The 576,716-nt window shown below is 36.9% G+C and overlaps 1 protein-coding gene across 5 annotated transcripts; it reads left to right on the top strand.

Annotated features, from left to right (window-relative positions):
- Positions 1–189,370: 189,370 nt before the first annotated feature.
- LOC131071776 (uncharacterized) lies at positions 189,371–450,177 on the top strand. Of its 5 annotated transcripts, none has more exons than XM_059207272.1 (19): positions 189,373–189,654; positions 189,821–189,995; positions 206,926–207,088; positions 227,707–227,843; positions 278,953–279,056; positions 279,215–279,310; positions 279,798–279,894; positions 303,008–303,125; positions 303,209–303,408; positions 326,587–326,678; positions 326,809–326,864; positions 328,791–328,880; positions 328,974–329,073; positions 350,151–350,249; positions 350,357–350,429; positions 449,083–449,246; positions 449,351–449,408; positions 449,542–449,626; positions 449,709–450,177. In XM_059207272.1, exons 1-19 carry the CDS (start codon positions 189,652–189,654, stop codon positions 449,782–449,784), a joined length of 1,986 nt encoding a protein of 661 aa, XP_059063255.1. In that variant the 5' UTR covers positions 189,373–189,651; the 3' UTR covers positions 449,785–450,177. The 5 variants fall into 5 exon arrangements, with proteins under 5 accessions (XP_059063258.1, XP_059063255.1, XP_059063259.1 ...); XM_059207274.1 differs by having other exon boundaries at positions 189,374–189,658; XM_059207273.1 differs by having other exon boundaries at positions 189,374–189,691.
- The last annotated feature ends 126,539 nt before the right edge of the window (positions 450,178–576,716 follow it).

Raw genomic sequence — 576,716 nt, 5'->3', positions numbered from 1 at the left:
TACCATATATATATATATATATATTCAAATCGGCCACAAAAGATTACATTTACCAATGCAGGAAAATGAAACGTGTAAATAGGTCGGCCTCAAGAATGAAAGAAATTCCTTCGGAAAAGAACAACCGAGAAGTGTGGATCAACAAGAAGGTCGATCAAGGACTTAGGAACATTAAACAAGACCCAAAATAGATCCACAGGCCAAGAAACCACTCTAGAAAAGAAGAAAACCAACTGGTAAGCCCAAACTGCTTCGGAAAAGAAGAAAAACCAACTGGTAAGCCCAAAACTACTCCGAAACCCAGAAACAGTCAAACCGGAAGCAATATCTTGCCAGAAAAGAATCCAAATGGATTGAGAATATGGAATTAAGCACAAGAACTAACCTAGAAACTAAAAATATGATCTGCAACCAAAACATATCGATAGGAACACAGAAACTGCACACAAAACTGAACAAGAACTAAACTGAAAGGAAATATTTTTGGTTGATGCAAGATTGCTCATAGATCGAAGATGCTCCTCCATCAGTTTTGTAAGCTTTGGAAAGCATACATGGGGTCCACATAAGATTAGGGTTTGCCAATAACCCAAAAATAAAATAAAATAAATTAAAATTTAAAAGAAAAACTCTTTTTGGGAGGTAAAAAAATGGGAGATGCCTAGAAGTCTTTGAGATGCTCATGATAAGCCTAGGAATCTTCGAGACTTCCAGACGTCTCGACCATCTCAACGATGGTGGCTGGACGTGATGTCTTTGTCTTGAAGTCTCCGAGACGTCCTGTTCTCCGAAATGGAAGAATTTGGGGGCCGAAACATGTTTCAGTGGTTCATTGCTAATTTGTGAAGGACATAATATAAGTCATAAAATACACAATTATTCCATGATTAACTAATTATATTTACTACTAATAATGTTTAACAAATGATTTTATTTGCAAGTGTTATAAGGCACCATGGTAACCTTCGTGGCATGATGAGAACCACTTCCTACCTTAAGGATTATGGTTCAATCAACATGGACAAAAGATGGTGATTTGATCCTTAGTGGCTAATAATACTTATGTAAAAAAATATAAGCATTTATGGGATAAAGTTGCAACAACATGCAGGCCCTAAAATATCTCAATAGTAAGCACATGTAATGGGAAAGTATGACACTCCTAAGTATAAAGATGTGTATGAAGGAGATATAAGAGGAAGGTGTAATGCCCCTGATGCAATAACATGACTACTTAGGACATGAATACATCATGTGAGAACAATGTAAGAGGTAAGCATGAAAGCTCATATCAAAAAGAAAACCTCTTATTGGAAAGATAATGCAATAAGGCTCAATTATGTATGATGGGGGAAAACATGATGTGCAAGGATATCACAATTGTAGTTCAAATGTAAAGAGAATGCAAGATGACATCCAATGTAACTCGAGATGTATCAATGTAAGCTCATATGCACCAATTTTACATTCTTATATGCCTCCAAAGTTTTACCATAGGCAAATAGATCCATGTATAAGCATGGCACATTATAAGCCCGTAGAGGATGGGATTTGCTACTCTAGAAGTGATGAACTTCAAGGAACAAACCAACCTTCGCTCTACCTCACTTTACTGGTTCTTAGGTGAGCTAGCGGATACAAACAATAAAATGAAGCAAACAAGCCATTGATACCTTTGGACGACCTATGCTAAGTTTATGTTCTCAGGACGAACACACAAAATTGGGACACCAACATGACGCGATAATGCCCTATATGGATAGAGTACTGAAACCATACAATGAATGTGGATACAACAATATTACTAAACTAAAGATGATGTGCTAGATAAAAGGAATAGTATGAAATGCCAACAACTAAAAAGAGACAGGGAGAGATGAAGGAAGCTTACAACTGACCCACGATTGAAGCCTTCAGTAAAGTAATCTCCTTCTCTCAATCACAAACCTGCACACAAACAAGAGGGAAAATTTTGGGGTTGTGGTAAGAGGTCAGCCTCGGTCAGACCCTCGTTTTAGTGTTTCCACCTCTATGAACAACCAAGATAATAGCCACGAATGAAAGGAAAATGATAAAGATAGAAGTAAACAATCAAGATAATGGATATGCTAGATGGAAAATAATAAACATAATATATTGAAATGCGAATGAAAAGAGGGAGAGAACTTTTCTTCAATACCTAATAAGCTATCACTCGAGGGAGTGAAATCGATCACCCAAAAATTCCTGAAGCTGTGATAATGGTGGACATTGGATGTTGGAAAACTTATGCAAGCTGAATAATATCCCAAGATCTCAAGAATTTATCCAAATGATCAAGAAGTCCCAAAAATAATCTCAAATGAGCAAGATATTGAGTCTAAGGAAGAATCCCAACATCAGTGGCCACAAACAGAGGTGTTACGAACTCTTCCAGGCATAGGCATAACGCTCAAACGACCACTTGTACGTTGACATATTCCTGGGATGCTTGTGCAACACACGAATGTCTCTATGTTGTGCTAGTGTCCATAAGTCAAATGGTCAGGAAAAGGCCAGATTCTAAGCTAACAAGGTGATCCATGTGGACAAAAGGACAAGGAGATGAAGAATGATTCCTATCATCTTAAAGTGAAGGTGCTTATATGGCGTGAAATTGCACAGAGTGCAATTTATGATTTTACAAAGCCTTAGAATTTGCATGGTAGTCACAAACACAACAAGACATAAAGTCTCATGAAAACTAATCATGATCGTGTAAAGTGGTAGAGTCATGAGCAAAGGGTTCATTTTATGTAATAAAATTGTTAGGTGTATCAATTGGTAAGAAGATGGGGTGGAAAGAACATCAATAAAGGATTATGATGCAATCAACATGGACAAAACATGGTAATGTGATCCTTAGTGGCCAATAATACTCATGCATAATACATAAGGAATTATGGGATAAAGCCTCAACAATGGGTAGGCCCTAAAATATCTCAATAGTAAGCACACGTAATGGGAAAGCATGACACTTCTAAGTATAAAGATATGTATGAAAGAGATATAAGAGGAAGTTGCAATGCCCCTAATGTGATAACATGACTACTTAGGACATGATTACATAATGTGAGCACAATGTAAGATGTAAGCATGAAAGCTCATATAAAAAAGAATAACTCATATTGGCAAGATAATGCAATAAGGGTCAATCAGTATAATGGGGGAAAACATGATGTGCAAGGTTATTATAATTATGGTTAAAATGTAAGGAGAAGGCATGATGACATCCAGTGTAACTCAATATGTATCAATGTAAGGTCATATGCACCAACTCTACATCCTTATATGCATCCAAAGTTTCACCATAGGCAAATGGGTCCATGTATAAGTATGGGACGTTATAAGCCTTAGAATTTGCATGGTAGTCACCAACACAACAAGGCATAAAGTCTCATGAAACCTATTCATTATTGTGTAAAGCACTATAGTCATGAGGAAAGGGTTCATTTTTTGTAATAGAATTGTTAGGTGTATCTATTGGTAAGCACATGGGGTGGAAACAACATCAATAAAGGATTATGATGCAATCAACATTGAAAAAAGATGGTGATGTGATCCTCAATGGCCAAGAATAATCATGCAAAATACATAAGAAATTATGGGTTGAAGCCTCAACAATGGGTAGTGTTAGACAGATTTGATACCGAGAGTAAACTGACAGGGGGGGGGGGGGGTGAATCAGTTTACCATCAGAAATCAAAACTAATGCATATCAGAACTAATAAACCAGAGCACAAAGAAACCAACACAATGAAGGATAGAACTTGAAAGAACAGTACACACAACACCAATATTTTGACGTGGAAAACCTGGTAAAGCGAAAAAACACGGTGAGAAACCCTACCCACAATCAAATAATAATTTTGTAGCAGTATGTGAAATTACAATGGGGATTGCACTTGCAATCAGGCCAATTGCCTAGAGCTCACTGCTCATCACAAAAAGAAGTCTCATGACTTACAAAACATCGGACTACAATCCAGAAATAATGAACTATAAAAGTAGCATCTCCTAATGCTTGATATAGTTCCAGTTAAGCATAGATGTTTGCCCTACAATACAAAAACCTTCATTGAATGACATATCACTTGTTCATACATAAACCTTCCTCTAATAATGAAGACATAACCATTGATCCCATCGATATATAAATTACATGAATAGGTCACTTATAAATACAAATCATCAACCTTATTGACAAGGTCAGCTAAACCCTTAACCCATAAACCCATAATAACAAAAATTACATTACACGGTATCACTGGACCAATATTATAATTTACATTACATGGCATGGACCTAAATCAAGTAACCAAACAATTACATCTGCCAAAAATTCTGCTAAGACCAAAATCCAACACGCTTCACCAACTAGTAGAAACCCTTAGTGAAGTAACACAGATAGTCTAACCAGATACAAATAGAACCACCATAATAGCATGCTAGCCAATGCAAAGTCACCAAACACTTGGAATATGATCAAGAAGAACCTTCAGCAAGATAGAAACCGATTCCATAAGATGAACCAAAATTGTCTGATCAAAACATCAAATATCACTTACTGGTAAAGCTAACCGGTAAAGCTAACTGGTACCGGGAAATACCTACTGGGAACATAAGTGATAGTTACCAGAGCACCAAAATGTGAACTGATAGAATATGGCAAACAAATAACCATCCAGAGTAAGCATCCAAAACCAATTCCAGAGATTTGATCATACCGGATCAGAATCATAGCCAAAACCAAGATGATCACCAAGACTAACCGGGATAGGTCCAACCAGAATAGCCTCCAATTGGGATGCAATGCTGACATCAATGACAACACTTAACCAAATCCAACATATTGCCAACATGTAGGCCCTAAAATATCTCATAGTAAGCACATGTAATGGGAAAGCATGATACTCCTAAGTATAAAGATATGTATGAAAGAGATAGAAGAGGAAGGTGCAATGCCCCCAATGTGATAACATGACTACTTAGGACATGATTACATCATGTGAAGACAATGCAAAATGTAAGTATGAAATCTCATATCAAAAGGAAAACCTCCTATTGGCAAGATAATGCAATAAGGCTCAATCATGTATAATGGGGGAAAACATGATGTGCAAGGTTATTACAATTGTGGTTAAAATGTAAAGAGAAGGCATGATGACATCCAATGGAACTCAAGATGTATCAATGTAAGGTCATATGCACCAACTCTACATCCTGATATGCTTCCAGAGTCTTATCATAGGCAAATGGATCCATGTATAAGTGTAGGACGTTATAAGCCTTAGAATTTGCATGGTATTCCCCAACACAACAAGGCATAAAGTATCATGAAACCTAATCATTATTGTGTAAAAGTGTTATATTCATGACCTAATGGTTCATTTTCTGTAATAAAATTGTTAGGTGTATGTAATGATTTATATTTGTACAGTCAAGGATCTACAAGTATGTGACAAAGCTTCCCTAAATGAGATGCTTTGTTAATACATTGATGTAGATGAATCTTTCACTAACCATGGATGCTCAATAAGGACACCATAATTCAATTATATTGGTATGACATGGAATATTGTATGCAATTTATGTGTGCCAAGTTGTTATGGAAGAGTAATGTTATCCAAACATGATTTAGGCATATTATCAAATCCTCAAATGGTCATATCTTTGACATATAGAAACAATTTGCAATGCATATATTAAGGCTATATCCATTGTTAATAGAAAATTGTTTAGTGATTTCTTTTTCACATTCCACCATGATATGCAAAGACACTACTCCCTTAAGTATTTTCTCAAGTGGAAAATTTTATTCCTCAAATAATATCATGATTTTTTGTGTGGCCAATAAACTTTGTCAAACATGTTATTAATCGTTGAATAGTATCAAAACCAATTTGGATATTCTCTAAGGACTTTTGGATCATATTTTTAAAATAAGATGATACACACTAAGTTTTCTAGAGAAATTTTAGCTTGAGTACTTGGCCTTAGTTGAATAATGTTAGATTTCTTTTCATTGGATGTGATTTTAGTTGTAGGAGGAATATTAATTGTAATAGATAATATAAGTGTTGGTGGTAAATTAAAATGTTGGTCTCTTCCCAATTTGTGGTGAGTATGCTCCACAAGATTATAATTATGTGAAATAGGGGATGCATTGACCCCATAAGCATTGAGGTCTACATGCTTTAAAAAAATGTTTGGGTTAAAAATTGATCAAGGAGAAATGCTCATTGTTTTGTCATGGACACAACCACTACTTTTATCATAGTCTATTATGTAATTGATAGAGGTTCAAAGTGAAACCACCAACACAATTATATAGATGAGTGGTGATTCAAATCAATCATGGTGATTTTGAGAACATTGCAAAGATTTCATAATCAACAATGATGGATTTGTCATTTGAAGTAGAAAAGATAAAAAGATAGATGGTGATGCAGTCAAGTGAGGGAGATCCAATGAAGGACAACCCAACCTTGCAGCTAAACACATAAATCATGCAACACATACCGGTAACTGGTAGCAAGGTGCCAAAAACAACATAAAGAACAACCGGTAACAACACAGAAGGCATAATCGGTAAACAATGTGAATGAATCTTATTACAAACTGAAGAATTATACATGTCACATGTTGGATCAAATTCCAAGATACAAACAATGCTTAGAATGCAATTACAGGATCCACAGATCATCCTCATACCGAATTGGCTGCCGGTTCAACCCCAATTCGGACCTCGGCCTTCCGGCCTTGGTCCTATCAGATCAGAATCCAGCCAGTTCTACATCTTTGCCCAATATAAATGCTTTGTCTTCAATCTTCTAATTTCACTGAACTGACTTCTATGATGTGTCCTCTATGATCAGAATCCTCTGATATGTCTTTCTTAATTATATCCCCCTCAAATGATTCACAAACCTCCATATATATATATCACCCACAAATAATTACAACTTACTCAAGTCGGCCCAAAGACCAATCGGTTAAGGAAACGTGTAATAGTAACATGTTGGCTTAATCACTCCAAAACATAGAATGATGCACAACCCTCTGGGAGTACCGACCAAGGCCCAAAACAACATCTCTAATGATTTGCAAGTCATGGAGATCATTTGCAACCCGAAATCATCCTCCCTCAACATACAGCCAGGATAACCGGTAATCACATCAATCGGGACAATACCAGGATCCACATCTTACCAGAAACAAAGCCAAAAGATATGAAACTCAAACATGATAATGACCATGAACATAAGGGAATAAACCAAAAACCACAATGCTAAACACTCGAACATGAAGAAATGCCATGCTCTCAAGAAATGCCATTGAAAACTGCTCAACCGGTAAGAACTAGATCGGTGCTCCTGCATCAGATTCTCAGGGTTAATTGAAAAGCAAGTCCCATCACTTGCTCTAGTTCGGCGATCGGTCAGTAGGTATTTGCAACTACCTTAGGGGATTCGACGATCTAACCACAACTTCCAGTTGCCTCTCCATGGCGATCTACCGATACAAACTACAATCTGCCTCAATTGACGGTCTGTTCAAGTCTCTACCCACTAACTGCCCCAAGCTCAAGCTCTAGGATTGGCGGTCTACCTGCAAACCTTTCTCTGCCTCACATTCGGCAATCTGAACAAGTCCACAAGTTTCCTTAGTCTTCTCTCTAGCCAACCGATGCACAAACAACACTCTGTCCAACAATAGGTTCACGAACCAGCTCTAATACCATTTGACGCAGTTAAGGGAGGGAGATCCAATGAAGGATAGCCCAACCTTGCAACTAAATACATAAATCATGCAACGCATACCGGTAACCGGTAACAAGGTGTCAAAAACAACAGAAAGAACAACCGGTAACAATACAAAAGGCATAATTGCTAAACAATGTGAATGAATCTTATTACAAACTGAAGAATTATACATGCCACATGCTGGATCGCAGTCCAGGATACATATAATGCTTAGAATGCAATTACAGGATTCACAGATCATCCTCATACCGAATTGGCTGCCGGTAATCAGTCTGTCGGTTCAACCCCAATCCGAACCTCGACCTTCCAGCCTTGGTCCTACTGGATCAGAATCCAGCCGGTTCTACATCTTCGCCCAATATCAATGCTTTATCTTCAATCTTCTAATTTCGCTGAACTGACTTCTATGATGTGTCCTGTATGATCAAACTCCTCTAATGTGTCTTCCTTAATTATATCCCCCTCAAATGATTCACAAACCTCCATACATATACTGCCCACAAATAATTACAACTTACTCAAGTCGGCCCAAAGACCAACTAGTTCAGGAAACGTGTAACGGTAACATGTCGGCTTAATCACTCCAAAACACAAAATGATGCACAACCCTCTGAGAATACTGGCCAATGCCCAGAACAACATCTCCAATGATCCGCAAGTCACAGAGATCATCTGCAACCTGAAATCATCCTTGCTCAACATACAACCAGGCTAACTGGTAATCACATCAACCAGGACAATACCAGGATCCACATCTTATCGGAAACAAAGCCAAAAGATATGAAACTCAAACATGATAATGACCATGAACACAAGGGAATAAACCCAAAACCATAATGCTAAACACTCGAACATGAAGAAATGCCATGCTCTCAAGCAATGCCATTGAAAAATGCTCAGCCGGTAAGAACTAGACCGGTGCTCCTGCATCAGATGGGGAGGTAGACTCCTTAGGTTCTGGGATGGTTGGGCTATTCTGGTGCATGGGAGTAAAGCTTGACAAGATACAAAAGTGAAGGGGAATACATAGATAAAGTTGTTGGGTGGTGAAACAAGACAAAGCATTTTCACAAGCTAGGAAACGTGTATAGTTCGTTCCATGTGGAGTCATGAATTTAAAAAACAACAAAGATTGTATCCCTATTTCTATACTCAACATCGGTTAATTAATAAAATAAGGGAGGATTTCTATGGGAACTTATCAAGTTGGGTTTTACATTCCAAATTAGGGATTTTATAGGTGAAAAACTATGTAGAGTGTTGAATTTGCTACTTGCATTTATCAACACATTAAGTTTAATTATAATATTAAATTTAATTGAAAATAATCAGATGAATTATAATTTTAGTAACAAAATGTATTTATGGCCTCAATCTCAACTATTTGGAGTGATTAAAAATCATTTTGGATTTCAAGCATATCAAACTCATGAGAAGATAAGGTTAAATGGATTGCATGCCGATGATAAGGTCTTTGGGTGATGCTAATTTGGTTCCAAAGAACCTAGAGATAGCAACTTACTAATAGAATGAATAAATTAAAATGAGACTTAAATACCAGGGTTTTAGTCTTAGAAAGATATGTAAAGTAGGCGATGAAGTGCCAACAATTGATAGCAAATCATTTAGAGAACCTATCTAGACAATAAGCTCAAATGGTACTAGATCGATCATCTGCCAACAACCTTGTTTGACCTTTGGCAAATAAATTTGGTGAACCAAGGGAAAATCCACACAAGGGTAAATGGTTTAGATTCAATCAAAATAAGCATAAAACGCATAATCAACTATACCAAAAATGATTATACCTTCATGAAGATGATCTCTTGCTCCTCGAATTAGACCTTTAGTAAAGTGAAGAATTCACCCCTTCTTGACTTGATTGGATTGGTTCTTAGGTGGATTGTGGATTTCTCTCCATTACACAACAAGGGATTGGATCAAATGATAAGTGAGGATTAGAAGAAGCAATATTTTGACAGTAGGATGGTATGAAAGAGGATTTTTATCCTCAAATGAACAACATAAGAATATGATGGAAGTGGATAATTTGTGAGGAAATGAGACTCCAATTTATAGATGGAGGAGGCCAAAATGGAAGGCCAAGATTGATTTGGAATGGAGGGCTAGAATTGAGAGAAAGAGTGGGAGAGGATTGGGAGGACAAAGTGGGAGAACCAAGAAATTTCTTGTCTCCACACTTCCCAAGATTCATGGGGAAGAGAAAAAGGAATATAAAATTCTTTGTGGGAAGGGAGGAGGAATTTAAAATTCCAAAATAAGAGGATGTGTGAGAAGACTAAATGGATAAAGGAATTAAAAATTCCTTGGGAAGAGGATGCATGGGGAGATTCAAAGAATTTGAATTTCTTTGAAAGGATCAAATTGGGTAGCATTTAAGATTGGAGGATGAGATGAGAAAGCCATTTATGACAAAGAGTTGACTCATTTCTAATCAAGGTGATTAGGAATGTGCATATGATTAAGTGGAGTGATTAGGTGGGTTAGTGAGGATTAGGAGTGCAAGTGGGAAAGTTAGGAGGATGTGACATGAGGAAAGAGAATGAGTGGAGGAATATAAAATTGAGAGATAATGATAAGCATGATTAAGGTGGATTAATTAGGCTAGATGATAGGATTAGAAATGGTGATTTGTAGGAATCACATGATTACCTTAGTTAATTGAAATTAATTAACTAAGAAGGGTTTAGAAGAAATAAATGATATTTGAAATGACTTTAGAAGCATGGGGAATAATTATTTTTTGATAAATTAATTATAATGTTGCAATGATAAAATTAATTAAATAAGTTTTAATTAATTTTAATAGGAATAAAGATCAACACAATTAATTAGATTAATTACGTGGAAAGGCTTAAATTAATTAAATTAATTTTAGGTGTCTACATTTGACATTGGAGATGATGGGGAAAAAGAGAGGGATGTCTAATATTACAATTCAAAAGAAAGAGAAACTGAGGTAAAAATTGGACTTCATTCAAAGTTGAAACTAAGATTGAATTCAAAACTTTTGAGGCCAAATAGATAAGAAAATGTTAGATACTTGTATCAAACACATAGAAGTATATTTTAGTTTTCATACTGTGAGTAAAGCAAACAAATTCTCATTTGCACATTCGAAGATGAGTGTGCATATTCCTGTATGGTGGAAAAGTTATTTATCTTCATGGGAGAGGAAGAAACCAATCGCCTATAATTGGACAAATTTTAAAGATTTTCCACATTATAATTTCCATCCAATTAGGCATGAGAATTATCAAAATTTTAAAGGGCTTTATTTTAGGCAAACAAGCATTCAAAGTGTACAAGATTACACCATCAAAATTTGATTACAAGCGATGATGCCAAGCATTGACTTGGAAGGAGGAGATAACATCAATAATATCTTGGTAGGTTGTATACCAACCTATTAAGGAAGGTCAATACAAACAAAACAGTTATTTTAAATGAGTTTTTCATATTGATACCTTATATTGATGAAAATAATAGAAAATGTGGAGAAAATGTTAGACACAATGCACCACTAAGAGGGGGAGGTGGTGAATTAGTGGTTCTCAAAACTTTCCCTTATAGCCATCCTTTGTGAGCAACATTGGTTTGCGAATCAAGAACAGTGCAGACTTACTGGTTAGTAATGATACTAACTCAAATACACACACACACACACACAAGGAGATATCACATAACACCAGCATATATGAGGAAAACCCAATATGGGAAAAACCTCGGTGAGCAATGTTGCTAGAGTCTGCTACTCCAATCCAACCTCGTAATAAAACACAGTTACAAAGTTTAGGGCACCAACCTAAGGAGAACCAACCCCTACCTGATTTATGGGCTACAACCCAAAGGAGCACCAACCCCTGACTTTAGAGCACCAACCCAAGGAGCTACAACACCTGCACTGAGCTACAACTCAGTATTCACAATATAACCTTCAAATACATAAGTTGTTATCATGTTACAAGTGAATCTTGCAACCTTATCAAATGTCTTACTCTGTCGGTGAAGTACCTTCTCTCCTTTATCGACTCACTCTTCGTCCTTCTCTGCACCTATTGCTTCTCTGTTGGATCTACACCTCACTCTTAGCACATCACCGATATCACACTCTGTCGGTGTAAGAACTACCAGTTCTTCTCTCCAACTGGTTGAAAGCTTCAACCAAGTTCACTCTCCCTCTCTTCTTAGATGCTCATTTAAGGACTTGGCTGATCTTCTTCTAATTTGCTAGTCTTCCACTCCGCAACAACACTATATCCTTCTCTCTTCAACAACCCGCCCCAATCTCTTTTTCCTTTTTACTTATAGCTCATATTTCTCACCAAAAGCCAATTCAAAGTTTAGGCGATTAGGGTTTCTTCACCATCTTCAAAGGAAACCAAATCCAATTAGATCTTGCACAATCTGATATTTCTAACATCTTAATGCCCATCTCCACCATAGTCTCATCTCCTCGATCATGCCTTTCATTCCTTGCGATTTTCTTTTTACCCTCATAGCTAATCCTTCAATCAATCACAAAAGATCTATCAAGCTATTTCCTTGATCGCCTCAATCTTCTCAATTTCTCTTAGCTGGCTTGTAGTTGTCTTCTAGACCTCGAGCCTCAAACCCCTGCAATTGCTCTACAACAAGTCCCGTGATTTGTGTGGTCTTTCATTAAAGCTAACCAACCTTGCAACAACCCTGTCAATGTACATTCTATCTTTATCCAAACTCAGGGTTGCCATGTTGACTCCATGTCGACTATCTGCCAGCTTGGCACTTCAATTCGGTCCAAGTAGGATCGCCGACCAACCACCCTAATGGTTTCTTACTTCTTCCAGTTTGCTAACCCTTCCGATCTCAACCATTCTACTGGTTACCTTCTCATATCTTCTCTCATCTTGAACTGTTGATGGAACTCTCAAACCGGTCTCCAGAATGGTAAGTCCTAAGTATGCTCATTTCCACAATGGGGAGGTCTTCTACAACTGCACCTTGCTTATATAACTAGTAGACTTACATATCGGTTACCACTCTTGATGACACCATGTCATCATTATTTCCAAGGCTCCATCTTATTTCAGTCAGGTCAGATTCCTTTGTTTACATCTACTCAGCCTTGCCTTTTCCCTGATTAGCTTTGACCATATCACAACTGGTTTGTCAAGATGATAAACACTTCATACTTCCTCTATACTGACATAATGCCTTCTCTTCTGGTTTGGTGCATAACCCTAATCTCATGCACTTAGGGCATTCCTTTAATTCATTGGTAGATTCGGTGTAATCCTTCAAGTGTTTGCCTTTACCTCTTCACTCTTATCTCTCCAAACTATGATGCACACAATGCACAATAGGAGATAAGCTCCACTTGCTTGATGAGGTAATCACCTTGTCTTCTGCATCTTGCAAAGCTCTTCATGTGATCTGATGTGAGCACATTTACTGTCAGTCATTGCTTCATATGATGATTGCTTCTTCACCCAGTGGGAGTCCTACTGTTCTCTTTTAGTGTTGAAGGGATTTAGATAACATTCTGCCTCTTCATCACAAGCAACCACTCAAAACACTTCTCCATCTCATCACACAAGCCAGACGCTAACTTGTGTATTGATGACCTCTGTGATCGTCTTCTTTACCTTTATCAATGTTTTGCAACACAAGGTGATATTGAAGCTATCACATATTGTACTCCTTCATATTAGTGTTGCACATACATATCATCTACTGATGATTATCCCATACCGGTTGACATCAATGAGAACACAATGCCAACAACAAAGTCTATTAAAAAAAAGACAACGCGATAAGAAATTCTAGATACCTAAAATCATCCACACTCTAACCACATCCAATTTTATCTCATTTTATCCTTTATAAAGTTAATTATTTAATTAGTCTTCCTAATTAAATTCCTAGCATTAATTAAATAAATTCTAACCATTTATTTAATGAAGTTCATATTTTTGCATCCTCATCTTCTAAAAATTAAATAAATGTAATTGTTTATTTATTTCTCCCAATATCCCCCCTTAAATAATTAATTGACTAATACCAATTAATTAATTAATCCTCTTGAACATTGGCATGCCCAAAAATTAAACAAGAAAACCTAAATATTTTTTTTGATATGTTATTCAAGAACATGTATCCCTTAAATGTGCAACTAGTGAAGTCTTGCATAAGCAACTTGTTATAGGGCGACATATAAACCTACATGGCGCCACTCCTTATGACTTGGTGTGGAAGCAAAGCATGTGGAAGCCACTAAGGAGAAAAGGATTACAAGTAAACACACACACATAATATAAATCAATAAATTGACTAGTGTGATGAAAGGCCACTAACCAAATGAGCTTGGACCCTAGGGAATATGATGTAAATCCTTCGGGTTATCTTAACCCCAATTTGAAATAATAATATTTAATTAAACAACCATATAGAGAAAGGCCTTTGATAGTCCACATTTTTCTAACCTATGACACTCATAAGAATGAAATTGTGACACACCCGCCAACAACCCCAGGGATCTCACACTAACAACCTAGAAATGGAGTAAGATTTTTTTTTGTTTAATTAATAAGTTTCCATCTAACCTTATCTAGGCAGTGAGAGTACAATTAATACACTTAATTCATCTTAGTTGAATCTTACATTAAATGTCTAATATGTTTTGCCACAATCAGAAACATGCTTACAAAGTCTCATATAGTTCCCTAGGGTATATTGACGCCACCACTTACTTATTTACTAACTTAATCCACACATTAGATTCACAATCAACAATTCTACAATCTACATGGTTACATACTGTAGGAAACCTACTCCTTGTATGCTAAGGATGAACTAATACTACCATAAATATAATGTTCCTATTGCTGCCCATACACATAATGCATACTAAATCCACTTATACTCTTTGATGATTATAGTACCAACCATGCATCAATTGTTTGTTACAACCATGATACCAATGAGCTCTTAATCAAGTGTGGTCTATACATTTCATAATTCTACCACTAACTACATTGCATTCACATATACATGAAAGTACACCATTACATCTTTCTATATTACAACATAGATCTAGCTACATATACAAGTGTTATACCACATAAATATTTAACTTGCTGCCCAAATCTATTTCCATAATGAATTCATATATATAACTTGCTGAATACAATACAACATATGACAATTTACAACATAATTGTTGATTCTTTATAGATACATAATATGATGATCTAATAATGAAACATCCAAAATTCTATACTCTTTCACATAGTTACAATGCTGCCCAAAAGATGGCATGATAATTTCCAACTAATGATAAATAAGAACCTACATGCTACAATTACATAATCATATATATATATATATATATATATATATATATATATATATATATATATATATATATATATATATATATATATATATATATATATATATATATACATGAGGGTTACTCAGCATTACAAATTGTTCCTACACTATTACCAATTATTACAACTCATATGACAAAAAAATTAGTATATAAATGCGCTTCGAAGAATCCATAGCCATCGTGAAGAAAATCCAAATCCACGCACAAGAAGAACAACAACAGGAAGGGAAAAAACCCAATGGCAAAAAGCTCCAACCACTCGACCAATGTGGAACCCATAAGGAACCACCCCCCGAGATAGGAGATGTCGCTAGGTCCCAACACACACACTAAGCCTAGGCTGACACTTCTACCAAATGGAATAACACTAAAAAAGACTTTCAAACACAGGAACCAACACTCATGCAATAACAACAAGAAAACTCTTAGAGGCCGACCAAACATCAAGGCACAAGTGCAAATGTAAAAACACAAGGGAACTCATGTACAAGGGAGTGTCATCACATGCCATACCAAAAATAAGGCTCTAGCCTAAGGGCATGCAGAGCCATCTCAACTTATGAGAGACCAAGGGAGATTAGCTTACCATCTCCACGGTCTTCTCATGCTCAACCTAAAACATCCTCCCTAGGATTGAGTCATGAGGCACCATCATTTATTATCTTTTTACTTATCTAACTACCCAAGCCCATTCATTAATTAGTTGCCACTTAATTAGTCAATGTAAACTCCCTTATGCCCAAGAGGTCTTAACTTCATGCATCCTTACAAGGAACCTCATGATAGTCCATCTCTTGTGACCCCAGGTGTCACAAAGGAGCCCACTCCCTTACATGGACCCAACATCAGCATCACAAGAGGCTCTAAGTTACATAGTTAAATCTGAAATGCAATATCATATACGCCAAATCATGTATAAACACTTACTCATGAAAAATGGACATCAATATACCAAAGAGTTGATCCTCTTGACCAAAAGATACATAAACCAAGTCATAAAATTGCTGCAACCAAATCAACAAAAATCCAACAAGGTCTTCACACTTGTTGTCCTTAAAATCAGCAACACAACAAAATAACTCCCATGGCAAAACATCATGAGACGGATTAAAATACTTAATCAAATTGTACATCCAAACAATGACATCAAAATCTGAACATAAAAATTAATTTGAAACACCACATACACAAGACATCCTCTAGTATTTAAAATGCAACATGACACATTACACAATATGACCCTCACAAAGAAAAGAATACATAAAATGGGGTAGCATTTGCAAAATGCTTGGCCCGCGCTATAACTTGCAGGCTTCATTCAAAATCTCAATTAGACTTAACATTGACCATAAAAAACTCATGAACAACAAAATGCGTAACCTCACACAACAAAATAAACCACCAAATCACAACATAACTAAAATCACATCTTCTATTACCCAAGACAAATCTGAAAAATATACAAAACCCATAAAATGCTGAATCGACAACATAAACTAAATGTATAAACTCATTACCAGACCCAACAAATTGATATTTGGGTTCAACAGTTCTAAAATCGAATAAGATAAACAACAGTATAATAACCAGCATATCGAATGACAAACCCATCTGGTAAAATGCAAATAAAAACATAAATAAAATAATGCTCACTATTGTCTGGGCATGTATTTCATCCAGCAACAGGCATTCCATGGCATAACACAACACGTGATGCTTGGTGCATAGCACTCACCACATTGTGGTGGTGGTGTTGCACCCACCACGACATGGTGGACATGGGAGGTGCCGCATCACTCACACTGTCGTGAGTGGTGCTAAGCACCACCATGACATGGTTGGTGTTGTTGCACCTTCCATTTCATGAAGGGGTGCAAAGCACCTACCATGACATGGTGGTGGTGCAACAACACACCACCATGTCATGGGTGGTGCTAAGTACCAAACCCAAGGGTGGGTTTAACCAAAACACAATAGCAACCCAACAAAGAAAAGAAAGGGGGGCCAATAGGGCAAGCGACTGAAGGAAGAACAAATAAAACATGGGGGGTAGCACACAACCAACAACCCATCTAAAAAGGAGTGCTGTAAATAATTTTGCCCCAAAATAAAAGAGAATACTGTGATAACAACAAGCAATACACCCAGTTTGCAAATTTCATAATACATAAAGAGGGTTTTAACAGAGAAAGAATGATAAATAAAACATGGATATTAAACAACAAGCATTCTTTCTAATCATTCAGATTTCACAATAATATTACAAAATCTCAATCACAAGGAAGACACTCAACAACAAATCAGATAACAATACAAAGGAAAGAAGAAGCAACAAGAGGCCAACCTCTCTCATGTGTTATGGAAGAGAGCCTTTAATGAAGAAACTTGACCACTGCTCCCAGCTACAACACAAACCCTTCAATCCACGAATTACAAATCCTCCAAAAATGCTCCCAACAAGAAATTTGTAGAAGGGGAGAAAGAAGAAGAAAAACCAGAAGAACCAGAAGAAGAAGAGGAGAAACCCCCAAAATGAATTTCACGACAACATATAAAAATCTGGAAGAGAAATTGAAAACTCTAGCCTTTTATTCGACCAATAGAAATATTTCATTTTGAAATATTCTTCACTCTTACAACTATATAATATAATAACTATACTTCTCATTTCTTTTTATGGGATTTCAAAAATCCATTTAAATTTAAAAATTAGAAATAGAAACATATTGCTCTCATCTTATTCAAATCAAAATATTATTTAAACATTAAATAATCAACTCATAATAGATAAATCAAAATAAAAAATCAACATTAAATAGATAATATAATTAAAGAGAAATAAATAAATAAATGCAATAATTTAAATCAACTGAAAACATTAAATATTAAATAAGATCTCAATAAAACATTAGTTTAAATTCAATAGCGAAAATAATTAAATAAACAAAAATCGTTAAATTATAATAAATTAAAATAATGCCACTAGTAAAAGTAATAATTTATTATTAAATAATCACTAAATTATGATGAATCATTTATCGTCGATATTTAAATAAATTAAATAATCAATTCATCAAAATGAAAATCGCAATTAAATAGATTAAATAATTAATCTATTACTGCAGTCAATAAATCACAAATTTAAATAAATTAAATAAACTAAACAATCAAACTCACCATGCCACATACTCACAACTTACGACAACCAACTCGACATGGAAAAATTTGCCAAAACTGACGACAAGGACTTACGACAACCTGGACCTAGAGTGTGGGTAGGGAACCAACATCTCCGAACCACATATTTGCCATCGGGAAAGACACGCTCGCACCCGGTTGCTCAGGAGGAATGGATGTCTAGGTACCTGCAATCCTGCAACCACAACGAAGATACATGTGCATATACATATATATAAATACATACAAGACATGCAAGTGGAGGGATATCGCAACGACACATCTCGCTCGCAATGAGTGATGTGGCATTGATCCCCATGGAGACAGTTAAACAATATCCGTACAATGAGCATAGAAGTCATAAAACATCACATCATAAGTAAATCTAAATAGGGTTAGTATATCCATTTCAAAATGAGGCATCATCTATGTTGTCCTCGATTTCAGTGCGACCAAAATCGTGTGGCAACCCTATGAATCTGGTTTGTTTCGTACCTTACGGTCTCCGGGAGAACTTAATCGACTTCATCTGTTAGTTCGTTTAGTCCTTTGCTTTTCATTTTAGTGTTTTGCTTGTTTTTCTTTAGTTTGCAGTTTTACTTGCAGTTCGGACTTTAAAGTCCGAACTGCAAGGTCTTTTCTTTGTTTTGTTGTCTGCACATCGGACTTTAAAGTCCGATGAGTGTTTGCTTGGTCTAAGCTTGCAGTTCGGACTTTAAAGTCCAACTTGCAGGTGGTCTTTACCTGCAGTTCGGACTTTAAAGTCCAAACTGCAAGATGCTTTGTCGAACAATGCATGTTGGACTTTAAAGTCTGACATGCACTGCAAGTTGTAATTAATGCTACATTAATTGTTAAACACGTGGTTTATTTAGTTAATTTTTTGCGTTTTTATTCTTCATTCTGGTTTGTTTTCTTTCCTCTGTGCGTCCTCCTCTGCTTTTGCTCGCCGCGATTCAGATTTTCCTCGCTGTTGCTCGGATCGGGTCACCCCATTATCATATTTTTTGATCAAGTGAAGCAGAAGAGGTAGGGTTTGCATTTTATTTTTCTTTCCAGGTTTTCCTTTTTGTTTCACGTTTTTCTCCTCCTAGTTTTCTTTCGCAGTTTTTGTTCTGTGTTTCGAAGAGCAATCGGATTTTGAAGTCTGATTGTCTCCCTTGTTTCAGAGGACAATCAGACTTCAAAACCCGATTGCCCTTCGAAGTCCCCCTTCTCCAGCCGCACACCAGACTTTAAAGTTCGGTGTGCAGCTGGACGAAAGGATCTCCACATATCTGATTTTAAAGTCCGATATGCGGGATCTTAACCTTCGCATATCGAACTTTAAAATCTGATATGCGGAGAAGAGTAGGCTGACATGTCGGGTTTTAAAACCCGACATGTCAACCAATTATTTTTCCTTTTGAAGGCACTTCAAAATTTAAAGTCCGATGTGCCTTTAATCTATCCTAGATAGCACATCGGACTTTAAAGTCCGATGTGCTTGTTTTGAGTTTTCTCTCTACACATCGGACTTTAAAGTCCGATGTGTTGATGACCCATCTTGGATTTGCACATCAGACTTTAAAGTCCAATGTGCTGATCAAGGTATTTTTAATTGCACTTCAGACTTTAAATTCCGATGTGCAATTTTTGTTTTCAAAAGAGCATGTCAGACTTTTTTCCCCGACCTGCTGTTTTTGGTAGTTTTACTCCCAAGCCTGTTTTGAGTCCCGTTTTTTGATCCGTTTGAGAAAAAATGATTTTGATAATGATGAATAGCTAATCATTAGTGTTGAATGCAGTCATCATGAATGTCAAAGCTCCCTCACAACAAGCTCGAGTCTTCTTCAAGTCAGTTGGAATCTTCTCCAAGTAAAGCATCATCAAGAAAGATGAAGTACAAGTATGACAAGTACTTGAATTTGTACCCAGAGAGTTCGGTAGACTCAAATATCAAGGAAATCAGGGACACTAAAATTGGGCATGTTGATATGCAATAATTTGTTGACTGGGTTCAGAAGGCTCCTGCTTATCTAACCAGTCTGATCAAATTTGAGCTGCATAAGTATGCATCTTTCCTAGTTGCGGCTCATGATCTTGAATTTGTACTGATAATAGCGGATCACTTTGATCCAAATACAAGGCAAGTAAAAGATGCTGATCAAAACGTCATCATGACCCTGGATAGTGTGTTCTTTAACAGTGTTTTCAAAGGTTCACCAATTGAGGAAGTGGCTGATATTTCTCAAGAGAGTGCTCAAGAGTACTACGAGAAACATGAGGATAAATGCAAAAAGGTGATCAATATTATTTATCTCTCTACTGCAAGGAGTTCCCTCACCTCACGATGGCCTAAGTCCTTCCATAGGAGTGATTTTAATGGGGAATATAATGACATGGTCACCATGTTATCTAAAGTGAGGGGGTTAAAAGACTCATTATTTTCAAAACTGGATGTCTTATTGCATAAATATAATCAGAAAGGGGGCCACAAGAATCGATTGGGGAGAGCAAATTAGTGATGCACTCTGTGCTCAATTGAAGGAGGTCAAGGTGACACTAAAGTTTTACCTGACCTTGTACCTGGTTTACGTAGCTGCTTCAATGAGGCAATATCCAAGCTTGTCTGCCAAGGGTGATAGGAGAGTGGTGCCCATCTGGGAGTATTATGATCAACTTACCATCAAGAATCAACATAACCACTATAGAAGAGATAACGATGCTTTCTTTGTTATGTGGAAATGTATGTTTGATAAGGGCCTTCAAAAGAAGAGATTGTCAGAGGCCACCTACAACAGGGTATCTCATTATGGTTGTGTTTTTCTTCAATTTCCTACATTCACCTACATCCGAATCGGATGTTTTTCAGGAGAGCCCTTTATTATACCAAGGTTCCCTTCAGACAAGATCATTCTTATGGAGTTGTACAAGCAACTGATTAGTGTGCATGAGAAACAATCACAAGCACATAAGACTGGGCTAAAATTTCCAGAATCAATCGGTAGGTACTCAGTACTAACCAACCCTAAAGCCAAGAACATGGAAGAAGAAATGCAATAGAATACCATGCGAAGATTCAAGGCACGAAACAATTTTGACTTTTGTGGCATAAAGAGCAAACTCAGGAGGAGTTATACTCATGCCTATAGGTTTGAGGATGTTTGGGCAAATTGTCAGAATGAGGAGGATATAAGAAGGATGGATTTTAGCCGTCTTACTTTGGAACAAATTGAAAATTTGGATTTAGCTAAGATCCCAATGACCATGGAAGACACAGATGGCATAGTGGACCCTATTTATTATGAGAAGAAGATTGCGGACTCCCCACTTCCACTTGTGCAATGGTAAAAGAAAGAAAGCAAATCTATTACTCAGAGGATCTCTCCTATCTTAGCAAACACCAATGCATGGTTGGTAAAGAAAAATCTCAGTATGAAACAACTTCCTGCTAGTTCAGGAGATGATGACAACAGTGATGACCCATTAGGCAAGACAACTACAACTGAAACAAGAACAAAGAGCAAGGCATACCCACAAGCACTATCCTGAGCTCCTGTGGTACAATCAAAAGGTACAGGACCCAAAATCAAATTTACAGTTAAAGGGTCAAAGAAGGGTGAATCATCATCCGCATCATAGGAAGCAGTAGTGAAAGAGCCAGAACAATTGCCTGCTAGTGAAGTTGGAAAAGGAAAAGAGATTGAAGAAGGTGAAATTCCTCAGCAAGAGGAAGTATAGGCAGAAGAAGTATCACACCCAATTGAAGTTGATGCCCCGATTACCTCACAAGTGATCATCCACTCTATTGACTCTGACTCTGACTCTGACCAAGAGGATGAGGATTTTTGAGAAGATGGAGATCTAAGTATGGGCATGATGCAATTAGAGACCATTGGTCAATTTTTCACAATAACCAACTTCTCTAATTTAGATGATATCCCTTCATCTACTTTTGAATCCACAATGATAGATTTTAATGAAACCTTGGAAGATGCACTTGCAGAACATATTTTAGTAGACTTACCCGTTACTACCACCACCACCACAACAATTCCTCCATTGGTAAGTGCTGAAGTTACATTCACAACACCCTCAACTCTCCCATCTGTAAATGAAGAGGTAGCAACAACAAATGCCCCACTAGATACCTCAATATCAGCACCATTAGTAACACTCATAACTCCTCCAAGCTCTAGTCAACCTGCTCCTGAAGCTTCAACTCAAAATCAACAAGGAGCTACTACTCCATCAGCTAATCCAAAACTACCCCCTTGGATGGAAGTAGTGTCCCCTAAAAGGAAAAAACAAGTGAACTCTCCAGATGAGATTGACTTTGAACTTTTGGTTCCTCCAAAGCCTAAGGGAACAAAAAAGCCAAAGACAGTATCTCGGGTGGTAGTAGACCCGACTTCAAAGAGAAAATATGCTAAAGTTATGGTGCCATCGACAGACAAGGATAAAGGAAACATAAGATTTGAAGATTATACCATGCAAGTTGTAGAGCGCGGGGTGGAAACACATGAGAGTGTGAAATTGGATTCACAAACAACCTTTAATTCCTTGTTGAGAAGATTGGATCAGGAGAGGGATGAGAAAAATATCTTGAAGTAGAAGTGTGAACAACTGACCAACGTTCTTCTAAAGGTAACACAATCTTCTCAAGAGGTTGAACCCATAGGATCCTCAATAGATATTGAAGCCCTCAAGAAGATTGAACAGGTGGGAGCTAAAGGCCGAGTGATGGATGAGTGGATCTCACGACTAAGGTCAGAAGGCTCTCATCTTCTGAGCTCAACAGTGGGACTATTGTCAGATTATGAAGTGATCCAGAGTCAGATGCAAGAATTCAAAACCTCTTTATCACAGGAGATTGAGGAAGTTGTGAAAAGTAATACCTTGTGGAGCAAAATGGAGGACTTCAGGATAGATGTCTTGGTTGAGAATAAGGTAATTCCCACAAGGGAGAGGTACATCCAGATCTTGTCTTTATTATCTCATAAGCAAGAGACAATTAAGTTAATGATTGTGGAGCTAGACTGAGAGAAAAAAGAAGGTGATGACGAGGTTGACCTCATTTTTGCCAAAGTTGGTGATCTCCCTTGCTATTTATATGATGACAATCAAAATCTCATCACTGCTGAAGTTGTCACACAGGAATTCCTTTCCTTGATGGATCAATGCACGAGACAAGATTTCTCACTTGATACATTGGACAAACTGTTAGGAATCCAGGTCAGTTTTGAAGTCCTCGCATCCATGCTGAAGGATGTTAAAAAGAAACAGGTGAAGATTCAAGTTCCAATTTCCCGCGTCCAAGTCATCACAAGTTCTACCTCGATGCTGAATGAAGCAAAGATGAAAGCCATCCTTGCTAAATTCAAAAAATTCTAGAAATCCAATGAAGAAGAGAATCAAGAATGAAGTACCCCCTTTTGGCACCTTTTCTTCATGCAGTTGCACCAATAGATGTTGTCAATTTTTCTGCAGCTGCACGTTTTCTTTATGTAGTAGTTGTAGTAAAATGGGACTGTGCAGTTGAATAAGTCAACTGTGCCCACCTTTTTCTCAACTTCTTTTCCTATATAAGGAGGACCTCTTTTGTAAATATTTGATCTTTTTCATGCTTAGCAAAACTCTACAGATTTTTTATCCCAACTAAGACTTTGGGCTTTTTGTGGTGAAAATCCCATCAAACGAATAAAGAAAACAGTTTTGTTGATTACAAACTTTGTGTTGTATCAAGAAAATCATTTATATAATTTAATGTTCCTATGTCCATTGAATATATATTATCTTTACTTCATTGATCTTTAAGATATTGCTATGTGGTTAGAGAGCTCTCAAATCTTGTAAGTAGACTCTGTGCTCTTAGCATACTTGAGAAATCTGCTGATAAATTAAGTAACTTGTGGTAAGCTTTGTATTGCTGCGGTTATTTGTAGTTTAATGGATTAAAAATCTATACTTGAAGACTTTGAGCTGTAAGCTAGGTTTCTAATTGTTTAATTTGTAACGACCAATTTGAATTAGTGCTACCTTAAAGGAGACTTTGTGCTGCTTAATAGTAACTCTTGGTGTAGTTTGTTAGATTAATAGTTCTTTTCTTTAAGTATCTGAAGAGATAGAGAAATTGTAACTAGGTGAAGGGGGAGTACATAAACTCTAAAAAAAAAGAGTTATATGCCCAACACCAACCCACAAATTTAATTTCTTATTAATTAGAGGAGAAATTTCATAAGGAACCTCCCCTTGATGAGAGGAGAGATTAATTTCTCAGCATAGCGTTGTGTGAATTATATATTTCGTCATTGGTACGCTGGTGACAAAATATTCACCCAACAATCTATGAAATATATCAAAGCACATGATAAACAAGATACCATTATCAACCATCTAGAAATCATAATTAGTCATGAGCACAGTCAATAATATCAACAGTATAAGGTCATGTAATATCTTTAATCAAAATCATCAACTGAAAACGTAAGTAATCATAATCAATATCCATGCATCATATAAGTCAAATTGTATCCATCGCACAAAATAAAGGTTCGATCAAGTCAATTCAAAATGAAACAAGAGTCTGATCAAGAGTGGGCATTACATAAATCTTGAAAATCAACTTAATTACTAACCTAGGTTATTAATTTAGTCAACAACATTAAGGTTCCTCATATGAATAACATTATCTAGTAAATTTGTAAGACAAAAAAATTATTTTAATTGTCCTCTTCCTTTAATAAATTAAAAGGGTAAATTTTAAATCATAAATAACCCCCTCCATAAAGTTAAATAAAGGAACATAAGTTACTTTATTATTTTAATTACAAAGAGTTTCAAGCTATGACTTAAATTAAGGGGCACAATTGTTGTGAAATCATCTTTGCATTTTGAGATTGTTCAACATCAATTTTCACATTGTCATGATTATTTGCCTTCTTCTTTAAATGGGCATGTACTTGGTTTGATTGTGGCATCGTCATCTTTCATAGACAAGGTGGCAAATGAGCCATGTTTAGATACATCATCATTCATTTTCATACTTCTTCATATCAATTCCTATATGAAATGGGAAGCATTCCTATATTTACACTTAGTTTTGTTTATTCCAAAAAGAAGACAAGTTTTTTTTAGACATTGGACAATGTTTTCTCTTTAGGTACTTACCATTCTTGTAGAAGATTACTCATTATGGGGGTTTGCATGTCTCTCTTTCCCTCTTATGAGGGAGTTATTGATTGTATCTTTATGATGAATGTAGTTCTCGTGGGGTATTTATGAGTCCTGAATTTATCACTCATTTCATCACTTATACATGATTTTATTTTGCACTCTCTCTTTTGGAGAGGGGGTCTTCCCATGTGTTTTTTCTCATTTACTCCATTTGTGAGATATCTTTTGTACATGGGTACTTAAAATATCCTTATTTACTATCCAAGCAACTAAGAGGGGGGCTGAATCAGTTGACAATAAAATTTTCTTTAAACTTTCATTCACAAATCCAGAACAACTAACATAATTAATCAAAATAGAAAAAGCATGAAAGCATGTGCACATAACAGATCAGACATAGAGAACACCAGAAATTACGTGGAAAACCCAAGAAGGGAAAAACCACAGATAATGCTACCTTGGTTAAGGTGATTTTTATAAATTATGGCTCACTAACAAGATTCTCACTGCAGGTGGGCTCACTACCCAGAAAGGCTCATTACCGAAGAAAAAACTTGATAAAGAGAATCCACCATTGAAACATAGTTTGCACTGTCGGAACTGCGTCCGGTAGAAATCTCCAACATGACTCTCACACATCAACTAGATTCTTTCAATCTCACATATCTTCAATGAAAAAGCCACACTTTTGTCATCCAAATCATACTCCTATATACTATATCCGAAAAAACATAATGCTCAATGTTGGCCATGATAGAGATCTAAAATAGGTCACCACTAAATATTCTGGTGATGGGAGGGAATGACAAGTGGACCAAATCACAACGTTCCTCATTGCACACATCAACACATTACTTACATTTCCAAAGCCGAACCCAAAATATTATCCACATGCTATACAACTGTTGTTACACAACTTCAAATTCCAAACCAAAAACCTCAACTTTCGGACCAATCTGGGCCTAGAAATAACACTAAATAATATTAACAATACATCTTCAAAAATACAAGACATCCGAGATATCCGGGAAACCACCAAATGCCCAACAATAACTCATAGATACACTACTGCTCAATGTAACATATTCGGACCCAATTCGGACCACGAGATTTGACATCAATGACAACATATACCATAATGATAACAATCTCCCCCTTTGTCATTGATGGAAACATCCATCAAGACAATAAGAAAACATTATATTCTCTCCTCGTCCTCCTCCAATCGGGATCAGATCGAGAAAGGGGCCTATCTGAAGTCTCCCCCTTTGACAACAATGAAAAAGGTGGGAAAAAACTTCCCCTATGAAACTCACTCCTGCTCCCCCTAAGAGGAAGCACCCAAGCATTAATCCAGAAAATAATATGCAAGTTTCTCACTGGACCAATGCTCATAAGTTCAAATTGGAAAGGGGTAATACACCTAAATTCTATTGAAGATACTCAAAAACACCCTTGCACAACGCCTTAGTAAAGATATCTCCAATCTGCTCCTTTGTAGGTACATACTCAAGTTTGACTTTATGTCCAACACGTTTTCACTCAAGAAATGGTACCGAATAGATATATGCTATTTTTGGAATACTGTATCTGATTATTTGAAATATTTATTGCATTGGTATTGTCATGCATGATTGAGATAGGGTCGTCGAACTTTACACCAATGTCCTTCAAAGTCTGCTTCATCCATAAGATTTGTGTGCAACATGAAGATGTTACAATATATTCTGCTTCAGCTATAGATATGGACATAGAGTCTTACTTCTTACTTGACCAAGCAACCAACTGAGAGCCAAGAAAGAATGCTCCTCCATTGGTAGTTTTTCTGTCATCAACACTTTCGACGCAATTTGCATGTGTATAAGCTGTTAAGGTAAAATTTGAGCTCTTGGGGTACCACAAACCAAACTCTTATGTGCCTTTTAGATATCTAAAAATCCTTTTTACTGCTACAACATGTGATTCTTTTGGTTCTTACTGAAATCTGGCTTCCAAACATACTTCATACATAATATTTAGTCTGACAACAGTCAAATATAACAGTCCTCCAATCATTGACTTGTACTGACTTGCATCTGCCTTAGGAGATTTATCATCTTTGATTAACATACATCCGATGGTCATAGATGTACACACTGATTTGAAATTCTCCAACCCAAACTTCTTTAACAATTATTTGATGTACTTAGACTGTGAAATGAAAATTCCTTTATCATTCTAATTAACTGGCAAACCGAGGAAGAAATTTAACTCACCAATCATGGACATCTCAAATTCTTTCTGCATCTCATTTGCAAATCTTCTGCACATTCCTTTATTTCCTCTAAAGATTATGTCATCAACATATACTACCACAATTAGGATTTTACCCGAATCAATCTTGAAGTATAGATTTCTATTAGCCGAACCTTTCTGAAATCCTTGATCAGTTAGGCACTTGTCTAGTCTTCCATACCAAGCTCTCGGAGCTTGTTTAAGTACATAAAATGCCTTATTGAATCTGCAAACAATGTTTGGATCATCTTTCAATCTGAAACCTTCTGGTTGTTCATTATAAACCTCTTCTTTCAATTCTCCATTCAAGAATGTTGATTTTACATCCATTTGATAGACCCTGAAGTCCTTGAATGCTAAAAATGCCAAGAACATTTGGATTGCCTCCATCCGATCAATTGGGGCATAAGTTTCATCAAAGTCAATGCCTTCAATCTAAGTATATCCTTTTCAAACCAACCTTGCCTTATTTCTTACAACCTTTCCATCTTCATCTAGTTTGTTCTAGAATACCCATTTTGTTCCAATTACATTTTTATCTGCTGGTCTGTGAACTAATTCTCATGTCTGATGTTTCTCAATCTAATCCAGCTCTTCTTTCATTGCCTTCATCCAATTCTCATCATTACAAGTTTCTTCTACTATTTTTGGCTCAGTTTCAGACAGTAAACACAATAAAACTTGTTCTTGAGCCACTTTGCTTCTTGTGATGACACCTTTGCTTTTATCTCCAATAATCTAGTCTTCTGAATGATTCTTCCAAACATATATTTGAGTCTTGGATGCATATGCTAGAGCATCTTGATCATTCTTTTCTTCTCTTTTGTTTTCTTCTTCTTTTTCTTTTTTGTAGAGTCATCAAATTCATATCCTGCTGCTATTTTTGAATATTTTGAAGTGCCTTCATCAACTCTCACATTTGCACTTTCAACAATCTTATTCAACCTCTTGTTGTAACATCGGTATGACTTGCTCTTTGTTGAATAACCCAAGAATATGCCTTCATCTGCTTTTTCGTCAAATTTTCCAAGATTATCCTCATCTCTCCCGATATAGTACTTGCTTCCAAATACTTTGAAATATTTCACTGTTGGAGTTCTACCATACCAAAGTTCATAAGATGTATTTCCATATTTTTGTCGGTACAAAATTTTGTTAATAGTGTATGTCATTGTATGAACTTCTTCTCTCCAGTAGACTTTCATTAATTTTTCTCCTTTCATCATAGTCCTAGCTGCCTCTTGTATAGTTCAGTTCATCCTTTCCACTACACCATTCTTTTGTGGTGTCTTGGGGGCAGATAATTGTCTTTTATGCCAAGTTTCTCACAAAATTCATTGAACTCATCAAAAATAAATTCTCCACCTCTGTCAGATCTTAAACACTTGATTTTCTTATCAACCTCATTCTCAACTTTTGCATTGAAAATTTTGAACTTCTCTAATGCCTCAAATGTTTCTCTTAAAAATGCAACCCAAGTCATCCTAGAATAATAATCAATAAGTAACATGAAATACCTCTCACCTTGCAAGATCCTTGTTCTAGTCGGACCACATAGATCTGTGTGAACCAAATCCAATAATCCAATGGATGAGTATTATTCTCCTTTGAATGTACTCTTTGTCTATTTTGCCACTTGACATTCCTTGTAGATGTTGTTCTCCACTAAAGCTAATTTTGGTAAGTCTCTCACTACACTCCTTGAACTGATCTGCACCAGGTTGTCAAAGTTGATATGACACATCCTCTAATGTCATAGCCAGCTATCGTCAAGTTGTGATATTAATAAGTGTATTGTAGTTCCTTCCAATTGATACATATTTCCATTTGTCCTTCTTCCAGCTGTAACAACCATTTCAGACTCCTTCTAGATCTCACATCCATTATCTGAAAAAAACAACATTATATCCATTTTCACACATTTGTCCAACACTCAAAAGATTATGATGTAAACCCTTCACCTAGTAAACATTGTCAGTGTTATGTTTTCTATCAAAAGTAATTGAACCAATCCCAACAATTTGTGTTGTTTGATCATCTTTTTACCTAACAAAACCTCCATTATACTTTTCAAGTTCTATCAACTTACTCTTATCACCAATCATATGATTTGAGCATCCACTATCAATGAACCTTTCATTTTTGTCTCTTCTAGTATGAAATGCATTAGCAATAGTCTTAGAAATATCAAACTTACAAACATCCTTTTCTACCAGAAATAAACAATCATCGTTCTCATAGTCTGATTCATCATCTGAAATGATAGCATCATCCTTAACATAATAGGCTTTCTTATTGAACTTTCCCTTGTTTTCCCTAAAATTTTGTCTCGTTCTATTTTTTAGACATCTAGTAGCTATATGACCAATCTTTCCACATTTAAAACATTTAAAGGGTAACATACCTTTGTATTTGTCGATGCCTTTCTTTAGTTTTCTCACAAAGTTGCTTTCATCTCATCCGGGCTCTCATCATCATCCAGACTATCTTCAAATGCTTTCAATGTTGTCTATGATTTGACTTTGTCCTTTCCAAACTTTCTCACTTTAAATACAGTCAGAGTACCAAATAGTTGCTCTCTAGTGAACTTCTTTGGATCATAGGTTTGTTAGGCCCAATATGGAAAGCTAATGTACAGAGAGGGGAGGGGTGAATTAGTACTTCAAAACTTTTTCTTGACAATAACTTTACTGTTATGCATAAATTGAATAGTGCAGTAACATAATATAAAGCTAAAACAAATAGATAACAATCAGACATGATTCACTCCATAACACATATATTTTGGTTATGCAGAAACTCTTGGTTAGAGAGAAAAACTACGGTGGGGATGGCACCCACAACTTCACTACTGCAATAATAAAGGTTGCTCAGTTAGAGCTACATGTTTAGCTATTTTTGATAGCTTACCCTATTAGGAGTATCAAGATCTGTTAGATCTACCTTGCTAAAGGATTTTACAACACTTGATCTAAATGCTGCACCTGGTTAAAGGCTTTACAATTTATAGACTTGATTAGAGTCTTTTACCTTGTTAAAGGTTTCTCTTACAACTTCAAAATATTATAATAAAATCATTACAAATATCTGCAACTTTACATCTGGAATGTTATAGTAGATTCTATGTGCTCAGAATAAGATTACCTTGCTTATAGCATACCTCAGTAACCCATATAGTAACTCGGTAAACCCTTCTGTTTACTCTATTCTTTGACTGTTCTCTAAAATCCTTCTCGATGACCTCTATGTCCCTGTAATAGTCATAACACTTAGTGCTTTCACATGTCTTGCTTCATATATTTCTATATCTTCCTTTCAGTCATGCTACATGTATATATCTGATCTTAATCCATGTTGTATAAATAGATCTGTTATGATGGTGATCCATTCATTGCTTTGATCTTACAAACATGTTTTATCGAATGAATAACCATGCAAAATATTTCATTGGTTAGATGACCTCAAAATCATACACAATCTTTAAGTGCAATTTCCAATGTGATAATGGTTCTATGTTCCTTATCTTGTAACATGTTTCCATATGTATGTCTAGGTTCAATGAATCTAGTAACACGTTTCACTCAGTGTATATCAACTCGGTGTGTCATCTTAGCTACTCGGTAGACATGGAATGATACTCAGTAGACAGCTCGGTGCATACTGGGCTCTTGACTACTTTCTTCTATAACCGACTGGACTGTGCATACCGACTGAATATTTCGGTAGAGATAACTGACTTAGAGTATATGGAATAACTTTGAACATAAAAACTAATGGCAACTTGGTAAGTAGTAACAATCTCCCCTTTTGACATTAGTTGAGATGTTTGACAAAAACTACTTTCAAAGTTATAACTCAATAATCTATATACTTACAAAATCGGACTATACTGACAGTATATACAATAGTCAATAAAATAGTAAATCCAGATAACTCCCCTTATCGATATATTGTACAAAACTCTGATTTTGCATACTCAGTGATCAATGTTCTGTGTGCACTTGTTTTTTGCTTATTGTTCTGTTCACTGCTCTCTCTGCTCGGTATACTCCCCCTGCATACTACACTCCTTTTGTTTGATATTATACTTTGATGCTTTGAATACTATATCACTCCCCCTTTTTGACAAACACCAAAATTTAGTTACCATTTGGTGGAGGCAATTGGTCAAAAATGGATTTATACTTTGTCCTTGCTTCAGTGAGAGCGGCAAAGAGGGCATCCTTTATGCTGTCCATTAAAGAATTCCGTGCTTGAATATTAGCCAATAATGATATTAAGCCATCTAAAGTGCTTCCCTCTTGTGTAGTAGATAGGTATGTGGCTCGGTTGATATGTTCTTGGATGAATGAAAGATGAGGAAGGAATAATGTGTGAAGTGTCATTATGTCCATCTCGATCTTGTGTTCTTCATTTCTTAGGTCCAATTGTTGAGCCATGAGCTGTTGTAACTTTGTATAGAAATTCTGAACAAAATTGGGCTCGGTGGTCAGCTTATTTGAGAGATCGATGATCTCTTTCTCAATTGCTTATGTTTTATTTTTTATGTCTTTAATGAATAAAGAAAATGTACAGAGTTTCTAAAATAAATAAAGAATGTGCTTGAGTTGAGGGGACAACTCAGCAATAAATTTGACAAGTTTAACTTTGCCAATAGCTATAGCTTTTTGTACCTCTTCTATCATTTTTGCACTGAGCTCCTTGTCTTTTAGCTTGCTCAAATATTCGGATGCATCTAATCCAGATGTCTCTATCTTGGTTAGGAGTTCATCCAGTTGAATGTGGATGGCTGCATCTTTGGTTAGTGTAACTTCAGGTAGCATATTTGTTAAGAGTGCTTTCACCTTTTGAAGTACTTTATTTTTCTTTTGAATAGCCATTTGCTTCTCTTGTTTGGCCTTTGCTTTGCATAGTTCACCGAAATCAATGAGTGCTTGCCCCTTTAATTTGGATATATCAACATTGGGCAACACTATTGGTTTTGACAAATCTACTTTGAAATTATGCTTTTTCATCTTTTTTTCTTTACCTTTCACCGATTGAACTATGACAATGGCTTGTGAGGCTTGATGACCCTCGGTAGGTTGCTCGGTAGAGGCAACACTTTGGTCAGTGCTAGAAGGATCCTGAGACATCTGTTCTTGAGTAGTACCTTCTCCTACTGTAGACTTGTGATCTTTGGTGCCTTTATCCGTATCTTGAGGGGTTTCGGTTGAGATAGGTTGATTGACCGGTGGATAAGGCTGAACTTGTTCCAAGACTGATTCACTGGATACAAGTTTTACATATGCATTGCCTTCTATCATTTCCTATTCTGGTGCCTCTGTATCCATGATATCTTCATCTATTTGAATGGTGTCAGTAGGGTCTTGCTCGGTAACATCAGGATCTTACTCGGTGACATCAACTATTTCAACTTCAGCTTGCTCACCGACATCCTTGATTCTAAAGATTTCCTGCCACTTATCTTTTGTCTCATTTTCCACTTCAATATACAGACCATTCATTAGTTTTAAGGCTCTTTGTTTGATGAGAAACTTTGTGTTTTAGGTTGTCAGATGTTCTTTTATTTCAACTACTGACATGTCTGGAAAGAGATGTACTAGACTTCTTTCTCTAATCTGTTTCTTTGAGTCCATTGCATACTTCCACCTATTGTCAATATGTAAATATAATTCATTTGGAAGTGACTTAGATAGTTCCAATGGAGGCAATCAGAATTTTAGAAGTGTGCAGATGACAGCTTCTTCAATTTGCCTCTTTTCATCTTCATTTATTGATTCATACTTAACATATCTGAATCCTCCAAATCCACCATATTCTTTCATATTAGCACAAAAATTTTCAACACTATGTACATTTACCTTATTGCTCTTGACAATCTGAAATTTGCTTGCATCCTCAGATTCTGTGTCACTAGACTCTTTTGCCAAAATGAGTCTCCGAGTAGATTTCTTGTAAGTTTTTGTTACCTTGGGAACAGTAACACTCTTTGTTTTCTTACTCGGTGAAGCTGCAGATGCTCTAGTGTTAGGTCACTTTGCTAGAGGAGTCGGTGAGGCCTTTGATGTGTCCTGTTTCTTTCTTTTCAACACTTTTCCCTTAGGTACTTCGGTGCTCAGTGTTATAGCTACCTCTTGGGCTTTAGATTCTTCTTCGGTAATGGCCATAGTGCCTTTGACATGTGTGGAGGAAGAATCTTCTCCGAATTTCTCTGATAATGCCTTGATCATCTTTGTTGCCTTTCTTTTAGCTTTGGGTACTACAATACTCATCTTTACTTTTTCCTTCACTTCTTCATAGGTTCCATACCTCAGCTCGGTAGCATGTCTTGGCAATGTGAGAAATGCATCAATTTGTTGTTGTGTGATGTCAAAATCAATCTCATAACCCATAGGTGACAAAGATTCAGTTCTCAGTTCCACAACATTCACATAATAGTAATCAGTGTCTACTTCAAAACACATGTCATCTTTGTATTTCTCCACTAGCTTGGGTGGAATCCGATACCTATTATGCATTTTCTCTTGAAACTTACTAAAGTAATCATCCATAATATCATTAAAATTATCTCCTAGCTTCTCAATGAAGTCATTGATCTGATGGGTGATTGGTCGGTGTAGTTCCCAAACAACTTTATCGACTGATGGAAAGAATTTTTCAAAATAGAAAAACATGCATACAAGTAGTGATCCAAACATTAGTGTATTAGTCGAGTTGTTCTTCTTCGGCTTCCTAATGGTGTTCAGATTCTCAAACAGGTTTTTCAGCAACACCTCATATAGATCAATTTTCATGCCCTTTTTCACAATTTTGTATGCTAGGTCTACTGCTGCACAGGGTACATTGTTTTCCCTTGCCGATTGGAAGAAATAGTAACCTATTACTCTAATGGAAAATTCTGCATCAGTGACATTGTTCAATTTGAGTCCTCTGCAATCTGATTCCACTCTGGTTAGACTAATCAATTCCTTCTATGATATCATCTTTTGAGCTCGGGCATGATCATAAATAGGGTAACCAGTAATCAGATGAATGATTTCCTTGGTAATCTTAAACGGTTGCTCCTCTAACCACATGAAATCATCGTGAACTTTTCTTAGAACAAACTTGACCCACTGGGGTTTGAACACATGGGGATAGGTTAGGGCTTCAGTTAATCCCTTGATCTTAATGTGCTCATACTTGCTATCCAATTTACCATCTGTGCACAATTCATCATAGGTGTCTTTGATTTCAACATGACTGAGTTCTTCAACACGACATTTGGTGAAGAATCTCACATCCTCGACTAATAACACTCTATCCGGGATGAGTGAAAATGTAGTTTTGTCATCCGGTTTAGATGCAACTTTGGGAGTTAAAGAGTATTTTAGTGAGGGATTTTCTACATTCTTAACAACAATGGGATCTTGGATCTTAGGTGCCATTTGTAGATTTCAGATAAAAACTAACAAAAGATCCTTAGGGTTTGAGGATTTTCAAACGGCAGACACTTCACACTCAGCAGATAATAATAACTTGATAAGATCGGTAAACCAACTTAACAATGCGTTGAGATTGTGTAAATACCTTGAATTTTGCTTTGTAGGAGGTTTGATCGCCTTAGATTCGCTTTGCTCTGCTCTCTCGAAAACTTGGTAAGTAAAAATGACTGCGTAAATGCTTTAAATACTCGATATACCTTATCAGGCTTCGTGCGAGTTAGGTCAAAACATTAAATGCACTCGATTCCACTAAACCTTCTTTCCTTTTGCGCTTTAACCGAGTAACCAAATTTCCTTCATTTACCGACTTAACAGGTTTCCTATATTCACCGACTTGACAACTTTCCTGTATAGTGCTCCAAAAGGACTTTGATAGAATTTCAAACTTACTAATACATCTTTAACTATGCAGATTTTGAATTAAGTACATAATAAAAGAGGAACTGTTAAGATTTAACCTAGAGAGAATGCGGTCCCTTCATACCTTTACCGATTAATTTGGAATAGGTGCACCTAACTTGGTAGGTAAGGTGCTGTCTTCATTTGACACAATTTCCTTCTTTTTCCAAATCATCTGTAATTTGTCTTTTATTTCTTCAGTGTCTTTTCTAGAGTTGATCTCTACAATCTCCAGCCAAGTGTCCAACTTTGTGACAATGAAAACATGCCATACCAGGATTTCTCCATGATCTTCGGTTGTTCATCCCAAACCTTATAAAATAGTTGGCACTTATATGTCCATATCTTCCACAACATTCACACCATATCCTTGTATTGTAATCCCATGGTACTGTAGAATATTGTCGGTAAGGGTCTATGTGAGCTCGGTAACCTCTAGCATTTGCTCGGTGTGCAGACCACATATAGTTCTTTTGCTTAAGCCAACACTTCTTGGTACTATGTCCATATCTATTGCAATTTTTACAAAACCCTTTGAATTTTACCTTTTGATAATTGTTAACCGACTTTTTCCTACATTGATTAGATGTGTGACCATATTTATTGCAATTGTAACCATAACCATTGGACTTAGTGACATTCAGTTGCTTACCTTTTCTGATTTGGCACATGTTGGCAGTGTGACCTTGATTTCCACAGTAGTTGCAAATAGGCTTCTTTATTTTGATGTTCTTCTTGATTCCAGCTTGCTTTGATGATTCTCCTCTCTCAGTAGTATGGATTCCCTTCTCAGTAGAGTCTTTTCCTTTGTAACCGAGTCCTGTATCTTTGTTGGGTCATCTTGTATTGAGTTGCTCATCCAACATCTTTGATGCTTCATAACTCTTCTTCAGTGTTTCTTTGGATTTCTTCTCTATTTCAAGTTCATTGGTCAACCTTGATACCTCAAGTTTCAATGCTCGATTCTCATCATCTTTCAAATTTGCTTCATGATGTGCATAACCTAGTTGATCTGACAGGTTTTGTTGAATTCCAGTCATCTTTGTGATTTCATCATTCTTATCAGATACTAAGGCTTCAAGTTGTTGTTTCTCTCTTTCTAGATCTCTTACTTTTTCCTCGGCTGTCCTCAATGCATCAATATTTTCAGTCATCTGTGTGTTGAAATGCTCATGTTCTCTTTTCATTACTTTTAATTGATCAGCCAATGCTTTGTTCTTTTCTTTCAATACTCCAATCATTTCTTCAGTCTCTTCAGATATACAGTTCTCAGATGATGTCTCAATTTGTTCCACTAACTCTTGAGAGTCATGCAAATCATCAGATAATCTTCTTCTCACTTTTAGATATTTTTGCATTTGCCTTTGTATGTCTACAATCACTTGATTAGCATGATCCAACTCTTCTTGCAGATACACAATCCTCTGAGATTGTTTATAGACTTCCATTGATAAGATCTTTCTCTTTAGGTAGTTAAAACCTTTTCCAAGATTGAAGCTCTGATACCAATTGTTAGGCCCAATATGGAAAGCTAATGTACTAAGAGGGGAGGGGTGAATCAATACTTCAAAACTTTTTCTTAACAATAACTTTACTGTTATGCATAAACTGAATAGTGTAGTAACATAATATAAGCTAAAACAAATAGATAACAATCATACATAATTCACTCCATAACACAAATATTTTGGTTATGCAGAAACTCTTGGTTAGAGAGAAAAACTGCGGTGGGGATGACACCCGCAACTTCACTACTGCAATAATAAAGGTTGCTCGATTAGAGCTACATGTTTAGCTATTTCTGATAGCTTACCCTATTAGGAGTATCAAGATCTGTTAGATCTACCTTGCTAAAGGATTTTACAACATTTGATCTAAATGCTGCATCTGGTTAAAGGATTTACAATTTATAGACTTGATTAGAGTATTTTACCCTGTTAAAGGTTTCTCTTACAACTTCAAAATATTATAATAAAATCATTACAAATATCTACAACTTTACATCTAGAATGTTATAGCAGATTCTATGTGCTCAGAATAAGATTACCTTGCTTATAGCATACCTCGGTAACCCATATAGTAACTCGGTAAACCCTTCTGTTTACTCTGTTCTTTGACTGTTCTCTGAAATCCTTCTCAATGATCTCCGTGTCTCTATAATAGTCATAACACTTAGTGCTTTCACATATCTTGCTTCATATATTTCTATATCTTCCTTTCTATCATGCTACATGTATATATCTGATCTTAATCCATGTTGTATAAATGGATCTCTAATGATGGTGATCCATTCATTGCTTCGATCTTACAAACATGTTTTATCAAATGAATAACCATGCAAAATATTTCATTGGTTAGATGACCTCAAAATCATACACAATCTTTAAGTGCAATTTCCAATGTGATAACGGTTCTATGTTCCTTGATCTTGTAACATGTTTCCATATGTATGTCCACGTTCAATGAATCTGGTAACACGTTTCACTCAGTGTATATCAACTTGGTGTGTCATCTTAGCTGCTCGGTAGACATGGAATGATACTCGATAGACAGCTCAGTGCATACTGGGCTCTTGACTACTTTCTTCTATAACCGATTGGACTGTGCATACCGACTGAATGTTTCAGTAGAGATAACTGAATTAGAGTAGATGTTTTGATTGGTTGGTTGATTTGATATGTGGTCATCATTTGAGTAGCTCAAAATGTTGGTTTTGTGTCTTTTGCGATGTGTATGTACAAGGAATAATATACTTTGCAATGTTTTTTGATTGATTTTGATGTTTTTGGATTTTTTGAATGTTCTGAATGTTTTTGGTATTATCTTTAGGGCATTTTGCAAGTTTTTGGGATTTTTTGAGTTTTTTATGAATGTTTTTAGTATTATTTCAAGATGTTTTTTGAATGAGCAACTCAATGAATCACAAGCAATGGAGAATCCACTCCCATTAGTAGGTTTAAGAACTTTTCCCCTAGTTAGATGTCAGTATGAAAGCATGATGCAAGACACATGAAGTAATAACCTTTATTGCAGATCAATAACAAGCCATGGTATAAATGATGGATGAATGGATGCAATGGATGTGATCACAACAAGTTTGAAAGACAATGGAGTCACAACCTTTACGAATGGCACCTGATTACCAGGTTCTCCCCATCGTACTTACCCAAGGCACCACCGGAGTGGTTTTCACCGTTTGGATGAATGATTTTTCTTTACTATTTTCTTGATTTTTTGTATTTTTGTATTTTGTTCAGGACTATTTTCTGAATGTTTTTGATATTTTTTTATATTGGATGAGCCTAATGCTCTGCACAACTTATGTATGAAACCTTTTAAGATGCATGCTATTGATCGGATCTGCTAGTGCTTGTCCTTCTAAAGTGGCTAACTGATATGCCCCAGACCCAAAGATGACAATGATGACATATGGACCCAGCCAATTGGATTCAAATTTGCCCCGATGTTCTCTATTCAGTTGATTGTGAAGATTCTCCCTAAGAACAAGTTCTCCTACTTCAAATGTGCAAGTTTTGACCTTATGATTGTAGCTTCTGCTCATGCGCTACTGATAGGATTTTAGGTGGTTGTAGGTAGCTTGTCACTTTTCATCAAGTAGTTCCAAGTCTTGAAGATGTGAGACTCGATATTCTTCATCATTTATTAGATTGTGCAAGGAGACCCTTAGAGATGGTAATCCAACCTCAATAGGCAATATGGCTTCTTCTCCATAAACCAGTGAATATGGGGTTGTGCCTGTAGGAGTTCGAATGTTAGTTCGATATGCCCATAGTGTTGGATTCAAATGAATGTGCCAATCATGGCCAACATCATTGACTATCTTTTTGAGGATCCTCAATATATTCTTATTAGATGCTTCTGCTTGACCATTGCCTTGTGGGTAATATGGGGTGGAAAAATGGTGTTGGACATGAAACTTCTCACAGAGTTCACGGACATCTTGATTTTTGAAAGGGAGCTCATTATCTGTGATGATGGACATGGGTACACCATACTGGTAGATGATATAATTGAGGATGAATGAGGCGATCTGCTCGTCGGTGACTTGGGTGAGTGGAATGGCTTCGATCCACTTAGTGAAGTACTATGTGGCGATAATGATTAATTTATGACCATTGGATGAAGATGGATGGATTTTACCCACAAGGTCAAGTCCCCATTGAAAAAAGGGCCATGGTGTTGTGATAGGTTGTAATTCCTATGCTGGGGCATATATCAGATCTCTGTGAACTTGGCATTTCTTGCACTTTTTGACAAAGTAGTATGAGTCCTTCTCCATGGAGGGCCAATAGTATCCGACTTGCATGATTTTATTTGCTAGTGAAGGACCGCTTGAGTGAACCCCACAAATTCCATCATGTACCTCTTCCAAGGCTTTTTTTATCTCATCTTGTTCCAAACATCAAAGGAGAGTACCATCAAGACTTCCTCTGTATAGGGTTTCGACAATGATGGTGTATCTAGCGGTTTGGAGGATAAAGGTTTTTTGTTGGTTGTTTGATTGGTTAGGGGGAAGTGTATGGTCACGCAAGTAAGTGAAAAACTCACCATACCATGGGGAGTCAAAACCGATAAGGTGACATATCATTTCAGATTCAGGGATATCATAAGCGGGGATCCAAAGTTGTTCTACCAAGAACTCATAGCGTGTCGAATTTTGTGGAAGATCCAAGAGAGATGCAATTGTAGCCATTGCGTCGACAACTCGATTATGATCTCTTGGTACTTTCTCAAATGTGATGGTTGTAAATGATTCTTTGAAACTATCCACCATCCTTTTATATGACACGAGCTTATCATCCTTTGTTTGGTATTCATCAGTGAATTGTCGGATGACTAGTTGCGAATCTCCATATGCTTGTAGCTCTTTTAGATTCCATTGGATGGCTAATTTGAGTCTTGTGATCAAGGCCTCATATTTTGCTATATTATTTGTGCAGAGGAAAGTGAGTCTATAGGACTTCGGTATGCTATCACCTTGAGGTGTGATAAAAAGAATACCTGCCCCTGAACCATGTCTGGTGTATGAGCCATCAAAATATAGCTTCCAAGGTTGTATAGCTATAATCATGAAAATTTCCTCATCTATAAAGTTGGAAATAAAAGGATGGTCACCTTTGAGTGGTGCGTCAACCAACTAATCTGCAATAACTTGTCCCTTGATGGCTTTGTGGTCCACATACTCAATATCAAATTCACCCAGGATCATAACCCATTTGGCCAAGCGGTCTGTCAATGTTGCCTTGCTAAGTAGGTACTTGAGTGGATCTATCTTGGCAATAAGTTGTACTTTGTGCATTAATATGTAGTGCCTTAATTTGGTGGCTAAAGATAACTGCTAGGCAAGCTCACTCAATAGGTGTGTAATTGAGTTCATAGCCTACCAGTGTTCGAGAGATGTAGTAGATAGCACACTCTTTTCCTTCCGCATTATGCTATGCAAGCAATACTCCTAATGTCGTGGTTGTAGCTGAAATGTATAACAATAGAGGTCTACTTGGATCTAGTGGAATCAATAATGGTGTATTCATTAGGTAGTCTTTAAGCATTTGGAATGCTTGCTGGCATTTTGCATCCCATTGAAAGCAGATATTTTTGTGTAAACAGATGGGTGAAGGGATGACATTTATCAGCCAATTGTGCAATGAACCATTGAATGGATTGTAGTTGCCCTTGTAATGTCCTTAACTGACTAATATTATTTGGAGGTGGCATTTATGTGATTGCTTTGACTTTCGCAGGATCTACCTCAATGCCTTTACTTGAGACAATATATCCTAAGAGCTTCCCAGAAGTTACTCCAAAGACACATTTATTTGGATTGAGATGGGCGTGGTATTGTTCTAATCTGTTGAAGATTTTATCCAGTACTGCAAGATGACCCTCTCTTGTTAATGATTTAGCTAGTAAATCATCCACATAATCTTCCATTATTGTGTGTATCATGTCGTGGAAAATGGTAGTCATGGCTCTTTGATATGTTTCCCCTGCATTCTTTAGACCAAATGACATTACATTCCAATAGTATGTTCCCCATGGACATGTGAAAGCAGTTTTGTGTTGATCCTCTAGAGCAATTTTAATTTGGTTGTATCCTGAAAAGCCATCCATAAGAGAAAGCATTGCATGACCTATTGTTAGATCGACAATCATGTTGATGCTTGGTATGGGAAAGTCATCTTTAGGACATGCTTTGTTTAAATATCTGAAATCCATAAAGATATAGATGCCCCCATTAGGTTTACCAACAGGTACAATATTGAAGATCCACTTTGCATAATCAATTGGTCTGATAAAACCAACATCCATGAAGCTTTTTAAGTCCAGCCTTGACAAGAACGACAATTTGTGGGTGTATCTTTCTGAGCTTTTGTTTGATAGGTTTATCTCCTTCTGCTACAATTAGGTGATTCATAACCAAATCCAAATCTAAGTTGGGCATGTTTGCATAAGACCATGCAAAGTTGATTTGGTGCTTGTGGAAGAATTCCACAAATTTTGGCTCCTCTTCAGGAGTTAATAGAGATTCCAAATGTATTTTGTGAGGAGTCTCAGGGGTCCCCACATTGAATTTATTTGTTTCTTCTATTAAAATGGTTGATCTCTCCTGATTCGTACTAAAGGGGAGGATGTCAAACCTTTCACCCTCAGGCCCCTCAGAGAGGTTTTCACCTTTGGATATGCTCTTTGTTTTTACTCTTTTGGGATCAAAAAGTGCCACCATGTGGTTTTCACTAGAAGATCCATGCTTTATTGTAATATTTTTGTAGCTAAAAGGTTTGGCATCTGCCCCAAAGTATGTTGCGTTGTTAAGTTCAATGGAAAATCCAGCTTTATGATCCCCACTTGGTATGTTATCCTCTAATTCTAGAAAGTCTATGAGTACCTCATCATTTTGGAAATGGTCAAGGCAGGGGGAATTTGGCTGGTTTCATTCAATGATTTCAGGATGAATGATAGGAATTACTTCATTGATTAAGTTGAGTTCGTAGGAGGCATCAGTGAGGGTTAATATGGAGGTATGAAGTTCATCGATGGTACTCTCCTTGTCATATTCGGGCGTAGGATTTGACTTAGAGCCTATGGAAGTTTCTTCTAGCTCAAGAACCCAAAAAGTTTTAATCCATGCCTCTCCATAAACTGGTATATCCTTATGAGGTGGTGGAGGTGATGTTTCTTCCTCGTCTGAAGTATTTAAATGCACTGAATCCTATTCCCACTCATGTGAGTTTGTCTCAGAATCACTCTCTAGCATCCGATTACTATACCAAGATGGGATGTCTTTTAAATTGAATAGTGCATTAGTTACTAGCTTATGTACTATTGGAGGTGGGGTTGTTGGTGTTGCTGGTGTTGTAGATATAGTCAATGATTGCATCCTTGGAGTAATTGGTTGATACCCAGATTTGCGGGGTTTTCCTTTGAATCGAAGCTTAGGAACATATTCTCTTTGAAAACCTACTCCAGTTTTATCTCTTGGTTTCAACTCAGGTTGTAAGGGCTCTTGTCATCCTTGCTTGCAAGGTACCACAACACTATGGCCATCATAGCCCATTTTGAATTATAGTGAAGCCTTTGCCATATTTGTTAGTGGGGAGCTTAGCCTTCAAGCTTTCTTTGTTGAGAGGGTTTGTGTAGATCCATTATGTTAGGTCTTCATCCATGGTTTCCTCCTCTTGACTTTTACCAGGGGTGAATTGCACCAAAGTGCAAGTTCTTTTGGCTAGCAGTGATTGAAGTAAACCTTGGGGTTTGCCATGAGTTCTAGGGGATGTGAGTAACTGTCCAACACAAAAGAGTTGGCTAAGATTATATTCACCGGGACCTTCCTTAGCCATTTTCATTTTTAATTTCTCTTGTTTTGGTGTAGGGGTTGTTAAGCTGGAAAGAGAGGCTGGATTAACATATGATGAGGAAGGGATAGCTTCCCCATTGTTAGGTACAGTGATGTCTAGTTGATGGTGAATATTATTACAATATGCAAATGGATTAGCATCACCAAGGATTGTAATTTCTACTCCATTATGTGGAAACTTGATATATTGGTGATAGGTAGATGGGACGACTTGCATGTCATGTATCCAAGGTCTTCCTAACAAGAGATTGTAAAGAAAAGGAAGGTCTAGAACTTGGAAAACTATATGCTTCACCACTGGCCCAACCCTAATGGGTAATATAACGGCTCCTTTGGAAGAACGTTCTGCATCATCATATGCTTTGATGGTTATTTTCTTGCTGACATCCATTGATTCTGCTGCATAACCCAATGTTGTGACTAGTTTCAAGGTACATATATTTAAGCTGGCTCCATTGTCAATCAAGACTCGCTTGATTCTATGTTGGTTTACGAACCCTTCAATATGGAGGGAGGCATTATGGGGTTGTTGGAAGGATGTGTTGTCACTTTCGTTAAAAGTGAGACATGGTGATGACTTTAGATTACCAACCATGGCTTGAAACTGATTTGTGTTTTGGTTGGCAGGGATGGACACTTCTTGGAGAGCTTGGTCCAATATTGTTTTATGTGAGGGGGATAAGCGTAAAAGCTCTAATATGGATATGAGGGCTGGTGTCTTATCCAATTTCTCTACAAGATTATATTGTTTGGGGAGGGGTGTCATTCCTTGTGGTTCTGCTCGAATACTAATCTTTCTATGATGCATAACAATGTTGCATGTAGGATTTTGATCTTTAATGGTAAGAGTTGCAACTTGTTCATCTGCATCATAAAGGTGATTCACAGTATAATTGTATGCGGCTTGTGTGTAATTGGCTGTGGTATCTGTGTTTCTCCCTAAGGTTGAAGGACCCCTTTGATCATGTGATGGAAGTGGATTCTTGAACATTAAGTGATCATCATTGGATGTTTTTGGGTCAAGTCCCTCAATTTTGATTCCTCCTCTATCAATAAGATCCTAAACAAGATCTTTTAGCCAATGGCAATTGCTTATTTTATGCCCTCTTCCTTGGTGAAATTCACAATGTTCGTGATCTCGCCACCATGGAGGCTTGACTTGAGGCTCATAATTGGATGTTTTTGGTAAGGTTACAATATTGGAGGATATTAATCGGCGTAAGATCATTTCAATAGGTTCCCCTATTGGTGTATATGTGCGTTTTGGCTTTTAGTTTTGTTGCTTTTGTTTTGGTTCCTCTTGTTGTGTATTGTGACCTTGATTTTGTGGATTATTGATGGTGTTTTTGTTAGGAGGGGGATTTTGTCCTACAAACCTGACCACATGTTGTGTAATTTTCACTGTTCTTGTGTCCACTATCCCGTCATTGACAATGTTCTTGTTTTTGTTCCAAAATTCTAGTTTGTCGCTATTATAGTGTGGATGAGGACCATCTTTGTGTTCATTATAAATTTTGATATTTGATAAGGGCTCTTTCACATTTGAGCCCTTGAGTTATAATTTCTTCAAAGGATTATGTGCCCTTCATGTCCAAATGAAATTCTATTTCATCATTTAAGTTGGAAATGAAAATTTCCACTAATTCTTGCTCAGGTAGATGAAGAGAGTGTCTGCTAGATAGTTGTCTCCACCGTTGTAGGAAAGTTGAGAACAACTCCCCTGGTTTTTGTTTTGTGTTGCACAAATCTGCCATGGTGACATCATGTTCTATGTTGTGTGCATAATGAGCGATAAATTTTTGGACTAGTTCTTCAAATGTTCTAATACCACCCAACAGTCATGAAAATCATTGTGTGGTTGTGCCTCCCAAACTTTGAGGAAAGAGGCACATCAGATATGTGTCCTCATAGGCCACCTCTAAGCAAGCAGAGTGAAATTATCGCACATGGTCCCTAGGATCTACTTTGCCTCTATATTTTTCAAATCTGGGTGTTTTGAACCCTTGTGGAAAAGTTGGCATAAGCATGTTCCTATAAAACGAATATGGGAAAATATCGTTAAGTGAGAATCGATTGTTCTTCACACCACTATTCAGTTGTTGGGCGAGATTTCTACTTGTTGCCTCAACATGTCTATCTCTGAAGGAGGAGGAGGATTACCTTGATGATTAGGGTCATAGAGGAAGTAGTCTCTACCTCCTCTACCATCTTCATGGCTATGTTGCTCGGATGTTTGTTGTAATTGTGTTGTATCAAAGTTGGAGGGAAGTTTGGCACCCTCTTGAGCGAGTTTTAAGAAATGAGCATTGGCATTATTTCTAAGAATTTCATCAGAGTCTGTTGAATTTTGGATTATGTTGTGCTCTTTCTCTATCTTTTGGAGTTGGAGTGTTGGGTTCTTCATCATTAGTGCCTCCTCCAAAGGCCTCATGAAAATCGTTGATGTTTTCATCCTCCTCTTCAATTTCTAGTTGTTGATTTTTCATTGATCTTATTTGAGCTATGGTTTTTTTTAAATTTGATGTTATGAAAATGACTATGAGGTGGTGATGAAATGGTTGACGGAAGACAAGTTTTTTAAAATATTTGGTGGAAGATAGATCTCTAATATTGAAGGTTGGATGTGTTAGATTCAATGACAACCCCAAAGACACTGGGAGGGAGGGGGGGGGTGAATCAATGTCTTACCAGTTAGCAGAATTTTTTAACTTATTGATAACTTTGCAATGTAAAACAATGTACCAGTAAACTAGAATTAATGCAATAAACAGAAATACCAGAGATAACATAGAAACACACCATAACACAAGATGTTTAATGAGGAAACCCAGTGTGGCAAAAACCTTGGTGGGATTTGTGACCCACAATATTTACTCATTGGCCAATGAACAAATACTACTTACAATAGGGGCCTACACATGCAGAGAGGCCAACTGCCTAGAGCTCACTGTTCAATAAAGAGTCACACTGACTACAAAATGGATTATCAAATCCAATACAATGTACTGCTAAAACAACATCTCCAATGCCAGGTTCAATATCAATTTAAGCTCAGTCAATAACCAAAAACCTTTGTTGTCAACTATATCACCTTATACAAATTTTGCCTTATACATTTGCATACAATATCTTTCCTTTTCTTTACTAATTACATTTTTCACACTCTTACACACAACAAAATGACCTACAAGATCTCATACATATATGAGTCTTTTACAATGTACCATGTTTGCTTTACAAAAGATAATTACATTTCAAAACAATTCATATAAACAAAAGTTTATTCCATGTCAGTTGGAGTGCTGGTATGCATTGTTGCCGATGTCGGTGAAGTGCATGTCAATGTATGTAGAAATCTATGGTCGATGTTGGTATCTATCGGTGTATGCCAGATGGTTTCCAGATGGTTGCCATAAATGACAACATCAACAATTCTCATAAGAGTGTAGAATGCCGACAATCTCCCCAATTGGCATTGATGGCAACACTCATGAGAAAAAACAAAAAACAGTTTCCAAAAACTGAAGTCCAAAAAGATGTGCTCCCCTTGAGCAAGTGATCTCCTCTTTACATGCATTTTCCTCTCCGCTACTCCCCCTTTGACATCAATGACAAAGGATGTCATCAAAAGAGTACACAAATGCTACCTCAAAGTTTGTAACTGGTTGGTTACAATATAAAAGATGTCTGGCAAAACCAAATTTAAACTCTGCATAAAGTTGTTGTTGTTGTTTAGAGTTGCCTCAATTTGTTGGATCATACCAGTGAGATAGTGCATCTTTTGCTCTTGTGGTCGTTCTCCTTTTACTGTTGCCTTAGATAGTTCAGATCTCTGAGTAATCAGATTATCCAACCTTGGACCAAGTTTATCTTTTAGTTCCCAGGAATTAAACCTTATTCTTGCCTTCTCTTTCTCAAGTTTCTCCAATTTCTCCTTAAAAACTGCCATTTCCTACTCAAAAACTGATAAATGTCCAGATGAACCAATTATATTATCTGCTATATCATCAATTTATTCTTGTGTCTTTTTGATCTCCTTATCTATGTCCTTTGTCAAGCAATGTGGCTTACATGCTTCTCTATACAACTCCTTATACACCAAAATTGTAGAATTAAGTACCGATGTCAGAATCTTCCTCAAGTGGTTAGGCTTTTGAAAATAGAGGATCAGGCTCTGATACCAAATGTTGGATTCAATGATAGTCCCAAAGATACTGAGAGGGGGGGGGGGTTGAATCAATGTCTCATTGGTTAGCGGAATTTTTTAACTTATTGATAACTTTGCAATGTAAAACAGGGTACCAGTAACCCAGGATTAATGCAATAAATAGAAATACAAGAGACAACATAGAAACACACCATAACACAAGATGTTTAACGAGGAAACCTTGGTTGGATTTGTGACCCACAATATTTATTCACTGGCGAATGAATAAATACTACTTACAATAGGGGCCTACACATGCAGGGAGACCAACTGCCTAGAGCTTACTGCTCAATAAAGAGTCACACTGACTATAAAATGGATTATCAAATCCAATATAATGTACTACTAAAACAACATCTCTAATGCCAGGTTCAGTACCGGTTTAAGCTCAATCAATAACCAAAAACCTTCGTTGTCAACTATATCACCTTATACAAAATTTGCCTTATACATCCGCATACAATATCCCTCCTTTTCTTTACTACTTACATTTTTCACACTCTTACACACAACAAAATGACCTACAAGATCTCATACATATACGAGTCTTTTACAATGTACCATGTCGGCTTGACAAAATATAATTACATTTCAAAACAATTCATATAAACAAAATTTTATTCCATGTCGGTTGGAGTGTCGGTATGGATTGTTGCCGATGTCAGTGAAGTGCCTGCTGGTGTATGTAGAAATCTATTTCCGGTGCCGATATCTGTTGGTGTATGCTAGATGGTTGCCAAATGGTTGCCATCAATGACAACATCAACAATTCTCATAAGAGTGTAGCATATGATCTTCAATATTCGCACATACCATAACCTTTTCTTCTTTGCTTATACCATTCGCATACCTTCCATGTAATCTCACAAATGAGACCTTACATATATACCAAAACCTAAGACCAAATGTGTAGGTCGGCTCACTAAGAATATTAAAATTAAATCAATTACAAATGAATCAAGGTGTGATGCACCATGTCGGCTCAATACATCTACAATAATAACCAATCAATAAATCATCTCCATAATGTGTCATGCTGATCTGGAATAGATAACACATGTTGGTCCATAACCTAGACCAATTTGTCGGTAACACCAAATATGTCAACTCGATTTGACCAATAACCAAAACACCAAAAGAAAGCATCCAAACCATGTCTTCGACATAACCAAGTAATCTCTAGATGATAACAGATCATCCTAAGTGTTGGTGAACAATATAACCTGTTGGTGAACAGTATACCAGTGACTATGCATAAGTCACTTGAACATGCCGGTGAACACAATGTGTTGGTCCAACATAACCAATGTAACCATAGATCTCCAGAAGGATAAGTGTTGATAATTGTTGACATCAATGACAAAACCAATGCAACACATCCATAATACCAACAGGATGTCAACAGAGTGCTTTGTGAATTGCTTTTGTGTTTTTCAATCAATTTGATGTGATGAGGTATAGCAAGGTTTAAGATGTGTTATAATCCAAGCTACCTAGCAATGAGAGGAGACACTCATAAACTAGTTTTAACCTATCTAGATGTGTAGAAGTGCCTCTTAGGATGATTGATCCTAGATGTAGAGACACCCTAAAAAATGATTTCTTGGTTTCTTTGAGCAATATCTGAAAGGACTAAGGACAAGACCTCTTTGTGTTGAGAGTTGAGTGAATTTGTGATGTTTGGATGTGAAAGTGGATAGAATATGTGTCTTAATAAAATTCTTCCATTATGAAGGGGGTTTCTACTTCTTCCTCTCTTACAGGGGTTGGTGGTTCCTCTCGAGCTTTGTTGTATGTGATATAAATTTTAGGAAAGAAAGAAGGATTGATCTTGCCCCCTTTGTTCTTTTGATAATCAAAAGCTCTATACTAAGTGAAAGCTCTATTGCTCAAAGGATCTTTGTCAAATTTGTTGGATTTACCCAGAAGGTACAAGCGCATATGATGTTGATGGTATGATGATAGAATAAGGATCCGGTCAACTACTGAGAGGGGGGGGTGGGGGGGGTGAATTAGTAGATGGAAAACTGCTATAAACTTTCACCAATCTCAAAATCAACCTCTCAAAGCAAACTCTAAACTGACTGGTTTAAACACTGAACTTCAAATGCAATAAGTAAACCGGTTGATTGTTATAACAAACTAACAATAAAAAAACTCACAAACTATTTAACTAAAGCATTCAAATACTTTATTGACATAAGTAAAACATATTTCAGATTGTTGCCGGTTAACATAACATATCAAAGTGAATTTAGCAGTTAAGCAATTCAACCATAGTATACATAACCACAAAAACATTCACCACTTGACACAATATTTTTGATGTGGAAACCCAATGGGAAAAACCACGGTGAGGATGAATACCCACAATAATTTTGAACTCTTCTGAAGTTTGCCCTGTTAGGAGCCAAGCCTATTAAAGCTTTACAATAAGTCCTGTTAAGAACATATCCTATTAGGGACCACCCGATTAAGGGATTGACTATAATGCCCTATTAGAAGCAATACCCTATAAGGAGTAACCTTAGTAGAGGATTTAAAATCCAAGCTAATGGACCACCTAGTTAGAGGATTTGAATAACACTAAGCTTGTTAAAGCTTACCTAGTTAGGGGATTTGACTCACTTGCTTGTTCAGATTCTTTTCATGCTCATATCTGCCTTTACACATATTGCAGATACATCATCTAGTTCGGCAATGACACTCTCACTCTCAACTACAAATTGCCAACTCTTCAACAAAACAAGTCATCGACCTTATAAACAAAACAATAGGTCGGTAACATATCACAAACCTAATTTTTTCATAGAGATTACAAACAAATCGGTTCAAGTATGACCGTTGGATTACATTACAATCATTCCACATCATTCAAGATATCCTCGACTACTCCTTGATCACCGCTTCATCGAACGTTGTAACTCATCATGTGGTTTACATTACATGTAATGAACTTGCTCATTCCCAAGACATAAACCATTATCTCTACACACCAAAAACCATTTGGAACTCTTCTCATACAACATGCATACGTGTCATAATCATTACCGCTCATTATTAGATCATAAACCAATACAACCAATTCACCAAACTTCATCGGTTAGGGTTTATCATATCAACAGGTAGGGTTTACCGGTTCATCTCTCCATTTTATAGCAATATCGGTTTCCTCCACAACTTCACCTACCAGTTGCAGTTCCCTTCACTAGCTCTTCCTACCGGTTAGAAAACAAAATTATAACATCATTACTGGTTAATTGGCATGAATGAAAACATAACATTTCATTAATGCAATCTTCATGCAAATCACAACAGACACAAGAATACTCTATGTGAGAGAAAGAGTTGTCTATTGATATAGAAAAATTTCCTTTTCTTGATAAGAGCCCTTGAACCAAGTTGTCTCCTTTAACTTGGTCTTTTGATGAAGATTTATTTTTCTCAAGATATGAGTGGTAGTCATATAAAATGATACTTTGTTTCAAGTGTTGATGTAGATTTGTTGGATGGATACTTTGGTTCAATTGTTTTGAATCCTTTGACAAGAAAATACGGCAAACACACAAGCACATAGTCTTGCCCCTTTTCAATAAAGGCACAACAGGTGTGGGTCTAAATCAACCCAATCATGAAATTTTTGACCCTTTATAAATGTATGTATGTTCCCAAGGCCTAAAGTTGGCCCAAAGTTTTACTGGTCTGAAACAAGATGAAGACAACTCAAACACTTTTTATCCCTAAGGTCATGGCGAGTTGCGATATTTTCAGCCCACATCTTAATATTTCTTCAACTTTGGTACTGCATACCTTAGGTATCCCATTGTGGCAAGTAAGGATGTGATATACTAAGTCTTGCACGAGCATAATAGATATATGATCCCTATGATGGGGGAGTCACCACTTTCATCAAGCTACAAGTAGCCTTTCAAAAAGCCCTATTTCTACTCAATGAAATATGTATGGTGAGTATCTTGGGAGCAAAACCATTTATTCTCTTGCACTAAACTTTTCACAAATATCCTCAATCAAATAGAACGGGTGGGCTTCTAAAATAAGAGGTGTCTAGTAATGTTCGATGTCTTTGGACGTAAGTTCATTCTATAGTGACTCACTTAAGAGTATTGTAACTCATGGTGGGGCCCATATGTTCTTTCGGCAAGTTACACTATAGGAATAGCTACACCCAAGGCTACAACTTTAGCTCTCACCTAATTTCTATAGCGGCTCGAAGGATTTACCATGCATGGTTGTCCCAAGAGTGATGTGTCTCTTGGTAGGCCTCTCTTAAAAATAAAAAACTTAGAGTGTTACTAACACCTTTCTCTTTTACCTAGGACCACGAGAGCCAAGGGAGAGGATAGTGTGTGTTAGAACTAAGACCACTCTACAGATTTGCACAAGAGTGCCAAACACAAAAGACACTTGTTCTTTTTAACCTTTTATTGCAATGTGATCTATTTGCTACTTGCAGATGTTGCTCCAACAGACATGGTGTTCTTTTTCTCCCACAAATCAATTTGTTTTCTAACTAGGAAAGTGAAATCCTGGTCAACAAAATGAAAGAACGTTTTGCTTGAAACTAAATCACTTTTGTAAGTAAATGGACAAGTTTATTGTTCTTTTTATAGCCCAAATTTGAAATGTGAATTTGCAAAAAGAAATGTTAAAGTTGTTGTAAATTTTAGCTTTGCAAATGATGTTCTTTTTAAGCCCAAAATACAAGTTTTGATTTGTTTTAAAGCATCAAAAACTAAAATGTGAGGTTCTTTTTACCAAAAAGGAGAAAATATGAATTCATTTTAACCAATTTTTGAAAATAAGCTAAAACGAAATCAAAATCCTAAATTAAACTCCTCCAACCTGCAAGAAATCGTTAAAAACCTACAAATAAAGAAGTTAGTGAAATCCAAAATCTTATGTGGGCTTCCACAAGCCTAAATTATACTTTTCGGTTACAATTTTGAACTCTCTGGAACAAAAGCGCTACTATGTGAGAACACCTAAGTGCTACTTCTGACAACAGCACCAAAGTACTAACAAAAGTGCAACACTATACTATTAACAAAAGCGCTATATTAAAATGTTAGACATAATTAAAACTGAGAGACAGAGAGATCAACAGTGTTATATCATTACAAAAGTGTTGATTAATGTGCAAAAGCGTTAAAACACTAACTAAGTGCTAAAACTCTCTGACAAAGGTGCCAAAACGTGGAACAAAGGTGGTAAAGCACAACCTGTGCGTGAACATTCAAGAAAATCACAAAAAACAAAGTCAGAATCAGAATCAGAAGGTTGCGTGTTCGATTCACATTGGGTTCACCAAATGATGCAAGGCAAAAGGGGCACAAGGCACAAAAACACAAGTTCAAATGTTAGTAGATTAGTTACAACCAAAACAAAATACAAATGAACTTAAAAACCTTAAGATGCATATCAAGAGAGATATAAAGCACACAATAAAGAGCATACATAAACGAAAAAGGGAAAGAAGACCCCCCAAGATGCTCCCCAAAATGCTCATAGATATTCCTCCCTTGTTCCTCTCCTCTCCAAGTCCCACATGAGTGTAGCTCTCAACTTTTATCACTATCCATGGATGCCATATGAAGATTCAAGATGGTTGTAAAAATGAAAACAAATGCTTATGCAAGTGTAAATGATTTACTATGAGAAAGCACCTAAATAGTCTATGTGAATCTTAGTATAATATCAATGCAAATTTTTCTTAATTCTCTCTCTAAAATGACTATAAGTTTGATGAACAAAAGACTTGATCATGAAAATGAAGAATAAGAGCTCTATTTATAGGGGAAATAGGGCAATGGATGGTCAAGATTGAGTGGGCTTGTGAAGGGCTAGGATTGATGGGTTTGTGATCCAGGTGATGGTTTTCAACCCAATCCCATGATGACAAGTGTCAACATGATATGGCTTGAGAGGAGAGGGAAGAAGCATTAAATGCTTAAGATGACATGAAGGTTACCCTAGGAGGGTTTGGTTAGGCTTGAGTTAGTGGATAAATCTTTTATCCAAGGGTAATTGCTCTTATCCAATGGATAAACTCTTGTGCAAGAGTTATGAAGATAACCATGGTCAAAGGAATGAATGCTTGAAGAGACCCATGAGTTAAATGAGGGTTGAGTTAGAGGGAAAGCCTCTAACCATGTGGGTGAGTTGGGTTAACCATTAATGGTTATATAAGAGCCATAAATGGTTATGTAAGAGCCATAAATGGTTTAGAAGACTTTGGGGGTTAACTTGTTGAGGAGTAAAAGCCTTTAATGCATTTCAAAGACTTTGGAGGCTTTGAGAAGTGACTTCTCTTTGCTTAGGAATGTGACAATAATTAGGGAGGGGGATTAGGATAATTTGGAATGGATTAGACGAATCTAGAAGGGGTTTAGGAGGCAAGTGGGTTTGGTGGGTGAGAGAAAATAGGATTTTATTTAGAAATAAAATCTATTTATTGGTGCAATTTGCATTTGTAGGAGAATGCAAGTGGGGTGAGATTTTTTAGAGATTTAAATAAATATTTATTTATTTAAAAGAGGAAAGGGGTTAATTTAAACAAATATGCTTTATTCATTTAATTAATTGCTAGAATATGGTTTAATGAATTAATTTAAATAAATTCAATAATTTATTTAATTAATAGGAGAAGAGGTTCAAGATGAATTAATTAAATATTGATTTAATTAATTGTTGATTGATGGTTTAAATAATCAAATAAATACTAAATATTCATTTAATTAAGTGGACAAATTTATATGTCTACACATGTGTTTTGAAGGTAGAGTTTGTTTACATGGTGTGACCTTTTTGTGATTTTTGACTTCGCAAAAGGTTTTATTCTAAAAACACGTAAAAATGGTTATAAATGAGCCTCCCAATTTTGTTGTGATATTTATTCACTTATTTATCTATAATAAGGGAAATGACTTAGTAGACGAGTTTGATTTAATAGTTATTATGGTATTATATAATATGATATTTTTTAACCTTTACCTATTATTTGTGAAGTTAAGTACTAGTAGTTGTTTTTCTACCTAAAATTGTTGGTATTTTTTATGTTCATGTTGTGATTGTCATTGATGGACACACACTTGCATTAAGATCCTCTTTATATGTATGAGTTAGAACACAACTGGCATTTGTTCCAACCGGTATGTTGTAGGTATGTTGTATTATAGTCTTTAGACTATTGATGTTTTGTAGAATGTGTTTACCGGTCTAAAGCGACATGTTGACCCCAAGCAGTTCGTGGATACCAAGTGGTACAAGGGATTAAAGCAGCATAACACATTTTTACCAGTCTTCATTTTGATAAACCAACAACCGGTATTTTGTATGAACCGGTAATACTTTGTGATAAGTTACCAACCAACATTTTGTGATGAGTTACCATCCACCGATTGTTTGACAGTACCGACACTATAATGGTGCTTTTTGTGTCATGGTACCAAGTATGTCCAGGTTCATTGAACCTAGGAAATTGTAATCTAATCCTATTGGACCGACATGAAATCAGATTCCTTTATAAGGACATCATGTCTAGGGTATTAGGTTGTTGATGAGGCCACAACAAAGAGTTTATGTTGTTGCTAGGGTTTAAGGTGGTTGAGGAGTTGGAAAGAATATGAATGTGTAGAAGACTGAAGTAATGCAGGAGTGCATTAAGAACTAGCTATCAAGGATCTAACCGAGTAGTCTATGCTATTAGATAGATCAAACACTTGTTGATTACTCACATCTTTGACAAGTTTGTAGCCCTTAACCGGGTAGGCCCAAAAGCCTTTTTGTAAATCCTCTAACAAGGTGGTTCACATCTGTGGATCTAAAATCCTCTAGCAAGGTAGTCTTTAATCGAACTTATCTCCTAACAGAGATTGAGATTCCTAACAAGATTTGTTCTGGTAAAGAACATTGTAAGACCTTAACCAGTCTGACCTTAACTGGTCTGGTTCCTATTCTGCAGATAGTGACTTGTGAGTTCCATCTCACCGTGGTTTTTTCCATTTGGGTTTCCACATCAAATATCTTGTGTTATGGTGTTTGTGCTTATGTGGGTAAATGCATTATTAGCTATTTGGTTTGCATGTTTGTTAACTGGTTTGTTTGTTAAACTGTTTTACCAGTTTACTGCTAGTCTTGTAAAGTGTTTTAGTGCGAAGATTTTTTGCATACTAATTCACCCCCCCTTTCAGTATTCATCGATTGGTATCAGAGCCTACCTTTCTATAAGTTTAACCACTTGGAAAGAGATATGGGGGAATACACCTTGAGGGAACTTACTCAACGACTCACTCAGTTTGAGCAAGCCTATGATGATCTTATGGTCAAATACAAGGAATCTCAAGGAAAAAGGAGAGAACATACAGAAAAGTTGATGGAGCTATCTGAAAATAGTTCTGTAGATGAAGCAGATATGGAAGCCCTAATTGCAGAAGTAAATAAGTTGAATGAATCAAACTCCAACTTGATAAAGGAGTTGGAAGGACTGACTATCTGGATGTGTCAAGAGATTGAGAACCAGAGAAAAGCTGAAGACCTAGTGAAAGAAAGAGATTGTGAGATCTCCAAGTTGAAACAAGAGATGAGTGCCCTAAATGCTCAACTCCATGCAAGCAAGGTGGAAAAGGAAGACATGCAAGGAGAACTGAACACTGCCATCTCTGAGAATGAAAACCTGTTGGAAACAAATGCTGCTATTTCTAAAGAACTCTCCGAGTCAAAGGAAATACTTGCTATGTTCAACAAGAGTACTGTCAAGCTAGAGCAAAAGCTTGAATCTACCAAATCGGTCAAGAATACCAATGGACTTGGTTATTCCGGTCATGAGGAAGGAGAGACCTCTAACAAAAATGCTGGAACATCAAAGAAGCAACCGGTATAAAAGATAAAGGTAAGCAAAAGTTTAAACCTGTTTGTTTCAACTGTCTTAAAGAAGGACATACTGCTAATATGGGTAGGAGTAAGGCTTACAACAATTTTCCTTATTTCCTAAATGATAAGCCTAGACCCTATAGATTTGATGGTAACTGTTATGCATGCAACAAGTATGGGCATAGAGCATTTGAGTGCAGGTCTGTTATGAATAACACTGTAAGATATCCTCAAAGGACCCAAAGAGTTGGTCCTGAAGCTTTTGTGAACTGGAATCACAACCGGTTTAATACCTTCAATCATCAACCAAGAAGCGGTGGTTATCAAGCGGTAACCAGATGGAGAGAAAATTGTATGATCTATCATGGTCATGGTCATAATGCTACAACATGTAGAAGGAAGAATGGAAACATGAACAATGGACCTTGGAGAGCACCTAGATTGGTCTGCTATCACTGCAACAAACCAAGTCACATTGCTAGATTCTGCAGATCAAGAAAGAGCATATCTGATGATATACCAGTCACTCCAGAAGGAAACATTGATGTTGACAATGTTCAAGTGGACATGAACAAAATCTGGAAGGAGAAACTAGCAGTGTTACAAGAGGAACCGGTTTCTGCACATAGTGTGGAAATCACGGAACCGACAAACTAAGCTTTAGGAAAGCTTAGGGGGAGCAAACGGCAAAATGTTTCGAACCCCCAGTTTTCACTGGTAAAAGACCTTAACCGGTATGTTATACCAGTCATTTGACAAAAGACCAGAAATGGTAAAAAGGCAAAATTAGGGTTTATGCCCTAATGGAGGAGCATTAATGATGGTAGGTGAGGACTATGTTTAAAAGCATTTTTGAAATCATTTCTCACTATCAGTTTTCGAGCGAAGAAAAGTTTTTCAAAGAGTAGAGTGACGAAAAGGCGATTTGAGTAGAGATTCAGAGAAATTGAGAAACCATGAAGGAGATTCAAATTCAAACTGGAAACGGTCAAGTGGAGAACACAAAGCGGTGATTCAACAACTGACGGAGTGTGAAGTAAAGGAGAATCTGCAAGCCCTAATTTCACATGTTTCAAAAGGTATTTCTCAAGTTCTTAAGGTTTCTATCATGGCTTCCGCATCTCATACCAGTTCTAGTGCATCTGTCAAGTCTGCAAATTTTATTACACGAAAGTCCAAGTATAATGCCCTATCACAAGTTCCATCTAGTGTGATAGTAGAAGAGGGAATCTTTGACTACATAGACTACAAAATAGAAGACCTAGGGTCTCTAGCTATCCACTCCCAGTTAGATTTGTTTTGGGCAAGGATAAGAAAATCAAACCGGAGTATAATATCTTAGAGAAGAAGAAACTCCACAATGTTGTCTACTTCCTAGAAGATTTTAAAGAAGATCACATAAGGATCATTTTGAGCAGAGTCCATGGTGACAAGATGTACCTGGAGAGGATGCATGATATCACACTGCAGGCAATTCATGCAGTCACCGGTTTCTGCAATATAGGGGATGTGCTAGCCCTAAGGACGGTTAGCAAAACTAAAATGTCCAAGCTCACCGATTCAGTGAGTGACTCACGTGGCATGACAGTCAATTCAATCAAGGATGATTTGGTGAAGTATGCATGTATGGTGATTGGTTACCGGACGTTCTCAGCCAGCAGAATTAACTCCATATCTACTGCAATGGTAAATGCCGCTTACCAGATGATAAAGGAGGATGCATCATTTGACCTATGCACCGGTATGCAGAGGCAACTCCTATTGAACCTGAAATCAATGAAACAAGATAATGCATTGAGGTTAAAGTTTGGACAACTATTGGTTGGGTTGTTCTTTTACTTTCAAGGATACTTCCCAGGAGTGGGAGACATTCAGTGGTCTGCGGACCAACCAGTTACCAAACAGATAAAGGAAAGTTTGCAAGCAGTGGGAACAGGTTATCCTGAAGTTCTGAACAAGTATTTTGATGAGTTCAGATGAAAAATGAGCCAAAGGATGAGGATCTCAGGTGATATTATCAAGAAATATGAAGATGACATATATTTCACCATCAAGGTGGATCAATGCATAATGGAGGTTGTTGAGCCCAGATAGGAAGAAGTTGAGCCAATGGGCTATGAGGTGATGTATGACATGCTGGAAGGGTATGCCTCTACCCTTATTGCCTCATCTCTTAATCCTAAGGCAAAGAGGACCGGAACCTATTTGGAAAGGGTTACACTAGTCGAGGAGCCCTCTGCGAAGAAAGGAAAAGAACCTGCAATAAAGAAGGCAAAGGCAGTGCCTGCAGCATCAACATCGGTTACTACTGCAACTCCAAAAGTGACCAAGCGGTCACCAACCAAAAAGAAACTAGAAGCAGCACTAGTGAAAGTATCTGAGAGGAGAAGGAAGACAAAAAGCAACTCTCCAGACTTAGAAGAAACTGTGTCTGAGGAGCAACCCAAGAAGGCGAGACAGACAAGAAAGAAAACAAAGAACGAACTGACATCATCTGCACCCGTAAATATTGATATCTCCTCCTAAAAACCTTTGACACATTGTCAAAGAACTATCAAAAACATTAGGAGAAAAGTATTGAATGATTTAATTGATTATTTTGATGAATTTAATGATGATGAAAAGTAGGTGGTGGAAAAAGAAATAATTCAATATTTATGTGTTAATGACCGGTCCCCTTCAGAAATTAGATCTGAAACACTGGATTCTTTGTATAAGTCCTTAGACAATAAATGGTGCATTGCCATAGAGCAGGAATAGGAAATGAGAGAAAAATTTTTTGCTGAACATTTTCCTGATGTATCAAATTTAGAACTGTTCGATGTAATGAACAAATACAAAGGTCTTTTCTTCATGAGAAGAAGAAGACTCCTGTTACTGGAAGGAAAAAGGTAAGGAAGTGCTCAAGGATACACACACTCATGCTCTAGATGCTCTAAAGATGCATCGAGTGGTTGAAGCCAACCGGCAAGCCAAGAAAGAACCGGTTATATCCAAACTGGGTGAAGTACTTGATGATGAGGGAAATCCGATTGATGAACTGGTCGACACTATTGATGTCGATGCCCTAGATGAAGAAGATGTTACTCAGGAAATACCATCTGAGGCAACAGGACAAGAGCAACAGGCTAAATAGGAGAAGAAAGCCAAGGACAGACATGAACCGGCAAAGGAAGAGGTAGAGCAGAGGAAAAAGGATGAAGAAGAGAAGCAGAAGAAGAAGGAAGAAGAGAAAAAGAAGAAAGATGAAGAGGAAAAGAAGAAGAAAGATGAAGAAGAGAAAAAGAAGAAAGATGAAGAGAAAAAGAAGAAAGATGAAGAGGAAAAGAAGAAAGATGAAGAGGAAAAGAAGAAGAAAGGTGAAGAAGAGAAAAAGAAGAAGATAAAGAGGAAAAGAAGAAGAAAGATGAAGAGGAGAAAAAGAAAAAAGATGAAGAGGAGAAAAAGAAGAAGGAAGAGGAGAAGAAGAAGAAAAATGAAGAGGAGAAGCAGAAGAAGGATGAAGAGGAGAAAAAGAAGCAAGAAGATGAAAAGAAAAAGAAAGAAGAGGAGGATAAGGAACATGAGAAAATGAAGGAAATAGAAAAGAAAAAGGTTGAGGAGGACAAGGGATCAGAGAAGAGGAGAGAAGCAGAGAAGAAGAAAGCAGAAGAGGACAAGGCAGCAGCAAAGAGCACCCAGATGGAGACTCTTAAGGCAATCGGGAGTCAAGCCAAATTGGCTGACCTCTCCAGTCCTATAGATCTCCAATTTGCAAGTGAAACGGAGCTAATGCAGAGTATCAAGGTATCTCAAGGGCGCCTTGAAATCATTCGATGGAAGAAGGAGTAGGATGTAATCCAAGCAGCTGTGGATACGCTTACCAATTTGATACCCGGTACAAATCTTCCAAACACTGATTCATCATTAGCTAGACTAAAGCTCCTATGCATAGTAGTAGATGATCAGGTGCAGAGCCTTGAAGAGGTAGCAGAGGCTAATGTCAAGAAGGAGCATCAAAAGGCTCTTAATATAGCTCTAGTGAAAAAGTTGAATGAGCTTCAGACTGAACTAAAGAAAGAACAAAAGGATATAAGGGATGCTCTAGATGAGGGGAATATGCTACTTAGCAAAATATGTCAACCCCATCTGTTCTATGATGATGTGCTAGCTCAGAAGCAAAAAATTGAATAAGACTTGCAGTCCTACTTGAGCACATTCAAGCTGCCTTATGATTCCTTCACAACTTATGGGCAAACTGTTTACCGGTTTCATATCCAGTCAACCAAAATGGAGCAAGAGATCAGCACACAGTCTAGAGATTTGCAGGAGCTACAACTGGTTCTACTCCCACGTTTGCAAATTCTTTAGAAGTGTTATTTGAACCTGGATGCTTTGACAGTTACACAAGAGATGAGCACAGTTGATGCCATGGAAGAACAGGTCTCCCAGATGCAAACAGAGAAAGAAGTAGCCACCTCCCTACTTGAATCCTGGTCTCTATTGATGAAACAATTCTTGTAGGACTATAAATCTATTTTTGACAAGTATTGTTCCTTGTTGTCATAAACTTTTATTATTTTAATATCAAATGAAAACAGGGTTGTTCAGCAATACTTTGTCATTGTTGGTAAAGGGGGAGAAGTACTCTATCTATTTTGGAGAAGTATCTGGATTTAAAATTTTGCTATATGCTTTGATATATACTCTGATATCTCAATGTTTATGCTCTATATGCAAAAGTGCTATACATTGTATTGTTAAAGGCATAGTGTATATGCTTAGGGGGAGCAATTTTGCTAATGGCATGTTTTTGTTGTAAAACACTTAGATGTTAAAATTTTATTTTCCTAAGTGTTGCCATCAATGCCAAAGGGGGATATTGTTGGCATTTTTGATGTTCATGTTGTGATTGTCATTGATGGACACACACTTGCATTAAGATCCTCTTTATATGTATGGGTTAGAACACAACTGGTATTTGTTCCAACCGGTATGTTGTAGGTATGTTGTATTATAGTCTTTAGACTATTGATGTTTTGTAGAATATGTTTACCGGTCTAAAGCGGTATGTTGACCCCAAGCGGTTCATGGATACTAAGCGGTACGAGGGATTAAAGCAGCATAACACATTTTTACCAGTCTTCATTTTGATAAACTGGCAACCGGTATTTTGTATGAACTGGTAATACTCTGTGATGAGTTACCAACTGACATTTTGTGATGAGTTACCATCCACCAATTGTTTGACGGTGCCGACACTATAACCGTGCTTTTGTGTCATGTTACCAAGTATGTCCAGGTTGATTGAACCTAGGAAATTGTAATGTAATCCTATTGGACTGACATGAAATCGGATTCCTTTATAAGGACATCATGTCTAGGGTCTTAGGTTGTTGATGAGGTCGCAGCAAAGAGTTTGTGTTGTTGCTAGGGTTTAAGGTGGTTGAGGAGTTGGAAGGAATATGAATGTGTAGAAGACTGAAGTAATGTAGGAGTGCATTAAGAACTAGCTATCAAGGATCTAACCGAGCAGTCTATGCTATTAGATAGATCAAACACTTGTTGATTACTCACATCTTTGACAAGTCTGTAGCCCTTAACCGAGTAGGGCCAAAAGCCTTTTTGTAAATCCTCTAACAAGGTGGTTCACATCTGTGGATCTAAAATCCTCTAGCAAGGTAGTCTTTAATCAGACTTATCTCCTAACAGAGATTGAGATTCCTAGCATGATATTTTCTAGTAAAGAACACTGTAAGACCTTAACCGGTCTGGTTCCTATTCTACAGATAGTGACTTGTGAGTTCCATCTTACCGTGGTTTTTCCCATTTGGGTTTCCACGTCAAATATCTTGTGTTATGGTGTTTGTGCTTCTGTGGGTACATGCATTATTAGCTATTTGGTTTGCATGTTTGTTAACTGGTTTGTCTGTTAAATTGTTTTACCGGTTTACTGCTAGTCTTGTAAAGTGTTTTAGTGTGAAGATTTTTTGCATAGTAATTCACCCCCCCCCCCTCTTAGTATTCATCAAAAATTAGACAAAAAGGTAATCATTTTCACAAGTTGTATTAATGATATACCCAATCATATGGTGACACATAAGGTAATTATTAATACATGCATTGATGTACATGTTTCAATCTCTTTTATTTAAGTGGTTTTGGACAACTTAATGAAGATAAAGTTTATGCGATTACATTGTTGATGCCTAGATACATAACAATAGCTTTAAGCTTTTTACTCATCTTATAGACATGGCATTTTTTCATTAAAAAAAATGGCTTACCATTTAAAAACTTGAGAACAATTAAAGTATACAACTACCAAATCCTCTCCCGAATAAACCTTGTCATATTTTTATTCTTTGAAATCAAATAATATTTGTTTATATTTGAGATACATGCAAGGTTTGTGCACATTTAAATTGATCCTTTGGTATTCCCTTCTGCAATTTTTTTCGCTCAATAGACCAATGGAAAGGTTATAAATTAGTTTTAAACTTTATCTAACATCTTTATCCTCAACTTTTCTATTTTAAAGTTTATTTTTGTTGATTATTAGCCCTTGTCTATAGTGGGGCACTTATTTTTTCATGCTATCATCTTGAATATTAGTTTTTATTCATAAAATATGCAAGAGGGAAAAATAATCTTAATTTCTAATGTTTTTTTTTCTTTAGTTATTAAACCAATAATTGATCCATTTTTATTTTTCAATTGGATTGATAGATTTGTTCTAGAAAAACAATTGCAAATTTGGCTAGAAAGGAAAAGTAATACCAACTAAAAATTAGGCTAGGAAAACTTAACATTACTTTTTAATTTGACTTGTGACTTTTGGATTAGATTGTATAAGAAATTTTTTATCATCAATGTTTCTAATCACACTCCATGATTCATCATCGAGATGAAAAGAGTTCAAAGGACCTTTGAACTCTTTTCATCCTGATGATGAATCATGAAGTGTGATTCAAAATCTTGATGATAAAAATTCTTACACAATCTAATCTAGAAGTCACAATTTGAACTCTTTTCATCCCGATGATGAATCACGGAGTGTGATTGGAAACGTTGATGATAAAAAATATTAGACAATCTAATCCAGAAATCACAAGTCAATTTAACATCGATTGTGGAAATTTGATAGTGTTAATTACTTTTTAATGTTTGTGTTCTCCTTAGTAATAACATAGGAAGAAAATGAACCGCTAGTAAAAAAATTGTGTTGACTAAAAAGTGATGCTATTTCTAATGTTTTTCTTATACCTTGTGAAATGTATGGAAAGGAAAGTTTAACCTAGTCTATAATGTTTGGTTTTACATCCTTATTGTAATAAAAAAATGATTTCTTTAAATTTCTAGTTCATTTAATCGAACTCATGTTTTTTTTGTATTATAGATCGTAAACAAAAAGAAAGCACATTTTCATCTGATAAGGTTGTATTGTCTATTTTCAGACCATGTAGGGTCTTGTACAATGATTGTTCTTATAGACCACACAAGGTCTTACAAAAATAATACTCTAAAAGATCATTAATTATGTATTGTTCCACTTTTAGCATACAATAAACAACACAAGATAACACTCTTTTGATAAATGCAAACCTATATAATATGCACTATCTTATGCAATAAATTATGTGCATACAATCATAGAATCTTTATATAAGAAATTTATAAAAAATAACATCCTACCAATAACTAATCAGAAGTTCCTGCTCTCATTGTATGTGTCATTGTCATTCCATGATAGGTTAGCATTTGAAATGTATTCATTGGATCTAACTCGTTCAACTATGAATTCCTCCCTATCATTCACATGAAACCTCTATCCTTTCTAGAAGTTAAGATATTTTTCTAGTGTACCAAGTGGATACGTTTTGTTATACCTCTTTTGAAATTGTTGGTAACTTTTTATGTATGGTATATTATTAGCCTTGTTGAAAAGGCCTATGCCTTCCATATTTTACATCTGCCTTGTTGATATCCATAGTTTCCTTTCTTTAGAAACTTTAGAAATTTGTCTTTTGAAATATCTAGTGTAATTGCTACCTACACAATAATATTGTAAAACATGATTTTCTCTTAGACTCAATACGTACTCTCTTAGGACCTTGAAAAATATCCTTATTTTTATCCTTCCAAATAGCCCATTAAATATTAGAAAAAAAAAAGGCAAAACAAATTATAAGAATGACTTAAACCTTCCATAAAACTAAGGAGAATTTCTTGCCATTTTACCCTTATCTCCCCATCCCACAAGATTAGTAAAAAAACATGTTGCAACATTCAAAGAAAATGTGCCCAAATCTCTTAGCCTACTTACAAATAGTACACAAGTTCAACATGTAATATGAAATAGCATGGGAAGTTTTTGCAGCATAAAAAACCATTTAAAGAAAGGAATTTTTAATTATGGATTATTAGACCAGAAATATTTGAAAATGTTAGATCATTGTTTTCTAGATAGATCAAGATTTCAACATTTGTTTAGATGATGAGAGAGGTCTTATGAGTGAATCAAGGTTTTGTAAATTATTTTAGGTTTTAAATGTGGTATCTTAGAACCAACATTCCATATGAGCTTCACACATTATTGCTTACTCTACACACAAGGAATTTTATGACCTTTCAAGCCTCCCTAAGAACTGAATATGTCCTCCAATGAGATGGAGGGAGCTTAAACTCAACACTCAAATCATTCCAAGTTTTTAGCTAGTTGTTACACAAGATATAATTAAAATGTATGATGCCTTTTAGGTGTCAAGCTTTATCTAATTATCCTTACAACAAAGAAATGGGTTTGTCTTTTTGATAAAGGTTCCACCAGATTGATCTAGCAGACTCAAATTATCCTTATTATTTATTAAAGTAAAAGCAGTTTTTGGAGGGGCCCAAAAACCCTTTACAAAAGGACCTTATAAGATAAAAGCTTTAAGAAACTAGGAGGAACAAACATTAGGAAAACCAACAAAATAACTAGAAAAAACTAGCTAAAAGCCCCAAAAAACCAGCCAGACCCGACAAAAGGAACAAATTTATATTTTTCAGGGCATTAGCCAAGTTACTGCTAATCCCATACAGGTCTTTGATATTATCCCTAAGATTAGGGTTTTCCTTAGCAGAAGTAGCAACAGCTTTCTTAACACTCGCTCTAGTTCTCTTTGCTACTCCACCAGGTGTAGCTTCCCCACTTCTAATCTCGATTGCATCTTCATCCATGTCGAGGTCCACCACCAGTTTGGGAGAGTTGGAGTTATCAAGGACCTTTGAAATATCCTCTAGGTTCTTTCTAACAATAGACAAGATATTCAGGATAATACCCAGCAGGTTTTTCATCACCACTTTCCCTTCTTCTAGATAGTCAATCTGAGCTACCATTTTTTTAACTTTTTCCTCCATTTCCTGCTTCCATTGCTTCTGATTCCTATCATCTTCCTTCCTTTTCTCATCCATCTATTTCCCATTTTTTTCTAGGTTCTTCAATAGTTCATATGTCCATTTGTCATAACCCAATCTAGCCTTAGTGAGTTTTTTAAGGTTATCCAGGAATAACCCTTCTATAGTGCTTTCCTTATCCTCACTCAAACTATCCATAATCGTATCCTTCTCGGGTTCCTTGTTCTTCTCCCTCTCAAAATTCAAATCTTTTTCCTCATTATCCTTATCATCCAAATCCACCATAGGATGGCTGTTGCCATTGCCTAAGCTAGCACTATGAATTGGGCTATCATTATCAGACTCATTCTCACCTTCTTCATCCTCTGCACCCACATCCTCATCTTTCCAACTATCCTCACCCTCTGACTCATCCATTTCCATTTCACTGCCCTCTTTTCTAGTTTCCTCTGTGTCATTCTTTTCATCATGGGCTTTCATCCCAGTGGCACTCTTGCTTTTTTTCTAGAAGTAGCCTCCTTGTTGGGTTCACCTTCCTCCAACTTTCTCTTGCCTTTCCCTAGAGAAGCAGATAACCTCTTATTTTCCTACATGGCAAGGGTTTTACAGTGCTCATAAATGAGCAATAGGAGCCCACAATGGAGCACCGAATTTGAGGGATTCTTGTTGTGTTTATTAGGAGACCTAGAAAGGGACCTGAAGAGATAGTAGGGCAGGGAGACCCTTTTCTCATGCCTAAAGTGGTTTAATAACACAAAGTGATAAGTGTGGGCCTTGGAAAAGTGGCCCTCAATAGTTATGTATTCCATTATGGCATTCAAAACCCAGCCCCAGATTTTCTTGATATTGGAGGCTTCATAATAACCCCCTGTGGCTTTTCCAATTTAGCCCTCTCCTTTTCCTTACGTGGGAAAAGATTTACCGCATTATTGGAAACTTTAAGATCTCTAAAAAAATTGAGCCCTGAGTGGGGCATACCTGTCACAGTCGTGATGAGGCCCGCGTCCAATTTGAACCTCACACCATAGATTTTAAAGGACCCATTACTCCAATTTTTTAGAAATTTTGGAGACTGCGAGATTAACCCTACCTTTGTCGTAATCAACCAGCTTCTCCATGAAACTCGTTAGGGATCCTTTTTCTAGCTTCACCCAAAAATTTGGCATATCCTTCCATCTGGACGTGTTGTCTGGTTCCTCCCTCCTTAAATCACCTCCCATATTCAATTTCAGACTCTCACCTCTGTTCTTCTGCAAACTCAAAACTTTCTTCCTGTTGTCTCTCAAAATTTTGAAAAAGATGACCCACAAAGTGTGCGAAGTGATATTATATTTGATTGGGATTCTGCCACTTTGCCAAGTAATCATTATCATTCTATCAATGCATAAATTACTCATATCAACTATCATGATTATGCGGTCCTTCTTTCCCCGTAAATCTATCCTTTCTATTATTATTACTTTAAAACTAGCAATAATTTCCCTAGCTTTCAAAATAATTTTTTCAATGGACCACGATGGCTTGGTTTCCCCCTTCAAACACTTAATAATATTCAGTGAGTCTCCCTCAAGCAACAATTTATCATGATTTAGGTTCTTAGCAATAATTAGAGTATTTAGCACAACTGAGGCTTCAACAAAATGACTAGTTTGACTCTCCAAAGGACCACCAACCGTCACTAGGCAACTTCCAGCAAAATTCCTGACAATGCCCCCATAACCAGCTTTACCCGGGTTCCCCTTAGAAGCCCCATCAAAGTTGGCCTTTATCCATCCCTGAGGTGGAAAACACTAAGCAAGACCTTCTCTGCCCTTCTCCTTACTAAATTTGGTAGTGGAAAGGTTCCACCTATCATTGAAGTCTCTTTTAGCAACTAGTCCATCATCAATACCATTGATACATTCAAAGATACTCCTGTAAATTTTATCCACCACCACTTCAGGGTTGGCACTTTTATCCCTAAAAATCATGTTGTTTCACTCATTCCAGATATTCCAGATAACATTAGGGAAGGGAAGTTTCCAAAGCTCCACAATCTTTGGGTTGGAATTAGGGCAGTGCCATTGCTGCCAGGATTACCCTAGAGAGTTTAGAAAAACCCAACTCAACTTCCACCTACTTAAAATAATTTTCCAAATTTCCTGGCTAAAAGTACACTGATGGAGAATATGGCAAGCAGACTCTTCTTTCCTGCAACAAAGAGAACACCTATTAGGAAAAACAAATCCTCCCTTTTGAAGGTTGTCAAGAGTTAATACCTTGTTTTGGATAAAGATCAAAATATAGATATTAACTTTAGGAACTAACTTCTTATTCCAAACTTTAGCCCAAAGAGGAATTTCTTCCACAACTTCATTTTGGATAGCCACAGCCAAGGATATAGAATACTTCCCATCCAGGGTTTCCCTCCATATCAAACTATCCTCTTTGTTATCTCTCAGAATTTTAGAAGAAAGCACAATCTCAAGAAACTTTAACCCCGGACACTGCTGGCTAAAATTAATCCATTTCCCATTTCTCCAATAATCTCTGACCAAACCCCCATACCTTCTTTTGAACCAATCTTTCCAATCATAAAGGATTGGAATTTCCTCCAGAGGCTTATCCATAATCCATTTGTCTTCCCAAAATCTTATACTTCTATCATTCCCCAGATTCCACATTCTTCCAGCTGCAGCCCAACTTTTAGTTGATTGAACTGCATTCCATATTGCAAAACCTTCAACAATAAAAGATGTATCTAAAAATTCTTCCTCAGAAGGTTGCATGTGAAGATATTTATTTCTCTAGATCAAATTCCACTCTCTTTCCTCCCCTTTCATTTTCCAAATTTGTTTAGCTAATAAGGCATTATTCATAGAGCTTATATTTCTTAAACCCAACCCCCCAGAGAACTTAGGAGAGTAGATTTTATTCCAAGCAATAAGGAGAATTTTATTCTTGACTTCCACTCCCGACCAAAGAATTTTTTTTTGGATTCTTTCAATGGCTTCCGCAAACTTTCTAGGGATTTTAAACAAACTAAGGGCATAAACAGGCAAGTTTTGGAGAGTGGCTTTGAGTAGCGTAACCTTGCCTGCTTGACTAAGGACTGCCCCTTTCCAACCTACCAATTTGGAGTTGAATCTGTCAACCAACTTAATCCAAAAATTATCCGCAGGCTTAATACAGAGGGGAAGCCCCAAATAAGTAGAGGGAAGCTCAACTATTTTACAACCAAGAATTCTTTCAATTCTTAATTGTCTTTGAACAAGGGTATTGATGAAGAACAAAGAGCTCTTATCCCAATTAATTTTTTGACCAGAAGCAGATTCATAAATATTCATAACATTCTTCATATTTTTAGCTTCCCTAATGGTAGCTTCCCCCATAGTGATTGAGTCATCAACAAACAGTTCATGAGTACAAGTAAAACTGGATGATGAAGGTTTTAGTCCTTTGAGATTGTCTTCTTCCACATTTTTAAATATAAATCTACCCAAACTTTCAGCTAAAATAGTAAACAAGACTGGGGAGATGGGATCCCCTTGTCTAAGACCTCTATTAATTTTGAAGAAACTAGATGGGGATCCATTAACAATAACAGCAGAAGAGGAAGTTTCCATCAATTGAGAGCAAAGCTGAATAACTTTTTCTCCAAATCCAAAGGCTTTCATAATCCTTAAGAGAAACTCCCAATTCATTCTATCATAAGCTTTAGCCATATCTAACTTAAGAAAAAAAACCTAATTATTAGCCGCCATTAGAGAATGAATATTTTCATGAACTGAAATAATGGAATCCAGAATCTATCTACTGGGGACAAAACCATTTTGTTGGGCAGAGATAATTCTAGGAAGAATATCCAATATTCTAGAGGTAAGAACCTTAGACAAAATCTTGTAAACAGAGTTGCAGAGACTAATAGGTCTAAACTTATTAAGAGAATCAGCTTCGGAGATCTTCGAAATTAGGACAATGAAGGTCGCATTTAGTTCTTTTAGAAGCCTTCTAGAACCAAAGAATTCTTTAACTCCTTTACAAATATCAGTCTCCACAATATGTCAAAAAGATTGGAAAAAGAACATAGGAAAACCATCCGGTCCAGGAGACTTATCTCCCTAAAAAGAGAACACTGCCTTTTTGATTTCCTAACTAGAAGGAATTCGGGACAAATGTTTATTGTCTTCCTCAATCAAGGTAGAAGGAATAGCTTGCAATAGGAGGTTTTGGTTACTGGCGTCTAGGTTATCCACTTCTCCCATAAGGGTGCTAAAATAGTCCAGAGCTTCCTTTCTTATATCATTATCCTCCGTTAAAATCCCTCTATTACAGGATAACCTGGATATCCTATTAACAGCCCTGTGCTTAAGAGCAGTTAAGTGAAAAAATTGGGTATTTTTATCACCTTCCTTCAAGTACAAGGCTCTTGATCTTTGTCTCCAGAAAGTCTCTTCATTAGAAATAATGGTGTGGTATTTAGACAACAGACCATTTTCCACAGACCTCAACTCTTCAGAAAGCCCATCCTCTTGGATTTTATCTTGAACTTCTTTTATTTCAGTTTTAATTTGAATTTTACTCTTGAAGATATCCCCAAAAATCTCTTTGTTCCAAATTTTGATTTTAGCCTTTATAATATTGAGCTTTTTAGCTCTTCTAAATAGAGTCGTTCCCTCAACCTCAGAACTCCACCAATCTGCAACACAAGCTTCCAGAGAAGGATGGGATAACCACACTTTTTTAAATCTAAAAGGGAAATTTCTCTTAGCACAAAAAGAATTGGCAATGAAAGAAATAGGATAATGATCAGAACCAATCTTGATAATAGACGCCAAAGAACAACTATACTTTGATAACCACTCAGGAGAAATTAAGGTTTTGTCTAACTTAACTTGAATAAGATCAACTCTAGTTATTATATTAGTCCAGGTATGGTTAATCCCTTGGAGATCCACATCCATAAGAGCTTGATCATTAATGAAATCCATAAGATCTTGTTTATCATCAAGTTGCAAGGGAAGGCCTCCCATCTTCTCTTCCTCTTTTAGCGGAGTATTGAAATCTCCCATTATTATCTAGCTTTTATCAACAAAATTAAGTCTGTCTTCAGCAAGGCTTCTCCAATATTTAGCTCTCCCAGTTTTGGTATAGGCACATAGACATTGGTTAAAACCCAGATAAAGTTATCCTTGATATGCTCAAGTTGCACAGAGTTCCTATTAAATTCAAAAATAATTTCCTTACCTTTAATAGTTTTTTGGTTCCAAAAAATCGTCGTTCCTCCAGAGGATCCCTCTGAACTAGATCCTATAACTCCATTATTTTTAAATATTCTAATCCTTTCCACTTTATCCTTACACATCTTAGTTTCCTAAACAAGGACCACATTCGGTTTATGATCTCTTATAATATTATGTAACACATCCTGCTTATGAGGGGCATTCAACCCTCTTATATTCCAGGAAATTATCTTCATACTTTAACCGGGGATAGCATTGACTCGATGGAACTCTGTGTTCCATCAGCACGGTTCTTCCAACTTTTCTGTTCCCTCTAATGTTTTAGAGAAGGTCTCCCCTGCTTTTTGTTTCAGCTTCCAACATCTGCCTTTTTCTTATTCTTGCTTCTAGTTGCGATACCTCCATTGGGTCCCTCCTTATTCAATTTTTCCTCTTTCGTACCAAGAATCCTAAGATTTCCTTCCAGGACTTCCATTTCCGCACTATGTGATGGGGTTTTGCATTGAAACGGCTTTGGGGTTCCATTGATTAATATCAATAGAGGCTCAAGATCAGAAAGGTTAAAATCATGTGCTTCATTGAAGTCTTCCTCAATTGCTTTTGTATGAGATGTGTAGACACATCGTCATTGGGACTTTCCTCTACTTTCTCCCGACTAACTGGCCCTACCTCCTGGTCCTCTGGATCATTTTTATTATTTACCTCTATCCTTTACTCATCTTCTTTAGTACTTTCTATTTGATAGACACAAGCAAGTTTTTCATTATTACTATTCACATCCTTCTTCACCTCCTTTTCTAGCTCAATCACTTCCTTATCTAGATCACACTCTACTGATGGGTCTCCTTTTTTCTCTTTCATTTGCCATTTCTACTTCACACTACTATCATTCTTGTTGTTCTTACCCTTCTTAAGCAGACAAGATTTTGCCCAATGGCCTGATTTTTTGCAATGAAAGCAAGCAAACGAGAGCGATTCATATTCAATCGCTTGGGTCCATTTCCCTAATTTAGATATAATCTCAACAGATTGGGGCATGTCCATCATTTGATTAACATTTACACAAATGCGAGCAAAAACTAACCTTTATTTAGCTGCAGTCATTGGGTCAATCAAGAGAAGTTCTCCAAAAGAACTCGCTATCCCCTTAAAGAATTCCTCATTCCAGAATTCCAGCAAAAGGCCCAGGAGTTGCATCCACACAAGTGCTGACACAAAAAATGAATCATCGAGAGAAAGGTTTGGAGACCATTTCTGTAGAGCCAAAGTTGACTTACCGAACATCCATGGACCTTCACATAGAGCCTTATTCATATCTTCTTCAAAGTTAAAAGCAAAGGGAAAAAAACCCCTAGGCAATGCCGCCACATCCACTTGACCCTTGAGAACCCCTTTCCTCCTTATAAAATTCCTAACAACATCAATGTTAGGCCTAAAACCAACGAATCGTCTGACTAATGTCATAGCTAAACTAGAGACAATAAGATCTACCAGCTTATCTGAGACAAAAATAGCAACCACCCTTGTAACTGGATCGGAAATATTTTTAACTTCCAGTAGCCCTATTTTTACCAGCGGGTTCACTCCAAAAAGTGAAGACCATTTTTTTTCCTTACCTCTATCGTGTGGGTCCCTGGTTTTGGAATCTTTGTCTTCCATCGATTTGACTGTCTCCTTGTCCTCTTTTGTACCTTGGGACGCTTGGAAGCCTGCCTAATTGCCAGTTCCACGCCCAAAAAGACTGCCTTCCCTAGGGAATCCACCATTCCCAGATTTGAAATTTGGGATTCCCGCTCGTTGCTCTCCTTGCCGCTCCGCACCCATTTAAAAACTTTATTAAAAATGACAAAATCACAATTTATAATCTGAATTCTAATCATCTCTCATGCTTTCCATATACTCTAGAACACATTGGATCCAACAAGCAATACTAAAAGTCTACCAAAAAGAGTGTCATTTATAGAGAATTATTTCCAACTCTTTGCTTGTTTTGGAATAGCTAACTGAATGTTTCTCATTACAAGAACCCTCTAAGATTCATTTCCATTTAAATATTTATATATCCATTTTCCAACTAGAGAGATGCCACTCTTTTTTAAATCTTTCAATCCTAAACCTCCTTCATTCTTCTTTAAGCAACACCAATCCCATTTTACAACATGTTTTTTCTTATAATCTTTCTTTTGTAGAAAGGAAAAGTAGCACCAATTAAAAATTAGGCTAGGATAAATAAACATTACTTTTTAATGTTTATGTTCTCCTTAGTAATCACATAAGTAAAAAAGAATCACTAATTAAAAATTTGGGTTGGCTAAAAAGAGTCTTTTTCTATGTTTTATTTTCTATCTTGTGAAATGTGTGGAAAGGAAAGTAGTTTCTAATGTTTTCTTTTACCTTATTTTTGTAATAAAAAAATGGTTGATTTACATTTCTAATTCATTTCGTCAAACTGATATGTTGCCTTATTTAATATATTTTTAATGTGTTTCTAAAAATGCTATTTGCCCATACATTTTTAAGGAGATTTTAATATTTTTATAAAAATATTGTTGAGTGGTAAATGGGATTCACTAGTCTAATTATGTAAACTAGGAATCAAAAACCATTTACATCAACAATTATTAAGGAATGAACAATCGACCCAACTTTAGACCTATTGCTGAGAGATAGGCGCAATGATTAATTATTATTTTTCTTGAGTGATTTGATTTCATAAGAGAATGTAAGAATTGGGTCTAAAGAGATAATTTTGGCAATAATCAACATAAAAAACAAGTTGCAAAACAAATATGCAGACTCTGAGAATAGATCTAGAAGTAGGAATCATAGAGGAACATGTGTCTACAATTTGAGCCCCAAAAAATCAATCTATGTAAATAGGTGCCATTGACTTGAAGGTCTCAAATGAAAACATCGTGAACAAATTCTCGATCAATATGTCACACAAATCATCTCCCTAAAATTTCGTTGGAAAAGGGTTTGATGCTGACAATGATTGCCATTGATCATGGTTTTCTGCTTCTTTAAAATATGGAACTCTTTGTCCGAGTTTGCACTTTTTGAATCTATAATCCTTCTCTAACAAATTTGAAACTTGCACACATAAGAGAGGAAAATGGTGTTGGTTGTATAGGGGTTTGCCTAGGTCAAACCTTAGGTTAGAATTAACTCTATAATGATGATAGATAGAAAAAGAGAGAATACCTTCACAAGGCAGAGGCTAGATCTAAAATGAAATGCTGAATTGAAATGTTATACCTCTTTCTAATGAATCCCCTTGCCTTGAAGTCTTCATGAAAGATTGATATTGCTAAATGGAAGATCATGCACACCTTCACATAAAGTTGATCATGAATTCCATCTTGAATGCTTGAAAATATGGATACTTGACCTCTCCTTCACCGCCTTGAAGATACTTTATTGCTTACTAAATTGAATTGTTTGATGTGAATTTAATTCCCTAATGAGAAATTATTAAGAGATATTTTAAATGAGGGGATAAGACTTTCTTTTATACTCAACCTCACGAAACGTGTTAAAAATTACAAAGAAGGGTGACATCGAGAGAATTTTGTTGCTCAAATTTTTTTGATCATTAGAGACTTCAATTTTGGGCCCCTATTAGTTGTACTATGGTGATAGGTGTCTTAGACTAGTCCTTTGGAACTTGAACAAGGTCATAGAGAGTAGAATGCTAAGACCTCAAATTTAGGCATTGTTTGAGTAGAATTAGACATAATTAGGGGCAAGGAAGGAGAAACACCAAAGTGAGACTCAAATGAGTTAAATCATATGAGGATAACATTGACGACACTACATTTAGCTCCCACTTTAGAAGGAGTATGACCTTACACTCATACTCTCTGTAAAACTTATAGAATAACATTGAAAAACTTTTACCAAGACATTAAAGAGACAAGAAAAACCAAATTCCCAGGGACTTGGTATCTCATCTATCTAAAACATCAAAATAAAAGGAGTAATATGATCAACACATGGAACATGTAAGAAAGAAGAGATATGACTTATATGTCTAGTAAGGATTTGCTCACTATGAGCCATATGAGAAGAGAGAAAGAGAAGAGACATGACTTCTTGGTCTAGTAAGGAGCTTGTTACTATGAGTCATGCTAGCAAAAACAAAGATTAGAAAGAAAAACCTCAGTTTGCTATATATTTTGGTAAAAGGTGGCTCCAAAATGGGTGTTGCAGCATTCACAATACAAATATTACAAAACCAAGCCTCGATTGCAAAATAATCCAAACAAAAATCAATTGCAAAATGGGTGCTATTTGTCACCAATTTTATCCATTTCAGGTAAAATTGCCTTACCCAAGGTCTTCAGTCTAATATAGAGGGTAGAAAAATGTCACTCCCAAATGTTTTAGTTTATATTGTTAAATAAAAGGGATAAATCATGTATTTTGTCCTTTTTATTAAAGCTCCCAAAGTTTTAAAAGGAAGTAAGTATGTCCTCAAGTTTTCAAGAAGAGACTTCCATGTAGAATAATAAAAGTCAAATCCAATGTAATGTACTGGAGGAAATCATATGTGAGGATTTTTTAACATAACTCTGCACTCACTAAAGCTTGACATGTGGTCAAGGGAAAGATAACTCAGGTTAGAAGGGAGAGAGCTTAATTTTGTTTCAAGAAACCCTAGCTTTCATGAGTGAACTCATGATATGCAGACTTGTTTGTTGTTTGAAGACCTCCAACACTAGTTTGAAGAACAAATCCATGCATATATCAAGCTTACATATTCAGTTGTGAAGAGTATTGAGGGATTCTTCCAAAGCATACAGAAGGCAAGACTTGTAGCCAAGGGTTATGCCCAAAAAGAAGGGATGGACTATGAAGAAACATTTGCTCCCACAACAAAGATAAAAACAACTAGAATGATGTTTACTTTAGCTACACAATTTGGATAGAAATTGTAGACCCCTCAATTTGGCTAATTAATTTAATCAAATTTAAATCCTATTCTTCTAATTAATTAATCTAATTAATCAATTTTATATCCCTTTCTTCCTATTAAATAATTCTTGATTAATTGATCTCCCAAATCCCTTTCTTCCAATTAATTAATTCCTAATTAATTAATTATCCTATCCTCCTAATTAATTAATCTAATTAATTGATTATCTCATCCTCCTAATTAATTAATCTAATTAATTAATTATCCTTGTTCTTCCATCCCATTTGTTTAATTATCTTTAAGTAATTAAATTTCCCTTTTCCCCAAACCCCCATAAATTAATTAATTCAATTAATTAACTATACTCAAATCTTGTTTGAGCACATGGCTCCTAACCTTAACCCTCCCATCTAACCTAACCCTTGTCCTAAACCTAGGGTTCCAACCAACCCTATCCATCCAAACCTCCCCCAACCTAGTCATCCTCCAAACCTCCCAACCAACCCTATCCTATCGCTCCTAACCTCCATATGTGCACATCCTAGCCTCTTTCCCCCCTTTTTGGGGAAAATATCCTATTTTTGGGTGGCTTTGCCCAAAATAGATATGTGCCCTCATAGACACATATCATTCCTCTTCCCTCTTGTTGAGTCACTTGTCCTTTTTTGGAGGACAATTGTCTCCTCTTCACATCCCCTCTCCTTACTCTCATCTTTTATTTAATCTCTCCATTTTTAGACCAAATCCTCTCTAATCCACTATTCATTCAACGCATTGTTACTCTATCAAAACACTACTCACACTCACACGTCCATTTTCATTTGCATTATCATCTTCATCAAATCATGGAGCATAATCGAGCATCTGAATCGATGTCATGAGCACACATCCAATCGCGAAATAATTGAATCAAAAGCAAGGATTTGGGGTTTGCATAACTTTTCTTTGTGTTTTTGCTTTGATTTTACCATTTCGATCTTGAAGTGTTGAGTTTAATGGCTTGTTTTGGTTAATTAGTTTATATTTTACCCCTTTGTATTCGCACATACATTTTCCCTCACACATTTCTGGCACATCAGTGGGACCTGCTTCACGGGTCATTCTAACATTTTTTTTTGTTGTTTGAGTGTGTTTATTGCATATTTCATTTAAAACAACGGGTTTGCGCCACACAGTAGCGAGATCGCTAATTATCATTTATATGATTTTCTCGAATGTTATTTTTGGTACTAATCAACTAACTTGTGTGTTAGCAATTTAGATAGACAACAAGAACATGTTTTAGACAACCAACGGGTTCGCTTAAACCAGCGGGTTTGTGCCCTGAAACAATAGGTTTGCGCCCTGAAACAATGGGTTTGCACCTTGAAACAACAGATTCGCTTAAAATAGCAGGTTTGCGTCACACAATAGCGAGATCACTAATTATCATTTACATAATTTTCCAGAATGCTATTTTAGTACTAATCAGCTAATTTGTGTGTTGTTGGATGGTTTTACTAACATTTGTGCAGTATTTCAAGCTATAAGAAGACCCCTAAGCATTTAAACACTAACATTTTGCATTGTAGGACTACTAAAGAAAGTGAAGTTTCATTGGAACAAAATTTGCTCATTTTATTTGTTTCATTTCCTTCTTTATTTTGTGTCTTATTGCATAATTAGGCACACTTCAATTCAATTAAGGGAATGGACATGTTGTGTCTTTTGAGTAATTAGGCACACTTCAATTCAAGTAAAGAAATGAACACCATGTCTTTGGTGTCTTGCATGCTTGTGCATCTGTAGAGTGGTCCTACTGCTAACACACACTATCCTCTCCCTCTAGATCTCGTGGTCGTAGGTGCAAGAGAAAAGTGTTAGCTACGCTCAATTTTACTTTCTAAGTAGGAGGGTATATCTCCCTGAATAGCCTATAAGGTCAAGTGAGGGGAGAATGAACCAAGTGGTACTTTCTTTCGGTCCGCAATATAAATATTTATGATTTTAGAGAAAGCTATAAATTAATTGGTAATGTTGTGTTATACCCATGGTTTCCCTTAATATCATTATGCAAATACCTTTGTGGTCTTGATAAAAGTCAAAATCTCCTATTGCTTGTGTGGTAGATGCATAAAATCTGTGTCCTATGGGCTGGGATATCTCTTAAATGAGCTAGCCACAACATGTATTACTACCTGATTCACCCCAATAGCTCCCCCACTATGAGATAATTGTTCCTTAGCATCCAAAAATTCTTCTATGTGTTGACTCAAGTGTTGTGATACATGCATACAAAAGAAACTCCTCATATACCCCCCAATTTGAGATAGAAAATTCACTGGGAAGTGATTACCCAAGAATTCGAAGCTTGGCATGCCTGAGAAGTGTGTCGAGGGTGGAGGTAGTGTTGGCAGGCTTCTATCTATCCAGTTGGATGTGGTATTATGGGCAAGGAGATTTAACACACATTGTCATTTGACTATACATAGGGTTGTACTTAACTAGTTTTATCTATTTTATGGTCATCTTCATGCTTGATGTGTTTGGTGTCAAGTCTTTTGTTAAAATATTAGTGTAGCGGGTTTGAAGTCAGCTCTAGCGGGTTTGAAGTCAGCTCTAGCGGGTTTGTGGTCTATTACAGCAGGTTTGAAGTCTTGTATTAGTGGAAATGCTGTCAACTTTGAGTCAGAATTGACATACTTAGCGCAGTCACTGTCATTTTCTCAACTAGCAGGTTCGCATCTCAAACCAGCGGATTTGCTCTTTGTTCTAGCAGGTTTGCTCTGGCTTTTTTTAAGTCTTGTTCTAGCGGGTTCGCTCTTTATACTATCTATTTTGTTGTTCAAGAAAGTTTGCATTCTGAAACAGCAGGTTTGCACCACGAAACAATGGGTTTGCGTTTTTGGTGCCATTATGTTGTCCAACCATTTTTTAGTCTTGGATATGTTATTCTAGTGGGTTTGCATCTTGTTCTAGCAGGTTAGCGTCTTGTTTTGGTAGGTTTGTGGCGTATTATAGTGAGTTGGCTTTTATCTTGTCATGATTTGTCAATTAGTCTCGTTATGTGGTTGGATTTCTGTTTCACTGATTTACAATCTTACACTTCCCCGACAGTTAGGGTCTATCTTTGGTGATCCCAGTCTTAGATGTCATTGCAATGTCGTTATGTTGTCTGCATTACATTATACACTTCTTGATACCTTGGCAATTTGTATCTATCTTATATGGTCTTGGTCTTAGATGTTGTTAGACTGTTGGAGTGTTGTCTGTGTTGTGTCAGATTTTCCTTGAGCTACCAACATTCAGAGTTCACCTTGTTTGACCTTGGTCTTAGATGGTTTTACATTGTCGTTATGATATCCGCATTGTATTAGACATTTCTAGATCTTTCGGCAGTTACGACTTGTCTTTTGTGGTCTTGTCCTTAGAAGTCATAGCGTTGTTGTTATGCTATCCATATTGTCTTATAAACTGCTTGATCTACCAGCTTTCAGGATCTATCTTTTATGATCTTGGTCTTAGACATTGTTACGTTGTCATTATGTTGTTTGCATTGTGGTAAAAGTCTTTGGATTATCAACAATTGATATCTTTATCTCTGTGTTTCTCTGGTCCTAGATGTCCTTGGTCTAGGTGTTATGTTGTCTGTGAGTCTCTATATTTTTGTTCGATTAGTATCCTTTGGTTCTTGGCTTCATGTGGCATTTGGTCATTGTGCCCCTTTTGCGTCTGAATGCTGTTGATTTTTGGTTAGATCACTTTATGTCTCATATCTCCTAGCATCAGGATTATTCTCCATCATCATATGTTGTCTCCCAATTCACATCATCATTTCCTTCTTCCTACGTCAGAGGTTGAACATCAAATATCCAAAATTGAACATCAAATTTCATCCTCTTTCCAACTTCTTCAAAGTCAGTCATCATATCATCTTAGTCTTTGGTCTATCCCCCTTTTTCATCTTTCATCTCTCCAACTCATCAACTAATCGTCATGTCACAATTTTAGTATGATGAGTTTGTTCACCCTTCATTCTCTTCCACTTCACCCTATGTCGATGATGATGAGGGTATGGCTGATCAACCTGATGACATATATATCCAAGTCATCTCTCAATGCTACTATGAGGAGTATGGTCATTCCTCAATTTCATCCACTTCACCCTATGTTGATGATGATGAGGGTATGGTTGATCAACCCGATGAGACCAATCTCTATGTCACGTCGCAATATTATCTCACTGCTCCATCTGGTTCTAATCTTCCATCCTATCTAAATTCTCCATCCAGTTTTAGTCTTCCATCCTATCTCAATTCTCCATCTGGTTCTAATCTTCCATCCTATCTAAATTCTCCTTCTGTTCCATCCTATCTCACTTCTCCATCTAGTTCTAATCTCCCATCTTATCTTACTTCTCCATCTAGTTTTAATCTCCCATCTTATCTCACTTCTCCATCCAGTTCTAATCTTCCATCTTATCAAAATTGTCCATCCAGTTTTAGTCCTCCATCTTATCTAAATTCTCTATCCGATTATAATCTTTCATCCTATCTCAATCCTTCATCGAATCCTAATCTACCATAATTTGTCATACAAGTTGTGACTAAGGGAATGAATTACACAATGCCATTATCATCTAAGGCCCCATCTGTCTAATCAATGCCACAAATGGTCAGTGCTCCACAATATCAATCCCAAGTAACATCATAACCTATTGTTTCAAAACCACGATTCAGTTATCTAAATGCAACACATTCATGCATTATTGTGATGAACATTCATGAACAAGCATGTGGCACTAGTCGCAATCCTTCATCTCACATCAATTCTCCACCATCCACTTCCTCCTATCTCAGTCCACCATCCACTACATGTTATCTCAATCCACCAGCTTCCCTTCCAACTCTTGCACCTATCATTCCTCTCCCACCTCCTAACACCATCAAAAACCTTCCATCCATCAATATTCTTCCGTCGCAATCTCCATAACCTACTCCTACCATTATCCAAACTCAGTCTGATGAATCTCGCATACTTCCATCCATTCCATCTCTCTCAGCTAAAGAATCTCCCCTCCTTCCATCCACTCCATTTCTCATAGATGTAGAACCTCTCATCCTTCCATCTACCCCAGTTGAGGAACTCCCCATTCTTCCATCCACTCCATCTCTCCTAGTTGATGATTATCACATCCTTCCATCCACTCCATCTATCCCATCTGCAAAACCTCTTGTCCTCCCATTTACCCCAGTTGAGGAACTCCCCATTTTTTTTCATCTACTCCATCTATCCCAGTTGAAAAATCTTTCATCCTTCCATCCACTGCATCTACCCAAGTCATTGAATCTTCCATCATTCCATCCATTCCACTTGAAGAGTCTACCCACTTACCTCTCGTCACAACATCCACACCAATCACATCATTCCAAGATCTTGTTACAGATCATGTTCAAATAATTATTGATCCAAGTCAAGATCCTACCATTCCATCTCCTCCATCTCAAGATCCCTTATCATCCCCTCTTCCAAGTCAAGATCTGCCCATCCCATATATTCCACCTCTTGATCCTTCATTTCCTCCTATCCAAACTATCCCACCACCATCACTCTATCCCCTTGTTTCACTTACATTCATCCATGTTCATTCATTCACAACAGAAGAACATCTCATATGCACCACCCATTCTCCTCCATCTAATAATGGACTCGCCTCTTGTTACCCAGAGAACAAGTATCCTACTTTAAATAAAATGCTCAAAAAAATGAACTATCAAGGAAAAGGGTTAGTCCTACATGAGTAATGTACTTTGGAGCCCATCCATATCAAAGCACATCCAGGATCTTATGGTCTCAATTACATACCCCAAGGCATTTCAAATAAAAATGTTGGTACAACTAATGCAAAATCCAAGTATGCTTCCAAACACATCATTGAATCTCACCATCATTCCTCCAAATCATTTATCGCCATCCCTCCTCCTCCATCAAATAAAGCTAAAACAACCATCCATCTTCCTTCATCCTCTAAATCCATTTTGGGTCCCTATATCCCAAAATCTACCCTCATATATCCTCCACATGCTAAATCCATTTTGGGCCCTTATATCCAAAAATCTTATCCTCCATATTTTCCTAATCACCCCTCCATACACAAATCCACTATCTCCATCACCCATCATAAACATCCTATTCCTTTCATTCCTAATTAGGATCAACAAAGGCACATGTCCTCACATTCCATCCCACATCCTACATCCATCACTTTATCCATATTTCCTCCATCTCCTCCACCTTTGCACACTCCTTCCAAGGCTACTAGTAGAAATTTGGATTCCAAATCAAAAATGCATAAAGCTAAACATCCACAACAATATAAAGATGACCATGTACACCCAAAAAGACATGTTCCAATAGTGCAAATGCTAATACAAAAATACAACGAATCCCAAAGGCCGCAAAGGCCCACTAAAGAAAAAGCAAAAACAATGTGGATTCCAAAGCAAAAAGAAGCAATGCATCTAAAGTAAAAACCTCCAATGGCATCCAAAGTTGCTAGTCCACAAGCTAAAAATGCTTCCCCTCCATCTCCTAAATCTATTTTGGGTCCCTATGTCCCAAAGCTACCTATTATTATTCCTCCATCATATCCACATGCTACATCCATCTCCTCTCCACTTATCTCACATCCTCCGCAACATGTGCCAATGTTGGTCTTGACAACATCCCCCATCACACTCACTTTCCCTCTTTCCATCCAAATAGTTACCAATACCATATCCCTTACAATGTGTGCATTCCCCATCATAACCATCTAATCCAAGCCTTTTCATAATCCACTATTTGCTAATAAAGTTGTACGAACATCCAGTGATCACTCCAAATAGGCTCCCATTACCTTGATATGAAACTTTGTGCTTGAGTCCTTCATCCATCTCCCTTATCACCTATCTTCTGAATCCATTTATCCTCCTCCCTCTCCATCCATGAATTTCCTCCCAGAAATTAAAAAAAATCAAAAAAATAAAATAAAATTTGTCCACTGGTGAAAACTTGGCAAACAGGCGCCTTGAATAGGTACCATGATGAGAACCTGGTAAACAAACATCATACGTAATTCCCTTCATCCTTTTTCTCTCCATACTTGGGGGAAAGTTCTGTTGGATATCTAGTCATTTCCTCCTCCATTCCATCTTCCTATCATACCCAACATATCATATCCTATCCAATTCATTTCCTCCATCCTCCTTCAGATCTTGATAAATGAAAAAGAAAAGGCCAATGTATATGCATGCTCTGGACACCTCTTTGCCTCCCTTCCATGTAATCCTTCTACATTCTTTCATATTCCTTATCCACTCATCACCCTATCTTTCATTCGTTTCCCTCAAGATTCCTATCCCCCCGTCAATTATCTTATCATATCCATTTATCCACCTATCCTTATCTTCTGGTTCCTCCAATCCATCCTCCTTTAATTCCATCTCCATCCACTAATCCTTATCTCCTTGCTCCTCCATCCCTTCATCCATGATCATGTTCCTCTACCCTACCCTTATCCTCATATACCTTCATCCATCATCTGTTTCATCCAATCTCCAATCCCTTTTCATCCTATCCATCATCCTTTTCATCCAATCCCTCATCCTTTTATCTTTCAACCGCATCTTCCTCCGTGGAAAAATTTGTTTTCCTTGCTCCCACTCCCTCTTTCTTTTTCTTCTTCTTCTTCTTTTCCCCCTTTTTTCTTTCTTTCTTTCTGCTGCTTCACGGATGGGGCTGTGTCCCCATGCCGATGGGGTTGCTCCCTCATAGGCAAGTTTGCACCCCCATGAGTGGGGTTGCTCCCTCGCAGTTGAGTTTGCACCCCTGCTCCCACGGGGATGCACCCCCGTGAGTGAGGTCGCACCCTCGCGCTTGTGAGGATGCACCCATGTGAGTGGGATCACATCTCATACTCGTGGGGATGCACCCCTGTGAGCGGGGTCGCTCCCTCGCGCCCATGGGGATGCACCTCCGTGTGAGCAAGGTCACTCCCCTGTGCCTACAGGAATGCACACCCATGAGTGGGGTCATGCCTCATGCGCTTGCAAGATGCACCCCCACGTGAGTGGGGTCGCGCCCACAAGGATGAACCCCCACGTGAACGAGGCTGCACCCCCACGTCGCGGGGTGACCCCTGTGATTTTCCCTCCTGTTTCTTTCAGCTCTACCCCCTAGTTCCTTTCAGCTCTCCTCCTGGTTACAACATATCAACCATTAAAAAAATAACACCCTTTTTGTTGCCACTTGACCCCATCTTGGAGGCATTGCCTCGAAAACCCCATCAAAAATTATGGGGAGAAATCGCGCTGATAGAAGTAGGGAAAATTTAACCTCTGAGTTTGATTAGGATTCGCATAAAAACACCTACTTCGCTCATCCTTTGAATCAATTCATCTGCCTCTCAATTCCCCTTTTCATTCCAATCTTATCCATTCTTCTGAATTATACGATCACTGCTATCTAATCGAATCTTCCAATCATCATCATCATCGGGTTTCTTCCAATCACTACTCTCTCTTCAATCAATCTAGTCAATCATCAATCTCTCCTAGGTTTTCATCTTGACTGGGACAACATCATGCATGTCCTTGGGTCTTCTTTCATCATCCATATCTCTTGTACATCTTGTATATAGGTGTCAATGTACATAGGCATTCGTCGGTCCTGTCCTTCGAGATCATATCCTATCAGCTAGTTCTTCAAAAACCATCCTAGAGCATCTTTATCATCATGATCATATCAGATACCGTTTGTCATCCCATCATCAATCTTTTATCCTGGTGTTATTCCGAGATGTATCCTTCTCACCAACATCCATCATCTGTCTGCGCAAGATGTATCCTTCGTCAAGTCAGAAATTATCCAATACTCATCCCATCAGTCATCTTTGTGGAAAAAGACATTTGATACACTCGTGCTGGCTTTGATTCTTTTTTATCTTTATTTATCTTTTTAAGCTCTTGAGGGCTCTGTTTCCTTTGGTCACCACAATCTTTTATATCACGGTGCACTAGGAATAACAAGGTTAAGGATGTGATCTTTTTGCTTTTGGTTTTGTTTGGCATGTTTTTTCGATGTGTCCCTTGTTCTACCCTCGTGAGGTCTTTGTTATCTCATGTTATATTAGGGCACATCTTCTACTTGGGGTTCTTCTAGCACCATTTCCTATAGGGTCTCTATAACTTCTTGTGGTGCTAGATTAGCCTGTGTGTTTGTTTATATCTGTCACTTCATGCATTGGCTGTGAAATTGTTGGCATATGTGCAAGAATATGATGACATAATGATATTATATGTTGTCATTGATGTCAATATGTTGAGAAGTAAACCGGTATATTGAAGTTAAGCAACTGGCAAAGAGAACTGATATGGTGGTGTAAACCGGTATATGTGCCATAAGTGAAGTGGTATGCTTGTCCAAGTTAACCAATATGACGTTGTGAACTAGAACCCATATGTTGGAATGAGAAACGGTACATGGAATGTGGTAGGACTACCGGTTGGTAGTCTTAGCTTCAAGGTTTTCGGTTGAAGTGTTCCAAGCCTGTATGATTCAACCAATGACATTGTGTGATGAGTTAGCATTACAATGGAGATCAGATCATGTTTCCACGTCAGCCTTGTGCACGTGAAGGATCTTGCATGAAGGAGACTGATCCTATCTACCTAAGGAATGTGCGAAGTCTTTGCAAATGGTGGAGAATGCGTGATGGGTTATCGCCTCCATGAATCGGTGAAGAACGAATGATGGAGAATGTCTTGAGATATGTTCAAGACCATTGTATTCAAATGTAAAGTGCCCAATGGTCAGGATTGAACCGATCAATTGCTTAACCTAAGTGTTTAGGGTTTAGGGTTTATGTTGCCGACCTATCTGTGTTCTATAAGGTCGATGTTATGTTTCATGTTGAGGTTGTTGGCAAATGTTGTGTGTGTATCTAAGTACAAAGATACATGATTCTTGCCATACCAGATAAGAGGATTGATACCTACATAGTGTGTGTGCAAAAGGAAGGAACTAAAGCGGATCTGCATTGGCATTGAGTGCTATTACTAGATCATAGTAATACCGGTTGATCTTTAACTATTTCAACAGTTGGAAAATCCCTTAACTGAGCAACTTTAACCAGTTTGTTGTAAATCCTTTAACAAGGTGACTCAAAGCCATTGAGTTCATAAAATCCTCTGACAAGGTAACCTCTAATAGGGTTTAACCCTTAACCGGGTATTCTAGCCATCCCTTAACCGGGTGATCCCTAACAGGATCGGTTCCTAACAGAACCTATTGTAACAGTCTTTAACCGGACTAGGCTCCTAATAGAGCGAACTTTTAAAGAGTTCAAAAATAGCTTGTGGGTATTCATCCCCACCATCATTTTTCCCAGTTGGGTTTCCACATGAAAAATATGTGTGTCATGTGTGATGCCTCTTTCATGTGATGCTTTGTTGTTCTTTGTTAAGCGATGAATCATGTTATACTAGTAAGTCATTACATTTATGATGATAGATTATTTGTTTATGCATAAGGACAAAATGCAAATGAGGAAGTAGGTTATGTGGAAAGCGAAGAAGATTGACCTGTTCATGTCTTTTACGGTCACACTGTGTTTAACCAGTAGTAGTCTGATTTGAACCGATGTTAGAGATTGCCAATAGTTTACAGTCTACAATCAAACCAGTTAGGAAAAAGATTTTTGTGCCTATACTGATTCACCCTCGCCTCTTAGTACTAGTTTGGTACTCACCATTCATCATTGAGTTATCAATTGGTATCAGAGCATCCTCCAGGTCCTTTTTGTTGTAAGCTTAACCGCTTGAGGGAAAGATTCTATTTTAATGATGAAGAGGGAAGGTCCAAAGTTCAACAGAGGTAAATTTAAAATATGGAAGGACAGAATGAAGATATACATCAGAAGCATGGGTGCTCAACATTGGAGCTATGTTGAGAACGTTTATGTTATCCCTACCGGTACTCTCATCGATGACCAAAGAGAGAGATTCAAGAGAATGGGCAAGTCATGGAAGCCCTAATTAGTAGCTTATCTAACATTGAGTTTATTGATGTCCAGGATAAAGACAATCCCATAGAAGTATGGGATACTCTTGAGAATATCTATGGTGGTGATGAGCATGTAAAACAAGTTAAGGAAGAAAGCCTTAGAGGGAAGTTTGAAGACATGTGGATGGTTGAAGGTGAGACCATTCAACAATATGGAATACGAATCAAAACCGTTGTTGGAGATATCAAGAGTGCAGGTGGTAAAATGGAAGATTTCACTGTTGTTAGCAAATTTTTAAGATCCTTATTACTGGTCCATGCAATAAGGGTTGTTGCTATTCACGAGTTGAGATCAATAGACAACACTAAGGTATCCCTAGACTCTATCATTGCAAAGTTGATAGCCTATGAGCTAAATAGTTTTGATGGCAGTGTTCAAAAGACTGAATCAACTTTCAGAGCATCTGCCACACCATCCAAAAAAGGAAAAGAAGCAAGCACCAGCGGTGAACCAAGACAGAGCAGAGAAATGGATGATGAGGAGATTCTGATGGAATTTGAAGCTCTTCTTGCCAAGAGACTTCCTAAGGGAACTAGCAAATACATAGGTAAGCTTCCTTTGAAATGATTTTCTTGTAACCAGATAGGACACATCGCTATAAACTGTCCTAATGGTGATAGCAAGGACAAACCGAAAAGGTTCAAGAAACTCAAAGGAGGAAACTGAAGAAACTGTTTTGTAGCAGTTGATGAAGGTGTCACAGATGAGGAATCAGAAGATGAAGAAAATGAAGATATTGTGTTTGTTTTAGTCAAGGAGGATGTGTTAGACAAGAAGGCTCTTGTCTCCCACTTTGATAATTCCAATGAGTGGATTATTGACAGTGGTTTCTCTCACCATATGACTGGTGACCAGAGCAAATTTATATACCTGGAAGAGTATGATGGTGGTGTGGTTCATTTTGGTAATGATGCACCATGTATGGTCAAAGGCAGAGGGTCCATCTCTCTAAATGGAAGGAGCAGTGCTGACAATGTGCATTGGGTGGAAGGTCTCAGACACAATCTATTAAGTGTTGCCCAACTAAATGACGGTGGACTCACTCTGGAATTCAAAAATGGAGTGTGCAAAATCAAAGGAAAGAATGGTGAATTGATGGCCACTGGTATGCAGACCAAAGGTAACTTATTTCAGCTGAATGCAAATATAAGTACATGTCTTATGGCTAAGTTTGATGATAGCTAGATATGGCATAGGAGACTCTGCCATGTAAACTTTGATAACATAGTAAAGGCCAGTAAGACCAAGGCAGTTAGAGGATTACCTATGCTGAGCAAACCAAAAAATCCTTTATGCAGAGAGTGTCAATTGGGGAAAATGTCTTCCTCAACCTTCAAAGGTAAATCTTTCACTGCTGACAATTTACTTGATCTTGTGCATACTGATTTGTGTGGTCCTATGAAAACTAGGAGTGTGTAGGGAGATAGGTATTTTATGATTCTAACAGATGATTGCTCAAGAATGATGTGGGTCACATTCTTGAAGGATAAATCTAAAGCTTTTGGAAAGTTCAAAGCCTTCAGAGCACTGGTAGAAAAGGAAAGTGGTAGAAGAATCAAATGCCTTAGAACTAATCAAGGAGGGGAATTCACTTCCGGTGAATTCAACAAATATTGTGAAGAGAATGGCATCAAGAGGCAACTGTTTGCCCCCCAGACTCCACAGCGGAATGGCTTGGTAGAGAGGAACAATCGGACTGTGGTTGAAGCGGTTAGAACTATGTTGATCCAAGGAAAAGTTGCTCACACCTTTTAGACAAAAGCAGTGAGCACTTTAGTCTACACGATGAACTGGGTACTCATCAAGAAAGGAAAGGATAAGACTCCTTATGAGTATTGGACCGGTAAGACACTAGTGGTAAGATACTTTAGAGTGTTTGGTAGTAAATATTACATCAAGAGGAGTGAACATCAAAGCAAGTTTGATTACAAAAGTGATGAGGGAATATTCCTAGGGTATTCCACTAAGAGCAAAGCTCTCAAATGTTTCAACAATAGGACTCGGAGAATTGTTGAAAGCATCAATGTTAGGGTTGATGAAAACTCTGGGAAACCTGAGGAAACCGGAAATGAGCAAGTAGGAGATGAACCCGTAGTAACCTTCTGGGAACCGATTGCAAATTTTCCCAGTACCAGCAATTGTGCTCCTACACCGGTACATATTGATGAAGATGAGGATGATGAAGAAAAGAAAGAGGAAGCTGTTAAAAATATACCTAGGTATGTCAAACTCAATCATGATCCAAAGCAAATCATATGAGACAAGGATGCAGGAATCCTTACAAGAATAAAAGTCTGAGAAACCTCATGTATGATCTTTGAATTTGAGCCTAAATCATTCAAAGAGGCACATAAAGATGAAGATTGGATCAAGGCAATGGAAGAGGAACTTGATCAGATAGAAAAGAATGGTACATAGTCCTTGGTACCTAGACCGGAGCATAAAAATGTCATTGGTACCAAATGGGTTTTCAGAAATAAGCTGAATGAAGATGGGATAGTGATAAGAAACAAAGCCAGACTAGTGTGTAAGGGGTATGCTCAAGAAGAAGGAGAAGACTATGGAGAAACCTTTGCTCCAGTAGCTAGATTGGAAGGAGTTCATATGCTTCTTGCATATGCAGCTTTTAAAGGATTCAAGGTATACCAAATGGATGTAAAATTTGCATTCCTAAATGGAATACTTAGAGAGGAGGTGTATATAGAGCAACCAGATGGGTTTTCCCTATCAGAAGAGAGTGACATGGTGTGTAGGCTACATAAAGCCTTGTATGGACTAAAGTAGGCACCAAGAGCATGGTATGAATGCTTGCATTCCCATCTTGTAAAGATTGGATTTGAAAGAACAAGTGAAGATAGAAATATCTACTTGAAATCAAAAGGAGATCATATTTTGATATGTGAAGTATTTCTTGATGACATCATCTTTGGAGGAGATGACAAGATGAGTCATGATTTTACTGATGAGATGAAGAAGGAATTTGAGATGTCACTCATAGGGGAGATTAAGTTCTTCATTGGACTACAGATTCAATAAGTGAAAGATGGAATATTTATTACTCAGTCCAAGTATGTCAAAGAGGTGTTGAAGACCTTTGGCATGGAAGACAGTAAACCGGTTGGTACACCAATGGTGACTGGTTGTAAACTATCAAAAGAAGATGACTCAGCATTGGTAAATGAGAAGGAATACCGATCAATGATTGGTAAGTTGCATTATGTAGTGCATAGCAGAATAGACATTGCACATGCAGTGGGTATTACTGCTTGGTTTCAATAAAGCCCAAGAGAATCCCACTTGGTAGCAGTCAAGCAGATTCTTAGATATTTGAAAGGAACTATTGACTATGGGTTATGGTATCCATCCAATAATGAGTTCAACCTGAAAGTGTTCACAGATGTTGATTGGGCTGGTAATGTAGATGACCAGAAGAGCACAACCGGTGGTGCATTCTTTCTCGATGGTAGACTAGTCTCATGGATGAGTAAAAAGTAGAGTTGTATCTCTCAGGCTATAGCAAAAGCGGAGTATGTTGCAGCTTTTATGAACTGTACCCAAACTATTTGGATGAAGCATGTATTTAATGGCTTCAAAGTTCCTATATCTAAACCGATAAGTATATTCTATGACAATACAAGTGCAATTAACATTTCCAAGAATCCAGTTTTACATGCTAGAACCAAGCACTTTAAACTCAAGTATCATTTCTTAAGGGAAAAGGTTCAAAACAAAGAGGTTGTATTGGAACATGTTTCCAGTAAGGAGCAGTTAGCAGATATATTCACCAAGCCTCTACCAAAGGCTTCATTTACCTATTTGAGAGGTGAATTAGGGGTGTTTCCCCTTCAAGAGGTGAACTAAAAGTATGTGCTCCACATCAGTCGGGTATTGCAGTGTCCAATATTTTTCAGGATTGATGTGTTGAAGGATGCTACTCCTTAGGGGTAGCAACATAGTGGAATAGGGAAGCTTGTGCGTCCACTTTGGCATTGTTGTCAAGGGGGGAGAAGATATGAAGTGCGGAAGATATCTGCAGCAATAGGGAGAAGATGTGATGCTGAGTGATATCTTTGTATATTGCCATCAATGCCAAAGGGGGAGATTGTTGGCATGTGTGCAAGAGTATGATGACATGATGATATTGTATGTTGTCATTGATGTCAATATGCTGAGAAGTAAACCGGTGTGGCAAAGAGAACTGGTATGGTGGTGTAAACCGGTATATGTGCCATAAGTGAAGCGGTATGCTTGTCCAAGTGAACTAGTATGATGTTGTGAACCAGAACCGGTATGTCAGAACAAGAACTGGTACATGGAATGTGGTAGGACTACCAGTTGGTAGTCTTAGCTTCAGGGTTTCCGGTTGAAGTGTTCCAAGCCTGTGTGATTCAATCGATGGCATTGTGTGATGAGTTAGCATTGCAATGGAGATCAGATTGTGTTGCCACATCATCTTTATGCACATGAAGAATCTTGCGTGAAGGAGACTGATCCTATCTACCTCAGGAATATGCGAAGTCTTTGCAAACGGTGGAGAACGCGTGATGGGTTATTGCCTCCATGAAGTGGCGAAGAACAAACGATGGAGAATGTCTTGAGATATGTTCAAGACCATTATATTCAAATGCAAAGTGCTCAATGGTCAGGATTGAACCGATCAATTGCTTAACCTAAGTGTTTAGGGTTTAGGGCTTATGCTTCCGACCTACTTGTGCTCTATAAGGTCGATGTTATGTTTCATGTTGAGGTTGTTGGAAAATGTTGTGTGTGTATCTAAGTGCAGAGATATGTGATTCTTTCCATACTAGATAAGAGGATTGATACCTGCATAGTGTGTGTACAGAAGGAAGGAAGTAAAGCGGATCTGCATTGGCATTGAGTGCTATTACCAAATCATAGTAATACCGGTTGATCTTTAACTACTTCAACAGTTGGAAAATCTCTTAACTGGGTAGCTTTAACCAGCTTGATGTAAATCCTTTAACACAGTGACTCAAAGCCATTGAGTTCATAAAATCCTGTGACAAAGTAACCTCTAACAGGGTTTAACCCTTAACCGGGTATTCTAGCCATCCCTTAACCGAGTGATCCCTAACAGGATCAATTCCTAATAGAACTTGTTGTAACAATCTTTAACTGGACTAGGCTCCTAATAGAGTGGACTTCTAAAGAGTTCAAAAATAGCTTGTGGGTATTCATCCCCACCGTGGTTTTTCCTAGTTGGGTTTCCACGTGAAAAATATGTGTGTCATGTGTGATGCCTCTTTCATGTGATGCTTTGTTGTTCTCTGTTAAGTGGTGAATCATGTTATACTAGTAAGTTATTACATTTCTGATGATAGATTATATGTTTATGCATAAGGACAAAATGGAAATGAGGAAGTAGGTTATGTGGAAAGCTAAGAAGATTGACCGGTTCATGTCTTTCACAATCGCACTGTATTTAACTAGTAGTAGTCTGATTTCAACCGGTGTTAGAGATTGCTAGAATTTTACAGTCTACAATCAAACCGGTTAGAAAAAAGATTTTTGTGCCTATACTAATTCACCCCCCCTCTCAGTACCATTTTGGTACTCACCGTTCATCATTGAGTTATCAGAAATTCCACCCTGATTCTTCATAACTTGGTGACTCACAGACATCACTAAATAAAAATAAGTGCTTTGTATATGGCATCCTATTTTGCGGGTGTTTGAGCTCCATGATCATTTAATCAATATCATCCATTGCATTTTCATTTTTCTCCCCTTCCTGTTCTTTCTTTCCTTCTTTCATGTCTGCTGGGGCAATGTTTCTTTCGAGACGTCACCTAGTTCCTTTTTCCCATGCACCCTCTTGAGGGGGCATCCCTACCCATTCCTTCGTCGGGCTTGGGGCATTTTTCGCTTCCTCGCTCTCAGGTGTTTTATTTTTCTTTGCACCGACGTCATTTAGCACTACCATGAAGAGGGGCAAAATACAGACCCCTAAATTTGGCTAATTAATTTAATCAGATTTAAATTCTATTCTTCCAATTAATTAATTTTCTATCTCTTTCCTCCTATTAATTAATTCTTAATTAATTAATCTCCCAAGTCCCTTTCTTTCAATTAATTAATTCCTAATTAATTAGTTATCCTATCCTCCTAATTAATTAATCTAATTAATTGATTATCCCATCCTCCTAATTAATTAATCTAATTAATTGATTATCCCATACTCCTAATTAATTAATCTAATTAATTAATTATCCTTGTTCTTCCATCCCATTTGATTAATTATCTTTAATTAATTAAATGTCCCTTTTCCCAAAACCCCCATGAATTAATTAATTCAATTAATTAATTAGACTCAAATCCTATTTGACCGCATGGCTCCTAACCTTAACCCCCCCCATCTAACCTAACCCTTGTCCTAAACCTGGGGTTCCAACCAACCATATCCATCCAAACCTCCCCCAACCTAGTCATCCTCCAAACCTCCCAACCAACCCTATCCTATCCCTCGTAACCTCCATATGTGCACATCCTAACCTCTTTTCCCCCTTTTTGGGGAAAATATCCTATTTTTGGGTGGCTTTGCCCAAAATAGATGTGTCCTCATGGACACATGTCATTCTTCTTTTGTCTTGTTGATCCACTTGTCCTTTTTTGGAGGACAAGTGTCTCCTCTTCACATCCCCTCTCCTTCCTCTCATCTTCTATTTAATCCCTCCAATTTCAGACCAAATCCTCTCTAATCCACTACTCATTCAATGCATGATTACTCTGTTGAAATCAATAGTCGCACTCACACATCCATTTTCATTTGCATTGTCATCTTCATAAAATCATGGAGCACAATCGAGCATCTGAATTGACGTCATGAGCACACATCCAATCTCTAAATAATAGAGTCGAAGCAAGGATTTGGGGTTTTCATAGCTTTTCTTTGTGTTTTTGCTTTGATTTTACCATTTCAATCTTGAAGTGTTGAGTTTAATGACCTGTTTTGGTTAATTAGTTTATCTTTTACCCTTTTGTATTCGCACGCACATTTTCCCTCACATAGAAACTATACCAAATGGATGCAAAAAGTGTATTTCTTAATGGAGACATTAAGTAAGAGGTCTATATGACCCAACCAGAGGGATATGTTACACCTGGAAAAGAAGAAAAGGTATGTAAACTTTTTAAATCCCTATATAATCTCAAATAGGCTCCTAGAGCATGGTATATTAAAATTAATGAACAATTGCTAAAACATGGTTTCACTAGGCAACCATATGATCAAAATATCTACCTCAAAGATAAAGAGGGGGATATTGCGATCATTGTATATGTTGATGACTTTTTTATCATGGGTAGCTTAGAAGAAATGGTTGAAACAACCAATAATGATCTCAAGAAAGCATTTGATATAATAGATCTCAGACTACTGCACTATTGTCTAGGCTTAGAGGTATGGCAAACAAATCACCATATCTTTGTGTCACAAAGGAAATATACCTGTGATGTGGGGAAAAATGAATGATGGAGAGATCAAGAGGAAACCTTTTCTTCCCTCCGAGGAGAGATGAAAGTTTCACTATGGATTTCCCTTCAAACACTTTATCCACATTACATTAAAAGAGGGGGGAAATTCACTAGATCCAATCTCTTAGGGAAGAGATTGAAGACTAACTAAATTGATAATGGTGTTAAAATGACAAGGTAACCCCTCTTTTAGAATGGAAAATGGTTGAATTATGTGTTTTGAGACTAAGTGTAAAAGTATCAAAGAACAAATTATTGTGCACTTGGATCTAGCTATGATATGTTGAGATGAAGTTGCCCTGTGAATTTGAGGAAAAGTTGTCGGGACCATGGTGAAAGTGCACACGATCCTCCAAAAAATCCGCGAAACGAAAAAAGGTTTTTTTTGCCTCTAAAAATGGAGTCCAAATCTGCAAACACAACTGCGCACCTGCAACCTACATACAGGATTGGGGTTTGCCTTCAGGTCAAACCCTAGTTTTGAAATTAACCAAATAATGAAAGAAAGTACTTGCAAGTAAATGTAAATGAAAGACTAAAATGTAATTTACCTCAAGAGAGGTTGTAGATAGAACTGTAGGTAGATTCGCTTGTATGAAATTGAATGTTGAAAGGGGTCTCCTCTTAAATTGTTGAATCCTTGACTTGAATGCAACACCTAGCCTTGAAAGGAGACTTGAGAATGCTCAATGTAGGAAAGGAATGCTTGAATATGTGATCTCATGTTTTCCAACTTCTGACTTATGCAAATGGGAAGGTAAATGCAACTTATATATTCATCAATTAGGGTTAATTGACTGATTTTTTGTCATAGGAAGACATGGGGAAAGTTTTCCTTCTTTAAGTGCAAAGACAAATGCAAAGATAGGACAGAGGGGGCCCCAAAATAGGGTAGGGACAGGGGTGCCATGCCCCTATCCTGCCCTTATCTCAGGATAGGAAGCAGGTTCAGGCAGTGCGGAGGGCAAAAAAAGTGCAGTTTTTGGGGATGAGCAAGTCTCGGGTCTCCAATCAGGCTTAGGGATTTAAATCGCCAACGTGAAGAGCCTAATGTGGTCGCAAATCACAAGGGTTGCAATTTTATGACACTACATTTAGCCCCCACTATAGTGGGAGTATAAGTGTACATAAATACTGTTGGTAAAGTACAAGGAAACTAGATTGAAAGACTTCTACCACGTCAAAGAGGCAAGATACACCAAGCCCCCAATGGACTAAGGATCTTACGACTTCGATTGACAAAGTAAAAGGGAAGATCAAGAAGGGAAAACCATGACTGCAAGTAGCATGGCTCCCCTCACTATGAGTCACTAAAAGATACCAAAATTATAAAGCAAAGTTAAGTTCACTAAATAACTCTAAGTATCAACAAGGAAAATATGAGCGAAGTGTATGCCCCCATGTTAAAGCGATCGCACACACCTCATCGAGAGTGATTGCTTTAAGGTAGGTTACACTCAAGAGAGAGAGAGAAGAAAGGGAGAACATTGTTGCAATGATTTAGCCCCTATTCAAGGAATAAATCCAAGGATAATGAATAGAAAGCACGAGGTAGTTTCGCTTTCATTGGGGTCTATATGATGTATGATAACTCATGTATATCCTATATGTATATGTGCATATAATAATTGTTATTCCCCAAAGAAAGGACACTACCTTGGAAGAAAGGGAATAGAGGATGTCTTTTTGAGTCAACATGAAAGAGACCAAAAGAGATCTCAATGCTTTGTATCATCCACAAGTAGACATTAAGGCAAAAATAGAAGAACATGGATACACATAGAAAAATAGTCACAAAAGAGCAAGAGAGGAGAGAAGGAGAAGATCTATAGTACCAATATTGCTAATCTAGCACGACATCTATTTCTTGATCTGGCTAATCACTATTTCGAGAAGGCGACCAACATGCCAGAGGAGTGACACCAAGCATAGTAGATGGAGCTAACACAAGATCCAAACAAGGATTATGCTCATGGGCTAGGTAACTTTGTTCGATTCTAGGAGCTAGGATTAGGGTTTTTGAAAATTTAGTTGATAAATGCTTGTCCACAACAACATATTCATAGTCACTATTAGAAGCATTAGGAGTTGTATTGCCATCATGAATAACATTTTCACTCATTTCTTCATCAAGATTTATAGACAAAGGAGCGCGAACACGAATAGGAGTAAAACCATCACATGTTTTTTTGTAATTTACGATTTGGAGTTGTAGGTTCAACATCTTGCTTAGGAGAAAAGGGAATATTGTCAACTATTGGAGTCTTGGGAGATTGAATAGTTTGAGGAACAACTTCCCGAGCTTGAGCATGACACCTTCGTTGATAGTCTCTCGCACAACGATTTCATCAAGTCTTAGTGGAAGACTGAGAAGAAGGAAGAACATTTGTTCAAGGAGGAATAGTCTCCTCTTTGATAATTGAAGTTTTAGGTTGAGGTCTTTTAGGTTAGACAAGAGGAGACACGGGCCTCTTATCTCTATAAGAGAAAGGAAGTGGAACTGCACCATATAAAGGAGGAATTCTAGGTGTAGGAAGGAGACTGGGTCCATCATGGGGAGGTGGTACAAGTCTAACCTTAGAAGAAATGTTGTTCTTCTTCTTAGGAAAAGGCATAATTGCATCCATAGGAATAGGTTGAGGGTCTTCCTTAGGAGGAAGATTAGTCCTATCCATCAGGGGAAGGATTTCATCTTCAAGAAGGATGGGAATATCAATTATTGGGGATCTAGGTTGACTTAAGGATAAGATCGTATCTTTCATTCATTTTTGATAAGATTGGAAAAGAGCATCGCTCCTTATTGGAAGAGATTGAAATTTATTAGGCCAAAAGAGATCAGTAGGAACACCTAGGATTCTTTCGGATGGTCAAAATAAGTTGTGGTTAACAGTTATGATTTCTATGTTGTGGGGAAATTTAAAACACTTATGAATTGGAGAAGCAATAACCTTCATGGAAGATAGCCAAGGGTAGCCCAACTTCACACGGAATTGCTCGAAAGAAGGAATGTTAACAAAGTTGGCATCCATAGATTTAGTGTGAACTTCAATAGGAAGGGTGATAGAACCAATGGTACGACAAAAGAATCCATCAAATAACTTCACAACCACATTAGTGTCATCATAGATCGATTTATGCAATTGTAAAGTGAAAAGATACTCCTCGGTGATGACATTAACCATGCAAGAGGCATCAACAAGAGCGCCACAACAAGGTATGTCCTTAACCTTCGCAACTATGTATAAAGGGCCATCGGGTGCTTTAATGGTCTCACTAGGGTCAAATGTAATAAAAGGGTCCTTAGGTATCACTTGTTTCTCTACCATATTCACTAAATTCAGAGATGTGGTAGTAAGATCAAAGGGAGAGAAAGAAGTATGTTTAGTCTCAATCACGTTAGAGGTATGAGAAGGCAAAGGATCAGTAAAAATATTAAGATTTTGATTTGGAGGAGCTACTGATTTGTTTCCCTTATCATTCACACCTGCCACAGATATAGTATTATTATCAATCAAATCTTGAATCTTACTTTTCAATGCAAAACATTTCTCAATGTCATGACCTGGTTGACGATGAAATTGACAAAAATAATTATTATCAAAGTAGGGTGAGGTTTCCTTAGAAGGGTCAACTAGTTTTATGGGAGGAAATTTAATAACATTTCTTTGTAACAACTGAGACATAATACTATGTAAAGATTCATTCAGAGTAAATTGTCTCTTTTGAAAAATTTAGAAATAGGAGGCACACCTGTTGTAGCATTCACATTGTTGTTGTTGATTGTATCATTAAACTTGATGAATCTTTTTGTTGGTTTGAACTTTGCAAATGGTTGTTGAACACTCTCCCCCTTATCACTTGGAGCCATAGGAGTAGATTGCTCCATTTGACTCACAGCCAATTGATAATTGTGGAGTTGTGCGCACAACTACGGAAACGAAGTAAACTCAGACAAAAGAAGATTTTCCCTAATATCTTTTTGAAAATTAGAAATAATAATTCTTTGAATATCATTATCAGGTACAGGAAAAGAAATTTGAGCACACAAATGCTTATATACTAGTGAAATCAATCACTTTTTCTTTAACACCTTGTTTACAATGCATTAAATTAGTCAAAGTAATTGTAGGACCAATGTTGTTTTGGAATTGTTGAATGAAATCATTTTCTAATTGTTGAAAAGAAGTGATAGAATAAGAAGGCCAAGAGCACTACTATTGTAAAGCCTTATATCTTAGTGTTCTTGCAAACAGTTTTGTAAGCAATCTTTGATCATAAGAAAAATGAGTACACAAGGTTTGAAATGTTTTAACATACGTTAGAGGATCACCTTTTTCATTATAGAGTTCCAATTGAGGGACCTCAACATGCTTAGGTGGCATGACTTTAACAATATCAAGGGAAAGTGGGCTCACAACATCAAATGTGGGCACATTAAACTTGGACTGACTCATGGAAGCAATTTGTTGTTGTGAGGAAGACACAATTTTAGCAAGATTGTTAATGGTCACTTTGGTAGAAGAATTGATGTTAGATATCGTTGATGGAGAAGGTGGTGTAATATTATTGAAGTAAGGCATTGATTGAGAATACGGTGGTGGGACATTATGATAAGTAGGCATAGGTGATTATTGAGTAGGAAAAGGGACACTTAAAGGAGGAATAAAATTGTTGAAAGAATTGTCCCCTTGTGTCACAGTGATTGGTTGAGGGATAATAGGAATGCTTATTGAAGACATAGGTAAATATGGAGGATTAAATGAAGAAGAGGGATTTCCCCCATGAATAATGGTTGTAGGAATGACATTTTGAGTTGAAGTAGACATGATGTTTGAAGTAAAAGTAGGAACACTAGTCATAAGAGCAGTCAAAGGAATAGAAGGATTGATTTGTGTAGGAGGTTGTGAATAACCTAGGGTTTCAGCACAACTCTTTATAGGAATGACATTGGAATCAACAATACAAGCAATGCCATGCAATATATCAATTTTGTTCTTATCACTTTAAATCATGTGTTTAAGGCCTTCAATTAATGGAAGAGCTTCACTATTAGGGTATTCTTGGGACATCTATTGTTGAAAGTTTTCAAATTGATTGTCCAATTTTGAAAGTTAATATATGGAAACTCTAGTCAAAGCTTCTTCGTGTTCATCATGGGATTCAACAATTGGATAGATAGGGACATGATTAGGATGGGAAGAATTAGCATTATCCTCATTAAAGAAGTCACCCAGATTATGCCCCATCTGCTCAGTAATTAAACCTTGGGAAGCCTTAATTCTAATGCTTCATCTAACGATGATAATGTAGGTAGGACTAATAGTGGTGAAACTCATGCACTAGAGGGAAAATTTGAAAATTTGAATTTGAATTTTGAATTATAGGAACAAAGTGCAAAAAAATTGAATAATGCAAAATTTGGGAAAATAATGATTAAACAATTTGAACTTTGTTGAAATAAGAAAATGACACAATTTCCAAAAATAATTTTGTGATAAATGAAAGAAAATTGGAATTTAAAATTAGGGCCAATCGGATACCACTTAATTTTAAAATTAATGAAATCAGAATTTTTAAAATCGAGGCAAATTATAATTACCACTTAACTTTAAATTTTTTCTTGAAATTTGAAATGTTGAATTTTGAAGGTATTTTTTATTTTAGAGGGATAAAAAATCGACAAAATCAGCCAATTTTCTAGATTTAAGCTATTAAATATGGTCATAACAGTCTCGGGAAAAAAGTCAGGGACCATGTTGAAAGTGCACACGGTCGGACCAATTTTTTTCAAAATTTTCAGGGATGAAAATTAAGATGATTTTAAAGCTAACCGCAAAAAATTGGTGGATTTTATGATCTCCAGATATGCGAAATGAAGGTTTGAATGTGAAAATAGGACCCTATTAGCGTTTTGAGAAAAAAGAGAGGAATTAATTGCAAATTTGAAAAGGGTCAAACCTAATGGATAGGGACACCTTAAAAAATGTTTAGAAAACTGAAATTGATTGAAATTTGTACAAAACCCAATCAAATTTGAAAATTAGAGTTTTAGGACCTAACCACTTAATTTTTGAAATTTTAAATTTTGAAAAAGGAGGGAAATTGAAAATTTGAATTTTAGGAAACAGGATAAGTCTGAAAATAGTCACAAATCTGAAAATGAAATGGAAATTCATTTTTTGCACAATTTCAAGATGATTTTTGAAAATTGGGGTTTTGACAATTAACCTCTTAATTTTGTGAATTTGATTTGCAAATTGATTTGGACAATGAAGAAGTTGAATTTGACGAACAAAGAAATTTTCAGATCTAAGACAATAGCAAGCAATTTTTACAAAACATAAGTTCAAGTTCAATTTTAAAAACTAGGGTTTTGAATGAATTAACCACTAAGTTTGCAGAAATTAAACTTGTAAATGAAAAATATGCAATGATTTTCAAAATAAAGCATGTAAGGCGTCGGGTTCAGCAAAATGTGATGTGGGGAAAAGTGAATGATGGAGAGATCAAGAGGAAAACTTTTCTTCCCTTCAAGGAGAGATGAAAGTTTCACTGTGGATTTCCCTTCAAACACTTTATCCACATTACATTAAAAGAGGGGGGAAATTCACTAGATCCGATCTCTTAGGGAAGAGATTAAATACTAAATAAATTGATAATGGTGTTAAAATCACAAGCTAACCCCTCTTTAAGAATGGAAAATGGTTGAATTATGCATTTTGAGACTAAGTGTAAAAGTAGCAAAGAACCAATTATAACTTGAAATAGAAGCGTGGGATGAAGTTGTGCACCTAGATCTGGCTATGATATGTCAAGATGAAGCCACCTTGCAAATTTGAGGAAAATTTTTTGGGACCGTGTTGAAAGTGCACATGGTTCTCCAAAACATCCACGAAATGAAAAGGGTTTTTCTGCCTTTGCAAATGGAGTCCAAATCTACAAACACAGTTGTACACCTGCAACCTACATACAAAAAAGAGAGGAAAAGGGGTTGGGATTGGGGGTTTGCCTTCAGGTCAAACCCCAGTTTTGGAATTAACCAAATGATGAAAGAAAGTACTTACAAGTAAATGTAAATGAAAGACTGAAATGTAATTCGCCCCAAGAGAGGTTGTATATAGAAATGTAGGTAGATTTGCTTGTATGAAATTGAATGTTGAAAGGGATCTCCTCTTCAATGGTTTAATCCTTGACTTGAATGCAACACGTAGCCTTGAAGGGCGACTTGAGAATGCTCAATGCTTTAAAGGAATGCTTGAATGCTCATGAATGCTTGGATATGTGATCTCATGTATTCCAACTTCTGACTTATGAAAATGGGAAGGTAAATGCAACTTATATATTCGTCAATTAGGGTTAATTGACTGATTTTTCATTGTAGGCCGACATAGGGAAATTTTTCCCGCTTTTAGTGCAAAGACCAATGCAAAGATAGGACAGAGGGGGACCCAACATAGGGCAGGGACAGGGGTGCCACACCCCTGTCCAACCCTTATCTCAGGACAGGAAGCAGGTTCAGGTAGTGCGAAGGGCTGAAAAAGTGCAGTTTCTGGGGATGAGCAAGTCTTGGGTCTCTGATCAGGCTTGGGGATTCAAATCGCCAATGTGAATACCCTAATGTGGTTGCAAATTGTAGGGGTCATAATTTTATGACACTACAATACCAAGACCCTACTTGATAAGTTTATAATGATGGATTCCAAGCCCATGTCTAGACCTATGTAATTAGGATTGAAATTATCTACATCTGATACATCTCCTTTAGTGAATGCAACTTTGTATCATCAAATGATTGGAGGTTTGATTTACTTGACTTACCCCATACCAGATATTAGTTTTCTTGTTAATTATCTGTCAAGATTCATGCAAGAACCAAAAATGTGTTACTGGAAAGAAGAAAAACATGTACTAGTAAGGTACATCCAAGGTACAATGAATCATGATTTGGAATACAAAAGGAATGATCAATTCTTCTTGACAGGGTATACAAATGTTGATTATACAAGTTTAGTTGAGTATAGGAAATCCACATCTAGATTTGTTTTCTACTTGGGTTCTAGTCCTATTTCTTGGGGATGTAATAAGCAAGCCACAATTTCTCATTCTTCAACAAAAGTTGTATATCGTGCAACAATTTGTGAAGCTTTTTTGCTACATCACATATTAAAAGGACGAGGGTACCACAAAACCAACCTACAATGTTCTATTGTGATAATCAGTGTTCTTAAGCTTGTTCATAATCTGGCATTTCATGAATGGACCAAGCATATTGAAGTTTACTGTCACTTCATTCGAGAGCATGTTCAACAAAAAACATTCAACTTCAATTCTTCTCTACATAGGAACAACATGCAAATATCTTTACCAAATCTCTTGCACGTGTAGTTGAAGGAGTAGTTCTAGAAGAATTTTTATGTAAAATATGGATCATGATCATGGGATTTACATGAGAAAGCCTTCATTCAGTCTTGTAACATCATAAATTGCACCTCATACTATTCCCTCTCACATAATCACCTTTTCTTTAGGTTGATAGAAGTCATTTGTCACCTATTTTGACCTTTTGTCCACGTGGATTGCCTTGTCAACTTGGAACTTGGCTTTTATTGAGCATGTTGACCAATTGACCATTGGATTCTAGCGCACTGTGAAGATGTCTGTGCACTGCGCTAGCATCCTATAAATATGCCAGTCTGCAGGTTGTTGTTTGAACATTATGCCTATGCCCAAAATAGTTCATAACACCTCTGTTTGTGGCCACCGATGTTGGGATTCTTCCTAGGGTCTATATCTCATGCATTTTGGGATGTTTTTGGGAATTCTTGATCATTTGGAGACTTCTAGAGCTCTTGACATCCAATTATTGATCTTTCACAGGTTTTTCCAGCATTCAAAGACCACCATTATCATAGCCTCTTAGAGAGTTTGTGGTGTTGTTTTCTTGAGTGTTGGAGGGGAGTTATTTCTCTTTGTTTATTTACATTCCCATCATTTTATATCTAGCTTATTTATTATCTTGATTGTCTACATTTATCTTGATCATTTATTTTTCCAATTGTTTCCATTACCTGGGTTCTCTATGGAGGTGGAAACACCAAAATGGGGGTTTGACTAAGGCAAACCTCTAAACACAACCCCCAACATTTTCCTCTGTTACTTGTAGGAAGGTTCTTGACTGAGGGAAGAAGCTCATTTAGCGAGAGACTTCAATTGTGGACTAGTCATAAGCTTCCTCCGCCTTTTCTCATATTATTTTATCTTTTCGCATTCTGTGTTGTTCATAATATGTGTTAAAAGATCATTCGCTTAGTAGTACGTTGCATTATATACCTTTTGTACGATTTATATATTATATCCATATAGTATGTTATTGTATCACGTTGGTGTCCTCATTCTGCATGCTCATCCCGAGGATAGAAGTTTAACAAAGTCGTTTGGAAGTCTTGTCTATAGCCTGTTAGTCTATTTTCCTACTTTATATCCCTAGGCTCACCCGTAGCACCATTGTAAGTGAGGTAGAGCGAAGGTAGGTTTTTTCCTTTAGGTTCATCACTTCAAGGGTAGAAAATCCCATCCTCTACATTTTGGTGATCCAAACATGAAGCCAGTCACATCATCATTTCTTTTAGTGTTTGTTTTGTAATTGCATTTAACATCTAAAAAAAAAAGAAATAAACATAAACGCATTTTGATTTTGAAAACACCTTGAATCAACTTCCTTCATCACTAAGTATTGTAGACTTGTGACAACCTCATAGTGTGGCCAAAATGTTTTACAACTTTTCCATGAGCTTAACAACCTAGACTGCCACAAGAACCTATTGGCACCCTCAAATTTTGATAAAATTTGAGGTTCCCATGGGAAACTTGAATGAGGCACAAAAATATGCCCCTGCAAAAGTCTTTGCAAAATGCCTTAGGGATTGATCTTTTGAAAATTACCTTGGTTTTAAATGTAAGTGCTTCTTTGGGAGGGTCTTCTTTTTGCTCAGTGACTTCCTTTTCTGGTCATCTTTGGTTTAAGATTATTTTCTTGAGGGTTTCCCATCATTTGCAACCGGCCCCATTCCTTGGCGCTTTCATCTTAGCTGGTATTTTTAACCCACCATAACCTTAAGTTTATAATGCGCCTAATACTCTAATGTCAGTTACCTAGTCCCCTTTCATGATCCTAAACCCTTCAGCTTAATTCATGTGCCCATTTTTATCCTTATGGATGTTGTTCACACCCTGCATTGTTGATAAACACCTTCCATGTTACTATGAGGGTATCTGAGAAGAAAGGGAAAGTATATGGAAAAGGGAACAATGACCTTGCACTCCTATGGTATAATGACTTAATGCCATGAACAGTTTGCAAGTGTGTGGGGGTAACATAAAGAAGATATAGAGGCAAACATTGACCTTGCATTACCGCAAGAGTCAAATAAAAGATATAGAATAATTTGCAAGTATCCCGAGGCAGTTAGGGTTGGCACAAGATGGTTCCCACTAAATGATCTAGCGTGTGTGTGGACTAAGAAAGAGATCCAGTTCGGATTCTACTACAAATTTGAGGGGTTAAATGAGCAGTTTGCTATCATTTGGTGTGATGTTGGATAATGAAATATCAATAAAGACAAGTCAAGATCTCTTGAATCCACCAAATAAAGAGTAAGATAAACAAATGAGAATGAAGAGGGTACCATACAATTGATAATAAATGAGAAGGTATCATTTTGCATAGGGTCTCAATGATTGATGACAAACTAGGATCATTAACCCTGCCGCCAAAAATCCTAGAGTATCCCAATAAATATTCAAAAGGCCCAAGAATGTCAGTGCGAGAGATTTTATAATTGGTGAGTCATGTATAAATGTTAGAATTATGGCTACCATTTGAGAAGGAAAGTGTGTTTTTTGATGTATTCTATATCCAAAAATAGCAGAAGGGTACAATTCACACAAATTGATGTAGTATAGTATGCATACTTGCTATTCAATTGCAGTCACTTCAAAGTTTGGAAAGAAAGGCAATTAAATGAGAGGGCAAATAAATCACTTTTAGTCATTATCCCTCAATAGGGAAGTTATGTTATCCATTATATAAATCATCAAGTCTTGAAAGATGAGTATATCTTTAGAGGCATCATTTCTGCTAAAGGGTGTTCTTGTTTTTGTCTATAGAGGTTGCAAGATCAAGTGGATAAAGAGTGAAGCTGATTTTTGGTCTAAGGACAAATGGTTTGGTGATGTTGGAGGAACCATGTCGCAGAATATTTTAGAAGCCTCAACATGAAGTAGACACACAATTTACCTTGTAGCCAGAGGGATATTAAAAGGCTTGAGTGCAACACAATTGAAAATAATTCCAATCTTTGTGCCAACCATCATCTTCCCCCCATGAATCTTCGACTGTGGAGAGAGTACTCGGTGAGAACACAGAGAATGTGAGTTTTGAGCCAAGCATGCTTGCTCAATCATGACTCTCAAAGTTCTCCCCTACTATAAGATGCAATGTGACTCTTGCATCCTAGCAGCTCTCTGCACTAAATGCCAATGTGTGATAGTGGCATGGCTCAAAAGCTAGTCTGTTTCTTTGGAAGCTTTTGGGTTTCCGCACCAAATCTTTCATGTATCTTTCCATACCGGCCTATCAGTTTTTCTTAAAAACATAATAGGGGTAATGTGTTTTGACTGGGGGAATTTTCTCCTGAGAGTAAATCAATAGAAAATGAGAAATCACATGTAAATGACTGATAGCTTATTGTCCTTGTCTTATAAAAGGAATATCATGGTCGTAGGTTATGGGTTATAGTTTTTGGTGTCAAGAAAGGATAGAAGAGAGTAATGTGAATTTCAAGCCATGGATAATAGCTTTAGAATGTAATGGATTTCCATATAGATGAATGATATCAGTTTGTGTAGTGATTTTAAAAGATTATGAAATTGTCTCCATTATCATGTATTTAGCTTTACATGAACTCAATTTATGTCATCTTGAGTTTTTCATTTCGGCCTTCTTGATCTTGTGTTATATGTTTAGTGCATTCTCTCAAAGAAAGAATTAAAGGGCCTTAAATATATGTTTAGTATTGAATACTTGGTATGGATCTTTAAGTATAGTTTCATGATTATATGCATGGGTTTATTAATAGAAGCTATTAACAGTTATGAAACTTGTTGATATAGATGGGATTGTTTGTAGGAATCTATTGTATATTTGTTCTTGACTCTGTGACTCAGAAATAAGCATTGGGTAATTCTGAGTATTGATGAATCTTTAGAAACAAATTATCAAATTATTAATATCTTTTAATTTCTTATCATTAGGTGTAAAAAGTAAGTTAATCTTGTAGACGTATAAATCTGACCACTTTCTTAAATAAATATTTAATATTTATTTTAATCCTATCCTCCTATTAATTAAATCTTATTTAATTAATTTCTTCATTTTCATCTATTTGATTAAATGAATTACTCAGTTTATTTAATTAAATTCATCTAAACCTTTTCAAGCCTTTAATTAAATAAATCACTTTATTTAATTAATTCCCCTTTCTTCCTTTTAATTCAATTTACATTTAATTAAATCCCCCTGTTATCACTGTTTTAAAAATGGATGTTTTCAGTCCATAAATGGCTAAGTTTTTGAAAAATTTGTGTCTAGTACACCCATGTTCTTTCAAATTGTTTTAAGATCCTAAGGGGTTCAGGGTTTAGGTTTTAAGTCGCTTCAATATTTGAGAAAAACCCTTTTGGTTTCTAATTTGGCATTACTTTATTCACTTAAGTAATGGGTCCCTTTATCATAAAAGTGTTCCCCCCTTGTCATTTACCTAGGTGGTCCCTTTTAAATATTTAATTTTTGTTCGCTTTTAATGTGCCTTTTCTAATGTTCGTCAAGCCTTATAAGCATCATGCAACTTTCTATTGATCTGACGACTCGTGTTGATTCGTGACCAAAAAGTGCTCGAAAGTTAGTTTCTGTGAAGTAGTGAAAGGCGAAAGTGGACCTGGCATATAGGTTTGGATTGAAGCTAAAAACTGATCAAGTTTCATCTGATCGAACGAACGACGTGGTTTCGTGAGATCAAGTTGAATGTGTTTTAACCTTTGTGAAATGGCAAAAGGTTTTGGTGGGTCCTCGAGACAAGTGATCTTCTTTGGTTAAAAAATGATCAATTTGGAAAGAGATCAACAGCTCGCGTTGATTCGCGGCCAGGAGATGCACGAGTTCTACCTTCAATGAAATAGTGAAAAGGTGGCAGTGAATGTGGTAGGTCTAGCTAGCAATGACAGAGCAATGAAGAGGCGCTCAGTTGGCAGTCTGCAGTGGGCCCAAGCAAGGTTGTCATAGAAAGGAGTAAATAACGAGCAAGTTTTTGAGATCTAATGGCTCGCGTGAATTCGCAATGATAAGATGCTAGCAGGTTAACCTTCGCAAAGTGGCAAAAAGGCTGGTGGGCCCAAGGGACAGGCGGGGCATAAGGCTAAAAGCAGATCAGGTTTGTTTTGATCTAATGGTTCTCGTAGTTTCGTGGTTGTAAGCCAAACGAAGAATAATGTTTGCGAAGTCATGAAATACAGGTGGAGATCACACGGAGGCATGACATGGCATAATAGCTGCCACTTTTTGTAGAGCTCGATAGTGATGTGTCGGGTGACACGTGGTTTTAAAAGTGGTTGAGGGCCCACCTAGGTGTAACCGGGGGTTATGTGGGAATAATAAAGATAGCACGTGGCGGATCAAAGGTGGAACCCAAAGTAGTTTCCAGGGCTAATGACCAACTGCCATGTGGCATTTTTCAACCAAAGAACAAGTGGGGTAACTAATTCCTGGGTAAAGGGCCCACTTAAAAGGCATTCATCTCAAGATTGATCCAACGCTTCTCGTTGTTTCGTGGCCCAAAGATGCCCGCAGCTTAACTTCAGTGAAATGGCAAAAACCATTAGTCGTCAAAATGAGGCGCGGTTAGTTAAAATGATTGATGGTCCCGATTGGAGTTAAAGGCCAGGTGATTTGAGTTTGATCTAATGCTTGGCACGGCCTCGTGAAGGAAAAGTGAATGACTTTTAAAGTCCACAAAGTGGCAAAAAGGAGGTAGGGCCCAACACTAAAGCAAAGAGGTCAAACGGAGATAAAGGTGATGTAAGTTCTTGTGATCCAACGGCCAGCATTGTTTTGCAAAAGAAAAGAGCACAGGTTTTATGTTCTACGAAATAGCGAAAGAGTGAAACAGAGGAAAGACTTAGAGGAATTATGACCCGTTGGAGCCAGTTTTGAATTCAATTTGGTGAATTCAATTCTGAAAAGAAAGTCGAAGCATGCGGAGTTAATTTCCAAAAAACATAAATGCCAACTTGTCCTGTTGAGTCTGCATCAACTTGATTGCTAAATATTGTTTCATCGAAGTTTGTTGCAGAGCGAATTGTTGCAGGGCGATTTTCTTCAGGCAATTAATCAGGTTTTTTGTGCTTTTCTTAATAACTCTTGGTTTGTTCTCAAATACTGCTGTGTGAACTACTTCATTGGAGGTCTGTGCTAGCTTCTAGGGATATAATTGTTTGACCAAAATGGCACCTAGAAGAGAATTAACATGGAAGGTGAATTACCAGGACCGAAATATCTATGATGATTTTTTAGAGCAATTAACCATGTCCACCAATGCTAGGGCTAAGGCCAAAGAGCTAGTACCCAAGAACCCTTGTCTAAAAATTGGAGATGGCCTCTATGATAAGGGTAATTGGTTGAGGGACCCTGAAATAGGATTGTCAGGCTTAGGACTATTCAAAGTCAGTTTTGGGCAGAGGAATTCCCTAGCTCCTTTGAATGGCATATGGGAACAAGATGTAGGAAAGCTTGTGGTCCTAGGTCTTTTTATGGATGTAGATCTGTTAGCCCTGATTGCACAGAATTATGACCCAGTGGCAAGATGCATTAGGAACATAAAGGGATCAGTCTTGATTGAGATAAATGAAGATGAATTCAGGAAAGTGTTTAAACACAGTGAGTCCTCCAATTTATTAGAGCCTATTGACTTTGAATCGTTAGCCCAGGTTTACAATGCACAAAAGGATCATCTTAGGAGTGGCCCATTGAAAGAATTCTTTGTAAAGATAGGGGGGTTAATAGTTGTAGGCCCCAGCACAATGGAACCATTCTCTCTCAATTTATTTACTCTGATAGCTAAGGGTATGTATTGGATGTTATGCCAGATCTTTGGAGAGGATGCTGAAAAGAATATGCCAACCCATTATATGTTAATGATTGCACAAACTCTAAACCCCTCCCTAGCAATAACATTTGATTATGCCTCATACCTTGCTTATGCAATGCATAAAGGGCTAGTTGGGATCAAAAATGGTAAGGTGGATAGGCCATTTGGATGGTACTCCATGTTAATGCATATGTTTTTGTTCAAAGGGGATGATTATTTTGGAAAAGAGATGGACTTGGTTAAGGTCAAGGATAAAGAGGAGATGCCAGTGCAATTGTGGAGTACTATTCTATCTTCGGATAGAGAGGATGCAAGTTATCTAAAGTTTGATAGGTGCTTTGCATCTAAAATTAGGATTCTTCTATGCAGAGAAAACCCTAGAATTACTAAGGCTCTTTTGGAGTTTCTCAGACCTAAGGAATTTGCAGAGGATATCAAGATTGTTCACAATTGGGGAGACATATATTTGTACCCTATGTCTACTATTTTTAGAGTGTTTGGATTTAGAGGCACCCTCTATTTACTACCCTATCAGGTCCCATTGAAGATGGGGATTGCAGAAGTCCTAAGACAAATTGGGGGAGTACAAGAAGCAAAGCTAACCAATAGAGGTAAAGGGACTATTTTCCCAACTATTACCATGGCTCACCATTTTGTGATCACTAAGGGTGGATGGAAATTTTTTGAAGAATTATTTAAGCCATATAGGTTGTCTGCTGCAGTGTCAAGATGTGCAAACCCCGAGGTTTTTTTCAATGGCATGTTTAGAAAAAGGGCAGTGTGCAGAGGTAGGCCTCATCAATTCTAGTTCCCAGAAGATTTGATTAGAAATGAATTCAGCTTAGATGAGCAGGAATTGAGGAAGGAGAAGTGGGTTGCATATAAGAAAGCCCTTGATTTTATCCATCAATTTGACAATAGCTATGATCCTCTCTCTAGCTTCAACCCATTTGAGGAGAAAATAAAGTTCCTAATTCTTTATTTTGAAGACCTCATGCAGAATTTAAAAGAAAAGAGGGAGGCCATAATGCAAAATGATCTTGATAAGGCTAAGATGGTATTGGCTAAGCCTGCCTTTGCTAGAGATATCCCACCTGGTGACTATGTAATGCACAAAAGGTCAAAATACACTGTGATGATGCCAGTGACAGGTGAGCCTTCCACCTTAAAAGGGAAGAGGAAAATTGAAGATGTCATTGACATTCAGGATTCCCCTAAGAGGCAAAAAGTGGGAAAGGAAATTGAAACTGATGAGCCTCAATATTCTCCATTTCAGTCTCCTATCCACATTGGAGATGAACAAGTTGTGGCTAAACAATTATTGCAACTAGGGAGTCTCGGTGAGATTGCCTACACCTATGAGGAGACCCAAGAGGGGATGCCCAAAGAGCCACCTATTGCTGAAATGGATTTGACTGATGGTGAGTTAAAGGGCCAAGAATTGGACCCTACTATTAAGCAAGCTAGTGAATAATTCCTAGCTGATATCAATTTTATCACATCAGAAGCTTTTATTCAGTTTGTATGGAAGCAAAACATGGAGCAATTCAGGGTCAGATGTGAACAGAGGAAAAGTGAACAGCCTCTCAAAAATACAACTCGGGTAGAAGAAGAAATAAAGCAAGAAATGATGGAAGAATTCAAGATAATCACCCCTAAGAAAGGAAGAGAGATGGTAACAAAGGCTGGTGTGTTGATTCTCCATGAATGGGATATAGTTGATGCCTTAGTGCTTGATGCAGTGAGGAAAGAAACAAAGCCTATGGAAGGAGTGACATTCAGCAAGGATAATGTTGTTCTTGTCATGTAGTCATTAAAGAACGATGAAAACAAAAGAAGGAAGAATACATCAAATTCTAGCCTCTTAGGAGGCATGATAGTTAAAAGAGTCCAGGACATAAGGGTAGTGGAAGCTGCTAGCACAGTACTAGAGACAGCAAAGTTCAATGTGGTAGTAGTAGAGAAAGAGGCACAAGAAAAGGCTAATCTCCAACTGAAGTTGGAGACTGTTTTAAAAGCTTACAATGATGCTAAAGAAGGAATAGCCAATAGAGATAGCATAATTGCTAGACTCCAGAGTCAATTGGCAGGTCAACATCATCTAGGTGGATCTTCTACACTAATGATAGCCTCCTCTCCAGCAAGGCCCCCTCCTACTAGTCCCATCATTGAATACCCCCCTTCTCCTATGCCTTCCAGTTCCCAATTACTTGAAAATGTCCAACATGAGTTGGAAAAGTTGAGACAAGCTCAGACCTTGTATGCAAACAAATATGAGGAGAAGGTGAATGCCACCATTTTGAAGTTTGCTGAATCGGTCAAAACCTCCAATGTATACATAAATATGAAGAGGATTCTTGAGATTTTGATCAAAGAAGAAGAAGAAGAAGCCACTTTGGAACCAATCCTGAATAAGTGGATGCCTAGAGGTAAGGAGTTAGAGCTCATGTGTTCCTCCCATGCAAATGCAGAAGAGAATGACAATCTTAGGTCCACATGTGAGTTTATAAAAGAGATGAATATTCTTTCAGTGGAAGAAACAGGTATAAAATGAAAAGCCCAACTTTATAGAAAAGAATATTCAGATTCTAAATTTGAAATATTTCTGGGAGGTTTCATTGGTCCCGTTCAGCTAAAGGAAGAGAAGACTTGGTTAAAAGAGGTGGACCACAATTTGTCCTTAAGGATCAATCAAATTATTAGTATTGATGACACATCCTTATTTGTCCAAACAATTGAGGAAATTGAAAAGGTGAAATCTCATTATGGTTTCATAGAAACAGAGATTGGGCATGTACGAGTCACTTGGAAGCGGTTAGAAGATATGAAATAGAAGGTTGCTAGTTTTACTTAGCCTAGTGATAATGTGTATCAGGAGTGGAAAGATAATTATATGGGATAGAAAGAAGATTCTCAGGAGCAGCTACAAGAGGTTGCAACAGAACAACAAGAAGAGGAAGCCATAGATGCTGAAAAGGACTTATAATTGCTTCTTGGAAAAGGTCGTTGTTTGTAACAAACTTTCTTTTGAAAATCCAAAGCTTGTATGCGTCCATGATATTATAAATGGATACGAGGATGTCTAAGTAAGGGATCGCAAGAATTTGTAAGAAAACTCTATAGAAATATATCTGGGATTTTCTAGACTTATGGAGAATACTCTGAGTTTTGTAATATTTTCTCAAAATTAATATCAATATACAAACTATCAACTTTCAAGCCTAAATTTTGTGTTGTCTTCTGGTCTACTTGCAAATATTTACTATTTTCAAATATGAGTAATCTAGGGTTATTCATTTGAGGATTGGATTGTAAGGCAGTCTTAATAGAAGTGTTTCTTAGCTTTTCTCTCCAGGAGGGAAATTAAATATGCGTGAAGCATTTTTATCAGTGAATTCCTTGTGGGAGATTTTGAATTTGATGAATGCGGTCTAGTTTCATAAGGATAAACTCTTATGTATGTCAGGCATACATGCGGTTTTATAGAAGCCGAGGTGATGGGATGTGTGGAGATATTTGATTGTGGGAGTATTGTTTAAACTTTAGATGACTCTGTGGCCTAGATAAGGCACTGATATCAATTGTGGTTATCTTTTACATATCTTGTAGATCAATACTGAACATGATTATAAGCTTTCTTTCCTTGTTTCAATTAGTTTTGAGGCGATAAGATTCATTGGTTTTTGGACTGGTTTACTGTGGATCTGTCTTTTAAAAGAGTGAAGTCAATTCACATAAGGTATACCCGCCTAAACTTTGGATAAGTTCAAAGTGTAGAAGGTTTCAAAACCTTGTCATATGTTGCTCTGAAGTTTCCTTCTCTTTGATCTCTCTTCTGTAGACAGAGTTTATCATTTCATTTTAAGGGTTTTTTAAGGGGAATCTAATTTTGAGAACAACACCCCCCACTTGTATTTATGCAACTTGCATCTATTTTAGTTGAAATAAAACATATTATTTTAATTAAAATTATTTTCCCTCCTCCACTTGCATTTTCCTACATCTTCCACTTGCCTCCTAAACCCCTTCTAAATTTTTCTAATCACTTCCAATTTAGCCTGATCATATCCTAATCATTTGCACATTCCTAATTAAAAGGAAGTCACTTCTCAAAAACCTCCAAAGTCTTCAATAACCATTAAAGGCTTTATGTCTTCAAATGGTTAACCTCTAAAGTCTTCCAAACCATTAAAGACTCTTACATAACCTTTTATGGTTAACTCACCTTTGACCTTTGGTTAGAGACTTTCCTCTAATTTAACCATCATTTTGACTCAAGGGTCTCATCGAGCACTTATGGCTTTGACCATAGTTATCCATTTAACCCTTGCACAAGAGTTTACCCCTTGGGTAAAAGCTTTATCCAATGGATAACCCTAACCTAACCTTAACCCTTACCTCCTAAGGTAACCTTCATGTCTTCTCAAGCATTTAATGCCTCTTGAATCTCATCTCATGCAATCTCTTGTTGGCAATTGTCACCATTTCATTGGTGAAAATTGTAAACATAGATTGAGTAACTTTCAATCCTAACCATTGTTAAGATTATTCAATCTTAACCATCCATTGCCCTATTTTCCCTATAAATAGAGCTCTCATTCTTCATTTTTGATATATCAAAGTTTCATGCATCTACATTACAGTCTAATTTACTAAGCATTTTAGCCTCTCTTTGTTAAAATATCATCATAAACATTTAGAAGCATTTCATTTCATATCATAGAATATTCATGCTAGTATATCATGTTAGGATAATTTGCTAATCTCTTTATCATATCACTATCTTCATACTAGCTTAATCATTGTAGCTTTTAACACATCATAGAGATCTTAGAGTGCATTCATGCATATAGATCACAATATCACTCATTCTTGAAGTTGTCATTCCTAAGTCATTTGCTCAATGGTCTGAGAGCAAAATATTGGCTTTAGGGATCCTGTGAGATAGAGAACAGTGGGAAACCCCTTGGGAAGTTAAACTAGTTCAAATTAGTTTATATACTTACACCAAGAGTCTCATTGGTATGTAGGTTATTTGATCTTGATTTATTTGTTTTGATCACCACCTTTTCCTGCGTACAAATCCTATTCTCAGTGATATTCAAGAAATTTAGGATTAGTACTCGAGAATGGTGAAATATGAATGCCTATTTTTTGTGAACCAGAGAATTATCCACCACTAACAATTTGCAGTTGTTGTTAGAGAAAGTTAATGATATTGTGTAGATCAGTAAATTAGGAATACCCTCTTGAGTTCGGTGGAGCTAGAAGTGAAGAAGGCTTGTTTAAACAGTGTTATATTATGTTTTCTTGTCTTCAATCTGTGGACAAGGTCGAACGTATGAGCTATATTTTCGATCCCATGGTTTAGGTTTTTATAATTTCTCTTAGGATTGAACTTAGCAAGAAAAATCATCAACAAAGTCATTATAAGAAGGACCAGTAGGAAGAGTATTCCTATGAATCGCTATAGTCCTCCTTGCCCAAGTTGAATGTTTAACGATATGCTTCCTGACCCAAATGGCTTCATGGCCTCTCACCCTATTAGAACCATTTCGATAGGAGGTCCTTCTCCACCTGATTCACAATAGAATTCTTGGAATAATACCCCAAGAAATTATCCCTCATCTTCTCCCCCTATTGTTGATCATGATTATGTTGTCACTATCAACTTTGACCAAATTAACATGTTAGAGAAGAACTTGAGAGACTTTGAGGGCTTTCTAAACTAGGATAATGCTCTTCCTTGGGCTAGAAGTATCATGAACACTTTGAGAGACATGTTAATCTTAGACAGAAGAGGCTTGGAAATGTTGAGAGCATTGTCTATGATTCTTAGGAATCATATAACCTTAGTTGGTACTTCTCTTCAGGACAATCAGTCTGACACTTGTGGTTCTCAGCTTGGTGTCGATATACTTGAGATGACAGTGCATATGGTTGACTCGGCCATCCCTAGCATCAATTCTTCTACCTTTTCCCTGGGTTATACTTGCATGGCTAGCAGTTCCACGACCACTTTTGTTGCAGTACATACAACTTTTGTTAGCATCAGGCCAGGTGTTGGTCCTATCCCTAGCATTGGTAGTGGTCCTCATGTTAGTACTGGTAGAGGTGGTGGCACACATGGTGCTTTTCCTCTTTCTCTGCTTACTAATCTTGTCCTAAATACCATATTGTAGAATTTGGGACAATTGTAGTTGCAACTCACAAACCTTGCATATGCCTCAAGCCAATCTTTAATGCTTCCCTATTATCACAAGAGACCGCTTGATATCACTATCCTTAATACCATCCTTTCCTAGGGGGAAGATTCATTGAAGTTCGATCAGTTTAATGGTGATGGAGATCCCAGTATGCACATTGACTCGTTCATGACCATGTGTAGTGATTATCATAACTTGGATTTTGTTTTGCTCAAATTATTCTCATGTTCCCTTAAGGGAATTGCATTACAATGGCATAGTTCATTATTCGATCACTCCATCCAGACATTTGATCAACTTATGGATGTGGTCCTCAAACAGTTTCAAGCTAACATTGGCAGCAGGGTCACCATCATAGACCTTGTTCATTGTAAACAAAATCCGAATGAGAAGGTTACAGATTTCATTTCTCAGTATCAATCTATCTCTACTAGGATTCCCTTTGCCTTGCCAAGTAGTAACTTGCAAAGAATTTTTATCAGAAACTTGCAACCGACATTGAGGGAGAAGTTATCGCTTAATCTCTATTAGAACTTTGCTAATCTATGTTCTGCACTCACTGATTACCAGCATACAATTACTCAGTTCGGAGAATCTAATTTGAACCCTCATACTGGTACTTTCATAGGCATGTCCACATAAGGGTCTAGGAAGTGTCATAGCTACTCCTCTAATAGTTGCCACACAGGAACCACAACTCGCAATAGGGTATTCACCAAGTTGAATGATTCCTATTTGAGCATAATGAAAATATTATTGAAAGATAATCTCATAACCCTTCTGAAGATTAGACCTCTGCCCAACAATAGACCATACCCTCGTTGGTATGATGGCTCTAAATTTTATCACTATCATGGTGTGCCTAGTCATGACACTGAGCATTGTTATCTTCTTAGATATACAGTCCAAGATCACATTGACAATGGAGCTATAAAGATCAGTGATAGAAAACATAAATCTAACAAGTTTATTGACAAGACCAACAATGAGTTGGAAATCTACACAAACCCTTCCCGTCACATTCATCTAATTTTTTCTCTGCATCAGATTCGATGCTGGATAATGGTCCATCCATTAACATGGTTACTATCACTCCAATCTCACCTTCTAGCCAAAAGATGAAAGTATCTAATATATCATTCACCCTTTTGGATGCACCATACTATGGAGAGACTACTCCTCTGTACATCCTTGTGAAGCTTAATGGTCAAACTGTTACGGGTGTGATGGTTGACCCTTCGTACAAAGTCGATGTCATCACAGAGGAGATTTTGTTTGTAAATAAATGGCATAGGCTAAGATATGATGAATGTCATGCTACCTTGACAACATATAGTGGGTTCTCTTTCTCCTTTGGGTAGTATCACCTTGATGGTCCTAGTGGGACTCAAGGATGTTTCATCTTTATTTGTTATCATCCCCAAGTTAGATCTCTTTCGAGTTAAACTAGGTATTCCCTGGTTAATTTTTATGGATGTGGTCCCTTCGATGATCCATAAATGTTTGAATTTTCCTCATGAGGGTTTGGTACATGTCATCCAGGATACCGGATATCAACCCCAGGTAGCCCATGGGGATTTTTCGTTAGATCATTTGGCCTTCTCCAATGGGGCCTATGCCTCCCCATGGTGAATTGATGTATTGGGCATATTATTAGTATAAGGTGTGGGAGTCGATCCCTAAATAGGCCCAGCCTAGCTATTCATTGCCTCTTCTTCCATCAACATCTACTTTGTCAATTATTGCGTTAGAGCGGGTAGTGCCTTATGCCCCTTCATCATCAGGGGCTGAGGTTAAGCACGTTCCTCTAAATAGACCTCCTTGTCCTCCTAGGACTACGCAGCCTTGAGTGGTGTCCTATGTTCCTCTGACTGCACCTAGTGCAGACAATGGAAAGGCACTCGCACGGTCAAAGTCTGCAACCCGCCTTCCCTTTGAGGTCTCGATCTTGGCCAATATCCCTTAGTGTTATCGGTATGAAAAGGGGAAGAATTCTTCTCATGTTCCTTTGTCGCCACTTGCTCCTACTTTATATCATGTGCAGGCACCCTCTATTCCTCCAGCTGCTCCTCAAGCAAAACAAGGTAGGGCACTCGTTGTTGTGAATGTAGTGCCTATCTCAAGTGCACCTCCTATTCCATCGATTGGGCCTTCTCCTATCCTAGATAAGGTTTTCAGAGGCCTCTCCTATGGATCATGATGATCTTGACTCTTCCCGAACTTTGGCTCCTAGTCCTCATCTTTGTCATAATCAACATACATGTGAGTGTAAGTGCTATTAGCGGGCAATGAATCAAGAACGTGATGCTGCTTTGAAGTCTGATGGTGCACGTTTGACACATGTTCCTATTGTATCTATTCTTGTCTCTTTAGATGTTCTGATCTCTACATCATCTTTGGTGTTGTTACCAACTATTTTGGGGCTTATCGATGAACCTTCCCTTAAAAGGGTGTAGATCTTCATTGCTTTTTCCTTGGAGATGCCCCTTATTACCTCACTACCAGATGTACCTTTGTTGTCTCACCCATTAGATATATTGCATACATAAGTTGTGTCTAGTGCCACTTTATCTAAACCTTCTATCTCTTAGCCACTTCTTCATCAGAGTTTTCTTAGGGTCCTCCAACATGTCACTCTTTATCGACGACCTGTGCCACCTATCTAGCCTAAATCCAAGTTTGAGCAGGGCCCTATTTTGAAGTTTCGTCGATGCAAATCGGCTCAGATATGATCCTCACCTCTCTCTTTGTCTACTCCAATGCCTATCTATGTTTATGTTGTTGGGAAGGCCCTACCTTCTCCTGATTTTGTCACACCCCCTCTTGCAAAAGCTGACAGTCCAATTCCTATATCACCTCCTCAGACTGAGTCACCTAATTCTTCTATAGAGGCATGCTTATTCGACTCTAGAGGATATCTTGACACTATCTATGATCTCTACGCCATCATTGACTCTTGCCTCTTTTGAGCTTGTGGACGTATATGTTAACGCTACCTCGTCCCTCGCCCTCATTATTGGTGAGGTGCTCAAGGCTACCCTTTCGATTGTTCCACTTCAGTCTCATCATCCTTCCCCATATGATCAAGATTGGGAGGATGATGACCTAATCATTGAAGGGTTGTAGGATAGTCCCTTCTTTTTGTTGTAGCATAGCGTACGCACATGATTGTGTTCCCTCATGCTTGCTTGACATGTTTGTTCTCTCCTAGAGGACCCAAGCTCTCTCTAGGTACTTGGAAATGGGAGATTAAATGTCTTTATCTATTATGCTCTCCTGAAGGACTCAAGTCACTCTATAGGTGCTCAAATACAAGACATTTTCTATCATAGACCTTCTTCTATCTATTATCTATTTCTTCTATTTGTCATATCTTGCTTTTCAGTATTCAGGGACAAAGCAAAGTGTTGGGGACATTTAGGCCTTCTTTGATGTCGACCCAAATTTTTATTTTATCTTTGTCTTCATGTGCCCTTCTTCAGATCTGAGAACTTTGGGATTATGATGAAACACCCATCTGCAACTATATTACTTATTTGATCTCCCTATCATGGGTTCTAATGCCAAATAATCAAGTCCCCCCATGCTCTTGCATTTTTGTTGATGTTGTGGGTCTTATGTGTCATCCACCGAAGATGCAATTCCACAAAAACATCTTGCTATGTTGACATGCCACAACATTTATTCTCCTTAGAATGACATGTCTTTCGTGCATATCATTCTAAGGGGGGCTATCATATCCGCATAGTTTGTATTTGCCATTTGTATATGTTTATCTTAGCATCTTCTTTGCTTTGGTGGGGGACTGTGGGGGCCAATCCACTACTTATCAAATCGATCTATGATCACCCAATCACATGACTATCTAGCATTTTTCTATCCATGCGGGTGAAATATCGCCCTACCCTATGGCCATCTAGCATAACACAACTTGCTATCCATACCAGCAAAATCTTTCTAATCGTCACCCTATCATATGGATATCTAGCATAACACGCTTTTCTACCCATACCGGTGCCATCCTTTTTATCTCAGCAGTTGTTATATTGTATATTTTGTAATAGGGGTTTTCCTCCATTAAGTGGTGTTTGTTTCTATTATGCTATCTTAACTATTCAATGTTTGATCACTTCTTTTTTTGTCGCATTAGTTTACAACTAATGTGTTTATGATAAAGAAACTTAGAAAAATATAACCCAATCTCAAGTTCATCTCAATGGGGGAAACTTCATTCGATCGACGAATTTTGCTTTGCGAATCTCGATAACATATCTCTACTTTACCTTCACATTTCCATGTCACATAAGTGCCTTCGCTTTAGGCTAATTAAAGTCATTCATCGCCTATTTTGACCTTTTTCCCACATGGATTGCCTTGTTAGCTTAGAACTTGGCTTTTATTGAGCATGTTGAGCAATTGATCGATGGACTCTAGTGCATTGCGAAGACGTTTGTGTGTCATGCTAATCTCACAAATATGTCAATCCACAAGTTGTTGTTTGAGCATTACACTTGTGCCTAGAAGAGTTCATAAAACCTCTATTCATAGCCACCAATGTCAGGATTCTTCCTAGGGTTTGTGTCTCATGTATTTTCGGATGTTTTTGGGACTTCTTGATCATTTTGAGAATTCTGGAGCTTTGCATTATCATAGCCTCTTGGAGAGTTCATGGTGTTGCTTTATTGAGTGTTGGATGGGAGTTCTTTCTCTTTGTTTATTTGCCTATCCATAATTTTCTATCTAGCTTATTTATTATCTTGATTGTCTACATTTATCTTGATCATTTATTTTCTCAATCATTGTCATTACCTGGGTTGTCTGTGGAGGTAAAAACATCGAAATGGGGGTCTGACTAAAGAATACCTCTAAACATAGCCCCCAACATTTTCCTCTATTGCTTGTGTGTAGGTTCTTACCTAAGGGAAGAAGCTCATTTAGAAGGAGGCTTCAATCATGGACTGGTTGTAAGCTTCGTCCACCTTTTCTCATCTCATTTTATTTTTTAACATTGTGTTGTTCATAATACTTGTTATAATATCATTTTCTTAGTAGTATGTTGCATTATGTACCTTTCATACAATTATTGTACTCTATCCATACAAGACGTTAGTGCGTTGTGTTGGTGTCCTAGTTTTGCTAGCTCATCCCGAGGACAAAAGTTTAACAGAGTCATTCAAAAGTCTTGTCTATAACCTGTTAGTCTAGTTTTGTACTGTTGGCTCACCCTTAGCGCCAATTTAAGTGAGGTAGAGTAAAGGTAAGTTTGTTCCTTGAGGTTCATCACTTCAAGGGTAGAAAATCCCATCCTCTACATATCTATAAAAAGTTCATTCAAAGATCATGCAACCTCCATGCACCATTTCATCTCCAAAAAAGGTCTCCCTTATCTCACTGAAACTTTATTTTCCCTAAAACCCTTCTTTTATGAAAATAGTTATTTTTGCATATGGAGGAAGAGTTTGTTTGTCTTCTATTTATGAGACAAGTTGTGGTTTTCGAAAGAAGGTATTTCATAAGTAGATGCATCACCTTTGGTCAAAGTTTTAGTAGCATTCAAAGAAAAAGAAAAGGTGATTAGGGTCTAAAAAAAGTCTTAGAACAACATCTATGAGATAGCCAAGTAGGGGCTTGTTTCAATAGAGAGGGTTTTCAATGAAGGAAGCCTATGATAGAGGTAAAACTTTTCATCAAAGACTGATGAAAGTGACCATGATCAAAGTACAAGGAGCATAGAAGCAGTCTCTTAAAGATGTATGATCACATCAAGGATAGCTCACACAAGCATATGAGTAAGAGATCTTGAAACAAAGACAATCCCATCAAAGGTATTGGAAGATTGTGTTCATGAGAGTCTTGTGTAGTCAAATGACAATCACTTTCAGACAAAGAAAACAGTTAAAGACAATGAACCTTTTCACAAAGATACAATGATTTGATCATGGAGAAGTATATAAGCCTTAAGAATCATTAGTGAGCAGTAAACATGGTGAATGAACGCTCCATGATTAAAGAATGTGGATATGGTCATTGACACAAAAAAGGATCAGACCAAGGCTTAAAGACAATGAGCAACAAATAACAACAGTGTTCTCAATCCTAATTTCATAGGCTCAAGACCTTAAGGGTTTGTAAATACAAAGGGATATGATTTATTTTAGAGCTAAACATGGCTACAATCCAAAAATGACAGTCACTTCACAAGGCAATAGGTATGTTTGGATTCCATTAGCCATGATTATTTTTAAAGATCACAAGACACCATACACCAATATACAGTGAATAAAATAACAGTGATCAAACAATCACGTGGAAGAACAAGAGATCACTATTAAAGTCAAATGCAATCCAAAGAATATAGAGCTATAACCTACTTTATGACAGTTAAATACTATCTCAAAAGCTTCCCTAAGCACAAAAGAGTAGACTTGAGTCAAAAGACACACAAAAAGTGGCCAAAAGGACATACAAAAGCAATTGTACAAACATGGTTTCAATGAAAAGAGCAATTCATTGAATGTCACAAGTAGCACATAGTGCAATTAGCATTCCTAAGAAAGGAGAATGGGTAGGTTTTTGAATGTCTACAACCCATGCATAAAGTCCATTCATCTATTAAATCATGACCATACTGTGATAGAGTAAAGATAGTCATCATAACACCCAAAGATTATCAAATCTAAGAGTCGCGATGAAAGGAAAGAACCATTCAATAGTTGAACATTAAATCAGGACATAGTCCATAAAGAACAATCATTTTCTTTCATGTAAGAATATAATAATAAACAAAGAGTGGCAGTCCAAATATCAAAGAAAAGACTCCATACATCAAATATTTTAGCCAAGGTCCAAGGAAAGTCATTATTTCATCAAAGACAGAGCATGAGCAACAAAATCATAGAATAGTGAAGTAAAAGTGAACTTCAAAATGATAGGTTTAGAGCACAATGAAAATCTAGCAAATCAATTGTTGACCTTTTTCTATAAACCCTTGCCATGGTTATAATAGATCTAAGAAAATATTTTGACTAACCTATGTGTTATGCACACTGGTGATAACCTTTTTGTTATGTGCATCATGTTAGTCACAACAATTTTCTGGTGGGTGGTAGAGCGGGTCTTTTATTCTACCCAAGATCCTTTTTTTCTAATTTTGTGTTGACCTATCCAGTAGGTCAAATTCACTTAAGGGTGACTGGCTGGAGGGTCCCTTCTCATCAGCGAGATAGTTTCTATGTTATTCATACTGGCTGGCAGGTCTGCGTGGTGGTGGTCAACTACTCGGGACTGGGCAGGGTGAGCTTCCCTCTCCCGCCGAGTTCCTTTTTTGCGTGTGCCCCGATGGATGAGTTGAAGTCAAGGTGATTGAGTGCCAAGCTCCTTGATCACTCTGTGTGGTGCTGATGTAGATGTGGTGGGGCCCATGTGATGTGGAGGTCTTCGGCCTTTTACTCGGGCCTTGGTTGAATGAACTTTTTTGATTGGGCAAAGACTGAGCTCTTCCAAGTGGACATGCGGTGGGTCTTCTCAGGGCTCAACCGAGTTTGTTTTTCTATCTTCCTGAGGGTTGAGTGACCATGACTTGGTCAACATGTTGACATCCCTTTCATTGACTTGTGGGTGGTGTGGCCTTTTGGGCCAGTGCTCAGGGCTCAACAAAGTGTGCTTTCTTGTCTAGCTGAGTTCCTTGGCATTTTGGTGGGGCCCATTTTCTCAATCATATTGAGGCTTGCATGGTGGATGGTGGACCTAGTCCGCTACATGGTGTGATCTCGACTACCCATTTTCACTTAAAATTTCGATCGGATGACTGCATTTTAAACTTTTGTTAGGCCTAATGGGGCTATTGTGAAGAGATCTTGCGTGTTCGTCTTTGTACAAATCTCTCAGATCAATGACCAGAATTCAAACCTACAGTGGTCGTTAGCATTTAATTTTCCCTATAGTCATGGTTGTCAACCTTGTGGTCGAGACATTCTTTTTGCTTAGTGTGCCTAATCTTTGATCCCTTTTGCTTTCAAACACTAGGATTTTTTCCATTACTCCAGACGTGACCCCTAGAGGTTGATTTTGATATTGCCCATGCTCATTCAATGCAAAATGAGGGCTTTTGTGCCTACAAATGCCATCTCAAACACATCATTCGTAGAGATTTCCCCTTTTTGCGGGGATATTTTTCTTTTCTCCAAGAGATGGACACTTTCTCAGAATGCTTTCTGCATGCCATCAGATCATTCTCTAATCTGATCTCCCTCTAAGATATTTTTGTAACCTAACCCTAAGAGGGTTAGGGTTTCCAGGTGTAGTTTTCCATTTTGAGTTATGCCTCAACTATAAAGGCAATTTTTGTAAAATTTCCATGGATCTTTCCTTTTTCTACAAAATTCTTATGTCTTTTGAATTTCTAAAAGATTGCCTTGCCTTCACATTAATGAAATTTACTTGTCTTGTCTTATTTCAATTCTTATAATGTGTTTATCTCTCTTACCTCATTGTTGGAATGCATTCTTGCTTGTTTTCTTGGACTATAGGTGATTGTGTTGATCTCTCTTTAGGTGTTATCTATGAACTAGCTTGGTTCCTCTTTTCACCTTGCAAGAATTCTAACCTTCACTTACACTTAGGTGATCAATTAGGATAGAAATATGTGCATATCCTTGTGTAGTTTTATTAATGTTTTGTGCAAACACATGTAGGGAAGATCACCAATTCAGTTTGGGTGCAAACTTTATTTCCCTTCTTTCATGCATTCCCTCTTTCTCCCTTTTCCGTGTTAAGCCAGTAGGATAGATTTATCAGTGTTGGGTTGGTTCAACACTTGCACTGAAGATTGATAGGAAGTCGACCTTCTCTGAAGATTCAACCTCACTTCTGCAAGTCCCACACTTTGGAGGTTGTTTCCATGTTTCATAAGGTTGATCATCATAGGGTGTAACTTTTGTGACAACAACAATCATTTAAAGATTTTCACAGTCATAGCTAAGGATGAGCATGATCCAAAAAAGGTCTTTAGGAAGCATATGCAAACATTCATTAAAAAGGAAGAGTTCAAGTTTGTAGTACTAGGTAATATATGATGGCTAGATTACAGTCCATAATCTAAGACAGTCATGTTTTGCAACTACTTGCAAGGCTTTGATTAATTATATAGTAGGATCCATACTACGAAATGGTGAAAAGATCAAACAATTATATCAACATCAACAACGATGACAACCATCAAAGGTAAGATCAAGGAACAAAAATAAACATTAAGATCGTATCAAAGACCAAATCACAAGCCTTAGGACAGTCATAGTTTAAGAGGACATGGATTTGTCATTTGGTGAGAAAATACCTTATAAATTATTAAGGTAATAAAGGAATGATAGTGTGTTGATAAGTGATGAAGAAGGTAGATGAAGAGAGAGGGATCAAATGATGGCCATATAAGGATCAATAAATAGGTCAAAGATGATATTGGACTGTACTCAAAGAGTAGAAATGAAATACTTTCAAGATACAAATCAATTTATACATCATTGAAGGATTATGACAGTAACACTCCTCTACAATACAAAGACCTTGATACAGTCACCCAATATCGGATAGTGCTAGCAGTCCAAGATAATGAACAAATGAGGGTTTTGATTGAGAACAAGGAGAGAAACATAACATAATATTGTAGAGATACTATGGTAGGCGATGATCAAGAATAAATGAGAGATATACAGAGCACATCCATATAGTGAAGACAAAGTTAAGGACGGTGCCAAACCCCATGAGGTAACTTGTTGCAACAATGAGGAAGAGATTTTTGAAAGTCCAAATGGACATTAATCATAGTGAAAAGAAGAGACAATATTTGATTCCTAAGATCAAGCCCTGACAACTAAAAAGATCAAAATAGGGGGTCATTCATAGACATAAAGTATTGTCAAACAGAATTAGGGATCACTATAGTAATAAGCGGAAGGTTAAGAGAAAGTTGAGATAAAGATAACAAAGTAATGTGGCTTATGATAATTTAAGATCTTTAAGGAAATATTGTATGACTCCAAAGCATAAGTGGACTTTGAGTTCTAATACAAGCCTCTTTCATCATGCGCATAAGAAGATCAACCAATCAATACAAACCATTGTACAAGAAGATCATAATCAAGTTTGAGAGAGAAAGAGGTGAAGTTTTGAGTTCATGGGTAGTTTTAGCCTAGAAAAGAGGAGTGTTTGAGGAATTTGCAATAGTTCATGAACAATTAGAGACTCCACATGGATGAAATGCCACTTAAGACTTCTTTTGCAATAGTTAACCATCAATTTGAGATAGTTCTCCCTCCCTTTTTGCATGCTTTTCAACCAAATTCGACCCAAGGGAATAAAGACATGCAAAGTTGAAGATGAAAACAAGAATGAAGATCATAGTTCAAGCTAAGATCAAGGAGGCACAATCAATTACATCTTTTAGTTCAAAGAAGCTTCCTTTTCTATAAGATCTTCTTTTCTTTTCTCTTTCCAGTTAGTTATTTCTTTTATTCCAGCTTGTATTGCACCTTTTCAAAGCTCTTTCAAGCTCAAGAGCAACATTATAAGTCACATTTTCTAAGTTTTGTGATAGAAAACCAATTTATTTTCAATAAAATAGTATCAATTTCCTTCTTAATACTTATTGCATTATGTCAAGGATGAATGATTTGATGAATTTTGTGTAATGTATGATTGAATTCCTCTGAGTTTGTCTCATTCAATCAAAATTTGGTTTAAGAAGATACATGATAGATGTAGGTCTTATATTTTCTTAACTGGTTTTCATAGCTCGAGGTTGTGAAAACCAGTTGTTTTCCTTCAAGGAAGCATTAGGTTCAACCCTTTTTGAAGAAATACTTATACATCACATGTTTAGTTAAGTTGTCAAATATTCAAGTCTATTTGTTGGAATGTATTGTGAGTTAAGCAGGTTTCAGACCACAATTAGATTTTGGTGGATCACCTCGTCCTTGGATAGGTTTCAATTCAAGAAATCATTCTATCCTTTTCCACATCAAAAGTTAGTTTTTAGGAGGTATCCATCAGAGAACCATCTCAATCTGGAAATTTACCTTCATTACGAGTAACCCATAGGCTCAAAGGTGTTTCCATGTTTCATAGGAATGTTGAGCTCCCAACTTAGCATTCAGGGCACAATCCTTGTGACATCACTACAACATGCACCAAACAATCATGGTGTGTGATACAAGTGTACAAACCAAACCTCATGGTGTTTTCACAAAGTGTAACATACAATGAAGTGTATGTCACCACATTAAAGCGGTCATGTATGCCTTACCAGGAGTAATTTATTTAAGGTGACATACATACATCCAAAAGACTAGCACACCATGACAATGAATTGCCCTTAAACATAGGTAAATCAAAGGCAATGGTTCACAAAACACACACGAGCACATAAGAGAATAACTATCAGGAGTTAGTATAGACATGATATAAATCATGTATATATCAAGTGTGATTGTATTGAATTGACCTTATCCCCCAAAGGTAGTGGAATTACGACCATAGTGGAAGAAGATCACACAAGAAGAATAACACAAGTCTTTTTGGTTCAACATGGAAGAGACCAAAAAGATCTCAATGCTTCACATCATCTCTAAGTAGACAACATAAAAGCATACTTATAGAAAAATCATATTGATGAGATAACATTTATACAACATTAGAAGAAGTGAGATACAAATAGTGGAATGTCACAGCAAGGCCAGTCCCTTAATTGCCTTGCAATAATAGAGTAACAAGGCTCATCCAAAAAGAGCTTAAAAAAACACAAAGACACACCAATGATTATTTTGGTAATCAGAACTAACTCGCCTTCATCAATCAGAGGTAGCTTGTTTGAAGTTACTATATGTTTTCCCAACGCTCCTTTGATACAAGACACATGAAAGACATTATGCAATTTACTTTCCTTTGACAACTCCAATTTGTAGGCCACTTCATCAATCCTTCTTAAAATTTTGTAAGGCCTATAAAAATGTCATTTGAGTTTTTTTCAATAAGTTTTCTTTCAAGGAAGATTGCTTGTATGTCTGCAATCTCGTAAAGACCATGTCTCTAACCTTGAATGTTCTCCCAATCTTGTGGCAGTTTGCATACACCTTTTTTTTATCTTGAGCCTACTAGAGTTTATTTCAAATTGACTTTAGGATGTCTTGGCTTTGCTTGATCAGATCACTCACTCTTAAAACCCTAAAAATCTAATAGGTAAAGGTCAACAATGCTTCAGGCTTCATACTTACAAAAAAGCATGAATGAAAATCATCTCAATAGACATGCGATAAGTGGTGTTATAATAGTGCTCTCCCTGATGGAGCCATTTGATCCATGTCTTCTATTAATTAGAAACATAGTTTCTCAAATAATCTTCCATCCATTATTTCACAATCCAAATTGGTCATCTATTTGCGGGTGGTGGCTATTGTTGGATGTGAGCTTCCCTCTTGCCAAAAGAAAGAGTTCTTGCAAAAACAAACTCATGAAACAATTGTCTTTATCACTCATGATTCTCTTGGGTCGTCCATGGAGTTTTAGCATTTCCTTAAAGAACAGTTTGGCTACTTGAGGTGCCTTAAAGTGTAAAGAAATAGTTAATAAATGTTCATACTTTGTGAGTCTATCTACAACAACATATATGTAGTCATTACCTTGAATTTAGGAAGTTGAATGATCAAATCCATTGGCATTCCCAAGTTTGTTCTAAAATAGGTAAGGGTTGAAAAAGTCCTATTTGGAATGTTTACATTGTTTTATTCTTTTGATAAACAATGTACTCTTTTATTTGATTGAGTATGTCATCTTTAGTTTATTCCATTTGAATCTTTCCCTAATATGCTTTTTGATCTCAAAATACTCAAGGTGGCTTAGCAACAGAGTATCATGAAATGCTCTCAAAATCTTTCCTCCTTGATTCCAACATCAAGTAGATTCTTCCTTTGTAGAGAATGATTTCATTACAAATTGTGTACATGATATTCAATAGCTTCTCTTCCACCACATCAACTGCAATTGCATTCTTAGCATATTTCACTATGATTTAAATATTTCAAACAAGAGATATGAGACATTCAACATATACTTGGCCTTCAAGATAAGGCATTCGTAGAATCATTTTTTTTTCCTTTAACATACTCAAATTTAAATTCATATGCTTGAAATTTGCTATCCCACTTTTGTTACCACTCATTCAGATCTTTTTGATTGAAAAAAGTACCTCAAGCTATTATGATCAGTCTTGATCACAAATTGACTACCCACCAAGTATTGCCTAAATTTTATTAAAGTGGGCATGATAGCTACCATTTCCTTATCATATATAGAGTATTTCCTTTCCACCCCCATGAATTTTGGACTCTCCAATGCATTTGGGTGCTTGTTCTACAAAAGCACTTCTCCTAATGCTTTACATTTGAAAGTGAAAGAAAGGGAGAAAACTGAAATAACTAATATGGAAATGAGATCTTTACCTCTTATAATTTATCAAATGATAATTGTGCAACCTCATTCCACATGAAATCTCCCTTATCAATATTCTATAATAGATACAAGGCTAAATAATCCTCGCACCTATGTCAAATTCTTTGGGGAAGGCTAGTCCCAAATAGATCTGATCTTTTCCAAATTCATTTGCATTGATGATGTGCCTCAAGTATAAGATCTTTGTCATGATGAAATTTCCCTTTTAGTCTTTGCAAATAGAGTTTATTCTCTTAGAACTCCTAACACTTCATCAGTGTGTTGTTAATGCTCCTCTCACATGTCATTGTAGATCAAAATGTTAGCAAAGAAAACAAGGACAAAATTTCTTAGTTGCTTGCAAAAACATCAAGTCATGCATCAATGGAAGGTTGTTGAGGTGTTTGTCAAAGGTTTTTCATAAATTCTCTTTGTGTGCAAATTTTAGAATTTTTCATATTTGTTTACATTTTTAGAAATTTTGAAAAAAAATCTTTAGGGGTCTACTCTTTGAAATTTTAATTTTGTGGTAAAAAATATTGTAAAATCATTTCGTCAATGTTTGGTAAAATAGTAGTGTAGTCACATAAATCTGTCCATTTTAATTAAATGAGTATTTTGTATTTATTTGATTAAAAATCCACTAGCCATCAGTTAATTAAATTAATATTTAATTAATTCATCTTCAAACATTCTCCTATTAATTAAATAAATTATTCAATTTATTTTAAATTAATTCATTCAAACAAATTCACAAATCAATTAAATGAATAAAGCATATTTATTTCATTTAATCCCCTTTTCATCTTTTAAATAAATTAAATAAAACAATTATTTAAATTATTTATCCCCCCACTTGCATTTTCCTACAAATGCAACTTGCACATATTTATTGAAATAAATTAATTTTATTTAATTAAAAATCTTATTTTCCCTCACCCACCAAATCCACTTGCACTCCTAAGCCAACTTCTAGATTCTTCTAAACCCTTCCTAATTAACTTAATCCATTATCTAATTATTGTCACATTCCTAAGCAACTTGGAGTCACTTCTCAAAGACTTCAAAGTCTTTGAAAATCATTTAATGCTTTGTGTGTTCAACAATCTAACCTCTAAAGTCTTCCAAAACCACTAATGGCTCTTACATGACCATTAATGGCTCTTACATAACCATTTATGGTTGATTCAACTTGCACTCATGTGTCTCCTCAAGCATTTATTGCTTTGACCATGGTTATCCCTTTTGCCTTTGCACAAGAGTTTATCCATTGGATAAAAGCTTTATTCTTTGAATAAAGAATTTATTCATTCAACCTAACCTTGACCTTAACTCCCAAGTTAACTCTCGGGTCATGTCAAGCATTTAATGTTTATTCCCTCTCCTCTCAACCTATCTCATATGGACACTTGTCATCCTGAGATTGGGTTGAAAGTCATCACATGGATTGAATATCATTCAATCCTAACCTTTGTTGAGATTAGTCAATCCCAACCATCCATTGCTCCATTTTTCTTATAAATAGAGCCCATTTCTTCATAATCCAAATCTTGAAAACTTGTATGCATCTAAGTTATAGAGAATTTTAGAGAGCATTTAGCATAAATCACTAATATCTTGTTGTTTTGGCTTAAAATAAATCATTTTAGCATCATAGCATATAATTAGCTTTTGTTCACATTTGCATAGCATTTGGAATAAACATTTCAATCTTGAACCTCCATAAGCATCCATAGTGCAAAAAGTTGCTGAGAGCTACACTAATTTGAAACTTGGAGAGGAGAGGAACAAAGGAGAAGGAGCTAAGATCATGTTAGAAGACATTTGGAGATGTCTTGTTATATTTACTTTCATAGTTAAATATTTCTTCATGTTTTTAGTGTCTCTTTTGATATGTCTGCTTCGATTAGTTTTTGGTTGATTAACACTAACAGTTTGTTGTGTTTTTGTGTGTTATTCCACCACAAGTTCTAGTCTAACCTTCCCCCATTTCGCAGAGCATCATTTGGTGAGCCCGACGTGAATCCAAACAGCCAAAAATATATTTATTTATTTTTACAAAAAACTAACTTGTTTGAATATTTAACTTGACACACAAGTCGCGCTCTGGCACTTTTGATCACATTTTAGCGCTATTGCAATTTGATATTCAAGCGCTATTGTATTCACAATAGTGCTATTGTCTCAAATTTAGCGCTATTACCCATATATTAGCGCTTTTGAGGCTTAAGTAGCGCATTTGTAAATGTTTTAGCGCTTTTTTTTTTGTTGTTTAAATTTTGATTTTAGCGCTTTTGTCTTCTTTTTAGCACATTTGTGTTAAGTAGCGCTTTTGTTTGCACACATAGTAGCGCCATTGTAACAAAACATTGTAAAAAAGGCCATGTAACCAAGAAAATAAGTTTTCTTAGGCTTGTAGAAGCCCACCATTGGTTCAAATTTTCCTAACTATTCGTTTCTTGTGTAGGTTTAAACTAACTCCTTTTGTTGTTTAAAAGTTAAAAATTTTCATTAGTGCTCTAAAATTGAACAACACAAATTTCTTTTCTTGCAAGTTAGGATGAATTTTGTTTTGGTGCTCTAAAACTAAACAACACAAATTTCATTTCTTGCAAGTTAGGATACACTCTCTTTTTGGTGCTTAAAATAAGACAAGACAAAATTTTATTTCTTGCATCAAACTAAGAATTCACAATCCACACTTCCACTTTTGGGCAAGTAAAAAGAACAATCAACTTGTCTTATTTTTCCAAATGATTTACTTCATGCATACGTGCTCTTATTTTAGTTGACCAGGATTTCCAATTCTAGTTTACTCAAACACATTGCTTTGGAAGTTAAAAAGAGCATCATAGTTGTTGGAGCAACATCTCCAAATAGATAAAACATCATTGCAATGACAAGTTAAAAAGAACAAGTGTATTTTTTGTTTCGCACACTTGTGCAAAAGAGTTTGTCGAGTGGTCCTACTTCTAACACACACTATCCTCTCCCTTGGCTTTTGTGGTTCTAGGTGCAAGAGAAAAGTGTTAGTAACATTCAAGTTTTATCTTTTTAAGAGAGGCCTGCGAAGAGACACAACACTCTTGGGAACGACCTCGCGCGGTAATCCTTCGAGCCACTATAGAAATCAGGTGAGAGTGAAAGCTGTAGCCTTGGGTATAGTTGTTCCTATAGTGTAACTTGTTGAAAGGACAAATGGGCCCCACCAAAAGTTACAAGGCTCTTAAGTGAGTCACTGCAGAATGAACTTATCTCCAAAAACATCAAAAATTACTAAACACCTTTAAGTAGTAGCCCACCCGTTCTATTGATTGAGGATATTTGTGATACAATTAAGTGCAAGAGCATAGATGGTTTTGCTCCCAAGATACTCACCAAACATATTTCCTTGAGTAGAAACATAGCTTTTTGAAAAGTCACTTATGGCTTGATGAAAGTGATGACTCCCCCATCATAGGGATCATCTATTTGTTATGCTCATGCAAGACTTAGTATATCACATCCTTACCTGCTATGACGGGATTCATAAGGTATGTAATACCAAAGTTGAAGAAATATCAAGATGTGGGCTAAATTTATCACAACTGGCCATTTGACCTTAGGGATAAAGAGTGTTTGAAGTGTTTTCATTTTAGTCAAAGACCAAGTGCAAATTGAGCTAACTTCAGGCTTTGGAAAACACCTAAAATACATTTAAAGAAAAAGGGTCATAAAAAGTCCAAGGATTGGGTTGATCTAGACCCATACTTATTTGTGCCTTTTGAGGCAACATTCTTGTGTTTGTGTGCTTGCTTTGTTTTCTTGTCAAAAAAAAATCAAAAATCAAATTCCAAGAACAAGTATTCATCCAACATAAACATTTCCAAATGCCAACAAAAGATCAAAAACAAAGAGCAAAAGTATCAAAATATATGACCATTCTTCACATCTTGAGAAAGAAGAATCTTCATCAACACATCAACTTGAAGAAAAGACCATTGAGATCAAAGGATCTTATCAAAAGGAGGAAATTCTTCTATCTTAATAGACAAATCTTTGTCTCTCATAGAGCCTTCTTACATCACATGCATCTTTATCTTCAAGAGAAATCAAATGAATTTGATCCAGAGTCATTAAACCTTAGAGCTTTTACACAATATAGAGCTTTAACTTATCACAAAAACAAAGGAGGCAAGATCAATCTTGACTTCTTTCCAGACATTTGCATCAAATATAACGTAGCTCGAGAAGAACCACCAACTCCTGAAAGAGAAGAGGAAGAATTTGTCCCATATGTGACACAAAGATTTTATTGAAGTTAAACATTTCATCCATTATCATATCCATATCTCATCAAATCCATTCCAACTCTCAAAACATCAAAAGGTTTTTGTCCTAAGTTCTATTTCGATATTGCTTGAATCAAACACAATACATCACTTTTTAGAGTGTCTCTACATCTAGGATAAACTCATCCTAAGAGACATTTCTACGCAAGTTAAAACTAATCTATGAGTTAATCCTCTCATTACTAGGTAGTTGAGTCTGTAACACATCTCAGATCTCTCTAAACCTTATCACATCAAGCCTTATCAAAAAAAAAAAAACAAATCAAGAAGAAAACTTTCGTCACATCTACCTTTTAGTGCTAGCGATCCATATGCAACACACCACACCAACCATAAATCTCTCATTTCATCAACAACTCATCATCATTTTCACCCAACTTCAACAAAAAAAACTTATAAACAAAATGGCTCATACCAAATCACGTTCTAGACAACAAGAAATTGAAGAAGAAGAGGAAGAAAATATCAATGAGTTCCAAGAAGCCCTTGGAGGAAATGTAAATGATGAAAATCCAGGCACTCCTACTCCTGCGGCAATAGAAAGGGTGCAACACAACCCTCTCTTCAATAGGCTTTTTGATGACATACTCAAGAGTAATGTTGATGCTCACTTTTTAAAACTTGCTCAAGAAGGAGCCAAACTCCCCTCTGACTTTGATCTTGCACAACTAAGACAAGCATCAGAACTCCAAAGTTGTAATGAGGATGAAAGAGGCCGAGAACACATTAGATACAACTTTCATCAAGGTAATCCCCCTCCTCCTCCTCCTCTAAATGAAATAAACATGTTGTAGAAACAAGTCAAAAATCTTGCCCAACAACGTCACAGTGGTGTAAAAACAAATCAATTTTCATTCAATGACATTTGTCCCTATCCCTTTGATAGGAATCTTCATATGCCACCTTTTTTGCAAGGGTTTGAAACACCCAAGTTCAAAAAGTATAGAGGAAAAGGAGATCCTCGTGATCATGTTAGAGAATTCCATTCAGCTTACCTCGAAGTGGCATATGGGGATACATATCTAATGTGCCTTTTTTCCCAAATCTTGGGAGGAACAACCACATCATGGTTTTCCCAATTACCAAGTGGCATTAGGACATTTGAAGAGTTAGTCTAGAAATTCTTGGCACATTACTCACACAACATTGAACGTGATATCACCATGGCTGATCTATGTAACACTAAACAAAAATCGGGTGAGCTATTTTTAGTCTTTCTGCAACGATGGCATCAAATGTCTAGCAAACGTTCTCTTCAGTTATTTGAACAAGAACTAGTGGAAATATTTATTTCCAACTTAAATGACGAAATGGAATTTCACCTCGACGTAAAAGACACAGACTCTTTCAATGACATGATCACCAAAGACTTAAAATGTCAGTGGTCTCTCATCAAAAAAGGGTGTATCAAGATATATAATGAGCCAAAGGATGGCCCTCACCCATGCTCCAATAGTGACAAGCCTAACTTCAAGAACAAAAACAAAAACATTGTCAACGACGGGGTTGTGGATGCAAGAACTATCAAAAGTGCACAACTTGTAGTTCGATTTGCAGGACAGAATCCCCCACCTAAGACTAACACAGTGGCTCCTTCAAATCAAGGCCGCATCACATCTCAAGATGAACCCAGATAGCATCAACAAAAACCCAAGCGAACATACACTCCCTCAAGGGAACCCATCGAAATAGTATTACGTCAGCTGGTTTCTCAAAATTTGGTAACCTTACCCAAAACATCAAATTATGAACCTCAAGTCACACCTTCATGGTGGAGGGATACCGAACATTATGATTTCCATCAAGGGAAAGGATATAAAACAAGCAATTGTCATAGATTGAAAGATCTTATTCAGGATCTTATTGACTGAGGTGAAATAGAAATTGAAGGACATGACCCAAAAACAACAAACAATGATCATCTCATGTTTAAAAATCCACTTCCATCACAAGATCAAAGGGGTCCTTCCACTTTAGGGCGAAACACAAATACCACCAATTATACACAAGCCGCATATAATTATATTGTGAATCACCTATATGATGCCAGTGAACAAATTGCAACTCTAACCATCAAAAATCCTAGCTCCACTTGCAATGTTGTTACACGTCGTAGCAAGATTACCATAAAAGTAGCTCCACAAGGCACCCCATCTATCTTAAAGCAGTATAACCTTGTGGAACAGTTAGACAAAATGCTCGCACTGATATCTATCTTAGAGCTATTGCGCCTATCTCCATCCCATTAAACAATCTTGGATCAAGCTCTCCAAGAGGCGTCAGTCCCTGCAAACCTAAATACAGATTAGTTCCAAGCCATGGTCGGAAATCTAAGATCATCACCTTGTCTCACTTTCTCAAAAAGTGACAACTCCTCCTTCCAGCAACCTCATAATGCCTCACTCCATATTGAAGGGTTTATCAACCAGCATAAGATCAAGCAAGTACTGATCAACAATGGAATAGGCCTAAATATCTCTACTCTACAATTAGTCATAGCTTTGGGATATGCGATTGAATCAATGGATCCCCGCAAGAAGATCACAATCAAAGCCTATGATGATGTAGGCGTTCATCCAAAGGTGTTGTAGTGCTACCAATCTGAGTGGGCCCTGTGGTGAAACACATCATCTATTAAGTTCTGGACCTTCCTCTGCCATATAATTTATTGTTAGGAAGACCTTGGATACACGCCATGCAAGTCATTCCATCCACCTACCATCAATGTATCAAGTTTCCGCATAATGGTGTAAAGATCACAATCCTAGGAGATGCAAACCCCTTTGCATATTGTCATAATATCAGTCATCAACCAGAGATTACCGTTCCTAACAATAGAGAAGACATCTCCTCCATATCATACGTAAGTCCAGCCTCTCTTTCCAGTTCAAACACCACTATACCCAAGCAAGAGAAGCTCAAAATGAAAATAGCAGAGGAAGGTCTTGGGGAATACAATCTCAGCCAACTCTTTTGTGTGGGACAAATGCCTACTTCTCCTAGAACACATGGTAAACCTCAATGGTTACTTCAACAACCACTAATCAAGCCAACATGTCCTTTGACATCATTCATCCTAGGAAAGAGTCAAGAAGAAGAAATAAGAGATGAGAACTTAGCAGAATGGATCTATAAATATCCCATCACCACCGATATTCTACAAGCTAAGCTTCCCACAGATCAATATGGTAAAGGCCTTCTCATTATGCAAAGAATGGGTTATGATGGTCAGAGTGCTTTGGGACCTTACAAGCAAGGAAGACATGAACCATTGCAGCCAGAATTAAAGCCCAAGGATAATACAGGACCAGGCTTTCAAAAGGAGATCTTTCCTAAGCTTGGATTCAAAGGGAAACCTAGCCAACCTCTATATTAGCCTATTACAAAGAGGTAACCTTTTATTATAAAAGGAGCATCAAATACCATCCCAAAAAAACCATCTATAACACCCTTCATCCCACCAATCAAACCAGCGATCCCATCAGCAATAGCAATAACATCAATAGCACCATTAGCAGTAGCAACCATATCAAAACCCACAGTAGTATCTACGACATCAGCAATTCCAGCAGAAGCAGTAGAGTCAACACTACCAATACTCCCTGTATCAGATTCATTGATCCCCATAATCCTTCCTGCAACACCAATCATTTCATCTACAATGGCACATCAGCCAATCACACCTGCAGTATTTAACTCAAAAGACATCCCAGTATGGTATAGTAATCGGATACTGGAAAGTGACTCAGAGACCGACTCACATGAATGGGAATTTGATTCCATCCAGCTTAATACTTCAGATGAGGAAGACACATCACTACCTCCACCCTACAAAGACATCCCTGTTTACGGAGAAGCACAGATAAAGACCTCTTTGATTCCTGAGCTGGAAACTTCTTCCACAAACCCTACGTCACATCCTACGCCTGATTCTGACAGGGAGAGTACCATCAATGACCTTCACCACAATGTCTTAACCCTCAGTGACACATCTAACTAACTTAACCTAATCGATGAGGTAATGCCCATTATCCATCCTGAACTCATCGAATGGAACCAACCTAATCCCCCATGTCTTGACCTTTTTCCAAAACGATGAGGCGATCATTGACTTTTTGGAACTATGGGATAACATACCAAGCAGGGATCATAAAGCCGGATTCGCCATTGAACTTAATAGCGCAACATACTTTGGGGCAAATGCCAAACCTTTCAGCTGCAAAAATATAATAATAAAACATGGATCTTCCAGTGAAAACCACACTATGGCACTGTTTGATCCAACAAAAGTAAAAAGATAGAGCGTATCCAATGGTGAAAAACTCTCTGAGGTGTCGGAGGATGAAAGGTTTGACATTCTCCCTTCTAGTACACAGCCGAAACGATCAACAATTCTCATTGAGGAAATAAAAGAATACAATGTGGGTACTCCTGAAATGTCTCACCACATAAATCTGGCATCTCTTTTAACTCCAGAGGAACAACCTAAGTTTGTAGAGTTCTTCCAGAAATGTCAAATCAACTTCGCATGGTCATATGCGGGCATGCCTGGGCTTGATCCTGATTTAGTCATGCATCACCTCACCATAGTAGAAGGAGCCAAACCTGTCAAGCAGAAGCTTTGCAAGATGCATCCTCAAATTGCAGTACTAGTCAAAGCAAAACTTAAGAAGCTCCTAGATGTTGGTTTCATTAGACCAATTCATTATGCAGATTGGATATCCAATATTGTGCCTGTCAACAAACCAAATCGGGGCATCTGTATCTGTACTAACTTCAGAGATCTGAACAAAGCATGTCCTAAAGATGACTTCCCCCTACCAAAGTTTGACATCATAGTGGACCTAACAGCAGGACGTGCCATGCTTTCACTCATGGATGGTTTTTCAGGATACAATCAGATAAAGATCACACCAGAGGATTAACATAAGACAACCTTCACATGTCCATGGGGCACATACTGCTGGAATGTAATGCCTTTTGGTCTCAAGAATGCAGGAGCAACCTATCAACGAGCAATGACCACCATCTTCCATGACATGATGCATACCATAATGGAAGATTATGTTGATGACTTATTGGCAAAATCACTCACATGAGAAGGTCATCTAGACATATTGAAAAAAATCTTTGACAGAATGGAACAATATCATGTTCGGCTCAACCCAAAGAAATGTAGCTTTGGAGTAACCTCAAGGAAGCTTCTAGGATACATTATCTCAAGCAAAGGCATTGAAGTCAATCCAGCAAAGGTCAAAGCAATCATGGACATGCCACCTCCAAAGAACATCAGCCAGCTAAGGACACTACAAGGGCAGCTTCAATCTATCCACAGATTCATTGCACAATTGGCATATAAGTGTCACCTGTTTACACACCTGTTACACAAGAACATCTGATTTCAATGGGATACCAGATGCCAGCAAGCATTCCAGATGCTTAAAGATTATCTCATGAACACGCCATTGTTGATCCCACCAGATCCCAGTAGGCCTCTACTACTCTATATATCAGCAACAAATACAACATTAGGTGCAATATTGGCATAGAACAATGCAGAGGGGAAAGAGTGTGTTGTTTACTACATCTCTCGCAAACTGGTTGGCTATGAACTCAATTACACACCTATTGAGCAAGCTTTCCTAGCAGTAATCTTATCAGCCACTAAGCTGAGACACTATCTATTGACACATAAAGTATAGTTAATTACAAAGATTGATCCACTCAAATATTTACTCAGCAAAGCAGAATTGACAGGCCGCTTGGCCAAATGGGTGATGATTCTAAGTGAATTTGACATCGAGTATGTGGACCGTAAGGCTATTAAGGGTCAAGTTATTGCAGATCAGTTGGCCGATGCTCCACTCATCGGTGATCATCCTCTCATTTCCAATTTTTCAGATGAAGAGATATTCCTGATCACGACATCACAACCATGGAAACTGTACTTTGATGGTTCATACACTAGGCATGGCTTGGAGGTAGGCATTCTATTTATTACACCTCAAGGTGACAACATCCCAAAATCTTACAAACTCGCATTTCCATGCACCAACAACATAGTAGAGTATGAGGCCTTGATCACAGGACTCAGGCTAGCCATACAATGGAAATTACAAGAACTACAAGTATATGGCTACTCCCAACTGGTCATTCGACAAGCGACTGATGAAGATCAGACTAAAGATGACAAAATCATGCCATACAAACAAATGGTGGACAAATTAAAGGCATCATTTACTACTATCACCTTTGAGCAAATACCAAGAGATCATAATCGAGTTGCTGATGCTATGGCTACCATTGCATCTCTCCTAGATCTTCCACAAAATTCAACACGCTACGAGTTCTTGGTCTAACAGCTTTGGATCCTCTCTTATGATATCCCTGAATCCAAGATGATATGTCACCTTATCAGTTCTAAATCCCCATGGCATGGTGAGTTATATACCTACCTCCGCGATCACACACTTCCTCCTAACCAATCGAATCCAACGTAAAACCTTCATTCGCCAAACTGCTCGATATACCATTATTGTTGAAACCCTATACCGATGCAGTCTTGATGGTACTCTCATTTGATGTCTGGAACATGATGAGATAATAAAGGCCTTGGAAGAGGTACATGAAGGAATTTGTGGAACTCATGCAAGCGGTCCGTCACTAGCCAAGAAAATCCTGCACACTGGATACTATTGGCCATCTATGGAAAAAGACTCCTACTACTTTGTCAAAAAGTACAAGAAATGTCAAGTTCATGGAGACCTGATACATGCACTGACACAGGAATTGCAACCAATCACAACACCATGGCCTTTTTGTCAATGGGGCCTTGACCTCATGGGTAAAATCCATCCATCTTCATCCAACGGCCACAAATTCATTATTACGGCCACCGAATACTTCACAAAGTGGATCGAAGCTGTTCCACTTACCCAAGTCACTGGCAAGCAGGTCACCTCATTCATCCTCAATTACATCATCTGTCGATATGGTGTACCCATGTCCATCATCACAGATAACGGTCTTCCTTTCGAGAATCAGGATGTTCGTGAGCTCTATGAGAAGTTTCACATCCAACACCGCTTTTCCACGCCCTATTACCCACAAGGCAATGGTCAGGCTGAAGCATCAAATAAAAACATATTAATAATCCTCAAGAAGACAGTCAATGATGTCAGTCGTGATTCGCACGTTCAATTGAATCCAGCACTATGGGCATATTGAACTAGCATTTGAACCCCTACAAGTGCAACTCCTTACTCACTGGTAGGCAATGATCAGGCTGAAGCATCAAATAAAGACATATTAAGAATCCTCAAGAAGATAGTCAATGATGTTGGTCGTGATTGGCACGTTCAATTGAATCCAGCACTATGGGCATACCGAACTAGCATTCGAACCCCTACAAGATGCTTAAAGATTATCTCATGAATACACCATTGTTGATCCCACCAGATCCCAGTAGGCCTCTACTACTCTATATATCAGCAACAAATACAACATTGGGTGTACTATTGGCACAGCACAATGCAGAAGGGAAAGAGTGTGTTGTTTACTACATCTCTCGCACACTGGTTAGCTATGAACTCAATTACACACCTATCGAGCGAGCTTGCCTAGCAGTAATCTTAGCATCCACTAAGCTGAGACACTATCTATTGACACATAAAGTACAGTTGATTGCAAAGATCGATCCACTCAAATATTTACTCAACAAAGCAGCATTGACAGGCCGCTTGGCCAAATGGGTGATGATTCTAAGTGAATTTGACATCGAGTATGTGGACCATAAGGCTATTAAGGGTCAAGTTATTGCATATCAGTTGGTCGATGCTCCACTCATCGGTTATCATCCTCTCATTTCCATTTTTCCAAATGAAGAGATATTCCTGATCACGACATCACAACCATGGAAACTGTACTTTGATGGTTCATACACTAGGCATGGCTTGGGGGTAGGCATTTTGTTTATCACACCTCAAGGTGACAACATCCTAAAATCTTACAAACTCACATTTCCATACACCAACAACATAGTAGAGTATGAGGCCTTGATCACAGGACTCAGGCTAGCCATACAATGGAAATTACAAGAACTACAAGTATATGGTGACTCCCAACTGGTCATTCGACAAGCAACTGATGAATATCAGACTAAAGATGACAAACTCATGCCATACAAACAAATGGTGGACAAATTAAAGGAATCATTTACTACTATCACCTTTGAGCAGATACCAAGAGATCAGAATCAAGTTGTTGATGCTATGGCTACCATTGCATCTCTCCTAGATCTTCCATAGAATTCAACACGCTACGAGTTCTTGGTCGAACAGCTTTGGATCCTTTCTTATGATATCCCTGAATCCAAGATGATATGTCACCTTATCGGTTCTAAATCCCCATGGTATGGTGAGTTCTATACCTACCTCTGCAATCACACACTTCCTCCTAACCAATTGAATAACCAACGTAAAACCTTCATTCGCCAAACCGCTCAATATACCATTATTGCCGAAACCCTATACCGATGCAGTCTTGATGGTACTCTCCTTTGATGTCTAGAACATGATGAGATAACAAAGGCCTTGGAAGAGGTACGTGAAGGAATTTGTGGAACTCATGCAAGCAGTCCATCACTAGCCAAGAAACTCCTACGCACTAGATACTATTGGCTATCTATGGAAAAATACTCCTACTACTTTGTCATAAAGTACAAGAAATGCCAAGTTCATGGAGACCTAATACATGCATTGGCACAAGAATTGCAACCAATCACAACACCATGGCCTTTTTGTCAATGGGGCCTTGACCTTGTGGGTAAAATCCATCCATGTTCATCCAACAGCCACAAATTCATTATTATCGCCACCGAATACTTCACAAAGTGGATTGAAGCTATTCCACTTACCGAAGTCACCAGCAAGCAGGTCGCCTCATTCATCCTCAATTACATCATCTATCGATATGGTGTACCCATGTCCATCATCACAGATAACGGTCTTCCTTTCAAGAATCAGGATGTTCGTGAGCTCTATGAGAAGTTTCACATCCAACACCGCTTTTCCATGCCCTATTACCCACAAGGCAATGGTCAGGCTGAAGCATCAAATAAAAACATATTAAGAATCCTCAAGAAGATAGTCAATGATGTCAGTCATGATTGGCACGTTCAATTGAATCCAGCACTATGGGCATATCGAACTAGCATTCGAACCCCTACAAGCGCAACTCCCTACTCACTAGTCTATGGTGCAGAAGCTATCTTACCTATTGAGGTCGAGATACCATCACTACGGGTTTCCTTGCACAATCTCATTAATGACGAAGCATACAGAGTATCACATCTTCAGGACTTAGAGCTACTTGATGAGAAGTGACAAGCTGCATACAATCACCTCAAGGCCTATCAGCAATGCATGAGCAAAAGCTATAATCATTGGGTTAGACCTTGTACATTCAAGGTAGGTGATCTTGCTCTTCGAGAGAATCCTCATAACCAACCAAACAAAGAACATTAGGGAAAGTTTGAATCAAACTGGTTGGGCCCATATGTTATCACTACTGTATTTGGGTCCAGGGCATATCAGTTGGCTACTTCAGAAGGAGAACTGCTAGCAGATCCGATCAACAACATGCACCTCAAACGGTTTTATACATAAGCTGCATAGAGCATCAGGCTCCCATACATACTGGAAAAAACACCAAAAACATTCAGATAAATGACCTGAAGAAAATACAAAAACATCAAAATAGTAAAGAAAAATCATGCATCCAAATGGTGAACAACCACTCTGGTGGCACCTTGGGTAGGTACAATGGTGAAAACCTGGCAAACAGGTGCCACTCGTAAATGCTATGGCTCCATTGTCTTTTAGGCTTGTTGCGATCACATTCATTTCATACACACATCCATCAGTCCCAAAACCATGACTTCTTATTGATTTGCAATCCAAGATAGTATTTCATGCGTCTTGCATCCCACTTTTTCAAGTCATGCCTCGAAACTAGGGGCAATGCCCTTAACCTATTGATGGAAGTGGATTCTACATTGTTTTTATGATTCACTGAGTTCTACATTCCAAACTGTTTCTCAAAATACCAATAACATTCAAAACAATCTAAAAATACCAAAAACATTGAAAAACAATCATCACAATACCAAAAACATTCAAAACTATCTCACAAAATCCAAAAACATCGGAAAACATCAAAAATCAATAAAAAAACATGACAACACCCTTATACATGTGTTTTTCAAAGAAGATACCAAACAAACACTGTGAAATACTCCAATGATGACCACTTATCACATTTAACCAAACAATCAACATCAACACTCAAACTGTCTTCAACAAGGATGCATCTTTCCTTACCAAAACAAAGACAAAATGATATTTTCTTTGACAAGAAAATTTTGTTTAAGCTATCAAATACTTGGTTGATTTGTGGGTTATTTATTCATATCAGGTTCCTACAACATTGTTTGTGTATCTTCTGTGCAATATTCCGATGAAGTACTAGGGTATGTCCTAATGGTGTCTACGTGGGAAGTTCACTAAGCTACATGATCACACGCAAAATATAGTCATAGATCACTACGGCATGCTAACTACAGCGTATACCTCGACCATATGAGCATGAACCATTACCAAGTATCCATATTCTTTATTCTTTATATATGTTGTTTGCTTATAGGTACAATGCTCTTTCTTTGGTTCTTCCTACCTCATCCAAATTGGATAAAAGTTTTTATCTCTTATTGCGATATGAACTTGTCTCAGGATATGATCAGTCCAAGATCAAGGAGGACGATCCAAGTCATGCATGAAAGAAGATGATCCTTGTCTATTCCGCAAGCAATACTTAGGTCAACTTGACACATTATATCAAGTTGTTTGTATTAACTTGCTATATCAAAATCCATGTAAGGAATACTCGGGTCATCTTGAATCATTATGTCAAGTTGCTTGCATTTTCTTACAACATTTTAAAGCTCGATGATGAAAAATAAAGCACTATGGATCATCCTTTCATCTCATCTATTTATATTGCATTCTGTTGCATACCGTCCATCCATTTACTCATTCATTATTCATATACATGATTTTGCATGCAAATGTGAACAAAGTTAAATGTGAGCGGTTATGCAAAAATTGAGCTGGTTTTGGATACAATCGCGACAGAGTACTCTGATACATCATCAAGTGCATCATGCAAAGTCTAAAACAACCTTGCATTCATCTACCATCATCCCATCATCATTTCATTACACTTTCATCGCATTTGCATTATTCTTTAGCCATTCATTAGCATACATTTAATATCATTTAGTTGCACTTATCCCATATAGTTCATTCTCATTTTTACTTGCATTAGTATCATATATCCTTTCATTATTACCCTCATGACATTTAGATTCACTTACATAAATAATTGTCCTTATTTGCATTTCCTACCATGATTACTCATTACTATACATTCATTCAAAACATCAGTTAGTGATCATCATTTATCATCATTTCCACACTTATTTATCATACATTTGTTTAGGTTTCCATAATTGCATACATTCATTTATCTATCCATTAGTTGAAGTGCATTCATTCATCCATTTTAGTATATTCTTATACTCATTTTGTCTCACTTAGAATTCATTAGATTGCATTTCATTATCCCTCTTAATTGCATTAAGGTGTAGTTATTCATTAAACATAAGTTGCATTATAATCACATTATCATTTTACTTCCTCATATTTTGACATTTAGAAATCATCATTTAAACATTTGTCCATTACATTTTGTTTATCCACATATACATTCATTTTTTTAAACCATCTAGATGCATATTCATAAATAAATCATTCATTCAGCATTGCATTAACATCATTTGCATATCATTATCCCATCATTGTGTTAATATAAAGAACAAACTACTATCTATACCATCACAAATCATCATTTTCTTATGCATACATAAACATCATGGCATTGCATACATCCGACATTCTATCCCAAAACATCAAAAGCACACATGTATCAACCTGCATCCACATGTTAGCATCCAACATCATACAACATGCATATAGACATCATGTAAGAATAAATCATCATAAAACATGCATATTGGAATCATCTCATAAACACATACATATAGCAAAGAACAAGTATCCATCTAAGTATAAATCATGAAATCACCATCAAGCATAAAATCCATACATATCACAATGCATATCATGACAAAAAATATGAGATCTCCTCATATATATCATCTCATGTATCAGAGTACAATGAAGTCTACAAAATCGGCTACCAAGAGCCATCCAAGACATAGTCCAAAATGACAAATATAAATACATGCATGCAAAATGCTCTCTCAGATGCTACTCTGACTAGATGTTGCACCACCATCACCACCTACTCCCCCACTAGTCCCTGTACCATCCAATCTATCTCTCTGTGGAGGCCCTATCAAACCCCCACTAGCTCTTGCACCACCTGACCGATCTCTCTGTAGAGGACCCATCACACCCCCACTGCTCTGCATCCTCTGAGACCGCTCTGATCTGGCCTGTCGCATCTGTGAATAACTTAGTGCCCGTTGACTAGATGGCACCTCCTGCTCATATAGGCCCTACCATTAATCCACCTCTACACCTACTCTCTATATCTTCATCGCCAATGCCTCCACAGATGACCCCTGTCCTGGTACTCCCTCCAAGGCCTGCACTCTCTCCTGCAACTGGATCACCCTGTCCATGGCCTGATCTCTCTCCTACAGCACCACCGTCAGCTCTGACTCTCGTGCAAACAGTTGCACATCTCTAGCTACAACCTCCGCCTCTAGATCCTCCACCTGTGTCTTGGCTATTGTAAGTCGAGTCTGAAAATGTAATATCATATAATCCAGACGATCTCCAGTGGATCCCTCCCTTGTATCCATAGGTGCCTTGCCTGTAGCTCCCTCTCCAGTGGCTCCCTCCCCTCTATCCATAGGTGCCTTGCCTGTAGCTCCCTTCTCTCTATCCATCGTTACCTCCCTCTCCCCCATACCTCTCCCACCTAATCTAACTCCTCCCTGCATCAAAGGTCCCTGTGATATCTGCAATGGAAAACCACCTCTCCCTCTCCACTGAACTCAACCACCACCACCATTGCCACCTCCACCTCCGAATCCACCACCTCCACCATCCCCCCCTCCTCCTCCTCCTCCATCACCACCATCCCCTCTCCCTCATCCATCTACTATAGGTCCTCGACCTCCTCTCCTCCTTAGTCTTCGTCCCCTATCCTCCTCAAAATCTGGAATCGGCTCTGCCGGATCTAATATCCGAGGAATCGGATGAGCCGCCATATACTACGTCTACTCCTCTAACACCCCTGCATCTACCATCCTCGGTCGTATAACCCATGGTCTCACCTATAGCATTTGAAACTCTACTAATGCTTGATCATAAGGTAGTACTGGGCCCCATGCGTACCTCTCTCGGACCACCCTGGCATACTCTCCCGATCCCCTAGATGATCCCTGTCGCCGTCCAAACTATCTCAAAACTCTGCCAGGCAACTGTCTCTCCACATGGTAGGTTGTCCTCCCAATGAGAAATCAGGTCATGAACACATACGACAATGCCTCTACATCATCCTCCCAGGGCTCACACTCAATATATGGTCTCCAAATCACTGCATCCAAATCATCCAGTGCCTACCACCACCACTCTAACTTCCCCAGGTGGGGTTGACTCATCATACCACTATACATATGTACATATGGCTGGTCGACTACCCAAAATCTCAGATTAACTAGTCGGGTAACTGGTAGGTGCTCCCACACCCAAATATGCAGCAACGTGACTCCCACTGCTAAAGAGCCCCTCCCTCAGTATACTACCTCATGAAGCTCCTGATATAAGTGTGCCAGCATGCACGGTCCCCATGCAAACTGAGTCCCTTCTGTCATCATCTTCTTAATCACCTAACCCCAACCAACAACAAGTCCATGTGATCATCGATCTAGGCACAGTAATCCCCCCACAATACCTGATAACACTACTGGAAGTGGCTCATACAACGCGGCTATGTCCTCCCAGGCTATTGATCCATCATCAATAAAGACATCCTCATCAAAAAATCTCTACACTGCTAGGGTCCCCCATGCTCAATCATAGCTCACCAACTCACCTTGAATGGGAATATGTAGGATACGCCATACACCCTCCACTGTAACAGTCATCTCCCCTTGCGCGAAGTGAAACGTGCATGTCTCACTATGCCAGCACTCTGCCAATGCTGTCATCAAACTGTGATTCATCTGAATCATGTGCATATACATCATATCATGCAGGCCAGTCACTGCAATACAATCCACCTCGGCCTCTGTCAACTGATCGTGCAACCCTTGTGTGGCGGGATGCCTCTCGCGCAACTGTAAGACGCAAAGATCCTCCTACACAAGTGCATCAACCATCATCATCAGTTGTTTTGTTTCAAACTTTCTTAAGTTTAAACCTAGACTATCAACAGATACTTTGATCAAGTATCTTCGGGTCTCAACAGGTAGGCAATCATGGCACACCTCGACTTCAACAAGCATTTATCCTAAATGACCTAATTCTCATCAGGGCTGCTATGGTTCACAACAACTTTCACTTCATCTCTCCATCCATACATCATTGGCATCATGAGATTTTTTTGTTCACACAAACTGGGGCATCTATTTTCCTGCCCAAAAGCGCTATCTCTTAACAATAGCGTCACTACCCTAACAAAAGTGCTTAATCAACTATGCAAAAGCGCTACATTAGCTATGCAATAGCACTACTTAACAGCAATAGCGCTCAATCAACTACTCCATCACGCTAAACAAACAATAGCGCTCAAACAAGTATACAATAGAGCTAATTTTCACTGAAGTGTTAAAACAAGTACACAATAGCGCCATTGCGGCACAGTAGCGCTAATTCAATTGACAAAAGCGCCAAAACAAAGTTCTAGCACTATTGTCTCGACTCAACTTGGACCTAGCTAAAAACACATCAAAAATGCATAAAATTCAAAAATTCAAATTCACATACCGCTGGTCTATAGTCATCTGGCTGTTGGAATCGACAGACTCGCTCTAATCAGTGCTCTACTATGGGAACCAGCATCTTGACTGCTCCTTGCTCTTCCAGAAAGTCACTATCAGAGCTAAAATTTTACTATGGTCGTGGATACAAATGAACCTGTTTTTACCCCTTTCTCCCCATATAAACCCTTCATCGTACCCCTAATTTTTTCCCCACTCACCGTCGTGGTCCCCGTAAACTTCCCGAGCCTCCCATTTCTCCATTTTATCTTTGATTTCTTATATTTTTCACCAACATTGCTAAATTCTTCTCTTCTATCACCTTGCCAATTTTCATTCTTTTTCAAGAAATCGCTCGATTTTTTGAAATTTTTCGACCCATCTCTCAAGGGGGCATACCACCCATTAAATTAACATTTTATGCGGCATTTCTTCACACCTATTTTTCTTTCTTTGAAATGACGAGATAAAACTGCACCGTCTCAAAGAGGGGCAAATGTAGTCATATAAATCTATCCATTTTAATTAAATGAATATTTCGTATTTATTTGATTAAAAATCCACTAGCCATTAGTTAATTAAATTAATATTTAATTAATTCGTCTTCAAACATTCTCCTATTAATTAAATAAATTATTCAATTTATTTTAAATTAATTCATTCAAGCAAATTCATAAATCAATTAAATGAATAAAGCATATTTATTTCATTTAATCTCATTTTCCTCTTTTAAATAAATTAAATAAAACATTTATTTAAATCATTTATCCCCCCACTTGCATTTTCCTACAAATGCAACTTGCACACATTTATTGAAATAAATTAATTTTATTTAATTAAAAATCTTATTTTCCCTCACCCACCAAATCCACTTGCACTCATAAGCCCCCTTCTAGATTCTTTTAAACTCTTCCTAATTAACCTAATCCATCACCTAATTATTGTCACATTCCTAAGCAACTTGGAGTCACTTCTCAAAGACTTCAAAGTCTTTGAAAAGCACTTAATGCTTTGTGTGTTCAACAATCTAACCTCTAAAGTCTTCCAAAACAACTAATGGCTCTTACATGACCATTAATGGCTCTTACATAACCATTTATGGTTAATTCAAATTGCACTCATGTGTCTCCTCAAGCATTTATTGCTTTGACCATGGTTATCCATTTTGCCTTTGCACAAGAGTTTATCCATTGGATAAAAGCTTTATTCTTTGAATAAAGAATTTATTCATTCAACCTAACCTTGACCTTAACTCTCAAGTTAACTCTCGGGTCATGACAAGCATTTAATGCTTATGCCCTCTCCTCTCAACTTATCTCATATGGACACTTGTCATCCTGGGATTGGGTTGAAAGTCATCGCATGGATTGAATATCATTCAATCCTGACTCTTGTTGAGATTAGTCAATTTCAACCATCCATTGCTCCATTTTTTCTATAAATAGAGCTCATTTCTTCATAATCCAGATCCTGAAATCTTGTATGCATCTAAGTTATAGAGAATTTTAGAGAGCATTTAGCATAAATCACTAATATCTTGTTATTTTGGCCTAAAATAAATCATTTTAGCATCATAGCATCTAATATTAGCTTTTGTTCACATTTGCATAGTATTTGGAATAAACATTTCAATCTTGAACCTCCATAAGCATCCATAGTGCAAAAAGTTGTTGAGAGCTACACTAATTTGGAAATTGGAGAGGAGAGGAACAAAGGAGAAGGAGCTAAGAGCATGTTAGAAGGCATTTGGAGATGTCTTGTTATATTTACTTTCATAGTTAAATATTTCTTCATGTTTTTAGTGTCTCTTTTGATATGTCTGCTTAGATTAGTTCCACCACAGGTTCTAGTCTAACCTTCCCCAATTTTGCAGAGCATCAAGTAGAATTTGCAATATCAAGCCTTGACATAGTTGGACCACACACTAGAGGTGGAGGCAAGATTTTTTACACACCAAGAAATATTTTTAAGAACGAGTATTTGTAGAATTTGATGACACAATCACAGGAGTCAAGAATCATTTGCAAGAAAAACACCTAGCACCCAAAAGGGATCAAGCAAAGATAATATGCTCCATAAAAACTTCAAAATTTTTTATTATTGCACACAAGAATATTGGAGATACAATATTGTAGGTACAATTACAATGAATGAATGAATCTGTATAAAAGGATGAAAGAAACCCTAGATGAAAAACCCTAATGCTAGATTAAATTATCTAGTGCCAAGTGTTATGATCATAATGAAAGAGACAACTTAAGCTATTATTAACCTAAATTAATTTTTTTAAAAGCACTTAAGTTTAGCTAAGGTAAAAATTTTATTAAAGGACCTAATTAATAAATAATTAGATAAGGTGTCCTAATTACTGCAACACCCCCCCCCCCCCCCCCCCCTTAATATTAGCTTAGGGAGTAGCTAAAGATGAATACATGTATGAATTTGTCTAGACATCAAAGGATTGATTAGGTACTCATGTAAAAATGAATGGAAAGCAATGCAACTCTCACAAATAGAGAATAGGAGAAAAAACCAGTGGGAGAAAAATCCTCTCAAAAAAGAGAGAAAAAGAAATGAAAAGGTACTACATGTGACTAAGATGAAGGAATCCAAATGTTCCCCCAAGTATTGAATTTGTAAAAATAGTACAATAAATGTCTCCCCATAAGAGAGAGAAAATAAGGATAGGAATCCACCCAATGAAGAATTAGCTCATGTGCCAATGATGAACACTTGAAGACAAAACATGATCCACTACCTATAAACAACATTTTTCCCCTTAGGAAGAAGAAAATCCACTAGAGATAAGAGAAGTCACTCCCATAATTTGGAAGATGTAGGAATCCAAATCCTAATTCTGTGTGCCTTTGAAAACTACTAATATGTCGCTATGTCCAATAGATGTCGATGCCATGAACCAATCAGGTACATGACCAATCAATGTAGGAGATGACAAATTCAAACTCTACAAAAATTGATGAAGAACAAGCTCCATGGGCGATGAAGATGGGCTGACAACACAAATGTGGCTATCAATAAAGAGGAGATGAATGTCCTCAAAATAATTCTCGAGATTTACAATATGAGACTCTACAAATAAGGATGATACGTCTGTAAGATACAAATCCCAAGTAGTTGTGTTTGGAAGAACAATGTTTTATTGCATTAAATCAATGGGGGTTATGCATGAGCCAATGCCAAGGTCATCAAGAACAACAAAATATGAAGATAATTGAGATGGGATCTTAATGTGAGGAGTAGGAATATGAGGATAGGCCTTTGATCCATCAAAACATGGAAGACCTATGATATAATCAAGATCCTCTAAAGTATCACCATCAAAGGGTATCAAATATGAATATGTAAGGGGAAGAAGACAATCTACTATATGATCCTCTAGGAATGGAAAGATATGAGTCTCCATGCATCTCCCAAAGTTGAGTCCAAATTGTGTGAGGACACTAAAGGTTCGATATATCACACAGTGTCATAATCAACACTAGAACAAATCATGCCTACAACATGGTCTATAATATTACCCCAAGTTGATTTACCTCCTAAAGTGATTAGTTCAAGTATGTCCATACAAATAAGGTAAAATATCTAGATACCTAAGATGTGTTAGGATGTCATAATGCTAAGACTCATAATTGCCCTTTGTCAGGCTAATAACAAAAGAATGAACATAAAAACCTATGATAACTTTCCAAATGAAATTATCAGACCCAAAAAATATCAGCTTATATAAAGCACATTTAATAAAACCCTTTCCAACAAAAAGATCCATCCCAAGTGCCAAAACATCCAAGTAATTGACCAGATAGTGAAAAAACAAAAATATAAATAAAATTTACGTGAGAAAAAATATGGAAAAATAGACTTGAGATTTGGAAAGAGGACTTTGAAAGCTTTCTGACAATATCTAGATTTTGAAAAATGGAGTCTGGATGTGCAAGATATGGCCCAAGAAGCACAAAATTAAAGGCTAACTTTGGAGGCCTAGTACCAAATTTGAAACATAATCTAACAAACCACCTACATATTTGGATTGGCGCTAGAACCAGCTCTCTGATGATATCTCATTTGTGTAATTTCAAGCTTGTATGACCAAGTTATGGTAAAAAAAACCACACTTGGGTCAACATACAAAATGAAGATCCAAAAATATGCCAAAAAAAGTTTTAGGCAATTTTTTAGTTACAATATTCCAAATTTTAGCCAAATAATCTCCCTGATTCTTTCGCTAAATTTGGTAGTTGGGCGCTACTTTTAGCGAACCACTAAATTTGGTGAGGTTGATCGCTATTTTTAGTGCTCGCTTAAAAAAGATGATCGTTGACTTTGGCACTGATGTCAAGACAATACCCTCTTGTACATGTCAGTACCCTTCTTTGCAGGAATTGTATTATTTGACCAAAAGAGAATTTCCATGTAGATTTTTTTTTTTTAAAAGCAATTTATTTTTTAAGCTTGCAAGATTTTTGATGTTGACTAGTATGATGGTTACATAGGTGGAGGTATGCCAAAGGTACAAATGTATGGATCTGTACAATATTTGACCTTTAACAACACCCAAAAATTTAACCTTGATTTAGTCCAACTCAATTTTTTGATGAATCAACTAGCATTTTTAGGGTTTTTGGGCCTTCTGAGTGCGATGGTGACCTCCAATTCGCTCTAATGTACCCAAATGTTTTAGCTACCCCCGAATTTAGCCTCAATTTTTGTTCCCTTAACCAAATTGACTCAAAACTTTGTCTGCTTGTATTTTGACGAAATGACAATTGATATTAGGGTTTTGGGATGCTATGAATGTCATGGTAACCTCTATTTGAGCCCAATGTGTACAAAAAAATCACCTAAGGTTGGATCCCTCAAGCATGTGGATAGGAACTTAACAAATTTGAAGCTCTAATATCCTGTAGAATTTGATTCAATACAACCACATGAGCCAATAATTATTTGCAAGAAAAACACCTATCACACAAAAGAGATCAAGTAAAGATAATATGCTCCATAACAACCTAATAGTTATGTATTATTTCACACAAGAATATATTATTAGAGGTGCAATTACAATCAATGAATGAATATCTTCAAATTAGCAAGAGTATAATATACTTGTAAAGAAAGTTTGTCACATGAGGATTGACAAGCAAATATTTAGAGACAACTCAACAACTATTATACTCTCACAATACATCACAATACATAGCCGCAATAGAATTCTCTTATAAAATAGTGGTTTCATCTAGGGAAAGTAAAGCCATCATATTCTTTACCATCAAAACTAAGACCTAATTATGAATGGTCTAGATTTACGATAATAAAATATACATAATAAGGATGAATGAAAGCCTAGATACAAAACCCTAATGCTAGATTAAATTAGCTACCACCATGTGTAAAAATCATAATGAATGAGGCAATTTAAGCTATTATTAACCTAATTTAATAAAAGGAAAAAACACCTAAGCTTAGCTTAAGTGAAAAAGTAATTGAAGGACCTAATTAATAAATAGTTAGATAAAGTGTCCTAATTACTCCAACAAAGTACAAACCTAGAGCTTTGATTATGTGGGGCCTCATTGTTACACACACACACTCTCTCTCCATTAGGTGAAAAATGGTAGGCATCAAGTCTACCATGAATGAATAGTGTGAAAGGGAAGTCACATTTATCCAACAATATATCTGGATGATATCTCTCTCATAAAAAAAGGTACAATCTAGCATTTCAAGCAATCAAGATGGATCAAACTAGACCATCCAATTTGAATTCAAATGCTAAGATTTATATGGGATCTCAAAACTTGTTATCAATAATAGACGTGCAAGAAGGAAAAGGAAAAGGAAAAGTAGAAGGGTCAAAGGTTCCTACACTAGTAAATATATAGATAGTTATACATGTGTACTTAGTATTTTTTGGGTTTTTGTCATAATAATTACCTCAGAAGTAGATCATAATCATGTCATTCAAATAGTGATATGGCACTACCTATCATCCATCACCTTGTTAAGACTGAACATTGTTTTGTCAATTTTTGTTGGACACCCAAAACGATTGAGACGAAGGGTGAATCAGTCTGGAACTTCAAAAATAATTATTAATTAGCTTATTTAACATAGGCACTTTAATCATCAACACATCAAACAAAAACACATGAACACCATATTTATGTGGAAAACCCATATAGGGAAAAACCACGATGAGAATCTAACTCACAGTATGAATAACAATGTTTAGAATATGTTAGGCTTGCAGACAATGAGTACCAACACTTGAATGACTTGTAGAACTAAGGCACATTGGTACTATTCTTATCATCAACACTTTCGACCCAATCAACATTTGTATACGCCTTCAAGATGAAATATCCATCTTTCTTGTACCATAAACCAAAATCTTGAGTTCCTTTCAAATATTTGAAGATCCTTTTCAGTACTTGATCATGAGTCTACTTTAGACTAGCTTGAAATATTGTAACCAAACACACATCCTGCATAATATCTAGTGTAGAAGTGACAAGATACAACAATCTCCAATCATAGATTTGTACTTCTTTTGATGAATCTCTGAAGATGCATCATCTTTGCCTAACTTGTATCCAATAGCTAAAGGGATAATAACAGGTTTACAATTCTCCATATCAAACTTCTTCAACATCTCTTAGACATACTTAGCTTGAGAAATAAAAATTCCATCATCTAGCTAAGTAACTCGAAGTCTAAGAAAAAATGACATTTCTCTAAACATAGACATCTCAAATTCTTTTTGCATTTCTTTTACAAATTCGTTACGCAAGCCATCACTTCCTCCAAAGATAATATCATCTACATAAACAATAACAATCAACAACTTAATGCCTTCAACCTTAAAATAAATATTGTTGTCTACAGTACCTTTCTTGAAATTTTGTTGTAACAAATATATGTCCAGTCTTTCATACCACGCTCTAGGTGCTTGTTTAAGTCCATACAATGCCTTCTTTAATCTACAAACCATGGCTAGATCATCTAATAGTCTAAATCTATATGGTTGCTCAATGTATACCTCTTTTTCCAATTCTCCATTCAAAAATGTTGACTTAACATCCATTTGATATACTGTAAAGTTCTTGTAAGCAAAAATGAAAGAAACATTCTAATAGCTTCCATCCTAGCAACAGGGGAATAAGTTTCTTCAAAATCAATACCTTCTACCTAAGAGTAACCTTTACATACCAATATTGCCTTATTCCTTGTGACTTGTCCTTGTTATTTCAGTTTTTTATGGAACACCCACTTTGTTCCTATCGCATTCATATCCATTGATCTAGGCACCAACTCCCAAGTTTGATTCTTCTCTATTTGATTTAGTTCTTCTTGCATGGATTTAACACAACTTTCTTCTTTGTTTGCTTTTGTTATCTCCTAGAAATGCACCCTATGCAAAGTTGGAAACTAAGCTTTCTAGAGAAACATGGGATCAATCCAAGGTTGTGTGTGGGTCACCTATAATTGGATTAAACCTCTAGATAAGGTCGGCTCCTAGCTGGTCCTATTTGGTTATCACCAATACTAATAACTTGCAAAGGTAAAGGGTAAGGAAGAACATGAATTTAAAAGCTTAAAGCTTATGAAATAAAAGGGTGATGCACCTAAATATCAAGCAAAACCTACAGAACAACTTGTAAACACAAGGCAATCAACAAGTCGATATACACAACATAATAAAGATATATATTTGCATCAATATTTTGCAAGAAGGCTACTATGCATATGGATTTTGAAGGAAAGAAACTTTCACAACTCAAAACACCTACAACTTAACTCAACTTACAACCTGCAACTACATATACTTTTTTGTCTAAAGATGTTAAAAAGGAGTCACAATAAATAGGAATGAAGAAATTCACAATTTAAAGGATCAATCACTCAAAAACACATACAATAACATAGAAATTTGAGAATGTAAAATAGCTTATCTTGCTAATTTCCAAGGATCCCACTGTAATATATGACCAAAAGAGTTACATAAAAATGGCAAAATATTGCAGGAGGACTTCAAGAGTCACTAAGCATGAATGGCATAATCAGAACTAACTCCAAAATGAATTACAATCATGAATATATCCTTTCTCACTCCCTCCAAAAATCCATGAGAATAGGGACCTTCAACAAACTAGGGTCGGATGCATTCAAAATGCCTCAAATCTAGGACCTATATTCTCTCTACATGTGCTCCAAATGGGTGAAAAAGTCCAACATGACTTAATCAAACCATAAAATTCTCAAAAATGCAATAATAAGCTCAAACTAATTCATAAAGAGTCCCTAGATACCCTCCACGTGTTCTCAAACAACTTTAACCATCCCTAAATTATTGGCACACATGCCCTATATGCCCTGATCTTCATTAAAGACTAACAAAATGAGTCAAAGGTTTATAATTACACCTACTAACTCATATATTTTACAATGACATTTCATGCAAAATAAAAATCATCTCTCATACTTGAGTGATAATGTAGATAAAACAATGGTCAAAGATGACCATAGGGCATGACATATACACACCCACAAGGTTTGAAGTGGCATATACTTTACAAGGCTTGCAAATAAAACATGAAGAGCTAGAAAAATTTGCGTAAGGCAAATTCTTTTCACTAAATGACCCCACGGGTCAATTAGTTTACAAAGATCATTTAATTTAAACAATGGCAAAAATGCCATTTTTTCACCTATTGGCAAAACTAGGGCTAGATTGTTTATTGAAGCTTATCAAAGAAGCTTGCTCTGCCACATGTCTGAAACCCTAACTCTCCACTTTGTGTATCGTCGCCATGAGAAAATCCTGAAGCTCGAACCTACACCTTGGAGCTCTAAACCTTTATTGTTTTTGAAAATTTGTTTGAAGATTTCTCAGGAAAAGTGAAGGTATGTCATCTCAGATCTAGATCTGCTCTTTCTAACAAAGGAATTTTACGAGTGCTTTTTCTTTAAGGTTTACTATAATATGCAGGTTATTATTACTTCTGTGAGTGTCATCGTAGCTATTTCTTGACAGTGAATGAAAATGCTCTGTTCTTTGGAAATTTCTGAGACAGTTAATAGCAGCTTATTGCCCATTCTGTGAGATGACACAACGTATTCTATCTTTGGAATTTGACACTTGGTTATGGCTATTACTAAAGACTCCATCTTTTCTAAGTGCGGATCTAAAACTCATTTCTAGGTTGAACCCGTAGGCATTTCAAACACAGTTTCCTATCTTGAAACAGGCATCTAGAGCTTCTTTTTTTGTGTGTTTTTTAGAAAATCATACGGGTTTATCCAGAAATAGCTTTTCCTTTTCATTTTATAGATAATGAAACCTATTAGGGTTTCAAGCAGATCCGAAGCAAATATGAACTAATAATTATACGTAGATCTAAATACAAAAGATAAAGGAATAAAATAGGACACAGATAACACAGAGATTTAACGTGGTTCACCCAAAATGGGTTATGTCCACCATATACATTCGTCCAATATTTCTTATTATCCAACAAAAACAATACATAAACCTCTCAATGCCTTAAGCATCCGAGTCGCTTATAACATGTGTTTTTAGGGCAACAAACAAAGTCGGCCTTTTTAAGGTTTTATTACAATGTCGATTTTCATCAACAAAAACATCCAAAAAAATTTGCTGAGTGTACAGTACTTTGTTGATCAGTCGCCACATATCAACAATCTCCCACTTGGAGACTGATCAGGATCCCCACCAAACAATCTCCCACTTGGAGACTGATACTAGATGACACCACTGTACTTGTAGCATTTGTTGGATAAAACACTAGGACTCGACTGGTATAAATTCCATAATTATCAATCAAGAAGACCAACAGAAACTGATGAAGTAAAGCTTCTCCTGTGGAACTGCCTTCGTGAACATATCAGTAGGATTCTCACTTGTGTGAATCTTCTCAAGCCGTAACTGACCCTCCTCCAAAATAGTCTAGATGAAGTGGTACCTAAGCTGAATGTACTTTGTCCTTGAATGAAAAGAAGAGTTCTTCACGAGATGAATAGCACTCTAGCTATTAGTATACAATGGGTGATCCTTCTGTATTTGACCCAATTCCTCCAGAAAACATTGTAACCAAATCATCTCCTTGTTGGCTTCTGTAGCAACGACATACTCAGCTTCATTGGTTGAAAGTGCAACAACCTTTTGCAGCCTAGAAATCCAACTGACTGCAGTTCCCCCTATAGTAAAAACATACCCCGTAGTACTCCTCTGTGAATCAATATCACTTGTCATATTAGAGTCAACAAATCCACTTAGAGCAGCATTGGATCCTTTGAAACATAATGCCTTCATAGTAGTTCCTTTCAAATACCAAAGAATCCATTTCACAGCATTCTAATGTTCCATACCTGGATTACTCATAAACCTACTCACAACTCCCACTGCATGTGTAATATCTTGCCTTGTGCAAACCATTGCATACATCAGATTGCCAACAACTGATGAGTATGGGATGTTAGACATTTTATTTACCTCTTCTTATGCCTTTGGGCACATCTCCTTAGTCAATTTGAAATGACTAGCCAAAGGTGTACTAACTTCTTTTGCATCCTGCATGTTAAATATTTTCAACACCTTCTTTATATACTCACTTTGGGACAAATTCAAGGTTCTATTTTTCCTGTCCCGTGTAATCCTCATACCAAGAATTTGCTTAGCTGCACCCAAATCCTTCATAGAAAATGACCTGGTTAATTTCTATTTAAGATCATTTATATGTTGCATGTTAGCAACAAGCATGTCATCAACATAAAGCAACAAGATAATATAAATGCCATTATCCAATCTCTTAAAATATACACAATGATCATAATGACATCTATGATAACCGTGTTCAGCCATGAAACTATCAAATTTTAAATACCATTGTCAGGGTGCTTGCTTTAGGTCATACAAACTTTTCTTCAACCTGCACACCAAGTTCTCCTTACCTTTGACCTCATATCCCTATGGTTGCAACATGTAAATTTCCTCCTCCAAGTATCCATGGAGAAAAGTTGTTTTGACATCTAATTGTTCAAGATGTAAATCATTTGCAGCCACAAGACTAAGTACAGTTCTAATTGAAGTCATTTTTACAATTGGAGAAAATATTTCATCATAATCTATACCCTTTTTCTGTGCAAAACCTTTTACCACAATTCTGGCCTTATATCTTTTCTGACCTCCTTCTTCCTCCTTCGACCGATAAACCCATTTGTTAGGCAAGGCTCTTTTTTCTGCAGGTAAAGGGACTAAGTCCCAAGTCGTATTTTTCATCAAGGAGTCCATCCCCTCTTTCATGCCTAGCTCCCACTCTTGCTTGGCATCCACCTGCATTGCTTCTTCATATTCTTCTGGTTCACCAGAATCAGTTAATAAAATAGAATACAAAAAAGGAGAAAATCATTCAGGGGGTCTACTTGACCTCGTAGAACGTCTAACACTTGTAGGAGTTTGTGGGAAAATATATTGTTGTTGAGCATCAGGTACCTGTGGCATTTCATTTTCAGGAATCTCATCCAACACCACATATTCTTGTTTGTCATGTTCATGCTTCTGTTCTTTATACATAACCTTCTCATTGAATATAACATCTCTACTTCTAATTATTTTCTTATTTTCAAAATCCCATAACCGATAGCCATATTCATCTATCCCATATCCAATGAAGGTATATTTATGAGATTTAGCATCAAGTTTGGTTATATTTTCTTTATCAACATGGACAAAAGCTTTGCAACAAAAGGTTTTCAGAAAAGAATAATTTACCTTTTTACTAGTCCATGCCTCCTCTAGAATACCACCATCCAAAGGGGTTGAAGGTCCTCTATTTATCAAATAGATAGCAGTATGTACAACATCTCCCCGAAAATGTAAGGGCAATCCAACATGCAATCTCAAGCTCCTCGCACGTTCCATGATAGTCCTATTCATTCTCTCTGAAACACCATTTTCCTGTGGAGTTCCTGGAACTGTCTTCTGCTTTTGAATCCCATTTAAGGAGCAGTAATCTTCAAATTCTTTTTTGCAATACTCACCTACATTATCCGATCTGAGACACTTCAACTTTTTTCCTGTCTCATTCTCAACCAAAGTTTTCCATTTCTTAAAAGTTTCAAAAACATTTGATTTTTTTTTTAGGAAATATACCCATGTTTTTCTGGTTGAGTCATTAATAAAAAGAACATAATAAAAAGAGCCACCAAGAGATGATACCTAAGCCGATCCCCATACATCTAAATGCACAAGCTCTAACTTCTCACTCTTCTTCTCTTTCCCAACCTTGAGAAATCTAACTCTTTTCTATTTACCATAAACATAGTTTTCACATAACTCTAAATCAATTTTCTTTAGTCCTGGCAATAGATTTTTGGAGTGGAGGATTTTCATCCCTTTCTCACTCATGTGCCCAAGCCTATGGTGTCACATTATCGAATATGTTCTTGCAACATTTATTGTTGTTGTCCCTGCAGTAACTTTATCTATAGCAGCTAGGGTAGAGTAAGTGTTACTTGTACATAGATATAATGTGCCTACCTTTGCACCTTTTGCTACTACTAATGATCCTTTAGTGACCTTCCAGATACTGTCTAAGAAGGTAACTATGCAACCTTCACTACCTAGTTGCCCTGCAGAAATTAAATTTCTTCTTAAATTAGGAACATGTCTTACCTCCTACAAAAACCAGTCATTTCCATTCTGCAACTTGATCTTTATCTTTTCTTTTCCAACAATTTGATAGGGCTCATCATCACCCAAATATACTTGTCCAAAATCACCTTGAACATAATCTAGAAAATATTTTCTATGGGGTGTAGCATGAAATGAAGCCCCATAATCTATTACCCAGGAATCATTAACATTATCCAAACATAAGATTAAAGCATCATGTAAAGTATTACTTGCAATATTAACTTCTTTACTGTCATTTTCATTTTTGTCTCCTTCTTTGTTTTTCCGAGACCAATAGCCTTTCTTTAGATGACCAGGCTTTCCGCAGTACCAGCAATCTAGATTGAGAGCGTCCTTTCTTTGACTTCTCTCATGACTTCTCATTCCTAGGGCCTTTTCCTCTTTCCTTTGATATTCCTCTGTTCTCCACATTCAAAACACTACTTGATGATGTTGGATTCTCACCTGTGCTTTTTCTTCGCATTTCCTCGCTTAGAATAACACCAACAATATCATCAAATATCAAGGTATTTTTACCAGAGACAGAGTTACTTACAGCCATAACCAAGCTATTACAACTTTCTAGCAAAGATCATAAAATCAAGAGAGCCCTAACCTCTTCTGCAAAAGTAATTTTTATCGAAGACAATTGACTAGTAATTGTATTAAATTCATTTAAGTGCTCCGCTACAGATCCTCCCTCACTCATTTTCAAATTAAACAAACGCTTCATAAGAAATACCTTATTCGAAGTCGAGGGTTTCTCATACAACTTAGCCAATGTCGCCATCAAATCTACAGTCGTTTTTGCTTCTGTTATATTGAAAGCTATAGACGGTGCAAGGCACAATCAAATGGATCCCAGTGCCTTTCTATCTAAAATGTCTCACTCTTCATCTGACATCATGGTCGCTTTCTTTGTCTTTCCTTCCAATGGCCACCACAAATCCTTTTGATACAAGTAATCCTCTATCTACATTTTCCATAACTGATAATTCTGGTCGTTAAAATTTTCGACCTTGAATTTGGAATCCTCCATTGCTCCCACTCAAATTTGAAAGTGCTGCCAATTTACAAAAAACTTGGCTCTGATACCAATTGTTAGGGTTTCAAGCAGATCCGAAGCAAATATGAACTAACAATTATATGCAGATCTAAAAACAAAAGATAAAGGAATAAAACAGGACACAGATAACGCAAAGATTTAACGTGGTTCGCCCAGAATGGGTTACGTCCACCATACACAGTCATCCAATCTTTCTTATTATCCAGCAAAAATAGTACATAAACTTCTCAATGTCTTAAGCATCCCAACCGCTTATAACATGTGTTTTTAGGGCAACAAACAAAGTCGACCTTTTTAGGGTTTTATTATGCTGGCGAGAATACGTGCTGAGTGTATAGTACTTTGTTGATCGATCGCCACATATCAACAAAACCCTCATACCATATTCACAAGATGAGGTTCAGATAATGAAACCTCTTAGGGTTTCTAGGTACCATATATGTTGAGGATTTAGACAACAACATTGTCTTCATTCTCCAATTTGAGTTATGTCGACCCTTCATGTAGCTTCCTGGGTACCATTATCTGCTGGATATCTGGGTTTGTTATAACTTTTCTTGGTTTCAAAGGTGACCCATGCTTTGGAGTATAATGTTGAAGATGGCTATGTGTGCTCTTTTCTTTCTTTGAAACTCTTATTCTTGCAAAAATATTGAAGTATTTCTTTTGAAAAATGAAAGAAAACCATCTTTCGATGCCTCACTATTTTCTTTTCTGTCAGTTGACCTAGGGATTTTGAAATCCTAGGTCAACAATCTGCAAAATGGCCACCAAGCTTAGCAAAATGCGTGAGAAAATGTGAGGTTTTTCTGTGAAGTTGAGGGTTTCTGAAAAACAAAAACTTCCACAATGCACTCCATTATTGCGTTGCCCAAATGCCCCCACTTGCGGATATAAAATGATGAAAAACCCTTGTTTTGCTCAAAATTATTGTAGCTTCGAGTCCTATGACTTAGCTAGGGCTTTATTAAAATCTACTCATTTGCTTGGAATCCTTGCATTCTTGGTTGACTGTGATATGAATAGATTCTGGAAATTTCTAACTATGTCTTTCACTTTTGAAAACAACAAATGCACACTCTAAAGGCATCTTCTATTCATGACTACATCTGATCTTTCTTGAATGAGCTAATTTCTCTTGATGAAAACTTTACCTCTCATTGCTCTATCTACCATTGTGTAGGTATGAAATCGTACATTCTTATCAATTGTGCTTTTGAAGACATCACTGTGTTTCCATTACTTTGAAGTCTTCCTTGTTTCCTTTTTCACCAAGCAATAGGCTACTGTTATTCTCTTAGCACCCAAGGCATATATAATCATACTTCAATAGTCAAAATGAGTTGTTCATACTGCTTTCTATATTTTCTATAAAAATCATATCACTGTTCTTCTTAATGCTATTTAGACTGTATCTGTTGAAGCTACTGAGAACGTACCCATTGGACTCTATTCTCTTTGATATTTCAACTTCACTGCTTTAAGACAACTAGATGTCCTTGTGTTTATGACTTGTCATTTTTACTGCCATACGACATGAATACAAATATTTCATAAAGACAATAATAAATTATGTTCATTTTGTAAACCATGTGATCAGTGTAGGCTTTGAAAGCAAATGGCCATTCTAAAAGATGGCTTCATGTCTACCTTTATTATGACTACTACCCCTGAACCTGTGACGGTGATCTATCACATTTTTTTTATTCTATCTTTGATAATAAATGAATCAAACATTTGTAACCATCATGACCTTGAAAGGTCTTAATCTTCTTGTACCTTTGCTGCTCCTATCATTGCCATGGGTTTTTCCTTATAATTGCATCATTAACGACTCAAGATAACTCCATGCCTCAACTATTTGTTATCTCCAACTGATCCTTATAACAGTCTTCAATGACTGTTATATGATATTAAAAAGATGCTTTTGATTGAACCATTGAGTTGATAATGTCCTTGATGACAACTACGACTATCTCTTTGTGGTATTACATGTACTTTTGTACCTTCAAGCATTGGTACTTAGATTCTAAAGTGATCTTTGTTGTATGAGCTTCTAAGAGTATCAACTATGATTTTATCAGTTAACCTTGATAATGAATAGGGCTGCTCATATTACTGTGTTTAATACATTCCATTCTCTATCTTGTTTTAGTCATATTTTCTCAATAAGCCAATAGCATACGCATCTTCTATGACTGAGCACAGTCAGTCTTTGTTTTTAAATGCATATCCTGATCACTCTGCTAGAGTTGTAGTTGCATACTTTCTATCATCACAGTCTCTTGTATCAAACCAAAAGATTTCATGACTTATAGCCCTGTCCCTTTAATAGTTTTTCTCTCTGATTAACATGAATATTCTAAGACTATTTAAGTTCAGAGTTTTTGTCAAATGAATCTTTTGATATCAAATAAAATGATCAACACCAATATTTTCTTTTAAACCAGATTATTCCTTTGACAAGACTCTGGACTTAAATACCCTTAGGGGAAGATGCAGTAACTGTATATTTCACTTGCATGTTGGGCTCAACCCTTTTGGGAGCCGCATTTTACCCCACATGCATGATATCATGAAATTACTGTTAGAATAACCGGTGAACAACTGAGAGGGGGGGGGGGGGGGTGAATCAATTGTCAATAGATTATATTAATCAAACCACTTTATAACCTTTAACTGGAGCACATAAACATTGAATATCGGAATAGCAGAAACAGATACCAGTAAGAAATAAAACTTAAGAATGAAACAAAGAATTAACACAATTTAACCATACCACATAACACCATCATTTGTATGTGGAAAAACTGATAAAGGGAAAAACCACGGTGGGAAGCCTACTCACAGACAGATAATACTTCTGCAGAAAGTATGTGATACAATAAGGGGCCTGCACATGCAGGAAGGCACATTGCCTAGAGCGTACTACTCATTACAAAGGAGTCTCGCTGACTATAGAGAGGTTGTAACCACCTCAATATAATTGGACAACAATCTAGAAGAATGAACTGCCAGTGATAGCATCTACCATGTCTGATTATAGTCCAGGTTAAGCTCAATACTAGAGGCCTTTGACCTCTTACATAAACCCAATTCGATCACCTATGATCGACCAAATCTCTTTCACATATGATATTTCATTCCACGACCACGACCATGATCTACAATGAGATCTTACATCAATTTATACAAACCCTAAGGCCTAAACCAATTAGGTTAGTCACTTAAAAGATATTACAATAATATCATTACATACATACATATTACAATGATATGCCATGTCGGCTTTAGACCAAAACAAGATTAACCAATCCATAAATCATCTTGGTAACGTATAGAGAACACGTAACATGATACCAATCCATAACCTAGATAGGTACTGGACCTAATTTGGGTCCACCACACCAAAGCGATGTCTCCAATCAGTCGAGGCATGAACAAAGATCACCTTTTGCATCCTGAATTCCATCTAGAAGCCACACCAACACTACTTATGCATCCTGTCAAAGATTCTCAGTAAAAGCTCTGTCGGTAAAACCTTGAACCCTTATCGGTATAGGCTTACTAGAGTGTATGATAGCATCTGATCATCAAGTCAATACCAACTGACCAAAACATACTCCAGAAACATCAAACCAAACATATTACATTGATCCAAATATCCAACTGATATTCCCTTTTGTCGGTAACACTAGTTCTTCTACCGGTAACCAAAATTTGTCTACCGATAACCAACCATAATAGCTAGTGTTGACATCAATGACAAAACATCAATGCAACACATAATCAATTCCTTCATATTGCCAACAATCTCCCCCTTTGGCATTGATGGCAACACTAGATGTGAAAAAGAAAACATCTAAGTGCTAAGAAATGTTAAACATTTCTCATAGAAGATATAACAATGAAAAACTGAAAAAAATTCCCAGCAACTCCCCTTGAGGAGTGCAATCCAATCTGAAACTGATCTAAACCTCTCTCCCATATGACATATTATGACATTATTTTTCACATATAACTCTCCCCCTTTGACATCAATGTCAAAGATATGACATAGATACCAAAATCATGTGAATCTCAAAGATGACTACTCCCCCTGAGTAGTAGCACCACTACATCAATCCAGAGCAAAGGATAAAGTTGATGATGCATACCGGACTGATGCTCTACTCCATCAGTTAAGTTTTTGTTGATGGGTAGATACCCCAAACCTGTCTCTTAAATATTCAAATGATTCCTTAGACAACGGTTTAGTGAATATATCTGCAATCTTCTCTTTTGTGTTCACATAAACCAATTTGACTTCGTTTTCTTCTACCTTTTCCTTCAAAAAGTTATATTTTATTGAAATGTGCTTAGTCTTAGAGTGAAATACCAGATTCTTAGATATGTCAATAGCTACAGAGTTATCACAATAGATAACTACTGGTTCACTACAATTTACCTTGATAGCCTTCAACATTTGCTTCATCCACAAGACTTGAGTGCAATTGGTTGTTGCTGCAACATATTTAGCTTCTGCAGTAGATAAAGAAATGCATGAATTTGTTTTCTTGATCCATGAAACCAATTTCTTTCCAAGAAAGAAAGCTCCACCAGAAGTGCTCTTCCTGTCATCAGTATCTCTTGCCCAAGCTGAATCTATATATGCACATAAAGTGAAGTTATCATCTCTAGAGTACCATGAGCCATATTCTGTTGTTCCTTGCAAGTATCGGAATATCCTTTTTACTGCACATTCATGATTTTCTTTAGGATTACTTTGATATCTTGAAACAATACTTACTGCATTCATAATACCCGGCCTAGTCTGAGTTAGATATAATAAGCCACCAATCATAGATTTATACCTTGTCAAATTTATCGGTGCAGATGTATCTTTGATAGATAATTTCTCACTTGTCACCATAGGAGTACTTATCAGTTTGGAATTATCCATACCAAACTTCTTCAACAATTCCCTTGGATACTTAGTTTCGCAGATAAAAATACCTTTGTTAGTTTGAGTAATCTGCAAACCTAAGAAAAATCTCATCTCACCAATCATAGACATTTCAAATTCATTCTTCATATTATTAGAGAATTCCATGCACAATTTATCTTCACCTCCAAAAATGATATCATCAACGAATACTTCAATAATCAGAATATCATCATCAGTGATCTTGTAATATAAATTACTGTCAGCACTGCCTTGGTAAAACCAAGCTTCAAAATATATTTATCTAGCCTTGCATACCAAGCTCTAGGAGCTTGTTTCAATCCATATAATGCTTTCCTTAAACCTGCAAACCATATCTTTGTCATTTGTCACTGAAAATCCATCAAGCTACTCAATGTATACTTCTTCCTCAAGTTCACCATTCAAAAATGCACATTCAAAATCCATTTGATAGACCTTATAGTTCTTGTATGTTGCATAGGCAAGAAATAGTCTAACAGCTTCAATTCTAGCTACTGGTGCAAATGTCTCACCATAATCAATTCCTTCCATTTGAGAATATCCTTTACAAACTAGTCTAGCCTTGTTTCTTACAACATGACCATCCTCATTTAGTTTATTTCTAAAAACCCATTTAGTTCCAATAACATTCTTATTTTTAGGTCGGGGAACTAAAGTCCAAGTATCATTCTTCTCTATCTGATCTAATTCATCTTCCATAGCCTTTAACCAATGTTTATCTTTACAAGCTTCAATAATAGATGCCGGTTCAATTTGAAAAATAAGACATACCTCTTCATTTGCCAGTCTTCTTCTTGTCATAACTCCCTTGTTCCTATCTCCAATGATTTAATCTTCAAAATGATTTAACCTTACATACCTTGGTGTCTTCTGAACTTTAGGTTCACTGTTCTGATCATCAGTCACATTTGAATTTTTTGATTATAATGGTGTAACTGTCTTAGTGTCTTGTACTAGTTGAGGCATTGTCGGTTCGGTTATGATCATTTCCACTATGGGTTCTCTGTCATATGATATAGATTGATCTCTGTATTGCTCATCCACTTTCACATTTGCGCTCTCCACAATTTTCTGTAATCTTTTGTTATAACATCTATATGCTTTGCTCTGAATTGAATATCCAAGAAATATCCCTTCATCACATTTAGGATCAAACTTTCCAATTGAATCATCTCTTTTGATATAATATTTACTTCCAAAAATTATGAAATATTTAACAGTAGGTGTATGTCCAAACCATAATTTATAAGGAGTCTTACCAATTTCACCTTTGATATGAACTTTGTTGAATGTGTAAAGTGTTGTACTCATTGCTTCTCTCTAGTAGATGTGAGGCAATTTGGCTTCCATCATCATGGTCCTTGTTGCATCCAAAATGGTTCTATTCTTCCTTTCCACTATTGCATTCCACTGAGGAGTCCGGGGTGCAGATAATTGTCTTCTAATTCCATTTGTCTCACAAAAACTGTTAAATTCATGAGATGTGAACTCACCACCTTGATCTGATCTTAGACGTTTGATTTTTAATCCAGTTTTTATTTCCACCTTTGCTTTGAAGATCTTGAATTTCTCAAAAGCTTCAGACTTCTCCCTTTGAAAAGTCACCCACATCGTTCTAGAATAATCATTAATTATTAGCATGGAGTACCTGTCACCTTGAAAGCTTCTGGTCCTTGCTGGACCACATAAGTCAGTATGAATCAAATCAAGCACATCATTATATTTATCATGTATTATCTTAAAATAAGTTCTAAATTTCTTTCCCAACTTACATTCCTTACATACCAGATTATGAGGCTTTATAATCTTATGTATATCTCTAACTACCTTTGCTGAATTGATCTTAACAATACAATAAAAATTAACATGGCACAACCTCTTATGCCATAATCAATTCTCACCAATATGAGAAATCAAACACATCTTATTACCAATGTTCAAGTGAAAGATATTACATCTAGTCTGAGTACCGGTTGCAATCTCCAAACCAATTTTGTTAATGATTTTGCATTTTCTACCTTTGAACTAAATTTGGAATCCCTTATCCACCAATTGACCAACACTTAAAAGATTATGCTTTAAACCTTCTACATAATACACATTATCGGTATTATGCTTTCCATCCAAAGAAATAATCCCTTTACCTTTGATCATACATGCTTTGTCATCCCCAAATCTGACTTGACCACCATTGTATTCTTACAGGGATAAAAATTTTCTTTTATCTCCAATTATATGATGTGAGCATCCACTATCAATTACCCATTCATCCTTGTCTTTAACTTTTGTTGCCAGGGCCTTTGCATCACTCTTGATAGTCGGTTCTAGTTCATCTTCCTTTAAAGCATAGAACACCCATTCCTTTCCAATGTCGGATCCACTAATAGAGTCTCCTGTTGGTTCATCCTCTGAGTCATCACTTACTCCTTCCTCATCCACTATGTAGCATAGTTTGTTTTTCTTGAATCTTTATTTGTTTTGATTAGGCTTAAAGGAATTATTAACTCTTTCTTCAAATCTTGCATTCCTTTTAGGACATCTAGATGCAAAATGACCAATCTTATTACATGCAAAGCATTTAAAAGGTGTTTTTCCTTCATACTTAATTCATGTCGGTCCTTTAGGTACTCTTCTAGCAAATAAGGCTTCAAGTTGCTCAAATTCTTCATCCTCTTTCCTCATATCTTATAATTCTTTTGCATATAGGGCTTTCCAACCACTTTTGTTAGCAAATGATGATGCATGAAAAGTAGGTTCAAACTTTGCAGCTCCAAAGGGTCCAAATTCTTCAAGCTCAAAAGCAGATAATTTCCCAATCAGAATGTCTCTGTTAACTAAAGTGTTTGCCATTGTTCTCAATTCATTAATTGCAGTAGCCTTCATCTTGTAAGCCGGTGGATTTGAACAATTAGTTGTGTTGGCATTTGCATGAAGATTACATTAATGATATGTTATGTTGTCATTGATGTCAATTAGCCGATGATGATATTGTTGATATTCTTGTAATGATGTTTTGTAACCGGTAGGAAGAGCTAGTGAAGGAAACTGTAACTGGTAGGAAGAATTTGTGGAGTGAACCGGTATTGCTATATATTGGAGAGTTGACTCGGTAAACCCTACCTGTTGATTTGATAAACCCTAACCGATTAAGTTTGGTGAATTGGCTATATTGGTTTATGATCTGATGATGAGTGGTAATGATTATGACATGTATGATTATTGTATGAAGCGACTTTCAAAGTGATTTTAGCATGTTGATGAAATGGTTTTTTGTCTAGGGAATAAGCAAGTATATTCCATGTAATGCAAAGCGCGTGATGAGTTACTGAGTTCAATGAAGTGGTGATCAAGGAGCGGTCGAGGCTTTCTTGATTGATGTGCAGAGATTGCTATGTAATCCAACGGTCATACTTGAACCAACTTGTTTGTAATCTGTATGAGAGAATTAGTTTCTTGTTATGTTACCAACCTAATTGATTTGTTTATAAGGTCGATGAGTTATTTAGTTTCAAAGTTGGAAAAGTTTTAATTGAGTGTGTGGTTGCCAAACCGGATGATGTATCTGCAGTTTGAGTAAAGGTAGACAGGAGCATGAAAAGGATCTGAACAAGCAAGTGTAGTGCTATTCAAACAGATCAGCAAACCCTTTTAGTTTTCTAACAATTACAACAGATTGAAATCCCCTAACAGCTAAGCTCTAACAAGCTTGGTACTATTCAAATCCTCTAACCAGGTGATCCATTAGCTTGGATTTCAAATCCTCTATCAAGGTTACTCCTTACAGTGTATTGCTTCTAACAAAGCATTATAGCCAATCCCTTAACCGGGAGGTCCCTAACATGATCTATTCTTAACAGGACTTTTGTAAAAGCTTTAAAAGGCTTAGCTCCTAACAGGGTGAACTTCAGAAGAGTTCAGATAGTTATCTTGTGAGTCTCATCTCACCATGGTTTTTCCCATTTGGGTTTCCACGTCAAAAAATATTGTGTCAAGTGGTGAATGTTTTTGTAGTTATGTTCTCATGGTTGATTCGCTTAACTACTTAATACACTTTTATAAGTCATGATAATCAGAAGCATTGTGAAATGAAGTTTTACTTATGTCAGTAAAATCATTTGGATGTTTATGAGTTTGAAGTTGTTTATTGTTAGTTTGTTATAACAGTCAATTGGTTTATCTTGAGGGTTTTTTATCGTGACAATGATATTGCATTGATAGTTCTAAGTTTACTTTGAGAGATTCATTTTGAGATTGGTGAAGTTAGTGTCAGTTTTTCTATCTACTGATTCACCCCCCCCTCTCAGTAGTTGATCAGATTCTTATTCTTTCATCATACCATCAATTGGTATCAGAGCTTATCAGGTCCTCTAAGGTCTAAGCCTAATAGCTTGAGGTAAAGATCTTGCACATCATGATGAAGAAGGAAGGTCTGAAGTTTAATAAAGAGAACTATAAGATATGGAGTGATATAATGAAAGTTTATATCAAGAGTCTTGGAAGTCAATTCTAGGAACATGTTGTTGTTCAATATGTTGCACCTAGTGGGACTATGACTGATGATCAGAAGAAAGAGCAACAAGAAAACAATCAAGCATTAGAAGCTATTATCAGTTCTTTGTCTGATGCACAGTATGTAGATGTTCATGGTCTTGAGACTGCATATGATGTATGGAAAAAACTTGAAGAGATTTATAACAGTGATGAATATGTAAAGATTGCTAAAGAAGAGAGTCTAAGAGGAAAGTTTGATGACATGCGGATGATTGAAGGTGAGAATATCTAGTAGTATGGTCAAATGATAAAAGAGATAGTTGGTGAAATTACGAGTGCATGAGGTAAAGTGGAAGATGCCACAGTGATTAGTAAGGTACTGAGAACCTTGCTACCGATCTACGCTATCCGAGTTGCAGCAATTCAGGAGCTAAAGTCTATTGACAAAACTAAGGTAACCCTTGACTCCTTCATTGGCAAGCTTTCTGCTTTTGAATTAAATGGTTATGATGGTACTGTATAGAAATCCGAGTCTTCATTTAGAGCTTCTGTTTCTAACCTATCTATGAGGAAAAGTAGAGACGTCAGTCACAATTATGAATCTAGATCCAACAGAGAAGTTGATGATGAAGACAATTTAGTTGAGCTTGAAGCATTATTGGCCAAACGATTGCCCAAAGGTACTGGTAAATATAGAGGTAAATTACCTTTGAAATGTTTTGCATGCAACAAGATTGGACACATAGCTGCTAACTGTCCTAATGGTGATAATGAGCACAAATGAGAGAAATTCAAGAAGTATAAGGGTAAAGGAAAAATAGATTGTCTTATTGCTATTGATGGTGGTATCACTGATGAGGAATCTGATGGTGATGCTAATGAATATATTATGTTTGTAACCATTAAAGAGGAGATATCTTATCAGAAGGCATTAGTGTCTCAAATGGATAACTCTGATGATTGGATCATTGATAGTGGTTGTTCACATCACATGACCGGTGATCGGAGCAAATTTCTTTCTTTGAAGGAATTTGATGGTGGAGTTGTAAGATTTGGTAATGACTCACCTTGCAAGGTTAAAGGTAAGGGAACTATTTCTCTTAATGGAAAGAGCAGTGCAGATGATGTCTACTGGGTTGAAGGTTTAAAGCACAATCTTTTGAGTGTGGCAGAACTCAATGACAGAGGATACCCATTGGAGTTTAAGAACAGTATGTGCAAAATCTATGGGAACAAAGGTGAAGTGATCGCAATCGAGAAGCAAACTAAAAGTAACCTGTTTCACCTTAATCCTAAAGTCAACAACTGTTTAATTGCAAAGATAGATGATAGTTGGCTTTGGCATAGGAGATTTTGTCATATAAACTTTGATAACATTGTTAAAGTGAGTAAGTCCAAGACAATGAGAGGTTTGCCTTAGTTGGACAAACCAGTTAATGCTCTATGTAAAGAATGTCACTTGGGAAAGATGACATCCTCAACATTCAAGAGCAAATCTTTTTCAGTGGAACATCTGTTAGATTTGGTTCATACAGATCTTTGTGGACCAATAAGGACAAAAAGTATTCAAGATGACAAATATTTTATGATCTTCACTGATGATTGCTCAAGGATGATGTGGGTCACATTCTTGAAGGATAAGATTGAAGCTTTTAGTAAGTTCAAGGCATTCAGGGCCTTAGCTGAGAAGGAGAGCAGTAAGAAGATAAAGTATCTGAGGATTGATCAAGGCGGTGAATTTACTTCTAAGGAATTCACTAGATATTGTGAAGAAAATAGTATCAAACAACAACTTTTTGCACCAGGGACACCACAGCAAAATGGTATCGCAGAGAGAAACAACTGATCATTTGCTGAAGCTGCTAGGACGATGTTGATACAAGGAGGTGTAGCAAAAATTTTTTGGAGAGAAGTTGTTAGGACATCTATCTACACCATGAACCAGATACTGGTAAAGAGAGGTAAGGACAAGACTCCTTATGAATACTGGTATGGTAGATCACCTAATGTTAGTTATTTCAAGATATTTGGAAGCAAATGTTTTATTAAGAGAGGTGACTATGTTAGAAAATTTGAAGATAAAAGTGATGAAGGTATATTTCTTGGTTATTCCACCAATAGTAAGGCCTACAAGTGTTTTAACAACTAGACACAAAGAATTATTGAGAGTGTTGATGTTCAAGTGGATGAATACCTTGAAGTCTCAGAGGAAACCAGTTCGGAGAAAAAGGATGAAGATCCTTGCATTTTGTTGTTGGAACCAGAAACTGTGAAACCCAAAACCGGTAAAGCAAATACTGATGTACCAGTTCAATTGGACCAGATAAATTCAGAAGAAGGTGATGATAATGAAGAAGTTGAATCTGAAGATAATGATCATGTCATTATGAGATATGTGAGACTCAATCATAAACCTGAGTAGATTATTGGAGATAAGGATGCTGGAGTACTTACCAGAAGAAGAATCGGAGAGAATTCTTGCACGATCTCCACTATTGAACCAAGAACTACTAAGGAAGCATTTGGTGATGATCATTGGGTTAAAGCTATGGAGAAGGAACTAGATCAAATTGAGAAAAACAACACTTGGACCCTAGTACCCCGACTGGTAAATAAAAATGTGATAGGTACTAAGTGGGTATTCAAAAACAAGTTAAATGAAGATGGTGTTGTAGTTCACAACAAAGATAGGTTGGTTTGCAAAGGTTATGCACAAGAGGAAGGATAAGATTATGGTGAGACTTTTGGACCAATGGCAAGACTAGAAGGTGTCAAAACTTTACTTGCATTTGTAGCACATAATAAATTCAAGGTATACCATATGGATGTTAAGTCGGCATTTTTGAATGGGATACTGGAAGAGGAAGTATACATTGAGCAACCAGATGGTTATGCTTTGACTGATGAGAAAGACATGGTGTGTAGATTGCATAAGGCTTTGTATGGATTAAAGAAGGCACCGAGAGTATGGTATGAAAGGCTTCATACACATCTTATGAAGATAGGTCTTCTAAGAACCAGTGAAGATAGCAACATATATCTCAAATCTGAAGGAGATAAAATACTAGTCAGCGAAGTATTTGGAGATGATATCATATTTGGATGTAATGATGACATGAGCAATGATTTTGCAGATGAAATGAAAAATGAGTTTGAAATGTCTCTAGTGGGAGAAATAAAAAATTTCATAGGCTTGCAAATTCAACAAATGAAGAATGGTATTTTTATCACACTGTCTAAGTATGTGAAATAGGTTTTGAAGACATTTGGTATGAGTGACTGTAAACCAGTTGGGACACCAATGGTTACGGGTTGTAAGTTGTCTAAGGAAGATGAATCCACATCTATTGATGGGAAGGAATATGGAAAATTGCACTATGTTGTTCACAACATACCAGATATAGCTCATGCAATTGGCCTAGTTTCTAGATTCTAGAAGAATCCTAAGGAAACACATTTGATAGCAACCAAGAGGATTTTTAGGTATTTGAAAGGTACTGTTAACTATGGATTATGGTATCCATATGGAGGGAATTTTGACTTGAAGGTGTACACAGATGCAGATTGGGCAGGAAATGTCGATGACAAGAAAAGCACAGCCGGTGGAGCATTTTTTCTTGGAGGAAGACTTGTTTCATTGAGTAGTAAGAAGCAGAGTTATACATCATAATCTACTGTCGAAGCTAAGTATGTTGCAACTTACATGAACTGTACCTAGGCTATCTGGATGAGGCACATTTTGGAAGGTTTTAAGATGAAGATTTCAGAACCTATAGAGATCTTATGTGATGATACAAGTGCCATAAGTATTTCCAAAAACTCTATTTTGCTCGCACGAACTGAGCATATTGAATTGAAGTATCATTTCTTAAGGGAAAAAGTGCAAAGTAAAGATGTGATCTTGGAGCATGTTTCTACCAAGGAGCAGCTTGCATATATCTTTACTAAACCTCTGCCTAAGACTACTTTTGAGTATCTTAGAAGTCAGCTAGGGGTTGTATCCCTTCATGAGGTCAGTTGAGCATGATGTAGATTACATCAGTCCCGGAGCTACTTGCAGAATTTTTCAGTAGGATTGGTGTAGAAGTGGAGTTATTCCACAAGGGGAGCATCAAGTTGCAGGTTGTTGATGCTGAATAGTGACATTTGACATTGCATGTTTTACTTTCAATTTGGCATTGTTGTCAAAGGGGGAGAAGAACTATGTGATTCATATGGTTGACAAAGAGAATGAAGACAAGCTGAAGATAAGGTGAATACTTGGTAATGTAAACCAGGATTCCTATTCACAATCACAACAATCAATGGTATTGATATTTGTATTACCATCAATGCAAAAGGGGGAGATTGTTGGCATTTGCATGAAGATTGCATTAATGCTATGTTATGTTGTCAATTAACCGGTAATTATATTATTGATATTGTTGTAATGATGTTTTGTAACCGGTAGGAAGAGCTAGTGAAGGAAACTGTAACTGGTAGGAAGAATTTGTGGAGTGAACCGATATTGCTATGTATTGGAGAGTTGAACCGGTAAACCCTACCTGTAGATTTGATAAACCCTAACCGATTAAGTTTGGTGAATTGGTTATATTGGTTTATGATCTAATGATTAGCAGTGATGATTATGACAGATGATTATTGTATGAAGAGAGTTTCAAAGTGATTTTGGCACGTTGATGAAATGGTTTTTTGTCTAGGGAATGAGAAAGTATATTGCATGTAATGCAAAGCACGTGATGAGTTACTGAGTTCGATGAAGTGGTGATCAAGGAGTGGTCGAGGCTTTCTTGATTGATGTGCAGAGATTGCTATGTAATCCAACAATCATACTTGAATTGACTTGTTTGTAATCTCTATGAGAGAATTAGCTTTTTGTAATTGATTTGTTTGTAAGATCGATGAGTTGTTTAGTTTCAGAGTTGGCAAAGTTTTAATTGAGTGTGTGGTTGCCAAACCGCATGATGTATCTGCAGTTTGAGTAAAGGCAGATAGGAGCATGAAAAGGATTTGAACAAGCAAGTGTAGTGTTATTCAAACAAATCAGCAAACTCTGGTTGTTTTCTAACAATTACAGTAGATTGAAATCCCCTAACAGGGTAAGCTCTAACAAGCTTGGTGCTATTCAAATCCTATAACTAGGTGATCCATTAGCTTGGATTTCAAATCCTCTGTCGAGGTTACTCCTTACAAGGTATTGCTTCTAATAAGGCATTATAGTCAATCCCTTAACCAGGTGGTCCCTAACAAGATTTGTTCTTAACAGGACTTTTGTAAAAGCTTTAACAAGCTTGGCTCCTAATAGGGTGAACTTCAGAAGAGTTTAGATAGTTATCTTGAAGTCTCGTCTCACCGTGGTTTTTCCCATTTGGGTTTCCACGTCAAAAAATATTGTGTAAAGTGGTGAATGTTTTTGTGGTTATGTTCTTATGGTTTATTTGCTTAACTACTTAATCCACTTTGATAAGTCATGATAACCAGAAGCACTGTGAAATGAAGTTTTACTTATGTCAGTAAAAGCATTTGGATGTTTATGAGTTTGAAGTTGTTTATTGTTAGTTTGTTGTAACACTCAACTGGTTTATCTTGAGGGTTTTTATCTTGATAATGATATTTCATTGATAGTTTTAAGTTTACTTTGAGAGATTAATTTTGAGATTGGTGAAGTTAGCATTAGTTTTTCTATCTACTGATTCACCCCCCCTCTCAATAGTTGATCGAATTCTTATTCTTTCGTCATACCATCAAGTTGCCATATGATCTACCTCAAGTGGTTAAGATTCTACAAAAGAGGACCAAAGCTCTGATACCAATTGTTAGAATAACCAGTGGATAACTGAGAGGCGGGGGGGTTGAATCGGTTGTCAACAAATTATATTAATCAAACCACTTTATAACCTTTAACTGGAGAACATAAACATTGAATATCGGAATAGCAGAAACAGATACCGATAAGCAATAAAACTTAAGAATGGAACAAAGAATTAACACAATGCAACCATACCACATAACACCGTGATTTGTACGTGGAAAACCCAGCAAAGGGAAAAACCATGGTGGGAAGCCTACCCAAGGTTAGATAATACTTCTGCAGAAAGTATGTGATACAATAAGGGACCTGCACATGCAGGAAGGCACACTGCCTAAAGCGTACTTCTCATTACAAAGGAGTCTCACTGACTATAAAGAGCTTATAACCACCTCAATATAATTGGACAACAATCTAGAAGAATGAACTACCAGTGATAGCATCCACAATGATTGATTACAATCCCGGTTAAGCTCAATATCAAAGGCCTTTGACCTCTTACATAAACCCAATTCGATCACCTATGATCGACCAAATATCCTTCGCATATGATATTTCATTTCATGACCACGACCATGATCTACAATGAGATCTTACATCAATTTACGCAAACCCTAAGGCCTAAACCAATTAGGTTGGCCACCTAAAAGATATTACAATAAGATCATTACATACATCCATATTACAATGATATGCCATGTCGTCTTTAGACCAAAACAAGATTAACCAATCCATAAATCATCTTGGTAACGTGTAGAGAACATGTAACATGATATCGATCCATAACCTAGATAGGTACCATACCTAATTTGGGTCCACCACACCAAAGCGATGTCTCTAATCAGTCGAGGCATGAACAAAGATCACCTTTTGCATCCTAAATTCCATCTAGAAGTCGCACCAACACTACTTATGAATCATGTCAAAGATTCTCAGTAAAAGCTCTGTCGGTAAAACCTTAAACCCTTACTGGTATAGGCTTACTAGAGTGTATCATAACATCCAATCATTAAGTAAATACCAATTGACCAAAACATACTCCAGAAACATCAAACCAAACATATTCCATTGATCCAAATATCCAACTGATAGTCCCTTCTGCCAGTTACACTAGTTCTTCTACCGGTAACCAAAATCTGTCTGTCGGTAACCAACCATAACAGCTAGTGTTGACATTAATGACAAAACATCAATGCAACACATAATCAATTCCTTCGTATTGCCAACAATTACACTTGAAAAGCAAACATGTTAGCAATAAAATGCCCCCTTCTTTAGTTATGATCTTGAGTCTGGTTTTGATAATGATGCACGTAGGAGTTAGCATATGTATGCATGTGCGAATGTACATGTGTAGGGTGTAATCATTAATTACTTAAAACATTTGTTCTAACTTATTGTTCTCACCCATGCAGGAAACTAGAGGACACCTAGAAGCAAGAAGTTGATCAAGAAACAAAACAGAGCAACCAAGAGCAGAAACACACCAACAGTACCTATCATTCAGGCAATGACTGGTTACCTTCTATACATGCTTCATTTCTTTACATTTACTCATTTGTGCATAGTTTAGCTTTTATTTGTATCATATGAGCAAAGTCAGTCTCACGGCTTTTTTGTGTGAGACACATGTATTTATGACATTCAATAAAGATTACATTTTTTCAAAAGATTTGAAAAAATCTTTATGTTTCATTTTCTTGTATGATTGCAATGCTTTCAATACTTTCTGTAATCCGGTAGAATTGTTTCATTTGAATGACCAAAAGCTACCCAAGAATTTGAATTAAATGCACCATTAAAGCTTTGAAACTTAGATGGCTCTATTTGATTGAGCCTGTAGGTGAAAATATGGTAACAACTTCTTCATATGATTTAGGTTCAATGAGTGAAATAAAAAAGTAGTTAGTTTGCTCATTTACCTCTGTAACACTTCTTCTCTGGAATCCTTTGTTCTTGCCTTCGATTATCTGATCTTTTGAATGAATCTTCCAAACATATTTTGGGGTCTTAACTATTTGCTCCACTTCTTTGTCCTCTTCTTCTGCTTCATCTAGTTTCTCTTCATTGCTTCCTTCCGAAGTTGTCTTTTCCTCTACAACAACATTTATGATCTCAAATTAAGCCTCTCGAATAGGTTCAGGGGTAGTCTGATCCCATGCCTTGCATACTTTCACATTTGTAATCTCCACTATCTAGTTCAATCTTTTATTGTAACATTAGTAAGCCTTGTTGTTCGTAGCATATCCCAAGAATATTCCTTCATCAGTTCTAGTATCAAACTTTCTAAGGTCATTCTCATCTCTTCTGATTTAGCACTCACTCCCAAAGATTTTGAAATATTTCACAGTAGGTGGTCTTCCATACCACAACTCATAAGGCGTCTTTGTATTATTTATGCTTATTTAAACCCTATTAAGAATGTAAACAACAATATCCACAACTTATTTCTAATAAAAATTAGCCAAGTTAGCATATTTCATCATAGTTCTAGCCATCTCAATAATAATTATATTCTTCCTTTCTACCACACCATTTTGCTGAGGAGTTCTCATAGCAGAAAGATGTCTGCTAATGTCATATTTCTCACAAAAATTGTCAAATTCATTTGAAGTAAATTCTCCAACTCTATCAGATCTCAAACATTTATTCTAGCATCAACTTGATTCTCTACCATTGACTTGAAAACATTAAATATTTCAAAAACTTCAAACTTTTTCTTAAAAAATGTTACCCAATGTGTCATTCTAGAATAATCATCAAGTAAGATAAAATACATTTCACCATTGAGTCTGCATGTCCTTGTAGGACCACATAAGTCTATATGAATTATCTCCAACGGATGTGACGTAGATTACTCCTTATTCTTTAAACTTCTCCTTGTTTGTTTTCCTAACTGGCATTCCCTACACATAGTGTCAATAGGCTTGATAATCCTTGGTAAATCTCTTATTGCTTTATAGTTATTGATCTTTATCATGTTATCAAAGTTAACATGTCCCATCCTCTTATGCCATAGCCAACATTCATTACTTTGACTTGGATGATATTTGTTTCCACTTCTATCCTTGATGTAATAAACATTTCCACTTGTCCCGATTTCTTCTACTACCAACTTTTTGGTTCTACCTTTTTTAATCATACATCCATTTTTGCAAACACAACATCATAACCTCTATTGCACATCTAACTAACACTCAAAAAACTATGTCTCAATCCTTCTACATAATAAACATCATCATTTTTATGTTTTCCATCAATCAAGATGCTTCCTATTACACATATTGGTGCAACTTCCCCTCTTGCAAAATTTGTAGATCCACCATCATACTTATTTAGAGCGATAGATTTGTCTATCTCTAGTCATGTGATTCAAGCATCTAGAATCAATGATCCATGATATAGGTTCAACTTTAGCATGCAGTGCAGTCTTCTCTTCTGGTCTTCTAATTCTTTCTTGATATTTCTCCTCTATAGCCAAAAATAAGGATTCTTCTTTCGAGTCTTCAACATCTTCTTCAAATGAATGTGTCCCCATAGAACATAAACTCCTTTTCCCTTTATCTATATCATCTTTTCTTCTCTTAAAGTCATTTCTTCTATATTTACTTTTTTTTTCATCATCCTCAGACTTTATGTAATCTTCTTTGTACATACATTTAGAAGCATAACGACCAATTCTTCCACAATTAAAACATTTCAAGGGTAACATGCCTTAATAATTTCCAGTTAATTGCTTCAATATTCTTACAAAGTTCGCTTCAATATCATCCAGGTTCTCACTTGTTTCTGGTTTATCTCTTGATATCTTTAAAACATTGAATGTAGCTTCTCTTCAATAGGACTTTATATCTTCCATCTCTCTGATCTCATAGGCAAATAATGCACCAATAAGCTGATCAATTGTGTAGTTGTTCAAATTATGACATTCTTCAATAACACACTTCTTTGGTTTGTAGGGTTTTGTCAATGTAAACAAGATCTTCCTGATAACATCACTTTCTTCTAGCTTTCCTCCAATAGCTTGGATAGCTTTCACTATATCATTTACTTTGTGTATGTAAATTTCAATGCTTTCATCATCAACCATTTTGAAACCTTCAAATTTCTACTTCAAGTTCAAAAGTCAAGCTTGTTGAGTCTTTGGTTCACCTTCATAAGCATAACACAACTTGTTCCAAATTTCCTTAATTTATTTCATTCCTTTGACCTTGCCAAATACGTCATCACTAAAATAGCTAAGAAGAATTGTTTAAGTCTTTGCATTTGTCTCCTGAGCCTTAATCTCATTTGTAGTTGATGGTCCATCCCAAGGTCATTGATAATGAGTCCGGATAATCTCCCAGATTCCTTTCTACAATTCTTCTAAATAATATTCCATTCTTTCCTTCCAATAATTAAAGTTCGTTCCATCAAACATTAGAGCTATAACATGAAGTTCCTGCACCATTTCTAGATCTACCTCAAGTAGTTAAGCTTTTCAAAGACAAACCGTGCTCTGATACCAATTGTTGGACACCCAACAAGACTAAGATGGGGGGCTGAATTAGTTTAAAACTTAAAAAATAATTATCAATCAACTTATTTAAGATCAACATTGTTAATCATCAACACATCAATCACAAACACATAAACAGATGAACACCAAATTTACATCAAAACCCCAAACGAGGAAAAACCACAATGAGAATCTAACTCACAATATGAACAATGTTTGCAACATATTAGGCTTTCAATCAAGGAGCACCAACACCTGAAGGACTTGTAGAACTAAGACGCACTACCTTAGGCAAGACACAAAAAGGACTCGTACAACTAAATAACACTTCTTTAGGACAAGATATACAGTGTTGTCGAAGGACTCACTACCAATCAACAACGAATGATAAAGCTGAATTGAAATTGAGAAGGATTCTCCTAATCATGAAATTGTTCTTGAACAATAATCAAGTGACCAATAAAATGGTAAACATCTTTGATAATGTCCACCATCACAACACACCGTCTGTTAGAATATATCAACTTCAAAGCTCTTCTCAAATTGACTTTCGTATCACCACAAACTCAAATACATTTGCAAATCATTCGCATACACTTCCCACACAATCCACTTCTCATCCATACTCAATTCATCCATCCACACACCTTATATATGAGATACAACATTGAAATCCTAATTAAGGGTTGACCAAAATAGAATAAGCAATATTACACAAAATAAGCCACCCAGACCTAAAATACTTAGATTGGTCCACTCCAAGAGAAAGAGGGAATCAAAAACATATCATAATACATCATTCCATGAATGAACCGACAATCCACATATGCTAACACATATTCTAAAGGATGTTACGAAGCATAAAGTGTAGATATAATCAACTAGTCGGTCGCATAGCCACTTCCAATGCAAAATATTCCATGCGAATCTCCACATGCCAAAGTGAGACCCAAATAAACATATCAACACATCTTCCAACGCATATCTAGACCAAATAAACATGATCCATTCAACCACAATGCAATTAACAACATATCTAGAGGGCAACAAAAGCATTTCAGACCACCCTGAATACATGATGACACAACCAACACCAAAAGAGTATCTGGACCAACATCCATCCAAGTAACCAAGGTGTGATAAAGCATATCCAGATAACAAGGTTTGACATCAATGACAACCATACAAGCTCATGCTAACAACAATCTCCAACAATTTTTTCTTTAGTCTTATTTCCTCTATGCACTTAGCTTTTTATTTTACCCATTGCTTGTAACCAATGTAAGATATTTTCTACAAGTTTCTATGAGTTTTTTTACCTAAGTGTTTTCTATCATCATTCTTCACATGCTAAATGTTGTCAAGTCCTCAAAAATTATAATTGGTGGGTTTTGGGTTCTTTTCTAATGTTTTCTCCTTTTGCCCGATTTTGTGTTCCATCTACACTTCTTAGGTGCAACTGACCTCCACTTTATAGTAAAGTTCACTACCCTTTCAAATTTTCACATATGTTCACTTCCACATAAAATCATGGATACCCATTTCCCCTCTACAGAAGTTTGCCTTCTAGCCACACTTTAGGTAAAAAAATTGATCTACAAGTGAACTACACTTCACTTCCCTTCTACGGGATTTCAATGTCCATCTAAACTTAATCTCCTTGTGCAATTACCAACTTTAGTTCAGATGAGAATCTTCACATACATGCTTTCCCTTTACGGAACCCTCGACCCAAATTTTTACCTTTTTATTCACTTCAAAATTCACCTTATTTGCATTTGAAAACTTTTTAAGTATGCCTTAGCCATTTTCTCACTCCTTAAAATAGTGTCGCCTTGACATATTCCTAATGTCACAATCCCTTATGTCATGGTTCACCCTTAATTTGAACTATACTTTATAACTCTACTTTGAATGGAATTTCCCATAACCCCTCTTTTTCTAACATCATGTTGACATCACCCCACCTGTTGACATCATCACTTATAAGTTACCCCTATCCTCCACATGAAATCATGTTGACATCATCATCCAATTGCACTGTGAGATTTCTACCTCTAAGTAAACTTCACCTTAATCTCACTTCCAAGTGCACTTCACCATGCTTTTACTACCACCTCCCATTGTAGAATTTTGGCCTCCAACTAAGTTATGTGTGGATTCATTGTCGATCTAAATGGATTCACATCGAGTTAACCTCTCCACTTCCATAGTTATTTTCCACATCCACCAACTACACTAAATGTTTTATGATCCCGACTTAATCAAATTTCCTCCTTCCAAACCTCTAGTTGCAATGTGAATCTTTGTCCCCTTCCACTTGCCTTACATTTAATTCAAACCCATCTTCTTGCTAAAAATGCAAAACACTGTGGTAGCCCAATATAAGCCATTTAGCCTACCCATGACATAAGAGAGACTTTCCACCCACTAGAAAGTAATTAAACCTATTTTAATTACTTCTCTATGCTTTCTTGCATGGTATAATACTCAAGCTTATTGAAATAAAACCCTACCATTATTGTTATGGCTAAAGTTGAAGGCTCAAGGCAATCCCACCCTTCCTTCTAACTGTGTATTTGTAGGTTTTCTAGTGTGATTGAAGAAGAAGAAATATTTGAAGGGTATGGTCATCAACTTGTGTATGTGAGTGATGGATTCATGCCATGAACATGGGTCATTTCTCAATGTTTAATTGTACCCTATCCTATTTAGAGCATCCATTTCAATTGATATTTGGGTTTGATTACCTAGAATTGTAAATTTTGGTGATTATATAGTGCAACACTTAGTGTTACACCCTACTATGCATATATAATAGATTTTGGTTCTCTTTGAAGATAGGTTAGTGGTTGAAGGCTCCAAAATAGGCTGAAACATGCTAGCTTAATGTATGGTATCTAGAAATGACAAATTAGTCCATTTCAAGGATGACAAGGCTGTTAAAATCAAAGAGTATAATCTAATAAGTGATTTGTATGACAAAAAATCTCCATGACAATTTGTATCTCTTTAAAGAGCTAGTTAGTTATAACTAGGGTTTTTCTTTGCCACACTTTCTAGCATGAGTGTAATGTTGGATTTGATGAATATAGTGTTCTATAAAAACATTACAAATTTCTTCTATGATCTCTTTCACATTTTGTATAGATTCATGTAGTTTCCTAATAGATTAATAAAGATGCTATGTTACTCAAAATCATAATCTTTGATTTATGCAAATACTCAACTCATTGTTCTTTGTAATTTTATGTTGTTTTACTTTAATGTGTTGTGACTCTATTGCGCAAATAATAGGCATTGAATTGGGGACCTTCTCGGACAATCTCCTACCTTCAAGAAAAATCAAAGATTCACCCAATATTTGTAGGAGTGGGGTAGTATATGAACATTATTCATGGACCCATCAATATAAACCAAGGAATAGCTTTAAGCAATCTCAAACACATAAACTCTTAGAGGATCATGTTTAGTGCATTTGCACCTTGCCATTGTGTATGTAATGAAAAATGAAAACATCTTAAGGGATTATCATGAAGCTAATATCTAGCAATGAAAGTGCAAGGTGACATTAGCTATAGAGAGGTTATTGCAACTAGTCTTTCTTGAGTTAGTGACCAATTTGGAGCCAACCATGCAATTTGGGTTTAGTTCCTATCACTTTAGTATTTCATTTTGTTTTATTTGAATTTCTATTTAGGTATACCTCTAGAAACACCCTCTTAATTCTAAGCTAAGGTCAAAGTGTGGGAGAGATAACACAATGTTAAATTTTGCATTTAACCATCCTAGGTATATTGATGATCCTATTCTTTGCTTCTTGAAGACAAACCATTGCCCCTGAAGATGGGGAAAAGACATAGGATTTGGGAGAGCTATTTTAGAACCTAAAATTTTGGCACCGTTTTAGTGAAAGTTTTGTTAACATAAGCTTGAGGGGATGCTAACTCATGAAGATTTTGATGGGTCAAAATAGATTTGAAGAGTTTGCTTGTGGAAGGATCCATTGTTCATTTAATTTGAAGATCATATTACTTCAAGGATTTTCTCTTTTATGAGAGGTGGCAACTCTTTTGTAAAAATAATAGTTAATTGTCCTTGTACCTTGCTAGAATTGGTGTCTCAAGGACATATCATACCTACATTGATTAGTTTTGAGGTACATGTTTTTTTCAAAAGCTTTTAAAAATTTGTTTAATACTTCTACTCTCTACCCTATATGGTAGTGCATGATCAACCAAGGCTGAATAAAATGGGTACAAGTTTCCTAGGGGCAATCCTTCAAATGCATAATATGTTTCAAAGCCTAGGAATTACTTATTAGATGCACATACATATTTTAGTGATGCATACTTAGGTTACTCAAGTAGCCTTGCATCTTATGAAAACCCATTACCTATTTTACAAGCAACCATGTATGCAAGAATAAAGAAGATTAATGAGCTTTTGAAACACAAGGAAGAATGTAAAAACATGATCAAGAAATTGCAAGAAAAAGATTACTTCAATACAAAAAATCAAGTTACTCCACCCCTTAAGATTCTCCTAGACCCAATATACAAACAACTAGACCTTTCTTGGGCTAATTATAAAAAGCAGACCATGCATTCCAATATCTAGAACCAAATGCTCAATTTTGTTGGATTTGAGATGCATGTTTCTTAAAGCTTGCATGAATCCATCTTATTGATTATGGTGGGTTAGGGATTGGTCGCAAGTTCAATCTTCAAATTGCTTTAGGAGAAATAAAATTCTTTTGACTTTCATTATAAAGAATGAAATACACTAGTTGCCCACTGATCCACATCTAAGAGTAAACAATATTTCTACTTCCTTAATGTTTATAAATATAGACATTTTTAGTGCCTACCATAGTAGTAGATTTAGGTTTCATGATATTCTTATCTATATCTTGCATTATAATGTTAATAACTATTGATTTAAGCTATAAATAGTATCTTCCAAATAACATACATTACTTTGAAAACCTTCTTAGTCACTCTCACACCTTAAAGACAAATCAAAACATTCACCAATAGTTATAGGAGTAGGGTAGGATATACATACTATTCATGGATCCATTAATATAAACTTGGGAATAGTCTTATGTAATCTCAAATGCATAGATTCTTAGAGAATCACGTTCAATGTGTCTTCACCTTGCTATTGCGTATATAATGAAAAATGAAAACATCTTAAGTGATTATTACAAAGCCAATATTAGTTAGCACACGTGCAAGATGTCATTAACTATAGAGAGGTTATTGCAACTAGTCTTTCTTGAATTAGTGACAAATTTTGGGGCCAATCTTGTAGTTTTGGTTTGGTTGTACATTTTGTTTGATTTGAATATCTATTTAGGCATGCCTTTGGAAACACTCTCATTCTAGGCTAATCTCAAAGCATATGAGAAACAACATTAGCTTAAAGTTAGCCTTCGATTGTCCTAAGTCTATTTATGATCCTCTTCTTCCCTTTTCAAGATAACCCATTGCTCCAAAAGGTGGAAAAAAGATGTAGGATTTGGGTAGAGTTATTATGGGACACATAATTTTGACAGTAATTTTGGGGAAGGTCTCATTGGCATAAGCTTGGGGGGATGCCAACTCATAAAGATTTTGATGGGTCAAAATACATTTGAAGACTTTGCTAGTGGAAGGACCCATCATTCATTTACCTTGAAGATCTTATTACTTTTTCTCTTTTATAAAAGGTGACTACTCTTCTGTTCGAATAATAGTTTGTTATTGTTGTACCTTGCTATTGTTAGTGTCTCAAGAAGCACATCTCACACCTACATTGATTGGTTTTAAGGTACATGCTTTTTTTTAAGTTTTTAAAAATTGGTTTAGTACTTCTATTCTCTACCCTACATGGTGGTACATGATTAGCCATGCTTGAACAATATGGATACAAGTTTCCTAGGGGTGTTCCTTCAAGTGCATAGTATGTTCTAGATCTTAGGAATTACTTATTAGATGTAGGTGAATATTGTAGTTTTACAAATTCAGGCTACTAAAGTAACCCTGCATTGTATGAAAACCCATTGCCTATTTGACAAGCAACCATGTATGCAACTGTAAAGAACATTAATGAGCTTGTGAAACATAAGGAATAATATGAAAATATGATCAAGACAATTGCAAGCAAAAGATTACTCTAATACAAAACATCAAATTACTCCATCCTTTAAGATTCCTCTAAACCCAATATACAAATGACTAGACCTCTCTTGGGTTGATTATAAAAAGGAAACCATGCATTCCAATATTTACAATGAAATGCCAAAATTTGATGGATTTGATATGCATGTTTCTCGAAACGCGTATCAATCCATCCAACTAAGAGTGGTAGGTTAGGAATCAATCATAAATTCAATCTTCAAATTGCATTAAGAGAAATCAAGTTCTTTTGAATTCCATTATCAACAATGATATACATTAGTTGCCCTTTGATCCACATCTAAAAATAAAACAATCTTTTGCTCCCTCGGTATTTTTAATGCCCACCATAACAATAGATTTAGATTCCATAATCTGCTATCTTTATCTTGCATTGCAATGTTAATAACTATTGCTTGCAACTATACAAATAGAAGCTTCAAAAGTGTATCCTTCTTATATATGAATGAATAAAGAATTTTTAATGATGTCCACAAGATCCAACCATCTATAAAATAAATACCTAAAATACCCCTTTTTCAACTTATTGTTGTCCACACTTTAATAGACTATTTAACCTCATGAACATTATTAAGAGCATTAATTAATTCATTCACAACAGTTAATATTGGTAGGGAGCCTATCCGAACCTAGCCCTATACTTTGGGATTCCAAGAGGAGCCTTCATCGATTAAAAATGTTTCTTTTCTGTGAAATAACCTTGTGATTTGTATCTACAAGCTTCAAAAAAGACTGGAGAAGTGCTATCGTACACCGACGTTCGAGAAAAGAAACAGTGTAATTATATATCAAATATGCCCATGTACATGCCGCGCGATTACTAGATTTTGAAGGACTAAACTCCATCAAACGCTACAGAAGATCAAAGGTGGCGTCGAATCTCGTCATCTGGTTTGAAAGCTATGGCAAGTAAATTTTTCTCCGTCTTTTTAAGTTTGTTCGGTAATTACCCTTTCCACTTGTTCTCAAAGGTGATGCCATGACAGTACAGTTCTTTCAATTGCAAAACTTTGAGGGTTTGACAATATAAAACTTTAAAACAAAGTACGGCGTGCTCTGTGAACTTTGCAGGGTTCAGGCAATGCGCTGGAAGAGTGCTTAAAGCTTCTAAGAGGTGAAAGGGATGAACAACGTCTAGCTGGACTACTTCTGGCAACCAAATTCTGTCAGGGAGATGATAAAGGCTCGGTTGTCAAAGTCTTTAATGCAGTGGGAATGCTGTTTTTGGACCGCCTTTTGAAGACAGGTGAGCTCTGCTTTTTCCAGTAACTTGAATTTTAGTCGATTCTTAAATCTTTCTGTTAAACAATCACTTTGTTTTATTGCTGGAAAAATCTGAGTTTGAATTTAGATTTAGTTTACATCTAATACGAAATGTTCCTCAAGCAGACATAAATGTTTGTGGGTATTAATCTTATATTTATCTTCATGTGTAAAAAATGGCTTATTCTAAAATGCTTGTGTATTGCTCTAGCATCTTTTCATGCTGTTAAAATTGGCTTGTTCTAAAATTGTGATGGGTAATACCCTATTCTTTTTTCTATTTCGGTTAATAGACTATAATTAGAGACTTTATTCAGAGACCATACAGTATTGTCATCATGCTTATCTATGAACTAACTGATTAAATATATCATACACCTTGGCCCATGCAAAAATGCCTTTGGGGTGATAACTATCAGAACTAGGAATCCCACAACCTTCCTTGGAATCACACACTAAATCAGATGCTCTGAGATGAGCATTAAAACCATGCATATATTATTAAAATATAACTTTCTATTCTTAAATTTGTAGAATAAAGATATAGGTGCTTCTTGACATCATCAATTAGCAAGCAACTCTACGTGATTTAGCGAACGAGAAATAATAATTGCACTTTGTAAATGCTCCAGTGCGTGCATGTGTGTGTTCATCTGCATTGATTTGTGTCTCTGTGTGTGCTCATGTGCATGTGCACATGCTTGTGCGCTTGTGCATGGTTCTGTTTGTGGATGTATGCACATGAGAGCATGTGTGCTTATGTATAGACACATGCAAGTGTGTGTGAGCATGTGCACATCCACATGTGCATGTGTGCGTGCACAGCCATGGTTGCATTAGCTACATGTGAAAAAAGTAGATAAGTCCTGCTTGTGCCTTAGCATCGAGAAGGCAGCTTCGTTTCCAAACCTGCCATCTGTTCTTTTATAACTGAGATCATGCTAATTGTTAGGTCTCTTGGTTATCTTCACTCTCTTGAAGAGTTTGTACTTTATGATTACTTTCGTGTAATCGTGGCTGTTGGGTTGCAACATGGAGTTCAACATAGCCCTAAATATTCACATCTGACTTTGGATAATAAGAGCTGAGGCACCACTATTCAAATTGTTCAGACCTTGGCAATAGATGTGAAGCTATTAACCACTGATACCCAAAATTATAGACATCTCCATCTAAAATACATTCGAAACTTCCTGCCTTGCTGCTCCATATATGTACCCATTAACCAAGTTCGGACCAAAACCCGGGATTCTTAGGAGGGAGCTGAAATGGGATACCTTCTTCTGGGTTGTTTCCATGTGTAGCTAGTGGTGTAATCTGGGGATGCCTTAGCTTTGCTTCCAAAGATGACTTGTGTTAGCATAGCTTCTAGACTTCTAGTGCACTCACAGTCCTGTGTCAATGTTTCTCCTGGGTTTGAAATCTTTCTTTGCTGTATTCCATGTGTTGACTTGCCAAAACTTCCTTTCTATTCATTATGGAGTCTAGAGGATTTGACATAACTCCATCCTTAGAACTTCTGTTCAAATTATCTCCTTGCTTATCTCAAACTTGTTTGTTCCACTCCAGCTGATCCACTGAGCAGTTTGATGCCCAATGATTTTTTTGTGGCTGTTGTTTGACAAAAGCCTAATATTAGCATCTTCATAACTTTGGGCAGGTTGATTTTGATACATTTGTTATGGGTCCAATGCCAATTTTTTTTATTATATAAATTATACGCTGAGGTAGTTGCCTGGTCTGTTGTAATGTCCCAATCTACATGCTTATGCAATTCCGGCCTTAATCCTTCTACAAATGCTTATTATTTGGATAACAACTATATCGGATTCTAATATTCAAATCAGATCTTAAACAACTCAGATTAATTCACTTTTTACATATTAGAATTAGCATCACATTCTAAATAAAAGTGTCAATCTCCTTATTACAAATAAATAGCGAATAACATATGTGATTCTTGAGCTTCTTATTTCAACAATGATTGTATTACATTCAAATAGTTGTGCAATGCCAGAACTTACAACATCAATAGGCTCTTATATTCATACTGACAACGATAGCAAATCGAACCAACATAGTGTGGCTGGATCCAAAATTCATGAAGCTCAAATTTGACCTCTAAAATGAAACTGCTCTTTGAAATAATAGGGCTTTCATCCTAGATCCCCATGCCCAAACACAAGTGCTCAAAATGGTTTCCAGAAAGGGATTTGTGTAAAGTGTAGATAATAATCCTCGAATGGATGTGTTTGCTCCTTTCTATCCTTCACAAACAATAACAGGTCGGTCATAAAGTAATTCCTCAATTCCAAATTTGAATAATGACAATGGGTGGGAAAGATCCCACTTTTGAAAGATATGGCGCCAAAAACAAACCACTGTTGACATTATTTCATATGTTGGGGAGTTTAAAAGACAATGAAAATAAAGGTGAAAAGATTGAGGAACCGGGGTTGGAAACTTGGAAATACTACAAGACTCATATTGTAGGTTGATGCATCAAGGTTGAGCTACATACATGCTGGTAAAGACAAGTACGAAAGTTTGCCAAATACAAAGGGGAAGTCGGGGAACAATAGAGGGTATGATGGGATGGATAAATTTGAAACTTTGATAGAAAGAGAGGAAAAGCGGAGTTAGAAGGAAAGACATATTTGAAGGGGAAAACACATAGCACATGGAACCATGGGAGATACAAGAACAAACCTAATACGTACATACTTAAAATGATTGGAAATGAGGCATGACAAGACTGCCTTGCTCAAAATTGCTTGCTTCAAGCAATTGCAGGTTTGGATGTTCCAATATCTGAGGGCCTTCTCATATTGCATCTTCCACAGGAAGATATTTCTACTGAATCAAATTCTCCTTGGTGCTTTTATTTCTCAATTTCCTCTCATTCACATCCATGATTATTTTGGGAATCAGAACTAGCTTGCCTTCATCAATCAGAGGTAGCTTGTTTGAAGTTACTATATGTTTGCCCAACACTCCTTTGAGACAAGATGCATGAAAGACATTATGCATCTTACTTTCCTTTGGCAGCTCCAATTCATAGGCCACTTCGTCAATCCTTCCCAAAATTTTGTTGATTTTTTTTCGATAAGTTTACTTTCATGGAAGATTGCTTGTATGTCTGCAATCTCGTAAACACCATGTCTCTAACCTCAAATTTTCTCCCAATCTTGTGGCAGTTTGCATACACCTTTTTTTTGATTTTGAGTCTGCTAGAGATTATTTTAAAGTGACTTCAGGATGTCTTGGCTTTGCTTGATCAGATCACTCACTCTTAGAACCCTACTATCTAATAGGGAAAGGTCAACAAAGCTTCGGGCTTCATACTTACAGAAAAGCGTGAATGAAAATCATCTCAATAGATATGTGATAAGTGGTGTTATAATAGTGCTCTCCCAGATGGAGCCATTTGATCCACATCTTCTATTGATTAGCAACATAATTTCTCAAATAATCTTCCATCCATTTTTTCACAATCCGAATTGGCTATCTGTTTGTGGGTGGTAGCTAGTGTTGGATATGAGCTTGGCTCTTGCCAAAAAAAAGAGCTCTTGCAAAAACAAATTCATGAAACGATTGTCTTTATCACTCATGATGCTCTTGGGTGGTCCATGGAGTTTTAGCATTTCCTTAAAGAACAGATTGGCAAGTTGTGGTGCCTTAAATTGTAAAGAAATAGTAAATAAATGTGCATACTTCGTTAGTCTATATATAGCAACATATATGTAGTGGCTACCTTGATTTTAGGAAGTTGAATGATGAAATCCATTGACACTCCCACTTTTGTTCTGAAATAGGTAAGGGTTGCAAAATTCCTATTGGGAATGTTCACACTGTTTTATTCCTCTGACAAACAATGCACTCTTTGATATGATTGAGTGTGTCATCTTTAGTTTGTTCCATGTGAATCTTTCCCTAATATGCTTGTCGGTCTTAAAATACTCAAGGTGGCTCGCCAATAGAGTATCATGAAATGCTCTCAAAATCTTTCCTCCTTGATTCCAACATCAAGTAGATTCTTTCTTTGTAGATAATGATTTCATTGCAAATTATGTACATGCTATTCAACAGCTTCTCTTCCACCACATCAGCTGGAATGGCATTCTTAGCATATTTTGCTATGATTTCAATCTTCCAAGCAAGAGAGATATGAGACATTCAACATATATTTGGCCTTCAAGATAATGCATTAGCAACAGCATTTTTCTTTCCTTTAACATACTCAGTTTTAAATTCATACGCTTGAAGTTTGCTAACCCACTTTTGTTGCCACTCATTCAGATCCTTTTGATTGAAAAAAGTACCTCAAGCTATTATTATCAGTCTTGATTGCAAATTGGCTACACACCAAGTATTTGCCTAAATTTGATTAATGTGTGCATGATAGCTACCATTTCCTTATCTTATATGGAGGATTGCCTTTCCACCTCCACAGAATTTGGACTCTTCAATGCATTTGGGTGCTTGTTTTGCACAAGCACTTCTCTCAATGCTTTGCATTCCAAAATGAAAGGAAGGGAGAAGATAACTAATATGGACATGAGCTCATTACCACTTATAATTGTCAAATGCTCATTATGCAACCTCATTCCACGTGAAAGCTCCCTTAACAATCTTCTATAGTAGCTGCAAAGGCTAAATAATCCTCGCACCTATGTCAAATTCTTTGGGGAAGGCTAGTCACAAATAGCTCTGATCTTCTCCACGTCCATTTGCACTCCATTTGCATTGATGTGCCTCAAATACAAGATCTTTGTCATGATGAACTTGCACTTTTACTCTTTGCAAATAGAGTCTGCACTTTTGGAACTCCTAACACTTCATTAGTGTGTGGTTAATGCTCCTCTCACATCTTGTTGTAGATCAGAATGTCAGCAAAGAAAACAAGGACAAAATTTCTTAGTTGCTTGCAGAAACATCAATTCATGCATGAATGGAAGGTCGCTGAGGTGTTTGTCAAAACAAACTGCATGACCAAAAACTCATAACTTGTTCTTAGTGACATCAAAAGGCTGTCTTGTGAATATCCTCCTCTTGGACTTGGATATGGTGGTGGCTTGATCCGATCTATTTTTGAAAAATAGATCGCTTCGTGAAGCTCATCTATCTATTCATTGATTTTGGGGATTGGGTATTGGTTTTTGATAGTGTTCTTGTTCAATGCTCTATTGTGATGCCCACATCTTTAAGCTAATAATGATACGTAGTAAAAACACTTTTGTGATCAAGGGTGATAGCCTTGAAACACGTCCAACTAGTTAGTAGTTAGGAAATAATATTTTGTACATAATATTAAAGAAGTTCAAGTAGGTAGCTTTACATATTTTATCAATAAGACTGAAGCATGAAGACCTTATGAAGGAAAATCATCTTATTCAGAAGACTTCACAATTTTCCTCTCAAGCACCCGAGCAGGGCATAAAGGATAAGATGTAGTAGTAAAGACAACAAATTTGATATTCTATCCACTCATTCTTATAATCAAGGAATGAAAAATTTAAGAGCACACGACATACAGAAGCCTTGATCATAATATTGATGTAATGCAAAAACTCGTGGAGATCTCTTATGCATCAATCTATAACATCTGTCATACAGAAGAAAGACAATGGAGATGATGAGTAACATATCCTATCATCATTATCAAGACAACTGGAAGGCAGCAAGATTCCATACCCATGAATCACAACATGGATGCCATACAGAAGTATACTTGTCATTTCAACAATTCTTGTATACATCAAGCATCCATCAATCGAAGAGGAGATAACAGATCAAAGATAGTCAAAGTTTTATTAATAGACTTGATTAAACAAAATAACAGTCTGCAAGATTATCGCCATCAATTGATTTGGATCAAGTGCTCAACACTTAATATTGCTGGATAAGGAGGATTCAATAATCCATGTCAACGGAGGGAGTTCGAGTTTAAGACTGACAAGCCAAACAATATTGATTAAGGCCTTAACAAACCTGATCAGCAACTAACCATTCTATGGGTTAGTTATGCAAAGTACAAACAATAATAAAGCCACTCCAATCAACAATGATTAATTAATCCTTATCAAATGATCATATAAACGTACTATTACAGGATATGTCCATTCCAAGAAGAGATACAACCCATTGATCCCATAAGATATTTAATGAGGACCAAATGTTCATTCCAAACAGCATTGTATTTTGTCTTTATTCTTATTTGTATCCATTATTGGATCTGCTCATTGGAGCAACAGCCCTTCGGCATATTCAAGTTGCATAGTTCGAAGGTAATATTCAGAGACGGCACCAACCATATTGCATATATCCCAAGACCAAATCAGAAACAGCAATCACCCTTTATCGCTATAAGTGGTAGGAGAAAGACTATCAGCATCTTGTTATTGCCATATCAGACACAGCACTATATAGCATTATTGCTATCATCAGAAGGAGGTTCATTGCATAAATCACATCAATACATTAGTAAGAGCAGAGATCTCTACATTTGAAGATTGGAATATCTTACCATTGCATAATTCCTATAGTTATATCTGAGACAGCGGAAATATTTCATCCAATCAATCAAGTTACTATTTGCAAATTATATAATACTTGTATTATCACATATTGATCATATGTTTCAGAATTGATACAGTGGCATCCTATTAAGTATTTATTATCAGCATTCATAAGAATTTTGTGTTTTTGACAAGAAGAAGTCTCTTGCAATTGATTTGAAGTAAATTGTCTCTTTACTCATAAATACACCTAAGGGGACATTACATCTATCGTAGATGCACAACCACATTGTGCCATCTTTCTTCGTCACCAGAACTATAGATGAGGCATAACCACTTGAGCTGGGTTTGATGTGCTTTATGTCTAGCACTTCCTTTATTGCTTGTTTGTTTTCCTCCTTATGTCTCTTGGGGTGGCGGTAGGGAGTACTGATGATGGGCAGTTTCGTCGGAGGAGTGTTGTTGAAGACCTTTCCATGCTTGTCCAAAATATTTTGTGCATCCACATGATATGCTTTCTTACCTTTGGTGGAATTTGTTATAGTCACCAAACACTGAGTTGCCCACATTGATTTCCCATGACAAAAGGTCCTCGTCATTCTCTAAGCAGTTGCAATTCTTAGTTCTTTATTTGTCATTCCTCAAAGTACCACTTCTTTCTCTTTAGACTGGAACTTTAGTTCCATACTTTAGAAGTTCTGCGTGATCTCACTTAATGAGTTCAACCATTGGATACCTAAGAGGCTAAGACCATATCTATCACCTATGTTGACAACATAGAAATCATCCTTCATATTATATCCTCCGAGATTAAGATTTAGTTGAGGGTTTTTTTTAATGCATTGGATGGTGAATCAATCAGCCACCATTATATTGAACCCTTAAAATCTTTTGTATTGAGCCATCACTTTACCACCAGTCTCTCATCTATGAAATTGTGTGCAGCACTAGTGTAAAGAGCACAGTCACCCTTTGACCTCGTAGAACCCCATGGATGCAAAAAGTATTGTACTTTGGAGTACTAGAGAGTTTAGTAAGAGTGCCTCCTACTCTTTTGGTTCGCTTCTTCATCAATGTCTAGTTTAGGTTCTTCTTCACTTTGCGGTTCAGGTTATTTAGATCGTGATTCATCTTCAGACCTTACTTCAATGTAATGCGTCCACCCTTTTCCAAGGCATCTATGTCCAAGTGACTAGGACTCGTTGTAGCTGAAGCATAGCTTTTTCCTTGCCTTAATGTCTGGCCTAAATGGGAAACTCTTGGTTTGCTGTACATTTTATGAAAAGGCTTCTTTGGAATGAAGGTCTTGGTTTGAAACTTATTCTTCGCGTGGAAGTTTCCAGTGCCAAAGCCTGCATGATTGCCTCTTGTAGAGTGGGTGGTTTGAAAGCTTTGACCAGTCCCTTGAGAGATTCAGTTAACCCTTCGATGAAGAGTATAGTAAATCTTCTCTTCATGATGTTTGGCACCATTACAGACAGCTTCTAAAACTTTATTACATAATTCTCCACTGAGCCACACTACTTGAGCTGCTTCAAATCTTTGAAGTAAACTTCAGGACCATTTCAATCAAACCTCTCAATCAATCGGTTGCAAAATTTGTTTCATGAGTTGGTGGATCCATGACCTTAAGTGATTAGTTTGGTGGTAAACTTCTGGACCATTTCAATCAAACCTCTCAATCAATTGGTTGCAAAATTTGTTTCATGAGTTGATGGATCCATGACCTTAAGTGATTAGTTTTTGGTACCACCAATCATGTGCAATACCCTCCAACTTCAAGGTAGCAAACTTGATTGCTTCATCTTTATAGGTTTTAGAGATAGATGTATGTCTAGCATTTGTACCCATGCATGAGTGAGCATCTATTAGATCCATCATGGGGAGAAAGAGTCAACTTCTCCAAAGCTTGCTGCATATTTCTTTGAAAAGCTTGCCATATAAGGCCATTTCAAGCCTTCTTCATGTTCATAAAATTGGTGATTGACATATTACCTCAGATTTTCTCTTGGAGGGCTCCATACTTTGCATGACAACCCCTAATTTCAACATCAGTGAGTTTTGAGCTTCATTTTCTGGAATCTCTACCTGCTTATCAAGAAAGATAGATCACGTGGATCTTGTATTTGAAACAAGGACAATCTTTTGGTTGTTGCTCTGAGTGGCATCAGGATTATTGGCCCCAGAAGTGCTTCCTTCACCAATCTGTTCTCTAGGCCCATTCATATTGTTATCTATCTTGTGGAGCAATTGTGCCATCATGTCCAACATCAAATTAAGCTTCCTTTTGACTTGACCATTAGGGTTATTCAGTTTTGTTCTTTTTTCCCCTTTCTGACATAGTATTATGTTCTGCAATAGTTTCTAAAGGAGGAGAATTTGGCTCTAAATTCTTTGTAGATTGACTTTGTTTTCTGATTTCTCTCAAATGATATCTGGTTGCTTTCTCATTGTATTGCATCAAAAACTTAACATGCAAAGTTCAAATTTGGAAACACGGGATGGCAAGATCACCAACTCTAATACCACTGTGATTTCTTGGTCAAAATACTTACGCAATTCCAGCCTTAATCCTGCCATGAACAATTATTAATTGGATAACAACTATATTGGATTCTAATATTCGAATCAGATTTTAAAACAACTCAGGTTGAATTCACTGCTTACATGTTGGCATTAGCATCACATTCTAAACAACAAAGTACATACAAAAACTGCTGATTTCCTTATTACAAATAAATAGCAAATAATAGATATGATTCTTGAACTATTTCTTATTTCAACAATGTCTTTATTACATTAAAATACTTATGGAACATTGTCAAGTACAACAACAATAAGCTCTTAAATTCATACCAACAACAATAGCAAACTGAACTAGTACAATGTAGATGGAATCACGATCGATGAAGCTCAAATGCAACCTTTGAAATGATACCGCTCTCTGAAATCAATAAGGTTTTTGTCTAGTGATCCCCACAATTGAACACAACTGCTCAAAATGGTTTCTTGAAAGGGATTTCTATAAGTGTAGATGATGATCCTTGAATGGACAGGTTTTCTCTTTTATATCCTTCACAAATAATAATAGGTCGTCCACAAAGTAATTCCGCAATTCCAAATTTGAATGATGGTAATGGGCAGAAAAGATCCTACTTTTGAAAGATATGGTGCCAACCACTATTGACATTTAGGCACAATTTTCACATCATCTAGCACAATTTCCCTTTCATTAGGCACCACTCGTCTAAATTTTATAAATATATTACCAACAGATTTGTATATATAATAACGTATATATGTGGAGGAGTTGTGTCTGCACGATGTGGAAAATTCATTACTTGGACTAGGCAAGACGATTTTTGAATCGGACTTAGACTTGACACTCATACTTGACCAAGAGTTGACAACTTGAATAGACCATGAAATATAAATATCGTTAAGGATTTATTGCTTTTATTTGCATCCTTCAATAAATAAACTTTAAAGACACAATAAACTAATCGAATATAAGTAACTTTGATAACATACACATGTATACATTGATCACATGAATACAAAAGTAGAATTTTGCCTAAGAAAACACCATTTTTAAATATATAAATATTGTTAAGTTTATATGAAATTCATGGATTATGAAATTTGTGGCATCAAAACAAAATATCAAATTAAATGTATAATTAGGGCTTCAAGGAGCTTGCATCACATGCCCTTACATTCATAGTTGGACAGCAAGTCTCGGTCAAGCATTTAAGGTAGGTCTTTGATGATAATACGACCATGATATTTGCTTGTGTATTAGTGAAACCAACATTTGAGGGTTCTACTTATGCTCTATTCTCATCTAGCATGGCTGTAATGTCCCCTACTAGGAGGCTGCCTGTATAATTAACATACATCATTATGCCTTAATTCACAACACTAAACTAGAGAATAATTAGCATTCATAATACAATTGACAGTTACTATACTGAAGCCCCAATCCTTACTTCTATCTTAATCATCAACCTTAACAGAGGATGGGGAATTACTTGTTAGGGTGCTAGGAAAATCATTCTCCACAAATAGGCCCAAGGGTTTCAGGAACACCCATCCATACCACCTCTTGGGGCTTACCTATTTTGGGAGGTATTACAACCGCCTTTCCCTAACAAAACCAACCTATCCTCATGAGGGGCAATAGAGAATGATTAAGGATTAGGGTACGAGTATACTATTCTCTCATGTATTATGAATATATACGTAAACAAATGAAATTAAGCATAATTGTTATATAATTCTGATCAACAAATATAAATCTTATTATTTCTGTTATAAGAATAAATGTAATAGTTTACACTATAGGCCATATATCTGTCCTTTACTCCTAATAGAATTCAGATGTAAAATTACTGTAAATAAACATTCAGTTTATGATATACAACATACCAATCGGCTGGTACATAATAATTGCCAATATAATACGGTTGGCCAATAATTAATATATATTCTCCTTCGATGATTCCCCTTTGATTGCTTGGTCTTATTCTTTTATACTTCTCCATCGGGGTGGAAGGTGATGCCTCTTCTCAAGGATGGTTCCCATTGGAAAGAGAAATGGCCCTTTACCATCGCATGTCCTTTCATAACTAAACCGCCTCTTCAGACTATTATAATTTATGCTAACTAACTCTTAAGCTTGTATTGGAGGAGATCGCACGTCCATAAGGGAAATAGGATCGATTCAAATAGTTACCATTTAATATCAGATCGGGTCTGCAATATTCCTGACCCTGGAGATAGGCGATTGCAATATGTTTAAAGATTAGTGAACTGTGATGTCTTATGGGTGTAAAACAATTATAGAATTTGGTTCTTTTGCTGTTCCTTTGATATCAGGTCAGCTTAGACAAATAGAAAATGGCGAGGTCTTATGTAAGGCCATTTTCTTCCCATTGATGCCTAGCTAGATTTTATTAGGTTAGGACAGAATGATATATTAAGGGGACATGACAATGGCTACTACCATTGCCTTTAGATCTGCTCAATCACCCATGCAAGGTCCTATAGAGTAATGGGAGATAAGTTGGTGCTCAAGATTTTCTTGTGATAGAGGTAAAGGTTGTATTGAACACAAATAAAACCTTTCAACTTTTTCACCTACAACTTGTTGTGCCTTTTGGAGTGTATGTGCTTAAACATAGTCTAATGTGTTGTAGGGTTGACTCAAGACACAAATTGCAATTCTTTGAAGATTTGACACCTTAAAGTGAGTAGCAAACCGCTTCCACCATTCATCTAAGATGAGAAAAATAAAAAGAATTCAATCTCATTGTTCAACTTTAGTTTAAACATTAATGTATTAATGTTCAAAAGGAAAAGTTTTAAACTTAAATTAAGCCCTTAGCAGAATTTTACGTTTTTTGCAACTTTGTTCGAGTTGCCTTGCATGTATCTCACACAAAGAGGTCTCCATGTAGAATTCTATAGATCTCAATCTCAAATATGATCTTTGCCACAAATTGAGGATCAAGTTCCATTTGCTCTATGACTATGAGCCAACTTAGACATTCCTTATCCACTTTGAACTCTAGGTGGAATTGGAATGCTAAATTCAAGAAATAGGTAGTTGCCTGCAAGGGCCTCTAAAATTGGTGGTGCCATCATTGATCGATGATGTTCCATGTCACAGTATTTATCATCAACCCTACCCTAGCTGAATCTAATGGCCTCCTTGGTCCTATCTATGCCCTCACATACATAGCCCATTGTGGGCATCTTCACATCAATGATTCTAAGGATGACAATTGAAGGTTTTTTGAACTGCAATTATGATTAAACATTAATATAAATAAATATGAAAAAAAACAAATAGAATAGAAATATTAACAAAAATGAAAAGAAAATAGATGGAATATGAACTTACATCGACGGTCTCTTTTGTTGAAAGCCAAAAGCTCTGCCCATTGTTAACCCAATGGAGAATACCAATCCCTACATTTGTCTTAGCACATGAAGATGTAGACCATTCCTTGCTAACAAACATGCGTCTCAAAGTGGCTTTTGATTGATGCAAAGATTGCAACATGGAGTTAGTTGCAGAGAGGGGCATTTGAGGATGTGTCAACTCTCCCTTGTCTGCATTTTTTTATAAGTTGATGACTGCACAAGGAGTCTAGAATAAGGATGGGTGCCTATCCTTGAGAATTCTACTTGTAGCAACATGATTTGCTGCATTATCTATAATTATTTACACAATACTCTCCTCATCCACCTTAGCCAAAAGTTTGGCTAACTCACAAAGGAATTCAATATTTTTTTTATCTCGCCTAAAGCATGAATGGACTTAAGGAAATTTGTGCCATTTGAGGGAGAAACAATGAAATTTGAAATGCTAATGCAAATCACCAAAGAAAAAGTTTGAAATTTTACTCACTAAATCAGTGGATTTTAGAAAATCAGTATGCCACGAGGATGTGTACCCCCCCAAAAAACCTGCATCTCCTGTAGGGGGACGTTTCTGAGATTTGGGGACTTGGGGGAAACGTCACCCCACAACATCACCACCTTTGCCACCTCTACCAGGGATGCCATTGGGTCGCTTGCTATAAGGCACATGCGATTACATATTGATTGCAACCTTTAGCTTTGTGAAAACTAGTTGGCCTTTTATGGGGTACTCATAGAGATGTTATATTGCAAATTTTGCATTGAAGATTTCAATTCACCTCTATTTTTATATCAGTGCTGCCAGCCCTCACCACCGCTCTGCTGCCGTCTCCCCGTCGTCCCCTCACCGTCCCCAAATTTAAGCCCTTGGTCCCCGCGTCCCCTTGTTAGGAAACTCCGTGGAACAATGTAGAAAATACAACCACTCGGGGAAGAAATAAGGAAATTTAACAATGTTCTATTCATCTTATCTGTCCATCAATTTGTCATGATTGTGCAACTCTTCCTTCGTATTTTATGTTGCTTCAAAATTTTGGCCTTCACACTTGCTACCTCTTGAATCTCATTAGGGGCTTTGAACCCTTCCCCATGAACAGTAATGACATTTACCATATTTTGCCGACAAGGAGATCTAAAACAAAGTAAGTAAGCATTATAAAATCTTTAAATTTAGAAATTCAAGAGACAAAGAAATCAAACAATATATTTTAAAACAAAAGTGATAATTACTTATCTCACTGCTACATTATGTTTGTCCTTGTTCTAACAAACACTATATTTAGAGTTTAAATTCTAGAAATCTTTAAATTTAAAAATTCAAGAGACAAAAAAATTAAATAATATATTTAAAAACAAAAATTATTATTAATTATCTCGCTTCTGCATCATGCTTGTCCTTGCTCCAACAAACAATATATTTGCCAAAAAGGAGACCTAAAACAAAAAAAAAAAAAGAAACCGAGTATTATAAAATTTAAAGGTTAAAATTCTAGAAACCTTTAAATTTAAAAATTCAAGAGACAAAGAAATCAAACAATATATTTTAAAACAAAAAGCTTATTAATTATGTCACTGCTGCATCATGCTTTTTCTTGTTCCAATAAACACTATATTTTTCAAATAAGGAAACTTAAAACAAAGAAAAGAAGGAAAAAAAGTATTATAGAATTTAGATTTTAAATTGTAGAAATTTTAAAGTCAAAAATTCAAGAAACAAAGAAATCAAACAATATATTTGAAAACAAAAATGATAATCAATTATCTCGCCGCTGCATCATGCTTGTCCTTGTTCCAACTTATGCTTTTAAGTGGTTGTTGGGAATCTGCAGTATTGTGTGATACAATAGATAAATTTAATTGGGATACATAAACTCTAGGTCCAATCCTAGCACTGTCGTTGCCACATGGTTGAAGATGTAGGGAATGGAGGAATCGAAGAAGAGTCTTCATGAGGGGCTGTCACCTTTTCTCTGTGCCTCTTTTATGGTTCCTTTTTTCAGTCAAAGGTCTCTGATTGACTTTGCATCTCATGCACAACATTAAGAGGTGTGTTGGGTACAAAGTAAAACCTTGGCAAATTTGTGCTAGATAATATTTCAATCAATTAATGTCTCCACTAATTTTTGTCTTGCAATGTTTGCAAACCAACTCCCCTTTCTTTGCCCGTGTGATATGCTTCCAACAAGGGCCCTTTCTAATTGGGGCTGCGCATTAGAACATGTTATAAATTTGATGTATGTTGCAATAACAAATAAATAGAAACTAAATTAGCATTTAGGATTTCTAGATAATCTAAGATAAAAAAAGAAGAAAAAAAAACTAGTTATGGTTTGCAGCTTAAAAAAAAAACAGCTAGGGTTTGTTCTATGAATTTAAAATGAAAAAAACTGAACAAATGTAGAAGACAAGTGAAAGAAAAAAAGATGAATTAGTTACTATTTGCAGCCCAAAAATAGAGAAAAAATCAGAAAAACAGCTTGGGTGTGTTCTATGAATCTAAAATAACAAAAATCAAACAAATGTAGAAGACAAGTGAAATAAAATAAAAAAATTTGAAGTAAGAAAATTCTTCTTCAAATTTGCTTCAACTTGACAGTGGGTTGCTTCAAATCAATGGTGGGCTATTCCAAATCCACTGTAGTCTCCTTTAGATGCACCAAGGGCTGCTACTATTCCACCCAAGTTGCATTCAATCAATGCTTGCTGCCCAAGTTGTTTGCCGGATTTTGCTTCAGAGGCATGTGAATTCAGCTCTAATACTTCTATTCTTTCTCTTCTTTGTGCTTCCAAATCCAATGAATATGTTTTTAGAGTCTTAGAGTAACTTTTGTAGCATTAGGCATTACTGGATTTTTTTTGTTTTTTGTTTCTTAATTTCTGTGGATGACTTAACTGGGTGTGTCTTAGGGGTGGGACTGGCTGGGTTTGACAAGTTTGACAGTGTTGGCAGGTTTGAGTAGACTCATTAGGTACCTTGGTCTTGGGTCTTTTGAACTTGTTAGAGAGAGAGAGAGAGAGAGAGAGAATTAAAACAATTTACAATATAGAATACCAAAATGCAATAAAATCTCCCAGGCAAATAAGGATGGCTTGGGAGTCACACACATTTTGATAAAGAGAAAGGACCGACTTATAGACAGCAGTACTACGTAAAATACAATTCACATATATTACTATTAACAACATTTTATATCCTCATTCATGCCAGAGTTACTGAACTGAGTTTTATCATCCTTATTTTCATGCATTTCAGAATAACATCCCATTCAGGATTGTTCTTTTTGAATCTCAGTTCATGTTCTAGTTCCATATCAACGTTCTTCCTCTGATAGATGGTGCCAGAACTGTCTGCATGAAAGTCAAGGGGATAAATACGATGCCTGCTCATATGGTCTGATGTCTCTTATTCATCTTCATTTTATGCAGCTTTGCCACCTTATCTCTTTAGATCTAGCCACCATTTAATCTTTTCATGTTAGATTCATAAATCACTACGGCCCCACTGTCCAGCAGCTTGTAGAATCTTTCTTTTGGAAAGTTCAAGATCATTGTAACCTGCAAAATGATGGAGAGGAGAGTGAAATCACTGGGAGATTCCATAAGGCACTTCCATTTGCCCTGAAATACCTTGTCATTTGTAACTCTTCATATATGCCAGAGGATTGGAGAGGATTAAATATGGCAAAACTTGTTTAGTTCTTTTTCACACTGTCTCACAAATCCAAGCAAGATTTAATGCTGGGTAATAGCAGATTTATTTTCCCAACCCAATATATTACTAAAAAACACGGACCATAATTTTTTGGCATATTGGCAGGCCAAAAACAGATATTTGAAAGACAAAGGTGAAATGTGGATTGATTTAACTCATACACATACATATACAATATTACTCTGATAATCATATATAACACATTTCAATGTTTAACATTATATGCTCAGTGGCTCACATCTCTTGTAAATATATCTCTATTCACTCTTACTTATTAATTTTTGCTCTGTTACATATTATTCATCTACTTTGTAATTATATATTTCTAATAAAATATATATCCTTTATATACTATATTTATTAGCATGCAAATTAAGCAGAAGTTAAATTCTTTTTAATTTATTAATCCAGGCAAGGATAAATTTTAAAATTTGATTAATGTAGGAATGGTTTTAGTGTGGTTTGTGAAGGAATCATAGGGATACCGGATATGTACCCTTGTGGGCCCAAGCCAACTTCATTTAGTGTGTTGACGTCAGAACTTATATTTAGTTTAATCTCTAGTCTGGATGTTGTTGGGTGACACACCGAAAGAAGATGGCTCCACATCTGAAAGACTGTTGGGATTACTTTAGGAACTTGCTAGTTCACATCATAAAAATCAGTAGCAATCTACTTGTGCCCAACTTTTAATGCTATTCCTTAAGCATATTGCCATTTTCTAAGTTACTCATGTTTGCATTTTCAACATGCAGGAATTGGGCAAAGTACTGGAAATATTCCTAATAAAGACCAGCAAGAAGCATATTTACAGCTTGCCCTCACTATTTTAGCAGCTTTTTGTCGTGTTCCTGAGCTTGCTTCTTTAGATGATATTATTTCTAAAGTTCCTGTCATTTTGGGAATTTTGTCAAACAAGTATGTAATATGCTGTCCTCTTGTTTAATTAGTTCTTATCATGCAATAAATACTTTCCAATTGTTTTGTATCTAATGATTATTAACTTATTTACATCAAAATTTTTTATATATTACAATATAGCCTTTAAAATCACCGAGTTTATGTTAGCTGGTTGTTTTGACTAATTTTCTTAATCACGAAATCATTTGACAGGGTTTTTTTTTACAACGAAAACAAAAGAACTTTTTGGATTAGATTATTTGAAACTGAAATATTCTGATGTTTAATAGCTTTGCACCTAGAATTATGAAGGGTTTTACTATTTTTTTAGACTGATGTAGGTTTAAGTTGCATTGCTGTTTTAAGAAAACTAAGACTGATGTCTAAAGATTCCAAAGTGCGTCCGAGTACAAAATTACATCATTTACATATATAAATAAGTATATAGGACTATAAAATATAAAAAAGTATCAAGCAGCCAGTGACTAAGGAGGAGGGGCTGATCCCTAAATGTTACTTCCTTGGGAGGACCTGTGCTCCTTCTCATCCAAGTATTCAATAGTATCTCGAACTAATGGGATTAGATATTTGGCATGTTTCTCAGTAAGATCCTCCAGCCACTCAGCATAATAGCTCCATATCCAAGGTTTGGGAGAAGAACATCAGCCAAAAAAGGAGGAATATAAAATCCGCCATCTTTACCAGCAGCAATCTGGTCAAGATCTTTTTGGATCAAATCCTATCTATTGGCCAGCATATTGGCAAAGCCTTTAAGATCATATATTATCCTTTCAGTAGCAGATTCAGGAATAGGTGCACAACTAGACCATGCATAGCCTCAATAAGCAGCAATGTCTGGTTCTTAACAGTGGGAGTTGTATCGTCACTCCCTGAACCATAATCCCAAACACGATTCTTACCAGACTCAGCTTATTCAAGGAAATGCACTAATCTCACCAGCACTCTTTCTGAACAGTGAGTGTACCTGTCATGCCTCTGAATTGATATCCCCAATTAATGATTTACATTCCTTGATCAGCAGATATAATTGAAGAAATTGTCTTACTGCAGTAAGACTTCACAATTTCTTGTGGGCAGATCGTGGTCATTACCTTATTATGATTTTGGTTTCTTTATTATGATCATGGTTTCTTTATTATGCAGATCGGGGTTTCTTTATGCACTGCCTTCTTCCCTTTTCTTAACAATAATCATTCCCAATCGATTGAGGTTAATTAAACTAAACAAGGAGTGGTGGTTTGTTAGTGAAGGGATGCAATTAGCATCCAAATAGACTCTCCACTATAGGTCACATTCCTGGAGAGAAGTTGCCACCCTACACACCAAATGGAGGGATATAAATGGAACATTTGGGCTTCCAAGAAGGGACATGGAAGGCATCCAAATCTAATATTTCTTAAGACATTAATCCTCAGGCAGTCTGTCTGATTATTACAGTGTGTGAATGGATTTTCTGTGCAAACACATTAAGTGCTGTGACAATGTTTATATATCTATTTCTGCATATCAATATTTATGTATCTATTTGTGCATATTTATGATTAACCATATACTGCTGATATGATTATTCATATATGTCATAGTAAATGTAAATCAGACTAGCGTACTCTGCAGCTACTTTATAAAATGTATATCTTCATATATTCTGAGTGTTTTCTAGCCATGATAGAGGGAGAGAGGATTACAAGTAGGGGAACGGTGTTGGGGTCATCTTCTAGGCATGCCACCTCATGGTATATGACCAGGGAGTCCCATGAGGCCAAAGGGATACAATGGGTACTGCCTTTGGGCTTAGAAAAGATGTACTTCCAGGCACCCTATTGTGAATGCCCCTCATGCTCTCTATCATGGTAAATGAATGCATTAAGAATGCTCAAACATGAGAAGTAGGATAGGGATGACAAGATTGAGGGGAACAGTTATAGGACACCTCATTGGTATTCCACCTGATATGGATGGCACAGGCCACATGAGGCCAAGGGGGATAAGGTCCGCCCTTGGGCCTAGGGTAGAGGATCTCTAGGGCACCCTATTGAGTCACCCTATCTTAGCCCTTCTATAGTTGAGCCTTCTCAAAATTCTTTAAGCAATCTTGTGATTAGATCTATACTTTGATTTATATGCTTGCTGCTTTGTAATTAATAGATCTATTTATGATTATGAGTGATTCCTAACTTGTTTGCAGGATCTCAATCAAAGTGAAAGGTATATCTAACCCTACCTTGTTTCAATTAAGAGTTAGGGAAAAATTTGGGGACATTTCAGTACCTTTCTCCAAAATCTACTTTAATTGAGCCTTGGGAACCTTAAGGAAAATATCAACCTGCAAAGCAAGAAGGAAGAAGGTGTCTTTGCTTTTGAAGTCAATAGACACCCTCTTTTTACCGTGAAATACATCACCATTCCTAGTTTACAGTTTTTCATAAAAAGCCATAGGACATCCATGGAGACAACAACCAAAACATCCTAATGAACTTTGACATGTACTTGTCAGAATAATATAACCAAAAACAAGAAATAGAAATTTTATTTACTAATTTAGCCCAGGCAATGATGAATTTTTTCTAAATGGTTTTAGCAAAAGGACATTAAAAAATTGAATAGTATATGTATTAGACCAATAGGCATAACTACAAGGGCAGCAAGGGGGATTGTAATGGGTGCATAACAAAAAAATATTATAACTTAAATTTGATCATGATTTACATGTCAAAAATTCATTACACACAATTCTATATAAATGTATATAGAAATCTAGTAAACTAAAATATGTGTAACAAATACATCTATCTAAAAGACACCAAGAGATAGCAATATTGACATGCCTGTCTAACCTATGTCACACAGCCAATATAGGTACCTTGATATTGATATCTCTCGTCATCCTTCAGATAGATTTATTAAAGATATCTGCATTTGTCATTATGAGAAATAAGACAGGAAGCAATGCTAATGCCACAATTGTTAAGAGTAGAACCAATCATGGCAGCAAATATCTTTTGGTAAAAATCGGCAACCATAAGTATAAGATTTTTTCAAAATATTGGAAAAATTGGATTATAAAAGAATGTATAAAAAAAGATTAAAAAAATATAAAACTTTTTAATTTATAGGCATTTTAATAGCATAGAGATATAGAGAGAACAAAAACAAGAGTAGGGATCTAGGGTGACAGCACGTAGCATGGTCAAGGGGCAATGCATCTCATAGGATCTAGGGGTAACACCTCTAGTAGGGTTAAGTGGCAGTGTCCCTGCCATCAAACCCAAATTAAAGCCTTTGAAACCACACAAACCTTCATGGGACATGCTATTTTTCATAATTTGACCGCTTTTAACCAAGCTCAAAGACTCTTAAAAACCTTTCAAAAAATGCTTGACTTTCACACTTTTAGATTTGGTTTTTGTTAAATTTTTATTCCTTTTTTAACTAAGTTACCGGTTCGGGTTTGGATTCGGGTTCGGATTCGCGGATTCGGCCAAAAAAAAAAATCTTGGGTACGGGTACAGGTTTGGGTTCGTCCGTACACACACACACACACACACACACACACACACACACACACATATATATATATACCCATATACTATATATATGGTCAATGTATACAATCCATACAAAAATAAAATATACAATGTGACTTTCCATACTTAAATGATAAATCCATAATTACTAATTGCCAATGCCAATAAATATTCATATATCGCAGATGTAATCAGTAAACTAATAACTAAAGTCTAATATCATATTCATAATTTGCAAAAAAGATAATATTCAAGTTTCAAGTCTTTTTTAAAAAGTCATAAAGGGGCGAATTAGAGTTTTATTATAAAAAAACTATTTTAAAAAGTCATTTTTTATTGTTTTTTGGACCCGTGGGCCCTGTTTTCGGGAAACCACGGGCCTGGGTTCACGTGGGTCCTCCTGGGTTCGACCTGGGTTCCACCCGGGTCCTTCCCAGGTTGCCGAGTTCCCTGTGGGTCCTGCGATGCGGCCACCTGGGAAGGACCCGGGAGGAACCCAAGGAGAACTCGGGGAGAACCAGGACCGTGCAAGAACCAGAATCGGAACCCAGGCCAAAAGGGGAAGGACCGGTAACTTAGTTTTTTAATTAATAATTATATAAAATTTATATAATAAAACCATTACGACTTTCAGTTATAATATTAGAAACACATAAGATCCTAATACCCTTACACTTAACCTACAAATGGAACATTTGGTGTTGTTGAAACCATAAATAAATTTAAATCCCATGATTATGCTTCATACTAAATTTCTCAATAAGTATTATTAGCTTTTCAAAGAAAGAAATGATGAACAATTTAGCTATTAAATTTCAATCAATAAAGAGGAAAATATTTAAGGCAATCTTGAAAAGGTTTACATTTGAAGTGTCAAGTTTAACTCACAAGACAAGAACTTTATAAAAGGAAAGCTCAAAAAGCATAATGAGTGAATACAAAACCCAGAATGTAAACCATTGCTGGTCATCCACTATGTAAGTCTATATTAAATTCTCACAGAAGAGATTGAGAAAAGAAGTATTATCTAATTGGTTTTCCATTGTCGAGGGCCTTTGAGAATGACCTCTGCCAAAAATTCCAATAAATATTGCCAAACAGCATGTTAGAGTAATTGTACAAAATACCCAGTCACTACATCCTAGCACAACATCTATTTGTTTTATAATTTGGCAGCTACTGATATTGAGCCATTTTATCAACTGTCTAATTGCTATAATAATTACCAGTTTAAAATTGCATTGCCTCGGGCCCTTGCTTTCATCTAAATCTACTTATTCAAGATAGTCAAATTGTGGGATTTAATTTTATGCTAGAAGCTAGCCATCGTGCCAAGACAGGGTCTTGATAGACCAAAAAAAATCACGAAAATAATATAAAAAATGTTGAAAATCGCTGAAAAATACTCTGTGTGATTTAGGTGTGACTTAAATGTGATTCTAGCATGAATTTAATGCAGGTAGACAAAAATAAATAGGTCAATGAATGTTGACCATGATTTTAAAAATATCCGTGACTTGTCGGGGAAAAAATTGCTACTAGTGGCGTTTCACAATTTTGGTGATTACAAGAAGATTTTTAATGCAGCAACATCCATCCAAAACAAGTCTTTTGGGGTTCAATATAGGAAGACCGAACATTGTTAACCTATCAATCCATCTCCTAATAGAGTTAGCTAATTTTTATTTAGAGTTAAGTTTGTTAAAAATCTCTCGAGAGAAGGATAAGTTATCTCTTATCATATATTTGTTTGAAAGAAATTTCTAATAATGAATGGATGGTTTGCCCACTTCTTTTTATCGGAGACCTTACCTTTCTTTATAGTGAGGAGAAATATTTGAAGAATGACTGGATTGGCCCTGCCCATCCAAACCCCTTTATATGGTAGGTCCCCCATTATAGACAGGGCCTCACCCCCTACTATTCTATAGGGTTTTGCAGTGGGCATTGCTTTATTGAATTATTGATTTGTAGTCCTGCACTCCTTCCCCTCCCAACTATATAGGTAGGGGGCCCCTATCCATAGTTAGGGGAAGGGCTATTCTTGAATTGAGCTGCATGTGCATTGATATCTGGAGTGAGACCTATGTGCTTCTCAACTAGTAATACTCAAGATTTTATCAAACTTAATTTGATAGAAAAAGAAAGGCCCTTTAAAGCTGTTGGAAATATTGTCATTGATGTCAAAGGCATATTAATGAAGATTGCTATCATTAATGTCAAAGAAAGAATGAGGAGATTGTTGGATGTTGTCATTGATGTCAAAGGTGTGAAGACGAAGTTGTCATTGATGTCAAAGTGAATAGTCAAGATTGAGAAGATTGTCATTAATGTCAAAGGTGTATGGAAGATTGAAGAAGGAATGGTACACGGGTATTATATGTAATGTACAATCTTCCACATGATTATACAAGGAAAGTTCCTGGAGTCAGTTTTGCAAAGGAAAAGCAATTGAGAATTAACATGGATATAAAGATAGCGCTAGAAATAGAAAAGACAGAATAGAATAAGACGAGAGAATAAGTCAAAATAGAGTAAGACAAAAAAGGCAGCAATTATATTCAACAAAGGCAACGATTAATTTAAGAAAGGTTATTAACAAAAGGTGATGACTTTCTAAAGAGTCATCTTTTCTAAGAGATGCCTATCTTCATGAAGACACGAGGATATAAAATAAAATAAGAATTGTGTAACAAAGATTAAGAGATAAGAATTGTGCAACTAATCTTCTACTCTTCTAACATTAGCCTTTTCAAATGAGAGCACTAAGCCCTTTATATAGTGATCTCCATTACAATGAATGGCTCAGATTGATTCACAATCAATGGCCAAGATCGAAAGATAGAAACCCTAATTAGGGTTTGTTACAACCACCATTACATTGAACAAAGAGAGATGAGGTTAGGGAAGATAAATAATATTTAATGTAGCGCCACGTGTCACGTATTCCCTCCTTGAATGAATGCTGACTTGAAACCCTTTGATTGGACGAATGGTGATTGGGATGCCACCTCAACTTGCATTGTAGACTAAATCAATTTGCCTTGAACATTCTTCATGATGTTTGGAATTCCTTGTGATATTTTGCATTTTATCCTTATGTTAGGGAATTCCCCTTGAACAATTTCCTCCTTAACATTCTTTGACTATGATATCCTTTGATGTAGTTCCTACTTCATAATGTGGAATCCCCAGTGCTCATGTCTTGAATTTGTCTTTGCCTCACTTGTTCACCATCATGGTGAACCTTTCTTGATGTTTGAGCTAGTCCTCATCTGTGCTTTTTGGAAATCCTTGTCTTGAAATCCTCTCCCAATCCTTGAAATGCCTATCTTCCTCATTCGCATTTGTGATGTTGTCCTTGCAATATGCTTTTAGAGTCCTTTCTCCAAATCATACCTTTATCTTCTTGAATTTGAACATGGCATTGTTTGAGTTTCTTCATTCTTGCATTTCACTTGCTTGCCATCTTGGAGCTGATCTTTCATCATTTTTTGCTTTGAAGTGTTGAGCCCTTGGTATCCCTACAAGCTGCATCTTCTTTCACCTCAAGCCTTGATCATCATGCTTCCCTTGTAGTAGACCTGCAAAACAAACAAATATTGAATCAAACACCTATGGGATAAACTTTGTTTCATCCTTGGTGGGAAATTGATCCTTGTAGGGACTAATTCAGTCCTTGAAATTTATCATTGTCTTCTCATGATGGAAATTCAAAGGTCATAGGGACTTCTTGCTCTTAGCAAACTTCACTTCATTTTGATGCCTTACCCTTGGAGTGGAGATCCAATCTCCATAGGGACTTCTCATTCCTCATGACTTATGCTCTTCCTTTATGATTCATGCCCGTAGACCCCAATAAAGGTGAGAAGAGGCCACAGGGTGGTCAAGACCAAGCGATTAGGTGATTTGTTGACCCTCGGTTGGAGGGAGCATAGGGACAAGTTAGAGCCTGGAAGTACTTGGAGTGTTGGGATGCTGGAGGTGGACGTGTAGTGGACGCGCATGTGGCTAAGAGTGCAAGGAAAACACCATAACATAGCGGTTGGAACAGTCCACCCAGGTCCGACACACCTGGAAGTACCTGAAGTTTGGGGACGCCGGAGGTAGATGTGTAGAGGATGCGCGCGTGGCCGAGAGTGAAAGGAAAGCATCAAAATGTAGCGGCCATAACAGTTCACCTAGGTTTGGCACATAAGGGAGTAAGTAGGCGAGAAACCAATTTGCATGAACTTGCCACTCATCACGGAAGCGATAATAGGGTGGCCTAAGCTGAAGATTGCAGGGAGGAGAGAGAATAGAAATGAAGGTGACCAAGGTGCGGAAGATGCAAAAGGTGGATGTGTAGAGAGCTCGTGCGTGGCTGAGAGTGCAAGAGAGGCACAGGAATGCGAGGAGCAAGACAGGCCAATTTGGTCGAACACACGGTACGTTCCAAGTGAGGACAATGTTGCACAACTAGAATAACCCGGAAAGGAAAAAACTCCCGAAGTTCATAGGATATGGATCAGAGGACCTTGTGCGGCATTGTAAGACATGTATAACGATATGAGAGGCAAGTGTCCAAGATGACCACAATTATTGGCTGAAGGCATTTCCAGCCAACCTTCGGGGAATCGGCATCAATTGGTATACAGACCTTGAGGTTAAGCACAAGACGAGATGGTCTGATTTGAGGAAAGCATTTCAAGACGAATTCGCACTGCTCTGTGATGACAATGAGATTGTTGCAGAGATTTACAACACCTGACAAGGCAAGAACGAGAATGTACAAGCATACAATCATAGGCTCAAGGAACAGGTGAAGAAGATGGAGAACCAACAAACCGACAGGTTGAAGAAGAGGTGGTTCATTGAGGGATTGATCCCCTCAATATGCAAGAAGATGAAAGTAGTGCCTACGTCCTCGTACACCGATGCTTACAATCAGGCGATGGACATCGAGAGTGAAATCAAAACATCCTCCCGAGGGAAGAGGAAGACCGATGATGACAGCACCAAAGGTAGCAATGATGAAGAATCCAAAACCGTACAAGCCCTTTGAAGGGATATGTTGAGAATGATGAAAGAATTGAAGGCCGAGAAAGGAACCAATAAAGAAAGTAATGAACTATGGTGTATTGAGTGCAAAATTGAGGGGCACACATAAGATAATTGTCCTAAAAAGATGTTTTGTGAGATTTTTTAGGTGATGGGTCATTCAATAAAGGAGTGTCCATATAATTTGAAGACTGGAAGTATGTAGGTACTCTTCACACAGGGAGAGTCTAGCCCAATGAAACCACAAAATGTATGGCCAGGTGGTTATGGAAATCAACAAGGGTGAAATCAAATATAGTATGACTCCAGAGGACGTCCTATCATACATTGTTGACAATGTAGTGAATGGGGACACTTTGCAAAAGACTACCAGAATAAGAAAGGTAACATACAACTATTGTGCAAATGGTGCGGACCCAAGAATCTTGAAGACACCGACTGACTAAAGCAAAAGGGTATTAATATGCTAGATGTAGAGGAACAAGACGAGGTAGTTCTGGCAATCACGAGAGCATAGATGAAGAAGACGATGTACCCAAATGCTTGTACGAAGAAGGAATGACTCCGAGAAGCCAGAGACAAAGTAAAACAAGTGCTAGTGAAGGAATGAGTATCCTCCACTGGAACTATAGGTACGTCATTGTGGGAGTCAGAAGAACATAGTTCGGCAGGTGCTACAAACAACCATACCCATCAAGGTGGTAGACCTTCTTCAAACTATGCCGCAATTGAGAATGGCGATTACAAACATAGTCAGTGACGACACAGTCATCCAAAAACAATGCAAGCCACAAGAGGAGGAAATGCCTGGAAAACCATCACCCGAAGGGAATGAGGCTAGTTATCCAATGTTGCTGAAGGTGAGCATCGTGAGGAAGCCGATTGTTGTTGGGATGGAAATAATGGGCCAAAAAATGGCAAACACCATCGTCGATGGGGGCTCGGGAGTTAATCTGCTGTCAGAGGACACTTGGAAATGTCTGGGGAAGTTGACACTCTGGCCGCCGACCTTCCACTTGGTTGGTGCCAACCAACATGACATCGAGCCATTGAGAACATTGATGGCACAAAAAGTAATGATTGGGACACAACAATTTTTGTTGGACTTTGTAGTCATCTCGTTACAGAAGAAGGCATTCGACGCACTCCTTGGGAGGGGATGGTTGATTACTGCCAAGGCAAATCATAATTGGAAGCAGAACACACTCTCAATTGAGAGTGATGGGAGGAAGCACGTTATTGATTTGAGGAACCAGGCGGTGAGTGAAGAATTGGCATCTTCAGACTCAGAGTCCGAAGACAAAGAGTGGAGTACGAAGGAAGGAAGGAAGAGGATGGAATTGAATGACGAAGGGGTACTGGAACTAGAAGATTGCTTGGAGAATGAAACAAGTTCCCTCAATGGATTATTCCATTGGCAAATGGAGGACTCAAATGTCTTTTCGCCAACATGTAATTTTCTTGAAGCTACAACTTTCGATGAAGAGCAACTAATGAAAGCATGTAAAGTTATAAAGGATACATCTGAGAGTACAAAGAGTAGAATATGTAATGTGGAGTGTACAAATAGTTGTCAAGGAAAATGAATGTCACAGGAAATTTACGGGGAAACTTATGAGAATATCAACTATCATACTCCCAACTTCCTCGTACGATAGTTTCATTTTGCACCTATATGGCAATCTCATCTTGCACCCATACGGACTCCCTACTATTCCGTACAATGGCAGTTTGTTTCATTCCACACCGTATGGTGGTGGCATGCAACTGTACAGTCACGTCCATTGAATTCCGTACGGCTTGATTGGTATTGTTTCCACATATGGCAAGGTGGTCATTTTCACATAGAGCAAGTTGTTCCCAAACTTGTACAGTAGTTTGGCATCTGCACGTACAACATCCCCTTGGCATTTGCCTCGTATGACATAACTATCTTGTACACACATAACTATCTCGTACACACATAACTATCTCGTACACACATAACTATTTCGTACGACATTCATCATGTGCGACATTTTTTGTATGGCGACTTGAGCTCACACATCAGTCCGTACTTCCGTCGTACGACTCTCTTCACAATGATCTTTGTCTTCACCGTACGATGTACGAATGGCATGATGAAATTCAATTTTTTTCGTATGGTGTACAAATTCTCCCAACTGGCAGCTGGACCTTGGTAACATCCTTGCTATACAGTGTACGACATAGACCATATGTATGATATTCTTCAACTCTACCGTACGACATCCAGACGCGATGCCTCGTACGATGCTCATTAACTCTACCGTACGGCATACAAAAGAACTCAATGACATGCCCATGGGTTGTGTTGTATGGTGTACGTAGGACAATTTTGGTTTTGCCGTATGGTGTTTGGTAGCCTTGCATCAAGCGGTCTGTACAGGTAAGGGGTTTGGTACATTGTGTGTCACTTGGTAGTAGCACGGTGGCACCTTGGCAGGAGTGTAGTGTGGTCAGGCCATTGGGTGTGGCAGTTACGATATCATAAGTTCAGTCCGCTAGGGCTTTGACAACTTCTACATCATAATATGGATATGCAATCTCTATTTTTTGGCTTCTTCAACATTATTCTTGGCATCTTAAAAAATTAGAAAAATGATGTGTGCCATGGAGTTCCGTGCGATTTTGAAGGTCTTAATTTGGTGTTAGCGGTAGCGGCACTGCCCCTTGACCTTGCAAGGGGCGCCACCCCTTGACTCCGTTGGGGGTGTTGCCCCCAAACCCCCATTTGATTTGGTAGGTGTTGTGACGTTTTCACACATTGCTCCATTGCAAATAGGGACCCCCTACTTTTTAGGTCCTCTCGGTCTTTTGTCTTTTGTTTGTTGGGTTTTTGCGCAACAGTCTTGTCAGTCTCCTCACTTTGCAAATGTTTGGGGGTCAATTTGATCAAGTTTGCAACTCGTTTGAGCAAATTTGGCTAAGTCTGGAGCCTGTTTTGTTCGTTTTAGGGTTTCATCCTTCAGATTTGAGGCCTTTCCTTTAGGGTTTTGGAAAAAACTGAACATTGCATTGGAATTAGGGCCCTTTAAGGAACCTACTCATGAAATTTGAGCGAATTTTGAGCACCTTTCTATTTTTAGAAAGTTCCTATTTTTGAGAAATTTCATTGCCTCTCAAATTGGTCTAATTTTGCCAAAAATCAAACTTACTATTTTTAGTTATTTCTATTTTTAGTAAGTTTCTATTTTTAGTAAGTCTCCTTGCATCCTATTTTGCCCTAACTCTAACATTTTGAAACACTTCCTATTTTTGGAAGGTCTATTTGTGGCAGGTTCTTCGCAGGCAGACACTGAAGATTGAGCATTCCTAAACAATCCTAAATCTGGAAAAGTCAGAAAGAAGGCTAAATGGATCAAAAAATGGCTAAGTATGGACATCCATTCCATAAGTGGAAAGCGGGAAAATCTTCTAAGTCTGGCAAATATCCACTTGAATTCCTCAAAATGGCATTTTAATTTGGAAATGATCAAATTGACTAAGTCCGGAAAGAAGCGAGTTAGATTCCTTCATCGAGGTGAAATGGCATCCTAGTCAGGAGTTTGGCACCGAAATCAAGGCGTCATGGAAAATCCAAAATTTGTAAAATTCCTTGACCAAGTGAAAATAGCGCCCTAGTCAGGAGTCTGGCGCTAACTTGGGTTTGTCATGGAAAATCAAGCAAGTTGCAAATTCCTCCACCAAGGTGATTTGGAGCCCAGGTCAAGGAGAGGGCGCTAAATGAAGGAAGGCAAGGAAAAGTGCTAAAAGTGAAAATTCCTCAGTGCAAAATTAGCGTCCAAGTGTGAACTAGGGCGCTAAATCCAGTGTGCCAGGGAAAAATCAAAAAAGTGGAAATTCCTTGCTTAAGTAGAAATAGCGTCCAAGCACAGAGAAGAGCGCCAAATCCATAGTGCCATGGAAAATGAAAAAAATTAAAATTTCCTCCAAGGCAATTTGGAGCCCAAGTCAAGCAAGGGGCGCCAAAATGAAGTTATCAAGGAAAAATTTGAAAAGTTGAAAATTCCTCCAAGGTATGGATTCCATGCCCAAGTCAAAGATTGAAGAAATTTTCCAAGGCAAGGAAATTGAGGGTCAAGGATGAACTAGAAGGAAAATTCCCCTCGACTCCAAAAGAAGCCCACCATGCAGCTGGAAAACACATTATATGGAGATGATATTGTAAGACTAAGAATATCTTATAATCTTAATGAACTTAATGAGCATGTTGGCAAAATAAAGAGATTGTCAAAAGTTTATAGAGTCTACCTGTTTGAATAGTCTTTCTGCCTTGTATAGTAGCCCTACAAGAGAGAAAACCCTTAGCATGCTTGTACACTTCCAACTCTATTGTAGCCGCATCAAATTTTTCCAAGTCAGGAAACATTTTTTACATGCACTTGAAGAAGCCTTGTTTGATCTCAGCATCAATTTCCAAGAAGTCAGTCTTATAGAATAACAAAGGATTGAGAAAGTATCCTGTAGCATGGAGAGGAGTGTTCATCTGTCCATCCCATCTCCTATCAATTATGTTCCACAATGGCATATACCTATCCCTGTTATTTCCCAGCTTACTCCTTATCACCTCCTTGGCCCTATCCATGGCCTCATACACATATCCCATGGGGGGTTTTTCCCCATCCACTAGTCTCAAGACTTTTACTAAAGGTTCTGAAAATTCTGCAGTCTGCTCAATTGATTCCCAAAAGGTGGTAGAATACATATACTCTGCCACTGCTATGCCATTTGCTTGAGTTGTGAAGCTAGACTCAATCCACTCAGCTGAAACAAACATTCGCCTAAAATTACCTTTCTGTTCACATAATGTTTGTAATGCAAGGAAATATGTTGCAAACCTTGTCACCCCTGGTTGAACTAGCTCCTTGCCTCTTGTGAAAGAGCGCATTATAGCCAAAACCCTCGTGTGATTAACAAATTTGGTAACCTTGTGAGCCTTCTGAAATGCCGCCTTAACCCATTCAATTTTTCCAATGTCCTCTAGGGTTAGATCAAGGCAATGTCCTGCACATGGTGTAAAAAACACGGAAGGGTATTTATCTGTCAGAAGTCTCCCTGCAGCAACACAAGCAACAACATTGTCTGTGATAAATTGAACCACATTTTGTGGCCCTACATCCGTTACTACCACGTCATACATCTCAAACAATGCATTTGTGGATTTCATCATATTAGATGCATCCACAATTTTTTGAAAAACAGTGCCAATCTCACAAGAGACAAGGTAGTTAATGAGAGTTCGGTTCCTTCTATCTGTCCAACCATCTGACATGATACTGCAACCAGTTCTAGCCCACTGTAACCGATGTTGTTTAACAACATCTTGAACATCCTCTACTGCATCTTTCAGCATACCAACCCTCAATGACTCATAAGATGGGGCTTGAAACCCAGGTCCTACAACTGCAATAGCATCTACCATGAGTTGCTAATATGGATTTCCGGAAGCATGGAATGCCATGTGAGAGGAGTACCAAAAATTACCAATTGCCTTCTTTGCTTGTTCAGTGACTGTTTTCCTCCATCCTGTACTCTCCAAAGTGGTTTGTGATCCCGGTGTAGTACGAGGTTGGAAGAAAGTATAAATGTTTCCTCCACCTGTGTTTGGTCTGCGTGCTATAGAATTAGATGGTGACCCACATTCCCTGAAACTCCCATCTTCGCCATCCTCCTCACCCAAATGGTTCGTCCTGGGATCTATAGAACTAGAACCTAGTTCAACCCCAATTCTTGCCTTTTTGGCCTTACTCTCAGCAATCCCGTCAAGAGATTGCTTTGCTTGATATGAGGCATCTGCAGGGCATCCTTTGCATATCACAGTGTTATTTCCTCGTTCTTTGGACAAATGCCATTTGAAACGATAAATTCCACCACTGATCTCTTCTAGACACCAATTGCACTTGACCTTTGTGCTACCAGGAATTGTTGTGCAATGTGTCCACTCAAAGTCTTTTTGATGTGGCATTGTGATCAAGAATTAGTTCTGCAAAAACATTTTAGTTCAGTCTTTAACTTTTGAGGGATCTATGGTTGGGGTTGTGTACAATAATTGCATTTGAAATTCATTGACATGGGAAATTGGAAGTGTTAATGTAATTGATTATCAAGTTTACAATAACAAAAGAGATGGTAGAAAGTAGAAACACAAATCAGAAATTTGAACAATGGAGGGTAATCAAATCCCAAACTGAGTTCAAAGAGATGTACCCATATGAAGGCAAAAAATGTTAACAATATAGCTGTAACTCTTTTCTATCTTGCCGACCTATAAGTATCCATATAAAGTGACAAAACTATCACAGCCAACAATTCATAATCCAAGACCTCCAAAAATCCCTAACTAGCTTCAGAAAACAATACAATTAGCTGTCCAATACAAAGCTAATCCAGTTTCTTATGATGGTTATTTTGCTAAAATGAATTGCATAAGGTAGAAGCCATTGGCTAAAATTAACTCTGCTAATATGATGGTTATTCTACTAAGGTAGAAGCCACTGGCTAAAATTAATTGCATAAGGTAGAAGTCACTGCCTAAAATGAATTGCATAAGGAAGAAGTTTAATTTTAGTCTTTGAATTAGTCACTGTCATTAATGACATAGAAGTCACTGTTCATACTTTCATACAGATAATATTGTTAACATGTTCGTACGGGTAACACATACAGTAATACATTGCAAAACCACTAACCTAAGAAGCGAAAAAAGTGCCCCTGACAACTTAGGGCTTTGGACATGCACAAGTTAGGTTGACAGGTGCCCCAACATAGCAATGAACTGGAGGACTGACTCGACTGTAGCAGTAGAGATGTCAAGTGAACTCACCTTCAAGAGACACCTAAATACTGTTAGTCAAGAAGAGAATGAGGTGGAGGTGACAAAGAATCTTATCAAGCAAGGGAGTTGACATGTGCTCTTATATGACATTTGACATTTGGCATGTGCTCTAAGAAGTTAACAATAGTCTGATACATTTGACATGATTATTATTTTGTCAACACAATTATGTTGTCTTTTTCATCAACAGTGTGGAATTATGTTTTCAATAATTAGCTTTACGTATGTATTACTGTTAACAAACTACCATTAGCATGTGGTCTGTTATTACATACAGTAATACGTATTACTGTATGTAATAACAGACCATATGTATTACTGTTAACAAACTACCATTAGCATGTGGTCTGTTATTACATACACTAATACGTATGTATTATTGTATGTAATAACAGAACAAACCACATGCTAATGGTAGTTTTGTATTAGTGTATGTAATAACAGACCACATGCTAATGGTAGTTTGTTACAAACTACCATTAGCATGTGGTCTGTTATTACATACAGTAATAACATACGTATTACTGTATGTAATAACGTGTGGTCTGTTATTACATACAGTAATACATACGTATTACTGTATGTAATAATAAGCCAAAGACATCGCAAAAAAGTAATAATACTTACGTATTACAGACATCCAATTTTTGAAGCAAAAAAATAATAAGCCAAAGACTTCCAAGGAAATTAAAATTTGATACAAAATAACAGATCACATACAGGTAATGCGTTAGACAAAACATACCCGGTATTCTCAGAGGGTCTTGCCAAATTCTGGAGGTCTGCGACTCTGCCGAACTCGACTTCCTTCACAGGTGAACCACCTCGTGCGCCTTCCTTCGCAGCTTCAAGCGATATTTTTGTTGTTTCCGGAGCAGGTGTTGAATGAATACGTTGCGCGAGCCACTATATAGCCGTTCGCAGGTTTTTTCTTCACAGTTCGCGGGTTTTTTTTTCTCAGTTTGCGGTATTTTTTTGGGTATTTGCGCGATTTTAGGGTTTTTTTTCACAAATTTTAGACAATTAATCACACGAATTAATCGCGGATTAAATCGTTGACAATCGTTGACAGAGAATCAGTGATTTTTTGAAAAAATCGGGCTGAAAACATCGGGGCCATCGGCGATTCCCGATTAATCGGGTATAATCGCACCGTTTGTTGCTTCTATGGTTGGTAGTACTTGGCAGTGTAATTAATTGTTCCCAAAATGTTGTGTTAGTTGCCGACGGTTGGCAATCTTAACCAACTGCTAGGCACTATATATGTTGGCGTATTGTATCGGGAAACAATCTATGAAGAATGTATATACAGTTACACTTGGTAATAAAGGAATATAATTCTGCCATAGGCTGTGTTGAACATTGATTGCTATCATCTCTGCTATGTTTTTGTATTTTGGTTACTCAGTCTAAACTGGAACTATCCAATTTAGAAGTAAACAATCTGTACTCCCTTTCTTATACTTGATCAACAAGTGGTTGTGTAATGTCCCCCTTTTATAACCTTTCCATCATCTTTGGAAGCTCCAACATTTTTGGAGAGTGCCAACCTTTTCGAAATGGAGTTTAGATAGTGGCATTGTGTTTAGGGGATCAAGATGTGTCTGTTGATTCTTTTCGGATACAATTTTGATATTTTGGATGCATCCCAAACATTTTAGAGGAATATTCTTTTTTTGGAATGTATTAATTTTTATTAAGTTTGATCTTCAATAAGCTTCTATGTGTGTTGCCGTATTCAAAACTCACCTTTGAGCTATTTTTGTATTTTCCGCAGCTTTGGTCTGATGTATGGAAGTTAGTTAAAATATTAAATAATTGATATTTAAGTAGTTAAAGGTGAATTAGAAGACAACTTATATTAATTATTTATAAAGGTGAATTTTAAGTGACTAAAGTGCCAAAAAACTAAATAATAAAATAAATTCACTTATTTGTAGCTGAAGGTTTATTATTAAAAAAGTAATTCAAAAATATAATTTCCAGAAAGTTCCAAGAATTCTTACAAAAGGGAAATTGAAGAAGAAGAAATTCATTCTGAATATTTTGTGAAACTCCATTTTCTTCGTTAGGTTGAACGTTTTTCATCTCTTCCACCTTAGATGAAACCTGAAGGTAAGATTGGTTTTGGTGGTGAAAGATTCTTCCCTAGCCAATACTGTGTTATTCATTCGGGTCACAATTTGTGTAGAAAAAATCCAAAGCTGGATCCACCCTAACAGCCTTCAATAGAGAATATAAAGTGTTTTTTTGCTTGTCAACCCAACATGAACTGTTGTGGCTCCATGGAATGTGACAGTTGTGGTTGTCGATGAACAAACAGCTGGCAAGATAATGTTTGCTACCCTAATGCCACTCAATGTTTGTGACAATAAACTCAGGCTTTTTCCAAAGTCATATGGGTGCTAAACAAGGATCAAGATTGTTCCTTTTGCAGCCTTCTGCCCTATAACGGTTCTCATCAATAATAACTACTGAAACTGAAATTGAAACAATTGAAGATATGGATGCATGGCTGTACGAATCCTCCTGATGAGCCCTATAACAGCTCTCATCAATAATAACTACTGAGACTGAAAATGAAACAATTGAAGATATGGATGCATGGCTGTATGAATCTCCCAATGATGTTCTGGACCATTGCCAAGGACCTGTAGATGCATCTGCTCCACTAAAATATTTGCTGCAATTCGTACTAGCATTCCTCACATTGCTGAAAGCAATGGCAATTGTTCAATGACAATTACAACAGAAGATTAATGCCTCTAAAGCAACGCCATGTCTTCTAGGGTGCAGAATAATTAGAAAATTATTTAACCAAAAAAGCAAAAAATTAATTTAGGGGTTTTAGATAAATAGACATAAAAAATCAGAAAAAAATTGGGTTTTGGTGGATTAATTTTTTTTAGGGTTTCTAGATAAAAAGATAAAAAATAGAAAAAATCCATAATGAATCAAGGAAAAATTTCAGTTTTTCCTTCTTGTTTTTCATTTCATGAATCAAAAAGTGGAAAAAAAAATGTATGACATACCAAACCAAAAAAGAAAACAAAAATAAATACCTCTTTAAATTGGCACTAGATTGATAGTGGGCTGCTCCAAATTAACAGAAGGCTCTTCCAAATGCATAGTAGGCTCCTTTAGATGTGTTGAGGGCTCCTACAAATCCGCTCAGTTTCAATTCAATAAACATTCATTGCCAATGTGTTTGCTAGTTTTTGCTAGTTTTTGCTTGAATTCTATGTCTAGCTTCAATACTTTTTATTTCTCCTTGTTTCTACTTGAAAATGAAATAAATAGGTTTTTGAAGTGTTAAAGACCCTTTTCAGTGTTTTAGGTTTGAGCTTTTATTTTATTTTTTTCCTATATTTTCACTGCAAGCAGACAATTGAGTTTTGCTTATGACTTGGTGAGTTTGACCGGACTTGCCTAGGCCTGCTCGCTTCAGGACTTGACAATGTTGGTGAGCCTTATAAGTTTGAATTGTATGTCCTCAAAACAACCATGGGATATTCTTGAAATTTGGGGATGAATAGGATGCCTCTTCTACATCCCTCATGGCTAGAGTGCTGGTAACATAAAAAAAAACATAGGCTACACATTGTCGACCCTCATGGACACATCCATTGTAACATAGGTATTTCCCTCTCTTGACCACTTAGAGTTGTATATAGAGCCCTTACAATTCAGTTTTGATTCCTTGTTGAGGACATTATTTAATCCTAGACTCTTGTTTTGATTATTTCTCGAAGAGCCTGTGGCTTAGGATTTATGGTGTTCTCTTACATCATATGTGATCAAACTTCACTAGGAGCTTTTTTTCCATGGGATCTCCGACGTCTATCAATAGGATGAAATTATCAAACTAAGTCCATCACTATGTGGGAATGCCATTGGCAATATGCACATCTCCCACATAGCTTCTAAAGTAATTATGGCTTGCATGTGTGATATATAATCCTATAATCAATTGTCATCCCAAATTTTTGAAATGGGTTAGTGACTCATTAACAACAAATCTGAAAATCAGTTATTTATGCATAATCATATTGTATTGATTTGCGCTTTTTATGAAATATTTCATCCCCACATCCTGTAGGGTCCAAACGATTATTTGAATGTTCTATATTATATATCATAGTTGAGTATTGATTAATATTTGAAGGAAATAAGTAGCAAGAACTGTAGAAGGATGATTAATAGCTGAACTTTCTGCAAGCAAAACCATCTTAATGTAGGGACTTTCTGGTATGCTTGGACATTTCTGAGTTTAGGATTTGCTGCTGGCAGGTAAAGATGCTACACACTTCTTCATGGCATTGTTGCTGAATCTAGACTGCAATTAATGAAAGGAGATTGATATCTTGAGATCTTCTAGTGATTGTTGAATGCTATAACTCATAAAATTTTGGTCCCTCTCTAGAATTTTGGCTGCACTTTGCAAAAGGACAGTAACATTTTAATTGAAGAGGGAAATGATGGCTGGGGTTTCTTTGGTATATGTGCTTAGATATGAATAGAGCACAAGCCTTTCAAAATAGCCTGGCTTCTGTAGGACCATATTGATCTTTTTGAAAAATATTGGACCCTTGTAATGGCATATTCCCCACAGAGTTCAGGCTTACCTTTGTTGGGTTCTCTTGCTTTATGACCAGCCTCTTGGTTCCTGGTTCTACTGACTAGACTAACTGACATGGGATTTATTGGTATGCCCAATTCTATTTTTTTAATGCTTACTTGTTTCATCAAGTTTTCTTCTTCCAGATTCAGAGAACATTTAATTTACTTGGTTTATAACACTCCACCATCAATTTGCAAGGTAAGAGGAAAACAAAACTCAGTGGTTATGGATGACCTCTGCCTAACACAACTTTTAGCAGCATAGAAAGTATATAAAATGGGCAACTGTATTTTGAAACATCTCTTATGATGCTTCTCTCCTTTGTCTTATTCTTTGTGTTTCCCTTTCTTTTTCAAATGCATTGCACAATTGAATAAAGAAGTGGACAATGTATTGCTTTTAGGCTGTGTTCTCTCTGTCGAGGTCATGGGCCTTTTTTGTAGTTAGTTCTATCATCGTTTATGAAGACTGCAGTGGTTTGCTACGTGGAGTACTTCATAATCTAATTTCTATGATTTGCAAAGTTGAGATGAATTTATCACTAGCTTATTATTCATAGGACATTTATATTCAGGCCAGAACAATCTGTTTCCACGGAATGTTGTGAGTGCTTACTGGAGATTGCAACAGCCTCAGAAAAGGGATTTCTAGCACTATATGAAGCAAGGGCCCTAGCTACACTTGCTAATCATGTTAGCCATTCATCTGCTGGTATTTCAAAACTTACTCATAATATGTTGGTTTACGCAGTAGAGTTCATGAGTGAAATTATGTACTACATGCATTCATAGTACACACTTCGACCGTATTTTGTTTGAACTAAGAAGCAATATTGTTGAATGGGAATTGAAATTTGAAATATATATAATTTATGAGGAGTTGTTTTCTTTTAGTTATCTCTTTCTTTCTGCTGAAATTCAATTATTTTGTCCTATTCTATTCCAGTAATATGTGGAACTCTGTAATGTGAGATATAGTATCTCTATTAAAATTGTTTCTAGAATTGCAATCCAAGCTTACAGCAACCATAAAAGCAGTGGGGTCCAGTTTATACAAGTGCAGATTGGAAAAGTTACAAGGCTGAATGTAATGGATAGGTTTCTGTATTTCATCTCTTTGGTTAGTACCTCTGTTGAGTCGTGTCAGTGTTGGCTAGTATCTGCCTACTGAGTAGCAATGTTGGCATAGAATTATTTGATCCAGTATTGGCATTGCACTATTGCTGGAGTGATCACAAGAGAAAAATATGAGTATCGAGTAATCTTTATGGGAATGCAGGGATTCAATGAGAGAGACATACTGCAAACCTAGAAGGTTACAAGTGAATATTAAAAAAGTGTGATCAGGTTAAGGAGTGTAAAGTAGCACAAGGCTATAAAAGGAGATGACTGCTGGTGCGAGGTGCACAATGAGCTGCAAAAGCATGCTTGAACTGATTTATATTCAAAACTTGCAGCGTCAACACAATGCTGCTTATCCCAATAAATTTAAATATATTCCTTCAATCTTACTCATAGTGGATGGTGTAAAGTCTTCTTGCGTGCAGAATGGATCCTGCTTGCCCCTGGCTGCCTTTGGTTATATGTCTCAGGTAACTAATCTCTTACATGTGTGAGCTTTGTGATTACAAGTATACTACTTTCTGGCATCATGCCTTTGAAAAGCTGTCACAAAATTCTTGAGTGTTTATAGTGAAACATGAAAATATTTTTCTTAGGTCTTACAACGAACCATTTTGTGAATATTAACAATTGTGTTATTCTATGAACCATTATATAAAGGTGGAAAATGGAATATGCTAAGAGAGGAAAATATATGAAAGATAGACTATATCTAGGTAAGAAAAAGTGCTGCACTACTTACTATTGGAAGAGTAATCTTAATAATGGTTATGCGTTATGGGCATCATTGTGATCACATGGTGGATTATCAATTTCTGATTTGGAGATAATCTTTTGGTGTGAGGGAAAGTTGGTAAAATCTGAAAATGCTACAGTTGAAGTGGACTGCAAGATTGACAGAATAGTTTGCCACTTGATTGCTTGTACATGGCACGTATGACAAAGTAAGTGAGTCCCTTGAAAATTTATCTTTTTCACTTTCCGGTGACAATTATGGTAGCATGTTGACATGCTAGAAGTTAAATCAAAGTCTGAGAACCACCTGTTTAGAACCTAGTTTAATTTCTATAATCAAACCATTGATCACATCTTTACACTTTGGGCTATTATTGAGGAGGCTCACCATTGATCTTCCAGTCTTTTGTAGTTTCATAGACTTCAAGAAGGCCATTGACTTCTTTTTGAGACACTTGCTTTTCCAGTGGATGTGTGATGTCAACATTTCCAATTCTCTAATTAGTGTATTACTGCTGCTCGGAGGCTTTATGAGGCTGATATTGAGCAGTTTTGTACCTCTTACAATCTCTTTGACTTTATAAGGAGTACCATTGGGGTCAAACAAGGGCCTTCTCTCTGTTTGACCCTCTTTAGCATCTATATTGATGAGTTGGAGGACATTCTTTGGCAACATACTCATATGGATGATGGTTGCATTTAATATGGGATGGTTATTGCCATTCTACTTTTGTTAATGATGCTGTTCTTCTCCTTCGTTTTGCTGAACAGTTCAAGGGCAACTTGATGCCCTTGCTTGCTTTTGTAAGCTTCACAAGCCTAGCTGTTAGTTCTTTTACAAGAGGACAGCCTTGGAGTTTGCATCTACTTTCACGTACTTAGGGCTCCAATTGTTTGTTTCCTCCTTTAGTGTGAAGCCTGCTTCACATTTTTGTCTTTGCAAGGGATATGCTTCTCTCTCTCTCTCTTGGAACGTTAGTGTTTCTAGATCCGCTTCCAGGACATCTCGTCAAAGATATTTTTTTTTGATACCATCATCAAGCCTATTGATTTGTATAACTCTATGTTATGGGGGAATAGCTTGGGATCTGTTGATTGGGCCAGTATCGAGGGGGTCTAGACTCTCATGCTGCAAAACATTAGTAGGTGCAAGTGAAGTGTTCCTTGGAGCATTGTCTAGGTTGAGTTTGCTGCCTAGCCACTACATCTTGAGACTATCTTTTTGCTTACTTTCTAGATACGTAGAATTAGATCCTTGGGAACTTTTGCTTTTGGTTAAAGATATTTTTACTAAGCTCTTCGATCTTTTGAGAGGATTGCTTCATTGGGCTTAGTTTGCACGATCTTTGTTAGTGCTTTAAGACTAGCTCATAGTTTCATTCTATTGACATTTCTATTGATAAACTACTTCCTTTCATGCAATCCTTGGAACATTTCTTGACTCCTTCCTTTAGAGGAGACCATCATTGGAGCTAATAGTAGGGATATTTGTTGTGCCTTGCACACACTCCCCGTCGCTGACAGGGTCCCACCTTTCTTTTCGTTTTTGTCGCGCTCTCGTTGAGGTCCTGAGTAGGGAAATTTTGGTAGATTCGCAGAGAGAAGATGCAACGTTGAGGACGTTGCAGTGTTAAGAAGGTGATCCTACCCAAGATTGAGCCAGGCTTGAGTCCTAAGTCCTAGAGAATTCACACCTTAAAAGATGACCGCGATTCTGTTCACAAAGGGAAGATGAATAGAGAGCCTTAAAGTAAAAAATCACAAATATTGGCAAGACGTCATGACTTGTGAGCAAGTTATTTAAGACTAATCTCTCAAAATTCGGCCTCTAAAGTTAAATTCGGCCTAAAGGGCCAAAATGAGAGACAAAAGGAAAATTCGGCCTAAAAGGCCAAAATAAGAGACAATAAAGGCAAATCGGCCTCCAAGGTCGAAACTCAAAACAATGAAGGCCCAAATCATGCAAAAAGTGCTCCAAGGCCGAAAAGGAAAAAATGCATGAAGTTCATAAATCGACTTGCAAGGCCGATTTTCAAAGTCATCAATTCGAGTTTGCGAAAAGACCCCATGGGCCAAAAGTGAATGAAACTCCCAAAAGTATCTTTTGAGCCGAAATGAGTAAAAGAAACCCCATTCGCACAAAATCGGCTTAAAAGCCGAAATTTTCTTTAAGTTAAAACTCACGAAATCCCTTTGTAAGTCGAAAAGGTAACAATTTAAAATTACTCAAATCGCGCTATAAAGCGCCTTCACTCAAATCATGCAAGGGTCTCCATTTGCTCGAAAAACTCTTTTAAAGTTCAAAGTCGGCTTAGAAGTCCGAAATGAAAGACAAGTTTAAAAGAAAAATCGGCTTGAGAAGCCGAAATATAAGGTCAAGCTCTCGAAAACGCAAAACCCCCCTGAAATTCGCAGGTCTTCTGAAAGATCCCTGATGGATCCCCTTGCTGATCCGCTGTAATTTTTAAAATAATAAACTATATTTTTCTTGTGATTTTGCTGATGGTCTTACATAATAGAGAGAAGTTGCAGAATGTTTTGGTTTTTGAATATATAAGCAAGTAATGAATAAAGAACAACAAATAAGGAAGGAAGCTGAAACAAGTAAGAACATTCAATTAAATCAGAATTGATACAAATCGTACCAGGCAGATTTCTGATTTATAATATCGAGATTATTCCCTACGCACTGGGGATGTGCTTACATCCAATAATGGCGCCAAGTGAAGGGTAGATGATGAACACAAACCAAGAACACCAGCTATGGCTGAATGAAAGTCTTCACCACTTCCAGCGTAAAGTGTACCTGTTGTAATGGTGGCATCAAGCTGAAACAATCACGCCCCAGCTGGGAAATTCAACCACCCTGCTGAAACCCTCACCAAGCAATCTGAATCTCCACAAGGAATAGTGCATACACTTTGACCAATAATGCCAATGGCAAAAGAATCCACTACCAATCAATAGCTGAGGGCTACGTCCCAGCCAGTACCAATCATGGGGTTTGTGTCCGAGATTGAAGAATTGCTCTACCAGAGCAATATCGCACCAAACAAGTTTTCAATATGTAAAAGATAATGAGAAATTAGGTTTCCTTCTCCTTATATCTCTTTCCTTCCAAATCAAACCCTAAAGATATATGAAAAGTGCGCTTTAATATAAAGTCATATTTCCCAATATTGGGCGCCAAAGTATAGAAAAAAGCCACCACTTTTTCAATATAAAATAACTCCAAGCGCCAAAAGGACCCTAGCAAGTGAAAATCATTTAGAAAAGTTCAAAACCTTTCCAACGAGCTATAACACATGGGCATACGAATCCAGATGAAGCCAAAAACCCCTTATTACTTTGAAATGGCTATAGACATAGCCTTATTTAAAATATTAAAATGCTAACTTAGGAAATATTTAAATATATTAAAAATATAACCCAAATAGCTACAAAAAGCTCGAAACACACCAAAAGCCTGAAACTGAACCTGTCACCTGTCTGTGACTGATGTCGGAAATCATGGATCAACTAGCAGTCTCATCCCTAAAATCTAGGGATGCTCCTAGAATCTAGGAAACACACCCAAATCTCTTGAAACTGAAACCATCTGAAAGGTCATGAATAACCTCACGATTGGCAACTGTCACGACCTCCTAAAATTTAGGGATATCCCCTAAAATCTAGGAACTGCTCCAAACTGGCTCCAAACTGCTTGTAAAGCCAAAATCCAGTCACTATATGCACTGAATGAGTCCCAATCAACCTCTGCTAGCCTATGAGACTCCAATGATAGGCCAACTCCTCCATCTCTGATGTCCACTCTAGAAAGGGGACATGACAATTCTCCTTTCTCGGAGTTGCTTGCGCACAAGCAACTGAAACACCAATCCTCCACCATCCCAAATAAGACGTAAACAAACTATTGCATGTAACTACTTCTCATCTTTGATATAAACAACATGCAATACCCTGGTCTGGAATGGCTCCTCAAAACGCTGAAGCACTTGTGCTGTCAAATCAACACTGCCTGGGTCCTAGAGCGAAGCATAGCTCCCGCTGAATACCTCAAGTGAGCAATGGAAAACTATATCATCTCCATAGATCAAATATCCATAAATGCCAAGATCACTTGTGTGTCTGTGATCACCAACATGCATAACATCTGTCATAATATCCAATGAATGCCAATCCATGGAAGACCCTCTGTGATTTGACCCCATCTAACACAAGTGACACACAACTGCCACACATTGCTGCTGATGTGCCGGAAGATCTAATGCCAACTCACTAGACAATATATAATGCTGACCAAAATCATCACTATCCAGGCTGGCATCTAAAAATATGTAATCACCAACCAGCAATGAAACAATCACCCTGTCTAGAGAATCAGGTGAAACTGCCACATCAACTGGCTCAAAGTACTTACTAGGAGTAACATCACATAACTCATCCACGTCAGCTATCTGATGACAATCAACATGTGGATCAACTGTCGTCCCACTCTGCTCGATAAACGGAGATGGATAGTGGGTAAACTCCAACTTCATCCTCGTGAAATTCCGAACATACCGTCCAAGTGTCAACAACCACTGTACAGCCACGACTACATCTATACATCTGAAGTGAAGCAACCCATGTAGGATCCACGAAAGAAAGGTACTACACATGTCTATACCATGATCCCACACAAACCACCTGTAGGACATAAACTGCTTCTGCTGCTCTCCTCTGATATAAGTGCCATATAATCTTAATATCTGGAGCAACATACTATAATCCCTATAAGATGCTGTATCAAATGAATCAACACCTGGATCCCAAATAAAACTAAATCCACATCCATCTGTCATGAAGAGACAATGATAGTAAGAGGCATCCATAGTAAGAGGCATCCTCGATACCGTGTCTCTCTACAGCCACTGTGAAACTCTCACACCTGTGATAACCATCCACAACAACACACCTGCTAATCCATGCATCATCCTTCCCCCATGATCCTGGATGAAGTCTCTGCGTCAAGGAGATGAAAGACGCTGATGGTCGCTGCTCATCATAATAGTTGATCCATCCCAAACTGCTGGATCAAGTGCCTGCAATCAATAACTCTATCCTCTGAAGATTGGAGAGCACTATCGCAACACGAATAGTATAAGTCTCGAACCAACTCACATCTGCGAGCCATCCAATCATCTACAATCGGACTAAAAGAGAAATGAAGTGCACTCCTCGCGAGGTAATCTAAATGGACTCTCGTAGGCTCACTCAATGGCTATGTGTCATAATCTTGTCCATCAAACTCATCATCACTCCCACTGCTCTCAAACCATGAATCTGAAGACAACTCATATGTCTGAGATCCAAAATCCAAAATACACCTCAATTGAGCACTGTGGCTCTGCGGTGAAACATACTGGTTTCCCTCGTCAGCTGTAAGAGGTGTAAAACAAGATTTGCTTTCCAGAGAAGGAAACAAGTCAACAGGAGTATCATACTCCCAACCAGCTGACAAACTGCTAGTCACCTGTGAAAACAATGATGGAGTAATATTGTGAGTCAAATCACAACTCTCTGGTGAATCTCGTAGTGTCACAGTAGAATACTATACTGTATCTGTTGCTGATGATGTTTGTGCCACCCTCAATCTATCAGAAAGCTCCTCCAATCTGGAGTTCGCTTCCTGAAGGGACAACTGGGTATCCTCCCATGCAACAATAGTCGCCTCAAGCTCCTGAGAGAGGATATCAACTTCGTCCTCTTCCCTCAACAAAGCATCATAACTAATAAAATCCCTCTGAAGTAGATAATCTCGGTCAGCCATTAACTATAAATACTCATGCTTCAGTATCCCAATGGCTCCATAAAGAGCATGAAACTCTGGTAATGAAAAATCACTGCTGCCCTGCTCATCAATCATGAGGGTGCTCCAACTATGTGTGGCCAACAACTGGCGAGCGACATCGGAATGCTCAATAACTGTGTCTATACTCTTGTCATCAACCTTGAGTTGTCCAATCAAGTGATGATGAGTCCAAGAATGTTGGCTCTCCTGTAACTGTACAAACTCAAAATCTACATTGTGGAAAGAAGTTGTATTTGTATCCTGTACCTCTCTGTAGTCAACATCGTGTATGCACTCAACCATGGATACAACCTCATCCAAAGTATTGCTGCTCTGTGCCTCTGAGAACACCACATCCATCAATGATGATACTGCTGAAAATCCACTGTCATCACTCTCTTCTGCATTCCATGTGTCCACACAACCCACTGGATCACGATCCTGGGGTCCAATGCTACTAAGAGAACATACTGGGCTGGATTCTAAGGTCTGATCTATAAAATCAGAATCATCATGATATGAGTTCTCAACATTCAAAGCATCATTGGTACCCGAATTTTGAATACCATCATGTGACAGCCCAGTGGCACCATCTTGTACAAGTGTAGACATTGATACCTCAAGCTGATGCAAAGGTACCTCACTGCTGTCATGAAAATCAGAATTGCTAACCTCTAAATCAGTTGCCTCTTGGGAAATCCCCTGCACGGAAGGTGAGGACAATTCATTATCCAAAGCTGTCCTAATGTCTCCTTGAGTTGAATCCACATGTCTAACAAAACCATCACATAAATTCTTGTCCCACTCATCGGAACTTGAGGGCATCAAAACATTCTTATGTAGAGGTATATTACCCCTAAATGAAAATTCTCTATCCATTCCTGATTCCTGCACCCTTGATTCTTCTTTCCTTCTTTGCCACTGATCTGAACTTGTAGCTACCAAGTTATCTTCGTCTGCTCTGGGTACACCCATAAATTGTGTGAAGGAAAGGAGCTCACGTATCATCTTAGGAAGAGAACAATACTGATGATAGCTGCTCATAATTGTATCATTAAATATCTTGGCAGGAGGCATCCTACTTTTACGTGTTGGAGAAGATGAAACTTTTGAGTGCCCAATTTTAGTTCTAGCCATGGTATTTACCTGTAACTGAACTGATATCCCAACGGATCCCGGAGGTCAAAATAAAATTTGTTCTCAACAATTTTGGGACTTTGGCCAACGTATTGTCTTACCAGCTGTCAACTGTAAGCATAAATGTGTAGGCTGACAACTACACAGTTGCTGATATGAATTATCAAAACCTTTTATCAAATACCCAGATGCTGGAATGAATTATCAAAACTTTTTATCCAATACCCAGATGTGACAATTTCTCATAAACCCTACAGGCTGGCAGGATGTAGGCTCTGATACCACTAAAAGATCCTTGATGGATCCCCTTGCTGATCCGCTGTAATTTTTAAAATAATAAACTATATTTTTTCTGTGATTTTGCTGATGGTCTTACAAAATAGAGAAGTTGCAGAATGTTTGGTTTCTTTTTGTAATTTTTTTTGAATATATAAGCAAGTAATGAATAAAGAACAGCAAATAAGGAAGGAAGCTGAAACAAGTAAGAACATTCAATTAAATCAGAATTGATACAAATCGTACCAGGCAGATTTCTGATTTATAATATCGAGATTATTCCCTACGCATTGGGGATGTGCTTACATCCAATAATGGCGCCAAGTGAAGGGTAGATGATGAACACAAACCAAGAACACCAGCTATGGCTGAATGAAAGTCTTCACCACTTCCAGCGTAAAGTTTACCTGCTGTAATGGTGGCATCAAGCTGAAACAATCACGCCCCAGGTGGGAAATTCAACCACCCTGCTGAAACCCTCACCAAGCAATCTGAATCTCCACAAGGAATAGCGCATACACTTTGACCAATAATGCCAATGCCAAAAGAATCCACTGCCAATCAATAGCTGAGGGCTACGTCCCAGCCAGTACCAATCATGGGGTTTGCGTCCCAGATTGAAGAATTTCTCTACCAGAGCAATATTGCACCAAACAAGTGTTCAATATGTAAAAGATAATGAGAAATTAGGTTTCCTTCTCCTTATATCTCTTTCCTTCCAAATCGAACCCTAAAGATATATGAAAAGTGCGCTTTAATATAAAGTCATATTTCCCAATATTGGGCACCCAAGTATAGAAAAAAAACACCACTTTTTCAATATAAAATAACTCCAAGCGCCAAAAGGACCCTGGCAAGTGAAAATCATTTAGAAAAGTTCAAAACCTTTCCAACGAGCTATAACACATGGGCATACGAATCCAGATGAAGCCAAAAACCCCTTATTACTCCGAAATGGCTATAGACATAGCCTTATTTAAAATATTAAAATGCTAACATAGGAAATATTTAAATATATTAAAAATATAACCTAAATAGCTACAGAAAGCTCGAAACACACCAAAAGCCTGTAACTGAAACTGTCACCTGTTTGTGACTGATGTCGGAAATCATGGATCAATTGGTAGTCTCATCCCTAAAATCTAGGGATGCTCCTAGAAACTAGGAAACACACCCAAATCTCTTGAAATTGAAACCATCTAAAAGGTCATGAATAACCTCACGACTGGCAAATGTCACGACCTCCTAAAATTTAGGGATATCCCCTAAAATCTAGGAACTGCTCCAAACTGGCTCCAAACTGCCTGTAAAGCCAAAATCCAGTCACTATATGCACTGAATGAGTCCCAATTAACCTCTGATAGCCTACGATACTCCAATGATAGGCCAACTCCTCCGTCTCTGATGTCCACTCTAGAAAGGGGACATGACATCCTCTAATATAGCCACACACAAAAAGCCTATAACTGAAACACACCAAAAGCCTGTAACTGAAACTGTCACCTGTCTGTGATTGATGTCGGAAATCATGGATCAACTGGTAGTCTCATCCCTAAAATCTAGGGATGCTCCTAGAAACTAGGAAACACACCCAAATCTCCTGAAACTGAAACCATCTAAAAGGTCATGAATAACCTCATGACTGGGAACTGTCACGACCTCCTAAAATTTAGGGATATCCCCTAAAATCTAGGAATTGCTCCAAATTGGCTCCAAACTGCCTGTAAAGCCAAAATCCAGTCACTATATGCACTGAATGAGTCCCAATTAACCTCTGGTAGCCTACGAGACTCCAATGATAGGCCAACTCCTCCGTCTCTGATGTCCACTCTAGAAAGGGGACATGACATCCTCTAATATAGCCACGTTTGGTTAAGTCGGGCAAATACAAAAGGTCCAAGTCGTGCGAATAGGTCCAAGAAGATGAGAATGAACAAAGACAAAATCTCCCAAGGACCTTCATTCAGCTGAAAGAGCTTTAAGAGGTCATAATCGCGCTTTTTTTTTAGAAGCCCAAAAATGAAAGAGGGCGAAAAGTCAAGGGGCAAAGTCGAGCATTTCTTTCAATGATTCCGAAGTTTAGCTCAGGGCAAGATCACGTAGATAAAGGAGAAGTCACGCGTGTTTTTTCGGCCCACAATCAAACAGGTCAAGAATAGGAGTAAAGCGAATCGCAAAAGGAGAGTTCTCATATTCATGCAAATCCTGGTCTCAGACCAACATTGCCAAAGGATGTTCAAGTCACGCGAGGGGAAAATTTATATCTCTGAGTTCGCACAATCTCCTTGGAAGCAAGAGTGCATGATGGGAAGTTCGACATTTGCCTCAACTGTGCAAGAAATCAAATCGCACATTTCCTAAGAAAGTGCCGAGTTTTGCTAAGTGACTTTGGTGTTTAAAACCCAAGCTCTGATTCTGGAATGAGATAAAATCGCGCAGTTGTGTTGGAAAGCTCGAGTTTCACTGCTAGACGTCATGTTGATTTAGTATTTGCAATCACAACAAACTTCTTCAATTCACTACCAGGTATGTTGTAAGTTCCATCCTTCGAATGGTTAAAATATTGCAAAAAAAGCATCATGCTTGTTAAACTAGGGTTGAAATATAAATATAAATGCGAGAGACTGTGAAGAGTATAATTTGAGAAAACATTATCACAACTCACAACAACATTCAACTACCATTTGTCAAAATCGACTCTTCCATCTGAAAATTCAGGCTTAGGCAAATTTAATAATTCTGGTCCAAAACCGTGAAACACGTAGAATCATCTTCACGATCAGCACAAGCGAAATTGAAAATTTAAAGTACTTATTCACTCTAACCGGTTAACCGTTGCAGCTTTCAACCTTTCAGCAACATAGATACCAACATTTTCAAAATTTGCTCAAACCAACTAACCAAAGAACCGACCAATTTTTAGTGTCCCCATCGTATTTAAAACGCAGAATTAAAGTTGTTTAAAAAGCATGTTTCAAAACGCTTTCAAATTTCAAAATTGTGTCGCTGTTTAAATAATTTCTCATGCTAACGCCGTCTGTGGGCACTACTAACCCATATTTTTACATTAAGGTTTGCCTCGTAATCCATGTCCGGGTGTGCAGGATAAATGCCTAAATCAACAACAAAGTCTTCAAGGGCACCCGACATGCTAGGAGCATCGTAGACCTCTAGAGTTGACATCCCTCGCAAGCTCGAGAAAATGAAATATCAGTATTAGGGGGGAGTAATCAAAGAGTCAAAAGTCCAAAGTATTTGGGACAATATAGGGGATAGAGACCTCAGACATATAGACATTCAGGACTTCAGTAACAGTGTGTACTCTCCCAATGCATATGGCAAACCCAGACGGATGTTGGAGAGGTATTGCTCAGGGTGCTCATTTCCCACCGACCGTGCAAAATTATGAGCTTGTGGTTGAAGCCGCTAAGCATTATCAGCCGGAAACTAGATTAGTGGTGGTAAAAGGAATGGTGATGGCTAACTTCACACCTGAGGCTATTGGAGAAACATTTGATATCTCGCTTCCTGATCGTGCCACTGCAGTAACCATTGATGAAGCCCAAATCGCTTATGACATGAATCCTAGTCAGTGCAAAACACTGATAAATGAAGAATGGTTTAAAGAAAGAAAAGCCTCGATCACTAGGATTGGCAAAAAGACCTGCAGAAGCGAGTTTAACAACGAATATGGGGACATGGTTACCTTGCTTAGCCGGGTCATGGGACTTCCCCACTCCAACCTATTTGAGGAATGGATGTTCTATTTTATCGAGCAAGTCTTTGGTGGGAAGGCCAAGTTTGACTGGGCTCAAATCATCAATGTCAACATTCATACACAACTGGTTGAGCTCGAGGAGAAAAAGTACTTCACCATGACCTCCTACTTAGTCTATATGTTTGCTCGGCACTAGCCGCTACCAGGATTGATCAAAAGGGGTGAGAATGGGAACATGCCAAATCAGGGGAAAGTGTATGACTGCTACCTGTTGTGACCATTTCACACATCGCCCCATTGCAAATGGGGACCCCTGCTTTTTGCTTTCTAGGGTTTGTCTTTTTAGGTCTTTTAGGGTTTTGTCCGTTGGCCTTTGCATTTTGAGCGTCGCCAAGGGGATCACCTGGATAGCAGGTTCTGCTTGAGTTAAGTCAAGTTGGTGAGTGATGAAGTCTGTGATGTCCTAATCCTGAAATTTGTCTAAGTCTAGAATGTCCTAAAATTTGGCTAAGTCTAGAATGTCCTGAAATTTGGCTAAGTCTGAAAGTCCTGATCCTGAAATTTGACTAAGTCTGGAAACTGAAAATCCTCTAAAAACTAGATTTTGCAATATAGCTCCTGGAGGTTTGAAACCACTCTCAAACATCCTGAAAGTATATATGGAATATAACTTAAAGTATAAGAATTCTTATACTTAAATGTTATATTCCATAAAATTACCCTGTTGGAGAGTTCAAAAAGTCAAATTTCGCTCCTGACCCTTCCTGAGGATCCCAAGCGAATTTCGCTCCTGACCCTCTCAGGAGGTCCAAGGTGAATCTTGCTCCTGACCCTTCCTGAGGGTCCAGGGCGAAAATCAATCTAGGACTCATTTCTTGCCTTATTTGACCAAATGTTGACTTGCAAGGCATTTTGAAAGGAAAATTGGAAATATTTGTAAACTTTGAAATGATGAATTTTTTCCAAGATTAGAAATTTCGCTCCTGACCCTTGCTGAGGGTCTAGAGCGAAATTCATTGTAGATTTCGTTTGCCAACTCGCTTGAATTTGAGACCTTGTTCCTAGCCTTGAAAATGATCTTACCTTGCCTTGTGAAGTGGTTTGAAACTAAAGGATTGAGCAATTTAGCCTAGATTGTAAATTTCGCTCCTAACCCTTCCTGAAGGTCCAAGGCGAAAATGTTGTTCAAGTTTATTTCTCGCTAATTTTGGCTAAGTTGTTTTGTGCAGGGTTTCCCGGAGAGAAGATTGGACGTTACTGGATGCATTTGAAAGTTTGAAAGTTTGAAAAATGGTGAATTTTGGGCAACAAAGAGAAAATCGCTCCTGACCCTGTTTGAAGGTCCAGAGTGAAATTCTCAAAAGTACATTTTTCTTGCAAAGTCAAAGCAATTTTTATGGTTGGAATAGATGCGTAGAGGTATGTTTTACCCATTGAAGAAAATTTGGAGGGCCAACAAGAGGTAGATAAGCTTGAAATTGAAAAGGCGCTCCTGACCCTCACTGAAGGTCCAGAGCGATTTTCTTGAAAGACACATTATTCTAGCACTTGTTGGGCTTAAAGATTTATTCATAGCATGAAAAAGGAAAGTTCTTCCTTATCAAGGTGATTTCAAAGGGAAAGGTGAGAGAAAATAGCTTAAATTTGCAAAAGTGCCCCTGACCCTCACTGAAGGCCCAGAGCGATTTTTGCAAAAAACTACAACTTTTCTTCAAAATTGTGCTAAGGCAAGGATGAGATAAGGCAAAAGGACCCCAAGAAACTTGATGAATATTATATTGCCTTTGAAAATTGAGGATTTTAGTCACAAAATAAAAAATCGCTCCTGACCTTTGCTAAGGGTCCAAGGCGAGAAACTTCAAAATCATACTTTTTCCTCAAAATTTGATAAAACCAAGTTTGCGAATCAGTGAGAAGACCTAGTTGGAATGTCTTGGAAGCAATTTGGAATCCAAAGATGAAGGATTAAGAGCAAAATTGAAAAATCGCTCCTGACCCTCTCTGAGGGTCCAGGGCGAAAAAGTCCTAATAGCACTTTCCTCTTAGAGATCAAATGAAATCAAACTCAAAACTCCAGTTAAAAATGCCATTTAAATGCCTAGATGAAGTTTTGGACCGAAAAAAGGAGGTATGCAAGGTCTAGATTGAAAAATCGCTCCTGGCCTTCACCAAGGGTCTAGGGCGAAATTGGTAATATCCTTCATTTTTTGCATTAATTGAACGTTTATATTCCTTGAAATTCACCAAAATTTGCTAACTTTGGGGCATTTGGAAAAATTAAAATTAAATTGGCATTAATAAAGACATTTTGGCATTTAATAAATTGATTTTGGGCCTTTAAAAATCGAACTTTTATTGTGAAGGCATTTAAAATTAATTTTTTGTTAAATTGAAATTAAATGTGGAGCGCACAAGCCCTTATTCTTATTTATTTTGACAAGTCGGCCTTCTTCTTAGTGGGATTTTATTTTATTTTAAAGCTTATTTGCTAGGTTGGCCTCAACAAGAATCAAGGTAAAGCGCTTTATATATTGGAGGTGTTTTTTCACAATTCAAATCATTCAATCATCCTTTCAAGTGCAAATTTGGAGAGCTAATTGAAGGTGCGAAATCTAGCTGGAGTGGAGCAAATTTCTACTAAGTGTGGAGACTAAGGAGGGCGAAATTCACTTTGAAGGCTATTGGAGAGGTGAATTTCTTGCTAGATTGGAAGATAATTTCCAGATTTTTGAAGAGGCTAGTGGAGTTTATTCTTTTCCAAGCTAGAGGAGGCGCAATTTGTTCAAGAGAAGGCTTTGATCTACACTTTGCCTAGCGAAATCTATTTTTTACATCATTTCTTAGAGTTTAAAACTCAAGAGGAGGTATGGCGAAATCATCTTAACACCCTTGTTCAAGGTTTGATTTTTAGACATTTTTTTTTGGAAAAATCTACGTATTACATGGTTAATTAGGAAATGATAACTCAAGATTTATCATGAAGTTTCCTAATTAAAATCTTGAATCTTCCTTTTAAGTTTAATTTCCAGACTTCAAGATATATTACTAATTTTGAAATGTTGTGTAGGTACCAAGATGGCGAGTCCAAAGTCCAGAGGATCTACAAGTCGGCCGGTTCTCATCAAGGACGATCAAGCAAGGATAAGGGCGACCTCCTCCAATCTAGCATTGACAAAGTCGGCCTTCTTTGGACTAACGTCATCAAGGGCGACTTCTCCAATCCAGCATTCCAAGGCGAGGGACATCAATCATCCTGCACATCAAAGACAAAAGGAGTTAGAGCAAGGGTTCGTTGAAGAAGGAGATAGTTCAGAAGAGTTAATTAAAGCTAGCTTCTCAGCAACATCAAATTAGCGTCAACCAAGTGTCAGACGAGTTGGCATCCTAGTCATCACTTCTCCAGTCGGATTGGTCCACCTCAGCATGTCCAGATTCAATATACCTAACTCATGGGAGGTGGCACAAACTTCGATGTACCTACCCTAGCTATCCATTGGTCGAATTTTCCAGAGAAGACATGTGTCTTAAAGATTTAATTTTATCATTGGTCAAGCATTAAATGTTATGTAATGGTTGTAACAAACCCTAATTAGGGTTTTCATTGTTGAATCTTGGCCATTGATCTCGAATTGATCTAAGCCATCGAATTGTATTGAGGGCACTATATAAGCCCTGGCATTTCATTTGTAAAGGCTGAGAGAATAGAGCTAGTGAATAGAGAGTAGTTAGAAGGTGATTAGCAGTTGATAGAATAGCAATTAGAGTAGAGTAGAGAGAGAAGGCAAAGATTGTTGCCAAGGTGTTGTTGTAAAAGACTTGTAAAACTTCATTGAAGAAATGGTGAAATTTATGGGTCGATTCGACAATTTGCATGGTCTCTATACTTCTCATATTTGATTTCATGTTATTAGATGAGTGGAAGAAATGTGCTTGATTGATGGTGAAATTCGTATATCCATACTACTAGCAGTTTGTTGATTGCAAACTTGCCTTGTGTAGTCAACTGGAATCATTCAGCTTAAGCTTTACTTCAATTGTCGCTTCTTCATTGATATGCATCAGCCTGATGGTGTCTATGCCTGTAGTGATGATTTGAACATCATAAAAGCTTTCCTTCGAAGATCGCACTAACCTTGTGGAGATGGTCTTGTGATGTCAAAACAAGACTTAGTTAGAATTTCATCAAAGATCATTCATTGCTCCTACATTCTTAGTATTAGGATTAGATCCTCTCCTCGCCCTAATCTTTTTTCCTTTTTTTTCAAATCAAAGCTAGTAAAATCTTGTGTTCCAACAATATTCAAAGCAAATCAGAAGTTCAGTCATCAAGTGTAAGTCCCCTTGTGATTCCAGCAAATCACATCATACCACAGAGAGCTTATCCACATGTAGAGATCCTATAGCAAAGAACCTTGAAGTCACCCTGATTGATCCTTTTCGCGATATCTTCAGCATTCAGAGACTTTACTCAAGAGAGGATAAGGTACCCTCGGGTATTTTATTCTGTGTTCACATGTGCGTAAAAAACACATCAACACTACCCTCAGCTGCATTACTGTGACATAACTCAAAGAGAGAAGAACAACATTGCATATGCGATTGGCTAGTATGAGCGTGCAAATGACGCTTTTACAATGCGCATGGTCAGGTTAATGCAAGGGGGGTTGCACATAAGACTATCAAAGAAGGCTACCACACTGATTCAGAAGTACGGTGCATGGTTCATTCAGTTCCCTAGATTCTCCTGTATCAGAATATCAGGCTTTGAGGGAACACGGTATCGGCTTCCTCATTACCCATTAGACAGATTGGTCCTCATGGAGGTTGCAAGACAGGCACACCCAGCAGGCAGCATACTCAAGGACAAAAAGCAGTCAGGATTCACATTCCCTATGATCATAGGCAACATTGATGTGCACTTCAAGAATTCTGTGCAAGCTGAGGAATCATTCGACGAGCCAACATCATATTGTTTGCAGGAGCACTTCCCCAAGAAGTACTTTGATCCTGTTGGATTGGGAAAGAAGGCCTATGGCAGGCATTATAGGGCTAAGGCATCCATAGAGGACTACTGGAGAAATTGTTTAGATGACTTTGAGGTCCGTCGACGAGAATACTCAAGGTTGAGTGTTCAACAAATGCGACTTTATGAATACCGCTGGGTCCTAGATCAGGTAACAGACTATGGGAATCGCTTGCAGGTTAAGGAGTATGAGGCAGTCAAAGACCTCCTGCCAACCATTGATTGGGCTCAGGACCCTATCATGGACTTTGAAGCCGTCATGGAGGGTCCAAGAAGATATATAGACAATTGGCTAGCCCAACAAATAGAGAGGCTAACCCATGAGGGAACCCAATTTACATATAATATGATGGGTAGTTTGGATTCCTAGTCTTCAGAAGATGAGGGAACATCAAGCGCACCAAGGGAGGAGGTTGAAAAACCTGAAAAGAAAATAAAGAAGGCAAGGGCCAGTAGGGGAACCCGGACATCAAAGAGGACAAGAGGGAAAAGATACTAATCAGGCGGCCGAAAGTTACTACCTCTTCCAATGACCTGAGTTCGGAGGATGATGTGGTCGAGCTTGATCACCTACCAACTCCACCTTCACAAAATGATCCGATTGCATGAGAGGCAAATGATCCGCAAACACAAAGTGAGCAAGAAATAGAAGCACGGATCATTGGTCTGGAGGGACCTGAAAATCAAGTTGAGGATGGAGAGATTGCACCAGATCAAGGGGCTGACAAACAAGAGCCCACGCAAGGGAGTAGACATGAGTTGCGGTAGGAAGAAGGTGGCAACAAGGATGATACTACAGTTGAGGGAGAAAAGGAAGAAGATAAAACCCAAGAACCCAATAGAACTGAGGAGCAGCCACTACTAGAAGCTACACATCAATTGCTTAGTGAGGTGGGAGAAAACTCAACCGTGAGTAAAGGACCGAATACTGCACCCATTCCTCCTTTTATGTCGGATTAGTTGCAGATAGGCAGTGAATCGGTTGAGGCATCCGAAGAATAGAGTGGGGATTTGGTACTCACGTCTGGATAGACCATCCCTCATGACTGGTTGATAGCTCGGGCACAACGGAAAGTGATTGTCAAGTCACCGATTAACCTGGAGGATATCTTCTCTTGGATAGGAGAAATAAAAGCTAAAGGAAAGAAAAAGCCAAAGACTTACTGCAGGATTACCAAGGATGAGCAAAGGAATCAGACAATTCAGATTGCTGCCCCACCTGCAGATAAACCAGCAAATCAGGTTTCATTAGCCGATTATAGCATCACATCCATCCCGATAGGGAGAGCAACCAAAGAGAAGGAGAGAGAAGAATTCAAGGATTCTGTACAGAATATGCTTAGGCAACTGGATGAAATAACCGCTGAAAGGGATATGTACGAGCTCGTGCTGAGAAAGCCGAAGGGTATATAGACCACCTGTTAAGACTGCTGCAACATACTGCTGAGTCCCACATTCTTCCATTAGCATTGGCACAAAAACCTACAGCTGAATTTGAAGGAGTGCATGACACTGCCAAGGCAGTCAGAGATTGGATCCGGGGCATTAAGGCAAGAGGAAAGAGAATCATCGATGATGTATTTGAAGTAACACTCAAAACACATTTAGCTTGGTTGAAGATGGTGGAGGTAGAAAAGGAGTACGCCAAAATCCAGGAGACAATTGGCATGGCTCAACCACTCATGACGACTCTTTTCTAGACTCACACTCAGATTCCCACACTGCATACTATCCTGGATCCCTATGACATCAATACTTTCAAGGAGTGGTTCTGGATTGTCAGCATGAAGATGGACATGGCGAACATCGTCAGAAAAACTCAGGAGGAATGCGAGGACTTGTTTGGTATTGAGAGCATTGGTGAAGATATCCTTAAGGCATTAGTCATTGGCTGGAAGGATACCATGGCAGATGCTGATGTGGTGTCACGATGGAATGCCAGGTTGAGGGCCAATAAAACTACATACTTTGTGGAAGACATAGAATGCATCAGCAAGCTGCATGCAGACATACTTCGTTTTGGGGATCATCAATCAGACTGATGCGAGTTGTTGAGGATAGTGGACACTCATCTCAAGGGCACACGGTTCAAAATGCGCAATCCTCCTTTTCCCTCTAATAAGGAGTTGTTCCTTGTTTGCATAAGGTTTCAAGAATATGTTCGGGAAGAGCGTGTGGCAAACCGGGACATCTGGAAAGGGTACTTGCGCGAGGAAGTTGAAATTTTGGTGAAAGAATCTGCCTCGGTTAAGGAAAAAGTGCTTTCCTAAAAATATTTGTTTCTTTTAAATTCCAAATGTACTGTTTTAGGATAAAGCTTCTTTCCAACTACCCAAAGTCATTGCAGATTTTGAGCTCCGTGCAGGTGCACTTTTTGGGGAGCAACTTTATGTTGGGTAGTTGGTAGTTATTAGTTAGTTGGTAGTTGGTGGGGGATATTTTGTTCCTCATTAGCAGGTATGGGAAGCCATATTTTGTAGGATTAATCTGGGCCACTTGTAAGAATAGATCTTGGGCATTCATCCATTTTGAAAATCTATATAAGGGATGGTTTCTCCCTCATTTTGTAAGAAGTTTAAGATTGTTGTTGAAACTTTGGAGAAATTTATGCAGAATTAATGGATATTAAAGCTGTCTTGTTTCCTTGTGAGTGCATGGTCTCCTTCTTCACCTTTTAATTTTCCTGTTATGTATTTTGATTTCAGATAATGCTTTTAGGATCATATTTGATAAAAACCTTAGTGTTCATACCATTAAGGATTGGCTGATTGCCATTTCCTCTTGCATGGTTAGTTTGAACCAATTTATATGCTCTTGTTCGGTTGTTAAACATCAAATGAATGGATGTCTGATTTTGCATTTATGTTTAATAACATAAAAATCCAACTCCCTTCGAAGATTGCACTAGATTTTACAGCATTGTGCTTTATTAGCTGATAATGTTAAATCTGTTTTTTTTAAAGGTTTCTGTCAATTTTTCTGAATATGCTATCTTAGGTAGATTAATTAGATATTCTCTCTTTCCCTTTAACTTTTTTCCCTTTTTTATCAAAATTGAAGCCTAAACAACATCACGTTAAAGGTAAAATTTGATGGAATCAAGACCGTAGAGTCTTAGGGAACCCGTACGAACAGAACCGATTCTACCTAACCGTAAGTCCCCTTTGTGTATCTAGCAAAACACATCAGACCGTTGAGTTATCTCGCAGTCATGATGTGACAGTCGAAACATTGAGGTCATCCCCAGCGATCAACCTAAACAACATTATGGATCTCCTTATTTCAAGAGAGGATAGGATACTCAACTAGTAAATTCTATTCTGTGTTGGCCGGATAGAGTTGTAGTGATACGACTTTAGCCACGTCAACAATATCTACAAATAGTAAATCTAGGACACCTAGACCTCCCCTCTTGTACCACCCATCCCAAAGGTTTCTTTCTATGTTGAGCATTTCTTATAGATGGAGATGCTATTCTTTTTATCTCTAATGTTGTTGGTCACATGACTTGAGGTTTCCCATTGGCAAATTGAGGGTGCGCTCCCTCTAGCTATGGATAAAAAATTAATTATATTATTCCTCACCCTAATCAAATATGTCATCTTTGCTCCTTCCAAGATATGGTGTTTTTGGAGCATTTTATTTGTAGATGCTCCATTTACTATTAGATTGAAGGTAGATATTACTACCTTTGTAAGCATTTAGGCACAATTTATTTACTTTAGATGTCTAGACCAATAGTGTTTGTGTTTGACTTATTATCTTTGAAATGTAATCACCCTTAACATATATCCTTACATGAGGATCTTTAAGATTCTAGACTTGCTAGGTTGATCACCTCCTCCTTCTAGCACATTGGGGAGACTGAAAACTCCTAACAATCTTTTACTATTTCTACTCATCTAGACATAGGTGGACCTATGGAACTCTATCACAACTTATAGCTCAACATATTCACTTGAACATCATGCTCTTCTTGCTTCATGACGTTGTGATTTAGCTTCTTCTTGTCAACATAGATTTCTCCTCTCTAGGCACCTCGCAAGCCATAGGGGCAAATGCATATCGCAAGATTTTTCATTCATATAGGATTACTTCGACCATGGATGTTAGATGTGATCCTAGGGGGATGTAGATGTGATCGTGTTAGTCCCTTCTTAGTGATCAATGATGGAACCAATGACATAACTATTTAAAATCCAGACAATGATACTTGATGGTCTCTAGTTTTTCACAATTTTTCTCTTTGGGGATCGATCTTGTTCCCCTTTCTTGGCTATAGTACAAATTGCTTGACCACTTGTGTTGTTGGTCCCTTGCTTTATACTTTGCATTTGCTCTTCCCCTTTGTGGGGCCTTTCTAGTTTTCTCTTCCAAGAGCTTTCTATCGTAAAATGTTATACCCTTGAGTCCAATTGACCTACTTTTGGTCATTTGTGGATATTAATATAATATAATGGTGGCTTTTATTTTTAAAGCTATTGCTAGTGATGAATATAATAATCATATTCTCAAAATTTTGCCTTAAGAGTGCGGCTCTAAAGCTTAGTGAGGAATATGAATGATCATCCTGTTGCAGATTTTGTCATTGATCTCAAGCACGACTGTCATTGTTCTGTAAAAGAGTGTTTTGAATGGAGAATGTTTTGACCTGCTTGAGTTGTCTGAATGTGTGCTTGAGGTGCTTGAGCTGGTTGTGAGCTTACTTGTCTGCTCGTCAGCTGTCTACTTATGCCATGTCAGATTACTTGCCATGTCTTTGTTTGAATGGCCCATGGGATCGATTCTATGAAGTGTTAAATTTGGTGGCTAAACTTATGTTGTATTCTCAAAGCTTTGTTAATATAAGCATGATGTTTTAGTTTAATTATTCTTAAATGACTTCAGGCTTGTTATCTTTGTGGAAGGCTGCGGTTTGAAAAGAGAAGGGACAGCAAAAGTTCATTTGCCTTAAATATGTAGCATGTGGAATTCACCAAATTATAATCGAATTATTTTTTTTTATGAATAGAAGCTGCGTTCATGTTAAGGTTTGGCATTTTATACGACTGGACAGAGATGGAGTGTTTTCAACAGTTGGAAATTTTAGATAGTTGGGTGTTATATAGGTAAGATGGTTGAAGACGTGCTGTAAATTTTGAGTTTGTTGTTTTTGGGCAGTTTGGTTATTGAAACCTATAATATGGAGTGTGCTGTGTGATATCAAGAAAGATGGGTGCCATTTCAAAACGGTGTGAGTTATGCGTATACGAAAGAAAAAAATTGACATGTATTTTATTATCGGCAAGGAGTTGGTGCATGAACTTTTGTGAGGATGAGAAAAGAAAAATAACAGTCGATTTGTTAAAAGGAGATGAACATGTATTTCTGTGCTGCAGGTTGTAAAAAAAGGAAAAATATTGTGCTTTTATTTTTTGAATGGGAAGTCAGGAATATGGTGTGCATCTGTAGAGTTGATGCGTTGCTAACCTTTGCAAAAGTGTTTTGAATAATTCTTTTGTGTAAGGTTTTAGACAGCGAAGTTGTTGAGAATGATTGTTGAGCCTTTCTCTTCCGTTTTTTTTAGATGTGGATATCGTGCTGTTTTTTCTTGAGGTTATTGTTTTTGACACCTGCTGAGAGAGCAGTGTGAAGTGGGTTGAACATTCCTTAAACAATGTTGCTTGTCAAATAGGAGATGCTGCTGCTAGCATGTTGTTTTGCTAAGGATTGTTGCAGTGCCAACTAAGCTTGATGATATGGATAGCTCTCTTTGTTTTATCAGGGATATTTCAGTTCTGAAGGAGGATCTATGAAGAAAGTGTAATTTGCTGAGTGTGAAATCTTTTTGATAAGTGTGTTGTCATGAGAGCATATGTAATAACATATTTTGAATACAGTTTAAAAAAAAAAAACGCGTTCTCTACATTGAGAGCTATGTAATGATTTGATGAAGAGATATAAGATGTGGAGATATTGAATGTTGGCTTTGATTGCATACTGAAGGGTTGGGACTCCTCTTGTGACAAAATGTTTAATATTGTATTTTGGCCTTTCTTAATCAGCCTGCGTACGCTTCTATAATAGATCCCTCCAACGGTATCTACCTCCAACTAGAATGCCAAGGAGGGCCCCCTATCAATTATATGGGGCGTACATTAATTAACAGATAGAATCTCCTCCTGCCTTGGCCCCTACTATTTTAAGGGAGTAGGGCCGTGGTAGAGATCGATCCAAAGCCAAAGCATGTTGCAGATTTCTGAAAATTGAAATTCTTTCCAGCACGATTGTAATTGAGTTGGTGCTCCAGCAGTTTGAAGTTGGTGCTTCATTGGGAGTTGGTGCCCTTAATGGGTTGGTGCCCGCATCTGTATTTTGGGTTGGTGCCCATTTGATTATAAAAAGCATTTTGTGTGCTTGAAAGATGTTGACTAAGGAATGTAGCAAACTGACTTAACTTTTCTGATTTTTGTATTCTTTGACCAACGAGAAGGAAATTGGTTTTATTTGTTTGTTTTGTGGTTTTTCACTTTTTGTTTTTGTTTTTGCAAAGTATGTATGCTTGGGAATTTAAGTAATGCAATTGAAAGACAATAATAAACATAAGCTAATGATTGAAATTAAATTTCAGATTGACTGAATTTGTAACAGCAATTATTAAAAGCCAATAAACAATAGAATTCACCAAAGACAAGCCAAAATTGGTTTACCAGGGGTCCAACGCCTTGCCTACAGGGCTTCTTTATTAGTATAAATGAGTCCAGGTGCTGCTACAGGAGCTATCAATGAGTCCTAACTGCTCCAATGAGTTTATTTCCTCTAGTAAATAATTACCAAAAACAAATCTAACATAAATTGACCAAACTGTTGCTGTTTCCTTCAGACCCCCAGGAGACTTCATTGTAAATGGGCAATTTTCCACATTGATTTGCTCCTATCTCTCTCCAGTGACATCATAAGCTTGAAAGAATGATTCCAATCTTTATTTTTGGATTCCAAGCAAGTAAAACCCTTCAATTTATTTTTTATGGATTCCAAGCAAGTAGGGAAGGTACGGCTGACCCTAGAATGGTACGGCTGGCATTTAGGAGAGGAAAACTTGCTGTAAAACCTTCCAATCTGATCAATACTTTCTGTCCAAACCCTTTCCTTGCTGCCTCAGCTGATAAATCACTCAATTTGGTTCTCCAATGACTTGAATTACTGAAAATAGTGCCAAATCAGGTAGGGGCTACGTCCAACCTGTGAGAATATGGGAGATTTCGTTCCCAAATCCTTACCAAAACCTGCAGATCTGAATTTGCAGAATAGCTCCAGCTATGAAGATGAAGAAAATAAACCAAGAATAGCAAAAATGAGAGCCAAAACAAAAATATAATAGCCTCTAACCCTAATCGAACTCTTCCAAGGCATCTTTTAAGATTCCAAAAGAATCTTCTTTTCTTCCAAAAGCCACGCCCAACCTTGGCTTTGCACTTTATGAAATCTTAAAACATTTTAAAATGTTATATGCCTCTTGGGGGACGTGCAAGGTGGGCCCAAGTGCTCACTTAAGCAAACACTTAATATAAAGTGCTTTTATAAAGTTACTTTATAAGTTTATTTTTCTAATTTAAGAAAAAGTAACTTTATCATTGCTTTATAATAAAATATTATAAAGTACATGTATTTATCCATCCAAGTCAAATAAATGACTAAGTATAATTCCCCAAAGATGGAAAATATCACCTCTTAACCAATTAATCTGCCTGCGGAGGTGGCTAATAGGCAAAACTATGCAACTGAGTGATCAGAGGAAAAATGGGGACATTACAGTGCCGTGGTTTTTTACCCGAAAGGGTTTTCCATGTGAAATCTGGTGTCTATGTTTTATGGGTTGCTTTTATGTTTTTATGTTTCATGTATTCAAAGTTTCAAAAAACTGAAATTCTGATTCACCCCCCCCCTCTCAGCATTTCCTGTGTGCTCTTCACACTCCCCATTGTTGCCTTTAGAGCTGCACTTTGTTCAATGATCCAACTTTGATTAATACTCTTTTCTGCCTTAGTTCTTCATTGTTGTCTATTCTCCTTTGTGTGCCATTAGTCTTGTGGATGATTGCTTTTGTCCAATATTGAGTAAAAGTTTTAAATTTCTTGCTTGCATTTTTCTTGAATTTGTTTTTTCTAGTGTAATTAATTTACATAATCTTGATGCTTTAATGATATAAAGATTAAGAAGGGTTGGCATATGATTGTTGTCGTTAGCTGAGGTGATTTATGGTGAATTAGAAATTTTGTTAAATAGAATATGATTTTCCTACCCCTCTCAAATGTATTGTGATTATTATTTCCTTCTTGGGTATCATGATAAGCTTGATTTGTTTTTGATGATGAATGATGTTTTGGTCAATTTGACTAAAATTGACATTAATGATTGAAATAAATGAAGGCATGATCTTGACAACAAAAATAAGATTGGCAAGAAATCCTACAAGGCATTGCTCAAAGCTGATGAGCTTCTGTTTGTTACTAAAATTTCTAGTTTCACTGCAAGTTATAGTCATAGTGGAAGAGTCAATTGCAATTTCAAAGGTGACAAACATGACAGAAGAAGTGATGAACATGGTAAGGCACTCCCAATCCCTAAAGTATTGTGATTAATCAATTCCATTTCCATCTTGGGTGTCATGATAAGCATGGAGAAAATCTAATGGTTAACGAAGTTCTAGTCAATTTGAGTTGAACTGATACCAATAATAGAAATAAATTAGGACATGGTCTTTATAGTGGAAATAAGATTAGCAAGAAGTTCTATGAGGTAGTGCTTGAAGCTTGTGAGCTTGTGTTCGTTCCTAAAAGTGATAACTTCTTTGCAAGTTATAGTCACAATGGAGTAGTTGATTGCAACGTCAAAAGTAAAAAGCCTGATGGAAAAAGAGATGAACATGGTAAATCACCCTCAAGTCGTAAAATGCACATGGTCAAATCAAATTCAGATATGGATGAGGTAGTGAGTAAAGAGGAAATGATGAATAGCATTTCTATTTGTATTGTGTGCTTAAATAAGGACTTTTTTTTAACCCTTAGGAAGTTTATTTGATGATTGGATAGCTAATGCTTCGGGAAAAAATAGGCATTAATATATCGTTTTGTAGAATGATTCAGTATAATTTATTTATTTTGTTCTTTAATTTTTTAAAAAAAAATCTAACATGCATAAGAGGTTGTTAAATAAAGAATTTTGAACATGGTTAAATTAATGTTCAAAGCTTCTTTGGGAACTTTGAAATAATCCTCTATTATGTCCTTTCTGATTTGGCCCCTAAATGGCATGAAATTGCAAATTTACCCCTTAAAATTTGGTCACTAATTCTCCATGCTCTCAAACCATTGGATAATGGATTGCATGTGGAAGATACAAGATCTAGATTGCTAGGGTGTTCATTTCTGTTAACCTTGATGCAATTATTCCTATTATTTTGTGCTTTCAATTAGATAATGATTGATATTGATCTGCAAATGCTAGAGGGCTTAAATGCCCATTTTTTTTATAAGAGGGATGGATATCAAAGGAAATAGTCTTAAAACCCCCAAGAATACCAATTGACTTATAGCTGGTAAAAACCCTTGTTGAAGAGGAAATTGTTAACTTTGATGAAAGGCAGAACTTGTGATAATAATAACCCTTTCCTAGAGGATTGTGGAATATCTCTTGAGGAAATGAAAGAAGATATTGTAATTTAGGAGCAAATTGTAAATATGGAGAAAAGCTTTAGTGAAAATAAGTGTAACACTACCTTTGAGGAATAAATTGTAATTCTTGAGGAGGCTCCTTTTGTGAATAAATGCAAGACTTGTGAAATTGTGAGTAAAGATGATCCCCCAATGAAGAAAAATGTCTAGGAATTAGTGCTTGAGATGCTTAGAGAGGGAAACAAAGAAACTCATCTGTTTCAAACTACCCAAACCCTCCCTATCATTGAAGACATTGGAACCTTGGTAACTAACAAGCAAATCCACCCACTTTTAATGGGGAAGTCTATGAGACAAAATACCACTCTTGATTGTTCTAACAAAGATAATAAGTACAATCCTCTTGTCTAGGGAGAAGGCTTTGAAATTGGGGAATTTGATTCTAACTTGGCTTTAGTTGGTATTGAAATAAGGAAAATAAAAAAAACAAAGTTGAGTCTAATTCAGCTAAGCCTAAAATTAGGAAAAAATTGAAAGAGGAAAAAATTCTTAGTTGCTTTTGCAAATCATATAAAGCTTTGAATTCTTTTCCCCTTCCCAATTCTAAATGAGGTTGAAATGTGCTAGTTAGAATACGAGGGGTTTGAATACCATTGATAGAAAATATGTTGTGGGAGCATTTTGTAATTCTAGGGATAGTCTTAATTGTTTGTGGCTTTAGAAAGTTAAGGTTGTTGGCTTTTTGTTGGATTGTAACTTGAACTGTGATTGGAGGAACTTTTTTTTTTCTCTACTAATCATGATGAGGAGATGGGGAGCTGCAGTCTTATTGTTGCCTTGCTGATCTACAAATATTAATTTCGGGCTTTCTCTTTGTAATAGAGTGGTTTGGGTTGTTGATGAGAACCTAGATGTTTAGTTTGACATATGTTCCTTATGCGCTTCAAATAACTATAGAGATAGATATGGATTATTGAGTTGGCTATCTTCTAAACTTCCAAATATTCCTTGGATTATGGGGAAGATTTTAATATAATTTAACTTATAGAAGATAAAGAATAGGGTAACCTAAGAGCCTAAAAATGTATTGAGCTATACAATTGGTCCAAAGAAAAAAAATCTCTTAATTTGAATAACCCCCTTAGAAAATAAAAATAAAAACAGATGGTAGAGGCATCTGGTTCACTTGGTGCAGATATCATGGCTGCATCATCATCTCAGATTTATTTGAGACGCCCATGCAGAATGGCCGAGTCATGTAGGCTCCTTTGAGCCATAGACTTATAGTTTTTGTTTTGAAATTTTGATGCCACGGATTTCATATTCCATGAGTTTTGTATACATTTGACAATATTTATATATCTAAATGTGTTGTTTCCTTCAGCTAAAACTTGTGTTTATACTTATGTGATCGATGTATAATCGAGTATGTGATCAAAGTTGTAATGCCTGCCGTGTTTGCATTCTGTCATTGCTTTATTTTGATTTGATATTGACTTTGTATATGATACACTTGGATTGTGAGTATGTTATTCTTTTGTGTTGGCATCCATGTGGTGCACCCTGCTTACTGTTTTTCTCTTGATTGTGTAGATATCACTATTGATGTTGATAGTTGGTTATACATGTAGATTCAATGATCATCATATATGCATGATGATTATATGATGTTATGACATGTGTTATATGATGATGACATTTGGATTATAATTATGATGGTACCTTGATTATACTGATTATAATGTGGTTACATGGTGATGCATTGATTATGTTACATTGATTTGATAAGATATTATGTTATTGACCATGTCATATGTGACCCCGATTGGGGAATGATTATTTATGCATTTCAGTTATATATATATGTTTGCATAGATAATTGTTGTGTTATTGGTTGATGCGAGTATGTATGTATGTATGTATTTTGGGGGTTTATTTGGTATTTAAGTTTTAACTTGATTTTATATAATTTTATTCCCCACTCCAAAGTGAGTTTATATTATGTAATTGAAGTTCATTTTTAGAACACTTAGTTCATTTTCTCATTTGTGCTCTTGAAAATCCTACACTTTGATTTTGGATTGATGATTGTGAGAGATTTTCTTGGAGAAATTTTGTGGGTAGTGGCTCAAAAGATTTGTATTGGTGAATGCTTCTAGCTGTCCAAAAGATTCATTCTCTTCCGGTGTGTGTGCATTGCATTTTCATTTTGAAGATTTGAGCAAGTTTTGAGGTAGGAACTCAATTTCCTCTCTTGTTTCTCAATTAGATTGTTTGCAATTGGTTGCAAATACTTTTCTTGAGTGATTCTAAACATTCTTTCAATTGAAACCTTTTATTTTAATAGTTGTAGAAATTGTTTGATTTAAATCTTGAAAGCATGGTTTTATATGGGGATATGCTGCCCAATTTTGTATAGAAGGGTTGAAATGTCAAATTTAGAGTGTTTTTTGTCTTCTTGGGTTGATAAGAATTAAAAGGGTATTCTTGCATTTTCATTTTATGTATTTTGAAAATTTAAGCTTTTGAGGTCCACCAATGGTGGATGGCCATGGGACTGGTTTCTGGTCCATGATTGAGATTTGTTGCGAAATGGATTTTATTGATTTTGAGATGATATTCCAATGCGGAATGATAGTATTATTATGTAAATTTTGATGTGGGATCAATTTGGATCCAATCCCTTGGTGTATTGGTCAATTGCGATTATTTGAATATGTATGAAATTGGTATTGTGAATTGTGGCAATTTGATTCATTTTGTGATATCTTGCATTGGGATTGGCATGAGCCTATGGTTAGATACTATAGTGGGTCTAGGGAGTGGCTCCCATTGGTGTCGCTGGCGTGTAAGTGGTACACTTGGCAATTGTGATTGAGGAGTTGTGTAATCAAGTGAAAGCATAATAAAATTATACTTCATGGGGACCTGTCACCTGCCTTGGTACCTGTTGTCATTTTATGACATCCTTGGTCCATCAGTGAAAATTGATCAAAGATATGTTCCATGGATCAGTGCTGCCCCAGTTGATCAAGGAAAAAACTAATGGAATCATCAAATGTTAAGTGTTGTCTTGTTCCAAGCCTTTTGCTTCTTGAAACTGGAGTCCTAGAATTCCGGGGTTCCAAGCCTTTTCCATTTTGCACCCGGAATTTCGAGGTTCCAAGCCTTTTCCTTCTTGAATCCGGAATCCCAAAATTCCGGGGTTCCAAGCCTTTTGCTTCTTGAACTCGGAATCTCGGAATTTCGAGATTCCAAGCCTTTTCCTTCTTGAACCCAAAATCTCAAAATTCCAGGGTTCCAAGCCTTTTGCTTCTTGAACCCGAAATCCTAGAATTTTGAGGTTCCAAGCCTTTTGCTTCTTGAATCCGGAATCCCGAAATTTTGGGGTTCCAAGCCTTTTCCTTCTTGAACTCGAAATATTGGAATTCTAGGGTTCCAAGCCTTTTGCTTCTTGAACTTGGAATCTCAAAACTCCGAGGTTCCAAGCCTTTTCCTTCTTGAACCCGAAATCTCAGAACTTTGGGGTTCCAAGTCTTTTCCTTCATGAACCTAAAATCCTAGAATTCCGGGGTTCCAAGTCTTTTCCTCCATGAACCCGAAATCCCGGAATTCCGGGGTTCCAAGCCTTTTCCTTTTTGAACCCAAAATCCTAGAACTCTGGGGGTTCTCGACTCCTCTCCCCTTGTAGCAGGGCTCGACGTCTGACTTCCAATGACTTGTGACACTTCCAGATGACGTGATCAACACTCAAGTCTCTTAATGCTCCACCAACCCCTGTGACTTGTTTACTTTCCTTCATGGAGCTATAGGGGCACATTTAATGCTTTTTGCAGGATTGCCATCAAGTGGAGTCCAGGGCCATGCTTAATTATGGTTACTTGATACGTCAAGTCTGCATGCTTTGACTTTGCAATACCAAGTAGTTCACCTTCTAGAAGTACTTTTCTTCTTGGGATTACTTGCACACCATGTCAGGTCTGTGCACTTCTCAGCCTTGATTGACATTCCTCTACGCATGCTAGGGTCAAGGCTTCCCCTCCTTGACCATTAGTCTCTCCTCTGCGACCAATTTTCTATTATAGGATGTTAAGCCTCATTATAAAGGGTTCTCTCTCCGTTGGCTTGAGCTACTCTTTGCTCTTTCACTTCTCTTGAAGATTTGTATTTTTTCTTGCATTTTTGCAATTGTAAGTTTGGCCATTGACCTTAGAATGAATTGAAATCATCATTCTTGCCTCTCTTCAACTTATGCATGTTGTGTATGTTTTCTTACCTTCATTGTAAGTGTATGTTTTGTGGCTTTCTCTCACGTATATGCTGTGTTAACTTGTTTTTGAGTGTGACTTGTGTCAAAACCTTCTCCCCTTTGACATTCAACAAATTCTAACGTCCATGCATGCGTTTGTGGTTATTCATGCAATTGAAGTTTGTGCATCTCCAGGGTATTTCAATTGATTCTTTGTGTCATTTCTGGGTAGGGAGAGGAACATCTCTCATCTTGGTGCATCATCTCCTTTCATTTTAGCATTTCCTTCTTCTCTTTTCCTTTGCAAGCTGTTAGGATAGGTTTAGAAGTAGAATTTGGAGAAACACTTGCACTTGGATTGAGAAAGAAGCTGACCTTCTCCGGAGATTCAACCCCTTTGCACAACGTCCCGCACTTCGGGGTTGTTTGCATGTTTCACGAGGTTGCTGAGTTGATAGCTCAACAAGGGTGCAAACTTTCGTGACAATAGTACTGTCATCTCCGTCCCTGAAACGTTTCGAGGACTCAGGGACTTGTGGACTTGGGGTTCCATTGTCTTAGACAACCCCTTATACTAGTAGTGACTCAAACGCAAGCTCCGATATAGACCTACCCATTGCATCTGCTGATTAGGGGCTGCCATATATTTTCTATGTTTTCGTCATTTTATAGTTGAAACTTGGAGCATTTGGGCATTTTGTTATAATTCTTGTATAATATGTATGCACATTGACAATGAAAGCATTTGAATTTTGTTAATTTGTTTGTCAATGCTCATGTGAATCTCAATTCATGTGTAATGTTATGTATTAAGCTTCTACAATGTCTATGATGAATGCTTTAACAATGTTATGATATGAATATTTGAAATTTCTTTATAGTTTTAAAATTTTGTCCATTTTTTAGTAGCCATCCCCTACCTTCCCCTAAAAAATGGCTCAAAAGTACCCTTGTACTAGAAACATATCCCGCCGTCCCCATCCCTGAAACTTGGTGGAGCATAGTAATAAAACATTGGGGTAAAACACTTAACAAGATAATTGGTTCCCCAAGCACGCCTAGAGTGTTATCATGAGGCCAAGGGTGTCTTGGAAAGGTATGCCCACTCATGTAGTGTTGGGACTTGCATGATCGTCATTCTCGTCTATATGAGAGAATGCTCGGTTTCGTGTGGTGCATCCTCTTGAGCACACACGATGACAATCCCTCCACTAGCACTCTAGCATCTAATGCCTTGTGTAGTTTTGAGTAGAGTCCCTTGATGGATTCATGGATAGGCATCACTCCTATCATTGATGTTGCATTGCATGCTTGTATGTCATTGACTGCACTATGTATGGCATGTGTTTGTAATGTCCCCTAATCGGATTTGGTCTAATTTAACCATAATCAATCTATTTTCAAAATACTAATGACTTAAACTAACTTGATTAAGAATCAAGTCTATCTTACACGAGTCAAATCTGTGATATTTGATCTTTCTTTAATCTATCAAGTACTTGCTAACTTACCATATTAAATAACCAATCTTATTCTGATTCATATAAATCCTTTACACATTTATTAATTATTATTTGTATAAATTATTGCATGATATTACAAAGTAACTTCTAAAGTATTATGTAACCTTAACTATTTTATTAATATCTATTATTATTAATACCTATATTTACACATCATTATATTACTCTTATTCTGATTTGAGTATATATATATGAACTAAATAGTATTATCAATTATTTATGGATTACTAGTATCCTTTTATATTATTACTATACAACTAAATAGTATTACCAATCATTTATGGATTTACTAGTATCCTTTTATATTTTTACTGTATACTTTTATATTATAGTAATGTGTTTAGGGGCTGATATTGGCAGACAGATCTGACGCATGTCAGATCTGGTCTGCCACTGGCTTGATATCCTTATTAAATATATTGCACTCTATGTTAATATTTTCATTAATATTAACTTCTGCATGGAAACATTATTTCATATGTATATATATTTATAGATTCATATACTTTCATCTATTTTCAGATATTATTAATATTTGTATTATGGCCTGTAACCGCATAGCTTAATATATATATTACTGCTTGTAACTGTATGTATTACCACTAAGGACTAGGATATTACTAGCTGTAACTTAATCATAGTTCAGATCTGATTATCATAGATTTTAGTATGTTTAAATCTCCCTTCCTATTTGATGATGCTCAAACACTTATTTATCTCTTGACTGGCTTACATTAGATAGAATACCTATTTTTTTTTTCTGATAGAGACATTATATATATATATTCTTTCACTTATATTTCGTATATTATTATAAATCTTATTGATATTATCTCAGTCTATATATACAGATATACATCTGTAGAAATAGCTTATTAGTGCATGCCATGTTTTGGTCTATTACTCCTAACAGTATTCATTGTGCAATATCATAAATAAACATTAATTCCAGGGGTAGGATACCGCATATCAATCTGCTGCTACCAATAATGTTGATATAAAGTAAGGACTGCCAATAAATCAATCCAACTGTTCTTATTATGATCGATCTATACTGCAGTTGATATCATTACCAAACCGCTGTCTTCTCCTTGATCGATGCTTTACTTTTCCCGTCCTAACCTATTTTATAGTCTTCAGATTGATAGAAAAGTTGTGTCTCTTCTAACCACACAACCCCCTAAAAGGTGACGTCTCTTGATAATTACAATTTTATTTGTGAATCGCTGCCATAGGGATACCTTTTCATGACTGTTGCTAATTTGTGATTAGTATAACAATCGCTGCCCCTTTATATAATTGTCTTTGTTAAATATAACCATCGTAGCAATTGGTCTTCATTATTAATACTATCTAGATTGCTGCCTTGTAATAAGACCGCTGCTCTCTTTTAATGCATGTATTAATAATTAATGGTTGCAAAGGTAGACAGATCTGACGATCTGACACTAACAATGTGTTTGCTAATGGCTTAATCAATAGGATGTAGCCAATAGGAATTACCTTCAGGTATGATAAGTATTCATTGTTATGCCAATAAGGTTTTGCCTACGAGACCTTCATGAGTACTTGTGTGACATCAGTATTATGGTCACTGATTCAGTATGTTCTCCAGTTTTTATTCCTTGCTCATGGGAATGGGTGGATATCAATTCCTTGTCTTCACCACTTTATCTTAGTCTCTATGTTTCATAGTTATCTTTACTCGTATGCACTCATCGGATATTTATTTTATTATTATTTATTTATATTACTTATATTATTATTATTTGATAAATATGAATTTAATATTAAGCAATATAAAATTTATATTAAATCTTATTTGTTATTAATAAATAATGATCATATATAACATAAATAATAATCATAACAAATAATAATAAACATTAATACTTATATATTAGAGGAAAATCGTGAAGTCTCATAAATGAGATGATTTTCCAATATTATTAAATGTTTTAATTATCGTATTTATTTAATCACAATAATCCAAAAGAGGGGTTATGACAGTGTGTGAGGCTACTATTCCCTTATGTTTGTTTGTACGACTGTATGGGCCATGCGACTATCTCCACAAGCATGGTGGGATTGACCTAAGGGTTCCACATTATCGGGTGGCGTTGCAAACCACTGTTGGAAACCGATGGACTTGATTTGAGATGGGCATTGGAGAGCTTATCCACCTTCCTTGACACTAAATCTTCTTCATTATTTCATCTTTGCAAAGTTGTAATCTATTTTATTCTGAAATAAGCATTGTAAACTTTAATGATATCATTGATATGTATATTGAACACTCCAAGAGGAGAATGATGTAATTGAATTGTAATGATATGCATTAGTAATTTAGTATAGTTTTACGTGCTTTGGTGTTGGGATTAGGCACAAACTATTATGTTGTATGCTCGTCAATTTTAATTGCAATATGGACATGTGGCAGGAACACTTCATGTGGTGCTTAAAATGAACATAGATGTGTCTTGAGTAGACTCAGAGGTTGACATAGTCATTTCCTAACACTATCATGTCTCCTAGTTCGTTTTGGGGTAGTTAGAGTGGATTGGAGTCATTTCAGACTTAGTCAGGATGACTTGAAAGGGGTCTCTGTAATGTCCCCTTTCTAGGCAACAGGAAATTAGCAGAGGTTTGACCTTTCACTCGAGTTTCCGTAGGTCAACCGGATAGTTAGGGGACTCATTTTGAGGAGCATAGAGCTTTGCGGGGGCTCTATGAGCCATTTTGAGCTTTCAGACGACAGTTCCTACTTTTTAGGGAGGTCTCCTATTTTTAGGGAGAACTGGCAGTTAACAGGTTGACCACCCAGGGACCATGGAGTTGAGAAGGAGCCTCTTGGACAGGTTTTGGCACTTTGAGCGAGGTTCCTATTTTTTAGGAGGAACTGCTAGTTAGCCTACAGGGGTTCAGTTGTCAGCAGTGATCATAGCACTTCAGACGAAATTTCAATCTGAGCCCCAAATCTCATTTTATTAATAAATAAGGAAATATTTCCTAAGTTTGGACTTATAAAATATTAATAAAGTGATATTATAATCACTTTATGGGGAAATAAGTTAGAATAATTCATTGGCCTCTTACCTAGGTGTTTTAGCAAATATTACTATAAAAATGAAGGCGCCAAATTAAAATAATGATGGAGGCCCCTTGTTGTTTGATTTTCATAAGGAGGCATAAATAAAATAAAGTTATTTTATTAACAAAAGGGGAAATGAAACCCTAATTCAAAATTAGCTAAGTTACCGGTTCCGGTTTGGATTCAGGTACGGATTCGCGGATTCGGCAAAATTTTTTTTTTTGGGTACGGGTACGGGTTCGTCCGTACACACACACACACACACACACACACAGATATATATATATATATATATATATATATATATATATATATATATATATATATATATATATATATATATATATATATATATATATATATGTTCAAACTTCAAACATCAAAATTATATATGTTCACAGTTCAAACATACAAATATGAAACATACAATGTAACTTTCCCATACAATGATACATAAATGATAACAGACAAATCATAAATCATAAATCCATAATTGCCAATGCCAATAAATATTCTGATATTGATATATCATAAATCATCAAAAATGCAAGTAGAATAGGTTGAATGCATGTTTTGATGCATGAAATGCATCATAGAGGGGCAGATTAGGGTTTAGATGTAAAAAAAAAATTAAAAAATTGTTTTTTAATTGTTTTTAATTGCTTTCTAACCCATGGGCCCCATTTTTGGGAACCCGCAGGCTTGGGTTCACCCGGGTCCTCTTGGGTTCACCCGGGTCCTCCTGGGTTTGCCATGGGTCCCACCCGAGTCCTGCCCAGGCCGCTGGGTTCCCTGTGGGTCCTGCGTGGCAGGACCCACAGGGAACCCAGCGGCCTGGGCAGGACCCGGGTGGGACCCAGGGCGAACCAGGCTGGGACCAGGACCAGGACCCAGCCAGTTTAGGCAAGAACCGGTAACTGAGGAAATTAGGGTTAGGCAGGACCCACAGGGAACCCAGCCGCCTGGGCAGGACCCGGGTGGGACCCAGGGCGAACCAGGCTGGGACCAGGACTAGGACCCAGCCAGTTTAGGCAAGAACCGGTAACTGAGGAAATTAGGGTTAGAGCTGAAATAAAAAGTGAATTCGACAATCATTTTGGCATGGAATTGTTTATTTTTTGAGAGAATATTATCTTCTACAGGTCTGCAATGAGTTTGGTAGAGTTCTGGAGTGGAATTGGTGACAAAAACCTCCATTTCTAGGTGATAGGACGAAATCCCTTGCACCAATCAGCAATTTGTTTAGCAAAGGAAGCTCTTATCAGGTTATTAGAACCAAATTCAAGAGCTAATTGGAGTAATACAACATCATTAGGGTCTGATTTTCAGATCTCAGCAGGAATAAGAGACATTTCATTGAAAATTGTGCCATTTTGGAGCCAACTGTATAGTTCCCAGCTAGCCGTACCATTTCAGCTTGCTCGGGGTTTCCATAAAAATAAATAGAAGGGTTTGCAGCTGGTTTTTTGTTCAAAAATTATTGTTAGCAGTTAATAAGAAGAAGTCGGTAGTTATTTTGGAGGAATTGCATCATTCTGGAGTTGTGTCAGCAAATTAGTGGGGAAAAACTACATTCTTGGAGGGTTTTACCGGGCAAGAAATTAGAATTCCATCTGGGTCTGCTTAGAATTTGTCAAATTCTTTTTGGTAATTATCTACTAGGAGAATAAAATACCTTGGAGCAACTTGCAGCACCTGGAGGCTCCTGTATGGCTTTGTGCACCACCTCCAACATCAAAATAAGCTCATTCAGGCAGGGCATTGGACACCTGGTAGGCCAAATTTGGCTTTAGTTGTCTTAAATAAACATTTTCTTGAATTTTGTAATTTGCTGCAATAAAATCAGAGTTCTGATTTTCTATTTTCAGAATTAGTTTAGTTTCCTATTTGTATTGTCTCTATTGTGGAACTTTCAAAATAGTCAATAACACGCAAGTTATCCTAAAATCTCTTCAAAAACCAAAATAATTATATGGTGGCCAAAGAATTGAATCAAACAAACAAATCAGCTGTCAAAATCAGTGGTTGGCATCTTTCAGTGTCAAGGTGTCCCAATGTAGTTTTCAGATGCTTTGGACATCCCTGAAGTGTTGGTAATGGTTTAGGGATGTTTGGGGTGGGTTGAGTATGTTTAGGGTCCACCCGAATCTGGACTAGTCTTGTAGGTGTCATCTAGTGACCTAGAGACACTTTTCTTGTGTTGTCTTCAGACCTTTTCATTGAATTCTCCCAATTTGAGTGTCATGAGGATATTTTGACTTCAATAAGGGGATTGAGGTGTCTCGGGGTCCAATCTGTCCAACCAAGAAGCTCATTGGTTAGGCCAGAAGCATGTCTTAGAGGATGATAGTGCAAATCTGCCATCTTGGAGGATGCTAGCGGAAAATGAGGACACTAGCGTGGATTGAGGACACTTGCGCTCTGCGCATTAGTCCTTTTTCTGCGCATTAGTCCAAAGTTCCCACCATTGTCCAAAGTTAGCACCATAGTCCTATGTTAGCACCATAGTTCTATGTTGGCACCTAGTCTTGTATTTCTTTTGGCAGGGTTTTCAGGAGCTTGGAGTGTCTGTTTGGCTCTGTTCCAGTTGCATTTCAAAAATAGTGATGTTTGGGAACCCTTAGAGGTGGTTTGAGATGGTTTAGAGTGAGTTTGTATAGTGTTAGGGGCGTTTGTGTGCAATTGGGTATTTGTTGAAGCTCATTGGTGACACCTAGGACCTAGTAGATAGTCCCGTTTTTCAAATCAGGACTTGTAACCCTATTCACTTCTGTAACCTTGTCCTAGGGTTTTGGAGACCTATCCTCATGTCCGGTTGAAGTTTTACGTGTTTAGTCTTCCTCATGTGCATTGTTGGATAACGACAAGCTGACCTAATCTGAGGTTTGAGTGTAGTACTCTCTTATGATATGCATGTTTACACTTAATTACTTCAATTTTTTTTTTCATGTGTTCTATCAGTATTTTGCTCATCCTCTAGAGTTCCTTGGTGGGGCACTACATTTGGTATTAGAGCCCATGTTCATATATTGGGAGCTCTAGTGCATATGTGCTCATTGTGTTTGGCGTGAGTGGCATGTGTTTGTTATATAGTATTCTATGATGCTTATCATTGAATTCTCATTGCCCTAGTATGACTTATAGATGCTTTTATGTTTTGCCTAATTCATGTATTATTGTGTTATGAAGGATGCCTCCTAAGGGCCTTAGCATGACTTATAGATGAGTTTATGTTTTGCCTAATTCATGTATTATTGTGTTATGAAGGATGCCTCCTAAGGGTAGTGGTCGCAGTCGAGCTCGAGGCACTCGCCCAGGTACTTGACTGAATCATCGTCAAAAGGGTCGTTAGGATGATCATTACGACTTAGGAGTAGCACGTATAGGATCAAAGGGCTGGTCAAGATGGTGGACTTGGGTGTTCTAAAGTGCTTAATTTTCTACAAGAGATCATAACATGTTTGGGGCTTTGAGATGAGGTATCTTAGCATGAGGAGTCCCACCCATCCCAACAATGTGAGAGAGGGTTCTCGGATCCCAAGTTATTTTAGAGTTGACCATGGAAGAGATCATGTTTCCCCTTGTAGGAGAGATCGCACCATGGTGGGTGAGATGTCATACTTGCAAGATATAGGGGAGACCTTTTGAGGTCACATCCACCAATATTCGATGGTTCTTGCGGTGGTATCGAGGTGGAGACTTGGCCGATAGATTTAGATTGGTGCTTTGCTATGCACCCTTATGGCAATAATACTAGGTGTAGATGTGCCATCATGCATCTTAGGGGTTTTGCATCTACATGGTGGTGTATGGAGGAGCAATTGCTCCATTTAGACATTGGTTTAGTTTCATGGGAGATCTTCTTAGAGAGATTCCGTGCACATTTCCATTCTAAGCATTATTGTTAGAAGTGTGTTGGTGAGTACCACGAGTTAAGACAAATGGCTATGATTGTAGACCAGTATGAGCATCGCTTCTTTGATCTCAAGTAGTATGCTAGCATTTTTTATGATGAGCCTGTTTTAGTAGAACACTTTGTTCGAGGCCTTAATGCCCATATCAGTGGTGGTCTATGTGTATTTGAGCCCAAGACATTGGAGGTTGCCATAGAGAAGGCAAGATTGATTAAGGAGATCTTGGCTAGGGGGATTAGAGGTCAGACAAGAGTGTAGGTTGGGAGTGCACCTCCATTAGGATTGGATGCTTGAGGCACCCAGGATCTTCTAGGGCACATTCCGCACCTTCTAGGACGGGTTATCAACAACACTAGAGACATAGGTCTTCTCAAGCTCCTCCTAGTGAACAGTGTTATAGAGGACATCGTCCTCCTAATCATCGTAGGAGGGGACAAACTATAGAGCTTCATTGTAGGTAGCCATCCTAGAGTGCATTGCAGAGTTCTAGTAGAGGCAATTTCCATCAGTCTAGTGCGCCTTTTGCAGGCTGTGGCTTTGGTGGTAAAGGATGTTTCACTTGTGGCTAGCATGGTCACACATCAATTCAGTGTCCTCAAAGATAGTTTTAGGACCTAGTTAGAGTTAAGCCACTTTTTAGCCTATAGTTGATGATTTAGGTAGACCTCACAGGGTATTTGCAATGGTTGATAATTGTCAATCTGATTATCAGGATAGAGTGATTGAGACATTAGGTGTGCTATGTGGGATTCCTATCTTTATTTTATTTGATATTGGTGCTTTGGACTCTTTTATATCCCCATTTCTTGTGGAGTGTTGTGGGCTTGTGGTGGCGAGGTAGCAAAATAGTTGGCAGGTTGAATTGGCGACTGGTGCTAAGGTGGCCATCGACTCCCTAGTTCATAGTTGTGTGTTGGATTTGGGCACCTTCACTACCACCATAGACCTTTGTGTTCTTCCTTTGGGGTACTATGGGATCATTTTAGGTATGGATTGGTTGGATGCTCATTAGATTTTCATTGATTGTCGATGCATGTCGATTAAGTGTTTGGATGATTTGGGAGAGAGAATTGAGATTGTAGGGGTTCAAAGACCCATCTCCCTATGCATGATCTCGACTATGTAGCTAAAACAATGTATGCGACAGGGTTGCTAGTTGTTTGTTGTTTTAATGAGTGATCTAGATGAGGGTGAGAGTCGGGAGGTATCCCTTGATGATTACCCTATCCTTCAAGATTTTGCTGATGTGTTCTTGAACTAGATCCCAGGCATGCTGCCTAAGCATGACATAGAATTCTATGATCTTGTTCTTGGAGCAAAGCCCATTTCTACGACACCATATTGTATGACCACTTATGAGTTGAGTGAACTCCATTTATAGTTGGAGGAGTTGTTGGCTAAAGGCCACATTTGTCCTAGTGTTTCCCCATGGGGAGCACCTGTCATCTTCGTTAAGGAGGATAGATCTCTTTGCTTGTGCATAGATTAATGATATTTGAAGAAGGTGATGGTGAAGAACCCATATCCCTTACTAGAGATAGATGATTTGTTTGATCAAATGAAGGGAGCCAGAGTGTTCTCTAAGATTGACATCAAGTTAGGGTATCGTTAGCTTCCCTTTCATGAGGCTGGCATTCATCTGATTGTTTTTTGTATCGTTATGGATACTATGAGTTCATGGTGGTTCCGTTTGTGTTGACTAATGCACCCTTAGTCTTTATGAGTCTGATGAATGGGGTGTTTCGCACCAACCTTGACCGATTTGTCCTCGTGTTTCTTGATGATATTTTGGTATATTCAAGGACAGTGGAGGAACATGAGATTGAAAAAGTGATTGATTGATATCTGAATTGAATACAAAATTGACATAAAATTTGATTGATAACCAATAGGAAAACTTGGTTTTATTGAGGTCCATTTAACTTTAGCAGGCCTGATATGGAAATAAACTAGAATGGAATCTGTGATCAGTTTTGAGGGAGATGCCAAAGGTAAACATGAGATTAGATATCAAAATCAACTCAATGTAGACTCTCAATCTGATCGAACTATTAAACTTTAATAAACATTAGTGACTTCAAAGCTTTCTAAGTTGATTCCTTCAAAATTAGCCATGTCAAGTTGAAACTCGTAATGTCCCATTTTTGGCCTTTCCAGATTCCTAGGGAACTCCAATTTTCTTAGAGAGCAACATCCTTATCGGTTTGGAGTTCAGTTATTGACATTGAGGTATGGGGATCATGCTGAGTCTGTTGATGCTTTTTGATAGTGGTTTTGTCATTTCTGGTGCGCTCCAAACTTTTTGGAGGGAAATTCTATTATCGGAAGGTATCTATTTTTGGTAATATTGATTAAGAGAAAGTTTTCGAGTATGTTTGTGCCTTCTTATTTCACTTCTGAACCTTTTTGTATTAAGAGATAACTCTTTCGAGATTAAATTGTGTTAAAGATTTTTGTATCAACGTTTCAGATCACACTCCATGATCCATCATTAGGATGAAGAGTGCCAAAGGAATTCAAACAGATGTGAAGTTGCAAATGCAGGCTATATAAAAGAGATGGGAGGAGTGAGTGATAGGCAACATGTGGTTTGAGAATCCAGAATGGTCAAAAGTTCAGAAAAAGGCTACAAAAGGAAAAATATAATTGAAAGAAGGAACTATATTTAAAAGAAAAAGAATTGAATAAATATGAATAAGAAATGTGTAGGTAAATAATGAGATTAAAAATTTGAAAGGTTATGAGAATTAGACTAGGAAAATGAAATAATAAGTGGATTTATTAATACAGAAATAAGGAAGTAATTAAGAGAATGTAATGTCCCCCTTTTGGGATCACCTTATACTTTGCCCTAAATTCACAAATTAGAATGAAACAAGGGCAAAAAATAGTTAGAGATATAATCTTCACTCAAGAATAAGATGAGATAAGCCTGTTTTGGAAACCTGCAATCCGATTAGACAACAATGTAGATATTACTCATGAAATACATCCAATTCTAGGGTTAGGAAATATATATTGATCTACACAACAAATCTCAATGATTACATGGAAGTTCAACCATAGTGAGGGTTGTGTTGGGAGACATGATGAGGTGCCCCAAGTATCCTCTACCCTAGGCCCAACAATAGGACCTTATCCTCTGTGGTCTCATGTGGTCCTTAACTGATGGTCCTTAACCATCATCATGAGGTGGTGTACCTAGTGAGGGCTTTACACCGTTCACCTCCATCATGTTAACCTCTCACTACTTATGATTGATTCACTTCAACAATTGATCTATGTGGAGATAGTAGGGGAGCTGCAATAGGGTGCCCTTGACCCTCAACCCTAGGCCCAAGGTCGGGACCTTATCCTCCTTGGCCTCATGTGGTCCTTAACTGATGGTCCTAAACCATCATCATGAGGTGGCCTTGTGATCCTTAGCCATGGTAGAGAAATTGGGGAATTACAAGTAGGGGTACGGTGATGGGGTCATCTTCTAGGTATGCCACCTCATGGTATAAGACAGGGGAACCCATGGGGCCAAAGGGGTGCAAACTACAAAGGGTATTGCCTTTGGGCTTAGAAAGGATGGACTTCCAGGGCACCCTATTGTGAATGTTACTCATGCTCTCTATTCATGGTAAATGAATGCATTAATAATGTTTAATCATGGGAAGTAGGGTAAAATGTGGCAAGATTGAGGGGAAGGGTTATAGGACACTTCACTAGGTACTCCACCTCATATGGATGGCATGGGCAACATGAGGCCAAGGGGGATAGTATTCTGCCCTTGGGCCTAGGGTAGAGGATCTCTAGGACACCCTATCTTAGCTCTTCTATGGTTGAACCTTCTCAAACTGATTAGATCTATAATTCTAATATATGTTTGATGATTTCTAATTAGAAGATCTTTTTATGAATTATGATTGTAAATTACTCCTAACTTGTTTGCGGGATCTCGATCAGAGTGAAAGGTATCTCTAACTCTACTTTGTTTTTAATGATGTAGGGCAAAAATTTGGGTATTTATAATTTGGGGACATTATAGAGAAAGTAAAGAAAGAACCAAAAATCTCAATAGACAATAAAAATGCTTGCTAATAATAAAAATTATTATGAGGGGAAAAAAATAAAGAAAATAGGAACAACAAAAATAATAAAGAATAAAAGGATTAAAAATGAAATCAGGAGAAGAGACAAAAAACATGCATTCATCTAATTAATATGAGGAAATAAATAATGGAAAGCATGAAATTGACAAAAAGAACACGGAATGGTAAAAAAAGACAAAATCACAAAATAGAGTAAAAAAAATGAAGATTAAGAAAAAAATCTGAAAATAAATATGTAAGTACAGATATAAATATAATTATAATAATTATGATGAAAAAATAAAAAATAAAAAAAGGAATTAGGACTAGGAAGAAATTAAATGGGTATGTAGGAAATAATTTAATGATTAAATAATTAATTATTAAGTTGTCAAAAAAACATAAATTTAGGGACAACTTAAAGTAATTATTTATAAAATGAATTTAAAGTGACTTAGTGCCTGAAAAAGCAAATAATGAAATAAAGTCACTTTTACGAAGAAAAAAGGTTTATTTATTTAAAAGTGATTTTAAATCAAATTCCAGAAAGTTCTATACAGAAGTTATAAAAGAGGCTAAAGAGGTTTATTTTCATTCATTTTGGATTATTTATCTTTGGTGAAACCCTTTGTGGGAGTTTGAGTTGTTGTTTAGCTTTTCAGCCTTGGGACGAAAACCCTTATGATGAATATTGGTTTTGGTAGTGAGAGATCTGGCCTAGCCTATTTGCAGGTGGAGTCATTCAGATTTCACACATGTTTTGAAGATTTGGAGATAACGGATTGTGTATTCAGGCAAGATATATTAGTTGATTTGATTTAGTGTGGAAAGGTAAAATTTATTGTGATTGGGTACAAAATAATAAATTTGTTGTGCTCAATGTTCTAAGTCATGGACACTACATTTGGCATGGTTGAATAAACATTACTATTCTAAATTCTAGTTGCCCTACTCTTATTCAAGGATTTAGGAAGGCATGAGACTTATTGAAAGCATAGTTGAAAAATTTGGACTCGGCAATGACTCGGCTGGTCCAAAAATTTAAAAAACTCAGGACTCGCCAAAAAACTGAGGAAAAAATCAGCGATAACTCGGTAAATTTATCAAACATTTTAAAATACATAAATTTTAAAAAATATTCTTTAAAAACACATACTACTAAATTTGTTGAGCATATTACTAATTTCCATCATATGTAAATCAAAATTAGAGTTTAATGCATATCATAGACCAAAAAACAAGTTCAACCCTAACTGAGTTTCAATGCCACTTCCACTAGCCATGTCATACGTAGAAGTTGCCCCATCTAAAGATATTTTTGGCAAGTTGTGTACGAATAAAGTCTGATGGGGGGTTTGGGGGCAACACCAAAACGAGGTTGAGGGTAGCACCTCGTGGGGGTTGGAGGATGAGAGAGAGAGGTAGAGAAATAGGTTTAGATCTTGGGGGAGAGAGGAGAGTGAGATAGAGAGGGCTAGAGTGAGGGGGATAAAGGAAGAGTGATAGGGAGAGAGATAGGTCTAGAGTTTAGGGGAGATAAAGAGGGTGAGATAGAGAGAGTGAGAGAATGTTGATAGGAGCCTGGTCATTACTGAAATTCGAGTGTCTGAAAATTTATAAGATCTTCGAAAACCTAGAATTTGCATTATAACTCCTAGAGATCTAAAATCACTCTCAAACATCTTGCCAATATATATATGAAATATAATGTGACTTTATACTAAAATGTTATATTTCATGTATATATTCTTGATGAGAGATTGAGTTTGACTTGAAGACAAAGATGGGGACTTAGAAACATTTCTACTTCACCACTAATGAAAATTGTGTTTTTTAAACTACAAGCATGAAAAACTAAATTATATCAATTTGGACAAGTTTTTCAAGGAAAAATCACAATTTTTTGCATTTACTTGCGAGTTTTTCAAGCAAAAATCGTTGCAAGTTTACAAAAATTCATCAATGAGTTTTTGGGCGAGTGACTCGCCTGGCAAATTGGCTCGCGAGTACTCATTAGTTTTGTGAGTTTTTGGCGAGTTTTGCAACCTTGATTAAAAGGATTCAAGCAAATTAAGAATGCTATTGCAGCCTTCATAGTGGTTTCGTGGGACCTTCTTAAGGGCGACGTGTTGCTTGCAAGAGTCTTGGGTGATAAAAGGGGTTGCAGTGAGTTTTGGTTATAGTGTATGGATGTGGCATCAATTTTAAAGGTTTCGCCTAGCATATTATGGTGTCACTTCAGAGAGGAAGCAAGTTGGAAGCTTGGAGCTGCTAGTAGAGAAGAGTTGGGTCTTTTTCCTCTAATTGCAGATAGAAAACAAGGTGCATGGGACCCATGCCAGCAGCTGCGTCTCCCAAAAAGGTTGATAGTGATTAAAAGGGAAATTGAGTTTAAGAAGTGACAGAACAACTTCCATAAGGAATTCAAATGTCCTTTGAAGGTGACGTGGAGAATTCTAAGGGCCTTGGAGTCATATCACTTTCCTAGCTTGCATATTGCAAATTTAGTGCTCCTATTGGAAGTATTGAGACAGCTGACCATACTGTTGAAATAGTAGCTAGCTCGGATACCTATCTATTGTATATTAATGTTGTCAATGACAATTAAAATACACATGTATTATCTATTATGTAAATAGAATTTTGGGCTGGGCCCCATCATGTAGCATGGAGAAAATTAATTGTAACTTGTAACGTGGTGACACTAAATTGTTGCTTTGGGCTGGACCCAAACTTGTAACATTAAAGGCAATAAATAAAATAAATCAATGCAAGCCGACTTGAGGGTGCAATAAATCAATGTAAGCCGACTTGAGGGTTGGCGCTAAGATGGATATAAATATAACAGCAAATGAAGCCATTAGTCAATCATCATATCACCAAATGCTATCTGCTCTCCTAGCAGCGATCCTTCCTCATACGAACTTGTATAAAGTGATTGTGCAAACTCTTCAAGGTGGCGAAGTTGTCAAGGATCTTCATGTGAATTCAATAAGGTCTCTTGTGCGAATCTGATCTAGACATCTGCTGCTCCTCTTAACCATCTGCTGTTAATAAAGGGCTGCATTCTTTACTGATATCTTGAACAGCAATCTGAGATAAGTCATTGCCTTGTAAATTGTCTACATTTGAGATAATACATATCATATTTAAGGCTGGTTTTTTCACCTGCAAGAGGGAGGTTTTCCCAGGGTATTGGTGTCTTGTGTTTTGTGTTTTATTGCTGTTACTGTTTGCTCACAGTCTGATTATAATCTAATTGCTTAAATTAACATCTGATTGCTTAAAATTAACACATACCACTATGGACAGAGTTTATTGAACTTCTTACCCCAGGGATAGTACCCAATGGTAAGTTCTGGCATATTTCTTATCAGCGGTTCAATCTATGAAACGTTCACTTTTGGCTGCTCTTTATTGTGCATTAAAATTGAGGTACAAGCAGTTCTCAAATAGTTTATTATCATTTCCAGCAATCTGTCATAACTATGAATACGCTTATGTGAAGAAAGATTGAGACACAACACTTGGTATAGCTTCACTTGTGTGTCCTTTATTTTATATGGAAATATTAACCGTATAATGAGTGATTGTTGATGTACTTTCAGTTGCAATATCTTCGTCAATATTATTTTATGAATAACACTACCCTCTGCAAGCAATCTTGACATCATTATTAGGTTAGATACCAAATCTTTTTATTATCTGTATTCTGATTTCTGTTTCTGCCATATTGGAGACTCATTGTACAGCATTCTTGAAACCAAATAATGTGAGTGTTTTGCCCGTAAGGGGTGTGTGTGCATTCAATGCATAACAGAACATGAAAATAGAAAAGGTAGCAATACATAGGGATGCAAGTGAGAAGAACTCATATGTCTGTATTCATTGATTCCACAATACCAGTACATTCAAAGCATAGTTTCCCTTCCGCCTATCACATATATGGAAATAGAAGCCCAAGTACATATATATAGGTGTTGGTACAGGTTGTCCGATGCCAACAGCCGACAACCGTCACGCAACCACCGACCCTTAACACACGTAACATTCTAATTACAATATGACATAATTACCTGACAACAGTGAGTAACTATTTGACAAAATATCTCTATGCAATCATTTAATGATGTGATATTTGTGTGGTTGATTTTAGCTTGCAAATTGTTTGACAAAATGTCAACTAGTAAAAAACAGAGAATTATTGCAACTTGGAACAAAATTTCTGGGTAGGCTATTACAAAACTCTAGACATGATAAGTAATATAAGCTAAATTAAATAGCCAGGTGAGCTCCAAATAGCATCAATTCTAGATCCTTATTTCGATTGGAAATCTATAAGTGGCATAAGAAGTAAATTCGATTTAACACCTGGCATTTACAAAATTATTTTTAATATTGAATACCTAGTTGTTTTAAGATGGCAACACTAATCAAATTTCACACTACCAAGAAATCATGTGGTGGAATCTTACCCCCTAGATCACTAAGACAAGTTTGGCAATTTCTAATGTGACACCAATAAAATTAGACAAATTACGAAGGCACATAAAGCTTAGGCAAAAGTGGACATTTTAATGTTTAATAATGACAAGCCATCAAGGGCATGTTCACCACATACACAGCTTGGTCCTATGCTTGAGGCTCTTGTTCAGAATACCACATCTTTAACATCCACTTCCACAACAAGCAATAGAGTTTTCTAAGCCTTTGTCATAGAAGAAATATATGATTTTTAATTATTTTTGGTATTGAAACTTTTAGTTAATGTGATGGTGAAAAATGGGATCGGGTAGTTTAGGACCTAACCCCACTTTCCTCCATACATTGGAATACGAAAGATCCTAAGGAAGTAATTCACTTTGACTAACTCTTGTGAAAGAGAGTCAAGGATTACTCTTAGGGTTTCTATTCCTTTGTTACTATGAAAGGGAAGTGAGCTAAATGTACAATGATGACAAACTAAGCTAGAAAGATGAATGAAATGACTAGGTAAACTGCAATAAAAGAAAGATACAAAATTGAAATTGAGATACAAAGTACAGAGCTGAAGGGGAAATTTTGGTGTGCACCTGTCACCAGAAACTGAGCTGGAATGAGCCGGACTAGGGCGGTGGGTGCCTTGGTCCTTGTTGCTGAACTAATTTATGCTTCTGGAAGCTGTTGTCTGAGACTCTTACCTGTCAAACTGCCAAAAGAAGCCAGAAACCTCAGAGGACTCGGGCGCTGGGCGCCATGGTCTTGGATCAGGGCGTTGGGCACCATGGTCCCAACAATTTGAGACCTTCAGGATTTGGATCTGTAGCTACAAATTCCGTCTTTCTGGAAGATTGCAGCTCCGAGAGATTCTTGTACCTGCACCTGCAACTTGGAAAGTGGTGTTTGGGTGGCTATATAGGGTTTTGCTTTAGTCAAACCCCTTGTTTTGGTGATTTCCACCTACACAAATAGCCAATGTAATATTGAAAAGTGTGTGTGCCCTAGAATCTCATGTGTTTGTAAGATCCTAATGAGCTAGAATGCCAAAATTTAGAGTTCTACCCTATGTTGAGTACAAAACCCTAAATGAACATAATGTAAATGAGAATGCTTCAAATCACAAATGTAATAATGGATCTAAAGCAATAATGTAGATCTGAAAACTAGTTTTGTGAAACTCATATAAAGATATGTAAATTACATGAAACCATACCAAACCCTAAGGGAGAGGTACACGCCAATCAACAATTGGTGATCTCCTATTATTCTTCAATATCTTCAAAGCTTCAATTGATGATGAAAATGGTTGATGTAGACTTGATAAATGCTTGATTTGCTGATTGAAGACTTCACATAACTTGTATTTTCACTTCATAAGAGGCTCCTTCAATTGCTAGAGAATGGATCCTTCAAATGAGGAAAGGAAAGGCTATATATATGAAACCTCAACTTTGTTTTTGATCGTAGGCCGACCTAGAATTGATATATTTTCACACAAAGCTGGATCCAAACATTATAATACTGCCAAAACATGATCTCTTTAGATGTGTGGAGTGATAAAAGACCTCTTTAGATTTAATTAAATTAATTAATTAAATGCTTCAAGAGAATTTTAAAATGCAAAATGCAACACACCAAGGTGGGTGCTAACCTAAGCGTGAAATTGTACCACCCATTAAGGATGTACAATTTGCGACGCTAGAATTAATATGTATTGAAACTTTGAACTTATTATTTTATGATGTGTGGAGTGATAAAAGACGTCTTTAGATTTAATTAAATTAATTAATTAAATGCTTAAAGGGAATTTTAAAATGCAAAATGCAACACACCAAGGTGGGTGCTAACCTAAGCGCGAAATTGTACCACCCATTAAGGGTGTACAATTTACGACGCTACAATTAATATGTATTGAAACTTTGAACTTATTATTTGGTCTGTGAAGAGTATTGGACTCTAATTTTAATCTATATATGAAGGAAACCCATAATATGGTCCATAGATTCAGCGAGATGCATGTTTTGAAAGAATATTTTAAAAAATTGATTTATTACTATTTTTAATGTTTGATGATTTTGCTGAATTGTCCTGAGTTTTTTGGTCTCGAGTTTTTAAAAGTTTTGGGTTAGTCAAGCTATTGCTAAGTCTGAGTTTTTAAACATGTTGTTAGCATTGTTTTATGTGTGCGAATGGTACCATGTTCCACTTTTACAAATATTCTGTTGTTTATATGTAACAGCATAGTTATTGTTCTGCTATAGAAAACCAAAGTTCACAATTTCAAGATGCTATCTCCCTGAGTCAGAGACTACTTAAATATAGATCATGTGGTGCTTGAAATGCTGTTCTAGTTGTAGCCTCCTTGAACGTGGAAACCAGTGATCATGCAATGAATCTTTTATGTGGTTTATTGGTGGATGAGCAATTCTATTGATAGACTTAAAGATTCCTTGCTTTCTTTAAGAAGTCAGATTTGAACTTTAATTATAGATGATAAAACACTGTATTTCTAAAGGCTTTACTTGAAATCTAGATGTACTTTGTTTCCTGGTTCCTGTTAGAATTTGAGAATTCTAATCTCAAGGTAGCTTGTTGAATAGGTTCTTGAAGGTCATGATGTGATTTTTACTGCTGCTGTATTTACTATTTTTTGTATTGCTAATCAATAATTAATAACTGTTTTATTCTGTATTCATGCTTGTTTTCATCCATCTTATCCTTATTTTTGCAATGAAGATCCTTGTTTGTGGCCTACTGATCCTTGAAATACCAACTCTTTTTGGTGCAAAATATATTACTAAGAAATAAATATTTATGTAAATTGTTTCTTTGTACTTCTTTTCCTCAAAAATTCATGTTCTTGTAGTTTAAGCCAATTTTTTGATATTTGTTGTGATTGGTGGCATTGGCCTGAAACGATAGACAATTGGTTGTATGGAAGCTGTTGTCCTTTTCTTTGAACATTTGAATGACGGCTGTAGATGAATTGCAGATTCTCCATCACTTCAAATGGCTATGGTATTGATGAAATTTTTGCTGGACAAGATGCCTGTGAAAACAGAGATTTCTGAATATTCAGGTCAACTAGCTACTGTGGTAAGTGATTCAAACCGTCCTGTTGGTGGTATTTCTTTTTTCTTTGGTCATTTCTGTGCTTCATTGGAGTCTGAATTTGCAGGCTAATTTTTATGGCATTATTTGTTTTTCCACAATGAAGCTTGTATCTTAAAAATTGTTATGTGATATTTTTGCAGGCAGTTGCAATAGCCAGACAATTTGCAATCCAGCAAACATTACTCAAGTTTGATGCTCTGCTTTTGATGTTAACTCTTACTACTTCTGAGCATTTGGTAGGTACAGGAATCTCTCGATATTAATTTTTGTAGAGAGCTATAAATTTGAAATATAGAGCACCTATCATTTCCTCTGGGTAATATTGCTAATTATCACTAGCATGTTGGCAATAGGAGCATAGATCTTGAAATGGATGCTGAAATCTCTTTATTAAGAATGGCCTTTATCTCCAATAAGTTTTTTATGGAGAGAACAATATTAGATATCAAAGGAGAATTTTTGCGCAATGGACTTTTATCGTGCTTAATGTTGTATTTGACTTCAACATTTTCTCTCTCTGCTTTTAACTTCTACATCAGAATTAAACTTGCTAGTAAGTTATTGAACACTGTAGTATGTGGATGCCATGATAATTGTAGTTCCATGCAAAGTCAATAGTTGAGTATCCTTTACAGTTTGGTATTTGATGCCTGTAAATATGTAAAATTTCTGTATTACAGTTTTATTATGGTTAGATTTTTTCGTCTTTATGTGGATGCACAGGCCCCCATACGAATGTCTTTGAAATTGGATTCTAGAGATGCAGCTTGGCCAACATATGTTCGTTCTGGAATTGGAACAATTTTGCAGAATCGTGTTGGTGAGTTATTTAACAATGGTTTAATGTACATAAATGATGCATTGTGCTGGAAAAAAATATTAGAAATATGAGATGGTTTATAATATAATAGTTATATCTTTAGTGCATAAGGATTTAATAAATTTAAGTAACCTGGAGTCTTTATTACCATAGTTACCAATGATCCAGAACTTTTAGGTTGATCAAATTGGTTTGATCTGATCCAGACATGTTATTTCTAATTTTAAAATTTAAAAAATCAATTCACCTTGGGTTCCCATGTCATGTCTCAGCTTGCTGAAAATGCAATTTGGTTCTTGTCAAGTTTGTTGATGTTAAGTTTTTTGAAAATTCTGTGCTCACAAAATCCCCTAACTCATTAGAGCTTTTGGACTTCTTCATTTGAACTTTCCACAAGTGTATCTAGGTGCTCACGAAATCCAGTGATGTGTCGAGATTCTCCGATGTCAATCACCCATGTGTTGAAACTGGAGGTGACTTGACTAGAGAGGGCTGAGTAGAAGACTAGCTTCTCGGAATTACTCCCTTTCTTAATTTCTGCCATTGAAGCTTGTTGTTTGATCCTGTCTGGACACTTCATTGCATAGTGCCCATATTGGTCACATCTGAAACATTGTAATTCAGAAATGTCTCTCTTCTTCTTTGAAGACCTCTTCCCATTTGAGCTGTTGTCCCTCTTTCTCTTAAAGTTCTTCTTCTTTCCTTACTTGTGGGAATTAGAGTTTAGAACTTGAATGTCTTCATTACCATTGTTTTGTTTTATTCCTCTTGTGACAAGCCAAGATTCCTCTTGAATGCAATTAGTTTTCAATCTATCAAACTTAGGAAATTTAGAACGAGCACTGATTCCTTGAATGAACGATTCCCATGAGGTAGGAATTTCATTTTAGGGCCATCATAGCAAGTTCTTTGTTGTCTACTAGATGTCCAATAGTGGATAGTTGATCCCTAAGCGCAGTGATCCTCAAGAAATAGGATGTAACTGTTTCTCCTTTATTCATCTTTATATGGTGTAATTGATTCTTTAGGGTGAGAACCCTGCTAGTGTTGTTGATTTCATAAATGTCAGCTAGTGCTTTGAACATCTGAAAGGCCGTCTCATATTTAGAAATGACTGGTACAATGTGGTCTCTTACTGAATCCACAATTATCTTAAGGGCCTTCTCACTGTCCTTGCTCCACTGAATTTTCTCTGTATCATCAGAGGGTTCAGGAATTTCACTTTTGACATGGGAGTCAATTTTATTTTCTTTCAAAACAAGCATGATCCTGAATTTCCAAGATACAAAATTTGATGCTCCATCTAATCTATCTTCAAACCTAACTCCAGTTGCCATTAGGATTATGGGAATGTGATCTTAGCAAGAGCCTGGTGAAAGTTTATGAGATCGTTACAAAATTTTAATATGATCTTCCTTAACTTCGCTTTGATACCATGTTAAGTTCTTTCAAAATTTTGTGATCAAAATAGAAGAGATGGAGATATGATCTGAAAGTTGTATTTTATTTGCTATAGCATGTTTTAAAGATGCACTAGACTTATCAATTTCGGTGTGTGCATCCTCCTCAATGTAAGCATGCTATATAAGTGGATGAGGGGTTACATAGTGAAGAGATATGTCTTCCCACGTGGGAAGACACATCTATTCCCTACGGACCTCTCACCACAGTATATAAACTAGTCACCATTTACTTACCTGATCGGAAGGAGTGTGACTTGTTTGAGAATCACTTTACCACCCGATACCATGAACGGTGTAACCGTTGGTCAAACGCGATAAGTTGACTTTGGTTTTATTTCTCATTAGTTAACGTTAATATATTAGTATATGTAATCAAATTAATATATATATATCGGAAGCATGAAATAGTACGACCGACGTTACAAAATTAATAGTTGACACTTTGAAATCTGCAGCCCTGTTTGCCTTTGTTTTTTCTTTTCTTTTTGAATATGTTTTGAGAATGTTTGATAGAGAAGATAGGAGAATAGAAAGAGCAGAAATATATTGCAATTGATATAATTTGATAACAGCAATATAAATGAAAAATGTTTGCAATTTTCAATGCTTATAATCAGCTATATTCTGAAAGTACATTGCAGAAGCAAAACTGGAGATATCCATATGGGCAAATCCGATTACAAACATAAGTACAACATACCCATTTGCTGGCAATAGAAAATAAGGGTCTGCAGCAATGATATCACCCAGAAACCCTAGGCGACTCTCCAAAAGACCTCCAAATAGTATGGCAAGAAGAAACCAAGTCAACAATGCTAAAAAAATGCCTCCAAACAAAAGATTAATACAGTCAAACCCAAATCGATCAGCTTTTAGAAGTCTCACGCCCAGCCAAGATGAAGTACGGCCAGCTATGGAGGTGGTACAGCCAGCCAATGCCAAGTACAAACAGCAAGAACATCCCTTAACTCTCCTCCAATCTTCAAACTATAAATTAATTCTATAAATCTACAACCTGGACTGAAGAAGATGATTGATCAAACACCATTGAAGCTCAGCTGTGTTTCCTATGTGAAAACACCAAGAAATTCTCCGGATAATGTCTCTCAATAATGTGGAGAATGTTGCCTGCAAGGGGTTTCATCCTCCCAATCCGAGGAAGAGCAATCTCCTCCAAAAGAAAGGCAATATCAAAATATCAAACTCAGCATAAGAAATGAGCTCCACAAAGCTGCTTTTATAGCTCTCCTAGGAAAGTCGACCTTGTTCACTTTTTGCCTAAGTTACCGGTTCGGGTTCGAAGAACCCGGTATGCCGGTACGACAAAATTTTGAAAAGGGGTTGGGTTCGTTTGGGTTCGTTAGTACAAAAACATGCAAGTTTTATATATATATATATATATATTTTGATATTTGTGAAGCCTATAAGCATGAATTAAAATTTGCATGTCACATAGCATCATATAAACAACAAAACAAACATAAACTTGTAATCATAGCATCATGATCATACCATAATAGCATCATATACATCAAGTTTAATATCAAAATGACAAAATATTCAAGTATCATTGCTTCAACTTTCAACAATATAAACTTAAAGTTTAATCATCAAATGGATCATCTAATTCATCCTCCTCCTCCTCCTTCTCCTCCTCCTCATTGACATTGACATTAGATGAGCCAATGCCACTTACACTTGCACTATAAGTTGGCTCAATTTCCGAGTCATCAAGTGTCAATGCAAGAAGCTGAGAAGCAGGAGCATCCAAATCAGTATGCTCTGGCTCTATATCCCACATCTTTGTTTCCCCTTGGGTGTAGTCATGTTGTTTGTGTGAAAGAAGACGTAGGTTGGAATGCACATATACTAAATTCTTCGCTCTTTTTGATGGCATCCTATTGCGCTTTACAGAGTGGATGAAAGAGTATGTGCTCCAATTTCTTTCTGAAGCAGATGAACTAGCAACCTATGAAGACAAAGTAAACAATTAAAGTTATACATTAATAAAAATAAAATTACTAGCAACCTATGAAGACAAAGTAAACTATAGATAAACTAAAACCTGTAAATTTAAAATTTTAATTAATTAAACTTACTTGTGATAAAACTTTTATAGCGAGGGGTTGTAGGTGTTGGAAGCATGTGCCATGGAAGTACCACCAGCTATGAACATCCTTCTTTGATCTATGACGAAGTGCATCAACACTTAGACCATTCCCATTTGCGAATTCTATGAACTCATTTGTAACAACATCTTGCAAATCATCATCGGGATATAGTCTAAGAAATGCTGCCTTGTACCCATCAGATACTTCTAGATCTCTCCATGGTGGAATCCTTCCTGGTTTATCAAGAAATTGATTGCTATAGTACTTAGGTGTCAAGGCATAGACAAGAAGGTGCAAAGGAGTGGTCATCTTATTCCACCTTTCTACAATAATTACTTCCAGTTCTTTGAAGAATTTCTTCTGAGAATCATTCTCTTTTTCATTTATAGTGACCTTTATTTTTTCAAGCATTGAGTCAATGCCATCATAAATCTCACCTATGCAAGGCCTATCCATGTTTGTATAGCGAATCATGCTCATGATGGGCTCAATGATACTTAGGAGATATGTAACAAGATCCCACCATTTCTCACTCAATATTCTATCCCTAATTTTTTCTGCCCTCTCAGTGCTACTTTGCTTCCATACAGTCCAATTGGCGTGATCACCATATTGCATAGTGCCACTCTAACTTTCACAAGTCGTCCTAAGACGATTGTGTTTGATGCAAAACGGGTCTCAGCAACCTATAACACAAATTAATGCCAAATGATTAAAAAATAAAGCCAAACTTTAAAGAAGAATACACAATATAGCTTACACAATAATATTATGAACATTGAAAATTAAAAAAAATCAGAAAATGTAAAGTTAAATTACTATTTCACTTACCTTCAATAGCTCCAAATTCGAATAGGTTCTAAAAATCCCTTGAGACATGTGGTGGTTTGTGATGAACATCTGGATGTCCTCAGCCTCTGCATACACATCTCTGATCCATTTTATTTTTTGCCCAATCCTTTGTAGCATAAGATTGATTGAATGTACCATACAAGGTGTCCAAAAGATGTGATCATAGCGTTGCTCAACCAACAAACCAACAACTCTACAATTTTTTGCATTGTCCGTTATGACTTGGACAACATTGCGGGATCCCACAGACTCAATGGCAAAGATGAGAATTTCTGCAATAAATTGGCCATCTTTTATTTGGTCCTCACAATCCACAGCTCTCGAAAACATTGCCCCTTTAGGGGACACCGCTATGACATTGATCAAGGGACGGTTTTTAGCATCTTTCCACCCATCTGAAACAATTGTTACACCTGTCTCAACCCATGAATGTAATGTCCCCTAGTTAGCTATACCTTTAAAGTTAGCCTCAATTTACCCAAGTCTAATTTAAGTTTAGGGGAGTACCTTTGTTTACTGTTTTCCTGGATAATAACTAGAGAATATATATGTAATGATACTTATAAAACTGAAACACACACTAAAAAGTATGTCGAATGACGTATGTCTTAATGCATTAATTACCATTAGTATGAGATTTATTAAATAAATTCAGATTGTTATATCTGTCAGATACAGTCATATTTGTTAGATAAAATCAGATTTATAGGCTAGGTACTTTTCTTAGCTATCCAATTCCTCATTACACTAGGGTAGGCTAGCTGGATAGGGTGTCCAAGGAATCCTCCCTCCTAGGCCCAAGAGCAGATACCATATCCCCCTTGGCTCCATATGGCAGGTATTAAGCATCCATCATGGAGTGGCATACCCAGCGAGGTATCCTATCGCCGTTCCCCCTCATCACAACCACCCCCTCTCTTAAGCCCAAGAGCAGATGCTTCATCCCTCTTGGCTCCATGTGGCAGGGGTTAGGCATCCACTATGGAGTGGCGTACCTAAGAGAGGGTCCCTCATATGCAATGAACCAATTATGATATTCCCACTGAAATCATATTTGTTATTCAGCTCAACTAATTATGATAATCAATTGTATTTGACATAGTTATTATACTTCCATTATATCATATTGCTTAGTGTCTTATATCAGATTGTTAACAGTTCTTTCTGTTAGTATTACTTTAAATCAGAATTATTCATTAAGTGTCATTGATGCATCTTATATTATTAGCATTTTACAGTATTATAGCAATTTACTACAAACTGCATTTGATTGCCTTATTCCTTCTAGATTCGTTAACAGATGTATATCTATATGTATTATGTTTAACAAACAGTACTGTTATGTATAATCATTTCAATATTGTTTGAATAATTATATATTATTTGCTTCTCAACTTAATATCATATAAATGCCACCCATTTGATTAAGATTACACACAGCAGTTATATATAATTACATACCAATATGATTTTAATATATATAAATTGCTGACTGGTTATATTCTAATATTCAATCAAAAGTTAGGCTTATACGTACTTGTCACTGTTGACTTTCCTTTATCCCTATTGGCAACCCTGGAGATTCCTTTCTTTTATTTCCTTTCCAGCAGACCCCTGATTTTCCCTTCTTCCTCCTTTTCTGATTTGCACAGGGAGGAGGGGTATTTAACCTCTCCAACCATCGTGGTGGAAAGTCACGATACTTCTCTTGGTAGCCAGTATGAAGGGACACCACTTTTACCTAGCGGGGCCCTCCACAATCTGACGTGGGTAATACTTAGTCTTCCCACCGATTCACCAAAGGTTATCGGGTCTTAGGAAATAGAATTAGTAAGTTGCTTTCTATTGCTTATAATGTATTTTTGAACATTGCTAATTAAAATAATCATTAATCGATATAAAGTGTAAATTAATAATATGATATAATAATTTCATTATGATTTTACATATGTTATGGTAAAAATATATCAATCATATTTTCTACAAATGTGGGGACATGACAATGAATCCCTTATGGGTTTCAATGCATCTTCAACCCTCTTCACCTCTTTCTCCAATAATGTTCCACGTACCTTCTCATAACCAGGGCCCTTATACCCTTTTGGAGCCTCATTAACACTTTTTATCATTTGCTTCGAATATGGGGAGCGAACAACATTGAATGACAACCCATTTGCATAAATGCACCTTACTATATCTTCATCAGCATTGTCTCTACTCTCATTTTGGAATGCGGTTTCTAAAGGCCCCTTTGTTCTTTTACGTGTCAAGGGTGGTTCACTTTGAGGTTCATTTGTGGCAAAGAAGGGGTGGTCTTCTACTACAATAGTGGGATTAGAAGGGCCTTGCATTCCCTTTGTTTTCTTTGATGCGGTTTGGTTCAATCTACGGGCTTCTCTCTTCTGCTGCCTCATGCTCCCTAATATATTTCATCATTGTCTCATCTGGTATAGGTTTACCATTTTTTCCAGGGCATTTTTTGATGTCTCTTCCTTTTATTCCACACAAATGGCCTACCACCCGATAATATGAACTATTACGTTCAATATCACATCCATGGCATTTCCAACGAAATCCCCCACCTCCCGAAAGTTGTTTTATAATGTCCACATATTTCCATAAGGGAGAATTTGGACCATTTCTTTGTTTTGCAATTATTTGTTCATTGCCAATGGAGGAAGATGTAGATGCCATTCTAGTTCCTATGGCAAGAAATAATATAAACATATTCAAAAACAAAAACTAAATAATAAAAAAAATTCAAGTTTCATGTTTGACAATTTGTGAAACAAAAATAGTTGGAAAAAAATGTTTAAAAACCTACCTCTTGCAGCCGATGGAAGCTTGAAAATGTATGGAAATGATGCTGCAACACTTGTTGAAGCTTCAAAGATCAGTCTTCAACTCCTCTTTGATCTTTGAAGCCAAATTTTGTTCACCCTTTCTTCAACCTGCTCTCATAAAACTTTTGTATGCAACACAAATGAGGTGAAATGAGTCAATAAATCGTTTTAGAAGTCAATTTTAGGTTATAACTTTCACTTTTTACAAGGCGGAATGGAAAAATAAATTAAATTTGCATTGTTTTTTGACTTTACGGGCCGCCCAGCTGCCTGGGCTTGACTGGGTTCGACTGGTCGAACCCACTCTAGGTTTTTTGAACCCTGGTCGAACCGGACCCGTACCACAGACCCGGTCGAACTTGGACCCGTACCAGGGGGCCCCAGGGGTGAACGTGGTAACCTAGCTTTTTGCTTATAATTTAATAAAAGTCACTTGTGAATCTTCCAATGTAGCGTCCAAATATAAAAAGGCCCCATTCATTTAAAATAAATCATCTTTCACTTTATAATTGGCGGCCCCTATAGTCCATTTATTAAATAAATTAAAATAACGATAAAGTTATCTTTAATTTAACTTTATTAATTAATAACTTACTGTTATTTTATTTAAAACTATTAGACTATATAAATTGCTGAGATAATCATCAGAATTGAATCCACCTACAATACTAAAAATAGTAACCTTGCTGACTGGCTTAGTCGGTGCTCGAAATTGACTTACAAAAAATAGCAAGTATTGGAAGGTTAACCCAAAATCACTCCAGAAAAGGGCATTATGCTCATAATAACAGTGGGAGCTCAACTAAACATTGAACACTACCAAACTGCTGGACAAACTGCCTCCAAAGTTCCCTAACCCTAACTCATTAGCCTACAGGAACCAAACTGAATAGGCTAACGGTCCACCAACTGAATTGGTTAGGGAGGGGACATTACACACTTTTGATTGAAATGGTAGTTATTAGACTTTAATACTTTATATTTCCATGCTTTTAATGAATATATTGGTTTTTTTTAATAATCTTCTTTAAGTTGGCTGGATGTTCTTGAATGGCTGTATCTTGGGTCGAATATAAATTTGTCCGCATAACATGTATTCTGTTGGGACTCAATCTTGCAGTATCAAAAGTTAACTTTGAATCCCTATTTGTTGTTCGGTTAGGTTTCTTTTTACCCTTGTTTATAACCAATCTGAGAAATTTTTGTATTGGCTTTCATTCTTGTGTTTTGCCTAATGTATGTCAAAAATCCGCATAAAGTTTCTAAAATTTCAAGTCTGGGATGTTATTTGGATGTTCTGTGTTAAAAGTTTCTAAGGCTTTTGGTCTGGATGTGAAGATCCAAATGTCCAATAACAGAATTGCTTAGAATTGATTTGAAAGGAAAACTGAACTATCAGTCAAATTGCCTTGCCATTTTACACACTATATTGGTTTAGAGAATTTTTGCTGGATACAATGAGTATTACTGTTTGTAAAGTTATATTTAAGATGTTTTTGGTACCTGGATATGATAATGTAATGTCCCATCTCCACTAGTTGCCACTCAGGAGCATGGATTTGCCTGTTAGCCATCTCCGCAGGCAAATTTACAGGTTAGGATGATTGGCTAACCAAGGGGATTTATACTTAGTCATTTTCTTGACCTTGGTGAGCTTATATTATGCAAACTTTATAATATTTCATTATAAAGTTACTTTTCCTAAAATTAGACATATTTTATAAAGTAACTTTATGTAAGGGGTTAATTAAGTTGTCAATGATAAAATATAAAGTTTACCCCTTATGCACACCTATCTAGGCAAAAAGGTTAATAAAATTTAATTAAAAAGTGGCCCCATCAATGATGAATTATAACCCTCAAGCTGGGTGCCCAAGTTGAGAGAATATGAAATATCCCCTGCAGTGTATTGACTGAAAATGCAAAGGGATATCGTCAAACACTTAGCTGGCAGCCTGCTGTTCCAAGTCTCAGTCTGTATAACCTGTGTGTTATACTGCATCTAAACTGCAGTATAACTTGCGTGTTATGCTGTTTAGACTGTTGCAAGTTTTCAGACTTGTGTTTGGAAGCATAAACCACAAAGAATAATCAAAGGATGACTACCAATCAACACTATAAGCCTCTAGGGTGATGGTGCAAGATATATTTGTGTTTACCCATGCAATAGTATGAATAGATATGCAAGAACATGAAGCTACAGCAGACTGTAATTTTGACAAACAATTGGCATGCAACCCATATAAACATATGTATATGAAATCAATCTGGTCATCCCTTTATTTTAGAAATCCTAGGTTCATTACATTGACCATACTTGCATCAAAACACATTAACTATTAACAGCTAATTTTCAGAACTGTCTGAAGACTTATGACAGTCATAAATTCATGAATACCGACTGAAATACAATGGAGACTAAGTGACAAAGCACCTGGAGAATATCGCCTAGGTTTGATGCCGATGAAGCAACAATTTTGTGCTGATAGGAGCCTCCACTAATGCCCAAACAAATGATCTTCAAAATCGCCCCTGTTCTTGGAGTCCTCAGAAAATGTTTATTAGTTGATAGCTGCTGCAGTTTGTCTTTATGCCAAAACTATCGGACTCTGTAGGAAGAAAGCACTCTGGTCTTGTAGGAAATTTGGTGCATGAACTGTGCTTACTTGATCAAATCGTGGGACTGCTACTGTTTGATTGCTGCAGATGTAAAGTCTGTTAATAAATAATTACCAACTCAAAACCTTCCTCTTAAACCCCAAACATGATCGCTGTCCTTCTCCAAAAGTGGCGCTATCACCAAATAGGAAGTTCAATGCTTAACAAGAGGGCATGCACAAAATAGTGGTGATGGTGGGAATATTTCGATTTGTGTCTCAGATCTGATTTAGCCCCTGCAACCACACTTATTCACCTTCAAATTGCTGCTAGGAAGAATCGCTTTGGTTCCGCAATAACAATCGATGCCAATATGGATTTCTATGACCAAATCATGGCAATGGGGATCTGGTACGATTTGACTTCAGACTGATGTGCTACCTGAATTCACCCCAAAACCCTTCTGAATTAGTCCTAGTGGAATTAGCTCCTTAACAATGAGGTCCTTTGACCTCCCAAGGTCTTCAAAGTCTTCCTCAAGTCCGAACTTGTCAAATTGGCCTTTGGCCACAAATGAAGCACAATTGAGATGACTGAAGTATCACCTCCTTAATGCAACCTCTCGAGAGATCTTTCACTCCCTCAGTTATGCTATCTATGGGAGTTTCAATTCCCAAAGACAATATTCTGCAGAAACCTACTGGCTCTACAAAACCCAATCAATATCAAAATGCAATCCCAAGCTGCCTTGAAGTTCAACTAGATCTCCCTTTTATACTTTTTCCAGCCCATCTCTAGAAGCTTCTAGAAATAATATTAAAATAATATTATTTCACTTAAGTGACTTTATGATATAATATTTAATTAAGTCACTTTGTTAAATTAATTAAATATAAAGTCATTTTTTATTTTTTTAATTTATTTAATAACTTTTTAAATAATTAACTTAATATTATTAATTAAAATAATTAATTAAGCTATCCATAAAAAATAATAATAATTTGGACAACTTAATTAATTAAATTAATTAATTAATTCCTCTCCAAAAATGGGGACATTACAGAATATTCTTTGGCATCTTGGCATATTGGAGCCCTAATTTGGGCATTGAGTTTTGGAGAAGCATAAAGGAATGTGTACGACAATCATTTGGCATTCTATTTGTTCATTTTTTCATTCTCTTCAGGGAAATTGCAACTCTGAGATCAGATCAGCAGCATTCAGGTGTTGGAGAACGAAAACTCTTCAATTCTAGGCAAGCTTTGATGAAACCCTAGGCCTTATTTTAGAGGAATTCACTCAGAATTCCTATTTGGGCTTTAAAATTCAGTCTTTATCAGAATTTACAGACCTGCTACAACAAGGAGATCAGTTATTGGAGGTCATTGAGGGCAGCAAATATCATTTTCATGCCCCACGTGGTCCTATGCTGGCCGTGCCATCGTGATGTCATCAGCAGAGTTGATTAAATAAATTAGCAGCAATAAGGGTTTGAAAAGTGAAGGAAATCCATTGTTAGTGTTAGCAATCAGCAAATAAATTGTTTTATCAGACTTTCTCAGGCGTATATGAGCAGTGTGAGCATTTCTTTGAGGATTACAGGGCAAGTTCAGTGGTTTTGCCTGGGAGCTTGGTCGAACTGGTAGCAGATTTACTTAATTCTTCAATAATTGTTTTTGATAATTCTAGTGGATGCAAATAAACCTCATTGGAGGTATCGTTGAAACCTCGATGTCACCATATTGTCATTTTTGTGAGACCCATCAATAAAAAGTACACTTCTAGGCTAGGCGTTGGACTCTTGGTATGATATTTGTCTCTCTTCCTGGTGAAATAAGCTCTCATTTGAAATTATAGTTTGCTGTTGTAAAATTCAGAATTCTGGAATTATTTTTCAGTCAATTTATTTCCTTGCATTTCTTGCATTCAATATTCATTCAAAGTAAAAAACACAAAAAAAATCAGAAAAATATTAAAAACAAAACAAAAATCAAACAAAACCCCTTCGCTGGCCAAAGACAGAATTGGAAACAAAATCAGTAGATTGAATAAGATTTCAGTTCGGAATCTTACAGATAAATAATCTGAGAAGTACCTGCATCTATGAATTTCTCATATTATTGTGTAACAAACTCATGACTTTTCAAGGTTTCATAAACAAGCTAGTTAAACCATTGAGCAGTAATTTGCGCTTCCACTGTGCTTGAGAACATAGTAGCATAAATCTGCAAAAAATAAAAATGTGATTAGTTGAGATTAATTGCAGCTCACTTATGCCGGCAATCTGGATCAGATCACCATTTTTTAATAGCAGGCATGGTTTATGAGGTGATTAAATTATGAATGAATTGTGATTTTTCTCATGATTGATTCATGATTTAATTGGTGGTCACTTTTCTATAAACACACTTGATTTTCTAATCTAAACCTAATTTGTATAGTGTAGATTTGTTGATGTATGTGTCTATGGGAGTATCCTTGGGCCGATTCCACCAAATGTGCAATTAGCCTTCGGCTTTGCACATCTGAGGGTTTGCCGACTATTGTGGATGTGCAACTTTATTTGTTTGTAAATAAATATAATAATTAAGGGGGGCCGACTTTTGGGAAAGTCCGCCACCCTTATTAAAGGTCACCGTATAGTTTATAAAAGGTGGCATTGGTTTGAAGGGAGCCGACCCTTGGTGAAGAGTCACCTCTGCTAGGATATAAAAGGAGATCAACTCTCCTCACTTTGCAATGACTACACATAGCAGATTGTACTCCTAAGGCAGAACGGATATCTCCATCAGCAGTTCGTAACTTCGTATATCCTCTACAACAGTCCGTGGATCATCTTGAGATTATCAATTCATACACACAGCAGTTTGCACATTCAGATCAGACCATGTATTATCAAGTGTACTTCTCTAGCTTCAAGGAGTGAAGCGATTCGGATTGTAGACACATCTTACTATTTGACATATATAAGATACTTGTTGCTGGGTTTTTCTCCCTCATGTTGGAGGGTTTTCCCAGGATATATGCTGTGCAAATTTGATTGAATTATCTTCTATCTGCTTTCTCCTAATCTGATCTTAAAATTAACAAGATTTGGATTTTTCCATAGCAAATTTGGATTTTGACAAAGTAGCATTGCTCACAACTGGTATTTACTCACATTGGATCCATTAGGTCTCACTCATTCTTTAGCTGTTCAATGAATATCTGTTGATTGATTCATTTTCACTCAGGTTAGGCCCTAAGGACTCTTTTCTCTCTTAGGGGACACTGAAGGGCACTCATTGATCAGTGAATATACATGCCATTCTCATTTAATTAGAGTCTAATATTGCTTTATGGCTCTGATGCCTGTGTTTTTTGAATGGTTTGGAGCTTGAATGAGAGACAAAATTGTGGAAAATGTCATGCACCATGAAGGCTCATGTGGTTTCAAGGGTCTTAATTGCTTCTTGAAATCTCTACTGACTGTTTTCCCTAAATCCCCACCCCAAGTGAAAAGTAAAAGATGTTTTGTGCTATGCCAGATGGAAAAGTAATACTATTTTCCTTTATTTTGCTTTGAAATAAACAAAAACAATTTTTTTGTTCTCCCTACTTTTATGTTTATTCAGCATTTTTTAATTTCGCCATTTTTTCTCAATAAATCTTGTGTGAGAGCTACAATGCTTCAGAGTATTCATTTTAGCTAAGCATATCCTTAAAAGATGATGAGCTAACAATCTCACCATACCATCTTTTGACCAAGGATGAATTGAGAATAGATCCTCAGACATGTTCACCAAGCTGCATTAACATAGAGACCACATAATGTGGGGGCCATGCCTACCACGTTCTAAACCTGGATCATCATTGTGATAAGTTCTTGATCATATGGCTAAAATGAGCCCCATGAACTGCAAATTTGTGTGTAGGGATATGTTGTGCGTTGCACACGCTCCCTGTCACTGACAGGGTCCCCTTTCCCTTTTTGGGCCTTTCTGTCTTCGCCCTGTTGAGTTCTGCACAGAGTGTCTCGTGTCCTTTTGAGCGAGCCTGTAATTAGTCCGCGAGATGGTGGTGTCATGAGCAGGAGCTTGTCAATCCGTCAGATTAGTTGAGCCTTTAGGCATGAGATTCCAAGAGACAGCTAAATTCAAATCGCCTAAATTTTCAAAATGGCTTAAATCGCCTAAGTTTTCAAAGTGGCTCAAAACAAGAAATTCACATTTTGGAGGGCAAATGACTAAAAGTGTGAAATTTTCAAAATCCCATTAAACCCCGAAGCTCGCACTGTTCAGTGAAAACGCAAGAAGTTAAAAGTTTGGGAAATGCCTCCAAACGCCGAAATCACGCAAAGGGGTAAGTGAAGAGCCTTTTTTTTAAAAGGTTTTCAAATGGCCCATAAACCCCGAAAATCGCGATTTGAAGGGTAAGTTTGCAAAGTATTTAAAAAGTCCAAAATTGGCAAAGTACCTAAAAGGTCCGAAGTTTTCAAAATGACTCAAAAGTCCGAAATTGGCAAAGTACCTAAAAGGTCTGAAGTTTTTAAAAGCACTCAAAAGTCCGAAGTTGGCAAACACACCCAAATCGCCAAAGTTCGCACTTTAAGTGAAAGTTTTAAAAGCCTCCATTTCCCTGAAAATCGCGAAGAAAGTAAAGTTTGAAAATTGACAAAAGGCTCAAAAATGCCGAAATTGGCAAAACATTTGAAAAGTCTGAAATTGGCAAAACGTTTGAAAGGTCCGAAGTTGACAATCCACCCCAAAGCACTGAACTTCGCGTGACCAAGGTAAATCGCAAGGATTTAAAAGGTTTTCAAAAACATCAGAAACGTCGAAGTTTTGAAGACCCCACCCAAATGCCAAAATCGCGATTTTCCCAAACTGCCTAAGTCACCAAAATCGCGTGAAAGGGAAATGGCGTAAGGTTTGGAGGGTAAACCCAAAGATCACAGTTTGCATTGTGGTGAAAATCGCAATTTTTACAAACCTTGCAAACTCGGTAAACCTTGTAATGGCTCGCCGTAGGGCAAAAACGTGAAGTTCAAGATTTGAAAACCCTCTCCATTTGCTGAGGATCGCGTAAGGTAAAATCACGAAGTTTTATGAGCCTTATAAGGTAAAATGCCATTAACGCCATTCTCAGCGCCATATAATCACGAAGTTAGAATTAGGAAGGACGCCCAAGGTAAAAATCGCTATGTCCAAATGTTTAAATCTGCATTTTCTTTCCAAACCATAGGCGTAAGAATTTGAATAGGGGGTTAACCATTGAAATTCAAATTGCAGACTCTCCCATCTGAAATTTGGAATTCATTCTTGCATAGCTAGTTGTGTGAATTCACGCCATTCATTTTCGCCAGGTAAGTGTACTTCGCCTCTCTCGAAATCATTCAAATATTTGCAAAATCATATAGATGCGTATGCAAAATAAATTTAAACTGATCAAATCTGAAAACGCCTCTTTTCCCCGTGTATAAGATGTCATTAAAAGCAATTAAATCGGAATTTATTCCTACAAATTAGCCGAAACGCATTTTCAGACTTATGAATATTTCTCAAGTTTTGTCCATTTTGAAATTTGATCCTAAAATGCCTGAGTATAAATCCGCAATTGAAAAGCTTCATAAATATTCATGTTTAAATCAATCAAGCTTTTAGCTAAAGATGTCATGTTGTTCTTTCAATTCAGTTTTTGAATTGATCTTTGTATGCTGGCATATCCTTTATCTAACTCAATTTACTTCCTTTACATCGCCTCGTAATCCGCGTCCGACTGTGTAGGATAAATGCCTAAGTTGGCGATAGAACCATCAAAGACGCCTGCTGCAGTCGAGACATCACGAGTATCCAAGTCAGGTATCCTTCGCAGAGTCGAAAAGATGAAGTATCAGTATCAGAGAGGGGGACTGAGGGAATCAAAAGTTCAGAGTGTTTGGGAGAATGTCGGTGATACTGACCTGGGCCATATTGATATCCAAGATTTTAGGAACCGAGTCTTCTCCCCTAATGCCTATGGAATGCCTAGGCGGATGATGGAAAGTGGCATTGCCCAAGCTGTAGGATTTCCCTCAGCTGTGCAAAACTATGAGCTAGTGGTAGAGGCCACTCGACACTACCAGCCAAGCTCCAGATTGGTGCTCCTCGAGGACATTGTCCTCGCTAACTTCACTCCTGAAGCCATTGGCGACGCATTTGACATTACCTTCCCGAACAACCCCACAGCCACGACTATAGATGAAGCGCAGGGGGCGTATGATATGAATCCCGCCAGATGCAGAACACTGATAAATGAAGAGTGGTACAAGGAGAGAAGACCTCCTAGCGTCAGGATTGGGAAAAAGACCCCTAGAAGCGACTTCCACAACAAGCATGGGGACATGGTCACATTGCTCAGCAGGATTATGGGACTTCCCCAATCCAATTACTTTGAAGAATGGATGTTTTACTTCACAGAATAGGTCTTCGCTGGAAAATCCAAGTTTGACTGGGCCCGGATCATAAGCGACAACATCCACACTTAGCTGATCGAACTTGAGACGAAGAAGTACTTCACTATGACATCCTATTTAGTCTACATGTTCGCCAGAAATCAGCCACTGCCAGGTTTGATCATGAAAGGTGAAATTGGGAATGGACCTGATTAGGTAAAAGTATACGATTGTTATCCACAGCTACACTATCAGGATATAGCTCAAAGAGAAAAGAACAGCCCTGCCTATGCAATTGGTCAGTATGAGCGCGTCAATGATGCCTTCACAATGCGCTTGGTCAGGCTAATGCAGGGAGGATTACATATAAGGATTTAGAGCAAGCTACTATTCTAGTACAGAGGTATGGGGCCTGGTTCATCCAATTCCCAAGGTTCTCCTACATCCGGATGGTTGGCTTTGAGGGTGCACCTTTCCAACTTCTGCGGTACCCAACCGACAAGATAGTTCTCCTGGAGGTCGCAACGTAGTCACGTCCGACGGGCAGCTTGCTTAGGGACAGGAAGCAGTCTGGATTCGCATTCCCTATGATTATAGGCAACCAGGATGTCCTTTTAAAAAACCCATCGCAAGTGGTGGAATCCTTTGCAGAGCTGGCCTCCTACAGCCTACAAGAGCATTTTCCAAGGAAATGCTTTGATCACGACAATCTGGCAAAGAGGGCCTATGGCAGGGGATACAGAGCAAAAGAATCAGTTGAAGATTACTGGAAGAACTGCTCTGATGACTATGAGGTTCAAAGGCGCGAGTATTCGAGGCTGAGTGTGCAGCAAATGCGACTCTACAAATACCGCCAGGTCCCAGATCAACTCACAAATTCAGGAAATTGCCAGTAAGTCCGGGAATTTGAGGCGGTAAGGCATCTTTTGCTAGGCATTGATTGGTCGTAGGACCCGATCATTGATTTTGAGGCGGTTATGGCAGCCCTAGGAAGATATACTGACCAATGGTTGCACCAGCAGATTGAGCGACTGATACATGAGGGAGTCCAGTTCACTTACTACTTGATGGGTAACCTTGATTCTCAATCCTCCGAAGATGAGGGAACTTCCAGTGCACCTAAGGAAGAGGCCGAAAAGCATGAGAAAAGAAAGAAGGCTAAGGCTAGCAGAGGAACTTAGACATCCAAAAGAACAAGAAGGGAAAAGATCCCTATTAGGAGGCCAGAAGTCACTTCATCGTCAAAGGACCCTAGCTCGTCCGATGATGTAGTTGAACTGGATTATATACTTGCTCCGCCTTCCCAGAGTGATGTTGATGCATTTGGGGCTGATGATCCTCCTACACTCGACATGCTGGATGTCGAGCTAAGAGCCATTGAATCAGTTGAACCTAATAACCAAGTTGAGGAATGAGAGATTCCATCCACTCAGGGGATTGAATTGCATGAACCCACCCAACAGAGCCGCCATGAATTGTTGCTCCATAATACTACCAAAGATGACTCCACTATTGAAGGAGAGCAAAGGACAAATGAGACCCGTGAGCTTGAAAAGATTGAAGAACAACCATCACACGAAGGTACTAGGCAATTGTTCAGCGAAGTGGGAGAAAATTCGGCTGCGAGTAAGGAACTTGACACTTCCTCTACTCCTCTTGCAATGGAACAACTGCAAATTTGTGATAAGATGGCTAAAAACATCAAAGAAAAGAGTGCAAATTTAACCATAGCATCAGCCCAGACTGTACCTGAAGAATGGTTAATTGCTCGAGCTCAGCGCAAGGCCGCCACCAAGCCACCCATCGATTTGGAGGACATCTTCTCACACATAGACCAAGTTAAGGCCAAGGGGAAGAAAAAGCCCAGGGCATATTCCAGAATAACCAAAGATGAGCAGAGGAACCGTACTCTTCATATTGCCACCCCGCTTGTGGACAAGCCAGTAGATCAGATTACATTGGCTGATTATAGCATCACGACTGTCCCCATCGGACGAGCCACTAAGGAACAAGAAAAGGAGGAATTCAGGGATTCAGTACAGAACATACTCAGGCAGCTTGAAGAGATAACAACTGAAAAGAACACGTATCAAGCTCGTGCTAAGCAGGTCGAGGGGTACATTGATCAACTCCTGAGACCATTGCACAATGCTTCCGCATCCCACATTCCCCCAACGGCATTGGCACAGAGGACCACGACAGAATTTGAAGGAGTACGGGATAGTGCAAAGGCCGTCAAAGAATGGATGCAAGGCATTCAAGAAAGAGGAGAGCAAATCTTCAAGGATCTGCGCGAAATGGCCCTCCACAGGGAAGCCATTATTATCAAGATGTGTAAGCTGAAGAAGGAATTCTATAACAGTCATGAGGCGATGGCCAAAACTTTGCCCCTCATTAGGGTTCTATCCTGGACCTGCTCTCAAATCCCTACTGCCGATACTATCCTAAGTCCTTATAGTGTCAATACCTTCAAAGACTGGTATTGGACCCTCAACATGAAGGACGACATGAGGGATAATATCAATAAAATGCATGACAAGTGCGATGACACTTTATCAAATGTGAAGGATCTTGGTGAAAGGATCCTCAAATCCATTGTTCCCGGTTGAAAAAACAACATGGAGGATGCTGAGGTGCAACCGCAGTGGGAGGACCGGCTCAATCCCAAGGTCGCATACTCCATAGAGGATCTAGATTTTGCTTTTGGGCTTCAAGCAAACATATCATGTTTTGAAAGTCACAAGTCATACTGGAGAGAGGAGCTGGAGAATTTAGATAGCCTCCTACAAGGTATCGATTACAAAATGTTCAATCCACCTATGTCGCCAATGACCGAATTATTCAAGTTATGCTTGAGATTTCAGGACTACGTTCAGGTAGAGTGTACAGCTGATCGGGATATCTGGGGAGAGTATCTGCACGACGAGGTCGAGTTCATCACCGAGGAATCTAGGGCTGGAAAAGAGAAAGTGCTTTTTTCTTTTAAATTTTCAAAAAGTGCACTTTTTGGCCAAAGGGTCATATTTGACTTCCAAGTCAACTGTAAATGTAAAACTTTGTGTGTGCACTTTTTGAATTATTTTGGATAAGTTTTAATTACCTTTTTGGTAGTTATTGCTCCCTTTGGGGGTAGTTGCTGATATTTACCCTCCATTTATGGGTATGGGTACCCTTTTGTAAGGATGAATCTGGGCCACTTATTTAGATTAGATCTTGGCCATTCATCTATTTTTGGAAGCCTATTTAAAGGGACTAGTTTTCCCTCATTTTGTAAGAAGTTCATGGATTGTTGCTAATGCTTTGGCGAAATTTACAAAATTTAATGCAAAGTTAAGACTGTTTCAAGTTTCCTTGTGAGTGCATGGTCTCCTTCTTCATTAATTTGAAATTTTCAGTTATGTTTCTTTCATTATATAGCATTTTCTAGATAAGCATCTAATAGAATCCTCGCTGTTCATACCATTAAGGAATGACTGATTGTCTTTCCTTCTGCATGGTTAATCTGAACCTTTCATATGCTTAGTTTGGTTATTGAATACTCACTGAATGAATGTTAAAGTTCTGATGTTGTATTTGATAGCATGAAAACTCAATTTTCCCTTGAAGATCTCACTAGATTCGTGCAAGTATTGTGCTTAAATGGCTTGTAATGTTTAATCTAGTTATTGGGAGGTGTTTGTTTGTTTTCTGAATATGCTATCTTAGTTAAATAATTTAGACTTTCTATACCTCTCTTTTCCCATCCCTCCTTTTTTCCCTTTTTTTTACCAAGAAGAATCCACAGTCCTGCTGAAACAGTATCATGCAACTGAAACCAATCGATAACGAGACTGTTAAAGTTTTAGGGAACTCATCCAGCAATTATCCATATCACCATAAGTCCCCTTGTGTTCCCAGCAAATCACATCGACCACTGAGTATTCCCGCAGTGAAGCCCTGACAATCGAAACCTTGAGGTTGTCCCCTTTGATTGAACGAAAAACAGCATTAGGGATTTCCTTATCTCAAGAGATGATAGGATACTCAGCGAGTACATTCTATTCTGCGTTGGCCCGATGAAGTCGTAGGTTCAGCGATTTTAGACACGTCAACAGGATATATATTTCCATGTAGTGGGTGACACATACAGATTTAAGCATCATTAGATTTGAAGTCTTAAATTTAAATCTGAATAGCAACCAAAAAATAATTTTAATGCATATTAATTCAAAATTATTTTATTTTATTTGGAGTAGTTACCTTTATGGTTGGTATGAAATTTGATTTGTCATGCATGCTTTAAACTTTAGTACCAAAAATGCGGGGAAAGAAAAGTATTATTGATATTTAAGAACCTATTGCAGATTCTTTTGTTTGATTCAAGGCATAGATTACAGGCTGTTAGAATAGCAGGGCTGGACTTTGTAGTGATGACTTTGACATCCTATTTTTAGAGAAATGAAGTGTTGATGCTGTGGTTGAAGATGAAATAAACCACCACTTCCTACACAGCCAGGCTATTTGTACAGGTTCAATTTGGAGGCAAAAATTCACGTGCATAGTTTTTTTTTTGTTATCTTTGGAGAATCTTACACTAATAACTATTTGACATGCTTCAAAGTTTGATTACTTCTTGGGATTTCATTTAATTGAAAATTTGGTGTAATACCAACAAACTACACTTAGTACTTTCTACTTTCAAGCTCAAATCGTAAATAGATACTGTAGAGTCTAAACATAGCTTGAATTATGGGCCTTGTGTGCATTTTCTATTGCTTTCTGCACTCACTCACTTTCTTGCAAGCTTCCTCATTTCGGGAGCTTTGCTTTTCTGAATTCCAAAAATTAAGGCATCAAATTCTCTTTTATCTAAATTTCAAAATTCCCAGGGCTGCCAGAAAGGCAATCAATAGGGAAGATGAGCTCTTCTTGTTGAAATGCTCAGTGTAGTATGGATTGTATAATAAGATTCCTATAGGCTTTTCAATGTGATAAACATAGTTTCATGCTTCTCCCTAATTTCAATGAATTGCTTTTTGATCTCTTTGATGTGACATCCTAAAATCCTTTGTAACACGAGCTGTAGGCCTCAACATTAGTGAAATGCCTTACGAAACCACTGAGCCAGCCTCTAGTTTCTAGTTGTAGAATAGATTTGAAGGGTCTTCTAGGAAAGACCTGAGAAAATTTAAAATTTAAAATAGACTGTTGAATCAGATTTGTACCATTCAGGAGCTATTTTCTTGAGATCTTTATGGTGCTGTGTAACATGATCACGTTTGGTTAAGATATGCATGTACTAGTATTAATTACAAGTTGACATTCAATTTTATATTTGTAGATGGCCATTATGAAATTTGACATAATCATTCCATTCATCATAATTTGTGTGCTTTCGGTTTATGAACTTGTGCTTATTTTTAGAGTAAAAAGCAATCAATTCTCTCCTATAAGACTGCTTATTTTGAAAATAACAATACAGTCACTGCCTAGAAAATGACATTTATTGGATGGTGAAATTGTGCAACCAATGTTTCCTTTGCAAATATGTTGATTCGAAGAATTGTTTGACATAGAATAGGATCACAGTTGATGGACACCTAAATATCATTTGCCTGTACTACATAAGAATGAATGTCAACTATTCTAAAATTTTCAATGTCTTTAAATTCAGTCTGAAAAGTCTCAATGATCCATGGTCTGTTGTTTCCTATGATTTAGTTTTATGCATACCTTTTGATAACGAGAGATCTGGTGTGATACGCTATTAGACTGTAATGATTTTCCCATCAAAATATGAGTATAGATCCTGGATGATTCATTGTGTTCCTCTATGTTCTATCCATGATATGGTTATATTTTTTAATTATAGCAGGAGGGTTTTTCCTTTCACTTCATATGCGGTTGTAGGCTCCTGAAATTGAACATATTTGGTCAATATACCCCTAATTTGAGCAATTCCTCATCCTCTATATTAATTAAATAATACTTTATTATTTAATTGATATTCGATTATCTCAATGTCCATGCTAATCTATTTCTTCAATTATCCTTAAGTCCTAGTCGAAAGCAAATATTTACCTTAACTTATTTACCCTTACCCTTAACCACTTCTTCCAAAAATTAAATAAATAATTCTATTTATTTAATTCTCTCTCATATGTCGCATCCTCCAACTTTTCCTATTACCCTCCTAATCTCCACCTAGTCCTCCACTAAGCAAGTGTACACACTTAACCCTTGATTAAGTGAGGTCAAATCCTCCCATCAAATCAAGCACACGGGCCCTTGGCATCTCACCCTCACTCCGTTGAGAGTGTGAGGACAAACTTGCCTTTATGACAAGATCCTCCCCATACCTTAAGGTACCCTCAAGGGTATAATCTCCCTCTCAAGCCCTCTCATGGTGCCACTTGACACCATCTCATGGCTTGAGAGACCAAATCATCGCCCACCCTTGATCTCAATCAAGCAACATTGATCCTTAATCCATTTCCTCCCCCAATCTATATATACCACACTTAAGTCATTATCTCTCTCTCTCTCTCTCTCTCTCTCTCTCTCTCTCCTTTATCATTTGAGTGTTTTTATGCTGCTGAAATTGCAAACGAGCACACATCTAATCAACTATATTGGACAGTCTACTCAACAGGAGGTTTGAGATAGTGTGATTTCATTTGTTTCTATGTTGGTTTGAATCTTCTATGCCTCATCTCAGTCTTTTGCTTTATTATTGTGTTGTTTGATTTTAATGCAATTTCGTTCACTTTAAGGGAAAATATTGTAAGATCTTGTATGATCACTGCCTTTGCCTTCGAAAAAAAAAGTGTTGCTTACCATAATTAAATCTCATAGTTGCTGATCAAAAACATCTGGCCCTCGAACTGGCAATGTCCATGATGGAGATGTATGGAGAGGATTGGTTGATTGGTCCAATGGAATTACCAGAGGAAACAGCAGTTCCATCAGATAGGTAAATAAATGTTGGATTCATTACAATTTGTAGTTGAATCAGGTTAGATGCATTGTATCCAAGTAATGCTTTTGTTTCTGCAGGTGTCTTTTGCTTGTTTTAGAAACAGCAAGGGTTGAAGTTGCTGTATTAATAAATGAGCTTGCTCGTTTGAAGTTTGAATCTAGTAATAGCAGAGATTCAAGCCTAGAAGAAGCCACCATAAGACAACGGCGTCTTGCCAATTGTTATGCATTGGTAGAAAATATAATAAGATTGATCTCTAATGCTTGTGAAAGGCAAGGTAGTTTATTCTCCCTCTCCTAGCTTTCAGGCTATGATTTTACCTTGTTTCTTGGTGCATGTAATATTTTCATCTTTAATGTTCAGTTAACTTTAAAAGCTGTTTTGTTTCTTCTGTCTCTTCTAAATTACTTTTTTAGTATGAAGAAAGCATTTATATTGTAATAGGAGAATGTTTATGCTTAGCTTTTCAAAAAACTGAAAGAACTCTTATGATTATACATAGGTGTCTCATTTATTGCTTGTTAACAGTCAAAGCAACCTCTTGGAAAAAATCCTATTGCTTGTAACACTAGACTTTCTGATGAAATGATATCACATAGCATAAACCATGTAAAATCCAAATCCCTTAGTCAAGAGATCAGTCACAGTTTCTCACAGAGAAGTATGGATGAATGATTAGTCTCTTGATAGCTGTAGGGATTTATTGTGTTTGATTCTTTTGTAATATGCATTTAGTGCAAAATCGTTAGAATCATTTCTTATTCTTTGTTGAGTGTTGTATAAATATCTCTTGGCAGAACAAACAATAGGGTGTACATGGATACATATCCATTTCTCCATATATTTATTAATATTTGTATAAAGTGTTTTGTGCATATGTGCATTCACATCCATAATCTAGATGCATTGATTGTTTTAATTCCCTGATAAACAGCTATTCAAGTGATCATGAAATTTTAAATACTGTTTGTAGAAAGGGTGATAAATGTTATGAATGAAACACATATATGCATATGCATATTGGAAACATGTGTTGTCTATAGATAAATCTGTGTAAATTGCAAAGCACATGGGTCAGGAAAATACAATCTCCTGTTTAGCAGCAAGGCTTTTATCAGGTTATGCAGACCCACAACCTAATATTATTCTGCTATACTTTTGCAGGTTAGACATGTAAACTCTGTTTTCCATTACATTTCCAAATAGAAACCCAGAATTGTAAATTATACCTAGTTAGCAAAAGTTCCCAGATTATCAAGTCTACACAAAGTTAGAGGAATGAAATCAAAATTAGGCTGATCTCTTTTCTGTTGCTAAAGATAACTAGGATAGTGACCCTTGACATGCAAAAAGTAGAATGATGATATCAGTTGCCAATAGAAAATATCTCACAAGGTTCTCAAAAAATTATTTAATGAACCAATTATCTTTTTCTAGATCCAAAACCCTCCCAGTCTGTTTTAGAAAGTTTCTTCTTTTGTTGGCAGAGGATCATCTTGAAAGGATCCATAAGATAAATGACGATCTTCCTTACTTAGACTTGAAACACTTCACCATTCTTCTTTGGAATGTTGCATAATGCGAACAACATTTCATTATAGTCATATACACCGTATTCTACGATGAATCTAGTCTTCAATTTATATTTTTCGGATGCTTATTTGGTTGTAACCAAAGAATTTGTCCATGAAGGAGTAGATCTTGTGTTTTGTTACTTATTTGAGAATAGAATCTGGAAATGGGACTGGAAAAGGGTTTTTAATAGACATTGAGTTAAGGTTTTGGAAATCCTCACATTTTGATTTTCTTGGATTCCTTTTTCAATGAGTTGATTATGGGCGATACCTAGTCACTAGTTTCCACTTTGAATATAATTCCTACATCTAACATTTTCTTTATTTCTTCGTAAACTTTTTCTGAATAGTTTCAATTTATCCTATAAGATCTTTTTCTTACTAGTTGTGCTCCAGATATTAAGGGATTACAATGGACACACAATTCTGGCTAAGGTCCTTGTAACTCCATTCAAAGACACCCATATTTTCCAGGAAAATCTTGAATACTGCAGCCTTTACAACTAGATTTTAATTGTCATCAACCATTATGATATCCAAACCACCTTCTTCTCCCATGTTTACTTTCTTGGTTGTAGGGTCTGCATATTTTATATCCTCATTTCATTCAAATTTATTTGCAGGTGTGTCATCTAGCCTTGTATTCCCCATATTATGGTGGAAATGTATGACTTGTTGGTGTCGAATCGTCCTCTTCCTCATTTTCCTTACCTTTCTTAGCATTGCCAATTTCCATGATTTGTATCATGCTACATTTTGGCTGAAATAACACATAATCTTCTAATTGCTAGTGAAATGGTTTGTTGAGGGAACTTGTTGTCTTCAGAGCATTGTTGTAGATCTAGTACTCCCTTGTCATTTGGCTCCATTGAACCCTTTCCTTCTTGTGCTTAGTTTCTCTCGAGTCTAAGTCTGAATTTGAGGAAGCTACTTCCTCTCCCACAACTTGGTTTGTCAAATCTATTACATACTTCACTTGTTTTGATAAATATTTTTTTATCTCCAATTGTGGTCTACTTTGGTTGCTATCAACCATCCTTGACCCAACAATGCATCATATGCCTTTTTGTATAAATAAACAACTACAATATTCAAGAGAAATGTCTAAGTTCCTATCGGTACCTTTTGGGCCATGAGGACCCCTAATTCTTAATTCCTTGTGGATCGACTCTCACTAAATGGAAAGTTAGTGGCTAGATGGTAGTTTTCCCAAGGTTCTTCTAAGTATCTTTAGGAAATACATTCACTTCTGATTCTCCATCAATGATTGCGTTAAATTTCTTTTTGAGAATCTTCATGTAAACTACAATAGGTTTCTTCACCACATTAGTCATAATTTCTTTTTGAGAGTGAGCAGTCATTTTGTCGCCGACTTGTGCTACCATTGATACTATTATTGAATCTATTATTATTAGACTTTCTATATTGATATTTTCTTGGTGATGCATTGTTATTATTTTGATGCTTTGGTGGTGTACTTGGTCTCCTAGTCCACACCACTTACATAATAGTCTTGCTTTATTTTGATTGTTTTTGTAGCCTTTGACGAAGTGCCCCCATTCTCTGTGTTGTTTAGTTTGTATAATAGGGTGTCCTTTTGAGTCATATTGTCTCTGGCTCCTGCTACCATTGATACTATTATTGAATCTATTATTATTAGATTTTCTATATTGATATTTTCGTGGTGATGCATTGTTATTATTTTGATGCTTTGGTGGTGTACTTGGTAGAGTGGACTGCTCACCTTTCGTGAAGAGTAAGTGTACTCTTGATTTTCAAATTATATGGGCATTAATTGATTAAGTGGCCCAAAATTTGACAGATATCACAAATTAATTTCTTTGGATAATTTGTTTTAATGTCCTTTTGCATTTGCATTCTGTACACTAGAGTTCCTTGTTTTCTTTATTGGTTTCCTTTATGCTTTTAGTTGCTTGATCATTTGCATCATATCTCTTCTCAAGGTTTGCATGGTTCTATATTCATTCTGGCTATTATCATTTGAACTTTCCTCATCCTCTATTTTTCCTTTTCCATTGGAAGACATTTTGTCATCACTCTCTATATCCATGGCTTCTATATAAGAAGAGGGTCCAAGCTCGGGGGCATGACATTAGACTCTACAAGTTCTTCAATCGGATGTCCCATTATATAGCCATTTTAACTCAATTTCTTTGAAGGCAGCGGTGCCAAATGTTTACTCGTCATAAAGTCATGCAATTGCTGAAGCATAGTCAATTGATTTATACATTCATGAATGATTCATATGAGAGTAACAATATATTTTGGAAGATATAATAGTTGTTTCTTAATTCATTCAATGCTTCAATGCTTACAAAAATGGGGAAGGGAATGGTTTTCCAACAGCATGGTCCCTTTTCCTAACTACACAAGACATACCTATTCTCATTGACTAATTGAAATTACTATATAACATAACTATTATATATTTTATTCTATCTACAAAGGCAAAGGTGGAAGTTGGGGTGAAAAAACACCAAACTATTCATTTGCTTTTGAGTCAAATTCTTATGTTTCTTGTCATGTGTGTTCAAATACACTCCAAGAATGCTCACGAGCTGAAGAAACACACAGTTGGCTCAATATCAACATCACCACCTATTGTAGGATTTGATTTCCATGTTGATCCAACTGTTGGAAATTGTTGCCATTGATGTCAAAGGGCAAGTCTAAATTATTGATGGTTAGACTATGCCAAATTTATGGCACTATTTTCTAGATTTCTTTGGACAAGAAAGGAGGCAATTTAAATATTAAATTGCACAAATAATGATTGAGTGTATGCATAGGCCTACCCATGTTTGGAGGAGTTTTAAAAAAAATGCAACATAATATTATTATTTTGGGAGACCCCTCCTCACGGAGCCGCCCCATTTTAGGGGAATTTTAATGCATTTTTAATGTTTATTTTGGGTCTCTTAAAGAGGGATGTATTATCCCTTGCTGATTATGGCCTTAAAATGCTGAAGATAGGCTCAAAGAATATTGTCAAACAGTTGTCTTACAACCCTTAAACTTGCTGTTACCATAATCTGATTGCTTTCTTGATGTTTATGACCCAAGCTATAATATCAAACAGTTCACATACAAACATTTAGATTGCTGGTCTGAGTTTCAGATTGATAACCTTGTGTGTTATGGACACAGAAAAAAGGCTTTGCATAACTTTGTGTGTTATTGACACCGATACATAGGGAATGTATTTGCAAAAGATTTCAATGATATCTAACATTACAAACTTAATGCATAACTCTTTTGATATTTCCAATGCATAGATATGAATCACTAAACTGAAAACAACTTGAATATGCATCAAACTGGGAAATTGTCATTATGTCAAATAGTTGCCATACATGCTTCAGAATCACAAAATGATTATTCCATACTGCTGTCCAAGATTCTGGTTACAATATAAGACCATAGCAACGATACAATAGCATTCATTAACCAGACCTAATTGACTTAGGTGAAATACTAATGGCTGCCTCAGACTTCAGACTGACAGTACTCAGAAAAATGACTAACAAGGACCAAGAATGAACAAGAACCTGGTTTTGATGATGGCAAATGAATGAAGCCCCTTCCATGATGACTGCAGAATTTAATTAGGATTTTTAGAGGCCTTTATGATAGAAATCGCTCTCTTGATAGCTGACCACCCTGCCCTAGGAATTGCAGATGTAAAATAAAATTAAGTAGGCTGTCATCAGTTCCCAAATTGTTATGAAAATGATTGTCTCGAACTCACAAAACCAATGCACCAGTACCCACAAAATTCTGATCACCCAGCAGAGAGTAATGAGTGAAAACGTGGGAACTGTTAGGTCTGATAGACCCTTATGACAGAACTGATAAAGTCCTCAGAAAGTGCCTTCAACACCCTGAAAATACTCCCAAGTAGAACGCCTAACTCCTCAATGAAGTGCAGCTCACAAAGCATCAATTGCACCTAAGTCTGAAATATTCCTGTTTACTCCCTACGGTGAGTTGTTCAAGTTCACGGAATAAACAGGGAGTACACAGAACATATATCCAGCAACTTCAATTATATTCAGAACATAAATTAACAGTCACAGTCTCAACAATATGGCACAAAGATGTTTTCTTTATTGCATTCCAAAACTAGTACATCATCACTATTGCCGTGGTTCCCTTACATTGCACTATTTAGGACCCGGTGGTTGGTGAAGATGCCAACAGTCACAACTGCCCACTAACCCCTATGGGAACCAAACGGCTGACTTATTACACAACCAAAGTATTACTAAAACATAACTAGCAAAATTATAAGGATTATCCTAATTGCCGCCTAACATCAGCCCCCCCAAAAGTAGTCGTCTTCTAGACAACGAAGACAAAATGGGAGCTGGTCAAAACTGAAAACTAAGACTGAAAGGGATGAGAAAATGTCCTTGGGGTGGTAGAAGCTGGAGCCTACTGGGACTGCTGAAGTTGCTCCGTACGGAGCCTTAGGTTCCTCTCGGCAACCAACTGGCGTTCACAAGCTTTCTTCACCATGAGAGCTACCTCCATGAGATCTTTATCCTTCTGCTCCACTTGGCGTGTCAGGACTGATACCCTCTCCTCCAATGTCTTCATCTAAGCACCCTGTTCGGCCAAATGGGTCTTTTGGAGTGCAGCTGCCTCCTCTAGCTCAATTCTAACCCGCTTTTCCACAACAGGAAGTTCTATACATTTATCCAACTCCTTCTAGAGTACGACAACCTGTTCCTTAGTAGCTTGCTGCTCGGCCTGGGCCCGCTGCATCTGGAAATATAGCTCCCTGTAGGAGATCTCCATACCCTGCAAGGTGGGGCCAAGTGCCCCCTAGCCGTGCATGATGTGTGCGCCCCGCCAGGTTGCCACCATCTCAGGAGTCTCCGCTGTTGGCCAGCCATGTTGGACGAACTACTGTGTGAACTCCTCTTGACATCCGGAGGTCATAAATGCCAGAAGCTTCTCCGCTTCTTGTAGGGCTCCTGCATCTACTTGTAAGGCGAGGTCGGCAATGCCTCATGCTACCTTCGTAAAGCCCTGCAACTCCGCCATGAACCACTGAATGGATCCCACTGGGTCCTGTGAATTTGGCTGTGAAATGCGAAGACCCCTGGATGGATCCTTCCTTGGTGGTGGCTTCGTGTCCATCATCCTGTTGCTCTTGGAGTGGAAGCTCTCATCCTCCAAATTGATGACACTATGCGTATTCTCTTGTTCGCTCTCCCCCTTCCTCGAGGTCTACCCTATGTCTCCAATCCCTTCATCCTGAATCTGATCTTGGCCAACTACCATTGTGCGAGGTGAAGGGGGAGGTGGTGTGTGGGGTGCAAGGGCAAACTTCCCCAACGAACTGTCCAAGGATGCATCGACATCTTGCTCTTGATCTATCTCCCCTGCCATGAGAGCATCCAGTACGGCTAGTTCCTCTTGTATTGGCCCTTCATTTGCATGCACTATGCCATCTACACTCTGTACTACTCCTTCGGCCATAGTCACTCGTACATCTCTACTCGAAGGTACTGCCGTCCGTACACCTCCACCCTGTTGTGCGTTGCACACGCTCCCTGTCGCCTGATAGGGTCCCCCTTCCTGTTTTGAGCCTTTTGTCTTAGCCCTGTTGAGTTTCGTGCAGAGTGTCTCACGTCCTTTTGAGTGAGTCCGCAACTGGTCGGTAAAGTGATGATGTCAAAGAAAAGAGCCGATGAATCCATCAGGCTAGTCTAGCCCTCGGGCATGAATGCCAGGAGTTTGTTTGAAATTTTGAAAATCGCCTTGGATAGGTGTAAGGTGATAGAAATTGGCAAAGCCCACCAAGCAAGAGCTACGAGGTAGATTGCATAAGGTTTGTCTCTACGATGTTTGTGATGATTTTCGCCTGCTGGTGAAGGAGTGAATTTCCTTGCCAAAATGTCGGAGTTGCGAAACTTGCCCAAATGCCTTTCATTCCAAAACTGATCCAAAATCCAAAATTTGTAGAATCTGGTGAAAACTGGTCTAAAGTTCGAAATTTTGCTTAAGCTCCCAAAATTGCCTTATGGGCCGAATTTCGGACCCAGAGGCCAAAATATTGAAACTTCACAAGGTTGAAAATTTGCTAAAATCGCCCAGGGGGCCGAATTTCGGACCCTGGGGCGAAACTTTCAAAAATTCAAAGTTTCTCAATGGTACGAAAATGCTTTCTAAATCTTGCAAAAAGACCCTTATGGTCCGAAATTCACTTAAAACACCCAATTTCGGACCATGGGGCAAAAACTTGAAAATATGAAATGTTGCAAAAAGGACCCTTATGGTTCGAAATTTCACTTAAGTCCCCAATTTCGGACCCTAGGGCCGAAATTCAAAGTTGTGCAAATTTGCAAAAGGTGGGTTTAGGTCCGAAAATGCCTCCAGTTCGCCAAAAGTTCAAAAACTCTGAAATTTACCTTGAGTTTGCAGAAAGGTGGCTAAGGTCCAAAGTTTTTTTTAATGCTCCGAAATATCTCCAATCGCAGAAGGCATTAAAATTCATTCAAACACTCCGAAATTTGCAAAAGGGTGGTTTAGGTCCGAAAATGATAGAGTTTGCGAAAAACGTTTAATGCTCCGAAATTTGCAAAATCATACAAAAGGTCCGAAGTTTTTTGAAAAGCGTTGAAGCTCCGAAAATCTTCAAAATCGTAAAACACTTGAAGCTCCGAAATTTGAAGATACAAAAACTTGCGAAAATGGGCCTAGGGTTCGAAGTTTTTTTGAAAAATTGCGAAACATGTTAAATAGCTCCGAAAATCTTCAGTTCGCCAAAACGCCTTGAATCTTCGAAATTCTCCAACATGCGAAAATTGCGAAGGATGCCATAGCTCTGAGGTTTGTATGATTTGCAAGAAGCGTTGAATGGTCCGAAGTTCGCCCTTAGGGTTAGATAAAACAAAGTTTAAAGTTTTGGAAGGGCCTCCATATCCCCAAGGTTGCGAGTTGGAAGATAGACGCAAAATTTGCAAAACTTGCCAGAAGGTCTGAAAATGAGAAGATAAAACGCCATTCAAATTTGTAAAACCCCCCTCCATGCTGCTGCATTTCATGTAAAGAAAGATCATGTCCGATTTTGAAAGGGGAAAGAGAGCCAATTTCGCGCGATTCATATTCAAGGTAAAACGCTGCATAAACTATTCCAAATCATTCAAGTTCAGATTACCAATTGCCCAAGGTAAAAACGTTTAAAAATGATAAGTTCTTTTCCATCCAACAACCGCGAAAATTTGAATTAAGGAGATAACCGTTGGAATTCAAAAAATTTGCAGAATTGTCCATTCGTCTTCATGTAGCAAAGTCAGGCAATTTCTCGCCATCCATTCTCATTAGGTAAGTACGCTTTGTCTCTTGTGATCATTTGAAATGATTATAAATCAAACAGACGTATGTGCGAAATCTGATTAAAATGCTTAAATTTTCGAATCTGCATCTCTTTCGCTTGTAAAACGTTGTTCAAAGCAATCAAAATTTAGAATTCACTCCTAAGGTTTAACTAGAAATTGCATTTTCAAACTTAGGAAAATTTTTCGAGCTTTGTCCCGGTTAAGAAATTAATCTTTAAAATGCTTAAGTATAAACTTGCGATTAAAAGCTTTATGAATGTTGTGGTTAAAATCAATCAAGCTTTTAGCTAGAAATGTCGCTCCATGTCCAATCTAAATTTTAAATTAATCCTTGAATGCTAGAGTATTCTCTATCTAACCCGCCTTACTTCTTTTGTATCACCTCATAATCTGCGTCCGGCTGTGCAGGATAAATGCTTAAATCGGCGGTAGAATCATCAAAGACGCTCGCTGCAGTCGAGACATCGCGAGCATCCAAATTAGATATCCCGCGCAAGGTTGAAAGGATGAAGAATCAATATCAAAGAGGAGGATTGAGGGAGTCAAAAGTGCAGAGCGTCTGGGACAATGTCTGTGATACCGACCTTGGCCATATTGACATTTAGGACTTTAGGAATCGGGTCTTCTCCCCTAACGCATATGGCAAGCCTAGACTGATGGTTGAAATTGGCATCGCCCAAGCAAGAGGATTTCCTCCAGTAGTATAGAACTATGAGTTAGTGGTAAAGGCCGCTCGGCACTATCAGCCAAATTCCAGATTGGTGCTCCTTGAGAACATGACCATCGCCAACTTCACTCCTGAGGCCATCGGCGACACATTCGACATTCCCTTCCCAAACAATCCCACAACCACAACCATAGATGAAGCACAAGGGGCATATGATATGAATCCGGCCCGATGCAAAGCACTGATCAACAAAGAGTGGTACAAGGAGAGAAGGCTTCGAAGTGCCAAAATTGTGAAAAAGACCCCAAGAAGTGATTTTCATAAGGAACATGGGGATATGGTCACATTACTTAGCCGAGTTATGGGACTCCCTAAATCCAACTACTTTGAAGAGTGGATGTTCTATTTCACAGAGCAAGTCTTCGCTGGGAAGTCTAAATTCGACTGGGCCCAGATCATAAGCGACAACATCCACACCCGGCTGATAGAGCTTGAAACGAAGAAATACTTCACTATGACCTCTTACTTGGTCTACATGTTTGCCAAGAACCAACCGCTGCCAGGTTTGATAATGAAAGTTGAAATCTGGAATGGGCCTAGTCAGGTAAAGGTCTATGATTGTTACCCACAACTGCATTACCAAGATATAGCTCAGAGGGAAAAGAACAACCCAGCTTATGCAGTTGGCCAATATGAGCATGTCAATGACGCCTTCACAATGCGCCTAGTCAGGCTAATGCAGGGAGGATTACACATAAGGCTCTCAGAGCAAGCTACTATTCTAGTACAGAGGTATGGAGCCTGGTTCATTCAGTTCCCAAGGTTCTCCTATATCCGAATAGCAGGTTTTGATGGTGCCCCTCTCCAACTCCCCCGATACCCAACTGACAAAATAATTCTTATGGAGGTCGCAAGGCAGTCACGTCCGGTCGGCATCTTACTCAGAGAAAGCAAGCAGGCTGGATTCATGTTCCCCATGATCATAGGCAACCATGATGTCCACCTGAAGACCCCTAGCCTAGCAGAGGAATCCCTCATGGAGCTGGCCTCTTATGGTGTACAGGACCATTTTCTGACAAAATATTTCAATCATGATAATCTGGCAAAGAGAGCCTATGGCAGGAGGTACAGAGAAAAAGAATCAGTTGAAGACTATTGGAAAAATTGCTCCGATGACTACGAGGTCCGGAGGCGGGAATATTCTAGACTGAGTGTGCAGCAAATGCGACTCTTTGAATACCGTCGGGTCCCAGATCAGCTCACAGATTCAGGGAATTGCCTCCAGGTCCGAGAATTTGAAGCAGTAAGGCACCTTTTGCCAGGTGTTGATTGGTCCCAGGACCCAATTATTGATTTTGAGGCAGTCATGGCAGCCCCAACAAGATACACAGACCAATGGTTACATCAACAGATTGAGAGGCTAATCCACGAAGGAGTCCAGTTCACCTACCACCCAATGGGTAGCCTTGATTCTTAGTCCTCCGAAGATGAGGGAATGTCTAGTGCACCCCGGGGAGAAATTGAGAAACCAGAGAAAAGAAAGAAAGCGAAAGCTTGTAGAGGGACTCAGACGTCCAAAAGAACAAGAAGGGAGAAGATTCCTATAAGGAGACTAGAGGTCATGTCATCGTCAAAAGACCCCAGTTCGTCCGACGATGTAGTGGAGTTAGATTATATACCTGCTCCGCCTTCTTAAAGTGACATTGATGCGTTTGGAATTGATGATCCTCCCGCGCTCGACATGCTAGAAGTTGAGCTAAGAGCTCTTGAATCAACCGAACTGGGCAACCAAATAGAGGAAGGAGAGATTCCATCCTTTCAAGGGATCGAGGTGTATGAACCCACCCAACAGAGTCGCCACAAGTTGCTGCTCTACAATACAACCAAAGATGACTCTACTGTTGAAGGAGAGCAAAGGATAGAGGAGACTCGTGAGCTCGAAAGGACTGAGGAACGACCATCACGTGAAGATACCGGACAATTGTTCAGTGAAATAGGAGAAAATTCAGTTGCAAGCAAAGAACTTTGCACCTCTTCCACCCCTCCGGTAGCAGAGCAACTGCGAATCTGTGATGAGTCGGCTGAAAACGTCAAAGAACAGAATGCAGACTTAACCTTATCATCAACCTAGACAGTGCCTCAAGAGTGGTTGATTGCCAGAGCCCAACGCAAGGCCGCCACCAAACCACCTATTGATCTAGAGGATATCTTCTCATGCATAGACCAAGCAAAAGGTAACGGGAAGAAAAAGCCCAAGGCATATTCTAGAGTGACCAAAGACGAGCAAAGGAATCGCACTCTTCACATCGCCACCCCACGTATAGACAAGCCAGTAGATCAGATTACACTAGCGGATTATAGCATCACAACTGTCCCCATTGGATGAGCCACTAAGGAGCAAGAAAAGGAAGAATTCAAGGATTCAGTGCAGAATATACTCAGGCAGCTTGAAGAGATAACAGCTGAAAAGGACATGTATCGGGCTCGTGTTGAGCAAGCCGAGGGATACATCAATAAGCTCCTGAGGCCACTACACAATGCCTCCGAATCCCATATTCCCCCGACAACATTGGCGCAAAGGACCACAACAAAATTTGAGGGAGTACGGGACACCGCAAGGGCCGTTAGGGAATGGATACAAGACATCAAGAAAAGGGGAGAGCGAATCCTTGAGGAAGTAAAAGAGATGGCCTGCTATCGAGAACTCACTCTAGTCAAGTTATTAGAGGTAAAGAGGAAATCCCTCCACATGCACGAAGTGGCTGCCACTACCCTTCCCCTCATGAGAGCTCTTTTCTGGACACGCGCAGATTCCTACATTGTCTGCCATCCTAGATCCTCATAGCATCAGTACTCTTAAGGAATGGTACTTGACTATCAACATGAAAAATGACACTAGAGAAATTATTGACAAAGAGAATGACGCATGTGAGGTGATTTTGGGAAACATGCAAGAACTAGGTAAGACAATCCTTCCATCGATAATTTCGGGATGGATAAATGACTTGTCCGATGATGCAATCCAGCCGGACTGGGAAGAAAGATTGGGAACGGATAGGATTACCTATTCCGCTAAGGACTTGAGTTTTGCTGGTCAGTTCCATTCAGACATATTATGCTTTGAGCATAATCGCTCCAACTGGAAGGACGGTTTAAAGCACGTAGACCAGTATCTTGAAGGCATGCAATACAAAAATCGCCATCCTCCTATGCCTCCATTCAGTTTGTTATTCCAATTATGCATCAGGTTCCAAGAATATGTTCGTGAGGAATGGGCAGCAGGTCGTGATCTATGGCACGAATATTTGCATGGCGAAGATCAATTTCTAGAAAAGGAATGTGAGACTGAAATAGAGAAAGTGATTTCTCAAAAGTGCCTTTTTCTCTCTAAATCTTAAAAGTGCACTTTTGCACCAAAAGGTGACATTTGACTTTTGGTCAACAAAATGTAAAACTTTATTAATGCACCTTTTTGGATTATTTTTTGGAATTGTTGTAATTACCTTTTTAGGTAGTTATTGCTCCTTTGGGGGTGGTTGTTGATATTTGCATCCCATTTATGGGTATGGGCAGCCATGCTTTATGGATGAATCTGGGCCACTTGTTTAGATTAAATCTGGGCCATTCATCCTTTTTTGAAGCCTATTTAAGGGACTAGTTTTCCATTTTTTTGTAAGATGTTTTTGGATTGTTGCAAAAGCTTTGGTGAAATTTTACAGGAATTAATGCAAAGATTAAGATTGTTTTCAAGTTTCCTTGTGAGTGCATGGTCTCCTTCTTCACTTAATTTAGAAATCTTTCAGTTATGTTTATTTCTTTTACATAGCATTTTCAAGCAAACATCTGATAGAATCCTCACAGTCCACACCATTGGGGAACGACTGATTGCTTTTCTCTCTGCATGGTTAATCTGGACCTTTCATGCTTAGTTCGGTTATTGAATACTCAATATGAATGTAAAAGTTCTGATGTTGTACGTGATAACATGAAAAATCTTATTTCCCTTTGAAGATTGCACTAGATTTATGCAAATATTGTGCTTGAGTAACTGGTAATGCTTAGTCTTGTTATTTGGAGGCTTCCGTCTGTTTGATGAAACTGCTATCTTAGTTAAAATTTACATTTCATGTATCTCTCTCTCCCTATCCTTCCCTCCTTTTTCCTCTTTTTTAATCCAGAAAATCTGCAGTCCCATCAAAACAGTATCAACTTAATCGAAATCATTTGATAGAAAGATTATAAAAGTTCCAGGGAACTTATCTATAAATTACCCATCCAACGTAAGTCCCCCTTGTGTTTCCAGCATAAACACATCAGACCACTGTGAAATCCCACAGTCAAGACCTGACAAAAGAAACCTTGAGGTTGTCCCCTTTGATCAAATATAAAAAAAAATAGAATTAGGGACTTACTTATCTCAAGAGAGGATAGGATACTCAGCTGGTTATTCTATTCTGCGTTGGCCGTATGGAGTTTGCAGCAATGCGATTCTAGACACGTCAACACACCCGAAGGTGCTGCCATTGTCATCCGTACATCTCCTGAAGGTGCCACCATCCGTACGACTGTGTCATCCATACGGTGAACACCTTCGGTCGTCGTCGTGCGTACATCCCTCTCTGCAGTCACTCTCATTGCCATCGGAGGTATGCGTACGACCCCCTCAGCTGACTGTACTGCCCCGGCTGTGGGTGTTTGTGCGGCTTTGTCCCTAGGCTGTACTACCCCTTCGATGGCCAACGTAACCTAGGGCAAGTACACTCAGACTGGTGCCCATGGGGATCCTTTGGGAACTTTTTGAAATAACACACCGACTGGGGTGGCATCTCCCAGCGGCGTAGCCACTGTTAATGCTTGCGAGCGTACCAAGTGAGCTGAAGGGGGTAACTTCAGGGTTGCAAACTTTACCCGTGCTATAGTTTTTTCCTGTGCCTGTACTCCTTCAGCCATGGGCCGCTCTACCTCTTCCCCTCCTTCTAGCTACACTTCCACCCCTTCCACTTCTTCAACTTCATTCGAATCCACACTGTGCGTTGCCATTCGGAATGCTTCCTCACCACTCCGACTCTCCAAATCTTCAGTCTCTTCCTCTTCCACTTTTGTATCCTCATTCAAACTTCTCCAAGGGTACCTGCATACAGACACATTCTAGAAATAGGCAGATGGCATGGTGGCACATGTAGAATGTTTTATGTTCTAAGGAAAGAAAGTCATGGATTCTATCCGAGAGCAGTTGCGACCAATTATACACCCTATCCAAGCTGAGCCCGTTCATAAGGCTTATCATCCAAATAGCAATATCCGAAGCCCTATTGGCCCCTGTTAGCTTGCTCTTCACCAGATCCATCAGAAATCGCCAGTCACCATTGGCAATGAAGGAGCATTTTAGCCCTTTGTTGTTGCTACTTGCCCACAAGCTCTTCCATTCTGCAGGAGTCAAATTGCTATGACACACCAACCTCAACAAAAAATCTTTCTTCTCCTTCGTCATTTTGGTGGTTGGTTTCGACGCAGACTCTCTATTTGGAATCCCAAATACCCTCTAGAAGTCATGCGGCTTAAAGGAGAACCGGTTTGAACTCCTTTATGTTGAAGGTTGGCATTTGAATGGTGTGGTCTACTTCGGCCTTCCTGAGAGACTTCTTCAATGCGTAGTCCGGAGGGGTTTCGTCCCACCAGTTGCAGCATTCACTTCCTGTGACACTTTCAAATGTTAAAGTGTCCATTGTGACTTTCTCCTGCTAGTCATGTTGAATTTTTGGTCTTACTTTGGCCTTCTTATTGCTGCTATTGGGCTCTCTTGTACTTGTCGTCATCATTGCTGTCTGCCTGGGGTTTTGTGCTTTTCCCTTAACTATTCCTTGCCTTTGACCGTTATTATAATGGTCCGGAGCTCTCGTGCAGCTGGGGTCTCCCCAACTTGTTCTCACCATGGTCTCGTACGTCTTCAATTCTTCAGCGTACGAACTACCTTCAGCCAGTTCCATACGGAATTGCTGCAATCTTGTACGAATGCCAACGAATTTTTTCCTGACTCTATCATGCCTCGTACAAAATACCCCTGCACCACCGTTCGGTCCTATGTTGGCTTTCCTCAGACATACGGAATCGCACGCAATCTCCTGGTTTGCTTGTTCTATTCTCAATAGTCGTACGGGTACGTACGAGCCTAACCGACCATGTGTGTTTGCTGTTTACCGTATCGGTTCGTACAGATATTCCTTTTTGTCTTCACACGACTTTTAGCTATCGGCGTACGGATATCTATATCGGCATTGTACGGGTTTGTACGACCCACGCTCTGTGTGATGCTTGTTTCGTACGACGTCGTACGAAGGTGTGTACGACAATACTTCGTCCCTTCCGTTGATGGCGTATGGTGATGCCTTGTCGATTTTCGTATATCTTAGACTCGTATGGTGTAATATGCTGTACGAGATCGTACAGTGATATTTCTCCTTGTGCTGTTTGTACGAGTCCGTACAATCCTGCCTCCCTTACTTGTACGGGTGTGTACGAATTCAGCTTCACCCTTCCACTCTGCAATCTGTTGAACGTTGTGCCAAAACCTCTTTTCCTGTTTGCTGTGCTTAGAATGACCGGGTAAAGACATTTATACAATTTCTTTATTTTTAGGGTTAGGGTATATGTCCTCAATTTTTCATAAACTATTCTTTTCCTCACCATGTGCAATTTTTTCATTTTGTAACTTTACAATATGTCCCTTTTGTTTTATTATTTTTTTAATATTGTGTAACCCTTCCCCCTTAATTCTTATTATTTGCCATCTTTTTTCCATTTTTAGTATTCTTTTAAAATACTCTTTTAATATTTTTACTTGGCAAGGATTTTTCAGTTTTAGCCTTCGTACCTTTAATTTACCTTGGAGCTTGTCAATTTGCTTCCTCCAGGTGCTTTTTTGGTCGCCTTCTTGTACCACCTTTTCTTCAAGAGCTTGTATTGTCTTCTTATGTTTATGCGACTTGGCTCTTTGTCCTCGACATTTCACTCCTTTCCTCAGTCTTAACCTATTGCCAACGTCTTCTCCCTTCTGCTTTTTGCTTGGTCCCCCTTGATTGTCACCCTCCTTCTTCGGATCCTCCATTTTCCTCTTTACCCTAGTGGGGTCTTCCTGAGGTCTTACTCGGATATTTGAGTCATGCAGCCATGCACATATGTGCGGTAGTCTCCTGTAACACTCCTCGGGGCAACACGTGCCCACATATTCCAGGTACCATATTTTGTCCACCAATGGTGCTGGTCCTACTCCTTTATAGCTTCCATCTAAGTATCGACCCCCATATTGTTGGTACCATGTCACTTTCTCGCCCTCCACCTGTGGTGAGCCTGCGGGGTTAGGGATCACCCGGTAAAGTGCATTGGGGCCCGCTTCCTACTCGCTAGGTCATGATGCTATCACAAACAAATCTTCAACTTTTAGTACCCTTTTCAAACATGGTCCCAAGGTTGCACCGTACTCCTCCAAATCTACCTCTTCTTCCAAGTTGGCTGGCTCTTCCTTCTTGACAAGTTCCGCCTTTCTTTTAGCCTCTGCTTCTTCATCAATTTCGTATGCAATATAGCCTTCGCGGAATCCTTTGTATGAAGCTCTCTTCCTCCAATGCCTCGTGATCCTTATGCATACGGCTGGATGACCGAAATAGGCATTTGTAAGGTGCTTGTGAATTCTAGGTACCGCAATGCCTTCGACTTGTTTGGCCACGAGTCTTTCTTCTATGAATGTGAGTGGCTTAGCCCAATCTTCGTCATGTCTGTAAGGCTCTGCAGCAACGACAGGATCTTCCTCTACTTACTTATTTCTTCCAATGGTTCAGTCTCCCTTCGTTGTGTACCCCAACATGTTGATTGATATGATTGGTTTATCACATTCCCGATACAGTTTCAACTTTGAGCTGTTTACAGGGTCGCGTATTGGGTTATCATCGAGGGTGGAAAGTTTTACTGCTCCATTCTTCCCCACTTCTCTGATTTTATTGGGCCCCAACCAATGAACTTTGAACTTACTAGGCCGAAGTTCGTTGCGGCGGTTATACTTCAAAACCAACTGATTCGGATGAAAGTTTGTCTGTCGGAGATGTTTGTTGTGCCAGTACTTCCGTCGGCGTTGGGCCACTTTGGTCGCCCACTGTGCGATCATCCGACGTTTATCTAACTTGATGAGGTTCGTAAGACGAGCATTTAGACTCTCCTTGTCTCCCAACCGGTTGTCTATAGCAATTTGTAGGCTTGGTACGGTGTACTCTGCCGGCACCACGACTTCCTGGCCATACATAAGTTGGAATGGGGTGTGACCCATCATCACCTTGTATGTTTTACGGTACACCCAGAGTATTGCGGGGAGATGCTCCTTCCAGTCCTCCTGTTCTACCCTGCACGACTTATAAATGATGGCAACGAGTATCTTGTTTGTGGCTTCCGCCTGGCCATTCGCCGGTGGATAGTATGGACTAGATAAATTGTGGAAGATATTGAATTTGTTGTCATCATTTGAATGACCTGGTTAACAAAGTGAACTCTTCGATCAGTTGTAATTTGAATTGGAATCCCGAACCTGGTCACAATTTGCTCATACAGGAACCTTGCTGCACTCACAGCAGTGTTGTTTGGGAGAGCTCTCGCTTCGGCCCACTTGGTGAGATATTCGGTAGCCACGACAATGTACTGACAATTGTGCATATTGCTCACCTTCAGAGGCCCTACAAAATCCAATCCCCATCTTTCAAACAGTTCCTACAATTGAGAGGGGATTAGGGGCATGAAATCCCGCTTTAGTGGTTTTCCTGTACGCTGACATATATCACATCCACAACCCATTCTCGTGCATCATTATGCAAGGTTGGCCACCACAACCCTGCCAATAGTACCTTCCGTGCGGTAGAATTAGGTCCCATGTGGCCTCCCACAAACCCGTCATGAGCTTCTTTTAGTATACTCTGGATTTCCTCCTCCATCATGCATCTGCGGAGGATCTGGTGAGGTCCCATCTTGTATAGTAGGCCATTGATTAGTTGGAAGGTTTTGCTTCTCAATGCCAACTTACAACGTTTCCCTAGCGGCATATCTTGTGGGAATGTCGAGGTGGACAAGTACTCGCCAATGCTCTCGTACCAGGGAGGTAGTACGGTGATTTGAAACAAGTGAGCATCTCAAAAGTCCTCATTTACTCTTTCTGCGGTTTCTCCGGATTTGATTCTTGACAATTGATCCGCAATCACATGACTCTTTCCAGGCCATACTACGATGGTGAAGGTGAACTCCTGAAGTAGTAACTAGTAACAACCATCGGAATAAGCTAGCCTTCAATTGTTTGGAATTTTGTTTTTGGATTTTTCCAAAGAGTGGGTGTATCAGTAGCATTTCAAATTTATGAAATCAATGTATCTAAAACAAGCAACTTTAAAAGAATTCAAGCTTGCTTATGCCTCTTGTCAATGTCTTGAATCTTTTGAGCAATGTTTTGGTCTTTCCTCTTGTTAGTGTTCTATTTTGCACCTTTCAATGAGACAGAAAATGAGATTGACATGTGGTAAAAAATATCTTTGAATTAGAAAGGGAAACACCCTTTCAATTTAAAATGAACCTAAAATTGAACAAAATGTACATTCAATTTACAATGTATACATATTTGGGGTGATTCACATTTTATGCTAAATTAGATGTAAATGCATTCCTCTTGATTTCAGCATTAGGCAGAGGATTTAATGCTCCTTGACTTTAAACAATTCTTATGACTACATGATTACTCTCTTCAATTTAAAATAGTGACCAAGCAAGATAAGTACACATGGAGTTGAATAAGCTAAAACATAAACACAAATGCTAGGGTTATATGAAATGTAAGACTTTGTACAAAGCCACGAGTTGCTCCGTCAAGCTCACCTACAATACAAAGCTTGCAAATTCACCAAAGCAATTTAACTTTTATCATACTTAACGAATATCTCAACAAACATTTATAAGCAAGATAGGCAGAATAAATGTTATGGAGTAAATAACAAAACCACAATAACATTGAATGTTAAATGAACAATAACCTCAGCAGTTGCAAGTGTGAGAATTACCATTGATTGATACAATTAAGTGCAAAAGGATATTTATTTATATAGTTTGCAAACATGCAACTGTCAATTGAATTGATAATTAAAATATTACAATTACCCCTTAAAAGCTTTTGTCTCTCATAGGATGGGGAAGGCGATCTAATAATAGCCAACTTTGAGCTATAAATAGAGAGCTCTAGAAGTAGCAGAAGGCTAAACATAGCAGGGGCTTCTTGGCTAAAAACAGACACTGCTAAAGATATGTTGGGCTATAAAGAGCTCTAGATGAAAATAGTAAAGCTAAAAATATGCTCTTCTGTTTGAAAATGGTGATGGCTAAAAATAGCATTGCGTGGTCGAAACATATACTTCTGATAGGCAACTCTAGATGACTTTGGCAATTTTTTAGTTTTTTCCTCTTACCATAGCTAACCTTATAAAATGCATTGAAAATCTACTCATACATCCCTCTATATAAGCATGTTGTGTGATGTCCCCATCTTTGCACTAATATTATAATAGCGATAAAATACTTATGTGGTCAAGAGGTGGCAGGTCTTGAGCACCGACTGCTAGTTAGAAGGATGTTAGAAGAAATTTGCATAGTTGAAGTAATAAAAGTATCCAGAAAAATTGTGAAGCCTTATAAATAAGACGATTTTCCCTTAGTATTGTTAAGAGATATAGGGATGAGTCAGATTTAGCACCATTTGAGCAACGAAGCAATAATCATTATATCAAATGAAGATGGTGAACATCTTAAGGACAAGTCCTCTTTGATACTTCTATTATACCATATAAGGAGAGCATCTTCATTAGTTAAGCTAATCAATCTTATATGGAGAAGATACAAGTGATCTAAACATCAATCGATGGAAAGAGCATGACAAGCAGCCGATTACTATGAAATCGATCATCATTGTATCTCGGGATACCATCAGAAGATTAGAGGTGATATGAATATCATAAACAAAGAGATCATGAGTATCAACAATAATTGATAAAGCAAGATTAATATTAATCATCAATAATAGGCAGCGTTTTTTAATGCTAAGTATCGCTATAGAAAGGGATTGCTAATCGATTAATTAGTCATACTCATCGATGGTAATAGTATGTTCAGCACAACACTTCTTAACTATATTGTCAACAATAATATCGCTTTAGCTAAGTGCTGGTTAGCAACAACACAAGGATAATTGATATTGTTAAGAATATGGACAGCGATCATATCATTACCGATTGGGTTATGAAAAGGCACGAATTATGGTAACAAAGGCAGAAATTGCAAGAACTATTATTATGCCCTAAGATAGTAGCGATCATGATAAATCAATATTCCTGGATCAAGCAAATTGATGGTTATGAAGAAGTTCGATTATGAAGAGAGGTGTCTCATCGAATTCCAAAGGATGCCATCCTTTTGGTTTGAGATGTATAAGAGCAAGATCTAACACATTCCATGAATCATCGGATTTGTCTTTATCCCTTCCCTTTATGCATTCTTTTGATCTGCTCGATTGAGTGATTGCTTTATTGGCATTAAGTGTAACTTCTATCTAAGTATAAATCCATATTTTGGGTGGAAAAAATGTTTGGATTGTATTGGTTATGCCATCATGTATGCATGTGCCTATACATTGGGCTTAAGATTTCATAATCTACCTTTTTGCACCCCTATGTCTGTCATTAATGTTTGCATGTTTTAACTATTATGAGGCATGTTTTACTTGTGCCATGTGTCCTTGAGTGTTCATTTGAATGTTTCATTAGAAGGATATGCACTTTGTATAGAGGCACACCATTTTCCAAGCATTCAAAGATGTTTGAAGCTGAGTGGGATTGCAGAAATTTCCCATCGCCATTTTTTACCTTGTTTTATTAGTGGGTGAGATTCTGCAACAATAAGACATGATTTTTCCAATGCATACTATTAGCTTGCTAGTTTCTGGATTTGACTCTGTATACTTTTTTGAAGACTAGATTTGAATCCTTTCAAGACTTTTGTTTTGTGGATGCATGCCTATCCACTCTTTTATGTTCTTGATCAATGATGTGCCTTGGAGTACGAAATGTTTCTAGACATGCGGTCCCATCCCTTTTGTGTAGGAAAAATTCAACTTGAAGATTTATCTGAATAGGTGTGTTTCAAACTCTTGATGCACCTTTGATCATTTCCTAAAATTTGTCATTGTACAGGCGCATGTGAGTGTCCTTATGCACACTTGGTCAATAAGAAAAATAGGCTCATTTTTTTGATGTGCGCCTATACATGCTTGTAGAACCTTTAAAAAGTGCCCTCCTTTGCATTGGCATGCCTATATATTGTGTCAAAAATGTTCAGCATTTTATTCTTGACAATTTTCCTTGTTCAAGCACACGTTTGATCCTCCATTCATGGACCTTCATATGCACCTGCACACCTTTGCCCACGTGTTTGGTAGATTCTTACACACCAATAACGTCGAATTGGTTTCCTTTAAAGTGTCATGCCCCTTCTCTAAGGCACACATCTTACCATCGGGAGAATAATTTAATGCAACTTACATTCCTTTCTATTGGTGCATGCCATGGTTCTGGTGTGTGCCTTAGGAATTTAGATTTTTCAAAGCTTTGACTTCTTTATACTAGCACATGATGGATTTTCAACGAGTATTTTATGATCTTGTGATGGTTTTAAAAAAACTCAACAATATGATGTGTGTAGACAAGATTATGAAACATGACAGGAGGTATATGCTAATGTTTAGTTTAAAACATGACACAATTCGAAATTTTCATATGGATACAACAACTTCTTAAAAATAATTTTGATCAAGGTCTCTAGTCTCACAAATCGTTTGTATCTTATGAGACAAAATGTAATTTTTTCTATTTTATATTTGAGACTTGGGAAAGAGTAAGGATTTTAATCTGTCCATGATCAAAATACCAATAATAAGCATTGTTAAGGACCACCTTAAGATCCAAATACTCCCTTTATAGAAAAAGGCTTACAGGCTATTAGTGGATATTAAAGACCAAATTAATTTTTAATGCAATAGCAATGTATATGTTTAAAAAACATTTAAAGAGAAATGATTAAATTTAGGTCAGTTAACAATAGAGTGATTGTCAAATATAACTAAAAATTTTCAATCATACTATGGCTTCGTAATTTCAAAAGGAAGTGAAATCATAAAAGAGTAGGACAGAGGTGTGTGGGAAATGTGTTGCAGAGATAAGGGAACCCATCTGTGGGGCGTGCTTGTTGCTTGATGCCCTTTTTATGGCCAAGGAAGCCACTGACGCATATGACTATACCAGTAGGATCCAGTATAGTGCCTCAGACAAAATCCACTTGTTCAACATTGCTTCATCTTCAGATTCTTGTCAGCAGTAGATTGAATCTCTGCAAGACTAGAATATTAATTGTGATCTCCTCTGTTTTCCCTCTTGATGATGGATCATCAGTTATTGTTACCTTTTGAGTTATAGATGTGCTTATCTAATAAAATCTTTAGACTTTTGAGAGCTGCTTTTTTTGCAAGCTTTTATTGTTGAGGAGTTCCTTGTAAGATGATGTTTCCTATCAAAGCTGATAAACACCATTGATTTAGTGCTATTAATATAATCTTGCTAATAACTGGATGATTTTTACTTTCCATGGTCACTTAAATCTTCAGAATCTTTGATGAAGCTGAAGATCTATATAGTCTTTGGATATGTTGGAGACGATAATGATATATAACTAGTTGATGTTTCTAAGATGCTAAATATTTTCTTCTCTTGCTAAACATGCAGATAATTACATCAGCGAGTCTACAATGGTTAAAGCAACAGTTGCTTTAAATGAGACAGTTGGAGTTATCATTGATTTTCTTTGGGATGCAAAGGTTTGACTCATTTAAATATAATCTGTTGGGAAGACAAAATCATAATGCCAAACAAATTATCTTTTTCACATTTGACCAGTCCCAATGTAACTTGTAAGAAGCATCTCTATTTATTTCCTTGTTTTTGCAGGTTCATGATATGACGAAGGGGGATGATCTATTAGCATCTGTCCGGGTTGTATGCAGGTATGGTCTAGCCTAGGTTGTACAGCTTGCATGCATGTACTTGCTGGCAGGGATATATTGAACCTAATGTTAAGCTTCACAACTATGGTTTTATATTCTTTACCTATAAAGCTTGGCTTTGAATATTTTTATTATTTTATACAGAATACTTGACCAAATAATAAAGTTTGGCTGGATAGACTTACATGAGATGTCTTCTACGACTAAGGGGTGTGGTGGTTGAGTGTAATGCCTATGAGATGTTCATAAAATTGGCTGACCTAAATTTAATTTTTGAATTTTCACAGCTGACAAAATTAATTTAATAATTCCAAATATATAAAATATACATCTTTGACCTTGAATTATCTTTTGGATCTGGGTTGGCATTTGTTGCATAGGTGAGGGCTGCTATATCACAGGGTTCATTTAATGGTGCCTGCAAAGAAAGGCAGGCGATCACATGAATGCCCACTTGTCCTTACCAGCTTTCTTGTTCTTGCAGCTGCAGTCTGTTTTCAATTTCACCTACACTGTCTGATCTGTACTCCCAAATCTCACCAAAAATTTAGAAAGACTCTAATAATTGTGACAGTGTTTTTGTTACATTATGAATTTGTAATAGCAGAGAGATAAAAAATAAAAAAGGAGGTGATATTATAGTGGTAAGGCTACATGTGAACTGTTTTACATGCATATTTGATGGTCTAGATTCTTCAAATTCAGTCTGTACAAGTGCAGCACAATTTCGCACTACAATCATGGTTCAATACAACGTGCATATTGAAATCAGCTTCAAATTAATCATATAGCTATGCAGAAATCTGTACTTTCTCTCAATGAGTGGATAAGGTACAAAAGAAGTGAACCAATCTCATGATTTGGGGCAATATGATTGCAGCATATTGCTATACTCCACTACAGAAAGAAAGTGCTAAGCATTCCATAGCATTCAAAATAGTTTATGTTCAAATGCTTGGCAGTTCATCATTGAAAGACATTTATTCATCATATTAATTTAAATACCTGTTTAAGAAGTGCATGTGATCTGTACATCAGTCTGATAAGGGAAGGGCCCACTTGAAAGGATTGGTGGCAGCTACTAGATTTTTTTTATTGTTTTATGTGCGGTGTGTTCAATTTCAATTGTGATTGAGTAATGATTTGTTGAATGCAAGGTTAGTTAATGATTTATTTCTGAGATGCTACTATAATTATTACTATTACAGTCTAAAAACTTCTGAAAGATTAAAAAAGGTGTGCTGTGAGTTGAGCAATTTCCTTTAGTGTGCTGTTAGATCTACCAAATTCTTCTGCTCATATTATTTATTCTTCAGCTTTTCTTGAATGTCCTTAAGTAGATGTGCATTTTCATTTAGATACTTACCTTTAGGAAGGATTTGTGATCTTGCATATACTTTGCAAGCCACTTAGTAAAAAATAAACAATCCGGGATTTGAAACAATATTGAGTGTGCTGAACAGCAAGTTGAAATTTCTCTGCTTTTTAAGTTTTCCTTTCTATATTAAAAAAATCCTGCTTTTTGTCACGTTGTTTTAGTCACAAGATATTTGACAGTAATGGTACGGTGGGTTGAAACAGTCATCTGCAGAGTTACGTATCTACTTCTTCATTATGTATTTTACATATATTGCAGTCACAGTATCTCAACGTTGGTCATTCTTTTCATGACCATGAAACAATTTCACTTTATGGTGCCCTTGTTCACAAGGTTGTCTAGGAGCAACAGAATGTGTTGAGCTGAAAGTTGACAGGATGAGAGCTACTTTTACAATGTGGCTACAGCTCTCTAATTGACTTCATTTACATGTGCCAAGCTTGGAACGCTGTTGTCTATTCCAACATGACATTCTTTTAAGTCTAATTGTCCTTAAATTTCTCCCCTATAATATCATAATGATGAATGTAGATGTAATGTTTCCACAGGTACCTTGCGGAAACACCATTAGCATATAAAGTACAATTTCAACAGCTTCTGTCTCACATTATGTCCATTACAGGACAAGATGAAGAACGGTATGGGGTTGATGCTGAAGTTAACATTTAGAATAAACATCATACATGATTGAGTGGTTGTAAAGGCAATCTTATTTTACTTGTTGATGGCAGGCCCTTTCTTTCTATTCAGTTCTCTCTTCCTACACTATGCCAAACTACAATGGACCCCGAAGGTTGCATTGCTTTAGTGTCATGTGAAGGCCACAAGCAGGTACTTTTTGTTTTTCTACTATCAAACTATCCTTCCAATACGTTGAAACTTGAGGTTATGTGCTAATGACTGCAGAATAGTTGCAGAATAAATACTTTTGAAACTTCATTTCCATTGACTTGTTCACATATGCATTGTCAATAGTTATTGTTTACATATATGTTATCTAGATTTGACCAGCTATTTAGCATCTGAGTGATGCAGGAGCATTTGGGTTCACAAGCAATCTTGCATCACCAATAAAAAATAGTAATTTTCTTTTCATGTTCAAGTTTTTCATTTTTGGTGTAGGTTGGAGCTTCAAGAGCATCTTATGGAGTGTTGTAAGGATAGAATATTCATTTAACAATACTTGGTTGTCATTTCAAAAATCAAAGGCAAAGAGTGTTTTTTTATGTGATTTTAAAAGTATTAGATTGCACATTTTGAGGTTTCAAAGGTTGAAGGGATTAAGTGGCAAATTGAAAATGAATTAATTTGCTCAATTTGGATGCCTAGGGAAGTGTTCATAAGGCAAGTGATCTTTGGCATTCGATTCTTGTTGTATTCTTTCATTTTAGGTGCCTTAAATAGAGGGAAAAGCTAGTTATTTTTGAGAAAATAATTAGTGTTCCACGGCTGTTGGGGATGAGGGGATGGCAGCGGGGGGGGGGGGGGGGGGGTCTCATTGTGCTGATATAGTTATACATATACTTATATTACTTGAAACTAGTTTTGAAAAGATGTATAACAGTATAAGAATTACATTTCAAATTTTCAAATGAAACTATAGGAAATTAGTAAAATTATAAAATAGCAAAATTTGAAATACTAAATCTAAATACGAAGATTTCTTGAATACTAATTGCTAAATAAAATTTAACAAAGGAAATTGTCAAATTGGAGATTTCTATTATATCGAAAATATGAATATCTGATGTTATATGAGATATCACAAAGTCTATAAAGATGGTTACATGATTCATCATTACAACGAGTAGCAAATATAGATACTAATAGCAATAGCATTACAAAAGACAAAATGCCAGAATGTCAAAACTCAAAATGTAGCGAAGGGAGGCCTCTAATCATTTGCTAACTCCTCATCACTGGAACTGCTGGACTCCTCAAGGTCAAGATCCCTCAAGCCCACACCAACCAGCATTGCATTTGAAGTGGTAGGATCATCCTCATCAATTTGTGAAGGCTCCTTTGGCTCTACATCCCATTGTGTCGTTGGACTCTCCTTGTACACAAGTGTCTTGCGGTCTATAAGACGCAAAGCACTGTGTACAACCACAAGCTTCTCTGCTCTCTTAGAGGTAAGTCTGTTCTATGAAGCTATATGTAGACCAATTCCTCTCAACAGCTGAAGAACTTGAAACTTGGGATAGTAGACGGATAGCTAGAGTGGTGGTCAAAGATTTTAGACCATGGCAATTCCACCAGAAAAGTGGGTCCTCTTGTGCCATAGTTTCTATATCCATCTTTGCCGCATCTGAATAGCGTCAAAGAGTGGCAAATATTCCCCATTCTGTGTGAATTATGCCGACATCTCTAGAATCATACATCTTCTCTATGCATCTAAAGAAACCCGCCTTCCCCTCATCATCCTAAATTGGTGTCACTCTACCCGGTCTAGCCTTGTACCACTTAGGATTTAAAGAAAAGGTAGCCACATGCAAAGGAGTGTTCAACTTGTCCCTTTTGCGTTGAATAATTGGCCGAATGTGGTCACTGTAGAATGCTAGAGAGGGGTCCTTCACTCGCACATCAGCCCTCATCTGGTCAAGCATAGAGTTGATGCACTCATACACCTCTCCAAGGTTAGGTGCATCCCCATCCCCATATCTAACGACTTGGAATATTGGAGAAATGATGTAGACAATGTATTTCGCATCAATCCAAAACACATCACTCTTCACTATCTCCTTCACCCTTCTCCCCTGCTCTGTCTTGGCCTTGGCCCACCTATTCCACTCATTAGTCATAACCATGAGTTGTAATGCCTCTTGCAACTCAATCATTCTCTCCAAGAGAATGAAATAGGATGCATATCTGCTCTCAACTAGTTTCAAGAATTCCTTCTTCGTGAAGGTCTTGAAGAGTGCATGTGAAGTGTGGTGGTTGCAGATAAACATCTGCACATCTTTCGCATCGCTGACCACTCCTCTAATCCAGTCAATCTTCCCCTTGTCCTTGAGTGCATTGTTTATGGCATGCGCACAACATGGGGTCCACTAAATATGTCTATAGGCTGCCTCAATGAGTTTCCCTGTTGGTCTACACACATGGGCTGCATCTGTCACTACTTGGACCACATTTTGTGGCCCAACCTCCTCAATAGCCTCCCTAAGGACCTGAAACTGAAAATCAGCATCTTTGCGATGCCTTGTACAATCAACTGCTCTAAGGAAGTATGGGCCCTTTGCACATGTGACCAAGATGTTGATGAGTGGACGATGGCTAATGTCCGTTCACCCATCCATAACTATGCTGCACCCAGATGCCACCCAACATGCGTTCATCTTCTCCATCAAAATATTGATCTTGGAATAGTTCTTATCCAATATCGAGGTCCTCAATTTCGTCTCACCTGGTGGCACATATGATGGTCCTCCCTTCGCCACCATAGACATCATCTCCTTATAGTAAGGAGACCGTGCAACATTAAATGGGATGCCATTGGCAAAGAAGAACCTGCCAATGGACTCATCTATTTCATTCTTCAACTGCACATTAAACAAATCAGCTATGGGTGTCATGTCCCCTCCTTGATCGTTATATACATCCTAAATAAAGTAATTATTATTATTAATTAATATAATAATAATAACGAATTTTATTTGGAATTTATTTATTTATTAAATGTATTATTTAATTAATATCTATTAATATTTATTACTAATAATATTCTTGAAATATTCAAATAAAAATAAATAATATAAATAAATAAATAAGTAACATTACATATCAGGTTATGGTGATTTCCAGATTACAATGATCATATCATATTAAATAAATTCACTAATAAACTGTAGTGATTAGCATAATGAGAATCATGTGAAAAGACACGATATTAATTGGAAAACACTAAAACCAAGGTATCAATAGTTATGCATGACCATAATCGGTGAATATCTTAAAGTCTAATAGTAAGTATAATAAATAGAATTGATGGCAAACAAAACCATTAAAATGAATTATCGATGGTTTATTAATATTAAAACCGATAGTCATATTAAAAGAAGAGAATTAGGTATCGCTAATTAAAAGTAATAAAACATGACCGATAGTTATCGAATCGGTATAATCAAGAGAGATGCACTTATAGTCACGACCTTTGGGTTTCAAAAAGATGTGACCTTTTCATGAATGGTTACATGAAAGATATATAAGAAAATAGAATCAGGTGGAAAAGGGGTATGGTGTGTACGGAAAAAAAGAAAAAGAAAATAAATATAAACTTTCTCGCAGCATGGATCAGATCAAATCAGAACTGTTATGAATTTACAGGCAGTAACATCCATGTTCTGGGTGGTATGCATGGGGGGATGTGTTTAGTAAGTATGCTTAATATATGAGGCACATGAAACCCGATAATGTTCTATGCAGAATATAATATTAATAATATTATCATAAACTACAAAGATATTAAGACTAAGGCATTCATACTAAACAATTTCATATACTATGGCAGACCAGATCTGACGCAAATCAGATCTGTCTGCCACTACAGTTACTAAGTGGAATAATGATAGTAAATGGGTAGGGAAAGTAATTTATAGTATAGGGAATATAATCTGATTTATTGACTAGTGACTTAGTAAATGGGTAGGGAAAGTAATTTATAGGGAATATAATCTGATTTATTTATTTTTTATGTGTTTATACAAAGGTTGATTAGTCAACTATTATCTTATAAAGAACTATTCTGTAGTGAAACATATAGTGTAATACTACCTAAACTTAAATATATATATGTATGTATGCGGTATATATATATATATATATGTATGTATGTATGTATGTATGTATGTATGTATGCAGGATATTTATATGTATGTAGGATCATGTAAATTTAGGCTTAATTTATGGATTAAAAAATGATAATGAATTGTAGGATGTTATATGAATAATGTGGCTATATGATGGAGGCTATTGGGAGGAAATTTCCTTAGCCTAATTCAGGGATTATGATAATCCCTGGTAGGTAGTATATACTGAATATCTATATGCATATATATGGCTTGGTTGACTAAGTTCATCCAAGAACAGGCGGATCTGGCCGGTCCCCTTTGAGGACTTGGATGATGGGATGCATCATCCAAGGCAAGGAATTGACATATGGTCTTCTTTGGATGGCTTGGGTGTAAGAGGTTACATCCAAGACAGGAATCGAATTAACCTTCGATTTTCTGGATGGCTTGGGTGTAAGAGGTTACATTCAAGACAGGAATCGAATTAACCTTTGATTTCTTGGATGGCTTGGGTGTAAGAGGTTACATCCAAGATAGGATTCAAATTAACCTTCGATTTCCTGGATGGCTTGGGTGTAAGAGGTTACATCCAAGACAAGAATCGAATTAACCTTCGATTTACTAGATGGCTTGGGTGTAAGAAATTACATCCAAGACAGGAATCGAATTCACCTTCGATTTCCTGGATGGCTTGGAACCAAGATGGGTTCCAAGAAGGCGAGCTTCACAACCGCCTAAGGACATATCTCCATATGGCATTCGTATCTTTTTTATTAGATAAGAATTGTGATTAGTGTTAATTAAGTATTTTAAGGTTAAATTGCAAGTTAGATTAGTTATATATGTATATTTGTTGTATTCTAACAATCTGTTTTGCAGGACAGTGATCTCTAACTAGTAGGGACATTACAATGGGGCTACTCCGCGATGTGTGCAACTTGCGTTTCCCAGTCCCCATAGCCTCTCGTGATTGGTGCATGGCACTAGAAATGGAAGTGGATGAAGGTCTAAACATCATTCCTCTCGTCTATGAAGACTGTGATGCATGAGAAGTATGTTGCCTTTGCTGGCTCTATTGAAGGGCTGCCCTAGTAGACAAAGTAGTAGGGACTGAAACATCTCTATCATTTGGAAGCCCCAAAGCTTGTTCATCTCAATTTTGTACTCTATATTTTTAGTTTCCTTCAAAAACTTACAATGATTCACACCTTTTTGCTATCCAAAAAAGGAATTGTGTATTCACTCTAGTGATGCTACCAAACCATTCAACCCCACAAATGTTGCACTAACACTTCCTTGTTCCCCCACCTGTATGTGATGTGCCTTCTACTCTTGAAGAAAATTATCTTAGAGGAAATTTAGGATCATAAGCATCCCTAGCATACGGTGCCAACAACTCTGAAGGGCAACCTGTACTAGTTGGTGCACTCGCCATGGAACTAGATTGGGCTCTAGGATCAGCCCCATGGTCACCCCCCTCATCCTCAGGTTCAAATTCTGAATCATGTTCACTATGAGAATGAATTTCCATCTCATCCTCACTCATGTCATGGGAGCTCATTGTGATAGTGACACTGCATTTCACAAAATAAAAATAAAAATAAATTCAGCCTAGTTTAACAAATTGAAATACAAATTTGAAATTTCAATTTTGAAAACAAAATTTACAATTTATAATTTTATATTATTTAAAATAAAAATAATAAAATTTGATGTTGAATCTTGAGGGCAAAATATGAATGATTCATTTATCATTTTCCCCTCAAGATTCAACATCAAATCTGATTTTGAGATGAATAAAAAAAAAAAAAGTTTAAACAAACAAAAAATTGAAAATCAGAAAATAAAACAAGAAAAACCCTACCTTGTGTTTGAAAAATCTCTCCAAAATGTTATAGAATTCTCTTCCTCCTCTTCTTATTGCTTCTTCTCACTCCTCTCACCTTGCACTCACTCCTTCAATCAGACTTCTCCAAGTTTTTCCTCTTCAGCTTGCTGGAAAAAAAAATCAGACTTTGAAAATGTGAGTGAAATCACCAAATATGGTGGTTTTGTGTTGTTTTGGGGGAAGGGGTGGGGCCCACGTCAAATTAGGGTTACTCCCCAACCCCCAAAAATAACACTTTTTTTTTTTTAATTTAATTTTTCCATGCCTTTTTACGTCTGCGCGACGGGAGACGTTTGGACGTCTCCCCGCCCCTCGAGAAATGCCTAGGCGTCTCCCAAGTAGACGTGGAGACGTGGAGACATCTCCCAAGGAGACTTGGGGACATCTTGATGTCTCCTTCTCCGACGGAGCATCGGTGGCAGTGGCGGGACGATGGGAGATGTCACGTCCCCGTTTCCCTATCCCGGAAACATCCCCGTCTTGGAAATGCGGCTCAAAAGTGGGGGAAACGCGTTTCCATGGAACGCTAAAAATGATTAAGGACTTCAATTTCTCAAAGAGCCCAACTTGGTTCTTACGTTTATTCATTTTTCATTTAATGAGGAATTTCAAGCAAATAGAGAGGAATTTAAAAAGACAATTGGAGGCAAATGAAAGGGCAGATTTGGGTACCTCTCTGTGAATCCTCACAAGGGTTATAATCTCCATCTAATGGAGCCTTCAATGGTGTTTAGAAGCAACGATCAACAAAAGCAAGTTTGGAGAAAGAACTTGCAGGTTTCTCTAGGGAAATGCTCAAGGAAGAGTGTAGGGAATTAGCTTGGCAAGAGGAAAAATATAGAAAAAGAGGAAAAAGAGTTTTGCAGGTGTGTTGGAGGTGTTAAAGGCAGTCATGAGAGTTGTAGGATGATGAAAATAGCAAACTTCAAATGAGGAGTGAAGACAAGAAGGTGTGAAGGCATAAAGATTGGAAGACTTGTAGGCATGAAGTGCCTAGAAACATTGTAAAATTTCTGAATTATGTTTATTGTTGAAATCCTTCATAGATGTTATAGTTTTTGAGAAATTTTATTGTATGAATGTATATATGGAGGTTTATATAGATATATGTTTCCAATTTTTCTTCCACATAATGGATTCAATGGCATGTTTAGGCTGGAAGGTTGGGTTGTTTGATATAAACCCCAGTTTTGTTTGCATCTTTAAGTTACTAGGCTATGACCTTAGAAACACTCCTAGTACAAAACAAGTTGTGAATTGGGGCTGTTTTGCATTTTGAAATGTCTTGTATTTGTTTTCAACTTTTCCTCTTTGTATGTTGCACATTTACAACTTGGATTTGTTCCTAGTTAGGGTACTGTTGATGTGTATTTTGTACACGACCAAACACAGAATAAAATACCCAGAGGTACCTTATCCTCTCTTGATTAAAGTCTCCGAATGCTGAAGATGTCGCGAAAAGGATCAATCGGGATGACTTCAAGGTTCTTTGTTGTAGGATCTCTACGTGTGGATAAGCACCGGTGGTCGTTGTATATGCTGTTTCTTCAAGGGGCCTTACGTACTTTTAGAGAAAGCTTGTCCGTGTTACTTTCTTTTCGAATGCAAGAACAGGATTTTCCTAACACTAATAGATTTTCAAAAAATGTCAAAAGGTAAGGGTTTCAAGGAAGAGATACTTAAACTATTCCTAAGAATGACTCAATGAAGGCTAGACTTGATAAGATTCTACCAATTTCAGTTTCGCCAAGAAATTACAACTCTACTGCAATTGATGCGATCTTCTAAGGGGATTCAATAGTTTTTCAAATCATCAAGGATATAGATACCATCATAGAGATACATATCAATACTTCCAATAATGATTGAATTCTTAATCAATCTTAATGTCTCCAGTTGACCACACAAGGCGTCCTCACAATCAGTAAGAAGCTAGTGGTTTGGAATATGAATCTTATCAAAGGTCAAGCACAACAATTCGCCCTTCAAACTTAAAATCTAAATGCTATTTCGATTGAGAGTGATTCAAGAAGATAAACAATCATGAAGATAACCACAAGTATTGCAATAAAACACCATAACTTCAATATTTTATTGATCTCATAGCCAAATGGACAACAATTGTTCAAAATTCTTTCTTCACCACTCAACCTTGCTACAACAATAGCTTTCTAACTTTCTTCTCTCTAAGCTCTCTCTCTTTTTCTAACTTTTCTAACTCTTTAAAATGAAATGAGTGAGGGTATATATAGCATCCTCAAATACAATGAATGGCCCAGATCAAAAGAAGATCAACGGCTGAGATTTTGACACCTAAACCCTAATTAGGGTTTGTTACAAAAAAGCCCCCATTTAGATAAACATCACTAATCCATAGCCAATAAAAATTGGCACAAATACCGAGGAGACAGACCAATAGGAATTAAGTTGCCACATCATCCTATAACAACTTTTCATCTAGAATTTTGTTCCCTTTCCTATGCTCTTTTTTAGCATATTCAATGAATCTGGACACAATTCCCTCAATCTTAGCAATGGGAATCTCAGGAAGATTCTTCATTCGTTCTTCCAAGTGAAGGACTTGATCAAAAGCAGTGAGAAGAGTTGTCTCCCATCCAGGTTCAAGTTCTTTTGTCTTCTCAATCAGGAACATAGTAGTGTACATTTGATCTCGTTGCTTATCTGTGATGATGTTCTCCTCTTTGCAAAAGATGACCTTGATTCTATCCTCCAACTCTTGGATGTCCACATCTGTCTCGATCTTGATCCGCCTGTCAAGAATGGTACACAACACCTCAAACACCTTATCTTGAATTGGATGAATGATGCCTTCAACTCGGCTGCATCTGGTGTTGACGTCTTCAAAAAGGACCTCCTTCATCTGGAGCAGAGCTGACCACTGTAGGAGGTTATGGGTTCCTCCATCCATTATCTTTTCTTGTGCCAGAATCCGTCTTGGTGTTTCTCTTATCACTTGTAAGACTGGAATGATTACATCTCTAGTGTGAGTGAATGCAGCTACAGTTATCATTAGATTATGGGTAATCTCAAGGACCTGGATAGCTCGATGAACTGTCTTCATCATTCTTGTTGCAAATTCAGCGGCTACCTTGTGGGATTTATCAATCCAAGAACTCATAAGTTGAACCAAGCTCTTCACCCTTTTTGCCTCACCTATTGATTCAAGAGGGAGTGCGTGTAAAGGAGATACTGCTGGATCCTGACGTCTCAAGGGCTGATTAAGATGACTAAAATAGTTCCTCCAAGCACTGACCTCCCTCTCAAGCTTCTTATTCTTTTCCATTTCTTCTTTAAGTTTGTGTTTAAGTGCTTCAAATGAATCGGTTGCCTCTTCCATTGCTTGCTCGGAGGTAAGTGGACCAAGCTCAAATGTTTCTAGGTCATACTCTTCTGCAAGAATCTCATCCTCATATTTGTCCACCACTGGTGTAGCTACCTGCACTTTCTTGGATCCTGTCTCATCTCTAATTACCTTAGACATCTTTGTGGCCTTCTTCTTATCCATTACCTCATGAGAATTTCCTATAAGGCTTTCCAAGTCAAACACATCTTCTTCCTCTTCAACCACAACTACCCTTGTCAGTCTCTCTTTCAGCCAATCAGGAATGGCAGATCTTGTTTCCCTCACTTGTATTTCTTTAGGTAGTGGTCTATCTTCTCGGAAAGGAGATGTTGCTTCATCATCATTCTTTTCTTCGTGTTGCTCATTAGCACCAACTTGGGGAGATTGACTTGTTGAATGCTGAGGTGTCTGTCCTTTCTCTTGTTTATCATTCTGTACCATGGATTCCATATACTCATCAACTTCATATACTATCTGCCTGTGATCTTCCCCTTGACTCGCCTCCTTTTCATGCCTAGAAGATGTGTTGGGTGGGTGATTAGGATTTGTTTTCTGCTTCTTCTTGGAGGGTTCTCTCTTCTCAGGTCCTTCTTTCCTCTTTGAGCCTTTGGAATGAGAAGTATTCTCACTCACACTTGCTTCTCCTTCTTTTGGTCTTGCCTCCAAAGTGAATGTCATTGGTACATTCTGCTCCTTCAACTTTTGATACTGTACATCCACCCATCTGTGAGTGTAGGATAAAACGGGAGCCATCAAAGCTCTCAAGTCTAAAACCTCGGGCTCATTCCAATCTATCTTCACTTCTTTGTCTTCTTTCTCATAGGATGACTGGAGGTATCTACCATTATCTTGGGCTTGATCGGCTACTCTATAAACTTTGCATTTTCTGATGAGATCTAAGGGTAGTCTGGAATGCATCTTTCTTTTGACCTCTAAATCACCTGGGAGATTCATCCAAAAGTCCTCCACTTGAAACTCATGCTTGTACTTCCTCCTGACTGTCTCCTCCATATAACCATGAGGATCAAAATTCTCTCGCGAGGCAAAGGATGTGAATGAGTATAAAGATAATTCCTTTTCTGCATCTTCCGTGGCTTGAGTATTAGGACACACTTCAACTGAATTCCCTAGTATGATGGGCACGGGAATTCCATTTCCATGCTTGTGTCTGGATGCCTTCGCATAAGCTGCCAACTGTCTAGTCACCTCAAGTAGTACTATCCTGTCTGTTGGATATCTTGGCAACATGTAGGGAGGTGAAGGACACCCATGAACTCTGATGTATGTGAATTTCTGAAACTGAATGAACCATGCACCATACTTCTTCACAAGCTCTTGTGCATCCAAAGACAGTTGATTGTGAATCCCACCTTGCAATATCCTGGTAATATTCATCGTGAAGGTGTCATTGACTAACTTGTAGTCACTTCTAGGTGGATGATGCAGATGAACATAAGAATCACAAATTCTTATTTCTCCGGGTCCTCTTCCAATCACTCCTCTGTGAGGTAGCCCTGCATACTCGAAACTCCTGATCAAGGAGTATATAACATATGAGCTCATGTGGAATGATTTGGTGGGTCTTAGCCTTCTCAACTGTACATCCAGACAATTGCTAATGATTTTGGCCCAATGAAGCATTCCTTTTCCTTGTATGAAGAAGAACATCCACTTGTCGAAGAAGAAGGCTTGAGAAGCACTTGTAACTCGATTGAGCAAAGTTATCAAGTCTCTGTATTCCTCCTGGAAGTCAATCCTATGTGGTGTATTGGGAATCTTGTTCAGGCGAGGCCGACTTTTGAGCAACCAATTCTTATTGATGAAGTTCAAACAAGACTCAGGGTCATCTTCATAGATTGACCTTGCTCCTTCCAAGCTTTTGTAGATCATGTCTTTATGGTCTGGAAGATGAAGAGCTTCGCCTATAGCTTCCTCTGAAAGGTAGGCTAAGATGTTCCCGTCTTCAGTTACGATCGTCCTTGACTGTGAGTCATAGTGGTGGGCAGACTCGATCATCAGCTCATGATACTTGACTGCGGGAGGGAAACCTGCAGCCTTGATGATGCCACTCTCAATTATCCTTCTTGCAACAGGTGATGGCTTGCCAATGTAGGGGACCTCTCGAAACTTCTTCACATTGAAGTTTCCTAAGTTGGTGTCTTCAATATTATTCCACTTGGACACGATCCTGGTCTCCAATTCGTCGCTCCTCTGATCTTCCTTGATGAGAGCCTGCCGACTAGTAGATCCTCTGGCTTTGGGGGTCGTCATTTGATGCCTACACAAAAATTTAAAATTAGTGTTTAAGCATCATACCTTAAAGTATAGCATTTAAGACCTTCCAAGGGAATAATTCAAAACATTAATTTGAAAATGACATGATTCCTCAAATTAATTATGAATGAAAATTAGATCTTCAAGATTTAGACTTAAAAAATTTGCTATGAAAATCAAAAGAAGTCTTGAATAAGAACTTCAAACAATTTGATTCTTCATGCCTCTTTCTTTTGAATGCTTAACTATGAACCTTGGAAAATGGAAGAAAGAAGATTAGATTTTGCTAGACAAAAATTGAATTTCTGGCCCTCCTTGGATGAATTATGTCTTGATTAACCTTCAAAAGAACTTCACCTTCACTAGCCTCCAACACTTAGCAAAAATTTGCCTCCAATCTGCTAGAATTCGCTCCTCTAATTTGCTCCTCAAATTCGCATAAGAAAGAATGAACGAATGATTTGAATTCACCACAAAGCATCTCCCTTAAATAGGGCGCTCACCCTAATCCTCATGAGGCCGACCTAGGTTTTTTTAGCAATAAAACAAATGAAATTCCCTTTAGGAAGAGGCCGACTTGCTTGTAAAAGCAAGTAAATGCATTTTGAGCGCTCACCTATATTTTTTAAATTTTAAAATTGATTTTAAGGCCTCCAAGGTGGATTTTATATTTATATTACGGCTTAAAGGTTAATTAATTAAATGGTAAAGGCCTTAATTCATGCGAATTTGATCTAACCTCCCTAAATGTCTTAATTCTGGCAAATTTGGTGAAAATTTGGGAATATGGAGGTTTGATTGAGGCTTAATGAAGCTTCCTTTCTCTTTAGGCTTTGAAATATTTAAAGTGATGAAGGTCTAGATTCACTTCAAGACTTGTTTGAACCCCTTATCCATGCTTGTTCTCTTGATGAAATTGAAATTTTCTCAACCTATATTTGTAAATTTCCATGTCTTTGTCTGTACAATCTCTAAACTAAATCAATCAAGGTTGAATGATAGGTTTTTTGATGATTTTGCCCTGGACCCTCTGGAAGGGTCAAGAGCGATTTTTCCAATTAGGTCTTGAATATCTCATTTCTTGATTCCAAAATCTCCTGGAAGGTGAGCTCATGTTTGCTTTGACCTAATCAAAGTCTTGCATTTTGAATTTTTATCATTTTTCATGAGGAAATTAGGTGAAAATGTGAATTTCAGCCTGGACCCTCTGGAAGGGTTAGGAGCGATTTTTACATTTTAGGCCAAAATTCACCCTAGTTTGATCATTAAACTCCTCCAAGGCAATCTCCAGGGTTCATTTGTCTCCATCACTGGGTTAGCTCATCAAAACTTTGAAGGAAATATTGCATTTTTGGGAATTTCGCTCTAGACCCTCTAGAAGGGTCAGGAGCAAAATTCTCTCCTGAGCTCGAAATCCTCATTTTTGAAGGTCCAAAACCTCTTCAAGGCATTCCAAGTAGGTTCTTTCATTGTAGTCCAGGCTTAGTCTCACTCAAATTTGGGAGAAAAAGGTGACTTTTAGTGTTTTTTGCCTTGGACCCTCTGGAAGGGTCAGGAGCGATTTTTCTTGCTTAGGCTTACTCCTTCATCATTTTGTCTTGAATCCTTCACTCAAAGCTAGGCAATGGTCTTCTTCATTCACTCCATCCAAGCTTGGTTTGTTCTTGCAAGGCAAAATAGGGGATTTTGAGATTTTCGCCCTGGACCCTTTGGAAGGGTCAGGAGCGATTTTCCTTCTCTGACCTAGAATCATCAAATTTTGAAACAAACATCTACTCACAAGTGGTCTCAAAGGCCTTTTCTACCTTGGTCTAGTCTTGCCTTAGCACAAACTTGAAAGGAACATGTTGGTTTTAGGATTTTCGCCCTGGACCCTTTAGAAGGGTGAGGAGCGATTTTTAGGTTTTAGGGCAATTCCTTCATCCTTTCAACTTCAAATCATTTCCAAGGCATAGAACATCATGCCTTACTTCTCTTTGAGTCCTGAAAACCAAAATCTAATCTTGAACTGCAAGGAAAATAGGAGGATTTGGAAATTTCGCCCTGGACCCTTTGGAAGGGTCAGGAGCGAATTTCCCTCTTGGCTTCAAAATTTGCTTTCTTAGAATTCCAATTCCACTTCAAGGCAATTCAAATGTCTTCTCACACCCCTGCCTAAGCTTAACTTTGCCCAAACTTTGGAAGAAAGGATAGTTTTGGAGATTTTCGCTCTGGACCCTTTGGAAGGGTCAGGAGCGAAAATCATGTTCTAGGCTTGATTGCTTCCTCTTGACAATCTCAATTATCTTCAAAATGCAAAACACTCTTCCTCACACCCATTCAAGCCATAAAAACTAAAAAGTTGCTTTGACCTTGCAAGAAAATAGGTGTTTTTAGGAATTTCGCTCTAGACCCTTTGGAAGGGTCAGGAGTGAAATTCACCATTTGTCTCAATTCCTTCACTTTTTGATGATTTCTTGCAACCTCAATTCACTCCTAGGGGTAATTCTTTCTATGTTTGACCTTATCCCATACTTGGCTTAGCAAAATTTGATATCAAAAGGTGATTTTGAGGAAATTCGCTCTGGACTCTCTGGAAGGGTCAGGAGCGAAAATTACAATCTTGACCCAAAATCTTCATTTTTTCACCTTAAAACTTCTTTGCCAAGTGGGATTTCATGTTTCATCATGCTAGGATTAAGGTTTCATATCCAAGAAAGGCTAAAAAATGTGTTTATAAGGAATTTCGCTTTGGACCCTTTGGAAGGGTCAGGAGCGAAATTGCCTTTCCTGGCCAAAATCCTTCATTTTCTTCATTTCTAAATATGCCCAAGGTTTTCAACATGCTCATTCTTCCTTTCATCATGCCTTTGTCACTTGAATTAGACCAAATTGAGCAAGAAATGTCTCCTATAGAGATTTTTGCCCTGGACCCTTTGGAAGGTTCAGGAACGATTTTTAGGTTTTAGGTCTATTCCATCATCAGTTCAAGTTGAATTCACCTCTCAAAGGAAGAAAACACTACTCCTCTCTCATACCAAAGAGTGACTTGATTTTGCAAGAAAATAGGTGATTGAGGAATTTTCGCCCTGGACCCTCTGGAAGGGTCAGGAGCGAAAATTCTCCTTTTGGGCAAAATCCTTCACTTTCCAAGTTAAAACATCTTCAGGAGGCAAAAGCAAGTTATTTTCGTTTCATTCATGCCCAAAACTTGACCTTCTACACTGCATAATAAGAGCTTTTGGGAATTTCGCTCTGGACCCTTTGGAAGGGTTAGGAGTGAAATTTCCCTTATTGTCCAAAATCTTACATTTTGCAAGTTTCCAAATCTTCAAATGTGACAGGAACGTCCAATCCTCCCTCCAAGATACCCTGCACATCAAAACTTAGCCAAAGTTAGTGAAAAATAAGCTCTAATAAGATTTTCGCTCTGGACCCTCTGGAAGGGTTAGGAGCGAAATCTCCATTCCAGGCCAAATTGCTCAGTCTTCAAGTTTCAAACCACCTCACAATGCAAAGTTAGATCATTTTCCAGGCTAGGAATAGGATTGCAAGTCTATCCAAGGCAAAAAATAGTGTTTAGGATGAAATTCGCTCTGTACCCTTTGGAAGGGTCAGGAGCGAAAATCCTCTTTCAGGCATTATCTTGCTCTTCAAACAACAATCAAATCCCTCTCCAGGCAAGAACATATCAATTCACTTCCAAACATGCCCTAGAAAGCATCATTCAATCAAAAATGAGAAGAAAAGGAGGTCTACAAGGATTTTCGCCCTGGACCCTCTGGAAGGGTCAGGAGCGATTTTGACATTTCTAGGCTAGATGTTACCTTGATTCGCTTCATCCTCCATCAAACTTAATCAAACCACCTCCTTTTTTTTCATTGGCTCTGCTCATCTGACTTAGACAGGGAAACAAACAGGACCCTAACAAGAAAAACCTTCTTTCAATCTACACCTGACTTGAGACCTATTCTCCCTGTTCTTTGATCTAACCAATCTTGACTCTCCTGAAAGGCATGTTTCATTCTGGCAATCTTGAAGCTTCAGGCAGACGACTAACATCCTCCTAAACAAGACTAGACTTAGCTTGAAAGAAACCCTAAAAAGAGCTTCCAAGGTTTAGCCCTAATCTAGCTAGCCCAAGTAGACCACTCACTCACTCAAAACCCTAAAAGCGGAGAGAAAAACAAGCAAAGAGAAAGCAAAACCAAAGGGAAAAAGAGGGGGTCCCCATTCTAATGGGGCGATGTGTGAAATGGTCACAACAGGTACCATGGGCAAAATGATCCTGAGTGGTTTCAAAATGTAAACCAGCCTTGGGGCTTGCCTGGGCAGGGTACTAATCTCCCTTGCAAAACCTAGGTCAGATTCAAGGCAAGCTTGAGCCATACTAGGGAGCATAGTTTGCAAACTCTACAAGTACTCTCACTTTTTCTTTTGCTCCGCGAGTTTTTACAAGTTTGACTTGCGATTTTTTATGGATACGAAAAAAATCTGTAAAATGTCTACATAGGTAAAATTTTGGTTAAAATGCATTTTTAGCACCTTTTTTTGGCTATTAAACTAGGCATTTTCTCTTTTGAGATGTTAGGCATTAGTTTAATACATTGTATAACTGAATTTTGCAAAAAAAATATTTCTTTAAGAAATTTTAATTTTTTGTACTTTCTAAGTTGCCAAGTTTTTCTTGAGTTCTAGCTGAGTATTTGCTGAGTTGAAAATTCTGGGCTTGCCGAGTACTCTTCAAATCCAAGTTTGTGAACTATGCTAGGGAGGAAACCAGCTGATTCAAAGGTTACAAATAAAATTAAATGAAGTCGAAAGCAATGAGGCACAAACAATACAACCTGAAAGCATAAAGTAATAATCCTAATTTGAAATGGTTATTATTTGGCTATAATTTTTTAATATTCCTTGTATGGTTGTAAGCTGTACTAAACCCAGGGTAAAAGAAATTGGTAAGAAAGGCTGTACTTGTAAACCATATTTATACCAACACCAGCAACTTAGTTCAATATTTTTATACAATTCCATTCATATGTCTTTAGGTAACTTCAAAACCCTCAACTTCTATCTTATGAATCCTATAAAAAATTAAAATCTTATGTCAAGATGTTGTTGAATTTGTAAAAGTGATTTGAATCCATTTCTCATTGGTAATTTACTAATTTGTAATATTTTGTAGCATACAACTAAATGGTCTAACGAACAAGGATGCCATTCCGTGATCTTGGCCAGATTGAGCAGATCTTACCAATATGCTAGGAGGCAATCAGTCAATAATAATGTCTGACCATCTTCTGGTAATTACCGGTCTCAATGTGGAGAACAATAGAGATAAGGTCAAATCATTTTATGAACATGATGGTTCTCATCTAGCTTCATTTGAGCAGGCAAAAACTATGATAACCATTGGAGAATTCATTTAGTCCAATAAGGGAGTGATAATGATGTCACATAAAAGAGGGATTATAAAAAGTTCTTAGGGCATGATAACTTGTAAGAAGTTTTGCAGATTCCAATTTATTGAAAGTCACTTTACAAAAGGAACTTGTCTCTACTTGTGAGTACATTGAAGAAAATGGAGGAATGCTATTATATCTGCAGATTCAAGAAAAAGTCAACTAGTGTCCCATTTATTGCAAGACAACTTCAATGAAGGAAAAAGAGTCCCCATAATGAAAAGAGAACCAAGAACGAATATGTCCTGTTGTTATTACATGGGTGTTGAATAGAAAACTAGTTTTCTTTTCTATCAAATATCAATGATAGTAAAATGACATTGATTGTTTCATGGCTCAATGAATAGAAAACCCCTTGTAGTCTCCACTAGTCAATCACAAAAGAGTACATGCATAGTTTAAGATAGCTCGTAATGCCTCTTATCCAAAGTATGAGGATGTTTGAATTGCTTTTAGCTTTGGTAGGACTTTGGACTTTCCTATACTGTCACACCTTTCTTCTTTTCCTAGTATTAGATACTTCAAAACCTAGATCCTTGGCCCTTTGATCTCTTTCTATATGTGGATTTGTAGACTTTTGCTTCCTTGTGCAGTCAGTATTGTTAACCCTTAAATCTTGATCCTTGTTCCCTCCAACTATTGCATCCTCTTGGAAAGCGTTACCTTAGATCCTTAACTTTTGGCATGCTCTTTCATGGAAATTTGTTGATCATCAGGGCTGACTAATTTGAATGTAAAATGACAAAAAAATTCAATTAGGCCCCCAACCGCTATATAAGGCAGACAATTTCATCAATTTGGATAATCTTTGGACATCATCTCAACAAATTCAAACTTGTAGAGTCAAGCACTTGTTTTCATCTGTTGGATTTGAGGATAAGAACCCTTTGGTTGTGGATATCAATGGAGGAAACCCCATTGGTTTTGTAGAGTTTGGAGAACGAAATCCCTATGGATTTTTGAGGACAACTTTACATAGAGGTTGCATCTGCACTTCAAGCTAGTGGATTTTAGCATTTGTGCATTTCAATATTTTGAATATATTTGTGATCATTGTAATCTTTGTTATCAACAAACAGTTGAAGCAAAATATCTTGTAATGATTGAATGAACTATTTGAATGAAATACTTTGTTCTAGACAATTCATATGTGCAAATTTGTTTATTTTATGTGGGCATTTTGGATCTAAAGATTTTTTATGAATGCTGATTTTCTTTGCATTGTTGTAGATTTGGGCAATTTATATGAATATTTAAGTTAGGGGTCATTACAATGGTATCAGAGCATTGGTCTTGCCAGCTTGTACTATAAACGAAATTGTTGATGCTTCCCAATGAAAGAGAGGTATATATCAAATAAAGCAAAAGTTGTAAGCACAAGATCCAAATAAAAAAGAAGACATGGCAGAAGGGGAAAGAAGAGACAATGCCCCCTATGAGGACATGACCAAATGATATCAAGGTCAAGAAAGAGTGGCAAGTTTATTGGTTGAAGTGTTGTATGCTATAAAAAGCTTGGAAAATTGAAGGCCTACTAAAACATGACTAGGAAAATGGAGCACATTTGCTAATAGTAGATCCATGCTTAACTCTATGTCAAAGTAATCAGAAACAATGTTGTTGTAGAAAGATGCAGATGAAGTACTGTAATGTCCCCTTTTCGCACCTAGTCAGTTGTGCTTCCTGTTAGCCTATTCCTGGGTTCCACTAGGCTATTTGGAGTTGGTTAGGGAACTTAAAGTTCTTTGGAGAGCTTGGGATTTCAGTTTCAGTGTGTTTTGGCAGCAATCTATTTTTGGCATATGCTATTTTTAGTTAAGTGCCATCTTGTAGGATGAGTGGTGTAGCTTTTAAGTACCTTACGTCAAATGTTTTGAGCTTAGTTCATCTTGTTGCAAGGATGGATAAACAACATTTTGATTTATATCAAACATCACTAGCAAAAATTTGCTTCTTTTGTTTTTCTGAAAAATGCTTTGTAGGTTTACCTCCATTTTACTCTTGCAATGATCAGAATCTGGGAAAAACATTTCTTATGACTTTTATAGAACGTTTCCTGGATTCAGATTTGAGCTCATAGTTTTCTTAGTCACTTAGTGTAGCATCTTACACTCGGGCTGGCAAATTCTATAATGAGTCGAATACTGGGAAAAGAAACTTGAATTTGCTTCCTTGTATTCATCTTGCATGTTTGTTACACTTTGCATGTGAGTTAAACATGCTTGATCATTTTTTTGATTTTTGTCCATGTGAATGACATTACGGTGGTGGAATTGTGCATGTATTCATATTGAACTCAGACCCAAGGGAAATAACCAGAAAATGTTAATGTCGTGGGGACTATCTAAGTGTTTTAGGAATGCTACCTTAACTATGGAGTTGAGCTTTTACTAGTTGTCTCATAGTTTGTCCTTGTCTAAAGAACTTACAATTTTCTTTCAAGAATGTTTTGTCCCGACTTTGAAATATAATTTAATAATAAATAATAATAATAAAATCAAAATACAAACGAACAAAAATAAAATTAAAATAAAAGTATAAAAGAATATGATTAAAATTTGATTAAAGTTAATGAATGGTCAAAAGGCATGAAATGATAAGTTGTGACTCCCTCAATATGAGGTATAAAAGGGAGAAGAGAACTCATTTGAAGGGGGGATAATTTGGGAATCAGAAGAGCAGATCTGCTTTAAATAAGAACTTCAGATCTGATTGTGAAAGGTTGTGTCCCTTTCAAAGGATGCTAATGGTGAGAGGGTGTGTCTCTTGCCAAAGGGTATACATGATGAAGAGATGTGACCTCTCCCTCACATTGAGAGATATAAAGGAAAGGAATCAAAAGCATCCAGTGACACCGCCATTGATCAGATCAGATCAGAGCTGTTATTAAGTTACAGGGAGTAACATCCTTGTTCTTGGTGGTATGCATAGGGATGTGCTTAATACGTATGCTTAATATATGAAGCTTGATAATGTTTTTATGCAGAATTTAATAGTAATATTAATATAGACTGCAATATGTATGACAGTCATACTTAATTTCATATACAGTGGCATACCAGATCTGATGCATGTCAGATCTGTCTGCCTTTACAGCCACTAAATAGACTAATAACAAGTGTTTCTAGGCAGCAGTAGTATTAATAACTTATATAATAGTTAATTAGCAAATGCATAAATAATTGGTAAATATAATTTAATTCATTTATTTATTTATGTATATATATATATATATATATATATTCAAATCAGAATAAGGATAATAGATTTATATATGGTAATGATGTTAGCAAGATTTATGTTCTCTTGATATGCATACATAAATACCTGAAATAATATCAATAAGATTCTATTAATATATTTATAAGAAAAAACAAATCATAAATATATATATTATTATAGATATGACGAATAAATTACTTTGATTATATTTTCTTAAATTATTCATATATGTGTTTCTAATCTCGTAATCAATCAAAAGAATGAATGGAGGAAGTAAGTTAGGGAATGGTAGTTTACCGTTTCTCCCGAGCTAAGTAGGCCACCCCAAGGGATGGAATTGTCATAGTGGGACGTTGCACGCTGTTGGGCTTAGTTGGGTTGAGCAGTTTACAAGCACCCTCAGGAGGCTTTGCTACCAAACTAAACTATGATTGGTTATGGGTAGAAAGACATGTTTATCATTCTATGTAATATATTTGCTATTAATCCATGTATTTATTTGTCTATTCCTAAGTTTATTGAATGACTAGATGAAGTTTCTCTTGTATATTGAAAAATGATAAACTATATCATGGAATTACTAATTTTGGACAAAATACAGGTAATCTCTAGTTGGGGACATTACAAAGAACTGTAAGACAGGAAGGGCTTTATAAAGATTATTAATGAAAATAAATTGTTAATTTGGTAAAATCTGTTAAGAGGATTGTGACACCTGTAACGTGATTCTTCAGACTTGGTAGTTGGATCTTAGAACTATTGATAATAGGAAATCATGAAGCTTCAATGATTACAAAATATTTTTTGTAAGAATAATCATTTGGATATTATAGAAATTAAGGCTTGGTAATGTTGTTAACATAATTTTGGTAATAATTATAAGATGTCAACATTTGTTTCCGTCTCAAAACATTTTTGTTAATTTACAGGTGCTTGAATTCCTTTTGAGATTACTTCAGGATATTTCGAAGGAAACTATTGGTACTGTTTTACTAGCCTGTGATATCATAATGAATGTTCTTTTGAAGGTAACTTCCTTGAACTCATGATAGTTAAAGAATAAAACTCATGATTTTGTGCAAACTCTGGTGTGACAAGATATTTTCTGAATCATTTTTTGATTCCTTTTCTGTAGAGAGATGACATACAGGCTCAACTCAGGGTTGATGACTTTGTATCGGTTTTACCAGCTTTAGCAGCTTGGACAGGTCTTCTCTTTTTTGCTGAAAACTGTACTTAAGTTTATTGCTTCTTATACACCTTTTAGCTGTCAAATGTAGAAATGGTGCTCATTATATTGAGAGAGCATTCAACTATTAATTAATTTATTAGTTTACTATTTATTGACTTTACTTTTTAAGTCTTTAAGAGTATATAAACTTTCTTTTATCAAAATGTTCCTATGTTGATTGATTTGAGCAATATATAGAATTGCTATATATATTGTCCTTGATTTTCCATTTTTTTGCGCTGTTTTAGAGTGATAAATTTGCTAATCACAGCTGTTTTACAGAATAGGAAGATCTTCATTCCTATTCAAATCTCTAACTATAATCCAACTACAAATCATTATTGGTGATGATCTTTGGAGATTTGGTGTACGTCGAAATTAATTTTTGCATGTTTGGACCTTGGGTTAAGGTGAAATATGATCTCAACATGGGCTGAGCGGAGATGGTGATTAATACCATCTCCCTTGCCATTATGAGGTGGTATGTTGTGGCAGGGTTAATCTTAAAGCCAAATATTAGTTCTTCATTCTACCAAACAACCTTAACAGATGGAAAACAAATGCAATCGTTATATTGAAATTGTTGTTTGCTTTTGTATGCTTTCCAGTGGGTCCTACGTGTGGCTTTTTTGGTTGCAGAGCACAAATACTAGTTAATATTGACATTTCCTCTATGTTTGTGGAAGTTTTTATTGATTTGGGTGAGGACAAAGAAATGGTGAGAGCATTGGTTAAATTTTTGGTCAAAAAGCACATGTTGGGCGGTTTTAATGAGCTGTTGGTAGTTGCAGCTTTGGGACGAGGCATTCCAATTGATGATGGAGCTCCTTTGCCAAAGAGCTCATCTTGGGTGCTTGGAGACAATTTATCATAACCAAGAACCTTGCAATGGGGAATAGAAGGTGCCACAACGCCAAAAAAGGTTGTTGACTTCCTGAAACAAGTTGTGGAACTAATTGAGGAGTCTAGGATAGAAAGGAAGATTTATTTGTTGATTGGTAGCTCCGATGAGGGCTACTAGTGCCATGGAACTACTTTGTTGGTATTGATAGAATGTTTCAAAAGATAAAAATATTGTTATATGAATGAATTTGGGGCATTTTTGTTTATGCTCACAAGTCTTAGATAGTAGGATATGCAGGTAGAAAATAGGAATAATTTTGTAAGAATGGGAGCATAGAGTTAGGATCTCTATTATAATCCAACAAACTAAAATGTATTTTCATCTTTATGTTTTAATCACAAGGGGAAAACAAAATTCGATTTCTACTTTCATTCCTCACTCAACCAAAACTACATCACTATTCATTGTTTAGAACTACAAGTTTGATTTGTTCTCAAATATCATGTTAGTACTATTCCTATGGCATTCTTGTTCTCGATATCTTGTTTTTAGGAAAATGACTTGCTATTGTTTTTCATATCGTGTTCTTTTTTCCATCTAATTATGGTAGCCTAGGGTTAGGCTATTGTTCTCTTTCCTAATATTGTGTTTATTTATAAAGATGTAGATACATATATATTCTAGAATCACAAGAAGTTTAGTTTTGTGCACTAAGGATTTGCTAGGGGTTTCCAATTTGATCATTTTTATTGATCAAGGGACATGTGATGATGATTGAGCAACTTCTTGGAGGTGGGGGTTATCTTTGGCGTTGCAATGAGTTCCATAACTCTTGTAGTTGGATGAAACCTAGGTATGTGTGATTGCTAGCCAAGGAATTAGATGTTTTTGTGGGATAACCAAACACATGTTATCAAAGGGACAATTTTTGTGGGTATATCAAAGACGAAGAAGTCAACAGTGTAGTCGACAAATCTCAAACTCAACCATTGTCTAAGAAAAGATCTTGCAAGCCATTGATAGGGCCAATCACATAATGACTACCTTAGTCTAGTAGAAAATGGCATTTTAGGCTGATGTAAGCTTGAGTGTTCATGATCTCATTAAGTGTTGTAATTATATTAATTAGCTTCCTTTCTACATCACTACTTCATCATATTGGTAGGAAATGGTGAGAGGGATAAATGAGGCCTCTAAAAGGTATAAAGTCTTGGCTATAAAAAAGAGTACCACTTTATTCGCAAAGGAAATAAATTTTGTGATAGAAAGATTGTGTGGATAGGCCCTAGTTATTGTGCCCTAAAGGAGAAATATTTTTGAGCATGTTCCACCAAGTTTTAGGGACGAGAATGGAAGGGGATGGGGGAACATGTTTTTTAGGACAGATTTTTTTGAAGACAATCTGGGGGATTGAAATCTAGGGAAATTTGAAATATTCATATGATAATTGTTGTCATTTTATGACACCCTTGGTCCATCAGTGAGAACCGATCAAAGATATGTTCCATGGACCAGTGCTGCCCCAGTTTGATCAAAGAGGAAACAATGGAATCGTGAAGTGTGAAGTGTTGTCTTGTTGGAAGGAAGTTACTAAGTCTTCCCTTCCTTGACCTCGAAACTCCAGAACCCCAAAGTTCCTAAGTCTTTCCTTCCTTTATCTCGAAACTGCTAGGCTCCCAAGTTCCTAAGTCCTTGACCTCGGAACTCCGGAATCTCGGAATCCCAACTTCGGGAACCCGTGTTTCCGAAGTCTTCAATCTTCCCAACTTCGGGAACCCGTGTTTCCGAAGTCTTCCGTCTGCCCAACTTCGGGAACCTGTGTTTCCGAAGTCTTCCGTCTGCCCAACTTCAGGAACCCATGTTTCTGATGTCTTCAGTCTTCCCAACTTTGGGATCTCGTGTTTCCAAAGTCTTCCGTCTTCCCAACTTGGGGAACCCGTTTTTCCGAAGTCTTCCAACTTCCTTTCGGCTTGCAACACTTCCAGATGGCGTGATCAACACTCAAGGCTCTTAATGCTCCAACAACTCTTGCGACTTGTACACCTTTTGTGGAGCTACATGGGCGCATTTAATGATTTTTGCAGGATTTCCATCAAGAGAAGTACAGGACCATGCTTATTTGTGGTTACTTATGTCATGCCTGCATGCTCTAACTTTGGAATGTCAGTCAATCCACCTTCTAGAAGTACCTTTCTTCTTGGGATTGCATTTTCAGGGTATGGCTAGGTTGCTTGCATGTACACAATGTCAAGAGCATGCACTTCCCTATATTCCTTGACTGACATTTCCCTGCACACACACAAGGGTCAAGGCTTCTCTTCCTTGACCAATGGTCTCTCCTCTGCGACCAATTTTCTATATAAAGGCTGTTAAGCCTCATTGTAAAGGGTTCTCTCCCTGCTAGTTTGAGCTATTCTATGCTGCACTTCTCTTAAAGACTTGTATTTATCTTGCATTTCATGAGCTGTAAGTTTTGCCATTGGCCTTATAATAAATTGAAATCATCATTCTTGCCTTACTTCAACTTATGAATGTTGTGTATGTGTTCTTACCTTAATTATAAGTGTATGTTTGTGGCTTTTTTTCACCTATATGTTGTGTTAACCTATTTCTGGGTGTGACTTGTGGGAAACCTTCTCCCCTCTTGACATTCAGCAAGTTCTAACCTCCATACATGTGTTAAGGTCATTCATGCAACTGAAGTTTGTGCTTCTTCTGGGTATTTCAGTTGATTCTTTGTGCCATTTCGGGTGGGGAGAGAAACATCTCTTATCTTGGTACATCGCCTCCTTTCATTTTAAGCATTTCTCTCTTCCCTTTTCCTTTGCAAGTTTTTAAGATAGGTTTAGAAGTAAGATTTGGAGTTTTGAGTTGGTTCAACACCTGCAGTTGGATTGAGAAGGAAGCCGACCTTCTCTGGAGATTCAACCCCCTTGCTCAAGGTCCCACACTTCGGGGTTGTTTCCATGTTTCACAAGGTTGCTAAGTTGATAGCTCAGCAAGGGTGCAAGCATTTGTGATAACAGTTTTTGGCACGCCCTGTGGGACGACCTTGGAAACATAGGTTACCAAAGTTTAGACTTTTGATTTACAAGCTGGAGATTTGGTGCGTTCTTCAGTATATTCAGCGTTGGAGGCAACATTTCACACACCTGGCAATTCGAAGAAAATCTACTGGTCAAGCAGTCCGAAGCCCAAGCCAACTGAAGATTCAGTGTGTTCTTCAGTTCATCAAGCCTTTGGAGGCAACATCTCTCAAGCACTTGGCAACTTTGCAATATTTTTGTGAATCTGTGGTATGTTATCAGTCTTTGTTGAGAGGGTCCGTCAGCTCTTTTAAGCATTTTGTTAAACAATCTCCATCTTTTTCAAATGCTTTAAAATGACTTCATATCATGGGTGTAACTTCTATTCACCCCCATTCTATGAGAATGCCAGCCATTTTCCTCCTCCTTATCAACTGGATCGAACTAGGACTGCTCCTAGTTTCAACCCAACCAACTTCACTTCAGCAACAAGTGGGTACTTTCCTAATGCTTGCCACCCACCCACCCTTGCTCAACTTTCTTGGCAGCCCAACCAGCCCCAAGATGATGAAAAAATGCAAATTGCAGAACTCAAAAGTGTGTTGCTTGATTTCACCAAGCAGCTGGAGGAGTTCAAGAGGCAACAAGAGTGGGATTTGCAGCAGGGTTAGCTTTCTTATCAGGCTCAACTTCAGCAACAATAGATGGGAACCCAAAGACAACATGAGGAGTTCCTTGCAAGGCAGCTTGCCTCTACTAGGAAGAAAGAAATTAAGCAACTAGCAGCCATAGAGATGCGGCTCATACAGGAGGAGGTTTCTGCCTCTAGGGTTCCTAAGTTTGAAATTCCAAGCTTCAGGCAGGGGAGACCTCCCAAGCCTTCAATTAACTACCCTAGTTTTAAAATTCCAAGTTTCAAGGGAGCTCTAGCTATTGTTATACAAGAGCCTTCTTCTTTAGTGCCTTTTGCAAAACGCCCCACCACCTAGGCCCTTTTCTGATGCTATCTCCCTTTTTAAGGGCAGACCTGTTGTATGGAGGATGGATGGTTCCAATCGTCATCATGAGGAAGGGGTTCAATCAGCCATTGGTGAGTCTTCATATGCTCTAAAGGAGGAAGAATTGACGATGCTGCAGGACGATATTGAGAATATTCAGTTGCAGCAGTAGGTCATTAAACAAGAGGAGTGTGAAGGTAAAGAGGACACTGTCATCTCATTTGACAATCTTCCTTTCTTTATTGATCATGAGGAGAAGGATATGTCTACACCTACCTCGGTGGTAGCTCTGGAGTAGCAAGCTAATGTTGAGGAGGGCACAGGGGGTAATGGTGTTGCTGCAGATTGCATGGCGGATGGATCGTGCCATGAACTTGAGGTTGTTGCATTCTGTTGCCAAGACGAGGAAACAAAAACAAAGAGACAATTTGAAGATTTTAGATCTTATTGTGAGGTGTCTCATAAACCTGAGATTTGTGCTGATGAGTTGGATATCAGCACATGTGATTATGATGTATGCTGGTTCTCCCTTGTCCCTGAAAGTGATGATGTTGAATATGAAGTCTTCATTCAAGGCGAAGATGTTTCTTTTGGCATTAGGGATGATGTGCTTGAGCTTGAATGTTTCACTTGGGACCAACATACCAAGTTTGATGACGTTGAGCAACAAGATGTTGGTCATGCCGATGGTCTTTTGGTTGCTCAACTTGACAGTATCCCCGAGCTTCAAAGTTCCCAATTTGATGTGTCTGAAGAGCCCCCTTGTGTAGGCCAAGACAGAGATATGGTATACTTTTCATCACCATGTGAGTTCGAGGCCTTTTCCTTTGGTTTCAACTCACACCAAGAGGAGGTTGGCTATTGTGGAAAAAATGATGCCCCCTTGTATAAAAGAGATGCCTTCTCTTTTACAAGGAGTAGTTCTTTTGATGCTAGCTGACTCCTAAAAAACTCCCCCCTTGCTACTATGTGTATTCTTCATGCATCCCGGGATGTCTCAGGTGGCTATTTTCTATGGCTTCCCTATGGTGGCAAGGTGAATGGTGAAGTGTTCTTTCACCACGAGTAGTATGTGTGATCTAATGCATGCATACAAGAGATTTCAACCATTGCAGCTAGATGGTGAATGTAACAATGGTACGAGGGGGATCAACTCCTTCAAAAGGTTCCTTTTTGATAGAGGCAAAAGCATCAGTTGCCTCTTATTGTAACAATGTAAATACTAGTTAGGTTTCTTGTTTTCCAAGAAGTGCACGAGCACAGGCTGTTCCCTTTCAGAATGGCTGATCTCGATCCTTTGCAGATTATAGAGGAGAGAGTTTTCTTCTTTCGTGCAGTTGTGACTCTGCGCCCCATGGATTACGCAGGTTACTGATCTATATGCTTAGGAGGCAAGCATCCTGCGGAGGTCGCCAAAAATGTTATCATTTTATGACACCCTTGGTCCATCACTAAGAACCGATCAGAGCTACGTTCCATGGACTAGCACTGCCCCAGTTTGATCAAAGAGGAAACAATGGAATCGTGAAGTGTGAAGTGTTGTCTGGTCGGAAGGAAGTTCCTAAGTCTTCTCTTCCTTGATCCCAGAACTTCGGAACCCCGAAGTTCCTAAGTCTTTCCTTCCTTGACCTCGAAACCCCCAGGTTCCCAAGTTCCTAAGTCTTTTCTTCCTCAACCCCAGAACTACGGAACCCCGAAGTTCCCAAGTTCCTAAGTCCTTGACCCCGAAACTCCGGAATCTCGGAATCCCGTTTTCCCAACTTCGGGAACCCATGTTTCCAAAGTCTTCCGTCTTCCCAACTTCGGGAACCCGTGTTTCCAAAGTCTTTAGTCTTCCCAACTTCGGGAACCCGTGTTTTCGAAGTCTTCCAACTTCCTTCCGGCTTGCAACACTTCCAGATGGCATGATCAACACTCAAGGCTCTTAATGCTCCAACAACTCTTGCGACTTGTACACCTTTTGTGGAGCTATAGGGGCACATTTAATGATTTTTGCAGAATTTCCATCAAGAGAAGTACTGGGCCATGCTTATTTGTGGTTACTTATGTCTGTTGGACACAATGGATCACTGAGAGGGGGGTGAATCAGTGATTTAAACACTTCTTTCCTAATCAGGGATATACCGGTACACTATAAAACCAACAGAGTGCTGACCGGTAAACCAAACAATGCAAACTAAGTTTGTGAAAGGATTTGCTATAACATCAATATAACACATACACAAGAATGCATCACATAACACCAGATATACGAGGAAAACTCAATGTGGGAAAAACCTCGGTGAGAATAACTGCTAGAGATCTTCTGCTCCAATCCAGCCTCACAATGAAAATGATCTGATTACAATTTTAGGGCACCAACCTAAGGAGCACCAACTCCTGAACAATTTATACGGTACAACCTAAAGGAGCTACAACCCCTGCACTAAGCACCTACTTAGTGAAGACAATATGAAGATTCAAATACACAAATAAACTCCCTGTTGCAAATGAAGTTTTGGAGCCTTTCAATAGTCTGCACTATAGGTTTCAATCTTACCGGTCTGTGAAAAACTCCACACACCCTGCAACAATGCCTTTCTGCAGATTCTTACTCTGCTAAAACTGCTCTACCTCTGAGTGCTGCATTCAATTCACACTTGACCACACTTTGCCAGGTTCTACCTCTACCGGTTTTGACACCTCTGTGTTCTTCACTTACTTTGCCGGTTTGACCTTTACACTGGTTTTCTTGTTCCTTCTCACCGGTACACAAACACTTCAGATTTTTCCTATCTTTCACTCAAACAACATTTGCTCACACCCTTTTACTCTCCAACATCATCACATATCAGTTTTAGGTCGACATCTTTAAACTTGAGGCTTCTCGCCAAAAACTAATTCAAACTTAGGAAGGTTAGGGTTTCCCTTCTCCAATCAAATCTGTATCCAATCTGATTCGATCTGCCTTGTATTGTTCACCTGCTTAGAGGAGATAAATCATCATGCGTGTTTCATCGGTCCAAAGCATGTTTGCCAAAAATAGCAAACCTAACCCTGTTTTCCAACCTTGAAATTTGTCGACACATTTATGATCCAATAGTTTCTTTCTTGAGGTCAATTTGCAATCGTATTTCATGCTTGGATCACAATCCGTCAACTGTCTGATCATTCTCTGTCGTCCAATCTTCCTCCAACCGCATTAGTCTATTATCAACCAGTGATTTGCAGTTTTATCATTTAATGACCACCTACTACACAGACAACCATGTCGATGAACATTTCACCAACCTCTGCATGTTTTCCACGTCAGTTCCACGGGGCACACATCAACATACATTCAACTCACCGACAAAGAGTCGGTTCAAACTAGAACATCTCTATTGGTACAAACCCTTACTGGTATGTCTAACACACTGAACAATCACTCTTACCGGCAACACATCATCCTGACAATTCATCTTGGCTTCCGATATGTCTTTATGCCATTCTTTCTACTCTGCTCACCAGGTGTTGTTGTGATTCATCTAACATTCCGCCTCTTCGTCACAAACAAACAACCGACCTTCATACTAGTTTATTCCTTACCGGTTATTACTCATGTGTGCCAACACTCTACATCTCACCTCATACCGGTGATATCATCTATCAATTCAAAACATACTTCTCTTCTTTATGCCGGTTCAATCTTCTTCATACTGGTTGACACACTTTACCGGTAACTTGCAATACCGGTTGACATCATTGACAACCCAATGCCAACAATTCCCCCCTTTGGCATTGATGTCAACACTTTCCGTATTGGTTTCTCTCCCCCTTTGACAACAATGGCAAAGGGAACCTTAGTCTGACACAAATCATACTACTAGACTCCAACCTTAGTCTCTCCCTTTAGCAGTTGAATTACAACTCATGTCTTCAACCGGTAGGACACATTCTCCCCCTGTGTCCATGCTTCATGATTCAAGAGTCATAAGATAATAACAATTGTTGAGTCCCCTTGAACCATACATCTCCCTACACATTTAAGTGTTGCCTGATGGTGGGACAACTCCCATCTTTTGTCTCAAGTACTCAAATGTGCCCAAAGGAAGTGGCTTGGTAAATATGTCAACAATCTGCTCATCGGTTGGAACATACTGTACTATGACCTCCTTGTCTGCTACCTTCTCCCTCAAGAAGTGATACTTGATTGCAATGTGTTTTGTTCTTGAGTGCATTACTGGATTCTTGGAGATGTTGATTGCACTTGAGTTATCACACCAGATTGGAATAGGTTCTGATATCTCCACCTATATGTCCTTCAGTGTCTGCTTCATCCACAATACCTATGAACATGTAGTAGCTGCTATATACTCGGCCTCAGCAGTAGATAATGACACTAAATCTTTCTTCTTGCTGTGCCTTGGTACTAATCGGTCTCCTAAGTAGAAAGCACCTCCACTTGTACTCTTCCAGTCATCAATACATCCTGCGCAATTTGCATTAGTATAAGCTTGCAAAGTGAAGTCTCCTTTCTTTGGATACCACAAGCCATAACTGATTGTTCCTTGCAGGTACCTGAAAGTTCTCCTGACTGCATTTAAGTGAGACTGTTTAGGAGCAGCTTGGAATCTTGCAACCATGCACACTGCTTGTACTATATCTGTTCTGCTTGATTGTTCCTTGCAAGTACCTGAAGATTCTCCTGACTGCATTTAAGTGAGACTGTTTAGGAGCAGCTTGGAATCTTGCAACGATGCACACTGCTTGTACTATATTTGGTCTAGATGCTGTTAGATATAACAGACTACTAATCATAGACCTATACAGTGTCTCCTCTACTTCCGGTGACTCATCTAGTTTGCTCAATTTACAACCAGTAACCATGGGAGTACTTACCGGTTTGTTGTCCTCCATTTGAAACTTTTTCAACATGTCTTTAACATACTTGGTTTGTGAGATGAAAATATCTTTCCCCTACGGTGAGATCTGCAAACCAAGAAAATAGGACAACTCACCCAGCATGGACATCTCAAATTTTGTCTTCATTTGATCTGCAAATTCTTTGCACATGATGTCCTTGTCTCCACCAAAGATAATGTCATCCACATATACAACAACTATAATCATATGATCTCCATTTACCGTTATATACAAGTTGCTGTCTGCATTCCCTGTCTAGAATCCTTGCTCTTTCAAGTATTTGTCTAACCGGGAATACCACGCTCTGGGGTTTGCTTCAAACCATACAAGGCTTTCTTCAACCAGCATACAAAACTCTCATCATCATGTAATAGATATCCTTCCGGTTGTTCCATATACACCTCTTCTTCAAAATTACCATTCAAGAATGCAGTTTTGATATCCATTTGGTAAACCTTGTATCATTTATAGGCAGAGAGAGCTAAAAACATTCTTATTGCCTCTAACCTAGCAACCGGTCCAAAGGTTTCTTTGTAGTCAATACCTTCCACTTGAGCATACCCTTTGCAAACCAACCTTGCATTATGCCATATTATCTTGCCTTCTTCATTCATCTTGTTCTGGTAGACCCACTTGGCACCTATGACATTCTTGTCTGCTGGTCTAGGAACAAGTTCCCAAGTTTGATTTTTCTTAATTTGTTTTAGCTCTTCATCCATGGCATCTACCCATTTCTCACTTTTGCTAGCTTCATCAAAAGTTTTGGGCTCAAGTTTTGTCATGAGGCAGAAATTTACCTGCTCATCGTTTCGGGCTAGTCTCCTTCTGGTGTGCACACCTTCATTTTTATCTCCTATGATCTGTTCTTCCAGATGGTTCTTCTGCACATACCGGTTGGGATTCTTGCTTGGTGGTTCTTCTATTGATCCATTGTCAGATTGTTCTTCATACTCAACATTTGAATCATCAATGTAGGGTGCCGGTGCAAATTTTCTCTTATGTAGGTCTTCATCTATTCTCACATTTATGCTATCAACCATTTTTCTTAATCTACTAGGTTGCTGGTTCGGGTTCGAAGAACCCGGTACGTTGGTACGGAAATTTTTTGAAAAGGGGTTTGGGTTCTTTTGGATTCGTTAGTACAAAAACATGTAAATTCTTTATATATATATATATATATATTGATATTTGTGAAGCCTATAAGCATGAATTAAAAATTTGCATGTCACATAGCATCATATAAACAACAAAACAAACATCAGTCTTCAACTCCTCTTTGATCTTGGAAGCCAAATTTTGTTCACCCTTTCTTCAACCTGCTCTCATAAAACGTATGTTTGCAACACAAATGAGGTGAAATGAGTGAATATAATGTTTTAGAAGTCACTTTTAGGATATAAGTTTCACTTTTTAGTTGGCGGAATTCAAAAAAAAATTAATTTTTGCATATAATTTGCTTTTTTGGGCCGCCCAGCCGCCTGGGTTCGACCTGGGTCCCCCTGGGTTCGACCCGGGTCCGACCTGGGTTCGACTTGGATTCGACCCGGGTTCGACTAGGTTCGACCAAGGACGAACCACCTTTGGGTTTTTCGAACCCTGGTCGAACCCAGTCCTAACCGGACTCGAACCACGAACTCGTTCGAACCAGGACCAGTACTAGGGGGGTCCAAGGGCTAATCTGGTAACTTAGTTAATCTATTGTTGTAGCATTTGTAGGCTTTACTATTGGTTGAGTAACCCAAGAAGATTCCTTCATCACTCTGGGAATCAAAACTTCCTAATCCATCAACATCTCTCTTGATGAAACACTTACTTCCAAACACTCTAAAATGCTTAAGTGATGGTTTTCGGTCATACCATAACTCATAAGGAGTCATTCTACTGTTCACTCTTAACTGTACCTGGTTTAATGTGTAGACATTAGTATGAATTGCTTCCTTCTAGTATGTATCCAGTATGTTGGCCTGATTCAACATTGTTCTAGCCATCTCCTTCACTGTCCTATTCTTCCTCTCTGCCACACCATTTTGCTGTGGTATTCTTGCTGCTGAATACTGTCTCTGGATTCCATGTTTCTCATAGTAGTCAATAAACTCATTGGAAGAATATTCTCCACCCTAGTCTAATCTTAAGCACTTTAACCGGTATCCACTTTCATTTTCAACCATTCTTCTAAAAATCTTGAATATTTCAAATGCCTGTGATTTGTCATGCAGAAATGTCACCCAAGTCATCCTTGAGTAGTCATCAATGAATAGCATGAAGTATCTCTCATTGGTCAGAGCCCTTGTCCTTGTTGGTCCACACAAATCATTATGTACTAACTCCAGAGGTCTTGAGGTATTGTACTCTTTTGTTTTGCAACTCACTTTGATTTGCTTGCCTCTGACGCATTCATCACAAAAAGTACTTGCCGGTTTAGTTATTTGTGGAATATTTCTTACATATCGGTTTTTGCTTATCTTCACCAGATTATCAAAGTTCACATGGCCTAATCTCCGGTGCCATAACCAGCTTTCATCAACCTGTCCCATCATGCATTGGGACTCATAGCATTCCTTCATATTTTAGACATTACCATCTGTCCTCTTTCCTTCTGCCACAACCTGACCAATACTCTGCTTGCTTATCTGACAACCGATAGAGTCAAATGTGAACTTGTACCTTTGTCACACATCTGATTTACACTCAACAAATTATGCTTTAATCCTTCCACATAGTACACATCATGAGCCTTGAGCTTTCCATCAATATTTAATTTACCACGACCCTTAATCTTGATAGAGGAGTTGTTACCAAACCGAACATAACCACCATTCCAATCATTAAGCTTGATAAACTTTTTCTTGTCTCCGGTCATGTGATTTGGGCAGCCACTATCTACTACCCATAGAATCCTCCTTTCAGTATGTAGAGAAGTTTGCGCAATCAAGCTTGACTCTGTCTTGTTCTTCTCCTTCTCTATCCAAACCTGTTTCTCTTCTTTCTTCTCCTCTTCTGTCATATTGTGTTCCGGTTTTGTCTATATCTTCTGATCTGATACTGTTTTCTTTTGCTCGTCAGTTCTCAGCTTACAATGCCTTGCTATGTAACCAAAATTTTGACACATAACATTTCACATTAGCATTGAGGGATGTATTCAAAGCATTCTTGTAGGACATCTGCACATTTCTCCTACACTCATAACTCTTATGACCAAACTCATTGCAATTATAACATGTGACATTTGTACTTTGTAATGCAGCAAATGAGTTTCTTCTCTCAAAACTGGGGTTTACATTACAATCTGCCATTCTATGACCGAACTTATTACACCGGTGACAATAACCATAGAATTTAGATACATACCGGTTTTGTGTCCTAGGAGCAGCATGACTCTGTCTTACCGGATATCTGCTCCTCACTTGATGAACTCTGGTGAAACCTTGGTCATCAACCTTCCTCATTCCTTTATTTCGAGCATACCGGTTTGTATGTTGAACTGCGACAACATTCTGCCTTACTGGTTGATCCCTTGTAGCAGCAGCATATGACTTCTTTTTCTCAGATTTGCCAACGGTGAATACCTACTTGACCTTACTCTCACTGGATGACATGAACTCTATCTCCTTTTCGGTTGAGTCCTTGCTTCCGGAACTCTGCCCCTTTTCAAATCCAAGTCCACCGGCATCCTTTGAAGACTTTTGCTTGCTCAACATTTTATCTAGGGCCTCTGTGCTACTTTCATACTTGCTTCTGATCATTGGTTCATTCTTGCTTTTCTCTAATTCCTTTCGGAGCTTAACAATTTCTTCTTCCAGGTTCTGATGCTGCTCCTTTTCACTCAAGCCGGTACTAGTAAGTTCACAGATCCTCTTGGCCTCTTCCAATTGAAGTTTTAGATCTGCAATTGTTTTCTTGGATTCTTAAAGAGATTGCTCCAACATCTCTTGTTCTTCAGCTGCAGCGTTTTTCACTTTCTTCAGATCTCTTTTTGTTTTCTTCAGCTCCTAAGCACTGATGAGCTTTGCTTTAAGATCTACTTCTCCTTCTTGCTCTTCTTCTTCTCCTTCTTCTGGTACCGGGACCTCTTGGGCCATAAAAAGATTTGCTCTGTCTTCATCTTCATTGCAACAGTCATCTGAGGCACTCTCCTCATTTGTGGTATCATTTTCATGTGTGTAAAGGCTGCTCTGCTTCTGGTTGCCTCTTCTACCAAGCCGATAGACATTCTTCTTCTTGTCCTTACCGTTTGATCTGCTACCACTTGATTGATCATCTTCATTCTTATCACCATAGGGACATTTGGCAGCAAAATGTCGAATCTTTCCACAGTTGAAACATTTCAAGGGCAGCTTGCCTTTGTATTTGCTGGAACTTGTCTTGAGTTTTCTGACAAAGGTTGCCATGATATCATCAGAATCTTCACCGGTTCCATCTTGAGTAGAATCTTCTTTTCCTTTCCTTGATATTTTGAATGCAACTTCTTTCTTCACAGCCTCTGTATAGGTGGTCCTCATCTCATAAGCAGTTAGGGAATCATATAGCTCATCCATTGTAAATGTTTTCAGATCTTTTGCTTCATCTATTGCTGAAACCTTTGTATCATACTTAGATGTGAGAGATCTAAGTACTTTCTTCACTACCACCTCATCTTTTATTTCTTCTCCAAGCCCTCTACTGGTGTTTGTTGTTTCATCAATCCTTTGGAGATAGTCAACAATCTTCCCTTCATCTCTTATCTTCAAACCCTCAAGTTGTGCTCTCAAAGTCTGTAACTTGGCTTCCTTGACTTTAGCATCACCTTCAAATATTTTCTGCAACTTATCCCAAGTTTCTTTGGCAGATGAGCAGTGCATAACCTTAACGAACTCATTATCAGATAACCCACTAAGAATGACATTTTTAGCTTTAGCATTACTCTCATATTCTTTCTTAGCATCTGGATCAGTAGGGGGATTATTTGGGACTATATACCCATTCTTAACCGACATCCACACATCAAAACGTAGAGAGAATAAATAGGTTTCCATTCTTCTACTCCAAAAGGCATAGTTGACACCATCAAACATAGGAGCTTTTGAGGAGGTAGATTAATTTCTTGCCATTGTGCACACTTGACATGATCTACCCAAGCTAGAGAACGCTTTGACAAAACAGGGCACCTAGGCTCTGATACCAATTGCTAGACACAATGGATCACTGAGAGGGGGGTGAATCAGTGATTTAAACACTTCTTTCCTAATCAGGGATATACCGGTACAATATAAAACAAATAGAGTGCTGACCAGTAAACCAAATAATGCAAACTAAGTGTGTGAAAGGATTTGCTATAACATCAATATAACACATTCACAAAAATGCATCACATAACACTAGATATACGAAGAAAACCCAATGTGGGAAAAACCTCGGTGAGAACAATTGCTGGAGATCTTCTGCTCCAATCTAGCCTCACAATGAAAATGATCTGATTACAATTTTAGGGCACCAACCCCTGATTTATGAGCACCGACTCAAAGGAGCACCAACCCCTGAACAATTTATAGGCTACAACCTAAAGGAGCTTCAACCCCTGCACTAAGCACCTACTTAGTAAAGACAATATGAAGATTCAAATACACAAATAAATTCTCTGTTGCAAATGAGGTTTTGCAACCTTTCAATACTCTGCACTACCGGTTTCAATCTTACCGGTCTGTGAAAAGCTCCACACACCCTACAACAATGCATTTCTGCAGATTCTTACTCTGCTAAAACTTCTCTACCTCTGATTGCTGGATTCAATTCATACTTGACCACACTTTGCCAGGTTCTGCCTCTGCTAGGTTTGACACCTCTGTGTTCTTCACTTACTCTGCTGGTTTGACCTTTACACTGGTTTTCTTGTTCCTTCTCACCAGTACACAGACACTTCAAATTTTTCCTATCTTTCACTCAAACAGCATTTGCTCATACCCTTTCACTCTCCAGCGTCATCACATATCAGTTTCAGGTCGACATCTTTAAACTTGAGGCTTCGCGCCAAAAACTAATTCAAACATAGGACGGTTAGGGTTTCCCTTCTCCAATTAAATCTGTATCCAATTTGATTCTATCTGTCAACTCAGAACATACTTCTCTTCTTTATGCCGGTTCAATCTTCTTCATATCGGTTGACACACTCTACCGGTAACTTGCAATACCGGTTGACAGCAATGACAACTCAATGCCAACAATGTCATGCCTGCATGCTCTGACTTTGGAATGTCAGTCAATCCACCTTCTAGAAGTACCTTTCTTCTTGGGATTGCATTTTCAGGGTATGGCCATATTGCTTGCATGTACATAATGTTAGGTGCATGCACTTCCCTGCATTCCCCGTTTGACATTTTCTTGCACACACACAAGGGTGAGGGCTTCTCTTCCTTGACCAATGGTCTCTCCTCTGTGACCAATTTTCTATATAAAGTCTGTTAAGCCTCATTGTAAAGGGTTCTCTCCCTGCTAGTTTGAGCTATTCTATGCTCTTTCACTTCTCTTAAAGAGTTGTATTTATCTTGGATTTCTGCAACTGTAAGTTTGGCCACTGTCCTTATAATGAATTGAAATCATCATTCTTGCCTTCAACTTAAGAATGTTGTGTACGTGTTCTTACCTTCATTGTAAGTGTATGTTTGTGGCTTTCTTTCACATATATGTTGTGTTAACCTATTTCTGGGTGTGACTTGTGTGAAATCTTCTCCGCTCTTGACATTCAACTAGTTCTAACCTCCATACGTGTGTTAAGGTCATTCATGCAACTGAAGTTTGTGCATCTCCAGGGTATTTCAGGTGATTCTTTGTGCCATTTCGGGTGGGGAGAGAAACATCTCCTATCTTGGTGCATCACCTCCTTTCATTTTAAGCATTCCTCTCTTCCCTTTTCCTCTGGAAGCTGTTAGGATAGGTTTAGAAGTAAGATTTGGAGTGTTGAGTTGGTTCAACACTTGCACTTTGATTGAGGAGGAAGCTGACCTTCTCTGGAGATTCAATCCCCTTGCGCAAGGTCCTACACTTTGGGGTAGTTTCCATGTTTCACAAGGTTGCTGAGTTGATAGCTCAGCAAGTGTGCAAGCTTTTGTGATAACAATAACATTGATAAGACATTCATCATATACATTGTTGAATTGAACAACATTAGAATTTAGAGTTGAATTGAAAGTTGACATGAGAGTTGAACAAAACTGTACCTCCTGAAAAATTCATCTTAAGAAAGAACACATTAATGAGTTTGGTCAAATACTAGTTGTAGTATTAATCAGCTCCAATGCTAAATTAAAAAGAAGAAATGGAACAATTTTATAGATGTAAATTGTCCTTGAATTCATGACAATTATGGATCTAACATTTTATTTACTTATATATATTCATCCGTTCATAAAACATAGTTAATGTTTCAAATCAGTTCAATAATTTGTTTGATACAGCCTGAGCATGTATTTGCATCATGCATAATAGTTTCTCTATGCATGTTAGCGTGCGACCTCAATTTATAGGTTGATATCCCAACTTCATGTTGATCTGCATCAGCATCATCTCTGATTGGCCATTAGCATCAAAATGCACACGTGATAGCATATATTTGAGCCATAGCCTAAGATAAGCTTCAAACAACCATAACTTGAAATTACTAAAACATATTCCTAGCTCCAAGCTAACTATAGGTATATTCCATCCAAAGATGTGGTGCAATATTTTATTGCATATGCTTAATTCAAAACATTTAAGCCTAATGTTCCACCATCACATGCCCAAAAGATACAAGCGACTATGATCAATTATAATCTAAATGAGTATTACACAATTTCTCTCCCATGAGATGTAAGTACCCTACAATTTTAAATAATGAAGCCCTAGTTGCTTTTTATTTCAAGTTAGCAGGAATATTTAGTCTTTTATTTTATTGAAAATTCTTGCATAGGTTAGGGGACAAGAGGCTGTCCATAGGACAAATGGGGGATGCCTAAGATAGCTTGAGCTGTTTTGGGGATGTCTAACTGTTTCCTACATGTCTTTGAGTCATCTTTGCATCTTTGGGATGCCCCAAGGATGTGCGCTTTGAAAAACCTAGGGAACATGTTCCCAAGGAATATAGGTTTTTTAGGGTAGTTGATTGTGAGGTGGAGGTCAAAGAAGGAGAATTCATTGCTTGCATCCTCATAGAGTCCATTGTGTTTATGTGGCCTCAAAGGAGAATTCATGAGTACCCCGCTGAAAGACGCTGAGCTAAGGTACCCCAATATAGAGAACCAGGCTTACACATTGGTTAAGGCCATCAAGAAGTTCCGACACTATATATTAAGGAGTAAGATACATGCCATAGTGCTGGATGTTGTAGTGAAGACTTTGCTGATGCAAAATGAGCTGGGAGAAAGTAGAGGTAAATGGGTGACCTTCATCCAAGAATACAATATTGAGATCCAACCCATGAAGCTAGTTAGAGGTCAAGCTTTAACGTAGACCCTCGCGTCAGAGTGCTCAGGAATTGTACATCAGCAATACCTACTTGAACAACTCTCGCCAGACGAGTGGTATGATGACAAAACATTTTATCTGCTCGATCAGAAATGTCCATCACACCTTAATCCAGTGCAGAAAACAACATTAAGGATGAAGAGCAGCCGTTTCATGCTGCAAGGAGATGTACTATATCAGAGAAACAACGAAGGGATTTACCTAAGATGCGTAAATCGAAGAGAGGCAAGGCACATCATGGAGCAGTTTCACACTAAGTACGGAACCGGGCATGGATCAGGCTTGGCAACAGCCCACCAGATATTAAGGGTAGGCTATTATTGGCCTACCCTATTTAGAGACACCCATGAACACGTGCAGACCTGTCACGTTTGCCAAGTAGCAGCAACCAAGGAGCGAACCCCAGCAATGTCGTTGCAGCCAGTCGTAGAGGTTGTAAAAGTATTGTAATTTCCAATTTAATGAACAGGTTATATGCAGGATGGTGTATTTTAAAATTTGATATTATGGCTATGACACTAATATTGCTATTTTTCTTTTACTGCAGGTTAGGAGGATGAACATGTATTGATTTCAATGTCATCTCCTTTGGTTTGAATGATGTATAAGTAGTAGGATGGCCACGATCAAGTGGCACCTTGATCGGACATGTCTTTTAGACATGTCCGACCAAGATGTCACTTGGTCGTGACCCTTACTTATCATTAACCGATCCATAACTAATCGGTGCTTCAAACATTAATGTATCGGTATAATGATAACAATGCTTATACCTGATAATGAATCGTTTAATGCTTATGAACATACCCGATGGTGAATCGGTATCTCTGTTAATGATAACATCGCTTATACCCGATAATGAATCGTTTAATGCTTATGAACATACCTGATGGTGAATCGGTATCTCTATTAATGATAACAGCGCTTATAAACACATCCGATCATGAATCGGTATTTGTTAATTGTTTCAGATAAAACATACCCAATAATGAATCGGTATTAAAACATATAATATAAAGTAAACAGTAACAATTACGGTTAGCATTATATGCTATCGGGTTAATACCCCGATAGCATATTAATGCCGATTCATATATGAATCGACATTAATATGCTGTCGGGTTAGTAGCCCGATAGTCCTTTAGAATGACGCTTAACATAGTTAAGTAGATCGTCAATCTAATCCATCATTATCCAATATCAATAGCATAATTATGATCAATGTTATAGTCTGATAAACATAAAGCATGAATAAGTAAACTAATAACAGAGTAGAGAGTTAGGAGAGTCTTATCTTGCAGAAGCTACTAATGCATTAACACTCCCTCTTAGCTTTTGGAAGATAGATAAAGTTAGCTGCATCACATTTCATTTCATAATATCAGTCTCCAAGAATATAGATCATCTATACATATGATATGAAGTATCATCAGGACATAGGATACAAATATAAGATTTTACTCTAAGTATGTATCACCCAATCGTGTGATATAAAGAATTCATCATTTTATTATAACAAAATATCACCTAGACACGTGATATTAGTATTGCCTAAACACCCAACACTGAGGATAAACATATGAGGATGGTTAAATTCTCATCTTATCCATATTTTGATATGTGCACAAACATTTTATTCAAAAGTTTTATCACAACACCATTATGGCACATCCATGACATACCAGAGATCCAACATGATAACTTGTTTGAGAATCATAAGATCGTCACCTTATGATGTTTGCATACAAGTGTTCATAATCTGAGAAATCATCACCTCTTAGATATGAACACAGGGGGTAGAACCCATAATGTCTCAACATGACAAAAGAAGTTTACATTTTCAACATCTTATTTACAAAGTAGATTACCTTTCTATCATACCTAAACCTTTTCTGAAGTGATCAACCTTCACTCTGGAAAGTGGTTTGGTCAGAATATCTACAGTCTGATTTCCCGTACTAACATATTCTAATTTGATCACATTTTTGTCTACCATGTCTCGTACATAATGGTATGGGATCTCAATATGTTTGGATCTATCATGGAATACTGGATTCATTGAAAGTTTTATGCAACTTTGATTGTTGCAATGGATGATTGTAGGTTTCATCGGATTACCAAACAATCCCACAAGCAACTTTCTAAGCCACACCGCTTCTCGAGCGGCCATGGAGGCTGCAATGTATTTAGCCTCGGTGGAACTTTGCGCTACAGAAGACTGCGTTCTGCTGATTCAGGATATCATGGCTAATCCCAAACTGAAGCAGCACCCAGAGGTGCTTTTCTGATCAGTCACACTTCTAGCCCAATTTGAATCTGAGAATCCGTGTAGATTAAGATCAATTTTCTTATACTTGAGACCAAGGTTTAAGGTGCCTTGTAGATATCTCATAATGTGTTTTACTGCTACTAGGTGTATCTCCTTTGGCTCACACATAAACTGACTCAAGGCATTTACTGCATAGCATATATTTGGTCTTGTATTTACCAGATACATAAGAGACCCAATCATTTGCTTGTATAGAGTGGGGTCAGTAGAAGGTGATTCTGCTGCTGCTTCTTTGAGTTTATGAAGATTGGTCTCCATTGGAGAGGTCATAGGTCTGCAGTTGAGCATTCCAAATCTCTTCAGAATGTCTAATGTATACTTGCCTTGGTTTAGAATAATGTTATCAGGATTCTGCCATACTTCCAACCCTAGGAAATAATGAAGGAATCTCAAGTCCTTCATATCAAATTCTTTGGATAGCTCTTTCTTGCATTGATCTATAAGGTGATCTTCTCCAGAGATTAATAAGTCATTAACATATAAAATTATTATTAGCATATCACCTTTATTTTGTTTGTAGTAGAGATTAGGATCTGCATCATTTTTAGAGAAGCCTAGTTTTGATAGATATGTGTCAATTCTTTCATACCAGACCCTGGGAGCCTGTTTGAGCCCATATAGAGCTTTCTTGAGTCTGCACACATGAGATTCTGCATGATGGATCTCAAACCCATCAGGTTGCTCTAGGTATACTTCTTCAGATATCTCTCCATTAAGAAAAGCTGTCTTTACATCCATTTGATGTACCTTCCATCCCTTAGCTGCTGCAATGGCTAGTATAGCCCTGACTGAGGTATATCTGGCTACAAGAGCAAATGTTTCTTCATAGTCTATTCCTCCCTTTTGAGAGAATCCTCTGGCTACAAATCTTGCCTTATATTTTTCAATGCGGCCATCTGTTGCATGTTTGATCTTAAAAAGCCATTTAGAAGAAACAACAGACTTCTTAGTTGGCCTAGGAACAATTTCCCATACATCATTTTTCATTTTTAGACCTTGTTTGGACTTGAACTTTTATTCATAACGTGTAACAAGATGATATCTTCCTTGGCAAAGAAATTTCGAGATGAAATGATGAAGTTTTTGCCTAGAAGGTCAAAAGTGCTCCCATCCCTCACTGAAGGACCAAAGCACTTTTCTTTATATGCACAATTTTAGACCTCTATTGGACGTTAACTTCTATTCATATCATGAAGTAAGATGAAATCTTCCCTAGCAAAGAAATTTCGAGGTGAAAAGTGAGACAATTTGGCTTAGAGGGCAAAAAGTGCTCTCGTCCCCCACTGAAGGATCGGAGCACTGAATTTCAAATTTGCACTATCTTTGCAAGGTTAAGGTGATTTTATGATTTGAAGAGGTTAAGGGAAGCATGTTTTGTCCATTGAATATAATTTAAGCAGTCTACAAAGGAGTAAATCAACCCAAATGACAAAAAGTGCTCCCGTCCCTCACTGAAGGACCATGCCACTTTTTCAAGTTTCTCTTCTTTGTTTGATATTTTATGGCAAAACTTGACTTGGATGGGAAGGACGAATGATGTTTTATGCCTTGGATGCAATTGAGAGGTTTAAAGAACAAAAAAAGTATGCCAAGATGTAAAAAGTGCTCCCGTCCCTCACTAAGGGACCAGAACGATTTTCCAAAAAAGTGTAAATTTCCTGCAAGGCTAAGACAAGTTTGTGATCGAAATGAATGAAATAAGACATGTTTGACCCATTGAAGATAATTTGGAAGACTAGCAAAGGACGAATTGGCTTGGAATTGCAAAAGTGCTCCTGTCCCTCACTGAAGGACCAAAGCGATTTTCAAAAGTGCTCCTGTCCCTCACCAAGGGACCAAAGCGCTTAACATTTTATCTTGCCTTTCTCACCAATTTTGGACAAATTGAGGCCAAGGCGCAAGTTTGAAAAAGTGTTTAAAATGCCTTGAAGTGGAATTGAGATGCGAGAGTTGCAAATTTTGACGACAACTGGCAAAAGTGCTCCCGTCCCTCACCAAGGGACCAGGGCGCAATTTCCAAATATGACCATTTACCTTGCATTTTGAAATGATATTTTTATTACCAAGGCTCAAGATGGAGTGAAATGTGATATTCTACGCCTTGAGGGTAAATTGAAGATTAATGTGATCAAGAATTCATGCAATGGACTCAAAAGTCTGTCCCTCACTGAAGGACCAGAGCGCTTTTTATGAAAACAACTAATTCCCTCCGAGATTATGCTAAGGCAAAGTTGTATGAGATGGTAAGGATCTTCTAAAGCATGGTGAACAAAGGTTTGACTTCAAAAAATTGAGAATCCTAGCCTTAAAATGCAAAAGTGCTCCTGTCCCTCTCCACGGGACCAGAGCGAAGTTATTGACATTCATTATTTTTTACCATACTTGGGCTTAATATCTTCCAAATTGCATTAGATGCCAAAATTGCCAACTTCGGAATATTTGAAAAAATTAATTAAATTGGCATTTAATAAATTAATTTTGGGCCTCAAAAAAATCGAATTTCTATTATAAAGGCATTTAAAATTAATTTTTGTGAAATAAAAAATTAAAAGTTGAGCGCACAAGGCATTATTTTGCCTTTATTTGACAAGTCGGCCTACTCCTTTTGAGGTTTTATTTATTATTTCACCTTTTATTTGCTAAGTCGGCCTCATGGGTAAGTGTAAGGTAAGCGCTCTATATATTGGAGGTGTTTTTTCACATTTCAAATCATTCAATCATTCCTTTAAGTGCGAAATTGGAGAGCAAATTGGAGGTGCGGAATCTAGCTGGAGTGGAGCGAATTTCTACTAAGTGTAGAGACTAATGAGGGTGAAATTCATATTGAAGGCTATTGGAGAGGTGAATTTCTTGCTAGATTGGAGGATAATTTCCAGATTTTTGAAGACATTTGAAGGCGAATTTCCAGATCTTGAAGAAGCTAGTGGAAGGAGGAGCTCTTTTCCAGGCTAAAGGAGGCGTAATTCATCCAAGGGAGGACTATAATCTTAGCTTGCCCAACAAAATCCGGTCCTGGTTTTGTAGTTAAGAAATCAAAGAGGAGGTATGAAGAATCATTTTTGAAGTTCTTATTCAAGACTTATTGTGATCCCATTGCAATTTTGTAAAATCTAAGTCTTGAAGATCCAAATTCGATTCATTATTAATTTGAAAATGTATAATTCTTGATTTATCATGACTTTTTTTCAAATTAATATCTTAAGTTTTACCTTTGAAATGTCTTAAATTTAATGCTTTAGGTTTGATGCTCAAAAGACTAACTTTAATATTTTGTGTAGGCATCAAATGGAGATCCTAGAGTTGGAAAATCAAGCCAGATCAAGGACGGTCTCCTCTAAGAAGATCAAGCAAGGACAAGGGCGACCTCATCCAGTCTAGCATCAACAAGGATGGCTTTCTTCGATCAAATGTCATCAAGGGCGACTTCTCCAATCCAACATTCCATGGCGAGGTACATCAATCGTCCTGCACATCAAAGAAAAGGAGTTAGAACAAGGGTTCGTTGAAGAAGCAGATAGTTCCAGATGAATTAATTAAAGCTAGCTTCTCAACAACATCAAGATGAATATCTACCAAGTTACAAGTGTCGGATGAGGTGGCATCCCAGTCATCACTTCTCCATTCGGATTGGTCCATCTCAGCATGTCCAGATTCAATGTACCTAACTCATGGGAGGTGGCACAAACTTCGATGTACCTACCCCAGCTATCCATCGGTCGATTTTTCCAGAGAAGACATGTGTCCTAAGGATGTAATTTTATCATTGATCAAGCATTAAATGTTATGTAATGGTTGTAACAAACCCTAATTAGGGTTTTTATTGTTGAATCTTGGCCATTGATCTCGAATTGATCTAAGCCGTCGAATTGTATTGAGGGCACTATATAAGCCTTGGCATTTCATTTTGTAAAGGCAATAGTAGGAAGCAGTTGGAAGCAGTTAGAAAGGAGTTAGTGAATAGAGAGTAGTTAGCTAGTTGATAGAATAGCAATTAGAGTAGAGGAGAGGGAGAAGGCAAAGGTTGTTGCCAAGATGTTGTTGTAAGAGACTTGTAAAACTTCATTGAAGAAATGGTGAAATTTATGGGTCGATTCGACAATTTGACAATTTGCATGGTCTTTATACTTCTCATATTTGATTTCATGTTATTAGATGAGTGGAAGAAATGTGCTTGATTGATGGTGAAATTCGCATATGCATACTACTAGCAGTTTGTTGATTGCAGACTTGCCTTGCGTAGTCAACTGGAATCGTTCAGCTTAAGCTCAACTTCAATTGTCGCTTCTTCATTGATATGCATCAACCTGAGGGTGTCTATGCCTGTAGTGATGATTTGAACATCATAAAGCTTTCCTTCGAAGATCGCACTAACCTTGTGGAGATGGTCCTATGATGTCAAAACAAGACTTAGTTAGAATTTCATCAAAGATCATTCATTGCTCCTACATTCTTAGTATTACGATTAGATCCTCTCCTCGCCCTTGTCTTTTTTCCTTTTTTTCAAATCAAAGCTAGTAAGAGCCTGTGTTCCAGTAGTATTCAAAGCAAATCAGAAGTTCAGTCATCAAGTGTAAGTCCCCTTGTGATTCCAGCAAATCACATCATACCACTGGAGCTTATCCACACGTAGAGATCCTACATTAAAGAACCTTGAAGTCATCCTGATTGATCCTTTTTCGTGATATCTTCAGCATTCAGAGACTTTACTCAAGAGAGGATGAGGTACCCTTGGGTATTTTATTCTGTGTTTGATAGTGTACAAAATACACGTCAACAATACCATGTAAAAGTATTGTAATTTCCAATTTAATGAATAGGTTATATGCAGGATGGTGTATTTTAAATTTTGATATTATGGCTATGACACTAATATTGCTATCTTTCTTTTACTGCAGGTTAGGAGGATGAACATGTATTGATTTCAATGTCATCTCCTTTGGTTTGAATGATGTATAAGTAGTAGGATGGCCATGATCAAGTGGCACCTTGATCGGACATGTCTTTTAGACATGTCCGACCAAGATGTCACTTGGTCGTGACCCTTACTTATCATTAACCGATCCATAACTAATCGGTGCTTCAAACATTAATGTATCGGTATAATGATAACAGTTCTTATACCCGATAATGAATCGTTTAATGCTTATGAACATACCCGATGGTGAATCGGTATCTCTATTAATGATAACAACACCTATACCCAATAATGAATCGTTTAATGCCTATGAACATTCCTGATGGTGAATCGGTATCTCTATTAATGATAACAGCGCTTATAAACACATCTGATCATGAATCGGTATTTGTTAATTGTTTCACATAAAACATACCGGATAATGAATCGGTATCAAAGCATATAATATAAAGTAAACAGTAACAATTACGGTTAGCATTATATGCTATCGGGTTAATACCCCGATAGCATATTAATGTCGATTCATATATGAATTGGCATTAATATGCTATCGGGTTAGTAGCCTGATAGCCCTTTAGATTGATGCTTAACATAGTTAAGTAGATCGTCGATCTAATCCATCATTATCCAATATCAATAGCATAATTATGATCAATGTTATAGTCTGATAAACATAAAGCATGAATAAGTAAACTAATAACAGAGTAGAGAGTTAGGAGAGTCTTATCTTGCAGAAGCTACTAATGCATTAACAGAGGTGAAACCATTCACTCAATGGGCGCTCTACTTTATCAGTATGATCAATCCACCTTCCTCTGCGCAGCACAGGTACATTCTAACCACTTCTGATTACTGTACGAGGTGGTCTGAAGCGCAATCTTTAAAAAAATGCAATGCTAATGCTGTTATTAAATTTTTAGAAGAAAATATTATTACACGCTTTGGTTGTCTGCATGCTTTAGTCTGTGATAATAGTCTTGCATTTGCATCATTAAAATTTTCTAATTGGGCTTTTGATTATAGGATAACGTTAAAATTTTCATCTAACTACTATCCCCAAGGGAACGGTCTAGCTGAGTCCACCAACAAGAACCTGTTACAAGTGATCAAAAAACTGCTTGATAAGAATCGAAAAGATTGGCACACCCAACTCAGGTTCGCCCTTTGGGCAGACTGCACGAGATGCAAGTCAGCCATTGGAACATCACCATAACACTTGGTCTACAGACTTGACCTCATTTTTCCCATACAACTGAGAATTCCAACCTTGCAGTTCATGCAAGAGTATCTAGGGATCGATAACAATGTAGAAGCCAGGTTGTCTCAACTGTTATATTTGGAAGAGAAAAGAGACAACACAATTGACAACTTTACCAAGCATTAGGAGGTGGTCAAATGTTGGTTTGACAGTAGAGCAAAGGTGAAAGCCTTTCATATTTCTGACCTCGTCCTTTGCTGGGACAAAGCTCATGAGTGGAAAGGAGAGCATGAGAAATTTGATAATCTATGGCTCAGTCCTTTCCAGATTTCTGAAATTCTGGGAGAAAATGCATTTCGACTGAAGACCTTAACAGGTAAGGGTGTTCCCTTGCCTGTAAACGGTCAATTCCTCAAGCATTACTTCTAGCGTTAGGTTTGTTTGAAGCCTTTCCTATGTAAATGTTAGCTAAGTCACTAGGTTTGAATTCAAATTCAAAGTTCGACAACTTTGAAATTCGAATGAAGTTCGATTAGGAAAAAATTCGAAATGTATAAATTTCGAATTAAATTCGCCATATGTAATTTTTTAAATTTTTTGATAAATATATGTAATACATCTATATAATTGCCTAAATAGTTTAACACTGATAAATAGATTTGAAATCATTACAAAAAGATGACATTTATAAAATATAAACCATAGGAAACATATGCTTTCACGATTGCAAAGATGTTCTTTTGTCAAAAAGGTACAATAACAGTCAAAGACTTTAGAACTTTAAAATAACTCTAAGTCATCAAGAGCACTTGGCTGGGATGCCAAATCATTATCATCTGTATCACTACTTAGTTCATCATCTACAAAGTCAGGCTCATCTGCATCTGGCATTGCTATCCCTTCAAGAGTTTGTTCTAAAGAAGTGTTCTTTGCTGATTTGTTCATCCGCAATTTCAAATTGTTGTGAACATAGACAAGATCTCCCAACTTTCCAGTCAACAATTTGTTCCTCTTTTTGGAATGGATGTGGTCAAAGCAACTCCAGTTCCTCTCACAAGCTGATGAACTTGCTCCCTGACTCAAAATTCAAATAGCAAACTCTTGCAGTTCAGGAGCTGATGATCCATAAGCGATCCACCATCTATATCCAGGCATACGTGGCGAGTCATATTTGGCTTATGCCCCTCCAAACATCCCTTCTCTCTTGTATTGCCAACCTTGATCTCTGATTAGTGCTGTCATGATTTCATTATCACCCCTTCTATCAATAGAAAACAACTTAGGTTCCAAAAAGCAAGCTGCTGCATGTAAAGGTGTGTGCATCATTTTCCATCTGCAATCAACTGTCTCCCATATCTGCATATATTTTGCTTCTTCATTATTTAGTGCTTTTTGAATAGATTTCTTACACCGGTCCATGCTTTCATAAACCATGCCAAGGCAAGGAGTGTCACCATCAACCATACGAAGCACTCAACAATTGGTTCACAAAGAGGAGTGTCAACAATTGGGATGCCAAATCATCATCATCTGTATGACTACAGAGTTGAGTAGATTTAGTCCAAGACAATGATTTCTATACTGTATTCAGTATTATTATATGATTTATATCAGTTTTTTTTTTTGTATATTGTATTATTATTTGAATACTTTATAATATTATATTATTTAAACAAAATATTATATTGTATTTTTATGGTCAAATTAAAATAAAATATTATTTCGTTTAATGTTTAGTTTTTATATTATTTCGTTGAATGCTGTTTATTATTATATTATTTGATTTTTAATTTTTATTTGCTTTATAAAGTTAAAATAAAATATTAATAATTTTTTTAGTATTGTTTAAAAAATGTAGTGTAGTATTTTTTTATTTTGTTTATAAATTTAGTAAACAAAAATAAAAATTAGTTTTTGTTTAGTTTTTGTTAAAACATTTAGAATATGTTAATAAATATTTTATTAAAATTAGTATTTCTATTTTGCAAGGTTGAAATAAATGTATAGTTTATTTTTTTTTTTAATTTTTCTTTCCAAACATGCAAATTTTCATTTAATGGCTCCTCCTAAATCAAGTTCTGAGGCATGGAAGCATGTGACCCGAAATGAAACTCACATCAAATGTAACCTATGTGAGGGAACTATTATTGGAACTTTAACAAGGCTTAGGGACCACTTCCTTGCTAATACAGGGGGTCCAGGTGGAGGTGTTCAAGCAGGTATAGGAGCGTCTCCAGAACTTAAAGCTATTCTAGAGAAAGAGTTGGGTGCTTCAATGGTACGCAAAATGAAGAAGGCACAAAAGTAACAGAGAATTAAAGGAGATATATCTAGATTCACATCTATCATGTCTTCCTCTTCTGTGCAATCCAAACTAGTGAGCGTATCAAAAGAGAGTGGAACACTGAACAACTTTTGGAAACCAGTAGAGAAACAACAGGTGGATGATACAGTTGCTGATTTGTTTTACACAAGTGCTATTCCATTCAATGTTGCAAGAAATCCACATTTTCGTAATGCAGTTCACAAAATTGCAGAGTTTGGCAAAGGGTACACACCCCCAGGTTCAGAGGCTATCAGGACAACTCTTTTGCAGAGGTCAAAAGATAGAGCGACTAAGAAATTAGCTGATGTTAAAGCCACTTGGAAGGAAACAGGGTGCACTATATTGAGTGATGGATGGTCAGATATGTGTCAAAGGCCATTGATTAATGTTTTGGTGTCTTGTCCTGAAGGTGTTGTGTTTTTGAAAGTCATTGACACCATGAACCACCAAAAAACTTTAGTGTATATTTTTCAAATATTAGAGGAAGCCATTTTTTAAGTAGGGGTGGACAATGTGGTTCAAGTGGTAATTGATAGTGCAGCAAATTGTGTGGGAGCTAGGAGGCTGATTGTAGAGAAGTACCCACAGATATATTGGAGCCCATGTACAGCCCATTGTCTTGATTTGTTGCTTCATGACTTGGTTAAATTCGCATGGGTAAATGAGGCTATTCATAGAGGAAGAGCAATTGCAAATTTCATACGGAATCATCATCTCACATTGAGTATTTATAGGTAGCATGCATCAAAGGAATTGTTGAGGCCTTGTGAAACAAAGTTTTGCTTCATATTATATAACTCTGAAAAGAGTGGTTGAAGAAAAAGCGGCTCTGAGATCTGCTATTTGTTCCAATCAATGGGAAAGTTCAGTGCTTTCTAAAGGCCCTAAGGGGAAGAACACAGAGCAAATCATCCTAAACAGCAATTTATGGGAAAGTGCAGCAAAAGTTTTGCTTGTATGTGAACCAATTGTTGAAGTGCTTCGTATGGTTGATGGTGACACTCCTTGCCTTGGCATGGTTTATGAAAACATGGACCGGTGTAAGAAATCTATTCAAAAAGCATTAAATAATGAAGAAGCGGAATATATGCAGATATAGGAGGCAGTTGATTGCAGATGGAAAATGATGCACACACCTTTACATGCAGCAGCTTGTTTTTTGGAGCCTAAGTTGTTTTCTATTGATAGAAGGGGTGATAATGAAATCATGGCAGGGCTTTACCAAGCCATTCGTAGATATGTATCAGATCTAGAAATTGCAGCACTAATCAGAGATCAAAGTTGGCAATACAAGAGAGGAGAAGGGATGTTTGGAGGGGCATAAGCCAAATATGACTCGCCACGTATGCTTGGATATAGATGGTGGATCGCTTTTTGGATCATCAACTCTTGAACTGCAAGAGTTTGCTATTCGAATTTTGAGTCAGGGAGCAAGTTCATCAGCTTGTGAGAGGAACTGGAGTTGCTTTGACCACATCCATTCCAAAAAGAGGAACAAATTGTTGACTGGAAAGTTGGGAGATCTTGTCTCTGTTCTCAGCAATTTGAAATTGCTGATGAATAAATCAGCAAATAACACTTCTTTAGAACAAACTCTTGAAGGCATAGCGATACCAGATGCAGATGAGCCTGACTTTGCAGATGATGAACAAAGTAGTGATACAGATGATGATGATTTGGCATCCCAGCCAAGTGCTCTTGAAGACATAGTTATTTTAAAGTTCTAAAGTCTTTGACTGTTATTGTACCTTTTTGACAAAAGAACATTGTTGCAATCGTGAAAGCATATGTTTCCTATGGTTTATATTTTAGAAATATGTCATCTTTTTGTAATGATTTCAAATCTATTTATCAATGTTAAACTATTTGGGCAACTTTATAGATATATTACATATATTTATTAAAAAAATTTAAAAATTAGATATGCTGAATTTAATACATTTCGAATTTTTTCCTCGTCGAACTTCATTCGAATTTCAAAGTTGTCGAACTTTGAATTCGAATTCGAACTTGGTGACTTAGCATAGACCACCTATTAAGATCACTACAACATACCGTTGAATCCCATGTTCCCCATTGGCACTAGCACAAAAGACTATAGTTGAATTTGAAGGAGTGCGTGACACTGCCAAGGCCGTCAAAGAATGGATCCGGGGCATTAAGGTAAAAGGAAAGAAGATTATTAATGATGTGTTTGAAGTAACACTCAAAATACATGCAGCTCGGATAAAGATGCTGGAGGTACAAAAGGAGTATTCCAAAATCACGGAAACAATTGGCTTGGCTCAACCACTCATGAGGGTTCTTTTCTGGACTCACACTCAGATTCCTACACTGCATTCTATTCTGGATCCCTATGATATCAATACTTTCAAAAAGTGGTATTGGATTGTCAGGATGAAAATGGACATGGCAGACATCGCTAGGAAAATTCGGGAGGAATGCGAGGACTTGTCCAATATTGAAAACAGTGGTGAAAATATCCATAAGGCATTGGTCATTGGCTAGATGGATACCATGGAGGATGCTGCTGTGGTGTCACGATGGAATGCCAGGTTGAAGGCCAATAAAATTGCATACTTTGTGGAGGACATAGAATGTATCAGCAAGCTGTAGACGGACATATTACGTTTTGAAGATCAACAATCAGATTGGCGCAAGCGCCTAAGGATAGTGGGCACTCAACTTGAGGACGCGTAGTTCAAATTGCAATCCTCCTTTTCCCTCTAATAAGGAATTGTTCCCTGTTTGTATAAAATTTCAAGAATATGTTCAGGAAAAACGCGCGGCACATCTGGAAAGGTTACTTGCAAGGGGAAGTTGAATTTTTGGAGAAAATGTCTACCTCAGAGAAAGAAAAAGTTCTTTCTTGAAAATATCTGTTTCTTTTAAATTCTAAATGCACTTTTTTAGCATAAAGTTTCTTTCCAACTACCAAAGTCATTGTAAATTTTTGAGCTTCGTGCAAGTGCACTTTTTGGAGCAGTTTATGTTTGGTAGTTGGTAGTTATTAGTTAGTTGATGGTTGGTGATGATATTTTGTTATCCATTAATGGGTATGGGCAGCCATGTTTTATAGGATGAATTTGGGCCACTTGTAAGATTAGATTTTGGCCATTCATCCATTTTTGAAAGTCTATATAAGGGATGGTTTCTCCCTTATTTTTTTTAGTAAGAAATCTTGGATTGTTGCAAAAACTCTGCAGAAATACATTTAGACTTAATGAAGATTAAAGCTGTTATTGTTTCATGTGAGTGCATGGTCTATTTCTTCAATCTTTGAATTTATGTTATTTATTTTGTTTTACAAAATAATATGTGCAAGTTGATATCTGATAGAAATCTTAGTTCATACGATTAAGGATTGTCTGATTGCCAGTTCCTCTGCATGGTTAGTTTGAACTCACTAGTATGCTTAATTTGGTTATTTAACATGGAATAGTATGCTAGCTCCTCCGGTTTGGAGATATCCCAAAAGAATATCTGCCCCTGCAATGCGAACTCGATTCTTGACAAAAATGTCAAGCAATTCAGTTCATCGTGCGTTGTGGTGCCATGAATTATGCAATGAGTTGCAGATGCAAATTCAAACAACCGCTTGGGATATAGCTGCAGACTCAGCCTCTGCTGGATCTGAAAAATTTCGGATTGCGAACAACCTTCATGAAGCGACTTACTCAACATACTGACTCAGAAATATTTTTGGTATTTTCATATTTTCAGATTTTTTTAGCTTTTCTGGTTTAATAGGGGGATCTTGTATATCCCATGTATAGCATTTAAAAGGTCCTAATGGACTAAACTTGCTGCAAAGATCCTGACAAGGGCCCTCCTAGCGTCAATTCTGTTCCGCGCAGAGGAGGGTAAAGAGCTATAAAGTTACTCCTCACAAATATGGATTGATATGATCTGGATTTAGTTGTTTAGACATTCATCATACCGGCCCTCCTTCTAGTGCCAATTTTGTTGCCATGTCTAAAATCGCATTGCTACGACTTCATCCGACCAACGTAGAATAGAATGTACTTGCTGAGTATCCTATCCTCTCTTGATATAAGGAAATCCCTAGTGTTGTTTTTAATTGATCAATGGGGATTACCTCAATGTTTCGGTTATCAGGTCTTGACTGCAGGATTACTCAGTGGTTGATGTGATTTGCTAGGAGCACAAGGGGACTTAGGTTTTGCAACAAGGTGGTCTGCTGCGATTCTCAGACTAAGAAATAAAACCAAAAGCGAAGGGTTCACGAAGCCTAAGGACAAGGATGATAACAACTGATGTACTGGGTAGACAGATTTCGATAAATTAGTTCTTGTTTCGCTAGAGATACCATCACAACTAGACAAAAACGGTGCAAGCTCCAAGGGATGAAGGATTTTCAGACCGGAGACACTCATTTTAGGCACCCAATTTTGGCGCAGCCCTAAGACGAACACCTGCAGTTGAACTAAGCATAGTTTGGGTTCAGACTAACCATGCACAGTGACCTACAATCGGTAGACCCCCGATGGTATGAACCAGAAATGCATCACATACCCCTCCACACTTCACCATTAAAATCCTTGCACTCTAAAATTTAACCAGCTGAAATAAACCATGCAAACAGGATGAAAACAAGACAATAAACACCAAATCAATGTTTATATATTGATTTCAGCTGCTTATTACAACAATTTCTGCAGCACCTCTATGCTACTGCTAAGATCTAACCTATTTTATCTTCTAAAATCTAACTATAAAATTCTAACCAACTGCCTAACTATCTAACTTTTACAAAAGAAAGGCCTTTGCTAGGATAGACTGCATCCAAGGGTCCTGATCTGCCTTCCAGAAGCTAGCAGCTTTAACCTATGCCCAATCAATTCTCAATTATCCAACCAATCATAATTTCAACCACCTACAATTGTTTTGGCATTAATTTGAGTCTATCTGGTCTTCTTGGTGGTTGGGAATAGTTGTCCACAATAATATCTTGCGCGGGAACCATAGGTAGTTTAATAAAACAGTTTTAGTTTTCCAATTGAGTTTTTGGAATTTCTTCCAACAGTGTATCCTTTTGAGTTTGCACACTTTGGTAGTTTTTTGGATGTTCTTTGGTCTATGGTTCCGGTGGTGGACTTTAGCTTGTCGTTCAACGACACACTTCCCAATGTTTTATCGCTTTGACCCTGCACTGCATCTTTTCTCCTCTAGCTTCGAGCGCTTGGCCTTGTCGTGTCAGGCTTTCTCCTGGTTCCTTGCGATGACGTCCTGCGAACAATCAATCTCTTTTTAATAAATTAATTTGAAAAATTAAATAATTTAATTTAACAAATATTAAATTTTAATGTTTGGCTTCGAGAAGCTCTTTGTGAGATGTATCTTTTAAAATGCTTCTCCTAAAACGCGAACTCCGATCCCTGTCTTGATGATGTTTGGGTGATTTGAATCAACTGAAGCTTCTTGGCTTACTGATTTGCTTTCAAGATGACCAAACTCGGTTGCTTAGGACAAAAATGCAAACTTGCTCCAGGGAGGAGACACAGCTCTTGGAGCCAAAATGCAAGAACCCCTTTGAAATTCGGCGTTTAAAGATATTTTGCAAGGCTGCGATTTACTCTAAAACTCCCCCTCTTTTCACCCTGTGCAAGGTCGTTTTAAAATGCCTCCCCTTTGAAATTCGGTTCCCTTGGTCCCTCATCAAACTCGGCTGGTTGGGCGAACTTAGATGTTCTTCATCTTTCAAATTGGATGAGGATTTGGTGATCTAGGGAAAACTTTATGTTCTCGAACCAAATAATGAAATTGTGCGATTTATTCCCTTTTGTCTAATTTCGGCTAAGAATAATGTTTTGCGAGGTTTGTGACTTCAAAATTTTCGGCCAAGGAGCCGATGTAGCAAACTAAAACCATTTGCGGCCCACTTGAGGGAAATGCGATACTTAAATCCGCAGACTTGGCTCTCACTCCATTTTCGAGTGAGAAAGAGGATTTTTGCACGATGTTTAGCGATTTTCGGGGCAAAGGGATGTTTTGAAAAGGTCCTAAGTTTGTGATTTCACTTGTTGTTTGCCCATTTTCGGGTCAGGAGGCCGTTTTTGTAATATTCCATTAATTTTTTTTTTTTTTTAACAATAAGAGTTACAAGAAAACACCACAACCCGTTAAGGTTAGAGAAATAATCCAAACTGCTGAAAGGGAACCCTTCCACCTTTTGTTCACCGAGAGCCCAATCTGGGAGGGTGAGAGCATATGGTTTTCCGGGGATCGTTAGCACCAAAAATCAAACTGAAATTACAATGCCTTGGCGGCAAGCCAGCCCCTTCTGCTTATCCAGTAGGATAGAAACCAAACTCATGGTGGTAAACCAGCCAAGGGAAAATGACAAGAAACTGAAATTCAATCACTCTACCGCATATTTCGGCGGGAGGACATTACATGAAGCTATCACTCTACCACATATTTCAGCAGGAGGATAATTGCATTAAACTTATCACTCGACCACTTATTCAGTGGGAGGATTGAGTACATAAACTGAATTCAAAGCAAGAAGGCGGCTAAGCCAGCTTCTCCCACTTATGCAGTGGGAATTACAAATAAGGACAATAAGAATGATTGATCAGTACTACTGAAACAACCTTACAAAATAAAGATAAGATGAGAAGAGTGATGCAGATTATAATATTACGAACAATGAATTTCTGCTACATCCAAACTACAGGCTGGAATTACAAATCAGCAACCTATGGAAATGCTAAAATGTTCATAACTCCCTCACTTTACATCCGAATCAACTCAAACCAGTCCCAAACCCACCATATAACATATGCAATGACAACCAATTAAAGCCACAACCCAAACAACCCCTTATTTAATTTGCACGCATCCCAATGCAATATTAGAAACCGACACCATACTTAGGAAGTTCGATTTGGCACAATAAATTCAAAACTAATCAAACAAGCTATAAACTTACAAAGTTGATCGCCAATGCTGGGAAGAAAGGAGATGATACCCCTAATTGTCAGTCGCTCCAGCAGAGAGGTATGAGCGAAAAGATACTTCAGGCACAAGCAAACCAGCAAGTCTGCAACATCATTTTAACACCAAAAATGTCTAAGCAAACTCTGATAATGTAGAGAATACAATGCACAACTAGGTATTGTATTTCAAGTATGAAACCGGGTAGCACTAGGGAGACGCACTCCGAAGCCTCAAGTTCTATCGCCAAACCAGCAGCATAACATTACAATTTTTCAAGATGATGCAAATGGGAGCTCAAGTCTTATATTTATAACTTCACACACCTCAAACCCAAATGCAAATTCCTTCAAATTCAACGCCTTTCATTTGCATTTCATTCTACCATATGTGGACCCCAAGTGTGGCGCCATTTCCCACAAGTCAAACTCCACGCCCAAGGCATGGACCCACGTTACACTTTGACAAATATTAGAGATAAGTCATAAAAATAATCTCTTTCAAATATTTCGACATCTTTTTAATAAACATGAAATTTGTCAAAAACTTAGGAAAAATATAGACATTAATCCCAAATTCGATAATTAGTAGCAATTAAACAGATTAATTAAATATTAAACCTTAGGATAAGGAAATAATGTTTAATTATATCACATGACTCCCGTACTGATTATTATCAAAACTAGGATGAAACTGAGCCAGGACGACCACAAAACTCCTGCAGAATCAAAACCCTGTCCACTGCCAAAAATAGAATTATGCCACACTGCCACTTACTAAAAATAGTAAGTCAAGAATTAATGTTCTGAAAAACATGATCTTCGCGTCCAGAGGCAAAGCATGGAGAGCTCAGGAGGACAGTATCACCAGAATGGCCATTCCTTGACTTACTAAAACTAATAAGTCCTCGTTTTATCAATGCTGGACCCTCATTCTTCATTCCACCTAGCCTACGGGTCTCAGGAATAGGCTAATGGACCACTAGAAGGTCGTCAATGATACGGGGATATTACAGTCCGCCCTCCCCAAAATTGCTTATCCTCAAGCAACTGTAAGGTTGGATGCAGTAAAATTTCCTCATTTTCCCACGTAGCATCCTCAGTTGGTAGATTCTTCCATTTGATCAAGTATTCCCTGATCACTCTTCTCCTCAAAGATCGTTCGCTGAATTCAAGGATAGCTTCAGGAACCAAAACCAACTCTCCCTCCTCATCAAGCAGAGGTAACTCAGCTGAAGCAACAAGATTATGTCCCAGAGCCTTTTTAAGGCGAGACACATGAAATACATTATGGATCCTGCTGCTTGCTGGTAATTCCAACTCATAAGCCACTTCTCCAACCCTTTTGCTAAGTCTAAAAGGCCCATAGAATCGTGGCTTCAATTTCTCAACCCCACCCTTCTTGAGAGTAGACTGTCTGTAGGGTTGGAGCCTCAAATAAACCATGTCGCCCACCTCAAAGGTGTGCTCAATTCACTGCTAATCAGCATACAACTTCTGCTAATTCTGTGCATGCTGGAGATTGTCCCTCAGAATCCTCAGAATATCTTGACTTTGCTACATCATATCCTTGGCCTGAGGGGTTCTGATGTCCCCAAATACGAAGTCCGCGAAGCTAGGAGCTTCATAACCATATAGTGCCATGAATGGTGACATCCGGATGGACATGTGATAGGAGGAATTGTAACAATATTCCCCTAGGTGAAGCCATCTCACCCATGTATTCTGCTGCTCCGAGACATAGTTTCTAAGATAACCTTCCAACCACTTGTTCACTATCTCGGTTTGCCCATCAGTTTGAGGGTGACAACTGGTGCTTGGAGTGAGCACAGTACCACACAATTTGAAAACCTCTTGCCAAAAAGCACTTAGGAACTTGCTGTCCCTATCACTCACAATGTTCTTTGGTAACCCATGTAACCAGAACACCTCCCGGAAGAACACTTCAGCAACTTGTGCTGCTGTAAAAGAGCTGGTGATGGTGAAGAAATGAGCAAACTTTGTAAGTCTGTCCACCACCACATAGATACTATCCTTGCCTTGAGCTCAAGGCAGCCCCGTGATGAAATCCATGGAGATACTCTCCCATTTTTGATCGGGAATAGGCAAGGTTGTAACAAACTAGCTGGTAGAGTGTGCTCATCTTTGTTCCTCTGACATGTATGACACTCCTTAATGTACTTCAAAACATCACTTTGAAGTCCCTTCCAAGAGAATCTCTCTCGGATCTGCCTGTATGTTTTGAAATAACCTTGGTGACCAGCAAGGGGGATGTCATGGAAAGTCTTCAAAATCTTCTCTTTTAACTTAGATTCAACTACTATGAAGATTCTCCCCTTGTACAGGATCAATCCCTTCACCAATTTGTACCTCTCATCATGAAAAGTACCTTCTATAAGGCTGGTTGCAAACTGATTTTTGGCATAATCAGCAAGCAATAACTCTCTCCAGTTAGCAGTAAGCTCGCAAAGTGAGGTCAAATGGGGTCTTTTGGATAAGGTATCTGCCACAACATTGTTTTTACCCTTAACATACTCAATGTTGAAATCGTAAGCCTACAACTTACTCACCCATTTCTTTTGTCTCTCATTCAGATCTTTCTGATGCATGAAGTGTTTAAGATTATTGTGATCAGTCTTAACAATGAATTTGCTCCCCAGCAAATACTGCCTGAACTTTGCAAGGGCATGCATTATGGCAAGCATTTCCTTGTCATAAATGGAGTACAGTCTCTCAGGACCTCTCAACTTCTGCTCTCAAAGACTATAGGATGCTTATTCTGCATGAGGACCGCACCAACACCTTCTCCTGAGGCATCACACTATAGCTCAAATGGCTTGGTGAAATCAGGCAATGCTAAAACAGGGCAGGAACTCATGATCCTTTTAAACTGCTCAAATACTGTCTGTGCCTTTTCGGACCATTCAAAAGCTCCTTTCTTTGTAAGATTTGTAAGGGGGGCAGCCAACTGAGAATATCCCTTCACAAACCTCCGATAGAATCCACACAACGCCAAAAATCCCCTCAAATGTGTTATGTTTTCGGGAGTAGGCCAATCAGTGATGGCTCTAATCTTTTCAGGATCGACCTTCACACCACCCGCACTGATAATGTGACCAAGGTAGAGCAACTCTTCCATCCCAAACTCACTTGGATTCCGCAATTTTCAAATTGTTGCGAAATTGCCTACAAGCTCCTTTTGTGAGTTTATCCTATTTGACATTTTGGCCCTCAAGGCCGAATTTGTCTTGATGTCTCTTATGTCTTTAGCTTCAGGCTTTGGTTTACTTCGTGAATTGTAGGAATTTTCGGCCTAAATGCCGATTTCGCGAATTTTCTTATTTTCGGCTATAAAACCTATTCTGCGTGATTCTGGCGAATTGGAGGGCTTTGAAATTTTAAATTCTTTGTCACTCTCGGCTTAGGGAGGCTTTTCAAGTTTCACCGGCGATTTTCAAACACGGGCCCAAACGACAAATCACGATGACCCTCTTCAACAAACTTCGGGCATCTGTGCGATTTTCTTATATTAACCTTATTGGCCATATCCAGAATGCGTGACTTTGTACTTTTATGAAATTTGGGAATTTCCCTTGGTCCGACCTGAAACTCGGGATTCCAAACAAACACTAGGTGAGGAGCTTCTCTCTTTTAGAGACCGGTAGACTACTACCACGGGGGTCCCTATTTGAGGAAATATGGGGCGAGGTTTGCAAAACGCACAATAGACACCCAGGTTATTTCAAAACTTATAGGTAACTGAGAGAGCGCTTCACATAGAAAGGGCTCAAGAGAGAGGTGTTACAGTATGTGAGGGAGTGCCCTATATGTCAGCAGAATAAGCATGAGCACTCTTTTCCGAGAGAACTATTGCAGCCCCTACCCATTCCCGAGAGGAAGTAGGACAGTGTGTCGATGGATTTCATTACGAGCCTACCTAGGGTCCAAGGTAGGGATTGTGCATTTATGTTGTGGTGGATCAGGTGATGAAGTTTGTGCACTTCTTTGCTATTTCATCCACCTATATAATGGTTCAAACAACTGAGTTATTTTTCCGAGAGGTAGGTTGCACGGGTTGCCACAGAGCATTGTTAGTGATAGGGACAATAGGTTTATGAGCAATTTGTTCAGGAGCTCTTCAAGTTGTGTGGGACAAAACTTACACCGAGCACTAGTTATCATCCGTAGACAGATGGGTAGTGAGAGATTGTGAACAAGTGAGTGGAAGGATACCTCTATAATTATATTGCAGGGCAGCAGAAGGCATGGGTGAAGTAGTTGCATTTAGGTGAATCTTGTTATAACACTACTTATCATATGTTTATTCAGATGTCACTGTTTATGGCTCTTTATGGATATCAAGCTCTGAGTTTTTTGGATTTGTTGTTTGGTGATAGCCGAGTACCTAAGGCTAAGGACCTTCTACAGGAGAGTGATGTAAGACAGAGTGGGGGAATTGATTTAGTGACTGTTTAAAACCCTAGTCACCTTGCTAACTATTGTGTGTTGCACATGCTCCCTGTCGCCGATAGGGTCCCCCTTCCTTTTTGAGCCTTTCCGTCTTCGCCTTGTTGAGTTCCACACAGAGCCTCTCGCGTCCTTTCGAGCGAGCCCGCGTTCAGTTTGTAAGATGATGATGTTGAGCGAAGGAACCAGTGTCCGTATGGTTAGTCAAGCCCTCGGGCATGAATTCCAAGAGATTGTTTAAGCTTGTAAAACTCCTCAAATAGGCGTAGGATGATGGAGACTGGCGAATTCCGCCAAGTAAAGAGCAGCGCGTCTGAAGGTCGCATGAGGACCCAAAGTAGCCAGTTTTCGCGTAAAACGATGAGAGGGGTTACATGATGTTTGTTTTTATAAGTTTGCGAGATTTGTATGAATGGCGATTCTCGCCAGTTGAGAGAAAATTAAGAAGTTGCCAAAATGCCCAAAAGGGCTGAATTTCGGACCCCTTAAGTGAAATGTCAAAAGTTAAAAAGTTGGCAAAAATGCCCAAAGGGCCGAATTTCGGACCCCTTAAGTGAAATACCAAAAGTCCGAAATTAGCAAAACACTCTAGAATGCCGAAGATTGCCTTGCTCGGGATAAATACGAAAAGTTTAAAGTTTCAAACTCCTTCCAATTGTCGAAGTCGCAATCTGGAGGAAATGCGTGTGGAAAGTAAAGATCGAAGTTGGCAAAACCCTTTAGAATGCCGAAATTGGCAAAGACTCATCATTCTCCGAAATTAGAGTAGTAGGGGATAAAACGCGAAAGCGTCGAAGTTCGCAATTTGGAGGATGAAAATGCGAAGTTTAAGAAATCTTCAAAAACCCTCATAGTGCCGAAAATTGCATTTTAGGATGAAAGTGCGAAGTGTTTAAATTGGCACAATCCCCCATTCCTCCGAAGATCACGTTTAGGAGAAAGCGTAGAGAGTGAAGTTTGCGAACCACGTCAAGGTACCAAAGTTCGCGATTTGGAGGATGAAATGCGAAGTGTTTGAAGTTTCTAAATTCCCTCATTTTGTCGAAGTTAGGGTAAAATCGCGTGAAAGAGGATCGCGTAAGGTTTGGAGGCTGGAGCTAGAGAGCACAATTTGCATCAAAGGTAAAATCGCTGACATAAACCCTTTCAAACATTCAAGTTCAATTACCATTTCGCCCAAGGTAAAAAAATCTCTAAGTCTCAAATTCAAAATTGCAAGTTCTTTTCAAACCATAGGCGCAAAAATTTGAATAAAGTTAACCGTTGAAATTCAAAATTTGCAGAACTCTCCCATCCGTTCTTGCAGGGCAAATCGGACAATTTCTCGCCGTCCATTTTCACCAGGTAAGTATGCTTTACCTCTCTCAATCTCTTGAAGTATTTGCAAATTGGATAGATGTGTGTGCAGAAGATTGATTAAAATGCTTAAATCTTGAGAATCGCATCTTTCCGTTTATATGGCGTCATGCAAAGCAATCAAAATTAGAACTTACTCCTAAGAATCAGCTAGAAAATGCATTTTCAAACTTGGGAAAATTTCTCAAGCTTTGTCCATTTTGAAAATTGATCCTGAAAATGCTTGTGTAAATCCACAATCGAAAGCTTCATAAACACTTGGGTTTAAATCAATCAAGCTCGTAACTAACAAGATCATGTTGTTGTTCTAATTCGGTTTTTGAATGCTGTTATACCCTTTATCTAACCCACTTTACTTCCCTTTTATCGCCTCGTAATCTGCATTCGGTTGTGCAGGATAAATGCCTATATCAGCGGTAGAATCATCAAAGATGCCTGCTACAGCCGAGACATCACAAGCATCCAAATCAGATATCCCCCGTCGAGTCGAAAGGATAAAGTACCAGTATCAAAGAGGGGGATTGAGGGAGTCAAAAGTTCAGAGTGTTTGGGATAATGTCGGTGATACTGACCTAGGCCATATCGATATCCAAGATTTCAGGAGCTGAGTCTTCTCCCCTAATGCCTACGGCAGATGATGGAAAGTGGCATCGCCCAAGCAGCAGGATTTCCCCCAGCAGTGCAAAACTATGAGTTAGTAGTAGAGGCTGCCCGACATTACCAGCGAGGTTCTAGATTGGTGCTCCTTGAGGACATGGTCCTCACTGACTTCACTCCCGAGGCCATTGGTGATGCATTTGACATTGCCTTCTGTTGTGACCTTTTTCCACACATCGCCCCATTGCTATTGGGGACCCTCTGATTTTCCTGCTTTCTAGGGTTTTGTTAGCGTCCTGTGACCTTTTGCTGCAGTTTCACCAAGCCTTGTCTAGTTCAGAGCATTTCAGGCCCTGACGATTGAAAGTTAGTTTTTGCAAGTTATGTGATTCCGAAGTGTGAACACCACCAGAGTGCTTAGAAAGGCCAAAGGACGAAGATCACAATTGATTTGGACAAATTTGGACAACTTTCTATTTTTAGAAAGTTTGCTTTTTTTGCTTTTTCCTATTTTTTAGGAATTTTTGTTTTTGGCATTTTAAGCGTGATCCCCGGTATGGCTATTTTTAGAAAGTTTTTCCTATTTTTTAGGGATGTCTACTTTTTGCTTTTTCGGGGTGCAAACCTAGGGTTTACACTTGTACCACTGACCAGCTTCGACCGGAACTCAAAAATTCCAAGTTTTGACCTAAAAAAGCTGAATCCCTAGATTTTAGGCTTTTTCCTTTTTCGGGATGCAAACCTAGGGTTTACACTTGTACCACTAACCAGCTTCGACCGGAACTCAAAAATTCCAAGTTTTGACCTAAAAAAGCTAAATCCCTAGATTTTAGGCTTTTTGCTTTTTCGGGATGCAAACCTAGGGTTTACACTTGTACCACTGACCAGCGTCGACCGGAACTCAAAAAATCCAAGTTTCGACCTAAAAAGCTAAACCCTAGATTTTAGGCTTATTGCTGCTTCAGATGATCCACCTAGGCATGGATTTCAAATTTCAAGTTAATCTGATTAAATTAGACTAAATTGTGAAATTTTGAAATTTCTTTGAAAATTATTCTAAGTCTGGCTAACAAGGGTTTTGAAGTATTTTTGTAGGTTCAAACCCCACCACGATGCAAGAGAGGCCATGAAGGAGCCTTGCTTGAAGTCTGCCATGCCTTAGGGGGCTGTGTGGGTGCTCACCTTGAAGTCCGCCATGTTTGGGGAGGTCACATGGGAGCACACTCTGAAGTCCGCCAAGGGTAAAAGGACCATGAAGGTCCTCACTCTAAAGTTCGCCAAGGTCTAAGAGGTCAATGTGGAGAGCCTTCCAAAGTTCGCCCAAGCAAGAGGAGGGAAGGCTAAAGTCTGCCCAAGTGATGGAGGAGCTATCCTTAAAGTCCGCCACACCTTAGGGGGGCCATGAAGGAGCTCTCACCAAAGTCCGCCATGAGTTTGAAGGAGGCCATGTTGGAGCAAAGGCTAAAGTCCGCCCTAATGCCTTAACCAAATAACATCAATGATGGAGGCCATGAAGGTGCCTTAGCCAAAGTCCGCCATGCATTTGGAGGCCATGTGGGAGCACTCTCCAAAGTTCGCCCAAGGTTGGGAGGCTTAGGAGGAGGAGTGATCAAAGTCCGCCCAATGAGGAGAAGCACTAGAAGTCTGCCCAAGATGGAGAAGACACCAAAGTCCGCCATAGTCATGTGGAAACCTTGCTAGAAGTCTGCCCAAGATGCTAAGTCAAGCAAGAGGAGCCTTGCCTAAAGTCTGCCACACCCTAGAGAGGTCATGTGGGAGCTAAGAACAAAGTCCGCCCAAGCTTGCCAAGTGTTGGGAGCAACCTCCAAAGTCCGCCATAGGCTAGGAGAGATGCCTAAAATCCGCCATAGGCTATAGGAGGGTCTTGAGGAGAGGTCACCAAAGTCTGCCCAAGGTGGGAGAGCGGTCACCAAAGTCCGCCCAAGGTGGGAGAGAGGTCACCAAAGTCTGCCATACCTTGGAGAGGTATCCAAAGTCCGCCAAAATTTGAAGAAGATGGAGATAAAATTCGAAAAATCAACCTACACATGGAAGGTCAAACAAAGTCAACATGATGTCACAAAATCCACAGAGATTTCAAAATTAAATCCAAAATGCAGAAAATATCTAGGGATTATTGAATATCTTCAAAATAAATCCAAAGTGGAAAGTTTTTTTTTGAGGAAAATAATATTGAAGGAATATTGGAAAATTATTGAGATATTAATTCAAAATGGAAATTTTTTTGAAAGGGAATATTGGAGAATTGATGAATATCTTCAAACTTAAATCAAAATGGAATTTTTTTTTTAGAATTAGAAGTATGAGTTGGATGATTTTAGGGGTTTTGCTTAACCTTGTCTACAAATACTTCATTATCAACTTCATTATTACACCAAGAAGTTCAAAATTACTAAGGAGAGCTTAGTAAAGTATGTCAGTTTGAAGATCATCTGGAGAAAATTCTAGATATTGTTGGAAGTGGGATAATATTTTTTGGCAGAAGGTTTACAGATTTCTGGAGAAAGGCAACTTTTCTGAATTTTCTGAATATTCTGGAGAAAAGTCTAGCCTTACTCCTATCCAAGTCAGAGGTGAAATTAAAATTGTGAATTTTCTGAATATTTTCCAGAATTTAATAAATGATTTTTTTCAAAAAATTTTGGAGGAAGAAAATCATTTTTTTTTTGCTAAGTATGAATTTTTTTGAAAATTTTGACACTTGGTGGTAACCACAACCAACCTTAAGACTAAGGGTTTTAAGGTGAAAATTCGATTTTTATGACTAAGTATGAGAATAAAAAAGGGGAAAATTTTCCAACACTTAGCCATTTCGCAGCCCCGTTATTTTCAAAACTTTGCAAATCCTTTTCTAACTTTAAAATTTCCATTGTTTGTCTGTAGGCCTTGTACATTATGAAATTCCGGGTAGACAAAGATGCTCCTCTAGAATCGAGGATGACTTCAAAGTGGAAGAACATCAGCGACACCAACCTCAGACACATCAATCTGAGGGAGTTTAAGAAGCGAATGTTTGGTCTGGACAACCTTGTGCCTACCACCATTGTGCGAAAAATGATGAAGAGTGGTATTGTGCACGCTGTCGGCTTCCTCCCCACCATGCAGTGCAATGAACTAGTAGTTGAATGTGCCAAACACTACAACCCCATCAGTAAGGATATTGTTGCACCTGATGGAAGAGTGTTGGCGAATGTCAGCGATGAGGCCATCAGAGAGGCCTTCAGGATCCCTGAGTACCACAACGCAGTATATATGACAAAGGACGAAGCTAACAATCTGTACCACGACCACCTGGAGGAATATGATGCCATAGTTAACCATTCCTGGCTAGACAAGCCGAGGAAGGGCGCCTCCAAATTCCAGAGGAAGAGCCTAGTGCGAGCATACTTCAAGGAGGACATTGGGGACATGATTGTCTTGCTCAATAGAATAATAGGAAATCCTCAGGGAGCTCCATTCGAACCCTAGATGTATTATTTCATTAATGAAATAATCAATGGAGTAAAAATGATAGACTGGGCCTGTATGATTAGCGACAACCTAGACAGCCAGCTAAGGAATCTGGAGGTGAATACGGCTTTCTTCATGAGTTCTTACTTGTTCTATTCTTTAGCCAGGACCTACAGGTACAGAGGTCTCACTTGTAGAGGAGAAGTTGGGAACAAGGAGAACCAATTTCCAGTATATGATTGCTATCCCCAGCTCCACATGGAGGAGAAGTTCCATTTCAAAAAGGTGAATGATACCTTCCTGATGCACATTACCCGGACCCTTCAAGGTGGCCTGCACCAGAGGCTCTCTCAAGAGTCTATGGACTTCATCGGTCGGTTCGGGTGTTGGTACATCCAATATCCAAAGTTCACTTACCTCCGAATTCAGGGATTCTCTGGGCCTCCATACAGGCTTCCAGCTTACCCTACCAACCGAGTGGTGTTGCTCGAGGTTGTGAGACAATTGGAGGAGTTTATAGTGATTCAAAGGGATAAGCAGAAGAAGGCAAGGACGTCCTCACTTACAATTGGTAATGGGCTAGAAACATGTCCATCATCACAGGTTGCAGCCACCGCTGAGAAAGAACTGGCCTAGTATCCCTTCTATCAATACAAGGCAAGAAAAGATTTCGATCCATTCCATAGGATAAAGAAGATCGAAGGGACAACATTTGAGCACAGACTGGATCTAGAAGACTACTGGGCTAATGCAGCCGATAGTTTCGAGATCCGGAAGAGGTTCTGGTCAAGAATTCCTATGAGTATGGTGAGAGCAACGGAAGTATTCAAAGTTGCCGATCAGGTAGAAGAAAGCCTAGAACTTCAGCAGCCAGGTTTTGAGAAGATGAAGAATGAACCCTTAGTCTTGATAGATTGGACAGAGGGAGAGAAATCAGATCTAGCAGACCTCATGAGGTCGGTGGTTGAGTACTCAAGGTGGTGGGCATCTGAAAAGACAAAATAGTTGAAGGCCAAAGGTGTGGCTTTAACTTATGAATTAGTGGGAGTAGATGATACTCTGTCCGTCAATCCTTGTACCTCCGTCGGTGATGCTTGGAATCCAGAAAGTGTTGGGTCTCGAAAGAGGAAGGAGTTGGGTGGAAGCTCCACAAAGGTCACAGAGAAAAGGGCTGTAGGTGAGAGAAGAGAATCCAGCGAAAGTCACTCCATCCTAAGTGCTGCTTCCATTGCGCCTGATCAGAGTACAATTGGGGAGCAAGAGATGAACATCTGTGTGATTGATGATGAAGTAAGAGTGCTTTCCCAGCCAGTTGAGGAAGTGGTGGAGAAGGTCTTCCGAACTCCAGATAGGGGGCAGATTGAGGCCCCTACAATCTTCTTGGATGGCATACCAGCGAACCCAGGAGAGGCATATGATGAGTTTGATCGGAACACTTTAGAACAATCAACCATTCTGGATTGGCTGAGAGCAAGGATAAAGGCCAAGGTTCCCAAGGAGGCCCACTCAACCGAGGAGGTCACCGCAACATTCCTAGAGAAGGTGAATGAACCCACTATAGCTAAACCGCCCAAACTAGCCAGGAAGTTTTTCCTAATTCAGAGAGACAGTGCCGGATTCAGGACAGTCCAGATAGCCGTGCCCAAAGAAGGGAAGACTAGGGACAATGTCACCACAGATGATTACAAGGTTACCACCATAGAGATGGGTAAGCCTACCCAGGACCAAGAGATCCAATATTTTGATGACTCCTGCAACATTCTAAGGACGAGGCTGGCTCATGAAAAGGAAAAGAGGAAGAAAGTGGAAGAAGAGAACCAATAGTGGAAGAAGTATGTTCTCCATCTTACCAGCCCGCTCAACCATGAAGTCCAGGCTACTCCACCACAGCCTCTTCAATAGGGATCAATGAAGGACTATATATGAAGGGATCGTACACTAAAGAGGAGTGGATTTCAGACGCTTTGGTACGTGCTGACACCCTGGTAGAAAACTTAGTATCAGCACATGAGGCAACTTCTTTGTAATGTCCCCTACTAAAATTTGGTCTGACTAACCATAATTAATCTTCTTTCAAGTGCTTACAACTTAAACTAACTTGATCAAGAGTCAAGGCTATCTTAACATGAAAACAAATTTGAGACATTCTTTCTTTAGTCGATCAAGTACTAGATAATTTAATCTTATTCCGATTCATTTATAAATCATTTACATTTATTAAATAACCAGTTTTATGAATTATTATATATTATTATAGAGTCGTTACTAAAAGATACTACATTAACTATATTTATTGTATTAATATTTGTTGTTGTCTAATCATAACCATAAGTTATTAATTGTTGATTATGTCTTACGTGTCTTAATTGATATTTGTTTGATAACATAATCCTATTTAAACTTATTAATTGGAATTTGCTTAATGATATATATATATATATATTCTTGATATAATATAACTTTTTATTATTTCTTATGTTTGAATCCATATCATCCTACTGTGCCATTAATATTTCATTTGCTTAGAGTTTAGCGTAACTTACCTGTGCGATCTATTTCGGAACCTGAATTACCTTCACTCTTATCTGCGATGACTTGGAGTGCTATCGTGCATACAGGCGGGCTGAGGAATTAGTGGGTTTGCTGTATAGGTAATCGCAATTTCAGAGTTATTTTTTTATGGTTATGCAGCCATATATGTAAGAGATAATTGCCTCTGTCTGATCGTCTTCGCTGAATAATACTTGCATGCTCTTGGGATGTTTAGCCTTTCTATTGAGTGCTTGAAATCAGGAATGGATAATTAGGGAAGGCTACCAGTTTCTGATCTAACCTTTGAAAAGTACACAAATGTTGGTGTTGTTCTTAATGTCACTTTTAATGTATGCAGCCCGTTTTGATGCCAAAAGGCTATGCTCCATCGAGCAGATCCCATACTGAATGTAAAAATATTCCCCCTGACCAAATGCCCTCGATTCATATCATATAACTTGTGGTTATCGGACAGTTGCAACCATTGGTTGGAATGGGCATGTTCCTTCCGTAATCGCACGCACTTCATTAACATTACGTTTCTTCATAACAATATTATGTTTGGTAATACTAACGTTGCATTATATTGATGAGTTTATTTATCGATTAGATAGCTTATATGTGTTGCTCGGATTATTATTAACCTTCCTCCATGCCACGTTAATTGGTCTTCTAGTGATTACAATGTATTTATCCATAATCATTGTTCCCTATCGATACTAACTCGGTATCGGACCTTCACATATGTATGTCGATCGATGCATAGCCGGTTTCCTCCAGCCATGTATGTGACGGGTCTTCATCGGATGAATCTTTGGTGGTGGTATACGGAAGGAGTTTTGGTATTTGGCATAGCTCGATACTTTGCCGGCAGTGAGGAATCATTTATTGTAGAATTCCCATAGTCAGTAATACCAAAAGATAACAAAGGAAATTCTCCAAAACTATTAAATATTAATCAAATAATAATATAAAATTTTAAGAATATTATTAGAAAAATATTAATTAAATAATAATATTTAATAAATAAATAAATCTCAAGTAATCATTTGTTGTTTAATTATTATATTAATTATTAATAATAATTGCTTCTTTTCGGATACATATAGCAATCAAGGAGGGGATATGACAGTCTTATTATAATATTAATATTATTTTTATATTAATGAATGATTAATATTACTATTAATATTATTAATTACATAATAAATGATAATTTATTATTATGATGAAGAATCACAAAATCTATTATTGATTACATCACCAGGATGTGGGGTTATGACAACCCTCTCACTTTAGAGGAAAATTGTGAAGTCTCATAAATGAGACGGTTTTCCCATATTATTAAATGTTGATTAATAAATGTTTTAATTATCGTATTTATTTAAACACAATAATCCAATGTCCAAAGAGGGGTTATGACATTCTTTGTTGATTGATCGTATCCAGGATCTAGCATCCAATTGGGAAGAAGTGGATGAAATTCAGAATGAAATACTCCCTCACTTGAAGGTTATCCGAGGCATGTCAAAGAGGAGCTTAGTGGATGCAGGCATCATACAGACAGGAGACAGGCACGACTTCGACACGTGGTACTATGCTTTGGTCACTCGGATTGAGGTTCTGAAGAAATCGGTGACCAAGTGTTTTGAGACAGAGGCAAGTGTTAGAGAGATCTTGGGCAAGGTATTCCGTGTGGCATCAGAGATCTGGAAGAAGGAAAGCCTAAGGGAGAGGCATTTACAAGCAAAGAACCTAAGAGCTAGGATTCAAGCAAGCTTCTTCCGAGATTCAGGGATGATTAACAAAGGTGATCTTTCGAAGATTGCAAACTTCCTCTCCATCGATGACAACTTCCTCACCCAAGCAGTGGAGTGGGAAGGCATCCTTGGCACATGCGCCGACGATGTGGACCTCATCGGCTTCCAGATTTGCGGTTTGCCAAGTGTCACCATGGAGGAGGTCAAGCTCATTGTGTCCAGATACGTTGAATCTCTGAAAGAGGAGAGTGGCCACTCACCTCAGTAAAATTAGCAGCTACGCCACTTGTCACTCTTTCAGTTGCTTGAACTGATAGTATTTCGGGAAACCCTAATTAGGGTTTAGGACTTTCAATCTTGGCCCTTGATCACTGTTTGATCTCGGCCATTCATTTATTTTTGAGAAACTATATAAGGTTGCCTCCTCTCATTTGAAAAGGGTGAGGTTTTTGATGTATTATTGCTTAAGGTTATTTCCAAATAATATATTGCATGTGCGTTGCTTTGTAATCTCTATTATTTGAATAATTTGCATGGTTTCAATTGCCTCAACACTTACTTAGAATTAATTTAGATTTGCTTTCATTGTTGTTAATTTGAATGAAGGATTTGATAAGTGTCAATTGATGGTGTATTTCCGCTCATACTTTTGGTAAATGGATGATTCCATTCTACCATGTAAAGTTAGTCTAAGCCCATCCCCTGTGCATCTCAACATCTCGATCATAAGCACAACCCATTGAAAATTGCATCGGCCTTGTGTAGTTGTCCCTAGTGTGGCGAAGCAAAGTTTGGTTTCTCGAAAGCACCCAATTGATACCGTCTTCGAAATTCGTAGGATTAGATTAGCCTTCCTAAACCCTATCTCTTTTTCCCTTTCTTTTGAAAGTCTAAATCCCAGAAAATTCCCCCCCAAAAAAGAAGAGCCTAAATTGCTAAATCCATCTAAATCCAGCAGTTCAAAAATACTTGCCAAACGTAAGTCCCCCTTGAAAATTTCAGCATACACTACCCAAGAAGCTATTCCACTAAAGTCGCTTAGTAAAAAGTGTTGGCCTACCATGTTAGCATTTAGCATTATGAAGATATCTTACATGCGCCATCACAAGAGTTGCAATTGATCAATACTTTGTGACCTTTATCATACCGGGGCCTCATCCTCATTCGTCAAATTCACCCATCCTCATTTAATGGCCATAAATTCATTATCATTGCCAGTGAGTATTTACAAAATGGGTCGATGCCTTTCTGTTGATGATAGAATAGCTACGGTTGGACTCCATTAGGGCCGACAGAGACAATGTAATTGTCTAATTGGCCTATCGGCCTTAGACAATTATGTATGTCAGCTATTAATGAAAATGATACTAAATGTTTATATGTGCATTGGTCTAATATTTATTTGCACTTGCCAATTCAATATTTAATATTATTACTAAATGAAACCACGTCATGCTTAGTGAATGTTCGGATTAATCATAACATAACCGATGATTAATAAGTAACTCTTGACATTAGTCGGTTCTTAATGAAGACGTGTTAATAAAGAATTGACTTGAAAGTCTGCCACCCTTAGTGAATGTGTTCGATGCATTTTGTGAAGCCGTGTTTTTTGGAAGGGGTGTCGACTCTTGGGTGTAGATCACCATCAACGGATATAAAGGGAGACCATATCGCTCTTTCTTGTCATTCGCATATATATACTTATGCAGATCGTATTCATTATTTGACATACTTTGGCATTTTGAGAATCTCCTCCGGCAGTTTGTGCTTATCCTTTAGCAGTTCGATACACATTTATTGCAGAGAATACATATCTTCTACATATTGTGTATTGCATATTGGTTTGTCTCTTCAATCGGTGATTCTGCTTCAAAAGTTGAAGTGAAATTATTTTGTTATCTAATCTGATCATAAAACTTGACACTTTACCCCTACATAAACTGCTGGAAAACAAATTGCCAAATTTAACCTGGAATCTCACATTTCTATATGACATTCCCTCTGCCATTCTCACAGACAATGGGAAACCATTAAAAAAGTTAGAATTCCACACACTTTGTCAACAATTCCACATCCAACATCAGTTCTCCACTCGCTATTATCCACAAAGTAAATTTGATACATCAAATAAAACCTAGGTTTCCGGGTTCGCCCCTAGGACGCCCTGGTACGGGTCTGGGTTCGACAGGGTCCGCGGTACGGGTCCGGTTCGACCAGGGTTCGAAAAACCCAGGGTGGGTTCGACCCTGGTCGAACCCAGTCGAACCCGGGGTCGAACCTAGTCGAGCCCGGGCGGACCCAGTCGAACCCGGGCGGCTGGGTGGTCCATAAAGTCAAAAAACAAAGCAAATTTTTTTTTTTTTCAATTCTGCCTTGTAAAAAGTGAAAATTATAACCTAAAAAACACTTCTAAAACATTTTATTGACTCATTTCACCTCATTTGTGTTTTAAACAAAATTTTTATGAGAGCAGGTTGAAGAAAGGTTGAACAAAATTTGGTTTCCAAGATCAAAGAGGAGGAGTTGAAGATTGATTTTAGAAGTTTCAACAAGTGTTGCAGCATCATTTCCATACATTTTCAAGCTTCCATTGGCTGCAAGAGGTAGGTTTTTAAACATTTTTTTCCAACTATTTTTGTTTCACAAATTGTCAAACATGAAACTTGAATTTCTTTTCGTTATTTAGTTTTTGTTTTTGAATATGTTTATTTTATTTCTTGCCATAGGAACTAGAATGGCATCTACATCTTCCTCCATTGGCAATGAACAAATAATTGCAAAACAAAGAAATGATCCAAATTCTCCCTTATGGAAATATGTGGACATTATAAAACAACTTCCGAGAGGTGGGGGATTCCGTTGGAAATGCCATGGATGTGATATTGAACATAATAGTTCATATTGTCGGGTGATAGGCCATTTGTGTGGAATAAAAGGAAGAGGCATCAAAAAATGCCCTGGAAAAAATGGTAAACCTATACTAGATGAGACAATGATGAAATATATTAGGGAGCATGAGGCGGCAGAAGAGAGGGAACCCCGTAGATTGAACCAAACCGCATCAAAGAAAACAAGGGGAATGCAAGGCCCTTCTAATCCCAGTATTGTAGTAGAAGACCACCCCTTCTTTGCCACAAATGAACCTCAAAGTGAACCACCCTTGACACATAAAAGAACAAAGGGGCCTTTAGAAACCGCATTCCAAAATGAGAGTAGAGACAATGTTGATCAAGATATAGTAAGGTGCATTTATGCAAATGGGTTGTCATTCAATGTTGTTTGCTCCCCATATTGGAAGCAAATGATAAAATGTGTTAATGAGGCACCAAGAGGATATAAGGGCCCCGGTTATGAGAAGGTACGTGGAACATTATTGGAGAAAGAGGTGAAGAGGGTTGAAGATGCATTGAAACCCATAAGGGATTCATGGGTTGAGACAGGTGTAACAATTGTTTCAGATGGGTGGAAAGATGCTAAAAACCGTCCCTTGATTAATGTCATAGTGGTGTCCCCTAAAGGGACAATTTTTTTGAGAGCTGTGGATTGTGAGGGCCAAATAAAAGATGGCCAATTTATTGCAGAAATTCTCATCTCTACCATTGAGTCTTTGGGACCCTGCAATGTTGTCCAAGTCATAACGGACAATGCAAAAAATTGTAGAGCTGCTGGTTTGTTGGTTGAGCAACACTATGATCACATCTTTTGGACACCTTGTGCGGTACATTCACTCAATCTTATGCTACAAAGGATTGGGCAAAAAATAAAATGGATCAGAGATGTGTATGTAGAGGCTGAGGACATCCAGATGTTCATCACAAACCACCACATGTCTCAAGGGATTTTTAGAACCTATTCGAATTTGGAGCTATTGAAGGTAAGTGAAATAGTAATTTAATTTTACATTTTCTGATTTTTTTGAATTTTCAATGTTAATAATGTCATTGTGTAAGCTATATTGTATATTCTTCTTTAAAGTTTGGCTTTATTTTTTAATCATTTGGCATTAATTTGTGTTATAGGTTGCTGAGACCCATTTTGCATCAAACACAATCGTTTTAAGACGACTTGTGAAAGTTAGAGTGGCACTATGCAATATGGTGATTAGCACCAATTGGACTGTATGGAAGCAAAGTAGCACTGAGAGGGCAGAAAAAATTAGGAATAGAATATTGAATGAGAAATGGTGGGATCTTTTTACATATCTCCTAAGTATCACTGAGCCCATCATGAGTATGATTCGCTATACAGACATGGATAGGCCTTGCATAGGTGAGATTTATGATGGCATTGATTCAATGCTTGAAAAAATAAAGGTCACTATAAATGAAAAAGAGAATGATCCCCAGGAGAAATTCTTCAAAGAATTGGAAGTAATTATTGTAGAGAGGTGGAATAAGATGACCACTCCTTTGCACCTTCTTGTCTATGCCTTGACACCTAAGTACTATAGCAATCAGTTTCTTGGTAAACCAGGAAGGATTCCACCATGGAGAGATCTAGAAGTATCTGATGGGTACAAGGCAGCATTTCTTAGAGTATATCCCGATGATGATTTGCGAGATGTTACAAATGAGTTCATAGAATTCGCAAATGGGAATGGTCTAAGTGTTGATGCACTTCGTCATAGATCCAAGAAAGATGCTCATAGCTGGTGGTACTTCCATGGCACATGATTCCAACACCTACAACCCCTCACTATAAAAGTTTTATGACAAGTAAGTTTAATTAATTAAAATTTTTAATTTACAAGTTTTAGTTTATTTATAGTTTACTTTGTCTTCATAGGTTGCTAGTAATTTTATTTTTATTAATGTATAACTTTAATTGTTTACTTTGTCTTCATAGGTTGCTAGTTCATTTGCTTCAGAAAGAAATTGGAGCACATACTCTTTCATCCACTCAGTAAAGTGTAATAGGCTGCTATCAAAAAGAGCGGAGAATTTAGTATATGTGCATTCCAACCTACTTCTTCTTTCACACAAACAACATGACTACACACAAGGGGAAACAAAGATGTGGGATATAGAGCCAGAGCATACTGCTTTGGATGCTCCTGCTTCTCAGCTTCTTGCATTGACACTTGATGACTCGGAAATTGAGCCAACTTATAGTGCAAGTGCAAGTGGCACTGGCTCATGTAATGTCAATGTCAATGAGGAGGAGAAGGAGGAGGAGGATGAAGAATTAGATGATCCATTTGATGATTAAACTTTAAGTTTATATTGTTGAAAGTTGAAACAATGATACTTGAATATTTTTTCATTTTGATATTAAACTTGATGTATATGATGCTATTATCAATTATGGTATGATCATGATGCTATGATTACAAGTTTATGTTTCTTTTGTTGTTTATATGATGTTATGTGACATGCATATTTTAATTCATGCTTATAGGGTTCACAAATATCAATATATATATATATATTAAAAAAAAAATTTACATGTTTTTGTACAAACGAACCCAAACGAACCCAAACCCCTTTTCAAAATTTTGCCGTACCGGCGTACCGGGTTCTTCGAACCCGAACCGGAACTCGAACCGGCAACCTAGAATAAAACCTTACTTAGAATACTCAAAAAGACAGTCAATGATGTTGGTCATGACAAGCACCTCCAAATGAATCCTACTCTATGGGCCTATCACACTAGTATTTGTGTGACAACTTATTTATCTGAAGCCATTTTTTAATAGAGGTTAAACTTCCCTTGCTATGCATCTCGTTGTGTCACCTCATTGATTAGGAGTATCGAGTTCCATGACTACATGAGTTAAAGCTATTAGATGAAAGGCACCTCAATGCTTTGAATCATTTGCAAGGTTATCAAAAATAGACTCCAACCCAAATATAACAAAAGAATTGAAACCCATTGGTTTGAGATTGATATAGTGTTCAAAGAAAATAAGAGGAATCTATAGGATCGAGAAAAGGAAGGCAAGTTTGAGTCAAATTGGTTATAGCCTTCTATCATCATTGCTAAGCATGGATTTTGCGCTTATGAGCTAGCCATGCCAGAGGGTCAACCTTTGGACAAGCCTACGAATATTATTCATTACAAGAAGTTGCATGCCTAAACCAAGAAATATCCCAAGCATTGCAAAAAATTAAAAAAAGACAAAAAAAATTCAGAAAATAGTAAAGATAAATAATTCATCAAATAGTGAAAACCGCTTTATTGTTTTAACAATAAAGTACCATGGTGAACACTTCGTAGGAACCATATGTAGTAGCTAGTGTCCACCATCTACCTGGCTCTCACTCACTCACCCTTCCATCCCACACATTCATATATCTGCTTGTCCACCCACATATTTACTTCACCCTCCCACCGACCCTTTCATATCTCTTGTATGCTAGGGGCAAGTGAGCACATCTTGCTGCATAGCTTATAGATTTCAGGGAGGCCTTTGTACAGATGAGTATCATAAATTACACATCCCATTAGACCAAGCTTTACCCATTACATAGAGTTTTTAAAGACTTGAACTTGAACATAAACAAGGTGTTTTTATAAAATTTGCAAAACACATTGGACATACTGCAACATAAATCACAAAATTAAGTCCCCCTCCTAAATAACATGGTGCACATAACTATTGCCCACTATCCCCATTTTCCTACAATTGTGCCTTTCTAAGATACATCCTTCATGTTAGTCATAATCAAATCCCACACAATTTATCCTATTTTGGTAAGAGGAATGATGGTTGTATGTATTGTTTATAGATCAGTCTTTAGTTTTGAATTTTGACTCAATGTCTTGACTAGTATACTTTGGGCCATCGTCTTTTGTTTATGTGTTGTGTTTGTTGGTTACCCCCTCACATGATCCACCAAGGCTAAAAATATCTTTCTGTGCGAGGGGCCATCTTTATGCTTGTTTGTCATTCTTAACATGATCCACCAAGGCTACTATCAACCTTGCATTAGTAGGGATGTCCTTATGTATGATGGTTGCTCTTGTACATAGACCCACCAAGGCCATTCTATCGCCTTGTGTATGTAAGGACCTTATGCTTAAGGTTTCTTCCTTCACATGATCCATCAAGGTTATTTCATGTCTTCATTGTACTAGAGCAACCTATTGTTTGAGAGTCAATCCATGCAAAGGATACATTGTTGCCTTGTTTCTTGTATCCTAGTGTATAACATCCATTGCTATATCAAAACTTAGGATTGCTCTCCACATACCAGCACTATACAAACTTTTATCCATCCCCACCATATCTACCCACCCATCCATCTTTTCAACCCCATTCCATTCCAATCTAAACCAATGTCCATCTCACCCTCATACCAAGAATGTACTATAGAGGAAAGCAACTATCATTGAACTATTATCATGATATGCACATTGACAAGATGCCTTGTATGATTATTTCCATGAGGCTCCCTCACACCACCCCATCCCACATCATGAAAATCTTGTCATTGCAAGTTGCTTCCTCTTGATTACATCACCCCATTCCCATTTGTGGCCTTTAATATACTCAATCAAGTTACTTTTTCTTCACAACTTGTCACTCCCCATCCTATAACTTTCCTCTCACATTGTACCATAAGCAAACATAAAATAATTTACTCAACTCATATATGCATATTAAAAACCCCCTAAGAAACTTTTCCATTAAAATAAATCAAGACATTCTTGCATTCCCTATGTAGTTAATAGCTGATGATGTGTTACATAAGAGCTGCATTACTCTTATCAAATGTAAATTGTGAGAGTCCCATCATAATCATAGGATTCAAGAACAAAAGAAGCCAAATTTATCAAGTCCAATAAAGCAAGTGGTGCAGGAGCACCTGAGCACCTGAATGCTCAAATCCTAGCAGGTATAACATTTTATTGCAAATTAATCATGTGTGTTTATTTTATGCTTCTATTAGGTTTAATAGGTTTGTTTTGTTGTTTAATAAGGCTTGGAACTCATTTGTGTTTAAGAGTTTCCAAGATTTTTGTTTTTTTGCTCGGCAGGCTAAAAATTGTCAATTTTGGGTCCAAATGAGCATTTCTGAATTTTTGATGTTGGAAAGCCTTGAAAGGCATTGGAGCATGTTTATTTAGTGTTTCTAGATGATTTTGAGTCATTGGTTTGAGTGCAAAGTCACCGGAAGTCAAAATGCAATTTTTGAGCAACAAAAGTTGTCAAAAGTTGTCAAAAAAGTGGTTTTTGGTGGTTTTGGTTAGTTCCAGCCTGTACCTGTCCGTACAAGGGTTTCAACAAGTTGGCACATGTATATAAACCATGTTCCAATCATTGTATGGGTTGTTCATTTTGGAAAATTAAGAGAAATACTTATTTTGCTCTCATTTTTGTGAGTTTTTAACTAATTTTTTGCACTTTTTAGAGTACAGTCCGTACCATGGCTCCATGAGTCCGTACTGAACCTGTTTTTGATTGATTTGATCTCCTTTGATGTTTTAGTAGTGATCTCTGATCTTTTCTTGGGGTTTGGAACAAGTTTTGTTTGAAGTGCTCTTGAGAAAAGCATTGTTTTGTGGTTCCAATGGAAGATCATTCATGGTCCAATTGATTTCTTCAAAGTCTCTTCATCCATGGCTTTGAGGAAGTTTGTTGGACCCTCTGTACATACTGTACCATACATCTATTTCCCTTTTCTAGCAATGCACAAGTGTTTGTAAGCCCATGGCAAGTGTGTGAAGTGAGCAACTTGGCTTGGGTATTCTCAAATTTGTTTGAATGGTACTTTGCTGTTCATAGCATTGTACTTTGATAGTTTGATGAAGAACTTAGTTGGCAAGAGTCTTCATTGTATTCCAGCACCCTTGTCTCTCTCATGACTTGGTTGGTTACAAGAAGCAAAGGTGTAATCAGATTGTAAAAATAGTGTGTCACTGTTTCGTGCATAAAACCTCATTGCCAACCTCCCAAATGGATAGCATGGCATGATGGATTTCTCTTTATGCATCATGGGAATGTATTTGTAAGTGTTTTCAAGGTTAAGAAGACAGGGTACACCATTTGATTGTAAAGGACCTAAATAAGGATCCTAGAAAGGTGTATTTCTTTGTCACAGTCTCATAATGCTGTCATGTTTTGAGGCATCTTCTTAAGTGTTCAAATTTACAAGATCCTTGAAGAGGATATATGTATTACTTTACCTTGTTATTAACACCTTTTTGCAGGCCAAGGACAAAGTAAAGAAGCAAACAAAACAAAGAAAGGAAGTTGCTGTCAAAAATGCACCTTATTGCTGTCAAAAAAATGCATTGTTGACTGTGTATGAACAGCAGTTATAAAATCCTTTCTTATTCCTTTCTTATTTGCTGTGCATGGTGTTCCAACTGATTTAAAACCATTTTTGCATCCCTAATTGATATAATTTCATTGTATATGGTTTGCAAATGTTCAAAATGAATGCAAAACCTTAAAAACATTGCTGTCCCAGGCCTCTAGACTGTTATTTCTGTGTAAGGGCAGCAGTATGGCATTTATTTGTCATAATGTCAGTGTTCAAAGATAAGATTTGAATTTTTGGGAGTGTTTGGTATATATCATAGCAAGTTTTGAAACCTTTAATTTGGGTCTAGCATCATGGAGGAAACCTTTAATTCGCAAACCCTCACCAAAACTCTTAAAAAACCCTTGAAAAGTGCCTATTTTGTGGGACAGCACTAAAACAGTCAGTACAGTACTTGCCATAGCAAAAATCCTTGAGCTTTCAACATCAAATGACCACATCTCCAAGGGTTTGTCATGAAGTTTAGCAGGTTGAGCAGGGTGAACAAATTTCACTAAAAACTAGGGCTAATTCTAGTAGCCTTTTTGGAGCAAATTTGACAATTTCATGAAATCGGTAAGGAAGGAGAAGTAAATGATTGTTTCAAATCATCAAAACTGATCAGTTAAGACCTGAGACACCCTACTACAAGCTCCATAGCATTGCATTAAGTCATTTGACCAAAATGACCAGTTGAACCTAGAAGTTGCCTTGAGTAAACCAACGTTCTTTGCATCCAATTTGGATATTTTCACTATTGAAGGGTAAAGGACAGTCATCATACTTTGCAGACCTGTTTAGATGCTCAGTCAACACATTAATATGATTGAAATCCTTAAAGGTGCAAACAAGGTTAGGTAAACCATGGTTCTCCAACAGTTGCCCATTCCTGGAAGAGAGGAGATTCAGCCAGTTGGACAACCAAACTTGTTCATTTTTGGTGACACACAAGAGGACCTCATTTCAGACTTGAATGCATTAGCATGGAAGGTTAGGAGGAGTGATGTCCAATACAATAGGGTGCAAATAGTGTTGAATAGAGAGGAGGAGATAGGAGAAAGGTTTGGAAGAATCCCATTTGTGCCTAGGGATTGATTGCACATTGAGAACAAAGCCCACCAAGCTCAGAAGAAGACTAACTTCTATCATCCCTCCTCATCAGCAAGTCTGCTGAAACCAAATGCTACATCTATGCCTACCCTGCATATTTTGCATACTACCATAGCTAGACATATCCATCACATAATCATATCTATAAGCATTATCATATCCATCGTATAACCATATCCATAACATAATTATTATCACATCCATCACCATAATAATTGTAAATCACATCTTGAATTACATCATAGTCACCACCATCATAACATCATAATATCATAACAAACCTATAAAACAAACAAATTCAATCTCTCTTAATAGGAGAAAAGGAGAAAACCTCATTAGGGAAAAACTCCTCTCCAAAAGAGAAAAAGAAATAAATGCGTACATGTGACAGAATGTAGGACTCAACATATCCCCCAACTATTATTTCAGTCACATAAGTACATTCAAGATCCATCCCATACGAGAGATAAGTATAGACAATGAATCCCCCCCCATAAGGAAGGAGATCCTATGCCATTCGTCAATGCTCGAAGGAGAATGCTTAGGATGATCCAAGATCAAAAAATAATGTTCCTTGCCTTAGGAAGAAACAAATCCAATGGCCAAGGTTGAAGGAACTCCATGAAAATAGATGGGAGGGAAGGCCTCATGATGTGTGCCATGGAAAAATGCTCAACTGTCCACATGTCTAAATCAAAAGATGCTAAATCAAATGAAGCAAATCCAAAACATTGTGAACATACCTATAGAAGTTTAGAACAATCTCCAAAGGCAATGAAGAAGAGATGACAGGTGGGCTGTAGCTACCATCAAAGAGGAAGTGAATGTCCTCAAGCATGTCCATGATGTATGGAATGTGTGTCTCAAGAAATAACCATATAATGTTTGGCAAGATGTCATCCTAGGAAGATTTTATTGGAAAATAACTATCTTCCTATTGAATTTAATTGATCTTTGAAGATGCAAGAGGTGGAGGAGTTGGAAGCTCGACACAAATGTCATGATCCAAGCTAGATGATGGAAGAACATAGGTTCAAGTAACCAAACTTCTCAAATACTTTTCCACTCTAGATGCATGAGAGTGTGAACTAGCCAATGGAGCTCCGGGCTCATCAAAAGCAAAATGAGAAAAGGCGTATGATTAAGAGGCATGATCAATTGTCCCAATTGCAAATAACCTCTCTACTATGCAGGTCTTTGATAAGCACTTAATTGGGTGTGTTCTCTACTCTCTTTCCTACCCCACTATGTGCAATTTGCTAGATGGAAAGGAGATTGCAAGATAATGAAGAAACACGAAGTACATCATGAAATGTACCATCATCAATATCTATAAATCCTTTCCTAGTAACACTCATATAAGTGTTACTTCCCATTAGGATACGTGGTGATGTGCAAGGCTCATATGAAGAGAACATACTTGGAGATGAAGCCATATGATGAGAAGCTCCTGAATCAAGAAGCCATCACTTTGACTGAACATTGGTGGATGCAAAGAGGAGCATGGCCTTTCATTTTGTCTACTCTACATGTCATAGTAGCATACCTAAATTGTGCAGGTGATGAAGTGGAAGAAGATGGTGCACTAGTTGGAGGCAATTGAATATTGTTCTTATGTAGAAGGTACTTCAGCTCATCAATTTGCTTTGCAGAACACTAGTGCTCATCATGCCTAACTTTTTGTAATAAGCATATTTTGGTCAATTCTTCTTATTAGACGAGTCCCTCTTAGAAGAGGAAGAAGATTTTGAAGTATCTTGAGAATGTGATTCCTTGGCTTGCTTAGTTGTATTGGAGTCCTTGTGTTTTTGTTTCTTGTCTTTTCCATTGTAAGCCTTCTAATCTTTGGTGTCATATGTTGCAACAAGAGCCTAGGGTTCAGTGGTCTTCAATGTGCCCATATGTACCAACTTTGCTTGCTCTCTAGTCAGAGATGAAGCAAAATCATCAAGTGAACGCATAGTGAATCTAGTACCAAATGCATCTTTGGTGGCATAAAAGGTAGACACAAAAATTGAATAGTTAGGACCAAGCTTGGCAAGGATGGAAAGAATCAATTGAGAGTATTTTTGTCAACACCACATTGGGATAATTGCAATCTGAGAGACTTGAGTTTGGTGAAGAAGTCCTGGATGCTATCAAAATCTATAGGATTCAAGCCAAAAAACTCATTCTCCAACTGATATCTTCTCAAAGTGTCTTGCTTCCCAAACAAGGACTCCAATTGAGTCCAAATGTGTTTAGGTGTGGTGCAAGTTTCAACATGAAAGAGAAGATCGAGAGAAATAGACATGCATAATGTCCCAATGGCCTCATCATGCTTATTGAACCTTTTTCTCTTCTCTGCAACTCTTGTAGGCTCAAGTTCAGTAGCCATGGTTACTTTGTATTAGAGTTCCGTGACTTGCAGTGAGTCACGCGAGTTAGCGGGCTAGGTGATCCTTGCCGGGTCACTGTGACCTTGAGCTGGGCTCGGACGGGTCAGGGGGTGTGACTCGCCTGACTCGCTGAGTCAGCAAGTCACTCCTTGACTCACCGAGTCCGAGGGTCGTGACCCGACCGACGTCACTTAAAAAAGTGCAGTAAAAAAAACATAACATTTTTTAATGATTTTTTTGCCAATTCCCTTTTTTATAACCCTAAAAGGGATTGGCATTCATTTTTATTTGCAGTTCACTGAGCCCCTAGTAGTTCTCCTAGGAGTTGTTGATGGGGAGAAGCCCGCTATGGGCTACATATATGAGGGCATGGATAGGGCCAAGGAGGCCATTAGATTTATATATGCTGTAGTTGAGTATAAGTATAGGCCCATTTGGGACATAATTGATAGAAGATGGCATAACCAGCTTCATAGGCCCATCCATGCAGCAACTTATTACCTCAATCCATCATTTCGTTTTCGTGCTGATTTCATAGTGGATGAGGAGGTTCTTGGCGGGCTATATTCTGTAGTACAACGGATGGGCACTGATACCACAACTACACAGCTCGAGATGGATGCATTTAATAATACAGTAGGGGCAATCTTTGCCAGCCAATTGTGCAAAGAGGGTCGGACAAAATTGTAGCCAGGTAGAAAATTCTAAAGTTTATGACATGCATTTTAATTTTTCATTTTATAATCTACCTTTAAAGTTGGAAATGAGACTAATGCTTTTTTCTTTTCCTTATCTTAGATAGATGGTGGCAAACGTTTGGGCCTTCAACCCCAAACCTTCAAAAAATTGCCATCCGCATATTGAGCCAGCCATGCAGCGCTTCTGGATGTGAGTGCAACTGGAGCATGTTCGAGCACATCCACTCAAAGAGGCGAAATAGATTGTCTGTGGAGAGGCTGAATGATCTAGTCTTTGTTCATTACAACCTCCGTCTTAGGACCAGACAAATTTTGGACGTTGACTCCTCTTCGATCACTATAGAGGAAGTCGACCCCGAGTCCGATTGGCTCATTGAGTCCACCGATCCAGTCTTCACTGATGAGGACCTTCAGTGGGTTGACCAGGCACAACACCTATGGCTACTCAGACTAGCACATCACAGGCAGAGACTATGGCTACTCAGTCATCCAGGACCTACCTTAGATGCCTTTCTAGGAGGCAGATAAAAGAGGCTGAGCCAGAGCCTGAGCCATAGACTTGTTTTTGTTTACACTTTACAATTACATATATGTTTGGGAACATTTGAAGTCATGGATTTTATATACATTGGACAACATTTTTAACTCTATATATCTATGTTTTCTAATTCCTTCAGCTACAATTTACATTTCTACGCATGTGATGGATGTATGTTTATGTATGTGATCAAATTAGCTTCTATTTGATGATGTTATAGTGTCTATAAGCTTAATTCAATAATGGGTGTATGAAACAAGTTTTAAATCGTTAAAAATCTCTAAATTTCAAGGGTTTTCTTATTTTGCCAAGTCGTTGCCGAGTCATTGCCGAGTTCGAGCCGAGTCCGAGTCTGGGAACTTGGCTTTGTATAGTCCTTGTTTCTTCAAATGTATCTCCATTTGTTTTTTTCATCCACAATAGTTGTATGTAGTGAGTGGAGAGATATGAGTTAGATCCATGATAATTTAATGATAAAATAAAAAAAATTGAAAGAGAAACAACAAAAGAACCCTTCACAATGCAAAAAGATTACTCTTTGTTCCCCAAAAATTAATCTGATTTGCACATTTTTCAAGAAAAGAACCAAAAAGGAAAAGCTTGATATTTGATAAAAATAGTAGATACTTGTTTCTTTTTTGGAAAAATAGGTCTCATATCTGTGTAGAGGATTGAACCAACTTTTTGATGCTACAAGGATTACAAAAATCGATAATTGAGTGAAAAGTTATTATCCTTCAATTGAAAATAGCTAGATCTGACTTCAGAACTTGTAGAATTTGGGTAAAACAACTGCACCATCAGATGGGTCTTGGAACCAACTTTCCAAAAGTATATGATGCATAAAAAAGGGAGATTAGATGCCCAAGTAACCCAGTTTTGAGAACTTACCCAATAAGCCCTAGAAACCAAATAGGGGGCTAAAAAATTTGGCTCCTAGTTGTATGCACGCATTGGTGGTTAGGGGCTAGTCCTTGGTCTCCAATGGGATAGTAGGGTGGTTGAGGCATGTGGATGGGTGGTTGAGCAACACAAGGCTGAGGTGTTAGTGGTGGCTCGCGGCAACGAATCAATGGTGGCCAAAAAAATATGCAGCAAGTTCGTTGGTGCTAATGCTACCCTTGCCATTTCAGCAAGCCATTAAGTTCCGAACTTACTAAAAATCATTGATTATTTTTATAAAACTTGTCACTGCATGTTTTAAATTGCCGAATAAAGGTAAATTTATTGTTTTGTAGATTTGTGTATGAATGGCATCATTCTTGTACAATACCGTATGATGTATAGATCCATACAATTGTACAAACAAAAACTATTGAGAATCGTGCCCTCCATAAAAAAGGCCTCAAAAGTCAATTGCTTGAATTTTCACGAAAGGATAATCAATCTTAAGGTTTTTGGCTTCTGGGGATGTAATGGCGAAGCTTTGTTTGGCTCTAGGACACCAAATATTTTCTCAAGGCTGGATCCCTCAAAATTTGAATAGAAACCCACAAATCTAGCGATTTGAAACCATGTAGGAATTGATGATTGAACCCCACAATTAATAGAAATCACCTGCAAGTAAAATACTATCTCAAAAGGAGATCAAGCAAGATAAATTTGTTCAACAATCTGAGTATTATATTGATGCATAAACATGAATTATTAATTATAATGAATGATCAATCCTTATGTAAAGGAGATAGAAATAGTAGATCCAAAAACCTTGGCCACCCCTAAGTATATTTATAGGCCTCCTAAGCACCAATTTAGAGCCTTAGGCCCTAAACTATTCACCATTTTCACTCTTTCTTTCGCCATTTCTTCATTTTTCTTTGGTTTTTCCTTGTTTGACTTACATTGCTCCTCATTCTTTGGCCTCTCTGATTTTCACCTTTGTTCCTTCATTTCGAGAACTCTCCTAAACAACTTTTTCTGAGCATCCTCTCAAGGGGGCATCATATTTCCACCTTTTTTTTTCCATCCAACTAACTAGGACATATTTTTTATTTTTCTTGACATGATGTCACTTCTCTAAGTCACAATACTGTATGAAAGAAGGGCAAAATGTAGACACCTTAAAATTGACCACAAATCCTCAACTCATAATTAATTAAATAAAAATTTAATTAATTATACTCATAATTCATCAGCTTTCATATTCCTTTATATATTACATAATTTATTATTTAATTAATATCCATTCTTGCAATAAATTAAATTACATACTAGTTGATTAATTATGTTCCCACTATTTCTAAGGTTAATTGTTTCAATTAATTTAACCATAGCTCCCATTCAATAATTCTTCTCATCTTATTTAATTAGTTAACCTTCATTAACTAACATTAATATTTACTCCATTAAATTCTTCATATTTTCCAAACTTGCCATCATCTAACAAGTGTCAACTCCGCCTTGAACGCTTACATGTGTGAGCATGCACAAGTCACTCTCATACCTCCACCTCATTTTTTGTCATATATGGCCTAGGCTGCTCACACATGTATCCATCCTATTAATTCCACTTGTCCTTTTCATAAGCCACCCCACTCCTTACATATGGTGTGTTACATGTGTGAGCACACTTAGATCTTACACCTATGATACATGTCATTCCCATGTTTCCCCCTTGACTTGTTACAAGGCTAAGCCTTCACTCCTTACACTCATTCTCATTTAATCCTAGTCCTCAATTAAGCAATGCATCTTAGTCGTCCATTTTGCTCACCAAAAATTCATAAATAGGAGGCCTCTCATCCCATTTGATCATCCACTTCCATGCTATCTACTTGCCGTCCACTTGAGAACTAAAACCCATTTATCATACTATTATTATATTGATTTCTTCTTAAGCAATCCACACTCCAAATATTGTAACCATCATTTTGAAGAGAAAATCAAGTGGAGAAAGGATGCATTTCACTTCAGCTCAATCGAAGGAGCAAGGTAAATGAAGGTAATAGGTTTGAATATTGAATTGAATCTTTATGTTATTTCCCTCGTTATTTTTCTTGTCTTCAATTATGTACTAAGATAATATGTTATTATTAATAAGTATTTAATATCATAATAAATTTATATTTTGAAATTTAATCACAATTTTTTTCTTAAATATTATCATTGATAAATTTGATTTGAATTTTTTACAGCCAAATTCAAATTCAAACACAAACGTTGTGACATAGGTAGTGGATATATTCTTTCTAATAGGTCTTTCATTTCCAACATTTGAGTTACAAAAGTCACCTCTTGCTCACGATGCACTTCACCATCTTTATGTCTCCTTGCCCCTGCCTCCTTCCATACAATCTTCTAGTCGTCATGTTGTGACATTTTCACACACCGCCCCATTGCAAATGGGCACCCCCTTTGTTTTTGCTTTTTAGGGTAGTGTTTTGGCATCTTAGGGTTTTATCTAATTTCTTGCCTTTGCAAATGAGTAAAGTTTTTCAAAATTTGGAGGAGTCACCAAAATCAGTGAAGTCAAGGAGTGGTCAAATGGGTGTTTTGATGCTATTGATGTGCTCAGATAGGTCGAAGGAGTAAATCGCAATTTCTCGGGACCAATTTTGACAACTTTTTAGGAAAGTTTTTTTTTTTTTAAAAAAAATTTAGAAAGTTTTGTTTTTGGCATTTTGGGCCCAATCTGTGAACTTGCTTTTTTTTCAAGTTGCTTTTTGCTTTTTCTGGGATCATAGATGGTTTCAAAGCTAGGAAAAGAGTCAAGTCAAGAAGGTTCATCTAGAACAAAATAGGTATGAAGTCACCTTTGAATCCAGAGTATGTTTTCTAAAAAGCTAACTAAAGATCACTAGGATTTGACTCAGTTTGGAACTCAAATTAAGAAATTCCTTTTTCAAATCATGAAGAATGCGTATCGATGGAGGAATTTCTTGTTTCATGATGAAGTTCGCTCTTGGAAAAGAAGAAATCTCCTTGGTCAAGTAATGAGTTAGCCTCATGAGTCAAGAACATTCCTAACTAAGCATGGAGATTGCTCAAGAATGGTGAAAATTTCTTGTTTAAATGTCAAAGTTCACTCAGCAATGAAGAAATTTTCATGGCAGCACAAAGTCCGCCCTCAAGACAGCGCAAATTTCCTTGCTTCATGATCAAATCTGCCCTTTGCAAGGTAAAAGTTCCTAAACCACATGCAAAGTCAACCCAAGGATAGCACAAAGTTCCCTTTCCTACCATGAAGTCCGCCCAAGGTGAAGGAAATGTTCCTCAAGTGCTAGCAAAGTCCACCCCCCTTGGTGAGAAAGTTCCATAAGCGCATATAAAGTCTGCCCTAGGTGGATAAATAAGAAGTTTGGCTAAAGATGAAAGCAAGTGTGGAAACCAAAGATAAATTCGTCTAAGTTGAGAAGGAAAATTTGGCGGATTAAAACAAGAAAAGCAAAAAAAGAAATAAAGCACAAGGAAATTTGCACAAGTCATAGGAAGAAAAGAGTTTGGAAATTCTTGACAAAGTGAAGATGAATAAAGCAAAAAAAAGGTTGGAACCAACATGAAATCCATCTTTGTGTTGAAGAAAGGTGAATTAAAGCAAAAAATCTAAAGGCACAAAGAAATTCCCCTAAGGGAAGTGTTGACGTGTATTTTGTACACTATCAAACACAGAATAAAATACCCAAGGGTACCTTATCCTCTCTTGAGTAAAGCCTCTGATTGCTGAAGATATCGTGGAAAAGGATCAATCAGGATGACTCCAAGGTTCTTCATTGTAGGATCTCTATGTGTGGATAAGCTCTCTGTGGTATGATGTGATTTGCTGGAATCACAAGGGGACTTACACTTGATGACTGAACTTTTGATTTGCTTTGAATATTGCTGGAACACAGGATTTTACTAGCTTTGATTTGAAAAAAGGAAAAAAAATGAGGGCGAGGAAAGGATCGAATTCTAATACTAAGAATGTAAGAGCAATGAATGATCTTTGATGAAATTCTGACTAAGTCTTGTTTTGACATCGCAGGACCATCTCCACAAGGCTAGTGCGATCTTCGAAGGAAAGCTTTATGATGTTCAAATCATCACTGCAGGCATAGACACCATCACGTTGATGCATATCAATGAAGAAGCGATAATTGAAGTTAGGCTTAAGATGAACGATTCTAGTTGACTACGTAAGGCAAGTCTGCAATCAACAAATTGCTAGTAGTATGGATATACAAATTTCACCATCAATCAAGCACATTTCTTCCACTCATCTAATAACATAAAATCAAACATGAGAAGTATAGAGACCATGCAAATTGTTGAATCGACCCATAAATTCCACCATTTCTTCAATGAAGTTTCACAAGTCTTTTACAACAACCTCTTGGCAACAATCTTTGCCTTCTCTCTCTACTCTACTCTAATTGCTATTCTATCAGCTGCTAATCACTTTCTAACCACTCTCTATCTGTCTTCTAACTCTATTCTATTGCCTTTACAAAATGAAGAGTCGGGGCTTATATAGTGCCCATAATACAATTCGATGGCTTAGATCAATTCGGGATCAATGGCCAAGATTTTACAATGAAAACCCTAATTAGGGTTTGTTACAACCATTACATAACATTTAATGCTTGACCAATGATAAAATTGTATTGCTTGGACACATGTCCTCTCTGGAAAATTCCACCAATGAATAGTCGGGGTAGGTACATCGAAGTTTGTGCCATCTCCCATGAGTTAGGTACATTGAATCTGGACATGCTGAAGTGGACCACACTGACTGGATGAGCGATGACTAGGATGCCACCTCGTCCGACACTTGTAACTTGGTAGATATTCAACTTGATGTTGTTGAGAAGCTAGCTTTAATTAACTCTTCTGAAACTATCTGCTTCTTCAACGAACCCTTGCTCTGACTTCTTTTTCTTTGATGTGCAGGACGATTGATGTACCTCGCCTTGGAATGCTGGATTGGAGAAGTCGCCCTTGATGACGTTAGTCCAAAGAAGGCCGTCCTTGTCGATGCTAGACTGGAGGAGGTTGCCCTTATCCTTGCTTGATCGTCCTTGATCTGGCTTGATTTTCCAACTCTGGGATCTCCATTTGTTGCCTACACAAAATATTAAAGTTAGTCTTTTGAGCATCAAACCTCAAAGCATGAAATTTAAGACCTTTCAAAGGTAAAACTTAAGATATTAATTTGAAAAAAAGTCATGATAAATCAAGAATTACACATTTTCAAATTAATAATGAATGGAATTTGGATCTTCAAGACTTAGACTTTACAAAATTGCAATAGGATCACAATAAGTCTTGAATAAGAACTTCAAAAATGATTCTTCATACCTCCTCTTTGATTGCTTAACTACAAAACCTTGGCAAAAGATGAAAGAAAACCGGATTTTGATGGACAAGCTTAGATTATAGTCCTCCCTTGGATAAAATGTGCCTCCTTTAGCCTTCAAAAGAGCTCCACCTTCCACTAGCTTCTTCAAGATCTGGAAATTCGCCCTCAAATGCCTTCAAAAATCTGGAAATTATCCTCCAATCTAGCAAGAAATTCACCTCTCCAATAGCCTTCAATATGAATTTCGCCCTCCTTAGTCTCTACACGTAGTAGAAATTCGCTCCACTCCAGCTAGATTTCGCACCTCCAATTTGCTCTCCAATTTCGCACTTAAAGGAATGATTGAATGATTTGAAATGTGAAGCAACACTCCTCAATATATAGAGCGCTCACCTTCCACTTACCCATGAGGCCGACTTAGCAAATAAAAGGTGAAATAATAAATAAAACCTCAAAAGGAGTAGGCCGACTTGTCAAATAAAGGCAAAATAATGCCTTGTGCGCTCAATTTTTAATTTTGAATTTCACAAAAATTAATTTTAAATGCCTTTATAACAGAAATTCGATTTTTTGAGGCCCAAAATTAATTTATTAAATGCCAATTTAATTAATTTTTTCAAATATTCCAAAGTTAGCAAATTTTGGTAAATTTCAAGGAATGTCAACATTCAATTAATGCAAAAAATGAAGGATATCATCAATTTTGCCCTGGACCCTTGGTGAGGGACAGGAGCGCTTATGAGTCCTTGTGCAAATTCTTAATCGCTTTGATCTTCAAATTATCCTTAGGACGTAGGACATCATTCCCCCACTCCTTCTTGAGCCCTGGAAACAAAAATAGTATCTCAAAATGTAAGGTAAATGGACATATTTGGAGATTTCGCTTTGGTCCCTTGGAGAGGGACAGGAGCACTTTTGTCAATTGTCATCAAAATTTGCAAATTTCGCATCTTAATTCCACCTCGAAGCATTTTAAACATCATTTCAAACTTGCGCCTTGGCCTAGATTTGTCCAAAATTGGTGAGAAGGACTAGATTTTAGGTTTTTCGCCCTGGTCCCTTGGTGAGGGACAGGAGCACTTTTGTAATTACAAGCTTATCTGTCCTTTGCTAGTATTCCAAATTATCTTCAATGGACTAAACATGCCTTCTTTCATTCATTTCGATCACAAAACTTGTTTTGACTTTGCAAGAAATTTGCATTTTTTAGAAAATCGCTCTGGTCCTTCAAAGAGGGATAGGAGCACTTTTTGTCATTTGGATTGTTTTCCTCCTTTGTTGACCATTCAAATTATATTCAATGGACAAAACATGCTTTCCTTGATCTCTTCAAATCGTAAAATTGTCTTGATCCTGCAAGAACAGTGCAAATTTGAAAATCAAGCTATGGTCCTTCAGTGAGGGACAGGAGCGCTTTTTGTCTTCTAGGCCAAAGTGCTTCATCCTTCATCTTGAAATTCCTTTGCTAGGGAAGATATCATCTTGTTATACGCCATGAATAAGAGTTCAAGCCCAAGAAAGGTTTAAAAATGTGTATATAAAGAAAATCGCTCTGGTCCTTCAGAGAGGGACAGGAGCACTTTTACCTTTCTAGACAAAAACTCCATCCTTTCATCGTCTTTGATCAATTCTGGATGCTCTATCACGTTCATTTCGTCCTTCACCATGCATTTGATGTTTCAATTTGACCAAACAAGGTCAGGAATGATTCCAATAAGCCTTTTCGCTCTGGACCCTTGGTGAGGGACAGGAGCGCTTTGCCTTGGACCCTTGGAGAGGGACAGGAGCGCTTTTCGCTCTGGATCCTCAGTGAAGGACAGGAGCGAAATTTGACTTTTTGAACTCTCTATCAGGATAATTTTATGGAATATAACATTTAAGTATAAGTTATATTCCATATATACTTTCAGGATGTTTGAGAGTGGTTTCAGACCTCCAGGAGTTATATTGCAAAATCTAGTTTTTTGAGGTTTTTCAGTTTCCAGACTTAGCCAAATTTCAGGATCAGGTCTCTTAGCAAAAATTTCAGGATTAGGACATCACTCAAGCCAGACTTGCTATCCATGTAATCCCCTGGGCGACACTCAAAATGCAAAGGCTAATGGACAAAACCCTAAAAGACCTAGAAAAACAAACCCTAAAAAGCAAAAAAAGTAGGGGTCCCCATTTGCAATGGGGCGATGTGTGAAAACGTCACAACAGGAAGGAGCTTTGAAATTTGGCTGAGTATAGGTGGATTGAAACAAGTTATAAATTAAAGCAAATAGGTTTTAATCAACATGAAATTCGCCTAAGTATTGAAAGAAAAGTGATAAGGTGAATAAAAGCAAGAAAGTTAAAACCAAGAGGAAATTCGCCTAAATGTTAATACTCAAGCAAGAAGCAAATATGTCCAAGTTTGCCCAAGGATACTGAAAATTCCTTGTCCAAATGTTAAGGTCACCCTAGGAAAAAGAAAAATTCTTTGACCCAACATCAAGTCCGCTCAAGCATATGGAATGCTCAAGTGTTGAAAAGTTTCAAAACTCTATAAAATTTGGTTGTGTTGAAAAAGTTCACAAGTACAAGTTTCCAAAACATCTTCTGGGGGAATTTCAAAACCAATTTCCACACTTGAAGACAAAGTTGAAAGTGATTCCTTAAGCAATTTGAGGGATTTCATCAAGATTCCTAGGTATACTAAGGGTTGAAGGCAGATTTTCATTCAAAATTCAAAATTTCTTTTAGACTTCCAATTGGAGTTTCTAATTTTCTGGACATTCAAGAGAAATTTCACTTTAGATTCTTCAAGTTTTATTCAAAATCATCTTTTTTTTTATGCTTTTAGGGGCAAATGCTTCAATTTCCAAAATTTTACTAAGTCTAATTCCTGGAATTTCATGTGTTAGATAAAATTTATCCTTCAGAATCCCTTCAAACTTTGTTTTCCAATTTAGAAGCGGACACCAAACCCCCTTATTGTTTTTAACTTGAAAATTTTTATGATTTCAAGGTGGTAGATGTCAGCTCAAGGAGGGATTTCTAGAAAGGCGCAGATGAAATTCAATAACAAAGTGTGAGATTTTGCCAAGATCAAGAGCGCAATGAAAAGTACAAAATAGAGAGACAAAATATTGATAGGAATAAACTGTATTCTATCAAGATGAAAATACTGATCAACTGGATCATCAAAAGTTTCATACAATGAATATGAGCCTACTTATATAGGCAAGGCTATATGGATATGTGAGCACACAAACATGACATGTGGCTCAATAAGAAACAAGGGTAGGTAGGAAATAGGTGTGATAGGTAGGATAAACAATATAATATTCCATATGAGGTGGATCACCCACCGAAGGTGGAATGTAACAACAAGACCACAAAAGGTGGAAATTCTCCTACACACACTATCCCAATGTGGCACAAACACCCAAGTGTCTCATACCCAAACTACTATGATATGCATTTCCTAAGTAAACTTAAGTAAGGTGCAATAATATCCAACATGAATAAATAATTACACCAACACAAAGGACTGAAGTTGGAGTCCAAGATCGTGATGGAATGGAAGATGTTTGAGGATACCAACCTGAGCCATATGGACCTCGAAGTCTTCAAGAAAAGAAAAAGGCAAAGAAATATTTCTTAATGCATAGGTGTTCCTTGGAAAAGACGAGGATTGACGGTGCCAAAAAAGAAGAAATAATTAAAGTAATCCGAGACAAGGACTTGGATGAAGAGAACTTGAAGGCCAAAGTTCAAAGCAACTTCTTCACTTCCTCAAATCCAATCTGGAAGCAATATTTTAGCAAGACATCCTCATTTCTAATCATTGAGGATGGTTTTCAAAAACTAATAAGATGGACTTGATGGAATACAAGGTCGACATTATGCCAAGTTTCCCAATGGAAAAACTCTGCCCCATAGTGACCAGGTTCATTGAATTTGCTGCCAAGGAAAAAGATAAGGGACACCCACTTCTAGAAGAAAGGTGGATTTAGTGGTTTTTTATTTCTCATTGGTCCGTTTTGGATAACTGCTAGCTTGCCATAATTGGAGTTTAATGTTTTAATCTTGGTCGTTGATCTTGGATCAATCTAGGTCGCTGCTTTGTAATGGGGTGCCTATATAAACCACCCTCCTCTCATTTGTAAAGGGAGAGATTTATGAGAAATTGGTGTAGTGATACTTCTTAAATGCTAAGACATAATTTATTGTTCAATTGTTGGTGAATTTTTTTCTACTTTTGCAAGTTAGCATGGTTTCTTGGCTCTCAATAGAATAGATTTCATTTTCAAGTTGATAGATTGAATGAAGGATTTGGTAGAGTTGCTTAATGTAGAATTGTGTTCATACTTTTTATAATTGGATGATTTTCAATTATTTTGCAAAGTTAGCTTGAATGAGCAAATGAAACTCAACTTCTATCACTATATTCATTGTTCCAAATGTTCGTGAATATGGGTGATCTGAAAATCTTTTGTATCCCTTAGAAGCTAGCACCGTTCTTGTGTAGTTGAATTTTGCAAAACAAGAATTGGTTTTGGATTCCACTTTTGCAATTTCCATCTTCAGAATTCACAAGATTAGATTAGGGTTAGAAGTAGGATAAAAAAGAGCCTATTGCAAAATAATTAAAAAAAAAGAGAAGAAAGTTACAAGTGTTGGGAATCAGCAAAATCCTTTGATTGATTCACTCCTCGAACAATTATGTAAGTCCCCCTTTAGATTACCAGCAAATCACAACGAACCAATTAAGTGTTGGCATTTTTGATGATTATGTTGTGATTGTCATTGATGGACACACACTTGCTATGAGATCACTTTTTGAATGTATGAATTATGCTCAACCGGTATTTGTTCCAAACCGGTATTATGTTGTAGTCTTCAGACTATCGGTGTTTTGCAGAAAGCGGCATGAAGATCTCAAGCGGCATGATGACCTCAAGTGGTTCGAGGATCTAAAGAGGAACGTAGCAAAGGAACTAACAGCGGCAGTTATCATTTTACCAGTCTTCATTTTTGTCAAACTGGTAATCTGTTTAATAGTTAAACCGGTAATACTCTAAGTTATCAACCGGTAATCGGTGAAGTTGTATAAACCGGTAATACTCTGTGATGAGTTACCAACCGATATATTTTTGTGATGAGTTACCATCCACCGACACTTTGACGGTGATTTTGTGCCGTGTTACCAAATGTGTCTAGATACAATGAACCTAGGAACTTGCAATGTAATCCTATTGGACCGACATGAAATCAGATTCCTTTTAAGGAAATCATGTCTAGGGTTTTAGTGTGAGTAGCTGTTAGGGTTTTTGGTGGTTGATGAGTTCTTGTATGTGCGATCTTAACAGAGAAGATCAAGTCTGTGTGTTGTAACAGTGTGTGGATTTATTGAAGATTGAAGTAATGCTGAAATGCATTAGCAATGAGCTACCATGGATCTAATCAAGTAGACTGTGCCATTTGCTAGATCATTCACTTGTTGATTACTCACATCTTTGACAAGTCAGAAACCCTTAACCGAGTAGGCCCAGAAAATCCTTTGTAAATCCTCTAACAAGGTGATTCACATCTGTGGATCTGAAATCCTCTCACAAGGTAGTCTTTAATTGGACTTATCTCCTAATAGAGATTGAGATTCCTAATAGGATCTGTTCTAGTAAAGAACATTGTATGACCTTAACTGGTCTGGTTACTATTCTGCAGATAGTTACTTGTGAGTTTCATCTCACCGTGGTTTTTCCCAGTTGGGTTTCCACATCAAAATCTTGTGTTATGGTGATTGTGCTTTTGTGGGTGAATGCCTTACTTGCTGTTTGGTTTGCATTTGTGTTAACCGGTTTGTTAGTTAAACTGTTATACCGGTTTGCTGCTAGATTGATAAAGTGTTTGAGTTCAGTATTTTTTGGTATACTAATTCACCCCCCCTCTTAGTATTCATCAATTAGTATCAGAGCCAACCTTTCTATAAGTCTAACCACTTGTAAAGAGATATGGGGGAATACACTATGAGGGAACTTACTCATCGGCTCACTCAGACTGAGCAAGCCTATGATGAACTTAAAGTCAAATATAAGGCCTCTCAGGCAAAAAGAAGAGAGCATGCTGAAAAATTGATGGAGCTAACTGAAAATAGTTCTTCTGATGAAGCGGACATGGAAGCCCTAGTTCAAGAAGTTGAAAAACTGAATGAGTCCAATGCCAACCTCAGAAGGGAACTTGAAGGACTAACTATCAGAATGTGTGAAGAGCTTGAGAACCGAAGGAAAGCTGAAGATCTGGTAAAAGACAAAGATCATGAGATCTCCAAGATGAAGCAAGAGATCAGTGCACTTACCGCTCATCTTCATGAAAATAAAATGGAAAAGGAAGAAATGCAATGTGAACTACACATGGTTGTTTCTGAGAATGCAACCTTAAAGGAATCCAATGTTGCTATTACCTAAGAACTTACTGAGTCAAAGGAAATACTTGCTAAATTCAATAAGAGCACTGTCAAGCTAGAGCAGAAGCTTGAATCAGCTATACCGGTAATGAATACCTATGGACTTGGTTTCTCTGATTATGAGGAAGGTGAGACCTCTAGAACAAAAGATGGAGCATCAAAGAAACAACCGGCACCAAAGGATAAAGGTAAGCAAAAGTTCAAACCTGTTTGCTTTAATTGTCTCAAGGAAGGACACACTGTTAATGTATGTAGAAGTAAGACTTACAATAATTTTCCTTATTTTCTAAATGATAAGCCTAGACCCAATAGATTCAATGGTAATTGTTATGCATGCAACAAGTTTGGGCATAGAGCATTTGAATGCAGGTCTGTCATGCACAATACCGAAAGGTACCCTCAAAGGAGTTTTTCTTGAACCCTCTGGGAATCGCAACCCAAACCGGTCTAATACCTATAATCATTAGTCAGGAAGCAGTGGCTATCAAGCGGCAACCGAATGGAGAGCAACCTGTTTGATCTGTCATGGTAGTGGTCACATTGCTGCAACATGCAGAAGGAAGAATGGAAACATGAACAATGGACCTTGGAGAGCACCTGGAATGATTTGCTATCATTGCAACAAACCGGGTCATACAACAAGATTCTGTAGAACGAGAAAGAATATATCGGATGATATATCGGTCACTCCGGAAGGAAAGATTGATGTTGAAACTGTTCAAGCAAATATGAAGAAAACCTGGAAGAAGAAGCTAGAAGAAGTGATTCAAGAAGAACCGGTTTATGCACCTAGTGTGGAAGTCACTGAACCGGCAAACTAAGCATCAGAAAAGCTTAGGGGAAGCAAACGGTGAAATGTTTCGAACCCCCAGTTTATATTGGTAAAAGACCTTAACCGGTATGTGATACACGTCAACTAGCAGAAGAACGGAAACGATAAAAGGCAAATTAGGGTTTACGCCCTAATAATGGAGCATTTATTATGGTAGGTGGAGAACTTGTTTAAAAGGATATTTCAAGTCATTTTTCACTTATCAGTTCTCGAGCGAAGAAGTTTTTAAGCATTGAGCGACGAAAATCGATTTGGATTGCGATTCGAAGAATATTCAAAACCTTGAAGAAGAATCAGAAGCTAATATCAATCGGTCAAGTGTAGAACTCAAAGCGGTATTTCAGCAACTGAAGGAGTGTGTGGCGAAGTGTAATTTGCAAGCCCTAAGTTTTGAATTACGAAGGTACTTCTCAAATTTCTTTGTTTATCATGGCTTCCGCATCACACTCTAGCTCTAGTGCACTCGTTGATTCAGTACACTTCATTCAACAAAAGGCAAAATACAATGCCCTATCTCAAATACCTGCTGGTGTTATAGTGGAGGAAGGCATTTCCGATTACATTGACTGTAAAATTGAAGACTTAGGATCTCTTGTAATCCACTCTCAGTTGAGTTTGTTCTGCGTGAAGGACAAGAAGATTAAACCGGAATTTAGCATCTTGGAAAAGAAGAAGCTTCACAATGCAGTCTATTTCCTTGAAGAGGTTTCAGATGATCACATCCGCATCATTCTGAGCGGAGTGCATGGTGATAAAATGTACTTAGAGCGGACACATGACATCACACCGGAAGCGAATCATGCCATCACCAGTTTCTGTAACGTCAGTGAAGTGTCAGCCCTAAGGAAGATCAGCAAGACGGAAATGACCAAGCTCATCGGTTCTGTGAGCGACCAACGGGGAATGACCATCAATCCCATCAAGGACGATCTGGTCAAATATGTCTGCATGGTAATAGGTTACTGGACATTTTATGCTAGCAGGATCAACTATGTCTCTGCTGTAGCGGTAAATGCTGTCTACAGGATGATCATGGAAGATGCATCATTTGACTTATGCACCTGTATGCAAAGGCAACTTCTGATAAACCTGAAGTCGATTAAACAGGACAATGCCTTGAGATTTAAGTTTGGACAACTATTGGTTGGGTTGTTCTTCTACTTCCAAGGTTACTTCCCAAGAGTCGGAGATATTCAGTAGTCTGCCGACCAACCGGTTACAAAGCAAATCAAGGAAAACCATCAAGCTGTTGGAACCGGTTATCCAGAAGTTCTGAACAAATACTTTGATGAGTTTAGACGCAAAATGAGCCAAAGAGTGAGAATATCAGGGGATATTGTCAAGAAATATGAAGATGACATTTGCTTCACCATCAAAGTTGATGAGTGTGTAATGGAGGTAGTTGAGCCTAGATAGGAAGAAGTGGAACCGATGGGATATGAGGTAATGTATGACATGCTAGATGGGTATTCCTCTACCCTACTCGCCTCGCCCCTTGATCCAAAGGCAAAGAGAACCGACACCTATTTGGAAAGGGTTACATCGGTTGAAGAACTATCAGTAAAGAAGGGAAAGGCAGTGCCTTCAATATCGGCACCGGTTATGGCAGCAAGTCCCAAAGTGACCAAGCGGTCACCAGCAAAGAAGAAATAGGAAGCTGCTCCTGCCAAAGTCTTTGAGAGAAAGCGGAAGACAAAAGACAACACACCGGACTCAGAGGACACTGTGTCTGAAGAACAGCCTAAGAAGACTAGGCAAACGAGGAAAAAGACAAAGAATGAACCAGCAACATTTGCACTGGTAAATATTGATATTTCCTCCTACAAACCTTTGACACATTGTCAAAGAACTATTAAGAATATTAGAAGAAAAGTGCTTGGTGATTTGAAAGAGTGCTTTGATGATTTTAATGATGATGAAAAGAAAGAAGTTGAACAGGAAGTCATTAATTATTTATGTATTAATGACCGGTGGCCATCAGAAATTAAATCTGAGACACCTGATTCTTTATATAATTCTTTAGATAACAAATGGCGCATTGCCATAGAGAAGGAACAGGAAATAAGAGAGGAAGTATTTGCACAATGCTTTCCTGATGTGCCTAAAACAAAACTTTATGAAGTGTTGGAAAGATATAAGGGCCTCTTCTTCATGTGAAAGAGACTTCTGTTGCTAGAAGGAAAAGTCCCGGAAGTGGTAAAAGATACCCACTCCCTTGCTCAATCTGCTCTAAAGTTGCACCAAGTGGCAGAAGCCAACAGGAAAGTTGAGCAAGAACCAGAAATCAATCAACCGGATGAAGCATATGACAGTGAAAGATTACCGGTCACTGATCAAATGGAACCCATTGATGTTGATGCCTTGAATGGTGAAGATGTTACTCCAGGTACACCAACTGAAGCGATAGGACAAGAAAAACAGGCAGAGGAAGAGAAGAAGCAACAGGAAGAAGGAAAGAAGAAACAAGTAGATGAAGAGGCAAAGAGAAAAGAAGAAGAAAAGAGGAAACAGGAAGAGGACAAGAGGAAAGAAGAGGAAAATAAGAGACAAGAGAAGGAAGCGGAAAAGAAACGGAAGGAAGAAGAAAAGAGACGAGGAAGAGAAAAAGAAGAAGGAAGCGGAGAAGGAAGAAGAAAAGAAACAGGCAGAGGAGAAGAGAAAGGAAGAGGAGAAGAGGAAGAAAGAAGAGGAGAAGAAGAAGAAGGATGAGGACGAAGTGAAGCAGAAAGAAGAAGAAGAGAAGAGAAAAACAGAGGAAGAGGAGAAAAAGAAGGTAGAAGAAGACAAGCTAAGAGCGAAAGAGAAGGAGGAAGCGGCACAGAGCACTCAAGTGGAGACTCCAAAGGCAACTGGTAGTCAAGCGAAACCGGCCGACATTACTAGTCCCATTGATCTTCAATCTGCAAACGAATTGGAGTTGCTGCAGAGCATTAAGCTTGCTCAAGAATGCCTGGAGGTGATAAGGAGGAAGAAGGAGCAAGACGTGATCCAAGCTGCGGTGGACACTCTTATCGGTTTGATACCCGGTACCAACCTCCCTAGTACCGATTCCTCTCTGGCTCAGTTGAAACTCTTATGCACAGTTGTGGAGGACCAGGTACAAAGCCTGGAAGAGGTTGCTGAAGTGAATGCCAAGGAGCATCAAAAGGCTTTGAACACTGCCTTGGTGAAAAAGTTACATGAGCTCCGGTCCTATCTGCAGAAGGCACATAAGGACATCAGAGATGCAATGGATGAGGGGAAATTACTGCTCAGTAAGATATGTCAACCCCATCTATTCTGTGATGATGTGCTTGCCCAAAAAGACAAACTGCAAACTGATTTGCAGACATTCATAAGCACCTTCAAGATGCCATATGATTCCTTTACCGCTTATGGGTAAACCGTTCACCGGTTTCAACTTCAGGCTGCAAGGATTGATTTGGAGATCAGCAACCGGACCAAGGGTTTGCAGGAACTACAACTAGCTCTACTACCAAGACTGCAAATACTTCAGAAGTGCTATCTCAATCTGGATGCCTTGACGGTTACTCAAGAGATGAGTACCTTGGACGCCATGGAGGAACAGTTATCCCAGATGCAAACGGAGAGTGAGGTTGCTACCTCATTGTTTGAGTCATGGTCCTTATCCATGAAGCAATTTATGCAGGACTTTAAATCTGTTTTTGACAAGTTTCACTCTTTATTGTCATAAACATTTATTCAACTAATAGAAACGGGGGTTATTCAGCTGTATTTTGTCATTGTTGGCAAAGGGGGAGAAGTATTCTGGTATTTAAAATTTTGATGCATGCTATGTATACTCTCATGTTTATCTTTGCAAGGAAGTAATATACATTGTATTTTCTGCAAAGGGATAGTGTATATGCTTAGGGGGAGTATTTTTGGTTATGGCATATTATTTTTGTAAAACACTTAGATGTCAAAATTTTTCCTAAGTGTTGCCATCAATGCCAAAGGGGGAGATTGTTGGCATTTTTTATGATTATGTTGTGATTGTCATTGATGGACACACACTTGCTATGAGATCACTTTTTGAATGTATGAATTATGCTCAACCGGTATTTGTTCCAAACCGGTATTATGTTGTAGTCTTTAGACTATTGGTGTTTTGCAGAAAGTGTTTACCGATCTCAAGTGGCATGAAGATCTTAAGTGGCATGATGACCTCAAGCGGTTCGAGGATCTCAAGCAGAACGTAGCAAAGGAACTAAGAGCAACAGTTATTATTTTCCCAATCTTCATTTTTGTCAAACCGGTAATCTGTTTAATAGTTAAACCGGTATTACTCTGAGTTATCAACTGGTAATCGGTAAAGTTGTATAAACCGGTAATACTCTGTGATGAGTTACCAACCGGTATATTTTTGTGATGAGTTACCATCCACCGACACTTTGACGGTGATTTTGTGTCGTGTTACCAAATGTGTCTAGACACAATGAACCTAGGAACTTGCAATGTAATCCTATTGGACCGACATGAAATCATATTCTTTTTAAGGACATCATGTCTAGGGTTTTAGTGTGAGTAGCTGTTAGGGTTTTTGGTGGTTGATGAGTTCTTGTATGTGCAATCTTAACAAAGAAGATCAAGTCTATGTGTTGTAACAGAGTGTGGCTTTACTGAAGATTGAAGTAATGCTGAAATGCATTAGCAATGAGCTATTATGGATGTAATCAAGCAGACTGTGCCATTTGCTAGATCATTCACTTGTTGATTACTCACATCTTTGACAAGTCAGAAACCCTTAACCGGGTAGGCCCAGAAAAACCTTTGTAAATCCTCTAACAAGGTGATTCACATCTGTGGATATGAAATCCTCTCACAAGGTAGTCTTTAATCGGACTTATCTCCTAACAGAGATTGAGATTCCTAACAGGATCTGTTCTAGTAAAGAACATTGTATGACCTTAATCGGCCTGGTTACTATTCTGCAGATAGTTACTTGTGAGTTTCATCTCACTGTGGTTTTTCCCATTTGGGTTTGCATGTCAAAATCTCGTGTTATGGTGATTGTGCTTCTGTGGGTGAATGCCTTACTTGCTGTTTGGTTTGCATTTGTGAGTTAAACTGTTATACCGGTTTGCTGCTAGACTGATAAAGTGTTTGAGTTCAGTATTTTTTGGTATACTAATTCACACCCCCCTCTCTTAGTATTCATCATTAAGACTATCCACATGAATCTGGAACCTTGGAGTTGTCTTTGTGATCATACAGTCTGTCTATTTAGCACATATAAGATTTTGATCAAGAGAGAATAGGATATCTCTGGGTATTTTATTTTGAGTTGCGGGTGCATAAAAAACACACCAACAGGTTACCAACCCACTATTAAATGTGATGTTCATTTTTCCATGGAGTATGGTAGTTGTTGATGTGTTTTTATGTACTATGCAACCCAAAATAAAATACTAAGCATTCTATTCTCTCTTGAACAAAATCCTCTCATGTGCTAAACTGCATGATCAAATGGGATGACTCCAAGGTTCTGAATGTCAGGTCTTGATGTGCTCTTGGATAGACTTAGTGTGTATGATGTGATTTTGCTGGAATCACAAGGGGGACTTGCGTTGAATCTTGAATGCTCGAATCTCGTTCGAATGTGGAAATTTACTTGATTTGAAAAAAGGAAAAAGGGATAAAGGGTTTAGAAAGTTGATCTAACTCTAAGAATGCAAGAGTGGTGGACAATCTTTGGTGAAACTCAACTAGACTTTGCTTTGCCATGCAAAGCGACAACTCAACAAAGTTTAGTGTGAGCTCCTAAGGTAAGCATATGATGTTCAAATCACTACCACGGACATAGACACCATCAAGGCAATGCATATCAATGAAGAAGTAGCAATTGAAGTTAAGCTTAGGTAAATGAGTTCAGCTGACTACGCAAGGTATTTCGCAATCAATAAAATACTAGTAGTATGAACATAGAAGCTTCACCATCAATCATGCACAAAAATATTCCATCCATCTAATTATCACCATCTAATATTAGGATCCAACAAGAAACCGTGCAATTATGTAGAAGAAATTACACATTCCACCATATCTTCAATGGAAAGGATATTTATTTACAAGTTTGGCAACAATTTCTGCGTTCTCCTCCTACTCTACTTCTAACTGTTGCTATCTAACTATTGAATATTAGCTATTCACTATTAACTTTTACAAATGAAGAAGTGGAGCCTTTTATAGTGCTCTTATTACAATTGAATGACTCAGGTTGATTCACAATCAATGGCCAAGGTTTCAGGATAGAGACCCTAATTAGGGTTTGTTACACCCATTAACAATAACATGGGCACATGTCCTTATTTGAATTTCGACCAATAGATGGTGAGGGTAGGTATCTCGATCCTTGTGCCCACATGTGGTAGTTATCTATCTTGCTGGATGAGTTAGGTGCATTGAATTTAGATGCCTTATCTTGTAATGATGTGATTGGATCAATGATGACTAGGTGCCACCTCAACTAGCTGTACACCTTGTAACACATCACAAGTTGAAGGTGATTGAGGCATATCTCTTGATACTCAACATTTCCAAGCTCATTGATGAATGAGATGAAAGTAGGAGATATTCTCAAATTGCATCATCCTTGTGTTGGAAATGTTGTCATTGATGTCAAAGGTATACACAGACATGGTGGAAGTTGTCATTGACGTCAAATGACTGTTTAAGATATGATGATACAAAAAGTAAAAGAAACATGAATGCATTAATGAGAACTTGTACATTAATGTGATGAAAGTCTTTTAAGGCTACCTATAGGTGTGACTATTCATAGATTGAAGATCTTGGTAAGATCATTAAATGAGATGCAAAACATGTAATACACTTTGTATTCAATTACTACACTAATAAGTGGCAAGTGGCAATCATAATAAGATGTTTAAAGTATAGCAATCACTATACATACATCAACTATTGGAGTAAGGCTCTTCGAAGAACAAGACAATGCACCAGTTAGTTATTTAATTACCCATGAAGATCGGTGTTGAAGGAAAGTAAAAGTGGGAAGAGTTAAATAGGAAGAATCGGACTATTTATTTGAAACTGGAAATTCAATGATTATAATGACAATTGTGTTGGCATTTTTGATGTTTGTGTTGTGATTGTCATTGATGGACACACACTTGCATTGAGATCCTCTTTATATGTATAAGTTAGAGCACAACCGGTATTTGTTCCAACCGGTATGTTGAATTATAGTCTTTAGACTATTGATGTTTTGTAGAATGTGTTTCCCGGTCTGAAGCGGCATGTTGACACAAGGCGGTTCATGGATCCCAAGCGGTATGAAGGACCAAAGCGGCATATTGCATTTTTACCAGTCTTCATTTTTGTCAAACCGGCAACCGGCATTTTGTATGAACCGGTAATACTTTGTGATGAGTTACCATCCATCGATTGTTTGACGGTGCCGACACATTAACGGTGCTTTTTGTGTCATGGTACCAAGTATGTCGAGGTTCATTGAACCTAGGAAATTGTAATGTAATCCTATTGGACCGACATGAAATCAGATTCCTTTATAAGGACATCATGTCTAGGGTTTTAGGTTGTTGATGAGGTCGCAGCAAAAGTTTATATTGTTGCTAGGGTTTAAGGTGGTAAAGGAGTTGGAAAGAATATGAATGTGTAAAAGACTGAAGTAATGCAGGAGTGCATTAAGAACGAGCTATCAAGGATCTAACCGAGCAGTCTGTGCTATTAGATAGATCAAACACTTATTGATTACTCACATCTTTGACAAGTCTATAGCCCTTAACCGGGTAGGCCCAAAAGCCTTTTTGTAAATCCTCTAACAAGGTGGTTCACATCTGTGGATCTAAAATCCTCTAGCAAGGTAGTCTTTAATCGGACTAAAGTGATTGCTAAAGTGTTCGAGAGAAAGAGGAAGACAAGGAATACGTCTCCAGACTCAGAAGAAACTGTGTCTGAGGAAAAGCCAAAGAAAACATGTCAAGCAAAGAGGAAGACAAAGAATGAACCGACATCTTCTGCACCGGTAAATATAGATATCTCTTCCTACAAACCTTGACACATTGTCAAAGAATAATAAAGAATATTAGGAGGAAAGTGCTAAATGACTTAATTGAGTGTTTTGACGACTTTAATGATGATGAAAAGGAAGCGGTTGAAAAGGAAATAATTCAGTATGTATGTGCTAATGACCGGTCCCCCTCAGAGATTAAGTCTCAGACACTAGATTCTTTATATATGTCATTAGACAATAAATGACGCATTGCCATAGAAAAGGAACAGGAAATCAGGGAGAAAGTTTTTGCACAGTACTTTCCCGACCTGTCAAATTTTGAATTGTTTGATGTTATTGACCAAAATAAAGGACTCTTCTTCACTAGAAGAAGTGAAGAAGAAGACTCTGGCTATTAGAAGGTAGAGTTGATGATTTCGAAAAAGACACTCATCTGTATATGAGAACCGCTGTCCAGTCGTGCGTCTAGCCAACCGGCAAGCTGAAGAAGAACCGGTTATATCCAAATCGGACGAAGTATTTCATGATGAAGGAAATCCGGTTGTTGAACCGATCGACACCATTGATGTCGATGCTCTGGACGTTGAGGATGTTACTCAGGAAACACCATCTGAGGCAACAGGACAGGAGCAACAGGCTAAACAGGTTGATAAGCAAGCCGAGGATAGATAGGAAGTGGCAAAGGAAGAGGCAGAGCAGAGGAAAAAGGATGAAGAAGAGAAGCGGAAAAGGGATAAAGAAGAGAAGAAGAAGAAAGATGAAGAAGAGAGAAAGAAAAGGGATGAAGAAGAGAAGAAGAAGAAAGATGAAGAAGAGAGAAAGAAGAAGGATGAAAAAGAGAAAAGAAGCAAGAAGATGAAAAGAAAAAGAAGGAAGAAGAAGATAAGGAACAGGAGAAGAAGAAGAAGGAAGAGGAAGAAAAAGAAGAGGAAAAGAGGAGAGAAGCAGAGAAAAGGAAGAAGGAAGAGGAGGATAAGGAAGCGGAGAAGAGGAGAGAAGTGGAGAAGAAGAAAGCGGAAGAGGACAAGGCAGGAGAATTGGAGAAGAGCACCCAGATGGAGACTCCGAAGGCAACTGGGAGTCAAGCCAAACTAGTTGATCTCTCCAGTCCTATCGATCTCCATTCTGCAAGTGAAATGGAGCTAATGCAGAGCATCAAGGTAGCTCAAGAGTGCCTTGAAATCATTCGACGGAAGAAGGAGCGGGATGTAATTCAAGCGGCTGTGGATACGCTTACCGGTTTGATACCCAGTACAAATCTTCCCAACACTGATTCATCACTAGCTAAACTCAAGCTCCTATGCATAGTAGTGGATGATCAGGTGCAGAGCCTTGAAGAGGCAGCAGAGGCTAATGTCAAGAAGGAGCATCAAAAAGCTCTTAATATAGCTCTGGTGAAGAAGTTGAATGAGCTCCGGACTGAACTGAAGAAAGAACAAAAGGATGTAAGGGACGCTCTAGATGAGGGGAATCTGCTACTTAGCAAGATCTGCCAACCCCATTTGTTCTATGATGATGTGCTAGCTCAAAAGCAAACACTTGAAACGGACTTGCAGTCATACTTTAGCACATTCAAGCCGCCTTATGATTCCTTTACAACTTATGGGCAAACCGTTCACCGGTTTCACATCCAGTCAGCAAAAATGGAGCAAGAGATCAGCACTCGGTCTAGAGATTTGCAGGAGCTACAACTAGTTCTACTCCCATGATTGCAAATTCTTCAAAAGTGCTATCTGAACCTGGATGCCTTAACAGTTACACAGGAGATGAGCACAATTGATGCCATGGAAGAATAGGTCTCCCAGATGCAGACAGAGAAAGAAGTAGCCACCTCCCTACTTGAGTCCTGGTTTTTGTCGATGAAACAATTCTTGCAGGACTTCAAATCTGTTTTGACAAGTATCATTCCTTGTTGTCATAAACTTTTATTATTTTTAATATCAAATGAAAACAGGGTTGTTCAGTTGTACTTTGTCATTGTTGGCAAAGGGGGAGAAGAATTCTATTTGGAGAAGTATCTGGTAATCAAAATTTTGATTATATGCTCTGAATATCTCAATGTTTATGCTCTATATGCAAAAAGTGCTATACATTGTATTGTTAAAGGGATAGTGTATATGCTTAGGGGGAACAATTTTGCTAATGGCATGATTTTGTTGTAAAACACTTAGATGTCAAAATTTTATTTTCCAAAGTGTTGCCATCAATGCCGAAGGGGGAGATTGTTGGCATTTTTGATGTTTATGTTGTGTTTGTCATTGATGGACACACGCTTGCATTGAGATCCTCTTTATATGTATAAGTTAGAGCACAACCGGTATTTGTTCCAACTGGTATGTTGAATTATAGTCTTTAGACTATTGATGTTTTGCAGAATGTGTTTTCCGGTGTGAAGCGGCATGTTGACCCCAAGCAGTTCATGGATCCCAAGCGGTATGAAGGACTAAAGCAGCATAACACATTTTTACCAGTCTTCATTTTTGTCAAACCGGCAACTGGCATTTTGTATGAACCGGTAATACTTTGTGATGAGTTACCATCCACCGATTGTTTGATGGTGCCGACACATTAACGGTGCTTTTTGTGCCATGGTACCAAGTATGTCCAAGTTCATTGAACTTAGGAAATTGTAATGTAATCCTATTGGACCGACATGAAATCAGATTCCTTTATAAGGACATCATGTCTAGGGTTTTAGGTTGTTGATGAGGTCGCAACAAAATTTTATATTGTTGCTAGGGTTTAAGGTGGTTAAGGAGTTGGAAAGAATATGAATGTGTAGAAGACTGAAGTAATGCAGGAGTGCATTAAGAACGAGCTATCAAGGATCTAACCGAGCAGTCTGTGCTATTAGATAAATCAAACACTTGTTGATTACTCACATCTTTGACAAGTCTGCAGCCCTTAACCGGGTAGGCCCAAAAGCCTTTTTGTAAATCCTCTAACAAGGTGGTTCACATCTGTGGATCCAAAATCCTCTAGCAAGGTAGTCTTCAATCGGATTTATCTCCTAACAGAGATTGAGATTCCTAACTTGATCTTTTTTGGTAAAGAACATTGTAAGACCTTAACCGGTCTGGTTCCTATTCTGCAGATAGTGACTTGTGAGTTCCATCTCACCGTGGTTTTTCCCATTTGGGTTTCCATGTCAAAATCTATTTTGTTATGGTGTTTGTACTTTTGTGGGTGAATGCATTATTAGCTGTTTGGTTTGCATGTTTGTTAACCGGTTTGTCTGTTAAACTGTTTTACCAGTTTACTGTTAGTCTTGCAAAGATTTTTGGAATACTAATTCACCCCCCCCACACCCTCCCCCTTAGTATTCATCAAATTCATTAAGCAGCGACCAAGAAATATTGGTTGTATGTGGTGGTAATTTTAATTAAGCGGTTATATGAAGCAACGACTTCATAACAAAGAAAAATATTATGGCAACAATTAAGGTGTTTTTGCTGGTCACACATTGGAATACAAACCACATCTTTATCCAAGGCAACAATAATTAAAGAAACAACTAAGACGACAGTGATGATAGGTGGCAATCACATACGGCAAGCTAGTGTATATCACAAAAGAAGTGGCACTAAGGGTAATGGACTACACAACCTATGGAATTTTGAGACCCCATTGATAGGAAATGGTCGGGGTTTTCACCCCTCATTGACAGTGAGCCAAAAGATGTTAACTTTGCTTACTCAATCACTCTATCTCTCAAAACATCAAGCACTTACCTCAAGAGATGTTCATCTTGCTAAGTAAAAGGTCTTCCTCACCTTGATCAGACTTTCAAAGGGTCACAGGAAATGTCCATGAGCTGATCAGACTTTTGAAGGGGCACTAACAGTAGGCTAAGGCAAGGCAGGGTTTTGGGGGGTCACTGACAGTGACTCAACTTTGCTCAAATTTGTGAGTAGTAGCACTCACCCCACCAACTCAAAGGGTCCCTCATCATCATCAAAGCTTTTCCATGTTGTTTAAGCCTTTGTTTTGATTGACTTGCATCTATCATCTCAATTCTCATTATGGATCTCCATTCGTTTCCATCTCTGATGATGATGATCGAATGGAATGATCATCATATTGTTCTTTGCCAAGCCTTGAGAGCTATCTAACCTCAATTCCACCTAAAGAGATAGACATGACCTGATTACTTCTGAACAACCTAAGATACCGCACCACCTCAAGTGAAAGGTTAATAGCTAAAGACACTACAACTGATCTATAAAGCTATAAAAAGCGGGGTTCACCATTCGCAATGGGGCAATGTTTGAAAATGTCACAACACTACCCACCTTTCCAAACTTATGATCAAATACTACTCGCTTGAGCTATGTAGCCAAATATTAGTTTTTATCCCATGTTGGGAGGAAGCATTTATTTCCATTCCTTTCATGGTTCAATATTCTTTTTCACTTTGTCATGATGGCTTCTTCCACATGAACCGGTGGTATGATAATGGGTGTAAATTGATGCATTGGGGGCTTCATTTTGTCCTGGCTCATAACCCTCCATCTTTACCCTTCTTTTTTTAAGATTATCGTCATCTTCTTAGAAAAAATAACATGTTTTCCAATGTCAAAAAGACACAAGATTCTTGATGTGTCTCATCAGTACCATAATTTTTCGATGTAAACTCTTAATAAGAAAAATCCCTATTTCAGGCATTGGTCCCTAGTATTGAGTTTCCTAGCTTTGATATCTCTATGATATTTGAAATTAGTCCATTGCTAGAATTTCCTACCTTGTCACTTCATGTCATTTATTCTCTTCAAATGATGTTTGCAGAGTTATCCATAATATTTGTACCAACGAAGGAACAAATTGTGAGGGGCTTTTGGCAAAGTTCCTAGCCAATCAGACCACAACATCTAAAGCACTATCACATAAGCTGTTGTCAAACTATGTAATGTCCCTTCTTGGTATATTCCTGATTTTTGCCCTAAAATAACAATTCCAACCTAAGATGAGAATTGAAATATATTCATAAATATTTTTTTGTCAAAATTGAAGACATTTCATTATAATATTCAGCTTAAAATTCTTAGAATAATTCAGAAGATAGAACTTATCTTAATTTCCTGCAATAACTTTCCTTTGGACTGTCTTGTCAAAGATCAATATATTTGGATCAATAAATCATAGCATCATTGATATTAGAATCAATACATCATAGCATATTTTTCATAACAAATCATATTATGAATTTCTTAGAAATAGTTGCAAATAGCAATATTAAGGTTGGTCATCCTCAATATTGCTGAGAGTATGTGAGGGGGGCCATCCTCCTTGATCTAGCCCAAGAGCATGGAAGGTGGGCTATACATTCCACCTCTTGGTGCACAAGCATGGAAGGCTGGTCATCCATTCCATCTCAAGGTGGCGTATTGATAGGAGCGTGAGAGGAGGGGCATCCTTCCTATTTGCAAGGCACTTCTGTAAATTCAAATCTGATTGCTCAAGGAGTTTTCTGAGTATTGCTGATTGATTGATTTCTCTTAATTGTCATTTGTTGAAGGATTTATGAGTGGATGCTTAAATGATGCTTGAACGATTGATGTCTTAATAATTGATATTTGAATGATTTGATGCTATAATGGTTGATGCTTGAATAGTTGATGTTGGAATGATGGATGTTTGTATGGTTGATTGATTGAATGAATTGATAATTTATGATGATGATGATTTGCTGATTAATTGTTTGCTTGATCTAATACTTGATGATTACTTTTGATGAATTCATGAGTGATGATTGAGTGAGTGCTGATTTATTGTATTGGTGAGTGATGATTGAGTGAGTGCTAATTTGATGTATTGGTGAGATATGATTGATAAGTGATCCATTGCTACCTCTTGAGAATAATAAATCATTTTCCAAATTGATCTCTCTTTCATGTCCTCAAATCTAATGTGAAGTAGAAGTTACACCTCTTAATCATGTTTGCCCTTTGCAAGAGTCACTACCTTTCACAATTTCTGACCTTTGAAATAGTCACTTTATTTTCTTCCCATTCCTTTCTATTTATCCTTCCTTGATTCATGTGTTCCATTATTTCTTCCTTCCTTGCTTGATGATCTTCTCCCAAAGAAATGATCTCCCTTTTATATCTCATGTTTGAGGGAGCCACAAATCTTCATTTCATGCCTTTTGACCATTCATTTAACTTAACTAAATTTTTATTATTTTTTAATATTAATTTATTATTATTTGTTATTGAATCCCATTTCAAGAAGGGGACATTACAAACTATTATTGCCTCAACAATTCAAACACAAAGTAATATCCAAATATATAATGGGAAAATTAAAAGAGTGGTCTTAGAAGGTCGATTTTCAACCATGTCAACTATTCAACCTCCAAAACAAAGAGCTCAAAGACTAATGTTCAAGATTAAGATCCACAATGCAAGGCCAATATTATAATGAAGAGAACCATCAAAAGAAAATGAAGTTTGACAGTCTGGGAGACCACTCTTCCCAAAGCTTGAAAAGAGGAAGAAAGAGAGGAGGGAGGCCTACAAGATCCAAGCTGAATATCTTCTACTATTGTATCTTACTATCTCCTTGTAAGTCCCACTAGCACTGCTTCTGTTATATCTAGTAGATCCCTGATTTCTTCTATAGTATCTTCTATTTCTTTTTTTGTTCTTAGTATATTTTATTCTACTACTGTGGATAACTTTGTAAATCTTTTCAGTTCTCATTCTATTAGTGTTAGTTTGTCCTCTACATCTTTGCTCCTTTTGTAACTAGTACTTGTACATCCTTAGTTTCCTCTTTTCTACATTTTGAGATAGATTGTCATGTCCCCACCTTAATTGCATTTCCACACTGTCCTATAATGAGTTCAGATATAATTAATTCAAGAAATGTCTTCATTACAATGAGAGGCAATTCGTATACAAAGTAGAAGAAAGTTAGTGGCAGACCAGTTCTGATGCATGTCAGAACTGGTCTGTCTTTGCAGCAGTTAAATATTCTAGTAATACATTACCGGCAACTTTATTATGAATACAGTATTAAAGAGCAATCCGATATTAATAAGGAACACACTCAGATTTATTTCAGATTTAACAAGTAGCGATTGTATTAAGACTTGCTAAGGGAAACTAATAGTTATTTCAGCGTTTTCCAAAAGCCACTATTAGTTAAGAAATATATTAGGGAAGGCAGCAATTTATTAAGAACGGACACCACCCATGGGAAGAGGCAAGAAGAGTTGCCTAATCAACCTTCTTGGAAACTATATAATGAAGAAACTCATTTAGGAGAAGGCATAAGGGAAAAAAGGAAAAGACAGATCGATCTATGGCAAATCTGGAATCAAAGTTCATTAAGGAAAATTTGCATTAATATTGGCATTTGACATTCTTTACAGCAGTCTATTTCTGAACATAACTGTGGTATGCATTATGATTGATAGGTATAATTTAAATACACGGATAGACTTATGGGATGGCGTCTTGCATAATTTTTTCCTCAACATTTTCTTCTTAGCATCATGGTCCTATTTCTTCCTGACGGTGTGACCCAACTTATTCTCAGCGGCATAGATCTACTCCTCTTTGGCCACCTCCTTAGTCACAGGGGTAGATGCATATTATGAGCTTTTTCACTACTATAGGGGTTACTTCGCCCTTTGATGTTAGATGTGATCCTAGTGGGAGTACCCTTGTTGACCCTTGACACCCCCTGATGAACATTATTAGATCTTGTATCGGTCCCTTCACATTGATCGATGATGGCATTGGTGACTTCATCATTTCTAGTCCAAAGACTATACTCGATGATCCCTAATTTTCCATTGTGGCTGCTCTTTGAAGTTCTTGTCTATTTCTACCTATTTCCTGACCACTTGTTTCGGTGGTCCCATGATGTTTTGTATTTTTCACTCTGTTTTTCCCTTTGGTGGGCCTTTTTAGGTTTCTCTTCCTAGGACTCCATTGTATACTGCCGTTCTCTTGAGTCCCATTGATCCACTTTTGGTCATCCGTGGACATTAATATAGCTTCTTTCTTTCTTTCCTTATGTTGTCTATTTCTTTTATATTCTTATTCTTGTTTTTTTTTTTTTTCCTATTGTGTATCCTTCTAGCTCATTCGCTTAGTTTTAGTTTTTGTTTGGTGTCTACTTCTTGTAGTTTTGAACATTCTAGCACTACCATTGATTTTTATTCTCTGAATATTGTAAGAACCCTGCTGGTTCTAACTCTTCTACTGATGCAAATGCTGTCTTGTTTTTGTATTTTCAAAGGTTTTGAAGAATTTTAAGCAAAAAATAACAATTGCGCCAGGCAAGAAATGCACATAAAACTGAATTGGCAAGAAGTATAGAGCAATTGCAACTATATTAAGTATCAGGCAATTGCTACAATTGAAACTAATACATAAAACATACCCAAAGGTCCTCAGATTATTTAAATAAGAAAATTTTGGAACTTGCTAGCCAAAACTTTGAAATTGACAAAACAAGGTGCACAAGTCCAGAATGCAATTTCCCCAAGCCAGAAAAGAGATGGAATGGCTTGAGAATGCTAGGTGATCAAGGTGAAGTAGTCTGAAGGCAAAAAAGATAGGCGTTCCAGCCTTCCTAGTCAAACGCCCCTTTTCAGGAAGTGCCAAGCTGAAAATGTCCAGCCAGCCAAGGAGAATGTATGGCCTGCCTCCTAGTTGTCTGTAACTGCTGAATGAAGGCATCTCACCCAAGTGTAACCCTCTTTATTTGGAAATCTGTAAATAACTGAATTAAATAAGCTCTGATGAAGCACAAATGGACTCCAGAATGAAGCCCTCTCAGAATGTAATGATTCAGCTGATCTTCCACAGCCTCAAGATCACAAATCCATGAAGAATTATCGTTCTCCAATGGTGAAAACTTGCTGTAACCCTTGTCTCAGACAATTGCACAGAGAAGCCAAAAAGAAACAATGTCAAATAATCAATCATATGAGGTTGAATTGTCTTCTTTGCTTCGTGTAACCCTCAAAAAGGCACAATTCTCCAAAAAGTACGATTTCCTTCATGAAAGGGGTTAAATACATTTAAAATGTATTTAATTTTAATATACTTTATGCATCATTAAAATATATTCCCCACTTGGGCGTACCTTTTTGGTATTCACTTTATAATATTTAAGTGATTCACTTTTTTAATAAAGTTAATAATATAACTTTATAATAACCCCCTTAGGATTAAATAAAACTTAACCACTCAAATATTAATATCTCCCATAATATTCAGTCTTTTGACGTGCCGTCAGAAGCTGGGGTCAACACTGTATAGTCCCCATGTGTCAAGGTGCCCTAACTAAAAATAGCTTCACCGCCAGATTGACTTACTATAAATAGTAAGCTCCTAAACTAAGCTCAAACACTGATATATACAAAGGCCTGGAACTGAACCTGAGACTGAAGTGAAGACATGGAGTGACAACAATCTCCTTTAACTGCCACTGAGACTCTCTATCCAAACATATTACCCTGCGAAGAGTCCAAGTAATAGGCTAATCCCTCGAACTCTGATGCTCACAAAAATAGGGACATTACAAATACCCCTCCTCTTGTAAGTGTTATTCCCTCTAGGATGAGTGTGCTCAGTCATTCTCTTCCCTTTGGAAACGCTATTCTCCAATCCATCATACTTTCATTTTGTTTCCTCCCAAATTTTTTTCTCTTTTCCATCTTTTTCTTCCAGTATGACCTCTCTTATCACTTTCTTCACACCTTTTTCTCACACACAATACCTTTATAGAATGAGACCGCTGGGTAGTTCACACACCAGCCTATTATCATCAAGCGATATTTTCATGGCATACATGCCCAATCCTAATAGTACTGTCAACAAAAAGATGCCAAAAAGGTGACAAAGATAGTTGGCTACAACTTGTTGAGACAGTCTGACCCAAAGTCTCATTAGTTTCACTTGAGAAGCATGATTCCCATTCAAGGAAAGCTCGGAGATCAGGTGACACTAGTAGATTAATCCTCTTCACCTATTTCAGTTGATGCCAAAGAGGTTCAGCTTATAGATAAAGACCTAATTTGGGTACCAAAGTACTAAAATGCTTAGAATGGATTACCTGAGGTTGACGAGAAAATCTTAGAAGAATATAGAGATGCTGAAGAAAGTGATGGGAGAATCTAAACAACGAGAAGATAAAGACTAAGGGGTTGGAGATGAAGATTTCTCAACTGGATAAACAACTACAAGATTCTGCTACATAAGCTCTTTAAAAAGAGTATGAAGCACTAATGCCCATCTTAGCCAACAACTTCAAGAAACTTACAGCAGAAGAACAGAGGCCTTAAATGTCAGTGATGACACTCAAGCATAGAGTTGGACAGTAAAGACAAATGTGGACATTGGTGCTAAAGACTTAGATGCTTCTCTTTTCAGGAACCAGCTATACATTCTGCTTACAAATAAATTGCTAACAACTGGGATAGAAGACTGATTTGATGCAACACTATAGGCTACTGATGTTATTAATGCAGAAATAACTATGCAAAATTGTGAAATAGATCTGGCAGCACTGGCCAAAACAATAAGCAATGTACAATATAACATCAATATTTTGATACAATGGCAGCTTCATCCAAATGTATCCCAATACCTAATTCAGATTTGTCTCTTTAGTTAGGAGAGTTATTGTATTAGAGCAATATAAATCAGTTAGTCCTGTGTGCTCAAACCTCCTACTTAACCCATGTTTTCTGCAATAATAGAACTCTCTACATATAGTTCTGTGCTAGCCTTATTTCTGGGGAGTACTCGCACTAAGAGGAGCATAGCCCATAGCTTATAAATTTTTCATCTGCAAAATCCTTTTTCTCTTTAGGATGAGGATTATCTCAATGTTCTTCAAACTTTGCATCTTGTAGATATCATCAATCGTTTCAGTTCTCCATATAATCCTTTAAAAGCGTGCACATGCAATTACTGCAGACCACTCCATTCCTCCCAAGTTTTGACCCTTCTAGGGTTTTGAATTTCTAATTTGGTCTATAGCATTGGTTTTGTATAAAAATCTTACACTTGAGAGATTAGGCTTAACTTTATAATCAAGGCACATTTGATGCCATGGATCACACCTTCTATCATTTTTGCAATTGTTTAATGGTTTTACTCTTTATTACTCACCGGGTTTCCCAGATGCTGGATTAGATATGATCAATGACGTGCAAATCTTTTTAAGTCCTTCTTTTCATCTTATTTAAAATAATATGCACTCACTACGTATCTTCCTTTTGTCTGGACACAACTACTTTAAACATTTTCTGTTGGAGTCTAGCCAATTGTCCGATCAAACTTGATTCACAGGAAACAAAGTTTTTGTTAACAAGCCTTTAAACTTTTTGAAGTGGTGATCTGCTACCATTTGTGCTAGACTTGTGGTCACATATTGTTACTTTTCTCTTATTCATCGTGACTCACTGGCCATTAGATCATATTTAGAACAATCAATAATAGAGCTGAGTCTAGAAGCTTTTTGCCTTGAAGGCTTAAAACAATGAGTTTATCATCACTTGTATCATTCGATGTATGTTCCTTTTTTCCCCTTCACTTTAAAAAGGGTTTCTCTTGAAAATCTCTTAAGGCTTTTAACTTTTACTCTTCACCTTCCATTGTGGCCATAACTACTGGATTATATGTAATGGATCATGTGTAGAGCTTTTGCTAATGTAGGCCCTGTATTCTTGTAAAAGTAATGATCTTCTGCAATGTGGACAATATAATGGGTCATTTTGTTTGCTTTCAAATTTTGAGAACTTATTGGGTTATGCCCAAACAATACATACTTTGCTTGGTTGGTTTAATTTTACTGTCATATTCCATGGTCATGGTGATTCCAACGACCTCTTTTTTCAATCAATCTCCATGTTCGATGTATGCTCTTACATTACTAAAGTGTAATATAAAAGCTTTGCTTTAATTATTTGAGAGGATATGTCAGAATTTCTTGAGAGTTTTCATTAAGGCATCTGCATGCTTTTTAGGGAAGTTATAGTTCTTTTTATAGTATTTGAGGATCTAGCTGAAAATATTTGAAACTTTTGGTGTAAAAGAATAAGCTGATCATAGAAAGCTTGGAGTGGTCATTTAGAATATTGCTATGCCTGCATTATTTCCATCTTTTGACATGTGATAGGTTTTGGACCACAAAGCAGGCACATTTCACATGAAGAAGACTTCTGTATTCAAATGCAGCAAATGGATAACTTTTGTCCTCCCTGGGTGAGAGCAACTTGTCACCTACACAATCTTAATAACCAAGGTAGAAATGCTTATATAAAGATCAATCAGAACTGCAAGAATAATTAGAGCATCTTCATGATAGCAAACACACAATATGATAACCATCACAATGTAATGTCAGAACAAACCATCTACTCATGAATACACAGCTATCATTCAGGGAGAAGATAGGAAAAATAGAGTAGTGAACTAGAAATATTTAACATATAAGTCCATATGATTACTTGCATCCAATACAGTTCAAGAACTTTCACAAAATTGTGTCAAACAGACCATATAATTATTGTACTAATCAAATTTTTTGATAGTGAAGGCTGGAGTTAGATAGAAACTATTAGCTATAACAACTTTCTGCATGTCCTGATGCATAGCTGAAGATGCAAGGAGCATGAGGAAAATGGGTTGAGAACTACAAATTCCTTTAATATAACAGATAATATGAGCAGACTGATGTTTTATAGAATTGAAAGATCACCATCAATGATAACTGTGATATGTTTGCATGAAATCTCTTATATGCTTTGGCAGTTTTTTGAAATATTCATAGGTTTTAGATTCTCACCATGGACCAGGCACTACATGCAATTAGAGATGCTCCTTTTAAGAACAAATGTCCTTATTGAAGGGCTGTTAAATGCGTTTTTCACTATTGTAATTCATCGTTTTCTTGAATCTGTGTCACCATTGGTGTGTTTGACTCAAACCTATTTTCTTATCTGTTTTGTGCAGCCAAACATAATGACTCCATGGTTATTGCTATGGCTGCATGTACATGTACTTTAGTCCTTGATCTGTCAAGTGAAAATTCTTTGGCAAAGATTCCAGAGTTTGATATCCAAAATCTTTATACCCTCTCTGAACTCATCACTCGAAGTTTGGAGCTTTTTCTGCAGGTAATTATATCTTACAGTACAGAGATGTTTCCTATTGAAGAAAGTTGATAGTATTTTTCTTTGCCAAACTATTTGACTGATGGCTCCTCTGTTTTGCTGTATAGGATGAAAAATCGGCAATTCCAGCAGATAATCAAGACCTATATGATATAACAGTCTCAGGTATGTATGCCATTAACGTTTCTTGTTGTAAGCTATCTTTTCTACAATGCAGTTTTCTTGGTGTCGGCTGTCCACTTCTATGGAAACCATTTCCTTTAGAACCATGTACTAATTAGTTGATCTTTTCCTATAGGATGTGCCCGATTAGTGGCTAATTACCCATCAATCAGACAGGCAATACGAACATCAAACTGGTTTCAGAATATTTTGCAGAATCAGTAAGCAACATCTTATATTTCTTTAATGTGTTACTTTGTTATCTCCTTGAAATGTGATTCACAATTCAGTAATTCTCTGCAGGTCTAAAATGAACAACATTATGGATGTTACAGAGAATCCTTCAATGCAGGATTTCTTAGCTAGCATTATTAGTTAATGAAGAAACTGCGAGCCAGACTTGAACCAACTCCAAATGCAGGGAGGACAAATCTTCTGTTGCTATTTAAATTCTTACCTTCTATTATCCTGTTAACATGTACCTAAGCTGAAGGAAATTGTTATTATATGTTCTCTTTTCGGTCGCTTGGTTTAAATGGTTTTTGGTAGTAGGTAGCTGTTCAAAAAATTGCAAATCAAGTTGCAGTTAAGCAGCCGAAGGCCAAAGTCTTACTTCCCTACCGAGTCCTTAGCATTAGCGAAATTCAAATTATAGCTTTTTTTTTCTGAAATGTAACATTCAAATTTATAATTGTGCCACATTTGTATAATATAAGCTTATGAAAACCGTTATACAGTGCAAATTTATAAGATGTATCATATTTTTCTTTGCTGTGCTGGAGCTAAATATTTTCTTGGGCATGCTTTGCAAATTTTATACACTAAGGAAAAGCTGTATCTAGAAAAGCTGTATCTATAAATTGGAGAGTATTTAGATGCTGTCAAGCTCTACATCTAGAAAATCTTAAATATGACTATTTATCAGCTCCTTATTTTATGCATAATTAAGTTGCTATTTCTATTGATTTATATAGAAGTGTAACGAAATTCGTAGTTTTTTTTTAAGACAGTACTATGTACCAATCACTTTGTTGAAGTTTCTCTTAAATTTTCTTTCATAGGTTTATCCAAACATTCAGCGTAATTTCTTCCCTAAACAAATTTTGCATGTAGATGCCAAATGTAAGTTTGCTTTTGGCATTTGTATGAAAATATAAGAGGTGGTTATAGTGGCCAAATCGTCGAGTACTTTGAATGGAGTAGTATATTCTTATATTAGGCGGTGTTATATCAAAATTGTTGTGTGCACATAAGCATAGGGAAGAGTTTTTTTTAACCTAGTTTAGTTTATTATTCTTCAAATAACCATAATGAGGGGAAAATAGTATTAATATAGGAGGGTCGTAGCTTAAGTTGTAAATTTATGTTTGTTGATTGTGTTTCACATAGTTTCAAATTTTTTTAGAAGTTTGATTGGGCCAATTTCAATCTTTTGATGACTTTAATGGTATGAATCTTTTTATTTATGACATTGTGGTAAAAGAATGACTTCTGATTTAAACCCATGTTTTCTCATAATATTTATAATATGTTTATAAAGACACAGATAATATAAATATAATCTAATTATTTTTATAAATTAATAATATTATTATTTTTCATAACCAAAATAAGTCTTATAAATAAAATGTTAAATGCATATTTACTTTTAATAAAAAATAACACTATTATTTTTCATAATCTAAAATAAGTCTCACATATAAAAGGTTTGATGCAAATTTGTTCTTTATTGCAAGAATTTAGTTCTCAAAATTGTTCATTTGTTTTTAATCACATTTTGTACATTTCAAAATTGTGACATGTTTGCTAACATGACATTACAATTGACAAGGACATGAATTTATGTGAAAACAATATGCATAATAGATATTTCTTATTGACAAGTTGAACGAAATAATTCATCTAAAGCTTTTAATATTTGATGGGTGTGGAAGAGAAGAAATTTTAACGTTTGCTAGGCTAGAAATAGCCAATGGGATAGTTAAGCATTATCATTTTTTTGCCTTCTACATTTCAATCCTTTTCCTATTTGAGCTAATGATGAGCTCCCCCAACTTTTCAATAGTTCCCTCATTGAATAAGTTGTACCAAGAATCAACCGTCAAGATATTTATATGTTTGTTTTTTATGTCCTTGAAGGCATCATACTCCTTGATGAAATGATTTTCTGATTCCACTATTGTGATAATGCAAAAAATATTGACCCTTTATTCCCAAACTTTGTGTGGCTATTCTTGTTGCCTTGTTTCACATTAAAGTTAATTAGAGTTGGTAATTACTTAAGAAACAAGAATTTTGGCTCCCAATAGAATACTAAGCATTTTGTATGCTCCATGATGATGATCACATTTGGGGTTTAACACCTCAATATAATATTGTTCTTTCTCCTTAGCATTTTACCTGAAGTATAGTTGATGAACTTATCCTTAACAAAAGTTTTTATCTCTTTGCTATTTGTGGGACAACCATTCAAGTAGATATTCCATTTGTTCATCCATTTACTATTTTGCTCATCCAAGTCTTATTTATTCATTGAAGATGTCATTGAAGACAATCTTAGGTCGTTTGCTTGCTTCCATATGTTTAATTCTTTTTAAATATCTTAAAAGATGTACAATAGCAATTATTTCAATAGAAACAACCCTTGTTTCACTTAGCATACTATTACAAGGAATTGAACTTTTTATTTTGAATTTGCTTGTGATTAAGTGTTTTTGAAATTTCTCAATTTGTTTCCACTTTGATTTTGAGGCATTGCTAGCCCACAATTCACATCCATATAACACAATTAGAAGCCCCCAAAGAGTTGTTTTCCAATCTCATAGCTTTGCCTCCTCACATCTATTTTGTGGAGCATAAAACACTTTCCATCCTCACAAGATTCTCTTATTTTTGCAACCCTCCCAACTAAATTTCTTGTTGCAGTCAATCTTGAGGTTTTTGTACTCCATTACTGATACAAGAATATTGTCTTTGAAGTAGAACTTATGTTGCTTTTTCTTTTTTCTATCAGAGGAAATCATGATTTTAGTTTTGTTGGTATTTACTTGCATTCTCATTGCTATGTAAAAGTGTTCAAGGGCATATAAGTGCTCTTGCAACCCATGAGCTAATTTAGCAATCAAAATACAATCATCAACATATAGAAGATGCCTTATTATAAACATTGTCAAATGGACCCCATCTTCACCTTGCAAATTTAGTTATTCTTGAAGTTTGTCAATATATAAACCAAAAAGAGTAGGGGACAAGGGGTAGCTTTGCTTGACCATAATGTCACTCTAAATTTATTTGAAATACCTGTTGAAGTTTTGATTTTGACCTCAATAAATATATACTTTTGTAAAAAGGTTTATGGGTGATTGCAACATTCTTGCTTCCATATATTAGTTTGCATTGACTATAATATTTAAGTTGGGGTAGTGAATATGGAGGGTAACAATAAACATAAAAGTTGATGAAAATGAGCAATGTATATATGGTAATTAATAATGTATAGCTATTGAACACATTTAGGCATAGTGGGTGAATGTCCTATGTAATCATTTATTTTTAAAAATTGAAGTAATATATTATAAATATAATATGTGTTGTGTAGTGGTTAGTTTTTATAGTAATATATTGAATAGAAATTAATAATAAGTGTTGCTTAATAATTTCTTTTGCTATAGTAATGCATTTGTAAATTAGATTGTATAGTTTATTACATAATATAACTATATAATTATGAATTTGAAAACCAAAAACTTTATGTTTAAAAATAAAATGAAGGTCATAAAACTTATGAAACTTGTAGAATGTTAAACATATCAACTAAAAAATATATTATGGAAGACATGATAGTTGTGTACGCCACATTAAATATGCTATTATTTCAATAAGCAATTGAGCATATTATTTAACAATTTTATCACATAATTAAGCAAAAGGAAAACCATCAAGATGTATTTCTTTGCCTTGAGTTACCTATGGTCAATCCTAAGAATAATCTAGGCACCAATGTATAACATAAATGACAACAATATCGCACAAGTTATTCTACATTTTCATTCAAATTTTGGTATATGATTCAAGTTTTGCTCGATAAAATTTATATTGTTCTAGGCAAAATAATAAAGACAATAGAAAAAACAATTTATAGGAGTGAAAGGTCATTTTGTTTGTGCAAAGAAATCTCTTATACCCACATGCTTGCCCAAAAAGTTGACATAAAAGTTTGCGAAATCAAAAAGAAAAAATAAACAATGAAAGATCATCATGTGTGTTCACGTGTTTGTATGCGTGTGGGTGTGTGCATGTACACAGATGTGTGTGCGTGAAGGTGTTTGTTTGTCCGTGTGTGTCTAGGTGCATTTGTCTATGTGTGTGCACAAATCATAAATAAAATTGATAATATCTCTTATAAGCATAATTTAACTTTGTAATAACAATAAAATTGAATCAATAAGAAAAAAAACCAAGTGACATGCAAGAAGGGACAATGGAGTTGTAGAATCAATAAGCTTCCTTCTTCATTAGTCTCCATTATTTCGTCATAAAATTCTAGCTTAACTTCATTGGAATTTCAAGTCCACAAGTTTGAAAACACTTATGCACTAAAACTAGAGTGTTTGCAATTAAAAATGAAACAATTTGGAAAAAGCAACTATATTTGGATCTCTAGTTGTGTCTTCAACATTTGGACCCTTGATTTGAAATTTACATTTTATATTCCAAGGATTAAAGAAATTCACTTAGAGGTAATTTATTTTATCTAGGTATGCTTTTTTAGTCAGAGTTCACTTAGAGGTACTTCTAGTTAGCTTTTTTAGCTTGTAGTGGAGCATAGTTTAGCTCTTACTTTGCATTGCTTTAGTTCTAATTTTAGGATTAGGACATCCCTTGCTTTCTATCAAGGCATTCATTCATTGTAATTGTACTTCCAATATTGTGTACCTTCAATATTGAATCTTCAATTGTTTGTGCAATAATATAGAATTCTCTAGTTGTTATAAAGCAGACAATCTTTTCTTGATATCTTTTGTGTGATAGGTGATTTTTCTTGTAGACGATCCTTGGCTCCTATGGTTGATCATCAACTTCTACAAATTTGGAATTCGATTAGCATGCAATCTACTACACCAATGTAAGATTCTATTTTATCTCTAATTTCTCAAAAATCATTAACTCAAGAATTGACTCTTAGTTTAGTGAGGGACTTCACAAATTTTCACTTTGCTTTCCCCAATGTACTTACAAAAGAATAAAGAATCTAAAATTAAAGAATATTCTCTTTTTAAATTTCAAATCTTGGGTTGCTTCATCTTCTTTCGGCATTTGTATTCTTTGAAAGTATCTAGACATTGATTCAATTCTTTCATTAGGTTCATCAATCCACTTGACCCTTAATTTAGTTATATTATAATCTTGGGCAAGTTTTTTGGAAAATTCTTTCAGCTTTTGAATATTCCCCATGACACCTTTCTTAGCTATCCTCAAATATGCATTTCTACTAAACAAATCTTCATTGATGTCTTGAGACACATTGAAGTCTTTATTTGTTCTCCTCTCTTAGGTTGCTTGTGCCTTATCCCAACACTTCCATTTGTGCTTATTTTTCAAAAAGAGCTCACGGCTCGCCATCTTTGTAACAAAATTTTCAAAATCAAAGTAACAAGAAATTAACTTTTGATTTTCTTTTAGTAAAACTAATTTGAACTCAACAATCGGATCTCTCTCAAAGGACAAAATTTCCTTACAGTTATTAACAAAGAATATCTTACTCTCCAAGAATATGTCTCCTAACTCCTTAATGTTTATTTTCTCCATCACTTATAAGAGTTCTACTCACTTATTATATTTTTCTTCATATTCTCCCCAATTACAAGTACATGACATCATTGTGTTTCCAGGTTGTTGTCATCCTCATATTTTGTATTCCTCAATTGAAATTATTTTTATTTGATCATGGAAATTGGTTGCCCAACTGTTAGTTACAATGGCCTTCTCTTTCATTGTGGAAATAGAATACATTTCCTACTTGGCTATAGCCTTGATACATCTAAAGTTGTAGCTTGTTGAGCCAATGGTTTTGTGAGTTCTTTGATAAACTATTTCATTTGATCTAGCTGAGCTTTTAGCTCCTATTTTATTTGTTGGTCCTTATGCAACATTGCTATTATAGTTACAACAAGTGACTTCAAAGAAGCAATTTCTTTTCTCCTAGTTTGTTTACTTGGATTTCTTTGTGACAATTGATAATATGTGGGTAGGAGTTCACTATCATATTTATAAATTGTAGGGGTTGCTATTTTTTATATTTCTTCCCAAGCTCATTGATTTTCATAAAGTATAGAGTTTTGGCTCTTTTCTTTAGCTTGGGTTTCTCCACTTCAACAACCATATCTTGCAAACTAATTGTCTTGATGACAACTTGTCTTTTCTCCAAATATACCTTTACCTATGTAGGGGTCAATGTAGGAGGCTATAAGTCCTATTAAATTTCTTTTTATTTCTGTTGCTATTTATCCTTCACTAGAGTCTCTTGTTGTTGCTCATGTTGGGAGTCTTTTATTAGAGCCTCTCTTGCTAAGATGTTAGCTCTTTGGTTGGTATCTCCTCTACTTTAATATCATCAAGCTTACTTGGCTTTTTCTTATCTTGCCCCTATATTGACCTTACAAGATTTTGTTGCTTTTTTATAGTTAGGATCAAATTAAAGGAATTTGGTCCTTCATTAGAGGCATTTGTCCTTAGCTATTCATTGTCCTCTTCATCATCTTCAAGAATATTTTCTTCTTCTTTATCAAGGCCCTTTTCATTATCCTCCACTTAAATGAATTATTCACATTCTTTAGGAAGTTCGGATGATATGTATTCAACATCGATCCAATCATTCTATATATTTGTTGTTTCTATAGGACGTTAAGGTAGCTTTTCGTTGCTGACCTTATGGTGATGAGACCTCATCATCTTCTTCTTCTTCTTCAATTACCTCTTGGATGCCTAACTTGTTTTTTCACTTGTTGTGATGTAGAGGGAACTTCTACTTATTTTGGTATTGGTTGTTCTTTTGCAACTTGATTCTATGGTTGGTGATAGGCTCATGTTTTGTCCACTTTTCATAGTTGCATAACATAGTTTAGTTAATATTTTATGGCATAAGTACCACAAGCTTTAGTTATAGCTTGACTCATTATGCTATTAAGCCCTCATACAAGCACACTTAATATGTTTATATAATGGATCTAAATATGACACATATATTCTTATAATTATGTATGTGGTTGATATGAATGGATAATTGTTAGAGTTTGCAACATTGTGTGTACTAACTTGATATGCAAAATTCTACTTGAACTAGAAGTAGATGTTCTTGTAGCTGAATATAGTGCGAGTTCATGTAGTGAAAAATAGAATTGGTTTTGAATAAGTGAAAGCTTGTTTCAAGTGCTCTAAGCTATTGAAGAATGACACCCATACATGTACTTCTTTCATAAAATTCATAGCTACTTGTAGGTGTGTTATTTAGTAGTTTGTTGTAATTTTTTGAGTGGACATTTATGTCTTGAATTGGTTATGAGTTTTAGTCCAAATAGGACTCTTAGTCATTTTATGTTTCCTTTATCTATTCAATAAAATCTCTCTCCTATTTTTTGGGATCAAGTAGTAGCTAGTTAGAAGATTGAGTCATAGATTTGAAAGTATAAACAAGTCCAGGTAAAGGTTAATGATTGTGTGACCATTGTAACTTTTCTATTTTGAAAGAAAGGCATGTATGCCTATAATGAATGAAAGACAATGCACTTTCCAAATTAGTTATGTAACTTTGTGATCTTCTAACGAGTACTTACCCAAGGGGGGCCGCTTGAAGTAAAGATACTCTTAGTTTAGTTAGTTTCATTTTATGTACATAGTTTAAGAAAAAGATTCTAGTTTAGTTTATTGTTGGATTCGTATAACAACTATATAGTGTTTTAGTTATTTACAAATTTTTTGTAGTAGTTTTTTGTTTTGATTTGACTAGATATTGTAAGTGATAATTCGTAGATGTTCTTGATTTATTTGTTTAGAATAGGATTACTTTATTATCATGTTTTTCTTTCATTGTACTTGTTCTTTCCTTAACATTTTGTTATCAATTATAATAGTTTTCAGTATTTTTTCCTACACTTTTATTTTACTAAATTTTTGGTAGTTAACATAGGATAATGCCCTAGGATAAGTTTAGAATGCACATATTGTGTTATCCCATTTCAAGTTGTACAACCATTGGTTTGACAAGTAAATGTATTCTCTAAACCATGAAGGATTCCTTAGTGTGGATGACTATCCTTGAGTTGTGAGACCTGCAATCAACACTGAATCTCAATTGGGATTAGAAGGCTCAACATTTTTGGCATCATTATCGGGGATGGTCTTAAATGAAGTTTTCTAGGCTATTTCATAGTTTTGTATGCTTTCCTAAAAGAAGAGAGCATTGTTTTCAATCTATAGGTCTTTTGGATTTTGAGAAAACCGCCAAAACTATTATTAACCGCATACAAGTATGTTGGAACAAGGGTCATAATCCTTGCATGGAAAGGAGGGATCATTATGGGAGATTTGTTCCTAATATTGACAATCCAACCATTCAAGTAGCCATGGTAGAAATTCACCAAATATACCATTCACCTCCATCTTCACCAGCTTCTCAAGGCTCTTCCAATTCATGCCATAATTATGCTCCCCATAACTCTCCACCATGAACTAGAATGGGAGATGCAAATCACCAAGTTGATCAAGATAATGAAACACCAAGATTCTATTTTCTCATTATTCACTAGGAGAGGAATGTTTCTCTTAAGAACATACCACCCTCCACTCTCCCAAACATTTATAGGCTTATTACTAAGGATCTTGACACCTTTCTCTTTGAATTTGATGTACTATGTTATAGTTTCCAGAAGAACCATTCTTTTCTTTTTAGTTTCCAGAAGAACCATTTGCACTAGCCTAAGGTAAAAATCCATCCTTCACTTCACTACCTTCTTTCTTCCAGATCTTTCCCATTTTCTTCTTTATATAAACTAGATCAACCTTCTTTCGTGGAAAAGAAGGTTTGGCATTCTTTCCTTTGTGAAACCTAGCAATATGTCATTTTTTGTTGCAATTATAGCATGTAGTACCATGTTGTGGACCATTTCAACCTCTTATCACATTGGATAGATACAATCAAGAGCTGTGTGACCAAACTTGTTGCATGTGTAATAGTAATCATAGAAGGATTGAGCGGTCATAGTGTTGCTCATGAAACCATTCCTCATTACTTTATTTCTGCATTCACTATCTTTATGATAAAATTTATTATAATTATAGCACTAACCATTAAATGGTTGAGGCCTTGGGGGTCTAAATTAATTTAAGACCATTCTACTGCATTCAATAGCCTTATGTCCATTCTTATTGCAAGAAAAGCAATTACCATAGAAATATTGAGAATACCTGGTTTGAACACTTTATTTTGAAGCTAACATTTTGGAGTTCTTGTTCCAGACTTGAGTAAACTTGTTCTTATCTCATTTTGTCTTCTTAAATTCATCTTGTGACTTTTCTACTCCTTTCTCGTTCTTAACATTAATCTTAGAACTTTCTCCCTTCTTAGAACCAAGACCACCTTTATCCTTTTGTGGTTTCTGATAATTGAGAACCTCATCAAGAAGGTTACTACCACCTTTTATTTTTAGACCTTTCTCTATATGTCCTTTTGCATCCTCCAATTCTTTTATCAAATCAACAATCTCTTCCTCAAGCATGGTGCATTCGGTAGATTTATCATGAAGATTGGTCTCTAGACAGTCAATAATCTTCTTGCCTTCTTTAACTTGAACCTTTAGGCTCACTATGTCTACTTCCATCTTCTTGAGTTGATCATCACATTCTTTTCTTCCTTCATTCTTAGACTTCAACTTGATAATTTAATCTTCTATGAGTATGTCTTTGCATCCCTTGCTTTCTTCAATCTAATATTGTGGTTTGACAATCATTTTTTCTACCTCGTTGAACTTAGTCTTATATTCTTCCCACTCATCTCTTGTAATATCTTAGTCATCAAGAGCATGATGAATACTAAGAGGGGGGGGGTGAATTAGTATACCAAAAAATAATGAACTTAAACTCTTAAACAATTTAGCAGTTAACTGGTATAACAGATTTACTAACAAACCGGTTAAGACAAATGCAAACCAAACAACAAATAAAGCATTCACCCACAAGAGCATAATCACCATAACACAAGAGGTTTTGACATGGAAACCCAAATGGGAAAAACCACGATGAGCAGAAACTCACAAGTAACTATTTGCAGAATAGAAACCAGACCGGTTAAGGTCAAACCAGTTAAGGTCATACAATGTTCTTCACCAGAACAGATCTTGCTAGGAATCTAGATCTCTGTTAGGAGATAAGTCCTATTAAATACTACCTTGTGAGAGGATTTTAGATTCATAGTTGTGAACCACCTTGTTAGAGGATTTACAAAGGCTTTGCTGGGCCTACCCGGTTAAGGGTTTCAAACTTGTCGAAGATATGAGTAATCAACAAGTAGATGATCTAGATACTAGCACAGTATGCTTGGTTAGATCCTTGATAGCTCATTGTTAATGCATATTTAGCATTACTTCAGTCTTCAATATCTCCACACTCTGTTTCTTCACACAAACTTAATCTTCTCTTCTATAATCGCATATGCAAAACCCTCATCTACACCTAAAACCCTAGACATGATGTCCTTATAAGGAGTCTGATTTCATGTCGGTCCAATAGGATTACATTACAAGTTCCTAGGTTCAGTGCATCTAGACACATTTGGTAATACAACACAAAATCGCCACCAAAGTGTTGGTGGATGATAACCCATCACAGAAATACCGGTTGGTAACTCATCACAGAGTAATACCAGTTCATTACCGATTACCGGTTGTCATAATGAAGACTGGAAAAATATTAACTACCGCTTTGTTCCTTCGTACCGCTTTGAGTTCCTCAAACCACTTGAGGTCTTAATACTGCTTTGGGTCTTCAGTCAGTTTGTGACCGATAAACACCTTCTGCAAAACACCGATAGTCTAAAAGACTATAATACATAATACCGGTTGGAACAATTGTTGGCATTACAGTAAGAAAGATTGTTGGCATTTCAATATCAGGAGATTGTTGATATTCATGAAGGATATTGAGAAGGTTGTTGGAGATTATTGATATAACTGAAGAAGGATGATAACTATCTTTATAACATTATTTTGTCATTGATGTCAAGAAATTGATTATCTGATTTAGTATGATGTTGCCATATCTTGAGAAGATTGAATTGAAGAGAATTAAGATGTCGGTAAAGACACAGAAAGAATGTGATGAATAAGGGGAGAAATAAGTTATTCAATGGGCAACTATTACCGAGTTAGACAATGATGAGATCATGATGTTTAGATTGTTTTGATATCCTACATATGTTGTTGATTGTAAGGTTAATACTATACTATGTCACCCAGCAAAGAACCCAATCAGTAAACCCTAAGGAACCTAGTCGGTAAACCCTAAGGTTATCGATATCAGTTAATGAAGGCAGAATGTCTACTGAGTAAAGTTTAGTATTTACCGAGTTATGATAGTGTGCATTGGATGGATAAAAGCATTATTTAATGAAGGAAAATGATTAGCTAGAGATGTATAAATGATTGGTATACCATGCATGAAATTTGTTAAGGATCTATGGCAAAGGAAAATCAGCAGGAAGATCTATAGCGCAGAATGAACCATAATAACCTTGTGCAAGTTCTTAGAAAGGACTGCAAGTCCTGAGGCAAGGTAAAACATTTTCAGATCGAAATGATACATTGAACCTGGTCAAGATTGATGATCTGATGGCTAAGATTGATCATGGGAAATCTGATCAAGGAGATTGAGCAGTTAGCAATTGTTTATAAATAAGGAATTGTTGATAAACCATGTATGCGGGCAAGTGTATGCACAGAGGATGCTACATAGTGATTATCGAGCACAGAAGCTTGAAGACCTATTTGAATAATAGAGTAGAGAGCCCAACATAGGGACAAGATAAGTCTTATGACTAGATTTTTTTGAGCAAATAAGAATCTGCTTTAGCATTTTAGATGTGAAGTTGCAAATATATTTTTATTACTGTTATTTTGTAAGTGACAGAAAATCTCTTAACCGAGTGGACTTAACAGTCTTATTTGTAAACCCTCTACCAAGGTAACATTCTAGTTGAGTGTTTGAAATCCTTTAACAAGGTCACTTCTAACAAAGTGAAGATCCTAACAGATCTGAGGGAAATCCCTTAACCAGGTCACATCTAGCAATGTGTTTGTAATCTTTAACAGGATTTTCTTTTAACCGAGCATACTCTAGAAGAGTATATTTCTTAGTGGGTCCGAAATCCCACAGTGGTTTTTCCCTATTTGGGTTTCCACGTTAAATCTGGTGTTATGAGTGTTATGATGATTATGTGTTCATAAGTTAGCATGTTTAGTAGTTTTGGTTATATTGCTGAAGTATAAGTTACCGAGGTTGAATCTGTTGATTTTATGGAAGATTAAGTTTGTATGATTCACACCCCCCCCCTCTCATCTTGTTAGCTATTGGCATCTGTACTTTACATTAAGTATCAAAACTATCAACAATTACCGGCTGAGCATAACTCATACATAAGGAAGTGATCATAAAACAAGTGTGTGTCCGTCAACGACAATCACACCATCATCAAAATGCCAACAGAGCACACCAAAGATCACCTTCAAAGTTTACTTCATAATTATTAGGATCAATAGCCCAACTACCATTAGGTTCCATTGTTGCTAAGTCTTCTTCTGGAAGAATTTCACTATTCAACATTGCCCTCTATGTTCAAATGTAGGATCTACCTTTGTTGTTTTACTTTTATCTTAGGAAGCTCACTTTGATACTGATTAGATGCTGAGAGGGGGGGTGAATCAACTTTAACTAAAATATAAGCATACATTAACTGTTTAACCATCAATCTAGATCTGTATAAAGAAATAGCATAAACAAAGCATGCACCACACAAGAACATCAAGATTCTTATGTGGAAAACTTGAGAAGGGAAAAACCACAGTGAGATTTAACTGACATTATATGAAAAAAATATTACAATGTTTATTTTAGGACTCATTGTCCAAGGAAGTTCACAACTCCTAGAAGGACTAGCAGATTGAGATCAACTACCTCAGGGAAAGATATAAAAGACTTTCCAGGAAGACATAATATCTTTGAGAAAGATACATGAATATTACAATGAGTAACATAATATGAATTGTTATAGAAAAGGCATCTGACATATCTTGATGTTATAGTCCTCTTTGTAGCACATTTATTCAGTCATATTGATTTCACACACTTCATAATCAACTAACATATAACCAAATTATTTTACACATTACAACACATTCACAAAATATTTATCCTTCCTTATATACTCTCCACAACAGACCAAAACTTTAATTAGGTTGGCTCCAACATAACCTATAAATTGAAATGTGTGATATAATATAGGTTATCTTCAAACACATATATCACAAACCAAGATTAGGTTGTGCATCAACCCAAGGCATAGTTGAACCCCACACACATCCCGTCACATCCTTCAAGAAATTTGGAATATATTAGGATCAACCACAATTGAAGGAACTCATACTATTAGCCCAGATATCAACACCATTGTCAAAAATGTTAACCATTTTCCTTTAAACCATTGGGGAGAAACCAAAAACATCATGTAGACCAAGAAAAAAAAAAAAAAACCATCTAAATAACCTCTCTATAATCATCTCCTAGAGAAATCAATCATCAGATGCAAGTGCAAAAGAATAAACTCACTAAATAGGAAGAAACGGGGCAACCTAGATAATGGATGGAGACTTAGAATGCTTAGATGAAATTAGGTTGATAAAATATTTTTATATAGGGGTATCTAGGTAAATTACCAATTAGGCAGACCTCCAACAGTCATCCAAAGCTATGAGGATCAATTCCCGCTGAAGAAATATAGTACCCGCCCCAATTTAAATTTGGGCCCCATTAAGGGGGACCGTCTAGATACAGGACCAAGATAAGGCTTAGGGGGGAGGGGTACCCCACCATGGGACCCATCAATGGGTGTTCATGGTTTCAAAGTTAGAGAATAGGCACAAAATAGACTTAGACATGTGATGAGGATAGGACACACTAAAGTAGGGGCATAAACATGAGGTGTAAATTTATGACACTACACATACAATTGTGAACATGTTAGATATTTTTAATACCATACAAAGACAAGGAGAATCTTTTGTCTCATTTTAACAAAGATGGAGGCATTTGACTAAAAGAGTGCCTTACAATTTTCTTGATAAGTAATTGGTTGATATTTTTTATCAAAAATTGAACAAAGAAATTGGAAAGGAACTTTGTCTTAAATGTTTAGACTCCTTTGATGAAGTAATATAAATGAGAGTTCAAATTAAAAAATCTCTTAAAGATGATGGCACTATTAATATATATAGTGAAAAACATCATAAAGGAGGTTCTACTTCAAACAACAATAAAATATTTTTTTATGCTAAGTACAAGAATGTGGTTAATGATGAATTTGTTGATACAAAAGTTGCTAAGGGCACACAACCAATTTATAATATTAAAGGTTCCTCTTTAGATAAGGAAAAAGAGAAGCATAAAACCTTTCCTAAATGAACTTTCACTCCATTGGGACAGTCACCTGAGTCTATATTGAAGGAGCTTCTTGAAAATGATCTTATAACATTACCAGAGATAAGGGAATACAATCCATAAGTCAAACCTCCATGGTGGAATGATGATCACTTTTTTGAATATCAACAACATAAATGACATAAGACTACCAATTGTAATCGACTCCAACATATGATCTACAAGATCTTATTGATGATGGTAAGATTGCAATTTATGGGCATACTCCTTTTGGTAACTCTGACCATGAGATGTTTAAAAATCCCTTCCCTATGAATGAAAGGGACAAACCTAAAAAGCTCCTGAATTTGGTGATGGTGTCAATTATACTAATGCCCAATATGACTATTGCATAAAGCACATCAGTGAAGTAGATAGCCATGTAAATAGGTTCATAATAAAAGGCAAAGAACCTGATTGCAATGGTACCACACACAGAGGCACAATTACCTTTAGAGGTCCTAATTCCAAACCCATTGCACAACCATCACAATATAACCTTATAGAGCATTTAGGAAAAACCCCTACATAAATTTTTATACTTGAGCTTCTATGCCTATCTCTTGAGCATAAATTTATCCTTGACAAAGTGCTTGCTAATTCTATAGTACCTACTAACTTGCATATAGATCAATTTGAAGCTATGGTGGGACATATCACCTCCCCTAACACTCTCACTCATAGAGAATGATGATAATTCCATGCAAAAACCTCAAAATGCACCCTTACATATTGAAACCTTTATACATATAATTAAGATCAAGTGAGTTTTGATAGATGGAGGAGCAAGTCTCAATATTTGTACTTTGAAAGTCATCATAGAATTAGGGTTCTTTGAGAATGCAATGGATCAAAAAGAGAAAATCAAGTTATCGAAGCTTATGATCAAGAGGAACATTCATTTAAAGGATCAGTTACGTTGCCAATTAGGGTTGGTCCTGTGGTGAAGGATGTGGTTTTCCAAGTCCTTGAGCTCCCTTTAACTTACAATATTCTTCTTGGAACACCATGGATTCATGCAATACAAGTCGTTCCTTTTGCATACCTTCAATGCATAAAATTCTTGCATAATGGTGCTAAAATAACTATACCAGGAGATCCAAATCCCTTTATGTATTGCAATAATCTAAATCCTAAGATTGAATCCACAATTCCAAGCAATCATGAAGCACTTCCTTCTCAAGCATACATCGATCTTGAATCCTTGAAACCATCCACATTTAAATCAAATAAGTTTGAGATCAAAATACAAGTAAAAGAATGAGTAGGAGAATATTCTATGTGCCATGCCCTTACATTGAAAAGCTACCTTTATCTCCCCAAAATTATGGAAAACCACAAATGACTAAAACTAGATTGAATACCACTAATATAGTCTGCAAGCCAACAACTTTCAAAAAATGGGGAGCCTTGTATGATGAAATGGAAGAAGATCTCCTAGTTTGGTTGTACAAAGATGAGTACATAGAAAAGGAACAAATTAATAAATCAAAAGTCAAGATACAAGTTGAACAATATGGAAAAGGATTTAAGATAATGAAAAGATATAGCTATGGTGGCCATAGTCCTCTTGGTTTACAAAAGCAGGGCATACTTGAACCAATACAAACTAATGATGGACGTAGACGTCCTAGTTTGAGTTATGATGCACAAAAAGATAAGACCTTGAGTACTATGTGAAACTTGAGTAAGGTAGGGGATTCCTCTGATGCAACACAGGTTGAAGAGGAAGGTACCCTCGATGACTATGACATTGTTTTCACCCTTGAACCAATTAACCATCAAAGAATACTTGATGTTACCACCAGTGTTAATACCTCCTATAGATGATAAGCCCTGACTCCTTTATATATCAACGACTACCACAACATTGGGGGAACTTTTGGCACAAAATGATTCAAAAGGAAAAGAATGTGCTATTTATTATATTAGTTATACTCTAATGGGATATGAGCTCAACGACACTCCTATTGAAAGAGAATGCCTTGTAGTAGTTTCTGCATTGCAGAAGTTATGACATTACATGCTTACACAACAAACAAAGTTCATTGTAAAGATGAATCCTCTTAAGTACCTTGTAAGTAAACAACCACTTATAGCACGACTAGATAAATGGATCATGATTCTTAGTGAGTTTGACATTGAATATGTGGAAAGAAAAGCAATAAAAGGACAAGCTATAACAGATCAACTTGTTGATGCTCCTATGAGAGATTATCATCCCCTTGTCATGGAGTTACCTGACAAATCAATATGTAACATGGTATCTACACATCCTTGTAAGTTATATTTTGATGGCTCCTACACACAAGGTGGTTCTAGAATCGACATTCTCTTTGTGACACCACAAGGGGATTGTATACCTAAGTCTTACAAGATACATTTTCCATGTACCAATAACATTGCAGAATATGAAGCATTACTTGTTGGGCTTTGTATGGATATACAATGGAAAATCCTAGAGTTACATGTTCTTGGTGACTCATCTAGTGATTAGACAAGTTATTTATGATTACAAGACAAATGATGAAAAGCTAATGTCTTATAAGAGAATGGTGGATGACTTTAAAGCCTATTTTATAGAAATTAATTTTTAACAAATTCCCAAGGATAATAACAGAGTAGTTGACACAACGACTATGATAGCATCACTTGTAATAATGCCAAGTAATGCCTTATACTGTGAATTCTTGATGGAAATGCTCTTAGAACCTGCTTATGATGTTCCACAATCTGAAATGATATGTCTTATCATTGGTCTTGATTCCTAGTGGTATGGAGACATCTATGCCTATTTACATGATAATACCCTACCATTTAACTTATCCAATAAGTCAAGTAATACCTTTATATGTCAAGCTTCTCATTATGTTATTTTAGCTGATATCATATATCGTTAGGGTCTTGATGGTACCTTACTTAGATGTCTTGGACATGACGAGACCAACACTATCTTGTGAAAGGTGCACAAAGGTATATGTGGGGCACATTCTAGCAGTCCTACCCTAGCTAAGAAACTCTTGCACACTAGTTACTACTAGCCTACCATGGAAAAGGATACTTATTAGTTTTTCAAGAAATGCAAGCAATTCTAGATACATGGAGACTTGATACATGCACCTACACAAGAGTTACAACCCATTGTTATATCCTGCCCCTTTTGTTAGTGGAGACTTGACCTCGTAGGCAAAATTCACTTGCCTTCATCCAATGGCCACAAATTCATTATCACTGCTATAAAATACTTCACAAAATGGATTGAAGTTTTTCCTCTAGCTCATGTCACCAATAAACAAATTGCTACCTTCATTTTGAATTACACCATATGTTGGTTTGGTGTTCTTGTTGAACACTAGATGTCACTAAGAGGGGGGGGGGGGGGGGGTTGAATCAGTGGTTTCCAAATCTTTTCCCTTTTCTATCCTATGTGTATATATCGATTAACTAATCTAACATAATGGCGACATACCAATTGATGGGAGGATAACACAAATGCAATCATACATGAAAGGGACATCACATAACACCAGATGTACGAGGAAAACCCAAGATGGAAAAAACATCGGTGAGAAGTGTTGTTGGAGACTACTACTCCAATCCAGCCTCACAATGAAAACCTCGATTACAAAATTTAGGGCACCAACCTAAGGAGTACCACTCCTGCTTTAGGGAACCAACCCAAGGAGCACCAACCCAAGGAGTACCAACCCCTGCACCAAGATCCAACTCAGTGATTACAAGATCATATGATAAATACAAAAGTAGTAGCCTTGTTACAAAAGAATTTTGTAACTCTTATCCAAGTCTCTCCACCGGTTCTCCTCTCTCCAATTCTCTGTCGGTTCTATGCTCACCTTCTCACTGCTACAACTTTAGTCTCCTACTGCAACTCACTCTCTGCTGCAACCTTACCAGTTCAGCTTCTTCTTCTTCTCTTCAGGATCACTCTTCTCTATTTCCTTTGCCGATTACTTCACTTTCTCACAAGTTCACACCACTGTCAGGCTCAATGATAGTCGCTAGTTGCTTTACCCTCGTCGGTTTCACTCTTCTCATCGGTTCTCTCTTGAGCACATAGTCACAATGATCTTCAACAAAATCTCTAACTGGTTGACTCTTTGCCACTCTTTCACTCTCTATCATTTGTCACCTAACCTGCAGCATCATCATCTTCTATCATGAGTCAATATATTTATACTTGATTTTTCCCGCCATGACCAACATTCAAACTTCTGACTTGCAAGGGTTTCTTCATCGACCCCGAGGTAGACTAAATCCAATCAGATCTCCATCTAGAGATTGATTGCCTGCAACTAATCAATTAGACTTTTCCAATCATGTTGTGTTTAGAACTCATTTTTCCTATTTGGCAAAAATGACACCTTCTTCGGTCTGCACTTGTCAAACACCTATGAAGCGATCATGCAGATAGATTCACCTACCTTGATCAACACCTAGACACTCGACCTCGATCATGAAGTCATCAAATCAGATCTTTGTCCTCTAATCAGTCTTGAGCCGCACTCTTCTGCTCTTCGACCTGTGAAACACGCTATCAACATTAATGTCAACTAGTCACCACCTACCTCACTAACAACACTTCACCGTCTTGTGCATGCATGCGAATTCAACTCCATGTGGCCCCTTTGTCGGCATCCATCTTTTTCTAGGCCATTTTTGTTGGTCAAAACCAAATCACTGATGAACCACACAACTGGGTTCATATACCGGGTCACAGAGCCTATCAGTTATACCCTATTTGGTTTGTCTTCACTCTTGCATTTTGCTTACACTCACCCCGGTTGGCACACTTTCCAACTTACCTCATGCACATCATCAACAGATAGGATCCTTCTGTATCTGCACTTTGTCAACTTACCGGTCTATATCTATACCGATAATATCTTCTGCATGTATACTGGTAAGATACCATGCACACCGGTGGCACCAAACTTCATCTTCATTCCAACAACATCCTCTATCTGCAACTGCTCAACCTTGCCTTCTTTAGTATTTGACTAGTTCTAATATTAACATGTTTGTCATAGTGACAACCATAACCTTCACTCTCTGTACCAGCAACTCATCATGTCTACCCGGTTGATTCGGTGCATATCCCTAATCTCATGCACCTAAGGCAACATAGAGTTTCACTAGTTCCTCTAGTATGAGCCTTCAATCACATGCCTTCAATTCTTTTATCTTATCTGAGAGGACTATAATAGGAGATAAGATCCACTTACCGATGGGAGTGGATCCTTGTCATCTACATCTTGCAATGCACCAATGTGGCTTCCTTGTTTGAGCATACATATCTTCAAACATGCCCATATGATCTAGTTGGGCACATTCATTGTCAATCATCTTTTCAAATGGTGATTTCATCCTTATCCAGTGGGAGTCCTGTTGTTTCACGTCCACACAACATACCGGTAGCCTACACATACTTCACTTCTGGTGTTGATGTGATTTTTGTAACATTCCCCCTCTTCATCACAATCAACAACCCAACATCTTTCTCTCTTGTTGGTTGGCCACAATATACTGCCAACATGTCAATTACTGATCTGCAGTCCTTATGTCCTCAACACAAGTCAACACTAACTTGTGTACCAGTGACTCCAATGACCATTATCTTTGATGCCATTCTCTTCCTTACCGGTGACTTGTTATGCAAAGTGAGATCAAAGACATCACATCTGGTATGCATCAATGATAGTGTTGCACATACAACTCTTATACCAGTTGTCATCCTATACCAGTTGACATCAATGACAACACAATGCCAACAGTTCTTTTGTCTATCATCATAGATAACAATCATCCCTTCAAGAATCAGGGTGTCTATGAGGTTTGTGACAAATTTCATATTCAACACCATTTCTCCACACCATACTATCCCCAAGGTAATGGCTAGGCTGAGGCCTCTAATAAAACTATCTTAAAAATCCTCAAAAAGATGGTCAATGAAGTTGATTGTGATTGGCATATCTAGCTAAACCTCGCCTTGTAGGCTTACTGCATGAGTGTTCGCACTCTGACATATGCCACTCCATATGCCCTTGTCTATGGTGTTGAATCCATATTTCCCATTTAAGGTTGAGATACCTTCCTTACGAGTCTTGTTGCACAATCTAATCAGTGATGAAGACTATAGAGTCTCTCACTTGCATGAGCTAGAAATGTTGGATGAAAGAAGACAAACTACCTTTCATCACCTTAGAGCATACTAACAACACATGTGCAGAAGTTACAATCACATAGTTAGGTCACACACATTTGAGATTGGTGATCTTGTCCTTAAAGAGAACACGAATACATTATTATTAGCTAGCTACTCCAGAGGTGAACCACTTGGAGATCAAATCAACAACATTCACCTTCACAAGTTTTATACTTGAGCATTTCAGGGAATTTCTTGAAATTTTTTTGAATATATATATATATATATATATATATAAGGTCCTAAAAAAATGAAAAAAAAAGGTCCTTAAAAAATGAGAAAAAAAAGGTCCTGAAAAAAATGAAAAAAAATCATAAAAAGTCATGAAAAAAGAAAAAAAAGAAAAAAAAATATAAAGAAATAAAAAGTAAAGAGAATTCATTCGCCCTAAAGTGAAATCTGGCAAATAGGTGCTTTGGGTAAGTACCATGGTGAAAATCAGAAAACTGATGCCATGTGTAGTGATTTTGCTCTTTCATCCTTTAGGATTCTACTTGACCTTTCACCTCACATCCATTCTCCTTCTACATCATAATAACCTTTACATCCCCACCATGACTTGTGGATCATTTTGCATCATGTGCATACATTCTTCGCCTTGCATAATAAGTTCGTCATATTCCTTACTAGGGCATCTCCTTGACCTTAGCAATGGGTTAGATACTTGGCATCTCATGGTTGGAGAAACCATTATCTTCATCTGTCTTTTTGCTCACATACCATATATAATAAAATTTCACTTGCACCATCAATCGTATCACTTCACCTTTGCACCACAAAAAAGCATCCAATTTGTAGATGGGAGTACAATTTTAGCTCAACAAGCAATGTAGCTTTGGGGTTTAAACAAAATCATGACATGATCAGATTATAATTGAGTAAAAATAACAATATTAATATTAATCTATTCAAACTAAATTGTGTCAAGTATCATTCTTGCATGAAGCATAATGTTTGCTTGTTTTGTAGGTTTTTATATGTTTTCTGATTTTATCTTTCGCGACATGTCTTTTAGCTTTTCTAGGATGTCTTTGACTAGAGATTTTATCTCTAGGATGTCTTTGACGAGAAAGGTGAGGATGGGACATGTTCACTTGTTTGTTTCTTGTGGATTGTTCCTTAGTAATAAGATGACTTGTCTTAGAAATGATTGTCTAAGATCATTGACGATGTATGGGCCTCATGTGAATTGGGGCATTCCTTAATTGTCTGATGTGTTTTCCTATATGCAATTGGTATGTTGATTCATTTAGGTCTAATCCATATCTAGATGAGTTTATCCTTTTACCATAATGAGATCAATGATGATATAAGCACTTTTAATGAACAAGAATTTTCATCCCTTCATCTTTCAACATCTTCATTTCTTTCTTCATATCTTTTCTTTCATCTTCCTTCATATATTTTCTTGCATCTTCCATCTTTCCTTTTCTTTCATCTTTCATCACCTTCATCTCTCATCATCTTCATTTCTCTAATCATATATTTTCTTTAATTTTTCTTCATTACTTCATATCCCTTCTTCATTGCTTTTAGCTCTTTTCATCACTTTCATATCGTTTTCTTCATCCATCATTTCTTTCATCATCTTCTCTTTATTATCATTCACCATCATCCTTATCTCAGAGATCAATCCAAAGCTTTATCCAACTGATACATGTCTTTTAACTTTAATATCCAATCAATCAACTCGATTCTTAGGATGGGATCTCATCGCTCCTTGATCAATCAATCAATCATTGTACTAATGTATCTTGTGCTAACATTAATCTCAATCAACTTAATCAACTTAAAAATATGGCTATACTAATCATTTCCATAAATTGTTCAATTACGCTTATCAATTGTGAATTTTCATCAAATGTACATCTTAGCTTATCAATCAATCTCTTGAGGGGGCATATCATATTTATCATCATCCTTACTAGGATATCCCTGGGGCATATATCAGTTAATCATTTTTTCTTTGAAACAATGTGATATGTTGCATTGTCACAAAGAGAGGCAAAATGTAGAGACATAATTTTTTTTCATCGCATGTCCTCATACATGACCATAACTCTTCTATTTAATTAAATGGATATTTATATATTTTTAATAAATTCATTAAATATTTCTTCTATTAAATCATTTCATTTATCCAACTTACCTAAACTCCTTTTACATAAATTCATTCTCATGAATCCCTAATCTTCACCACTTCACAAACACATATTCATTAATCCTTTCACAAACCCACCCTCTATCTATCTTCTTCATCCTCTCCTAATCATATTCACTCAATTAATGTGGGATAATACTTATCTTCAATCACCTCCTTTATCCCACATTCATCCCTCAACTTTCTTTTCTACAAGGACTCCTATAAAATGCATTCATTCCCTCTCATTTGAGTCTCTTACTTCTTGCAATATTGAGGTCGTAATGCCATTTTAAAATATTTTACATACTTGAGAAACCATAGTTATTTTTCAATCACTTTCAATCGACCATTTTTATTCTTCTATAGCTTATTGTCCATAGTGCTATAAATTTGAGAGCACTAAAATGCTTAATCCAAGACCTTGGTAGATAGAAAAGCAATGGAGTGAAGCATCTTATGAATGCATGGTTTTAGTTGTTCATTTTCTTTACATTTTTGCATTTCATAGGGAATAAACTTCATTATATGATGTATTTAATTCTTGAGTCCTTGGCTTATGGTTGGGCTTTTGAGACTCAAGAAACAAATTTCCATATCCTTCATCAATAGATTTAAATGTATTGAATGCATTTAATGGAAAAGTGTTGTGAAATTATTATGAAGATATCCTCAAGCGATTTTATCTTACCTCTTTAGTTGAAAATGAAGGTGGATGGAACATGAAGTAAATACTTTGGGAATATTGAGTTTCATGGTCTAAGAGAAGGAATAATTTAGGGGGTTTTAATCAACCATAATTAAAGATAAAATGAGATGAAGAATTAGGGAGATGGAAGTGGAAAAAAAGTGGAAAATGAGCTCTAAATTTTTTTTGGGAGACTTTTTGATGTGCATTTGTATGTTTTAAGTTGATTATGTTTGAAGTATTTGATTGAGTAATCTACTTTTTTCATAATTCTTTTGCAACATGTTGAAAATTGATTTCATAAATATGTTCATTATTTGAAAAAAATGTTTTGAAAAGGGGTTATCTCTATTTCTTTGAGAGTATTTATGTGGATTTAAATTATTTTTTACTTTGAATCATTAGCAACCTATATATTAGGTCTCTATATTTTTAAGTTGTTCTTATCCTTGTTATTATTCTATTATTTTTTATTATTGTAAATTAGTTTCTTTTTTAAATTTACTTTTCGTGCAATATTATTTTGTTAATATTAGGATCAACAACTTAGGTAAGGTCATTGCGCACATACAATGTTGTCCCATTTAAAATATTTGTCATTGGGTTGACAAGATTAAATATAACTTATAGCCCATTAGAGGTTGCTTAGCATATGATGGTTTATCCCTGAGTTATACAAATTTACTAGATTAGCCTGAATCTTTAGAGGATATAAGAAGCTCTACACTTTTAGTTTCATTGTTAGGGATGGTGTGAAACTATGGAATTATTTATCTTGTTAAGTGGTCTTTTTATGCTTTTTTGAAAGTGGAAATATGTTTTTCAGTACTGGGACCTTTAAAGCTTAAACAACAATCAAGCATCTTGACTAAAACCATGCAAGTGAGTTGGATTGATACTATACATATTGCATGTAGAGAAGGGACCATCTTGGAAGAATCCTTCCCAATTTCAGTGGTAAATCCACTTCAACAATTGTGGTAAAAATACACCCAACCTATCACTCTCTGTCAACATCACCAACCTCCCAAGAAAGCTCTAATTCACCACCTTAGTTCAACATGGGAGATGCAAGAGTTGGCAATTGTGACAATGAAACAAACATATTTTATTATCCCATAGCTAACCAAGAAATAAATGTTGCCCTCAAGAATATACCACCCTTATCTCTTTCAAATTCCCATGATCTTGATACAAATGACCATGCCATTTTTCTCTTTGAATTTGATGTCCTATTCTATAGCGATGATTACACTAAAAATGGCCATAGGTTGAAGTTATTCCCTACTATTGTTAAGTATTTTTCCTTGAGGTGGTTCATGGGCTTGGGAAGAGATGCAATAGCTATCTAGGATGCAGTGAAAGAAAAGTTTCTCATAAAGTACAAGGAATACTACAGAGGAGGAGATATGATAGGAGATGACATTTTTGAAATGAGTCAAAATAAGGACGAGCCATTAGAGAATTATGTAGAGTAGTTCTTATTTAGCTTACATAAATCAAAATATAATAGACTGGGAGATGACTCCCTTAAGTTACTTTTCTTAAGAGGTGTCAATGAAGATTGACCTGATGCATTGTGTAATGCCCGCCAAAATACCCTAAAGAAAATAACTAAACTAGCTAAAAAATAGAGATAATTTTTTTTAAAACATCCACTATTGCAACATAGTAGGCTACAAGTACTCATATGCATTAATCATGACATTACATGAATGCATATACAACTTAAACATAATCATATCCTTAACAACATATTATGCAAGAGAAAATATCAATACAACAACTATCCATCCCCACGATACCTCAACACCATTACTTAAATAACCATAACACATAAGCACTTACATAATCATGATACCATTAACTTCCATTACATTGAGTTCCTAATCAATTACTTTCTTCCTAACACATGAGAATTATGAACTGTTGAATGGAAATCCTACATATCCCCATTAACACTTGAAATCATTTAAAGGCATCAATCAAATGTTCCTAATTCCCCTTTTGAACCATCTAACACGATAATACTATCCTTCCACATAAAATATCACCTAATGCAAATCTAGTCCATTCCTTTAAGGATAATCATACATATCTACAAGCTACGCATATATATTCTTTACTAAGAGACAATCATTGATTAAGAATTACATTCCTTCCACTAGAAACAATTACTCTAATGCATACATAAACATTTAGCAATTCCCATTACTATCCATAAATACACACAAGATATTCCAATCACATTACTTAACCATTTAATTCCTTTCAAATATGGAATAACATACATAATGGATATCCAATTACAACAATCATAATCTATTACAACTCATCATGATCCTAGCTTGTTACGAGCCTATTACGAATGATCACAAGATACTAGTTATATATGTTGGCCATTTGGAGGAATTGATTATGTGTTGCATTGATGTTTTTTCATTGATGTCAACACTAGTTGTTTTGGTTGATTTACCAGTATCCTTCTGGTCTCGGTAGGTTGTTTGGTTTCTGGTTGGTTTGGATCATCATGTTCTGGTATGCTCCAGTATGTTTGGGTTATGGAATTGTCTTATTCATGCTACCCAGATTCATGTTCATTCAGTTGGTTTTGATCTGGTGATTGGATGCTATCCTTCTTGCTAGCAAGCTTGGTTTGTTGTTCTAGCGAGGGTTTCACCAGCAGAGCTTTTATGAAGATCTTTGATGATATGCATAAGTGGTGTTGGTGCAGCTTCTAGTGGAGTTTCAGGATGTTGATGGTGATCATGTTTGAGACTTAGTTGATTGGGATCATTGCTTTAGCGTGTGTGGACCTATATTGGGTCCTGGTATTATATAGGTTATGGACCAACTTAATATAACGTGTGGATTGGACTTCTCGATGTGTTTCCAGGATATCTTATGGGTTGGATATTATTTGTTTGGTCTCAGGTCGACATGTTTTGTAATTATGTAATTGTTTTATTTTCTGGGGGCCGACCTTATTGTTTGTGGTCGAGGGTTTGTATATATATGATGTAAGATCTCATTGTACATCATGGTATGGAATATATGTAAGGGATATGGATATGTAAGGAGCGAATAATGTAATAATCATTCAGGCATAGGATTTGGTTGATCATTGGTGATCGAGTTGGGTTTATGTAAGAGGATTTAGTCCTCCAATATAGAGCTTAACCAGAACTATATTCAGGCATAGGAGATGCTATCTTTGCAATTCATTCATTCTTTTGGATTGTAGTATGGATTTCTATGTAGTTAGTGAGACTCCTTTTGTGAAGAGCAGTGTGCTCTAGGCTATTGGCCTTCCTACAAGTGTAGGCCCCTCAATTGTAATCACATACTTACTGTAGAATTATTATATGACTATGGGTAGGCTTCCCACCATGGTTTTTCCCTTTACTAGGTTTTCCACGTACAAATCTTGGTGTCATGTGGATGGTATTTATTCTTTGATTATTATTTATACTTAATTGGTTTATCTACTATTTCGGTGGTTAATGCATTCCGATATTGATATTTTGGGTTTTGATATTAAAGTTTTAATTGCTTAAGGTTCCGGTAATCTGGTGACAACTGATTCACCCCCACTCTCAGTTGTCTTCTGGTTATTTGAACTGTCTAACAATTGGTATCAGAGCTCTGGTCCTCTCTGCAAAAGCTTGATCACTTGAGGAATTTCATCTGCTGCTATCTTTTGGAGAGATATTCCTAGTCTTGATGGAACAAATTACAGAGTATGGAAGATTCTGATAGAGACTCATATGAGATGTCTTGGTAAGGAGATTTGGGAAATCATAGAGAATGGTGTTATACCTTATAATCCAGCATCTGACAATCCTCATTCGACAAACTTGGATAAGGATCTTGAGAATGATTGTAGAGCAAGAGAAGCCCTCTTGTGTGCACTTTCTGATCAACAAATAATGGGATCTGAGTGAAGATGAAATAGTTTACAAAGATCTAAGAGCTTTACCACTAGCTTACAAGATGAAGGCTATTGCAATTAACGAATTGAGAACAATGGCTAATACTTCTATCAATAGAGATACCTTGGTTGGGAAATTATCTGCTTTTGAGCTTGAAGAATTTGGACCCTCTGGAGCTGTGAAGTCTGAACTTGCTTTTCGTGCATCTACATCATCAAATGGCAAGCAAGATTAGAAAGCTTTGTATGCAAGGGAATTGGATGATATAAAGAGAGAAGATGAAGAATTTGAGCAACCTGAAGCCCTATTTTCTAGAAGAGTACCTAAAGGACTAGTAGGAAGTAAGTATGAAGGAAAAACACCTTTTAAATGTATTACATGTAATAAGATAGGTCATTTTTCATCTAGACATCCTAAAAGGAATTCAAGAATTGAAGAAAGAGCTATAAGATCATTTAAGCCTAACCTTGGATATCAGAACAAGTATAAGTATAGGAAAAACATAGATAATTCATGCTACATAGCGAATGAGGAAGGTGTTACTGATTTTGATGATGAACTAACACAAGATTCTGCTAGTGGTTCCAACAATGGAAAGGAATGGGTGTTCCTGGCTATCAAGGAAGATGTTTTGGCACTGGAAGAGAATGTACCTGAAGAGAAGGCACTTGCTACTAAAATTGAAGATAAAGATGAATGGGTAATTGGTAGTGGATGTTCACATCATATGACTGGAGATAAAAGGAAGTTTATATCTTTGCAAGAATTTGATGGCACTTTGGTTAGATTTGGAGATGACAAAGCATGTATGATCAAGGGAAAATAAACTATATCATTGGATGGTAAGCACAATACTGATAATGTTAATTATGTTGAAGGTTTAATGCATAATCTTTTGAGTGTAGGACAATTGGTGGATAAGGGATTTCAATTACAGTTCAAGGATAGAAAATGCAAAATCATTAATATATTTAGATTGGAGATTGCAACCGATACAAAGACAAAAGGTAATATATTTCATTTGAATTCTGGTGAGAAGACATGTTTGATTGCACAAATTGATGAGAGTTGGCTATGGCATAAAAGGCTATGTCATGTGAATTTTGATTGCATTGTAAAGATCGGTTCAACTAAGGCAGTTAGAGATATACCTAAGATTGTAAAGCACTATAATCCGGTATGTAAGGAATGTCAAATGGGAAAACAGGTCAGAACCTCTTTTAAGAGTATACAAGACAAATCTAATGATGTTATTGATCTTATTCATATTGATTTGTGTGGTTGTACTAGAGTTAAAAGTTTTCAAGGTGATAGATATTTTATGCTAATCATTGATGATTATTCTAGAATGATGTGGGTTACATTTCTAAGGGAGAAATCTGAGGCTTTTGAAAAATTTAAAATATTTAAAGCTAAAGTTGAGATAGAGATAGGATTGAAGATTAAACATTTAAGGTCAAATCATGGTGGAGAATGTGAGAGTTGAGAAATACAACACCACAGTAGCCCAAATGATCTTTGCAAGTTGAATAAACCTGATACAAGGAGAAGCAAGGAAGCAATAGAGAAAAACATTAACACAGGAAATGCTCAAGAATATGAGAGCTCTGTATTCACAAAAATATGTAATAGAATAATCATACAAAAGAAGGAATTCGACCTCTAATAGGTCAAAAGGGAAAACCCTAGGCTTGCACATAATAATTAATAAAAGAATTAATTATTATGCACCTAATGTTAGCTTAAGTGTAAAAGAGAGAAAGGGGAACTTAATTAATTAAACAAATGTCATTTAATTAATCAAGTAAAGACCTGATTACTTTAACACCCCCCCTTAACCTAGACTTAGGGAGAAGCTAAAACCTAGAACAACTACTAAAAGTGGGAAAGATGGGTCTCGACAACAAGGCCTGATTAGGTACCCAAATACAAGGAAATCTCTATGGAACAGAGAAAAAAGGAGAAAACCCAGTGGGAAAAAAATTCTCTCCAAAAAGAGATAAAAGAACACCACTGAAGCATGAAATAGATGCAAACACTGTCAAAGAGTAACTGCTAATATGAAGAACCTCCATTGAAATAAAACATGACCAGGTAGAGAAGACTGTAATTTGCATGAGTGCCATCAAATGACACTACTCGAATCAGATGGAAAACAAGGGCAAACAATTGAACTCGAAGATATAGATGGCATGAGACACCAAAGCTTGAAGAGCTGATCAATCGAACCAAGGAAGCATTAAAACAATAGGACAAACCTCCCCATTATGCTGAAAAGGGAGAGAGACAGGTACACTGATAAGAACGGCCACCAAGAACTACATGACAAAGAACTAGGAACATTGAAGGTGCAAAGAAAAAATACATAGTGTCATGGAAGGAACACTCACTTGACACAGATCATGAGGCAAATGTCGTGTAAGGAACACTCACTGGACAAAGGTAGATGGCAAACAAAAGGCAAACATCAACCCCCCCATGGCACTTTATAAGTAGTGCATGTACAATAAGGCACAAGATGTGCAAGATCCCAAGTAAACAATGCATGATGGCACTTTATTTGAGTACGTTTGCATAAATAAAATGCTACAATGAACATAAGAGACATAAAACTGGAAATAGAAAGAACAACCAAAGACAAGTCATCCTACTTAAAGAAAGAGATCCCAGGACTTGAAACATCCAAGATATTCACCAGAGTGTTGAAAAGAAAAAAAATGAATAAAATATATTTGGAGCAGAATCAGGAAAGAAAAATCATATGAATGGAAAGCGCACAGAACAAGATTTCCAATAATATAAATTTTTCAAAAAATGGAGTTTGAATGCTCATTCAATGGCCCCGGAAGTGCAGAAAAGTAACCCCATTTTGACTGAAAAAAAGTATATCAAATAGAAAAATTGGTAAACAAATTCCAATACCATGAGGTCTGGCTCAGAACTAGCTTTCTGATGCCTATTCATTTTCAAAAAAACAACTCTGTATGCGCAAGATATGAAGAAAAAACCAACCCTGTCCTACAAAGGCAAGAGAGAGGTTGTTTGGTGGTAGGGCCGGGCAGAGGTGGCCCAAGGGCGGTGCTTCAATGGCGGAGCGGGCGGCGTAGGGGCAGTGTCCGGGAAGCACAGGGGGTGGCTGGGTGGAAGACGGTTGGGTAGTCAGGCGGTGCAGAGTTGAGAGTTGGGAAATACAACACCACAAGAGCCCAAATGATCTCTACAAGATGAATAAACCTGTTACAAGGAGAAGCAAGGAAGAAATAGAGAAAAAACATAAACACAGGAAAAAGCTCAAGAATATGAGAGCTATGTATTCACAAAAATGTATAATAGAATCATGATACAAAAGAAAAAATTCAACCTGTAATAGGTCAAAAAACCCTAAAAGGGAAAACCCTAGGCTTGCACATAATAATTAATAAAAGAATTAATTATTATGCACCTAATGTTAGCTTAAGTGTAAAAGAGATAAAGGGGAACTTAGTTAATTAAAAAAATGTCGTTTAATTAATCAAGTAAAAACCTGATTACTCTAACATAGAGTTCACATCTGGTGAGTTTAATAACTTTTGTCAGAAGCATGACATAAGGAGACAATTTTCTGCTCCCCAAACACCTTAGCAAAATGGAGTTGTGGAAAGGAAGAACAAAACTATCTTGGATGTTTCTAGAACAATGATGATGGAAGCTAATCTACCTCATATCTACTGGAGAGAAGTAGTGAGCATAGCATTTTACACATTCAATAGAATACATATCAAAGGAGAAATCGATAAGACACCTTATGAATTATGGTTTGGCAATACACCTACAATTAAGTATTTTAGAATATTTGGTAGTAAATGTTATATCAAGAGAGATTATCTCATTGGCAAATTTGATCCTAGATGTGATGAAGGAATATTTCTTGGTTATTCTAATAAAAGAAAGGCATATAGATGTTATAACGAGAGATTGTAGAGAATTGTGGAGAGCACTAATGTCAAGGTGGATGAGCTGAATAGAAGTCAGATCAGAGTTTATGAGCAAGAACCGATAGTGGAAATCATCATAGTTGAACTGGTAACACCTTTACCGAAAAAGAATGTTGAACCACTTACTTTGGCAGTATCAGAAAATTCAATAGTAACTGAAGAACCGAAAAGAGGAACAGAGAACCAGAAGACCCCTAGGTATGTAAGGATGAATCATTCAGAAGATAAGATCATTGGGGATAAGAACTATGGATTGATGACAAGAAGGAGATTGGAAACTAATGAGGTATTTTTAATTTCTCATGTTGAACCGATATCTTTAATTGAAGCATGTAAAGATGAATGCTGGATGAAAGCTATGGAAGAAGAATTAGATCAGATAGAAAAGAATAATACATGGACCTTAGTTCCCCAACCTAAAAATAAGAATGTTATTGGAACTAAATGGGTTTTTAGGAATAAATTAAATGAAGATGGACAAGTTGTAAGGAATAAAGCTAGATTGGTTTGTAAGGATATTCTTAGAAGGAAGGAATTGATTATGGTGAAACTTTTGCACCTGTAGCTAGGATTGAAGCCATAAGATTATTTCTTGCCTATGCTGCACATAAGAACTACAAGGTTTATTAGATGAATGTTAAGTGTGCATTTTTGAATGGGGATCTTGATGAGAAAATTTATATTGAGCAACCTGATGGTTTTTCACTTTCAGTTGATAAAAACATGGTTTGCAAGTGGTTCCCTGACATGTTTAGACCCTAAGCATCCTTTCTAGAACCTCTTAGAGCCTATTGCTCATGACCCCAATCCTAAACATGCAAGAGCCTACTCTCCCTATCCATGGACCAATACCTTAGGGTGAAAATGAATTACAACAACATCACAATAACATCTTGACAACTCATCATGAAATGAATCCAAATTCACAACATCACTGTTACAACTGAAGCACAATACTAGCCATAAAGCCAACATATAAAGAAAGAGCCTTCACTATCAAAAACATGAAAATAAGGAGTAAGGAACACATTCATCTTACTCAAAATATACAAATACGTCCTCAAAAGTCAGGCACAATCCTCTCACTGGAGCTCGCATAATCCATTCCTCAACAACAAGGCATTCTTCCTCTCGCTGGAGCTATAAAACATATAAACTTAACCCTCAACGGTAAGGCACGAACCATATTACTAGAGCTAAAAAATATATGAAATGATCAATATAGAATCAAAGACCACTCTGATAACTCAAGACAATGACAAAAAGCTGTTGGTAAATGCCCCAAATCCAAAAAAGTGACCTCATAAGTCAAAATTGACAAAACGGACAACTCAGAGAAGATTAGTGCATCAAAGGACCAAATTGATGCATATGGGATGCATATTAGAACATAGGAGGAATTACCTAGTGAATCCATGTCAAATTTTAGTGCATCTGATGCATTCTCTAGCGCATTGAAGTTAGAGAGAAAAAATGAAGAAAAACAGAGAAGTTAAGTGATGAAAATGCCCAATTTTTCTCATAGGATCATAAAATTGACTCATAACACTCCCAAAAGTTGCAGGAGGAAAAAATAAGGCTAAAAAAACGCATAAACATGACAATAAGATCATACATAGAGAATTTGACATCAATTCCCTGCACCTACTTCACATAGTCTTGCACAGAAATGCACAAAACTCACATTGTGACATCTAGAGATAAAGTGAGGCAAAAAGAGGAATACAAAATCAATTAGAAAGTAGATTTATGATTCATCACATATAGTCATATATACACAAATCAATTCCCCAAAATAAAATTGCAATCTTTTAACAGTAAAATCTCCCTTACAATCAAATCTTCAACAAACACAATGAAGACAATATTTTCGAATTGAAATGCCGAGAGAAAGAGAGATGAAACACCAACTTGGAAAAATTGAAGTAAAGGCAAAGAAATTCAAAGTAGAGCAAGTCCAAACCGGCAAATCCAACCAAACAAACTCCAAATCCAATCACAAAATGTTCAATAATCCAAACTTCAACCAAATTCAAAACTCCAAATGCAAGAAAAATTCTCTTAGAAGGTAACTCGACAACCTTCTCAGAAAACTCAATAAATAAATTTGAAATCAAAACTATAGAAGAATATTGACCAATCAAAATATCCCTATGCACTATATTATTTACCTACCTTGCATAATTTTGAGGTAAGTATTATAAAATAGTTTTATTTACTTACTCCCACCAAATTAGCCAATAGGAAAGAAGGGTAGATAACAAATTATTATCTCAATTAACCATATAGTAACAAGAGAAATAATAAATCAAAATCAATATAAAATAAATATCACAACTATATAAATAAACAAACAAATAATAATCCAAATGCCCAAATAAATAAATAAAATAAGAAAGGGCAATAAATAAATAATAAACCATATAAAATAATTAAATAATACAAACAATTATTAAATCTTAATAATAAATTAAACAAATAATAATTAAATAACCAAGCTATAAAAATAAATCAATTTTAACATTATTAAACTATATTAATTAGTCATTTATTAATTATATAACCAAATATACACAAGGCAACCCGACACAAGGGTCTAACCACATGTTGCAAAGCGCCACAAGACAACTCAACTGCAACACTAGAATAACTAGGATATCAACTAAGACCTAGAGTGTATAGAGGGAAACTTATGACATCTTCTATAACTTGACATTGGGATAGAGACATGCTAAGACCTGTAGAACCAGGTGGAGTCGATGTCTAGTACCTGCAATCTTGCAATCACTCTATTGGTTGGTTTCACTATTTTGTCATTGATGGCAACATGATTTTGTGTTCTGACTTCATATAGTGTACTGATAGGCACTTAACAGATTCTACAGCGGCACCGGTACTGACATGACAAAAGGATTTCTTTGGTCACCGACAATGCATGCCAACATGGTATAGAAAAGCTTATCGGTTTTGGAGGCCGATGTATCTTGGATCCGACATCATCAATTTGTTTTAATGTTTATACATTTGTGATATCTGGCCGACATGTAATTTGATATTGTATATATCTTTGGAAACCGACATAAGGCATAAATTTGTATAGGGTATATAAGTTAGATTGATTAGATCATTTTAATAGAATAAGGATATGGATGTAATGGATGATGATGTGAATGTAAAATGATGCAAAATTATTTAGAGAGATCATGTATGTGAAGAATTTATTATAAAGGTTATTCCGGTAAAGGGGTTTAGGGTTTCAACCAGAATAGACAAAGCTTAAACATGAACTGTATTCTGGCATAGAAGATGCTATCTTACTAGTTCACACTTCTCCATATTGTTGTCTGGAATTTTATGTAGTCAGTGAGACTCCTATTGTGATTGAGTAGTGTGTTCTAGGCTGTAAGCCTTCCTGCAAGTGGAGGGCCATCATATATTATAATATCTCTTCATATGGCCAGTGGATTAATATTGTGGGTCACAAATTCCACCGTAGTTTTTTCTCATTGAGGTTTTCGACGTATAAATCTATGTGTTATGGTTATCATTTATGTGTTTGGCTTATTGGTTTCTTTACTTCTTTCAGTTCTATTTATACTAGTATACCGATTGGTGTATGAATGTTTCATTAAGGCTAAAATCTACTATTCTGGTATAACACTAATTCACCCCCACTCTCAGTGTTATTGGTTTCCAACAATTGGTATCAGAGCCTTGTGCCTTGGAGGAAGTTTAATAGCTTGAGGAAGATCCTGAAACCGGAATCATTGAGTATGGCTTTGGAGAAGCAGCTTGAGATGGTACTTGAAGATTATGATGCTGAAAGGTTGAAGAACTTAAAGTTACAAGATGAATTGAATTTTGCTAAGGAATTCATTCTTGTCCTACAAGAGAGGCTATCATTTGTTCAAGGTAGGAGGAAGGAACTTTTGCAAAATCAGGATGATGAAGAGAAAAATGCACTTAAGGAACAATGCCAAAAATTGAGTCAAGAGAACATGGTTATGAAGAATGAAATGCAATTTATAACTATAAGGATGTCTAAGGAGATTGAGGACAAAAAGAAAAAAGAAGAAAATCTTGCAGTGTCCCTGAAGAACAAGTTTGAAGAATGTGGTAGGTTGGTTCATGAAAATGATATGTTGAGAATTGATTTGGCACAATCCCAGAGCAATGAGCAAGAGATTGAGAGACAAATGATGATACTAAGAGAATATTTAACTGCTGCAAGTGAGTACAAAGAAAACTTGAAGATCAGCTCAGCACAACTTGATGAGTTACTGAAGAGGCAGAGGTAGATTGGTGACTTTAGTGAACTTGGATTTGAGGAAGGACAGAGTTCTTGTACTGATAATGAAGATCAAAACCATAAGGCACCGGTAAGGCAATTCAATGCTTATACATTCAATGGTAGATGTTTTGTTTGCAATAGATTTGGTCACATGGCTAGGCAATATAGAAACAGAGCAAATCAGAACCCTGATTCTGCTCTCGGTAAATGTTCTAAATGCAATAAAATTGGTCATAAGACAAAAGATTGCAGAATGAACGTTAAATGCTATGCTTGTGGAAAATTTGGACATATGGCTAATCAGTGCAGGTCAAGCAATTTCACCACTTTTAGCAAAGCAATTCAAAAGAACAATGTTACATGTTATGCATGTAATAAAGTTGGACATATTGATAAGTTTTGTAGAAGCAGAAATCCATCGGTTAGTAATGGAGGATCAAATGAAAAAGGAAAAGAGAAGGTTAGTGAAATCTGGAAGATCATAGTCGGAGATGGGTTAGGAAGACTGAAGAACAATCATCAGATGGGAATGTCCCAGTTACTTATCTGATAGAAGAAGTTGCTCCTGCACAAACAGTGAGCTCACCCGGTAACTAAGGAAGATGCCTTAGGGGTAGGCAAAATTCATAAAGATGATGCATATGTCCCGATAAGAGGTTCTGGAAGATGTTCCAAATATTTGAGAGGATTATCCGACATGGATGTGTTCTGAGCAAGATCCTGTATCTTTCACCGATAGTAATTTATGTCAATGGAAGATTATGGTTTTTTCTTGAAGAATAAAAGGTGGAATACACTTCATTGTTAATCACCCTGCATTCAAAGTGATTTCAGAGTGATTCAGAGAGACTAAGAGCGATCAGAGGCTATTCAGAGGTAATCAAATTTCTTCTTGAGCGATTTCACCAGCGTCTGGAAAAATTTGTTGAAGGTTTTCACCAAGAGAAATCAAGAGGTATTTTTTTTCTTTAAACATGGAAGCAGGATTATCTTCTATTCCTGTTTTTATTGCAAAACCAACTATTGTGGAGGTCAAGGACCACCCCAAGCCAATTTTCAAGCGATATCCATATGTGGCTACCCAGGAAGATTCGATTGGAGCATTTTATCGCATTTGGAGGGAGTTGTGTATGTAGAGGATGTTAGGGAATACATTCACTATCATATAGAGGACTTAGGAACTTCAAAGATCAAGAGAATGCATATGAATGAGCTAATGGGAGAATCTGGAAAGATCAAACTGACATATCAACATATTGAAGAACTAGGGTTTACAGACATTCTAGATATTTCAGAGTTCGAGGATGAGATAATCAGATATGTACTGAGAAGAGTACATGGGGAATTCATATGGATGGATAGACCTTACAAAATCACTAAGGAAGCCATCTAGGAAATTACTGGTTTGTCATCGGTAGGGCAACATCCAGATAAGAAAGTTTCAAATGACTTCGTGAGGAAGATCACCGACACTAAATCTAAGAAGAGATCCATGAAAGTGAGCACTATCACCGACATGGACATCAAATTTGGAAGCATGATTATCGGATATAAGGTAACTCAGTCAAACCGACTGAATTTTGTTTCCAGTTCCTGCATTCTGGCTGCATATAAAATGATGAGAGACAATGTAAAGTTAGATCTTTGCAGTTGGATGCTTGATGAGTTGTTAATCAACTTAGGAAAGATTAAGGGTGAGAATAAGGGAACTTTCTAGTATGGGAATTTGTTAGTCTGCTTGATGCTATATTTTTTGAATGATACACCCGGTTCTGGTAGGAAACAATGGGATTTTGACATTCTGGTAGGAAGACAATTAAAACAGTCAATTGCTGCATTTGGAAGCCAAAGAGATGATAAGATATGGGGGTATTTCAAGGCATTTCAAAAATCTATGAGGTCTAGGGTAAGGGTACCTGAGCATATAGTAGAAAAATACTCTATCAACATATGTTTCATGGTAAAGAAGGATGAGACTCTCATGGAAGTAGTTAAGCCCTAGAAGATTTGGATTGAGGAAATGGGCTATGAGGTAGATGCACATATTCTTGATGCCTACACAAAAATGATAATTGATGCACCAATAGATAAGGTAGAGAAGCCCTATGGAATTGCACAATAGAAGACTCTAGAGGTTGAAACCAAGCTCAACTAGAAGAAAAGGGAGAAACAAGAAGGAAAAGAAAGTAAATTTGTACAGAAGGTCTCAAAGGACATCAAGGCACTAATTGATGCTGTCTCAGAGAAAGGTAGGAAGAGGAAGGATTCAGAAGTTCATATTGAACCTGTTACTGCTGAATTTGAATCAGAGGATGACACTCTGTTAGCATTCAAGAGGGTTGTTAGGAAGAAATCAGAGGAACAAAAGTGGAAGAAAAGAAGTAACCAGTTAGGAAAGTCACAATCAAGCTACTGACATAGAAGCAAGCACCTAAAGCCACACCTACAACTGCATCTGGTACTGTCAAGAGGAAGAAGAAGAGTGGCATTGACTTAGCACTTGAAACTAGTAACATAACTATCATACCACCCAAAACTTGTGCAAAAATTGTAGATGAAATTACAAAAGATGGCATGTTGAATAATGTTAAATTTTATTATGCAAACTTAGAGGATGATGAACAGAGAAAGGTAGAGGAAGCAATCTTGTTATACTTGGATATCTATAAGAAATCCTTAATAGAGAGAGAAAATCAAATATCGGCTGAGTTATATAACATGTTAGATGCTAGAAGACTATCTGCTACGCAAGAGGATAAACACATTAAAATTCAAGAACTATTAGCTATTTATGTTACTATAACTCCTGATGAAATGGATAAGACAATCGAGGCGGCATGCATAAAGGTCTTCAATAGAAAGCATAGGATAACTAGTCTGATGCTAGGGAGAGTGAATGAAGTAATAAAGGAAACTCAAAAAGCATGGATTACATATTTTGGAGAACACAAAGGATTCTTTACTTCACCGGAGACCAAGACAGATATTGTAGATACCCTGGTTGAAGGGAAAGGAAAGGGGATTATGGTACTTCACCCTCAATTTTGAAAAATATTAAGATAGTGGAAATTGAGCCACCAGTAAATAAAGATGTATAGACAAATACAAAGACACTGGTTAATACAGAGAATGAACAAGGTGACATTGTACAAGATACTAACATTGAGGATAATTTTCCTCCAGATACTAATGTACAGGTTGAGGATATTGTTCCAACAGAGGAATAGATAGTTACATAGACTGCACCAAGTGGTGAAGCCACTGGTGCAAGTGAGGAGATTATAAAGGATAAAACATCAGAGGAGAAAATAGGGGAATCCGACAGGGTACTAGTTGTTGGCCCATCATTATTGACAATTGACACTTCTCAGGCAGAAAATAAAACCATCACAAAAATGAGTCCCATTGAACTAATGATGATGGCTGCTCAGAAACTAATGGAGGGAACCACAGACAAGGGGATTATAGATCAATCAATCATTGTTCTACATAGATTGGTCCCAGAGTGTAATATTGAAAATGAAGTGAGCCCTTCCGGCAAGCTTAAGGTAATCACTGAGCACATATCAAAAGACTTTCAATCCTTGCAACAAATCTCAAACCGACAAGAATTAGAAATATTTACTCAGGCTAAGAGAGTTACTTTTGATTAGGTAATTGAGACAGAGAAGAAAAAGATTGAGGAGTTCTAGCTAAGTCTAATAGAAAATTCTTTGAAACAATTTATAAATATATATAGGGTATGTTGCAATACTGAAATACTTACAACAAATGTAGATAAAAAGATAAAAGAGATTCAGGAGAAAATTGCTAGTATTGCTAACTCTTTTGATGGACTAATTTCATTGACTACATCAATTGATGGTCAAATTTTGATTTTGGAGAACCAAATTTCTGCTCTTGAGAAGGAGAGAGACAAAATAATTTGAAGAGATAGAAGTCTGAGAGGCTTGGTGAGTCCAAGATTGGATTCACTCCATGTTCACAAGAAGGAATGCATGGATATATTGGGAAAGCCCACACCGACAAAGGTAAATGAGAAAGAATCTTTTGCACATTTTTTTAGTTGTCTTGAATCTATTTCCGACACATTCAAAACCGACTGGGATACTTATGTGGAGTTACTAGAGAAGGCTTATCCAAATTTTTTGAAATTGGTCAAGCTCCAGTAAGACATTTTTGGAGGTATTCAGTGTACAGTTCTTATTCTTTGACATTCTTTTTACAATTTTTTGGGCATTGATGTCAAAGGGGGAGTAGTATAGATGTGAAAAAGAATAAAAGGGTTGCATACATTAGGGGGAGTTACAGAGTTGTGAATTTTTTGGAGATATAGAGTATTTTTCATATTCAGCTCAGGGGGAGCAGGGCAGGATGAAACCAACAGATGAAACCTTGATCATTTTTCATATGAGTGTTGCCATCAATGCCAAAGGGGGAGATTGTTGGCAATTGACACTCTATTGGTTGGTTTTTACTATGTTGTCATTGATGGCAACATGATTTTGTGTTCCGACTTCATATGGTGTACCGATAGGCACTTCACAGATTCTACACTAACACCGGTACCGACAGGACAAAAGGATTTCTTTGGTCACCGACAATGCAGACTGAAATGGTATAGAAAATTTTATCGGTATTGGAGGCTGACATATCTTGGATCCAACATTGGCAATTTATTTTAATGTTTATACATTTGTGATATCTAGCTGACATGTAATTTGATATTGTATATATCTTTGTAAGCCGACATAAGGCATAAATTTGTATAGGGTATATAGGTCAGATTGATTAAATCATTTTAATAGAATAAGGATATGGATGTAATGGATGATGATGTGAATGTAATATGATGCAAAATTATTCAGAGAGATCATGTATGTGAAGAATTTATTATAAGGGTAATTCCGGTAAAGGGGTTTAGGGTTTCAACTAGAACATACAGAGCTTAAACCAAAACTGTATTCTGGCATAGAAGATGCTATCTTAGCAGTTGACACTTCTTGAGATTGTTGTCTAGAATTTTATGTAGTCAATGAGGCTCCTATTGTGATTGAGCAGTGCGCTCTAGGCTGTAAGCCTTCCTACAAGTGTAGGGCCATCATATATTATAATAGCTCTTCATATGGCCAGTGAATTGATATTGTGGGTCACAAATCCCACCATGGTTTTTCCTCATTGAGGTTTTCGACGTATAAATCTATGTGTTATGGTTCTCATTTATGTGTTTGGCTTATTGGTTGCTTTACTTCTTTCAATTTTGTTTCTACCGGTATACCGGTTGGTGTATGAATGTTTCATTAAGGTAAAATCTACTATTATGGTATAACATTGATTCACCCCCCTCTCAGTGTTATTGGTTTCCAACAAGAATCACAATGCCATATCATGCTCGCAATGAGTTGTATGACATCGTCCCTATCACAAAGACACTAGAAGATAGTCACAATCATGATAACATCAACTCAATCATCATCATAATCATGGAATACCATCACAAGCCTATAACAATATGAACCATCCAATGATAATAATTAAGACAATATAGATCATCAATGTAAGTCCATCATTATAATAGTCTAGGACATATAAATCATATTGAATCCTCTGTTGTCAAAGAAACTATCAGTATTAAGAATGAGAAAAGAGATATCAGGACATGCACAAATCTAAAAATGTTGATCATTTCCTCCCATAAGGAATGAGTCAGGTAGGGACACTACACGTTGGACCTAATAGGAGGAGGAGACATCTCTCAAGATCCTTGGAATCATCTCTTCCAAATTTTTAGAATTTACTCCAGATCAATAATGAAGAAGACCCATAGTTTAAGAGCACTCACTTCAAAAACTACTACAAGAGTCTCAAAGATAGATATTATCAACTTATAGAAGGACATGAAGCAAGATATCATCAAATGTATTAAATTAAATATATGCATATATACACATAGACATACACACAAAAACATAAACATATTGCTATAAATTTATTTTTAATAATTTTAATTTTTAAATTGCATGAATTTGGGAAAGTTTCATTAAATGGATTTAAATGTATTGAATGCATTTAATGGAAAAGTATTGTGAAATTATTATGCAGATATCTTCGAGTGAATTGCTCTTGTGAATCCCCTCTTTAGTTGAAAATGAAGTTGGATGGAGTAGGAAGTAAATACTTTGGGAATATATAGTTTCATGGTGGAAGAGAAGGAATTTTTTAGGGGATTTTGATCGACTATAATTAAAAGAAAAATGAGAAGAAGAATGAGGGAGATGGAAGTGGAAAATGAGCTTTACAAATTTTTTCACAGACTATTTCTTGTGCATTGGTATGTTTTAAGCTGATTATGTTTGATGTATTTGATTGAGTAATCTACTTTTTTCATCATACTTTTCCAACATGTAAAAAACTGATTTCATAAATATGTTCATTGTTTGAAAAGAATGTTTTGAAAAGGGGTTATCTCTATTTCTTTGAAGATATTTATGTGGATTTAAATTATTTTTTACTTTGAATTCTTAGCAACCTATATATTAGATTTCTAAATGTTAAAGTTTTGAGACTATTGTGTAATTTTCATGATTAGATTTTTTTAAAATAAAAAATTAAAGACTAAAATCTAAATTAAAAAGAAACTTTCTATTATTATTATTTATAATAATGACAAGACAGTAGATAATTTTAAAATAAATTTAAGAGAAATCTAAATTAAGCAACTTTCTATTATTATTATTTATTAAATATGAAAAAAAATTTAAATCTCAATTAAAAAGCAACTTATTATAATTATTATTTATTAAATGTAAAAAATAATAATTTAATTCTACATTTAAAAAAACTTCAAATTTAAAAAATTATGTTTTTAAATCTAGATTTAAAAGAAACTTCTATTTATTTATTTATTTGCATGCAAATCATTTCATATTCTAAGATAAGACTCTAAACATTATATTTTTAAATCTAGATTTAAAAGAGGCTTCTATTTTTTTTCATGCAAATCATTTCATATTCTAAAATAAGACTAAATTGTAATAAATATTAACCATATGAAATTAATTAATCTATGCTAAAGGTAAATGTTTTTTAAATTTGATATCTCTCGACGTCCTCTACATAAATTTTATTTATAAAATATAGGAATGCTAGTTTTATTTTACTTACTTATCATATTTAGGCTTGAAAAAATTATGAACATATATTTCAATAACTTGGCTAAAGTTGTTCAAGGGGTTGAGCTTAACTGGTTAAAACACTAGGTTCTCACTGTGGAGACCCAAGTTCAATTCCCAATAGGGACATCTAAAATCAATTCTTTGTAATAATAATAATTCAAAATACTGCGGCTTCGGCCTATTACCTACCAAAAAAAAAAAAAAACTTGTCTAAAGTTATATCTATTAAAATTTTGAGATTTGTTAACTTACTTGCAAGTTACATTTGGGTTAAAATGAGAATGATTTAGTTCTCAAACATTGTCAAATATTTCCTTATTTTGTACTAGATACAAATATGTAATATAAAGTTAATTTTTCATTTACTTTTGTGATCTCATAATACTGGGTTACACTTTTTTATCAAAATTGACACTAAAATCGACATTTTGTACCAGGTCTTCAGTTTTTAGCAAGTATACCAACTAAAATATTAATAATTTGAAGATGAAGTAAACTACTAACTTGTGATATTTCTCATGTAGATTTTAAATATATTAAAAAAAAAAAAGTCCATATTTTTACATAACATTTAAAAACTTAATATTCATAATAACCAACATTTTTTAGAAGTGACATTTAGTGTGTAGTGCATAACATTTTTTATAGATGGAAAGTCTAATTTTTAAAATATAGAACTTGTCACACCAATATCTAGTGGATGGATATTTTTTCATTATTTTTTGTTACATAATTATTTTTAGCTAATTTTTGAAGTTAGAGTAATTGTTTTTAACAAAGGTGTATTCCCTAATGCATAAGTCTTTTTGTATGCATTTGAATTAACTTCTTTTAATGTTAAAATGAGGATATAAATACCTAGGGAAAAGATATTTTTTACAATTTTTTTCTTTATTTTTTGATTTTTTCACGTGTGTGAAACATAGTCCTTAATGTTCGATGAAAAACCTACATTCATAAAAAATAGAAAATAAATATATTGATTTAATTAAATATATTAAAAATATGCTTTTTGGAAAGTTTATAATAATGACTACATACTTACAAAAAAAAAACTTCTAAATGAATTCATTTAAACCCTGAAAAGCTAATTTAAACAAGATTTTTGTTAGCATTTTGATAGGTGCGAAGGAGACTTCATTGCAGGTATGATTTAATAGTAGAGAGGTTCTATCCAAAGGATTTTGATCTAAGAGGCTTTGATCTAACTCTCTTCAATTAATTACTTCAAATGGGACCTCTCAAGGCTTAAATCATATATTTTCTAAAAAATGTGTCATTTCAACAAAAATCAAGATGTACCAAAAAGTGTAACCTAGTATTGTGGGATTTGTAAGACTTCAACAATGGTTAAATAACTAGCTATGACACCTCAACTTAATGAATGAAACATCCTTACTAAGTATCCATCTAATTCATTACTAAAGCTAATTTATCTATCAACTCAGGGACATGAAACTTGAAATGGGTCAGCACTATATGTGCACTAGGAGCTACTTAGACTTCTGCTAATTTAGCCTACCCGAAAGAAATGTGAAAAACAAGTATTGAAAATATAATACAACTTCACAACCTTTAAACATATTATAATGATTGAAACATACTAAAAAATGTACTCAATGAAGGAGTTTCAGTAAGTAGAAAGGAACTACTTTGTTCTACCTTGGATGCAAGAACAATCATAGAATGAGATTTCTATGGCTACAAAAACAATCAACAAGGAACTGCAATTAAAAATGGAATGCAAACTATCTAATAACTAAATGTAAGGAGTACTCACCAAGTGGCCCCCCTCGGATGAGTTCCCCCAAACTTTAACTAAATTCAAATACTTTGAACATTATACCATTCATCACTTTACACAAACAAGTAATAACATTTGTAGCAAAGCATTCTTTATTTAGATAACTTATAAGTCCAGCAAAATAAAATTCACTTTCCAACTCCTTTTGAGAAGAAGGGTTGATGAATTTATAGGAAATAGAGCTTTAACTAATCCTAACCACTTAGCTACTCAACTCTAATTATCTAGGAGCATGGCTTTTATTGAAAACATTGAACATGGAAATAGAAAGTTTGTGTTCTAATTGGACTCTATTATTATTACAAAAAATATAACACAAGATTTCCCTTTATTTACTCCAACAACGGACATGCAAAATAAATGCATATTATGGAACAAGCAACTGTCTTCCAATAGAACTAAGAGTCTCCATATTTTGGGCATATAGTTGAGAGGTTGACTGCTTCCAAAGTTTGCTACATAAATGCTTGATAGTGTTGAATTAACTCCCCTCCTTGCACTTAGTTTGTCACTTAATTGTTGCATCCACAAAGGTTAACACACAAGAATTATTGTCTACCTATCATTACTCAAAATAACATCATTCATGCAATCATTAATATACTCATTTAACATCCATTAATAGGATTGAGTATTATAGTATATAAACAAGTTTAAGTTCAAAACAAGATTGAAACATAAGGTATCATGTCTTTTTAAAACAAGAAAAGTAGTCTTATCAGCATAAAGGTTTAAATAAAAAGACTAAAATGGAAAAAAAAAGGCTAAAAATGGGGCTCATCAGGATCAACATTGTTTTTTGTGAACTAGTTGCTTGACTCTGAACCTCATGCAAGCCTATAAATAGAATGAATATGTGTTAAAAAATATTCTACTATATAGAGGTTTATAAATTGTTTGAGTTTAAACTATTTTATCTCAACCACTTATAGGTTAGTAATTTGTAAAGTATTAGGTAATATCAAACATTTTATTTTATTCATGCCAACTTTTGGTAAGACTTTATATGTATTGTTTTGAACACACCACAAGACTAAGAGGGGGAAAGAATTAGTCTTGAGATAATCCTTAAAAATTTTCAATCACAAACACTTATCTATTATCTTTATCTAGCTAAACACCAAAGAAAGATGAAGCAACAAACACCAAACACATGAACACTAGATTTTTATGTGGAAAATCCAATATGGGAAAAAACCAAAGTGAGAATCAAACTCACTATATGAATAATTGAATATAATGTTTTAGGCACAAGGCCAAGGAAGCTCACTACTAATTTGGACTTGTAGGATAAGGTACACAACCTTAGGGCAAGGTACAATGGACTTGCAGGCTAAGATGCATGATCCAAAGGTAAGATACAAATCTGCATAAGTTTCCAAAAGGGACTCACTATCTTTTGGAAGGTACATAGAAATGATAAATTGAAATGAATAAAATCTCCTGATCATGAAACTATCCTTGAACCATTGAGTCAAGTGACTAATATCATGACAAACACAACACACACATTCACTGCCTCAAAACTTTATCATATTAAAAGATGTGATTATCAAGGCTCATCACAAACTGATATGATAAAGTAGTTGGATGGCATGGTAATAAAGGTATTATTTCAAAAAAATTGCCTAGGTAAGATATGCCTAGTTTACAGAAAGAAACACCATTGGACATGGTATTAGATCCATTAGGGGTACCTTCATGAATAAATGTAGGACAAATATTCCCCAAATATACTTCCACATTTATTTCAATCAATCCACACACCAATTCACACATCTACATATTTATTTATATTAGCTTATTCACCAAACTCTCAAATAGGTTGATCACAAATTAAGAAAACATAAATTACACCAAATTTGACCAACATGAGAAATTGCACTAAATGTAATCCACTCCAAGAGATCAAGGGGACCTAAATACATCAAAATATGTCTTCCTATGTCAATTCTAATGAAGTTCACACAACAACACATCCTCCAAAGTTGGCATCAAACATAAAGTGTAGATAAACAATAAAGCATGTTAATCATTCGACCCAAAAATAGTATCCAATGTAGATAAATTGATGTAAATCTTCAAATGCCATGGTAATATGCATAATAACACCTTAACTAAACCTCCAATCTATATCTAGATCAAAAGTGTATGATACAAATAAGATGAACCAACTAAGTCGATGAGAGACCAACACAAATGATAATGTCGAACAACAAAACAACATAGCTCCACTTGCAGAACAAGACAAATTTTAAATTATAAACTATAATTTTCACAAGCAATATGAACATGTCCTCCAAGCCACAACACTTGAACCAACACTATGGAGCATTCCCTAGACTAGTCCTGATAGACAACCTCATTGTTAATAAACTACAATAACCAACTTCAACACTTGAATTATTAAGGACTTGAAAACATAATAGTGCAACATCCACAAGGAATCATCTTCAAAAGTTTAGGAATGTAGATTTTTCTCCCATAAATACTTTAAATACTCATTCTTGTATATTTTAGCTTCCAATATTGTCACCTTTTGGAAGCACCACATACTTGCTCAATCTCACCACCAAACATCATAACAACATCTAAACACTCATTTTAAGTCCTTTACATATTAGGAAACAATCCACACACCTTAGGTTGACATCAATGACAATACCGAAGTCACATTAATGGCAACACCAATTACAAACACAACCGAAAACCTCCTCTTACAGTGATCCTTTCTCATTAATACACACAAGTGTGATGATGGCAATAGTTTTACCACCAATAAACAATTAATTCTCCAATTGTAACTCTCTTGCCCTTTGACATCAAGGAAAAGGGCGAAACACTTCAAACCATAGTTTTCCAAATAATTCTCTCCCTTTTAGACATATCTCTAATATCTGAAACACTCCCCATGTTAGGGACATCTCTCTTCTACAACATTTTCTTGCAATCAATAAACCATAGTCTTCATTGCTTCCCCTAAGAACAACTACCACATCAATCCAAGAGACAAAAAATAGGCTTTGAATCTCCCCTATAAAGATGCGCTACTTCTATGCATCTATTTTTAAGTAGGTCTAGGGGAAATGAACCCTAACTTCTATCAGAGATACTCTAAAGTATGCTTTGACAATGCCTTGGTGAAAATATCTGAAATTTGATCCTTTGTACTTGCATATTCTAATATGATTTTCTTTTTTGCAACCTTATCTCTTAAGAAATAATATTAGATAGAAATGTGTTTAGTCCCTGAATGCATCACTAAATTATTTAAAATGTCAATTGGACTTGTATTATTACACATCATAGGAATTGACTCATTATACATCACCTCAATATCTTTGAGAGTTTTCTTCATCCATATAACTTGAGTTTAATAGGATGTTGTTGCAATATATTCTTCTTCTACTTGTTGGAAAATTGAGTTGGTGTGTTGTGTTTTCATTGATGTCAACTTGGCTTGTGTTGTCATTGATATCACTATGTGTTACAGGTGGTCCAAAGTGAGTTTTTGATATTGTTGTGTGGTTTGGTGAATATGTTGAGGTGGTTTTGGAAGGTTGGATTAGTGGAAGTTTCAATATGTAGGAAATAATATTTATGTAGGTAAGAGTTTTTAATGTCCCAATGGAAGAATGTTTCACATTCCTCTTGTATGTCAATTATGGAGTGTGGTTTTAGATATATTTTTTATGATTTGTTTATTTTGTACTATCAAGTTTACAAGTCCTCTATTGCTTAGATGGTAGAGGTGGTTGTTGTTGTTTTTGATAGTGGCTATCTATCAGGATTGGTTTGGAGAATGCTTGGCATTTATCTGATTTGTGGATTGAAGTTTTGTGTCTTGGAGGAAATGTTTATTTGGTTTGTGTAATGTTCTAGTTCAATTTTCTTGTGACGGTTTGACTAGAAAGAGAAGTTATGATGTTTTAAGTTTAGTGTTGTCATTTGGATCATACCCCTTTGGTCCAAATCTACTTTGTGAGATGATTTTGAAGGGTGATATGGGTCTTACCATGGCATGTGTAGATCCATGTTAAGTTTATGCATTGGAAGATGTTTTTGGGATGACTAGTTGGTGTGCTACATTGTCTATCTACATGTTTAATTTGATTTTGACCTTGGAGGATGTGTTAGTGCGTGTAGTTCATTGGACTCATTTGGAGAGGATGTTTTTTGATGTATTTGGGTCCTCTCTATCTCCTAGAGTAGACATGAATGGATATTTTTAGGTCCAAGTGAACAAATTTATGTAATCTTGTTTATTTTGTGTGTGGCCAACCTAGTTGAGAGTTTTAATGAATTGTCTTGTATATATAGGAGTGGAAATCTATGAGTTGTGTATGAGATGTATGTGAATTGATGTGAAGTGGATTTTAGTGATGTACAAGTATATTTGGTATAGAAAAAGTGCCAAATATATTTGTGGAGAGATTTCAGACAATGTTTGAGATTAGATGTGTTTGCTCTAATATTGATCACTTTACAGAGTGGTTCAAGGATAATTTCATCATTAGGAGATCCTGTTCATTTCATTTCATTGATCCTTTATACCTACCAAAAGAATGTGTGTTCCTTTTCAAAGCTAGTACATTTATTTGTATCTTTCTATGAGATAGTGACTCTCAGTATTTCATGTCCTTTGTATCTTTCCCTAAGGTTGTGCACCTTAGCCTTGCAAGTCCTCTCAATGGTAGTGAGCTCCCTGGCCTCTAGCCTAAACATTGTAATCAATTATTCATATTGTGAGTGGAATTATCACTATGGTTTATCCCTATTTAAGGGATGCCATGTAAATCTGGTGTTCATGTGTATGTTGTTCTTTGTGCTGTCATGTTTCATAATTGTAGTAATAAGTTAAGTGTGTTTTGAAGTTTAATAAATCAAAAGTAAAGTTTTTTGAGGTTTGAATTGATTGAAATTCCCTCTCAGTTTTGTGGTGTGCTTAAAACTTGGTATCAAATCTTGGTTCTTATTAAGAAGCTTAGCCACTTGAGGAAGATTTGAAATGGTGGAGGAAGTTAATTTCAAAGTATCAAGGTTCGATGGCATAAGTTACTCTTATTGGAAGGAAAGAATGGAACGTCACTTGGAATCTCTATCCTCTAGAAAATGGGAGAGTATCAAGAATGAGTATAGTGCTTTGACAAATGGTACTCATACTCTAGATGAGATTAAGGAACATGAGAAAAATGCAAAGGCTAAAGTTGCAATCATCATCTATTTAAGTGATGTGGCATTTGATAAATTTGTTGGGTTTAAGTTTGCTAAAGAGGTATGGGAGAAGCTAAGCAGTGTATATGAAGGTAATGAGAAGACAAAGCAAACAAAGTTGACAAGTCTGAGGCACATGTTTGAGAACTAGAGAATGTTTGATGATGACAACATTGAAAAATATATATATACCAAGTAAATGAGTCAGTGAGTGAAACTAAGGGTATTGGTAGTAATTAAAAGAAAGTAAATTTGTGAGAAAGGTGATGTTGACACTACCTGAATTATTCAAGCCTAAGAATTATGCTATTGAAAAAACCATGATATGAACAAGTACACTTTGGATAAGTTGTATGGCTCACTCTCTACCTTTGAGATTGTTGAGCTAGATGACTTACAAAAAGAGAAGAAAGATGTTGCATTCAAGGCTAGCAAGAAGATTAAAGATGAACCTAAATCAAGCAATGACATGGATGAGATAGAAGAAAACTTTTTAGGAAGGTTGAAGAAAGGATTTGGGAAGTAAAAAGGTAAGTTACCTTTCAAATGTTTTAATTGTGGTATAATTAGTTATTATGCTTCTAGATATATTTATAGAAAAGGCTATGATATAAAAATTGATGATGATAATAAGAGAAGAGATTTTCACAAACGGAATAGTATAAATAGGATAATAGATGACTGAGAGAAGTATAACAAGAATTTATGCTTAATGTAGACTCATTCATTTGAGGATGAATATGGAAATGACTCAAATGAAGAATCATTGTTTTTATCTATAGAGAAGAAGAGAAATGAAAGGTCTAGTAATTTGGAGGATGTGAAGAACAGTGAAAAAATAGAGAATGAGAAGACTGCATTGCATGTGAAGGCAAAGCCTAAGGCATGGATAATTGACTCTAGGTGTTCAAATAACATGATAGGTGATAAAGGAAAGTTCACTATTTTTGAAAAGTGTGATGGTGGTTCTGTAAAATTTTTAGGTGAGGAAGCTGCACCTATTTGTGGAAAATGTACTATTTCAAGTGATGGTAAACATAAGACTAATGATGCTTATTATGTTAAGGGTTTGGGACATAATATTTTGAGTGTGATTAAGATGTGCAATAAGGGAAATAAGCTTATATTTCATGGGTCTAGATGTGAGATCAAAAAAGGAAGTTTAAAAAAATTACTTGTAGAAGGTATAAGAACTAATGGAAATATTTACTATGTGAAGGATATTCACTAAACAATTGTATGTTGGCATAGAGTAGTGAATATTGGTTGTGGTACAAACAAGTGGGACATATCAAATTTGACAATATGGTGAAGATCAGTTCTAATCATGTTGTAAGAGATTTAGAAAAGATTATCAAACCTATTGATACTATGTGCAAAGACTGTCAGTTGGGAAAGAAAACAAAGAGGAGATTCAAGAACAAGGAGTATTCTACTTCAAAACCCTTAGAACTAGTTCATACAAATATTTTTGAACCTAAAATGACAATAGGATTGAATGGTGAAAGGTATTTTATGTTTCTTATTGTTGATTATTCAAAAATGACATGGGTTACTTTCTTGAGCGAAAAAACTAAAGCTTTAGAAATGTTTAAGGTATTCAAGTCTATGGTTGAGAATCAAGTTGATGTTAGGATCAAATGTTTAAGATTTGATAGAGGAGAAGATTTTACATCAAATGAATTTGACAGATTCTCTGAGGAACATGTTATTAGAAGCCACTTTTATGCTCCTAGGACTCCTCAGTAGAATAAAGCTGTAAAAAGAAAGAATAGTACTATTGTTGAAATGGCTAGAACTATGATGAAGGATGATACCTACCTAATGTGTATTAGAAAGAGGATATGCATATTGTTGTTTATATTTAGAATAAGGTTTATATATGATTAAATCACACAAAGAGACCTTATGAGCTATGGAATGGAAGACCTCCTATAGTCACCTATTTCATAATCTTCACAAAAAAGTGTTACATAAGGAGAGATGAAGATGATATATGAAAGTTTGATGCAAGATCACATGAAGGAATATTATAGGGATATTCTATGAGGAGTAAGCCATACCGATGTTACAATAAGAGGCTAAAAAATATTATGGAGAGTGTCAAATGTCAGAGTTATTGAAAAATAGAATCAGATTGAGACTCTACATGAACCTAAGATTGTGATAGAAGTGGTTCTTATTTCTATAGAAGAGAAACAAGAGATAAGTGTCGAATAAAAGGAACCTAAACAAAATCCTAAGAAACCAAAAAAGTATGTGAGGAAGAACCATTCAGAAGAATAGATTATTGGAGACATAAATAAAGGAGTTCAGACAAGAAGAAGACTTGTAGAAAATAATGAACAAGCAAACTATTATTTCTTATCTTAGGTGGAACCAAAGACCTATGCAAAAGCTAGCAAGGATAAAAGTTAGATTAAGGAAATATAAGAGTAGTTGAATTAGATAGAGAAGAATCAAACATGGGAACTGGTACCTAGACAGATCAGTAAGAATGTGATAGGAGCTAAGTGGGTGTTCTAGAAGAAGATGAATGAAGATGGAAAAGTTACAATGAACAAGTAATGTCTGGTATGTTATGGTTATTCACAAGTTGAAGGTATATACTTTGAGGAGACTTTTTCTTCAGTTGCAAGAATGGAGGTTATAAGGATGTTTCTTGCATTTGCTACTTACAAGAACTTTAAAGTGTATCAAATGGATATCAAGTCAACATTCTTGAATGGAGAACTTGAGGAAGAAGTATACATTGAACAACATGATTGTTTCAAGCTATCTAAAGATCTAGATATAGTTTACAGACTCAAGAAGGTTCTTTATGGACTCAAACAAGCTCTTAGAGCTTGGTATGCAAGGTTTGATATATGTATTTGTTGTAACAAAACTTCAAAAAAGGTACTACATGTAGCAATATTTATTTCAAAATGCAAGGTGATAAACTGTTGATTGTTGTGTATGTTGATGATATCATATTTAGAGGAGATGATATGGTATATAGGAAGTTTACAAAAGAGATATAAAAGGAATTTGAGATGTCTATAATAGGTGAGTTGTCATTTTTCCTCGGTTTTCAAATTACTCAATTAGAAAAAGGCATTTTTATTTCTCAGACCAAGTATATCAAGGAGATGTTTAAGAAGTTTGAGATGGAAAATTCTAAAATGGTTGCATCTCCTATGGTTGCCAGTTGTAAGTTGAGAAAGAATGATGCCTACCGGTTGTAAGTTGAGCAAGAATGATGGATCTCTGCATGTTGATAAAAGAAAAATATATCCATGATTGGAGGATTGTTGTATTTGATTTCTTCAAGACTAGATATTGTGCAGGCTATCTGTTTGGTTGGTAGATATCAAGCTAATCCTTAGAAATCTAATGATCAAGAATTAAAGAGGATATTTAGATATTTGAAAAGGACTTTGGATTATGGATTATGGTTTAAGAAGGACGACGATTTTACTTTGAAAGAATATATAGATGTTGAGTCGGCTGGATGTGTTGATGAGACGAGAAGTACAAGTGGTGGTGCATTTTTCTTGAGAGATGGATTGGTCTCTAGGTTTTGCAAGAAAGAAGATTTAGAATATATTGCAACTAATTCTTTCTATACTCAGGTTATGTGGATGAAAAAAACTCTTAGTGATATTAAGGTGAAGTATTATGAGGAAGTTCCTATTATGTGTAATAGTACAAGTGTTATTAATAGTTCAAAAAGTCCAATGATGCATTCAAGGACTAAACATATTGCAATCCGATATTATTTCTTAAGAGAGAAGAAAGTCAGATTGGCGTGTGTACCTACCAAGGAATAAGTAGAAATCTTTACTAAGGCTTTGGCAAAGGATACCTTTGAGTATCTTTGGAAGAATGTTTTGCATTTCATCCATATGTGAAGATTATGGAGTGCGGTTTTGGATATAGTAATTATGATTTTTGTATGTTGTACTATCAATTTTATAGGTCCTTTGTTGCCTAGATGGTAGAGGTGGTTGTTATTATTCATGATAGCAATTGTCTGTTAGAATTGGTCTAGAGAATGATTGGTGGTTCTTTGATTTATGGATTCAAGTGTTGCAACTTAGAGGACATGTTTATTTGTTTTTTTAGTGTTCCAATTTAGTTTTCTGGTGACAGTTTGACTGGCAAGTGAGGTTATGATGTTTTGAGTTCAATGTTGTCAACTGGTCTAGTTTTTGGTTGATTGTGGTGGTGTATCCTATCTAGATCATGCCCCTTTGGTTTGGATATTATTTTGTGGATGAGTTTGAATGTTGATATGGGTCTCATTGAGGCATGTGTATATCGACATTAAATTTTGTACATTAAAAGGAGCAATTTGAGACATCAAACTTTGGTACTTTGTAACTATCATCCTACACCATCTCGAACCTTCTTCAAGTGGTTAAGCTTTTCCTAGAGGAATATTTCTTTGATACCAAATTTTGAACACACTAGAAGATTGAGAGAGGAGGTGAATCAGTCTTGAGAAAATTATTAAAAAAATTCAATCACAAACACTAATCAATTATCTTTCACCAACTAAACACCAAACACGTGAACACTAGATTTTTATGTGGAAAACCCAATATGAGAGAACCACAATAAGAATCACACTCACTATATGAATAAATGAATACAATGTTTTAGGCACAAGGAAAGAGAAGCTCACTACTCCTAATTTGGACTTGGAGGCTAAGATGCACAACCTTACAACAATATACAATGGACTTGCATGCTAAGATGCACAATCTTAGAGAAAGACACAAATCTACACAAGCTACCAAAAGGGACTCACTATCTTCCAATATGCATAGAGAAATGATGAATTGAAATGATAATATCTCATGATCATGGAACTATTCTTGAACCATTGAGTCAAGTGTGACCAATATCATGGCAAATACAACACATGCATTCACTGCCTCAAAACTCTGCCTAACTGAAAGATATGATCATCAAGGCCCATCACAAACTGATATTCACACTTCTTATTCCCCATATATACTTTCACATTTATTTCAATCAATCCACATACCAATTCACACATCCACTCATTTATATAAAGATTAGCTTATTCACCAAAAATCTCAACTGGGTCAGCCACAAAATAATATAAATAAATTACACCAAGTTGGCCATCATTAGAAACTATGCTAAATGTGGTCCAATCCAAGAGACAAAGGGGATCCAAATACATCACAACATGTCTTCCTAATTTTATTCCAATGAACCACACAAAACAACATATTCCTCAAAGTTGGCATCAAGCGTAACATGAAGATACATTGTAAAGAATGTTAACTAGTAAGCCCAAAAATATTATCCAATGCAAATGACCTAATGTGAATCTTCACATGCCATGGTAAGACCCATAATAACAATGTAAAGAAACCTACAATACATATTCAAATCAAAAGATTATGATCCAAATAAGATTAACCAACTAAGTCAACTAGAGACCAACACAAATGACAACATCGAACATCAAAACAACATAACTCCACTTATAGAACAAGCCAACACTTGAATTTTGAACTAGAACATTGCACACACAATATGAACATGTCCTCCAAGCCATAACACTTGAACCAACACCAGAGCAATGTGGATCATTCTTCAGATTAGCCTTGATAGATAGTCTTGTTGTTAAGAAACTATAATAACCAACTTTAACACCTAAACTATTGTGGACCTGAAAAACATAATAGTGAAACATCCATAGAACATTGACATTAAATTCAAAACTGTAAGGCATCATCTTCAAAAGAATATCAATGTGGAGTATTCTCTCATAAAGACTTTAAATACCCTTTCTTGCATATTTCAACTTCCAGTATTGTCACCTTCCAAAAACACCACATACTCAATATCATCATCAGACATCAAAACAACACTTGAACACACTTTTTTAGACCTTTACATATCAGGTAAAAATCCACATACCTTAGGTTAACATCAATGACAACACTAAACTCGCATTGATGGCAACACCAATGACAAACGCAACTAACAACAACTTCTTACAATTCTCCTTTTTTCGTAAATACACACAAGTGTGATATCAATGACAACACAACGCAAACTGCTAAAAAATTAGTAATACAACCATATAAAGGGTTGTCATTAAAATTGTTTAAGATTTTGTTATTACTTGATAATATTTATTTCTACAAGTTATAAAAGTTTTGATTGGAAACAACCACGTATAGAACTATACTATATATTAGAGTGGTTCTCTTTATTCAACCATATTTTAATATATACACATTCTTAATTAGAAAATAAAAGGAATGGATTTTTGTTTACTCTTAACCTTATTTAGGATGATTTCTTGAGAATCACTTTATTTATATTATAAGTTATAATATTGGTATTTGAGTTATGTGAAGGGTCTTTAGATGTATATAGATAATCTTGTTCATTGAATTCAATATAATTCTAAGATGGAATTATGATATCGCTTCATTGTTGATGAATTGTAACTCCTTGTTATTTCATTTTTGTTTGGGTATTTGACCAAGGAATCCCTTAAAATGGTTTTTCTTAAATCATGTAAGAAACTTAGTGCAAACTAGAAAACAAGATTTTATTTTATTTTATTGATATAGTCACTCTATACTATAGTTGTTTGGGTATGTATGTGTGTGTGTGTGTTTTAAAATAAAGAAACATTGATCATGAGTTATTAATAGAGAATTATACTTTGATTTTGATCAATGTTATCTTTGATTTATGTTAAAAATTGATATACTTGATTATTTTAAGATAGATTTATATATGTAATAAAATGATTAAATAGAAAATTGAGAATAGATATAGTAAAGAATTTTTAACTTTTTTTATAATTTGTTAGTTCTTATATGACGACTCTTCAAAATGAACTTGGTCATTTAAAAACAATGATATATCCTTCAATAAATGTAGGATGAAATTTCCTATGCATTTGGCTATTAAGGACATGGATTTAGAACTTTTTTCAAAGCTATTAGTTCAACTAGATGATGGGAATGCATAGTAGTAACATTATTACTTAATTATTTTGGTTAGAATTCTATCACATACTTGTCTAGGTGGTTTATAATTGGCATAAACTCTTAAATCAACTAGCCTATTTTGTGATAGGAGGACTATTTCTTTTTTATAAAAATGTGCTTGTATTTGGAATATTTTACTATTTTTTATACAAATGTGCTTATATTTGAAATATTTTACTATTATGTATACTTTCATGTGGAATGATATTTCTTGATAACTAGTTTGAGATACAAGTGCATGAACATATGCCACACATATCCATTCGAGTATGTGTATTTGTTTATCAGAACATTGGCCCAAGTAATGCAAAATCACCATTTGTATTATTGGTCTATAATGTATATTATTTGAAAATTAATTAGATTATGTCATCCTTGGCTAGATGGATTCTAGAGTCATATAACAGGTTATTGATAATTGGGCACAACACTAATTCTTGAATGGAAGGATGTGTTTGTTGACTCCCTTTATTTTGTAGCCTCATGAAAGGTAGGGTCACTTCTTGATGGAAGGTGTGCGAGGGACGAGTAGCCTTTAGTTGGAGATAAAAAGACTTGGGGGATGGTCTCCCTCTTGCAAGTGAAGAATGTCAAAAAATAAGTTTCTCAAAGACATTATTTATATTTCATAGCATAAAAGTGTCGTCAAAAGTTTCTAAATTTGTATAATATTGTATCACAATGTGGATGATACTTTGTAATATATATTTTGTATGATGGAATATTCATTTAATGTCTTGTCTAATGAAATTATTCTTTTGAATCTCATAGTTGCATTTAAGAGTTAGTTGTAATATTTATTAGATGAAGGTATATTGATTTATTTTAAATGAGTTGTATAATAAGACACTTTTTTCTCTAAGAAGCAATTATAAAATTTGTAGTGATTTGTTAGTGAATATATAATATCTTATAGAGAAATGGCAAGTGTTAGTTAAATAATAAATAGAGTACAAGTGATATATTTCAACAATTTTTTTTGTAAATATCCTAAAACTAGCTCAATTCTATCTACATAGATTCCCAAGGATCAATCTTGATTCTCAATTAATCCATTTCTTATACCAAATTCAATATAGAGGGGTATAAATGACCCCTTAATTTTCAAATTTTAAATTTGGGCCCTCAATGAGTCCCTCCCAGTAGCTATAGAGTTGACTTGAGTACCAAAAATGTTAAGTTTTGTGCTAAAACATAGTATTCTGAGGATAAAACCCAATTTACTTTGAAGCTCCCATTTCACTTTGTGCCAGATCATTCATTATGGCATCACAATGAATCAAAATTACATCATCAGCTTACATCAATATTTACAAATAATTCCATGTTTTCTTACTATCTTTGATCATTTTCATGAAAAGGTTCAATTGGCAACATAAGTTGACCAAAGGAAAATCCTATCATAGTAAGATCCAAAAATGTATCTATCAAGACAATCACGCTCTGTAGATATAGGTAGATACATCAAGGCATTTATTTTCTCTAAGTTGTCAAATACTATGAAGATCATTTCTACATGTAGGGTTTAGTTTCATCGAATGGGTTCAAATTTGCGATAAAAAAGATTGGTTTTGCATGTATAGGAGTGAATTGAAGCATTGACCAAGTAATTCACTTATACATAGCCATTTGTCAAATCAATAGAAAACATCTATTATGTGCATCAAATATACATTATATTTAGAGATAATTATTGTTGTTTCAATTTATTTTAATTCTTAAAAAATATTTTAATAACATTGCTAGTTCAAATAGTTTATTCATTATGATTTACTTAAGAAATTTATGTGAGATGTGATTATTCTCTTACACAATGTATACATTCTTTTAAATCTCATATTAGATTGAACAATAATTTCACTATCTTCGTATTTATCTTATACAATCTTTCTCCTACCTAAACACTTATCCACAATGTCATTCTTGAAAGAATGACGGGCATTATGTTTTATAATTAACTTTAGATTGAACAATGATATTTCACTATTTTCCTATTCATCTTCTACAATCTTTCTCTTACCTAAACACTTATCCACAATGTCATTCTTGAAAGAATGACTAGCATTATCTTTTATAGACAACTTTAGGTAAATATATCAATCTACTTGACAATCAAATGATTTCATATTTTCAACAGACAAAATATCTAAGATTTAGATTTGAAATCAATAACTTTTTTAAAAAGCACTTATTAACTTACCTATCACTTTATTTACGCATAAATGTGATAAATAATCAATTTATTTTAAAGTTAAAAAATTACTTTTAACTATGGATTGTTTGATAGTTTAAAAGGACCTTTCAATCATCTTTAACCTTTAACTTTTTCTTTATTGATTTTTTTCACTTGAATCTAATATGAAACATTATCATCTCTTTTTCTTGTATCGAAATTCCTCTAACAATACATTGAAAAAAGTTTATATGATACATTTAAAGTTTAAAAAGACCTTTCAATCATCTTTAACAATTAACTTTTTCTTAAATTTTTCTCAAAATATGAGATATTATCATTCTCTTCTTTCCTCCATCAAAATTCCTTACACAATACATGATATATTGGATGGAGGCTTCAAATACAAGTACCTTACCATAGTGTAAAACTCCCATGGCTATCATTGTCATTGAAAAGAATCAAACTTTAGTAGATAACTGGTAAGAAGAATTGAGCCTGAACATTCTTTATCCTTGCAAAAGTTGGGGCATCTTTTCACATTTTTTTGGGCCTAAACATACCAGCTATGTTTGGCTATCTTTTGCTGTACTACCTAACAAAGCTGTCAAAAGTAGTAATGATGTGATAACCAGTTCATACTCATCCGAATCTTGAATTTAATGTAATCTTTACCGTCGTTTCCTTTCATTCAGCTAACAAAGGACACACTTCAATCTCAATCAATCTTGTATGGATGGGCCATGGGCCCTAGAGCCTGTATTATCACAAAATACCTCATGCTTATTGTGCCCAATTCCAAGTACAACTTTCTCTTTTGGATTTTAATGTTTATTTCAATTTTTGGGATATATGTCTATAATATACGTAGATTCATTTATTAAATTTGACATAAAAAAAACTCTCATACAATCTAATCTAGAAACAACAATGATAGACATTACGGATTGTTAAAATTTGATATCATTAATGATTTTTCTATAATGAAAATATGATGCATTCATTTTAAATTGGTATGAATAGTACATTATCTTATATTAATATAGGATTTGAAAATAATTAGAATGTATTATACATAGAATTCAATAGTATTCTTGGAGGTTGGCTTATTATGTTCATGTTGTCGCCCACTATTAATCAAATGAGTATCCAATGTTAATCACATTCGCAGATTCATGGGCATCCCTAAACTGTTTTATTAAAGTCGATGTAAAAAATTATCACAAAATTTAACTCACAAACAAGAATAATAAACATTATGGTTTGTAAAAATTTGATGTCATTGACAATTTTGTTTGTAATAAACATTATCCTATATTACTCTAGAGTCAAAAAACAAAATAGAATGTAACATAAATAGAATTCAATAGTCTTCTTGAAGGTTGGCTTCTTATGTTCAATAGATTTTTTGTCTTTAGCAAAAGTTTGAGTTGATCTCGTGCGTTCATATTCCTAAAGAATGAAATGTTGTTGCCAACTATTTGATCAAATGGATATCTAATATTAATCACAATTGAAAGGTCACAGATTTGGTATCACTAGACTGTTTTATTAAAGTCGATATAAAAAAGTATCACACAATGAAATCCAGAAACAACAATAATAAACATTACGGTTTGTAAAAATTTGATGTCATTAACAATTTTTTTGTAATGAAAAAGCGATGCATTCTTTTTAAATTAGTATTAGTAGAACATTATCCAATATGACCGTACAATCGGAGAGAAAAAAAAGAAAAAGAAAAAAGAAAAAAGAAAAGAATGCAATATAAATAGAATTGAAGAGTATTCTTGGAGGTTGGCTTCTTTTGTTGAACAAATTCTTTGCCTTTCATGAAATTTTGAGTCTATCTCCTTTGTTCACGTTCGTAGAGACTAAAATGATGTCACCCACTATTTAATCAAATGTTTATCTGATGTTAATCACACTTGGAAGTTCGTAGATTGGACATCTCTACTTACCGCTCAATCTTTGCTGTTTCTTTAACTCCTTCATAATGATTTGGTTTGATCAAATGGGTATCTGATGTTAATCACATTCGGAAGCTCGCAGATTGGGCATCTCCGATGACTACTCAATCTTCGCAGTTTGTTAACTTCATAATGATTTAATCTGATCAAATGGGTATCCAATATTAATCGCACTTTCGACAGGGTCACAGATTAGGTGTCCCTGTAGACCACTCAATCTTCCCAATTTCTTGAAATCCTTTATAACGATTTGATTCGATCAAATGCACATCTGATATTAATCACATTTGAAACATCGCAGATTGAGCATCTACCTTTACTACTCAATCTTCGCACAATTTTAACTCCATAATTATTCGATTTCATCAAATTAAATAAAAATCTGATATTAATCACACTTAAAAGATAATAGATTACACATCCCTATCTACTAATTATTACTGATATAGGATCCTATACTACTGCTAAATCAGACAAAATTTAACATGTAATAGAAACAGAATTTCAAAGTTATTATCATTACCATCTTATCATACGGTACTGCTAAATCAGACAAACTTAGTACGTAAGATAAACAAAACTTGTGTGGTTTCTTAACCACTGAAATATGGGCAAAAATTTGGCAATCTGAATAAAATCTAAAATCAATCCATGAGTGAAAAAAGCAATGATTGCTTGGCTGAAATTAGAGTGTTTCAATTTGACTGAGTTGACCTTATAATTGTGAAGGTCCGGTCCTTAACGTAGCTTTCTTTAGCCACTACCATTATTTGGGTATCAATTATTTAAAATCAATTGCTACTGTTCAATCAAAATGCTTTTCAAGGAAAAATTTCAATTGGATTTCCATAGCAATCAATCCCTGTCTCACAAAATTTTCATCATTACTGAAATCATCATATATTTGAATGGGGAATCTACACTGGATTTTATTCAGCTGTAACAAGATATGCTCACTTTTTCTACAGATGAATTGAACGTCATGTCACCGACCATGTGCTCTCAATGCTGTCCTCCATGTTTTATTGACTTAATATCTACCATAGAGAGTTGAGAATATTTCTAAAGTTTTTCTTCTAATAATAGTAAATTTGTTTGTGTTATTGTTAGTGTTGAGTGTTTGACAGCATGTAATTTAGGTACGAATCTTTTGAAGGGTTATAGTCTTATTGATATGATAGATTCAATTTATTTCGTTGTCTAGTTAAACATCATGGAGATTATAGGGAAGCTCACCTAATTCTCAAGATTTTTGACTTCAGATTCCTTTCATTAAAATATTGTTAAAAATAGCTTTTATATTGTTCGTATGTATATATAAATGATTAACTTTCTTTCGCTAAATTAACAGTATAATTCGGTTTGTATGGAAATAAAAAGGGTCAATTCAAGTGAAGATATTGAAAATTTAGATTTAATTAAAATAAATGAGAAAGAATAATTTACTATATTTAGTTTAATGATTTGAGGATTGAATAGTTGGAGAGGGAATATGAGGTTTAATTGTTTCCAGTGAGATTGTGACATGGATTTTGATGTTCTTTTGATATTGTGTTATTATAGGTGATAAACATCAATAATTTCCTATATTTAATTTAATGATTTGAGGATTGTGACATGAATTATGATGTTTTTTTTATATGTGCCATTATAGGTGATAAATATCAATAATGCAACCCAAATTAACTCGTCTATTTTATTGCAATTCAATCTTGCATTGATGTCAGATGTGGAACTTTTTGTGCCTTTATCTTGTGTACTATTACTAAAAATGGTTTGTGATGAAAAACTTAGTGGGGATTTCTTTCAAGGAAAGAAGAGGCCCTATATTTTAGTGTTGTCACATGTCAAACCCTAAATGATGATATACAAGGCCACATACATGTTGCACGTGCAATAAAATTTAAGATTCCTAGTTGAATTGGTGTATGACATAGAGATGTAGATTTATTTTAGTTCCTCTTCAATATATTTTCAACCCCAATAGCTCAAAAATTCATTAAAGCCATTTTTATTTAGGTGAAGATATTGCTAGTGGAGAATCAAATAGAAGATTTTTTAATGGACTAGTTTCCTATAAATTGATAAAGGGTGTGTAGGAAAAGGGGTGATTGGTTCATAATAAAGCATAGAAGATAACATGAATACTAGTAATTGTAATCATAATGTACACCAAGAGAGATACAAGAGATAATGATAAGTTATATTGGTTGAATTAGAGATGAAGTTGCCTAGGGAAATGTATTGTGCACAAAAGAGGTGGAATTAAAATGAAAGCATTGATTTTGGAAATCATGAAAATATATTCATTAAGGATAGGGATTGAATAAATCTATGTAAAATCAACAACCTATAGAATAGAAAACCTATCTATGAGCTTAAAAAAGCTATGAATAAGGTTAAATGTATGTATGCATACATGTGTGCGTGTGTGTATGTATTGTGTATACATACATACATACATACATACATACATACATGCATGCATGTGTATGTGTATACACACACATACATGTGTGTGTATGTATTTGTATATATAATTTATATATGTATATGTTTATGTATGTATGTGTGTGTAGCTCATTGTAAATTGTACTCCTTTAATTAGGAGTCTAATTTCACACTCCTTACACTCATGACCTTTATTGCATTAAATTAATATTTAATTCAACATTATGAGTCTTATTTCACTTTAATATATCAACACTTTATTTGGAACCTTAAATTTAGGCGTGCACTTTATCTTTTATCATCTTAATTTATCATAAGCCCTACCCTATTTTAAATTTCAAAATAACTTTTCCCCCACTTAAATATTATCTTTTCATATACATTATAGTTATGGAATCGGGATCTTATTATCTCACGACCCTAAAATTGTGTGCCTATTTTGTGAGGACAATATTAAATAGCATCTTTGTCTGATGTTTTTGAGCCAAAATTTTGGAAGGTTAAAGAGTCAGTCTTGTTATTTCTAGAACTATCTCCTATGCAAAAAAATTATTATTTTAGGTTGGCCAAAAGTGTATTTTACCTTGAGATCCTTATATAATACATCACTCTTAATTCATTTCATCATCTTCTACTATCTCATTATTATGTTATCATTCTAATTCCAAGAGCAATTATTATGATTCAAGGCTCACAACAAGCTATAATAAGGCATCTTCAATTATGTTTTCAATTATGATTTCACAATAGATTTTATGATGGTTTATCATGTTATTGCATCAACACATGGAAGACTTATCCTAAGAGAATTGTATCATCAATTGAAAGTATAATAATTTCAATCAAGCCTTTCCATTCAAGAATTTTAATTTTAAATCTAGCCTCTACCATATCAAGGAACACTTTCCTTTTCATTCCAATTCATCATAGGGTTAATTCCAAACTTGCGGTTTGACCTAGGAAAACCCTATCAACCCAATGACATTTTTTACTCGAGTTTGCAGTTGGTAGGATCTAGAGGCAACAAATATAAATATGAAAAAGTGCAAACTCAAACACATTAGACCATATTTTGCAAAAAATGAAAAGACTAGGACAAGGTCACATAACTGGGACAAGGTCATGTAACTGGGACAAGGATGCCTATCATTTTTGTCCTAGATTTGAGCCACAGATTCCTCTCTACTTCCCATTTCTATATTTGTGCTTCATGTCTGCATATTTATTTAGAGATTGTATGTGCATGCTAATCATTGCCAATTTTAAATCATTTTATCCTAGTTCTTTGCATTCACTTCCAATCAGTTGTAGAGTTATTCAATTAATTGACTAACTTTACTAATAGGTTTGAATTTGATTCCTAATTGATTATCAAGTCCAATGTTAATTGAGGGGGTTGGATTTGATTCCTAGTTTGCATGTTAGACTAGTGAATCCCCATTTCCCTCCACGATAATATGTATTTATGTATGTATGTATGTATGTTGTAGGATTTTGCCAAGATCAAGGGCACAATGAAAAGCATAAAAAGAGAGACAATAGAATGACAAGAACAAACTATATTCTCATCAATATGCAAATGATCAACTGGATTAACCAATACAATGAAAATAGGCCTGCTTATATAGGCAAGGCCATATGGATGTATGAGCATACAATTATGACATGTGGCTCAATGAGAAACAAGGGTAGGTAAGAAATACTAGGGGTAGGTAGGAGAAACAATATAATATTCCACAAGAGGTGGATGACCCATTGAATGTGGAGTGTAACAGCAAAATAAGACCACAAAAGGTGGAATTTCTCCTACAAGCTCTATCCCTATGTGTACACTTCCCTAAGTGTCTCAAATCCAAACTACAAAGAGATGCATTATCCTAAGTTAACTTAAGTAAAGTGTAATAATATCCAAAATGAATATTTATTTACACCAACACCCCCCCTTAAGTGCAACTTAGGGGAATGAAGACTCAAGTCAACAATGCAAGATGGGTCCCGGCTACTAGGCCATGATAGGTACCCATGTACAAAATGCAAAAGCAAGCAAAACCATGCAATGCAATCTCTCACAAACAGAGAAAGGGAGAAAACCCAGTGGGAAAAAACTCCCCCCCAAAAGAAAGATGAAAGTACAAAAGACTCTCAAAGAAGAAGGACAAAACCTCAAAGAGGAAAAAGTCCCCCCCATAAGAGAGGAAGGAGAAGTTAGCTGACCCCCCCAAATGACACATCCCGCACCCCCAAGAGAGCTCGCAACTGCTGGAACTTACTCTCGATGAAAGGTTTGGTGAATATGTCAACAACTTGCTCTGCTGTAGGACAATACTGCAAATCAATGACCTGCTCCTGGATGAGCTCTCGGATATAGTGCATATGAATCTCGATGTGTTTGGTCCGCTGGTGCTAGACCAGGTTCTTCGAGATTGCAATAGCACTCTGATTGTTGCAATGTAGAACTATCGGCCGTGGAGTGGTGAATCCAAACTCTGTGAGAATCTGCTAGAGCCAAATGGTCTCAGTCACTGCGTTAACAATGCCTCAATACTCAGCCTCAGTCGAAGAGAGAGCAGTAGCATGTTGCTTCTTGCTCTGCCAAAAAATGGGGCCCGAACCAAGGTGAAAACTATAACCAGAAGTAGACTTACGATCATCAAGATCGCCAGCCCAATCAGAGTCTGTGTAACCAACCAAGCGAAGTCCTGTGCTTGCTGCATAGTGAATCCCATAGTGATGTGTACCCTGGATGTAATGGAGGATGTGTTTGGCGGCTTTCCAATGAAGCTCATGTGGTTCCTGCATGAAGCGGGAAACCATGCCAACTGCAAATGAAATATAAGGGCGTGAGTCAAGTAGATGAGACTACCCACAAGTTGATGATACAAAGTGGCATCAACTGGTGGAGAAGAACACTGAGCCTCAAGCTTGACTCCTGAAAGAAAGGGAGTCAGGGCAGGCTTACAATCAGCCATATGAAAGCGTGCAAGTAGATCAAGAGCATACTTGGGCTGCGATAGTGTAATCCCGGAAGGTGACTGTGAAATCTCTATCCCAATAAAGTAGTGCAAAAGACCCAAGTCAGTCATAGCAAATATGTCATGCAAAGCAGATTTGACCCTGCTAATGATGGATGAAGTACTCCCTGTAATGATCAAGTCATCAACATAGAGCACAAGTATCAGGTGAGAGTCATCCTATCGTAAAATGTAGACATTCGGATCAAAATGACACCTGGTGAACCCTGTGGAGAGAAGAAAGGAATCCATCTTGGCATATCAAGCCCTGGGGGCCTGCTTAAGGCCATAGAGAGCTTTCCTTAGTCTGCAAACCAAGGAAGTATCCTCGATGAAACCTTGTGGCTGCTCCATATAAATCTCCTCATCAAGATCACCATGAAGAAAAGCACTCTTCAGATCCATCTGATGTACAGCCCAACCATGAGCTGCAGCAATAGCAAGTGTCAAACGAATGGAGTTCATCTTAGCTACGGGTGCAAAGGTCTCAGTATAGTCAACACCTGCAACCTGAGAGAAACCTTTCGCAACAAGTTGAGCCTTATACTTATCCACACTACCATCCGCTGCAAACTTGGTCCGATAGATCCACTTACATCGAACCATCTTTCTCCCCTTAGGGAGATGGACTAAATCCCATGTGTTGTTCCTCATCAAGGAACTATACTCTTCCTCCATAGCTTGGTCCCACTCAGGAACCCCTGATGCTTCCCTAAATGTCTGTGGATCAGAAGTGGTAGCAATGAATGCATGTGGTAGATCCTGATGCTGTGATCGAGTTCTCCATGTATCTGAAGGATCCCCAACAAGAGAACCAGCGGACTCCAGTGTTTGTCGAGCCCAACGAGGTCTTGGTGGAGGTGGAGAATGAGGCTCCTCAACTGCAAGTGGACCCTGCGGAGGTGTAACCCTGCGAGTCGGAGTTGAAGGAGTCTCATCATCTAAATCACTAACATCACTATCCACAATGGAGGAAGGTGGAGGAGGTAGAGAGGCTAAGCTAGGAGAGCTTTCCTCAAAGTGAACACTCCTCTCAATGAACACCTCATGTGTCTCAGGATCCATCAATCTGTATGTCTTAACACCCTCAGGATATCCAACAAATATGCAAGGCCGACTCTGAGGTTCCAATGCCCTACGTTTATGCGGAGGTATGCGAGCCCATGCTGGACACCCAAAGACTCTGAAATGTCTCACAATCGGTTTCCTACCAGCCCAAGCTTCAAAAGGAGTAATACCTTGCAAATCTTTGTGAGGAACCCGATTTTGGATGTGTGTGGCACAACTGATAGCCTCTGCCCAAAAGGCGGGATCAAGAGAACGTGCATGTATCATACAGCTAGCCATTTCTTTGAGAGTTCTACTCTTGCATTCTGCAACCCCGTTCTGCTGTGGAGTGTATGCGACAGAATGCTGAAGATCAATCCCCTCAAATGTACAAAAATCCTCAAGTCTTTTGTTCACATATTCCCTTCCATTATCTGTGCGAAGAATCTTGACCACTTTCCCTGATTGCTTCTCCACACGAGTCTTGAAGTCCTGAAATCTATCAAATACTTCACTCTTATGAATGAGAAAGTAGACCCAAGTGAAGCGGGAGTAGTCATCAATGAAGGTGAGAACATAGTGGGCCTTACTAAATGAAGGTGCTGGAAATGGACCTGCTACATCGTTGTGAACAAGTTGAAGAACTTCCAAAGCTCTCCAAGCTTTCCCCTTATCAAACTTGTCCTCGGGATGCTTGCCCATGGAACAACTTGAACATACACCCTCTGAAAAACTGATTCGAGGTAGACCTATGGCCATGTTTTTAGTGCTGAGCTGCTGAAGATAGCGGTAGTTGAGGTGACCAAACCGCTCATGCCATAGCTTACTTTTGAATTTGAATGAGTAAGCAAGGCTCTAGAAGGTGAACTTGGCACAAAGTGGGAGAATGAATAAAGCCTTGAGTTATCATTGACTTGTCCCACTGCTACCAAGGCATCATCATCAAGTTCCTTTACCACAACTGAATCTGGTGTAAACTCAACCTTTTTCCCATTCCCATAGTGAGTGATTTGGTAGATGGAGAGAAGGTTGGTAGACAAGTTAGGAACATAGAGAACATTCTCAAATGTTCCATCATCCATGTCAACTGAGCCCTTCCCTTCAACCTCTACTTGTGTATCATCACCTATGTAAATGTGAGGTACCTTAGATGGCTCCAATGAAGAAAACTGCTCCTTTGTAGAACCCATGTGATATGAGGCACCTGAGTCAAGTATCCATTGCTGTGAAGAACCTGTTGTAGCCACAAATGCTTGCCCTTTTCCCTTAGACTGTGAGGAAGAGGAAGGAGATGAATCCTTCTTTGTGTAGGCAGATGGCAAGTTGATGTTGTTTTTCTTGAGAAGATTAGTTAACTCATCAACTTGCTTTGTATGACATCGATGCTCATCATGACCATACTTCTTGCAATATGCACAAGTTGGTTTATCCTTCTTAGGTGGTGTCCCCTTCTTGGAAGAGGATGAAAAATCGCCTTGTGATGGAGAGGATGATTGTCCTTTTTCCTGGTGTGGCTTAGACTTTGAGTGCTTCTTCTTCTTGTTGGAATCTTTGCCTTGACTTCCTTGATTCCCTTGATTAGCCACCAAAGCCTTGGACTTTGAAGACTTGAGAAGCCCCATGTTCAACAACTTAGATTGTTCCAATATCAACATGTCTGTGAAAGAATCAAATGAAGGCATAACATAGGAACTCCCTGCTATCAAACGATGAGTTTGGAAGCTAGACACAAATGCTGCATATTCTGGTGCAAGCTTGTCCAACAAGTTGAATATCAACTGAGTATCCTTTTTGTCAATTCCACAATCCTTAAGCTTTGCTCTTAGCTCATTTGCTTTGGTGACATAATCTTGGATTGTATCAAAGCTCTTGGGATCCAAGTTGGTGAGTTCATTGTCAATCTGATAGCCTCTGATTTTATCAACTTGACCATACAATTTTTGAAACATATCCCAAGCCTCTTTGATTGTTTTACACTTCTCAATGTGAAAAATGAGGTCATCTGATACATACTTGCGCAAAGTTCCAAGAGCCATGCAATTCTTTGTGAGCCATTCTAATTGAGCATTAGGATCAACCTTAGGATCAGGTGGTGGTGTTATTGTTTCATCTATGTAATGTGTGAGACCCTTTTCCATTAATTTACTCCATACTTTAATTTTCCATGATGCATAATTATGTGGAGTTAAAGGTGGAAATTTATGAGGACTCATTGCAACAAAAATGGAAAGAGCACAAAGAGAGGCACAATCACACAAGACACCCCCCCAAATTCACTCAATCAAGGAACCCCCCCAAAAGTGATGATTTGACACTTTATAATTAGTGCGTATACAATGGGCCACTTGCAAAAATTAGCAAAGTGGACTTTTGATTACAATTATACAACTGCCTCAATAAGGCCAAAAGAGAGTCAAACTGCAAATGCAAGAGATCTAACTAAGATCCAAGCAATTTACAAGTACCTAATAGGCCAAATAAGACCAATATCTGAAAGTACAATTTCCACTCAAAATCTCTGAAATCTGATCATAGATTATGAAAGTAGACAAAAAAACATGCACTTTCAAAAAAAATGGCACCTGAAAAGGAGGTCGTATGAGCTCAAACGAGGCCTTTGAAGTTGCAGAATTGAGGATTGGACAGGTACAACTGAGAGAATCCGAAAATTACGAAAAACCTATGCACCAAAATCAGAAAATAACCACACCACTGTGAAGATCACGAAATTTTAGCCCATTTCAAAAAACATTGCACCAAAAAAGGAGCAGAAATGAGCAAGATATGGCCTTTCAAAGTTGGACTGCAAAATTGAAAAGCTCAATGGAGAGGGGTTGAAAAATTTCAAAAAATCTGCTGATGTGGCATTGACGTCAGCAATTCACTGGCTTAAATTTGACGGTCATATGACCATCGTGAAAACTTCGCCTCCCTGTTGACTGGGCGTCCATACCGTACAGACTGATGACATGGCACAGTGACTGTGCAGCTGACTGTGCGTACGGGCTGTATGGACTGCAGACCGTGGGCCAGTGGCCACCTGCCATGTGGCGGGCACGGGTTCCATCGGTTTTCCTGCTGATGGGAGAGAGTGTCGTCGGCAGGGGGAGATACCGGTGGGTCGGGAGCCGAGGCGGCCGGTGGGAGAGCGAGGCGGTCGGCGAGTGGTGTGGGCGGCCGACGGGTGGACTGGACGGCTGACGGTGGTGGTGGCAGTGGCGGCGGGCTCCGAAGGAGTATGGGCCGGCAGGCGCTGCAGAGTATAGCTGGGCATCGGACCTGCAGGGTACGATAGAGTACGGGGGGGTCTGCGGACCCCAAAACAACCAAAAAAAATTTTTGATTTTTTTTTTTTTTTTTTTTATTGCTTTTTTTTTTTTTCGAAAAATAATAAAAAAATTTCGAAATCTGTATGATAATAGCCAAAATGGGGAAAAAAAATTTCTCACCAAAATAGGTCGACTTTATAGTCGAAATTCATGGAAACGGCCTCCCGGATTCAACGGTGATGTCCAAATTGCTATATGACGCCCCCCAAAAATGAAGATCCCCAAATCCAAAAATAGAAGCCTCCAAAATGTCTCCAAAAAACTAATCAATGAAGCCCCAATGGCTCTGATACCATGTAGGATTTTGCCAAGATCAAGGGCACGATGAAAAGCATAAAAAGAGAGACAATAGAAAGACACAAACAAACTGTATTCTCATTAATATGCAAATGATCAACTGGATTAACCAATACAATGAAAATAGGCCTGCTTATATAGGCAAGGCCATATGGATGTATGAGCACACAATTATGACATGTGGCACAATGAGATACAAGGGTAGGTAAGAAATACTAGGGGTAGGTAGGAGAAATAATATAATATTCCACAAGAGGTGGATGACCCACCGAATGTGGAGTGTAATAGCAAAATAAGACCACAAAAGGTGGAATTTCTCCTACAAGCTCTATCCCTACGTGTACACTTCCCTAAGTGTCTCAAATCCAAACTACGAAGAGATGCATTATCCTAAGTTAACTTAAGTAAAGTGTAATAATATCCAAAATGAATATTTATTTACACCAACATATGTATATGTATGTATGCATGTTTGTGTGTGTGTGTTTCATGGTGATGAGCCATGCTTTAGCCTAAGACCACCACACTATGAAAATTAACACATAAGGAGAACCTTACTTAGTGATATTGAAGAGGTGAAATAATCTATAGTGCATGTTCTTTGACATTATACCTATATAGGTATTGGATTAAAATATGTACTTGTAACTCTAAATAGTAATTTTCTTGTTAGAGTTGTTTATAGTTTCAAATAATTTTCTAAATCCAATAGTTCACCCATAGAAAAGTTAATTATGTAAGATTCTTCTAAAGCCACATAGCATGATCTAATGTGAAATCTAGTAATAGCATTAGGCCCATTCTCACAACTATAAAGAACTACATATGAGCGATGGAAATCTTCAAAAATTAGAAGGCATGCAAGATATCATGGTGGGATAAAGAGATCACTATTTTGATTTATAAAAAATATGATTATTTGTAGCTTATTTGAATTCTCTAGCATAAGACTAATATTTGTGATGATCATAATGAAACTAAAAGTATCATGGCTAAACTATAGATATATTTATACATGGAGCTCAATTATTTAGAGATGTCCCAATAATTTATATTATTGCTCTAAAAGATATTAAGTAGCAAGTGGGAAAACCAAAGTGTATATGCCATCAATGATTCAATGAAAAGTTCTCTCAATTTTATAAATAATTGATGATATCATTAAGAATAAATGGTACATTGGAAGGCTTGTCACACGTGAAGTTGTTTTAGCTCCCATGACCAACTCACAAATAATTCTTAGAAGTCACCTCGATATATTAGAAGTCTCATGAGAGTCATTGTATAGATTGATTGTGTCGCTTGAGGAGTAGGTAGAATAGATAGCCATGTGGATGGAACAACTTATTAGCTTCCTTCCATGGAAGCTAAATGATGAAGGGGTATCCCCTTACAAACCCAAACATACAACAACAACAAATAAATAAATAGAAAATGTAGGAAAAAGACACCTACTTTCTATTATCTCAATGAAATGAAATTATAATGTTCAAAAAAATTACGAGCTACAACCACATGGGCTTTTTGATTACAAATATTTGCAAGTCATAACCACAATCTACACTTCAAATAGTCATTTGTAACCCTCGTTTACCTTATTTATCTAGAATGTGTAATCACCATCGAATATTTAAAAAGTTTAACTCCCATTTGGGCACTAGAAGTCCACCCATCCATTTTCTTGCTCAAGAAGATATCTTGAAATTTGAATTTTGGTAGTACAACTTCTAGGGGTCAGAACTTTTTATCCAGCTGTTGGATTTTCAATCATTATATATCATTTAAAAGCTATCAAAAATATGTTTGCCCACTAAATTGAACCTAGAAGGTACATTTGGATTTGTGGCCAATAAGTGCTTCAAATTTGACTTTGAATTTTTTAGCAGATTTTGAAAAAATAAAAAATATTAATGGTTGCACATATGATTCTTTGTTGTAATTGATGTCAAAACTATTGTTGTGATTCGGGATGTTGGTCTGAAAGTGATGTAATGTGGAAGTATATGGTGAAGTGTATGGTCTAGTAGATTATGTTGGTTAAAGTCCCTGATGATTGGTTGTATCTAGTTGTTGGTTCAGATGTCTATCTTTTGGTAAAATGATTCAGAGTTATATGAAAATTGAAGTGGTGTTTTCAAGAATGGGTTAATATGCTATGTTAACTATCTATAAGCTTTATAGAAGGCTAACATTGATGATATGATGTATTTTTAAAAGATTAATGTCTTTTGTTTGGTTTGAAAAATGTGTTAATGTCTTTGCTAACTATTCTAGTGAACAATATCTTTGTCCGGATTATATGTTTGCATCAGACATGTACCAAATGGCTATGTTGATTGGAGTAGAATGATTATGGTGGACTAATCTCAATTTTTCAATTGATTGGATGTTTATCTTTGAGCAATATTTATGTCTATGATCAGTGTTGGTGCATTTTCAGCAGTGTGTGGAGTAATGTGTTGCCTTCCTTGTCTTGCTATTGACTACAGGTTGTTGTGGATCATTGGATATTGCTCCTAATGTGTTCTTCTTCTTTTGTGGTGGACTACATATTCCATTTTTGGGTCTAGATTAAGATATTTTGGGTAAACAGTTTGGTATGAATCGACTTATGTGTTTTGGTTTGTGTGGTTATGTGTAGAACCTTTATAAGGATAATTGGAAGGTGTGTCGAATTAGTGTGAATATTCACACATCTTCTTTGTCTTCTGCATGCAATATTTTGGGTCAATAATGCATATATAGGTTACATCTTTTAATTCGGCCTAATAGAGGTTATTGATGTTCCAGTTGGTATATAAAGGACAGATAAATTGTGTTGAAGGGTGTGAATTTGTGGATGAATATGGATAGATGGTGTGTGCAAGTATGGAGATGACAAACTAAGATATATAATGTGTGTTTGTAGTAAAGCAAAGGTTCAAATGTGTTACAGATAAGAGATGTATCAGATGAGTATTAAGTTGTGAACTATTATCTGCATATTGGTAGATGCTATTCCTTCTATAGTTCAAATTTGTTATTCCTATCATATGTGGATAGTTGTCTTGTATCTTTCCCTAAAGAAGTGCTCTTCAGTTGTGAAAGTCTCTCTTTTTGTATCTTTCCTAAGGTTGTGCACCTTAGTTTGCAAGTATATAGTAGTGAGCTCTCTAGCCTATGGCCTAAATCATTGTAAATAGTTGCTTACCATGGTTTTTCCCAGTTTGGGTTTTCCACATAAAAAATCCTAGTGTTCTTATGTAGATGCATTTGTTGTTTCTGTTATTTACTTTCATGCACATCAATTGAATAAAGATTAAGGTTAAGTGTTTTAATCAGATTAAGTTTTAGTATTTGTTGATTCACCCCCCCTTTCAACATCCGATAATGTTCATCATTAATATCTCACAAATAAAAAATGGCGATGAAGTGATTTCTTCATTATTGACTTCTTTTCACCATTTTGGAGGTTTTTGTAATATTTCATATCTCTACATGCACAAATATCAATTTACTAAAATTACTAACCCTTCCATTTTAGCCCATATTAAAAAAAATTATATATTTTGGTGATGCAATATTGCTCTTACACCCTGGATTCTCTTGCAAAAGATACTTAGGGTAATTTGAGAAATGACCCCATCACATCTCAAGAGTTAAAGGGAAACTAAGATGGTTAATCTCTACCTTAGATAAAAAATGATAAGTCTTAAATAGGCCTTCCTTTCCATTTAACTAGATATTCTTCATATTACCTATTTGTTGTGCTTCTATCCACATGGCTATTCAAAATTTCTTCTATCTCATCCTTCTTTGAAGTAGATGTGAGAATAAATTCCACTATGCTTATGTTAATACTTCTCCAATTCCTCCATGATACTCTGTCAAATCTAAAATATTAAACACAAGTGAAATGATTTCTTCAGGTAGCTCTACCTTATATACATTTTCTGAATCACATGCTTCTTCAAGATTTTACATGGCCCAAACTTCTTCATCTTCAACTCATTATATGTTTCAACTAGAGACCTATCTTTTCTTAAGTGAACTATGATTTGATCTCCAATATGAAACTTATTTAATTTCTTCTTGTAATATGCCTTAGCCTGATTTTGAATATTCATCTTAGTAGTATGATTTCTCACCTCTCTGTGTGAATTATTTAGGTGCTCTACAAAGTCTTCAACTTTGACACTTTTTTTTTCTCCTTTTTCCATCTTCCTTAACTCTGAACCTTTTTTGAGACTATTCCCATATACAATTTGAGATAGTGATTTATTAGTGCTCCTATTGACAGAATTATTGTAAGCAAATTCCACCTATGGTAAAATAAAATCCCATCCCCTAGGATTATCTCCTACTAAACATCTTAGCAGGTTACCCAAACTCCTATTCACCACTTCTTTCCACCCACAACTTGTGGGTTGTGTAGAAATAAACTTGAAATCTATTTTCAAACTCTTTCACAATGTCCTCCAAAATTACCCAGAAAAATTGGCATCTTGATCTAAAACCATTCTCTTCAGTATACCATGTAGTCTCACCACCTCTTTGAAAAATAACTCAACATGAACAACAACATTAATCTTCTTACAATGAATAAAATGTTCCATCTTGAAGAATATGTCCCTCACCACAAAAATGGAATCATGTGCTTTTTGAGTCCTTGGTAATTCATAATAATATCCTCTCATGGTCTCCCTAGTACATATAGTAGTTGATATAGCCTTGTATCCTAATTTGTTAATTTTTCCATTTGACATACTCTGCACAAACTTATTCACATCTTACTACAACTATGGACAATAATAATGCTCACTAACAAGAGTAATGGTCTTATCTCAACCAAATTTTCTAGTCAATCCTCCACTATTCTTCTCCTTAATCAAGTTATCCCTCATGGAACTCTTTGGAATGCACAACTAGATTCCTCTGAATAATATGCCCTCTTAGATTATAAAATCCAATTACCTTATCCCATATAGCCTTTCCAGATGATTTGTTGGTTAATCCCATTATTTGTTGACCACAAAGTGCACACAAGAGGGCTTCTCTTAATCTACAATCATTCTCAAGCTCCTTGTCTAGGTTTGCCACAGGAGGATTGCCAGATCCCAAATTATAGGGTGTGACACCATTCTGTGTGATCTCCCAAATCTCCTTGCCAAGACAACTTAGATGAGTCTCCATCTGAATCTTCCATACTGTGTAATTTGTTCCATCAAGCCTCCTAATATCCCTTCGAAAGATAGCTCGAGAAGAATTGGATGAAATTGAACTATTAGTCGTCATAGGATCTTCCTCAAGAAGTTAATATTTATGCAGAGAGGACCAAAGCTCTGATACCAATTGTTAGACAGTTTAGATAATCGGAAGACAACTGAGAGGGGGGGGTGAATCAATTGTCACAGATTACAAGAGCATTGAACAATTAAAACTTTAATACCACAACACAAAACAATATTACCAGAATAGCAGTTAATCAATTAAGCATAAACAATAATCACAGAATAAAATCCATCCACACAACACCAAGATTTGTATGTGGAAAACCTGGTAAAGGGAAAAACCACGGTGGGAAGCCTACCCACAGTCAGATAATACTTTTGTAGTAAGTATGTGAATTACAATGGAGGGGCCTACACTTGCAGGAAGGCCAATAGCCTAGAGCACACTGCTCATCACAAAAGGAGCCTCACTGACTACATAGAAATCCAGACTACAATCCGAAGAAGTGTTGAACTGCAAAAGATAGCATCTCCTATGCCTAAGTACAGTTCCGGTTAAGCTCAATACCAGATGACCAAGTCCTCTTACATAAACACAATTCGATCTCCAATGATTGACCAACTCCTTTGCCTGAATGATATTACATTATTCGCACACTACATTCCTTGACCATGACCTCTTACATTAACCGTAATGATCTACAATGAGATCTTACATTTATTTATACAAACCCTTGATCATAAACAATCAGGTCGGCCACTAGACAATAAACCAGTTACATAATTACAAACCATGTTGGCCTTAGACCAAACAAGTAATATCAACACATAAGACATCCCAAAAATACATCAATAGGTTCTATCCACATGTTTCATTAAAGTTGGTCCATAACCTAGATCAACTGGGACCAAGTATAGGTCCACTTGCTTCATAAATGATCTCCAAATGCCAAGTCTTGAACATGATCACCAAAAACATCCTGAAACTCCATTAGAAGCTGCACCAACACCACTTATGCAATTCATCAATGATCTCTATCAAAAACTATGTCGGTGAAACCCTCATGGGAACCAGAAACCAATCTTCTACATAAGAAGGATAGCATCCAATCACCAGACCAAAACCAACTGACCAAATATGGGTATAAGTATAATGAACAAGCCAATTCCATCATCAGACTATACCGGAGCCTACCAGATCATAAAGTTAACCAGAAACCACTTAACCTACCAGGACCAGAAAGGTGCCAGTAAAGCATCCAAATAGCTAGTGTTGACATCAATGGCAAAACATCAATGCAACACATAATCAATTCCACCAAATGGCCAACAATCTCTATTTGATAAACCTTTAAGTTTTATGGATCTGATACATAAATGATTTGTAGGTTAAGAAAAGCTTAACATCCATCTGATAAACCTTGTAGTTTGTATAAGAAGCATAGGCAAGAAATAATCTTACAACTTCAATCCTAGCTACAGGTGAAAAAGTCTCTCCATAATCAATTCCTTCCTTCTGAGAATATTCTTTACAAACCAATCTAGCCTTATTCCTTATAACTTGACCATCCTCATTCAATTTATTCCTAAAAACCCATTTAGTTCCAATAACATTTTTATTTTTAGGCTAGGGAACCAAAGTCCATGTGTTATTTTTCTCAATCTAATTTAATTCTTCTTCCATAGCTTTCAACCAATGTTCATCTTTACATGATTCAATTATTGATATTGGTTCAATTTGTGAAATTAAACATACCTCATTAGTTTCCAATCTTCTTCTTGTAATCACTCCATTGCTCTTATCCCCAATGATTTGATCTTTAGAATGATTCAATCTCACATACCTAGGAGTCTTCTGACATTTTGTTCCTCTTCTCTGCTCTTCAGTCACTATAGAATTCTCTGATGTTGCCTGAGTAACTGGTTCAACTCTTTGTTCCAGTAAAGGTGCTACTGGTTCAGATATAATCATTTGCACTATTGGTTCCTTCTCATAAACTCTGATTTGACTCTTGTTCAACTCATCTACTTTGACATTAGCACTTTCCACAATTCTCTGCAATCTCTTGTTATAACATCTATATGCTTTTATTTCATTAGAATAACCAAGAAATATGCCTTCATCACATCTAGAATCAAATTTCCAAATAGTATCATCTCTCCCGATATAACATTTACTACCAAAAATTTCTGAAATACTTAACTGTAGGTGTATTGCCAAACCATAATTCATAAGGTGTCTTACCGGTTTCTCCTTTGATATGTACTCTATTGAATATATAAACCGCTGTACTTATTGCTTCTCTCTAGTAGATATGAGGTAGATTAGCTTTCATCATCATTGTTCTAGTAGCATCCAAGATAGTTTTGTTCTTCCTTTCCACAACTCCATTCTGTTGAGGTGTCCGGGGAGCAGAAAATTGTCTTCGTATACCATGCTTGTCACAAAAGTTATTAAACTCACCGGATGTGAATTCTCCACCATGATCTGATCTCAAACATTTAATCTTTGATCCTATCTTAGTTTCCACTTTAGACTTAAAGATTTTAAACTTTTCAAATGCTTCAGATTTTTCTCTAAAAAAAGTAACCCACATCATTCTAGAATAATCATCAATGATTAGCATGAAATATATATCACCATGAAAACTTTTAACTCTAGTAGGGCCACACAAATTAGTATGAATAAGATCAAGAAAATCATTTGATTTATCTTGTATACTCCTAAAAGAGGTTCTGACCTATTTACCCATTTGACATTCTTTACATACCAGATTATAGGGCTTCATAATCTTAGGTATATCCCTAATTGCCTTAGTTGAACTGATCTTCACAATGCAATCAAAATTCACATGACACATCCTTTTATGCCATAGCCAACTCTCATCAATATGTGTAATCAAAATATGTCTTCTCACAGGAGTTTAAATGAAATATATTACCTTTTGTCTGTGTACCGGTTGCAATCTCCAAGCCAAATCTATTAATGATTTTGCATTTTCCATCCTTGAACTGTAATTGAAATCCCTTATCTACCAATTGTCCTACACTCAACAGATTATGCTTCAAACCTTCAACATAATAAACATTGTCAGTATTGTTCTTACCATCCAATGATATAGTTCCTTTTCCTTTAATCATACATGCCCTGTCATCTCCAAATCTAACTAGTCCACCATCAAATTCTTGCAAAGACAGAAACTTCCCTTTATCTCCAGTCATATGATGTGAACAACAACTATCAATTACCCATTCATCCTTGTCTTCAATTTTATTAGCAAGTGCCTTCTCTTTAGGTACATTCTCTTCCAGTGCTAGATCATCTTCCTTGATAGCCAGGAACACTGATTCCTTTCCTTTGTTGGATCCACTAGCAGAGTCTTTTGCCAATTCATCATCTGAATCAGTGATGCCTTCCTCATCTGCTATGTAGCATGATTTGTCTTTGTTTTTCTTGTATTTATATTTTTTCTGATATCTAGGGCTAGGCTTAAATGATCTTTTAACTCTTTCTCTTGAATTCCTTTCAGGACATCTAGATGCAAAAATGACCAATCTTATTACAGGCAAAACATTTAAATGGTGCTTTTCCTTCATACTTACTTCCTACTGGTCCTTTAGGTACTCTTATAGAAAATAGTGCTTCAAGTTTCTCAAACTCATCATCTTCTCTCTTCATATCTTCTAACTCCTTTTCATATAAATCTTTCCAGTCTTTCTTACCGGTTGTAGATGTAGATGCATGAAAAGAAGGTTCAGTCTTCACAGCTCCAAAAGGTCCAAATTTCTCAAGCTCAAAAGAAAATAGTTTCCCAACCAAAGTATCTCTATTGACAAATGTATTAGCCATTGTTCTCAACTCATTAATAGAAGTACCCTTCATTTTGTAAGCTGGTGGTAGGGCTCTCAAGACTTTAGAAGCAATTTCATATTCGCTCAGAGTTCCACCACAACATTGAATTCCCATAAAAATCTCATTTACCCTTTCCATGAATGCAATAATCCTTTCATCTTCTTCCATCTTCAGGTTTTCATATCTCACCCAGTAACCATTAAGTTTAGCAATCTTCACTGTAGGGTCACCTTCATTGAGAGTTTCCAACTTATCCCATATAGCCTTTCCAGATGATTTGTTGGTTAATCCCATTATTTTTTTATCAGAAAGTGCACACAAGAGGGCTTCTCTTTCTCTACAATCATTCTCAAGCTCCTTGTCTAGGTTTGTTGGAGGAGGATTGCTAGATCCTAGATTATAGGGTGTGACACCATTCAGTGTGATCTCCCAAATCTCCTTTCCAAGACATCTTAGATGAGTCTCCATCCAAATCTTCCATACTATGTAATTTGTTCCATCAAGCCTCATAATATCCCTTCGAAATATAGCTCGAGAAGAACTGGATGAAATTGAACTATTAGTCACCATAGGATCTTCCTCAAGAGGTTAATCTTTCTATAGAGAGGACCAAAGCTCTGATACCAATTGTTAGACAGTTTAGATAACCAAAAGACAATTGAGATGAGGGCTGAATCAGTTGTCATAGATTACAGGAACATTCAGCAATTAAAACTTTAATAACAGAACCCAAAATAATAATATTGGAATAGTAGTGAAACAATTAAGCATAAACAATAATCACATAATACAAGGCATCCACACAACACCAAGATTTGTACGTGGAAAACCCGGTAAAGGGGAAAACCACAGTGGGAAGCCTACCCACAATCAGATAGTACTTCTGCAGTAAGTATGTGAATTACAATGGAGGGGCCTACACTTGCAGGAAGGCCAACAAACTAGAGCACACTGCTCATAACAAAAGGAGCTTCACTCACTACATAGAAATCCAAACTACAATCTGAAGAAGTGTTGAATTGCAAAATATAGCATCTCCTATGCCTGAGTACAATTCCGGTTAAGCTCAATACCGGAGGACTAAGTCCTCTTACATAAACCCAATTCTATATCCAATGATCGACCAACTCCTCTGCCTAAATTATATTATATTATTTATACATTACATTCCTTGACCATGACCTCTTACATTAACCATAATGATCTACAATGAGATCTTACATTTATTTATACAAACCCTCGACCATAAACAATCAGGTCGGCCACTAGACAATAAACCAATTACATAATTACAAACCATATCGGCCTTAGACTAAACAAGTAATATCAATGCATAAGGCATCCCAGAAATACATCAATAGGTTCTATCCACACGTTTCATTAAAACCGGTCTATAACTAGATCAATTGGGACCAAGTATAGGTCCACACGCTTCAACAATGATCTCCAAACGCAAAGTCTCAAACATGATCACCAACATCATCCTGAAACTCCATCAAAAGCTACACCAACACCACTTATGAAGTTCATCAACGATCTCTATCAAAAATTCTACTGGTGAAACCCTCACTAGAACTAGAAACCAATCTTCTAAGCAAGCAGGATAGCATCCAATCACCAAACCAAAACCAACTGACCAAATATGAGTATAAGTATCATGAACAAGCCAAATCCATCACCAGACTATACCAGATCCAAGTTAACCATAAAACACTTAACCTACCGGGACCAGAAAGGTGCTGGTAAAGCATCCAAACAACTAGTGTTGACATCAATGACAAAACATCAATACAACACATGGTCAATTCCACCAAATGGCCAACACTTATTGAGTCCTTGGTAATTCATAATAATATCCTCTCATGGTCTCTCTAGTATAGGTAATAGTTGATATAGCCTTGTATTCTAATTTGATCATTTTTCCATTTGACATACTTTACACAAACTTATTCACATCTTACTGCAACTATGGACAATAATAATTCTCACTAACAAGAGTAATGGTCTTATCTCAACCAAATTTTCTAGCCAATCCTCCACTATTCTTCTCCTTAATCAAGTTCTCCCTCATGGAACTCTTTGGAATGCACAACTAGATTCCTCTAAATAACATGCCCTCTTAGATTATAAAATCCAACTACCTTGTTCTATCTAAAGTAATAGGGTCCATGCAAACTCTCAAAGCCTCTCCAAAATCAGGATCCTCAAGATACAAACTCTTGAGTTCATTGAACCCAATGACTTCGATCTACATTGCTATCAATTTTTTCTTTCTACTCAAGGTATTTGCAACTTTATTACATTTTCCACTCCTTTCTTCAAAACAAAACTGTAACTCTTCAAAAACTAAACCCATTTAAAATGCCTTTGATTCAAATTTCCTTGACTATTCAAATATTGTAAATCTTGATGATTAGTAAACAAAACAAACTCTTTTGGAAAAATATAATGTGTCAATTTCTTCAATTTGTGAACTATTGCATACAACCCTTGATCATAAACATAATATTTTCTCTTGGCATCATGCAAATTTTCAATAAAATAAGAAATGGGTTTACCTTCTTGACTTAATTCTACTCCCATTGAATTGCCACTAACATCACAATATACCTGAAATACCTTATTAAAATTAGGAAGTGCCAAAAAATGTTTCTCTATGACTTTCTTCTTCAATATGTCAACACTCTTTGCTACTCATGTAGTCGACTTAAACTCCTTTCTATCTCCTCTCAAGGGTGCACACATACTACTGAAATTCTTGATAAAATTTTTATAAAAAATATCCAAACCATGAAAAGGTATCACCTCAATAGAATTCCTTGGGGTAGGCCATTCATTGATGGCCCTCACCTTCTCTAGGTCCATTCTAAGACCATCTATTGAGACAAAAAATCCCAACTACGCTAACTCCTTCACAAAACTACACTTTTTTAGGTTAATCAACAACTTATTTTCTATTATTTTCTCAAAGATACTACAAATATGCATTAAATGATCCTCTAACATCTTAGTAAAAATTAAAATATTATCTAGTTAAAAAATTAAAAAAATTACCCAATAAATATTTGAATACCTCATTCATGAGTTGCATGAATGTGGTTAGTGCATTAGTTAACATAAAAGGCATGAAAAACCACTCATACATGCCTTGGTTTTGAAATTTATCTTCCATTCATCCCTTTCTCTAATATAAATCTGGTGATATCCACTCTTCAAATCTATCTTTGTGAAGTACTTATCTTCATTCAAACAATCCATAATGTCGTCCATCTTTTGCAAGGGAAATTTATACTTGATGGTAATCTTGTTGATGGTTTAGGAGTCTGTAAACATCCTTTGTTCTCCATCCTTCTTTTATGATAGTATTGTAGGTACCACACATGGACTGAAACTCTTTTGGATTAATCTCTTTCATAATTTTTTGTTTTTGTATGTTCAACTCCTCATGAACTCCACAAGAGTCATTCTATGGGTTGTCATATTTGACAAAGTAGCTCTAGGAATCAATTCCATTTTGTGACTAATCTTTCTTATTGAAGTAAAATTATTAGACACGTTATTAGACACAATATCTTGAAACTCATTCAAAAAATATAAAACCTCTACATGTATCTATTTAGCATCTTCTATAAAAAATCTAGGAATCAAAGCATAACACATATTTTCATGCTTCATATCTTCCAAAAAATTTCTTCTATCAACTAAACATATTCTAGCATTAGTGCATACCTTTACATCCAGCTCTTTCAAGGGGTTCAATTTATGATGAACTCCATCCTTTGTCAAGGAATAGGTGTTGGGGTGGACATCATGTACAATACACTGATCAAACTTCCATGATCTCCCTAAAAATACATGACAAACATCCATAGGCATGTAAGATCACCTAATACCTCATCATGATAATTTTTGATCTTGAACTTTACCAGACTTTATTCATTGACTAGAGCTTTATGGTCTTTTTTCAACCATGGATTCAAATGCCTTCTTCTCTTTAACTACAATGTATTAACCATTTATTCTAAAACAAGGTTATCAATACTACCTTTATTAATAATCACATTGCAAATTTTAACTTTACACTTACATCTTGTGTAAAATAAATTATTCCTCAAAGATAGTTATTTCTCTTTATTCAACAAGGCTCCTCTAGTAACAAGAACCTCTCCTCTTTTAACATCACCAGAATGTGAAGACTCACCATCCTCATATACATGTGCAACTCATGGATTACCCCTAGGTCTTCTATTTGTCCTCCCTTGATGTTCATGACATTCATATATACTATGTCCTTCTTATCCACATTGGAAATAGGTTACATAGAAGCCTCATCTTCTAAATCATCATCCAAATATTCCTCTTCCTCTTTGACCTCCATTTTTTTTATCATGAGGACGGTAGGTGTTATTTCCCTTCTAGTTTTGACACTTACTAGATTCTTCATTCTTCTCTTGGTCTTTATTTTGACCTCCATAAGTCCATCCACTATTCTTTTCATCATGACCTCTTATGCTTTACTTGCTCTCAATCTTTTGTTCACCTTCTTTTCTACCTTCAAATAAAATTGATATGTATCTTCAAAGTAGGTTGATCTACATTGTTTCCAAAATCAACTCTTCTTGACTATTCAAATTCAACCAATTTTAATTAGGACTTGATAGAACTCTTTTGTATACTCTTTGATAGATTTTACCTCTTGCTTCAACCCTTGCATCTTCCTCAATATATCAAGCTCATAGTCAATAGGAATGAATTGTCTCTTTATTTTTTTTACCATTTGATCCCATATTATTATTTTCTCTTGTCCTTTTCTATTTCTTTCTAACTAAACTTATTTCCACCAAATACTAGCATGACCTTTTAGGGTATGTGCAGGATCATGGTGGGCCAAACTAGGCCTTTAAGTGGCGATGAAAATTCTCAAAAACAGAGTTAGGCAACTTGATGTAAAAATTTGAATAAGTTATCAACATTTTCAAAAATATGTAAGAATAGAATCTATAGAAAATCAAGAATGTAGTTTATAAGCTACTAGTTGTTTTCTAAAAAGAAAAAAAATCTATTTGGTGAAAATTTCAAATTTCAATGCATTAGTACTAAAATTTTAGGAAAAAGATGAGAATCAGGTGTCTATCTAACCACCCTAACTACAATCAAATAATAATATTTTTTTATAATATTTTAGATATAAGCAAAAGACTCATGTCCAGATGTGATGCATATTTTTTTGTAATTTTTTTCGAAGTAAATAATTAATATTTAATTTTTTACTTCAACTTCTTAAAAATATAAAAACCCGTATGTTTGACCACCATAACTTGGTAAAGACTTTATGAAATTCATTTTTTTAATCGTATATTATTAGAAGCATAGAATGTGATGCATGTTTTGGATTCAAAAAAATGTGATACCATTTGAAAGTTATAGATGTTTTTCAATCAACCTATCAATTAGGACTTTAGTCATAATTCAAATAAAAAATGAATAATAATAATAATTTTTTAAATTCAAAATAAGACATAATTTGTATTGTTGGAAAGCTAAGAATATCCTTCAAAAACCCTTTTCGTTTCATCAATTTTGGGTATAAAAAAAGTCATCAGCCACATAGGTAGATTCTAGAAAAGCAAGGAAAACTCCTAAACACATTTTTTGTGTGTTGACTTTCTAGGTTTGGAATGTCCTAACCAAATTCCAAAGCAATCTTGAGGCAAATCCCAAGGATAAAGATTTTTGTCAGAGGTAATGGATATCGGGTATATCTGTAGGTAATAGATATCCAATATTATTGGATATATTGGATATCTGATTTCTATTAGTTTATTTTTATAAATATAATATATAATTTAATATATATTATATTAATATTATGTATAATATTAAAATATTATTTTATATATTATATAAATATTTATATATATTAAAAAACTTATATATATCTCGATACAACATTTAAAATTAAATAAATTATGTTTCCCTAGATCCCTTGTATAATCTCCCATTTGGAAACTCTTTCCCTCTAGCTATAGGTCTATCTCTCTTGCTATCCCTAACACCATGTGCTCTTATTTGTACACAACTCTCTCCTCCTATGCATTGTACCTCTCTGTCTCTCTCTCTCTCTCTCTCTCTCTCTCTCTCCTTCTGGAGTCCTCTCTCCCCCTCCCTTTCCTAATCCCTCTCCCTCCCCCCCTCTCTCTCCCTCTCTCTCTCTCTTGATCCCTTTCCCCTTCTAGACTCCTCTCTCCCCCATCGCTTGCCAAACCCCTCTCCCTTTCCCATCCTCTCCCTCTCTCTTTCCTTATACTTCCATATCCTCCCCCCCCCTCTCTCTCCCTTTTCCCTTCTAGACTCCTCTCTCCACATTCCCTTGCCCAACCTCTCTCCCTCTCCTTATCCCCTTCTCTCCCTTTCCCACCCCCTTGATCCGTTTCTTCTTATGGACTTATCTCTCTCTCTCTCTCTCTAGATCTCTTTCCCCTTCTCTTCTTATTTGCCCCTCTACCTTTCCTATTCTCTCTCTCTCTCTCTCTCTCTCTCTCTCTCTCTCTCTCTCTCTCTCTCTCTCTCTCTCTCTCTCCTAAAAGAGGTATTAGATATCAAATATTATCTAATATCTGATACCTCTGAGGAAAGGTGCAAATGAAATTGTTGACACTTTGATGAAAAGATCAGATAATATCTAATATCTGATACCTGGGCCACATAAAATAGGATAGTGGTCCATTTTGGGAATTCCAAAAGTCCCTACATTATTTTTGTAGGTGACAAACATAGGTTTTTAGATAGTATGAGATAAAAATTTTCTTTTAAGAGAATCTTTGACACAAATTTATCATTAGCAATCATTTTTTAGCATCTTTGTGGGGGTATAATGGGGAGCAACAGTCATCAAAAGCAAAAACGTAAAAGAAAACTTTCAAAATACAAAAATGAACCATATAGACAAAGGATAGAGAAATCCATAGGAAGAGAAGACAATGCATGTCAAATATTGGTGCAGGTGAGGCCTCTGCTCCACCCATGAGTTTTATTTTAGGTGAAGAGGAAATTGAATATAAAAATGTTGAGCATGATGTTGAAAATGAAAATTATGTAGAGATTAATATTGAAAATGTTGAACATGATATTCAAATTGGGAATGAAAATGTTGAAATTGATATTCAAAATATTCAACATGATATTGAACTTGGAAATAAAAATGTGGGAATCGATACTCAAATTTTTCAACATCAAATTGAATTAAACAATGTTGGCATTGAAAGTGAAAATATTGGAATTGAAATTGAAGATAAAAATGTTGAATTGAGTGAACATTATGTATCACCAAATTACATGAGAAATGAAGACCCTTGTGTGGAAGAAAGATAAATTCCAAGTTTAAGACCTTCAAGAACCCCAAAATGGTTACTTAAAATTGAAGAGAACATTATAGACAATCTTGAAGACAAGAGTTCAACAAAAATCATTCAATTATGGGCTATGCAACTTTTCAACCAATATTTTAGCAATAAGACATTGACCAAACAATGCCAACTTTTTGTACAATTGCTAAAGATGTAAAAGATGAGACCTTTGCTAGCAAAATTCAAGATTCATGTGAACAAGACAAAGAAAAATTCTATTATTGTCAGAAAAAAAATTAATGCTCTTAATTCTATTTGAAAGAATAGCAAGGAAAAAGATAAGAGAGCTGATAGGGGAGTGATTAAAACCTCCTTAGTAAGTCGTCATTTGAGAAAGACTTACTTTATGAGACAAACTTGTGTTTATTTCAACATAAATCATAAAACTTTGGATAGAGTACTTGCAAGAAGAGAAAGACTTGACGATCCTCTTCAAAATTATACATAGGATTTTGGTGAGAGGCTTCCACATGTTGATAAGAAGCCAACCAATAATGTAAAGGAAGAAATTAAACAATTTTGGCTCTCTAATTCTGGAGTATCGCCCAATGTAAAGGATATTTTAAAGTTAAAAATTGGCAATCGAGACCACACACCACATCCTAAACATTTCTTGGAATCAAGCCAAACAATGTTGTTCAAATTTTTTTGTGAAACACATCCAACTTTACAAATCTCACAAAGGGCTTTTGAACCTCTAAAGCTATTTTATTGTTTACCTCTTAAGATTTGTTATACTTGTTGCAAATACCATATGGAGTTTTCAATGTACCATAAACTATTATGATTTATTCATTCTAATTTGAAAACTAACAAAATGTTGCAGGAGTGTAGTGCAATGCAACTTTTGAAATCATCAAGGGACTTTGTAGACCTATTTTTATGTCCTAGAGGTGATGGTTGCTTTTTCTATAAAAATGATTGTTTAAATGAGAAGTGCTCACAATGTGGTGGCTTGTCAAAGTTTGTTTCGTGTTTTCATGAAGGCAAAGAACATGAATTTGGAAATAATATTATTGATAAAAAGAGATATGAGATGGTCAAATATACTTTGAAGAGTGGAGGTGACAGTTCTTGGTGCAAGTTGGTTACAAAAGAATGCAGTGTTGCTGATTTTATATAAGATTTTAAGGATAATATTTTCTACAAGTATGCAAGGCATACCCATAGGTATCAGTGGTTGGATCAAAAATTTAGGATGTGTAAGAACACTTTCCCAATTTGAAATATTATATTAGTGGTTGATTTTGTAGAAAACTACACATTGTAACCACAAAATGAGGTACAAGCTATGTATTACAATTCCATTTAGATTGCTATTTTTGTTCACATAACATATAGAAACACCCCTAATAGTAAAAAAAAGGATAGGAATATAACCAAGGAGTATCATTTTAATATGAATGATGATAGATCTCACTCCTCTAAGTATGTGCAACATTGTTTCAATAATTTTTTGAGTTCTTGCAGGAAAAAAATATTGCAGTGGGCTGACATCTAATTTGGTCAGATAGCTACATGGGTCAATTCAAGAAAGCTTGTATGTTTTATTGGTTGATTAGAATGCATGTAGAGAGGGGTGTACCTCATATTTAGAGTAATTTTGAAGTTGGGCATGGGAAAGGGGAGCATGACGGAGTAGGTGCATGTTTGAAGAGAGCTCTAGTTAAGGAGCAATTGAGGATTTTAGGTGCTAAATTTTGTGATGCACTTTCTATTGTTGATTGTTGTAATTGAAAAATGTCACAAGTATGGCCACTTGATTCAATAGTGCACAAATTATTTTGGTTTATTGAGGACAACATAGTAGGACTTGTGCAGTCACTGGTTAGGAGGAACCTCAAAGAGATCAATCTGGACTGGGCAACAAGAGTAAAAATAGTTGAAACAAGAGGATATGATGGAGGCAATGCAAAAATAAATGAATTAGATCATGAAAAATGATTACAAATGACTGGTAAAATTTAGGCTACAAGATTCAGCTCACAGGCCTGCTACATACATGCTCAATTATAGAATCAATCAACTCCAGACCTCTAAATCCTAATATATATCTGTATATGGTGAAAATGGATAACAATAATAATGATATTGAAAGGCTAAATGAATTCAACCACAAAACCCTAGCCTAACAACAACAAAGATCCACCATAACATATGAAGATTACCTAAGACACTGCAAATCAAATGAAATCACAAAGATTATACCATCACATGTCCAATAGGGTTTGGATCTTCATTCTTCCTATCTCCATTGATCTTGCTTGATATATTTGCTCTCAGATTTTATGTGCACAAGAGCTCAACAAAGAACAGAATGTGGTTGCAAGTAGGATCGCATATGAAAAGCGTAGTGTAGTCAAGTGCATAAATTGATTAGAATCATTGATTAGGGTTTGATAATGAAGGAAGTGTCTCCTTATATAGAAGACACTATATGAGATGGAGGGATAAGATTGAGAGGTGTAAAAGAGGTCGGCTATGATTAGAGGGTAGGTAAAGAAAATAATAAAATAATGAAAGGGGTAGGTAGTGTATGAATTAAGAGATGAATGACATGGGTCATGGGTAGAAAAGGCTAATGAATTAATTAAATAAATAAAGATTTATTTAATTAATAGAATAAGTGGGAACAATTAAATAAATAAGATATTTATTTAATTTAGGAAAAGGATAATTTAAATAAATAAATGTATTTATTTAAATGAGAAATAAGGCTAGAAGAGGATAAATGAATTAATTAAATAAATAAAGATTTATTTAATTAATAGAAGAATTAGGCTTAGATAATTAAATAAATAAAATATTTATTTAATTAGACTGGACAATTTTGGGTGTCTACAATATCTTCTATATTTTTTAGAATGATTTCTAATGCTCAATTACAATGATTTATATGATTCAAGGAGATCTAGTTGGCCCAAGAGGGATCAAACAACGATGAACGTGATGAAACTTGAAAGACCACCAGGTTGGCCTCCGCCAAAGAGAATCCTCCAGAAAATCTAAAGAATGAAGTGCAGATCAGAGGGAAGGCCGACCACATGCCACGGAACATTAGAATCAATGAACTAAAGATCCACAAGATTAACTAATAGCAAATAGGTCCAAGCAGTTTTGAGGTTCTAAGACAAAAAACTGTCTCGGAATTCGAAAGTGATAACTTGTCGGAAAATGATCTAAACGTCAGGTGGTTTTGGGAAAAGGAAGATAATCATGTTCACAAGAAAAAATCCAGCTCTGCGAGATCAGGTGCGCAAATGCAAGAAAATGCTTAAAGAAATGTTGAAACTACAAAACAAAAAACAAACTAAAAAGAAATGATTTTGGTTGATGCAAGATTGCCAAGAATTGGGGATGCTCCTACATTAGGCATCTGGGGTTGTTGAAAAAGTGAGTCCCTCACTTCACTGGGGTTAGAGGGAAACCAAGGAGGTCCACCTCTTCCTGAGAAATCCAAGATGAATCTTCAACTAGTCTATCCTTCCACTTCACAAGATACTCCTTGTACTGATTACTTCGGGTACTACGCCCAATCCTATTGTCCAAAATGTCTTTAATTTGATCTAGTTCCTTCTGGGGAAACAGTTTCTCCAAGTTTACAATACTATCTTTACCGAATTCAGCTTCATGATACTAATGTAGATCTATAATGTTGAATATAGGCAAAATACTCAAACTATCTGGTAGCTCTACTTCATATGTGTTTTGGGAACTGAATTTCCTCAAGATATTGCAAGGTCCAAACTTCCTCATCTGAAAATTGTTATAGGTTCTGACTAGAAATATTTATTTTCTTAGATACAACATCAGTTCATCTCCAACTTCAAATTATTTATGTCTTCTCTTCTCATCTGCTTTCTCCTTATACTTGTTGTTCATATCCTCTGAATGTTGCTTAACCTAAATATGTAAGTCCTTCATATGACCTACAAATCTTTCTACTTCTGCACTCCACTTGTATTCATTACTGGTATCCCTCAATTTTGATATACCTCTAGAGTGTGCTCCGGTAACAATTTCAAAAGGTGTTCTTCTGGTACTCTTGTTCACTGAATTATTGTAGGCAAAATCTGCTTGTGCAAGAATCAAATCCCAACTTCCCTTCTTCTCTCCAACTAATCCCCTCAACAAATTTTGTAAGCTCCTATTTACTACCTCTATCTGTCCATTAGTTTGTGGGTGAAAAGTAGAACTGAATTTCAAATCTGCCTTCATCTTCTTCCAAAGTATTCTCCAAAAATAACCAACAAACTTAATGTCTCTGTATGAAACTATGCTCTTAGATAATCCATGCAATCTCACCACTTCCTTGAAAAATAGGCCAGCTATATGCACTGCATCTAATGTCTTCTTACAATGTATGAAATGAGCCATCTTCAAGAATCTATCCACCACCACAAATATATAATCATTTCCTCTATCTCTTAGGTAATCCCAATATGAAATCCATGCTTATATCCTCCCAGGGTCTCTTCGGTACTATCAAAGGTGTATACAATCCCACATTCTGACTACTACCTTTTGCAACTTAACAAACTCTACAATTCTGCATAAATCTCCTAACACCATTATGAATCTGAGGCCAAAAGTAATGTTCACTCACCAATGCTACTGTTTTGTCAATACCAAAGTGTCTGGCTAATCCTCCACTATGCTTCTCCTTTATAAAATTCTCTCTCATAGAACTCTTAGGTATACACTACTGAACTCCTCTAAATAACATCTCATCTTGAATGAAATAATATAGCCACTAACTTCTATCTGCCATAACTGGTGCTCTACATGCTTTCCAAGGCTTTGCAAAATCTGAGTCATCATCATACAAGGTCTTCAACTCTTCAAAGCCTAATACTGTCACTCTCATCTTTGTCAACAAATTTATTCTTCTACTCCATGCATCAACAACTTTGTTTGACTTTCCACTCCTATTCTTCAACACAAAGGTATAACTCTGTAAAAATTCTACCCATCTCATATGTCTCTGATTCAACTTACTCTGACTATTCAAATACTGCAAGGCTTGATGATCAGTATATAACACAAATTCCTTAGGTAACAGGTAATGTCTCCACTTCTTGAAGGCTTGAACTATGGCATAAAATTCTTGATCATACACTAAATATCTCCTTCTTGCATCATTCAACTTCTCACTGAAATAAGCTACTGCTCTCCCTTCTTGACTCAATACTGCTCCAATTGCATTCCCATTTGCATCATAGTCTACTTGAAATACTTTGTTGAAACCTGGTAAAGCTAACATAGGTTGTTCAGTCACTTTATGCTTCAATAATTCAAAACTTTTATTTGCTCCAGTTGTCCACTTGAATTCCTTCCTATCTCTCCTCATTGTCTCAGTCATAGGGCTACAAATTGAAATCAAATTTTTGATAAACTTCTGGTAGAAACTAGCCAATCCATGAAATGATCTTATCTCTCCAATTATTTTTGGTGTAGGCCATTCAACAATCACTCTTACCTTCTCAGGGTCCATCTTCAATCCATCCGTAGATATCACAAATCCCAAATAGACTAACTCCTCTTTCATGAAACTGCACTTCTTTAGATTTATCAACAACTTCTCTTCTCTCAACCTTTGCAAAACTTGTCTTAAATGTAAAAAATGCTCCTCTTTTGTTTTCCTAAAAATTAGAATGTCATCCAAATATACAATAACAAACTTACCCAAGAATTTCTTCAATACCTCATTCATCAACCTCATGAAAGTGCTTGGTGCATTAGTCAACTATTGTAGGAGCACCTTGCAGGATTTGAAGACCATTTGAGAAATGAAGGCTCTTAGAAGTGTTTATAGGTTCTTTGAATTTTTTTGAGTTGTAATAAGATCTTTCAAGACCATTCATTTTGTTTTGATCAACCATGTAAGGCTTTGATGCCATTTTTATAGTGTGAACTTCCTAGGACCTATTTGGTCAACCATGGTCAAATGACATCTAACATGCCTAAATGAGGCAAACAATGTATTTGGCTCCTATGTGGCCTATTTTAAAGGTTTATGATGTTTCTTAATAGGTTACATAGGCAAAAGTCATAGGTTGTGAAGTTTGTGCAAAGTTGTCAAATTTGATGACAACTTTTGTTGTCAATTTGTAACTAATCTCCCTCCAATGACTACCTAATTCAAATTTTAGTTGGAGAGACATTTCTTAAGGCCTTGGAGGTCGAGGGGAAAGGATTTATTAAGTGATGATGAAGTTTGGATGTAAGACAACGATCAAATTTCAATAAACACTCAAAAATGTCTATAAATTTGTTGTAACAATGCCTTGTATAGTCATTGTATGGACTCCATGTGCAATCTAAATCATTGATTTGAATACACCTTTCAATTTATGTTCTTTTGGTTTTGATTTGGCATAAAAAGTGAGATATCTGCATTTTGGGCGGTCTGAAAACCCTCCAAAACTAGGGTTTCTAAGGAAATGCACTCTTAACCCCTCATTCCTCTGGCCAAATTAGCTCAAAATATGAGGAATGGTAGGGAAGACAATGTATTGTAGGATTTTCAAAGTTTTTGAGTGGGCCATTAAACTAGTGGAGTTTGGGATCAAGCCCTAGGGTAGGCATCTTCATGTGACTAGCTAAGAGAAGCTTAGTCACAAGCATATGAAGTGGGTTGAGCATCTTCAAGTCTATACATTTACCATCAAACACAAGAAGAGGTAGGCCAATAAGGTGGTGGATAAATTGAGTAGAAGGGTGTGCATGGTGCAAGAAAATCAGTTGCAAAGTATGGGGCTTGATTCCCTCAAGCAAATGTATAAGGATGATGAAGATTTCAGTGAGATATATGAGGTTTACACTCAATTTTTAGATTCCTATCATTCTAATTTTTTTGATTTTTTGTTGCAGCAGGGGTTTTTGTTCAAAGGGAGTCAATTGTGTGTCCCTAGATGCTCCATGAGGGAAAATATTATCAAAGAGAAGCATTGTGGCAGTTTGGGAGGTCACTTTGGCCTTGATAAAACCTTAGAATAGGTGAAGAGGTACTATTTTTGGCCAAAATTGCAGTCAGATATTAGGAAGTTTGTTGAAAGTTGCAGCATATGCCAAAGGGCTATGGGAACATCATCAAGTATAGGTTTATATCAACCACTCCTTATTCCTAATATGCAATTGGAGAGTATCAACATGGATTTTGTTTTGGGTCTTCCTAGGACTCAAAGAGGTTTTGACAACATTTTTGTTGTACTAGACAGATTTAGTAAGATGGATAACTTTTTGCCATGTAAATGTACTAATGATGCTTCCCATATTGTTGTCTTGTTCTTCAAAGAAATTGCTAGAATACATGTTTTGCCTCTAAATATTGTGACTGATAGGGACTCTAAGTTTATGGGTCACTTTTTGGCGTACATTGTGGAAGAAGTTGGGGACTCAATTGTCCTTCACATCAGCCTATCACCCTCATACTGATGGCCAAATTGAGGTGGTGAGTAGATCTTTGGGAAATTTGCTTAGATGTCTCACAAAGCAGCATGGAGAAGCTTGAGATATGATCATTCCTCAAGCTAAATTTGTTTATAATGGTTCCGTCAATAGAAGCATGTGAAGAAGTCCTTTTGAGGTGGTATATGAGATTCATCCAAGAGGCATTCTAGAACCAAGAGATCTACAAGGATTGGAAATAATAAGTTCTTAGGGAGAAGACTTTGTAGTGGTTATGAAAGATATTCATGATAGAGTAAGAGAAACCCTCCAAAAGAACACCGAGAAGTACAAAGAGATGGCCAATGAAAAGAAGAGGGATGTGCAATATAAGGTGGGAGATTTGGTAATGGCACACTTGAAGAAAGAGAGACTTCCTAAGGGGAAAACAACAAAGTTGCTCATGAAGAAGATTGGTCCTTACAGGATTGTGCATAAGTTTGGTCCTAATGCCTATGAGATTGAACATCCTCAAGGCTTAGGAATATCACCCATTTTCAATGTTTAAGAATTATTTCCTTACAAAGGTGATGTTTTAGGTTCAAATGCAAGTTTGCAATTAGATGGAGATGAAGGTTGAATCAAGGATCTACAACCTACCCAACCATTGAAGTTAGAGAGCATTTTGGAAACCAAGGTGGTTAAAAAGACTAAAAAGAAGTCTTATAAAGAATACCTTGTCAAGTGGAGTGGATTACTTGATGAAGATGACACATGGATGACCAAGGATTGCATTCAAAAGCATGGCCATTCTGTTACAGACCTCATTTCTCAAGAGACTTGAGTTTTCTATTCCCCCCGGGAGTATGGTGCAGGAGCACCTTGCAGGATTTGAAGACCATTTGAGAAATGAAGGCTCTTAGAAGTATTTATAGGTTCTTTGAATGTTTTTGAGTTGTAATAAGGTCTTTCAAAACCATTCATTTTGTTTTAAACATCCATGTAGGGTTTTGATGCCATTTTTGTAGTGTGAACTTCCTATGACCTATTTGGTCAACCATGGTCAAATGACATCCAACATGCCTAAATGAGGCAAGAAATGTATTTTGGCTTCTATGTGGCATATTTTTAAGGTTTATGATGTGTTCTAATAGGTTACATAGGCAAAAGTCATAGGTTGTGAAGTTTGTGCAAAGTTGTCAAATTTGATGATAACTTTTGTTGTCAATTTGTAACTATCTCCCTCCAACAGCTACCTAGTTCAAATTTTAGTTGGAGTTAGTTGAGGAGGTTGGAGAAACCTTTCTTAAGGCCTTGGAGGTCAAGGGGAAAATATTGATGAAGTGATGTTGAAGTTTGGATATAAGACAGTGATCAAATTTCAATAAACACTCGTAAATTTCTATAAATTTGTTGTAACAATGCCTTGTATGGCTATTTTACGAACTCCATGTGTATTATAAATCATTGATTTGAATATAAATTTTAATTTATGTTCTTTATGTTTTGATTTGGTAGAAAAATACTAAATAACAAGTGAGATATCTGCATTTTGGTGATAGGCGGTTTGAAAACCCTCGAAAATCAAGGTTTATAAGGAAATGCACTCTTAACTCCTCATTCCTCTCGCCAAATTTTCTCAAAATCTGAGGAATGGTAGGGGATATAATTTATTTTAGTATTTTCAAAGTTTCCGAGTGGGCTTTTGAACTGGTGGAGTTTGGGATCAAGCCCTAGGCTAGGCATCTTCATGTGACTAGTTGGTTTTGACTGCTAAAAATTGTACAAATGTAAAAATAAGTGTGTTAGACCATATATGACTATGGATTTGATGTTTTGGGATGTGTGTAGACCTTTTTCATCCATTTTTCATTGGATCAAGCCATTGGTGTGTGGTTGCTTTGTAAAAGTGGCCTAAAAGCTCTATTAGGTCTCCTGTAGCAGCAATGTTTGACCCAATTAATGCAAGAGTTGGGTTCTAAGTTTTGGAAGATTTTTGTGTCATCAAATGAGGTAAAAAAAAGTGTCAAGATTTTTTGGTATCATTAGAAGGATTGTTGAGTTCTTCCTTAAGATTTCAAAACAAGGCTACTAGGAGTAGGCATCTTGTAGAGGGCAGACACCTTGATTGCACTTGTACAAACAAAAGGGTGTTGTATTGGTTATAGTAAATGTCCCTAGGGTTGTAAAATAGGTTCTATAGGGTTCATACCTTCTCTTCAATGGTGGATGTATTATAATCCAAGTTAGCCATAGGTAGCTACATGAGAGTTAGTGTCAAGAATAGACTTGATGTGAGAAGTTGTATCTCCATGAGTTGTTCATGGATATAGTGGGGTCCCATTGAGAAAAGGGGACTATAGAGGAGTCCTTTCATGTTTATGTCAGGATTATCCAAGAATCCATGTGAATTTTGATACCTTAGTTAAGGGTCTAGTGGATTGAGTTGTGTGAGAAGCCTTTGTTCATTGGGGTTATGTATCATCAACTCAAAGAGCATCACCAACCATTCATACTATCCTTCATTTGTCTTGAATGTTGTCTTCCACTCATCTCCTTCTCTAATTCTGCTCTAATGATATCCACTCTTCAAGTTTATATTTGTGTAGTATTTGGCTCCACTCAAACAGTCCATCATGTCAGCCATCCTAGGTAAAGGAAACTGGTACTTCATAGTGATCTTGTTTAATACTCTGGAATTGGTACACATCCTCCATTCTCTATTCTTTTTAGATGTTAACATTGCTGGTATTGCATAGGGACTCAAACTTTCTTTGATCAAACCTTTCTTTAATAATTCCTGCACTTGTCTATTCAACTCTTCATTCTTTGTTGGTGTCATCAGGTGTGCAACTTTATTAGGAAAACTAACTCTAGGAATTAGGTCCATGCAATGATTGATACTCCTCATAGGTGGTAATCCATCAGGCACATTATTTGAAATGATGTCTCTGCATTCTGTCAGCAACTCCTTTATCTCCTCTGGTTATTGTTCATGCTTCGAGTTCTCAGTCTTCTTAAGAACTAAGGCAAAACACATATTCTCATGTCTTGTTCCATCCAGGAATTTCCTTTCATCCACCAAACACATTCTAGCATTCATATAGACTTCACTCTTCAGGGGCTTCTCCAAGGGTAACAAGGTTTGTTTCATCCCATTTTCTACAATAGTGTATATATTCTTTCTTCCATCATGTATTTTCTATCTATCAAATTGCCAAGGTCTACCCAACAAAAGGTGACAAATATCCATAGGCATAATATCACACAAAACTTCATCATGATAATTTTCAATTTTCAATTTCACCAAGCATTGCTCACTTACTAAAAACTTATGATCATCCTAAATCCAAGCTATTTGGTAAGGCTTAGGGTGTTTCAATATTTTCAACTTCAACTTATTCACCATTTCTTTTGAAACAAAATTATCCAAACTACCACTATCAATAACTACTTTACAACACTTACCAGATACCTTACATCTAGTCTTGAACAAATTTCCCCTCTGCAAGGGCTCTTCATCTTCTTCAGTATGACACAAAGCTCTCCTCATCATCAATAGTTCTCCATCTTCTGGTTTGTTAGTTGTTCCGGTGGGGCTTTCTTCTACTAATGTTGTTATTCTAGTTTTCTCTGTCTTCTTACATTCAAAAGCACGATGTCCTTCTCCACACTTAAAGCAAGTACCTCTAAACACTCTTATCTTGTCTTCTGTCATCTTTTCCAAAACTTTCATTCCGGTAACCATCAAATTCTCTTCTCTTGTATAATTTTTTATCAATCTTCCAATATGAACTACCATCCTTTCTTACTTCTTTGTCCTTGTTCTGATCTGTACATGTTCCTCTTCCTCCAGAATATCCTCTGCCTCCTTGAAATCTTCCTCTGGGAAACATTCCACCTCTACCTCTCTGTCTCTATACATGTCTTTTGTTCAAATTTTCTTCTATTTTCAGGGCATATTGGTAAGCTTCTTTAACACTCTGCAACTTGATCAAAATAAGTTAATCTTGTATAGACATCCACAATCCATTCAAATATCTTGCAACTTGTTCAACCTCATCATCAACATGTCTGGATTTGATATTCAACTTGTAGAATGCTTTGGTATACTCCTTTACACTAGATTCTTTGAGCTTCAAGTTCTTGTTGGAATCCAAGAACACTGAGAGGGGGGGTGAATCAGTGTTCTACCAGAATGATCAGTTTTAACCTTATTAAAACATGCATTCACCAACCGGTATATCGGTACATATATAATTGAAAGAAGTAAAGCAACCAATAAGCCAATCACACAAATGAATACCATAACACACATAATTATACGTGGAAAACCTCAAAGAGGAAAAACCACGGTGGGATTTTTGACCCACAATATCAATCCATTGGCTATATGAAGAGATATTACAAAATATAGGGACCTATACTTCCAAGAAGGCTTACAGCCTAGAGCACACTGGCTACATACAAATCCAGACTACAATCTAGAGAAATGATTGAATTGCAATGATAGCATCTTCTATGCCTGAATACAGTTCTGGTTAAGCTTTGTTTGTTCCAGTCTCAAACCCTAAACCCTTACTGGAATACCCTCTTACATAAATATCCTCACATACATGATCTCTCTCATATGTTTCGCATCACATTACATTCCATAGCCTTACACCCTACACACATTTTTCTTCTTATTTAAAAATGATCCAATCAACTGGTGTATATACCCCTTTATAATCCATCATGCCTTATGTCAACTTACAAAGATAATTACAATATGAATATACATGTCGGCTAAATAACATAGAGACATGATTATAAAAAAAAATTGTCGATGTTGTATCTCCCAAATGATGTCGGCCTCCAATACCGATAACTTGAATATAAACCATGTCGACCTGCAATGTTGGTACCCAAAGTATTCCTTCCAACCTGTCGGTGTCGGTTATGTGTCTGCCGGTACACAACTAATCCAAAATATAAAGCTAGAACATGTTGCCATGAATCCATGTTGCCATCAATGACAACATATTGAAACCAACCAATTGAGTTTCAATTGCCAACAATCTCCCCCTTTGGCATTGATGGCAACACTCATGTGAAAAATGATCATGGTTTCCATCTACCAGTTTCATCCTGAGCCTGCTCCCCCTAAGCTAAATATCCATCTGAACAAAATACTCCATACCTCCATATCTCCTGAATATTTTCCACCTATACTTCCCCTTTGACATCAATGCCAAAAATACAAAAAAATATAAAAAATCAGGATGAAGAATGAAAGACTGTACAATGAATATCCCAAAATACCTTACTGGAGCTTTTAATATATTTGAAAATATCTGGATAGGCCTTCTCCAAAAGCTCTAGATAAGTATCCCAACCTGATTTGAAAGTGACAAAAATAGATACAAGTCCATTTAGCATATGGGCAAATGACTCTTTCTCATTAAGCTATGCCGGTGTGGGCTTACCAACCATATCTATACACTCCTTCTTATGTAAAATTAATGAATCCAAGCAGGGACTCACCAATCCTCTAAGACCTCTGGCTCTCCTTATGATTTTATCTTTTTCCCTCTCAAGAGCTAAAACTTGGGCTTCCAAAACCAAAATCTGATCATCTATAGATGTAGTTAAAGAATTTGATCCATCAAAAGAGTTAACTATACCTGAAATCTCCTCCTAAATATCCTTAATCCTTTTATCTGTCTCAACTGTGAGTAAACCTGTGTTACAACATACTCTATAAATATTAGTGCACTTCCTTAAAGATTTATCTATCAACTTCAACTTATCATTAATCTCCTTCCTCTTAGAATCAATAATCTTATTAAATATATCTCTCTTTGCATGTGTTAACCTCTCCAGTGCCTTTCAATTTGATATTTGTTGTAAAGACTGAATCCCTTTGAAATGTGCTCTATGATTGTTTGAAGCTTGCCAGATGGGCTTGATTATTTGTGAAACTTACACTCTAGGACAAGTCTATGCAAAATAGTGATAGACTGATCAATAATACCTTTATCCATAGATCCCTCCTTCATTATTTTCTATGTAGCCATCATCATGAGTTCAGTAGAGCTAATCTTCATTATGCTTTTCTTTTCAACCTATGAGGTGTAAATTGACAATAATAATAGACTCATTATTGGTTCCATGTTAGATTCTCCTTTCTTCTCCTTTGATGGTTTAACTTTTATAGCTTCCTCACTTGCATCGGTGGCTTTGCCACTTGGTGCAGTCTCGGTAACTGTTGGTTCCTCCCTAGGAACTGTGTCCTCATCCTATAAATTTGGATCCAGAGGACTGTTGTCCTCAAAATTAGTAACCTGTATACTTGCAACCTTTACACTCCCTATATCTTCCATTATCTCAACATTTTCCTGTACATTAGTCTCTACTGGGGGCTCAATATCCACAATCTTAATGTTTTTCAAAATTGAGGGTGAAGTACTCACAATACCTTTAACTTTCCCTTCAATTGGGATGTCTGTAGTATCTGTCTTAGGTTTCAGTGAAGTATAAAAACCATGGTTTTCCTCAAATAACTTAACCCATGCCTTGTGTGTCTCCTTGACTATCTCATTGAATCTACCTAACATAAGACTGATTATTCTATTCTTGTTGTTAAAGATTTTCCTATCTGCAACTTCAAGTGTCTTGTCCATCTCCACTGGAATAATAGAAACACAAACATATAACAATTCCTAAATCTTTAAATGTTTGTCCTCTTCCATTGTTGACAATATCCTAGCATCTAATATGTCATATAACTGTGTCGATATTTGGTTTTCAATTTCTAACAAGGATTTCTTATAAATATCAAAATACAACAAAACCAATTCCTCTACTTCTCTATGTTCAACATTATCCAAATGCTCATAATAAAATTGCACATTCTTCAACATACCATCTCCAATGTCTGGAACATCTTACAGAACCTCTTCCCGGGGTATATGCACTATCTTCATGAATTTTGCCTACCCCTAAGTCATCTTCCTTAGTTACTAGATGAGATTCTTGTCAGTGTAGGAGCAACCTCCTCTGTCAGTTGAGTAACCGGTGCATTTCCATCTGCTGATTGTTCTTCTAACTTCTTGTTGAATTTTATTAACCTTCTCTTTCCCTTTCTCATTTGATCCATCATTACCAACCTGTGGATTTCTGCTTCTATAGAACTTAGCAATATGTCCAACCTCATTACATGCATAACATGTAACATTGTTCTTTTGAATTGCTTTCCTAAAACCAGTATAATTGTTTGAATTGCATTGATTAGTCATATGTCCAAATTTTCCATATGCATAACATTTAACATTCATTCTGCAATCTTTCATCTTATGACCATACTTATTACATTTAGAACATTGACCAAAAGCAGAATCAGGGTTCTGATTTGCTCTATTTCTACATTGCCTAGCCATGTGACCAAATTTATTACAAACAAAACATCTACCATTAAATTTATAAGAATGCCTTATCGGTGCCTTATGGTTTTGATCTTCATTTTCAGTACCAGAACTCTGTCCTTGTTCAAATCCAAGTCCACTAGAATCTCCATTCTGCCTTTGTCTCTTCAATAACTCATCTAGCTGTGCTAAACTAATCTTAAATTTTTCTTTATACTCATTTGCAATAGCCAAATCATCTCTCAGAATTATCATTTGTCTCTCAATTTTTTGTTCATTACTTTGGGATTGTACTAAATTGGTTCTCAACATATCATTTTCATGAACCAACCTTCCACATTCTTCAAATTTGTTCTTTAGAGATACAACAAGATTTTCTTCCTTTTTCTTTTGGTCCTCAATCTCTTTAGACATCCTCATAGTTATAGCTTGCATTTCATTCCTCATAACCATGTTCTCCTGACTCAACTTTAGACATCTCTCATTAAGTGCATCTTTCTCTTCATTATCATTACTCTGCAAAAGTTCCTTCCTCCTAGCCTGAACAGATGATAGTCTCTCCTGTAGGACAAGAATGAATTCCTGAGGAGAATTCAATTCATCTTGTAACTTCAAGTTCCACCTCAAGTTGCTTCTCTAAACTCATATCCATGTATTTTGGATTCAGGATCTTCCTCAAGCTACTAAAATTCCTCTGAGGCACAAGGCTTTGATACCAATAGTTGGAATCTAAGAATACTGAGACGGGGAGGTGAATCAGTGCTCTACCAGAATGATCAATTTTAACCTTATTAAAACATGCATTCACCAACCGGTATACTAGTACATATAGAATTGAAAGAAGTAAAGAAACCAATAATCCAAACACACAAATGAATACCATAGCACACAAAATTATACATGGAAAACCTCAAAGAGGAAAAAAAATGGTGGGATTTGTGACCCACAATATCAATCTACTAGCCATATGAAGAGATATTACAAAATATAGGGGCTTGCACTTGCAAGAAGGCCTACAACCTAGAGCACATTTCTCAATCACAAAAAGAGCCTCATTGACTACATACAAATCCAGACTACAATCTGGAGAAATGATTGAACTATAATGATAGCATCTTCTATGCCTGAATATAGTTCTGGTTAAGCTTTGTTTGTTTTGGTCTGAAACCCTAAACCCTTACCAGAATACCCTCTTACATAAATATTCCCACATACATGATCTCTCTCATATGTTTCGCATCACATTACATTCCATAACCTTACACCCTACACACATTTTTCTTCTTATTACAAAATGATCTAATCAACTGACCTATATACCCCTCCACCATGGCTTATGTCAACTTACAAAGATAATTACAATATGAATATACATGTCAGCTAAATAACATAAACACATGAATATCAAAAATAATTGTCTATGCCAAATCTCCCAAATGATGTCGGCCTCCAATATCGATAACCTGAATATAAACAATGTCAGCCTACAATGTCGGTACCCAAAGTATTACTTCCAACCTGTCGATGCCGGTGAAGTGTCTGCTGCTACACAACTAATCCAAAATATGAAGCTGAAACATGTTGCCATGTTTCCATCAATGACAACATATTGAAACCAACCAATTGAGTGTCAATTGCCAACAGCTCTGCAACTTCCAACTTTGATTTACTTGGTAATCAACTAACATAAACTTTGATTTCAACTTGGCAACCATCCGCTCCCATGTCTTGATCTTCTCCTTACCTCTTCTTTTTCTATCAACCTGCAAATGTTCCCACCAAAGAGATGCATGACCTTTCAACCAAGTACATGCATATTTCATGTTTCTTTCTTCTGCAGTGTTCTCAAAATCAAAGTACTTCTTCATCTCTGAGATCCAATCCATTAATTCATCTGAATCTAACTTTCCATCATACTTCGGTGGGGTAAAATGTGGTTTAGTGTTCTCCCTACTCAAAACCCTTAAGAACCTCTCTTCATCTAGATCGATCACCGGTGGATTTTCTACTTGTTTTGTTAGTGCTTCTTCTTCTTCATCTTCGCTCACATCTTCAATATGTTGACCTCTTCCCTGGGTGGTTTCAACAACTTCTAACTAGGCTGAAATTCCTCTCAACATTTCCATCACTGTAGGGTTTACGTTCCCATGTTCTCCACCATTCCTATTTCTCTTCGCGCCATCTTCACGCCAGTCCTCTGCACCTATAGGCCGGATCCATAGTCCGCCACCCCATAATAAAATCTTTAGGACAACACAATCTCCAAAATAAAATCTCGCTCTGATACCACTTGGTGCTGTCACTGGTTAGGAGGGACCTCAATGAGATCAATCTGGACCAGGAAACAAGAGTAAACACAACAGAAACAAGAGGATATGATGGAGGTAATGCATAATTAAATTAATTAGATCATGAAAAATGATTACAAATGACCAGTAACATCCGGGCTACAAGATTTGGCTCACAGGCTTGCTACATACATTCTCAATTATAGAATTGGTCAACTTCGGACCTCTAAATCCTAAGATATATCTTCTATATTTTTTGGAATGATTTCTAATGCTTAATTACAATGATTTATATAATTTAGGGAGATCTGATTGGCCCAAGAGGGATCTAACCATGATTAACATGATGAAATGTGAAAGACCACCAGGCTGGCCTCCATCAAAGAAAATTCTCTGGAAAATCCAAAGAATAAATTGCGGATCATAGGGAAGGTCAGCCACATGCCAAGGAACATTGGAATCAATGAACTGAAGCTCTGCAAGCTATGAAAAGGATCTGCAAGATTCACCAATAGCAAATAGGTCCAAGTGGTTCCAGGGTTCTAATCCAAAAAACTGTCTCAGATTTGGAAGCGACAACTTGCTAGAAAATGATCCAAACATCTTGTGGTTTTGGAAAAAGGAAGATAATCATATTCACAAGAAAAATCCAGCTCTGCAAGATTCGGTGTGCAAATGCAAGAAAATGCAGAAAGAAATGTTGAAACTGCAAAACTAAAAATAAATTGAAAAATAAATGTTTTTGGTTGATGCAAGATTGCCAAGAACCGGGGATGCTGCCGCATCAAGGACACAAATTGGATTGTTGGATAATCAAAGATTCTTCAAAGATGTATTCATTTTGAAGCTCAGATGCAAGTACATGGACCATTTGGACATGAGAGTTGGCTTGTTTTTGCTAGAGTTGTATTCAGTTTGATTGGGATCAATGTGAGTCAAGTGAGTATGTGGATACATGGGATCCACAATATCTAACTCCTTTATCTCAAAAAATATCCATGCCAAATGATGACTTGAAAAGTTCAGTTGAGTACGACCATCTTCTAGATCTTCTATAACCACATGACATGTTTTTGCAATTGTTGCATTGTAGGGGAATGTAGATAGATCGAACTACTAGTTGGCAGGATCTATACAGGGAAATCAAAAGCTAATACAACTGATGATAGATGATGACGAGTTCATGTATCCTATAGGTTCATTTGTTGTTTCAAACTTCATTGCAAACATACATGATTAGAAAAAATGGCATACTTGCATTTTAAGACTACGAGAAACACAAAATGATTCTCATGTATTCATACCTTGTTATAGAAACAAATGTTAGGTTGTTGAAGTATCATGCCAAACCAAAGACAAGAACTATGGACAATTAGTAGTGATGATCATGAAGCAATACTAGATACTCTTAAGCAAAGAGATGACCCTTAAGGAACACTTGACTAGCATATCTAGGTCATACAAATTGACTGTAAGGAATGGAAGGTATGATAAATTATTATTATTAACATCCCTATGGTTCATTGGGTTCTTTATGCTTATTCATTAATTTGTTTGGTTAATAAACTTATTCTTCTCATGGCTTGGGAATGCAGAGATTACGAAAATGATGGACATACGTGATTCAACTACCAAATCGAAGAAGTGAATTTGTTACAATGACAATGCATCCAACATTGGATTTTATGTCACTTTCATTGTTAAATTACTTTTACTTTGTATTATTCTTTTAGTACTGATATTTGTATAATATTGCAATGTCGGTGTCTTTGAGATACTGGTAGTTGAAGCTATGCATGAGGGAGCACATATATTAGAATCAAATGTATTAGTTGTGTATCTAGGATTGCTTGATAGCACTGATGTATTTGTACATGATGACATTAATGTGGTTGGATTGTTGATAGCACTGATTTATTTGTACATGATTGCATTGATGTAGTTGTATTGATGATATACGATGTGCCTATTTAGAGGAGAAATTTTTGGACAAGTTGGGAGGCAAAAAAGGAGAATGCCTAGGATAAACCTACCTAACCAGACATGTTAGCATTGGTAGTTCATGCCCATGATGAACAAAATGAGAATTAGGCTCCATTGCAACTTTATATTGAATGACTCATGATTTTTTTGTCAACAAAAAAATTTCTGCCCTAGGAAAATCACTCTAAATCTTGAAAATTGGAGATATGTTATTGAAGAGGGGCCTCATATGACCATGTAGGTTCAGACAAATCACTCACAAGTGTCATGGATTCCAAGAAACAACCTGTCAAAGTTTGATAATTTTTTGCACTTAGGGCACTTAAGAGACTGTGTTTCTAGGGTATGGCACTAAGCGTTTAGACAACTTGCGAGGAAAAATAGAATCATGACTAGGGTAAACCTGACTAACTAGATGTGTTGGGATTGAAGGTGCATGCCCATGATGAAAAAAATGAGAATTAGGCTTTGTTGCAACTTTTTATTGAATACCATTGAAATTGTTTCCTTAGGAAAATCACTCAGAATCTTAAAAGTTTGTGTAATGCCTTCCAAAATATCCTAGAGAAATATAACCATCTAACATGCAAATAGAGGTTATTTTTTTTACACTTTAATGCATCTCACATGCATTTCAAATAAACACATAACATTTATCCTAACATCATCAAATCATACAATTAATTGATTCTAACATGATCATAAGAACATATATACACAAGTGAAAATAAATAACATCTCATAAACTACCATTCCCTAGGGTATCTCAATGCCATTAATTAACATAACACTAAGAATACGAACATAGCTAACATCATAGAATACTGTAGACACCTAAAATTGTCCTATCTAATTAAATAAATATTTTTATTTATTTAACTATTTAAGCCTAATTCCTCTATTAATTAAATAACTCTTTATTTATTTAATTAATTCACTTTATCCTCTTCTAAGCCTTTTCTCATTTAAATAAATACACTTATTTATTTAAATTGTCCTTTTTCTTAAATTAAATAAATATTTTATTTATTTAATTGATCCCATTTCCTCTATTAATTAAATAAATCTTTATTTATTTAATTAATTCATTAGCCTTTTCTACCCATGACACATGTCATTCATCTCTTAATTCCTACACTACCTACCCCCTTTATCATTTTATTATTTTCCCTACCTACCCTTTAATCATAGCCGACCATTTATCTTTTACACCTCTTAATCTTATCCCTCTGTTTCCTAAAGTGTCTTCTATATAAGAGGATACTCTCCTTCATTATCGACCCTAATTTTCTAACGAGAATTCTAATAAATCTTATGCAATAAAGCCTTCTTGTAATCAAGCTATCAAACACATTTTCATTCTTTGTTGAGCTCTTGTGCACACATAAAATTTGTGAGAAAATATATCAAGCAAGATCAATGGAGATAGGACGAATGGAGATTCAAACCCTAGTGGACATGTGATGGTATAATCTTTTTTATTTTGTTGATTTGCATTGTCTTAGGTAATCTTCATATGTTATGGTGGATCTTTGTTATTGTTAAGCTAGGCTTTTGTAGTTGAATTCATTTAGTCTTTCAATATTGTTGTTTCCATTATCCACTTTTCACCATATACATTTAGGCACGCCCGGTGGGACTCTTGTCCCTTTTGCATTTAACATCTTTTGTTGTAGATTTTGTGTTTTTGAAGTTGTAGATCCAACATTTTCTGACAACATTTCAACTTTTCACGTCTGCACCCTCTGAAATCATGTTTTTGTTTTTATGTCATGTCTGTGAATTCCAAAATGGCATTTGTGTTCCTGACAACATTTTTATTTTCCAAAGTGTAGGTTTTCATTTCAGACACGTCTGTGTAGTATTTAGGGGCGCTTGTGAGTTTAAATCGCGTCTGTGTTCCCGATAACATTTTCATTTTCCAGATTGTAGGTTTTCATTTTAGTCGCGTCTGTGTAGTCTTCAAGGGCATCTGTGAGTTTAAATCACGTTTGTGATTGGTATAATAGTGTCTGTGTTCTTTGCATTTTCTTTTGCGTTCTGCATTTTTCTTTCAATTTTTAGTTCCTCATTTAGGGTTTTTATTCCATCATCTTGTCTTGCATTTAGGGTTTTAGATTTGGTTCATTTAAGCTAATATCTTATGATCCAACTAACGAAGTGGTACAACTTATCTTTGGAAGCAAATCATGTATCGAAGGCCCCTATTTTTCACAAAGTGTTTTGGGATTTTGTTAAAATAAACCTAACTTGTTTGCTTGCAGGTAGGGATAATCATTGGAAACAACCCAAACTACTAACAAATCTTTGTTCTAGGACCTTGGAAAGGGTTTGATTTAAATTTTTATTGTGTGCTTTATTTTCATAGATTAGCAAACACTTCAATTGATGCACTAAAATTGAACCAGTGTCTTTTGTGTCTTGAGCAATCGGCTCTTTGTGTTTAATCTTTAGAGGGCTTGCCTCCCCATGTGGTCACGAGGACTACTAGTGAGTAGGGAATGACCCAAGTGGTAGTGAGGTAATACCCCCCTCTTCCAAACCACTATAAATAACTATATCCATGGTGAAAGCCATGGGTAACGTGTGTTGATTAGTCCATACTGACACTATGTCTCCCCATAAACTCGTTTGATCAAATAAGCCCTACTGGTTGGGAGCCTTCTGTAATTATAGAGCTGAAAGTGCCGCATGTATGGCCACATGAGAAGATGCCCTTACTAGAGCCTTTTTGTTTTAGAAATCCAAAATCCTTCAAGTTGTTGAGGTAGGAGGTTGGACCTTTGGAGCGGCCCACACACATATAGTTCTTAGTAGAGGTACAAAGTTTGCCACGCGAAGTTTTTGTGGGGACTAGTGCTTGGCTGCCTTGAAGAAGTGAGTGCCGAGGGTGGAGCCAGTGGGGTCAAGAACCTAAGTATCCACTTTGAATAGCGTAGCCTTAGGGGAAACCCCATGTGGGATCAACAACTATTGTCCTAGCCAACCATAGGAATTGTGCTTGTCTTCTTTTAAACATTCAAACATTCAAGACCAAACATCAAAACATTGTGTCTTTTGTTTCTTCATGTGTATGCAAAACATTTTTACATCAAACAACACACTTTCTTTTGAGTCATTTTGAGTCTAAACACATAAAAACATAGAATCCTCATCAACATTGTGTCCTCTTGTCATAAAAAAATGGTCAAAAATTCAAATTTGGTCACAACAACAACTTCACAAATTGGAAAAATTGCACTTAGGATTTAGAAACACGTCTGTGTACTTTAACCGCATCTGTGTAGGACAACAATGCGTCTGTGTCATCGTGACAAACTGCATATTCACACGATTCTCAGAAATGTGCTTGTGTAGTATCTAGTCAAGTTTGTGTTTAATAACCATGTCTATGAAGGATACAACCACATCTGTGTTCAGTATTGGGAAAAATTACAATCCAGTCAGCAAGAGCAATTAATTTCAAAATTCTTGAGCTTCCTAGGTTATTTCTCCAGGTTTTCATCTAGCATTCAACCTATTTTTGGGTCTCACAAAGTTCAACATTGTTTTATACCTTGCATTACATTCACATTTGGCTAAACATGAGTCAAAATGTCACTTGCTTGTCCCCATATTACTTTGTCAACACAATACATATAGAAACATTTTGCTAAGTGGTCCCTCATCAAGGTCTATCATCTTTGGGTCTCATTTGGTCTTACTTGGAGTCAAGGTCAAGTTACTTCATCAAGAGATCTATCATCTCTTTGGAAGTCACACCTACTTTACTACATACATACTTGGTCTTACACTTTGGACATTGTAAGTACACCTCAGACTCATTTACATTCCATCTAGCTCTTGGTCTTCCATACTCTTTCCAATTTCATCTAGTCTCACACATCCTGGTCAAGACCTAGTTCATGGTTCAAACCCATTCCCAAAAATCTAGGAGGGAAGCTAAAGAGGCTCAAGAGTGTGCAAACATGAGTGGCTATGAGTACGACAATGATATCTTTTTCAATTCTAACCATAACACATTACCTGACATGGACATCTATAGGAACATTCAGAATATTGAGAACATGGATAATAAAAACAACAATAATGCACAAGATGACAATGTTGACAACATTTTAGTACACTCAGTAGAGGCAGAAGATGCAATCATGGATCCTCATTTCAACAAGATGATACAAGAAATCATGAGAAGAGATAGACAATATTTCCTACAAGTGATAACACAAAGTGGAGCTAAGATAACTCACGATTTTGACATGTCCCAAATAATAGAAAATTGACCTACTCAAGAAAATCAAGTCAACATGGCTCAAAGGAGACCTAATAGTGGAGGTAATAAAGGATCATGTTTCGTGCCTAAGTCACCATCATCCTTATTTCAAAAACTTGAGATCTCGGATACTCAAGAAAGAACATCTCATGAACAATTCCATCTACGCAAACCCTTATGGAAATCTTATATGGATAAATACACCCAACCACATACCAATACTAAGGACAAAACTCAAAATAAATTGGAGACCCAGAGGAATGCTCAAAATTTGGACACAAGAAAAGCCTGTGTCAAATCTGGGGGAAATACACAAGAGCAAATTCATGATATGCCTTATGACCCTATATCAGGTAGTCCCTACATGCATTATCATTATAGAACCCCTCCATATGAACATATTTACAATCAATACCATTCATACATGCATTATCCTCCTCCTCCACCCAGTGGCTCAGGCATGGGACATGGTCCAAGAAGTCAGTCTCCACCCAAAAACAATTTGGAACAACAGATCAAGGACTTACAAAATAAGATGGAGGACATCAATACACCAAAACCAACTTACACAATGAGAGATATATGTCCCTATCCATTTGATAGAAACATTCCAATGCCTCTATTTCCTACACACTTTGTAACACCAAAGTTTGAAAAGTACAGAGGCAAAGGGGACCCTAAGGCACATATAAGATAGGTTTTCACATCCTGTATTGAGGTAGCAACAGAAGAAACATACTTGATGACATTGTTTCCACAAAGCTTAGGTGAACAAGTTATTGAATGGTTCTCCCAACTTCCACCTAGAATTAAGTCATGGGATGACTTAGTAGAGGCATTTATCCAGCATTTCTCATATAACATAGAGACAGATATATCAGTTGCCACTTTGTGCAATACCAAATATAAAGATGGGGAGTCATTTTCATCATTCTTACAAATATGGGGGAATTTAGCCAGCAGATGCTCTTGCGAAATTCTACAAAAACAAATGGTAGATATGTTTACACAGAATGTCAATAGAGAAATTGATTATGACTTGAGGAAAGCTTGTTTGTCCACTTTTAAGGAATTCATTGAGAGAGGCTTAGCAACAGAGAAGTGTTAGGATTCCCAAAGATACTGAGAGGGGGGGGGGGGGGTGAATCAGTATCTGACCGGTAATAATATTTTCTTAACTTATAACATGAAAAGCATATTAAAAATATGTACTGGTAAACCAGAAATAATGCAATAACAACCACAACATGAAAAGCACACCATAACACAATATTTTAACGAGGAAACCCGGTGTGGGAAAAACCTCGGTGGGATTTGTGACCCACAATATTCACTTACTGGCCAATAAGAGAATATTACTGCTACAATAGGGGCCTGCACATGTAGGAAGGCCAAGTGCCTAGAGCTCACTGCTCAATTATAAAAGAAGTCACACTAACTTACAAAAAATGGAGTATACAAATCCAATGTCTTGTACTGCTTCATATTAGCATCTACTATGCCAAATTCAGTACCGATTTAAGCTCTGCTACATACATAAAACCTTATCCAATAATTTGGATATTAGGTCTGCTACCTTCTATTCATATTTCGCATCATATATTTTTCACTAAGATGATCTACAATGATCTCATACATATATGAGTCATATTACAATCTGCCATGTTGGCTTACAAAAGATTTTACAATTAATTACAAAATACATTAATACAAAATTGTTGTCGGCCAGGGTGTCAGTATTCTTCCTTTTTGGTGCCAGTGTTTTGTATGTCGATGTAGAGTCTATCGATACCAGTGTCGGTGTCTGCCTATTGGTATCACATGATTGTAAGGTTTCCATCAATGACAATACCTTCAATTACCTATAATATCTCATTGGAGTATGCATTTGCCAACAATCTCCCCCTCTGGCATTGATGGCAACACATGAAAAAAATTCAAGAATGTATCCAAAAATTTAAGTCCAAAAAAAATCTTGCCAAAAACTGTACCAAAAAATTGTACTAGATGTGTGCTCCCCTTGAGTAGATGATCTCTACTATTTGATTTTATCATCTCTACTACTCCCCCTTTGAAATCAATGACAAAGGTTGTCATTCGCTGTCAGTGGAGTCCTGCCTAGATTCTTGTAACCGGTGGGTTACAATCTGGAATATATCTGTCAAAATCAGTTTTAGGCTATCACTGAATCTTGTGCTTTCCTATAATGCCTCTTGGGTTCTCTGAACTGGACCAATGAGTATGTGCATTTTCTCTTTTGGTGTCTTATGTCTGGGAACCAGAGCCTCAGAAATTTCTTTTCTCAAAGAAATGAGGTAGTCTAGTTTTGGACCAAGTTTATATTTCAAGCTCTTTGCCTTATCCTTAACTTTTTCTTTGTCCTTCTCTAACTTCTCAATTTTCTCTTCTAGATCTCCAATTTTCTTTTATATCTCCAAAAATGAATCGGATGTACCTATCAAATTGTTAGCAACATTGTTTATTTCAGTTTGAGTTTTGTTGATCTTTGAATCTATATCTTGTGTCAAGATGTCTGTTTTGCAAGTATCCTTGTACATTTTCTTAAAATCCAAAATTGTTTTTCCTAGATCCAGTAACAAGGTGTCCATTTTCTCCTTGTTCTTCTTCACAATTTCCTCAAATAATTTCTCTTTTTCCTTAATCAATCTCTCTTTAAATGTATCCTCATTTATTTGATCAACTGGCAAAATGTTGCCATTGATGAACCTAGACAATGTGTCTAGTTGACCTAAAGAATATTTATTATCCACTATGCATTTAGGTGCTACTAGTTTAAGAATAGGGATTGTATCATCTATAGCCTTATAGGCTTGTGCATTGCACTCTGTGATCTTCTTTATTGAATCCAATAAGGCCTCTGTTACATTTGTAGGTTGGAATTCTGCCATAGAAGTACCAGATGTCTGTCCAACTATCTTCACAATATCCATGCTACTGGTTTTAGTAATCACCTTGCTTGATTCGACCTCTGGTAGGTCAGTCTGTGTTTGCATTTCTACAAACAAAGGTTCGGGCTTTTCAGTTTTGGTCGGTGGCACTGTCTCTGTCTGAACTTGTGTCTCAACTTGCTTCTGTTCTGATTTTTCAATTTGTATCTTAGAAGGTTTCTCTGAGCTCTCAACAACCCATTTCTCAATCTGTGTCTCTGTATGCACTTCCAGTTTCTCTATTTGTATCTTTGCACTGTCCATTATCGATTCTCCTGACTATTTTTCAGTTGTATTTACCGGTTTCTCTAATGGTTTACCAGTGGTATCCTCTGTCAGTTGCTCTGTCTGAGTAGGTTTTTCTATGTTTATATTTACAGTTTCATTTACCTCAACCTCAGCATCTGCAGCCAATGACTCAGTAGTCACATCTGTCTTCTTGTCCTCAGTGGTTTCTCTATCAACCACAACATTTACTTCTTGAGTATCTATATTCATATTGTACAAAACTTTAGACTCAGGATTTGTATCCTCTAATGGAGTCTCCATACTCCCAGTAGCCGGTTGACTGTCAGTAGTATCTACTGATGGAGTATCCGAAGGAGGTGGGGTTAAGTTATCAGTTATTTTCAGACTTGGAGGTCCACCTACATTACCTTTCCCCTTATCTCTGTCCTTTTGATATACTTTAATAGTCTTTGGTCTAAGTAATTCTTCATGTTTTTCTTTTTCCACAAAGAATATATCCCATGCATCTATTGTTTCCTCAGAGACTTCATTTACTCTACTTGCCATCAGTGTTACATGCCAGTGAGCAGTTGAAAATATTATCCGGTTTGCTTCACTGATTAATTTGTCTATCTCATCAGGTGAGTTAACTGGATGCACTACAAGTAATTTTTCAATTTTAATTTTCTTATCCAGCTCAACAATGGCTAACCTTCTAGCTTCTAGTCTCCTATACAAATCATTTGGTATCTCATCAACAATTTCCATCAAAAATTTCTTATATATATCCAAGTGTAAGATTACACTGTTCTCTATGCTTTCTTTGTCGTCAGTAGATAGTGTGTTATATATTTTGCTGATGTTTTTCAACTTACCATCCTCTATTATTTCACTTAAGAGTTTATCGAGTGGAGCAATATCTTGTTTTACTTTCCTTTTCTTCTTAGGAGTCAACTTCTTTTTTACTGGAGTCCTCACTACCTGTTGCTTTTGCCTTGTTTTCCTGGGTGTAGGTGAGGGTACCGGTGAGGGTTTTCTTTTCCTTTCTACCCTTTTAAATACCATTGGCATATCACTCTCAGAGGAGGTTCCAACCGGTCAAAGATGAGCTTTTGATTGAAGTCCTTCCAACTCACTTTCCTTTATACAAGTTTATTTCAAAACATCTTCCTTAATTACTTTTGCCTGTCGGGTTCCTTTTCTTACTGTTTCTTCGACCTTCTTAACCCTTTTTTCTAGACTGAATTCCACTCTCAATTGTTTCAATATTTCCAAAAACTTTCTCAATGGGTTCCTTTGGTGCTTCAAGGAGGGCTTTTGCATAAGTTTCAATAATATTGTCATCTGTTTCATAGCCCATTTCAGTTACCCAGATAGTTCTAGGGACAACTCCCTCCATCCAGATTTCATCCTTTTTAATTACAAAACAAATTTCTTTCTGATATTTGTCCACAATAGCTTGTGACAGTCTTACTCTAGTTTTCATTCGAGCCTTCAATGCTTGAAAATTTTCATTTAAGTTTTTCTCCCGGTTTTCTCCCATGTTGTTTAGTAGATCCAATAGTTGCTTTCCTACCGAAATGTCAAAGCCAAAATCTCTTGCACCAATACCGGGTACTTGTTTAGTTATGTACAACATTAGACAAACAAGCAAATTTCCAAATTAGAATGTTCATTTCTTATCTCCTTTAATCTTCCCTAGATTGTCTATCAATTCATCTTTGATCCATTCACATACATCTACTCTTGCATTATCATTAACCATGTCATAAGCATTTTTAATACACAGGCTAGAAACTGAGTTCAACCTATTTGCATGTGTAGCTTTGTAGCCTAAGATCATACTGATAAATCTGACATTTATGTCCTTTACATCATTTACCCTTAGAGACCTTTTGTCGAATGTTGCATCGGTTAGGTTTATCACTGTGTCATTTGAGACCTTCTTTGTTCTGTCAAGTCTGCTACTGGTGGAAGGTAACCCTGTTACTGCCTTAACGACTTCCTTTGTGATTTATGAATTGAATCCAACCAGAAGAATTCACCATGAACTCTACTTAGCACAATCCTTATAATATCCTTGGGAAAATCCGGGACACTAAGGATTTTAGTAAAACCTAGGGTTTCCACTATCTTATGTTCCGGCTTGATATTTCTAGATTCATCATAAATCACAGTCCTATACATATTTTTGATCTCATCATCACCTAATTCATCTATATGACAATGTATATACATCCTAGGGTCTGCAACATATACTACTCCCTTAGGAATTTGAGAAAATGCACCTATGCTATCATCTTTCTTTGCAATTTCAGGAACCAGTTTGAATACGGGTCTAGGGCGCTTAATTACTTCAATCACAGCAGGGTTTGCAATAAATTTAGGAGTGGATGAGGATGCCATGATTATAAATACCTCAATCTTCCTTTAGGATGAATTCTTGGATGAATTGCTTAACTTCTTCGCTAAGAATGCCTTCGCTTAGGAATTTTCGTGCTCTCAAAGGTTTGAATGCTCAGTGAATGAAAAAGGAGCCAAAACACTTGCTCTATAATGTTATTTTCTCTGACTACCACACTTAATGCTTTGCCAGTTAAGTCACAACTTATCTCATCTATCGGTATAGAAGTAATTCAACTTCTTACCATCAATCGAGGGAATAATAGCATATTTTTCATTTTGTTGCTAAACCCCCAAAGGATTTTCCTTTAGTTAGATGAAGAGTCTCCTGCCGATGGAGTGATACTTTGTTCTACTAGTGGATGGGGCATTCCCATCAACATTTTGATCTGACTTTCTGATCCATTGTTTTGAGAATTCTTGCTTTACCTCTTCAACCTTTTCTTTACCTTTCAAACTAGGACCTTTGTTATTTGCCGGTGGGGACTTGCTTCTACAAAATTTTGCAATATGTCCAATTTTGTTACAAGCATAACAAGTCACATTATTTTTCTAAATAGCTTTCCCATATCCTATGTCGGTATGTGTTCTACATTGATTAGATAAGTGTCCAAATCTTCCACAAACATAACATCTTACATTCATTCTACAATTTTCTGAATTATGACCAACTTTGTTGCATTTAGAACATTGACTGGTGGGTGTATTAGTGTTCTAACAATTTCTAGATCTACACTGATTTGCTCTATGACCATACTTGTTACAATTAAAGCATTTCCCATTGAATTTGTATGCATTAGGTTGTCTTACCGGTTTACTATGATCATGATTGTTTGCAGTACCGAAGCTTTCACCAACTTCAAAGCCAAGGCCATTTGTATCACCATTAGGTTTCTGATTCTTCAACATGTCAACAAGTTCTTCTGAAATTTTCTTGAATTTCTCTTTGTGTTGATTTGCAGTAGTCAGTTCATTCTCTAAGATTCCTTTATGTCTCATGAGTTCAGTTCTGTCATTTTGTGTGTGCATCAAATCTATCTTCAACATATCATTTTTATGACTGAGTCTTGTGTTTTCATTTCCAGCATCATTTAGTCTTCTAGTTAAGTCATCTTCATTATTCTTTCTATCTTCTATTTCTTTACAAAATCTCATAGTCATATCTTGCATCTCATTCTTCATTGTACAATTATCTTGTCTCAGTTGGTTCACCAAATCATTGAGAGTTTCCTTTTCATCTTCCTCTTTCTGCATCTTCTCACAAAGTTCTCTTCTTTTATTCCTTGCTATAGTGTAATTTTATTGAAGTGCTTGAATGATATCCTGAGAAGCCTTTAGCTCATCCTCAAGTTTGATATTCTTTACTTTTTCTGCATCATAGTCTGAAAGAGTTGTTTCCAATTGCTTTCTCAAATTTTCCATCTCTACCGATGACAAGATCTTCCTCAAGCTATTAGGCTTTTGAAAATAGAGGACCAAGCTCTAATACCAATTGTTAGGATTCCCAAAGATACTGAGAGGGGGGGGGGGTGTTGAATCAGTATCTGACCAGTAAACCCGAAATAATACAACAAATAAGAATAAAAACCACAACATGTAAAGCACACCATAACACAATATTTTAATGAGGAAACCCGGTGTGGGAAAAACCTCGGTGGGATTTGTGACCCACAATATTCACTTACTGGCCAATAAGAGAATATTACTGCTACAACAGGGGCCTACACATGTAGGAAGGCCAAGTGCTTAGAGCTCACTGCTCAATTACAAAACAAGTCACACTGACTTACAAAAATGGATTATACAAATCCAATGTCTTGTACTGCTTCAGATTAGCATCTGCTATGCCAGATTCAGTACCAGTTTAAGCATTGCTACATACATAAACCCTTATCCAATAATTCGCATATTAGGTTTTCTACTTTCTATTCATATTTCACATCATATATTTTTCACACTAAGATGATCTACAATGATCTCATACATATATGAGTCATATTACAATCCACCATGTCGGCTTACAAAAGATTTTACAATTAATTACAAAATACATGAATACAAAATTATTGTCGGCCAGGGTGCCGATATTCTTCCTTTTTGGTGACGGTGTTCTGTATGCTAGTGTAGAGTCTCTCGATACCAGTGCCAGTGTCTACTTTCCAGTATCACATGATTGAAAGGTTGCCATCAATGACAATACCTTCAATCACCTACAATATCTCATTAGAGTGTGCATTTGCCAACAAGAAGGTCTTAAATGAGAAAGGTATCATCAAGATATTCAAAGAGAATAAAGAAGTTTTGAAAGAAAAAGACAAGCCACAATTTTGGAACAAGAACAAGAACACAATAAATGATGGTATTGTTGATGCTAACACAATAAGACCAAAAATCACTCTTTCAGGACCAAGTTCTTCTACAGACAACCAAGTAAATATTCAAGGAACTTCAAAACCATGAAGGAAATACACCCCATTGGGAGAACCACTTGAGTTAGCTTTTAGGAAGCTAGTGGCAAACAAGATAATAACAATTCCAGACAATCCTTCATATGAACCAAAAGTAAAACCACACTGGTGGAATGACGATGAGTAGTGCGAATATCATAAGAGCAAGGGACATAAAACATGAAATTGCCATCTCTTGAAGAACATTATACATGATCTTATTGATAGAGGTGACATTGAGATTGATGGACATACATCCAATCAAGAACATGAGATGTTTAAGGAACCATTCCCTAAACATGACAAGGGAAAAGCCAAACTTGGAGATAATCAAGCCAACTATACCAAAGTGTTCTAGGACTATGATTCAACCTTTAACTATATTTTGATGGATAACTATGTTTCTACTATTATCATAAAGGACAAAATGCCTGAAAGTTCTACCCAAAGAACCAAAGTTGTCATAAAAGGCATTGGACCTTCTTCTGAATCTACCTCTGAATGTAATGTCACAACTCGTCGAGGTAAGGTCACCTTGCAAGGTGCTCCAGCTAAAACCACCACTTCCTCATCGACCAAACCTGAGTACAACCTAGTAGAATAGTTAAGGAAGACACCCGTGCTTATCTCAATCCTAGAACTATTGCATATCTCTCCTTCACATAAAGCCATACTTGACAAAGTCCTAAGAGAAACTTTTGTACCCATTGATCTAAACATGGACCAATTTCAAGCCATGGTGGGATACCTTTCCATTCCACATTGCCTTACATTCACCAAAGTTGATGATTCCTTTGTAAGCCAACCACAAAATGCACCTTTACACATTGAAGCTTTCTTACACAAACATCGAATAAAACAATTCTTGATAGATGGAGGAGCTAGTCTCAATATATGTAATTTGAGCATCATTAAACAATTGGGATATTCTGAAAAAGCTATGAATTCTACACATGTTATCACCATTAAAGCATATGATGATGAAGAACACTCATCCAAGGGAATAGTCACCTTACCTCTTAGAGTTGGGCCAGTCATGAAGGATGTGGTTTGTTGATGGGATGGGGTTTGGGATAGACTAGCCTAGTCTATGCTCTGGGATCCTTTCCTTGGATCACCTGGTGTTCTCCTCACACCCTAGGGTCTCTAGGACTTCCTTTTCTTGAGGAATCCCCTGACCTTGCCCAATCCATCCACTAATGAGTTGCTTTGCTACTCCTAAGGTTTCACCTACTCATGAGACTCAAAATCCCTTACTATGGCTAATAAGGGCTAATCTTGTTCCACACCTTCCAAGGTCTTAGCAAGGTTTCTTCTGGTCTATTTCATGGTCAATCCACCCATTTATGAGCCCCAAAGAGGATTGAAGATTATAACTGATTTCACAAATTTGGGTTTTTGTCTTCAAAAAGGGCTACAGGGACTAGGACCAATTAGGCCTCCTAACCGATCTTCTAGGGCTTCCTCTCACAAATGATGCACAAAAAACCCTAACTCTCAAAATGGACTGCCATTCAATTGGCAAGGGCTCAAGTATTTTCTAGGTTTTGGGCCTCCAAGTGGCCGTACAGTGCCTAGGGCAAATTTTGGGGTTTTACAAGGGTTTTGTAGTTTGCCAGGGTCACAGAGAAGGTTTTGAGTATTTGCCACCTTGTTTGGATTGGTGGAGGGTCCTCCTTCACACCAATGCTGATTCAAACACTCCTCTACACTTCCTCAAAAGGATGCCCTCTCCACTATTCAACCTTTCTCTCCAAGACCTCTGCAATCTGACCTCTCCTAACCGGGCACTGTCCAGTCTCGCTTAGGAGTAGGTCTTTTCTTGGCCTTCCTTCATTTTGAAGGGCCCTTCTTGCTTGGGACTAATGTACAGGGTCTTCACATCCATTCCCCATGGTTTCATGGTGGTTCCATGACGGGGAATGGAGTCAAGACTTCATTTGCTCAAACCGGTCCAAAACTGGATAGTAAGACTGCAATTCACAAACTATTTACAAACACACTCAATCGGTAATCAAAAAGATAATATAATCACTCACAATGAAGATATATACATCAAAGAAAACATTCCACATAGGTTTGATCACAAATCAATCCATTTTCTTGCTCGATAACTTCATTCAAATAGACTGGTAACTCAAAAATAGTCACAGTCAATACAGTTTGCTTGAGCTATACAATCTCTGACAACCAACCCTTTAACTTAGGGTTTAAAACATCTTATACTACCCATACCTTGGTTGGTGTGCCACATTTAGGGTTGTCCATGCCAACCTAACGATTTTGACAACATGGTGGAAAAGTTGCTTGACAACTTTTAAAAGTTGTCATGCAACTTTTGCAACTTTCCCAATGTTGCTCTTCATGACTCCTAGACCCATAATGGGCCAACCTAAGGACACCACCATGTTAGAAAGGAACCCTAAACACTTCCAAGACACACATACCCTCCATTTTCAAGAAAATCATAATCTAGACTCATGACCCCTACGATCTCCACGAGGACCCTAACTAGGACCTAGTCTAGCACACATGAGCTCATTGCTCTTATTCATGTACAAGGCTTCATAAGAAGCATATCACCAACAAGAAAAAGAAAGAGAAAGAGTCTGGAAGGGTGCTCGTGCACCATACTCCCCCTCTGCACACTATTTAAGAAAAAGAAGAAGAGATGAGAGCCGAGTCTATTTCGAGTGCCTTGAACCTGCTCTCCTCCACCCATGTACCTTCAGATACTGGTTGATCTACCCATTTCACTAAGTGCTCCATGTAGACCTGGTGTCTAGTTGTCTTCTTCACTCTTGATTCCAAGATCTCCTCTACTTTAGGCTTCTTCACCTATGGTAAGACATTAACATCAAGGTCCTGCAGTACCTTGGCTTGGTTCTTAGTATGCCCTTCTATCTCACCCCTATATATGATCAGGTCAGTTACATTAAATATTGGTGATATAGCTAATTCTGAAGGTAGGTCAACTTTGTAGGCATTCTTACCATATTGTGACAGGATTCTACAAGGTCCTACTCTTCTCATCTGCAGTTTGGTAGGCTTACCTCCTTGCATCCTAGCTTTTCTTAGATGTACCATCACATAGTCACCCACCTTAAACTAAACTTCTCTCCTTTTCTCATCCACTTTGGCTTTCAGTTTTTGAGTGGATTCAAGGATGGCCTTCTTAACCTGCTCTTGAACTTCCTTGATGGTTTGAGTGAAGTCTTCTGCTTGCCCACTCTTCATTTCCAAACTACCAAGGTCTCTCAACTCACATACTCCCCTTGGATGTCTGCCATACACAACCTCAAATGGGCTTCTACTAGTGGTTCTATTCACACTATGATTATATGCATACTCTTCTTGAGGAATGATAAGGTCCCATGTCTGACCATGTTCCTTAGTTATACATCTCAACAAATTGCCTAATACTCTATTGATGACTTCAGTTTGACCATCTATTTGTGGATGGTAAGTTGAGCTAAATGACAAGTTAGTTCCTAGTCTTCTCCATAATGTTTGCCAAAAATGACCCATGAACTTTCTGTCCCTATCTGAAACAATGCTTAAAGGGAGTCCATGAATCCTAACAATCTCTTTGAAAAAGAGATGTGCAACATAGCTTGCATCATGTGTAGTCTTACATGGGATAAAATGACTCATTTTGGAAAATCTATCTACTACCACATAGATGATGTCCATACCTATTTTTGTCTTGGGAAGTCCTACTACAAAGTCCATGGTTATACATTCCCAAGGTCTGTTAGGGACCGGTAATGGTTGATATAAACCGGCATTGCTTGATCCACCTTTGGCTCTTTGGCATACTCCACATTGTTCTACATATCTTTTCACATCCCTTGGAAACTTTGGCCAATAGTAGTACCTCTATACTAAATCTAGGGTCTTATTAATCCCAAAGTGTCCACTCAAACTACCATTATGCTTCTCTTGGATGAGGTTCTCCCTCATAGATCCTCTAGGTACACACAACTGGTTACCCTTGAACAAGAGACCATTTTGGAGAGTGTAGTTTGCATACTCACCATGGAAATGGTTCTCAAACTCTTTGCAAACATTGTAAGTTGTTGAAAAGTCTTCATCTCCTTCATAGAGGTCTTTGAAACCCTCTATGACTATGCTCTGCAACTGTAACTCTTGAATAGTCAACAACTTCCTGCTCAATGCATCTGCCACTTTGTTAAGTTGTCCCTTCTTATGCTTGATGGTGAAGGTGAAGGATTGGAGGTATTCCATCCATTTCGGATGCCTATTACTTAGTTTCTCTTGAGTGTTGATCTAACTCAATGCCTGATTATCTGTGAACACTACAAATTCCTTTGGGAGTAGATAATGTCTCCACTTCTTTAGAGACTGCACTAATGCATATAGCTCTAGGTCATAGGTTGAGTACTTCTTCTTTGCTTCATTAAGCTTCTCACTAAAAAATGCCACAGGTCTTCCCTCTTGACTCAACACACTGCCTACTACAATTCCACTTGCATCACACTCCAAAGTAAATATCTTATCAAACGTAGGTAGGAGAAGGATAGGTTTTGTGGCTATTTCTTGCTTCAACAATTGAAATGCTTTGTCAGCCTGCTCTATCCATTTAAACTTAGTTTTAAGACCTCCTTTGATGGTGTCAAGGACTGGTGCACATATGCCATTGAAATTCCTCACAAACTTCCTATAGAATTGAGCTAATCCATGGAAACTTCTAATTTTAGTCCCTATTTTAGGTGCATGCCAATTCAAGATTGCCTCCACTTTGCTTGGAGCATTGGTGAGTCCAAATGGCATTACAAGCCATTCATACAAACCATCTGTGGTTTTAAAAGTAGTCTTCCACTCATCACCCTCCTTAATTCTTATCTGGTGATAACCACTTTTAAGGTCTAGCTTGGTGAAATACATAGCTCCTCCTAAACAATCCATTAGATCCTCTATTCTAGGAATAGGAAACCTATACCTTATGGTAATCCTATTAATTGCTCTCGAGTCAGTGCAAAGTCTCCACTTACCTCCTTTTTTTGATGCTAGCACTACCAGGACTGCACATGGGCTGATGCTCTTCTTAATCAGTCCTTGTTCCAATAACTCTTGCACTTGCCTTGCTACCTCTTTGTTTTGATTAGGTGTGAGCTTATATGCAGCCTTGTTAGGTAAGGATGCACTGGGAACAAAGTCTATTTGATGACTTATGGACCTTCTTGGTGGGAGTGTTGCAGGTGCTCCATCACTTACTATGTCCTTAAACTCTTGCAACATCTGCTTCACCTCCTTGGGTATTTCTGCCTACAACTTGTCTTCTTCCTCCCTTGGCTTCACAAAGATGGCACACTTCACTATCTCCTCCTCATGTAGAAAACTCAAGAATTCTTTACTAGTAGCCATTAAAACACTAGGTGTTTTTGAAGTGCCTTCTTCATTCTCTGTCAAAGACTAAATTTTAAAGGTCTTGCTATCCTTCTTAAAGGAAATGGAGTTCTCCTCTCCATCATAGATCACCTTCCTATCAAATTGCTAGGGTCTTCCTAGCAATAAGTGACATGCATCCATAGGCAACACATCACAAAGGATTTTATCCTTATATCCTCCAATAGAAAACTCTACCCAAGTCTGCTCATTGACTAGCACACTCTGTCCTTTGTTCAACCAAGTCACCTTGTAAGGGTTGGTGTGGGGTATTCTTGTGACTTTCAACTTTCTCACTGCCTCTTCTGAGATGATGTTGTCAGTTGAGCCTGTATCAACTATCACCTTTCACACTTTACCAAGAACTTTGCATCTCACCCTAAACAATGCTCTCCTATGTTTGGGTTCCTCCTTAACTGGCCGTCTGATTAGAATCCTATTGAATATCAGATTCTCACCAACTTTTGGTTCAATCTAGTCCACATCCGGTGTCTTGTTGCTTGAAGAGTCTTCTTGTGCATAAACAACCCTCTTTCCACTATTTGATGAGGTAGGCTTGTCAGGACATCTATATGCCAGGTGTCCCAATTGTCCACAATTGTAACACTTCATAGTTGCAAAATAGGAGTTACCTCTGTTGGTACCCCTACCCCTATTTGGTCCACCTTGTGCACCTCTTCCTCTAGAATGTCCACCTCTAGGATTGGTTTCACTGCCATGTTCAGTCAACTTGGCTTCTCCTTGGTTCCTCTGCTCACTTGACTTGCTTTGGTAACCACCTCAGTGGTTCACTTGATCTCTACCTCTACCTCTACCCCTGTTATGGGAGTCTTCTTTCCTTTTGTTCCTCTCTTCTACCTTGACAACAAGATGATGACATTTCTGAATAGTAGTAGGAGTCCATAGGCTTATCTCCTCTTGAATGTTCCACTTTAGGCCGCTTAGATACCTAGCCACCTTAATAGATTCATCTTCTTGGACTTTGGACCTAAGACATAGCTTCTGAAACTCCTCTATGTAGGAGGCCACATCAAGATCCTTCTGCTTCAACCCTTGTCTCTTATTATGAAGTTGGACTTTATAATCCTCTGGTAAGTAGTTCTCCTTAATCTTACCCACCATAGCTTTCCAATTTGCAATAGGTAGCTTCCCCATACTAACTCTTTCTTCTTGCAGGTACTTCCACCATGTCAAAGCTTCTCCCCTTAATCTTGATTTGGCAACTTTAACCCTTTGAGCCTCTGTCACTCCCTCACACTCAAAGTGGTTTTCTATACCCTCAATCCATTCCATAATAGTGTATATGTCCATTCTTCCACTGAAATGTGGCAATCCTTCAAAAGCTTTGGTGTTCAAAGCCTTGATAGCCTTCACAAAAGGTTCTTCATTGTACAAGGGATCTGGTTTAGGAATTATGTCATCTATGTCTATGGTTCTCTTGCTTTTACCCTTGGTGTCTTCATCCCAAGGTTCATGTGTTCTCTGATCCACCACTTCCTACAGTTTATCCCTTATCTCACTCACAGCTTCTTCAAGGAGTCTATTTTTCTCCTTCTGTTCTTCCACCTCTCTAGCTAGCTCTACATTAGTAACCATTCTGCTCTCCCCTACTGATTCACCAGTATATAGAGACATACACAGTCCAACAAGTCTTTAACTTGCTCTGATACCAATCTGATGGGATGGGGTTTGGGATAGACTAGCCTAGTCTATGCTCTTGGATCCTTTCCTTGGATCACCTGGTGTTCTCCTCACACCCTAGGGTCTCTAGGACTTCCTTTGCTTGAGGAATCCCCTGACCTTGCCCAATCCACCCACCAATGAGTTGCTTTGCTACTCCTAAGGTCTCACCTACTCATGAGACTCAAAATCCCTTACTATGGCTAATAAGGGCTAATCTTGTTCCAAACCTTCCAAGGTCTTAGAAAGGTTACTTTTGGTCTATTTCATGGTCAATCCACCCATTTATGAGCCCCCAAGAGGATTCAAGATTCTCACCCTTACCGATTTCACAAATTTGGGTTTTTGTCTTCAAAAAGGGCTACAGGAACTAGGACCAATTAGGCCTCCTAAGCGGTCTTCTAGGGCTTCCTTTCACAAATGATGCACAAACAACCCTAACTCCTAAAATGGTCTACCATTCAATTAGTAAGGGCTCAAGGATTTTCTAGGTTTTGGGCCTCCAAGTGGCTTTACAGTGCCTAGGGCGAATTTTGGGGTTTTACAAGGGTTTTGTGAGGGTTTTGTAGTCTGCCAGGGTCACAGAGAAGGTTTTGAGTATTTTCCACCTTTTTTGGATTGGTGGAGGCTCCTCCTTCACACCAATTCTGATTCAAACACTCCTCTGCACATCCTCCAAAGGATGCCCTCTCCACTATTCAACCTTGCTCTCCAAGACCTCTCCTAACTGGGCACTGTCCAGTCTCGCTTAGGAGTAGGTCTTTTCTTGGCCTTCCTACATTTTGAAGGGACCTTCTTTCTTGGGACTAATGTACAGGGTCTTCACATCCATTCCCCATGGTTTCATGGTGGTTCCACAACGAGGAATGGAGTCAAGACTTCATTTATTCAAACCG

Source organism: Cryptomeria japonica, chromosome 6, assembly GCF_030272615.1.
Source record: "Cryptomeria japonica chromosome 6, Sugi_1.0, whole genome shotgun sequence".
In the NCBI taxonomy this organism is placed as follows: Eukaryota; Viridiplantae; Streptophyta; class Pinopsida; order Cupressales; family Cupressaceae; genus Cryptomeria; species Cryptomeria japonica.
This window is presented reverse-complemented; position numbering and strand designations above follow the sequence as displayed.

Bases quoted from the DNA above. Each gene is read 5' to 3' on its own strand.
- LOC131071776 (XM_059207272.1), top strand. The intron at 207,089-227,706 runs GTATGTAATATG...ATTTATATTCAG, and splicing joins TTGGGAATTTTGTCAAACAA to GCCAGAACAATCTGTTTCCA. The intron at 329,074-350,150 runs GTACTTTTTGTT...GTTAATTTACAG, and splicing joins CATGTGAAGGCCACAAGCAG to GTGCTTGAATTCCTTTTGAG.